General features: G+C 49.5%; 2 protein-coding genes and 2 long non-coding RNA genes across 13 annotated transcripts; 2 read left to right on the forward strand and 2 right to left on the reverse strand.

The window, feature by feature from the left end:
• Positions 1 to 17,122: 17,122 nt before the first annotated feature.
• RHEB (Ras homolog, mTORC1 binding) lies at positions 17,123 to 69,700 on the reverse strand. Of its 3 annotated transcripts, XM_055591307.1 has the most exons (9): positions 69,514 to 69,700; positions 37,193 to 37,264; positions 30,597 to 30,664; positions 24,487 to 24,569; positions 23,794 to 23,850; positions 23,639 to 23,686; positions 22,896 to 22,977; positions 22,540 to 22,599; positions 17,123 to 17,636 (listed from the first exon to the last, which is right to left on the reverse strand). In XM_055591307.1, exons 1-8 carry the CDS (start codon positions 69,563 to 69,565, stop codon positions 22,555 to 22,557), a joined length of 507 nt encoding a protein of 168 aa, XP_055447282.1. In that variant the 5' UTR covers positions 69,566 to 69,700; the 3' UTR covers positions 17,123 to 17,636; positions 22,540 to 22,554. The 3 variants fall into 3 exon arrangements, with proteins under 3 accessions (XP_055447282.1, XP_055447281.1, XP_055447283.1); XM_055591306.1 differs by lacking the exon at positions 22,540 to 22,599 and having other exon boundaries at positions 69,514 to 69,696; XM_055591308.1 differs by lacking the exons at positions 22,540 to 22,599; positions 37,193 to 37,264 and having other exon boundaries at positions 69,514 to 69,698.
• Positions 69,701 to 70,347: 647 nt separating this feature from the next.
• On the forward strand, positions 70,348 to 72,169 carry LOC129658777 (uncharacterized). The gene is made up of 2 exons (XR_008717513.1): positions 70,348 to 70,838; positions 71,008 to 72,169. It is a non-coding gene; the product is annotated as an uncharacterized LOC129658777 (long non-coding RNA).
• A 20,955-nt stretch (positions 72,170 to 93,124) lies between these two features.
• LOC129659683 (uncharacterized) lies at positions 93,125 to 99,530 on the forward strand. Of its 2 annotated transcripts, none has more exons than XR_008718179.1 (3): positions 93,125 to 93,670; positions 94,665 to 94,765; positions 99,401 to 99,530. It is a non-coding gene; the product is annotated as an uncharacterized LOC129659683 (long non-coding RNA). The 2 variants fall into 2 exon arrangements; XR_008718178.1 differs by lacking the exon at positions 93,125 to 93,670 and adding an exon at positions 93,677 to 93,929.
• Positions 98,596 to 408,343, reverse strand: PRKAG2 (protein kinase AMP-activated non-catalytic subunit gamma 2). Of its 7 annotated transcripts, none has more exons than XM_055591310.1 (16): positions 407,740 to 408,337; positions 314,097 to 314,168; positions 307,193 to 307,472; positions 210,575 to 210,786; positions 160,044 to 160,113; positions 139,615 to 139,721; positions 124,561 to 124,642; positions 123,493 to 123,551; positions 115,581 to 115,626; positions 113,839 to 113,893; positions 112,400 to 112,526; positions 109,511 to 109,676; positions 108,991 to 109,028; positions 107,411 to 107,557; positions 104,315 to 104,408; positions 98,600 to 99,947 (listed from the first exon to the last, which is right to left on the reverse strand). In XM_055591310.1, exons 1-16 carry the CDS (start codon positions 407,851 to 407,853, stop codon positions 99,916 to 99,918), a joined length of 1,701 nt encoding a protein of 566 aa, XP_055447285.1. In that variant the 5' UTR covers positions 407,854 to 408,337; the 3' UTR covers positions 98,600 to 99,915. The 7 variants fall into 7 exon arrangements, with proteins under 7 accessions (XP_055447287.1, XP_055447285.1, XP_055447286.1 ...); XM_055591311.1 differs by having other exon boundaries at positions 139,615 to 139,718; positions 407,740 to 408,336; XM_055591313.1 differs by lacking the exons at positions 307,193 to 307,472; positions 314,097 to 314,168; positions 407,740 to 408,337 and adding an exon at positions 275,661 to 276,682 and having other exon boundaries at positions 98,606 to 99,947.
• Between the last annotated feature and the right edge of the window lie 32,041 nt (positions 408,344 to 440,384).

The following is a 440,384-nucleotide window of genomic DNA, read 5'->3' on the forward strand; positions in this document are numbered from 1 at the left end:
CTCCCTCCCACAAGAGGGGCCAGAGGTCTCCAGGGGGAGCATCAGATTGGGGCAGGGAAGGAAAGGGTGGGAGTGTAAAGGCCTGACCCCTAGGTCCTAGAAGAATCCCCTTGTTCCTCCCACACCCAATCCTACCCTCAAATACTGAGCCAATGAAGTGAAAGGTGCTGAAGCCTGACCCCTAGAGGTGGTTACAACAACTACACCTCCCTTTCCCAGGGAAACTGGGGCCAGGCTGGAATGGGTTTCCCTGGTGGCTCAGATGGTAAAGAATCTGCCTGCAATTCAGGAGATCTGGCTTTGATCCCTGGGTCGGGAAGATCCCCTGGAGAAGAGAATAGGTACCCACTCCAGTATTCTTGCCTGGAGAATCCCATGGATAGAGGAGCCTGGCAGGCTGCAATCCATAGTGTCAAAAAGAGTCGCACACGACTGAAGGGACTTAGCATGCATGTACAGGGAGGATGGAGAAGCTCTATTCAGTCAGCAAAAACAAGACCGGGAGCTGACGGTAGCTCAGATCATCAGCTCCTTATTGCAAAATTCAGGCTTAATTTGAAGAAAGTAGAGAAAGCCATGAAGCCATTCAGGTATGACCTAAATCAATCCCTCACAATTATACAGTGGAAGGGAATAGATCTGATAGACAGAGTGCCTGATGAAACTATGGATGGAGGTTCATAACATTGTACAGGAGGCGGTGACCAAAGGCATCCCCAAGAAAAAGAAATGCAAGAAGGCAGAGTAGTTGTCTGAGGAGGCCTTACAAATAGCTGAGGAAAGAAGAGAAGAGAAAAACAAGGGAAAATGGGAAAGATATACCCAATTGAATGCAGAGTTCCAGAGAGCAGCAAGGAGAAATAAGAAGGCTTTCTTCAATGAACAATGCAGAGGTAGAGGAAAACAATAGAATGGGAACCCAGAGATCTCATCAAGAAAATTTGCGGCATCAAGGGGATATTTCATGTAAGGATGGGCACGATAAAGGACAAATGGTAAGGACCTAACAGAAGCAGAAGAGATCAAGAGGTGGCAAGAATACACAGGAGAACTATACAAAAATGACCCAGATAACCACAATGATGTGATCACTCACCTACAGCCAGACATCCTGGAATGTGGAGTCAAATGGGGCTTAGAAAGCATCACTATGAACAATGCTAGTGGAGGTGATGGAATTCCAGCTAAGCTGTTTCAAATCCTAGAAGATGATGCTGGTAAAGTGCTGTACTCAATATGCCGGCAAATTTGGAAAACTCACCAGTGGCCACAGGACTGGAAAAGGTCAGTTTTCATTCCAATCCCAAAGAAAGGCAATGCCAAAGAATGTTCAAACAACTATACAGTTGAGCTCATTTTGTATACTAGTAAGGTTATGCTCAAAAATCCTTCAAGCTAGGCTTCAGCAGTATGTGAACTGAGAACTTCCAGACTTATAAGTGGGGTTTAGAAAAGGCAGAGGAGCCAGAGATCAAATTGCCAACATTCCCTGGATCACAGAGAAAGCAAGAGAATTCCAGAAAAACATCTACTTCTGTTTCATTGACTATACTAAAGGTTTTGAGTGAATCACAACAAACTGTGGAAAATTCTTAAAGAAATGAGAATACCAGACCACTTTACCTGCCTCCTGAGAAATCTGTATGCACGTCAAGAAGCAACAGTTAGAACTGGACATGGAACAATGGACTGGTTCCAAATAGGGAAAGGAGTATGTCAAGGCTGTATATTGTCACCCTGCTTATTTAACTTCTATGCAGAGAACATGTGAAATGCCCAGCTGGATGAATCACAATCTGGAATCAAGATTGCTGGGAGAAATATCAACAACCTCAGATATGCAGATAAAGATGATGGGGAACTATTTCTATTCTCTGGAGGGTTTGCTCCTTGGAGGTTTTGCTAAAAATGGTCTTTAAAACAGTCTAGGCCTAGTGCTTTTTATGTAGCTAGATTTTTTTGACTATGGATTAAATTCCTTTAACAGTTACAGTTTCATTGGGGCATTCTACTTTTTTCTTGGGTCATTTTTGGTAATTTATACTCTTTTATTCTATGGACCATCCACTGAAATTTTCAGTTTTACTGGCATACAGAGTTCATAGGGGCTTCCCCCATGGCTCAGTGGTAAAGAATCCTCCTGCGATGTAGGAGATACAGGAGATGGGAGTTCGATCCCTGGGTCGGGATGATCTCCTGGAGCAGGGCATGGCAGCCCTCTCCAGCATGTTGCATGGAGAATCCCATGGACAGAGGAGCCTGGAGGGCTACAGTCCATGGAGGTCACAAAGAGTCAGACACGACTTAAGTGACTCAGCAGGAGCACCAGAGCTCATAGCATCTATTTACAATGTTTAAATGTTTTATCTGCCACAATAACCTCTTTTCTCTGCTGATATTCAAATCCGAGTCTATCTGACATTTGCGCGTGGCCATGGATCCTTTCCCACATGGGTGGAATCTGAGTCCTTCTCTCTGAACCTTCTTTCCTTTCTGCCCTCTTCCCCCAGAGGTGCCCTCATATGAGCCCAGAAAGATGAAAGGAGGCCAGCCTCCAGGCAGTGCTGGGTGGGTGGCCCTTTCCCCCTCCCAAGACTGTGAGTGTTTTTCCACTGTGGGAAGGGTGGGTGTTGTCCGCTTTCCTTCAGGCAACAGCATCTCCCAGCCCAGGGTTGGGGTGGGAGGCAGAAAATCATGCAGTCAGATGGTCTCCTCCGCGGTTCCTGTTTCCTTGGCCTTCCTCATGGCATCCCAGAAAAGGAAGGCGGGGCGCCCATCGGGCACATCAGTCGTCCCCAAACAGAGCTTTCACGGGGCTTTTTTGATAAGGGAGCTCCGGCCCAGGTGGCAGGTGGCGCCTCGCAGAGCCCCCCGCAGACAGGAGGGATGGAGATGCACGTCTGTCCCCAGAGGCCAGATGACCGGCACTTTTGGCACCTCGAAGGGGTGGGGAGCTCCCCGAGAGGTAACACGGGAGCTGTGGGTGGCCAGTCACCCACCCGGTGCAGGGATCGGGGTGGCCGGAGAGCCGGAGAAAAAGATGCAGGCCCGATGCGCCCCCGCGGGATCCGGGCGAGCCGAAAGGCAGACGGGGCGCGTGCACCTGGACTTGGGCGCGAGACGCCGGGTGCCATCTGTCCCCCCATTCCTGCACCCTTGCGGAGCTTTGAGATGTTAACACGCCCAGCCCCAGGCAGAGCGCCCCCTCCGTCTCCTGGGGACCCTCTGTTCTCTCCGCATCACCCCCGGCCCCCACCGCCGCCCCGCTTTCAGATCGCCCGAGAAGGCGTCGCGCGGAAGATGAGAGAAGGAACCACGGACAAGCCTGCGGGTCACGGAAGAGGACTGCGGCCAGGGCCTCCGCCCCACTCCCCGACCTCTACCCACCCCCGTGCCCCGCTAGAGGCTGCGGCTGGTCCAGAAATGTAGCAACAAGGGCTCGGGGGCCGCGCCTCGCTCGGACTCTAGGGGGCGACGGAGCAAACCCGGCCCGTGGTGGGGGAGCTGCTCTCAGCTTGGTCCGGCACCCGGACTCACCCGACACACCGGCAGCACTTAAAACGGATGTGTCGTTTGGGGTTAAATCACATGGCGCGGACAACGGACTGCGGGTGCTACCTGGCTAAGAAAAATTGTTAGGAAATACCCCCTCGAGACTGAAAAAAAAGTTGGTTTTTTTTTTCCCCTGTCTGAAAGTTGGGAACTTCTCATTCTGTGGTGGAACGCCTGAATGCAACTCAAGAAACAAGCATCACTGGAAACAACCAATTAAGCTCAAACGCCTCTTCATTTTGCAGATGGGGGGAAAAAAAGGTGGAAGGTGGACTGTTGAGCAAGCGGCAGAGGGAGGGCAAGACGGAGGGTCCCTGCCCTTCTCAGCGGTCAGCCCAGGATCACGTGTTTATTCCAGGGGCTGCATCCTCCCCAGGGGCTTACATAAGGCAGGCAGTGTGCCCCTCCCCGCCCCCGCCCTGAGGCCCCCCACTCAGCAGCATCAGGAATGGAAAGTCTTGATCTCAACCTCAGACTGAGTCTGAGCCTGCATAGCGCCCCCGCCCCCACCTGAGGTTGCCCTGAGGGTCACACTCTCTCGCCTGTTCTCTGTGGTCAGGCCACTCTGGATGGTGGCTCTTCTCTTGTTGTCCGTCCATCCCGTACCCTACCAGGGCCGCCTTCACCCACACCCTGCTCACCCGATGCCCCCTCCTGCATCCTTGCCCCAGGCCTCCGCTGGTGATTGTTCTTATGAGAGGGGTAGTGGGTGGCTGCCCCTCTGCTCGTTTCCCTGGTAACTGGTGAGTCATCGTGAGGGTTCCCCTATGCCTCCCCTCCCCCACCGGAAGTGAAGCCTGCCCCCGTGTCCTGTCCGCGGTCACTTCAGGACCTCACCTCCAACGTGTAAGCTTCCCCGTCCATTAAACAGCTGTCTCTGTCGCTGGCTCCAGGCTCGTTCTTCGGCCTTGAAGCTGGGCCAACCCAAGCCCTTGTAGGCCTCGGGGTGCAGCCCAACAGTGCACACGTGTGTTCACACGTGTGTGTGTGTGTGAAGCGTCTGTGGGGGGGAGCATGGGAGACCCTTAGAGATCCTGTGGTCCTAGTCCTGGTTCTCAAACAGGTGTGAGGTGACACTGGGTAGCCTGGTGTCGTAGAGTGAATATTTGTGTCCCCCAAAGTCACAGATTGAAATCCTAACCCCCAGGGTGGTGGTGTTAGGAGGTGGGTGTCAACTAAAAAGAGGCACAATGTTGAGTCGTGAGTTAAGTTTTATTTGGGGCAAAATGAGGACTATAGCTCAGGAGACAGCCCCTCAGATAGCTCTGACAGACTGCTCCAAAGAGGTCGTGGGCGGAGGTCAATATATGTGATTTTGGTGAAGGGGGAGTTCAATGTGATCAAGTGCTTACTTTACGAAAGGTTTTCTGCTAGTCACGAGGAGCTGATGTCACCGTGAAGAGAGATTGTGCTTTTCTAGATATGAGGATTGAGATGGAGATGGGCACTGCAACCCGCTCCAGTGTTCTTGCCCAGAGAATCCAGGGACAGAGGAGCCTGCTGGGCTTCAGAGCCCATGGGGTCGCAGAGCTGGACAGGACTGAGCGACTTCGCACACGAGGACGTGGGGTCTTCAGGAGATATGTAGTCACGAGAGTGAAAGTTAAAGTTCATCGCTCAGTTGTGTCGACTCTGCGATCCCACAGACTGTAGCCCACCAGGCTCCTCTGTCCATGGGATTTTCCCAGGCAAGAATACTGGAGCAGGTTGCCATTTCCTTCTGTAGGGGGTCTTCCTGACCCAGGGATCGAACCTGGGTCTCCTGCATTGCAGGCAGATTCTTTACCAACCGAACCACTGGGGCAGTCACGAGAGTAGTGCCTTATAAAGACCCCGGAGACCAGCCTCTCCCCTTGTACCACACGAGGACTGTGTCTGTTAGCCAGGAAGCAGGCCTCTCCTGACACCGAGTCTGCCGGGGCCTTGATCTTGGATGTCCCAGCCTCCAAAGGGGAGAGAGAAACCTCTGCGGTGATGGGCCCCCTGGTCTGTGGTGCTGTGTGAGCCCAGCCCGAGCGGGCCCAGAGAGCAGTCGCAGCCTCTCTGAGCATCAATTCCCCACTGTAAACCTGAGAGTCCCGGCCACTTAGGTTCCTTGTGCTTACAACAACCAGCTCTTTCCGGTTTGGCAGGGACTGTCCTGCCTTGCAGGACCCCTGAGGGCGGCCACAACAAGTGCCAGAAATGGAGTGGCTGAAAACAACAGCGATGTCTTCTCTCTCAGTTCCAGGGTCTGAAATCTAGGTGCTGGCAGGCTCGGTTCCTTTCTGGAGGCTCCGAGGAGAATCTGTTCCATGTTCTCCTGGCTTCTGGGGGTGGTGACACCCCCTTGGCAAGTGGCTGTGTCACTCCAGCCTCTGCCTGTCTTTACACAGTGTTCTTCCTCAGGTCTATCTGTCTCTCTGAGTCCAGATTTCCTCTTTTCATAAAGATGCTGGTCGTTAACCAACCTTACTCTCATTACATATGCGGAGGCTCTCTTTCCAGATAAGGTCACGTGCACAGGGGCTGGGGATCAGGGCTACAACACAGCTTTTTGGAGGCCAGAACTCAACGCCCCTCAAGGGCCAGGCAAGCTGGGCCAGTTGGTCAGCCTGCACACTCTGAAGTCCTGCAGTCATACAACTCCCACCTGTGTCCCCCCCTTAGTCTGAGGTATCATTGCCTAGGTCAGTGGTTCTCAAAATGTGGTCTCTGGATCCCCACCAACAGCAGCAGCAGCCCTGGAACTTGCCAGAAATCCAGATGTCTTCAGAGAATCAGAAATTCTGGTGGGGAGGGGGGTGCGGGGCTTCCCTGGTGGTCCAGTGGTTGAGAATCTGCCTTGCGAGGCAGGGACAGGGGTTTGATCCCTGGTCAGGGAACTAAGATCCCCACATGCTGCAGAGCGATTAAGCCAGTGCACCTCAACTTTTGAAGCCTGCAGGCCCTGGAGCCCAGGCGCCACACCCGGAGTCCGTGTTCCACGATGGAAGATTCCCCATTATGCAGCGAAGATCCTGACACAGCCAAATAAATAAACAAATAAACTCTGAGGCTTCCCAGGTGGCGCTGGTGGTAAAGAATCCTGTTGCCAATGCAGGGGACATAAGAGACACAGGTTCGATCCCTAGGATGGGAAGATCCCCTGGAGGAGAAATGGCAACCCACTGCAGTGTTCTTGCCTGGAGAATCCCACAGACAGAGGAGCCTGGCGAGCTATAGTCCAGGAGGTCACAAAAGAGTCAGACACAGCTGAGCACACTGGGGGTGAGCCCTCCGCCCCCAGCCCTGTATGTTCTCCCCAGCCCTCCAGGCGGCTCTGGAACGAGTAGGGCTTGAGAACCAGCGGTCAGCAGAGGAGCTGGCCCCGCAGGCATCGCAGGGGCGTCAGTGACGACCCAGAGCTCTTCCGCTGGTCATTTGACAATATCACGCGACGGTGCTCCAGTTACAGGCGCAGAAAAGGCTGTGCCTCTGAATGATTTCTGCTCTGGGATAATAACAATGCACACGTCAGAGCTGAGGAATGTAACCTTTCCAGCTGCACCAGCTGTCAACACCAGGCTGGCCCTCCGCTTAAGCCTTATAGGGTAAAGTTCAGGGCATGTCACTCTCACAGCCACACCACATGGAAAAACCCAGATGACCGTGTGGGTTTACTTGGATTCTTCGTTGGTCTGTTAATGATGGGAGCAGGGGGAGAAACGAAAATGATAAGAACACCAGGAAGCCGGTGGGAGTGGCTGCTGGGCAGGGCCGCTTTGCTTTTGGAAGTAATGAATCAAAGCTCTGCCCAGGCTGTTCTTGGGCAGCAGCAAGAACTGGGTGAAAGGTCTTGACTCCTGAGGCCATGGTGTTTCCAGAATCCTATTCATGCCTTAAAAAGATGAGCCGGGAAATTCCTCAGCGGTCCAATGGTTAAGACTCTGTACTTCCAGTGGGGCTTCCCTGGTGGCTCAGCTGGTAAAGAATCTGCCTGCCATAAAGGAGACCTAGGTTTGATCCCTGGTTTGGGAAGATCCCCTGGAGAAGGGAAAAGCAACCCACTCCAGTCTTCTGGCCTGGAGAATTCCGTGGACTATGTAGTCCATGGGGTTGAAAAGAGTTGGACACGACTGAGCGACTTTCACTTTCACTTCCAATGCAGGGGGTGAGGTTTAGATCTCTGGTGGGAGGACTAAGATCCCATATGACACATGGAGCAGTCAGAAAAAAATAAAATAAAAGGCATAAAAACAAAAGATATGTTTAAAGGAAAAGGTAAGCTAGGTCCAGCATTCTTGCCTGGAAAATTCCATGGGCAGAGAAGCCTGGTGGACTATAATCCATGGTGTTGCAAGAGTCAAACAGGACTCAGCAACTAAACAATAAAACGAGGAACTTAATGTTGATGGTTCCAAATTCATATCTGTATCCATTAAACCAAAAAATTAAAAAAAAAAAAAAAAAAAAGAGAGATGACCCAGGAATTCCCTGGTGGTCCTGCAGTTAGGACGGCACTGCTGAGGGCCTGGGTTCAATCCCTGGTTGGGGAACTAAGATCCCAGGAAGCCGAGCTGTGCAGCCAAAAAAAAAAAAAAAAAGCTGTGCAGGAAAAAAAAAAAAAGATGAGCCAAGTGCATTTCCCAGGTTGTAGCAGAATGTGGGAGCTGGAGGGAACTGGAGGTGTGAGATGACCTCAGGGGAAGGACTGATGTCCCCATTTAGACTCCGAGGGAATGCGTTCTCTGTCTCCCGACCAGGGCTTATCCACCGAGCAACTGCAGGGGTCCATGGAGTGTTACGGGCTGAGTGCTGTGGGTCCAGACGGACCTCCCATGCACGTGACCTGTGAACTCTGGCGGACTCATGTGTCTTATCGTCTTGTGTTCTTGATACCTCGGCCGGACTGGCAGGAAACTTCCTGGTAAACTTGCTTGTGGAGGAATTTGTGACTTTCCATCTCGCCCTTTTGGGATGTGCAGCCCAGGGGTGGCGATATGGCAGGAGTGCGGAGTCACCGACTGTTGCGGGGGTCACCGGGTTGGGAACCTCGGAGCTCCAGCAGCAGTGGAGGCCCTGCCGAGGTGGGAGAGCTCAAGCCCGGGGGTCTGATCAGCTCGTTAGCCGAAGGACAGTGGTCAGCACTGGTACTGGGCTTTGGAAACAGCCAAGGTTTTCGTACCTGTGGCCATGACAACAATCCGCGGCAGAGAGGTCTTCTCGGCACAGGAACCAAGACCAGAGGCCATAACGGAGTTGCCCAGAGACACAGACACATTAGCTGCAGAGTTGGGACCACAACTGCTGAGTCTTTGTCTGACGCTCCATTTATTTGGGGAGTTCCCTGTGTGTTGGGGTAACATTCACACGTGGTATAGTGCAAACAACAATGAACTGAGTTACACGTGGAGGGTGGGGGTCTCTCAGGAATCCGGCCCCTCCTCTGATAACAGATGTTAAGTTAGCTCTCAGCGTCTCTGCAGCCCTAACTGCAAAGCAGACATCCCCGGGTCAGGCTAGGAAGCTGCCAGAGGTAAAAAGGGTAATAAGGACGGGACACAAAAACCTGACTCATGTCAAGGTTTTTGGCCTGATGTGTAACTCTCCCCTCCTGGGGAGATGAAGGAGTGGGGTGAAGATAAAAGTTCTAGAATTTTCTAAGAACGTTTCTAAAGATGCCCCAGTTTCCTGCTGACATGGCCTTCATGTCAGCCTCTGTTCATCCACACAAAAGTCTCAGTAAACGGAGTAATAAAGGCAGCCATAAACCTTCCGCCAGCACGCAGCTCATGTGCGGCCGGAGCCCACAGGAGCTGGAAGGGTTTTCTCAGGAGTGCAGACTTCTCCAAGAAGAATTAAACCTTTTTTCCTGTTAGATGATCACCTAAAGGCAGTGCTTACTGTGGTCCTTTGACATCCTGTTAAGAGAGCATAGCTCTTTCCTTCTTGTTTAGATGTTCAGTTGTGTCTAACTCTTTTGTGACCCCATGGACTATAGCCCACCAGGCTCCTCTGTCCATGGGATTTCCCAGGCAAGGATATCAGAGTGGGTTACCATTTCCTTTCTCTGGGGCACCTTCCTGAGCCAGGGATTGAATCCTCCTGCATTTCCTGCATTGGCAGGATTTTTCACCACTGCTCCACCAGGGAAGACCATCGCTCCTTCCTTGTTAGGAGTGATGAGGGATGGACCCAACCTGAGACTGATTAGAGGCTATTCCAGTGTCCTGTGTGAATGGTGAGGGGTTCCTCCATATGGCAGCAGACACAGGCCAAATTCCAGGGAACCTGTCTAGAAGGCAGCACGTGGGAGGGGTCAGCTGCTCATCCACTCAACAAACAGCTACCTGCAGGCTCCAGAAGGTCACCACTGGGGAGCATGCAGGAATAACCTTCAAGAAATCAGTGAAAACCCTGGCAACACATTGTCCAAAAGTATCAGCTTTTTCTTCTAAGAGATTCCTGCCCACAGTAGTAGATATAATGGTCATCTGAGTTAAATTCACCCATTCCATTCCATTTTAGTTCGCTGATTCCTAGAAGGTCGATGTTCACTCTTGCCATCTCCTGTTTGACGACTTCCAATTTGCCTTAATTCACGGACCTAACATTCCAGGTTCCTATGCAGTATTGCTCTTTACAGCATCGGACCTTGCTTCTATCACCAGTCACATCCACAACTGGGTATTGTTTTTGCTTTGGCTCCATCCCTTCATTCTTTCTGGAGTTATTTCTCCACTGATCTCCTGTAACATATTGGGCACCTACCAACCCGGGGAGTTCCTCTTTCAGTATCCTACCATTTTGCCTTTTCATACTGTTCATGGGGTTCTCAAGGCAAGAATACTGAAGTGGTTTGCCATTCCCTTCTCCAGTGGACCACATTCTGTCAGACCTCTCCACCATGACCCGCTCATCTTGGGTGGCCCCACAGGGCATGGCTAAGTTTCATTGAGTTAGACAAGGCTATGGTCCATGTGATTAGATTGACTAGTTTTCCGTGATTATGGTTTCAGTGTATCTGCCCTCTGATGCCCTCACAACACCTACCGTCTTAGTTGGGTTTCTCTTACCTTGGGTGTGGGGTATCTCTTCACGGCTGCTCCAGCAAAGCGCAGCCGCTGCTCCTTACCTTGGAGCAGAAACAAGAGTCCGAAACACAGTACTTGGATGCAATCTCAAAGACGACAGAATGATCTCTGTTCGCTTCCAAGGCAAACCATTCAATATCACAGTAATCCAAGTCTATGCCCCAACCAGTAATGCTGAAGAGGCTGAAGTTGAACAGTTCTATGAAGACCTACAAGACCTTTTAGAACTAACACCTAAAAAAGATGTCCTTTTCATTATAGGGGACTGGGATGAAAAAGTAGGAAGTCAAGAAACACCTGGGGTAACAGGCAAATTTGGCTTTGGACTATGGAATGAAGCAGGGCAAAGGCTAATAAAGTTTTGCCAAGAGAACGCACTGGTCATAGCAAACACCCTCTTCCAACAACACAAGAGAAGACTCTACACATGGACATCACCAGATGGTCAACACTGAAATCAGATTGATTATATTCTTTGCAGCCTAAGATGGAGAAGCTCTATACAGTCAGCAAAAACAAGACCGGGAGCGGACCATGGCTCAGATCATGAACTCCTTATAGCCAAATTCAGACTTAAATTGAAGACAGTAGGGAAAACCACTAGACCATTCAGGTATGACCTAAATCAAATCCCTTATGATTATACAGTGGAAGTGAGAAATAGATTTAAGGGACTAGATCTGATATACAGAGTGCCTGATGAACTATGGACGGAGGTTTGTGACATTGTACAGGAGACAGGGATCAAGACCATCCCCATGGAAAAGAAATGCAAAAAAGCAAAATGGCTGTCTGGGAGGCCTTACAAATAGCTGTGAAAAGAAGTGAAGCGAAAAGCAAAGGAGAAAAGGAAAGATATAAGCATCTGAATGCAAAGTTCCAAAGAATAGCAAGGAGAGATATGAAAGCCTTCCTCGGCAATCAATGCAAAGAAATAGAGGAAAACAACAGAATGAGAAAGACTAGAGATCTCTTCAAGAAAATTGGAGATACCAAGGGAACATTTCATGCAAAGATGGGCTCGATAAAGGACAGAAATGGTATGGACCTAACAGAAGCAGAAGATATTAAGAAGAGGTGGTAAGAGTACGCAGAACTGTACAAAAAAGATCTTCAACTCAGATAACCACAATGGTGTGATCACTCACCTAGAGCCAGACATCCTGGAATGTGGAGTCAAGTGGGCCTTAGAAAACATCACTATGAACAAAGCTAGTGGAGGTGATGGAATTCCAGTTGAGCTATTTCAAATCCTGAAAGATGATGCTGTGAAAGTGCTGCACTCAATATGCCAACAAATTTGGAAAACTCAGCAGTGGCCACAGGACTGGAAAAGGTCAGTTTTCATGCCAATCCCCAAGAAAGGCAATGCCAAAGAATGCTCAAACTACCGCACAATTGCACTCATCTCACACGCTAGTAAAGTAATGCTCAAAATTCTCCAAGCCAGGCTTCAGCAATACATGAACCGTGAACTTCCAGATGTTCAAGCCAGTTTTAGAAAAGGCAGAGGAACCAGAGATCAAATTGCCAACATCCGTTGGATAATGGAAAAAGCAAGGGTTCCAGAAAAACATCTATTTCTGCTTTATTGACTATGCCAAAGCCTTTGACTGTGTGGGTCACAACAAACTGTGGAAAACTCTGAAAGAGATGGGAATACCAGACCACCTGACCTGCCTTTGAGAAACCTATATGCAGGTCAGGAAGCAACAGTTAGAACTGGACATGGGACAACAGACTGGTTCCAAATAGGAAAAGGAGTACATCAAGGCTGTATATTGTCACCCTGCTTGTTTAACTTATATGCAGAGTACATCATGAGAAACGCTGGGCTGGAAGAAGCACAAGCTGGAATCAAGATTGCCGGGAGAAATATCAATAACCTCAGATATGCAGATAACACCACCCTTAATGCAGAAAGTGAAGAGGAACTAAAAAGCCTCTTGATGAAAGTGAAAGAGGAGAGTGAAAAAGTTGGCTTAAAGCTCAACATTCAGAAAACTAAGATCATGGCATCTAGTCCCATCACTTCACAGGAAATAGATGGGGAAACAGTGGAAACAGTGTCAGACTTTATTTTTTGGGGCTTCAAAATCACTGCAGATGGTGACTGCAGCCAGGAAATTAAAAGACGCTTACTCCTTGGAAGGAAAGTTATGACCAACCTAGATAGCATATTGAAAAGCAGAGACATGACTTTGCCAACAAAGGTCCGTCTAGTCAAGGCTATGGTTTTTCCAGTGGTCGTGTATGGATGTGAGAGTTGGACTGTGAAGAAGGCTGAGCACCGAAGAATTGATGCTTTTGAACTGTGGTGTTGGAGAAGACTCTTGAGAGTCCCTTGGACTGCAAGGAGATCCAACCAGTCCATTCTAAAGGAGATCAGCCCTGGGATTTCTTTGGAAGGACTGATGCTAAAGCTGAAACTCCAATACTTTGGCGACAGCATGCAAAGAGTTGACTCATTGGAAAAGACTGATGGTGGGAGGGATTGGGGGCAGGAGGAGAAGGGGACGACAGAGGATGAGATGGCTGGATGGCATCACTGACTCGATGGACATGCATTTGCGTGAACTCTGGGAGTTGGTGATGGACAGGGAGGCCTGGAGTGCTGCGATTCATGGGGTTGCAAAGAGTCGGACACGACTGAGCGACTGAACTGAACTGATCAGCTTTTTCAGAGGTCTGGAGATGAAAGGCTGGCACCAGTCCGGGGCTGTTAAGGGAATCTGGCCCATTCCCAGCACAGCGAGCTCGAGGCACGGCCACTTGCCCCACTGCCAGGTACCTCCTTAGCAGCTGCAGGAAGGGTCAGGATGGGGTTGGTGATTTCTCAGCCCAGAATGTCATCATCTGCAGCCCCTGGAAAATCCCCTCTGCTAGGCTTGTCTTTGACCTGACTCCCTTTTCCCTGGGAGTGTTTGTCAAAAACAATCAGTGGTAATTTATTTGATGCTGTGAAAGTTGCTCAGTCGTGTCCAACTCTGAGACCTCATGGACTATACAGCCCATGGAATTCTCCAGGCCAGAATACTTGAGTGGGTAGCTTTTCCCTTCTCCAGGGGATCTTCCCAACCCAGGGATTGAACCCACATCTCCCGCATTGCAGGCAGATTCTTTACCGAGTTACAACAAATGAAAGCAAGGAAGCTCTTAATTTTTTTCACAAGATGGAAAATGAGATGGCCGAGGCCCTGAATAGGCACATTTATTATTAAAAGATTTTAAGAAAAGGAGTAACATAAACAACGTGTAAACAAGTTGACTTGGGCTGCAGTGCAAATGCTTTGGAGGGTGAGTATGCAGTGAAGATGGAAAAAGTGGGGAAAATGTAATAAGATTTCTGAAGGCGGTGCCTTTAGGGTTTGTTGACAATTGGCTGAGGATGGCTCCCAAAGCCTTGCTTCAGCATCTAGTGGTGTCTTTTCCTGAAACAGAGTCCAGTGGAAGACCACGTTTATAGGGAAAATCAAATAATTTGGGGCATAATAAACTTGAGATCATGCCTATGAGACATCTAAAAGAAGACAAGCCTGGAGCCCACAGAGGTGAGAGTGGGAGAAATAAATTCTGGTCTTCAGGAAACAGTGACAGACTTAATTTTGGGGGGCTCCAAAATCACTGCAGATGGTGACTGCAGCCATGAAATTAAGACACTTGTTCCTTGCAAGAAAAGTTATGACCAACCTAGACAGCATATTAAATGCAGAGACATTACTTTGCCAACAAAGGTCTGTCTAGTCAAAGGTATGGTTTTTCCAGTATGGATATGAGAGTTGGACTATAAAGAAAGCTGAGCAGCGAAGAACTGATGCTTTTGAACTGTGGTGTTGGAGAAGACTCGAGAGTCCCTTGGACAGCAAGGAAATCCAACCAGTCCATCCTCAAGGAAATTAGTCCTGAATATTCATTTGAAGGACTGATGTTAAAGCTGAAACTCCAATACTCTGGCCAGCTGATGCGAAGAGCTGACTTATTTGAAAAGACCCTGATCCTGGGAAAGATTGAAGGCAGGAGAAGGGGATGACAGGATAAGATGGTTGGATGGCATCACCAACTCAATGGACCCCAGTTTGAGTAAACTTCGGGAGTTGGTGACGGACAGGGAGGCCTGGCATGCTGCAGTCCATGGGGTCACAAAGAGTCTGACACGACTGAGTGACTGAAGGAAACAGCATCAAGAGCTGTGTGTGATGATGAAATTAAGAAGAAAAAAGGGCCCACAAAGAGGTTAACGGAGGAGACGGCTAAGGAGACTCAGGTGGTGATGGTGAACTGGAAGACCAGAGGGCGGAAATGAGACTTGCAAAGAGAAGTCACCAACCGTGTGCAGTACTGCCGGAGGGGCAGGAGAGAAACTAGGGAGTAACCCACTGGATTTGGTGACAAGGAGGTGATGAGCAATTTTGGCAAAAGCAGCATCATTAATAAGCTGGTGGGCAGTGAATGGACAATTTAACTTTGGTCAAATTCCATCACATTAACTCGAAATCGTCATGGGATTTCAGTTTGTACTCACTGTGAACGGCAGAATAGTTTCGGACGTGCACCTCATTCTGTTATTTGCGCTTCCAACACTGCAGTGAACCTAGGGCAGCATGTATGTCCCGCTGTGAACAGTGTTAAAGCGTAAGGCCGGGTCTCAGGAGTGATGTTAAGTAACAACATTAAAGTCGAGCCTGGCAGCTGTACGGGCCCAGAGTCAATGTGGTTACTGCCTGCTGCTAACACCTCTAAGGCAGTTTCCTTGTCTGTACAGAGCCTGGCACCTGCTTAACAGGGTGAAAGTGAAAGTCACCCAGTCGTGTCTGACTCTTTGTGACCCCGTGGACTGTTGCCTGCCAGGCTCCTCTGTCCATGGAATTCTCCAGGCAAGAATCCTGGAGTGGGTGGCCGTCCCCTTCTCCAGGGGATCTTCCCCACCCACGGATTGAACCCAGGTCTCCGGCACTGCAGACTCTACCTTCAGAGCCACCAGGGAAGCCCTCACAGGGTGAACGTGAAGCAAACCAGAACAGGTACCGCCGGCCAGCTCCTGGCCGCGTGCTCGTCCCCGAGTCCTGCCACCACGCTCACTGCACTGGGGAGCAGGACTGCCCGACCCTGGTATCCAGGGCCAAGGTCAGGCTCAAGCTCTCCAGGGTGCAGAGTTCTGTTGCGTTCCTAGCACTTGGAACGGTGCTCAGAACGCGTTTGAATGCACAGTTGAGCTGCACCATGTGGAGGGCCATGGCCATGTCACCTCCAAACAGGACAGCCAGGCCTAGAGGATGATCCACGAGTCACACTTTAGTTGCCAGGATGAATACACTGGGCTTCCCTGGAGGCGCAGTGGTAAAGAACCCGCCTTGCCAATGCAGGAGACATGGGTTCCATCCCTGGGTTGGGAAGATCCCCTGGAGAAGGAAATGGCCACCCACTCCAGTATTCTTGTCTGGAGAATCGCAAGGACAGAGGAGCCTGCCGGGTTAGGCTACTGTCCACAGGGTTGCGAAGAGTTGGACATGACTGAGCGACTAACATTTTCACTTTCCTTTTTTCTCCACATTCAGTCAGAGTACTGACACATAATATTACACCTAAGAATAAACCCTGTTAATAAGTAATGATACTACATTGCTAAAACTTATCTTTATTTAAATAAAAAATATTTGGTGAAGTTCTTCTAAGGCTCGAATTTCATCCTGGAATGATGAGGCAAAAACACTTCAAAGATCCAAAATAATGGCATATTCTAAAAGCATAATTTTATCATTAAAAAGTCAGTTACAAAGAGAAATCATATTTGATCAACAGAGTCAGTAACATTTCCTTAAATGTTAGAAATGGCCCTGTGAAATTTTGCCTGGGAGAGGGCAGCATTTAACATATCAGTCAACTAAGCTAGAGTTGAGGTGATGGACATCAGGCAATTTCAGTCTCTGGTTGACCTTCCAAGCTGCTCCTTTCAGAGCAGGAGGTACGTGGTCTGGGTCTGCGGGAGGTTCGTGAACACAGAAGACTGGCCAGGCAATCCTTCTTGTCCTTCAAACTCCTGGAGGTTTGGGATGGGGACAGGTCAGTCTATTTCCTAAGTAAGACCCTGTCTGCTGTGGACATCGAGCTAAGTACGAGGGACAGTGAGTGTTTCCCTACATCTCCTTCAAGGACCTAAGAGACAAGCCAGAGGGAGCCCAGAAGGCCCTCAGGAAGCCTGTAGTCCCACCTGCGAGAAACACTCTACCCAAGAGGGTGCCTTTGGGGGGTATGGGGGACACAGTCATTACTGGGGAACAACTCCTCTCACAGATCTCCCCCAAGGCCACTCGACTTCAGTCAATTAGAGACCCCCTCAAATGCAGGCACTCTACTCCACTGCCCATGGCCGCCAGGTGGACCGCTTGCCTCTGTCTGTGGCCACACAGCCCCCAGCGGCTCCTTGCAATCCAACCTGGAGCCTCCTGGGAGGCTGTGAGAGGTGCCCTCAGGAGGACAGCTTTCTTCTTTACTAGCCACACTGAGGAGCAGAAAGATTAAGGTTTGCAGCTATTTTATTTACAAGTATACATTTAACACAATGAAATAAACACTGATATACTGAAGCCTAGTTAATAGTAGTGTAACAATATGTATCATTTGAATGATTACATTATTTTAAACAACAAACTACACTGAAAAATTAATGCGATAAAATTCTTGGTCATAATATTATTAAGAAATACAATATATAAATTGAAAATATGATTGCTCAAAATTTGAAAATGGAAGTGAACTCATTTGGACAGAGTCAGAGTTGAACATAATCTGAAAGGAGGGGGTGAGGGAGAATCTCTGCCCCAAATGAAATCTTTCAGGTTAACAGAAGAGAAACGAAGCAGTTTATCGTAAAGGATGACGGGCAGTTGGCTTCCTCAGGTGGGACTGGGCCCCAGCGTCCCCGGTTCTGCAGGAGAATCACATCACCGAGCAGGAAGACTTTCCTTGTGAAGCGGCCCCATCGATTTTTTCTGCCTCCAAAATTATCCTTCTAAAAACATCAACAGCAGTCTGAAAACACAGAAAAAACCAACTGGCGTTAGTTTTAGTGGAGCTGTGACCAACGTGGGGTTGCAAAGAGTCAGACAGGACCCAGCGACTGAAACACATGATGGTGAACGTAGTTTCTGCTGGCGGGACAGGAGGAGGCCCACTGCCCAGTCCTGCGCTTGCAGGCCAGGCGTGGAGGCCACCAGCTGGAGGTGCCCCAGCGCTGCAGGAACCAGGGCTTCCACCTCCCCTGGAGACCCCCGTTTTCATCTGTCGCCACAGGAAGCTGGAGGAGTCGTCATCCCCGGGCTCTGGCCCGCTCCCCTCTGACCTTGGGGCCCAGTCTCCGCACCCCCTCACCCCTGGGGTTCTGACTGGAGCAGGGCAGGGGCTCCTCCTGCCTCACACCGCACCCCGCCCTTCACACCCTTTCCCCTCCCACCTCCTTAAACCCCTCGGCTCTGACTCTGAGGCTGTCCCCTCCACCCTCCACCCGAGCCTCCGGCCTCCAGGCCCCCTCTCTCTCCTGACGGTGCCTCCAGGGCCTGGCCCTTCACGAGGAGGAGCCCCTGTCCCTCAGGGCAGTGACCGTGACAATCCCGAAATGCCCATTTTCAAACCCTCGCGGGGTGGCAGCTACATCCTGTCATTACCAGGCACCAGCCCCCATCCTGACTTGCAGTTCTGCTCAGTACCCTGCTGGCCAGCACCCCTCGGCCCACTTCCCTGATCCAACCACACTTCCCTGCCCTCTCTCCCGGGCTGGCGCAGGCCCCGGGCAGTCTCTGTCCTTCCTCTCCCTGCTCTGCCATCCGCCCGCCTGCACCCACACGGGACGCAGCCAGGGGACACGCCCCCAGGGCCCCGAGTCCCAGCGCCCACCCACATTTCCCCAGTCTAGTCACCCGCCGGGATGAAGGGGTCGCGCCTCCTCCTTCCACTGGGGTCTCTGAACCTCTGCCCTGTTCTCACCCTCGCCTGATGACTGCGTTCTACACAGAAGCAGCACCCATAAGCGAACTCTGCACACTTCTTCTGCCAGTGACCACGCCCTTGAGTCTGGGCTCACCCACTCTGGCTCGCGCTTTCCTAGGATGGAATAATGGAGGCAGCCCTAGGCGAGCCCCAGCCAGCCCCCGGCCCAACGCTCTTGTCTAACCGAGGCCACTGGCTTCAGCAAGCACCCCTGTTTCCGCATCATCCATTCCCCTCCTTTGCCATGACTAAGCAGGCACGTTGGTATTTATTTCATCCTACAAAAAATGCACAGAAAAATGTGTGGAAAGATGCATGCCAAACTCTTACTAGGAGAGTACCGTGTGCCTGGAATCTGGCTTTCTAGATAAATCTTAGCACTCTTGATAACCTGTGTGGTCTGTCTCTGCCAAAGTGCGTTCTCTTTCATCAGACTGCTGGAATACAGTTTGTGAAGGCCTCCACAGAAAATAAGCCAAAACTGCAAACACATCTCATAGTTCAGTAATAGTCAAAGTGCAGTATTTGCACTGACTTGATACATTTTTTTTAAAACCACTGTGCATTTTGTTATCAACAAATCTGACTCAATTACACTGAGGACAGTTTATTTTAAAATACTGGATTTTTGGTTAGTACCAAGCTACACTTGAAAATTTATCAATAAAAAATTCAAGCAATTTACACAGACTGGTCTCTAATCGTGTGACTACTGATGAGGTGTCTCTTACTAGAGTCTCTCTCTTCCTACACACAGACCAAGAGTAGTAAGCATCCCAGTGCGGAGTACCTGTGTGGACCAGAATCACCTACACCTCTCACGTATGGAGGTCAGAGGGACTTGGTTACTCCCACCTGATGGGGAGTAGATTCGAAGACAAGGTGAGACAAGGTCCCAGGAGCCATGACCGAGGGCTGAGAAATAACCATACAACTGTGAGGACTGCAGCTTTCCAAGGATACACATACCATCACTGTATGTACCTAACTGGGATGGAAGAATCTTTCTGCCTTAACGGATTACTTCACGTCTGATAAGGTGTCTGTTGATCTGATGAAGATGCTCAAGCAACCAAGGCAATGGTGAGTTGGGTCATCTGACCCTCGAGCTTGTCTGGGATGTTTGAGGCCACCATACTGCACCCTTATCTTCTTTTAGAGTTTTGGCTGATATCAGATACATCTGCTAAATTTATCAGAACTTTTAAAGAATCATAGCAGTTGGAATTTTTTCATTTTAACTTTAAGCCTTGAGCACAATTCCATCTTTCCTCCGGATACCGAAAAAGCAGTCTACTGTCTTCTAAATGAAACTGAAAGGTCAAAGAGTAAATCTATCCAGAACTGTATTAAGAACCTCAAGCTACACTAAAGTGTAACATAAACCAGACAAGACAGGCCCGCATCCTCAGACCAAAATGGAGCTCAGTAACAAACCCTAAGCCAACGAGGCCACTCTCAGTGACCACAACCCTAGGTCACTCTCAGAAGATAAACTAGCCCGAGGTTTACCAGGCAATTCCTCTTGATTACATGGAGGCAGGTCCATGAAGTGTCTACACTTTGAGGCTGCTGGAAAGTGTAACAAAGGAACCGCCAGACATGTCCAGAGCAACACACACACACAACACACAGCATAGGGACCACGGGCCCCACAGGAGAGCGGAGAGGCTGCTGGCGCCTGTGTGACTGTCAAGTCGAAAAGAGTAACTGCTCTTGGATCCTCGGATTTTCTCCAAAGAGAACCAAGGCAGAGGGAAGCCGTAAACAGACCAAAGAAAGTGCAGGGCCTTTCAGCTGCACGCCTCACCCCGAAACACGTTTCAGCTGAGATACAGCGGTCACCAAACATGCATTCCAGGTGTACAACGTAGCGACTCGATGCGAGTGCGCGCTGAAAAGGCCCACGGCACCAAGTCTGCTTCAGTCACCATTTGTTTCTTCTTGTGATGAGAACTTTTAGGATCCACTCTTTTCTTAGCCGTTTGCAAATACACTGCATAGTCACCATGCTGTATATCATATCCCCAAGACTCCTTTTATAGCCTGTAGTTTATACTTTCTGACCACCTTCACATCTTTATAATGTAAATTTTCAAGCACACAGAAAAATGGGGTCAGCTGTAATAATAACCATTGGGCTCTGCTCCCGAGTTCACCAAATGTTAACGTCTGTGCTGTTAACATCTGTGCTTGCTCTCCCTCTATCCATCTACCCATCTATTCCATCTGAAACTAAGTTGCAGGCATTATGAAACTTGGCCCCTAAATACTCTGGTTCGCATTTTCTAAGAATAAGGATGTAGTTTCTTCCTAATCCCAACACCATCACCACTCCTAAGACAATCATTTCCAAAACATACTCGACTCTCTCCAACTGACTGGAAATGTCTTTCATACCAGCCATTTTAGACCAGATCCATTTTAGACCAGGTTCACAGAGACATTTAAATACAGAACAGTCTCCATCTCTCCCTCAGGAATACTATCATCTCTGTTACACTTTGGGTCAGGCACAGGCCTTCTCTTCTCATCTATCAGAAAGCACGGTAGAGAGGACTAGATTTGGGTTAAATTTAAAATTCAGTCCAAGTTTTTACACCTTCTGAAGTACAGAGTGATCATAAAAGGTTATTCACCTCTTGGAGCTTAAATGCCTCACTTATAAAATGAGACAGATCAACTAGATGATCTGAAGGGTACATAAGACACCCAATGTTTAGTTTAATTCAATTAGAGACAACACAGTATCTCTCAGCTCTTATTATCTGAATTCTCACTGTGTGTGTGTGTGTGTGTGTGTGTTAGTTGCTCAGTTGTGTCCGACTCTGCGGACTGTAGTCCGCCAGGCTCCTCTGTCCATTGAATTCTCTAGGCAAGAATACTGGAGTAGGTTGCCATTCCCTTCTCCAGGGGATCTTTCCAATCGGGATTACAGGCAGATTCTCTACCGTCTGAGCCACCAGGCTCTGCACTCAGAAACTAAACGGCTGGAGATAAACGTCTTGCTATCTACAACCCAGGAGGCAAGCACATGGATTTAAGTCCCCCCCCTGCTCACGCAGGGACAAGCACACCTGCCTGTCGGGACCCCTGGGCTGACCAGGCACCCACTGGAAACAGAACTACTGTCTGTACAAATTATGGAGAACAGGAAGCTCAGTGATACTGTCCTTGAATCTCAGGATGAAACAAAGGGGATAAGCGAGAAGAAACTAATTTTGGCTGGAGGACTCCTGAGGACCAAGGAGGAGGTGGGATTTGAGTAGCATTTCCAAGGGCAGGGGTCTTGGTGGGGAGAGGGGGCGGAGCTGGAGAAGGATAGCCCAGTGTCCTTCTCCCAACCCCCAAACTGTAGTTTTCTCACAAAAATGCAAGCCAATTCATTTTACCTGAGGATGAGACAAGATAACGTGTTGAAAAGACTTTAAGTATGCAGCTAATCATGTTAGAAAACCGTGAGCGCACAGGGGAGGCATCTGCAAGCGCCATGGTGTTGAGGGGAGTGGGAGGGGTTTGGTGGGCCTGCCAAGCGCAGGATGTGGTGGAAGAAGAAACTGGAAAAGTGTGATTCACACCCTGCACTCATCACCACGCTGAGCGCTCTGGGGCTTGTTCGACAGACGACGGGCAACCCACTGACAGTTTTTAGGTGAGTGACATCATCTGATCTGCAGCGAATAGAAACACTGGTAAGAATGTGGAGGTGGCAGGCAAGCTGGGCCGCTCTGGGTCTCAAGGAAGGAAGAGGAAAAAGGGGACACGGGAAGCCTGCTGACAAAGAACTGACATCCCTCCTCACACAGGCCTGAAAAGGAGCATCTGCTTGCAGGGCTGACGCCGGTGAAGCATGCTTGCGGAATGGTTCTCACTGGTTTCTATGTTTAAAAACAACACATACTCAGTTTTACCCAAGACAAAAAGGGGGGAGGCACAAGAACAAAATTACCAAAGTGACTTCAAATCATTCTTGTTTCTCTTCTACGCCTGGACTTAGTTCTGTACCAGCCTTTAGCATGAAACAAAAATAAGACTACGTGTTCACAAAGGAAGTATTGCCTTTACACCAATTAATTTCTATTTATCATACAAATATTCTAGGTCCCATCATACTTAGAACACTGACTGAATTAAAATATCAACAGCCTTTTATCTTCCTAAAGCAACCCAGAGCTGGGTACTCGAGATGGTGGGAGGAGGAAGACTGAACAGGAGTGATGGAGACCGCACGGAAACGCTGACTCGGCAACACACACACCCACGACTGAGGGGATACAGGGCAGTGGAGTTTTCAAAACCACGTACCTGATTTTCTTTAGCAGATGATTCCAAAAACGCTGCGTTCCAAGACTCTGCTAACGCTTTCCCTTCTTCATAACTGATCACCCTAATGGAAACAGAAAACTTTAATTGAAGTACTTTGCTCTTTACCACGTAAGGTGTGTGTAACTGACTGACGAGGCAGTCAGCTCAGTCTCATCCAGAGCGCACGCAGAGTCTCTCGGCCACCCTGAGCCGGGGCAGGGCGGACACTGCCTGACGGGGCTGCCCAGCTCCTGCAAATCCCCTATGGTTTGGAGAACAGGACTCCAGGACTCTGGCCTCCCCAACAGTCGACTCCTTTCTCAGCAGCTCGGCTGTAAGCCCTCCTAGACGGGCAATTCTGAAAGGGCCCACAGTGCCCCCCTGCTGCCCACGGGCCGGGTCTTCTCCAGATGCTGAGCTCCCCAGGAACAGGGTCCTCAGCCTGGTGCTCAGAAAACTGTGTGGACTAAACCAGCACTACCACTGTCTTTTTAGTCTGCTTTGTGCAGAACGGTCAAAGCACCTGAAGATAATTTTCTACAGTGTGTGCCCTCTTCTTAAGAGGAAGCATTCTGCACGATGGGTGAGAGTTTTTACTGCAGTTTTGTCTCTGTTATGCAGTCATTGCCACACTTCTGAAAACAGAAATGCTACAGCTAAAAATATTCTGGCTTTAAGAACAATTAAAAACAGAACCTCAGTGACTACATCACTTTATATAGCAGTATTTAGAAGCTACATACCTTTCCATATGTAGGTCTTTCTTATTCCCAACCAACATAATAGGTATTCTGTTAACACAAGGGGAAAAAAGCCAAAGTACACTAGTCAGTGCCCGAACTGATTGTTCAGATGATACTAGTATATCTAAAAAAAGAGATAAACTATTGCTACTTACTGTACTTTCCCCACCATATCCAACAATTTGCCATGGATAACTTTGATCACTTCAAAGCTATAAAACAAAAAGCATGAAATCAGACACCCATTTTAGTGGTGACATTCTGAAATGGTTGTTATTGATATTTATATTGGTAACAATAGAAAATGCCATAGACTCACCCTTTTAATATAAAGTAAACTGAACACAAGGAATTCCTTTATTTTTTTTCTAGCACTCTTTTTCACATGTTTATGTATTCAACACTCAGCAGCCCTTACTGAGAATATTCAAGGTGGAATAGGCAAGATACTTAAATTGGAACATTTACAACTGGGCTGATTTAATCTCTGAATAAAACATTTGTAGAATGTTCCTTAGCAATCAGCCCATGCTCCACACTAATAAGGTAAAAACACAGAAAAATAAATCAATTAAGTATTTCCCATTTTAATTAGCAGGAAAGCTCAGATCATGTTCATTCACTATTCTGGGCAGTCTGAGGTAAGACATAGTTTTTTATTCCACTGGTGCAAAAGAATATCTAATGGGATAATTTTTTCCCTTAACAACCTGTTTGCTCCACCAGACAACCACTAAAAACCATTAAAGTCTGATTGTTACTACTGCCAATTCCAGCATAATCCCTCAGAAAGATTAACGTCACCTAAGCATGGCAAATAAACTCAAGCAAGAAGAAGCAGGCCTTACCTTTTGATTGATGTAACAGAATACACAAGAATATAGCCATTAATATCTATGGAGTATGTCTGAGGAAAGATGGAATATTCATCCTGTGGAAGAAAAAATAATTACATTTGAGTAAAGTCTTCACATGGGGCTTCCCTGGTGGCTCAGTGGTAAAGAGTCTGCCTGCAATGTAGGAGACCGGGGTTCGATCCCTGGGTCAGGAAGATCCCCTGGAGGAGGAAAGGGCTGCCCACTCTAGTGTTCTTGCCTGGGAGGAGCCTGCCGGGCTACTGTCCACGGAGTCACAAGAGAGTCAGACACTCTAAGCAATTAAACAACAACGAAGTCTTTATACAGGGTAACAAGCAATCTGGACCATCACACGGTCAAAGAGCTCAAAGCAAGCAGAAAGTAGATTATTACTTTAGAGATATAGCTTTTATACACCCAAGATTTAAGGCTGGGGTAGTTATTTGCTTTAAGCCAATACTGATAAATGGCTCAGGCTAGTCTAAGACTTTCTAGGGACGGCTAACGTCTTGCAGTTTGTGAGAGAGACAGAAGGAATGAAAAGACTGGCTCCGTGATCCTGTGTCAAAGAAAAGCACCACCACATTTCTTGTGGACATAAAGCCCAGAGTCCCTTAGGCCTCGCAGAAAATTCACGTGTGCTCTAGTTTATCCCATCAATGTGTGTTTTCACCTATTTCCCTCACGTGAGTCACAATAGCCTGAGCCCAGTCCATGGTCATTAGTGGGCTGCTACCAGCACTTGAAAAAGAGGCTGACTGAAGAAACAAAACACCAGACTCAAGTCAGCATACTCAGATTTTTTAGGATCGAATGAGCTGTTTATTGAGCAACTTTAGGAATTAAAGGCACACCTGACGCCACTGCCTATTAGGACCAGTTTCATAAAGGTTTATGAGGAACCCTGGTGCTTTGCGTACAGAATTATTTAAAGCACACGGAAGTGTCTAATGTGAAAGCAGGATTCAAGAGCGCCGCTGTCTGGTCCAAACATTTCCTGCTTCAGCTGAAACACAGCTGTTACTATTCCATCCCATCCCAAGCTCTACTGTAGGAAAGTCACACCACGCCGTCCTCACATCAAGTAACTGTCTGTTAACTGTGCAAGTCCAGTGTGGTTATGACGATGACCCCGAATCACTGCCCCATGCTAATGTGTCTTTAAAAAAAGAGAACTACCAATGCTCTGATATTAATCAGATAACAGCGTTTCAACATCACAGAGCTTACTACATATGCAAAGTAAAACCATTAATTATTAGTACAGTTATGATTAAGTTTAATTCACTTTAGTGATGTTGAAAATCAAATTATTAATGGAATGACAGATCTTTCTACCCAGATTAAAACAAAATTTCAAATGCTTTTAGTAGAGAATTCAGCGACAGTAGACTCAAAGTTAAAAATTTCATCATTTTCAAGAGGCACAGTGTGAAAAAAGTAGTAAGAAAGTAAAATGGAGGAAAAAGACCCTCAGCTTTAACAGTGACCAAAGAAGACAAAACTCCTAGGAATAAAACCTAAGAAAACAGAAGTGTAATATATAGTCCAGCTGAAGAAAATCTTAAGATAGTTCTAAAAGATAAAAAGACTTAATCAGCTGAAGAGTGTGCCACAGACTTCAGCAAGAATATGCAGACTCGTAAGGATACCTATTAATTAATCCTAAATTATACACGAATGTAACATACTCCTGATGAAAAGTGTACTTCCTGAGAAAGAATAGCAACGGCACAGCAGGTGGGTGGAAACCATAAAGCTAGAGATGAAAACAGAGCAGGATTACTTTATGAATGGAGCAGACTGGGAAGTCTGCAAAGCCCCAAACAGATCCAGGAAGCAGGCATATAACACTGGCATTTCAAATCGGTACGGATGAAAGGTAACCCTCAGCTAAATGTACAGCGAACAAATGCAGAGCCACCTGCGGGTAAACGAACACCCTGGATCTCTAACTCACACCCTAGCAAAGTGTATTCCAGAGGAATCAAAGGCTTGCAGGTGAAAACTGCCTGTGCACACGGTGGACGGGAGGATTAAAAACAAACAACGGTCTTGGTTCAAAAGGGATTAATCAACTCAACTATATGAAAATGAAGTTCTTCATGGCTAAAGTCTTTCAAACAAAAGGAAGACTGAAAACAAAACCTCGAAGCTCAGCTCATATACTAAATGCTAATTTTCTTCACATATTAAGGGATTTTTATAATCAGCAAGCAAAGACCATCCTGCCAAAAGACAAGGGTGAGGGATGTGAACAGACAAGATAATTTACAGAACGGAAATAAAAATGTCCTCAAACACAGGAAAATAAGATCAAATTCCTTAATAAGAAAGACAATTAAAATGACACTGGGATACTATTTTTCACCCAGCAGACTGGCAAATATAAAAAAAATTGGCCACACGTCGTGATGGTGAGGCTCCAGGGAAACAGGCAGTCCTGCTGACTGCTGCCAAGCAGGTGACCCTGTGGGTCCAGGAGCCCCCCACCCAGGAAATCTGATTTGCGTGCCAGACGTAACCACCTTTCTAAAGCAGCCCAAGACACTGACTGCGGCACTGCTGGTGGCCGGACCGGAAACAACCTAATTGCTGATCAGCAGTCGCAGGACCACGCATCCTGGGCTGCCGCGGCAGCTCGGCGGCAAAACCCTGCCAGCCAACGCAGGAGACGTGGATTCAGTCCCTGGGTCAGGAAGAGCCCCTGGGGAAGGAAATGACAACCCACCCCAGCATTCTTCGCCTGGGAAACCCCACGGGCAGAGGAGCCTGGTGGGCTACAGGCCACGGGGTCGCAAGAGTCAATGCGACTTACGGACTAAACAACAAAGGATATATCCAAACAATGGGCTATGCAGTCCTGGCGGGGCGGGCGGGGCAGGCAGGGCGGGCTGTCTGTACATATACAAAATAGTCTCCAAGATGGAGATACAGAAACACATTACTTTTTGTGTAGAAAAGAAAAGAAAAAACGTGAAATATATTTGCATGTTCATGTATAAAAGAGCTTGGAAGCATTTACTAAAAACTTACAATGGGTTACTGCTGGCAGAGTGAAGCTAAGACAGCTACAGTAGAAAGATTTGACTATTTAACTTTTTGCGTTATTTGATTTCTATTAACATGTACATGTATTTCTAGATGACCTTAAAAGACAACAAAAAACCAGGGGGGGGCGGAGTTTGACATTAAAATCGACTGTCTCTGACTCACTTGTCATGAGCTTACTTAAACTAGACCAAAACAAAATATTTCATGCAAACTAAAAATAACCAACTTGTATTTACTATGTTCATCATGATCCCTAGCTGGGCAATTAAATCAGCTGCATAAAATAAACAAACTACTAAATAAACAGTACTTGCTATCAAATATTTAATTCAGTTCAGTTCAGTCCCTCAGTTGTGTCCGACTCTTTGCGACCCCATGAATGGAAGCACGCCAGGCCTCCCTGTCCATCACCAGCTCCCGGAGTTTACTGAAACTCATGTCCATAGAGTCACTGATGCCATCCAGCCATCTCATCCTCTGTCGTCCCCTTCTCCTCCTGCTCCCAATCCCTCCCAGCATCAGGGTCTTTTCCAACGAGTCAACTCTTCACATGAGGTGGCCAAAGTATTGGAGTTTCAGCTTTAGCATCAGTCCTTCCAAAGAAATCCCAGGGCTGATCTCCTTTAGAATGGACTGGTTGGATCTCCTTGCAGTCCAAGGGACTCTCAAGAGTCTTCTCCAACACCACAGTTCAAAAGCATCAATTCTTTGGCGCTCAGCTTTCTTCACAGTCCAACTCTCACATCCATACATGACCACTGGAAAAACCATAGCCTTGACTAGACGGACCTTTGTTGGCAAAGTCATGTCTCTGCTTTTCAATATGCTATCTAGGTTGGTCATAACTTTCCTTCCAAGTAGTAAGCGTCTTTTATTTATGGCTGCAGTCACCATCTGCAGTGATTTTGGAGCCCCCCAAAATAAAGTCTGCCACTGTTTCCACTGTTTCCCCATCTATTTCCCATGAAGTGATGGGACCAGATGCCATGATCTTCGTTTTCTGAATACTGCTATACAGTAATTGATTACATGTAATTTTACTCCTCAAATGCGTGAGTGAACAAATGTATTACAGACTGCTTTTACGGAAACTGCCCTTTAATCATTCTTCCTTGCTACCACAGTCTTAACCCCAGACCCAGCCCATAGGAGTCCAATTTAAAAACAGCTCTTGGAGCAGTAAATGTAAGTGCCATGTCATCCAATTTCTACAGAAAGAGGGTGGGACTGTGGCACAAGAAATACTGCCCCGGCTGTCCCATCCTGAATGGTATATAAACACAGCACAGCCTTTAATGGTCTCCCAAGTGTGAATACAGCCTTTAGGAACTATTAGCTGCAATGAGAACAAATTATTCAAAGCACCTAACCTGGGTATCATCTGTGCAGAAATTCTCTAAATATTTTGAGCCGGTGGTAACAAAATCCAAAGGAGCGAGACAGCAGGGCTCAGGACTTAGCCCACACTCCTATCACACTGACACCAGACACAGTCCCTGAGAGCTCTGGCCCTTTCGGGGTCATTCTTTGTATCACTCCGTCATTAAAACAGTTAATGGCAAAGTGTACGTTTATACTTTAGAGCAAAACAAAACCTCATAGAACACACTCAGAATAAGGTCCTACCCCAGGGGCTCTTCTACACTGGTTTCTAAGCCATGTGATCAGTCATCTATGAGGCCGGTCGCTGGTGAAGATTTCTGTTGTTTCTCTTGTTTCAGTAGGCTCCCACTCTGCAATGGGCAGGGACCGCATTGACTGAAAGCCTAGAATGGCTCGCTCTAAGAAAACCCCATGAGGTCATGGACGTTGAATGAACGAGCTGGGTGTTACAGCTCTGGGACACACACATTTGCTGTATCTGAAGCTTCCAGAAAGGAAACTCCAGGATGCCAAAATGACTCAATACAGCTATTCTCTTGCTTCACTGGGTGGGGGTGGGGTGGGGGGGGTGCGGTTTACACTTTCCTTCTTCGTTCACATCAAAATATGAAGCAGAGGGAATCATTCCAAACCCAGAAGGCAGGCCGCATCCTTCTAGGTCTATCCGTTTTCCCAGGTTCCAGAAAAAAAGCCTCCATTTAACACGGCAGACAGGCTACCTGACTCTTACCTGCCTGCCAGTCTGATCCTCTGCTGATTCTAAGACACAAGGTGGCATCCCAGCGTCTTTACAGGCCCAGCCTCAAGGCAGGCCATACATTCAGCTGAACAAAGTGGTTTTTAATCAAAGTAGGACTGGGTGACATGTAATGGGGGAAGATGAGCTGTCAAAGGGTTCTCTCTGTTCCTTTGAAGTTCTCTTCATTTCTTTTATCCTTTGCATGCATGCTAAGTCGCTTCCGTTATGCCCAACTCTTCGCGACCCCATGGACTGTAGCCCGCCAGAATCCTCTGCCCGTGGGATTCTCCAGGCAAGAATACTGGGGTGGGCTGCCATACCCTCCCCAGGGATCCGGCTCCCATGTCTTATGTCTCCTGCACTGGCAGGCGGGTTCTTCGCCACTGGTGCCAGCGACCTACTGGCCACCTCCACTGTCACATTAACCTGTGAATCTCTTTTGGGGGGAGGGGTTACTTACCTTTGGCAATTACTGTCTAGCAAGGAAAACTGACACTCTTTAATCTTGTAATCATATAATAAATCCAAACAACCGGCTTGTTTCTGCCCTATACCTTTCCCATGCCTTTTGCCCTGGAAAAGATCTACTTTTGTTCTTAATGTAGAAGGAGACGTATTTCAAAGGGAGGAAAAGCACTGATGTGATCCTCTGATATGGAATCAATGTTTAGAAAATAGAAAACTATCCTGTAATAAATATAAACCTTTACAATGCCATCATGAATATATTCAAAACAAATTCTGATGTAGAAAAACAAGCTAATTATTTGAAAAAACTTCCATTAAGTCTCTTTGAAAAGACAAAGCAGACAGCCTACTGATGTCTACACACACATCACAGGGGCTCTCTTGGCATCGTCCTTGTGCTTACGGATCAGGAGCAGGGCCAGGATGCCGGACATGCTGTACCGATTCTGACACTTACCTGCCCAGCTGTGTCCACAAGTTGAAGATGATACTCCTGTCCATTTACTGTGATCAATTTTGTGAAAGCTACAGTGAAAAAGGAATTAAAATATTTGTTAGCTAGAAAAAAACGAACTTTCAATCACTGAAAGCTTGAACAATGACAACCAATTAAGCAGAGTCTTTAATAATCTCATAAAACGATCCCAGAAAACAAAAAGACTGTCCAAGTTAATAGACTCTTCCACTCTTCCATTATTTAACTAAGCAGTGACGACTTACTAAAACCAACATCAGGCAAACCTCTAACTATTTTCAAAGAAACTGAGAGCAGACAATACTTCTCATCTTATACAAAGCAGTTTGAATACTCTGTGGACAGCCCTCTTGTGAAAAAGTGCAACATATAAAGTCTGAGGTCTAGAATGGATCCAAAGCACACAACTTTTCATTAATTTATAGCAAGTCTGGTGTCAGAACACAAAGAGCTAATATTAACTGAAGTGCTAAGAACTTCCAGTGCATAAAAAATTAAACAATTTTATCGAGAAATAGAACGGCACAGAATAGATGTTCTTTGTGAAGTCACCACTCTGACTTGGCTTAAGGCTGGAAGCAATTTGTCACAACTGCTTTTCCCTATCAGGGGGGTGGGTGGGAATCAGACTCAAATCACTTAGGGAAAGTTAATAATTCTAAGGAGAAAGAGAGCAAACAAATAGAGATGAAAGAGGAAAGAACTATTAACAGTAATAGGCTATGAACCCCTGGTAAATAACCATCTGAGCCCTGGTAAATAAATGGAACAGATTTCTTCTGCACACCCCAGGCCCAGCATCTTGACTCAGCCTGAGTCCTCAGTCTCCTGGCTGGCCCCCTACCTGACTGGAGCGGCCAATAGAATCCACCCCTTGCACCACTGAGAAAGGACCCACTTCTGCCACAGACGAAAGAGAAAGCAAAAAGTGACTGATGAAAATCCTGAGAGAAAGCTGTGACGAGGAGGAGAGATCTTACGTCAAGGATGAATTCGCCCAGGAGAGAAAGGCTCGCCCCCAAGACAAGCAATAGTCGAAGAGACTCGTCCTAGCACCAAGTCTTTCTGACGCGACTAGGGCGGGGCTAGAATCAGGGAAGCGAGAATTGCAGAGCAGAACACCCAAGCCGGCTGCCACACTTTATCATTCCTGTGCTCTTTCTGAAAACCATCACTTCAGTGAAATCATCACACTGGATGAAAACTGAATCAGAATGTATCAAGAGAGGGAGTACCCAAGATAAACTGCTTTCATCACTTCTAAGAAAAAAATGCTACTGTACTCTTCCCCCATTCTAAAGGAGATCAGTCCTGGGATTTCTTTGGAAGGAATGATGCTAAAGCTGAAACTCCAGTACTTTGGCCACCTCATGCGAAGAGTTGACTCCTTGGAAAAGACTCTGATGCTGGGAGGGATTGGGGGCAAGAGGAGAAGGGGACGACAGAGGATGAGATGGCTGGATGGCATCACCGATTCGATGGACGTGAGTCTGAGTGAACTCCGGGAGCTGGTGATGGACAGGGAGGCCTGGCATGCTGCAACTCATGGGGTCACAAAGAGTCAGACACGACTGAGCGACTGAACTGAACTCCTCCCCAACGCTGTAACCCTGAATTTGGGGTGCACAGCGGACTGACCGTGCTCCTGATCCCTGTGAGCCGGGGGCAGTCGTGGTGTGCTGTGTGAAGACCTGCCCCCTCCCCATCACACTCAGTCATGTGAGACCAGAAGCGCATCTGAGACTCCATGGAAGCTCTGTCAGGGATGCTGGTGAGCAAGAAACTCTAGATCACCGAGACAGAACACTCATTGTTCAGGAACTCTTTCCTGGGGACTGGTGATCACCGCCAGCACTATTCCAAGTGTTCAAGACACTGCAGTCTCTGACCTCAGTGAGCTGACACCCCAGGAAAGGGAGGATAAGCAGAAGGAGAGACAGACACACACAGTCAATTAGCTTCTCTATGAAAAGCATCCAGGCAGAGCTGAAACTGCAAGTTAAAAAGTAAGAAAGTCAAGGAAAAGTGAGAAAGACTAAGCCACTGAGACTGCGAGAACAGTGAGGGTAGGGGGTGGGGAGAGGGGCAAAGTAATGAACACGCTAGGACGTGGTCAGTAACCTGGTGCAATCTGTATTTAAAGAAAAGATCACTCTGGCTATGCCATGAGTAATGAGATGGACGAAAATGGATGAGGGACACAGGGAGACGCCATCTAGACTATCACGATCTGGGAAGGATGGGGGCCTGGACTGGAGGGCTGAGAAACGGCTGATTCTGGATGCAGTGCACAGGGAGAGCCAGAGGGTTTTCTCACGGACTGGAGGCAGGTGTGAGAGACTGCAGATCAGGATGACTCCTGAGCTTCTGGCCTGAGCGACTCGAGGCCCGAGTCACCAGGTATCAGCAGAGGCAAGGCCTGGAGGAGCTGCGGTGGGGGTTGGGGGGGCGGTGTGGCTGGGTTTAGTTATGTTCAGCGTGGAAGCCCAGGAAATATCCAAGGGGCAACGGGGGCAGCTAAAGAAAACAGCTGAGTTGAGGGGAGAGACAGGGTCACTAGAGTGCAAAGGTCTGAGTGCTGGGGGCACTGCGAGGCCTGGTCAGAAAGACATAAGAGATTCAACCAAGCAATAGGGGACGTACTGGCCAGTGAGGGGAGAGACAGAGAAGAAACAAGATATTAATAAGCGTTTTAGCATTTCATTGCCTAGGAAGAGGATGTAAATCCTCCTACACACAGCAGTGAAATGAAACTGAAGACCTTCCATCTGCCGCGGGAACACTGCCTCTTCTTGTTACTACAGAAAAAAGGGAAGTGCAACGAGAGGCACTATGGGTTCCACAGCCTGGAAAGACACTCGACACGACCTCCTGGTGTAGAAGGGAAAGGCGGCCGGCCCCTGCGACCCTGTCCTTAGGCTCTCCTCTCTCCCTCCCTTTTCCAATCACTAGAGAAATTCCTCCAGTTTCCAACCTCAAACCCTGAAACTGCCGCCAGCAAGACGAACAGCTGCTTATGAGCTAAAGTTAAATCTAATAAGCAAATAAGCAGCATATTAATAAAGGTTTCTAAAATGAGGTACTCACAAAATAAGATCTGCGTTACTAATGTGTGCTGAGAACTGATTCACAGTCTGCTGGACAAGTTACCCACCATGCAACACGTGGTGATGCGGCACAACGCCTAAGGAGGATTTCCCAACCTCTGGGGAGGAGCTGTACTAATCCGCTAACAGTGCTACTTCCAGATGGCAGAAACTGAACCGCGGCTCGTTTTCCTTTAAATTATAAACTACCACTGTGGGATTTCATCATATCAACTTAGTTTCAATTGAGGTGTGACAGCAGCCATGAAATTAATATATGCTTGCTCCTTGGAAGGAAAGCTATGACCAACCTAGACAGCTTATTAAAAGCAGAGACGTTACTTTGCCGACAAAGGTCCATCTAGTCAAAGCTATGATTTTTCCAGTAGTCATGTATGGATATGAGAGTTGGACCATAAAGAAAGCTGAGCGCCAAGGAATTGATGCTTTTGAACTGTGGTGTTGGAGAAGGCTGTTGAGAGTCCCTTGGACTGCAAGGACAGCCAACCAGTCAATTCTAAAAGAAATCAATCCTGAATATTCCCTGGAAGGACTGATGCTGAAGCTGAAACTCCAATACTTTGGCCACCTGATGCAAAGAACTGACTCCTTGGAAAAGACCCTGATGCTGGGAAAGATTGAAGGCAGGAGCAGGCGACAACAGAGGACAAGATGGTCGGATAGCATCACCGACTCAACGGACATGAGTTTGAGCAAACTCCGGGAGATAGTGAAAGACACGGATGTCTGGCGTGTTGCAGGCCACGGGGTCCCAAAGAGTCGGACACAACTGAGCAACTGAACAACCACCACCGTTACATCAATCTAGTTTGAATTGAGTTGTGGGAGTAACACTACAGTATATAACAAAAGCACACTGGCAGAGCAGTATTTGGTCTAGAAATTTCCTCAAACTAGAAAATATTACCATGGTTTTATTGATGCTATTTTCTTAAACCCCTGTTAAAAGATGACAGAGTCCCAGAATTTTTGCTTTTGCAGTGATACTTCAGAGATGTGTTACTAGTGAATGTTTGCTAGCAACAACTTGGACTAGATTATAAAGTCAGGTGTAGCGGTTCCCAGATTTAGAGTACTGTTTTTCAAAACCATAAAACCACACATTCATTTATGATGCTACCAACAAGTTTATGACAACCATTTCCTTGCTCGTTCCTTGTTTTCTCTGAGCAATTTTTTCCTGCTACATTGTGGGGGGGAAGGGTGGAGGGTTTCTCACTGAATTAGTTGGTCAGAAGCCTCATATATGGAAAGTGATGTCTCTATATGCCTCATAAACTTAAAAAAATTTTTATTATTATTTGTTTCCGGCTGGGCTGGGTCTTCACTGCTGCATGGGTTTTCTCTAGCTGTGGTGAGCAGAAGCTCCTCTCTGGCTGCGGTGCTTGGGCTTCCTTTGTTGCGGAGCGTGGGCTCTGGAGCAAGGGCTCAGCAATTGCTCTGCGGTAAGTGAAATCTTCCCGGACCAGGGGTCGAACCTGTGTCCCCTCTGCTGGCAGGAGAACTCTTAGCCACTGGACCACCAGGGAGGTCCCACCTCATGAACTTTAAAGGGACTCGTACTCTGACAATCATTTCTGCTCTTGCCAAAAAATTTAATAAATACTGAGAATTCAATCTTCATTACTGAATACCAAGTGTTAGGAAAATATTATCAATGTGATTAAAGATGATGCTGACAGCCTTCAAGGTAGGATTATATTCTGGTTTTGAGACAGCATCAAGGTAAGAAAGTCCCACTTTCATCAGGTCCATTACTTACATACAAAGAAAATGTATTTATATACAACATGACTTTCCTTCCTATTCAATTTTAAATGGCACAAAGCTAAAGAATTAGAAGAACCACGTTTAGGGCAAAACTTGCCGTGAAAACTGTCTTCTATGGATAAAATTCCCAAATAAGCCTGATCTCTTTAAGGACACAAACTTCGAAACTGCTACATATAGCAAATATTAAGGGCAAGGTCATGGGTTATTCTGTCCTTATTCTGACGTTGAGGCAACCATGCTTGTGCACGTAGCATTCAGATGAATCTGCTCCTCACACTGGCACACTAGTCGATGTCAGCTAAACACAACAACACAGGATGGAGTCAGGACACCTCCCTCCTGAGACTGGCAGGGGTTACCTCAAACTCGGATTTGCACAGAGTTAGCTCAGCAACCTACAGGCTTCCTTCCCTGCCACCAGCATGCTGGGACGCGAAGGACAGTTGGGTATTTTAAGCCAGAGGCTGGCAAACTCTGTCTGAAAGGGGCCAGACAGTAACTATTTCAGGCTCTTCAGGCCAGATGGTCTCTGAGGCAGCCACTCAACAGCTCTGTGATCGTAGAGCTAAGATGGCCAGGGCCATGTTCTGATAAAACTTTATGGATCCTGAAATCTGGATTTCACACAACACTCAAATGTCACCGTCATTATTCTTGTTTTGATTTTTTCAAATATTAAAAAATGTAAAAATCATTCTTTGCTCATGAGCCATACAAAAAGGCAGTGAGGCCTTTGTGACATGCAGGCCATTGTCTGTCAAACCCATCATGAGCCTCTTTTTTGACAGGAGAAGTCTTCAAATCCAGCTGTTAAAGAGTCATGAACCTGGCTGTTAAGTCAGCTTCGGTCTAACATGCCAATCAGACTTTGACAACCTTAGCTTTAAATATGTAAGCTCCTGGCAAGATTCTAGCTAAGTCCTGGTGTCAAGAACCTCAAGACTTGGTTCTAGTGTCTGCCTAGGGTTCTAAGACAGCCTGAAATAAGACCAGTGTCCAAAACACCCGCTTCCCAGGATGGAAGCGTTCCAGGTTCTTTTCCCTGTTCCCATGATCTAGGCTTGGGCCGTGGGCCTAGAATCCTTCAGGAAGATTCTGAAACCACAGACTGATACTGGACAAAGTAAAGGCTGAGGCTGGTTCTGGTCTTGGGGGCCTTTTTCTCCATATGTCCTAAAATGCCAACGAGCTCTGGATGCAACTTTTCAGAAAACGCTGCAAGGGCTCGCTCCAATCCTGAAACAGCTCACTCTCCACAGCCTCCTCTTTAGAGCTGGAAGGGGCTGTGGGGACTAGAGGATCTACAAAAGTAAGGTACAAAGGAGCTGGAGTGTTTTCATCCTTTCAAGCTTGGAATCGCTAGTAAGGGCTACCGTTGAGAAGGGGAAAGAAAAGACTGCATACTCTCTTTTCTTACAGCAGCATCTCTAATAGGAGGTTCCAATGTGGAACTGGATCCTATGGAAATGAGTAACAACTTCAAGATAATGGGATATGGACATCATTCATTCAGTGTGAAGTAAAATTCATTCCGTGTGAAATGGGTAAAGCTGTGGAAGTTTTTCTGGGCCCCCCGCTTGGAGATCTATAGGTTTAACTGAATATCCTTTGCAATCAAAGCCTCCAGGAATACACAGTGGCTGCTGATAAGCAAAAATCAGGCTTCTCAGCTTATAAATCCCTGAAAACAATACTTACTATTTTCTATGGTTGGATCGTAGGAGTCAACAAATTGGCCTTCAACAAACTGAATCGTCAACGAGGATTTCCCTATAAAAGAGAGCAACAGCTCAGTATGTATTGGCATATTAAGGTAAAAAAAAAAACAAAAAACTTTAATTTTACTGTTTTACCAAAAAAAGTCTAAGAGGAAATATATTCCATATATAAAATAGGAATTTAAGCAATGAAGCTACTATGAATTAAACATGTCTGTGATATTAACAAACAGCACTAACCCATAAGCATATCACACAGTTTGTTAAAAGTAAACAAACCTTTAAATAAGGTCTAAGCTAATTTCCTCTGGTGTCCCTGAAATCTGGTTATTAATTTTGAACATAAAGTTAATACAGCATTATTAGTTTGAGTTCTTTAATGTATGGATGTTCTAAGTGTTATAAAGCATCGTTTTTAAAGAAGAGATCTGAAAATGGGCTTCCCTGGTAAAGAATCTGCCTGCAATGCAGGAGACCCAGGTTCGATCCCTGGGTCGGGAAGATCTCCTGGAGAAGGGAATGGCAACCCACTCCAGTATTCTTGCCTAGAGAATCCCATGGACAGAGTAGCCTGGTGGGTTACAGTTCATGGGATCGCACAGAATTGGACATGACTAAGCGACTAATACAAACACACAATATCTGAAAAAATGTGATAAAAGTCTATTTTAAATGAATCAAGAGCCAGCCTTCAGTTCTCTCCCCTCTGCTGTCAGTCAATTTCTACTGAGGGGCTTGAGAACAGGGACCCTGTGAAGAAAGAGGGCAAGGCTACATTGCAGCCGTCCTGCTGAGTCGCAGGGGACTGGTTCCAGGACTCCTCTCAGACACCAAACTCTAAGTCCCTCATGTAAAACTGGTATAGTATCAATGAACTTACAAAACAGAAATAGACTCAACGACACAGAAAACAAATTTATGGTTACCAAAGGGGGAAGGTGTGTGTGGGGGGAATCTATTAGGAGTTTGGGACTAGCAGATATAAACTATAAACAATAAGGTCCCACTGTACAGCACAGGGAATTATGTTCAATAACCTGTAACAGACTATAATGGAAAAGAATACGAGAATATATATATACACACACACACACACATAAAACTAAATCACTTTGCTGTACACCTGAAACTAACATACATCTCTAGATTACTTATAATACCCTATAATACAAAGTGAATACCATGTAAATAGTTGTCAGTGTGTAACAAATTCAAGTTCTGCTTTGTGGAACTTTCTGGAATTCATCCCCCAACCCAATATTTTCCATCCGAGGTTGGCTGAACCCCTGGATGTAGAACCTGCGAATATGGAGGGCAGACTGATTTTATTGGCAGGAAATAGGAAGTGGTTCCTCCCTAATTTCACCCCAAACCCTTCCTTCTCTCACATTCTTAGAGCATTATTAAACACCCATCTTACGGGCCTGCTGAATCTCATGGAACTTCCACCTCAAAGGACATGCAGGGAGGGCCAAGGAGAGAAGTCTGATAAGACTAGTTCCACACTTGTGGTGCCCACCTCCCTCCAGACCACAGAGAGGTGTGGCTCAAACTTTCACACCAAAGGCAGTCCCCATACACTCCAATTAATAATAATCACATGCGCTTCAAAGTCGGGGCTGTGGGAGACGACGAGAAAAGCCCAAGCCGGCAGCCTCGCTGGATGCGCGTGCAGTAAGCACAATTCAGAGCACCTTTAGGATGCCTAAAAACTGCAAGTGTTCTCTACAAAGCAGTCTACAAGAGCTTCTGATAATTAAATGTTACTGCCCCGGTTAAAACCCTCACTGCCACCAGAATAAGCCCCACCTCCGAACCACAGCCCACGGTCCCAGGCTCTGCCCACCAGGGATCCCTACCTCATCTGCTGCGCCCACCCCCACCCCCAAGTGAGTGAAGTCACTTAGTCGTATCTGACTCTTTGCCACCCTGTGGACTGTAGCCTACCAGTCTCCTCCATCTATGGGATTTTCCAGGCAAGAGTCCTGGAGTGGGTTGGCATTTCCTTCTCCAGGGGATCTTTCCGACCCAGGGATGGAACCCCGTCTCCTGCGGTTCAGGCAGACGCTCTCTATCTGAGCCACTGGGGAAGCTCGGTCGTAATCTTCCATCTTCATATCCACCCCCATCCCCAAGCTCCAGTCAGATCCTTCCATGTTCACCAAGTTCCTGCCGCCTTCATGCCTTTGTCCCAGCCGCCCACCCCCATCTCTGAATGTACACACTTTTACTGTTATTCTGGCCTGAGTTCAAACATCCCTCTCTAAGACCGCCCAACCAGAGGTGCACCCACCTCCTGCCAGTCACTCTCTCATGGCGGTCTTGTTTTCTTTCTTTTTCATGCTTAAAAGTTGTCTGAAAGGATCTTCTTTCACTAATCAGTCTACCAAGACAAGCGCAGTGCCTGACACACTGTAGACACACGTGCTCAGACCTTTGAAGGGCATGCTCACGCTCAGACCACAGAAGATGTCAATTTCCATACATGACTAGGAAACAGGTCAACAGAAATTATCGGGTTGGTCCAAAAGTAATTGCGGTTTTGCACTGCTGGAATTTTCCATTTGATATTGGAATAAATAAACACGGTTATGTTATACATCATTTTAATGTGTGTTTCTTGCTTTATGCTTTTTTACTAATGACTTATTATGTGCGGTTTATTTCATATTTATTTTAGACTAGGGAAATGATGTTAGACAAAAAGCAAATTCAAGCAGTTTCTTATTCTAGTTGAAAATGGGTCATAAAGCAATGGCGACAACTTGCGCCATCAACAATGCATCTGGCCCAGGAACTGCTAACGAACGTACAGTGCAGTGGTGGTTCAAGGAGTTCCGCGGAGGAGACGAGGGCCTGGAAGGTGAGGAGCACAGTCGCCAGCAATTGGAAGGGGACAAGGACCAATGCGGAGCAATCACTGAAACTGATCCTCTTACAACTGCATGGGAAATTCCTGAAGAACTCAATGCTGACCATTCTATGGTCGTTTGGCATTCGAAACAAAGTGGAAAGGTGAAAAAGCTCAGTAAACGGGTGCCACACAAGCAGACTGAAATTCAAACAACTGTCATTTTAAAGTGTTAAGTCTATGCAACAACAAAGGAGCCATTTCTCTACTGGGTTGTGATGTGTGATGAAAAGTGGATTTTATACAACTGGCAGTGACCAGCTCAGTGGTTGGACCAGGAAGTTCCAAAGCATGTCCCAAAGCCAAACTTGCACCAACAAAGGTCATGGTCACTGTCTGGTGGTCTGCTGCCCGTCTGGTCCACTAAGCTTTCTGAATCCCGGCGAAACCATTACATCTGAGAAGCACACTCAGCAAATCGACGAGAGGCACTGAAAGCTGCAAGGCCCGCAGCCGGCACTGGTCAACAGAAAGGGCCCAATTCTTCTCCACGACGACGCACGACTACACAACCAAACACCTCAAGAAGTTGAACAAATTGGGGTACAAAGTTTTGCCTCATCTGCCATATTCACCTGACCTCTCGCCAACCGACTACCACTTCTTCAAGCATCTTGACAACTTTTTGCAGGGAAAACGCTTCCATAACCAACAGGAGGCAGAAAATGCTTTCCATGAGTTCATCGAATCCTGGAGAACAAGTTTTCACACCACAGGAATAAACAAACCCAAATTAGCTTTCATTGGCAAAAATGTGTTGATTGTAATGGTTCCCATTTTGATTAATAAAGACATGTTTGAGCCTAGTTATAATGATTTAAAATTCACGATCTGAAATGGCAATTATGTTTGCAGCAACCTAGTAAGAAACAGGTGTCTCGTCTGTGTTGGTGTCCGAGTGCCGGCCCGCCTGTGACACAGAGTCGCAGCGGTCGTCCGGCAATGCCACGCACTCAGGCGCACTGTGGTCGAGAGAGACCACGCTGCACTGGTACCGCGCTGTGTGCCCACTGCCCTGCGTTTCTGCATGTTTGGTTTTTCTCTGGCTTTAAGTGAAAGAAAGAAGGTATGCTATGCTATACATGTTAAGCTTCCCCAAAGAGGGAAATCAGTGGGAAACACTGGATTAGATAGTAACAAACCATAATGTGTTGATACCAGATAAGTCTCAACAGCGTTACTTGCAGGGGTGGGGGGTTGGGAGGAACGGCCTCATAAATTATTGAGTCAATTTCCAAAATGACGACCAAACTGAAAGAAGTTACACACAGTCAGGGCTTCCCTGGTGGCTCACACAGTAAAGATTTTGCCTGCGATGTAGGAGACCCGGTTTCAGTCCCTGGGTTGGGAAGAGTCCCTGGAGAAGGAAATGGCAACCCACTCCAGGATTCTTGCCTGCAGAATCCCAGGGACAGAGGAGCCTGATGGCCTACGGTCCATGGGGTCGCAAAGAGCTGGACACGACTGAGCGACTCACACTTCTTCACTTCTTTTACACACAGTAAACAAGACAGCGTGAGATAAAGTGCAAAATCACAAGTATAGACAACCAGTAGACCACACTGAAAAATGTACTTATGGGCACACATCCAATGAAAGCTCCCTATTCATATCTTTGTAAAGGGCATACATTACCCGACAGGCTTTAAATGAACATTTAACTGGAAAACACAGTAATTATTCTGACAAAAGCAGACAACGTAGTTCAGCGCAGGTCACAGGCAGGCTGGCGGCAAGCTCTCCTTTTCGGGAGTAACTGGGACACGAGAGTTGAAACCCCAGCTCCCTGGGGAGCAAGCTGGACTCCACTCAGAATGGTCGCTGGAGAAGGGGATTATTCACGAGCAGAAGCGGGACTGAGGAAAAGCTGGGTCTCCCTGGGGTCTTTCATCCTGGGACTCTCCCCTAAGGGGAGATCATCAAATACTTAAATTAAGAAGGAACAGGAAGGTTCTATTTGCAGACCTGACACAGTGGTCTACTGTTTCCATTCAGAAGTAGAACTATAAGCTAACTAGGGCTCAGATCTTTACAAGTCAGCACTAAACGGTAACCATTCTCAGCAAGCAAATCCCAGTGCTCACAGTGCTTTCAGTCCTGCTGCTAGTCACTCCTGGCTCTGAGAGGTGCCCTCACCAACCTCCACCTCCAAACTGGCCATTCAGTTCCCTGGCCAAGTTCACAAGCAGTCTGCTTGCAGCAGCTGCAAGAGACTCTGCTAATCTACAGCAAATGATGTTCTTTACTTGATCACCTTTCAAAGTCTCCCCCCATAATAAGTTCACACATTTACTTTGGCTTTTGTCCTAATCCAATTCGGGTTCTCAAACACTAGTTATTTCCTGGAGATGGTTCAACAATGGTCATGCTCTCAGAAGGTGCATTAAGTTTTAAATCTGAAAAGAATCTCAACTCCAGATCAACTCTTTGGAGAAACGTTGTATGAAAACAATACAGGCGTGATCTGAGAGAAAAGGAAAAGCAGCGCGTGCCCAGATGAGGGTTTACCAATACAGAGACATAAATCACTCATTCTATAACAGTACTATCTTTAAAAGGTTTGAAAATAACATATTTCAATACCCCACAACTACCTTCCAAATAGTTTCCTCCAAACTAAGAACCACCTCAGTTTTTAAAAATCATAAAAATTATTTTAAAAAAGTTTCTTCTGAACTTTTTTACCAGATCAAAAATAGCCTTGCCTTATTTATATGTATTCTGCAACGGTGATTCAGCATACGAAGTTTTTTCACCCAGTATTTTCACAACAGAAGATAAACCTTCAAGGTTGTTAACTGAGTCTCACACTTCATGACTGTTACAAAATGTGCACTATTTATACAAACGTTTTAGTAGCTTTCAGATTAATTTTGAATGACTTTTCATGTTTATTCTCCAAAAAGGAAAACACTTATGTATCACTCCCTATCCCTTCCCTGACCCTAAAGAGCATCCTCTGGAACAGCAGTCACGAGATCACGGGATAAAATGAGGAGAAGTAGGTTTCAATCTGCTAGGCTGTCAAGTCCTTGGGAAGAAGGGTCCATCAGGACCAAAGTCATGGATCTGGGACACAACCCATGCCAAGAACTGCTTTCATTTTCCCTGAGTCCTTAACCTTACCATACAGGACTTTGACAACCATGCATACGGGCTGTCCAAACTCACTGGTCCTGCTACCAACAACCGTCTCCAAATCACGAAACACCCAGATAACTCCACCTCCAACATGTGCACTTCCCAGCGCCCTCACCTTCTGACTCCCATCACCTAATCCAGCCCATCTCTGGAAGCAATGTTGTCCAACTAGGGGTCATAACCCCACTAGATCATGAAATCAATATACTCAACAGAGCTATGACCAGCGCTGTTTTTAAAGAAACAGGCACACCAGAGTGGACTGCAAATAATAAAGTCGCCAAGCAACTAACAGTTGCATAAACGCTTATGACTGGGGTAAAATGTGTTTCTTACTACAGGTTGAAGCCAAAAAAGTTAGAGGCACATGACTCTCTGATTCTCTTGAATCTCCAATCTCTACCACGGCTCACCTCCTTCCCTATGGTTTAAGTCCCAAGATAAATCACTATGCACTACGATGCAATGCTCTTTTTTCAGAACCCGCCGATTTTCTCTCTCTGGGCTCGCTGATAAATCCTCTGATCTCAATCTAATCTTTGGCCTTTTCCTGAGCCTGTTGAGCTCAGCTGCAGCTGTGTAGGCTGGCAACAGTCTCCAGTTGCGCCCACCTCCCCCAGTCTCCTCTTTAGGAATCCTTTCTGGGGGTGTCCCTTCCCTAGCAAAGCAGTCAAGTGTGGTTCTGGCAGCGTCACAGAGTAATTTATTACAAATGCAAATTCTTGAGCCCACCCAAACCTCCTGGATAGGAGTCTATATTATTTAATATATTTATTTTTAGCTGCATCAGATTGCTGCAAGTGGAATCCTGGTTGTGGCCTCGGGGGCTTAGCTGCCCCGCGCCATGTGCGGCCTTAGCTCCCCGACTAGAGATCAGACCCGAATCCCCTGCATTGGAAGGTGGATTCTTCACCAGGGACCACCAGGAAGTTAAGTCCTCCCGCCCCAGATGGGAATATTAACAACACCCCCCTCCAACTTATTTGCTGCACCCTGAAGTTTAATACCCCAGGCAACAAGTTCAAATCTGACCATTCCCAATCAACTACCTCCTGCAGCCTGAAGGGTCTTCCCAAATCCTCCAGTTCCTCCCAGCAGCTCAGAAGCATTTAAAGCACATACATACTGCGGGAACTAGGATACAGCCCTGATTACCAGCTGGAGATGAACCTTAAAGGTCACAGCCGTGACCCTGGGTCTTCCATTCACCCTCGTCTTGGCTTCACGCACATCCGACAGTGAGCAGCTCATCTGCCCAGCCCTCTGCACAACGTCCCCTCGAGGCTAAGGTGTGCGCTCAGCACACCCTCCTCTCCACAGCGTGGTTCCAGCCCCTGGCTCCAGATCCCACCCTCTCCTGGCCTCCTCCCCACCGTCCTCCTGAGACACTTCTGAACTCACTCTTCGTTTCTCCCTGGTTTGCTCCAATCCATCTGGTTTTTCACACACCTCTGAAATACTTATTAAGTCTGTTTAACAATCTCAGGCAGTATATTCTAACTTACGTTCCTCTTCTGCTCTCAGGGTTGGAGGGCCTTGGCTGGGCGCTGCAGCTGTCGGGTGCTGCCTGCTGGACCAGAGATGACTGTGCGAGACACAAGCGGATCTGTGACTTAAAGCTCTACCCACTAACCCAAGGGAAACACAACCGTGGGCACACGTGTGACCTGTGTGTCCATAATACCTGACAAAAAGTGTGTAGCCTCTGGTGTCAGGAGCTTTTAGTTAAAAGTCAGGAAAGCTCAAGCTATGGAAGCAATGAAGGAAGAGAAGCAGTGCTTTCATTTTACAAAAGAAATCAAGGAACAGTGAAGCCTGCAACTCAGAACAATTCCAAGAACCCCCTGGCCTGAGCCACGCTGGGACTTCTGGATGTCTGTCTCTGCAGGGCCACCCAGCTGCAGGTGCTCTGTTCTCCCCGCCCACTCCCCAGAGCTAAATGGTGACGCTACCCCAGCTTCCATACTGTGGTGCTGGAGAAGACTCCTGAGGATCCCTTGGACTGAAAGGAGAGCAAACCAGTCAATCCTAAAGGAAATCAACCCTGAATATTCACTGGAAGGATTGATGCTGAAGGTGAAGCTCCAACACTTTGGCCACCTGATGTGAAGAGCCAAATCACTGGAAAAAGACTCTGATGCTGGAAAAGATTGAAGGTGGGAGGAGAAGGGGGCAACAGAGGATGAGATGGTTGGATGCCATCACCGACTCAATGGACATGAGTTTGAGTAAGCTCCGGGAGACAGTTGACAGGGGAGCCTGGCGTGCTGCAGTCCACAGGGGTCACAAAGAGTCAGACACAACTGAGTGACCGACTACAGCAACTGGCACTGAAACCTTGATTTCCAGCTTCATGAGTTAGAGACAGATGCGCCCCTCAACCTGTCCAAGCACCTTTTTCCCTCCCAGTTCTGTGTCCAAACAGTCGTATTTTCTACGATGTCAAGCTTGATAACATTTCGTTCTATTCTGAAGCCCAAGTTTTCAAAGCCCTGACTATGGGTTAATTCATCAATCTACTCAACTATCTATTAAGCAGCTCTTGGCAGGCTGTAAGAGTCAGACAGGACTGAGCATAGAGCACACACGTTCCAGGGGCGTTGTGGGCACTGGGATCTATCACCAGACAGACAGAAACCTTTCTCTGGCATGTAAGTTCTAACAGTGAGAAGCACATAAAAAAAAAAAGGATAAGCATAATAAATGCAGTAAACTTAAGAGAAAATATGCATCTGTTCCTTGTAAACAAAAGGATAAAATCAACAATTACCATGATTTTTTAAACTAATGAATGAATGGATCTAAGCAACAATAAGGAGCAGCTATTAACACCACAAAAAGAGAAATAACCAGATATTATTGGTCTCCTGATGCAAACAGAGACCTAACCTGGAAGCAATTTTAAGAAGGTTGGGGAAGGAAAAAGAAACCACCTAAATCTAACCCAACTGTTAGATTTAACTGCCAATTTACAGGAAATAACGGGACAAATGAATGCCTTGAATCCTATGGGATGCAACAGCAAAATCCAGGATCTAAGTAACACGTCAGGGCTCCTATGAATCAGAATTTCCTGGGGTGGGCCCATGTGTCAGTATTTTTCTAACTCCTCCAGGGATTCCAGCGTGTTTGAAGTTTGAAAATCAGGAGGGTTTCCCTAATGCTGAAGAACAACAAGTTCTCCCAGGGACCATGTTCAAGTATAGATTGTTAATCTAGTCGATCTGGGGTGGGGTGTGGGATTTTCCATTTCTATCAGGCTCCCTGGTGATACTGATCTCCAAACCAAGCTCTAAAGTTTAGAACTCTGGTTCTCAAATTTAGCTGCACTCCAGAATTACCTAGGGAATTCCAGAAACTATTGGCGGGGCCTCACCCCCAAGCAATTCTGATTAAATCAGTAAAGGTGCAGTTGGGGTGGGGATTTTTAAAAGCTCTCTGGGTGATTCTAGTGGGCCACAAGTTTGAGAGCCACTGGATCAAGGTCAAGGATGGCAGAAAGAGATGGTAGAAACTCCATTCTTGAGTTGACGGCCCACTCACTCAAGCAACCGCCAGTCTTCCATTTATATGAATGAATACCCTTTCCTTGGACTTCCCAGGTGGCGCTAGTGGTGAAGAACCCACCTATTAAGGCAGGGGACGTAAGTGATACAGATTCGATCCCTGGATCAGGAAGAAACCCTGGAGGAGGGCATAGCAACCCACCTCAGTATTCTTCCCTGGAGAATCCCATGGACAGAGGAGCCTAACGGACTACCAGGCTACAGTCTATGGGGTCGCAAAGAGTCAGATACAACCGAAGTGACCTAGTATGAACATGCACCCTTTTCTTATTAAGCCAGCACAAGATAAATTACTTTGCAGTCAAAAGCATCCTAACTGATTACAATATTACTGCAGTTAGAAGTAAAAATTTAAGTATCTTCTTTTGAAGATCACTCAGATCACTCCTTTTCTATTTGCTAAATTTGAATTTTAAAGTGATAGGAGTCTTCTCTGTTTTAAGAAACATTACTTATCACTTGACTCTACACCCACTCATAACTGACATAACCTGGAAGTAGAATTTCTCAAGGAACTCAGGTTTTTACATCAGGATGCCAGGATTGAATGATCCTCAGAAGATCCCAGAGCCAGAAACTTAAAAGAAAGCTGCCCATCAAGCAAGAGGCGGTGGAGTCCATATTTTTTGTATGTTTGGGATGGGGGTGGCAAAAGGGACAGGACAGGACACAGTCACAGGTTCCCTACCAGGAAGCAGTGACAGACTTTATTTGCTTGGGCTCCAAAATTACTGCAGACAGTGACTGCAGCCATGAAATTAAAAGACGCTTGCTCCTTGGAAGAAAAGCTATGACCAACCTAGACAGCATAAGAAAAGCAGAGACATTACTTTGCCGATAAAGGTCTGTCTAGTCAAAGCTATGCTTTTTCCAGTAGTCATGTATGGATGTGACAGCTGGACTATAAAGAAAGCTGAGTGTTGAAGAATTGATGCTTTTGAACTTTGGTGTTGGAGAAGACTCTTGAGAGTCCCTTGGACTGCAAGGATATCAAACCAGTCAATCCTAAAGGAAACTAGTCCTGAATATTCATTGGAAGGACTAATGCTGAAGCTGAAACTCCAATACTTTGGCCACCTGATGTGAAGAACTGACTCATTGGAAAAGACCCTGATGCTGGGAAAGATTGAAGGTGGGAGGAGAAGGGGATGACTGAGGATAAGGCGGTTGGATGGCATCACTGACGCAATGGACATGAGTTTGAGCAAGCTCCGGGAGTTGGTGAAGGACAGGAAAGCCTGGCGTGCTGCAGTCCATGGAGTGGCAAAGAGATGGACATGACTGAGTGACTGAACTGAACTGAACCAGGCACCAAACAAGAGCCTCACAAGAGGGTCTTGGACAGGGGCCAGATGAAGGCTCATGAAAGAACCCCAAAGAAAGGAGTGGTAAAGATGGATGGCAGGGGAAGTAAGAGGAGACCAACTCTAATACCAACCTGCAATCCCAAATTCCTAACAAAACCCTCACTGCTAAGAAAAAACAGCCATCAGAGCAATTGGAATAGACGAGATTAATCTTATAAAGACTCCGAAGACTGTAACAAAAATATCCAAGAGTTTCCAGAGATTATCCAAGGCATCACTTCCACTTTTAAAAACTTATGAAAAAGGGGCTTCCCTGGTGGCTCAGGGGTAAAGAATCCTCCTGCCAGTGCAGAAGACACAGGTTTGACCTCTGATCCAGGAAGACCCCACAGGCTGTGGAGGAACTAAGCCCAGGTGCCACAACTACTGAACCTGCCCGCCTAGAGCCTGCGCTCTGCAACAAGAGAAGCCACCACATGGGAAGCCCTTGCTGCAACTAGAGAAAAGCCCATGCGGCAATGCAGACCCAGCACGGCCAAAATAAATACATTAATTAAAACACAAAAAACTTATGAAAAAAACAGGTTAAACACGATCAAGTGATTATGAAAAAAACTTCTTTTTCACAAATGCCTTGTTAAAAAAACCCCTAGGTAACATCTTTTGACATACATCTCTATTTCACATAAAATACATTTCAAGGAAATAGTGGAATAACTGTGGTTGTATCTACAGGGCAAAAAGCATTCACCACTGAGTAATCATCTCTTCCCACTTCCAGGACTCCTCTTACTCTGAGAAACATCATCTCTTAGCCGCAGTCTCGGGGGCAGGGGCTGATGAGCGCACTAGTAACTGAAAAGCCCGGTGCATCCTGGCGCCCAGGAAACAGGAGGAGCAGCGCTGTGGGTCAGGGCCAGGGTTTGGATTCAGAGTGTGGTGTGAGCCCCAGGACGCTGCTGTGCCCTAGGCTCTCACGCGTGTGATGACTACTGGAAATCACAAAGACAAAGCATAGGTGATGACAGTAATCACCTATAAATGATTACTAACTTCTAGTACAGCATTCCGAACTCAATAAAGCTTTTCCCAAATTACGATCACCATAGTAAGATTCTATGACAATCTAAAATAGATGTCAGTGTGATACGCCTGATTGCCACCTACAAGGATCCTGTATCCTTAATAGAGAGAAAAGCACCCATGTGAAAAGTACACACACATCCTCCAAAGGACTGGACAGTGTTGTTGCTGTTTTTTTTCTTCTTAAAAAAGGAACCACGAAAGGTTTTCCACTTAATCCTATTTAAAAAAACAAAACAAAGCTGGAGAATTTCCAGTCATAAGAGGGATGTGAGAAGATGACAGACCAGGAAGATCAGGATGAAATTCTGAAAAATGGACTAGAAATGAAAAATGCTGATTTTAACCTGCTCCAAAGTAAGTATTTATTACAAACCAAAAAAAAAAGAGGAAAAAAGGGAAAATTAATCTGTAAGGTAAACAAAAACTTCAGTGTGGTACTGGCTGGCATAAAGACAATATACAGATGAATGGAACAAAATACAGGCCCTGGAAATACACCCAGATGTATAAATGACTAGCTGATTTTGGATAAAGGTACAAGGCAATTCAAGGGAGAAGAACCTTTTCCAAAGAAGTGTGCTGCCACAACTGGATATCAATATTAAAACAGAAAGAAAGAAAGAAAGAAAAAAAAAAAAAAAAAACAGAAAGAACCCATTGCATCTCATATCAAAGTCTAGGAGGAGAAAATGGATCACAGACCAACCTGTAAAACCTCAACTATCAAACTTCCAGAAGAAAGCATAGGAGAAAAATCCTTGTGACTTTGAGTCAAGATTTCAAAAGTGTACTGCATAAATAAAAAAGGGATATAGTGGACTTCATCAAAATGAAAAATGGTCAGCAATAAATCTTGTTAAGGGAGTGGAAAAGACAAGCCACAGACCTGAAGAAAACAGGTGCAAAACATACTATTTGACAAAGGGCATGAATCAGGGTATGCAATAAACTCTCAAGATTTAACAGGAAGAAAACAAATAACCCAATTAAGTGGATGAACAACAGATTTGAATACTTTAACAAAGAAAATGTTCAAACGGGAAGTAAGCTCAAGAAAAGATGCTTATCATTTTTCATTAGGAAAATGCAACTATAATCACAGTGATTAAAACGTCTAATTAAAAATGCCTACCATAAAAAACACTGACAATGCCAGTACTGGAGAGGATGTGGAGCAACTGACCTGTTTGGAGGGGATGCAAGAATGGTATAGTCATTTTAGAAAGTTTTTTAAAAATAAAACATACATTTATCAGATGATCCAACAGTCCCATTCTTAAGGCATTTATCCAAGATAAATGAAAAAGGTCACCCAAAAACTTGCAAGCATTAGCCATTAACAGCTTTGCTCATAACTGCCCCAAAGTGGAAATAAACCAAAAGTCCTTCAACAGGTGACTAGATAAACAACTATATGAAATTCACACAAAGGAACACAACTCGGCAATAGAGAAGGATTAAACGACTGACAGACACAAGGTGGATAAACCTCAAATGGATTCCATTTATATCACATTCTGGAAAAGACAAAACCACAGGACAGCAAACAAGGGGGGCAAGGGCGGACTATGAGGGGCACATGGGCCTTCTGGGGACTGAGAGGAAACTGCTCCATGTCACGTGGTTACAGAGCTGTGTTTGCTAACACGGTCACACACCAAAACGGATAAATTTTACTGCATGTAACTGTACTTCAAGTTTAAAAAAGAATTCTAACCCTCCCCTTATGCACAAAAATTAGCTAGAAATGAACCACAGACCTACACTTAGGAGCTAAAACTATTAAACTTCTAGAAGTAAACATAAGAAAATGAGAAAATATGATCTTCAGGTAGGCCAAGACTCCTTATGTGATTAAAAAAATGACTAAACCATAAACAAACAAACTGATCAATTGGGCTTTATCAAAATTACAAATTTATGTTCTTTGAAATACAAGAAAATGAAAAGGAAGCCACGGACTAGGAGAAAACATTATATATATACGAAAAAGAACTTTGTTCAGAATATATAACTCAATAAAAAGAACCCAATAACAAAGGCAAAACACTTGAACAGACATTTCACAAAAGAAAATATACAAGCAACCACGAGGTGTATGAGAAGATGTTCAAAGTCAGGAGTCATCGGGGAATTCAAATTTCCATGGCCTGACAGCAAAACCACATCGCGATGACCAAAGCAAAGAGAGGTGACGACAGCGAGCGGCAATGAGGACAGGTCTCCTCTGTCGCTGGCGGGCGTGTTAAACAGCAGCTGAAACTGGTAGCTGCTCAGAAAACTATAAACTCAACACGTATGTGGCCCTAACCTCATTCCAAGAGAATCACCAGAGAAATGACTGCATGTTGACAAAGACACAACAAGCGCTCATCAAAGCTTTATTCTTAGCAGTGAGACTGGAGACAGCAGGTGACTGGAGAGACGGATCAAGGTTTGTCCGCACAGCAGACTGCTACTTGGCAGTAAGAAGAAACTCCTGTAACCACATGAATGGCTCTCAGAAACATTGCACTCATTGAAAGAAGTCAGACAAAGAGTATTCACTGTATGATTCTATTCAAGCGAATTTCAGAACAAGAAAAACTAATTGATAGTAATGGAAAGCAGATCACTGCTTGCCTGGGAGTGGTGTGAGGTATGAGGGAACTATGGGGGATGATGAAAATGTTTCTTCTTCGGACTGCACCAGTGGTTTTACACAGGTGAACAAATCTACCAAAGCCCAAAGCACCTACTTTACACTTAAAATGGATACTTTATTATACATAAATTAAACCTCAACAAAATTTGGCTTCTTTTTTTATTGATGTATAGTTGATGTGTATAATATTACAGAAGGTAGAGATGTATAATACAGTGATTCACTATTTTAAAGGTAATGCTCCATTTACAGCTACTATAAAATACTGACTATATTCTCCATTTTACACCTACTAGTTTGCACCTCTTAATCTCCCACCTCTATCTTGCCCCCTCACTTCCCTCCCCACTGGTAACCACTAGTTCGTTCTCTGTATCTATGAGTTGGCTTCTTTTTTGTTATACTTACTACTTTGTTGTATTTTTTAAGATTCCACATGTAAGTGATACATCATAGAATATTTGTCTTGGAGGATATTATGCTAACTGAAGTCAGACAGAGAAAGACAAAACCTGATTTTAAAAAAAGTGTAACAAAGGGAAGACAATACACTGCCTCTTTTTCACGGAGCAGGATAGGATGGTGACCATTAGGTCAGTGACAGCAGGCAGTTCTCCTGGTGTTTCCTCTCTGTAAAACAGAGATAATAACAGTACCTGTTTTAGAGATGGCTGTGAGGATTAAATGAAAATACATGTTGAGTATCTGGTATGTAATAATGACAGTTATCGAGGACTTATTATCTAACCACATATTCTAGATATTCATTTAATCCTAGCTAACATTCTAATAATTATCTCTAATATATTAACTTGGCTAAGAAAATTATATACAGTAATAGTTACTGAAGCGAAATTCTCAAACTCACATGAAAAATTATCAATAAACACACACACACACACACACACACTACTGCAGAAAATTACAGTTTCAGTTACCACTCATGGCACAACAAACACCTCAAAACTCGGTGGCTGAGGCCAACATCCATTTCCTTTGCTCCTGGGCTTGGCTGGCTCCTCACGGGTGGTGGCTGTGGGCGACTCAAGAGGGAGCGCTGGACCTTCTCCCTCCCCATGTGTCCTCTCCTGAGTGTCCCCCAAAACTACTGGAAGCTGCCGACTTCTTACGGCTTGAAGCCTCACACCAGCCCATGGTCATCTCTGCAGCGCGCTGCTAGCCACGAGTGCTGCAGGGCCAAGCCGTGAAGTACCAGGAAGGGGCTTCTCTGGGAGCCACTGACAGAAGGGCAGGGATAAGGGGACCAGGTCTGCAAACAGCAGAGAAAGACTGCAGAATCAGCCGGGGTTGCAAATGGGGATGGCAACCTGAGTGTGTGTATCATCGCTATTAAAAGGGCTAGAATAACAATGACCTGTGTGAAGGCTTGTTTAACAATGTGTTCCTCACACAATACACAATATCAATTACATGCTTATTAAACTACACACCCATTTTAGTGGGAAAAAAAAAGTGCAGTTCTGTCAATAGTAGCATTGGTTATTGCTGCTTTTTTGAGGGGGCAGGGTGAGATGTATACATATCAGGGTCACCAAGGAAGCCTTTTGAAAAATATAAACCCTGACCTCACCATTCTCATTTTAAAAAGGATGTCTAAGGAGTTCCGGTGTGTTCTTGTACAAGTGCTCCCTGGAGTCTAACAGGCACACTCATCCCCACATCTCCAGCACACACAGGGTCACGTGAGGGCATGTGATGCAGATAATCCAGATTTTAATTGTTCACCAGAAGCTACAAGTGAGACACCATGTTAAAGAGTTTACAAAACATTTTCACGTGAATTATCTCACTTGTTCCTATGAATTAAGCAGGACTGACACCACCTTATTCTTTCTCACACTTCCTTACTAATTTTCAAAAAAATGGGTGTTAGGAGAGAAAAAAATTAAGGTGCAGCTATCACAACAAAGAGAATACGTGAAACTGGCTCGTAAAATTATTGCTCGTTCAAACGCTTACCGGGTGCTTACTACTGTCAAGAGAAGCTGATGCTAAGAATCCGCCTGTCAGTGCAGAAGACAGAAGTGATGTGGGTTTGATCCCTGGGTTGGGAAGATCCCTTGGAGAAGAAAATGGCAACCCACTCCAGGATTCTTGCCTGGAGAATCCCATGGACAGAGGAGCCTGGCAGGTGACAGTCCCTGGGGTCGCAGAGAGTCGGACACGACTGAGCACACAGAGCATACATGCTACCAGGCATGTATGGTATATACAAAGGTCCGTCTAGTCAAGGCTATGGTTTTTCCTGTGGTCATATATGGATGTGACAGTTGGTATATACCAGGCTATATACATGTGCCTCTGAGGAAGCGGAGACAAATATGTTTGTATTTAATTCTGTAACATGAAGATTTGAGCTGCATAAATGAATAATCTTGTTACCTGTCAGGGCTACTCAACTAAAAAGAAGAAAAGAAAGTGCTGCTATGAAACGCCAGGAACTGCTTCCCTAAAGATTTCAAGAACAGGATATTCATCTATATGGAATGATTTACAGATAAAGCCAAGTTGGAAAGCAAGAGAACAGAACTGAAAAACTGCAGTCAATTAAATGTCTGGCAACAATGAAGAATGAATTTTGCTAGATCCGGGGCCAAAACTGGGGAGAAGGTTGGGGGTCAGGGTGGGAAAGAGCTGGAGAAAAGCAAACGAGAGAAATTCCTAAATTATAACACAATCTTGTAACAACCACATGGAGCTTAAGACTGATTAAAACTAGTAATAACAAAAAAGTTAGGAAAATGAATCGAGACATGAAATAGAGCCTATTTATCAATCAGCATAAATGGTTATTGATACAGATTATTTCTTCAAAAGTTCTTTAAACATCTACATTGATCCCGTGCAATTAGGTCCTCATTATTCCTGAGCTACCTCCTGGAGGTTCAGTTCAGTTCAGTTGCTCAGTCATGTCCGACTCTTTGCGACCCCATGAATCACAGCACGCCAGGCCTCCCTGTCCATCACCAACTCCAGGAGTTCACCCAGACTCACGTCCATCGAGTCAGTGATGCCATCCAGTCATCTCATCCTCTGTCATCCCCTTCTCCTCCTGCCCCCAATCCCTCCCAGCATCAGAGTCTTTTCCAATGAGTCAACTCTTCACATCAGGTGGCCAAAGTACTGGAGTTTCAGCTTCAGCATCATTCCTTCCAAAGAAATCCCAGGGCTGATCTCCTTCAGAATGGACTGGCTGGATCTCCCTGCAGTCCAAGGGACTCTCAAGACTCTTCTCCAACACCACAGTTCAAAAGCATCAATTCTTCAGCGCTCAGCCTTCTTCACAGTCCAGCTCTCACATCCATATATGACCACAGGAAAAACCATAGCCTTGACTAGACGGACCTTTGTTGGCCAAGTAATGTCTCTGCTTTTAAATATGCTATCTAGGTTGGTCATGACTTTCCTTCCAAGGAGTAAGTGTCTTTTAATTTCATGGCTGCAGTCACCATCTGCAGTGATTTTGGAGCCCAGAAAAATAAAGTCTGCCACTGTTTCCACTGTTTCCCCATCTATTTCCCATGAAGTGATGGGACTGGATGCCATGATCTTCGTTTTCTGAATGTTGAGCTTTAAGCCAACTTTTTCACTCTCCACTTTCACTTTCATCAAGAGGCTCTTTAGTTCCTCTTCACTTTCTGCCATCAGGGTGGTGTCATCTGCATAGCTGAGGTTATTGATATTTCTCCTGGCAATCTTGATTCCAGCTTGTGCTTCTTCCAGCCCAGCGTTTCTCATGATGTACTCTGCATATAAGTTAAATAAACAGGGTGACGATATACAGCCTTGACGTACTCCTTTTCCTATCTGGAACCAGTCTGTTGTTCCATATCCAGTTCTAATTGTTGCTTCCTGACCTGCATACAAATTTCTCAAGAGGCAGATCAGGTGGTCTGGAGGTTAAGGCATCCCATACCAGTAAATGTTTTAAGAACACCCGCCAATGATTATTAGCGGCAGTGATGTATCTGTTTGCTGCGGCTCCCTCACTAGCCTGAAGTTCCCCGGCAGCAGAGGTCAGGACTTCGCCAGCCTTGGGGACTCAGAACACAGTGCCCGGTCCATGGAAGGGACATAGTTGACTCAAACATTTAATGAACATTTGAATAACATGTGGTACACTTAACCCACACACTGTTCTCGTCAACCAGTCATTTCAGTAGTTCGATCTTTTGGGGGACTGAAGTCCTCTGGGGAGTCGATAAAACCCTGGACTCTTTCTTCAGAAAATGTGCACATGGTCTCAGGCAAAACTCCTGAAGTTCAAGTTTAAGAACCACCACTGGAAGTGGGCACCAGAACTGAGACAACTAAATGTTAGGTCTCACAAGTTCATGATGAGAACCGGTCACCTGAACTGCTCAGAAAATGAATCCAGGTCTCTCAGCCTGGATGTGCACAAATTTCTTCTGAGATGTAAACGCACGACTTCACCTTTCCTTCAGCAGCCGCCCCAGGGATGCTCTGCTCTAAACTCTTGCACAGCTCTCCTCTGCAGTGAGGTGCTCCTGCTCCTGAGGGTACTCAGGGTCATACTCACTTCTAATTTCTCGTCAGCAGATGGATTAAAGGGCTTGCTTCCCTGGTGGCTCAGACGATAAACAATCTGCCTGCAACGTGGGTTCGATCCCTGGCTTGGGAATATCTCCTGGAGAAGCAAATGGCAACCCATTCCAGTATTCTTGCCTGGAGAATCCCCACGGACACAGGAGCCTGGTGGGCTACAGGGGGTCGCACAGAGTTGGATATGGCTGAGCAACTAAGCACAGCACAGATGGATTAGAAATCCCACAGAGCTTTCCCACTTCCGTTCCTGCCATGGAGAGCCAGGTGGCGCCAGTGGTAAAGAACCTGACTGCCATGCTTGAGACGTAAGGGATTTGGGTTCAATCCTTGGGTCAGGAAGATCCCCCAGAGGAGGAAATGGCAACCCACTCTGGTATTTTTGCCTGGAGAATCCCATGGATTGAGAAGCCTGGCAGGCTGAAGTCCATGGGGTCACAGAGTCAGACCTGACCGAAGTGACTTAGCACACACATCCAGTCTGGCAAGGTCATTTTGAATCTTCCTCCATCTTGAATTCAGCCACCATGGTTGAATTTTGCCAGCTACGTTGTTTATTCACTCACTTAAATCATGAACAAGACTAAAAAGAACCTGTTTTTATAAAATCTTCTCTTTAAAATAAATTCTGAAAGTGATTTAGATTTGAGAACGGGCAAAATACTGGCCAGATGCATTTATACTCAAGACATACTAGTCCAAGAAAAGCATTTTCATGTCCTAAAACTGTATGAACTGTAAAAGCCAGTATTTTCATCTCCACGTTCACAAATTATTCACTATGCCATCATGGAGCTAACATTCAACTTTGAATGTTGTGAAAAGTAGGATCATAACATGGCTTGTTAAAATATTTATTTCTGTTTCAAAAGTCCTGGAGGAGTCTTTCTGCAAGCATGAAAGCACAAAAGGAAACACGGGGGAGGGGAGCAGGTAGGTAAGGGGGAGCTCAATTCTGTCATGGCTAGGACACCAACCAACCAAGGACACAGAGGAGGTAATTATATTGGTATCCTTAAACTGCCCTGCTCTCACTTGCCCACAAAGCACAGTACAAGATTTTCAGCATTTCTGTTCTAAACTAACACCAATTTAGACTTCAAATTCTGATGCCCCACGTGGAACTCTCTTTTGTCAGAAGCCCAATATATATTTAAAACTATTAGAACACTAAAATAGCATCCTGGGACCTTTGTGTTTCAGATATTAAATTATATTTCTAAATCAATCAGCAATTCATGTCAAAGCTACTAAACAGTCTGCATTCTGACAGTTATCAGTTTAAGACAGACTATGAGTACTCTAAGATTTAATTTGGTACTTCAAAATAAATTAGAACTAAGAATAAAGGTTCTCTCAACTGTGAGCACTGAAGATTTTATAATGCTTTATCTTGCACAATCATGTCCCAGGTCAGTTCTGATTTAGTCAAGTGAATGAGTACAACCCACTCGTGGACAGCATTAGATTTATTATTATTAGCTCTCTTCCAGGCCCGAGCTAAGGGAGATGCTGCACCTTTCTGACGTCATCGTCACAGGCACAGATGCCACTTCATATTCTGTGATCAAGTTGCTGATTTTGGACTGAAAAGCACCTAATTAGCATCGAGGTCTTGGTGGTGCTGCCACCATGACAATTCTTACTACTCTTTTGGGAGCTTCATTGGTACCAGGTTGAAAACCAAGCATTCACCCTAATTGCACAACCATCAGAGGCCAAGTCAACTGGCATTTAGACACCTAACTCTCCCCAGGCTTCAGTAATTCACTGTGTACCACACAGGAGAGCTGCCCTCCAGTTCCCTGCATAGCCAGCTCCTGCCTACCTTTCCAACCCTGCTTCCCCTTCCCACCTCGCGAAGCCCAGCCACCCCCACTTCCTTCCTTCTCAGCATGCCAAGCTCCTTCCCAGTTTACCAGCCTGGTCTCCCCCGATGCTGCAGGGCCTCTTCCGGAAGGCTCCTCTAAGACTGTGGTCACCGCACCCCGCTGAACAGGAGCGAGCAGCAGTCTAGCCAGATCCTGTGCACTATGGCTCTCCAAGTGCAGTCTGCACAACGCTGGGGGGCCCTGGAGACACTCTCAGGGGGCTCATAAGTTAAACTATTTCATAGTAAGTCCCCTACACACAAACTTCCAAAGATGAGAACATGCCCGAGTGCCAGCTGTTGTACTGTACTTCTGTTACTACTGTACTTTTCAAGGTACTGTAAGAGTAAAAATGTTTTTTGTTTTTTATGTATTGTGTGTGAAGAGTATTATAAACCTACTACAGAACAGTACTGTATAGCCAATTGTGTTAGTTGGGCACCCAGGCCAACTCTGTTGGACTTAAGAAAAAAACTGGATAGCTCAGCTGGTAAAGAATCCACTTGCAACGCAGGAGACCCTGGTTCGATTCCTGGGTCGGGAAGATCCCCTAGAGAAGGGAACGGCTACCCCCTCCAGCATTCTGGCCTGGAGAATTCCATGGACAGAAGAGCCTGGCGGGCCACAGTCCATGGGGTTGCAAAGAGTCGGACACGACTGAGAGACTTTCACACACACGCAAGGATGTGCTCTCAGAATGGACCCTGTTCCTATGTAGAGGACTCACTGTATAATCTGCCTTTTCCACTATGCTTTTGTGTGCATTTATGGTGCAAAACCAATGGTGGTAAAACTGCTAGCTTGGTGCCCCTTAGCACAAATCAAGACGCTGGTCACAGACTGTAAAGGACAGTCACATATTCCTCACTACTATGCACGCACAGTAAAAAGGAGAAAACAAAAAAGGCCATTTTTTCTTAACAGTGTCCTTGAGGAAGCAGTAAAAATAACTAATTTTATGAAATCTTGACCTTTAAACCCACGTCTTTTGAATATTCTGCACACAGAATGGGATGTTTGCATATAGTGTGGCTGCTACACACTCGAGCATGGCATCACCTGGGGAAAAAGCACTCGTGTGAGGGTGTGGGAAGTGGTCTGAAACAGGCAGCTTTATCGTGGAATGCCATTTTTACCTGTAAGAACGACCAACAAGCTATTGCTGTTCCAGATGCGGGTCTCTGGCAGACACCTTCTCGGAAATAAAAGAAAGGAGACTCTCATTTCAAGAAAAACTGATAGCATTTTGCCAGCAATCAAACTTGAACTTTCAAGAGGAATTCTGGAAAATCTGCATCACTCAGGGTGATCTTAACTACTTCCCAATATTTAATTTTTCTGATAAGATGGGTGGTGATGTTACAAGATGTCATTTAAAGAAACAGTTGTATACTGAAATGTGTTGAAATGTGGCAAGATCGGCAAAAGAGTGAACCAGTATTTCCAACTGACTGGATCTTAATGACCCAGATAACCATGATGGTCTGATCACTCACCTAGAGCTAGACATCTTGGAGTGTGAAGTCAAATGGACCTCAGGAAGCATCACTACAAACAAAACTAGTGGAGGTGATGGAATTTCAGCTGAGCTTAAATTTTTAGCTGAGCTGAAATCCTAAAAGATGATGCTGTTGAAGTGCTGCTCTCAACATGTCTGCAAATATGGAAAACTGCTGGAAAACTCAGCAGTGGCCACAGGACTGGAAACGGACAGTTTTCAATCCAATCCCAAAGAAAGGCAATGCCAAAGAATGTTCAAACTACTGTACAACTGAGCTCATCTCACACGCTAGCAAAGTAATGCTCAAAATTCTCCAAGTCAGGCTTCAATAGTATGTGAACTAAGACCTTCAAGATGTTCAAGCTGGATTTAGAAAAGGCAGAGGAACCAGAGATCAAACTGCCAACATCCGCTGGATCATGGAAAAGGGAAGAGTTCCAGAAAAACATCTACTTTTGCTTTATTGACTATGCCAAAGCCTTTGACTTGTGGATCACAACAAACTGTGGAAAATTCTTAAAGAGAATTCGTTTAAAAGAATGGGTGGTGGGAATACCAGACCACCTTACCTGCCTCCTGAGAAATCTGTATGCAGGTCAAGAAGCAACAGTTAGAATCAGACGTGGAACAACAGACTGGTTCCAAATCGGGAAAGGAGTACATCAAGGCTGTATATTGTCACCCTGCTTATTTAACTTATATGCAGAGTACATCATGAGAAACACTGGGCTGGATGAAGCACAAGCTGGAATCAAGATTGCCGAGAGAAATATCAATAACCTCAGATATGCAGATGATACCACCCTTATGGCAAAAATAGAACTAAAGAGTCTCTTGATGAAAGTAAAAGAGAAGAGTGAAAAAGCTGGCTTAAAACTCAACATTCAAGAAATGAAGATCCTGGCACCTGGTCCCATCACTTTATGGCAAATAGATGGGGAAACAATGGAAACAGAGAGAGACTTTCTTTTCTTGGGCTCCAAAATCACTGCAGATGCTGACTGCAGCCATGAAATTAAAAGACGCTTGCTCCTGGGAAGAAAAGCTATGACCAACCTAGACAGCACATTAAAAAGCAGAGACACTACTTTGCCTACAAAGGTCTGTCTAGTCAAAGCTATGGTTTTTCCAGTAGTCATATATGGGTGTGAGAGTTAGACCATAAAGAAGGCTGAACGCCAAAGCACTGATGCTTTTGAACTGTGATGCTGGAGAAGACTCTTGAAAGCCCTTTGGACTGCAAGGAGATCCCACCAGTCAATCCTAAAGGAAATCGATCCTGAAGATTCATTGGAAGGATTGATGTCGAAGCTGAAGCTCCAATACTTTGGTCACCTGATTTGAAGAGCTGACTCATTGGAAAAGACCCTGATGCTGGGAAAGATTGAGGGCAGGAGGAGAAGGGGATGACAGAGGATGAGATGGTTGGATGGCATCACTGACTTAATGGAAATGAGTCTGAGCAAGCTCTGGGAGATGGTGAAGAACAGAGAAGCCTGGTGTACTGCAGTCCATGGGGTCACAAAGAGTCGGACATGACTCAGCGACTGAACAACAACAATGTACCACATTCCCAAATCAGGTGTGGGTAGAAGATCCACGCGAAGTGCAGACAAGTCAATGGAGTTCAAAGGTACAGAGTGAAAAAACAAAAAAAACCTTCAAATGATTTCAGATAGTACAACTAACTTCTAAGAAACTTCCACTTACGGTGTCTTCGTGAGTATCAGAGAGTGTGTGTGTGCGTGTGTGCGCGCGCGCGCACACGCTCAATTGTGTCCGACTCTTCATGACCCCATTGCCTATAGCCCTCCAGGCTCCTCAGTCTGTGGAATTCTCCAGGCAGGTTGTCATTTCCTACTCCAGGGGATCTACTCGACTCAGGGATTGAACCCATATCTCCTGCATTGGCAGGCGAATTCATTACCACTGTGTCACCTGGGAAGCCTGAGTATCAGAGAATAGCCACAATCACCCAAAAATGTATTGTATTAGTAATTTAATGTGACAGTATTAAAATACTCCTCCATTTCCCAAGTACCTATCTGGCAGGTTGGATTTCCCTTATATACTTTATATAAAGATATATATTGCAATGGAAGGAACTCAGAAGCAGATAAGAGAATTCAAGTGTTTTTTAAACCAGGCGTTGAAGACACTTGCAAATTTGTAAAACAAAATCCCACTTGCCTTTTTTTTTGCAGAAATTGATAAGCCAGTCCTAAAATTCCTATGGAAATACGAGGGACTCAGAAGTTGATCTTGAAAAAGGATTAAGTTAGAGGGTTCACACTTCCCTATTTTGAAACTTACCATAAAAAACAGTAATCAAAATAGTGATACTGGCACAAGGACCAACACACAGATCAAAGGAGTCCAGAAAAACCCTGTATTTACCCTCACGGGGGTTTTTCTTTTTTGTAATTTATTATGTAATGTGAAATGAGTTTCTATTACCACCTTGTAACTGTTTTCAAAGGGAAGAGGGACGAAGGGGAGGGGCTTTCTTCTCCATTGAAACAGAACTTCCATTTTGAGGTGGATCACTTGGTTTTTGACAAGGACGTCTAGACAATCCAATGAAGAAAGAACAGTCTTTTAACAAAGGTGGTGGCACAACTTGGTATCTACATACAAAAGAATCAAGTTTTACTCCAATTTCCCACCATAAAATTTAGCTCTGAATAGATAATAGACCCAAATGAAAGAGATAAAGATTTAAAACATTTAGAAGAGAATATAGTAGTAAATCTATACAATGGTTTCTAAAATATGACACCAAAAGTACAAGTAACAAAATAAAAATATAAATAAAATGGACTTTGTCAAAATTGAGAACTTTTTGCTTCAAAGGAAGGCCACCTTCAATAAAGTGAAAAGAACCCACAGAATGGAAGAAATTATTTGCACATTGTATATGACCCTTCACAAACTCGTAAGGATGGCTAGTACAAGAAGGACGGATGAGCTAATTAGTGTTCAGTCACCAGAAGTGTCCGACTCTTTGCAACCCTATGGACTGCAGCACGCCAGGCTTTCCCATCCTCCACTATCTCCCAGAGTTTGCTCAAATTCATGTTCATGGGGCATAGTCAATGAAGCAGATGTTTTTCTGGAATCCCTTTGTTTTTCTCTATGATCCAATGGATGTTGGCAATGGTTCCTCTCCTTTTCCAAACCCAGCTTCAACATCTGGAAGTTCTTGGTTCCGTAATGCTGAAGCCTAGCTTGAAGGTGAGCATTACCTTGCTACTATGTGAAATGAGCGCAACTGTAGGGTAGTTTGAACATTCCTTGGATTGCCCTTCTTTGGGATTGAAATGAAATTCGACCTTTTCCAATCCTATGGCCACTGCAGAGTTTTCCAAATTTGCTGGCACTTTAACAGCACCATCTTTTAGGACTTGAAATACCTCAGCTGGAATTCCATCACCTCCACTAGCTTTGTTCGTAGTGATGCTTCCTAAGGCCCACTTGACTTCACATTCCAGGATGTCTGGCTCTGGGCGAGTGACCACACCATCATAGTTATCCAGGTCATCAAGGCCTTTTTTGTACAGCTCTTCTGTGTATTCTTGCCACCTCTTCTTAATCTTTTCTGCCTCTGTTAGGTCCTTGATGTTTCTGTTCTTTATTTTTGCATCAAATGTTCCCTTGGTATCTGCAATTTTCTTGAAGAGATCTCGTCTTTCCCATTCTATTGTTTTCCTCTATTTCTTTGCATTAAGAAGGCTTTCTTATCTCACCTTGCTATTCTCTGGAACTCTGCATTTAGTTAATTACTAGAGAAATGCACATCAAATTTACAATAAGGTATTGCCCACACCCATCAGAATGGACATCAAATCTACAAATAACAAATGCTGGAGAAGGCGTGGAGAAAAGGAAAGCTTCCTACACTGCTGGTAGGAATGTAAGCTGGTGCAACCACTATGGAAAACAGTCTGGAGGTTCCTTAGAAAACTACAACTAGGGCTGCCATATGATCCTGCAATCGCACTCCTGGGCGTATACCCCTACAAGACAAAAACTCTAACTCAAAAAGATACACGTACCCCAGCGTTCATGGCAGCACTATTCACAGCAGCGAAAACATGGAAGCCATCTAAACGCCCACTGAGAGATGAATACAGAAGGTGTGGTACAGACAGACAGTGGACTGTTACTCAGCCACAAAAAGAATGAAATGATAGCATTTGCAGCAACACGGACGGACCTACAGATTACCATACTAAGTGAAGTTAAGCCAGACAAAGAAATACAAATACTCTAGGATATCACTTATATGTGGAATCTTAAATATGACACAAATGAAGTCATTTATGAAATAGAACAGACTCACAGACAAACTTACCATTAAAAAGGGGTAATGGTATGTGCGGAAGGGATAAATCATGAGTTTGGGATTAGCAGATACAATTATATATTGAATATAAAATACACAAGTTCCTACTGTATAGCACCCTGGAGAAGGAAATGGCAACCCCTCCAGTATTCTTGCCTTGAGAGTCCCGTGGACAGAGGAGCCCGGTGGCCTACGGTCCACGGGGTCAGAGAGTCGGACACAACTGAGCACACACATGCTATGTAGCACGGGGACCTATGTCCAATGGCCTGTGATAAAACCCAGTGGAAAAGAGGATGAATACACGGGTGCGTGTAACTCAGTGTTTGCTGCACACCAGAAACACAACATTGTCAGTCCACTATGAAAAATGAAAGAAGTGAAGTCGCTCAGTTGTATCTGACCCTGTGTGACCCCACAGACTGTAGCCCTTCAGGCTCCTCTGTCCATGTGAGTCTCCAGGCAAGAATACTGGAGTGGGTTGGCATTCCCTTCTCCAGGGGATCTCCCCGACACAGGGATTGAATCCAGGTCTCCTGCACTGCAAGCCACCAGGGAAGCCCTGTGAGTCGACTATACTTCAATAAAAATTTTTTTTAAATTAAGATAATAAAAATAACAAAATTAAATAAAAAGATAGATGATTAGAAGTGTTGGTGAGGATGTGGAGAGACTGAAACCGATTTCAATTGTTAGCTGGAATGTAAACTGGATGAAAAAGTTTGATGGTTCTTCAAAACATTAAACGTACAATTACCATATGACCCAGCAATTACAATTATACTCCTAGAAGTATACCCAAAAGAAGAGAAACATGTCTACACAAAAATTTCACATACAGAAAATATGTAACAGGAATGCTCCTAACAGCATTATCTGTATTAGCCCAAATGTAGAAACAGACCACATGCCCATCAGTTAACGAACGTATAAATAGAATGTGGTATATTCAAATAATGGATTATTATTTGGCAACCAAAAGGAATGAATTACTGCTACCTGCTTCAACACGGAGGAACCTGGGACATATTTATGTTAAATGAAAAATGCTAGGCATGCAAGGCCATGTACAGGTGATTCCATTTATATGAAATGTCCAGAATAGGTAAATCTGTAGAAACAGAAAGATTAGTGATGCCAAGGGGTGAGGTGAGGAGAGGATGGGAGGGGACTGCTGCTGAGTACAGCGTTTCTTCTTGGGGGATGAAGGGAGGCACAGATTGCTGTAACTCGCAGGGACATCACATTAACATTTGATATAACAAAAAAAGCAGGTTCACAGATATACAGAACTAACGTTTAGAACTAGGGAGAGGCAATACGGCAGCAGGAGATTAAGAGGTACAAACTATTATGTGCAAAACAAGCTCAATACATTGTACAACAGGAGGAACATACAGGCAATATTTTATAGCAACTGTAAACAGAGAATAGCCTTTAAAATTGTGAACCACTCTACTGTACACCTGTAACTTATATAAATATGATACATCAACTATACTTAAAAAAAAAAAATCTAGGGACTTCCCTGGTAGTAGAGGATAAGAATCAACCTGGCCAACGCAGGGGACACAGGTTCAATCCCTAGCCAGGGAAGACTCCACATGCCATGGAGCAACTAAGTCCGCAAGTCACAACTACTGAAGCCCAAGCACCTGGAGTCTGTGGTCCACAACAAGAGAAGCCCCTGCTCACTGCAACTAGAGAAAACACACGCAAAGCAACAAAGACCCTGCGCAGCCAAAAAAAGAAAAAGTCTATGAATATTGTATTAAGCGCTGGAAAGTCAAAATTACAAATGCAAACTCTGAATATTTCTTGTACAGAACAATGAATGGCACTGAAAGAAAAGTTAATTTCAAGCTTCAGCACAAGGTGGTCACCACAGGACTATCCCCACCCACAAGTACACGACTTCACAATGTTATAAAGCACGTGAACATACAATTTCACATACTAATACATTTTATACATGGCAAACAATCTCTAACTTTACAAGTCCTCAAAGCCATGTGTTAGAAAAGGATACGCTAATTTAAAAATATACAGTAAATCAGCATACAATTGGATGGTATTCTACTGGGAATAAATTTAATGATATCTTTCCCTGTGAAGTAGCCAAATCAAAGGACGCATGTTCTTTACTACCTAAAACATTTTGACAAGGAGGGTAATGATTTGAGATACTTTTACTGAAATGCCTTTTACCACACCATAGAATTTTTTCATGTTCTCTCTTAAGATCTTTCATATTCCTTTGATCCCATCCTGTTTGTTAACCTCCGAGAATAACATATGACAATCTTTTGATTGCTGTGGTCTAATGGTAAACTCGATTATCAAACCTCTCTGTGTAACATTCCAGTGAAAAATATGCCAGATTTTATTTGAAGATGGTTGTTAACCTGACACTATTAACTTTAGCCAGATTAAGTTTAGTTACCTCCTATCACAGGACTACTCATTCAGTTACCTCCTATCACAGGACTACTCATTTGTATTAGAACAATGGACGTCAGGAAGCTGGCACATTTGGCTACCACCGAAACAATTCATACAAAGCACTCCCTGCAAGCCAGCCTGCGCTGCAGGTGACGTGTCCTTAAAAGCTTAACACTGTCAATAACAGGAAAGGTGCTTCAGGAAAAAAAAAAAAAGTATAAATTCTCTGAGAATTCTGTTTTTCTCACTGGTAAGTTTTTTCAGTGTTTTAAAACAACACAAAATTTGAACTCCAAATCGTAAAACAGTCATTGCACTTAGTAGCTTCATCTGAAAGCAAACCATCATGTCTGACTCTGCGGCCCCATGGACTGTAGCCCACCAGGCTTCTCTGTCCATGGGATTCCCCAGGCAAGAATCCTGGAGTGGGTTGCCATTTCCTTCTCCAGGGGATCTTCCCGACCCAGGGATTGAACCCGGGTCTCCCGCATTGCAGGCAGACACTTTAACCTCTGAGCCACCAGGGAAGCCCACACTTTTAAAATAAACTCACAATGACAAGTATTTTACGAGTTAAACTGGCATACGATATATAGTCAAGAGAATATTCTAAGAAAGATGCGGTTTTGGGCTTAGACTTTTCCCACCACTCTTTTACCCCCAGTCAATATGACACTACAGTTTAGCATCACCGTAACACAACCTAGGAACACAGGCACTCAGACTTCTCTACTCTAGCATCACTGGCAAGCAGACATGTCAGTGAACTCAGAAGTCTGTAATTCTCTGAAGAGTGGCTAGGATGTGGAATCAGGGAACTATCTCCGTTTCTGATGCTGGCAAAACAAAAGAAGCCCACAAACTACAAAAAGTCCTGGTTCCTAACAAAGGTAAACAATGGTAAAATCAAATGCAAAGAGTGGTAGTCATTGAACCTGTGCAAAACACATTTTAATCATCACCACGTATGAAAATAAATATGAACACAATGGAGCTGGGTTTAGCAATAGGAAGGCATAGAAAACAGGGACTGGACCTGCTCTGGGGGCCCCTGGAGGCTAATCCAGCAGTGTTTCATGAACAGCGGTTTAGAATAAACGCGAAGTGAAGGCACATGGGTGGTGTGTCACCTCTGGGTCTTCAAGAGGATGGCATCAGAAGGCAGGTAAGACACAACTGGTTTCAACTGGACCTAGAGAACTTCTTTAACAAACAGTGATAAAATGCTAGACTAGATTACTGGCGACTGGAATCACCATCTCAAGAATTTCAAGGGGTAAATAAGCCAGGATGTTTGGGACATTCTCTTCAGTTGAAAGCAGGCAGCCCAGGTAATTCATGTCACCTGTAACTTCAGACACTGGTACATTTAACTAGTGGGCACTCTGAGGAGATAGAACTCATTCAAGAGACAGGAATGTCCGAGTCCCACTCTTCACAATGCAGAGGAGGAAAAGAGAACAGAGAAGCAAAGGCTCTGAGATACAGACTGCCGATAAATGCGGTAGTTCCATATGGGCATTCGGGGCTGTTAGAGACTTGAAAAGCTTCCATCTGACGCCGGTGACTTGACGGCTGCAGTTAAGACTATCACCTCTCCTTGCCCCCCACGATTACCGCATCTCACAGGAGTTACCCCCAGGGCTCCTGGCGCCCCTTATCTGTACACAAGAGTCTCTCAGCCTCTCATTTGATATCCCCCCCCCCCCCAGCACTTTGACAGCGAGGTGATAAAAGGGTGAGTAAGCACGCCGCAGCTGATCTTGGTCAAAGAGCACAGACCCTGGCACTGACCGTGGAAAATGGGGGTGAAGAAGCAGAAGGAAAAGCGAAAACGGGGAGTTCGGCCAATGAGCAGGCAGTTACCAGCTTTCCCAGGGCAGTTCGTGTCACCTCCTTCTGCAGTCACCACAGACTCCGAACCCCTGCCCTCGCCACCCCCACCCTACTGTGGTCAAGTGCGCCCTTTTCCTTGGACAGCTACTTCTCAAAAACAACACAGAAAGATAAAAGTAATTTTTCCAGACTTCCGGTTGTCAAAGACAATAAAAACCTCACCCTGAAGCACGGTTAAGTTCAACGGTTCTGTTTTCTCCCTCGTTTTCTGGCATCCTGTCCACCACCTTCCACCCCAGACCACCTGTGTTCAGGGTGGAACAAGCGACTGCCACACTCAGTTTCAAATATATGTCAACCTTTGGCGTGGGGTGGGGAGGGGTACTTTCGAATTACTTCGACATTCTGGTTACAAGTATCTGACCTTATTTTTTCCTCCCCAAAGGAAAAAACAGGACACCAAGAGGGCAGAAATTTCCCTTTCTCTGCCCTCCTACTTCGGTCGCTGGCAGCATCTCGGGGGGCTTCCGAAGCGGGAGGTTGAGGGGGGCGGGGGGCTCTTTCGAGTTTCTTCCTAGGAAACTGGCTCTCAGCAGCCAAACGTCCTCTGAGCTCCCGGGTTTGCTTTAAAATGTTGAAACTTCACAAGACAGAAAAATTACGGCTAAAGAGCCACGTCCTTTGTTGAAGCCCCACGGGTTTTAATTTTGCGGTGAAAAAGGCCACCAGCAACAATCACGGACTGCTCCCCGCGGGGAAGGGGGGACAGGTGCGACTCCGGGGCTGTGGAGGGCCCTGCGGCGGGCGGCGCGGCGGCCGACCCGGCCCGGCCCGATCCGACCCGAGCGCCCGTTCGCCCGCGGCCTCCCACACGCGTCCCCCGCGCTGCCCCGCGGGCCCGGCCGCGCCGCCGGCCTCCGCTCCAAGATGGAGGTGGCTGCGACGGCGGGCGGCCGGTTACGAAACGCGCGGCCGCCACATGGCCGCGCCGGCCCCAAACTTGGCCGGGCCCCGGGCGAGGCTCGGGGCCCGGGGAGCTAAGAGGCCGCGCGGCGCCCGCCACTCACCCACAGACCGGTAGCCCAGGATCGCGATCTTCCGGGACTTGGACTGCGGCATCTTGGCGGCCTCCTCAGCCCCGGGTCAACCACATCAACCGCGGCGGCGGCGGCTCCTGCGCTGCGATCGGCGGCGGCCGCGCCGGGGCACAGCGGCATCCAGGGGCGGGGCGGGGCGGGCGGGCGGGCGCGGCTGCCTTAGCTTCTCGCTAGCGCGCCCAACCGCCCGGAACCGCCGCGCGGCCCCGCCCCCAAACACGCCCACGTGACCGCGCGACGCCGCAGGCGGCTCGCGTCAGCACCGCCCTCCCGCCGCCGCGGCCCCTTCCCCCAAACGCACGGGGTGTGCGTCGGGAAGTGTTTTACTTTAAAGGGAAAAAGAGGGGACGCCGAGATGCCCCTGGAATAGTCACGACTAAAACTCGCTGCGTCATGACCCACCCACCGTCTTCCGCCGCTTTTTAATGACGCCGGCTCTCCCCGAGCGCTGATTGGACAGTTCCCATCCGCCCGCGCGCTGACGCGACGGAAACTCCTTCTCCCATTGGGGGGGCGGGCGGTGAAGAGGCGGGCCCGGAGGCGGGGGCTGCTTGGCCCGGCAGCTAAAAATAAACGCCGACTGGGAGCGCGCGTCTGGGCGCCGGTGAAGTTTGGAGGCTTCGAAGTTCGGAGGGGCTGGAGGCGGGTGGGAGGGGCTGGAGGCGGGTGGGAGGGGCGGAGAGAAGCTGCCTCCCCAGGGATTGGTCAGATCACGGGGAGGGGGCGGGGAGACGCGTGGGAGGTGCGGTGATTGGTGGGCCGCTGAGCGGTCCCGGAACTCGCGCCCGCTGAGCCCTTAAAAGGCACGACGCGCGTGGCGGGTGCCTTGTTGGGCTGTTGGTTGGCGGGTATCTTCCTCGTGTGTGTTTTTTTGTTTTTGTTTTAAAATTGCTGCATTGGCTTTCGTGAGTCTAGGTTGGAGAATGTAGGTGATGACGAAGCATCAGCCATGGGTGAAGGACCATGGGAAGAATGGAGTATGCGTTCATTGAAAATGTGAACGCGTTTCATGAAAAAAGCGTTCTCAGTTCTCATGCATCTCCTCAGTTCCGGTCTTAACCCTGGCGTTTGCGGATCCCACACACCTCACGGGAAAGGAACAGCGCCGGGTCGACGCAGGTTTAACTGTCAACGCCTGCATGGCTAATTGAGTAAGGCAGACTTAAAACACTCGCCGTTGTTAGCTGAGAACTCGCCAGAACCGTCCTTCCAAGGGGATTTAAGACCGATGAGCCGGCGCTCTGACGTGGGCTGACTTCTCCGCTGAAGGGACGCTGCTGTATTTCCCTCCAGAGGTGCCCTGACAACCCCGTTTTCAGTGGTGCTGGTGAAGGGTGTCTGGGGGTAGCACCAGTCTTGGCGTGCAGGGAGGGACGCCAGCTCGGGAGGCCTGGATCATGCGGCAAGAAGGTGAAAACCGGGCCCAGGAAAACAGGATGCGATCAAAGCTTTCTATCATGCTAGGTATTCTTGTCCATGGAGGTTGCTGAAGAAGCAAATACCTGCTACTCGTACTAAAGTCCTTCTGTCGTCCTCGGGCTGTCTGGCAGTGTTGACCTGCCTGCTTAAGTGGGACCACCGCTCTCTGGTCATGGCCTCGCCCAGTGAGCACCGAGGAGAAGCCCCCAGGAAACCGAGCGGCAAGGGCAGGATTCTTGGGTTAGGAAGATTTAGAGGTGACAGTCCCTAGGACTGTCGCGGTGCTGGGTTTAGAACACTGACGTTGGGGCACAATCCTCCCACTGCTCCCTGCTCACTGGAGAGTGCGCGTTGCACATTCAGGTCCTGGAGGGGGGCGTCTTACAGCTGAAACCCCAGGCCACCAGTTGGACATGAGAAAATCTTTCAAGTTGTCTTTTTTGTTAATTGATTTTTGCATTCCACCCTGTAATTAGTTGAAATAATTCTAATTAAACAATTCAGGCCTTAAAATGGACTCGCCAGGGAAATGTATAATTTTTGTCCTGTGAATTGGATGCCTCTCCTTCAGTATTTTTTCCAGGTGGCATAGTGGTAAAGAATCTGCCTGTCGAGGCAAGAGACACCGGGTTCTGTCCCTGGGTCAGGAAGGTCCCTGGAGTAGGAGATGTCAACCCGCTCCAGTATTTTTGCCTGGGAAATTCCATGGACAGAAGAGCCTGGCCATGGAGTCACAGAGCATGATGCGATTGAGCCAGTACCCACTATAGTATTTTGAACTAATGGTACCAGACTCCCCAGTAGGTTGTGAAATCAGCTTAGTGGTTGTTTTTTTTTTTTAATAGAAGAACAGAATAGAAAATAATTCCTTGCATAGTAAGGGTGAGTATTGTTTCATGACACTTTTGTTGTGTGTGTATATATATTTATATGTGCTATGTATATATGTATTGTGTACTGCATTCCATTGTAATATGTATTTCTTTCTGTGTGTTGCCCCAAAAAGTTTGAAAGCACCGCCCTAGCCTGAGAAGTCCAGACTTAGGAGTCCAGACCGAGAAGTACAGTTGTAAATGACAAATTCATTCGTGAAATATTCCAATTGTGTTAAAGCCCATTCAGGCCAGACCCCGGAGTTCTGGCGATTCCTTTATTCCAGAATGGGGAGAATTTCCTTGGTTTAAGAAATAACTCAGATGACCTGAAATATTTGGGATTGGTGTATGAATTCACATAGAAATACCTGACTGCTGCCAGACCATATAGGATAAGAGACCAGATGGGAAATGCAGGCAGGGCCTTATTGGGGCTCATGCTGCAGCAGGAAGGAGAGAGAAAGCAACAAGTGCCCTTGCTTGGGGGGGAGGGGTGGCTTGGTGGTCTGCCCATCCCCTTGGTGATGATGGGTGGAGGGATCATCCTTCTTTCCTCCTGACACTCAGAAGCAACCATTGGGTTTTGGCCTTCTTGTCTCTTACTGTTGATAATTCTCCCCTACAGTGCACGTGTGCAGCTACCTTTCAGTTCAGTTCAGCCGCTCAGTCGTGTCTGACTCTTTGAGACCCCACGGACTGCAGCACACCAGGCCTCCCTGTCCATCACCAACTCCCAGAATTTACTCAAACTCATGTCCATTGAGTTGGTGACACCATCCAACCATCTCAGTCTCTGTTGTCCCCTTCTCCCACCTCCAGTCTTTCCCGGCATCAGGGTCTTTTCAAATGAGTCGTTTCTTCCAATCAGGTGGCCAAAGTATTGGAGCTTCAGATTCAGCATCAGTCCTTCCAGTGAATATTCAGGACTGATTTCCTTTAGGATGGACTGGTTGGATCTCCTTGAAGTCCAAGGGACTCTCAAGAGTCTTCTCCAACACCACAGTTCAAAAGCACCAATTCTTTGGTGCTCAGCTTTCTTGATAGTTCAACTCTCACATCCATACATGACTACTGGAAAAACCATAGCTTTGACTAGACGGACCTTTGTTGGCAAAGTAATGTCTCTGCTTTTGAATATGCAACTATCTTTAGTCCCTTGTAGTTTCTCTGTGACACCCCACTCCAATACTCTTGCCTGGAAAATCCCATGGACGGAGGAGCCTGGTGGGCTGCAGTCCATGGGGTCGTGAAGAGTCGGACAAGACTGAGCGACTTCACTTTCACTTTTCACTTTCATGCATTGAAGAAGGAAATGGCAACCCACTCCAGTGTTCTTGCCTGGAGAATCCCAGGGACGGGGGAGCCTGGTGGGCTGCTGTCTATGGGGTCGCACAGAGTCGGACACGACTGAAGCGACTTAGCAGCAGCAGCAGCAGCAGTTTCTCTGTGTTCTGTTGCCCAAGGAGTAGGAGAGGAGATGAGGAGACATCTGTCCAGGTGCGAGCACTGCAGGAGAGGGTCCAAGGTCCCAGCCTATCTCAGAATGTGTCCCCCACAAAGATATGTCAAAGTCCTAACCTTCTCAAAATGTAATCTTATTCGGAAATAGAGCTGTTGATGATATAATTAGTTAAGATGAGGTCAAACTGCAGTGGGCTTCCGTGATGGCTCAGTGGTAAAGTATCCACCTGCAGTGCAGGAGCCACAGGAGACACGGGTTTGATCTCTGGGTGGGGAAGATCCCCTGGAGCAGGAAATGGCAACCCACTCCACTATTCTTACCTGGAGAATCCCATGGACAGAGGAACCCTGGTGGGCTACAGTCCATTGGGTGGCAAAGAGTCAGACACCGAGGAGGGTGGGCCCTAATCCAACATGACTGGTTTCCTCACAAGAGAAGACGAGAGACACACACACACCCACCCACTAATGTACGATGGAGGCGGAGGCTGGAGCAATGCCCCTCCCTGGATACTTCAGAGGGACGGAGCCCTGCTTCTCTCTGCAGTTGGGGGGTGTTTATACTTCGGACATCAGAACTGTGAGAAAAGACGTTTCAGTTTACAGTACTTTGTTAACAGCAGCCCTGAAAAAAGAACCCATCACCAGTCTTCAAGTTGTCAGTAGATTTTCATTTAAAGTTTGACTCTAGTTTCTGCCAGGCTGTGGATGAAACCAACCTTCTTCCCAACACCCCAAGCCAGTGTGCACCTCCTGGGAGTGTTTCCCTAGGCGGGTGCTAGCTGCCCTGCAGAGCAAGTCCTGAGAGTCCCTGTGTGGTCATCGGGCACAATGACTGAAGGGGAACACCATGCTCCTAAGAGCTGGCACAGCAGTACCCGGGGAAGCTCCAGGAGAACAGGAGGCCAGGTCCTTGCAATAAAATGTGGTGGCTTGGCCAGCAAGGCTTTGATTATGACTGTGTATGCTCTTCACGTGTGCCTTAGATGTGGAATTTAATCACAGTGCTTATAAGCCACCGAAAGTTATAATTATGGTTTGAGGGACCATTCACCATTGGTTCCTCCTCCTGTGTGAAGTGTTCTCAGTGTTGGGCTTTATCCAGTGTGTTGGGACCTGGAGCGTTTAACATGCAGGGAGGAAAAAAGAACTTGTAGGTTTTTTTTTTTTAATGTTTTTATTTATAAATAAAATAATTGAGCATGGAAGAACTGATGCTTTCAAATTGTGCTGGAGAAGACTCTTGAGAGACCCTTGGACTGCAAGGAAATCCAACCAGTCCATCCTAAAGGAACTCAACCCTGAATATTCATTGGAAGGACTGATGCTGAAACTCCGATACTTTGGCCACCTGATACAAACAGCCGACTCATTAGAAAAGAGCTTGATGCTGGGCAAGATTGAGGGCAGGAGAAGAAGGGGGGGGACAGAGATGAGATGGTTAGATAGCATCATTGACTTAATTGACATGAATCTGAGCAAACTCCAGGAGATAGTGAAGGACAGGGGAGCCTGGTGTGCTGCAGTCCATGGGGACATGACTTAGTGACGGAACAAAAAAACCTATGTAGTATATGGATTGACTATGACATACTCATGGCAGCGTGTTGTGACTGGGATGATAGGTGTCCTAGTGGGGTTTCCACAATAGGGAGGGGCCATCAGTGTGGCCCTCACTGTTCAGTGTGTAGAATATTGTAATGGATTCCTTTTCACATGTCTAGTTCTGAGGAATTACAGAACATATTACCTCAGTTCTGCTAAACTGAATCTCACAGAATGGTCATGGGTCTTAAAAGTTTTCCAGTTCTCTTACGCTGTTGGTGGGAATGCAGACTAGTACAGCCACTATGGAGAAAATGTGGAGATTCCTTAAAAAACTGGAAATAGAACTGCCATATGACCCAGCAATCCCACTGCTGGGCATACACACCAAGGAAACCAGACTTGAAAGAGACATGTGTACCCCAGTGTTCATCGAAGGACCGTTTTACAGCAGCCAGGACATGGAAGCAACCTAGATGTCCATCAGCAGATGAATGGATAAGAAAGCTGTGGTACATATACACAATGGAATATTATTCAGCCATTAAAAAGAATACATTTGAATCAGTTCTAATGAGGTAGATGAAACTGGAGCCTATTATACAGAGTGAACTAAGCCAGAAAGAAAAACACCAGTAGAGTATGCTGCTGTTGCTGCTAAGTCGCTTCAGTTGTGTCTGACTCTGTGCGACCCCATAGACAGCAGCCCACCAGGCTCCCCCATCCCTGGGATTCTCCTGGCAAGAATACTGGAGTGGGTTGCCATTTCCTTCTCCAATGAATGAAAATGAAAAGTGAAAGTGAAGTTGCTCAGTCATGTCTGACTCCTAGCGCCTCCATGGACTGCAGCCTACCAGGCTCCTCTGTTCATGGGATTTTCCAGGCAAGAGTACTGGCGTGGGTTGCCATTGCCTTCTCTGCCAATACAGTATACTAACACATATATGGAATTTAGAAAAATGGTAACGATAACCCTATATGCGAGACAGCAAAAGAGACAGATGTATAGAACAGTCTTTTGGACTCTGTGGGAGAAGGTGAGGGTGGGATGATCTGAGAGAATAGCATTGAAACATGTATATTATCATATATGAAACAGATCGCCAGTCCAAGTTCAATGCATGAGACAGGGTGCTCAGGGCTGGTGCACTGGGATGACCCAGAGGGATGGGATGGGGAGGGAGGTGGGGGGGGGGTTCAAGATGGGGAACATATGTACACCCATGGCTGATGCATGTCAATTTATGGCAAAAACCACTACAATATTGTAATTATCCTCCAACTAAAATACATAAAAAATAAAAGTTTTTCATTCAAAAAGCCCATGAATTATTGATGAGAATAAAAATGCAATATAAGTGTACACTAAGAAAAATAACAGGCTGCACTTCTTCCTTGTGTGGGCTCTTTGCCAACTATGTAAAAGGTAAACATGGTAACCTAATCATATCTTACCAAAAAATGACCAAACGTTTTTCCAAAAAGGTAAAAGTTGACAAGGGGCTTTCCTGGTGACTCAGTGGTAAAGAATCCGATTGCCAATGCAGGAGACCTGGGTTCGATCCCTGGGTTGGAAACTTCCCTTAGAGAAGGAAATGGAAACCCACTTCAGTATTCCTGCCTGGGAAATCCCATGGACAGAGTAGCCTGGTGGGCTATAGTCCATGAGGTCGCAAAGGGTTGGACACAACTTAGCGACTAAATACACACAAAAATTGACAAGAGCATTAAAAATACGAATTCATATCCACTATTGTTAATGATAACAGCGTAATTACACCTTGATACTAGCTAATAAAGTAGTAAATATCCCTTAACAAATAGTGAGATGTTAAAAAACTGAGCATCCAAAACACTAAGGCAGATTTTACAAATATTTCTGTAACTTTTTTTCCTCTTTGGAAAATTTCAAGTATGTATAAAAGCAGAGAGATTAGTGCGATGAACCCCAGACCACCCACCCCCTGCTTCATTCCGTTTACCGACACTCCCATTTCCTGCCCACTATTTTCCACCCACATGTGGATTATTTTGAAGTAAGTCCTGCATGTCATACCATTTCAAATTCATTTATTTCAGTATTTTCTCTGAAAGATGGCTCTGTGTGTGTGTGTGTGTGTGTGAGATCTTAGTTCCTCCACCGGGGACTGAATCCAGGCCCACAGTGCAAGTGCAGAGTTCAAACCACTGGACCACCAACGAAGTCCCTAAAAGATGACTTAAAAAAAAAAAATGCCATTTTTGCTCTGAAAAACAAAGAAGCCCATTAAGGAATCCTGAAATGGCAACCCACTCCAGTATTCTTGCCCAGAAAATCCCATGGATGGTGGAACCTGGTAGGCTATAGTCCATGGGGTCGCAAAGAGTCGGACACGACTGAGCTACTTCACTTTACTTTAGTACCACCAAACAGCCAGACTATTCCAATGTCTCTTAGTGCATCATCATTTTCTTTTACAGTTTGTTTAAATCAGAATCTAAATAAAGTTCATATGATGCAGTTGGTTACTATATCTTGTCTTTTAAAAAAAAATAAATAAACTATCTTTTAGATGTACTGAGTAATTGGGAAGATAATGTGAGGATCCCCCCATACCCTGGGCTCAGTCTCCTCCCTCTCCCCCACTAATCAATAGTCCACATTAGTGTGGTACTGTTCGTTAACAATGATCAATACAGGTTAGGTTAGTTAATTCTTACTGACTAAATTTCATACATTATTCAGATTTCCCAGTTGTCCCCTAATGCACTTTTTCCGGAACACCCCATCATGCCTCCTTAGGCTCCCCTTGGACATGACCATTTCTCAGACTTTTCTTGTTTTTGATGACCTTGAAAGTATGAGGCATTCTTTCAGGCATGATTTTGTAGCTTGCTCCTCAATTGGGATTTGTCTGATGTTTGTCTCAGACGTGAACAGGGTGTGCGGGTTTTGGGGGGAAGACCACAGAGGTGAAGTGCCATTCTCATCTCATGGAGGGTGGAGCATCCCCACGTGACCTGCCACTGGATGCTGTCCTGGATCGCCTGTCTGAGGTGGCAACTGTTGGCTCCCACACAGGCGAGGTCCTCTTTCTCCCTTTCCATGCTGTACTCTGGAAGGGGGTCACTGTGTGCAGCCCTCAGGGACTGGCGAGTCAAGTTAAGCTTTTCCCTAGTGGCTTCCTGCCTGAAGAATTTCTTTTAACATTTCTTGTAGTCTCCTGGCAACAAATCCAACATTTATTTATCCGAAAATTGTCTTTATTTCTTTTAACTTTTTTAAAATGGATTTTTCCCCTATTTTTAATTAAGTAATTTTTTGGCTGCTGGGGTCTTCACTGCTTTTCAAGAGCTTTCTCTGCAGCAAGTGGGGGCTACTCTTCTCATTGCCATGGTTCTGTCGTTGCAGAGCACTGGCTCTATGCGTGCTGCTGCTGCTGCTGCTAAGTTGCTTCAGTCGTGTCTGACTCTGTGCGACCCCATCATGGCAGCCCACCAGGCTCCCCCGTCCCTGGGATTCTCCAGGCAAGAGCTCTAGGCGTGCAGGCGTCGGTAACCGCAGCACCCAGGCTCCCCTGTCCCTGGGATTCTCCAGGCAAGAGCTCTAGGCATGCAGGCGTCGGTAACCGCAGCACCCAGGCTCCCCTGTCCCTGGGATTCTCCAGGCAAGAGCTCTAGGCATGCAGGCGTCGGTAACCGCAGCACCCAGGCTCCCCTGTCCCTGGGATTCTCCAGGCAAGAGCTCTAGGCGTGCAGGTGTCTGTAGTTGCAGCCCCCAGGCTCAGGAGTTGGCACTCGCAGGTTTAGTTGCTCCACAGCACGTGGTCTCTCTCCAGACCAGGGATCAAACCCATGTCCCCTGGACTGGAAGGCGGGTTCTTACCCACTGCACCACCTGGGAAGTCTCTCTTTAACTTTTTATTTTGAAATAACTATTGATTAACAGCTTACTTAACTTATATGCAGAGTACATCATGCAAAATGCTGGGCTGGATGAAGCACAAGCTGGAATCAAGATTGCCAGGAGAAATATCAATAACCTCAGATATGGAGATAACACCAGCCTTATGGCAGAAAGCGAAGAAGAACTAAAGAGCTTCTTGATGAAAGTGAAGGAGGAGAGTGAAAAAGTTGGCTTAAAACTCAATATTCAGAAAACGAAGATCATGGCATCTGGTCCCATCACTTCATGGCAAATACATGGGGAAACAATGGAAACAGTGAGATGGTTTATTTTGGGGGTCTCTAAATTCACTGCAGATGGTGACTGCAGCCATGAAATAAAAAGACACTTGCTCCTTGGAAGAAAAGCTATGACCAACCTAGACAGCATATTAAAAAGTAGAGACATTACTTTGCCGATAAAGGTCCATCTAGTCAAAGCTATGGTTTTTCCAGTAGTCATGTATGGATGGGAGAAAGCAATGGCAACCCACTCCGGTCTTCTTGCCTGGAGAATCCCATGGACAGAGGAGCCTGGTAGGCTGCAGTCCATGGGGTCGCTAGGAGTCAGACACGACTGAGCAACTTCACTTTCACTTTTCACTTTCATTCATCGGAGAAGGGAATGGCAACCCACTCCAGTATTCTTGCCAGGAGAATCCCAGGGACGGGGGAGTCTGGTGGGCTGCTGTCTGTGGGGTCACAGAGAGTCGAACACAACTGAAGCAACTTAGCAGCAGCAGCAGCATGTATGGATGTGAGAGTTGGACCATAAAGAAAGCTGAATGCCGAAGAATTGATGCTTTTGAATTGTGGTGGTGTTGAAGACTTTTGAGAGTCCCTTGGACTGCAAGGAGATCCAACTAGTCCATCCTAAAGGAAATCAGTCCTGAATATTCATTGGAAGGACTGATGCTGAAGCTAACTCCAATACTTTGGTCACCTGATGCGAAGAACTGACTCATTGGAAAAGACCCTGATGCTGGGAAAGATTGAAGGCGGGAGGAGAAGGGGACGACAGAAGAGGAGATGGTTGGATGGCATCACCGACGTGATAGACATGAGTTTGAGTAGCTCCGGAAATTGATGATGGACAGGGAAGCCTGGCGTGCTGCAGTCCACGGGTTTGCAAAGAGTCGGACATGACTGAGCGGCTGAACTGAACAGAAAAAAATAGTACAGAGATGTCCTATGTACTGCTCTCCTGATGGTAAATCCTACATAAATGTAGCATGATATCAAAACCAGGAAATATAAATTATATGATCCACAGAACTCAGAGTGTACCAATTTTACGTGTGTGTGTGTGTGTGTGGTTCTGTTCAATTTTATTACATTCGTGGATTTGTGTAACTGAAACCACAATCAAAATACAGAACTGTCCCATCATCACAAAGATCTCCCACATGTTATTTTATCCCTCTACATTTTTGAAAGTTTTGTGTTTTTTTTTGTTGTTGTTGATATACTATTTTAGGTAGACAGTGGTGTGTGTGTATGTGTCTCTGTGTGTGTTTTACTGTTTAAAGATGTTCCAGTTTCTGCTAGCCTCCATTTTTTTCTGTTGAGAAATCAACTATCATCGTGTTAATTCCTTTATGTCCTATGCTCCTCGCTACCCATCTCCTTTTTAGATTTTGTCTTTATTTTTGGTGTTTAGAGTTTTACTGTGATATGTTTGTGTGTAATTTTCTCTGCTTTAATGCTGTTTAAGATTTACTCAGCTTCTTAAATTTGTGAGTTACTGTTTCTGATCCAATTTGGAAAACTTCCCAGCCAATGTTTCAAGTATTTTTTTGCCCTATACTCTCTCCTCTCTTATTCTGGGACTCCAGTTTCACACATATTATGCAATTTGATAGTTTTCTACCAGTCACTAAGCCTCTGTTTATTCTTTTCTCTATTTTTTTTTCCTGATTTCTAATTTAATAATTTTAAAAAATGGGGGTAACATTTTCTTCAGTTCTAGGATTGATCCTTTTATAATTTCCACCTCTGTCCTGAAGTTCTCCTATCTCTCCCCAACATATACCTGTTTTCTGTAGGTTCTTTAACATACTTATCACAGCTATTTTTAAATCTTTTCTAATTGTAATGTCTGAATCATTCATCAGTTCAGTTCAGTTTAGTCACTCAGTGGAGTCCGACTCTTTGCCACCCCATGGACTGCAGCATGCCAGGCCTCCCTGTCCATCATCATCTCCTGGAGTTCACCCAAACTCATGTCCATTGAGTCAGTGATGCCTTCCAACCATCTCCTCCTCTGTTGTCCCCTTCTCCTCCCACCTTCAATCTTTCCCAGCATCTGGGTCTTTTCAAATGAGTCAGCTTTCACATCAGATCACCAAAGTATTGGAGTTTCAGCTTCAACATCAGTCCTTCCAATGAACACTCAGGACTGATCTCCTTTAGGATGAACTGTTTGGATCTCCTTGCAGTCCAAGGGACTCTCAAGAGTCTTCTCCAACATACAGTTCAAAAGCATCAATTCTTCGGCGCTCAGCTTTCTTTATAGTCCAACTCTCACATCCATACATGACCACTGGAAAAACCATAGCCTTGACTAGATGGACCTTTGTTGGCAAAGTAATGTCTCTTTGTTTTAATATGCTGTCTAGGTTGGTCATAACTTTCCTTCCAATGAGTGTCTTTTAATTTCATGGCTGCAGTCACCATCTGCAGTGATTTTGGAGCCCAAAAAATAAAGTCTGACACTGTTTCCACTGTTTCCCCGTCTGTTTGCCATAGGTCTGCTTTTGAAGAAAAACTATGTATTTTTGGCTGTGCTGGGTCTTCATTGCTTTGCATGGGCTTTCTCTAGTTGTGGTGAGCAGGGGCTTCTCTCCATTGTGGTGTGCGGGCTTCTCATTGCAGTGGCTTCTCTTGTTGTGGAGGACAGGCCTTAGGTATACTGGCTTTAGTAGCTGCAGCCCTGGGCTCAGCAGTTGCAGCTCCAGGGCTCTAGAGCGCAGGCTCAGTAGTTGTGGTGCATGGGCTTAGTTGGTCTGAGGCATGTGGCATCTTCCCGGACCAGGGATTGAACCCATGTCACCTGCATGGCAAGGCGGGTTCTTATCCACTGTGCCACAGTGAAGTCCCACAAGTCTGCTTTTATTGAAAGACTTTTCTCTTGATTATAGGTCATTTTTTGTTTCTTTTCACATCTACTAATTTATACTTTATAGTGGCCATTATGGATGAAATGAATCTTGATATATGGTAGTTTTATCCCTCTAACCTTGTTCTTATTTTTCAACATTGTTGTGACTAATCTAAGATCTTTGTCTTTTCACGTGCATTTCAGAATCAGTTTGTCAATTTCTACAAAAAAAGCCTGCTGGAATTTTGATTGGCATTATTTTGAATCCATAATCAATTCTGGGAGGACTTACATTTTAGCAATATTGAGTCTCCTGACCCATCAGCAAAGTGTATCACTCCCCTTGTTTGAGTCTTCATTCATTTCTCAGCAGTATTTGGTACTTCAATGTATGGGCTATATATATCTTTTATCAGATTTATTCTAAGTATTTCATATTTTGATGCTGTTATAAATGGGATTTGGAGTAGGAAATGGCAATCCACTCTAGTATGCTTGTCTGGAGAATCCCATGGACAGAGGATCCTGGTGGGCTACTGTAGTCCATGGGGTTGCAAAGAGTCAGACACGACTGAGCATGCACACATGTAGTACTTAAGATACTACATGTTAGACTGTGGCCTAAGCATTTTATGAGCATTAATTCACTGAGCTTTTAAAACCTTCATAATGTCCCCATAGGGGGCTTCCCAGGTGGCACTAGTGGTAAAGAACCCACCTGCCAATGTAGGAGATGCAAGAGATGTGGGTTTGATCCCTGGTTCTGGAAGATCCCCTGGAGGAGCACATGGAACCCACTCCAATATTCTTGCCTGGAAAATTCCATGGACAGAGCAGCTTGGAAGGCTACAGTCCATGGGGTCGCGAAGAGGCAGACGTGACTAAGTGACTGTGCACACGTAAATGGGATTTAAATTTTTCTATTTTTGATTGCCTGTTGCTTGTATACAGAAATACAATTGATTTTTGACTACTGATCTCTTACCCAAAAACATTGCTAAACTCACTAGTTTTAGTAGGTCTTTTTGTAGAAGTCCATTAGCTTTTCTGTGTTGATGATCATACAGTTTTTACTGGGTGCTTTTCATTTTGGATGCTTTATATAATTTTCTTGTCTTCTTGCACTATGATCTGGAATAGCAGTGGTGAGAGCAGATACCCTTGTCTCGTCCTTGACCTTGGGGAGTAAGCAGTACACATTTCACCGTTAAGTGTGGTGTTTATTTGCTTGAGGACAAGATACAGTTGGTTCAGACTCTCCTACCTTAGCAAGAGATGTTTGTATCCGAAATCATCTTGAAAAAAAAAATTGGTATGCCAGTTTTATTCCAGAAATGGCCTATCAACAAGACAAGGGCTTCTATTTTGAGTAAATACCCCAGGGTTTGAACTCCTGCTCTGCCTCATAAAATCTGGCAAGCCATGCAACCTCCGTGTGCCTCCAGAGCCCGCCAACGGGCTGGGTCAGGCTCCCCAACTAATGCTTGGGGAGGCTTCACCTGTCTTCTTGTCCCTTTACTTTGCATTCCTTCTTTTCTCTTTTGGGACTGGACTAAATACTTGGTTCTGTCTTCAGTGTGTATTCTCTCATGCAGTATATGAGATGGCATTGAATATAAACTTTCCTCGTGGCCTTGTTTTCAAATTATTCTATGATATCTACTTTTCTCTGAATTCTTTCATAATATCAGTTCATATCGTGTTACTTGTTCTTTAATGTGGTTTTTGTTAAAGATTTCATCTCCAAGGAAAGCCAACTTTCCTTTGATTTTGATGGAGGAGAGATTAGCCACATAAGTCTTTTGAAATTAAAGCGAGTCAACCAAAACACAAACATGAAAGGAGTATCAAATGCTTCCATGAACTGAAAAGGTTCCCATCCCAGAACTTCTAAAGTGGGGAGGGCTCTTTTGCTTGACCTTGAAGAAGGTGGCTGGGAAGAAAAGAAAACCAGCTACAGAAGTTAAGAGGAGAGGGGAACAGCCAGCTGGAGACAAACCAATGAAAAGCCTTAGAGGCAGCACTTGGCTGGAGGAAGAAAGAGATCTGACTGGAGCGTGCTAGACAGAGGTCTTCCCTGAACTGGGCAGCGCCTGGCTTGGTTCAGAAGTTTCCTTTGTTAGTGGGATGGTCAACATGACCAAGGTCAGGGTCAGAGAGGAAGCTTACAAAATGGGTTGGATACTAAAAAATAAATAAAATAATGTAAAAAGGTGATGTGCCCAGATAAAAGACAAGAAAGAAGCTTGAATGGTGTGTAAGAAAATTTGGCTGTGAATTTCCTTCCATGAGAATTACAATTTTTAAGATTAATGCAAGCATAAAATTAGCCAGCTGTCAAGAGTTCAAGAAAATATATCATTTAGTATACCATATACTAAACAATAAAAATATTCAAAGAGGAGAATTTGGGGAATAAGCTTTGTGCCTGAACAAACAGTACCTAACAGTACCTAAATTCTGAGCTGAAATAGCCCATCCTGATTTGGAGTATAGCTTTGTCTCAGCATTTGCTGAAATGTAGGAACTCATTAGTAACTTAAGCTAATATTAGATCAAAGTCATTACATTAGAACATCGAGTCTGAACGGATAGTTTTATTTTCAACTCTCCTGAGCAGGCCAGCCAGGATGCTCACTGGTTTAATTCCACAGCTGCTTTCTGGGGAGACCTTGGAAGGCTTTTCATGCCCACAGGGCCCTGCTGGAGGGTTTCTTCCTTCACAGGGTGGCATGGTCTGTGACGGGATGGTTTGGGTCCGGCAGTGGCTGGGTCAGGAGAAGCACGTGAGCCTAGGGTGGCCTGCTCAGAGCCCGGCTCGAAGAGTGAGCTGTTCTGTGTGATTGGCTCAGCGGTCCCAGCTGCTCGGGGCTTGCACGTAAGATGCGTCAAGTTGGAAGCAGGGTAGAAGCCTAAAGACACAGGGAAATAGGAGCCATAAGCTGCTGAAGACCAAGCAGCAGAGAGGGGTGCCACAGGTAGAAAGGGTGCAACTTGGGGGGCAGCGGGACCCGAGTGGGAGTGTGAGAACAAACACACCAAAGCATTGCTGGCTGGAGTAGAGATAGGTTTACTGTAGGGCCAGGCAAGGAGACGGGTGGCTCATGAGCTCTAAAAAGCCCAAAGCTCCCCGAAAGCTTTCAGCAAAGCATTTTTTAAAAAAGCCAAGTGAGGGGCTTCCCTGGTGGTCCAGCGGTTAGGACTAAAACTCCTGATGTAGGGAGCTCATGTTCGATCCCTGGTCAGGGAACTAGATCCCACATGCCACAAGGAACAGTTCACAGGCTGCATTTCTGCAGGCTGCAGCTACAGAAGGTCTTGCACGCCACAACTAAGGCCTGATGCAGCCAACTAAATAATTTTTAAAAATAAATAAAAGCTGGGTGAGGAAGGAGGGTCTTAGAGTCTGGGTTCAGCTCGTGCACAAGCCTCTGACTGGCTGATGGGGAGGTCACACAGGGTGGTGTCACAAGGGTTAACAGGATCAGTCCTTGGGCTCCAGAGACCTGGGAGCTGGGTGCTCCTGGTCCTCAAGTAGTTAACGTCTTCATTTGGTGGGGTTTTCACAGCTGTGGAACAACTCAGGAGATGTGCATCAAGTGTTAGGCCAGTCCTTCAGAGAGGCGTTCCGGCAGAGGGGATGGGGGCAGCCTGTCCGGGGAAGGCCCCTCAGGGTCCCGCTCAGTCAGAGGGGAGCGGCGCTGTCTCCCAGAGCCGGCTGTGCAGGGTGGGGGTCTCCCTCCGTCTCACCTGTCTGTGGAACCTGTCACCAAGGTGATCAGCCTGCCTGGAGCTTTTCTGAGGAGCCCAGGACGCAAGGCAAGTCCTTTGCTTCCTAACTGACTGGTTCTCAGGAGCAGCTCTCGTGTCCTTGAGTGAACTTGGAACAGAGTTGCCTGTTGTCAGTATTCAATCATAATACAGAGGGAGAGGTGGAGGGGCTGGCTCTTGAAAAATATGTCTTTTCAGTCCCTGAAAAATATCAGGGAATGCGGTCTTGAAAAATATCAGGGGGCGGGGGTACATAAATTCTGGAAAAGTGGAGGGTTTATCTTAGAAATTATGGTTAACCTGTGACTTTTCAAGTTTCAGATTGTGTAAGTAGAGTTTCATTCAGCAAATTATGACAATTGTCATTTTGTAATTTTAGCTTTGCAGTCTTTTTTCTTTTTTCACTGTGATTTCCCTTCCCCATTAAGTAATTTTTGAAAATTGGGTAAATAGTGGAGGCAGTCAGGATTATTTACCATCACTGGATAAATCCATACAACCAAAGGCTGCCAGATAAAGGGAAGAACTCCTTGAGTGATTAATGGAAACAGCACAAGCCACTGGGGTTTCCTATATTCTTCCTTCTTAGACACATTTATGTTAAGGTTGAAGCCTGGGGTCCGAAGGGAGGCGTTTCGGCCCTAGTTGAGATATTCAGGAATAGAGTAGAAAGGGGTGGAGAGAATGACAACTTTCATTTATTTCCTTCTGTCCCTGGGTTGTCAATATAGATCCATTTTGAGGAAGAGTTTCATGAGAGCAAAGCAAAGAGAGCATTGATTGGAAAGAATATATGTAAAAACCAGCTTTGAAAAACAGTTTATCAGAACAGAATTCTTTTCAACTGCTCTCAATACTCATCTCTCAGCTGTCTCACTAACTGGAAAGAAAAGAACTGCAAATAGCCAAAGCGGTATGATAGGTAAGCTGATTCTATTCAATATAGCTGAAAAAAATTTCTTAAGCCACCCAAATTTTCAACATACATTGGATAAAATTCAAGGGCAAAACTTGATATTTCTTTAATAGTGTGCATTGTTCAAAATGGCACTTAAAACCCATGTTACCAAATTAATATAAAATATATGTATTTTAATCATTTTTATGTCATCTTTTAAAATGTTTAAATTTTCCTACCTCCAAAGAGCAAAAAGTAGAAGTTTATGCTAGCTGCTGGACTGATCAGTTCAGTTCACTTGCTCAGTTGCAACTCTCTGCAACTCTCTGCAACCCCATGGGCTGCAGCACGCCAGGCCTCCCTTGTCCATCACTGACTCCCAGAGCTTGCTCAAACTCATGTCCATCAAGTCGGTGATGCCATCCAACCATCTCATCCTCTGTCATCCCCTTCTCCTCCCACCTGCAATCTTTCCCAGCATCAGGGTCTTTTCCAATGAGTTAGTTCTTTGCATGAGGTGGCCAACGTATTGGAGTTTCAGTTTCAGCATCAGTCCTTCCAATGTATATTCAGGACTGGTCTCCTTTAGGATGGACTGGTTGGATCTCCCTGCAGTCCAAGGGACTCTCAAGAGTCTTCTCCAACACCATAGTTCAAAAGCATCCGTTCTTTGGCACTCAGCTTTCTCTATGGTCCAACTCTCACATCCATACATGACTACTGGAAAAACCATAGCTTTGATTAGGTGGACCTTTGATAAGACAGACTCATCAGTCTTAGCATTATGTGGTCATACTTTTCTCTTTCACAGAAAACATAGGAACATTTTTATCCTATCTCACAAAAGAAACATTTCTTTTTAAATATGATTCTTTATTAAAAAATAATTTTATTTATTGATGTTTTGGCTGCGCTGGGTCTTCGTTGCTGTATGGGCTTTCCCCTAGTGGTGAGCAGGGCCCACTCTAATTGCGGTGCGTGTTTGCAGCGGCTTCTCTTACTCTGGAGCATGGGCCCTAGGGCACACAGGCTTCAGCAGTTGAGGCACGTGGACTCAGCAGTTGCGGCTTCCTGGCTCTAGAGCACAGGCTTGATAGTTGTGGCTCACAGGCTTAGTTGCTCCACAGCAGGTGGGGTCTTCCCCGATCAGGGATCAAACCCACGTCTCCTGCATTGGAAGGTGGATTCTTCACCACTGAGCCACCAGGGAAGCCCCATTAATATGATTCTAATTATTTTCAAATAAACGGAAGATAAAAATGGATGGTCTAAAATAAGACTAAAAATTCTGGAATGTGGATTTTTTGTATTTATGCCAGACTGGAGCATCCATGTAATATTTCTGAGGCTTTTTGACACTATTATTTCTGAGTGGTGTTTGCTTTCTGACTGTATGCTGAATTGCATCATGTCAGGAAACACACCATGTCTGATTGTCTTGTAATAGAGAGTACAAGTCCCATCTATGAAATGTGTTTGCTAAAAAATTAAACCTGAGTCTGAAGAAGCCCCAAGTCAGGTTAGAGGAACATACTAAGTGACGCCCAGTGAAGCATCAGCAATCCAGAGTGTGCAGAGATCTGTGGGATAAGCCTCCCGATTCTTTCAACAACCAAGTGACCTGGAAAAAAGGAGGTGGGTAGAGAAACTCTTACAGATTGAAACCGCCTTCCCAGGTGGCTCAAGTGGGTAAAGAGTCCTCCTGCAGTGCAGGAGACACAGGTTCAATTCCTGGGTCAGGAGGATCCCTTGGAGGAGGGCATGGCAACCCACTCCAGTATTCTTGCCTGGAGAATCCCACGGACAGAGGAGCCTGGTGGGCCACAGTCCATAGCGTCTCAAAGAGTTGGACACGACTGAAGCGACTGAACACGCACACACAGATTAAAAAAGCGGAGAGAGAAATTAGCCAACTCCAACATATGGATCTTATTTACATCTTGATTTGAACACACTAAATGTATGTTGCTTTGGGAATGTTTGAGAACAGAAGGTATTATGTGATAATAAGGGATTTTGTTAATTATGTTCAGTTGAGATAATTGTATGATGAGTAGATGTCTTAAAAAGTCCCTATCTATTTGAGATAGTGCTGAAATATGCAAAAATTCCAAATAGTAGAAGGAGAAAATGGGATAAGAGATGGAGTGGAATGAGGGAAAAAAGATACATAAAATAAGGCCATGCTAATAGAAAAAATAAAATAAAGCCAAATACAAATATATCAGTAATTACAACAAATGGATATAAAATGTTCTGAAGACAAAAATTCACAGAATTGATTTTGAAAAAATCTATCCACATGATGATTGCAAGAGAAACATCTAGAACATACACAAAATTGAAAGCAAATATTGCAAAGGATATACCAAACATTGACCAAATGAAAACTTGTGAAGCTGTATTGATTAAAAAAAAAATTAGGTTTTAAAGCAAAACCATTACTGTGAATGGGGAGTCTCTAAATAATTATAAAAGGTTTAAATCCCTAGAAACATATCATGATTCCAAACTTATATAAGCAATAACATTTTATTCATGCAAAATATATTAAGCAAAACTTGACAAACTACAAGGAGAGAAAGAAATCATATAGGATATTTTAATACCTTTCGGTAGTTGGTAGGTAAAATAGTTTTTAAAACTCAGAATAGGAAAGTTTTTTTTTTTGAGGGGAAAGATTTGAGGAGCAGAATTAACGAACTTGTATAATGCCCACCTATCAGACATTGCTGTCAACGAACGAAAAGAAATACATTCAAGCCATTTATGAAGACATGTCTTGCGTCATGAAACAAGTCAAAAGATGTTCAGGAATTTCTCTCATTGGCCATATGCTTTGCTCACAGTGCAGTTAAGCTGGAAGTCAGCAACAAAAGCAGAGAGAACCCCACACATTTGGGAAACAGGGAAAGACTTCTATATAAGTCATGGGTCAGAAAGAAATAAAAAAGGAAATTAGGAAATATTCAAACTGAATCATAATAAAAGTGCTACAAAAAACGCTAAAATCAAGGCTTATGGGAGGCCATAAAAGGGAAATTTTTAACCTTAAATGCTTACATTAGAACAGCAAAAAAGGCTGAATATTAATGAGTTTAGGATAAGAACTTAGAATAAGAACACAATAAACTCAAGAAAATCAGAAGGAAGGAAAAATAAAGAGCTGGAGTTAAAAATATACAAAGCAAAAATTAAATATTACCATCAAAGGAATGGTATTGGGGAAGAACTAACACAACGGACAAGCATCTGGCCAGACAGTGGGCCTAGAAAAGTCACTGGTCCAGTTTGAGCAGGAGGATGGCCAGCCGAGGAGCGCTATCCCTAAGGACAAGGAAACAGATGGGTTATGGCATGTTTCTGAACTCCGTGTAAAGAGACAAGTCCTTCTTGCTGAGAGTTAGGGAGCTGAATTAATGACAAGGGATGGAAATCTAAGCAAATGAAGAAGTGATGGGTGAGGCCAGCCAAGGCAGTGCCTGTGGCCATCCAGGGCTGGGGTCTTTCAGGAGGAGGGGGCATCAGGTTGGTGGTGTCTGGGTGGGATCTAGGCTGGACCAGGAGGGCAGGGAGTCAGGCGGGTCAGACCGCAGGGGCTGCGAGGCTGTGGGCTAGTCCCCCCTGGGGGGCTAACAGGGCCCTAGCACGGGGCTGGGGGAAGGGGAGGGTTGCTTCCCCTGTCAGTGACCCCCGACCTGAAAATGATCAGGGACCATCAGGACGGTTGGAGGCGGCTGATGAGCTTGGGGGCGGGGCAGGGCAGCCATTTCCCATCATTTCACTTCCCTGCAAGCCGTGCTCCCCACGTTCTTACACCTTCATTTCTGTTTCACAAACAGAGGTGGGAACATTCTTCTCCAAGACAATTTGCAAATAATAGAGGAAAGTATGTTCTGTTCTCTTTTAAAAACCGTTTCTGCTTCTTAAAAACTATTTCAAAAAAGAGCACTGGGATCAACGAATTTCTAGCATAATAAATAGAACTTTCAAGTGCACGCGTATAATGAACAAACCTAAATTACTCATCACGTTGTGTTAAGTTGTCTGGAATCAATAACATGGTTACTTTTGAGTGACAACTTTGAATGTACTAATAACAGGAAGTAGCATGCATGGTCTGCTTCTAATGAAGGCATGTCAAAGTACCGGGAAGTCGAATGAATCTGTGTCACTGAAAAATTGCAAGTGTCTGCTTTGTCTGCTTTTTAAATTCTCAGCTATATATCTCCTATCACTTACTTTAATTTTAATATGTCTAGGTTAAGATAAAACTACTTTAAAAGGAAAGATGACTTTAATTTTGTAAAACATTTTGTAAAGTTTTAAGAACAACTAGTATGGAACATTTCAAACACATAACTAAGCACCTAGGTCTGTCGCAGGCATCAGTCTGCTGTCACCTGTCCCGGCCTGTCGGTGTGTCTATCTCTGTGTCACTCTCCTCGTCTCATGACATCACCAGCCATAGGATAGGATTAGGGCCCGCCCTGCTCCGCTTGCTGACATCTCCAAAGACTGCTTCCCAGTGAGCTCCTATTTGCAGGTCCTGAGGGTGAGGACTTCTGCAGACCCTCCTGGTGGATGTAGTTTCCCCCACGACAGCCGTTGAGAACCGGGTTTCAGGGCACGGGCTTTGGAACTAAACAGGACTGTTATCCAACCTCAACATCCTTGAATCTGAAGCCGTATGAACTTGGGCCCATGAACTTTTCTGTGCTGATGCAGACCAGCTCCCGATGGTGTGTGGGGACTGTGCTCATAGGAGAAACACGTTAGCTCCTTGCTGGCTCTCCTCCCGCTGATGTGCTTTGCATTATTATTTGTATTGGTCATAATTATTAACAGAACGTGATCAAAACAGGCCTCGCCAAAGAGGGTGAGATGTCAGCAAGACTGAAGCCGTGAGGGAATCCGCTGAGCTGGAATCTGGGGTGGGAGTTCCAGGGAGAGAAAGCAGCTGGAACCAGAACCCTAAGACCACCCCCTCCACCCAGTGCTGCTCTCCTTCACCACCACCCGCCCCCCAGGAGGGCCCAAGGGATTTGTTGCCCTCATGGGACGGGGTACTGGAGGGCACAGCGGGTCAGAAGCAGGGAACACAATGGACCCTAGTGAAGAAGAATGAGGAAACACACCAGCACGCGCTCAGACAGGAAAACGAGACTGTCCTCGGGAGCTGGGAGTGGATGGAGTGCACCAGAAGGATGCTGGTCACACGTGTGGCCCAGGCAAGTGCTCTGCGCCCAGCGCAGCTGTTGCCAAGTAAATGAATTAATACTGCAGCTCTGTCGATCCTGTCTTCTTCACCGTGGTTCTGCAAAGTACCAGGGATGACGTGGCCCTCTTTTCAGGCTGGATTCCCACCTGCAAACTGCTCCGCTGCCCTGTCCCCCCTTCCACTCCACACTTCCAACTGGGACTCATCTAGAGCTGTTCCTTAAACAGTGCCTTTGGGTTTCTGGAAACTAAGCTGGCCGAAAAGAAAAGGGGCAAAGAAAGATGGTGCCTCGAATTCTCAAAATACCACCAAGTGGCTGCTCCCGGTTTGTCAGAGGGTCAGGAGCAAGCACACAGGATCCTCTGCAGCTTCTCTGGAGGGGAGAGGGGCTGGCCCTAAACTCACCTCCTTCTGGTCTGTTCCATCCACTCCCAGCTCCTGAGGACAGTCCCATTTTCCTCTCTGAGCATGTGTTGGTGTCCTTTCCTCATTCTCCTTCACTTGGGTCCATTGTGTTCCCTGTCCCTGACCGATGTGCCCTCTGGTACCCTGTCCCAGGAGGGCAGCTCTCTCCTCTGACCTTGGGTGCTGTCTGGGGGTCCAGGAGCACCCGCACCACCCCCCTCTGATAAGGAGGTGCCCTTTGTGATGGAAAGGGAGGAAGGCCCTTATCCTCGGGATCCTTCCTTCCACAGCTTCTTCTGGAACCCCCACAGTGGTGGTGGTGGTTTAGTCGCTAAATCGTGTCCGACTCCTTGCGACCCCAGGGACTGTAGCCCGCCAGGCTCCTCTGTCCATGGGATTCTCCAGGCAAGAATACTGGAGTGGGTTGCCATTTCCTTCTCCATGTGAAGTTGCTTAGTCATGTCCGACTCTCTGCGATCCTATGGACTATAGCCTACCAGGCTCCTCCATCCATGGAATTTTCCAGGCAAGAGTACTGGAGTAGGTTGCCATTGCCTTCTCCAGGGGATCCTTCCCGACCCAGGGATCAAACCCAGGTCTCCTGCATTACAGGCATACGCTTTACCATCTGAGCTACCAGGGAAGCCCATGTCAGCTCTCAAATGCTGCAGCTTAAGGGAGCGGAGGGGCTTCCCTGGTGGCTCAGCTGGTAAAGAATCTGCCTGCAATGCAGGAGACCCAGGTTCGATCCCTGGGTTGGGAAGATCCCCTGGAGCGGGGAACGGCAACCCACTCCAGTATTCTGGCCTGGAGAATTCCATGGACTGTATTGTCCATGGGGTCGCAAAGAGTCGGACACGACTGAGCGACTTTCACTGTCAAGGCAGAGGAGAGGGCTGCCTCTGAATGTGTGGATGGCACTCCATCTTCTATGGTATCTCTCTAACTTTACCAAGGAAACCTGCAGTTTAGAGGGAAGAGCTCCTGTGAGCCAGCTCACGATCCTAGTGGAGTACTGGCCTTTACCAACCATTCATCAAACGTCGGAGGAACATTCAGGAAGCACCTCCCAGGTGCCCGTGACTCACCAGGATAAGCGATCGGAGAGAGAAATAGGGTATTGTTACCTTCCCAGGGACCCAGGTGGCCACGATAGCATCTGAATCTGACTTTACATAGTCCTTGAGCTTTTGGGAGCACCCTTCCTTCTAGCCCTGTGTACACATGTATTTATCCCTCTCAGTGACTCCGCAGAGGGGGAACCGGGCTAGGAGCCCTGAGGGGTTTTTATAGCAGCCTGTGGACCTCAGGTGGGCCCAAGCCTGCTCCCTGCTTTCTGGAAAGGAGGCAGGACACTGCAGAAACATAGACGCGGAACGCTCAGCGTATCCTGAGTCAAGGGAGGCAGGAGGTGGCTGTTCGTGGGTGCAGAGAGTCCTGGGAGGCTTCACGGAGGAGGCAGCGTTTGGTGAGCACCTGGAGAGAGCTGACTGTTTCCAGGTGGACAGGTATGGGTGGGGCCCCATCCCCACCGAGGAGGCCCAGCTGGATCCTGCAGGCTGTGGGAGGTGGGGTTAGGGGACTGATGGTTTCTGAGCAGTGAAATGAGGTGATCAGAGGTTTGGGTGAAGATGGCAGTGTGATCACTGTGATGGATGAATGTCGGAAGGGTCACCTTTTCCAGTTTATGGACCTGACTGCACCTGGAAGCTGTCAGGAACGCTGCCGTTGTGTGATGTCTTCAAAGGATGGGACGGGAGGCGAGAGGTTTCCAGCGTGTCTGCGCGCAGGGGTTGGGGTGTGGGTGGAGACGTCCAGGCGGTGATGGAGGCGGGGCGCCGCTCCCCTCAGGGAGGCCCTGTATCCCCCGCCCCAGCCACCGAGCCCACGAATCGGGCAGCCTGGAGGCAGGCAGCGAGCTGAGAGGGTGGCCAGAGCCTCCTTCATGGATGCGGTTGACCAAGGCCTCCTCGGGTGTTGGGCCCCGGGCCCTGGAGCCAGGAGGAGGCGGAGGGAACAGGCCCCAGCTGGGAGGGGGCGGCTTTGCCCCTGGATGGTGGAATGCATTTCTCTTTCAAGTGCTCCCAGGAGGAGTGGATCACTGGAATGAGCAAGGGCCCCCCACCTCCCTTTCCTGGCCTGTGGCCAACGAGTTCTGGTGCCCCGGGAGCACTGGCCCAGGTTCTCTGCTGTCCTGTGTCCTGAGGGCCAGGGAGAAGCGGGAGGGGCAGGATGCTTGAGTCCTGACCTTGGCGGGTAGAAATGACCCTGACCCCAGGCCTCTGTCTTCAGTGAGCCAGAACCGGGTATCCTTAGAGCTCTGGTCGCCAAGGAAACCTGGCGACGGGGATGCAGGTGTTCCAGGGAGGGAGACACAGAATTAAGAGTCAGGCCTGGTGTCTCAGTGAATTTTCAGGTCCTGACCTGTGAGGTGTGGAGGTTGGCCCCCTTCCGGCACAGAGATGTCCAGAGAGGACTGGGCGTCTGATTTTCTCCCTGCAGGTCGGAACCTCAGTTTGCTTTGAGAGCCGAGCGATTGTTCTGTGCAGCGTGTTTAGTCCAAGAAATGAGATAGCGTGACTCACACCGAGATGGAATTTCAGGTGAAGTCGCTTTAAATGTGCTCCACACATGGACTTATTCTGTCCGCTTTACAGGTGAAAAAAAATTTTTTTTTAACATTTTCACATGTAAAATTTTTTACATGTGAACATGTTAACATTTCTCATGACTGTCTTAGAGAGACATCTTTGCATGAACAGACAGTCCACTTAGACCACTGGTTCTCAATCCAGAGAGATTTCCATCCTAGAAGACATCTGGCAAGGTGCAGATGTTTTGGCTGTCACCACTGGGAGTAGAGAGAAGGGCTGCGTGTCACAAAACACACCTCACTGCACACAACAGCCCCCATGACAAAGAGTTTTTTACATGAAAAACAATTTTGGAGTCTGTTCTACATTTCTTTATGAAAATAAGAAACTGAGCACAATTGACTTTCCAAGCATTTCCCTATGGGTAACACTTTTCCCTTTAGAGTGCTTGATATTATGCAAGCAACATTCCCTTTTTTTGGTGAAAATGCTTCGGAAGGAAATTGTGATGAGGGTCATGTGGACCCATGGAATTCACGTGTGTATTATTTTGGTTGTCTCCTCTCCCAGAAAGGCTACCTGCTGGGTTTTTCTTCCAAAGACAGGTGGATTCAGTTAGGAAGTAACAAATATAATCAAAATATCAAGAAAATACTGATTTTTTTAGGGCAGAGTTTCTAACTTGAATACTAGACATCTTGGGCTAGATACTCTTTGTCATGGGGGCTGTCGTGTGCAGTGAGGTGTGTTTTGTGACACGCAGCCCTTCTCTCTACTCCCAGTGGTGACAGCCAAAACATCTGCACTTTGCCAGATGTCTTCTAGGATGGAAATCTCTCTGGATTGAGAACCAGTGGTCTAAGTGGACTGTCTGTTCATGCAAAGATGTCTCTCTAAGACACTCATGAGAAATGTTATCAGCTCAACATGTCTGTAAGTTTTTCTTAGAGATTAGAAGACAAAGTAGAACAGATGCCCTCCGTTTCTGGAACAGACGTGGCGTTTCCGACATGCTCTTGCTTTCACATTAGTCACGTTTGTTCATACCAGTTCCTGGAGGCGCTGTCAGCCTCTTGGTACAAGGGTTTCCAAGGTGAGCTCCATCTCTCAAATTGTTTAGACGTTTCCCCTCAGAATCCTTATCTCACCTGACCTTCAAGTGCCACTTTTCCTGCCACTTTTCCTTGTTTCTAGAAGGGCACCCAGAAACATGTTTACCGTAACCCAGTCTTGATCATTTGCTGGGAACAAACACCACTTAGATGGAAACCAAAGGATAATGGAACTTGGTTACTTGTCGCCTGACCACTAGACAGGGCTGCTTCCTTAGGCTCCACACCCTGATGTGCTTGGCCCCGACCATACAACTCAAAACCCTCAAACAAAGAAGTACGCTCGGGGGTGGGTCAGAGACCTGCAGGACGTGAGTGTGCCTCGTGGGAAGAGACATGGTTAAGAACCCAAACTGTCTTCTGAAGCAGAGGACACAGAGCACGCCCCCTTCACACTGTGTGCCATCTGCGCATGTGTGCGTGTGCTGCACAAGCAAGGCTGGACTGAGGATACGCACTTTGAGTTTCAAAGCTGTATTCTTGCAGCTTTGTGGCTTTTTCCCTTTCTCCAAGTATTTTCCTTTTTTAATTGAAGTATGAAAAGAAAGTGAAAGTGAAGTCGCTCAGTTGTGTCTGACTCTTTGCAACCCCATGGACTGTAGCCCACGAGGCTCCTCTGTCCATGGGATTTTCCAGGCAAGAGTATTGAAGTGGGCTGCCATTGCCTTTTCCAGGGGATCTTCCCGACCCAGGGATAGAACCTGGGTCTCCTGAATTTCGGGCAGACGCTTTACTGTCTGAGCCACTAGGGAAGCCCCAATTGAAGTATAGTTTATAAATTTATAATGTTAGTTTTAGGTATACAGCAAAGTAATTCAGTTATATATATATATATTACACATACACACACACACACCCCCCCCTATATTTTGTTTAGGTTTTTTTGCATTGTAGGTTGTAACAAGATACTGAATATAGTTCCCTGTGCTATATAGTAGGTTCTTGTTGTTTATCTATTTTATATATAGTAGTGTATCTGTTAATCCCAAACTCCTAATTCCACCCCTGCCCCCTTACCTTTTGGTAACCATGCACTTCTTTTTTTTTTTTTAGGCCAATGCACTTATTTTCTATGTCTGTGAGTCTGTTTTTGTTTTGTAAATAAGTTCATTCGTATCTTTTTAAGATTTCACACATAAGTGGTATCATGATATTATTTGTCCATCTGTCTGATTTATGATAATCTCTAGGTTCATCCATGCTGCTGCACATGGCATAATTTCATTTCTTTTTTGACTGAGTGATATTCTGTTGTACCACATCTTCTTTATCCATTCATCTGTTGATGGATGTTTACGCTGCTTCCTGTGTCTTGCTATTGAAATAGTGCTGCTATGAACACTGGGATACATGCATCTTTTCTAATTAGAGTTTCTGGCTATATGCCCAGGATGGATTGCAAGATCATATGGCCACCCTATTTTTAGTTAACGATCCTCCATACTGTTCTCCCTAGTGCCTGCACCAATTGCATTCCCACTGAGTTTGAGTTCCTTTTTCTCTACGCCCTCAGGCATTTTTTGTACTTTTGGATGATGGCCATTCTGACTTGGGTGAGGCAATACCTCATCGTAGTTTTGATTTGCATTTCTCTAATAATTAGTGATGGTTAGCATCTTTTCATGCCATCTGTACGTCCTCTTTGGAGAAATGTCTGCTTAGGTTGTCTGCCCATTTTTTGATTGTTATTGAATTATATGAGCTGTTTGTATATTTTGGAAATTAGGCCTTTGTTGATCACATTGTTGGCAAATATTTTCTCCCAGTCCACAGGCTTTTCATTTATGGTTTCTTTGCTATGCAAAGCTTGTATGTTTGATTAGGTCCCCTTTATTTTTGCTTTTACTTTTATCTTGAGAGACTGACCTAAAAAAAAAAATTTGATACTATTTATGTCAGAGAATGCTTTGCCCATGTTCTAGTTTTATGGTGTCATGGCTTGTATTTAAGCCATTTTATTTTTGTGTATCGTGTGGTGTGTTTGAACTTCATTGATTTACATGCAACTGTCCAGCTTTCCCAGCACCACTTGTTAAAGAGATTGTCTTTTCTCCATTGTGTATTCTTGCCTCCTCTGTTGAAGACTGGCTGTGTGTGGATTTATTACTGGACTCTATATTCTCTTCCACTGATTTATATGTCTTTTTTTTTTTTTTGCCAATACCAGACTATTCTGGTTACTGTAGCTTTGTAGTAGCATCTGAAGTCTAGGAGGGTTATGCCTCTAGCTTTGGTTTTTCCTTGGTATTGCTTTGGCAATTCTGGGTCTTTCATGTTTCCAAATAAATTTTAGTTATTATTTTAGTTCTAGTAAAAAATTTGTTCTACTAAAAAATGTCACGAGTAACTTGATAAGGATTGCATTAAATCTATAGACTGCTTTGGGTAACATGGCCATTTTAACAATGTCAATTCTTCCAGTGTAAGAGCATGGGATATATTTCCTTTTTTTTTAATCATCTTCAATTTCTTTTATCAGTGTTTTATAGTTCTTAGCATATAAGCCTCCCACCTCCTGGGTTAGGTTTATTACCAGGTATTTTTTTTTTAACTTTCTCTGATATTTCATTTTTCTCCAAGATTTACCATTAGCCTAAATCACAAACACTACTGTTTCTATGGGGAAAACAGGCAAAATCTCTTTCATATTTGGCCTATTAGGAGATGAAAAAATTGACCCCTAGCATGATAAAATAGGCATGGAAATTTTAAATGAAATGTTTTATTTAATAATGGAGAGAGATAAAGATTATGAATCAAATCACTAAGGTCTTATTTCCTGTTGATGTAAAAAAGGAAAGGAGAATGCATGTTCTCCTTTATTTGGGGAGAAAGATCTAAGTGGAAAATTGCATGTGGGATTCTAATTAATGTGTGCTGAAATACAAAGTATTTTAAAAAACTTTAACAAGATGGCAGATAGTAAGATTTATTTTAAGTTTTCAATCTGAAAAAAAAAACAAAAACAACCCCAAAACAAAAAACCAAACTATACTCATGTGTGTGTGTATACACACACACACACACACACACACAGTCAACATTTTCAGAGCACTTACACTAGGAAGCATTGTGTTTCTCCTCAACCATGACAATACTGCATATGCCACAGTAAAATTTACAAAACAATCGCATCAGCAGTCATACAGACATCATGATTTTCATGTCAGAACACAAGGAAAAAAATAGACATCTTCCGGGCATTTTGTTTGCAGCCCTGCAGAGCAGGTTCCCACACATGCTGTTAGAAACGTCAGCTTTAAAAACCCAACAGTGGCTCTCTGAGAAGTCTTATCCTTTCCAGGTCCGAACTGAAATGATGAGAAAACTGCCCTTTTAAAGTAGCAACCAATGGTTTATTCATGGGTATGGTGAAGTTTACCCACCAAAAAGATGTGTAAAAAAACTGCATGAAAGTAAAAAATAAATAAAGCTGCTGTAAGTCAGCCTTGTTTTACACTGTGGTTCAGAACGGAACACTTAAACGTAAGACCATCATTAAAATTTTATAAAGTAAATTATTTATATTCAGATTACAGCTAGTCAACAAATTGAATGAAAACAAACTGATCTGGTCAAGGTTCAGCGCGTTCCCACTCCAGCAGTGCCGCTTCGCCAGGACACGCTCGCCGCCGCGGGCAGCGGCGGTGACGGGCCGCTGTTCCGACGTAAGGCACTAGTTCTCAATAGGCCACACTTGCCTTACGTCATGCTGCCTGTTAAGATACCAGTGACTTCTTTAACATGAAAAAGAATAAAAACGCAGGACACAGTGCACTTTAATGACATACAGCATTTGAAATCTTTCAGACGATGGTCTGAGAACAGTCTTTTAATGCAAGCTTGAAATCTTCAAACACATACAAGCTTTCTCTTTTTATGCTTCGTGTCAACATCACTGGGGGAAAAAAAACCCATCGCTAAACCCTGATACCACACGTTCTCAGCCGTTTTTGCTGTGTTCATCGCGGTCCGTGTTCATGAGGCAAAGCGTGACCCAGCGTCTTTGTTCAAGTTCTCCTGCGAGGGCTCCTCCGCTCACGGGGGTCACTCGGCTTCCGTTTGCTTCTGTTTGGCACCTGCCAGGAGACGGGAAATGGAAGTTTCAAAGCAAACGTAAAAATGTGTTGCTGCTGCGCCGGTCCGAGGTGAGCACAGAGGTGGTTCTCCACCCCGTGGCTCCTACCTTCACCTGCAGAGCCTCACAAGTGGTGGGCGATGAGCAGGTGGGTCCGGGTTCCACCGCCCTCCGCCCCTGGCATCGCTGCGGCATGCCTTTATTCCATATTGCATATTGTAACTCTAACTGTGCAAGGTTTAATTTGAAAAGAAGAGGGTTTTGCTGCTAAAATGTTTTAAAAGAAATGTATATGTAAGTTTTAGTGAAGGTGCAAAGTACTTCCGTTGTATATACTTACAAAAAATGTGAAAAAAAAAAAAAAAAAAAAAGCGTTCTAACATGTTTACAGTACCTGCACCTAACACCTACTCTCATCTGGCCAGGATATTTCTAAATGTGTTGGGAGGGGGGCAGTTGCTTTTTTGTTTTTCCATTACAACAGCTTCTGTTTTCTTATCAGACACTAGAAGACAGTTCACTTTGAAAGAGATTAACAATCTATAAAAATAAGGGTTAAAAGACTGTAGCTACTGCCATTGGGCTGACTCACTGGTTGCGTGCGTAGATACTTAAGTTTGCTTGAAACATCTGAGATAAGCCAGACAATGAACTATAGCTGAAACTTTTTTGAACAAGAGAAAATGTTAATTATCAAATCAGTATCCTTAATGGGAAATTGTGTCCATTATCCAGTGAAAAGAATAACTACTGGTAAAAACAGAGACCTTATTTTTCCAACAAAGGTCTGTCTAGTCAAAGCTATGGTTTTTCCAGTAGTCACGTATGGATGTGAGTTGGACCATAAAGAAAGCAGAGCACTGAAGAACTGATGCTTTTGAATCGTGGTGTTGGAGAAGACTTTTGAGAGTTCCTTGGACTGCAAGGAGATCCAACTAGTCCATCCTAAAGGAAATCAGTCCTGAATGTTCATTGGAAGGACTGATGCTGAAGCTGAAATTGAATACTTCGGCCACCTGATGTGAAGAACTGTCTCATTGGAAAAGACCTTGATGCTGGGAAAGATGGAAGGCAGGAGGAGAAGGGGAAGACAGAGGATGAGATGGTTGGATGGCATCACCAACTCGATGGACACGAGTTTGAGCAAGCTCTGGGAGTTGGTGATGGACAGGGAGGCCTGGTGTGCTGCAGTCCATGGGGTGGCAAAGAGTTGGACACGACTGAACGACTAAACTGAACTGCCCTTTTATTCATAATGGTGGATGATTTCAAAAGCATCTCTTACTCATTATCCAATAAACATCTACCCTGCTCATCCTGAGCATGGGGCCTCGCGGTACGGTTTCAATCAGGGTACGGATCTCTGCAGGGACAGGAGGCCTGTGTCAGCTGCTTGTTCAGTAGAAGGGGTGGAGGCTGCACAGGGGAGCTGCGAGCTGGCCCACACTCTCACAGCTCCGGGGGAGAGCAGGTGGCGAGTGGGCTTGGTTGCCCAGGCGGGACCTCTGGTCTGACGCTCCCACTACACTGTCTGGTCTGAAGGAGGTGCTCCCTCCATTCCAAGAGAGCTCTGCCCCCAAGGCTCATGGATAATCCAGATACTGGGAGCACAGGGCACATCCTTAAACAAACAGTGTTACATCCAACTGTACTAGAAAGAACCCTTACTTTGACTATCCCTGTTTTCATAATGCTGCTGCTGCTGCTAAGCTGCTTCCGTCGTGTCTGACCCTGTGCGACCCCAGAAATGGCAGCTCACCAGGCTCCCCCGTCCCTGGGATTTTCGAAGCAAGAGCACAGGAGTGGGTTGCCATTTCCTTCTCCAGTGCATGAAAGTGAAAAGTGAAAGTGGTCGCTCAGTCGTGTCCGACTCTTAGCGACCCCATGGACTGCAGCCCACCAAGCTCCTCCATCCATGGGATTTTCCAGGCAAGAGTACTGGAGTGGGGTGCCATTGCCTTCTCTGTCCTAATGCTATTTCTGTGTTAACACACATTTCAAATCCAGCTGTGGCCCAGGTTTCCTCCTTGCATTCTCATTAATGCTGACTTGCATCAGTGACTTAGAATTTCTGAAAAAATCCAATCTGGATGGAAATTTAAACTCGCCCAGATGAACATTCTCATTCTTCTGGTTTGTGATGCCAAGGCACAAAGAGGATAAAGAATTGCTTACAGTGAATTTGTGATGCACAAAGAATCTTGGCCTCGGGGACAGAAGGGAGCTGACGTTTGGCCTGACTCTGCTCGGCAAGCTGTGTGCCTTGGCCCAGGGCCAGCCGGCTAGAAAAGGGGTGTCTTTTTCTCAAGGTGCCAAGTGACGTGGCCATGGGGATGAGCCTGAGTGGAAGAGCCCTTTCCCTAATGTGCATGGAGGGGCTGTAGAGCTGACCCGTGAACATATGGAGCCGGGGCACTGCATACAGCTTGGCCTCTGTACTCATGATTCCACCTTGCATCCTTGGTTCCACCTCTGTGGATTCAACCAGCCATGGGCCGTGTGGGACTGCAGGCTACTATTGAAAAAATTCCATGTGGAAATGGACCCATATTGTTCAAGGGTCAGCTGTACACCGGTGGAACCACCCTGTCCACACTGGTCCTGCTTCCTCGCTTTATGGTTTGTCTATGAGGTTCATCCACTGTCAGATACAACTGTGCATTCACCATCCACCCGTTCTACCGACGGACAGAATGCAGTCTGTCCATTCTTGCGCTCAAAGATGTCTGGGTTATTCCCAGTTTTAGGTTACTGTAAGTAATGCTACGGACAATCTCACATGCTTTTAGTCCTTTCCTCATTTCATGACTATAGAGATTATCATGAGCCATAAAAAAAATGAAATCCTGCCATTTTTGACAACGTGGACAGATCGTTCACTTACTTCAGCATGGAATAAGAGAGGAAAAGATAAATACCATATGATTTCATTCATATGTGGAATCTTAAAAAAAAAACAAAAACCCTGAGCCAAAACTAATGAAATAACAACAAAAACACGTGGAGAAGAGAGGACTGGTTTCCAGAAGCAGGGTGACGGGGGCTGACGTGGGTGAGGGGTCAGTTGCATGGTGGTGGCTGATTGCTCGTGGGGTGTGCAGAGGTTGACCTCTAATGCTGTACTGAAACTTGTCCTTAAAATGAAGTTCTCTAATGTCTGAGATTTGAAAATGACCGTGGCAAGCCCCATCTCGAGAGGTTCAGCTCAGCAGACGTAGACTGGGCCCCAGGACTTCTCCGACACCGCTGGGTGCTGCTCCAGCTCTAAGAGCCCCTGTTCCTCGGGGCCACGCCCCCACCCCTGCCCTCCTGGCTTAGTGGGATCTGCTTCCCACTGGTGGTGGGGGTTCCTTTAGGGCGGGTATCTTCAGCTCACAGGCCAACTGTAAAAACTAGTGGTAGCTAGTCTGATGAATTTCTGAACTAAAGGAAAATCAATACCCAAGCAAATGCAAATTTTAATGTTTAACTTAAGAGTTCAAAGGGCACATCATTTACTTTCAGGTCTTGGCCTTGATCTGTGAGGCCTGAGGCTGGGCTATCTGTAAATGCTTAGTACGGTAGATGGGTGAGGTGGGTAGAGGCGGGGGGGCGGTGGTTTTAGGACCCATCTAGTAAACATGTGGCATGGCAGAAACACCAACTTCTCTCTTCTTAAGCCCCTTCCCTAGTCTTGCAGGCCCCCTGACTGTGACCTGAGGGTTTGCTTAGAGTGAATCTGGGAGAAAATGAGTTTAGTCACCAAATGTCATTTGGCAGTTAATGTAAATAACTATTAATACGCTATTAATGGAAAAGTTTGTGCAGCTCATTTGTTTTATATACTCACTACTAGTAAGTTCTTTTGGAAGGGTGAAAGTGAAAGTGTTAGTCAGTCATTCACGTTCAATTATTTGTGACCCCATGGACTGTAGCCTGCCAGGCTCCTCTGTCCATGGGATTCTCCAGGCAAGAATACTAGAGAGAGTTGCCATTTTCTTCTCCAGGGTATCTTCCCAACCCAGGGCTTGAACCCAAGGATGGTTTTAATAGGTAGATCCCAAAGAATTTCCTTCCTGATTTCCAGTTAGCAGCCCTAAAAACAAAGCGAAACTGAGGAGCTCTTTTTAAAGGAAAAGGTTATGATGAACATGGCAATGAGACCTTGATTACTGAAGCACTCTAGGTATTGATAGGATGCTCCTAAGTCAGAATGCTTTCTATAAACTTTTCTCTCTCAAGTAGGACAGTGAAACTTCAAAACCACAACGAAAATGAAAATGAAGTGCTGTAGAGAAGGCTGTGGCTGGCAGGTGCTAGGGAAGGGCTTACTGCTCACCCACCCCCTGCCATGTACTTACGGTGAAGGTCAGACACTAGCATTTATACCTGCGGGGGTGAGTATCAGGGCCTGCAGAATATCGGACAGGGAAATAATTCCCACGATACTATCGGCTTCATTGACGACCACCAGCCGATGGACCTGCAAACGAGAGAAGGGGAGGCCCCACACGTGAAAGCTGAAATAAGTCAAGTTTTAAAATGAACCTTAGAAAGAAAATCTTTCATGTACTATACAGTGAGTAACAACAACCAGTGGCTCAGATGGTAAAGAATCCGCCTGCAATGCAGGAGACCTGGGTTTGATCCCTGGGTCGGGAAGGTCTCCTGGAGGAGGCCATGGCAACCCACTCCAGTATTCTTGCCTGGAGAATCCCCACGGACAGAGGAGCCTGGAGGGCTACAGTCCAAAGCATTGCAAAGAGTCGGACATGACTGAAGCAACTTAGCCCCATGCACACAAGAAACATTGGCTGGCTATGTCTGACTTAGTTTTCTATTTTCAAAATATTAATATATGAAAGATACAACTCAAAACAGGAAGTGTAATAGTAGCTATTTCTTGTAGCTATAATCTCTTGAACAGTTTTAGATTTTTTTTACCGTTGTACTTTGGTTTCTAATAACTATGAGATAACTGTTTTACATGGCAGAGAAGTCCAAATAAACAGCTAAGCTAAAAGGTCATTATGCTTATTTTTTCTGTTTTCTCTATGAAGTTCATATATTAAGAATAACAGAGGATAATCAACTATAACACAGTGAAATGAATTACATTCATGTCCTGTTTTCTACTTGAAAGGCTTTTATAAGTGGACAATGTTTGAGGTATTACTGTAACAAGGTGTCCTCAGGAAAGAGAGAGAGAGCATAGAGCTTCTCTGATGTATGAGCGTTAGGACTCAGGCCTGAGGCAACCACATGCTGGTGGTCAGCTTGGAGATTCTCTTCCCCATCCTGACCACGGAAACCCTGGCTGGTGCAGAATCGGGGGTGGGGTGCACAGGGAAGAGATGGGAGGGAGGAGGGGAATTCTTTTCAAAGTCTGTCTTGAATGATACTGTGTTGGTGACGCTTCTGACATCATAGCTTGCTTTCAGGTTAAAAAGGAAATTACTCTGTCATCTTAATCATGCTAATCGTACATTTCTTTTAAAAGCTCCTCTAGAACAATTTAGGTTCTTCAATCACCCTGTGATATAACACAGTTATCTATTAACTGTGATCATAAACTGATGCTTGACAGCTAGGGTCAGAGAATGCTTTATGTTCTATACTAGACACAGTTGGTTGTTAATATTTAATAATGATAAGTGACTCTCTTTTGAACTACTAAATACTAAAGGTCAAGGGGAAACCATTTCACTTAGAATTAGTTGCACCAAAAGTATTTTATTTGTTGATGAGTCTAAACGTACAGATGTTCCTTTTCTAAAAGCTAGTGTGATATTCGTCATATAAACAAGCCAAATTATGGCTGATACACACAGTGCTGATGTATACCTTTCTCCTAACAAAAATATGTTGAAGCTAAAAACTGGTCTTTGTCCCCAGTTTTCAGCTTCAACATATTTTGGTGGAAAATAGTTAATGAGGAAAAGAGTCAAGATGGGAAACTTGAGAAAACTTACATTACGTCTTTATTTTCCTCAATGACCTATTTCATATTACAGTAAAATTTGTGCTGCTCACCCGATGAACTTCCAGGACAAGCCAATCACTTTCTTCTTTCATGTGACAGTAACACACACCTAAACAGGGGCGTGGGAACACGCAGGAGTGCTGGCATTCCCCATGTCCCCACGTCCTCACATCCCCAGAAACAGCCGTGTCAATACTGGGGTGCAAGTCTTTCTAGACTCTTTTCTATGCGTGTGTGCATTATGTTCACACAAAGGATTACACTTTATATTGGCTTTTCCTCTTGGCAATATATTGTTTTTCCATATCAATAGCATCCTCCTTTAACATGATCCTTAATCATTATAAAGGAGTCCATCAGATAGATGTGGTCCATTGTCCTTATAGAGGGATTTCTTATGATCTTCAAAAGGCACATAAAAAGAACAATAGAAAGCTTAGATGTATTCTTAAGCCACTTAAATCCCTTTGAAAAACTAGTAATGGGTATTAAGTTCAAGTAGAAAAAGGAAAGCCTTCATGTTAAGGCTAGGGAAACAGGGTAAAAGCCTGGTGGTTGCAGCTGGGCGTCAGCCCCGAGGACAGGGCAGTGGGCTTCTCCACACAGGCAGGGCCGGTGGACCTGGGCACCACTGGCTCCTGAGCAGGGGCTCCAGACTCCACACCACTTCACAGGTAAGATTCAGAAAGCAGGCTAAGGTCACCCGCTGTGAGCCTAAAAATGCTCAGGCACTTTTCTTTTTTGACTGCATCCTTGCATTTAAATAAAAATCAGAGCAGACTTATGAATGGCTTTTGCCCAGTTAGGGGTTAGGAGGAACACAGGCGCACTGATGCTTCAGTCCTAAAGATTGATAAAGAGGGTAATTTCCTATCCGTAACAAGAAAGGAAAGAAATTATCTGAGGATGGGTTTAATGCATTTGATACACTATGGGGGTGATCCTGCACATCTTTTATTTAGAGTGTTATGCAAAGTATATTAAAAAAACCTTACAGGCAGTAAAATAAAAGGGGACATGAGGCTGAGGGTCAGGAGATGGACTGACCATTTATGGTTTAAATCAGGAAAAGACACACTGATGGGAAGACAATTACTCTAACTTAGTAAAAGATCAGAACACAGTTTTATTGACTTAACTTTGTTAAAACCACATAATTACATCTATAGCTTTAAATTCACTAGCACCCTAAGGAAACTTAAAGCTCTTGGGACTTCTGTTTTCTTAAGTTTTAAAACCATGAAAGTAGCCTACCCATTTATTTGATTCGCCTATGACATCAGGCCTTATAAATTTAATTCAGTGGCCATTCACAGATGACCTACTAGGTGCCAAGACACACGATACGCTCTACAGCAGGAGACGGCCACTCGGCTGGACTGGAAGGCTGCCTCAGGGGCTGCTCCTGTGACTGGAATTCCTGGGGCCCTGCTTCCTAGTTAGTGCCGGCGGAGGGAAGGAAGGAGGCAGGTGGGAGGGACGCGTGTGTGCGGCCGCCTCACCTCCGCTCTCACGATTCTGTCCACGATGGTCTCCAGTATCTCCAGCTTACTGCACTTCACTACGCCCTCGAAATACTGCGACCGGTGCTGTAGGGCCTGGGTCACTGTGATGTCTAGGTTGTTGTATGTTTTTTCAGCAGCAAGGTTCTGCAATCAAGTAGCAGTGAATTATAGCCTTTGTTTCCACTCACATTAATGACCAAAGTAAGTTCAAAGCAACCTGATTTTTTAAAAACATTAATGTTTATCTTAATTTAGTACCATGGTACTGGCTTAACACATGCCTTGAGTACTGTTATTTCATCATCTTATCAACAGTAAAGCTTGTAAGGTATACCTTTATTATGAAGCAATTGTGTTAAATTCTGACTGTGGGACCTATGGAAGAGTCCCCATTCTTACCAATAGGGGTTTTTTTTTTTTTAATTGAAATATAGTTGATTTACAAGGTACTGTTACTCTCTGGTATACAGCAAAGTGAATTAGTCATATATATGTATTTTTTCATTTAGGTTATTACCAGATCTTAAATATAGTTCCCTGTGCTCTACAGTAGGATCTTCTTCATCTATTTTATATATAGTAATTTGTATCTGCTAATCCCAAACTCTAATTTATCCCTCTCCCTCTTACTCTACAGAGTTGTTCCCTGATGTATAAAGTCTTTTGAGAGGTGGACTAACATTTGCCAAGGGTGAGAAGTCTCTAGGGCTGGGCAAGAAGGTTTCTGCTTGGAAGGTTTGGGGGTGGGGAGCCGTCAGGACCAAGTACTCGTGGAGGAAGTCCTATAGATGTGAATGGGTCTCAAGGCTCTGATTAAACTTATAGGGGTCCCACCCAACCAGATTCCAGTAAGCCTGTTTTACGGTGTCTATTATGTTAAACGGAATAGGATGAAACATAAGGGTTTGAAACAGCTACAAAAGAATACTTAAATACTGCAGTCAATATTGTGGCAAAAAAAAAAAAAAAAAAAAAAGATGTGCATGTTTGGGACTATCAGAGTTTCAGTTCCCTTTCTTAGAATTAATGTAAAACTCTAAGGAAATGCATTTAAATGAGTGAGGTGGGGAGAGAAGCACCACGTGGAAGGATGTAGCACCAAAATCAATCTGGTACATTTAAACCAGGGATTAAGGAAGATCTCTATATAACGCTATGTAATCAGTTTCCTGTCCTCTTTAGAACAGCGGTTGCCAATCAGCAAGTAATGGGCTACGTGTGCCCAAGGAGCCATGTGTGTACCGGGCCCACGCCTGTCGGCAGAATGAATCACTGTCTCTCACACAGAAACATGGCCACTTAATACACACACACGCTATAGTAACAGGTAAGGCATGGCTGATCTGAAAAAACAAAGAATTATAAGATGCTGATAGTATGTTATTCACTGCTAAATCCATGAATAAAATACAATAAAAGTACAGTTATTATGGGGGAGTCTGTGGAATTCTCTGATAGGATCCTCATCCTCAAATAAGCCAGGAATTATTAAGTTAGGAAAAATCACAAAAACAGAGTAATGAATATGCTTCACAGGCATTCTAGATGACAGGTTTAACAAAATTAAAAATACTTACAATTACATCAAATTTGGAATAAATATCTACAACTTTTCCTAAAAATAAAAATATATGTTAGAAAAAGTCTTAAAACAAGAAATAGCATTTAATATCAATCTTAACTAGATAATCACTGGGAATTAAATACTGCTAAACAAAATAAACTTGTCTGTTTAAAAACAGATATGAAATCGTATCTTCATGGAAAACATGATTCTTATCACCCTGAATGCTCCCTGGTCTAAGTTTTCCTTTTCCCCACTTATCTGATACGCCAGGTCATTTAACAATAACTTTACCCTAAGTGGGGCTTCCCTAGTGCCTGCAATGCAGGAGACCCAGGTTTGATCTGTGGGTCAGGAAGATCCCCTGAAGCAGGGAATGGCAACCCACTCCAGTATTCTTGCCTGGAGAACCTCATGGATGGAGGGGCCTGGCGGGCTACAGTCCATGGGGTCACAAAGAGTCAGACACAACTGAGCGGCTAACACACACACTGTACCCTAAGGAGATAACAGGTATGGCTTGGCACACAGACCTGACTCGTCCACCACAGGCAAGGCAGACACTCGTCTTTCCACGAAAACGTTCAAGGCTTTAATGATGGGAGTGTCCGGGTGTATGAAGGCGATGTTATGGTAGGTCCCGATTCCAAGTGCGTCCAGGTTCTGCTTCATGAAGGCAGGCTTTGGCATATCAGACATCTAGACAGGAAGATAATACAGATGCTCTAGAGCCGAGACACTCCTTGTTAATGTTCACATGTCCACACTTGATGAAAAACTATGTGCAACAAATTAAAGTTAGTCTTTTCTAGAAATCTATCCGGAAATCTGAATTAATATGGAAATGTTACATATAAGGACTGTGTCTTTTGTTCAAACCAGCCTGTATATCTAAGCTTCTATTTAAGTATTTAGTAAATTAATATGAAAATGTTACGTATAAGGACTGTGTCTATTGTTCAAACCAGATTGTATGTCTAAGCTTCTAGTTATGTACTTAGTAAAATGCTGCAGAGCACTAACATTTTCTCCTTTTCTTCATTCACTGGGAAAGTGGACAGAAGGGAACCACAGCCCTGTTGGATATTAAGGCCCATCAGCCACCAAGAATCTTTTAAAAGTATTCCTGTTAAATTCGTGGTTCTGCTGTCATCTTTAAGTAGCAGTTACTAAGAAGCCACACGCTTCCAAACCCCAAGTGTTGGATGTGGCTAGCTGAGCAGCTAAGCCAGTTCTCACCCCATCCCACCTCTAACATCCCGAATTCTCCTTAGGAAGACTCCAATTTTTGTCTATGAGGAACAAGAACAAGCCAACCGAACAGAATTAGAAGAACATTTAAAAGTTAACTTTTCTTTTCACGGGCTGTTTTAGAGGAGGAGGGAGAAGTCAGAAGAGAGAAGTCTAGGGTCATGTTTGACTAAAACAAAACAAGGTTCTATGGTTTCAAAAATCCACCTTTTATAAAGGGCACAGTTGATTCCGTCCTCCTGGTGTACCTTATAATTATCAGGAAAAGATGAACAATTAGAAGAAACAAAATGTTCAAGTCAAAGAGTTCATCAATATTCAAATCATGAGAATCCTAGAAATTTAGAGAAAAAAAAAAAAAAGAAAGGCCTATTAGGTCACCTAGCCCATCTCGATGCAGGATCACTAACCCCTGATCCACACTGTCCACTCGGGCTAACAGGCAAACGTCTCCAGGGGCAATGCTACTGCTTCTGAGAGAGTGCTTTCAATTCAGTAAAACTTCATTTTTTTATCTGGAAATTCCTAGCTGGACATTCTAACAGCACGATTGTAATGATCACGTTGGCCCAAATAGAAAGCAGGACTGGTAGAGGCAACCTCCTCTCCTTTGTATAGAAGAGAAAAATGGCCCAAGGCCTGTCTCCAACTGTGGGTGGTTCTTCCTCGACAGCGTGGCCGTGGAAGCGGGCTGGAGCTCCGCCACCCGGGGTCCGGGTCTGTGAGCCAGGCGCCCTGATGGCTAGGACCTGAGCCGCCTCCCGAAGGGGCCGGGGGCAGGGAGGGCTACCGTGGCAAAGCCACACCACCTCGCTGAACTGTATCGCTTACGAATCAGATGAGTAAAAATACCTACCTGAGAAGGGTGGTGGCAGGGATCAGGTTTACCATGTGAAGTGCCTGACACAACGTCAGTGCTTAACAGTGTTTGGTGCTCATGATTCATATTCTTTTTAAATGACGACTTTAAGGGGTACATGGGCGAAGGGCCTGGCCCAGCCCCGGCCGGGGGTCCTGCCAGAGCTCGGAGCCAAGGGGACTGCATCCAGCCCATGGCGGACGGGGGGTCTGACCATCAAAATCCGTGCCTCTGTAGTTCTTCCCTGGGCTGTCTCTACCAAACTTCATGCTTTTTTTTTTTGTAAATTAACTCTTCTCCTTCCTACTTTTTCTATCCATTTAAGCATCAAGAGGGTTGCATTTACACAAACTTACTAGAACACAGGGCTGGTCTGATGGACAAGGCGTTTCTCCCAGTCTTAACTAAACTCTGTGCTGCTGTCTGGCAAGGGGTTTGTGGAGAGCAGGTCCCAGGAGCAGCAGCTGAGCTCTTGCATGTCACACCAGATGCTACACTACTTCCTTATCTGAAGCTGGAGGGAAGACAGCAAAGCTAACCTCATGCAGATTTTACCTTCTTTTAAAGAATGATTCTTAATATGATCTCTTCTGAACCAGGAATGAGGCTGCCTACTGGTTCCAGCTGACCAATTACTTATAACCTCAACTTCAGTGCATGTAATTAGAGGGGAAAAAAAGATTAAAGCCCTTCTGTAAACACTCTGGTCCTCTGAGCCTCTTTTTAACACTGCAAAGCAAAGAGGTTCTATGTTTTTGCTGATTATGAAGCCATCTTATTTCAAACACAGGTGAAAAAACCTACAGAAAATATAGCCCTCATTTGGACCAACATGGTATTCTCTTGGTCAAAATTTTATTTGCTTTGGGTTTTTCTATCACTGCTGCACTTATAATAATAAGATAACCCGTGGGATAGGACTTTTTGAATATATTTCCCAAACCATGATACCAATAAAGCTTCATAAGGCAATCTGGCTTGTTATCTTGTACAGCAGTTCCTTAATTAGACTGACCTGCAAATTGCTTTATGTCCCCTCATTTCAGGCAATAAAAATATTCTTATTTAAATAGAGAATTCCAAGCATTTTTACTATTTTGATACTTGTGCTAAAAGGGGATTGCTTTTTAATTGGAATCAACTTTGAGAATGTGCAATTCAAATAGCAGTGAGATGAGAAACGGAAGTTTAGAAACGGAGACCTCAAAGCTAACAAATTTCTTCTATGAGGGTAACAGGGAGCCAATTTACTTGAAGTAAATTAGTTAAAGCAGATGCAACTACGTCTTTAGAAACACTAAAAACTACTTACAAAAAGCTGGAGGAACTTGAGGATTCTTTTGTGGGTAAGTATATAAAGTGCATTCCCACTGATGGGGTCAATAACTGGCAATCTGTGGATTTTATTTTTGATCAACGAGTGCACAGCATCGAAGAGGCTGCGGGAAAAGCCATTACAGTTGTTAGGAGGCTTTAAAGAAGAAGTAGAAAACTGTGGACCACCCCTGCTTTCAATGTATCTTCAATGCCTTTCAGTAACAATTATTAAGAGGTTGATAGACATTAAAGTGTTCTGGAAAAGTTTTAGACTGCAGACTTCAGCCAAATTTTTGATCTTCCACAATCGGTGTTAATATAAAATCTCAAACCCAAATGTAAGTGACAAACCTCTAGGAGAGCAGTTTTTTTTAACAGCAGGGTTGATGCTTTTGAGAAAGGACAGAAGCTAACCCCCAGGGAGGCTAATGGACAACTCTGGCAACAGAGGGCGCGGTGGGCTTGGCGAGGCTGCCCTGACTTCACTGACTGGCCGCTTCCTGCTCCGGCCTCTCCTGTGACTGCAGAAAAGGAGGGGGTGCTGGGTGGAGCTGCTTTTTTAGGTCTTAGAAATAAAAATCAATATTCCACCTTTTCTCACTCTGTGTGTGTGTGTGTGCTCAGTCGTGTCCTACTCTTTTCAACCCCATGGACCGTAGCCCGCCAGGCTCCTTTGTCCATGGGGATTCTCCAGGCAAGAATACTGGAGTGAGTTGCCATGCCCTTCTCCAGGGGATCTTCCCGACCCAGGGATCAAACCTGGGTCGCCTGCATCGGCAGGCAGGTTCTTTACCATCTGAGCCACGAGGGAAGCCCAATCTTTTCTCACTAGAGCACTAGTTTTAAGAATGCTTTTATACGAATGTAGAGACGTCTCTGAGCCATTTCCAGGAAGCCTGGTTGGTTCCACACGTGTGGCCAGCTTCCTGGATCTGTGGTTTGATGTTTGTCTTTAATTTTGGGAAGCTCCTGGATCTGGAACAATGGGACGTCCAGCAGGACGACCGAGGGCAGCCCTGTGACCACCTCTGGACCAGTGCCTGATGAGGCTGACTGCTCAGCTTCAGTGCCCGTCAGAACCCCTGGGGGAGCTGCTGTAATGCGCATTCCTGGGCACAACACCCTCCAAAGGCTGGTCTGCGAGGCTCGGAGCACAGCTCAGGGATCGGCAGCTCTAAGGACTAAACAGCTCCCCACTTGGCTTCTGTTGCAGGTGATCTGGTTTCTTGAGCTGCTTAGTACAACCACCTTCTAGTCCATCACCAACCCTGTGGACCAACAGTGGCAGTGATTTTCATTGTCTGTTAAGTTTACTGAATTTAATACTGAAGGCTGGCCCCCATCTAGACAAAAATAACCTGTCACCCATGGTCACAAAACGGATGAATCTGAATGAGTGAATGTTTTAAAAGGAGAAAAACTTGACATGTTTACCTTGCATCTGGAGATATATTCACTAAAGGCTTAAATGTTTCTTGTAAATAAAGCTCTGTATTTATAGAAAGAAAATATGTAATTAGTAACATAGTTGCTTTTTTAAATTATTAAGTTAAAATAGCCTTCCATTTACAGATAATGATTAGAATGATTAAAAACCCAAACTGAATTAACTTACTGAAAACTATTGTGTTAATGATAGTTCTGGTTATTTTAAACAAGTTCCACACTGTTCAGATGGTGCCTTTGTGGAAAAGCATTTAAAAACAATGTTACCATAGATATTGTAAAAACCAGAAATGTCAAGAAATCCAGTGAAAGAGCAATACCAGCAAAGGCCACTGGAATATCACCAAGTCATGATCACCCTCAAGAAATGAAGCTTAGCATGATATCCTCTAAAACTAATTTTTATAAGTTAAAAGATAAAAGCTGTAACAAACTTTGCTCTTCAAATGTTACTAGGTTTTATTTTCCAGACCAAAGCTCAGATCTACTCTATCTGGGGATCTTTCTAGTATGTAGAAATCATCTTTGTAAAGATAAACTTTACAGTTCATTTGCTTTACTGAGGTTTCTACAGAGAAGGCATTCAAGAAAATCTTGACATTATTACTATCAAATGCCATGTAATATACAAAGCGTAAATATACTTAAACCTTGGTCTAACATAACTTAAACAGCAGAATTTATTAAGAAGTGTCTGTCTTGGTATTAAAATATATATTCACTGCATAATAGGCTGATATGTGGATTCCATGTTGACTTACTTTGGTTTGGCGTGATAAAGCCACCATATATCAAATAAATACATCACTCAATGAAATTTCCGTACAGGATTAAAAGAGGCCCAGCCCTTTAGAGAATTCTAACGGGTGTTCAGATTTTGCAGCCAGTCTAAAGGTTGCTTTTCAAGCCAAGCAGATAATGGGAAGTACAAAGCTAAATTTCAGATTTAAATTAAAAAACTACCTTCAGCGGGTCCCTCAGTTTCTATCCATACACCTCCCTGAATACTTACAAAGGATCCCTCCTTAATGATGCCCACCCCTGGCTCCTAGCTATGCTATTCCTGCTGACTGCTCCTTTGCCCTTGCCGTACCAAACCCAGCAAGACAGGTCTCATTAAAGACAACAATTTCACAGCCCTGAAATTACAATTTTAAAAATGGCTCCATTTCAGAAAAGGGTATTGTGATTATACCCAAAGAGGGGTGAGATCCAACGTTGCAAAAGAAAGCAATCTTATTTTCTTGTGATTTAATTCAAATCATCAAATCATCTAGTTTAAGGTTCATTTGTTCTATGTTTCTACATAACTTGCAAAGAAATAATGGTCGAATTTAAGTAGGAACAGATCCTTGTTTCAGTTAATTTCAGGCATTCCTTTTGTGCGTTTTCTATCCAAAGACAAAGATTTGGGAGGTATACTCAGTGGTGAGTGGTGGCCCCACTGAAGGGTGGAGACTCAGGCACCGCTCCTTATTCATCTACACCCCAGCCTCATATAAAGACTTGCTGCAGGTTCTCTGTGCATGTGTACCGAACAGAATGGGTAACACTTATAGCAATATGGCATACAGTAGTATCAAAATTAAGATAGAAAAGAATGTTTTAATCAACATGGTAGATTATAAAGTGGAGAGAAGAGGACCTGTGAAATTAAAACATTTTACGTATGAGTAGAACATTTTTTTCCTGTTATTAAAAAGATTTTTTTAACACTCAATATTGCTTACCCCTCCATGTTTCAATCTTATGTTCCTCTAATTCATAAATCTGTACCTAGAAATAAGGAAAAATTTTATTTGCAAATGTTAACATATACAAGACAAGGAAAAAAAGAAACTACTGTTTCATAACTACTGCTGAGTCCCAGAATTCAACAGATGGAAACAAGCGAGGTAGTTCAGAAATGTAGAAATATAAATGAGAGACATAAAGTGTGCTCTGGATTTCTTTGAAGACAAATGTATAAATTTAAAACATAAACCAACATGATATTATTAATTTAATTTGAAAATTTGTGATACACTTTAAAATTAAAAACTTTACAATATAGTTAGTATACAACTTATACTAACTACACATTTAAAACATATATAAACACACACTCCTTCTTAGGAAATATAAGATTTTTAGCCTCTCTAGTTTAAAAAGGGCAGTTGGTTAAACTGCACTAATTAAGTTGCTGGATCAGGTTATGCCTGGGCCAGGCGGGCATCTTCACAAAGGTAGAGAGAGCTTGACAGCAGCCAGTCACCTGGAGTCGTCAGCATGCGCATCACCGCATCTTGGCTGCTGCTTTTGGTCAAAGTACTTAAGGTCTCTGAATCTGCGTCCCTCCCTAAACAAGCGGGTGGAAGGCCGTCCACACTAGCTTCTGTGCTGTGAGGTCTACGTGAGGGAGCCTGGGGCACAGGGCCTCCCAGCCTGCTGCAGCACCTGCTACCCCGCGGGCTCCTGGAGCCCTGCCGCAGGAACGCCTGGCCTCTTTCTGAGCTCCCAGCCCCGCCTGGCAACACTGACAGTCCTGTGCGAGCCGCCCCTCACCGGCGCGGGAGCAGACTCTACAAGGCTTATCGTGGGGATGCAAGGATGAGCAGAGGTCAGACCCGGAGACCTTCAAGAGGCAGATTTCAGCCAGGCTCTGCCTGCGGGTGGACTTCACATCAACCCAAAAGACAAACCCAGGCAAGGGCCCGGAGAAGAAAGGACTTCTTCATGTTCCTGAACACAGAAAGGAGACGGATGGGGTGGAGTCCACCCTGGAGCCAGGGGCTAGGGGACTGACAACCGGGGGCGGGCTCTGTGTCGGGGAGAAGAGGCCCCCCCGGGAAGGCTTCCCCCAGGGAAGCACTGATGGTTTAAGCATCGGGCCCACGAGATGGCACCAGAGTCAGATGCAACACGACCAAGCGTTGGGGAGGTCAGATCTCGAAATGGTGACTGTGGGGACAGAGGGGGCCACTGGGAGAAGAATAAAAAGGTTTAGAGAAGAATGAAGGAGGGGAGATAGAGACAGATGGATGAATAAGAAGCCCCCCCACCTCCCAATGTTGACGCTAGGTGACTGAATGATAGTATCTAGGACACAGAGGAGGATGAGGAACGACTCAGCTTCCTAAACGAGGAAGGTGAGCCTCTGGCTTTCACAGTTGAAAGCAGAACATCCTGGTCTGTCTCAGGTGGTTCTGAGGTGGAGCCTGAGCCCAGAAGAGGTGGGGCCTCCCTGCTGTCTGCCGGCACAACCCCTCGCGGCTCTAGCTGCGGTCATCAGCGTGGATATGCTCGGCTGACATGGGGGTCTATTATGAAGCGGGGGCACTTGGCCCCAGCACGATGGGAAGGTGTGGATAGTGTATAAGGTATAAACACGTGTAAGACAGAGTCGCTACCTCTGAAAACGACCTAACAAGAACCTCAGATACCCCGACAACAGCGCTTTCCAGCCCTGGCATGGCGGACACTTTGGGGTGTCCTGTGCGTTGTGTTTGGTAGCATCCTCGGCCTCTGCCCACGCCACACCAGTCGAACCAGCCCACCCTTTCCCCAGCCCAGAGATGTAACGTCCCCGGGGGAGGAAAGTCACTCCCAGCTGAGAGGCCATGCCCTCGGCGGAATCAGAACACAACGTGAAAAGTGCCGCTTGAGTAATTCCTGGGGGGGGGCGCTGAAATGGGGACTCATCCACTCCAGGGGGACAACAGGGAGCTCACCATGGTGGAGCGGGTGCCTGAGGAGGGTTCTGGAAGACCACAGTGTCAACCGGCAAGGACCAAGGGCCTGAAGGAGAATGCCCATGGAGGACGAGGATTTGGATCTCCAAAGAAGAGCAGCCACGGTGGGAGGAGAGCAGCGGAGTCCGGGGGAGGAAGAGAGAGGAGGAACTAAGTGGACAGGTTGGCAGGAGAGGAGAAACAAGCGGGACCCCAATTGCCCGGCGTCAGCAACACCCCGGCCGGCTCTGGGGACGGCTGGGAAGAAGCCGGCGACCCCTGCCTGAGAACAAAACTGGGCTTTAAAAAAAAGGCTATCTGGTACCTCCACTTGTGTAAATACAGTGGTTAATAGGAAAACAGCCACCGTGGCTCTCATCATCAGGAACAGTTCTTTCTATAACAGACATAAAAATGATAATTTAAAATTGCCATTTCCAGTTGGTGAAAAATCAGCCTGGAAAATGTTCCAGAGAAGCTACAAAATCGTTCACAGTCACAGGCCCCGTCTCACTGAAAAGAAGCATCCAGAAGAAATAAGATTTGATAGTAAAATCGGAGAAGGCAATGGCAACCCACTCCAGTACTCTTGCCTGGAAAATTCCATGGATGGAGGAGCCTGGAAGGCTGCAGTCCATGGGGTCGCTGAGAGTATGACACGATTGAGCGACTTCACTTTCACTTTTCACTTTCATGCACTAGAGAAGGAAATGGAAACCCACTCCAGTGTTCTTGCCTGGAGAATCCCAGGGATGGGGAGCCTGGTGGGCTGCCGTCTATGGGGTCGCACAGAGTCGGACACGACTGAAGTGACTTAGCAGCAGCAGTAAGACTGGAGGTCACCCCAGGTAGAATTAGTAGTTTAAGATGGATCAACAGACATTATCTGAAGATCCCTGGCACTAAAGACTGAGACCTATGGGACAGGATCAAGTGGTCTAACATACAAGGAATCCAAGTCCCAGAAGGAGAGGAGAGAAAGAATGAGATTAAAAAAAATTTTTTTTTGAAGACACAGCAGCCCCCCAAATAGGTAGAAAAGCAATTTAGAAGATCATGGAAACTCAACATACCCGGAACAGGATGAATACAAAGACACATTGCAGTCAACAGCTGAAATCCAAAGTTAAAGAGACAGCCTTGAGTCAGGAAGAACTGGTGCCTTACAAAGAGGAGACAAGCACAGCCATTTCCACTGACTTCTTATCAAAAGCACTGGGGGGCAAAGGACAACAAAACTACATCCTCAAAGAGGTAAAGAAAACAAACAAAATCAGTTAACTAAATCTCTATAAAACAGCAAAGCTGTCCTTCCAAAATCAAGATTAAAAAAAAAAAGAGATGAAATAATGACACTGTTGGACAAACAAAAACTGAGATAATTTGTCACTGATGTGGACTACGCAAACGCTGGTGGGTGTTCTTCAAATGCAGTAAAAACAGATGGTGACTCAGATCCGCAGAAAAGAATAGAAAATGGTACCTATGTGGGTAAATATTAAAAAATGATTTTTTTCCCTTTTATTCATTTTCTTTAAAATAAAAATGTGAGGGGCAGATTAAATGCAAGTATACCTTCTACATAACACCAATACAAACTCTAAATGGACTGTGGTAAGTTAAAATTGCAACCACGACAACAAAAACTGTGCAAAAAGGTATGCCTGAAACAGTCACAGAGCTCTACTGGCCCCGATGCAGTAGGTGAGGCCACACTTAGTCTCCTGGTACAAATGACCAGAAATGGGAAAAAAATATGCGGAGCTGCTGTCAGACATGAGACAACAGGCGGCGCAGGTCGGTCGTCCCCGAGAGAAGGGAGGCAAACAGCTCTGTGACCGCCACGTCCTGCTTTAGAGGCATCGCGACCTTGACGCGGGCAGCTGACCCCCAGCAGAGCATGACGTCACACTGAGCTGAGGAGACAGAAACCAAAGTCTAGACAGAATGAGCCGAGTGGGACTTGCAGGACACACCACTAGACAAAGCAGGGGTGGGGATCCAGAAAAAGAGAAGGCTGCGCAGAGCTCCTTGAGTTTCTGACTGAACGCCAAGCAGGCATGCATGGGATGATGCTATGTGAGCCCGGGCAGACGTACCCTGAAGCACATTTGCCTTCCGACCACAGGGTGGAAAGTCCTTGCCAAACAACCAGGGAAATCCATGGAGATCCCTGAAGTATACGTAGAGCTAAACCAGCCAGAGTAATGATTAACACTCTGACAAAGCTTAAAAGCAATCCTTGAAAGAAGCACGTCAAAAGATACTCAACATGATTAGCCATCAGGGAGATGCAACTCAAAATAACAACTGGGTATCAACTCACTCGCACCAGAATGGCTGTCATCCAAGAGAGACACTCACAGGTGTCAGCGAGGGTGTGGAGAAAGTGGCACACTACACACCCCTGGTGGGAAGGTGCGATGCTGCAGCCTCTGTGGAAAATAGCTGAACACAGGTTACAGTGTGACCCAGAAATTCTGCTCCTAGGTCTATGCCCTTTTTTGGGCTCCAACATCACTGAAGATGGTGACTGTAGCCATGAAATTACAAGACACCTGCTCCTTGGAAGAAAAGTTATGACCAACCTAGACTGTATATTAAAAAGCAGAGATGTTACTTTGCCAACAAAGGTCTGTCTAGTCAAAGCTATGGTTTTTCCAGTGGTCATGTATGGATGTGAGAGTTGGACCATAAAGAAAGCTGAGCGCCAAAGAACTGATGCTTTTGAACTGTGGTGTTAGAGAAGACTCTTGAGAGTCCCTTGGACTGCAAGGAGATCCAACCAGTCAATCCTAAAGGAAATCAGTCCTGAATATTCATGGGAAGGACAGATGCTGAAGCGGAAACTCCAATACTTTGGCCACCTGATGGGAAGAACGGATTCATTGAAAAGGACCCTGATGCTGGGAAAGTGAAGGCAGGAGGAGAAGGGATGACAGAGAATAAGACAGTTAGATGGCATCACCGACTCGATGGACATGAGTTTGAGCAAGCTCTGGGGGTTGGTGATGGACAGGGAAGCATGGCATGCTGGAGTCCATAAGGCTGCAAAGAATCGGACATGACTGAGCGATTGAACTGAACTGAGATCTATACCCAAGGGAAATGAAAACAGATATCCACATAAAAACCTGTATGTGACTGTTCATAGCAGTGGTATTCATAATAGCTGAAAAGTGGAAACCATTTAAAGTCTATCAACTGATGAATGGATAAGTAAAATGTGATATAGCCATAAAATGGAATATTATTTGGCAACAAAACGAAATGCAGTACTGATATATGCTACAACATGGAGGAATCTTGAAAACACTATGTTATGTGAAAGAAGTCGGTCACAAAGGACCACATATTGTGTGTGTCCACACATATGAGGTGTCCAGTATAGGCTAATCTACAAAGTAGCTTAGTGGTTGCTTAGGTTTGGAGGTAATGGTGGACTGGTGGCATGTCACGCTAATAGGTGTGAGGTTTCTTTTTAGGGTAATGAGAATGTTCTACAATTGACTGTAGTGATGCCTGCACAGCCCTGTGATATACTAAAAAACCACTGGACGGCACACTCCAAATGGGCGAAATGTAAGAGACACAAATTATATCTCAACAAAATTGCTTTTAATGAAGGATCTTCAAGTAATTTAACTGCCGGCCCAAAGTCCAATACTCTTTAAAGGAAGACAAAACAGATATTCAACCACATGATGTTATAATTATAATATTCACAATATCATAATATATGATACATAATATTCAGCATTCATTAGGAATTATTAATTTGTAAGAAGCAGAAATGCGACCCATGATAGGAGAAAAACCAGTCACCAGAATCAGACCCAGAATAGAGATGATGGAAATAGATTCTGATACATATATATATCAGATATATAACAACTGACATAATATGTTCAAGGATTTAAAGGAAAATATAAACATTACAGGGAGAGAAATGGAAAATATAAAAAAGATCTAAATGGAATTCCTAGGACAAAAAACATACTATCTGAAAGGAAAAAAAAAAAAAAGTAGGTAAGATATTGTGGAGGAAAGGAACTGTGGAAATGAAGACACAGAAATAAAATATATCTGAAATGAAGCCGAGAGAGGAAATACTGGGGAAAATGCTACAAAACAAGAGAGTGTCAGGTGAGTAACTAGCATCCTAGAAAGTGGAGGAGCGGACAGAAAAATACTTGAAGAAATGGTGTCTAAGAGAATGGAGAAAAAGAATATGAGAATCGCAACAGCTGCAGAACGCATCTGACGCCATTCCACATGCGTTCTTGAGAAATACTTTTGGCAAACCTGGAAACGGAGCAACATCCTCCACGTGATGAAGGGCATCTATGAAAGCACTACAGCGGACACCAAAGCCACAGTGCGATGCTGAGTGCTCCCCTCCAGGAGGGCACACAAGGCAGTGAGGCCTGCCAGCTTCACGATGTCAGCGCCACACTGGAGGGCTCAGCCAACGAAAGCAAGCAAGAAGAACAACAAAACCCAAACACGCCGGTAGAATCACGAAAATCACAGTGTTAGATTAAGGCCACATGTGGGTTTCCAACTATGCTGTTATAAAACAGCGGGACTGCACCAGGGAGTTCTGTCACTAAAATTAGCCAGTAGAAATATGTCAAAAATGAATTTCTCCAACTTTAATTTTTACTTCGTTAAAACCACAGTGTCTGTATAGTCCTTGTTACAGCATTTCAGGGGTAACTGCAAGAAGCTGCATGAACATCCACAGGCCCGGAAGGTGAACCCTGTGTCAGGTCATCTACTTCGAGGCTTCACTGGGCGCAGCCATCCGGTCCAAAGACGTACGAGTGGCCTCCTTCATTTATGCGTCCAGGCAGATCTCAGTGCTATAGCATGCCCATAATGCCATTAAGAGCACAAATTTAGTGAAATTTACAGTAGGGGCTTCCCTGGTGACTCAGTGGGAAAGAATCTGCCTGCCAATGCAGGAGACTCAGGGTTCAATCCCTGGGTCGGGGATGGAAAAGGAAATGGCCACCTACTCCAGTATGCTTGCCTGGAAAATGCCGTGAACAGGGGAGCCTGGCGGGCTACAGTCCATGGGGTGACAAAAGATTTGGACACTACTGAGAACTAAACAAACAACAGACTAGCTAGGCAATAAGCGGGGGCTTCCCTGGTGGCTCAGACGTAAAGAACGAGCCCAGGGTTCTCTGATCCCAGGGTCAGGAAGATGCCCCAGAAGCGGGCATGGCAACCCACTCCAGTATTCTTGTCTGGAGAACTCCATGGACAGAGGAGCCTGGTGGGCTACACTCCATGGGATTGCAGAGTCAGACGTGACTGAAGTGACTTAGCACACATGCAATAAGTAAGTACACAGAATCCCATTAACCTGAGGATTTCTGAAAGCTGAATAAAAAGGCTATTTTTTAAAATGTTTCCTGAGACTACTTTCTTCAAGCTTCAAATATCAGACTAATTTACACTGAAGTTTCCTGCACATATATATATATATGAAAGTTGTTCAGTTGTGTCCAACTCTGCAACCCCAAGGACTGTACACTCCCTGGAATTCTCCAGGCCAGAATACTGGAGTGGGTAGCCTTTCCTTTCTCCAGGGGATCTTCCCAACCCAGGGATTGAACCCAGGTCTCCCGCAATGCAGGCGGAATTCTTTACCAGCTGAGCCACAAAGGAAACCCAAGAATACTGAAGTGGGTAGCCTTTCCCTTCTCCAGCAGATCTTCCTAAGCCAGGACTTGAACTGGGGTCTCCTGCATTGCAGGCGGATTCTTTACCAACTGAGCTATCTGGGAAGCCGTGTGTGTGTGTGTGTGTATTTGGAAATATCAACCACCAGCACTGACACACACATGAACAGTTAGTTCTATATACACATGCACAGACATACATAGTCCCACTTACTTGACGTAGGGATTTCTGCACTTACCATGGGTGATTTATAGTATCTATGTAGTATATTAATGAAATCTGTAATTGTTAGCATTCCTGGAAGAAAGAATTACATATTAAATATAAAACTATGAAAACACTCAAGGAAAATTTCAGGTGATAAGCCAACCTGAAATGTTTATTTACTAGAAAACCTTCTAAATTATACTATGACGATTACCAGCACAGCTTAATATATCATTTAAAACTATTAACCTGTTAATTATCTACCCCAAACTAAGATATACAAATTTAACTGAAGTTAAAGCCTAATAGTATTTAATGGAATTAATCACAATATTTGGCAATTCACTGAGAGAAAACTTTCTGAATGTTACAAAAACATCACGAAAGACTTGCATCTGCACACAAATAATTTCGGATACTTCAAGATCAAGTATACCATAAGCTCTAGAGACAGGACACTTTTGGTAGCATGTGGATGGTTTTCTGAGAATCCTTCTAAAAACAATGTCTTCCTCAGGCACAATTTATGAAGGGCCCACTGTGTGCCAGACACCAGGACTACAGCGTGAAGACAAGGACCGCTTCCCTGATGAAGCTGCAGCCCGAGGGGAGGCGGACACAGGGAGTCATTTCAAGATGATGCAGTGCCTGCTGAGAAGGGGCCACACCCACAGTCCACCGCGATTCCTAGGATGACATATTATGGAGCCTAGATACTGCGAGTCAGTGGTATTTTTAATAGTGTAACAATGATTTAGCAAAGGCATCATCCATGTTTCCATCCTTTCATCTGCCGTGTCAGAAAGATGTTCACCCAGGAGGAAATGGGGGTGCCCTGCAGTTGCCGACCAACAGAGGGCAGGCCTCAGGCCGCGGGCCCCGCTTCCTGGGGCTCTCGGACCCGGAAAGGCCCAGAGGAAGCTTTGGAGCCAAAAAGGTGCTGGATGAAAAGAAACCAGCACCTGGTTTTGAATTTACTAGCAGCCCCACCTCACAGGATGTAAAAAGTAACGGTGTTTTTTAACTTGGTCATGTTTTTACGAGGCTGGATTCCAGCACCTCAGGTGTTCAGATTTCTCCCCAGGCCCACACTGCTTACCTACAAAACTTTGTTTTTTACTCTCCCACAGAGGTGCTGCTCGAACACCATTGGCGACTAAGGCAAAGAAGGCCTTTTTAACCTAAGACAAGAGAAACAACACACAGTTTTAGTCATACATGTGCAGGGAGAAAAGTACCTCCAACTATTAGGTTGGTGCAAAAGTAACTGCGGTTTTGCACTGTTGAAAGCTGCCGTGTGATATTGAAATCCATTCTTAAATGTGGTTATGTTATACATCATTTTAATGCGCCTTTCTTGCTTTATTTTTTTTGCTAATGACTAATTACTTGCTGTGTATTTCTATGTTTATTTTAGACTATGGAAATGATGTTAGACAAAAAGCCAATTTGAGCAATTTCTTGAATATTCGAGTTCAAAATAGGTTGTAAAGCAGCAGAGACAACTCAGGACATAAACATGACATCTGGCCCAGGCACTGCGAATGAACACACAGTGCAGTGGTTCAAGAAGTTCTGCAAAGGAGACGAGAGCCTGGAAGATGAGGAGCGCAGTGGCCGCCCGTCAGAAGGTGACAAGGACCAATTAGAGCAATCATCAAAGCTGATCCTCTTTCAACTACGCGAGAAGTTACCAAAGAACTCAATGCGACCATTCTGTGGTCATTCAGCATTTGACACAAACTGGAAAGGTGAAAAAGCTCCATAAGTGGGTGCCTCATGTGCTACCCAAAAATCAAAAAAATCGTCGTTCTGAAGTGTCATCTTCTCCTGTTCTACACAACAACAATGAACCATTTCTCGATTGGATTGTGATGTGCGACGAAAAGTGGATTGCATGTGACAACCGGCAGTGACCAGCTCAGTGACTAAACGGAGAAGCAGCTCCAAAGCACTTCCCAAAGCCAAACTTGCACCAAAAAGGTCATGGTCACTGTCTGGTGGTCTGCTGCCCGTCTGGTCCACTAAGCTTTCTGAATCCCGGAGAAACCATTACATCTGAGAAGCACGCTCAGCAAATCGATGCGAGGCACTGAAAGCTAAAAGGCCCACGGCTGGCACCGGTCAACAGAAAGGGCCCAATTCTTCTCCACAACGACGCCTGACTGATGTCGCACAACCAACACCTCAAAAGTTGAAGGAATTGGGCTACAAAGTTTTGCCTCAAACCACATATTCACCTGACCTCTCGCCCACTGATTACTACTTCTTCAAGCGTCTTGACAACTTTTTGCAGGGAAAACGATTCTTCAATCAGCAGGAGGCAGAAAATGCTTTCCTGGAGTTTGTCAAATCCCAAAGCACGGGTTGTTATGCTACATGAATAAACTTCTCACTGGCAAAAATGTGTCGATTGTAATGGTTCCTATTTTGATTAATAAAGATGTGTTTGAGCTTAGTTATAATGATTTAAAATTCACGGACTGAAATGCTAATTATGTTTGCACCAACCTATTAAAATATTCAACCAACCTATTAAAATATTCAACCTAATCTTACCAGTTATCTTCAACATTGAGTTTTGTAATTTGATAAGTTAAAAATAACTGAATGTATTAATATAAGCAATATGCTTCTGTATTATATTGCAAGGTATACAGGGATTGGAGATTATTTTTTGAAACAAACAATGCAATTAACCTCAAAAATTTTTTTCTTGGATCTAAAGTGTCTCGACTACATACAGACTTCATATAATTAACATCACATAAAAGAATTAAACTTCAGAGTTTAATCCCTTTTATAGGTGGTTATTAATTCATTTGAAAACACTGAAGTTGTATCAAAGTATTTGAAATGAAAATCTGTTTTTCATTTGTTTAATAACAAAACATCAAGCACACCCCCTTCATTTCCCTGAGGGTGAGAAAGAGAAGGCATGAAGGACATAATATACACATATTTTTATATATTTTTGAGACGGAGACCTACCACCGTATGCCCGTCGTGGGTTGGGTCTTGTTCAGACTAGCTCACAAGCAGAATCTCTCTGAGCCCCCAGGACAAACACCCTCCCAGATACCATGGCAGGGAAAGAAGGTGGTGGAGGTGATGACTTACTAAGCTCAATGATGACAATGACCTCTAGAGAGCAAAGGGCATCTGGAAAATGGCACAATTTTACTGATTATCAAAGAAATGAAAGTTCAAGCAAATTAAAACTATCATTTATAGCAGCTAAATAGGCCAATATTTTTAAGTTACAACACCTAATACAGGTGTGGCCGTAAAACCCCCGGTGGCATCACGAATTGTTAGAATAGTTTCTGACCCACAGCTTGTATCAAGAATCACAAAAATACTGTTTGTGTACCGGTTTTTTCTCTGTCAAATTAGTTACACAAAAATTTCAGGAGTAGGATTTTTGAACCGACGATGTTCAGTGTGGCATTATTTCTACTACAGAAAACTGAAAAAAGATCTGTCTCCTGCAAACTTGTTAAATACTGGCATACCAATGAGAAAAAAAGTACCAAACAGTATAACTGTGAAGACTGTGTTAAAGTGGGGGGGAAAAAAAAAGGTTTATGGCAGTGAAAATGCAGACTATAAAATTATGCATTATAATTACATAAAACATGTATTTAAACAGAAAAGATCAAAGAGAAGCAAAAAAATGTAACTTCTATACTAAGGAGTTGAAGCAGTGAAAGTGTATATCTTAAAAAATTTTTAAATTCTGTGTTATAGCTATGTTTATAACCAAGAAAGAAAAAGGCTCTTTTTTCATCCACTATATTCCCAAACCCCTTGTTAACATAACAGCAAAAACAAATGGGAGGATTACAGGAACGGAAAGCTTCATGTCAGAGGAAGAGTAATGGGTTGGCACTGGTTTCTGCCTTTATTTACGGAACAAGAGTGACCGATGGAGGTGCCTGGCTCATCAGAACAGGAGCCGAAGGATGGCTGGAGCTGAGGGGGACTCTCGTTGGCCATTTCCCACACTTGTCCTGGCCAAGCCTGGCACTGTCCTCAGTACAGTGGGGGCTCCATCAACCTGCTGGACAAACGGGCAAGGAACTGGGGAGAAGAGATGAGAAGAGCCAATCCAAGGGCATGAGGGTCAGGCGGGAACTGAACGGCATCTACAAACTGGGAAGATGGTTTTCGAACCACAGCTTGTATCAAGGATCACAAAACATTCCCAGTGTGTGGAACTAAACGGCATCCAGGGGTGGTGAGCGAGGGTGAATGGTCTGTTTCTACCTGGACCGTGGGAATCTGGGAATCCTTGATGGTGGGCCTAGAAAAGATCATCAAAGGATACTGGGGAAAGTCACGGACAAATAGATTCTGAAACACATTAAAATATCTGCTTAGCTTGTTTTTCTAACTGGCTGGAGTAGGCAGGGAGTTGGGGCACTTTTAAAACCACAAACTGCTCATTGTTTTCTCCAAAATAAGAGATTTAGCACAGAAAAACCAGTGTAAAAATCATTCATGAGGATCATGCATGTAAGCCTGAGTGACCACAGCCGTTACAGTTCTGGTTTGGCCATGGTGAAATAGCTGAAAACAACTACACGAGGTGGACAGACTGTATGCAAACCCTGATGGGAAGGCGCTAGCAGGCACCACACAGGCAGGATTCAAGGAGCTACAGTTACTGAGAGAAAAGACATGGACTGAGCTCCATAATCTTTCTGGAATTTTTTCAAAACATGTTTTTCCAATCATCTTCAAATCAGTGAACTTCAATAGAAAACTGTAATCGATCAAAAAGAGTCAAATAAAACGAGGGTAGGAAACAGACAAAGAAAACCACACCCAGCACATCACAGGTAAGATGCTAGAAATCAAAGGCAAAGAGAAAACTGAATTGACCGGAGGGAAAAAGGACATTCACTTTCAAAGAAGCAACAAGTGCACAGATGGGGACACCAACAGAAGGAGGGTCTGACTCTGAAGACTCTGAACACGGTGACCGTCCCTCCAGAAACAGAAAAACATCTTGCTTTGCCACAATAACTTCTCTGCCTGACCTGCTACCTACAAGCTATTAGGCATTAGTCGCTCAGTCATGTCTGATTCTTGCTACCCCATGGACTGTAGCCCGCCAGGCTTCTCTGTCCACGGGATTCTCCAGGCAAGAACACTGGAGTGGGTCGCCTATCCCTTCTCCAGGGGATCTTTCTGACCCAGGGACCAAACCCAGGTCTCCTGCATTGCAGGCGGATTCTTCACCAGCTGAACCACAAGGGAAGCCCATAAACTGTTAAATGACCCCTAAATGCTCGGAGGTTACCAAAGGGCTCTCAAGGGCTCTGCACACAAACCTAAGGAGATGCCCGCACAGCACCGACTCTCACACGCAGGGCGGACACTCAGGCTGGCACCTCAGATGGCGGGGCTGTGATGTGTGCTGACCTGAGGGTGCACTGCTGATGCCATGAGAGGGACAAACCCAGGGAAGCCACCATCCAGGGGCAAAGGGGACATTAGGGATTCGAGGTGAAAAGTGCCTTCACTTTTGCATGGGAAGCTAAGACAGCCAGTGAAGTGAAAGTCACTGTCGTGTCTGACTGTTTGCAACCCCATGGACTCTGCAGTCCATGGAATTCTCCAGGCCAGAATACTGGAGTGGATAGCCTTTCCCTTCTCCAGGGGATCTTCCCAACCCAGGGATCGAACCCAGGTCTCCCACACTGCAGGCTTTACCAGCTGAGCCACCAGGGAAGAGGGGAAACATAATACTGGAGTGGGTAGCCTATCCCTTCTCCAGCAGATCTTCCCAACTCAGGGATTGAACCCAGGTCTCCTGCATTCCAGGTGGACTCTTTACTAGCTGAGGTACCCGGGAAGCCAGACGCTGAGGAAAATGCTGGGAGTGAAGCAGAGGCATCTCCCACTGCCTTCAGGGGGGCGAAGCTGCAGGACCAACCAGGCTGACTTTGGCTTTTCCTTGGCTCAGGTCCTCCGCCCTCTCTGAGCCCCGACATTCTCAGCCACACAAGGGGCTAACAGACAACGTCTTCCTCACAAGTGCATGGGCTTTTTTTTTTTTTTTTTGGCCATGCCACATGGCTTGCAGAATCTCAGTTCCCCCACCAGAGAATGAACCTGGACCTTCGGCAGTGAAAGCCTGGAGTCCTGACCACTAGGCCACCAGGGAGTTCCCAGAAGTGACTGCACGAACCAGACTTGCTCTGAAGATGTTCAGCAGTAAGAGTCAAAAAGGAACAAAGCTTTTAATTTTCCAGTCTCTGCAAACCAGACCAGAAGCAGAGAAAGATTTATCGTCTTAACTTCAGCCACACAGACTGTTGACATGTCGACACGTCATGGAGGGTGGGGGCCACAATTCGCCCCTCCAGAGACGGGACAGAAGCCCCTGGAGTGGACAGGACGTGCTCTCAGCCCGAGGGGGCTGCGTGTCGGTGTCGCCGGTCAGCAGCCCTGCCTGTCCCTCCTCTACTTGGCCGCAGCTTCTGCACCATCAGGAGACCTTCTAAACCTGCTTCCTTAGCATCACGTGTGCGGAGTCCTTTGAAACTGTACTTAGAAAACTTCACAACCACAGAAGGCGCAGGGTGTCACCAATTACCAAACAGAGACGGATAAAAGCGGACGGGCACAATCGAGTTCCAGTCTTCAGGGAAAAACGTCAGGGTCCCTGAGGACCTTTGAAAAATTTCTTTCTTTTCACCTGATGAGCAATTTACTTAAATGGATACCATTTAAAATTTTTGTATTTTAATAGGCGTGGGGGAGACAGTTAGGCGTCGGGGGGGTGGGGGGCGGGGGGGAAGAGTCAGGTGTGGAGAGAAGCCCAGGACTGGAGGCTCCAGATGCCAGGGGGAGGTGGGGGCGGGTCTGAAAACAAGCAGGGAGATTGTTTCAAATCAGATCATAACCGCATCAACCATCAAAGGACTTTTTTCCAGAGAAACTGCATCAGAAATAAAAGGCACAAAGATGAACACTTGGGTGCTTCCAATGGAAAAGACAGCTGGCCCGACTCCTGAGTGAGACCCACCAGGCGGTAGCCCTGCATGAACAGCGTGCTCCTCCAGCTGTGGGTGCTCTCTGTTTAACTGTGCACCACTCGGCACAGCCCTGAACACTGAAGCTGTGCAAATTCTAGACGGGTAAAGAAAACAGAACAAAAAGGGAACATAATAAGGATGCTAAAGAGCAGTTCAGGGGCCCACGATCTCCTGGCTGAAGTTCCAGAAGAAAGGAAAGAGCAGGAAGATGACCTCGGAAGAAATAGCACGATGAACACAGAACGAGTGCGGGTCAGGCCCGAAGGCCCACTGGGTGCCAGCTCACAAGAGGAAAACCTGCAACCAGGCACGAGGCACGGAATTCAGGAGCCCAGAGACACGGAGCAAACCTCAAAAGCATCAGAGGGGGAAAAGAAACCACACATCAAAGACGGAGATTAAAGAAGAAAAAACAAAACAGCTTTCTCTTCAGCAACACAGGCAGCTAGAAGTAGTGGAACAAAGGCTTGAACATTTGAAATACACATTATGGAATTCTGTACACAGTCTACAGATTGAGTGCAATCAATGTTGAACTTTTCAAGTAACTGCTTTCTCATGTATCTTTTCTTGGGAAGTGTACCAATGTTTGAATCCTCCTAACCGCAATATGACTCATTTGTAAAGACCCTGATGCTGGGAAAGGTTGAGGACAGGAGAAGGGGACGACAGAGGATGAGATGGTTGGATGGCATCACTGACTCAATGGACATGAGTTTGAGTAAACTCCAGGAGCTGGTGATGGACAGGAAGGCCTAGCATGCTGCAGTCCATGGGGTCGCAAAGAATCGGACATGACTAAGTGACTGAACTGAACCCCAACATGACCTGGCTTCCCTGGTAGCTCAGTGGTAAAGAAAGTGAAAGTGAAGTCACTCAGTTGTGTCCAACTCTTTGCGACCCCATGGACTGTAGCCTACCACGCTCCTCTGTCCATGGGATTTTCCAGGCAAGAGTACTGGAGTGGGTTGCCATTTCCTTCTCCAGGAGATCTTCCTGACCCAGGGATCTAACCCGGGTCTCCCGCACTGTAGGCAGACACTTTACCGTTTGAGCCACCAGGGAAGTCCTGGTAAAGAATCCACCTGCCAATACAAGAGACACAGGTTCAATCCCTGGGTTGGGAAGATCCCCTGGAGAAGGGAATGTCAACCCACTCCAGTGTTCTTGTCTGGAGAATCCCATGGACAGAGGAGCCCTACAGTCCATGGGGTCTCAAAGAGTCGGACAGAGTTGCTGAACAACAGCAACCCCCAGTGTGATGGAGCTGAACGGGGTTAGAGGAGGCCACCAGGGTGGGACCACTGTCCTCATGAGAAAGACTTAGACTGGTCTTGCTCCCCAGGCAACTGTCCGCAAGCCGGGAAGAGAGGCCTCACCAGCCAAGAGGACTTGAAGCCAGGAGAAACGAAGCCCGCAGGTCTGTGGGCTTTTGTCACGCAGCCCTAGTGGACCGAGGCAGGAAGCTCCAGGGGAAGGTGCTCCACCAAAACAGAGGGAATAAATCAAGAGCGCAGAAAAGCCTGCGTTCAGGTTATCAGGAGAGGGTGGAGCCACTGATGGCGTGAAGCAGTGAGGGTCTCGGGTGATGGTGACGACCGAGGAGGAGGCGTAGAAGCAGCAGGGCTGGGGCTGCAAGCCTGCGGGCCCAGCCTGACTGCACAGGAAATCCTACTGAGAGGTCAGCTGGTGGGAAAAGCCTTAGATGATCAAAGAAAATTAAAAACGGAAGGATTCCGAGCTCCAGGAATAACACTGAACTGAACAAATAGGAAATGTCACCGCGGTACAACATGACACAGTCAGATGCATGAAAACACCCCCTGAGAAATGGTTAATGGGGGCGGGGGGCCGGTGGGAGGGGAGGAAGGAAGCCATGCGAGGAACAAAGCACCCAGCTGCCAAGTTAGGAAGAAGAGTGCCTTAAAATGAATGACTCGAGCTAAGATGGCAGTGACTGCCAGGCCTCACAGCTGAACTGCTGTTTCTCGGAATACAACAAGGGGGCGAGGAGGAACACAGACTGCTGTTCGTATGCAAGCCTTTTTGCACCACCTCTAAACGACGTGACAGGTGAAGCCCACTGCCTGTACTTCCTGTTAACAGCCTGCCAGATGTTGTGTGAGCTCTCCCATCGGGTCGGCCTCACACCGTGGCTCTGACCACTTAAGTCTTTTCTGGAATACCAATACGCTTTAATTCTCATTGTTCTGGACATCAGGGACTTACTAATTAGTCCCAGGGATCATTCAGCTTATTGAGCAATCCTTCTGGATATTGGTTGTAATTTTCTCTCTCTCTCTCTTGGCCTCAAGTCATCTGTTAAGTAGATGATGCCGCCAATAAAATCAATATTCAAGTCACTGCTCCAAATGCTGATGGGCTTAGAGGGAAAGAACCTTAAGGCATCCAGCAATTTCTTAGCTAGGTTACCCCAGAAAGCAGAGCCTGGCCCACCCATGGCTTATCTGAGAAGACGACCCCAGGAGTAGGAGTGACACAGGCCTGCAGGGAAGAGGGGAATGGGTGGTCGAGCTGGCCTGACAGGGCTCGATTCCCCTGGGGTCTTCTGGGGACTGTCCTCCCGGAGGGGGACAGGCAGGGGCGCTTACCCACCTGCTCGTCCCCCGCTGGTTCCCGAGGCAGGGTGCTGTCCACCGAGCCTGCAGAAGGCAGGGTTGGCTGGAGTGACAGGTGGCCTGGTGCCTGAGAGGAATCCAAAACCACCAGGAGCCTTGCTCCAGGGAGACCGAGATTTCACTGATGTTCTTTTACGGTCCATCAGTTCAGTTGAGTCGCTCAGTCGTGTCCGACTCTTTGCGACCCCATGGACTGCAGCACGCCAGGCCTCCCTGTCCACCACCAACTCCCAGAGCTTGCTCAAACTCGTGTCCATTGAGTCGGTGATGCCATCCAACCCTCTCATCCTCTGTCCATAATGAGCCATTAATTCGCTGAGCTGCCTAAATACGCTTCTGTATCTTATCCACCAGGACGCTGCGCCAGGCTCTGTCAGCCCCCAGACTGGCCTTTCCTTCATGGTATTACCACAGCTACGAACGATCCAAAGAGGAAATCGGGTTCCTTGCCCTGACTTTCTGGGCTCAGGCTACGACAGGTTTCTAGAGACTACTACTTTTATTAACGCTTCATTCAAACACCTTACCTGGGATGGACACCGCGTGCCCCATTGTTTTTCCAGGAATCCTGTTTTTCCTTTTGCTTCTGGCCTCAGGCATCAGGCCTCAGACCTGCTCACCTGGTCTCCACAGTTCCTCCAACACCACTGCACAAATTGGGGCCAGGAAGCAAACGGACACCCTCCTGCAGTCTCCACACCTACCCTGGACTTAGCTTCTTCTAATCACCATTTATTGCACTTGTTCCATTTTGAAGATTATTGTCCTTGACGATGAAAAAGCACAAAATGAGCTGAAACATCTCTCTTCCTCTTCATTAGCCCCTGTAGCATGAATTTTGGGAACAGGTTGAACCCTTATCTTTCTTGTCTCTAAAGTAGGCAAGTGGGGCTTTCCTGGTGTTGCTGTTGTTCAATCCTTAAGTCGTGTCCAACTCTTTGTGACCCCAGGGACTGCAGGACACCAGGCTTCCCTGTTCTTCACCATCTCCCAGAATTTGTTCAAACTCATGTCCATTGAGTCAGAGATGCCATCCAACCATCTCACCCTCTGTCGTTCCCTTCTCTTCCTGCCCTCAATCTTTCCCAGCATTAGGGTCTTTTCCAATGAGTCACCTCTTCACATCAGGTGGCCAGAGTACTGGAGCTTCAGCATTAGTTCTTCCAATGAATACTCAGGGTTGATTTCCTTTAGGATGGACTGGTTTGATCTCTTTGCTCCCCAAGGGACTCTCAAGAGTCTTCTCCCGCACCACAGTTCGAAAGCATCAATTCTTTGGTGCTCAGCCTTTGTGGTCCAACTCTCACATCCGTACATGACTACTGGAAAAACCATAGCTTTGACTAGATGGACCTTTGTTGGCAAAGTGATATCTCTCTTTTTTAATACACTGTCTAGGTTTGTCATAGCTTTTCTTCCAAGGAGCAGGCGTCTTTTAATTTTGTGGCTACAGTCACTGTCTGAAGTGATTCAGAGCCCCCGAAAATAAAATCTGTTAATGTTTCCACTTTTTCCTCATCTATTTGCCATGAAATGATGGAATTCGATGCCATGATCTTTGTTTTTTAAGTGTTGAGTTTTAAGCCAGGCTTTTCACTCTCCTCTTTCACCATCATCAAGAAGGACAGTTTAGAGGTCAGCTTTTACCCTGTCAGTTACCCAGGTAACTTACATCCAATTAATACCAATATATGTTAGCTTCCTATTCAACGACTGCTGTGGTTTCTGTGTCCTGACTGGACCCCAACGGATCAGAAATGTACCCGGGAGGGTTTTGGGGACCAAGGGTTTGGGACTGGGCTCATGTCTTGGAGCCTGAACACAGTGCTGAGGTCTGGGTCAGTGGTGCCCAGACCCCGTGGCCCCGGGCAGGGAGCACTGAGAAGGAACCAGGGCTCCCCATGACCGTGGCACCCCTGCCCCAGCCTGCAGTTGCCAGAGGAGAGCCGGGGCCAGGGATGCAGTCGCTGCAGCGAAAGGAACGTGGATTCTGGGGTGGGCAGAGCCCTGCCAGGCTGGGGCTCACACAGGGCACAGAGTGTCACCACCCCAGGGCCACCGCCTCCTCGCGTCTCGGACATGAAAGCCTAGGCGCTGACTTGGCTCAACCCCAGAACCCAGCACAGCGACGGGGCTGGTGTCAGAACTGCCTGTCTTGGCTTGGAGGCCCAGGGACAAGTTTTCCTGGGCGGATGCCCTGCACACGTGGGGTCACTCATTCCCCAGACAACCGCAGCCACCCCCTGCCGCCCTGAGACCTGAGTCAGGCTCCAGCCTGCCCCAGCGAGGGCCTCACATGTGGGGACAGGGACAGGGCTTCACCACTCCGTATCTGCAGAAACCTGGAAATTGAGTGTGGGAACTGCTTCTAGATAACATGGATTTGGTGGAGTTACCGGCAGTGTGGACGTGACATCTAGGGCAGCCGCTGGGAAGGCTCAAAAGCTTTCCGAGTTGATGGCCTTGAATGTAGGCCATTGCGGAACGCCGAGATGCCAGAACTCTGGTGCTCTGAGGAGGAAGAGTGAACCCACGGGCTTATGGAGATTTCGGCACGTGCGCCTGTGCACCTAGCCCCCAGCCCCCTTCCCCAGCAGACCCTCCTCAGGTCTGCGCATGGGGACCCTCCACCCTGAGCAGCTGCGTGCTGGCGGTGCTCCACAGGGGACGTACCCGTGTGGACCTTGCTGATGTGCATGGGGTGAGGGTCCTCCGGGGGAGGACAGGGCTGCACTGAGCTGCCAAGGACGAGGCAGCAGGCGCCCGGCTGGGGTGAGAGTGTCTGATCCACAGGCCCTTGGCAATGGCTGACCAGTTACAGCACCCCTGGGAATGAGGCGGATGCCCGGCCTCTTTAATGTTCCCTGATCCACACAGCCAGAAAAACTCTCGGCCCAGGGGCTAAAACCCCGCCTTAGTCATCAGCATGCATTCCCATCCTCCTACCATTCCCAGACCCGAGTCCCAAACTTGGTCAGGGTCCCCTGAGGACAGTGCCCCACCCAGGACTGCCGCTTCTCCAGGACGGCTGAGCGCAGAACTTTCAGGGTCACCAGGCACTGGCCTTGAACAGACGCGACTTCTGAGCACCCCCAACGCCACTGTGGCTGCAGTCAAGTGGGGCGAATGGTCTGCCAGGGGACAGACGGAGTCTCAGCCAAGGTCAAGCCCTGGAGCTCAGGGGTCTGCATGCCGCATTGGCTACCCCCGAGTTCTCGAATGGAGCACTGGGGTCCCTACTCTGGCTCTCGGACACACAGAGCATGGGATGCTATGGTCAGGCAGGATGCCCCTCGAAACCACAGGCTGGCAAGCCAGGGGCAGCAGGGTGTCCTTGGGGAAGCTCAGAGATGGAGGTGCTGACCGTCACACTCCGGGGGGAACCTGCCCATGCAGCTGGATTCCTGTGACTTCAGACCGAGCATCTTGGACCCTGCAGCTCCACCTGCATGCGTGTTCTCTCTGGACCGATGTACTCGGCCCCCGAGGTGCAGGCCGCCTCGGCGGGCACAGCCCACTCCCATGCTCTCTGACTCCACCGTCCACAGAGATGCTGACCGGGCCCCCAGGCCTCGTGTCGCACACGGTGACATCGACGACACTGGCCTGGCTGGTCTGGTAGGCAGGGAGGAGCAACGCTTTACAGATGTCTCAGAGTGATGTCTGCAAACCAGAGGGATCAGGGTCGGGGGGTGGGCAGCAGCCTGGAGCGTCAGACCCCCCCACCCCGTGAGACTCTGCCTGCCTCCTGCTCCCCTCCACCCTCTTGGGCCTTCGGAAGAACACGCCCCTATCTGAGTGCTGCTCTGACCCGTGCACTGAGTGACCAGCGACAGCGGTCTTCAGTGGGTCCAGAGCAGGGCACGGCTCTGCAGCAAGGTGGGCCCCTCGTCCACCCGGGCCTGTGACCCCCAGAGGCAGAGCTGGGGCCGCTGGATGAATGGCTCACCAGGCACCAACAGGCAAGTCACTGGTTTGGGGGCGGGAAAAAGATTTAAAAAAAAACCCACACCTTCTTCTGCAGGTCATTATTTTCCTTTTGAGAAATGGCTCCTGGCTTCCTACAGGGCCTGGTAGGGGAAGAATAACTCAGTGGAAGGCCGAGGAACTGTGCAAGCCCAGAGCCCACCCCGATAGGGTGGCATCGGGCCTGTCTAGCCCGAGTGCTGGCTCATCTGCACCTCCAGCCATGGAACCATTTAAGGCAGGCTCCTGCCCTCCGGGGAGTAGGGGGAGTCGGGCAGCGCCCCCACCTTAGTCACACCACCGTCAGGGGCTCGTGACGACCACTGACCTCGAGGGAGAACCAGTCAGCCCAAGGAGCAGGACTCTGGGACGTGCACTTGGCTTCCAGGGCACCAGGAGACAGGCGCTGTGTGTCCGCGGACATGAGACATACGGACACGACGCACGGGGGCGTCACAGCCCAACCTGCGGGAGGCCCGTGGCCTCACAGAGGCCGAGGGCACAGGTGCCAGGGGCCCTTCTCAGGCTTCTCTAGTTGCCTGTTTTTTGTGAACCCTGTTTTCAGTTCACGTGTGGACGGCTGACCCTGGCTCCCCAGACCAGCAGTGTCTTTGATACGCTCAGAATGACTTGAGCGGAATACATTTCTTTTTTTTTAACTGAAACACATTCTGAACAAACTTCTACCCGTCTCGACGGCTCCGTGCTGCCCTACTACGGGCACACCGGGTGCTGTCCCAGCTGCCACCTCGAGAGGAGGATGACCGTCGTGTGGTCCTGGGGACGGACACGCTGCAGCCTGCCAGCCTGCTTCCCTCACCCTCGGGACGTGTCCACGGTCACCCTACAGGCCGCGTCTAGACGACGGTCTGCTTAGCCTTTCAGACACATGATTAACTTCACTGTCACCAGTGCCCAAGTGTCACCCCCATTTCCATGGTAACCTGTTTTAGCTCCTTGGAAGCACGGAGCCCACAGGATTCGTGACTTCCATGGGATGAGGCTCAGGCAGCTTCTATTAATCAGGGGGGTGACAGTCACTGGATTAGTGACCTCCGAAGATCCATAAGGCATCACATTTTTCACATATCACTCGCTCTGGCTAAATGCTACATTCAGAAAAGAGTCCATTTCACGACGAGGGAAAAGCTGAGTAAGAATGAAACCCGGGGTAACTTGCTTTTCTGTTGCTGGAAAACCTCCAGTCAGGCCTTTGGCAGATGTCTGAGGGTAAGAGGGGTGATCTATTTATTTGGGGAATTCAGAATTTCCAGGTACTTCACTACTGCAGTCTGTAGTTTTAGGGGTACAGAAGGTTTCCTGAAGTTACTGTCTGCTTCCCTAAGATCCTGCCTCTGGATACCGCTCTGTCCTCCTTGAGTCAAGGAATCAAGAGCTGGAGAAGGGGCCTCGAAGGGTGCCTGGGCCCAGGTGAATTCGCCAAAGTCACAGGGTATCAGGCCAATTTACACAAAAATCAGAAACAATTGGAAAATAAAATTAAGGACAAAGCGATTTTCACGTTCCTGAGAATTCTGGGCACTGAGGACGAATGCAGGCAGAGTCGTCCCCTAGAGCCCAGGCATCCTGGGGGAAGAGCCACAGCAGGGTGTCCCGGGGGGCTCACAGGCCAGAGGGCTGGGCAGGGCTCCCAGGACCCCGCTGGACGAGGAGCCGAGGATCTGGGGTGAACGCACTCGCCCACTGGAGTCCCACCGAGGGAAGGAGCGGTGGTCTTCACCTGGAGGCCCTCGGCCCCTTCCCCCTCTCCCCCAGTCCCTCAGGGGCTCCCCAGGGGGATGACGCCCTCATAAAGTGCCAATGGCCAGTGAATACCTGCCTTGGCAGCTACTTTTGGTGAACCCAAGCGAACATAATCCTCTTGGTAAAGATTTATGCATAAATTTACATGCACACAGGTATGCATAGTATGCACACATATCTTATTACACTGGATGTAATTTGAGTATATTGAATGTATTATTTTGAACTTTTCACATACGACTGTAAGTCATATTGGTATAAAACGAGTTGCAGTAAGCACAATTTTAATACCATAATAACCAGGTTCAAATTTTCTACTGAAAAAAGAGATCGACAGTTTTCTCTTAAGAGATTATCCACCTGAGTAATTTTTTTCTTTATAACTGAAGTTTCTTCAGCTTTATTCTGGTAAATAACTAACACAGGGCATCAGGATGTGCTGAGGAGGGACCGGGATGGACACACATCAGGGAGACCTGAGTTCAGATTCCACCCCATGACTCCCCGGGTCTGTGGACCAAGTTTTCAAATTCTAGAATGTGAGTAAACTCTAGATAATGAGTTTCCTTATCTGTTAAACAGTGCATTCCTTAGAAGACTGCCGTGGTGACTGAGAATTCAGATGGTAAACCTCAGCACAGGCCCTGATGTGCAGAAAGGACTGGGTCCAAATTGCCTGACAGGACAGCCACCGGAATAACACAGCCCGAGCTCAGGGAAGCGGGGCCCACTCACTTGTAACGTGGTATCGAAAACGACAAGCTTGGAGCTGGTTGGAACGATGTCGTAACACTTGTGTGACCTCATGAATCGCATGTAAACGCCACTCTCTGAGTCTTCTGCTGAAAAGGAAAAAACAAGGCTAGTATCAGTGATAAGTAAAAAAGAACTTCCTCTATCAGATTAAGAGTATGCATGAAAACCTATTGCTAATGCACTTAATGGAAAATAAGAAATGTTTTTCCCTGTAAGAGCGAGAAGCCATGCCACTCAACCCTGCTGTCCTTGTTGATGCAAGAAGGCAAGGGAAGAAATGAAGCCTCTGGGCTGAAAAGGAAAAAGCAAAACTGTATTTGGTGGACTATATGATTTTCTACATAGAAAATACCAAAGAATTACAAAAAGCTCACAGATCTAAAAAAAAAAAAATGTTTAGCAGGTCACAGATGGCAAAGTAAAAAAACAAAACAAAATAAAAAAACACATGCTAGTATTTCTACATACTAGCAAGGAACAACTGGAAATTTGAAAATGTTAAAGGCATCATTTATATAAAAATGAAATGGCAATAAGGATCTACTTAAGGAGACCTGAAAACAGTAACTGCATGAATAAATCTGTATAACGTCATCTCTATTATTTCAATTTCTGTAGAAGTTAATGGACAACTGGCAAAAGGAATGACAAGGTGCTGGATTCCAAAGCTGTGGCTGTGGCTGGCTGGTGGCCCAGTGCCCTGCCTGCCAGGACCTCACTCCTATCTCCTGGTCCACTCGCAGGACACACCTCCACACCGCTCAGCCCACACCAACCTCTACATTTGGGGAAGATTTAGATTACCTGGATAATATCCAGGGAGAAAAATAAACTGCTTTATTATTGTTGTTTGGTAGCTAAGTCATGTCTGACTCTTTGTGACCTCACGGACTGCAGCACACCAGGCTTCACTGTCCTTCACTCTCTCCCAGAGCTTGCTCAAATTCATGTCCATTGAGTCAATAATGCCATCCAACCATCTTGTCCTCTGTTGTCCCCTTCTCCTCCTGTCTTTAATCTTTGCCAGCATCAGGGTCTTTTCCAATGAGTCAGTTCTTCGCCATCAGGTGGCCAAAATATTGGAGCTTCAGCTTCAGCGTCAGTCCTTCCAATGAATAGTCAGGACTGATTTCCTTTAGGATGGACTGGTTGGATCTCCTTGTAGTCCAAGGGACTCTCAAGTGTTTTCTCCAACACCACAGTTCAAAAGCATAAATTCTTCGGTGCTCAGCCTTCTTTATGGTCCAACTCGCACATCTGTACATGACTACTGGAAAAAATATATCTTTGACTAGATGGAGCTTTGTTGGCACAGTGATGTTTCTGCTTTTTAATACGCTGTCTGGGTCTGTCATAGCTTTTCTTCCAAGAAGCAAGCATCTTTTAATTTCATGGCTGCAGTCACCATCCATAGTGATTTTGGAGCCCAAGAGAATAAAATCTGTCAATGTTTCCATTTTCCCCCCATTTATTTGCCATGAAATGTTGGGACTGGATGCCATGATCTTAGTTTTTTGAATGTTGAGTGTTAAGCTAGTTTTTTCACTCTCCTCTTTCACCTTCATCAAGATGCTCTTCAGTTCCTCTTTGATTTGTACCTTAAGGTGGTGTCATCTGCCTATCTGAGGCTGTTGATATTTCTCCCAGCAATCTTGACTTCAGCTTGTAGTTCATTCAGCCCAACATCTCACTTTATTATACATACTAATTAGTAAGATGGGGCTTCCCTCATGGCTCAACGGTAAAGAACCCCCCTGCCAATGCAGGAGACATGGGTTTGATCCCTGGGTCGGGAAGATCCCCTGCAGAAGGAAATGGCACCCCTCTTCAGTATCCTCACCTGGGAAATTCCATGGACAGAGGAGCCTGGTGGGCTACAGTCCATGGGGTCACATGACTAAGTGATTACCGACAACAGAATTAGCAAGATGAGAGTTAAAAGTGTAAAATGGCACAACAGGAACTAACTTCCTTGACTATGTCAAGAAGCCCGTTATTCTATTTCCGACTGTGATGAACAGAGTCCATGCTGGTTGGTTTGCCAATTTCACGATAAAGCTATTTAACGAACTACTCCCAAACCTCTCGTTTCCAATTGTGACCTCTCTTTGGGGCACTGTAATTCGGAATTCAAACTCCCATCTTTCCCATCACCTCCGGCACAGCCCCCTTCTCCTACATCTCCCCTCCTGCTCGTCTGGCTGGCATTCAGGCTTCCGGGCTTGGCTTCTCCGTGACCCTGCTTGCCTGTTTCCTGTTCTGTCCAGGCACACAGCTGTCTGCCAAGCTCCCTGCAGTCCTTAATCTCACGTTCTGGCAGTCGTTCCTCCTGCCGTAATGGAAATGTCCTGCTCTCCACTTCCTTGCCCCATTTCAAATGCCATCTCCTCCACAAGGGCACTGACTGCCTGAGTGCTTGTTTCTGTGCTGCGATCCCAGGTATTACAGGAAGTGACCTCATGCAATTTACGTGACAAGCTCGAAGGGTGTGCCTGGATTTGCTCTACGTGTGAGCTGACTCAGCAACTGGGGTGGAGTCAGAAAGTTAGGAAGTGATGGGAGTGAGGTTTCAATCCGTGTTGAGGGGCTGCTGTCTGCTTGGCCATCCCGCTGTGCAGACACCTGGGGTGTCCTCCCAGCACGTGAGCTGACGGGGGCAGCGAGGTCTCCGGGATGTGCGTCCCCAGATGGGTGAGGTGCTGGACCACACGAGGCCACGGGCGGAAGCAACCCCGAGTCAGGAAGGGCAGGCTGTGCTCACTCTGCACCTTCCATGGCTCCTCACTGGGTGAACCGGGTGTGTTCCACACGGCTCCGATAGTCTTACTCTTCCTGGATGCTAATTTCTTTGAATGGTCAGAATCTTACCCATTTACTACGTTAATTAAGTCCATCAATACCTATTTATTGCGGATGGTCTTAGTGTGGGTTCTCCCACAGCTGACCTGTGAGACCAGGGGAAGTCAGATGAAATGAAAGAGTCAGAAAGAAAAACACCAATACAGGATATTAACACATACATACTGAATTTAGAAAAATGGTAACGATGACCCTATATGTGAGACAGCAAAAGAGACACAGATGTAAAGAACAGACTTCTGGACTCAGTGGGAGAAGGCAAGGGTGGGATGATCTGAGAGAATAGCACTGAAACATGTACACTGTCACATGTGAATCAGATCTCCAGTCCAGGTTCGATGCACGAGACAGGGAGATCAGGGCTGGTGCGCTGGGATGACCCTGAGGGATGGGATGGGGAAGCAGGTGGGAGGGGCGGTTCGGGATGGGGGCACGTGTATTCCCATGGCTGATTCAAGTTAGTGTATGGCAGAAACCACTACAATATTATAAAGTAATTAGCCTCCAATTAAAACAAGTAAATTAATTAAAAAAAAAAGAGAGAGAGCTCTAGTGACCTTCCTGGTGGTCCAGTGGCTAAGACTCCACGCTCCCCACAAAGGGGGCCCGGGTTCGATTCCCGATCAGGAAACTAGATCCCACCCGCTGCAACTAAGAGTTCTCAGGCAGCAACAGAGGCAGAAGATCCTGCACGCTACAGTGAAGTCCTGGTGCAGCCAAATCAATAAATAATTAGTATTTTTAAAAAATAAAATAATTAAAAAAAAAAGAGGGCGCTCTAGTCGGCAGGTCACAGCTCCATGCAGTCGCAGCTGCTGGGGACCCAGGAGAGGCTGTGCATGCCTCCTCATCAGGACCACCCTGCCCACTTTGGTTAGGGGTCACTCTTGGGTATCGCTCTTGCCTCGAACCCACAAGTCCAGCTGCCAAAGAATACCCTCAGGTAGAGGTGTTCAGATAAGAGAACTTGGATGCATGGGAGTTACCCATGGCACCAGCGCCCAAAACTGTAAGTTTTGTGTGCTAAACATATTTTGGGGTACCATTTTAATTCGTCTGATTTTAAAAAATATTTAAATAAACATTTTATTTTGAATAGCTTTAGATTTATGGTAAAGCTGTGAAGACACAGCAGCTCCTTGTATTCTCCACATTGGGTTTCCCCTATAGGGATCATCTGAGGTTCGTCTAGTCAAAGCTACGGTTTTTCCAGTAGTCATGTATGGATGTGAGAGTTGGACGATAAAGAAAGCTGAGCGCTTAAGAATTGATGCTTTTGAACTGTGGTGTTGGAGAAGACTCTTGAGAGTCCCTTGGACTGCAAGGAGATCCAACCAGCCCATCCTAAAGGAGATCAGTCCTGAATATTCATTGGAAGGACTGATGCTGAAGTTCTAGTACTTTAGCCACCTGATGCAAAGAGCCGACTCACTGGAAAAGACCCTGATGCTGGGAAAGATTGAGGGCAGGAGGAGAAGCGGGTGACAGAGGATGAGATGGTTGGATGGCATCACCGACTCAATGGAATGAGTTTGAGCAAGCTCCGGGAGGTGGTGAAAGACAAGGGAGCCTGGCATGTTGTAGTCCACGGGGCTGCAAAGAGTCAGATAGGACTGAGTGACTGAACAACAGCAATTTTCTGAGATAACATACCCCTAAAGGATGTGCTGGCGTGTTTGTCACGACTGATGAATCACAGTGACGACTCACGCATGATTAAAAACTCACGCTTTAATCTCAGTGTGGATACATGGTATCTCTCTCATTCTCTGAGTCACAATGCAACACCTTGTTAGGACTGGTGCTTGGAGTGGCTTGGTCCCTCCTGAGGATGGGGCTGCTCGGGGCACGGCCCACATTCCTGGAGCCCACCGGAGCTGTGACTCCCTGTCAGCCTCCCCAGGGTGTCCCTGCTCACCCATGCCAGCTGCAGCCCCCATGCCAGCAGGATGTGGGGAGCTGGGCCCTCAGGGTCTGGCCGTGAGAGGGGCTCCCTCAACTCCCTGGTGGTGGGTGGTGTGCCTTCAATCACTAACGTCTCACATCAGTGGGGTGCGTTTGTCTCAATTATTCATCTGCCTTAATTGTCACCCCTCTGGGACGGCACCTCACAGGCAGCCTTGTCTCCTTAGTCTCCCCAGACCCTGACCTGCCGGCCCTGGTAATTCTGCGGGCCTCTGGGAAGGTACTTAGGATGAGGTTCTCCAACTGGAATTCGTCTGATGTTTTTATCATGCTTAGCCTGCACTTCTGGGTTTTGAGGCAGGTCTGTAACATTTTTTTGGTAATGTAAAAACCTTGATCAAACAAAGCAACATGTTAAATATGTAAAACAGATGATAGAGAATTGAATTTTGGTTTGTTATAAAGGCTGTGCTAATGCTATGCTAAGTCACTTCAGTCGTGTCCGACCCTGTGTGACCCCATAGACGGCAGCCCACCAGGCTCCCCATCCCTGGGATTCTCCAGGCAAGAACATTGGAGTGCGTTGCCATTTCCTTCTCCAATGCATGAAAGTGAAAAGTCATAGTGAAGTTGCTCAGTGGTGTCCGACTCTTAGCGACCCCATGGACTCCAGCCTACCAGGCTCCTCCGTCCATGGGATTTTCCAGGCAAGAGTACTAGAGTGGGGTGCCATTGCCTTCTCCAGTTATAAAGGCTAGATTACTAATTATGTAATAATATTGCTCACAAAAGTGTTAGCCTTTAAAGTTAGGAGAATAAAGAGTTAGCCTTTGAAGTTAGAAGACTATGAAATGTCACTGCTTCTCCACCTTTGGTAAAACTTTCTGAATAGGGCACCGTTTATTTTATTTCCATTATGATGAAGTCTCCAATTGTACCTGAAGGAAGAAATGCACTGAAACAGGAAATAAAGAGTCAACTGGAGTTAAACCAAAAAGGAAAAAAAAAAAAACAACTAAACCAAAACCCCCCAAACCATTCAACCACAAGAGGCTGTTTGGAATACGTTAGTTACTAAAATTCCTGAGAAGGCCAGTTGAAGCTCTCATTACTCAACAGGTAACCGGGGTTAAGACGGCATCACAACGTCCCCGGGCAAAAGTGTAACTAAAGGGTATCTCGCTGGCACCCAAGTTGTGGTCTGTGAAAGCTGCCCGTCGTGGATGGATGGATGTTACATATTCCATCACACGCTAACCCAAGGCCATTGTCCAAGGGAGCGACTGAAGACTACTGCCGTCTAGGAAAAGTATATGTTGAACTGTTTACCTGTGAAGGTTAGCAGAACAATCTGGAAACTGCGACATCTAAGCTTACACAGGAACAATTCTACACACGAACCAGCGTGTCCCTCCCTGAAAGCAGATCTGATTACACAACACCCTTGATGCGTCCTCACTTCACAGCACAGCCATGCCACTCAGCTGCCACATACGTCCCCCAGGAATTGCACACCCGAGGATCCCATCCACTTCCCTTCAAAGGCAGTTTCTCAGCTCTGGGAGCTCGTCCTTGTGCCTGCCTCTGCCCGGTGCACTGCCTCAGGTAGGGGCCACTGCAGTGCTACCTGCCTTTCTGAATGCTGTTCATCTGGGATGACAGAACAAGACCTTTCTGGAAACATGGCTCTCTGCAGGTGTACTTAAGGTAAGCATCTTGAGATGAGGCCAAAAGCTATGACAAACCTAGACAACGTATTCAAAAGCAGATTATCACTTTGCCGACAAAGGTCCGTCTAGTCAAGGCTATGGTTTTTCCAGTGGTCATGTATGGATGTGAGAGGTGGACTATAAAGAAAGCTGAGCACTGAAGAATTGATGCTTTTGAACTGTGGTGTTGGAGAAGACTTTTGAGAGTCCCTTGGACTGCAAAGAGATCCAACCAGTCCATCCTAAAGGAAATCAGTCCTGAATGTTCATTGGAAGGACTGATGCTGAAGCTGAAGCTTCCTTTGGCCACCTGATGCAAAGAGCTGACTCACTGGAAAAGACCCTGTTGCTGGGAAAGATTGAAGGTGGGAGGAGAAGGGGACGACAGAGGATGAGATGGTTGGATGGCATCACTGACTCAAGGGATATGATTTTAAGCAAACTCTGGGAGATGGTGCAAGACAGGGAAGCCTGGTGTGCTGCAGCCCACAGGGTCGCAAAGAGTCGGACATGACTGAGTGACTGAACAACAACAATACCACCACCACTATGGATTAGTAGGTTGTACCCTAAATCCAACTACCCATGTCCTTACAGGAGAGAGGACACAGACACAGAGGAGAAGACCATGTTGGATGGAGGCAGAGATCAGAGTGACACTGCCAGGTGCCAAGGAGGGCGAGCAAAGACTAGAAGGCAGGAGGGAGGCCTGCGACGGAGCCTCCTGGAGCCCCCAGAAGGGGCTGGCCCTGCTGACTTCTGGTCTCAGATATCTGGCTTCCCGATTGCGGGAGAATGAAAGGCCCTTGTTCTCAGCCACTGGGTGTGCAGCACTTTGTCACAGCAGCCTTGGGAGCCTCCTCCGCCTTCTCATTCAGTTCACAGGCCCAGTGCACCTTCCTCAAAGGCCCTCAAGCCACAAGCACCCCCTCCACTGCCAATGCCCCCACTGGGGCTTTGCGAGTAATGCCCTGTGCAGTCGTGATGCATCTTGTACCAAAGTTAGACATCTGCAGCGGATGGCAGCTCCAGAGGCAGCAAGTTCCTCAAGTGTGTCAGGACCAGCTCACAACTGCTAACTGGTTTGGCACTGACAGACACATCGGGAAAGGCAGGGGTCACAGTTAGGATCCAACCCCCATCTTCAAGAGCCGAGGCTATAAGGATGCAAGCATTAGTCACTTCAGTCCTGTCTGACTCTTTGTGACCCCACAGACTGTAGCCCGCCAGGCTCCTCCGTCCATGGAATTTCCCAGGCAAGAATACTGGAGTGGGTTGCTGTTCCCTTCTCCAGGGGATCTTCCAACCCAGGGACTGAACCTGGGTCTCCTGCATTGCAGATTCTTTACCATCTGAGCCACCAGGGAAGCCCCAAGGGTGTAGGATGAGAAGCACTTTAAAAAAAAACTTACATGTCGCCCAAAGCACTAAAAAAAAAACCCCAAATTAAAAAAACTGACTCCTTATTTCCAATTCCTATTAATTTTAACTTAATGTAAGATCTTTCATTATAATTCCACAAAGAAAAAAGACTATCAATAGGTTAATCATTTTAACATTTGTCCTTTATACTTTATTCTACATTTGGAAATATAAGTTTACTGTATTCATACAGCATCTTTTCTTTTTGTGTGTGTTAGTTGCTCAGTCGTGTCCAACTTTTTGCGACCCTATGGACTTCAGCCCACCAGGCTTCTCTGTCAACGGAATTCTCCAGGCAAGAATACTGGAATGGATTGCCATTCTCTTCTCCAGAGGAACTTCCCAACCCAGGGATCAAACCCTGGTCTCCTACATCACAGGCAGATTCTTTACCATTTGAGCTACAGGGAAGTCCTATCTTTTCTTTTTAGAAAATCATTTAAAATAGCTGAGCAAGAAATAAGCAAAAACAATTTAAAATAGTTCAGCAAGAATAAGCAGAAAGGGAAATATTAAAGTTAAAAGTATACGGAAAAGATTAAACTCTTGTGGACATTTTCCTAAAGTGCTTAGATACATGGATATCAACAAAGTCAAAGTTTAAACGTAATTTTACAGGACTTATAAAGGTAGCAGAATAAATGAAGTGCGTTCGTTTTTGTTTTTCCCTTTCCATGCTTTATATGCTTGGCTTCGTGTGTGCTGGAGGCAAAAGGGTCCACTGAAGACGGAGATACAGATGCTCTTCCAGACAAGGGGGCAAAGAGTTATTAAAACAGTAAGAAAAGCGTATGTAAGTAAAGGCACAAAGTTTCCCCAGTTAGTTGCAACAAATACAATAAACAGTAATATAAACAAATATACAATACATAATAAAAGAAAATAAAACTTAAAGGTTAGTTGCAATAAATGCCTAAGGAATGTCACAAACAGACAAGGCTATGACCTTGAAACGACTGATTTCCATCCACTTAAAAATTCTCAGAACTACATGGCTCAAACATCTACCACAGCCAATGCTTCTTCTTTCTCAGGAAACAGAGCCCAACTTCTGAGCTGAAGCAACAGTGAGGACTGAGGTTGGCGCGCAAGGGTCCCGCCCCCAGCCCCAGCCGGCCCCTGACAGCGGTGATGCCACACACCACCTGGGGCTGCCCCAGCCAGCTCCTGCAACCCGAAGGAGCTTCCTGCTTTCTCTAGCTTATTTCTTTAGGATTTTGTTAATGCAACATAGGTTGAATTTTATCAGCTGCCATTACAGTATCTATTCAGATGACCGGAGGTTTCTCTCCTTTTATCTGCTGACATTAATTCCTTGGTAGATTTCCTAATAAACTGCAATCTTGCATTTGTAGGACAAGACCTTGTTTGGTCACCACAGACAGCATGGCTCACTCTGCCTATGTTTTTATGGGAGTTCTGCCCGTACTTTAAATACCAGGCGAATCATTTGTTTTCTTCTTTGTGTGCTACCGTCTGGTTCTGATGTTCGGATCAAGCGAGCTCCACAGAAGGAGCACGGTCCCTGCTGTCCTTTCCTGAGCCCTAAAATAATTAAAGTGACCGCGGCCTTAGAGGTTCCTTGAGGCTTTTACAGAATTCACCCATCAACAGGCTGAACCCCAGGCCTCTTCTGCAGGGGCAGAGGAAGGGTAAGGCCCTTTAATTACTGGAAACAAACAAAAAAACTTTCACAACCATACAGTTCGCCCATTTGAAGAGAATAATTCAACTGATTACCTTTTAACTTCTTTTATGGTGACTGATGAAAAGGATAATCGATCAGGAAAATACAAACTGGTGAAACTTACTCAAAAGTGACTGAAAAGATTCTTGAATGTATTGATATAATTTGATATATTCAGATTTCTTTCAATGTGATTTTCTAAACCTCTGCATTTATTATTAGTCCTTATTTCTAACACCGGGTATTTTTACTTTTTTTTTTTTTCTTGAACAGACTTGACACACGTTTACCCATTTTATTGGTCTTTTCCTAAGAATTAAGCTTTAGCTTTTGTTGAGCAAGACTATTTTTTGTATTCGATTTCATGGATTGCTGACATTTCGATCGCATTTCCGGGGCAGGGAGGAGAGAGACATTAACATTCCACAAACCACCTTGAACCACAATGTGGGACCCAGCGCAGTAAACCGGTCAGGTACGGCTCAGACAGGCCTGTCACCCTGTCCCCAACAGCGTGCTTCTGTTTGACATCTGGATTAGAATGTGGTTCGGATGCGCCTTGACATATTCCTATTATCAGCGCTTCAACACGTCTGTAAACGCGTGTGCGTCTCTGGGGTTTAGCAACACAATGGGTCCTCCGGCCCCCTCTAACACAGCGCAGCATCCTTCTACAGCACGCGGGAGTGCTGCCCAGAGTCATGCTGCTGCTGCTGCTAAGTCACTTCAGTCGTGTCCGACTCTGTGTGACCCCATAGACGGCAGCCACCAGGCTCCCCCATCCCTGGGATTCTCCAGGCAAGAACACTGGAGTGGGTTGCCATTTCCTTCTCCAATGCAGGAAAGTGAAAAGTGAAAGTGAAGTCGCTCAGTCGTGTCCGATTCACCCCAAAGCCGAGAAGTGATGTGCAGAGCCAGGCAGGGAGGACAAATGGCTCCCTGCTGAGCCCACAGGCCTGGGCACGTCAGTACGATGTGTACGTCAGTACGTCAGATACATCAGTACGTACGTTTGTACGTCAGGCACGTCAATACGTCCGGTATGTCAGTACGTCAGGTATATCAGTACGTTTGTACGTCAGGTACAACAGAGAGCATGCGCCTCTCCAGCGGGGGCTACAGGAACTCCGGGTGCCGGCCGGAGCCTGCGTAGAAGAACGAACGGGGCACGTCTAGAGCAGATCTGTGTCAGAACTGCCATCACATTCTGCGGGACGCTCCGCAAGTTCCTTCATCCCCTCGGCCTGGATCTCTTCGTTTGTAAAATGGGGAGGACACCATCTTTCCTGCAGAGTGATTCTGAGGGATGGGATAGATCACAGGCGCTGCTGACTGGATGGTACTCATGAGACAGTCACACGCAGAGACGTTTGACCCCGAAGCCGTCGCTGGGCCAGTCACAGTCACCAGATGAAGCACTGATGGTGGTCTGATTCTACCTTCTGGCTCGTTTGCCTTTCTGGTCCTTTCCAGGGGCATCACCGTAGTATATTTGTGGAGACGATACAATGCGGCAGGTACTATTACATTCAGGTTATTTAATGCACGGATAATCCTATTTAGCTGGGTGCTGTGATTACTTCCTGCTTACACAGGGAGAAGGAGAAGCTTGAAATAACTTGCCTAAGGTCTCACAGCTCTTAAGTTGAAGAAGTGGGACTCCAACCTGGGTCTGACTCATGCCCTTGATTACTTGGCACTAATTACACATGCAACTTAAAGGGGGAGGGGACAGGCCACATGCGTAAGCATCAAAGCTCAAGGAGTCATTATGAAAGGAAGAGCCAAACGAAGTGACGTCTGTCTTCCTGAGGTCTTACTGAAACAAGTACACATTCCACAATACGTGGTCTACGAAAAACAATCTATTGGTAGCAACTTGATGCATTTGAACTGTGGTGTTGGAGAAGATTCTTGAGAGTCCCTTGGAAAGCAAGGAGATTAAACCAATCAATCCAAAAGGAAATCAACCCTGAATATTCATTGGAAGGACTGATGCTGAAGCTCCAATGCTTTGTCCATCTGATGCAAAGAGCTGACTCATTAGAAAAGACCCTGAAGCTGGGAAAGATTGAGGGCAGGAGGAGAAGGGGATGACAGAGGATGAGTTGGTTGGATGGCATCACCGACTCGATGGACATGAGTTTGAACAAGCTCCGGGAGACAGTGAAGACTGGGAAGCCTAGCATGCTACAGTCCATGAGGTTGCAAAGAGTTGGACACAACTGAGCAACTAAACAACAACAACTTACTATTAGAAACAAATGACCAAAGTATAACCTAAAATAACATGAATCAGGTACTACAAAGTTCAGAACCTCAATGATGTGACGTAAATTCAGATACACAGGAAATAGCTCTAACTGCGACAGAAGCAGCAAGTGAAAAGATTTAAGATGTGACTAAAATTTGACCAAAACTTTCCCAAATAGATGCTAAAGCTGAAACTTCAGTACTTTGAGTACCTCATGCGAAGAGATGACTCATTGGAAAAGACTGATGCTGGGAGGGATTGGGGGCAGGAGAAGGGGATGACAGAGGATGAGATGGCTGGATGGCATCACCAGCTCGATGGACTTGAGTCTGAGTGAACTCCGGGAGTTGGTGATGGACAGGGAGGCCTGGCGTGCTGCAATTCATGGGGTCGCAAAGACTCAGACACGACTGAGCAACTGAACTGAAGTGAACCAAAGGACTTTGTCCTTTGAGCATCTGAGTGAAGCTTGACTTCTCCCCCAACATCAGCGTAAGTGCAGCCACAGCCACAAAAGAAAGAGCTAAGAGACGTTCTCCTGGGACACCAGCTTATGGGAGTAGGTCATCACGTTTCCATGACTGCCTCTGAAGCTGTTCTGGACAGAGTCCACCCTGACCTCACGTTCAGGAGCGGGAGTCTCGGCACACCTGGGAGGTACACCCAGGTCATCTCACCTCTGCCTTGTCACTGCTCTTAGATTAGCACACATCAACTTGGCAAGGGGGCTTCCTCACTGCCCTTAATAGAAATGCCTTTATTTCCTCATAAGAAGTAACATTAACCACTGAAGTACACTGAGCCCACGTGCCAGAGCAAAAGTTAGAGCTCCAAAAACTATGAGTTCACATATGTGACAAATATTTCCTGAAACTAGGTCTTGTTTATCATGGTATCTCTGAGACCTGGCAAATAGCAAGTTCTCAGCCCTGTCCTCACAGGGCTTACACAACGGCAAGGAAACATGAACACATTTCTCCTGAACAGCCCCATCAACCAGGTGGGGTCATGACATAAGGTGTGAAGGCTGGTCTGGGGATTCTGGAAAGTTGCCCTTCCTGAGGGAGTGACATTTAGGCTGAGACCTGAAGAAAGCCAGCGGGTGGCTCAGAGGACAGGGAAGAACCATCCAGGGATAGGGGACAGCCCACCTGAAGTCCAGAAAGTGCAGAGAACAAAGCTGAGGAATGTGCAGGAGGCCTGGAGAAGGGTGGTGTGAGGTGAGGCAGGCAGAATGGAGGGGCAGAGAACACGGGGAGAAGACCGGAGTCCTGCCTAAAGGCAGAGGAAGCCGGAGAAGGCTTTTAAGCGTGGAAATGACGCCATTAGACACATGTTTTCAGAAAGTATCGCTAAATGCAGCATGTGAAGTTGACTGAAGGGGGCCAGAGTGGATCAAGCTGTTTAACAGTCAGCAGAGAGGTGACGATGGCAGAGTGACATACGGGAGGGATTCAGGAGGTGGCGGGGAGAGGACAGACTGCTTGGATGTGGCGGGGTGAGAGAGGCAGGGCTCCACATTATTCTTGTTAAAATACAAAGCAAAAAACCAGGGGGACACGGTGACCATTTACTGAATCAGGCTGGGGGAGAAAACAGTAGAGGGGAGCGGGAGGCTGGGTGAGAGAGGTGGTGGTGCCTCAGGTGGAGACATCCAATAGGCAACCGGATACTCAGGAGAGATGTGGCTGGAGATAACTGCGGGAGCGTTATCGGTTATTAAAGCATCCTGTAATTAAATACACGGGATTAGAATACTGGGCAACAGGCAGGGGGTAATTACAGCCCTGGGAGTGAGTAGGACTGTCTAGGGGAGAGGACAGGAGGGGAAGACAAGGGGGGCTTTGGGCAGAGCCAGGAGCAAGTCCCATATCTAATGTCCGCGTGAGTCAGACCTCACTCCACCTGCTACTACAATACAGAACAGAACCAAAAAAGGAGAAAGAGGAGAACCACCGAGGAGACAGAGACGAGGAGTGCACCCGGAGTGTTCCGAGGGAGAAGGGGGCGGAGGTTGTCTCTGGGGACGGCTACTAAGAGCTCAAAATGAGAAGAGGACTAAGTGTCCGCTGGAGTTTGCAGAACAGAGCCACAAAGGACCACCTTGGGGAGCTTGGACGGGGAGTGAGGGCGTAGAAAGTGGGTTTCCTGGTAAGGGACTACTTCCTGTTGGGAATGCAGGCTGGCTCGGAACCCGTGCAGTGAGCCTAACAACCATGTTTGAAACCTGGTGACCCCACCTTCCCAGATACATCCCCTGAGGTATCTTATTTAAACTCTCACCCTCTTAATGTCCCCCTCTATAAAACAGGGATGACAAAAATATTTACCTCTTAGAGTTGCTCTGAGGATTAGATGAGATCAACATAAAAGATTTACAACAGTATCTTAATATACTTAATATACACAAGTTACTATAAACCAGAAAAAGGACACAAAGTTTCTTCCACTTTTCATTTCACAGGTAAGATGGAAAGTCCCTGGGGTCCTGGTATGACAACTTCGCAAGGGTTCTTCCGCCCCCACTGCAGAGCTGTAGGATGGAGCCACCCGGCCAGTGAGCACACGGTCTGACTCACCGGCCTGGACTCTAGCCAGCTGTTGGCTGGGGCTGCTGGGCGCCCACCACCGAGCAGACAGAGCCAGTCCTGAGAAGGAAGGTCATGGCGATCCTTTCATCCTGGAGATGACTCAGCCCCACCTCGGCTCCCGGTGACTCCTCGGTTACTTGTGAAGCCCGGTGGCCGGTCCCACTTTCAGATCCCCAAACCCTACTGTGAACTCCCCTCTTGTTTAAAGGGTTTGGCACGGGAGGGGGTGGGGTGGGGGGGGGTGGGGCTTAACATTTTACATAACAAAACCTCCACTCCTCTACCTCATCAAATCTAAGATACCATCAAATGTGAAGTTATAGCCTGACTTCAGAGACTTTAAAATGTACACCTAAAATCTATTAAATATGGCAAACTTTCAAATATGGGGCCAGCCAGGAAAGAAAATGTTTCACTATGAATATTTCATACAGCTGTAACTATTTTTATAATCGAGACGCAGTCACTCTCTTGTGGAAGGTAAGTTGCAGGCTCAGTAGGGAAGGGCAGAGTCTGGATGGCAGGTCATCAGAGCCTTCCAATACTACGAGGCTATCGGCCAGCGACCGAGCTGTGATCATCAACCTGTCACCACCAGAGGTCAGCACCCCTCACACCACAGTCAGCGAACCAAGTGGACGCAGCCAAGCCTCCTGGGAGATCTGCTATCAAGGCTAAGTGATGAGGGGATATAAATGCACAGGAGGACGTTCTTCCCTAAGAAAGTCAGAGCAGTGTTTCTCATTATCCACATGCGCCCCTCCACCCCTTAACTGTCCTACCCCCATGAAACTTGAATACTGCAAATACACTGTATATCCATTCAGGGGCCCTTTGGAGAGCCAGAAACCACTGTAGTATCTAAGATTTTTTTTGTCCCCCAACAAGAACCAATCTCTGCTCACATCACAGCAACATCCTCATCACAGCAACATCCTCCAGTTGAGAATGAGCGAGTTTGAGTGAATGTACATTTCTGGTTTCTGTAGAGCAGCTGCTGGTTGTTCTAGGTCATATTTTCAGACTGTAAGGAAAAGCACAAGTTTGCCAAGTGCTGGGCTTCGTTCTACAGAGAAAACCCACAGCAGCGACAATAACAACAGGACAGACAAACACCACCTGGAGAGACTAGGATCATCCAAGAACACAGCTGCCTCATTACAGAACAGGGCCTCAGGTTACCAGATTCCTGATGAAAAACAGTACTTCACCTCTTGCTTTTACTTTCCACGTTCACTTCTTACCTAGTTTTCATCGTGCAGACTACATTGATCAGTCTTGCTAGGAAAATGAGTTTGGAGGCAAGTCTTGAAAGGACTATCCTTTGCGGAATTCCTTGCAGGTGAAGAAGGAATAGCTCAGACAGAGGACTGCGAAGGAAGCAGCAGACAGTGAGGGAACAGGGGAGAGGCGAGTGGACAGAGTGAGACGGTGGGACGAACCCACACAGTGAGCTACTGAAAGCCTGAAATAACTGGAGAGGCTGCGACAGCTGGAACGGTGAGAAGAGGGCGAGGAGATAACACAGATAGTTTCCAGGCGCTGTAACATTCTTGACGTGGTGCCAGAATCATAGGTTTATTAATCGTGAATAAATTTCAACCCTGAATATTCACTGGAAGCACTGCTGCTGAGGCTGAAGCTCCAATACTCGGGCCACCTGATTAGAAGAGCTGATTCATTGGAAAAGACCCCGAAGATGGGAAAGATTGAAGGCAGGAGGAGAAGGGGACGACAGAGGATGGGATGGTTGGATGGCATCACCAACTCAACGGACATGAGTCTGGGCAAGCTCTGGGAGGTGGTGAAGGACAGGGAAGCCTGGTGTGCTGCAGTCCCTGGGGTCGCAAAGAGTTGGACATGACTGAGCCATTGAACAACAACATCATTTACTGGAGAAAGCATTCGAGGGCTGTGTTCAGGTGCTTACGGCGGTGCTTGGTCTTGTTGTTAAATAAGTTCTAGACAGTTAACCTTGATAAAAACAAACAGGTATGACTGATATAATAAAACATTTGAAAAGCAAACAAATAACGTGACTGCCGAGCACTAAGCGCTGCTCTCATCACTTTGCAGATCCTGAATCATCCCATCTTCCCATCGCTCCCATAAAGGAACCATAAACCCTGGGTGTAGTCACAGAATACCGCTCAGCACCCACGGTGCACCACTGTGTCATGAGCTGGGAAGGGGAGGCGGGATTGTGGAGAAGTATAGAAGGGCTCTGGTTTTCCCTGGTGGCTCAGACAGCAAAGAATCTGCCTGCAATGCAGGCGACCCAGCTTCGATCCCTGGGCTGGGAAGATCCCCTGGAGAAGGGAATGGCTACCCGCTCCAATACTCCTGCCTGGAGAATCCCGTGGACAGAAGAGCCTGGTGGGTGATTGTCCATGGGGTTGCAAAGAGTTGGGACACAACTGAGTGACTAAGCACGCGCCCACAGAAGGGCTTTGGGAGGGACGCTGAGAGGGTGAGACCTGGGCTGAGCTGTGATGGTGGTGGTATGAGACAGGATGTACACAGTGGTAACGCTGGCAGCTGGAGGACATAGTGAGAGAACGTCTCACCCTCCAAAGGATGTAAACCCTGAGTCACTGGGACCGCGAGGAGTCACAGAACAGGGGGCTGGCCAACTCTGCTTGTGGGCCCAACCTGGCCTTTTTCTGTAAACAAAGTTTGGCTGGAACACCAGCCCTGCCAGTGGGACCGCGTTGCTGCTCTGCGGCGGTCCGGGCGGGCTGAGGAGTTGTGACCGAGACCGAGACCATCCAGTTTTTGACAGAATGAGATTGCTGAGGCTGGTTCTACAGCTTGATGACTCCATCTGTGAGGAAGCAACAGCCGCACTTGGTAGCTTGGCAGAAATGCAGACTCCCGGGCCCAGCCCCAACTCCCCGATGCAGAGAACTCGAATCTGCCTTCTGAAAACCTCTCTCATGCACAGAAAGCAAGCTCTCCAGTCTCTCGTGTGCATGGCTGGGAAGCGGCGGTGAGGCTGCAGATGAAAAGTCTGCGTGTATTCTATATATAGACACAGAAAAGTGGTAAAGATTTTTCCCGTAAAGGAATGGGGCTGTCAATTCATGCTCTGGAAAGGTCCCTCTGTCAGGACATGAGGGTAAGAAATGGGTGGGCAGCTGGGGTCAGAACCCAGGCAAAGGAGGACCTGAACAAACAACACAGGGGAGACTGAGGTCCAATTTGTTCTTTCTTCCCAGAAGCAAAGAATGTTTTAAGAGATGACTCCAGCTTCACTAATGCTGCCAATTTTGTTTCTAACAGAGTATCTGTTATAATCTATTAGGAAAGAGAAAAACACCTGGTAACAAAAACACCAGTAATCAAGTGTCTCGGTGTATCCCAAATGTATCTCCATCTAAGGAAAACCTCCAGATCACAATGCACGAAGGAGGACGTTAGGTGAATAAGAAGGGAGCTGGAAGATGAAATGAGGATCTACTCAATAGCCATGTATTATGTAGGCTGCTAACAAGTCAGCTCACAGGATACTTAAAGGTGTAATGTCTGTTAGGACTCACTGTTCCCCCATATAAATGTAAGATTCTGCTTGATATTCAATTTTTCTGTATTTTGGATGAATAAGCAATCTGAAGTTCAAAAGAAACAAAGCAGCATTTGAGACTACCACGCCAACACTATCCCTTCCAGCTTGGCTCACAGCTTCCAAGAAACTGCTATTTAACATTTTGCCTCCTTAAGAATCCAGAAAAGTTTGACAGGGTTATTTGTGGGGTTCAGCATGCTTTAAAGTAATGACAGCAATATAGTTAAAAGCAGATGGGTGAAAATGGGAAATTCCTTTCCTTAGATGCTTAGGTTTAACATTTTACATTCACTCCATTGGCAGAAACAATGCAAAAGAGAAAAGGCTTGTATATCTGCTTTGAAAAATGTAACATAATTAACAAATCTCAAGTAAGGGAAAAAAACCTAACCTGTGTTGAGAAGAATCTCTATGGAAGATTCATTGATAAAAACTGACAAAGTCCATGAGTTCGGTACAATAGTAAATGGTGCTTACAATTAACAGCTACATTTACACAGTGCTTACTGTGGATTTACAGTGTACTAAATAGCATTATATGGACTATCTCATTTAATCCTCAAAACACTCTGATATGAGCTCCTTATGAATGGGAAAACTAAGGTACAGGGAAGTTAAGTAACTTGCCCAAGGTCACACAGCTTAGTAAGTGAAGATATGGATCTGAAGCTGGGCCTGTGCTCTTAACAATAACTATGTTGGAGGGAGGGGGGTGTGTGTGTGCTCAGTTGATCAGTCTCTTTGCGACCCGCATGGACTGTAGCCCACCAGGCTCCTCCGTCTGTGGGATTATCTCAGCAAGAATGCTGGAGTGGGTTGCCTTTTCCTCCTCCAGGGGATCATCCTGACTCAGGGATTGAGCCCAGATATCCTGTATTGGCAGGTTCTTTACCAGTGAACTACCTGGGAAGCCCCTAACTATAAGCACCTCTCTAATAGCATCTACTCTCCTTTCCTTTTGCCCCCATGTAAATCACAAAATGATGAAAATGTAATGGATTCCCACTGTTACTACAATCAGGGACAAAGAAAACTTATGATTTAGACATTCAAAGTCTTAATGGAAAGGGGCGGGGGCCCTTTGGACAATGCCCAAAATTTGACCTGCAATGCAATAAAACCGAGGAATAGTGAGGTGGATTTGACTTAAGACACTGGACTATTTTTCAGTAAGATAGAATGAAAATTAAGTCCCAGTAAAATTCTGAAATGTATCATGTAACTGCTTGTTAATAGTAAATATGGCTGCAGACTTTTGATGATAATTACTATGAATACATTACCTTCTGGCTAACAGGGCGTGAAATGCAGGAACTCTAAAAGGTAAAATAAAGGTAGGCCTAAAAAATTGGGCCCTGGCCTAATACTGTCGACTGAACCATTCTCATATTGGCTGAGCATGCTTATTTAAGTAATTGCCTGACTGCAAATGAACGGAAGTATTAAAGTTGGCACAAGGCACAGCATCCACATGGCACATGCTTTGTTCCCAGAGCTTTATTCCAGCAATACTCTTGGAAAAAAAAGAGAAGTCACTAAATGAATAATGGAAGAACACAAGGCAGGGTGGAGGTCTTTTACATTCCTCAAATTGTCCAACATCCTATACAAAGTTCTTTTTCAACTCTGAGCTCATCATATTCCATTTTAAAAACTAATTTTACCAAAGAACAAGAGCACCCCCCCCAAATTTTCAGTTGCAAAATAAGATTCAGGTAAGAGCTAACCATATTCCATGTTAAATATTCATTTTTGCCAAAGGAAAAAAAAATCCATCCCCTCACATTTTCACAGCTTCGAAATAACATCCAAGTAAGAAGAAGAAAGGGGAAAAGGGGCCAGGAGATGAAAAAGTGAGTGAGAGAAGAGGCGACAGAAACGATGGAATGACAGGGTCACCTGAACTCAGACCCCATTCGCTGAGACGCCTCCGGTTTTCCTATTGAACTTTCCCTATTAAGACAAGAAGACACACCCTGCTGGTGGTATTTTCACAAGTACAGATAGGGAAGCCGTGTGTGTTATTTAAAGGTACGGACCATACACATAATTTGGGGGCGACTTCCTCACGTACCGTGGCATTACAAACAATCACGACTGCATGTCACCTTGCTCTCAGCCGAGTCCAGCTCCTAAGGACAAAAGGACCGACCATCCGTGCCGAGGGCCGGGCTGCGGGCTCCCCTTGGAGCCAGCTCGATTACGCCTCCGAGAGGCACCGCGGACGCCGCAGACGCGCTCCGTCGGCCTCGCGTCTCCCTCACCGGCCCCCGCCGCGGCTGGACGGGCGGTGGGCGGCGGGGACCCGCGGCCTCCGGGGCGGAGACCCGGCTGTCCTCGCGCCCCGGCCCCTCCCGGCCCCCGGAGAAGGCGCGATCCAGCCGCGGGCGGTGGTGGGCGGTGGTGGGGCACTCACCTTCTTCTTCCAACTCGAATTTCTCCAGCATGCCGGCTTCCGCGGGTCCCGGGGCCGCCGCCAGCGCCGCCTGAGGAGGAGGAGGACGACACGGATCAGCATGCGCTCGGCGGCGCTCGTCTCCGGCCGCGCGGGCGGGGGCGCGCGGGGGCGGAGGGCGGGGGTGCGGGGAGACTGGGGCGCGGCGGGGCCGCGGGGGGCCGCAGGGCCGCGGTACGGCGGCGGGGCCGCGGGGGCGGGGCCGGAGCCGCAGGGGCGGGGTCGGGGGAGGGGCCGGGGCGCCGGGCCGCGGTACCGTGGAGGCGGGGCCGCAGGGGCGGGGCCGGGACGGGAGGCCCGGACGCGGGGGCCGCAGGGCCGCGGTACGGCAGCGGGGGCCGGCCGCGCGGGGCGGGGCCAAGACCGCAGGGGCAGGGTTAAGGGCGGGGCCTGGACGCGGTACGGCGGCGAGGCGCGGGGGCGGGGCTGGGGTGCAGGGGGCGGGGCAGGGGCGGGGTGGAGGGCGGGACCGGGGCCGCGGGGTCCGCAGCACAACGGCAGAGCGCGGGGGCGGGGCCTAGACATCAGGGGCGGGGGCGGGGCAGGGGGCGGGGCCAGGACGCGGGGGCCGCAGGGCCGTGGTACAGCGGCGGGGGCGCGGGGGCGGGGCCTGGGTGGGCGGGAGTGAGTGGGTGGGTGGGGGCGGGGCCGCGGGGCTGGGGGTGGGCTCCGCTGCCCAGCTGGGCGCTCCGGCCTCGCTGAGCGCCGGATCGCCGCGAGAAGGCGGCCTCCCACGCGGCTGGCAGGACGGTGGTGGGTCGGTGGTGGCTCGGCGCGGCCCAGCTCGCGGGGCCCGGCAGGGAACCGGCGGCGCGGCCCAGTCCCCACTCTCCGTCCCAGGCCGGCCGCGGCCTGACCTGCCGCGCCCGCTCCTCGCCCCATCCGGGCCCAGCGCGTTGGTGCCGACTGGCGAGAGGGAACCGTGGGAAGAGGACCCCGGGGAGCCGGGGCTGGTCCGCGCCAGAGCGGCGGGGGCGTCCCCGTCCGGCCGCCGGGGCCGCCGACCCGCCTTTCGCGGAGGCCGGTCTTCTCATCCTCTGCCCGTCCTCCCACCTCCTCGCTCACACCAGCTCACCTTCCCCCCGCCACCCACGGAAGCGCGTCCCCGCAGGTTTAACCTGCGCGGGTGTGGTCTCGGCCGGCCGGGGGTGGGGCCCGAGGGGTGCGGAGCCAGGTAGGGGTGCGGTGGGCGCGGAGACGTGCCCGGGAGAGGGGGATGGAGGCTGCAAGACCCCAGGGGAGATGACATCGCAGACGGGGGCGGGGGGCGGTGTGAATGAGGGCGTGCTTGCTTGGTTTTCTTTTAAATTTTAGCCCGGCGTCCTGCATGCAGTCCATGGGGTCGCGAGGAGTCGGAGACAACAAAAAAGCCCATCCCTTTTTCCCCTATTAAAATTTTTGTTCCCTGAAATACACGTATTGTAGATGCACTGTGTTGCTGTCAGTTTTACCCGGCCATGAAACTCTTGCTTCCTCTCTTCATAGCTCGTTCTCTTGTTTGGGGAGCCAGTGCCAAAAAGTACTTACAATTCTAAATCTGGCTCTGGCCACTTCTGTTACCCTGGATCTGGGTACCTGAGACTCTCCGATCGCCAGCTCAGGTTGGCAGGCTGCGAGGCCTGGCAGCCGAGAGCTTCCTGGAAGAGCAGGGTAGCCAGATAGGCGACAGGCACCCCTCTCCTGTGTTATAGGCAATGACTGCCCCAGGTGCAGGGCCCTTAGCTCACTGCAGAGTGCAAGCACCGTGATAAAGAGATTAGCTCGCCAGCGCTGATTAAGGCTCCACCCCCACCCCCCAAGGAACTTGGTTCTGTCATTATTGCAAGCCTAGCCTGGAGGAGGAAGTACTCATATCTTTATGCCTTCTTTTTGCTCTGTCATCTTAGTTGGGCCAATTTAAGTCTTTTTTTTGTTTGTTTTTTGGCCACACCCTGTACCATGTGGGATCTTAGTTCCCTGACCAGGAATTGAACCTATACCCCCTGCATTGGAAGCATGATGTCTTAACTACTGGATCCCCCTATGTCCTACCAATCGCTTAGTCTTAATCTTTGCCTTAAAAAATGTGGGGGGAGGAAAATAAAAATAATTTTGTAAAAGATGGTAAAAACCCTTTGCTGTGTCATGCTTAACAGCAAAAGACTGAATGCTTCCTCTCTAAGTTCAGAACAAGACAAGGATGTCTGCTTTCACATTGTTCTTATTCAACATAGTACCGGAAGTTCCAGCCACTACAATAAGGCAAGAAAAAATAAAAGACATACAAGTTGGAAAGAAAAAAATAAAACCATCCCTACTTGCAGATGATATGACTGTCTGCATAGAAAGTCCCAAGGAATCTACTAATTAAAAAACCTCCCACAAAACCCCCAAAACACCAAAACTGGAACTAATGAGTTTAGCAAGGTTACAGGATACAAGATCAATACATAAAAGTCAGTCATATTTGTGTATGCTGACAGTGAACATGGGGAAACTGGTATTAAAAATAATATTACTGGGACTTCCCTGGTGGCCCAGTAGCTAAGACTCTGCACCCCCAATACAGGCAGAACTAGATCCCAGGTCAGGGAACTAGATCCCACATGCCACAACTCAGAGTTCACATGTCACAACTAAACACCCCACATGTTGCCACACTGGAGATTGAAGATCCCTCATGCCACAGCTAGGACCCAGCACAGCCAAATAAATAAATATTAAAAGAAAAACCAACATTATTTACCATCACCACAAAGAAAATTAAATACTTAGGTATTCACTTGGGAGAACATGTTACAAGATCTGTACGCTGAAAATTACAATGTGTGGATGAAAGAACACTAAAATAAGTGGAGAGGTACTTCATGTTCATGGATCGGAAAACTCAGCATAGTAAAGACATCATTTCTCCCTCCAGACTGATCTCTAGGTTGAATGCAATGCCCATCAAAATCCCAAGCAGGTTTTTCATAGACAAGACAAGCTTCTAAAATTTACACGGAAAGGCAAAGCTAAAACAGGCCTGAAAAAAAAGAATGAAGTGGGAAGAGTCACTCTGGATATTAAAGCTTACTACAGGGTCTTCCCTAGTGGCCCAGTGGCTAAGACTCTTAGCTTCCAATCCAGGGGGTTCCAGGTTCAATCCCTGGTCAGGGAGCTAGGCCCCACATGCTGCAACCAAGTTGGCACACCACAACAAAGATCTCACATGCCACACAAAGATCAGAGAGCCCACGTGTGCAGCAAAGACCCGGTGCAGCCAAACAGATAAAGATAATTATTAGTACAAAAAATAAAGCTTACTACAGCGCTACAGTAATCAAGACTGTGTGGTTGTGGCAGGGAAGTAGACACAATGATCAATAGAAACAAGTAGAGAATCCAGAAATAGATCCACATAAATACTGCAAATCGATGTATGATAAAGGTGCAAAGACAATGATGCTGGAGCAATTGGACATCAACAGGCCAAAAGCCCTAGTGTAAGTCTCACACCTTATACAAAAATGAGCTAAAATTGGATCAAGGACTTATAAATATGTAATACTATGAAACTTTTAGAAAAAAATAGGAGAAAGCCTTTGGGACCTATTGATAAACAAAGAGTTAGATCCGACATCAAAAGCATGAACTGTAAAATAAAAAATTAATGAACTGGCTCTCATTAAAATTTAAAATGTTTGCCCTGTGACAGAGCCTGGTGAGAGGATAAAAAGACAAGCTACAGAGTGGGAGAAAAAGATCTGCATACCACAAAGCCAACAAATGACCAGTATTTGGATTATGTAAAGAACTCTCAAAATTCAATAGCAGAAAAAGAAAACAATCCAGTCAGAACGTGGGCAAAAGATACAAAGAGACATTTCACTGAAAAAGATGTAAGATGGTAAGTAAGCACATGAAAGTAAGGCCAGCACATTAGCCATTAGGGAAATGCTAATCAAAACCACAATAAGCTATCACCTCACACCTGTGAGTGTAGGGTATGTATAGTGAAGTCGCTCAGTCGTGTCCAACTCTGCGACCCCATGGACTGTAGCCTACCAGGCTCCTCTGTCCATGGGATTTTCCAGGCAATAGTCCTGGAGTGGATTGCCATTTCCTTCTCTAGGGGATCCTCCCAACCCAGGGATTGAACCCGGGTCTCCCGCATTGTAGACAGACGCTTTACCGTCTGAGTCACCAGGGATGGTGGTCACACCAAATGCCAGTGAGGATTCAGAGAAACAGAATCTCTTGTGTGTTGCTGTGGGGATGCAAAATTATACCACTCTGGGAAACAATTTGGCAGTTCCTTAAGGAAATAACCTCCCAACTGTCATATGATAGATACATCAATGGCATTCTTCGGCATTTATCCTGGGGGAAACAAAACATGTTTACACAGAAACCTATGTATGCATGTTCACAACATCATTTGTCACAGCCAAAACTGGAAATAACAGATGTGAGTCTATAAATGTACAATGTTACATTTATACAGTGGAGTACTTAGTTCAGTTCAGTTCAGTCGCTCAGTTGTGTCCGACTCTTTGCCACCCCATAAAGCGCAGCACGCCAAGCCTCCCTGTCCATCACCAACTCCCAGACTTCACTCAAACTCATGTCCATCGAGTCAGTGATGCCATCCAGCCATCTCATCCTCTGTCATTCCCTTCTCCTCCTGCCCCCAATCCCTCCCAGCATCAGAGTCTTTTCCAATGAGTCAACTCTTCGCATCAGGTGGCCAAAGTACTGGAGTTTCAGCTTTAGCATCAGTCCTTCCAAAGAAATCCCAGGGCTGATCTCCTTCAGAATGGACTGGTTGGATCTCCTTGCAGTCCAAGGGACTCTCAAGAGTCTTCTCCAACACCACAGTTCAAAAGCATCAATTCTTCGGTGCTCAGCCTTCTTCACAGTCCAACTCTCACATCCATACATGACCACAGGAAAAACCATAGCCTTGACTAGACAAACCTTTGCTGGGAAAGTAATGTCTCTGCTTTTGAATATGCTATCTAGGTTGGTCATAACTTTCCTTCCAAGGAGTAAGCGTCTTTTAATTTCATGGCTGCAGTCACCATCTGCACTGATTTTGGAGCCCCCAAAAATAAAGTCTGACACTGTTTCCACTGTTTCCCCATCTATTTCCCATGAAGTGATGGGACCGGATGCCATGATCTTCATTTTCTGAATGTTGAGCTTTAAGCCAACTTTTTCACTTTTTCACTCTCCACTTTCACTTTCATCAAGAGGCTCTTGAGTTCCTCTTCACTTTCTGCCATAAGGGTGGTGTCATCTGCATATCTGAGGTTATTGATATTTCTCCCGGCAATCTTGATTCCAGCTTGTGTTTCTTCCAGTCTAGCGTTTCTCATGATGGAGTTGAATCATGGATCATGATGGTTGGAGTACTACTCAGCAATAAAAAGCAATCAACTATTGATACATACAACCACTTGCATGAATGTCCAGGCAAGTATCTCAGTGTAAAAAGCCACTCCTTAAAGGCTTCCCTGGTGGCTCAGATGGTAAAAGCATCTGCCTACAATGCGGGAAACCCAGGTTCAATCCCTGGGCCAGGAAGATCCTCTGGAGAAGGAAATGGCAACCCACTCCAGTACTCTTGCCTGGAAAATCCCATGGACGGAGGAGCGTGGTAGGCTACAGTCCGTGGGGTTGCAGAGAGTCGGACATGACTGAGCGACTTCACTTTCACTTTCAAAAGTTATATACTGTATGATTCCATTTGTATAATGTTCTTGAATGACAAAATGACAGAAGTGGAGAACAGATTAGTAAAGGCTAGGGGTCAGGGGTCAGGGATGGGGGTGAGGGAACAGAGGTACCTGTGGCCATAAAAGTGATGATAGAACTGTTCTGATTCTTAACTGTATCAAAGTCAATATCCTGCTTGCAATCAGTCAGTCAGTTCAGTTGCTCAGTCATGTCCGACTCTTTGCAACCCCATCAACTGCAGCATGCCAGGCCTCCCTGCCCATCACCAACTCCCGGAGTTTACTCAAACTCATGTCCATTGAGTTGGTGATGCCAACCAATCATCTTATCCTCTGTTGTCCCCTTCTCTTCCTGCCTCCAATCTTTCCTGGCATCGGGTTCTTTTCAAATGAGTCAGCTCTTCGCATCAGGTGGCCAAAGTATTAGAGTTTCAGCTTCAACATTAGTCCTTCCAGTGAACACCCAGGACTGATTTCCTTTAGGATGGACTGGTTGGATCTCCTTGCAGTCCAAGGGACTCTCAAGAGTCTTCTCCAATACTACAGTTCAAAAGCATCAATTTTTCGGCACTCAGCTTTCTTTATAGTCCAACTCTCACATCCATACATGACTACTGGAAAAACAATAGCTTTGACTAGACAGACCTTTGTTGGCAAAGTAATGTCTCTGCTTTTTAATATGCTGTCTAGGAACCATAGCTTTGACTAGACGGACCTTTGTTGGCAAAGTAATGTCTCTGCTTTTTAATATGCTGTCTAGGTTGGTCATAGCTTTTCTTCCAAGGAGTAAGTGTCTTGTTATTTCATGGCTTCAGTCTTGTTATTTCATCTGCACTGATTTTGGAGCCCCCAAAAATAAAGTCTGCCACTGTTTCCACTGTTTCTCCATCTATTTGCCATGAAGTGATGGGACTGGATGCCATGATCTTTAGTTTTTGAATGTTGAGCTTTAAGCCAACTTTTTCACTCTCCTCTTTCACTTTCAAGAGGCTCTTTAGTTCTTCACTTTCTGCCATAAGGGTGGTGGTCTCTGCATATCTGAGGTCTGCTTGTGATATCATACTGTATTTTCCCCCACAAGTCAAGCCAAGCTGATTTAATGTGTGGAGGAAATGACAATTGGGGTTCATTTAGAATAAAATCTTTATTGAGGACTTCCCTGGTGGTACAGTGGATAAGAATCTGCCTGCCAATACAGGGGCATGAGTTTGATCCCTGGTCCAGGAAGATTCCACATGGCTGGGAGCAACTAAGTTCTCAAGCCCAAATTACTGAGCCCACATGCTGTGCGCAACTACGGAAGCCCGAGCACCCTACAGCCAGCAAGTCACAACTACCGAGCCCAGGCTCTTACAGCCTGTGCTCCACAAGAGAGGGCACTGCAATGAGAAGCCCGAGCAGCACCAGTGGAGGGGAGCCCCTGCTTGCCACGACTAAAGAAAGCGCGCGCGCAGCAACAAAAACCCAGCGCAAACAAAACTTAAATGAATAAATAAGTATAAAAGGAAGAAAATGTTATAAAAATCTTATTGAGCTATGATTCACGTACCATAAAATATGATTCAGTACCTGCACAGGGTTGTGCAACCATCTCTGTTTACAACACTTTCATTATCCCAAAGGCAAACCCTGTACCCATCACTGTCTTAACCTCCTTCACCTCCACGCCCAGTCCTAGGCAACCACTAATCTCTTTTCTGACTCTATAGATTAGCCTATTGTGGACATTTCACATAAATGGAATCATATAATATGTAGTCTTTTGTCTCTGACTTCTTCTACTCAGTATAATGCATTCAAGGTTCATGCATGTTGTAAAATTTATCAACACTTAATCTCTTTTTATTACTGAATCGTATTCCATCGAATGGATAGACTACATTTTATTTATCCATTCAGTAGTTGCTGGATATTTGGGTGATAATATGAATATTGCTTCTATAGATACTCAGGTACTGTGGTTTGTGTGGACATACGTGTTCATTTCTGTTAGGTGTAGATCCAGGAATGGAATTTCTGGGTCATATGGCAACTCTATATTTAACATTTTGAGAAACCACCAAACCGTTTTCCACAGTGACTGAACCTTTGTACGTTTTCACCAGGAATGTACGAAGGTTGTGATTTCTCCGGTCCTGTAGTTTTTGCAAGATGTTACACTGGGGGATATTAGGCGAAGGGCACGCAGGATTATCTGTTACAACTGCACGTGAATCCACAATGATCTCAAAATAAGTTTAATTTTAAAAAAGTTTGGGGGTACCTAGTGGAGATGTCAATCATCCTGATTTTGGAAAAGTCTACATTTCAATTTCCTGCAGTCAGTTTGCTGCTGCTGCTGCTAAGTCGCTTCAGTCGTGTCCGACTCTGTGTGACCGCATAGACGGCAGCCCACCAGGCTCCCCCGTCCCTGGGATTCTCCAGGCAAGAACACTGGAGTGGGTTGCCATTTCCTTCTCCAATGCATGAAAGTGAAAAGTGAAAGTGAAGTCGCTCAGTCGTGTCTGACTCCTAGTGACCCCATGGACTGCAGCCCACCGGGCTCCTCCATCCATGGGATTTTCCAGGCAAGAGTACTGGAGTGGGGTGCCATTGCCTTCTCCAGCAGTCAGTTTGGCATACTTCAAAAAAAAAAAAAAAATCCTTCACTGATATTCAGTAGGAGCGTCAGCAATTTCCCTGTAATCCTGACGAATTCTTTACTGGGAGGCAGAACTGTGCAGCCAGTGAGAGTATGCATTTCTGGATGCTGTGAACTCCGCAAAACTGGTCCTCAGACCCAAAAGTCCTGTGCCTATGACTGCTGACATGTGTGGAGAATAGAGATGGAGACAAATTAATGTGAGTCTCCTACTTTTACTGAATTTGATAGTGGGGGTACAGGAGTAGACGAAAATAAAAACGTCTCTATCGAATACGCGAGTGAGGCTGAGTTTATTTCCACAGGTTATTTTTTCACTTTGTAAGACATCTCACGCTTTCTTCCTTCGAAAGGCATGCAGTCAGAGAATACCAGAAGGAGGCAGATGACTCTGTTCTATGACACACAAGGTCAATTTCAGGGACGTGAAGGCCCGAGACGCTTTTCAGATGTGTACGGACACGTCGACAGGCTGAAATGAGTGATGAATGGGTTCGGACAGATCATCTGAAGTTGGTGGTCATCGGCTGCCCTTTAAACGGTGATGTTTTCTTAAAGTCTCAACAGACTTACATGCCAGACTTAATTTTAGCTATTTCAGGCTGGTGGGGAAGCCAGGGGTGGAGGAGAGCAGAGAGGGAGGGCTTGGGCCATGTTGTGCATGCAAAGAAAAGGGGCTTGGACTGATGCGACCCCATACCTGGCGCCTCTCATCCTTGAGAGGTGCCGGGTTTCCCTCCCTAGACCTCGTGTAGATTTGCGGTATTTCTACATTATACCATCCACTTCTGTGGCCAGTCTGGGCTTACTGGACTTCAGTGCGATGGGAGGGAGCGGAGGTGAACTTTACTGAAAGAATGCCTGAGAAACATGGAGCCCTTACAAGTGTGACTTTTTGGTTGCTGCAAAATGCTACGTTATTAAGGACTGTCTTGCATAACTGTGCCCAGTGTTTTGAATGATTGTCGGAAGGGCAAACGCCAGCCTGGAAACTTAATCATAAAACAACGGCCAAAAAAGCTTTCCTGTATGCAATGAGGTCGGATGTGAGTTCACGTTGCCTTAAAAAAAAAAAAACAAAAAAAACCCTAAATAGCTACTGCAAGAAATCAATCAACCTTAAACACTGGATAAGGAGCTCTTGAATAATTTAGCAGCTTCGATGTTTTTCCCCTGCTGTCTTCCGTGAGCTCTGCTTTTCTGCAAAGACGTCCTCCATGTGGAAGCAAAGGGGGGATGGGAAGCTCCCACCAGTGCGGGCAGGAGATGCGCCTGCACCCCCTTCTACTTCCCACTCTGCACTCCCAAGCCAGGCCTCACCCCGACTCCTGTGCTGCTGGCCTTCAAGCCTCAGCCACAAGCCCTCAGTTCTCCTGAGCTGCAGACTGCCTCCTGGTCATCTGCATTTTAATCTTCTATAGGCAGTTCACACTCATCCATCTCAAACGGTCCCTGGGGCCTCTCACTCTGTCTCAGCATCCTTGGAGGCGGTCCCAGGTGTCTCTGTCTCCATCACACTCCTTAGCGAGCCTCGTTGTTGGAACAGCTCTGGTTTCTCCCATCTCATCCTTTTCTAGTCCATTCCCTACCCTGGAGCCAGGGCTCCTTTTAAACACAGACTTGTTCTTGTAACTCTCTTTAGAACCACCCAGTGACTCTCAGGACCCTTTAGGGATGTCGTGCAACTCCCCAGCCCTGAGCAGGACCTGGTCATTTTATTTCTTCACCTTCTCTGGCCAAGCTCCTCTGCGTCCCCTACACTGGAGCCCCGAGGCTTGAATATTCTGCCCCCCTTTCCTACTTCTGCCACTGGGCTAGCTCCTGCTCACTCCTTTATGAGTCTTGATGATGAGAAAAACTTTTTAGTCATATTAAGAACTAGTCAAGGAAAAAAAAAAGATGCTAAAAGTATATACTTTTTGGATCTTCCCTGGTGGTGCAGTGGCTAAGACTCCACACTCCCAATGCAGAGGGCTGGGGTTCGATCCCTGGTCAAGGAACTAGATCCCACATGCTGCAACTAAGACCCAGTGCAGTCAAATAAATAAATATTAAAAAATGAAAACAGTGGTCTAGTGCTTGGCAGACTCTGTGCTTTCACTATCTGGGCCCAGGGTTTGATCCCTTGTCGGGGAACTAATAAGAACCTGCAAGGTGTGGCTGCTGCTGCTGCTGCTAAGTTGCTTCAGTCGTGTCCGACTCTGTGCGACCTCATAGACGGAAGCCCACCAGGCTCCGCCATCCCTGGGATTCTCCAGGCAAGAACACTGGAGTGGGTTGCCATTGGACACGACTAAGCAAGGTGTGGGGCAGGGCCAAAATACATATATATATGTATATGTATTTATATCATATATGTATATCAACCTTCATACTCCTCAGAGGTTTTATCATTTGGTTCTATTTTTCTCTAGGATCTTAATTTAAGAAAATTTCCATTAGGAATTTTTCTTTGAAAAAAAGCGATCTAAAATAAATTCAAGGTTTGCCTATTAAAAAAAAGAACGAGTCTTAAGAAAGCAGCTCAGGTTTCACCAGAAAGCCTTTCTTGATTCTTGACCTCTTCTAACAGGTCACCTGGTAAATTTCTTCTCTGAACCCACAGGCTTCTATAAGGCACGTAGTGTGAGACTGGGATTCACTTTTCTGTCCTCCCCTAAATCCCATAAACTCTTTGAAGGGGAAAAACAATCCTGTTTGATTATATCGCCTGTGCCTGACACATAGTAGGCATTGCAAAAATACTTGGGTGAAATGAATTGTTCGTTATTAGCAAACCAATTGAAAACACAGTGGGTGAGCAGATGATTTTAGCAGCATAAATGGGCTCAGAGGTGATTTACTTCCACTTACTCCTGCTTCTCCTGGACTTCATTTCTGTTTAGAAATAATTACACCCACTTCCCCTTGAGCATCGGAGCTGGTATTTTGCAGAAAAGAAAGTGACTGTGCTAAGAAACAGGAGCAGCATTTTTATTTTAATAGACTCTGTCTGAGGACTAGAGGTTGTGGACTGCACATCCTGGTTTGGATACTGCTGCCAGCTCTTACCATTTCTCTACAATTTTAGTTTCTGTTGAGTAAGAACAATTGATTTTTTAAAGTGCTATAGAAATTTGATAAAAACTGAAACTACTTAACCATTAAAAACCGAGTAAAAACTCATATTATTTATATCTTAAAATATAAGATATTTACTTATAAAATAAATATAAAAACTGAAACAGTAAATAAAAAAACTGATATATAAAATAAAAACTAATACAAACTGAAACTATTTATATCTTAAAATATAAGATATTTAACATCATAACATAAAAACCTATTTTAATCATTATATTTGGGATAAAGGTTTTGTTCCTGTTGACAGTTTTCTAAATAACAATTTCAGATAGTATAAAGTTAGTTCCTTCCTAACATTTATTTATGATTTCCTTTAAAGAGCATTTATTCCACAGAATCGTTTCAGAGAGTATGGTAACCAATTTCTACAGCTCAACAAGTCAGCTCAAAACTGTTTCAAAGGAGGTATCATTAAATATGAGATAAAGAGGGACTTCCTGGTGGTCCAGCAGCTAAGACTCCGCACTCTCAATACAGAGGGCCCAGGTTGGAACCATGGTCAGGGAACTAGACCCCATATGTCGCTGTGAAGACCCCATATGGTGCAAGTAAGACCTGGGTGCAGCCAAATAAATAAATAAAAGGAAATACTTAACAACAACAAAAAAATAAGAGATGAAGAAAAGGGACTAAACCGAAAAAAAAAAATCCCTTTTGTCTGGCTTCTGTTAAATTTTCTTCTAACTTCCAAACAATAGATGATGTTAAGATTTTAAAGATAGTCATTCAGCAAGTATTTACAATCTGCTATGTGCCAAGAACCACAAAAGGTGAGTCAGTTAAATATCTGGTGTGATAAGAAATTCACATCAAAGATATGAAGTAAGAACCCTAAACATATATAGGTTTAATCTGTTTACTCTTCAAATTCTGGATCTGTGGAACTCATTACTCAGGGTCTAGAATATGTATTTCTTTCTCCTTTCACAAAGAAATCCAAATTTTTTTTTTTTTTGCTAGTTGAAATCTTATCAAGTTTGTGTTTAACAGGACTTACTGGGGAACTAAACACCTTCTATTACTTTGACAACTCTTATTATCCCATAATATCCCATAATTAGCAAATTAAAAAAATAAGTATTGCTCAGCCAGTTCAATTAACCTTTCAAGTCTTACTGAATCAAGCCATAAACTTTGAAATCTCTATTTCAAAACAAATAGAAATTTATATTCCTCTTAGAAAGCAATCCCTCAAATGATATCAAGTCTTTCTTCACTGTTCTCTACTCTCTCCCCTACGACTATTAAGCCTTCTGAGAACAGACTACTGTTAATCGTTTTTCCAGCTCGTTGTATCCCCTTTTTATGGAAGCTCTGGCCAGAAACTGGTGGAAAGCTTCAGCAGTGACTGCGACTGCTTCCATTTTTGTTCTGTCTTGGTGTGTGTTAAGGGACCAAAAGGAAAGTTAAGCGGACCTGTTCATGCCCTGCCGCGCCCCCTCCGCTTGACCCCGGGGGATTCTGTGCTCTGTTTCACTGTCTTTGGTGCTATGTAGCTGAGGAGCATGAACTGGGGACACAGAGCAACTAAATACTCGTGTGGGACCTCAGTGTGTCAACCTCTGGAGAACGATTTTACATCTCTTTTTTACTGTGATATAACTGACCTGTGGTAAACTGCATCCATTTACAGCTGTGCCAACTACAGTCAAGAAAGAACACACTTTTATTACCCCACCAAAGTTTCCTTGCGCTCCTTTGTGGTTCATCCCTATTTTTGTCCACAGTTTCAGGCAACTAGTGATCCACTTTTTGTTACTGTAGGTATTTTCTAGAATTTTATATACATGGAATCATACAGTATACACTCTTCTGCACTGGCTTATTTCACTTAGCATGATGATTTTGAGATTCATTCACGCTGTTGAGTGTATCCGTAGTTTGTTCTTTTTTACTGCTGAGTAGTATTCCATTGTATGTACGGATGTGCCATATTTTGCATCACCATTCACTTGTTTGATGGACATTTGGGAAATTTCTAAATTTTGACCATTGTGAATAAAAATGCTCTGAAGATACATGGTCAAGTCTTTGTGTGGACACATTTTCATGTCTCTTGAATTAACAGCAAAGAGTTCAATGACTGGGCATATGGTTAGCCTTAAAATATTTTTTTATTTTCAGTTATTCTAGTGGGTGTATAATGGTTTCTTACATTGTGGTTTTAATTTGCATTTCCTTGAGGACTACTTATATCTTGTTTATTGGGCATTCATAGATCTTCTTTTGTGAAGTGACTGTATAAATCTTTTGCCCATTTTTTAAGTTGGATTTTTTGGGTCCATGTTGGGTTGTATGAATGTGGCACAGAGACTCTTTTTTGCATAGCACATCTGTTGAATTATATTATGACTGTTCATGCAATACTTGCCTCAATAATTTCACTCAGATAATAAAAAATAATGGCATAATGATAGTTTAAAAATGGTTCAATTATATGATTTTACAAGCTTATTTACTCAGAGTGAAAACAGGAGACTATTAAGAATAGATAAAAAGATAACATGTGTCACAGGGCTTAATGTTTCTGGAACTGTTGGAAAGACCCTGGTCCTTCTTCCCCTTGAGTGTGAACTGGACCTAGCGGCTTGCTTCTCACAGAACATAGCAAGGCGATGGGCTGTCACTTCCATGATTAGGCTACATGAGACTGTGGCTTCTCTTGTGCTAATAGACTCTCTCCTTCCCCGGCAAGCCTTCAGATGACACCTCAGCCCTGGCTGACGTCTTGACTGAAGTTTCATAAAAGACCTGGAGGCAGTTGACCCAACTAAGCTGCGCCTGAACTTCTGACCCACAGAGAGTGTTAGAGCATAAACACATGCTCTAAACTGATTAATCGCTGGTAATTTGTTATGCACCAATAGATGATGCAACAAGTTTTAAAAAATATAGTGAGGATTCAAGTTCTTTGTCAGATACATGTATTGTGGACATTTCATTCCATTCTGTGGTTGTGTTTTCATATTCCTACCATATTTTTCAAAGAGCAAAATTTAAAATTTTGATGAGATCCAATCCATCCTTTTATGACTCATGCTTTTCATGTCCTATTTAAGAAATCTTTGCCTCCTCCAACACTGTGACGATTTTCTGTAGTGTTTCCTCCTAGAGACTTTACATCTTTTTTTTGAAACTTTACATTTTGACTTTCACATTAGGTCAATGATCTGTTTTAGTTTAATTTTGTTTTATGATGTGTGGTAAGGTTAAATTCTTTTTTCCCACATTGATCTCCAGTTGTTCCACAATGCTTACTAAAAAGACTTTATTTTCCCCGCTGAACTGCCTTAGCACCTTTATCTAAAATCAGCTAATCATATCACAGTAGCCAAGACATGGAAACCATATAAATTGCCCATCAACTAAAGAAAGGATGAAGAAAATGTAGTATACACACACACACACACACACACACACACACATACATATATATACACCATGGAATACTTCTCAGTCATGGGCTTCCTCAGTGGCTCAGTGGTAAAGAATCTGACTGCAATGCAGGAGATGCTGGAGACATGGGTTTGATCCCTGGGTTGGGAAGATCCCCGGAGGAGGGCATGGCAACCCATTCCACTATTCTTGCCTGGAGAATGTCATGGACAGAGGAGCCTGACAGGCTATGGTTCATGGAGTCACAAAGAGTTGGACACGACTGAAGCGACTGAGCATGCATGCATGCACTTCTCAGCCATAAAAAAGAATGAAACTCTGCCATTTGCAGCAAACATGGATGGACCTAGAGATTATCATACTAAGTGAAATAAGTCAGAGAAAGATAAATATCATACGACAATCGCTTGTATATGAAATCTAAAATACGACACAAATGAACCTATCTATGAAACAGAAATAGACTCATATGCGTAGAGAACAGATCGTGGTTTCCAGGGGGAGGGGAGAGGAGGCAGGGAAGGATTGGGAGTTTGGGACTAACAGATGCCAACTATTACATATAGCGTGGAGAAACAACAAGGTCCACGACAGCACATGGAACGCTACTCAATATCCTCTGATAAACCATAGTGGAAAAGAACATGAAAAGGAGTGTATACGTATATATAAGTGAATGACTGTGCTGTACGGCAGAACAACATTGTAAATTGTTAGTATTTGTAAAGTGTATTATTCATACACTCTGAGTCTTACTTAAATATATCATCTTATGTTTCTTTATTCAAAAAAGACATTTCTGTTATTCTGCATGACATTATGTATGTAACCTATACATGTATACGTGTAAGATTTAAGTATTACATAGGTAATGACATGCATGAAGATATATGTGTATATATATGAATGTGTGTGTATTCCCCAGCTTAGCCTCAATTGCCGGCAGTGTGTGGCGGACTGTACTAAACTGTAGTGGATACTGCTGGTTGCCTACTTGGCGTCCATTCGTCTCCTACCACCTTCCTTTCCAGAACACACCGCTAATTTTGTCGCAATGTATACCATTTCCTTATGCGAATCATGATGGTGACTCAATCCCGGGCTAAAGGAAAGGACTTAAGGTTGGAGAGGCCAGCTCCCACATGCATGTGTTCATGTCCCCATCCACCCCTGTTCCTGCCACAGACAGCCTGGAACCCTGACTGCTACTGAGGACGTCTTCAGAGGAAGCCAGTGCTGGGAGAAAGTGCTTCGGTCCTTGGCGACATCACTGAGCTGGCCTGTGTCCCACCTTGCCTGGGGCCTGTCCTACCTCTGGATCTGTAATACGAGGCAATAGACGTCTTTGTCCTCCAACTCAGTCTGAGTTGGAATATTCTGTTCCTTTGCAGCCAGAACATTCTAGGTGATATTTGGTTATTATATGAGATACAGGCCCTCCCTGCCCTCAGGAGATGATATTCTAATTCAGTAAAGATTATGTCCAATTGTTCACTGTACATTTCCACATACGTAACAGTGTAGAAACCTTACAGAGTACTTAAAAAAAAGACTTTAGCAACTGCTTAGTGGACACAAATACTAAGAAGGAAGGAAATACTTGAGAAGCAGTCTTCCTAAAGAGATGCTATTTGCAAGGGGGCATGCCATGCGGCATGTGGGATCTGAGATCTACCTTAGTTACCCAACTAGGAGTCGAACCCAGGCACCCTGCATTACAAACTCAGAACCTTAGCCACTGGGTCACCAGGGAAGTCCCTAAAGAGATGCATTGAGGTGGATGCTGACGGAAGCAGGGAAAGGAGAGCATCTCAGAGAATGGCCGCGGCAGAGCACAAGCGCCCTGAAGGGAAAGACACCTGCAGGCCACAGCAGGCCAACGGTATTTAGTGCAGTAGAGGGTTTTAACTTTTTATCAGGGGCTTCTCTGTTGCTCAGATGGTAAAGAATCTGCCTGCAATGCAGGAGACCCGGGTTTGATCCCTGGGCTGGAAAGATCCCCTGGAGAAGGGCATGGCAACCCACTCCAGTATTCTTGCCTGGAGAATCCCATGGACAGAAGAGCCTGGCGGGCTACAGTCCACGGGGTCGCAAAAGAGTCGGACACAATTGAGCAACTAACACTTTCACTTTCACAGATGATTTACAATGTTGGGTCAGTTTCAGGTATGCAGCAAAGTGATTTAGTTGTACACACACACACATATATATATAGGTTCTTCTTTAGATTCTTTTCTATCGTAAGTTATTACAAGACATGGTGTTTAGTTCCCTGTACTGTATAGGATGTATAGGAGGTCTTTGTAGAGGGTGGGGTGTCCTTGCAGAGAAGTTAAAGAAAGATCAGTAGAGACCATGAGAAGCTAAGGGGTGGAATCAGATTTCAAATGTAGGCTCTAAGGAGTGAATGTCAATCTCCTTAAACTGTTCTTGGTGCTATGAAAAGATTTTAATATCTGCGTAGAGTGGAGAGGGTTGGATGGGGGAGGAGGAACCAGCAGGAAAATTTCAGATGTTTGTACAATGAAGAAATTCAGCAAGTCTGAGGAGTAGCACAGAGATAAAAATAGTTTGGGCTTGGTATTTCAGTGGATAGGGAATAAATAGAAAAGAGACTAGAATATTGGGGGAAATTGGCAGGATGAGCCTATTTGAGGTAAGAAGCAGGGAAAATGCTGGGATGAAGCTGTTAAACCTCAGATGTTGATTGCCTGGCCAAAAAGCGCCTTTCAGGATGTGAGTAGGGTAGCTGTGGGTATGTGGCTCTGCAGGAAAGGAGGAGTGGGTGGTTTAATTCATCAGCTGTGTGCCCCAAAGCACAGCTCTGGTGCCATTTTTGGGATTTCTGTCGTGTCCCCATACAAACTATACATTATTTACGCTTGGCTGCGTGGCATGTAGCCTCTTAGTACCTGGACCAGGGTTCGAACCTGAACTCCCTGCACTGGAAGCATCTTAACCACTGGACCGCCAGGGAAGCCCCTGGACAATTATTTAAACTGACTTAAAAAAAATAGCCAAAATTCCATGAAGCCATAGTTTGGATATTCTCGGTATTTCCCGAGGCCCCCTCCCCCGCCCCCGATTCACAAATACATTGCTGTGAAAAGTGTTCAGTCTCGTACTGTCCTGAACTCATCTGGCGTAACACAGCGGCTCCCCCTGCACTTTGGGAAAACTGGTCCAGGGGGCAAGGATTTGGTATGGAGAGCCGGAGACCCAGGGCTGGTGTTCACAGCGCAAAGGGAGGAGACTTTCAGTGGGGGAGATGAGGTCCTCTTACTGAAGCGATAAGAGGAATCAGGAGTATCAAAAAGAAGCAGCCCCTGGGAACAGCCCCACAAGTACATCTACTCCACCTGGGACAGGCCAAAGCAGGTGTTGAGAATGCAAGCCTTTTTTTTTCTTTTTCCTCTCTTTTTCAATATTATTGAATGTGAGATAAGGATGAAAGTCTAAACTAGAGGTTTTAAAATGGTCAACTGTGACCCATTCATGACTCGTGAAGACAGGTAAGGGTCAGGACTACATTAGTTTAAAATGAAATAATATAGAAATCTCACTTTGCATTGCAGGCTGGTGAGGGTAGTTATCATTTCAAGAAATCTGTCTTAATTATCTATATGTATGTGAGTACTGGGCCAAGATTTTCAATCGTAGTTTCCAGGTGGCGCTAGTGATAAAGAACCCGCCTGCCAATGCAGGAGACGTAGGAGATGAGGATTCGATCCCTGGGTAGGGAAGATCCCCTGGAGGAGGGCATGGCAACCCACTCCAGTGTTCTTGCCTGGAGAATCCCATGGACGAGGGGGCCTGGCAGGCCACAGTCCACAGGATCACACAGAGTCAGACACGACTAAAGTGACTTTACATGTATGCATGCATGGTCATAGACTAGATAATGAAAAAGGATGCTTATACCTTCTGACAGCTCTTGTTTGAAAGATTTAGTTATATGGATGGGAGTGTAGTTACAGGAAATGTTAAGTTTGTCACCAAAAATGACGAAGAAGCACTATACAGTCAGCAAAAACAAGACCAGGAGCTGACTATGGCTTGGATCATGAATTCCTTTATCGCCAAATTCAGACTTAAATTGAAGAAAGTAGGGAAAACCACTAGACCATTCAAGTATGACCTAAAACAAATCCCTTATGATTATATAGTGGAAGTGACAAATAGATTCAAGGGTTATTCTGATAGAGTGCCTGAAGAACTATGCACGGAGGTTCATGACACTGTACAGGAGACAGTGATCAGGACCATCCCCAAGAAAAAGACATGCAGAAAGGCAAAATGGCTGTCTGAGGAGGCCTTACAAATAGCTGAGAAAAGAAGAGAAGCAAAAGGCAACGGAGAAAAGGAAAGATATACCCACTGGAATGCAGAGTTCCAAAGAATAGCAAGGAGAGATAAGAAAGCCTTCCTCAGTGATCAGTGAAAAGAAATAGAGGAAATAATAGAATGGGAATGACTAGAGATCATTTCAAGAAAATTAGAGATACCAAGGGAACATTTCATGCAAAGACGGGCTCAATAAAGGACAGAAATGGTAGGGACCTAACAGAAGCAGAAGATATTAAGAAGAGGTGGCAAGAATACACAGAAGAACTGTACAAAAAAGATCTTCATGACCCAGATAATCACGATGGTGTGATCACTGACCTAGAGCCAGACATCCTGGAATGCGAAGTCAAGTGAGCCTTAGAAAGCATCACTACGAACAAAGCTAGTGGAGGTGATGGAATTCCAGTTGAGCTATTTCAAACCCTGAAAGATGATGCTGTGAAAGTGCTGCACTCAATATGCCAGCAAATTTGGAAAACTCAGCAGTGGCCACAGGACTGGAAAAGGTCAGTTTTCATTCCAATCCCAAAGAAAGGCAATGCCAAAGAATGCTCAAACTACCACACAATTGCACTCATCTCACACACTAGCAAAATAATGCTCAAGATTCTCCAAGCTAGGCTTCAACAGTACATGAACCATGAACTTCCAGATATTCAAGCTGGATTTAGAAAAGGCAGAGGAACAAGAGATCAAATTGCCAACATCCGTTGGATCATCAAAAAAGCAAAAGAGGTCCAGAAAAAATCTACTTCTGCTTTATTGCTTATGCCAAACCCTTTGACTGTGTGGATCACAACAACTGTGGAAAATTCTTAGAGATGGGAATACCAGACCACTTGACCTGCCTCTTGAGAAACCTGTATGCAGGTCAGGAAGCAGCAGTTAGAGCTGGACATGAAACAACAGACTGGTTCCAAATAGGAAAAGGAATACATCAAGGCTGTTTATTCTCACCCTGCTTATTTAACTTATATGCAGAGTACATCATGAGAAACGCCGGGCTGGAGGAAGCACAAGCTGGAATCAAGATTGCCAGGAGAAATATCAATAACCTCAGATATGCAGATGACACCACTCTTATGGCAGAAATTGAAGAAGAACTAAAGAGCCTCTTGATGAAAGTGAAAGAGGAGAGTGAAAAAGTTGGCTTAAAGCTCAACATTCAGAAAATGAAGATCATGGCCTCTGGTCCCATCACTTCATGGGAAATAGATGGGGAAACAGTGGCTGACTTTATTTTTCTGGGCTCCAAAATCACTGCAGATGGTGACTGCAGCCAGGAAATTAAAAGACGCTTACTCCTTGGAAGGAAAATTATGACCAACCTAGATAGCATATTAAAAAGCAGAGACATTCCTTTGCCAACAAAGGTCTGTCTAGTCAAAGATATGGTTTTTCCAGTGGTCATGTATGGATGTGAGAGTTGGACTATAAAGAAAGCTGAGCATGGAAGAACTGATGCTTTTGAACTGTGGTGTTGGAGAAGACTCTTGAGAGTCCCTTGGACAGCAAGGAGATCCAACCAGGTCATCCTAAAGGAAATCAGTCCAGAATATTCATTGGAAGGACTTATGTTGAAGCTGTAACTCCAATACTTTGGCCACCTGATGTGAAGAGCTGACTCCTTGGAAAAGACCCTGATGCTGGGAAAGATTGAAGGCGGGAGGAGAAGGGGACGACAGAAGATGAGATGGTTGGATGGCATCACTGACTCAATGGACGTGAGTTTGAGTGAACTCCGGGAGTTGGTGACAGACAGGGAGGCCTGGCGTGCTGCAGTCCATGGGGTTGCAAGGAGTCAGACCCAACTGAGCACCTGAACTGAACTGAACTGAACAATGGTCAAATTTCCTTCCAACCCAAGAGAAAAGTGGGCAGTGTTGGGAAGAACTAGAGGAAAAATGCATTCAACTCATTCATTTTTAAGTTGAAAGTAATACAGTAAAAGTAATACAGAAACCCTAAAAAGAAAGTAAAATTCAAAGTGTTAGTCACTCAGTTGTGTCCAATTCTTTGTGACCCCATGGACTGTAGCCCACCAGGTTCCTCTGTCCATGAGATTCTCCAGGCAAGAGTCCTGGAGTGGGCTGCCATGCCCTCCTCCAGGGGATCTTCCCAACTCAGGGACTGAACCCAGGTCTCCTGCATTGCAGGAGGATTCTCTACCATCTGAGCCCTCAGGGAAGCCCACAGATAAGCTAGTGCACACCAAACTGCCTTGAGATGCTGGTTGGTGCTTTTCAAAGGTATATTCAGGTAGCTAGATCTGCATATCTGGAAGGAAATGCAGACAGACAGACAGACACTAGTAAAGTATAATGACTACCTGGTACTTCTAATTTCCCCCTGAACATCAAGAACTTAAGAGTGGTAATGGTTCACTATTTTCCTGCTGGGAAGTGGGTGGTTGAGAGAACGTTCTCTCTAGGGGATGGTTTGTATGTTAAGATTAGGACCAGAATTGGGGATGAGGTTATGCTATTTCAAATCCTTAAAGATGACCCTGTGAAAGTGCTGCACTCAATATGCCAGCAAATTTGGAAAACTCAGCAGTGGCCACAGGACTGGAAAAGGTCAGTTTTCATTCCAATCCCAAAGAAAGGCAATGCCAAAGAATGCTCAAACTACCACACAATTGCACTCATCTCACACGCTAGTAAAGAAATGCTCAAAATTCTTCAAGCCAGGCTTCAGCAATACGTGAACTGTGAACTTCCAGATGTTCAAGCTGGTTTTAGAAAAGGCAGAGGAACAAGAGATCAAATTGCCAACATCTGCTGGATCATCGAAAAAGCAAGAGAGTTCCAGAAAAACATCTAATTCTGCTTTATTGACTATGCCAAAGCCTTTGACTGTGTGGATCACAATAAACTGTGGAAAATTCCAAAAGAGATGGGAATACCAGACCACCTGACCTGCCTCTTGAGAAACCTGTATGCAGGTCAGGAAGCAGCAGTTAGAGCTGGACATGGAACAACAGACTGGTTCCAAATCAGGAAAGGAGTATGTCAAGGCTGTATATTGTCACCCTGCTTATTTAACTTATTTGCAGAGTACATCATGAGAAACACTGGGCTGGAGGAAGCACAAGCTGGAATCAAGATTGCCAGGAGAAATATCAATAACCTCAGATATGCAGATGACACCACTCTTATGGCAGAAATTGAAGAAGAACTAAAGAGCCTCTTGATGAAAGTGAAAGAGGAGAGTGAAAAAGTTGGCTTAAAGCTCAACATTCAGAAAATGAAGATCATGGCCTCTGGTCCCATCACTTCATGGGAAATAGATGGGGAAACAGTGGCTGACTTTATTTTTCTGGGCTCCAAAATCACTGCAGATGGTGACTGCAGCCATGAAATTAAAAGACACTTACTCCTTGGAAGGAAAGTTATGATCAACCTAGACAGTATATTAAAAAGCAGAGACATTCCTTTGCCAACAAAGGTCCGTCTAGTCAAAGATATGGTTTTTCCAGTGGTCATGTATGGATGTGAGAGTTAGACTATAAAGAAAGCTGAGCATGGAAGAACTGATGCTTTTGAACTGTGGTGTTGGAGAAGACTCTTGAGAGTACCTTGGACAGTAACGAGATCCAACCAGTCCATCGTAAAGGAGATCAGTCCTGGGTGTTCATTGGAAGGACTGATGTTGAAGCTGAAACTCGAATACTTTGGCCACCTGATGTGAAGAGCTGACTCATTGGAAAAGACCCTGATGCTGGGAAAGATTGGAGGCGGGAAGAGAAGGGGACGACAGAGGATGAGATGGTTGGATGGCATCATCAACTCGATGGACATGGTTTTGCGTGGACTCCGAGAGGTGGTGATGGACAGGGAGGCCTGGCATGCTGTGGTTCATGGGGTTTCAAAGGGTCGGACACGACTGAGCAACTGAACTGAACTGAACTGATGCTCATAAACCCTCTGAGGCTCAGCAGTCTGTCATTTAGCCATCCTAGGGACGCATGGATTACAGCAGAGCCTACAACCGTCTTAAAGTGTGGTCGGAGGACTCCTGAGGGTGAAGCAACCTTTTCAGAGGGCCTGCAAGGACACACAGTCTCATGGTAACCCTAGGGCATCGTGTGATTTTCCGCTATTGCTGAGTGCCCCCTCCCGTCAGTCACCAGGAGACCCTAGCCCCCGAGCCCACAGCAAGGCAGTAGCAAAGTTAACCAAACTTCCGCTCCGGGGAAAAAGCCTTTTCTCCTAAGAATGTCCTTGATGTTGCAGCAAAGTTCATTCTGATTACCTCTCGACCCTCGAGTACATGTCTTCTTAGTATTCTGAGTGATGAAACAAGAAGTACACACAGAACCATCACATGCTGCATATGGTAGTGCTCTGGAGCAAAGGCTCTTTTGGGACTGAGCTGCCTTTTAAAATAAAACACTGAAAACCCGAAAAACCGTGAGTTCTCAGACTTGGGTGTCTGGAGGATGTTTTGTCCAAAATGAATGAGATGAGTCTGTCACTTCAAGGAAAACCACTGACGGGACTTGTCGCCGATGATACATTTGAGTTTTCAAGTGAAAAATGGGCATTCTGGAGAAGCTGTATTTGCCACAATGAGCTTGACAGCTTCCCACCACTTGGGGGGAAGTCTTCTGGGGAAGACAGGTGGTGTCATTAATAAACGTGATTTTGCTTTTTTGGGTATTGTGGAATGAAACATGCCAACATTTAGACTATCTGCATAAATCATTGACCTGATATTTTCCAAATGACCAATGAATGACGTTACAAAATCATTCATGGGTTAAAGATTCACTCAAAGTGCAAGACAGAAGGATGGATTTTAATGTGATAGAACAGATTCTATGAAATAGATGATGAAAATTCATTAATATGGTTTCCAATTTCACATTGCAACTAACTTTTAAGAAACGACTACTTGTCAAGAAGACTACTCCCAATTTCCTCCTCAGATGTCCCTGCAGGTCCAGGGCTAAGACTCTGTGCTCCCAATGCAGGGGGAAAGGGTTCGCTCCCTGGTCAGGAAGTTCGCATGCCGCAACTAAGACCCGGAGCAGCCAAATAAATAAATACAGAAAAGAAAAATGCTCCTCTCTTTTCCGATTATATATCTGTGTGAGGCTGGATTTTTTCCATGTACTTCCACCAAAACAATGCATGGCAGTAGGGTGGATGCAGAGGCAGGTATGGGATCCCACTGTTTCTGCACCAGACATTACAAAGACTCACAATAACGTAAAGCAATGCCACCTTCTCACTATTTTTTTTTTTTCATTATTAAAAATGTATTTATGAGGGGCTTCCCTGCTGGCTCAGTGGTAGAGAATCCACTTGCCAATGCAGGAGACATGGGTTCGACCCCTGATCTGGGATGATCCCACGTGCTGCAGAGCAGCTAAGTTCGTGCTCCAGAACTATTAATAGCCTGTGCTCTAGAGCCTGGGAGCCGCAACTCCTGAGCCCACGTGCAGCAACTGCTGAAGCCTGCGCACTCCAGGGCCCACGGTCTGCAACAAGAGAAGCCACCGCAATGACAAGCCCACGTACTGCAGCTGGAGAGTAGCCCCTGCTCAGCGCAGTGACAGGAAAGCCTGCGTAGCAATGAAGACCCAGCACAGCCACAAATAAATAAATAAAATTCTTTTTAAAAATTAACAAAAATGTATGATAATATGTAATGAGTTTACTATTGATCTTTTTAAGGTAAATTAATGACTAAAATTTCTCAGCTTTAATTTTTAATATGGTAAGAATCAGTAGATGAAGCCCATGAAAAATAAACCCTTGGGGTCCTCAATAATCATGAGTATAAAGGGGTCCTGAGATCAACAAGGTTGAAAACTGCTGAACTGCAAGGGAGCAAAACCCAAAAGCTCAGAAACAACTCACCGTCTTGCAAAGGTAAAACGTCCTTTCATCCTCTCCTCTGGGGTTAATGACCTTGAATTTTGGGGGTAGGCATTTCTGGAGTGGGTTTCCATTTTCTCCTCCTGATCGGCCTGACTCAGGGCTGAACCTGAGTTTCCTACACTGCAGGTGGATTCTTTATTGTAAAGCACAGGGAATCATAGCCATTATCTTGTAATTACATTTACTGGAGTATAAACTGAAAAATACTGAATCACTACATTGTATACCCGAAACTAATATAGTAAATCAACTATATTTCAATTTAAAAACCAAAAAAACCCCTCCAAATTAATATTCCCTTTTGTAAACCAAGAAGTCCTGTTCTCTTTATCCCAGTCATGTCATTCATCATTATTAAATTCTTTTTTCAAAAGATATTAACTTGTTTATTTATTTGGCTGTGTTGGAGCTTAGCTGCGGGCACGTGGGAACTTCGTAGCACCGTGCGGGCTCTTTTGTGATGCACAGACTCTCTACTTGTGACACGCAGGCTCCAGACCACATGGGCTTATAGTCATGGTGTACTGGCTTGGCTGCTCTGAAACATATGGGATCTTAGTTCCCCGACTAGGGAATCAAACCCATGTCCCCTGCATTGCTAGGCAGATTCTTTAACGGCTGGATCACCAAGGAAGTCCCTATCATTTTTTAATGTTAGAAATTACCATGAAATTTGTGTGTAGAAAAAAAAATGATACGTTTTTGCCTAAATGCTTTTCAACATGTGTGTGTGTGTTAGTCGCTCAGTCGTGTCCAACTCTTTGAGACCCCATGGATTGTAGCCAGCCAACTTCCTCTGTCCATGGGATTCTCCAGGCAAGAATACTGGAGTGGGTTGCCAGTTCCTTCTCCGGCTTTTCAACGTATATGTATATTTATACTGCAAAGCATTTTTAGCAATTTTAGTGCTGACTGCTATAGTTTGAATCACATTCAGTTTCACAAAATGGTCATTACAAAAAGAGTTCTGGATAATTAATAGAACATGCATAATTTAGCTACTCTCACCCACCGACATGACCAGGCTCCGTAACCTCAGGCTACTAATGTGATCAGACACATTTAGGTGATCTGTGGGTTTTGCTCTTTTCTTGGAGGCATCTTCCCACGCTCTCTAGGTCCCTGTCAAAATCTCCACATGGTGGTCCCGTAGCGACCTCCCTTCCCCATCAGCCTGGGCATCTTTCCTGATGTCTGGGTCTTAATTTACACCCAATAAGGGTGATAAATCCCCTGGAATAGGAAATGGCTACCCACTCCAGTATTCTTGCCTGGAGAATCCCATGGACAGAGGAGCCTGGCGGGCTACAGTCCATGCGGTTGCAGCGAGTCAGGCGTGACTGAACAACTGCACAGGCATGCACGTGTGAAGGACCAGATGCTGCAGTATCTTTCTGAGGAAAGGTGCACGGGGAGGTGATTCTGGGGGAACCTATATGTCTAATAATGGCTTCCAACTGGATGCCCTGCCAAATTACCAAATTTGCAATCATTTCACCTCCATTTTGAAAGTACCACCCCACTGCCTGCTAGCTTCTGCTGTTCTGAAGTCTAACACCATTCTGAGTCACGATTCCAGTTTTTTTTAACTAAATTTTGTTCGCCTTTTCACTGGAAGGACTGTTGCTGAAGCTGAAACTCCAAATACTTCGGTCATTTGATGTGAAAAATTGACTCATTGGGAAAGACCCTGATGCTGGGGAAGATTGAAGGCGGCAGGAGAAGGGGATGACAGAGGATGAGATGGTTGGATGGCATCATGGACTGGATGGACATGAGTTTGAGCAAGCTCCAGGAGTTGGTGATGGACAGGGAAGCTTGGCGTGCTGCAGTCTATGGGGTGGCAAAGAGTTGGACACGACTGAGCGACCGAACTGAACTGAACTGAAACTTTGTTTGCACTGCTCTCTGGAAGATTTATCCTGTCTTTGTCCCTGTCGTTTCTGAAATTGCATGATGCTGTGTCTTGGTGTAGGTCTTCTTTCTTTTCCCTCTTTTTCCCTTTCTTTCTGTTTTGTTTCTTTTTGATTGGGCATTAGTCTGGAAAGTAGGGCTCTTTCTTCATGGGCGAGGACCTTTTTCTCCTCTGATTCTCCTCCTATCTCCCTCGTTCTTCCTCTCTGGGCTAGTGTTTAGAGGTTGAACCTCCTGGACAGATGCTCTCATTTTCTTTTTTATAAAATGATTTTTAATGTCTGCGTTTTGTCTACTTTCTGGGAGATGTGCTCAACTGTATCCTCCAGTGCAGGTATCAGACCTGGGTCTCCTGCACTGTAGGCAGATTGTTTTCTATCTGAGCCACCAAGGAAGCCCATATAAATATCCATGCATATCTATTTGCATATTTTTATTTTCCCGGGAGTCTTGATCATGGAATACAACACCCCCCCCCTTTTTTTATAGCATCCTGATCTTGTTTCATGGCTGTAGTACATTTTCCTCCCTTTAATTGCTTTGTCCAAGTTCCTTTTATTCTGTTTGCTTTTTGTCTTTGTCTTTCACAGCTGAGAGTTTCCTCTGAGTCTGGTTTTCCCTGGATTCATATCTAATAGGGATGCTCTCAAGAGCTAGGTCAGGGGCTGGGGGGAGCTCACCAGTCTGTGTATAGGCTTTTACTTAATTTCTGTTTTCAGAGCCTGTACTCCCGGGCAGGCATTCAGAAAGCAGACATATTTTCTCGTGAGGGTGACAATCTGACAGTCTGAGATGTCTGTATGGCAACTTTCAAACAAATTCACACCCTTGTCTTCAGAGGTCCCTGAGTCTTTTAGCCAGAGTCCCCAAGCCCCGTTTCGGCTGAAGGTACGTTTTTCAAGAAGGGTGACAATTAAAACTAGGAGGATTCATCAGAAGAAGCCTTTAAATACCACCATGAAGGCTTTATGGAAGTGAAAGAAAGCCAATAAAGGGAAGTGGAGCGGATCACAAAAGACGAGCAGCATGGCTGTAAATTTCATTCAAAAGCTTCAGGGAGTTACAAGCTTATTTATCAAGGCCTTTGCCAGTACCTCTTTGGTGCCTGGGTGGCTTAGTGGCTTAGTCTTAGTATACTGTTCAGTTTATAACTCTAGAAAAATGGTACAGATTTCTGCAAAGCAGAAATAGAGACACAGACATAGAGAACAAAGTATGGACACCATGAGGCGAAAGGGGGGTGATGGAATGAACTGGGAGATTGGAGTTGACATATTGATACTGTATATAAAATAGACAACTAATGAGAACCTACTGTACGGCACAGGGAACTCGGCTCAATGCTCTGTGGTGACCTGAATGGGAAGGAAACCTAAAAAAGAGGGGATATATGTATACCTATAACTGATTCACTACACTGTTCAGCAAAAACTAACACAACATTGTAAGGCAACTCTACTCCAATAAAAATTATATATATAAAAAAAGCATGCCAGCTGAAAATTAAGTTTTGATTAGCACTGCTCTCCTTCAGTGGTCCTAAATACTGTTCAAAGTTTTTTTTATTTATTGCTTTAAACAATAATTTACATGATTAAATAAAAAAGCTTTCATTATCCCTAGCAGCTCAGAACTTTTTGCCCTGTTCTTCCTTCCCCAAACTTGATCCGTCAAAGCTCGTGCCTTCTGAGTGCTGGGAAAGGCTCTTTGCAGACACGGTGACACGGGCTTGGGAGAGGGCAGAGGAAAGGACAGCTCCACCATGACCGCCACCGAGAACACGAGGGCACACGCAGCAGCTTAGGTTTTCAAGCAGAAGGATGATCTACAGGTGAACCAAGAGGAACCCACTTCCGGCATCTGAAGCGTGAAGGGACCGCTCGCTGTGCCTTACTGTTTCTCCCCCAAACTCTCCCTGCCCTTGGTCTGATGGCTGTGACCGTGGCGGAGACAGAGAACTAGAAAAATCCGTGGTGGTGGTTGTGGGTGGGGGAGCTCAGAGACGCTCCGGCTGTGTTACGGCTGTTGATCCACTCTTGAAAAGGAAATTGTTCCCACATTTAACCTCAGGAGAGCCACCTAAATTGTAGGCATTACTCAGGAAATAGGTGAACAGGCCATGATGTTTTATTTTTCTCCTTATGTGCTGTGTCCTGGGGCTATCTTTGGAAAAGAACAGCCGTAGTTTTATGCTCGTCAAGGGCTCAAAGCCGGAGGCCCCATCTCGGGGCACCCTTGACTTGCCATGGGAAGGAATCAGCCCCGTGAGGATAAGACAACCCGCTGACTCCTCCCGGGAGGTGTTCGCCATCTGGAAGCCCTCACTCCCCATGGCTGTGCCCTCATGTGCTCTACGGAGAACTGCTGGGGTGCAGAGTGGAGAAGACACCCAGACGCCTCTGCTGGACACAACGTCCCCGGAGAGATGGGCTAGCCTAAGCCAGGAGGGTAAGTTCCAGAGCGGACACTGGAGCCTAAGCCTAGCTCTCGCACGTGAACATGGTTTAAACTCCAACACTGGCTGCACTGTTTGCCCAGCCCAGGGCAAAACCAGAATCGAGCGTTTCAAGGTGACGCAGAAGAGCACTGCACCGGGAGTGGGCCTTCTGAGCAAGGGCCGTGTGTCCCTGGGGGCTCAGATGGCAGAGAATCGGCCTGCAGCGCAGGAGACCTGGGTTCGATCCCTGGGTCAGGGAGATCCCCTGGAGAAGGGCATGGCAACACACTCCAGTATTCTTGCCTGGAGAATCCCATGGACAGAGGAGCCAGGCGGGCTTCTGTTTATGGGGTCATAAAGAGTTGGACACAACTGAGCGGCTAACGCTCTTTCCTGTGTCACTGCGTGGGTTTCACAACCATGTAGCCATCAGTGCCTCAGTGCCCCCATCTGTAAAATGGGACTCATAACTGTACCTACCTCAGAGGGCTGCAAGGAATATGCATGTTAACTACATACAAGGCACTGAAACCAGCATTTAACAAGAACTAGAGAAATGACTACCACATCCCCATACAACCTACACTTCACATCAGATCATCTCAACATATTACCCACATCTGATGAAAATACAGCCCATCAGTTCTCTGTGATATGGTCCAACAGACAAACCCAACTTTATAAATCTGGTTAACGGCAACCTGCCAATGATTACGTGCTTTTTAAACCCTGGGATTTTTTTTTTTTTTCAGTGAATAAACTATAATGACTGAAAACTCAGGCTAAACCTATAATCTTGGTAGTATATATTGTGCCTCATTTTTGTGGTTAAGTTTAAAAAATGATAAGTACATCATTGTTTAGCACGACCACAGAGAAACATAAATGATGTGTTGTCTGTTGAATCAAGAAAAACTGGAACTAACTAGTAGTTTTAAACAGAGGACAGGGACTTCTCTGGTGGTCCAGTGGCTAAGACTCTGTGGGGGCTAAGACCCCCAGTGCAGGGGGCCCTGGGTTCAACCCCTGGTTAGGGAACTAGATCCCACATGCTGCAGCTGAAGACCCCACATGCTGTAGATAAAAGAGCACGCATGCCCCAACCAAGGCCTGGTATAGCCAAATATATCAATATTTAACAAAAAAATTAAAACAGAGGACAACACAAAATATGCTATTAATACATGTCAGTGAGAAAAAGTTTATTTGTTATGCAAGTATCCTTAGGCCAACAATATATTTAGCTGAGCAGAAATCTTTGACAGACCACCTCCATTTATAAGGATCTGGGTAAAGGGATGCCAATGTCTTGGAGAGCGTCAATGAGGAACATGTGTTTTTTGTTTTTTTTTAATTTTTTAAAATTTATTTTTATTTAAAAATATTTTTGGCCATACCATGCAGCTTGTGGGATTTTAGTTTCCCAACCAAGGATCAAACCTGGGCAGTGAGAGTGCAGAGTCCACTGGACTGCCAGGGAATTCCCTCAGAAAGATGCTTTTTAACTAACCTACAGCTAGCATCACTAAACATCTAGAACATTGCTCTGATCATTCCATCACTGTCTTTTCTGGTGTAGACGAATAAGGAGTTGGTTTATATTATTTCGACTGCTGCCCTTCTATATTAAAGGACCAAGCTGGAAATAAGACACAGAATCTCCTAATGGGCGCTGCTGATCTAAGTCAATCAGAATTTAATTCAATAAGACTGGAGGGGAAGAGAACGAGATAGGATGGATGGTTAAAGAATTCCTGGTTCCAGAATGAACTGCATGAAGGTTCTGCTTGACTTTTGGCTCAAGTAGTGAAGGGACTTGGTGACTCAGCAAGCAACCTGGGTCCAAGCCAACCTGTTACAGGGCTGTTTTTTTTTTTTTAATATTTATTTATTTGGCTGCCTCGGATCTTAGTTATGGCACAGGAGATCTTTGTTGCATCACGCAGGATCTTTTGTTGTGATACAAGGACTCTCTCGTTGTGGTGCGCAGGCTCAGGCGTTGTGGCGGATGGAACCCGTGTCTGCTGCATCAGAAGGGGGATTCTTTAGCCACTGGACCACCAGGGAGGTCCCTCCAGTGCTGTTTTGAATGGAAATAAAATCTGACCTGATTCTATGAGCTCAACCAAACATATTTATAAATATCAGCACAAGTTGATCTTCTCCCGCTGGTCTTGATGGTTTATTTAAAGCAGGCTCTTTCCCTTTAATTTTGTTCCGAATAGACCTCCTTTCATGATTTGTGTTTGTTTTGTCCAGGCAGGCTAGTCCCTGCTCTACTGCTCTTGCTGCCTCCTCCCTCTGTTTCTCAGAAAAATAAATTTAAACTGGCTTGGCTTTGTTCAGGGGAGGCTGTGGTGTGTACACCCTTCCATTTAAGTCAGGCCAACAAGCTAAATGCTGACTACATGCTGAGTCCTGCGGCTACCGCCTCTAAAAGCCTTTATGCTTGCTTTCAGCACCTTATAAAAAGGCAGGGCAGAGGATTTGTGCTGACGTTAAGGCTTTCCTCTCACATCACTCAGATACCTTAACACAGGGGTCCCTGCACGGTCACTGCCCGTGTTTGCAGATCTAAGGCACACAACTGAATGCACGTGATGGTTTAGGCCAAGTGGGAAACAGACGTTTTCTTTAATCGCCCATTTGTGAGATGAACCAGCGGACAGGCAGAGTGAAAACACAGTCTCATCTGTGGAACTGTGTCCTGACTACGTAAGAGTACAGGGTCTTCTTAAAATACTTTTTCTTAGGGATTGGGGTATAGCCGATTAACAATGTTGTAATAGTTCCAGGTGCACAGCACAGGGGCTCAGCTATAGAAACGCACGTATCCATTCCCCCCTAAACTCCCTTTCCATTCAGGCCGCCACTTAACATTGAGCAGAGTTCCTTGTGCTACACAGCAGGTCCCTGTTGGTTATCCATTTTAAATATAGCAGTGTGTACCTGTCTCAAACTGTCTAACCATCCCTCCCCACATCCTTCCCCCAGCACAAGGTCTTGAACCACTAAGACCAGGTCTCTAGTTTGATGATCGTTTCCTTGATTATTTCAGCTCGGTGTGCTGCATACAGCCTCATGGAGGGGCCTCCTAGGAAAAACCCTGAATGAATTAAGTAGATGTTTTCCACCAGCTATGTTCTACCATGTTAAACATAACCAGTGAGAAATTATCTCTGCAATTCATTCTTACATCCTGGAAAAAACCATATTGATATTATGACCCAATTCTAGGGCCATCAAGTGTGGGTAACAAACACATGAACTGGTATTTGGGGATCCCCAAAACCAGTCTTCATTGCCAGACATAACAAACGTGGAAGGCCAGACTCAGGAAGATGGAATGAGGACAGATCTTAAGGTAGAAATGTGTTCCTTTCATCCCCCTGCTTGCCTGACCCTCAAACTAGCTGCTGAGTCTCAGGCAGGCAAACAGCTCGAAACTCTTCTGACCTCCAGACACTGAAGTATTCTATATACATACTTAGTGTTTTGGGTTTCCCAGGTGACACAGTGGTAAAGAATCTGCCTGCCAACACAGGAGATGCAAGAGACTGGGTTTGATCCCTGGGTCAGGACGATTCCCTGGAGAAGGAAATGGCAACCCACTCCAGTATTCTCGCCTGGGAAATCCCAGGGACAGAGGAGCCTGGCGGGCTACAGTCCATGGGCTCACCAAAGAGTCAGACAAGACTGAGTGACTGAGCACGCATGCATTCAGTGTCTTAAAAAAATCTGATCACTAGTAACTTATTGAAATTGCACTATTTTGTATACAAATATCAATATAGTCTCTGTCTGAGGGCTTTGGTGTGTTATACACATGCTCCAGGCTGTCTGTGACATTCGCTGTTTACTGTACCAGACCCAGCAGTGTGCTTCACAATTCAAATAGTATAAAGTGTGCTAATGTTGTGTACCAGTAGTCATGTATGTATGGATGAGAGCTGCACCATAAAGAAGGCTGAGCACTGAAGAATCGATGCTTTCAAACTGTGGTTCTGGAGAAGACTCTTGAGAGTCCCTTGGACACGAAGGAAATCAAACCAGTCCATCCCAAAGGAAATCAACCCTGAATATTGATTGGAAGGACTGATGCTGAAGCTGAAGCTCCAATACTTTGGCTGTCTGATGGAAAGAGCCAACCCACTGGAAAAGACCCTGATGCTGGGAAAGACTGAAGGCAGGAGAAGAAGGGGACGACAGAGGGTGAGATGGTCGGATGGTATCACTGACTCAATGGACATGAATTTGAGCAAACTCTGGGAGATAGTGAAGGACAGGGAAGCCTGGCGTGCTGCAGTCCATGGGGTTGCAAAGAGTCAGACGTGACTTAGCAACTGGACAACAACAACAAATGTTGTGTAACCACCAAGTTTTACAAGCAGGAGACTTTTCAAAATGTCATTATCCTAACAACCAAACTATGTCAACCAAAGACAGGGGCCTGACCATAATATTAATTAATATTAATGCAATATTAAGTGAAAAGCTAAGTTGCTACACAGTCTATTTTTATATCTAGGAATAAAGAAATAACACATGCCAAGCAAAGACTGCTCCGCCAGCATTTAACTGCCTCGAAGTGGTGGGACTGCGGGAAGTTTTTGTTCTCTTCTTTATGCTTCTCTTTATATCATTAGAGGAATGATTTTATTCAGAATTATCCTAATTGTGGTAAAATACACATAAAATTTACCTTAACCATTTCTAAGTTCACAGTTTGTAGTGTCAAGTACATTTATCTTGTTATACAACAATTTCCAGAACGCTTCTTAGAGGAATGGTGTTTTAAGAGAGAATAATTCTCCAGATGCATCTGATTTTTAAAATTAAAAGCAAAGACAGTACATGGAATGGCTTAATCAGGCCAAACCAAGATCACTGAATAGTCTTACCAATTTGCGAATGAAAACATCACAAACAATGGACTTTTAACTTGGTTTTGAGACACCGTGTGGAGAGGAAAGCATTGGACCAGATGTAGAAATCATATTTGAACCTTACCCTCTGTGGTTCCTCGGAGGGCTTTTTATTGAACTACTTGCTTCAATTTCCCTTTTTCTGAATAAAATATCCTCTGATTTCATTATGCTCAAGATGAGCAGATATTATTCTTACTCCAGACTCAAAACAACACTGGTTTAGAGTTCCATGCTAAGCCTCATGGAAAACAGTGGAGGGACTTCCCTGACAGTCCAGTGGTTAAAACTGTGCTTCCACTGCAGGGGGTTTGGGTTCGATCCCTAGTCGGGAAGCTAAGATCCCACACACCATGCAAGTGGAGCAACCAAAAAAAAAAAAAACAGTAGAAAAAATGTTACAACACACACCGCCTTGAAACAGGTTTACTCCAGGCCTGCTGCAGAATTTGGGTGTCATTCATTAACTGGGCAGGCACTCCATTCTCAGAGAGATGCCAAGGAAGGCTTGTGCTAAACCTTTCCACCATTCCAGCAGCCAATTTCTACCGAGTCATTAAGGGCACACTATTAATACTGGTGTTATGGTTTGTGTTACTGTTGTACCAGCGGTACTTTTACCAGCTAAAGTTAATGCTTTTCTAAATACTGTGAGTTAGGGAGAGTCTTGGTTCTGAGCTAAAGGAATTCCCATCTAAATGCAAATCAAGACAAGCCCGTTGAGAATGCATGATTAGGTACAGTAATTTTTCCACCATTGAATGCTCAGCCCTTAAAATGCATTTTTGTACAACTGTGTTGGTGAAGTGCCCCTTATGGGATGAAGCTGTGTTTTCTTCCTGGCACCAGCAGTTACACAGGTAAAGGTGTTCAGATCTTGAGTCCTTTGACTTAATAAATGGTGAATAAAGGGAACAAAGACGATCATTTTTCTAACCTCTCCTTCTCCACCCCAGACTCTATATCCAGGCCCCTGACAACTCTATTTGATGTTCCAAAATAATAAAAGAGAGAGTGACCCAGATAGAACTTGTCCTTCATCCCCACATCTATTTCCCCTTCCTAATTTGATGACATAGCCATCCATCCTTTCATGCCAAAACCTGGAGAGTCACCCTAGACCCCTCCTTCCACACGCCATGTATCTCTTAGATTCTTTTATAATTAATCCCTTCCTCCAAATCTTCACTCCTGTGGTCTTAATTCAGTGCTTTGCCATCTCTCACTGAACTCTGGTAGGACTTTCTTGATGAGTCAGCTTGCTTTGTCTTTCTCCCATGAAATCCAACCTCCAGATCATCACTGGAGTCGTCCTTCTATTAAAATGCAAGTCTGACCAACACATTCCTCTGAAAACCACTGCCAGGGTGGCCAATGAGAAGTTTATGATGCTCAGGATTTCCCTGGTGGTCCAGTGGTTGAGACTCTGCTTCCAAGGCAGGGGGTGTGGGTTCGATGCCTGGTCAGAGAACTAAGATCCCACGTGCTGCCAAAAAATAAAATCATAAAAAAGAAAAGTCTACGATGCTCACCTGTGCTGCTTGTGTCAAATTTGATCATTTCTTAACTCAAGGAGGTTAAGGGGAAGAATAAGGGCCCTTCCATCTTGAGGTCACATTATTCCAAATATCCCCAGTTCAGTCCAAAAGCAGATCGCATCATGTTATAGTGATCTGAGGGGCAGGGAAACTTGAGCCCTTCAGTCCTAGCTCTACAGGACTGTTTGCTGGTTTGCCATCTTTTCAACCACTCTAATTTCCAGGCCTCTTGTGGGTGGAACTGGTGATTAACCCACCCGCTCTCCCCAGAGGGACACACCCCACGCATCTGGTGGGGGCAAAGCTCTATGGCCTGTCTCTTGCCTTTCTGGAGACCAGCCTCATTCCGCCACTCTGCATGGGATGTCTGAGCAACAAACTATGTGGCAGCAAAGGGAACCTCTGGCACAGATTAGTCAGAAGCTGGCTTTTATTTTTCCTGAAAAAAGGCCAGGAAGTAAATATTTTGCAGGCCACCCAGTCTCCACTGCAATTACTCACCTCTGCTGTTGATGACAACAGCTAGAGAATATGCGTAAATGAATAACTGTGGTCACATACTAATAAAACGTTCATGACAAAAACAGGTTTGGCCCATGGGCCAGAGGGTGCCAACCCCTGAGTTAGGGATGCGGGCTAAGATGCTGAGTCAGTGTGTGGAGGGCAAGGCTGAAAACTCTGAGACTTCTTAGTGATAAGACAGTAAGAATGTGGGTTTTGGAACCCGGTTGCCTTGGTTCAGTTCAGTTCAAGTCAAGGCTAGCTCAGGAGCCTTTGGGTCACTTTACCCAGATTATCTTGGTTGATCTTCATTACTATCCTGTGAGGTAAGCCCTATGTTCCTCTAGAACAGAAACATGGGGAGAGAAGCCCTAAAGATTCAGCAACTTGTAACACCTTTCACCAGCATACGTCCATGCTCAAGACACACCCATCTTTTAAAAGAAATGCCCTTCTAGATACCCCTTCCCGTCATAGTCCTTATTCACGACTCCCCTTCACGCTAAACTTCCTGACAAAGAGGTCCACATTCTCTGTCCATCCTCTGTCGTCTCACACCCACTCAGCCACCCTCTGCAAGCTGGCTTCTGCCCCCGGCTTTGCGAAATCGGTGACGGGAGATCCTTTCTTCAGCAGAGATATGTCTAGTCTGTTATTCAGGTGACGTTCCTCGTATCAGCCCACGTGAGGGAAAAAGATGACCGTGATGGACTCTGCCCCTGGGTACAGGTACTTTTTGTAGGTCCCCGTGATAAACTCCAGTGACCATCCCAACATTTTAATCATTGCCTCTGCCAGGTTGAAGGCAGGGTTGCTCCCCCAAGGTGCAACCTAAGGTCGCCGCTGTCTTGATGGCAGATTTAACCACGAGAAGGGTTGGCTCCATCAGCCAACACAGTCTAATAATCTACCACTGGAAATTTACATTTTTTACCCCACACGTGTGTCTCTGGGACCACAACACTGCTGCGTGCATGGTCGTGGGACCTTTGAGTCTTTCGAAGCCAATCTACCATCTGTTAGGTTGTGACCCAAGAGTGAAGACCCCTCGGTGCTTTCACTCAGGGTCCTGATTCTGCAGGACTTACTTCTTTTTGGGAGATTCTCAAGAGCAGGAATTATCTCAGCCATCTTTGAGTGCTCAGTGCCAGGCACATGGTAAGGTCTTAGGATATAACTGGTGAAGGCATGAGTTCCTTCTTGGGCCCCTGGGGAGGTGACACAGCCAGGGCATTTATCAAGCTGTAAAAAAAAAAATGCTGAGGGACTTCCCTGGTGGTCCAGTGGTTAAGAATTCACCTTGCAATGCAGGAGACGTGGGTTCAATCCCTGATCGGGGAACTGGGATCCCACCGCCATGGAGCCACTAAGCCTGAGCACCATGACTCCTGAGCCCACTCACCACAACTAGAGAGTCCGTGCACCACAAGGAAAGACCCTGCATGACGCAGTGAAATTTCCATGTGCTGCAACTAAGACCCGAGGCAGATAAATAAATAAACAAATATTTTTTAAAAATGTTGAGGTAAAAAGATCCACCATCTTCTCCTTGGAGCTCAGCTACCCTAGCTGTTCAGTTGCTCAGTCGTGTCTAACTCTTTACGACCCCATGGACTGCAGCACGCTAGGCTTCTTTGTCCTTCAGTATCTCCTGCAGTTTGCTCAAACTCATGTCCACTGAGTTGGTGATGCCATCCAACCATCTTGTCCTCTGTCATCCCCTTCTCCTTGCAGCTACCCTGGGGGAGCAGAGTAAATGAGCATCCCGCAGCCTCAGGCCACAGCTCAGGAAATGCACCAAGCTCTCAGCCAACTAAGTCTCTCTTATTCTGGCTCTGCCTTCTTTCTGCTCATCCACTCATGATTCCAACAGTGCAGGAACCCAGGAGCAACGCCAGTTATGATACCTTTTCCTGACAGCTGGGAGAAGAGATGCTCTCTGCCTGCCTCTTCAACACACAGGCAGCACTTGTCCAAGCTCCAGCTCTCATGATAACCAGCCCCATCGTGAATCACGTCTCTCTGCAGCTCCTACTCCTTGACCCAGTGTGAATTTTTTCAAACTATTTTTAAATTATCTAATCTGTTGTGAGTAACAGATGATGAAACCGTTAGTTTACCATTCCTGGGCAGACAGTCTTAACGTCAAGACCTTATTAGGTTATAACTTGCTATTTTACATGGCAGACAGAAATATAAAACAAAGTAGTTCATAGAAAATCTTGACTCCTTGATGCCAAGTGATCTGAAATAGTTTCAGATGTTTAAAGGGCTGTCTGTTTTTAAAAAGGGGCTAATTATTCCAAATAGCAATCTTGAAAACTGGTTAGCAGTTTCTTTCCAAATAGCCATACTAGAAAAACAAGGGACCTTGGTGAGTAATTTGTGGGGAGATGACCAGTTTTTTAAAAGAACCCAAAGTCCCTGAGTTTATTATCTTTTCTGAATCTACTGAGTTGTTTCCTTCCCACAAACATGATCAAATAAGTATTAGTTATCTTTCGTTATGTAACAAATGTAAAACAACAATAATATTTTAATATCTGTTATGGATTGAATTGTTTCCCCCTGCTCCCCAAATTCATATGTTGAACCCCTAACCCTCAACGGGCTTTTATTTGGAGATAGGACTTTTAAAGAATTAAGGTCAAATGATGTTGTAAGGGTGGGCCCCTGATCCAATAGGACTGGGGTTTCTGTAAGAAGGAAGAGACATCAGGGATGTGTGTGTATGCAGGAGTGGCCAGGTGAGGACCCAGCGAGACAGCAGTCATCTGTATCCAAGGAGTGAGCCGTCAGGAGAAACCAAACCTGCCCTGAACTTGGACTTCCATCCTCCAGAACCGGAGAAATAAATTTCTGTAGTTTAAGTCACCCAGTTGGTGATATTTTGCTACGGCAGCCCTAGCAGACTGATACGTGATGTCTGATGGTTTCTGCAGGTCAGGAGTTCAAGAGCAGCTCAGTGGGTGGTCCTGGTGCAGGTACGGGCTGGGGCTGTGGTCTCATCTGAAGGCCTGGCCGGGGCTGGACTATCCACTTCCATGGTGGCTCACTCCTATTGCTGGGATATTGGTGATGGTTATTAGCTGGAGGCTTTAGTCCCTTTTCCTCTGGGCCTAAGGAAACCTCTTTCATTCAGTCCCAACCAGTCATCCTGAACCCTTTTCTTCAGTTTAGTTACATACTAACTATATCATAAGGAGAGATATGTTGCTGCTGCTGCTAAGTCGTCTCAGTCGTGTCCGACTCTGTGCAACCCCATAGAGGGCAGTCCACCAGGCTCCCCCGTCCCTGGGATTTTCCAGGCAAGAGTACTGGAGTGGGGTGCCATTGCCTTCTCCGAAGGAGAGATATGACAGCGCTTATTTTCATCTATCAGAATTTTGGTATCATAAACTGGAAAACTAGGGACTTCCCAGGTGGTGCAATGGATAGGAATTCACCCGCCAGGGCAGGGGACGTGGGCTCGATCCCTGGTCCAGGAAGATTCCGCACGCCATGCAACAGCGGAGCCTGTGGGCCACAGTTAGACAGCCTGTGCTCTGCAACAGGGGAGACCATTGCAGCGAGAAGCCTGCGCCACAATGAAGAGCAGTCCCTGCTCGCTGCAGGAAGGCGGCCTGTGCCCAGCAATGAACACCCAGCACAACCACTAATAAATAAAATTATGTAAGAAATATACAAATAAATTGGAAAAATAGAGAATAAGTCCACATACTAGAGGCTGTGATGCACAGTTGAGGGTTAGGGGTGCTGAGCCTTCACGTGGTGGGAAACCCAGTGTAACTTACTGTCAGCTCTCACTATACACGGATCCTCCGTATCTGTTGTCATGCATCCAAGGATTCAACCAACCTCGGGTCAGGCAGCACTGCAGGATTTACTATCAGCAACAATCTGCATCCAGTGGATCCGTGCAGTTCAAACCTGTGTTACTCAAGGGTCAACTCTACCACCAGAGAAGGCAATGGCACCCCACTCCAGTACTCTTGCCTGGAGAATCCCATGGATGGAGGACTCTGGTGGGCTGCAGTCTATGGGGTCCCTAAGGGTCGGACATGACTGAGCGACTTCACTTTCACTTTTCACTTTCATGCATTGGAGAAGGAAATGGCAACCCACTCCAGTGTTCTTGCCTGGAGAATCCCAGGGACAGGGGAGCCTGGTGGGCTGCAGTCTATGGGGTCGCACGGAGTCAGACACGACTGAAGTGACTTGGCAGCAGCAGCAGCAACTCTACCACTCTGGCCCCCTTGCAACAGTGAAGGATTTTCCCCAGGATGCTGGGAACCTGCCAACGGGCGACCCTCAACTCTCAGCAAGGACAGCCCTTGGCTGGAAAGGGCTGCCTTGCCTGGTCGAGCCTCTTCCAGGACAGCTGCCATCTAACGACTGGTGATGAGGGTGTAAAGGCTGGCTCCTTCGTCCAACGTGGGGTCACTGGGAGGTGCTCCCCGAGGTCTGGGGAGGACTGTGTTGAGATGGCACCTCACCGTAGCTTCTCTCTCTGCCCATCCCTCCTCCCTCCTTCCTCCCACAGGTGTCGATCCTAAGAGGACGGCCCGATAAACATCCTGCACAGGAATCTCTACCGTAGAGTCTCTATTTCTCCAGGAACACAAACTGCAGCAGTCTGCTTAACAGGAAGTTACTCTCATCGAGGTACAGCATCTAAATTAGACTCCTTAAATATAGATACATGAGCCTCTAGACTCAAGCATGTCACGTGTTCACCTGCAGACCCAGCTGCTGGAATCAAGGGATAAGAAAGAAGGTAGATTTCAGAACTGGCCCACACCCTGTGTCCAAGCCCCTGCCATATGATGGTCACTTCTGATGTGTTCTGTCAGCCAAAAGAATCCACAGGCCCAGACCCAACGGGAGAGCACATAGGTTCTACCCCAGGGTGGGAGGAGCTACAGAGCCCCAATTCTGAGTCCGGCCTCAAGAAGCCTTGGATAGACCTCCCTGTCGTGGGGAGCCCCATCACAGTCATGAGAGCACGCCCAGTCTACCCGACTGCAGGAGGAGACCGCATGGAACAGACACAAGCTGTTCTGGCCGAGGCCACTCTGGTCCAGCCAGTCCCCAAGTGACCTGCTAAGTGACCACAGATGGGTGAGTAAGCACAGTCAGGACCAGAAGAATGCCCGGCCCAAATTGCTGGCCCACAGGATGGTGAGCTAAATCAATGGCTGTTGTCTTAAGTGTGGGGGAGGTTTGTTATGCAGCGGTGGGAAGACTGACGCAGGACCCAACCTTGCTGGCCATGGGAATCGAGCAGGCGGGAGAGGAGGCATCAGAGACTCCAGGCTGCGGCAGGTGTCCTGGGGTCCTTGTCACTGGTGGGCTGGGACTCCAGGCTGCAGCAGGGGGCTGCTGCTAATGGCCCAAACCTGCAACCTCCTTACAGGACTGCCCTGTAAGCGCCATCCCAGCTGGCAGGTGCATTTTCCTCACCCAGGGCATCCCAGAGCTGATGGCAACCATTTCATATAAAGATAATAAGAGCCCAGGGACTTCCCTGGTGGTCCAGTGGCTAAGACTCCACACTCTCCGTGCAAAGGGCCTGGGTTCAATCCCTGGTCAGGGAACTAGGCCCCATATGCTGCAACTTAAGATCCTATGTTCCACAACTAAGACCTGGAGCAGCCAAATAAATAAAAATAAATATAAAAAAAAGATATAAAAGCTCAGCTTCCTCGCCCTGAGGCAGAGCACCTCCTGGGGCAGTTTATACGGCAGAGCTCCCCTGTTGAACAGCTGAGGCTCAACCTCATCTGAAGCCACACCCTTGCTTTGCTCCTTCCTTTCCCGGCTCCTTAGATTTTTCTTCTGAGAGCTCTCTGTAATGAATAAACACGCTTGCACCTGAAGCCCCATCTCGGGCTCTGCTTCTAGGGACTCTGATTCAAGACACAAGTCAGGAGTGAAATTCCAAAGAAGAAAACAGGGGGTGCATGGAGTGACTGTAGAAAGGAAATTGGATAAGTACTGATCACTTTAACACCTGCACATAAAATTTTCAACCCCCTAAAAGACGTTTCTTCCTTTGCTGGATGATTTAGTCGCTAAGTTGTGTTCGACTCTTTGTGACCTCATGGACTGTGGCCCACCAGGCTCCTCTGTCTATGGGATTTTCCAGGCAAGAATACTGGAGTGGGTTGCCATGCCCTCCTCCAGGGGATCTTCCAGGCCCAGGGATCGAACCTGTGCTTCCTGCACCAGCAGCTGGGTTCCTTACCACTGAGCCACCAGGGATTCCCGAGTCTTCCTTCGGTTCAAGACAAATACCCCCATCACATGCTCCCACCTCCTAAGAAAATTCACCTGTTTCCTTTACAAGCACAGATGGCATGCTTGCTTTTCCCTTCTTTTTTTTTTTTTTTTTTTTTTGCCATGCTTTGGTGTGTGACATCTTAGTTCCCTGACCAGGAATCGAACACATACCTCCTGCACTGGAAGTCTTAACCACTGGACCACCAGGGAAGTCCCTCCTTCTATCTTTAACTGCTTGCTTCCTACTAACTCTTTCCCTGTTGGTGTTTAAATCTATTCCCCTTTATGGGAACAAACCATCACCTTCATTCTTCCAGCTGCAGCCCCATCTCCTCCCCTTCAAAGCCAGGATCCTGGAAAGAGTTTTCTACACTAAGGCCTCCACGTCTTCAGCTCTTCATCGTTCACCCACATCACATGGCTTCTGCTCCTGACCTTGCCATTGGAAGTACTCCTGCCAAGGTTACAGATGACCTCAGTCCTTACATCCCACGGCCAGGAACGTCACTGACCGTGCCCTCCAAATGCGTGATACGCCACAAAACACAGTCCTTGTGCTTCCGTGATGCTGCATTTGCCTGGTTTTCTGCCTGTTTTCTAGATAATTCGGAATCCTTTCCTTTGTCCTTCAAATACCCACGTTTTTCTGGCTCTCTTCTCACCTACTATACATCCCTCTGGATTATTTCATCTACTATCATGGTAAGGGTTACCATTTACATTCTGATGATTAAAAAAATCTTAATTTCCAGGGGAGTTCCCTGGTTGCCTAAAGCTTAGGGCTTTCACTGCTAGGGCCTAGGTTCAATCCTCAGTCGGGGAACTGAGATCTTGCAAGCTGTGTGGTACAGCCAACAAATAAATAAAAACAAATAAGCAAAAATCTTAATTTCTAGCTCCAGATTCAATATCCAATGGCACTTTGGACACCTGCATTTAATTATCCCCTGGGCACCTTGTTGTACCACCACCAGCTAACACACATGTGTGTGTACTTATACACACGTACACACCTGCACACAGCCTGCCTCTTCCTCTGTTCCCTATCCCAGAAAATGCAACCACCATCCATCCAGTTTCCCAAGGCAAAATCTTTGCAGTCATCCTTGACTCTTCTCTTTTGTCCCCTCAACTAATCAGTCGCTGCATACCAAATCCATTTCAACCTAACCTCTTAAATAGCTCTTTACATTTTAACACCAGTCCCCTCCCCTTCTTTCCACTGTCAGCTGCTACCAGGCCCAGATCATTTCACATGGCATCTCATCTGAACTGCTATACCCACATCCGGTCTCATTTCCACACCCAACCACGGGGATCATCCTAAGATGCAGAGTTGATTGTTGCTCTCTGCTGCTGAAAAAAGTTTCCACTTCCTTCCTCCGGGATTGGCTTTTCCACTCCCCAAGACAGGACTAGGAATTTTCTCCCATGCACAGTTTTATCAAATTCTCTTGTAACTATTTACCTGTCTATATTTAACTTATATGCAGAGTACATCATGAGAAACACTGGACTGGAAGAAACATAAGCTGGAATCAAGATTGCCGGGAGAAATATCAATAACCTCAGATATGCAGATGACACCACCCTTATGACAGAAAGAGAAGAGGAACTAAAAAGCCTCTTGATGAAAGTGAAAGTGGAGAGTGAAAAAGTTGGCTTAAAGCTCAACATTCAGAAAATGAAGATCATGGCATCCGGTCCCATCACTTCATGGGAAATAGATGGGGAAACAGTGGAAACAGTGTCAGACTTTATTTTTTTGGGCTCCAAAATCATTGCAGATGGTGACTGCAGCCATGAAATTAAAAGACGCTTATTCCTTGGAAGGAAGGTTATGACCAACCTAGATAGCATATTCAAAAGCAGATACATTACTTTGCCAACAAAAGTCTGTCTAGTCAAGGCTATGGTTTTTCCTGTGGTCATGTATGGATGTGAGAGTTGGACTGTGAAGAAGGCTGAGCACCAAAGAATTGATGCTTCTGAACTGTGGTGTTGGAGAAGACTCTTGAGAGTCCCTTGGACTGCAAGGAGATCCAACCAGTCCATTCTGAAGGAGATCAGCCCTGGGATTTCTTTGGAAGGACTGATGCTAAAGCTGAAACTCCAGTACTTTGGCCACCTCATGCGAAGAGTTGACTCATTAGAAAAGACTCTGATGCTGGGAGGGATTGGGGGCAGGAGGAGAAGGGGACGACAGAGGATGAGATGGCTGGATGGCATCACTGACTCGATGGACATGAGTCTGAGTGAACTCCGGGAGTTGGTGATGGACAGGGAGGCCTGGCGTGCTGCGATTCATGGGGTTGAAAAGAGTCGGACACGACTGAGCGACTGAACTGAACTGAACCCCCCTCCCCAAGTTGGGCTTCCCAGGTGGCTCAGTGGTAAAGAATTTACTTGCAGTGAAGGAGGCACGAGTTTGATCCCTGGGTCAAGAAGATCCCCTGGAGAAGGAATGGGCAACCCGCTCCAGTATTCCTGCCTGGGAAATCCCATGGACAGAGGAGCCTGGTGGGTTACAGTCCATGGGGTCACAAAAAGTTGGACATGATGGAGAGACTAAACAACACTACCACCTCAGATAGATAAAAGCTCCTTCCTTTTGTTCAGTGAAAGTGAAAGTCACTGAATCATGTCCAACTCTTTGTGACCCCATGGACTGCAGCCTACCAGGCTCCTCAGTCCATGGAATTCTCCAGGCCAGAATAGTGGAGTGGATACCCGTCCCCTTCTCCAGGGGATCTTCCCAACCCAGGGATCGAACCCAGGTCTCTTGCATTGCAGGCAGATTCTGTACCAGCTGAGCCACCAGGGAAGCCCAAGAATACTGGAGTGGGTAGCCTATCCCTTCTCCAGGGCATCTTCCCAACTCAGGGATAGAACCCAGGTCTCCTGTATTGCAGGCAGATGCTTTACCAGCTGAGCTACCAGGGAAAACCTTTATTCAGTGAGTGCTGAGCTATTTATCAAACCCCTCCCAAGCATAAAGTGCTGCTAATAGATGAAGAGAATACCATCTCTGCCTCATGAGAGCCACTCACACACTTGTCAACCCATCAACCTTCCCGAGCCCAGTGTCTGTCACCCAACAGTTGCTTAATAAATATTTGCTGAGTAAATAAACAATAAAATGAGTACTTCTACAAAGACGAATTCATTGCCCTCATCCCCTTTCTAATTTTAGAATAAAATTCATGGGAACAAAGTTTATAAAAGTGATCTTCATGGTCGATGTTTACAGTAAGTGTCTTTTTATTCCAAAAGGCAGAGATAAATTATATCTAAATACTTTCAAGCAGATAGAAGCCTTTAAGCAACTCACATTCCTCTATAAAGATTTTGCCGGTAACCAAATGCATGAAATCAGCCAAGCTCTTAAGGAATTTAGCACATGAGGACATTCAACATAATCCAATTATAAAGAAACACTTAGATGAACCCGAATCCATCACCAGCCCTCCTGCCAAAGGCTGCTGAAAGCAGAGACCAGGGCCAAACACAGCTGCAGGGGTTGTGACCAGTATGCTTGAAGGAGCCCCTGGAGGCCTTGTGTGATAAAACTTAAACATGATTAAGGCTCCTGTTTAATGTTCATAGCCAGTGGAACACTGCCTTCCAATCTGAAACATATCATTTCAAAACATAAGTGGGGAATCTCGGGTGATCACCCTGAATTTCTGAAGCTCAAGCTTTATAAACATTGTACTGTTGACTGGATCTTTTCTTTTTTTTTAAATGTGGTAAAATATACCTACGGGGCTTCCCTTGTAGCTCAGTCGGTAAAGAATCTGCCTGCATTGCGGAGACCCTGGTTTGATTCCTGGGTCAGGAAGATCCGCTGGAGAAGGGAAAGGCTACCCACTCCAGGATTCTGGCCAGGAGAATCCCATGGACTGTATAGTCCATGGGGTCTAAAAGAGTCAGATATGACTGAGCGACTTTCACTAGGCTCCTCTGTCCATGGGATTTCCCAGGCATGAATACTGGGGTGGGTAGCCATTCCCTTCTCCAGGGGATCTACCCAACCCAGGCATTGAACCCGGGTCTCCTGCGTTGCAGACATATTCTTTGCCATCTGAGCCACCTCGGAAGCCCTACTACTTCTTTGTACATTCATTCTATTGATTTCTGAGAGTTTGATATTGAAACTGCAACTAAACATCTTCATTTATCTACTTAACAAACAACTGTAATATATTGTGAAATACATGTAACTTTGTTATGTATTTACCAAGTTTTCTATAAATGTGTTATCATATTTTCATAATTTAAAAAATAAAAAAGAAAGGTTAAAAAAAAAAAAGAATATCACTGTCTACTCACAATCAGGGGTCGGGGAAGGGGTACTGAAAGCAGATTTAAAACGTCCTCTGAATGCTCTCTCATTTAAGGTGGGAAAGGCTGTGGGCTCGGTCTGCACACAGAACTTATGAAATCGTGGAAAAACCCCGTGTCTGCGTCTGCACCATCACTTCAAATGATCTAAAGCCCAAATAACCACATCCGATTCAAATCAGTGTCTCTTTTCCCATTGGGCTGACCTGTCCGTCATCCCGGGTCCGGGAGAAGAAGCCGATGCTTTGAACAGACTTCCTCCATCCTGGCTTCTCTGCCGGTCACTCCCTTCTCGGCTCCCATCTCCTGTCCCCTGCTGGCTCCCTCTCAGGTCTCTGGGCCCACCAGCCTCTCGGCAGGCTGGGCACAGGGTGGAGGGCAGGAAGCCACGGAGATGCCAGGCTTCCTATCCCTCTGCCTCCAACAGCCGCTCAGGCCAGTGGCTGCTCCTCCTCTGCGGCCCCAGCTCCTTCCTGCCAGGCAGACACACTGGTCCCACCCCCCACCTGATGGGGTTTCCTCGCATCCCTCCAGCCCAAGGGAAGTAGCAGCTCCCTGCTTTTGATAACCTTCAGTTACCTCATGATCCCTTTTTTTGGACACATTTGTTCTAGTATCTCTATGACCAAGTCTCTGCGCTAAATGCCTGGGACAGCAGAAACCTCAAGATCTCTTCTCATTCACACCCAGGAACATGGATGACCTTCCTCCTGGGCCCTGAGTGCTAAGGGGCCTCCTGGTCTTCCTGTTTCCAATCTCCACCAGGAACCCCCAGACAGTGCCACCCTGCCCCACCGCCAGAAGGCCCTATCTCACCTCTCCTGCCGATTTGAGCCCTACAGTCACCCAAGTCTTCCTTCCTTACCCTCATCAGACACCAGTATTTTCCCCTTCCCACCCCCCTGCAGCGTGGACTATTTGTTTCCCGCCTGATCCCCACCCAACCTACTTTCCGCTTTGATTTAACTGCTTTATCTGAGTGTTATTCTGTTCCCAGTAAGACCGTAAGCCCCAGAGGGCAGAGACAATACCTTACATTTTATCCCTCAGCACTTAAAACAATACTCTTCTAAGCTTACATCTAATAAAGTAATCACCGGACAAACAAGGAGAAGACTCGTGGTAGGTTCTCCGCCAGACTAACACATCTTCTTTCTTCCCAAAGGCAGCAAGCGTTATGGTTAGATGGTGTCCCCCAAGAAGCTTTGTGAGGTCCTGACCACTAACACCCATGAATGCCACCTTGTTTGGAAATCGGCTCTTTGCAGAGATAATTAAGTTATAAAGAGATTATAAATCGTCCTGGGATTTCCCCGGTGGTCCAGTGGCTAAGAGTCTGTGCTCCCCATGTTGGGGGGCTGGGTTCAATTTCTGGTCAGGAAACTAGATTCTATATGCTGCAACTAAGACTCGGGGCAGCCAAATAAATAACTATTTTTTTAAAAAGTCAGGCTTCTTTGGTCATCCAGCAGTTAAGAACCTGCCTGCCGATGCAGAGGACACGGGTTCAATCCCTGGTCCAGGAAGACCCCACATGCCTCGGGGCAACTAAAGCCCGTGCACTGCAGCTACAGAGCCCACGCTCTAGAGATCGCACTCCACAGCAAGAGAAGCCACAGCAGTGAGAAGCCTACAGAGCGCAACGAAGCGCAGCCTCTTCTCACGGCAACGAGAGAGAGCCCACGTGCAGCCACAAAGACCCAGCACACCCAAGAATAAATAAATCTTAAAAAAAAAAAAATCCAGGGACTTCCCTGGAGGTTCAGCGGTTCAGTGGCTAAGACTCCACTCCCAACGCAGGCCGCCTGGGCTCAATCCCTGGTCAGGGAACTAGACCCCACATCCCGCAACTAAGACCTGGTGTAGCCAAGGATATACCTATCTATGTATAAAGCGGTCATACTGAGTTAGCATTAGTTGTTCAGTTGTATCTGACTCTTTGGGCTACGGACTGTAGCCCACCAGGCTCCTCTGTCCATGGGGTTCTCCAGGCAAGAATACTGGAGTGAGTTGGCATTCCTGTCTCTGGGGGACCTTCCCAACCCAGGAATCAAACCCAAGTCTCCTGCAGTGCAGGCAGATTCTTTACTGTCTGAGCCACCAAGTTGGATCCTAATCCAATATGAATGATGTTCTTATAAGAGGAAAATCTGGACACAAACAGAGCCCGAGGAAACACAGCAAGTGAAGATGCAAGCATAGACTGGAAGAAAGCTGCCACAAACCAAGAAAACTCTGGGGCTCCTGGAAGCTGGGCAGACAAGGAAGGCTCTGCCCCGCCCTGCCGCCCCGAGACTTCCGTGGGCACACGGTCTTACCAAAACCTTGATCTCAGGCTTCCAGCCTCCAGAACATGAGATGATGGCTTCCTGTTGTTTCAAGCCCCCCAGTTTGTGCCCCTTTGTTACAGCAGCTGCTGGAAACTAATACCACACTGCCTAGACTAGTTACATCCATATGCAAAGACTTCAGTGATGTGGTTTTTACATCCTTGTTGGGCACAGGAGTGATAGTGCACGTCTGTGGTCCCAACACAAAGTAGGAGGCGGCGATGCTGGTCCCCACGCTCAGGCCCATGGTGTTAAAATGCAGAGTGTTTAAGGGCTGGCGTTAAGCCATCCTCCTCCATTCATATCCACTAGTTCTGAGCCTCTGAAGGATGCAGACACCCGTTTCACTAACCCAGTCTGCTTGGAAAGGCTCATCTTTCCAAGACCGCTTCCCAAGTCAAATGATGTCAGACTCTAAATCTTAAAAAGCTAGAATAAAATTTTTATTAAAAAAAAAAAAATATTTTTTTGCTTTGCCTATGACTTTTTACTTTAGTATCCCAATCACAACAAATTCAAATAAAGCTTTCAATAACTGATTTTTAAAAAGAAGCTAAGAGAGCAAAAAAGTTTTCCTGGCCATGTTCCAGAAGCTACTGTCCATTTGATGTCCACTTGCCTACTGTGATCTTATGAGAGTCCCTTGGACTGCAAGGAGATCAAACCAGTCCATCCTAAAGGAAATCAACCCTGAACGTTCATTGGAAAGACTGATGCTGAAGCTGAAGCTCCAACACCTTGGTTACCTGATGCAAAGAGCTGACTCACTGGAAAAGACCCTGATGCTGAGAAAGACTGAAGGCAGAAGGAGAAGGGGATGACAGAGGATGAGATGGATGGATGGCATCAATGACTCAGTGGACAAGTCTGAGCAAGCTCCGGGAGATGGTGAAGGACAGGGAAACCTGGTGTGCTACCGCCCATGGGGTCACAAAGAGTCAAACATGGCTTAGCAACTGAACAACATCAACAATTGTGCTCTCACCACTTTTTTTTCTTAGTCTGTGATTTATGATAAAATACACCCAAGATGTCAGCAGTGCCCAGCCTTAGCTTCAGCTATATCCAGACTCTGCCCTCCCTCCCACGCCCGGCGGCCTGGCCCCCAGGAGGAGGCCCAGACTTACAGATTTGGAGGGAGAAGGATGTGTCGGTGATGCTGATGGAGGCCTGGCTGCACTCTGGAAGGAGGATGGGCTGAACCTCTGGCCTGTGTCCGGAGGCGAAGAGGAGGCATAGATGCGATTTTCCAGTCGCTCAGGCTCTTGCTTGTAGGACTCGAGAGGGAACGTGTGCTGCTTGGCCACTTGGGTGGGTGTTGACGGAGAGGAAGAGAGGCCTGGGGTAGAGGAGGAACCACAAAGGGTGTGAGCGATTTGCTGACATGGAGAAAAGGGCTCCCAGCTGCAAGTGCTGAGAGTCTCACATGGCAAGAATCTAAATGATTCAATTCTGAATGTTGGGGACAAGCTTGCGTAAACTACTTCTAATCCCTTGGAATTGGTTGTGTCTAGAAATCCCTGCCCCACCCAACCTGAGTTGTGGGCAGAGTCCCCCTTGCTGTGACAGGGACAGTTCAGAAGTTGTCAGGTGATAAGACTTATACACACTTGTCAGATGTGATTTTCATATTTAGTCCAAGACTATTGGATCTCCCCTCCCTCCCCTACAAAGCATGGTGTCGAGAGTGTGGAGTGGATCCCGTAGTCCTTGGGATAAGACATAAGGAAGTTCATATTCAGCAGAGATGAAGGTCAGAAGTCACGTAACTACACCAAGGACCAGACCAGACACGCTGTTACTGTCAAAATGTGTGATGTGAAAGCTGCCACTGTGGGTGTGCAAGAGCTAGAATCACTGTGAAGATGATCGCTGGGGTGGCTTTGGGAAGGAAGGGCCTTGTGGAGTGAAGACTTGGATAGGACTGGAACCAGGAAGCAGTGGGTGGGATGCGGGGGACAAAGAACTGGCAGGAGACCCGGACATGAATCTGCCCAGAGTGAGAGGCTGCACACGTCCACAGGCTTTGTGCAATCCTGGAGGCCTGTCTCAGGCAGGCGATTGTCACTCACACCTGCCTGATTATGCTGTAAGATCGTGGTTATGGCTGAATGGAGTCCCCCAAACAGATAAGTTAAAGTCCGAACCCCCAGTACCTATGAATGTGACCTTATTTGGAAATAGATCTTTGCAGACAGAATCGAGCTGAGATTATACTGAAACAGGCTGGACTCTTAACTGCATGTGCAGTATCCTTATAAGGGGAGAAGACACAGATACACACAGAGGAGAAGGCCACATAATGACGGAGGCAGACACTGGGGTGATGTCTCCATGAGCCAAGGAATGCCAAGCGCTGCTGGCAACCATCAGAAGCCAGCAGACTGGAGGCGGTTGGTCAAAAGGTCCAAATTTCCAATGATCAGATAACTAACCGCCGGGGATGCAATGTACAAAATGATGATGTAGTTAACACTCCTGTATGACACGCAGGAAAGTTAAGACGACTCCTAAGAGCTCTCTCCTCACAAGGAGAAAGTCCTTCTTTTTCATTTCTTTTTCTTGTTTCCGTAGAGATGAGGGGTGTTAGCTCACCCACTGTGATCATCCTTTCACAATATAAGCAATTCAAAGTACCATGCTGTATGCCTTAAACATATACAGTGACGCACATCAATTATTTCTCAGTAATACTGGAAAAAGGAAAAAGGAAGTGAGAGGCGGCAAGGTGGGAGGCTATTCAGAGTCTCAGAGAGGGTGTGGTCCTGCTGACACCTTGGTTCAGACTTCCAGCCTGTGGAATTACGAGTGAATAAACCCCTGTGGATTTACGCTGCCTAGTTTGGGCTACTTTGTTATGGAAGCTCTAGGAAACAATACAGTAATGCTGCCTGATATTGATTTGTTTCCAAGACAGGCGGACTCTGGATTTGGGTCTGGTCTCTCACATTTATAGGTAACTGAATACAATTTCTAAATTATTTAAAAATACAATAGGCATGCAGGCCAAAGACGTCAGTAAACACGGTCCCAGGGCCACCCTCTTGCTCCCTTTGACCTTGACAAAGACTGATCATCCTACAAGCCAAGAGCCTACCCTGGCTTGTGCCTACCTGCTCTACCCCGTCCAGACTCCTCTGCTCGCCAGCCCTGTGCACCTGTGTTCCTTCTTCTGCTTCCATCCTCACCCCCAGACCACCTCCCGATTCATTCCATCCCCCGCTCCTGACTCTGTGGCCCTATGAGCCTCAGCCCATCTCATCTGTACCAGGCCTACCAGTGAACAACAGGCTGCTTCACGCCAAACCAAACCAGATGAAAACAGGCAAGTTTCTCATGCGTGCTCAGTTGCCCAGTCATGTCCAACTCTTTGTGACCCCATGGACTGCAGTCTGCCAGGCTCCTCTGTCCATAGGATTCTCCAGACAAGAATGGGAGAGTAGATTGCCATTTCCTCCTCCAGGGGATCTTCCCAACCCAGGGATTGAATCGTGTCTCCTGCCCTGGCAGGCGGGCCACCTGGGAAGCATGCATACGTTTCTCCTCCCTGCCCCAATTCATCATCCGCCCAGCGCTGACCCGGACAGGGGGCAGGTGCATGGTCAGAGTCCCCCCCCAACAGGCAGGGAGACAGAAGGGGGCAGAGCCAAGGCTCAAGCTGGGCTGGAACCTTCCCTCCCATACTTCCTAGATGGGAGCACTGGGAGTAACCAGGTCTTTTTCCAGGGACCCCGTGATCCCAGGAACCACCACACCAAGCAGAGATCTCAGCCCCCAGGGTGACCAGGGAGGAGCTCCAGGGAAAGGAGGAGGTAGACTGCTGTCCCCGTGCCCCTGAAGGTCTCCAGGCTTATGACGTGAAAAGCCCCTAGGAGCAAGACCCCAAGCTCTTTTGAAAAAAGGTTCACACCAAAGGTTTTAGAAGCAAGGCCCACTTGGAGGAGGGGTTGGGGGAGTGGGGAAGGGAGGGTGGAGAGTGAGGACCCTGAGGAGGGAGAGATTTGAGTCCAGCAGCTCTGCAGGGCAGACAGGGCAGGAGGGGGCCGACTGTGGGTGATACCCACAGTCCGGCAGGAGTGAGGCTGGGTCCAGGTGGACCGACCGGGAGAAGGAAGCCCCTGTGCTGTCCTGTGTGTGGACGCCCTGGGGCCCCAGGGGTGGTGGCGTGTCCTTCACTGGCTGCAGCGATGGCCGAACAGTGGTCGGGAACGGACCGACTCCCAGGGCCACGGTGGTCCAGTGAGAAGTGTCATGGTCCCTGCTCCCCACTCTGGCCCGGGTCCCTGGATGCAAGGACCTTCCTGTGTCTCTCTGGGGTGTTCCCTGCACTCTGGGGTGTGTGCTGGAGACCTGATGGGGTTTCTCCATGGAAAGGATGGAGGGCCGGGCTGCTCCGTCCAGGCTCCCCCAACGCCCCCCACTTCTCCTTCTCTGCACGAGATGCTGTCCCGCTTAGACTGGACTGGGCTTATCCAGTCCTCAGGATAAGCCCCCCTCCTCTGCTGCAGGGGGACTTTCAGAGCTGGTGGAACTCCTGGCTAGTTCTTTGAGAGAGCGTGTTCCCTTCTCAAGTGTAAGGTATTAGAAAGCACTCCTTAAAGCCTAGATGGCGGCTTCTGTGTCCCTTGGGGCTTGTCCCATGAGCACGGGGACAAGTGTGACTGGGTCCCCATGGAGGACAAGAGGGATGTTCAGAGGACGCGCCCTCGACACAGCTGTGTAGAGCCGCCCGCACTGAGGAGAAGATGGTGGACTTGCCATCCGGAGGTGGAAACGGGGGAACTGAAAGGAACTCCATGGCCCTCAAGAAAGCTCCTCTCATGGAGCTCTTTCTAATGTCGAGAGGTTAGTCCACCTTCCACCTGGCTTTCCTGCGGGCTCTCCTCCCTTCCCAGAGGAGTTGAGTCCTATGGGGGATACAGGATGATACCTGGACTTCAGAGCTGGGAGGGGGACCTGGGGGGGACGGGACAGGTGACATGATGTGTGGGTTAGGAACGTGTGTAGCTTAGGACACAGGGCAAGAACTCTGCTAGAACCCAAAACATGCCCCTTCTCTGCACTGCAGCCTGACACACCTCTCAGGGTAGAGTCTTACGATACCATCTTACCAGTCACAAAGTGCTGGGGTACACTCTTGCTTCCTTTGCCCCCCATCCCCAAGAGACAGGGGGCGGGTTTACGACCCTATTTCCCAGGTGAAGAGACTGGGGACTACAGAAATCACTCACTGGTGTGAGCGGATGGCAGAGGTCCCATTTTGCCACAATGACACTGGGAAATCACCCAGAGAAAGAACACAAAGACTTAGAATCACACTTTGGGTGCGTGAATCACCCTTCCAGAAAGTGGGGTTTCAGAGGCTAAGAGGAGGGGGAGCTTGGGAAGCTTGAGTGCCTGGAGGGAAGGTGGGGTTACTGCCGGAGGGGAGCGGGGCAGCCTTATGGGGTGGGGATGGGCGTCTTCAAAGAGGGTTTCTCTTCCGTGCCAGCCAGAAAGAGCAGAGAGAATTTCAACAGAGAGGGGTCTTCTGATCACATTTATGCCCCTTTCCTTGGTGGCTCGGACGGAAGAGGATCCGCCTATAATGCAGGAGACCTGGTTGCCATCCCTGGGTCGGGAAGATCCCCTGGAGGAGGAAATGGCAACCCACTCCAGTATTCTTGCCTGGAGAATTCCACAGACAGAGGAGCCTGGCAGACTACAGTCCATGGGGTCACAAAGAGTTGGACACAACTGAGCACCTAACACTTGCACTCACTTTCACCAGTGAGGGGAAAACTGCCTAAAGGAAGGAAGAGGGGAGTGGGTAAGAATGATATTCCTAACATTTTTCCCCCTTTTTTGAATATTGGCATCACCATTCATAGAGAGGAAAATGGGGCGATGCTGACAAAATCCTCCATTACCATCAAACAGACCGATTTATTTTCTTAATCGTAAGATAAACTGCCAAGCTCAGGCTCCCAGGAGAAGCCGGTGTCTGAACAGCCAGCAGCTCTGGGCCAGGTCAAGGTACAGTGGACGAGTCCCACCTTCCAGTCTGGTTGGAGGAAACGGAATAGGACTCAACCCAAATGCACAGCAACAGCATCACGCGGTGAGCACTAAGAGTCAAGTGGCCGTGAGCCCAGAGCAGGGGGAGCTCAGAGAGGAGGCTGGAGGGGCCAGGAGGCCCCACGGAAACACCAGCAAGGGCTCGACTCGAGAAGGAACCGGATCTGCCCCCAGTTGAGGCGGCTTTCGAAGGGGCTCAGACGGGACAGGGCTGTGGCGACATAACTGAGAAGCCCCGACAGGCGCTCCCGTTCTGCTCTTCTGGGAAGGCGCTCCCGCACTCCCCCCGGCCCTCGAGGACTTTGTTAGCCCTGCCACCACCTCCGAGACTGAACAATGGCCCCGCGTCTCCCAGGGCCGCAGCCAGGGCCAGTGAACAGGCCCAATGAGTGAACAGAGGCGACGCCTGGCAGCCACACCAGACACCAGGGAGCCACGAGCTGGTGACTTCACGGGGCCGGGCCACGCTGGCCTGAGCCGTGCCTGGAGAGGAGGGGAGAGAGGAGAACAGCAGGGCTGCTGGAAGGAAGTGAGCAAGGGCAGCAGAAGGGTGCAGAGGAGAGCCCTGGGTTTTGGGAGCCTTGAGTTCTAGGCCTAGTTTCACCACTAGCCAACCCCCTGCTTGGTTTAAAAAAAAAAAAAAAAAAAAAAAAAAGCCAGGTCGACCAGATGGCTGTGCGGTGTGTGTGTGTGTGTGTGTGTGTGTGTGTGTGTGTGTGTGTGTGTGTGTGTGTGTGTTGGGGGAGCAGGGGGGCTGCCCTTGACATGTGGTGTCCCCTCCCCCAGGGCAGCACCAACTTTCTTCATGCATATCGTCTGAAATACCCAGAAACATAGAATAACAAAATGAAAAAAATCATTTTCTTCCTGATGTTAAATGTCCTTGCTGACCACCGTCCCAAGAGCCTGGAGTGAGAAGCACAAATTTTCGATTTACCCTGCATGGAGGTTTGCTAACATGTGGCCTTTAAAATAACTAATGACTCATCACAGAGATGAGGAACAACAACAACAAAGTTAGTTCTTCCTGACATTAAAAAAAAACGTTTATTCAGTTATCATAGTACTATTTTCATGTATTTATCCGTTGTTGGCGGGGCTGGGTTTTCCTTGCTGTGTGCATTTCCTCAGTTGTGCCAACCAGGACTACTCTGCTGCACACATGGGCTTCCTGTTGCAGGGGCTTCCCGAGTTGTGGCTCGTGGGCTTAACTAGAACATGGGGATCTTCCTGGACCAGGGATCGAACCCATGTGCCTTGCACTGGCGGGCAGATTCTTTACCATTGGACCACCAGGGAAGTCCAGTTGATCCTGACTTAGGACGGGTGGTGGATGGTGATGAGGGTCATGGGGGGATGGCGACACGGACAGTGTGTGTCAAACCAGTAGCCCCGGCCAGGGAGACGCAGGGACCCCTGTGGCTAAGGAGCCAGGCCACGGATAAGGACATCAGAAAGGACAGAAGGCCCCAGGTAATAGAAAGAAGACAAGCAAGCTGAGCACACGCCGGGGTCTGGTCTCCCCTGTGGGGAGTGGTCCGCATGTACAGGGCACACACATCCATCAGGGTGCTCCCCGCATCCAGGGCTGACATCCATGAGACACCAGAAGCAGAAGAAGAGCCACAGAAGCAGAGCCAGTTCCCTGGAGCTTGTCCGCAGGTCCTGTTCTAGGCCTCACCAGCCTCAGTCCGAGCATCTACCACTCAGGCACGGAGAGGATGCAGCGGGGATGTAGGGGAGGGGCCGCCCTGAGCCAGGTCCTGCTGGGAGGCAAGCCTGCAGCACTCCAGACAAGCAGTCACAGTCCAGGTAGCGGCGCCGAGGCCCGCAGATGGGTACCTGTCCTGCTTCTGAAAATCCCCGGATCACAGACCTCCACTCTGGCCGTCCAGGATGGCCAGTGCCCACCCTGTGCCTAATGGGGTGAAATACAGCCCAGAGCTGCCAACTCGACAGGGCAGGATAGCTACAGGGGAGGGGGCATACCCCGAGGTGGGGACTCTGGAAGGAAAGGCAATCTCACCTCTCTCGTCCCTGGAGGGCCTCCCAGGGTAACCCACGGGAGCCTGGAAGCACAAAGGTGTGTGAGCTCCGTGTCAAAGCACGAAGCTGGGTCATTAGGAAACCTGGACCCAAACATGAGACCCCAGTGCATTCTGGGCACAGGCCAACCTGAGGTCTGAGCCTTGATGGGAGATCCCTCGGTCCTTCTTGACTTCAAGGGATCAGCTATGGCCCTTCCGGTGGCAGCTGGACTTTCTGGGGCTTGAATGCTCCGTGAGGGGAAACCAGACTCTCTGGCCTCAGTGGGCTGGGGTCTCCCTCAGTGCAGAAGCAGGTGCTCTTGGGACTTCCTTGGTGGTCCAGTGGCTAAGATTCTGTGGGGCCAATGGAGGGGGCCCGGGTTCCATTCCTGGTCAGGGAACTAGATCCCACGTGCTGCAACTAGAGTTCACACAGCACAACTAGAGATCCCTCGTGCCGCGACTGAAGATGGAAGATCCTGTGTGCTGTAACTAAGGCTCTAAGATCTGGTGCAGCAGCCAAATAAATACATATTTAAAAAAAGAAGAAGCAGGTGCTTCTCTTTGCTCAGGAGGATGGATTAGGCACCCCCCACCCCCGGCCCCAGCATGTGTGTGGTCCTGGTTTGTCCCAGTCTGGCAGTGTCCTGTTCTCAGGCTCTAGGCAGAATACCTGTGAAGAGTCCCCATAACTTTCTCACTGAACTCTGGATACCTTTCTGCCTCCCTTTCCCATGGGAAGGCTTTTCTCAAAACCCTTGTCTGGGCAGTTCTCGGTCTCCATCCCCAGAGTTTGACCCAACACCCTGGGGCAGGGCGTCTGAGTCACCGGGCCCGTTGCCACGGTTTCAGCCCACAGTTCTCAAACCTGACCGAGCAGGATCACCCAGCAGCTTGGAGAATACCCCATCCCAGAGCCTAAAGATTCTGTTGCGGGGGTCCGAGGTGAAGCCTGTGTGTTCAGCCCCTCAGTCATGTCCGACTCTCTGCAACCCCATGGCCTGTAACCCACCAGGCTTCTTTGTTCATGGGATTCTCCCGGCAAGAAAACTGGAGTGGGTTGCCATTCCCTTCTCCAGGGGATCTTCCTGACCCAGGGATTGAACCCGCATCTCCTTCATTGGGAGGCGTGTTCTTTACCACGGTCCAAGGTGGAGCTTGGGAACCTGCATTTCTGAAGTTCCCCAGGTGACTCAGGTGGCCAGACAAGTTTTGAACCATTCACTCAAACCAGCTTCCTCATTTTACAGATAAGAGACTTCTAAAGTAACTCTAGTTCCCATTCTTGGTGGTCACGTGGCAGCAGGCTCAGCCCTCTCTCTCACAGCCCCCTTCCTTGACAGCAAACTCTCTTCCTCCTGAATTCCAGGCTCCCTGACTGACCTCTGATGGAAATTACTCCTGCAGCCAGAGTTTCTGGACTCTTTTCCCTGGTGGCTCAGATGGTAAAGACTCTGCCTGCAACACAAAAGACGCAGCTTCAATCCCTGGGTATGGAAGATCCTCTGGAGAATCCTATGGACAGAGGAGCCTGGCAGACTACAGTATGCGGGATCACAAAGAGTTGGATGCGGCTGAGTGACTAACACACTCTCTCTAGAAATGGGCCTGGATAACTTTATACCTGATGGCTTTGGCTCTGCTTGAGCTTCCTCTCAATTCATATATTAATTTGGAATAAGGTTTGGGGCTGCAAGTTTTGCTTATAGACACAAAGAGCCTGTTTTATAATCTTTTATAACAGAAACTATTCAAAGTCTGTTGGAGACCCAAGTCGTTCTGCTGCTGCTGCTGCTGCTGCTGCTAAGTCACTTCAGTCGTGTCTGACTCTGTGCGACCCCAGAGACGGCAGCCCACCAGGTTCCCCCGTCCCTGGGATTCTCCAGGCAAGAACACTGGAGTGGGTTGCCATTTCCTCCTCCAATGCATGAAAGTGAAAAGTGAAAGTGAAGTTGCTCAGTCGTGTCTGACTCGTAGCGACCCCATGGACTGCAGCCCACCAGGCTCCTCCATCCATGGGATTTTCCAGGCAAGAGTACTGGAGTGGGGTGCCATTGCTTTCTCCAAGCGTTCTGGAGTCAGTTTATCATTTTTGATGATAAAGCAGTAGGTGAAAAATTCTTTCAGAAAACCAACTCTTTTAGGACATTTTCTAAGGTTCTTATTCTCCTAGAAGGAATGCAGGAAAAGCTGCAGTTTCACAGGGGCTCATACGCCCGACAGGATTCTGGACCTGGTTATTACGTGGTTGGCTGTGGCGTGTTGACTTTTGGGGTGGGTGAACTGGCAAAAGAAAATAAACCAGAAACAGTGGTGGGGAGGGTGTGGGCACTCACAGAGGTGATTCTGGCTTGGCCCCAGCAGGGTGATCTGACCTCTGGCATCTGTCTGCCTTTAGAGGAGCTGTGTCCTCTTCAAGCTCCCCTGGAGTCCTGTGTCCTTCTTCATGGCCCGCCCCCAGCAACTTCACTACAGCAATAAGATAAGAGTCTATGTGCCTTTTGATGCTGAAGCTCAAATTCTCCCAGAAGGGAAATGAAAAAAAAAAAAAAACAAAAAACCCTCAGCTGCTTTGTAAGAGAGAGACATTCTAGGGCTTCCCTGGTGGCTCAGTGGTAAAGAATCCGCCTGCCAGTGCAGGAGACACAGGTTCCATCCCGGGTGCGGGACGATCCCACATGCCGGGGAGCAACTAAGTTCGTGAGCTACAACTACTGGGCCTGAGCTCTAGAGCCCGGGAGCCACAACCACTGAAGCCCGACTACCCTAGAGCCGGTGCTCTGCAACAGGAGACTGAGATGCTGTGCCACTGAGATGAGAGGCCCACATCCTGCAACCAGAGAGTAGCCCTAGGTCTCTGCAACTAGAGAAAGCCTCCAAAGCAACGAAGATCCAGCATGGCCAAAATAAATACATACTGGTAAAAAAAAGAAGGAGCGATTCTACAGCAATCCAGTTTCCATATAAGACGGTTTCTGAAAACCAGTTTACTAAGGATTTGACAACGTAGGAGAAAGGTTAAATAGCTACCTCAGTGCCCTCTGATGATGATCTTTGTGGGATCACAAAATCAGCCAGCATCCTCCGGTACCACACAGATGAATTCCGCCGAACGCTACAGGGGGAATCGGGGCCAGGGGGACATGGCCGTGGTGACCTGAGTGGACACACGTGCCATGACCTCCTTTTACGGTGGAGGAGAGGCAGACCCTGGGAGGTAATGGGGAGGCCCGTGGGCCAGGGCTGGGACTCAAGCTGGGCCAGGCATGTCATTGACAGGGGTCTTCAGACTCCCAGGGGGCACCTTCCCTGAGCTGTGAGAGGTTCAGGCTGCCACTCACCAGCATGAGTGTCCAGGGAGGGGCCTGCTGTGTGGGTGAGAAGAAGGAGCACGTGGTTCCATGGGGGGCCTGGCAGGTGCCTGGACTCAGAGGTGGGAGGGTGGGATACGGGGGTACCCCCTGCCACCCAACACGCCCCCACAGGCTGCACAGGGTGGAGGGCGGAGTGGATGGCCCTGACTCAGGTTTGGGAGAGGAAGAGGAGGAGGGTTGGTCTGGTGACTGTCACCTCCCGAGAGCACGCAAGGGAAGGACACTAGTTCGGCAGGAGGCCATGGGGTTTCCTACTCGCCAGCTGGGGGTGGGGGCAAAGCTTTGTGACACTGGTCACAGGTGGGGCCAGAATATTTCTAGGCAGGAGCACTCCTAGGGCCCTGTCCTGCTCAGGTGTGGCCTTAGGTCAGGACCAGATTTCTATGTTAGTTCAGACAAGGCTTTGTAACCTTGACCTCGCAGAGTTGCCTGTGTATAACAGACTCGTGCAGGCAGATTGTCCTGGCAAAGCCAGCATGCCTGGTACTGGAAGACCTGGCTGTGATGGAAATTGCTGGATCTGGTACGAGGCACACTTGGCATCGGCTCTGTGAACCAGGACGACCCTACTGTACAGGGAGGGGCAAGACCTCCCGCCCCACCCCGGAAGTAGCCTCTCCAAGAGAGGTCTCCACCAGCAGAGCCTCTGTCTGCAGGCATCCCCCATCCCGTGCTGACCGGGGACCCCAAGCTGGGCCTCCCCTCTCTGCGCCTGGGACACCAACCCCCAAGGTTTTCCCTGCCCTGCCTCCAGCCCCTCCTTGGAATTCCTGATTGTCCATCGTCCATCACCTGTTTATTATTCCAGCTAATGGGGAAACCTGCCACTCGGAAGCTCCCAGGGCAGACTCTATAAAATCTGAAATTGTACCTTGAGTTATTCCTGCACTTTCTGCGATTCGTATGTAGGAACCACTGAGAACCCTTGATGCCAGCACCCCCACCTCCACACCGGCGTGGACTATTGGAGCCCAGAGCTCGTGGAACGCGGCCCCTCCTGCTGTGCTTGGCTGCCCCATTTTTGGTGGATCCTGGGCTGTTTAGCCAGAATCTGATCCCTTCTTCCACATGCTGGACTCTGTATGGAGTGGGCCGTGGGGCCTAGGAAGGGCACCGAGCCCCCATCCCCTCCTCAAGTTGCCGGTGGTCGTGTCCAGACGTGCAGCCCTCGACACGCCGGGAGTGTACTGGCCTGCCAGGCTGTTGGGTGGCCAGTGGGCCCGGGAGCAGTTCACAAACCACTTCTCTGGAAAACCTCGCCCAGCACAGCAGGCGGAGGAGGCGGGGGCTTGGCCCGGAGCGGGTTAGTGGGGGTGTGTAATGCCGGCTCTGGCCTCCCTCTGCTGGACGCCTGGCAGGCCAGGTGGCTGCCGGCCAGTGGGGGCATCCCCTCCCCTCCCTGGGGTGCTGGCGGCGGCCGCGGCCACAGGACTCCATGCAGGACTCTCCTGCAACTCTGTTGACTCAACACATCACGTGACACCGCCTGCCAGGCCTTCAGAGTGTGAGGTGCCTCTCAGGCTGGCTGGCAGGCATGCCAGGCCAGGGTGGCCTTGGGCTGGGCGAGCACCCAGGCCGAGCCTCTGCCACCCGCGCTGTGTCTCTGGAGCTGGTCTGAGCTCCCTGCCCTCCTCATGCACCCCCCCGAGCGAGAGGCAGAGAGCATCCCACTCCCCTCCCCGCCCAGGGATTAACTAAGGGGGCGGGGGGCTCTCCATGGAGGAGGAAGAGATGAGGAAAGAAAGCTGCTGCTAGAAGGAAACCAGGCATCTCAGATGGAAACACACGTCCTGGCTGCGTCCTTCTAAAGACAACCCAGGGGTGTCCCTGCAGGTACGGTGGCTAAGACTCTGAGCTCCCAATGCAAGGGGCCCGGGTTTGATCCCCGGTCAGGGAATGAGATCCCACGTGACGCAACTAAAAGGTCCCGCGTGCCGCCACTAAGACCTGGTACAGCCAAATAAATACGTAAAAAAACACATAGATAAAGAAAGACAACCCAGAGCCTCAGACAACAGCAGCTCAGGAACAGCTCTGGGAGTTCAGGCTGCAGTACAAGGTCACAGCATCACTCCTCAACTTCCTCTGTGCTTTCAGAAGAGAGGGAACATCCCCACCAGAGCCAGCTGGGAGAGGGGCCGCCTTTTCCGGGGAGCCTAGCATTCCTCACCTTCTGCGTCTGACCTACGATACCCACCATTGTCAGAGCTTGTTTTACAGACAGGGAGAGGGCAGCCCTGTGTGCGGGGCCCCCTACCGAGTTTAGCAGGACCCCGGGGGGCTCTCGGGTCCCCCCTTCCACACGTTGGACCTGCCCCATCAATCTCTATGATGCCCCAGGCTCCCCTTTCTCCACGCTGTTTTCCCCAGAGAGATGCCAACCCTGTCCATCGAGGCCAACCTGCTGCAGGCTGGTGGGACCACAGTTCTGACACACGCAACAAGGGGGAGGCCACGGAGAGTAGAGGTCTCCCGCATTGCAGGCAGATTCTTTACCAGCTGAGCCACCAGGGAAGCCCAAGAATACTGGAGTGGGTAGCCTATCTCTTCTCCAGCGGATCTTTCCGACCCAGGGATCAAACCGGGGTCTCCTGCATTGCAGGGGCATTCTTTACCAACTGAGCTACTAGGGAAGACCCTTATACAGTTACAGGATGCTGCATTTACAGATTCCATCTCATCCACTAAGTGGGAGCCGTAGTGAGTCTTATTGGTCGTCCAGCCCCCAGCGCTCAGGGCACCTGGCATATAGTCCCACCTCAATAAACACTCGCAGGACTCTTGTGTCACCGCCTGCCTTGTTCAACAAAATGCTCAACAAGCACAGTCCATATAAGAACAAATGAATTCATTGGATTCATCAAAATTTAAAACTTAAAGCTTCTACGAAGATACTGTTAAGACTTAGAGAATGAACTTACATTGCCGGGGGATGGATGAGGGTAAGGGATAGTTAGGGAGTCTGGGATGGACATGTACACACTACTGTGTTTAATAAGGGTAACCAACAAGGACCTACTGTACAGCACAGGGAACTCTGCTCAATGTCACGTGGCAGCCTGGATGGGAGGGAAGTTTGGGGGAGAATGGATACATGTATTATGTATGGCTGAACCCCTTTGCTGTCCACTTAAAACGATTACAACATTGTTAATCGGCTATGCTTAGTTGCTTCAGTCGTGTCCGACTCTTTGCGACCCCATGGACTGTAGCCCGCCGGGCTCTTCTATCCATGGGATTTCCCAGGCAAGAATACTGGAGTGGATTGCCATTTCCTCCTCCAGGGGATATTCCTGTCCCAGGAATAAAACCTGCATCTCCTGTGTCTCCTGCACTGCAGGCAGATTCTTTACCACTTGAGCCATTGGGCGAACCTCTCTTTACGGATGGTGGTGATTATATAATTGTATATGCTTGACAAAACTCACAGAACTGTACACTAAAAAGGGTGAATTTTACTGTATGTAAACTCCAAGCCAACAAACCTGACGGTTCACAAAAGTGCTCGAACACGAATTGAGCGTGACTCAGTGGTAAAGAACCTGTCGACCAAAGCAGGAGACACGGTTCGATCCCTGGGTCAGGAAGATCTCCTGGAGAAGGAAATGGCAACTCACTCCAGTGTTCTTGCCTGGAGAATCCCCATGGACAGACAGGTGGGCTCTGAGGGGCACCCCTAAGCATTCCCACAGAAGCACCACCTCGGCCGGGGGCCCAAGACCTGCTCAACTAAAAACTAATACCATACACAAAAATAAACTCAAAATGGATTAAAGATCTAAACATAAGACCAGAAACTATAAAACTCCTAGAGGAGAACATAGGCAAAACACTCTCTGACATACATCACAGCAGGATCCTCTATGACCCACCTCCCAGAATATTGGAAATAAAAGCAAAAATAAACAAATGGGACCTAATTAACCTTAAAAGCTTCTGCACATCAAAGGAAACTATTAGCAAGGTGAAAAGACAGCCTTCAGAATGGGAAAAGATAATAGCAAATGAAGCAACTGACAAACAACTAATCTCGAGAATATACAAGCAACTCCTACAGCTCAACTCCAGAAAAATAAATGACCCAATCAAAAAATGGGCCAAAGAACTAAATAGACATTTCTCCAAAGAAGACATACAGATGGCTAACAAACACATGAAAAGATGCTCAACATCACTCATTATCAGAGAAATGCAAATCAAAACCACTATGAGGTACCATTTCACGCCAGTCAGAATAGCTGCAATCCAAAAGTCTACAAGTAATAAATGCTGGAGAAGGTGTGGAGAAAAGGGAACCCTCTTACACTGTTGGTGGGAATGCAAACTAGTACAGCCACTATGGAGAACAGTGTGGAGATTCCTTAAAAAACTGGAAATAGAACTGCCTTATGATCCAGCAATCCCACTGCTGGGCATACACACTGAGGAAACCAGAAGAGAAAGAGACACGTGTACCCCAATGTTCATCGCAGCACTGTTTATAATAGCCAGGACATGGAAGCAACCTAGATATCCATCAGCAGATGAATGGATAAGAAAGCTATGGCACATATACACAATGGAGTATTACTTAGCCATTAAAAAGAATACATTTGCATCAGTTCTAATGAGGTGGATGAAACTGGAGCCTATTATACAGAGTGAAGTAAGCCAGAAAAAGAAACACCAGTACAGTATACTAACGCATATATATGGAATTTAGAAAGATGGTAACAATAACCCTGTGTACGAGACAGCAAAAGAGACGCTGATGTATAGAACAGTCTTATGGACTCTGTGGGAGAGGGAGAGGGTGGGAAGATTTGGGAGAATGGCATTGAAACATGTAAAATATCATGTATGAAACGAGTTGCCAGTCCAGGTTCGATGCACGATACTGGATGCTTGGGGCTGGTGCACTGGGACGACCCAGAGGGATGGTATGGGGAGGGAGGAGAGAGGAGGGTTCAGGATGGGGAACACATGTATACCCGTGGCGGATTCATTTTGATATTTGGCAAAACTAATACAATTATGTAAAGTTTAAAAATAAAATAAAAAATAAAAAAATAAATAAAAACAGCAGCTGGAACCCCATCCCTCTGCCCTGAAGGTCATCTCAGAAGACAGGCTGGAGCCACTACTGCTGAGCAGGGAAAGAGCCAGGCCTTGGCCCTAGAGCCCCCTGCACGCCGGTCCGTGCCCTCCAGGCCGCTGGGAAGGCCAGGCCATGAAAGGGGAGGAGATGCCCGCAGAGCCGCTGGGAGAGGCAGGCCTCACGCTCCGTGCCCCCCCGGCGGACATGAGCCTCATCCAAGGCTGCGTCGCAGACCCGCAAGCCATGTCTCTTCACGGGGCTCTGGGCAGGACTGGGCTCCGGGCAGGACTGAGCTCCCAGAGAAGTCCAGGGTCAGGGCAGGAGGCCCCTGGGCTCTCCTAGGACTGCACAGGGGTCTGGAGCAGAGGTGCCAGGGGAGGTGCCCTTGCCAGGTGGCTGCAGGCCCAGAGCCACTACTGCGGGACTGAGAACACGCATCTTTCCTCCCAGACCCAGGTCTGTCCCGCCAGCTGCCCCCTCGCCGGCTCCATCCACACAGACCCTCCAGGCCCGCAGAGGGCCGCGCGTCCCCATCCCGTCGGGGCTCGCCTTACTCTGTCTTCCATTTGTGGAGACTGCAGTTTTGCTTTGTTTAGAAACCTAAGTGCCAAGTGCACGAATGCTCACGGACAGCTGACAGATACGGTAGGAGAACTTTCTGAAAAAGCTAACCTGTTAATCAGAATTTTTCTAAAAACATCAATTTAACTGTGGTAAAATACACAACACAGAAAGTCTACCATCTGAACCCTTTTGAATCGTTCAGCTCAGCGGGTTAAAACACCCTCCCTGTCGTACAACCCTCATTGCCAGCCAGGCTCCTGACCTTTTCATCTCCCGAAGCTGAGACCCTGTCCCCGCAAGACACTGTCTCCTGCTTCCCTCCCCTCAGCCTCCCCTCCACCGTCCACTTTCTGGGTCTATGAATCTGTCTCCTCTGGGCCCTCGTGCACGTGGGATCATCCAGCCGTTGTCCTTTTCTGCCAGCTTCTCTTCCCACGAGTAATGCTCTCAAGGTCCCTCCTTGTCATAGCAGGTGTCAGAATTTTATTCCTTTTCAAGGCTGAATAATATTCCAGGGCAGAGAAGGAAATGGCAACCCACTCCAGGATTCTTCCAGGAGAATCTCATGGACAGGGGAGCCTGGCGGGCTACGGTCTGTGCGATCGCAAAGAGTCGGACGCGACTGAGCACACAGCACACATACAATGTTCCAGGGTGTGTCCAGACCACACACTGCTTTCCTCTAAAATTCCACCCCCGTCTCCAGTGTCGCTATCGCCCTGCTTTCCCTCCTGGGTCTCTGACAGCCCTTTTCCGTGGAGTCAGCAGCTCCCTTGGAACCAACAGCCCGGCTTCCACGTGCCCCTGCACGTGGGACACAAGGGCCCGGAACAGGGATTCGGGGTGTGTGATGTGCACGCAGCTCCCAAAGATACCATGGGGACGTCCCCACTGTCCATCCCGGTCAGAATCAGTCCGTCTTATTAGCCCATGCCAGAGCCCTTCCCTTCCTCCGGGGCTCTGGGTGTGTGTGTGGGGTGGGGAGGGCCGTGGTCACAGGACCCAGAACGGGTCACCAGGCTGGCAGTGGGAGGGAGGCCAGAGCGGCGTCAGACAGCCCTTGGCTCCCGCAGCCAAGTTTCCGATGTGCTATCTGGGCAGTCCTGCCAAGGGTAATGTGACATTTACATGACACCCGGGGAGGCGGCCGCGGTGACATAACCTGGGGAGGGCGGGAGGGGGTGTGTCCCCCGGGCACGGAGCCCGCAGCTGGGCACAGTCCGGTGACTCTGTGTTGTGTAAATTCGAGCACTGGTCACCTGCTTCCCCCCGTGTGACGGCTCAACCCGTTCCCTCCAGTGTGACCGCACTCACTAAGCCCGTCCCCTCTGGGGTCCCCGCCTCCCTTTCCTCCCCCGACTCTGAGAACGCCATTCCAGAAAACACCCACTAACTTCCGGGGGAGGATCAGGCGGAGGATCAGGCAGAGGCCCGGCGTGGATCGTCTGGGAGACTTCCAGAGAGGACATGCCTTCCCCGGGGGGCGTGGGTGACGTGGGTGGTTCTGTGGGTTCGCATGTGTTCACTGGAGTCCAGCTGGTCCCCTGTGCCGGGGGCTTCAAACATCCTGGTGAGAAACACGGCCCCTGCCCTCTTTCAACTCCTTCTGCGGGAACCTCAGCGCGCACTCTAGCTCTGTAACCCACAGGGCTATTCCCGTGTAATCTGAGCCTCAGTTTATCCATCAGGGAAATGGGCAGATCACACCTGAATATCTGGATGGGATGCCTCCCACCAGGGAGCACCACTCCCCACAGGCGCAGCAAAGCAAGGAATGGACCTGGGGGTAGACGAGGCCAAGGCAGGTGTCAGTCCTGATGGATGGGAACATCAGAGCTACTGAAATGGCACCAAATGGGACCTGCTCTCTGTCTGGCCTCCCTACCTTCTTCACACAAAGGCCCAAGGGCCCCAGAATAGAGGGGCTGGGGCGATGCAAAGGGTCCAGGTGAACCTGAGCAGATTCCTGTCCCCGAGCCCTCATCTCTGAGGTGAGAGCCTACGGACATCTGGACCTTGGCCTCCTCCCTGTCCCTGGGCACCCAGAGATGCGGCATATGTCCCTGTGAAAAGTCACTCCAGTGCAATGATGACCAAGCTTAAATAAATGGTCATTGGTAGAGTTTCAGTTAAAAAGCAGACACATCACCTTTGCTGACAAAGGTCCATACAGTCAAATCTATGGTTTTTCCAGTAGTCATGTATGGATACGAGAGTTGGACCACAGAGAAGGCTGAATGCCAAAGAACTGATGCTTTTGAACTGTGGTGTTGGAGAAGACTCTTAGTCCCTTGGACTGCAAGGAGATCCAACCAGTCCACCCTCAAGGAAATCAGTCCTGAGTGTTCATTGGAAGGACTGATGTTGAAGCTGAAACTCTAATACTTTGCCACCTGATACGAAGAGCTGACTCATTGGAAAAGACCCTGATGCTGGGAAAGATTGGAAGCAGGAGGAGAAGGGGATGACAGAGGATGAGATGGTTGGATGGCATCACTGACTCAACGGACATGAGTTTTAGCAAACTTTGGGAGATGGTGAAGCCTGGTGTGTAGCAGTCCATGGGGTCACAAAGAGTCGAGCAGGACTGAGTGACTGAGCAGCAACAAGAGTTTCAGTTAGAAGGAAACAATTGGCAAGCCAGCAGCCTTCCCAGCAACCCTGAGCAGCACCCCAAAACACCCTGGGGATGTTCGAGGCCACCCCCTTTCCTCTGACCTTGATCCCCTTTTCCCCTTCGGGTGGAACTGTCCCCCCTTGATGGCTGAGGTGTCAGCTGTAAAAAGTTCACCCTCATGTTAGTAGAACATGCCTGAGAAGCCACATGAACAGCTGTCACGAGGGCTCAGCAGCAGTTAAGATCTCTGGGCAGAGTTCCTGCCTGGGTGCCCCCCTCCTCCACAAAGGCTGCCTTCCTCCTTTGGGCGAGGCTGCTGCTGGCTGATCTCCCGACAGATGTGAGGGAGATTGGCCTGGGTGGATACGGTCAAGGGTACAGTCTTAACCCCCTGCAAGAGGGAGGTGCTAGGGTTACCACAGTGAGCCTGGTACCTCTGATTCCCTGGAGTAGAAACGTTCCCTAGCCAGCAACATTTCTTTTGCAGCCTTTATCATGAAGGAGACTGGTATAAAGAGCTTTCCCTATCCTGCTGGAGATGTGTACTTTTCACTTAAGAGAAGGCAAAGGGGCCTTTCAGAGTGTTCTTGCTTTGAAATAATCAACTGATGAGATGATAAGCATTTACTGGGCACTGGCTGCACAGTGCTTGCCTGGGTGCTTAGTTGCTCAGTCGTGTCCAAGTCTTTGCGACCCTATGGACTGTATGTAGCCCGCCAGGCTCCCCTGTCCATGGAATTCTCCAGGCAAGAATGCTGGAGTGGGTTGCCATTTCCTCCTCCAGGGGCTCTTCCTGACCCAGGGATTGAATCTACATCTCCTTTGTCTCTTGCACTGCAGGCAGGTTGTTTATCGGGGAGTGAAGTGTTTGGACAGGGATAAAAAGGTACGAACCACAGATCCTGTGCTTCATATAATGGAACAGGCTGAGGAGACAGAAATGTATGAGCCCATTAAGGCACAGTGCAAGGAAGCGTACGATGAAGGGTGCATAAACCCTTTTTGGGAAGACAGAGGGTGTTCACAAATAAATGAAAGTAAGATAAGGAGCCCAGTACACAGCAGAGCAAAGAGCTGCAGGCATGGCAGTGGTGGTGGTGGGGGTTGGTTCTTGGACGAGGCTGGTCTTTGAGAATGGTTAGGGTTAGATCAACTGGGGGAGGTGGGGTAAGGAAGGAACAGGCTTGTGGAGGGGGACTGTGGCCTGCTGCCGTCGTCTGTCACAAGCGACTAAGCACACCGCAGACTATGGTCTTTACAGAGATGATCAAGGTAACATGAGGTCATTAGCGACCCCATGGACTGTAGCCCGCCAGGCTCCTCTGTCCATGAGATTCTCAGGCAAGAATACTGGAGTGGGTTGCCATGCCCTCCTCCAGGGGATCTTTGAAACCCAGGGATCGAACCCTGGTCTCTTGCATTGCAGGCAGATTATTTACCATCTGAGCCACGGGGAAGCCCAGAGGAAAATCTGGACACAGACACACGGGGGGAAGGCCACGTGAGCAGGGACAGGAGGGAGGCAGCCACAAGCCATGGAGCAGCAACGATGCCAGCAGCTGGGGGCAGACCTGGGACCGATTCTCCTGCAGAGCCCATGACAAGGAGCCCACCTTCTGACACGTTGATTTTAGACTTCCAGCCTCCAGAACTGAGAGAGAAATGTCTATTGCTTTAAGCCGCCCGGTTGGCAGTCTTGTTACAGCAACCCCGTCCATGTTGCTGGTGCTCCCTGGCCACGTGTGGCTGGTGGCTATCACGCTGGACAGCACAGATAGCGGGACACTTTCGTCTCTACCCACAGTTCTACTGGACGGTGTTGTTCCTCTGCATGCCTTTTTAAGACAGAAGCAAAGATCAATGGTTCGATTTTCAGGAAAAGTCAAAAAGTCCTTCAAAAGGGAGGGAGTCACCCCCATCTATTAATAACTTATCTCTTCTGTAGGTCTGATGTCTCTCCTCATCTGCAAGTAAGCCTGCCAAGGGCACACCATATCCACTCTAGGCCCAGACAAAGGCAACTCTCAAGTTCATCAATCACCTGCTAGGAACGTAGTCCTTAGGATGGAGCATTCACAGTCCCAAGAACCCCAAGTTAAAATATCCACATTATTGGCTAATAAGATGGCAGCATGGGGGACTTCCCTGGTGGTTCAGTGGCTGAGACTCTGAGCTCCCAGTGCGAGAGGGCCCAGTTTGATCCCTGGGTTGGGGAATTAGAGACCACAAGCCACAACTAAGAGTGTGCATGCAGCAACTAAGACCCAGCACAGCCAGACAAACAAGACAGTGAGTGAAGTGAAAGTGGCTCAGTCATGTCTGACTCTTTGAAATCCCATGGACTATACAGTCCAAGGAATTCTCCAGGCCACAAGACTGGAGTGGGTAGCCTTTCCCTTCTCCAGGGGATCTTCCCGACCCAGGGATCGAATCCAGGTCTCCCAGACTGCAGGCAGATTCTTTACCAGCTGAGCCACCAGGGAAGCCCAAGAATACTGGGCGGGGAATCCCAGGGACAGTGGAGCCTGGTGGGCTGCTGTCTATGGAGTCGCACAGAGTCGGACAGGACTGAAGCGACTTAGCAGCAGCAGCAGCAGCCTATCCCTTCTCCAGTGGATCTTCCCGACCCAGGAATCAAACCCAGGTCTCCCGCATTGCAGGTGGATTCTTTACCAGCTGAGCTACCAGGGAAGCCCTGGATAAGACAGCAGAATGAATTAATAACGATCATGCGAAGGCCTGAGGGGCGTGACCAGGGGAGTAGGAAGATGCCAAGGAGGGGAGGACCAGAGGCCAGAGGTATCCTGGGAGGGGCCCAAGTTTAGGGCTGCTAGCGAGCCCCCCAAGGCCAGAAGCTGGAGGGTACAGCTGGAGAACTGGAACAGAGTAAGGCTGAGGCCCAGCTGTCAAAGGCACAACGTGGCCTCCGAGCTTTCACACGTCCTGAGCACCGCTCACCTCTCCCTCCAGGGCAGCACACACCACTTTGCCCAAAGAGAAAGAGAAAGGGAAATGAAGGAATGGAACACCAGGCAGAAAGACCCCGCCCACCCCACCCTCCCTTCCAGCCTGTGTCAGAGGCTGAGAGACGCTCATCCTGCTTTAACGCCATTTCAAGTTCTCTGACTCACTTGCCAGCGGGGCCCAGAGGCACAGAAGGGGAAGGGAAAAGATGGCTCTTCTCTGCCGTCAGGATAATGCTCTGCAGCTGCCCTCAGCAAGAAAGTCTCTACACAGAGCTCCCCCGCCTGCTCTTCTGGTGAGTTTGAAACGTACATGAATCAGCATTGCCCCGACCCCACTCGCATCTCCTTCCTGGACAGCAGCAATTCTGCTCCTGGGTCGGGCCCCAAGTCTCCACAGCTCCCCAACTCTCCTCCGTCTGTTTTATTAATGAAATGAACTCGATAGTGTCCCTCCTCCCACAGCATCTTGCTGCTTGTGGTTTGAGAAATGCTTTATTGGAGCCTAATACAGAAAAGGACTGATGCTGAAGCTCCAATACCTTGGCCACCTGATGCAAAGAGCCGACTCATTGGAAAAGACTCTGATGCTGGGAAAGGTTGAGGGCAGGAGGAGAAGGGGAGACAGAGGATGAGATGGTCAGAGGGCATCACTGACTCAGTGGACATGAATTTGGGCAAACTCTGGGAGACAGTGAAGGACAGGGAAGCCTGGCACGCCGCAGTCCATGGGGTTGCAAAGAGTCGGACATGACTTGGTGACTGAGCAACAATAGAGAAAAATGCACCAGTTTTGAGCAAATGACTGGACAAATTGGCACAAAGTGAAGCAGCTCTCAGGTTAGGTGCAGAATGGTACTGACTCCCAGGAGCCCCTCAGAGGTACCACCCACCTCGGAAGGTGATCCCCATATTGATTCGAACATCATCCAGGAGTCCTTCCTGTTGTGTCTATGTTCTTTGACACCAGGCTCCTCTTCCTCACATTGTTTGTGCAATGCGTGCACCACACTCGCCGCGCGTGGCTGCAGAATGCTCCATCCTTGAACTCACTGCAGCACCTTCATCATCCTGACTGCTGGGGGCACCTACGGAGTCTCTATGTTGGGATGATTACGAATAACATCATCTGAACAGCATACACGTGTTCACCAAAGACACATGCTCGTTCACTGGGGGTTCTGCTTGCCTTTATCTGAGGTTTTTATTCACACACATTAATCTCCCCGGAGAGAAATGAGGAGACTAGCATTGGAGCATTTGTGGAACTTCTGCAACGTGCTAGGCTACACATTGCATCTGGGGGAGCCCAGCACCACCTGTGAGGGAGGAAGTTATCCCTCTGTATGCAGGGGTGCCAAGACTTGGAGAGAGAGAGACAGGAAGACAGAGAAGGAGAAACAGAGAGAGAGAGACAGAGAGAGAAAAAGAGAGAAGGAGAGACACAGAGAGACAGAGAGAGAGAGAACGAGACAGAGAGAAGGAGAGACACAGAGAGAGAGGAGTAGAGAGAGTGAAAGAGAGAGAGAAAAGAGAGACAAAGCTAGAGAGAGAGAGACATGTTGGCGGGCAGGAAAGCACAGCAGAAGTAGGGCTGGAACATGGTGGGGACCAGCTTTTGAACCCAAGTCTGAAAACCCCAAACCTCAGGCCCAGCGGGTGGAGCGTGTCCCCAAAAGTTAGTGCTCAGCAGGCCTCCCCTGGCAGCCTCAGCCGCAGGGAAACAGAAAACCCTGAGCTGAATGACAGCTTTTTTTTTTGAGTATCAGCCACAATCTCCTGTCAGATACACAGTGAACTGACAGCCAAACGCCAAGCGCCTGATGGCGAGCAGGCGAATGAGCCTTTCTCAAGGTTCTGATAAGATGTAAAAGCGATCGGGCTGAACTTTTGGCCGCCCTGACTCTCAGAGGCCCGGGCATCTGAAACACATGATGAAATGCTCTGTTATCAAGCTCAGGTATCAGAGTCCGAGGAGCATGGCAGGTTCCCTTTTCATTCCCGCTGATAAGAGAAGAGCCCACTTCCTTTTAAGTAACACCAAGAAAACAAAGGATTATTGCATTTGTTTCCTTTGCTCACCCTGGTCATAAAACACACGCACACACACACTCAGAGGAACAAGAATCCAAAGTTGATCCTGCCGGCAAAGTTGGCTGTCCAGCACTGAGCCCCACAGGATTAATCCAGCAGACTGAACACAGCGGCATCGTCTGCCAGCACCATCCATCACAGGGCGGGTGCAGTTCCTGCCACAGCCAAGCTGTCTGCGGCAGACACTCCTTAGGGAGACAGGTGGTGGGGGGCTGCTGAGCTGATACACAGAGGGACCCAATGAGCTCTTGAGAACACACCAGAGGTTGCTCTGCGGCCTTCTCGTGCTGTGCTATGCTCTCGCTGGTGAGGCAGGGTCACTCTGCCCAGGAGGGTTGGGGGTAGGGTGGGGGAGTTGTCCATGACCCCTAGGCTCAGCCCATCTGGGAGCCTGACTTAGCAGGCACATGTGCCCGCCAGGCCAGCTCCTGATCCTATGTAAGGGGCCACGGGATGCAGCTGTGCCCGGCCAACGGAGCAGCTGTGGGCAACAGGAAGGGAAACGGGCACTTCACAGAGACAGGAGATGTGAGAGTCAGTGCAGTCGATTTTTACAACGACCCAGAGAGAAAACAGTCCCATGGGCCAAAAGATCAGCTTTCTGAGGTCCTCCTGGAGCTTCTAAGGACCCGAGTGAATTTGGGGCTCTGGGTGCCCAGGCTCTGGGGCTGGTCTAGAGTTACAGCAAGAGCTGAGGGTCTGCCTGCTCCCCTAGGGCACGCTCTAAGTCAGCACCAGGCCCACAGGGGTGTCAGGACTGGGCTGGCATCACACATCACCTCCCCTATTGCCTCTTCACTAGATACTTCCACACACCAGGTTCAGGACACATGCATGCATGCCAAGTCGCTTCAGTTGTGTCCGACTCTTTGAGACCCTATGGGCTGTAGCCCTCCAGGCTCCTCAGTTCATGGGATTCTCCAGGCAAGAATGCTGGAGTGGGTTGCCATGCCCTCCTCCAGGGGATCTCCCCAACCCAAGGATCGAACCTTCGTCTCTTACGCCTCCTGCATTAGCAAGTGGACTCTTCACCACTAGCACCACTTGAGAAGCCCAGGTCTTCACCCGCTAATTCCCAAGATCAGCGTCACTGACGACAGGACTTCAAGCCTACAGTCTGGGTCTCCTGAGCCCTGCTGATGAGAGTAAAGATGAAACAAGGTCCGAGGAACCGCCTTGTCAGCAGGTCAGACACAGACGGCATCTTCCCTGGAGGAAGGTGAGATACCAAAGTATTCACCCAGCGCCAGTGAATACCGCAGCTCCCCATCACAGGGAAAACCAGCCCAAACGAGTTTGGATCCGGCAATGGGAGCCCCTGCTAACTGGCAACTTCCAGCCATCAAGGCCCGGTCAAGCCAAGTCTGGCCTTCCTGATGACCCCCAGGGACACCACCGACAGAGCAAACCCCACTGAGAACAACCCAGGCCATCAGTAGGGGACCAGGGACAGGGTGTGACTTAGCAGCCTCCCTGGCAGCCACACCCTGGGCTCCCTACCTTTCCGCAACCACAGCCATGACGGCGGGCTACGATGCCACAGAGTGCCCGGTGCAGTTGCATACTTGGGCCTGTGCAGTGGGTTTGCTCTTGATACCAGCTGCCTCCTGGCCTGTTCCAGCTGGTGTCCTGGCTGCGGTGTACGAGGGGCAGAAACCGGAGGGGCCCAGGGAGGTTGGAGGGGAGCTGCCCGCAGGAGACCCAGGCCAGGAGCAGGCTCGGCCACGGCCACTCACAGCGGTGCTGCTGAGGCATGAAAAGAAGGTTCATTATAGGGGCTTGCCTGTGGTCCAGTGGTTGAGAATCCACTTAACAGAAACGGAATATTTCCTGCCACGATATGAGAGTAAACAAGGATGCCACAGTCATCAGCAATTGCAGCCCTCCAATGTGAGCTCGGAGAAGGAAATGGCACCCCACTCCAGTATTCTTGCCTGGAGAATCCCATGGACTGTAGCCCGTCAGGCTCCTCTGTCCATGGGGTCGCAAGAGTTGGACCCGACTTAGCGACTAAACCACCACCACCACCACCAATGTGAGCTCGTGAGCCCTAAGGGCACTCGAGAAGTGATCTGGCAGCCGGCAGGGGACCTGCAAGGGAGTTCAGGATGCAAAAAAACAGAGGATCCTGCCCAGGATAGCTGATATACATATGAAAGGGATGATTTCAGTGAGCCGAGACTCTTGCATTTTCCCACACATAGCAAAGTGCTAAACTGCTCTACTCGGGATATCTGACTTCCTTTAGTTAACAATACTCTTTTGAAGTTCAGACTACCAGCGCCTTGCTGCAAAACTTCTGTATAACCTGACTCCTTCCCTCGCCTCCTCAGAGCAGTTCTCTCAGGGTCATTTGAGATGCTATCTCCCGGCCTTGAAGTCCTAAAAATTCCCACTGAATAAAACATAACTCTCAACTTTTAGGTTGTGATGATGTTTTAAGTCGACACGGCCTACCAATGCAGGAGACATAGGTTAAATCCCTGAAATAAGATCCTACATGCCATGGGGCAATTAATCCTGCATGCCGCAACTACTGAACCCCAGAAAAGACCCAGTAAGCCCCACCCCCCGCCAAAAAAAACCAGGTTTATTACAGTGAGAAGGGGATTTTCCTGCCTGGATGGTTAGGGATGCATATTCTAGAAAGATGCTGTTAGAATGGTGTCCTCTAAGGGTAAGCTTCAGTTTTGAAAACTCACTGACAAGAAAGCATAACTCCTCAGCCTTATATTCAGTGGCTCTTTGTACCAGGCATTGTTTGGGGCAATCTGCAAAAAGATTTAATCTGATTTACTTTCACCACACCCCTTGAGGGAGACTTTGTGGCCCCTGAGAAATGAGGAAACAGGGCGTGGCGGGGGCGGGGGGTCACATGGCTTCCCTGAGGGTCCAAGCAGGGGGTATTCAGAGCCGCAGCCAACCTATGCCATCTGGCCCCCCCATCCAGGCTCCGAGTCCCTGGCCTGTCCTGCTCCTGGTCCTCAGGCACCGAAGGAAACACCAAGCCTTCTGAGTCGGAGGTGAGGGAGCCGGAGAAGCTGTTCACAACCCTAGCCCAGAAGTCAGGCTCCCACCTCGCCCTGCCTTTGACCAGTGTGTGCGTGCTCAGTCGCGTCCGACTCTTTGTGACCCCCTGGACTGCAGCCCGCCAGGCTCCTCTGTCCATGGGACTCTCCAGGCAAGAATCCTGAAGTGGGTAGCCATTCCTTTCTCCAGGGGATCTCCCCCACCCAGGGACTGAACCCACATCTCCTGCATCTCCCGCCCTGGCAGGTGGATTCTTTACCACTGAGACACCTGAGAAGCCCATTGCTTTTAACCAGTGAGATTATCAAAACGTCCCCTTTGCTAGTCTCCCCAGGCCATGAAACTGGTTTTGAAAGGGCCAGAGCATCAGTCCCATAAGGGTCAGTGGTGGACGGTGAAGACAAGTCCCAGGAAGCCACCACGGGGATGATGGGGGCCAGAGCATGTGCAGCAGCCCACCATGTGCTTCGCTAAGATGCACCCTGCAAGGCAAACTGCGGACCCATAATGTCATTGGCTGGAGCCTTCCCCACTTGCTTCCAAGGAATGCATTCACAAGAAAGATGCAGACCTGTCTGGCCTGGGCGCTGGCTGTGGCAGCAACAGCAGCTCAAGCCACGCTCCCCGCAGGCGGCCTCCAACCTACGCTCTGACGATTGCTTCCGCTGCTCAGACCGGACCCTGAGGCCACCGGCCCCCGCAGCCTCTCAGCTGGGAGAGCAAGGGACAGGCACTGAGTGAACCCCCAAGGTGTCCACCTCCAGGCAGGGTGGAGCCGTCAGGCCAACCCAGCCTCTGCCCAGGATGCCCAGAGGGGTCCCTCCCCACCGGCAGCCACCAGGAGCCCTTGTCCCCAGTCACCCCATCTCACAAGGAACCACTCTGGGAGGGGCCACGGCCATTCAGTCACCCAGAACGCTCAATGGGAGTCACAGCACAGGCTGGGTAACAACAGGGTCCTGTCCCTGAAACCCAGGCCCCCCTCTCTCAGATGCTCCCCAGACTGGAGGGGCTTTGTCCAAGTGGTAATGGCGTGTCCACTCGACCTTGATGGGCCAACCCTGGGTGGTGGTCAGCAGGCAGCCGGGGGTGGGGGAGGTGGGTATATCAGGGGTGCTGCGGCCGCCATGTGTCCTGGGTCCCTCTTGCAGACCAGTGGCTGGAAAAGCCCCGCTGCTTCGTGGAACCACCGAGTGACTTTCTGAGACTCACTCATGCCCCCCGGCCCACATGCCAGCTTCCCAAGGATCCCCGAGGCTGCAGGAGGGGTAGGGGGAACAGGGGAGGGGAAGGGGGACGGGGGAGGGGGAGGGGGGCAGGGGAGGGGTACAGAGGTGGGGGAGGGGAGGCGGAGGAGGCAGGGGTGGTGGTGAGGGGGAACAGAGGTGGGGTAAGGAAGGCAGAGGGGTATGGGGCGATGGAAGGGGGTGAGGGAGGCGGAGGTGGAAGGAGAGTGGGGCTGCAGCCTCTGCGGGCAGCATTAGACACGCCAAGGCCAGCAGTTCTCTGCCCGGTGGAGGGGATGCTCAGAAGTGACCAGAACAAGCACATCCCTCCATCGCCCCACCCTATCCCACCAGTTTGCCCCCTGGGAGCCCAGGGGACCGGTCAGGCTGTGGAAGAGGTTTCCGCGCACCCCACCCCCACCCCGCACTGGGAAACACAGGGCACACAGAGGACCGAGCCCCTGACCAGGAGCCAGGCTGGACAAGGCCAGGACTTCCCCGGGGGGCCAGCAATCAAGACTCTGCGCTCCCAGTACAGCGGGCACGGGTTCAACCCCCTTGCTGGAGATCTAGTAATAAGAAGACCCCACATCCTGCACCAGGCAGCTCAGGCCCCAGCTCAAGGGAAGCCCCAAGAGCCAGCAGGGCATACTAAGTCAGGAAACTCTCATCACGCCCTGAAATGGTGGGGTAAGGGCGTGGAGGAGCAACGTGCAGAGCTCCGACCTTGGCACGGCACCGTGAACACGCCCCAGGACGAGACCCTGGCCATCGCCTGTCGCGGGCGTGGTGCTCCCTGGGTTGTAAAGTTGAGAAACCACAGTGGGGAGAGACGGCGTTGCTTACTCAAGGTCGCTGGGCAGAGCTGGCCTGGACCCAGGACTACCTGGCTCCAAACTCAACTGGAGTGGTTTCGTTTTTCTCTCCGCTCTCCATGGAGCCAACTACTATTCAATATTGTGAAGGGAAAGTAGGACGAATGTTCTTATTCTTGCTTTTTTTAGCGGGGCTCAGTGAGGCCTAATTAATGTACTCAGAGTTCTACTAACTGCTGGCAGCCAGGCTCACCCTTGGCAAAACTGCTCAGGGAGGCGTTCCATAGCTTCTGGGTCCTCCTGTGTCGATCTGAGCCCTGTCTGCCGCTAAGGAGAGTTGAGCAAATAGAAACTGGAGAATAGAGTTATCTTCTGAGGGGCATAACGGAGAAGGCAATGGCAACCCACTCCAGTACTCTTGCCTGGAAAATTCCATGGACGGAGGAGCCTGGTAGGCTGCAGTCCATGGGGTCGCGAAGAGTTGGACACGACTGAGTGACTTCACTTTCACTTTTCACTTTCATGCACTGGAGCAGAAAATGGCAACCCACTCCAGTGTTCTTCCCTGGAGAATCCCAGAGACAGGGGAGCCTGGTGGGCTGCCATCTACGGGGTCGCACAGAGTCAGATACAACTGAAGCGACTTAGCAGCAGCAGCAGCAGAGGGGCATAAATGTTTTCAATCTGTGATCATCTCTTTTCAGCAGGGGAGTGCATTTGCAATGACAGATTTTAAGGTACTGAGTTAGCCGGGCAAGGACCCCAGGCCAGGTATGGGAGCACAGGGGTCACATTTCTGCCTCTGAACAGAGTTGGTGAGAAGACCCTCTTCCCACTGGATGCATTTCCCTCTTTTTACACCAAGATTGGGCTTTCCTGGTGGCTCAGTGGTAAAGAACCAGCCTGCCAATGCAGGAGACGTTAGAGACACAAGTTCGATCCCCGGGTTAGGAAGATCCCCTGGAGGAGAGCATGGCAACCCACTCCAGTATTCATGCCTAGAGAATCCCATGGACAGAGAAGCCTGGCAGGTTATGATCCATAAGATCGCAAAGAGTCCGACACAACTGAAGCGACTTAGCATGCACGCACCAGCATTCTTGCCTAGGAAATCTCATGGACAGAGGAGCCCGGCAGGCTACATACAGTCCATGGGGTCGCAAAAAGATTCAGCCACGACTCAGTGACTGAACAACACCATCAAAATTATCCAGGAAATGCTGGCGGTGAGCAGAAGAGAGGTGAAATGTCTGAATACCATGGGAAATTCTACCAGGAAACTGAGCATGAAACAGTAACTGGACAAGTGCAGACGAGCGACGGCTCAGAACCACATCCATGGAGCCTTCTCAGTGACGCCAGCGATTCAAGCTCCCCGTGAACCACCAGGGCAGCCCTCAGAGTCTTGGGCACCGATTAAACCCAGGGCCCCACAGGCGATCTGCAAACAGCACTTCTCTGCTCTGAGCCGAGCCCAGCAGGCAAGAGACACTCAGTTCTGGGCCTTGGGGACCAGGACAAGTGACAATGAATGTGTGTGTGTGGTGAGGGGGAACTTTCCATTTCAGAGAGGCTTTCCAGAGGCAAAGTGCTTACCTTGGAGCCCTAAAGAGCAGTCATGAGGCTAGAAGGATGAACCCAAGCCAGGGAGTAAAAATAATAATAGCATTTTAACACCCATTTCCCAGTTAATGGGATTTCCCTGGAGGTTCAGCGGCTAACACTCCTTGCTGCCAGTGTAGGAGGCCGGGGTTCAATCCCTGGTCAAGGAGCTAGCTCCTGCATGCCACAACTAAGACCTGAAGCAGTCAAATAAATAAATAAAAACAAATATTTAAAACATTTCCCAGTTAGCAATTATTGAGCATGTTAGTATATGCGCTCCAGAAGATATTTGCATTGATAGTCAATGAAGCAACATATTTAAATACTTTAAGGCAATTCATTGAATCCCCCAAACTGATGAGCTAGTTATACCCATTTTATAGATGATGAAACTGAAGCACAGGGAGGGTAAATAACCTGCAGACAGTTAATAAATCTTTGTTAAATGAACAAACAACCCATCACAAGAAATGTTGAAACAGAAATCGAAGACTACTTGTTGAGGTGCCTGAGAGGAGATGAAAACATCAGACACAATTTTCATGAGAGCCACTGGCCTGTCTGTGGATTCCCGTCTGCATTCTAGAAATCTTCCCATCCGAGGACTCTTCCTTGCCTCACCCGGGCGGTGACCCTGAACTTGGGACACAGGGCACGCATTGGTGGAGTGAGAGCCACTAGCTGGGTCTGGCGCTCCCTGCCCCCAGAATCCCTACCTTCCCCGAGGGACCCAGGGCTGGCAGCAGCCTTGAGACTTCCTGGTGCTGCACCCCAGGGTGATGTTCAGCCTCACCCAGGGGCTCGGCTGCCTCTCAGGTGACAGGCAGCTAGGAAGACCAGGGTGGGACCAGCCACCTGGGACCTGGCTTCATCCACAGCTGCTGGCCTGACTGGAGATGGTTCCTAGGGCTGCCGGCTGTAGGAGGGAGCCCTGGGGAAAATCAGGCTCCTATCCCCAAAAGGGGCTCGTGTGTGTGTGTTGAGTCGCTCAGTCATGTCTGCCTCTTTACGACCCCATGGACTGTAGCCTACCAGGCTCCTCTGTCGAAGGGGATTCTCCAGGCAAGGATACTCGAGTGGATTGCCATTTCCTTCTCCAGGGGATCTTTTCCACCCAGGGATCGAGTCTGCGTCTTTTGTGTCTCCTGAATTGGCAGGCGGGTTCTTTACCACCAGTGACATCTGGGAAGCCTTAGACAGGGGCTTTACAGTGACTGTTTAAAACTAGAGTCAACCACACGCTTAGCTGGGGTCCGAGTGCCAATGGCAGATGCGACAACCTTCTCCTCAATCTTTCATCTTTTGCGGTGATTTCCGTACAGTTTGATGATTCAGAGGAGAAAAACGCTCTAGCCCTGCAAATTCATTCCGCCTGCATTTACATGTTCCATCACTCATTTGGGTACAGGGTATTTTCAGCAGATTCCCAGCAACCAAAGCAAGTTGTATTCATGGGGCCTCCCTGTGTTCACGCCTTGGACAAGGGGTGCAGGTGGCTTGGCTCTGGGTGCACCCTCTGCAAACACACTTCGCCCTGCTTGGGGGGAACTTCCTGTGGAGCTGAAGAGGTTTCCAGTTTCTTCTTTCTGTGGCTGGATAATTAAATCAAGGCGGGATAATCGAAGTGTTGAACACGGAGGAGGAAGACTCAAATGCAAAAGTCTCAAGAGGGCTGGGGCGGGGGCTGGGGAGCGTGGGGGAGTGGGGAGGGTGGTCAGTGGAGAAAGAGGTCTGAACCCGACCGTTCAGAAACCAGACAGGCTGGCTGGCAAATCTACAGGCCCTAACCCTCTCCTGGGAGTGGAGGGAACTGTGGACTTTGTTGTCTTTTGTGCTGATCCCTCCACCGAGGCAGCCTGGAGCCTTTAATGCTTGTCTCCAGGACGCACCCCTGGCTTGCAAGCCAGGCTGTGAATCAGCAGTTGTTTTTTTTTTTAAAGGCCGCAGTGCCTGTCTTCTGCATGTGTGTACTGAAGTACTGTTTCTTTACCTTTTGGTGCGGAAGAATTTAAACACATGAGTCCTGACATTCCATTTTCCCATCAGCCACTGTCCGCAACTATCATCTCACGAAGATGGTACATGACTGTCGTCACTCTCAAGCCCACGTTGGAATCACTTAGAAGTCTCGTCAAAAAATGCAAACCCCCGGGCTTCTCTGGTGGCTCAGTGGTAAAGAATCTACCTGCCAAGGCAGGAGCTACGGGTTCAATCCCTGATCCGGGAAGATCCCACGTGCCTCGGAGCAACTAAGCCCGTGCGTCACAAGTACTGAGCCTGTGCTCTGGAGCCTGGAAGCCGCAACTACTGAAGCCTGTGTGTGCTAGAGCCCGTGCTCCCCAACAAGAGACGCCCTCGCAATGGCAAGCCCGTGCACCGAAGCTAGAGAGCAGCCTTCGCTCGCCGCAACTAGAGAAAAGCCCACGCAGCAACCAAGACCCAGCATGGCTAAAAATAAATAAATAAAAAATTTAAAGACTGCAAACTCCCAGACCCTGATCCAGACCAAGTATATATCACCATTGAAGGGGGTCAAGTCCAAGAATCTGTAGTTTCTCCATCCATCCCCTAGAGGATGCTTGTCGACAGAGAAGGGTTTACCAAGTGTGGGGAGAGAACCCTGGCCTTGGTCCTTGCTCTGCCATTCACCAGCTGGGTAACTTGAACAAGTCTCTTATTTCTCAGCTCACATCTCCCTCTGAACACAGATAAGACGGTGGTGTTGTGAGGAATAAATAAAACAGTGTAAGAAAAGTGCATGACACACAGTACGTGCTCATTAAACACGTAATGCTATTATTAACATCCTTCACTTCTGTTTGGTTTCAAAGCCCCAAGAAAAATGGAGACCAAGCTGGAGATTTTGTAAGGGCTTCCAGGAGAGAGGCTTCATCTGAACCCATGAGCCCAGCCATCTCTTGGTACGAACATAGAGCCATACACGATTCTGTTTAGGGCCACTGACCAACACAGGGACAAACAGCACCCAAGCAGGTTGATATTAACCCCCAGTGGTCAGATGTGGCACCAAACCCAAGGTTCTCTTGTTCTTTAACTCAGAGATCAAAGGGGAATACAAGAGGAAATGTTTACTGTTGGACACATTGAGTACGTCTGCCAAGGCAACGGATAGAGACCATGGTCTGGGAAGAATGCCCGGTCATTCCAGCCCCGTTTGTGACTCAGGGCGTTCATTAGAGAAGCAGGGGCTGGTCAGAGCAAGCCCCCCCTTGTCAGATGGGGACTGAACTCACCAACCCTGGTCTCACCAGTTCAGGGCTCAAAACACCAGAGCCCACCAAGCACGACCTGAATGCAGCCCAAGCCTGCACATATCAGTTACAAAGGCAGGCGGGGGACACGGCTCCCATTAGGGTCGATGTGGACACTGAAGCTTAGACATAACCAAGCCTGCAGTGTGGTTCCACAGAAATTCATTTTGCAAGGCAGGTGGCTCAGATGGTAAAGAATCCGCCTGCAATGCAGGAGACGGGGGTTCCTTCCCGGGGTCAGGAAGATCCCCTGGAGAAGGAAATGGCAGCCCGCTTGAGTATTCCTGCCTGGAGAACTCCATGGACAGAGGTGCCTGGTGGGATACAATCCATGGGGTCTCAAAGAGTCATACACGACTGAGCGACTAACATTTATTTATTTTATTTGTTTAGGGATTAATAAGTTCAGTCATGTCTGACTCTCTGCAACCCCATGGACTGTATATTCTCCAGGCCAGAATCCTTGAGTGGGTAGCCTTTGCTTTCTCCAGGGGATCTTCCCGACCCAGAGATCGAACCTGGGTCTCCTGCATTACAGGCAGATTCTTTACCAGCTGAGCCACCAGGGAAACCCAAGAATACTAGGGTGGGTAGCCTATCCCTTCTCCAGGGTATCTTCCCAACCCAAGAAGCGAACCAGGGTCTCCTGCATTGCAGGTGGATTCTTTACCAGCTGAGCTACCAGGGAAGCCCCAAGATTCTATCAGCCAGTGGTCTTAATTTCCCTAAGGAAAAGTTTCTAAACACTATCAGAAAACATGTAGAGCCGAGGCAAGCAACTGATTCAAAGATGTGAACCTCTATGGGGCAGGTGAGGGCACATACTGACCCAGGGGCGGGCAGTGGGAAGGATAGTAGCTACGCCTTTAGCAACTATAACCTTTTCTAGAAATAAATGTTGGCAGTAAGCTAGAGCAGCAGTGACTTGCCCCATAAGAATCTGGGGAAACAGGAGAAGGAACGACGTTGCCCTTATAAAGTTAAGTTTTGAAAAACATAAAGAGAAGGTGTAATCAACCACCGATGGGCGCTAACCAAGAGACTGTGATTATATGGCTTAAGAATTTGGGAGCACCCATAACTCCACTCAAAGTGACCTGAATCACCTGCAGGGAGACAGAAATAATATCTTACTCGAATTTAGTAAGAAGAAACATTTTTGGAGAAACTCCAAGAGAAGAGAATGGAGGGAAAATGTTCATCCAAGGGCACAAACGCTCTCCCACCCACGGTCTGTGGGGAGGGTGGTGGGGCCCCAGTCCTGTTTTGTATCTTTCTTGCAATCCCTCTGCAGCTAAGGGACTGGGTCCCCTTGTCGCCCAGCTGGCAGAGCGCTAATGTACACACGCTGGTCCACATTTGTACATGTTATCTGTGCCTCACAGATGAGAAAACCTTAGCTCTTGATAGTTTCTATGAACCAAGAAATAGATCTGTTCTTGGTGTGCTGGAAGACAGTGAGGTTTTATAGCCTACGAAGCCAATCACCCGTCTTGAGACCATGTCTCTGGGCAACCTTGGGTCTCAGACTTGTTGGGGACCTCGCTCAAACTCACCGCCCTGATGCTGGGAGGACGCTTGTCAGTTCTTTTGCCCACTCAGTATCTGCTACATCTTCCCCGTGCTTGGTCTCCAGGATGGATGGAAGGGGCTCAAAGACTCACCTCTCCAGCCCCCGGCGGACCCAGAATGATGGACGGACATTCTGGGCCAGGCTCAGTAGCACAGAGCTAGCTGCAGAGCAGGATCCCCTGGCTTCCAGAGATGCCAGGGGCTGACTTAGTCTGCTCGAGCTGCTCTCACACAACACCCCAGACCGTGTGGATGAAACACCAGAACTTTAATTCCCACAGTTCTTGAGACTGGAGAGTCCAAGATCAGGTACCAACACACTCAAGTTCTGGGGAGAGAAATCTCTCTCTCTTCCTCTAGTTATAAGGCCACCAACCCTATGGGATTAGGTTCTCATGCTGTGGCCTCATTTAACCTTCTTTATCTCCTAAGGGCCTTATCTTCAAATTTTGTTGTCATTTAGACTTTCCTGGTGGCTCAGACGGTAAAGCGTCTGCCTATATGCGGGAGACCCGGGTTCAATCCCTGGGTCAGGAAGATCCCCTGGAGAAGGAAATGGCAACCCACTTCAGTACTGGAAAATCCCACGGACGGAGGAGCCTGGTGGGCTACAGTCCATGGGATCACAAAGAGTTGGACATGACTGAGTGACTTCAAGAGACACTAAGTCGTGTCTGATGCTTTGTAACCCCATGGACTGTAGCCCACCAGGCTCCTCCGTCCATGCGATTTCCCAGGCAAGGGTACTGGAGTGGGTTGCCATTTTCTTCTCCAGGGGATCTTCCCGACCCAGGGATTGAACCCCATCTCCTACATTAGCAGGTGGATTCTTTACCACTGAGCCACCTGGGAAGCCCTGTCTTCAAATACCGCTCCATTAAAGGTTAGGACTTTAACACATGAACTTGGAGGCGGGGGAAGTGGGGAAGGACACAATTCAGTCCTCACCAGTGGTGTGCCCAGGGCATGGCAGAGGGTCATGGTATCTGTGTTCAGGTCTGTGTGGGAGTCCAGTGTTCCCGCTCTGGACTCTGGGGATTCTGTGAGCTACTCAATACCTTACTTTATTTTTAGCCTCATGGCATGTGGAATCTTAGTTCTCTGGCCAGAGATCAAATATGCACTCCCCCTGCCCGTGTTGGAAGTGTGGTGTCTTAATCACTGGACTGCCAGAGGAGTCCCTCAATACCCTTTAATACATTCTGGGGTCCATTTCAACAAGGGAGATCTCATTTCCAGCCGGCTGGTAGGAAGGCCAACTGACGCCAGGCCCAACGGGACCCCCTTGCACGGAGTCCAAAGCTGATGTCCCAATGGGATTCTCCAGTTCTCGCCCACCGAGGCGAGCACGGGCCTGCGCTCCCTCCCCCCACCCCTTTGTTTAAGAATTCCCGTCCTTTCTCTTTTCTGCATCAGCTGCTAGAGTCTGAAAGGGCTGCCCTGTTCCCCTCCGTCTCCCGAGCTCCCAGCCCACCAGGTGACCAAGGGGTTTCTCGTCCACAGGGGACTCCTGCTGTCTCCGGGCACAGGGACGTCATGGGTCCCTCCCCTCAATGACTAGTCCCCAAGGCTTATTAAGCAGAAGGCCCTGAACTTGGGAAACGGGGTACGGATACGCCCGGAACATCGCCCCTGCCCACAGGTGTCTTCGGGGGAGGAGTCAGTGCCAGACGGCAGAGTTCCCCAGCCCGGAGAGGGCTCCGCCGGGGCCCAGCTTGCCCTACAGGCTGTCACCGCAGGTGGGAGGATGCGGGGTTCAAGCCTCCTGCTGGGGACCATGGACCCCACTCCACACAGACGCTGAGCCCCTGCAGCTCCCACCAGCTGCTCTGCAGCCATGACAGGTGTGGAGGGAGGTCTGATCCCACGGGATGGGACGCAGGACTCGACGTAGCAGCTCCCGTCCACCTGCCCAGAGCCTCCTCGGAACCAGGCAGCCCTCTGTGGCTTTTGCTACCCTGTGTCCCCGCCTCTTGCCCCCAGGTCAGTCCTGTGAACCGCCCCGGCTCCCGCTCCCTTGCTTTATCCTTCCCGAGAGGTCACCCGAGGCCTCCCTGGCATGCTGAATTCCATCTGCTCCTCGACTACGTCAAGGCCCCCGCTTCCCAGCCGGTTTCTGCCTGCGGGACGGGTCCTGCTGTCTGCATCATTACCCATGTCCTGGAGACCAGACCCTCTGGGGGCCTGGGGCTCCGCGTTGTCTCCACCCGGGAGCGGCGGGGGGTGGCTTCACGGGCCTCCTGGGGGCCCTCCGCCTCGCCTCTGACACAGCTGGCATCCTTGGGATGACTTCCGGGAGGAGGTCACGGCACCAGCCTGGGCCACGGCTCAGAGTGCCCCTGGCTGGCTGGACTTGCTCTGCCCGAGGGCCACATAGGGGCCAGTGCCCACCCCCCCGACCCTTCCCTGACTCTCCGGGCTCCAGAGCACCCACCCAGGATGGCCGGCTTGGCTGACCGGCTGGGAGTCGGGGAGGGCCTGGCAACTCCTCCTGGTCCAGAGTGAGGGTGGCTGAGCCCGGGCCTCATGCCCAGATAGGGGGTGGGGGGGTCCCCTTTTTCTCCTTTCCCTCCTCACAGGTCAGCGGCACAGCTCCTGGCAGCACCGGTGACGTCCAGGAAAGGTAGCCGCCGACCAAGTGGACACAGAAAGAGCACGGCCGCACCCAGGCCTTCCTGTCCTGAGACAAGCATTGCTGCTGCTCAAGCCGGGCAGACTGAGGCTTTCTGCCGCTAACAGGCCCCGAGCCCCAGAGCGGGAGGTTCTATCTGACGGATGCCGCGGGCCTTCAGAGTGAGCCCACACGGTGTGTGTGTGTGTGACACAAACTGGGTTCTTTCTGCAATTGTGTGTGTGTATGTGATACAAATTGGGTTCTTTCTGCAATTTGTGGAAAGCAATTTTCCTAAAACAGATAACTCAGAACAGACCTGACATGCTCAAGTCAAGTATTCAGAGTGTCTGTTTTTAAAGCAAAGCTGGGTCCGGCTCTAGAAGATGTGCGCTGGTAAGAAAGATCCAGGAACCCGGTCCAGAGGGGGACCGCAGTGACAGAAGAGGGGCAGAGACTGGCTGAAGAGGATGAGGAGGGCCCCAAGGCTGCCTCTCCTGGTGAGGTGGGGTGTGTGGACGCAGGCGTCCCCCGCCGGGCCACCTCTGAGAGCAACTGTCGTGGACAGTCCCCCAGAAAGACAGGGCCCCTGAAGCCACCAGCGCAGTTCAGTCCACAGCTGAGCCCAGCTCTGAAGCTCGCGGGGCGCGGGGTGACACCCCCAGGGTCATCTTCCAAGCCCACCTGGTGACCACGGTGATGCTCTTGTGAGCCCCTCCCTCTTTCTGCCCCCTGCCCCCCTCCCTCCATGCTTGCTGAGGTCGCCTTCCGAATGAAAAGCCTGCCCCACGTCTTCTCGGTCCCTGTTTTCCAGAGTAAGAGAAGCGGTATCGGGTTTTTATTGTTCTCAGCACAGGATCCAATCATTAAAGAGACACAATTGGAAACATACCAGCTGGAGAACAAACAGCTCACACAGCATCTGGAAGGGCCCAGTGTCCCGGGCATGGGTGGCAGCCGAGGGGGGCTGTGTCCCTGTGTGCCCACAATTCAGGGCCCTTGCTGCCCCTGGTCCTGGCTCTTTAGTGTCTGCCCACTCCTAGTCCCCTTCCTGGGCCTCCTGCCTCCCCAGGCCTCAGCCTCGACCCCACTGGGCACAGGAATGGAGCCCCAGACTCAGCCCTGTCCCCACCTCACACCCAATCAGCCCCTGCCCTGCAGAGCTGGCATCTCTCTGATTGCCCCCCTCCCCCCCACCGCCTCCACAGCTCAGAAATGCCCCCTCCCTGCCCCCTCTACTCTCTCATCTTGTTCAGCATAGGCTTCCCATTTAGGACTGAGCACCAGCTGGAGCCAGGGCCGGCACCAGGGGCCAGCAGAGTGATGTCGTGTGGCCATGCAACTGGAGACCTTGTACCTGGCTCCCAAGGACACTCCCTCCTGTCCAGGGGCCCAGGGAGACCACCTGCAGAAGCGCTGCTACCGCCGTGCTGCACACTCCAGGGCGTGTGGCCAGAAGCAGGCATCTGCAGCAATCTGCCCTAGCGGGCCTGGGCACAGCGGGGCGGGCACCTCTAAGATCCAAGAACAAGCTGAGTTTTTCTGGGGATAGACGAATGTGAAGTATTCCCAGCCACAGGCCGGTGGCCCATCATCACTCACTGACAAGCAACTGTGTTTGCTTCAATTGCTCTCATAGATGTGGTCTGGCCCAACTGTTCCTCTGGGGCCCCTGGCTCCCCGGTCTCCATGGCAACCGTGCAGAAACACCACATGCGGCAGGGCCATGAAGTCTTCCCCTTCTCTGCTGACTGGTCCTGCTGCCCCTTCAAGGCCCGGCTCTCGGGCTGCCTCTTCCTCCCCGCATCGCCCTTTGACTACGCGTGCCCACCTGTCACCCTCGCAGAATTCCTCAAGTGCTGGCAGGAGCGCTTGATAGGGAGCTGGTGCTGTGTATGCTGCCTCTTAATATCACCCACGTTACAAAACCCTGCTGGCACGCCTCCTATGGTCAGGCCTAGCGGCTGGAGCACCGGCGGCTTTAAATACCTATTTTTACTAGCTGGTTATCTCTTGGATCCCTAGATTCTGGTATAACCAGTGTGGACATAGACCCGACTGAGACAGCACGGCAGAGAGGTCTCCTTCCCACTTTCAGTTCAGTTCAGTCGCTCAGTTGTGTCCAACTCTTTGCAACCCCATGGGCTGCAGCACACCAGGCCTCCCTGTCCATCACCAACTCCCAGAGTTTACCCAAGCTCACGTCCATTGAGTCAGTGATGCCATCCAACCATCTCATCCTCTGTCGTCCCCTTCTCCTCCTGCCCTCAATCTTTCCTAGCATCAGGATCCTTTCAAATGAGTCAGCTCTTTGCATCAGATGGCCAGAGTATTGGAGTTTCAGCTTCAGCATCAATCCCTCCAATGAACACTCAGGACTGATTTCCTTTAGGATGGACTGGCTGGATCTCCGTGCAGTCCAAGGGACTCTCAAGAGTTTTCTCCAACACCACAGTTCAAAAGCATCAATTCTTTGGTACTCAGCTCTCTTTAGAGTCCAACTTTGACATCCATACTTGACTAATGGAAAAACCATAGCCTTGACTAGATGGACCTTTGTTGGCAAAGTAATGTCTCTGCTTTTTAATATGCTGTCTAGGTTGGTCATAACTTTCCTTCCAAGGAGTAAGTGTCTTTTAATTTCATGGCTGCAGTCATCATCTGCAGCCCCCCAAAATAAAGTCTGCCACTGTTTCCACTGTTTCCCCATCTATTTGCCATGAAGTGATGAGACTGGACCGTCTCACTTTGCTCTTGTAGAAAACTCTGGTTTCCCTGGTTTCTCCTAGGGAGATAAGTTCGGGGGACGTTGGCTGGTTATGCCCAGCCTTGACCAGCCCTGCCTTAGAGGCTGGCCATGGGGAAAGAGTGAAAAAGTGCGAAAAGTGCGTGAAAGAAGGCAGTTGCCGAGGCCATGTGGAGAATGGTTCCATTTTACACGAAATGCCCAGAAGAGGTGAATCCATGGAGATGGGAAGGAAGGTTTGTGGTGCTGAGCGCTGCGAGGCGGGATGCTGGCTAAGGCGCCCAAGATCTTTGTGCAGTGATGAAAAGTGTTCTAAAATGGACTCCAGTGCTGGATACATAGCCACGAATACAGACAATCTCCAACTGAATGCTGGTTCCATTTACGATTTTTTGACTTTATGATGGTGTGAAAGCAATGCACACACAGAAGAAACTGTACTTTAAGTTCTGAATTTTGCTTTTCCTGGACAGTGCTGTGTGGTCCAATCCTCTCTCGTGACGCTGGGCAGGGCAGCTCCCAGTCAGCCCCCTCGGTCAACAGGTGAAACCATGATACATGGAGGACCCTTCTGGACCCAGAGGGCCATTCTGCTTTTCCTTTTCAGGATAGCATCCGATACATTTCATGAGCTATTCAACACTGTATTACAAAGTAGGTTCTGTGTTAGAGGATTCTGCTCACCTGTGGGCTACTGTGAGCGCTCTGGGCACATGTAGGGTGAGCTGGGCTAAGCTGTGAGGTGTGGTAGGTTAGGAGTATTAAAGGCACTTTGACTTTTCGTGTGTTTATTGGAACATACCCCATCATAAGTTAAAGAAGATTCATGTACATAAAACCACTGAAGTGGGCATCAATTCCCCAGTGGGGACACATGGCGGGGAGGCCAGGGTGGGGCTGAGTGGCTCGAGGTCTCGGGGGACCTTGAGATGAAGGATGTAAACTGAGGGGATGGTGTTGATGCAGGACCAACATTCCACAGAACAGACTAGAAACCTTCAAATCTCCAGAGTCCCCCAAGTTCCTTGAGCCCAAGCAGGAGGACGGGGACCTGGGATCCACTGCTGCTGCTAAGTCACATCAGTCGTGTCCGACTCTGTGCGACCCCATAGACGCCAGCCCACAGGCTCCCCTGTCCCTGGGATTCTCCAGGCAAGAACACTGGAGTGGGTTGCCATTTCCTTCTCCAATGCATGAAAGTGAAAAGTGAAAGTGAAGTCGCTCAGTCGTGTCCGACCTCCAGCGACCCCATGGACTGCAGCCCACCAGGCTCCTCAGTCCATGGGATTTTCCAGGCAAGAGTACTGGAGTGGGGTGCCATCGCCTTCTCCCCCTGGGATCCACAGCAGGATGTATTTTCTGGAGCAGAAGGAGCCCTTGTTTATTTTCTCCATGAACAATCACCCAAGGGCCTCAGGGCTGAAGAGAGGGGGACAAAGATCCAGCAGATGAGTAGGGGACTCAGAGGAGGACATGAGTGAGGAGGACACTTTAGAGGAAGCCCTCACTCAGGAGCACCATAGGTGGCCGGGAGGAACGAGGAGGGTGTGTGTGGGGGGCGTGGCTTCTGGGAGCAGGGGCCAGGAAAAGTGCCAGAGTCGGGGGCTGGGTTGGACTCAGGCAGCATCCCCTGGGGGGCATCCCTGAACCCCCAGGCACGCAGAGGAGGGTAGGGCATTTGAGGCGGCCTGTAGCCCGGGTTAAAGAACGCTGTAGGTAGGAGGGGAGGGTTGAGCCCGAGGCTGGGTTGTAGAGTTTTCTAGCAGCCCTCGGCTTCCATGCCTTTGGGAAGATCCCAGGCCACCCACGATGGCAGGTGTAGCAGCAAAGGTTCCTGCAGGTGGCAGACTGTTGACGGGCCCTGGGCAGCCTCCTGCGTCTGCCCTCGACATCGGGGGTGCCACCTTCAGCTCACAGTGTTTCAGGTCAAAGTCAAGAAATGGAATCCCCGGACCACCTCCTTTGTGGGGGGAGGGGGCGGGGTGCTGGGCGGATCTGTGGGGGCAGCACGTGTGGAAGTATGTCAGTAGCCCCAGGAGCTGTCACAGGACGGGGAGGGGCAACTCCGCTGTGACACCCGGAAACACTCACGATCCTGGAGAGGGGTTGGCCCTGCATCACATCTGCCCCCGTCCCGGCACCAAGGTTCTCTACCATAGCTCAGTTCTGAAACCACCACGACGACAAAGCTCAAGGAGCACTCATCTCTGCATGTGTGGAGGATGTCGGGAGAAGGAGAGCATGCAGAGCATACGCGGTACAACCTCCAGGCAGGGCGATTCAGCAAGAGTTCTCACAGTAAGAATCCACGCACTCTTGACCCAACAAACTCCTAGGCATTTCTTTCTTTTCTTTTTGGCAGCGTGTGAGATCTTGACTCCCCGACCAGGGAATCGGACCTGCAGCCCCGTGCAGTGGAAGCTCGGAGTCTTAATCACTGGACCACCAGTGAAGAAACTCCCACACCTAGAAGTTTCTATCACAGCTATATTTACACACGTGCACGAGAAGTACCTACGACGATATCTGTGGCAAGGCTTTTTTAGTGCAAAGGATTGAGAATGGCTCTGTTGATGGAGGACCAGTTTAGGACCTAACAGAGCACCCCACAACCATGGAAACAAACAGGGCGTCTCCTGATGGGCCGCCAGGAAGGACCACCAGTGTGAGCTGCCTAGGGGTTAAAACCAAGGTGTAGAAATGAAACAAAAACACAAAAACTCAACAATGCATAGACTGTCTCTGAAGGACATGAAGCAACTGTTGGCTCTAGGCAGAGGGACCGGGTCCAGGGTGGAAGAATGTTTACTTTTTTTTACTATATGCCTTTGTGCTTTCTGAATAAGGCTCAGTACCGAAGAATCGACGCCTTTGAACTATGGTGCTGGAGAAGACTCTTGACAGTCCCTTGGACAGCAAGGAGATCAAACCAGTCAATTCTAAAGGAAATCTACCCTGAATATTCATTGGAAGGACTGATGCTGAAACTCCAGTACTTTGGCTACCTGATGCAAGGAGCTGATTCATTGGAAAAGGCCCTGATGCTGGGAAAGATTGAAGGCGGGAGGAGAAGGGGGCAGCAGAGGATGAGATGGTTGGATGGCATCACTGACTCAGTGGACATGAGTTTGAGCAAACTTCAGGAGATAGTGGAGGACAGAGGAGTTTGGCGTACTTCAGTCCAGAGGGTCACAAAGAGTCAGATGTGACAGCGATTGAACAACAACAACAAAGCTTGCACACGTATTCAGTTGCATATGTTATTAAACAAAACAGTATTTTTCTAGAGATTGAAACTATTTCGGGGACTCTGGCATATGTAGTTGCTTGGTGTTTGTGCAAATAATCTGAGCTCCAGGTGCCTCATTTGTAAACCAGGTGCACTGATCTTGCACCTACTAGAAAGCCGGAGGCTGGGATGAAGACCTTTTAGATTCCTTCTGCTCTGAGATCTATTAACTTACCCACAGTGCAGGAGATCCAGGTTCTATCCCTGGGTCCGAAAGATCCCCTGGAGTAGGAAATGGCAACCCACTCCAGTATTCTTGCCTGGGAAATCCCATGGACAGAGGAGCCTGGAGGGCTACAGTCCATGGGGTTGCAAAGAGTCGGACACGACTGAACAACTAACACTTTCAGTTTCCTGTGGGCACAGCACAAAGGCTGTGCATCTTGGCCAGGGGCCCCGAGACTGTCCTTGGCATGAGTCCTCTCTGAGCAAAGCTAAATGCTGCTCCCTACCTGTGGCTGGTGGAGCCTAAAGACCTGCGCTTGGTGGGGCCATCAAGGTGGTAGGACCGCTTGAAAACTGTTCCTTCTGCCTGCACGGACCCATCTTTTCCTCCCCCAAACACCAGGGTCCCTTTCCTGCCCTGGGTCCCTTTCCAGCACATCCAGAATAAGAACCTGCCCGGGACGGGCATCTATTGTCAGTCACTTGCAGGCTCTCCTTCCCAGCGGCCCCTCTTGGCGGCTCATAAATGAATGACAGATAGGAAGTGGGGGTGTGGGGTGGCAGAGGCATTCCATCGTCCTCTTGAAACCAGCAAGGTTCTGGTGGGGACAGACAGATGCTCTCGGGGTTCTATGCCAGCGAGGGTCGGGGACGGAGAGCGGGCACCTCGGGTCCCCCATCAGCCAGCAGCTCAACACCAGGACGGCCCCTGGGCTGGCCTGTCATGGGCACGTTCTTATTCTGGATGTGCTGCTAACACGCACCCACGCTGATTAGATAGACGCGGGCCGCTGGTTCTGATTACAGAACATTCCTCACTTCCCCAAACGCCTCTGAACCTTCCAACAGCTCCTGCTTCTGAGCTTTCAGCAGCCCCAGCCCCACACCCTCCCTTCCCACCTCTCCCAGGTCTCCGCTTCCAGAAACAGGGAAACTGAGGCCTGCCAAGGGGAAAGGCTTTCACCCTCCACGAGGGAGCAGCAGAAATTCTCTGCTGGGGTCACCAGACCCTCCTCCTCCCCTAAGCTCCTGCCGGGGGCGGGTGGGACACAGCAGTGCTCTGGGTCTCCTGGGGTTGGCGTCAGCTCAGAGTCAATGTCCACTCACCCCTGAATAGTCTAATTCTCACCTTTTTGCCAACGCACTTGCCCTGGTAAGAAGCCACAGGCAACTTCGGGGAAGGCCGGGGAAAGGACAGTAGTCTACCTTTTTGGCTCTGGGTCTGTTAAAACTGGCAGATTAACCAGATTAGCCTTGGGATTAATTTAGGAGGCCATGATGCTCTGTTTTTTATGATTCAAGTTAGACTGTTGTTCACTTGACCTGGAGCTCACTGGTCACTTATTTTCAAGTAAGAATTGAGGCCCCCATCAGTCTCACTTCCAGGACTGCCAGGGTCAACCAGCCATGGGTCTGCCAGAGTCGGACTGTTTTCACTGCACTTGACCCCGTTGTCTCTACGGTCACCACGCCCGCCTTGCTTTGGGGCTTCAGTGTTGCCACGTGGCCCTGCTGCCCAGGGTCCGGTGATCGGCACCGCATTTAGGATTCCCAGTGCACTGGCTGTCGTTCCCCCTGTAAACTCTGATCTCCTGGAGAGCGGCCGCAGAGCATGTCAAACGGTGGGCCTTCCCTTACAAACCATGTGTCATGGTCCTGCTGAAAGGCGTGACTCTGGACCCTCCCGTGTGTGTGTGTGTGTGTGTGTGAGAGAGAGAGAGAGAGAGAGAGACAGAGAGAGAGAGCAGGTCTTACACGAGAATCTAGGCAAACTTTCCAATCTCCCCAAGCCTTTGGAGACCTTCCTCTATAATGACCACTCTTCAACCAATCCAACCAAATAAACGGTTGGCCTTTCTGGCCTCAGAGATCTTCCCACTCCTCCTCTTAAGCCCGGGACTGAGGATTTCCAAGGTGCGTCAGCTCTGTCCTGGGGAAGAGTTGACTCCAAGCCCCTCCCTGGCCTAGACAAACCCTCTAGACCCCTCAGAAGGCTGAGCTGGTTCCCACTCTCCTGTGACACCACCAAGCAGGTCTCCAAGGCCCACTGCCTCCTCTTGGAAGTCCTCCCGGCTTCTTGGGCCCTCTCTGCCATCTTTTCTAAGAGCCCTGTGCCCTCAAACCAGCTCCCTGGCCCAGAATTCCCCACTGCTGCACAGCTCCTCGCCCGAATAACCAGTCCTCACCCATCACCATCGCTCGGTGTAGTAAGCCAACTCCTGCATGGGTGCTGGGGCCAAACTGCACAGGCTGAAAAGGCAGAGCCTCTGAGAGGGTCAGTGGGACAGAGGGTGATGCTGGGGCCAAAGTGAAAAGTGAAATTTAGTCACTCAGTCATGTCTGACTCTTTGCGACTTCATGGACTGTAGCCCGTCAGGCTCCTCTGTTTAAGGAATTCACTAGGCAAGAATACTGGAGTGGGTTGCCATTTCCTTCTCCAGGGATTCCGACCCAGGGATCGAACCCGGGTTGGGTTAAATGTCTCCTGCATTGCAGGCAGATTCTTTACCATTTGAGCCCTAGGGGACCAAATCTGCTACCTTAGGTACCAGTCAGATGAGGGGTTTTGGGGGTGCTCACTGTCCCTGGATCACACGGCACGGGGCTGCCCCTAAAGTCCCCTGGGGGCTGACCCCTAGCAGTATCTCCTCATCGCCCATCACAGGAGGCACAGGGCCCTCTCGGCGTGGGCCCATGTGCAGCCCCAGGAGGGCCCACCAGCACGTGAAGTGAGCTTGTCCAGGAGGAGAGGAACAGGCCATCAGTGTCTCGAGGGGCTAGCCATCAAGGTGGGGAGAGACCACGTCCACAGCAGATGAATGAGTCAGTGAACGCAGCAGTTATGTACAATGGAATACTACTCAGTCGTAAAAAAAATGAAGGACATTCTGATACACGCTATTCCACCAGTCACAAAAGTACAAACAACGTATGAGGATACTGAGCTCATGCTTGATCAGCCGTGTCTGACTCTGCGACCCCATGGACTGCAGCCCGCCAGGCTCCTCTGTCCAGGCAAGAATACCGGAGTGGGTTGCCATGCCCTCCTCCAGGGGATATTTCCCACCCAGGGACTGACCCCGTGTCCTGAGTCTCCTGCATTGCAAGCCAATTCTTTACCATTAGCGCCACTGGGGAAGCCCACATGAGGTTCCGAGAACAGTCAAATTCATGAAGACAGAAAACAGAACGGCGATGAGGCAGGAGACGGGGAACTGTTGTTTAACTGGGTACAAAGTTTCCGTTTTGCAAGGTGACAAGGTTCTGGATGGTGGTGATGGTCGCATGTCAGTGTGAAAGTGCTTAATTCCACCGAACCAGATGGTTAAGATGGTGCATTTTATGTTATCTTGACTACAATCAAAGACTGAAGAGAAAGGAGTGGCTGTACCACCGCCTGCCATCGTCTGTGGCTCCCAGGCAGTCAGGGTTCCACTGGAGCAGAGTTGGGGGGTGGTCTCCCTAGCAGTGGCCCAAGCCCAGGCTCCTGAGTGCCCCTGCCTGGCCTCAGCTACCGCCTGCACCACCACTCCACGTTTCCAGCTGATCTCTCACTCTCACCCACATCTGTGCTCTACTCCCGCCAGAATCGCGTAGCTAGGACCTCAGCGTCTCCATAAACCTCCCATCCCATGTGAAATCTCAGCCTAGGCTGGAACGCTCCCAGCAGTAACGACGCACGCGGCTGAGCGCCGACGGTGTGCAGGGCAGGGAGCCCCGGACGACACCCTGAGTGTCCACAGCCGCCTTCGAGGACGGCCACACCAGCAGGCTGACGGAGTGCAGCTGACTTGGGCCCCACCCTGTCCACACTGGGCACCCCCCACCCGGAGAAGCACCCCCTCCACCCCCAGAGCCCTGTGGCCCTTCAGTTCAGTTCAGTCGCTCAGTCCTGTCTGACTCTTTGCAACACCATGAATCGCAGCACGCCAGGCCTCCCTGTCCATCACCAACTCCCAGAGTTCACTCAAACTCGCGTCCATCGAGTCGGTGATCCCATCCAGCCATCTCATCCTCTGTCGTCCCCTTCTCCTCCTGCCCCCAATCCCTCCCAGCATCAGAGTCCTTTCCAATGAGTCAACTCTTCGCATCAGGTAGCCAAAGTACTGGAGTTTCAGCTTTAGCATCAGTCCTTCCAATGAACATCTAAGACTGATCTCCTTTAGGATGGATTGGTTGGATCTTCTTGCAGTCCAAGGGACTCTCAAGAGTCTTCTCCAACACCACAGTTCAAAAGCATCAATTCTTCGGCCTTAGAGACCCACAAAGCTACTTGCGTGCTGTGCAGGCTCGTCGTTACGGAGGCTTTCCCCCCGGTCAGAAACGTCTGGAACTGTCCTTTCACTTTCGTGATTTAAAAAAATGCAATGGAAAGAAAGATACGTCTTTTCATGGGGGGAAATATTTCTTCATCCGTGGAGCTGAGTTCTGCGTTCCTGGGGCATGAGAGGAACAAGGGAGTCCCTCGACACCAGGACAAACATCTGAAGATTGTTCCCACCCGCTCCTCCCAAGGCCCCTCTGCCTGTGCCAACATGTCCAGTTCTTTCAACTGTTTCTCATAGGACAGGATTTCGAGTTCTCATACCACCCTACTAATTAAGTCCTTGACCCTGAAAAATATTTACAATCCCATAGAAGAATTGAGATTAAAGATTAAGATACCGAATAAAGCCCAAGAGAAATGACTTTATAATTATGGATTCACTTCTGTGGTTCAGCCTATAAAGGAGAAGACAGACAAGGTCAGGGCAGGGGCAACGCCAACGTCCCCACCAGCTGGAGAAGCCCAGCAGGGTGGACCTGCCACCCCCCAACCCCCAGCCCTTTCTGCTCTTAGGTGGGCAGTTAAAGAGACCCAAAGAGCTACATCGCTGAACCTCAAAATCTGTCTGGGGGCCTGCAGCTGAATACACAGGCCCTCCCCTACTTCGATTTTCTTTGATTTTTTTTCTATCCCAGGGATGAAGAGGATCTATTTTTAGTGGTGTAAGTGAAGAGTTGCCATAGCGACAGCTGGTGGTTACAAGCCAGGTCCTGCTACAGTTCCCAGTCATAAACCCCCAACGCTGAGCCCCAGGAAGAAAGGGGCCTCAGAGACCACAGCTCCTCCCGATCCACCGGGTCCGGCCTGCCCTGCAGTCAACAAGCTGGACCTGAGTTTCCGCTGGTGGGGGAGCGGATCAGGGTGCGGGATGCCGGGAACTAGCCTTCAGGGGGCCCCGGGGGACCTCCTGGGGATGCTACAGCTCAGTTACCAGGTGAGGAGAACACCTGCCTCGGTGTGGAGCTGGGCAATGGGCAGAGGAGGCTGGGTGCACCAGGCGGCACGTACGCGTGCTCTCCTATCGCAGACCTGCTGCGTGTCCACCGGAAAGGCGTGAGGACATACAAGAAGGGGCACAGCAGCAGCGGGAACTATCAGAGCCGCAGACTGGAGACCAGCGTCCGCCCGCAGGTGGGGGTGGAGGGGGCGTGGTCTACGCAGAGGATGGAGACCAGCTTCCGCCCGCCCGCAGGTGGGGGTGCAGGGGGCGTGGTCTACGCAGAGGACGCAGCAGTGACCCAGTAAGGAAGTGAATGAACTTCAGCCACACTGTGGGCGGGTCCACACCGCTGGCGTTCAGGTGAAAGAAGCCGGACAGAGAAACCTTGTGCGGACCCATCACATAAAGGTCAAAGCCAGACAAGGCTCATCTTGGGGGTGGGGCGTGCCCACGGGGACCTGGGAGAAGCTTCTGGGCGGCTGGTGATGTTCTCTCTCTTAGTCCGAACGTCGGTTACACGAGTATGTGAGGACTATGCAAATTCACCGCCTATGATGGACATGATTCTGTAAGCGTCTGCGGTAGCTGGTAAAGAATCCGCCTGCCAGAGCAGGAGATGCAAGAGACCAGGTTCAATCCCTGTGTGGGGAAGATTCCCTGGAGGAAAGCATGGCAACCCACTGCAGTATTCTTGCCTGGAGAATCTCACGGACAGAGGAGCCTGGCAGGCTGCAGTCCACAGGGTTGCAAAGAGTTGGACACGACTGAGCAGGCAGACCTGTAGCAAAATTTACATGAACAAGGTTTTACAAGTTTGCTGCACTGTTAGTCCAGAATCAACAAGGCGGTGTGAAAGGCACTCGGTGCTGCAGGGATTTGAGTGTAGGTATCAGGACGGGTGGACTCCCAAGTGCTGCACGCCCACCCCTGGGGCCCCGCTGGGGGTGATCCTGCAGAAGGGAGACCCTCGAAGGATTGCAGAGGGGAGGGTAATCCCCCTGGCTCAGCACCCCGGGGTGCTCGGTCCACGGGCACCAGACTGAAGGCACGGTGCTTCCCCCCCTCTCCACAGCTGCTCAGAGGTCACCCCTAGGCTCGGCCACTAATGTTGTCCCTTTAGATCGGCTCCGGCTGTTCCGTGGGCAGCTGAGTCACCCAGGAATGAGACACAGGGAGGACAGAGGGGACTCTGGACTCAGTCTCCCCTGGGAGTCACAGCCAGCAGCGGGGGGCAGCCTTGGGGGGTGGAGGAGAAGGGAATGCTATGCTGGCCCTGCAGGGGAGCAGGGAGGGTGTGGTCCCCCAACACAGTCAGCAGCGGGAGGCCCCGTGAGGGGCGTGATGCCTGGAGGAGGCTGAGATGCCAAGTGCCCATCTCTCCCTGGGCCCCACCTCCTGCCCTAACAGGGTGACTGAACATGAATGTCAAGGCAGCCAAGCAAGGGACACCAACACAGATAGCTCGTGACGGGGACATCCTGGCCCCCAGGCCAGAGCAGCCACTTCCCACATGGCCTTCTGCTCTCCCCTAGACGCTGCTCAGGTCTGGTTCTCCAGGCGGGCGGCCGGGGTCTGCACCCAGCCGGCACTGGGAGACACCCACCTGCAAGAGGCCACAGGGCTGCTCATGGGGGCATGGGGGGTGGTGCTTCAGGGCTCGACACCCCTGCAGCCCCTGGGGAGCTGCAACCGAGGCTCCGGAGGGCTGTGCACTCTAGGGACAAGCTCCCTTCAGTGGAGTCTCAGCTCACAAGCCCCTTCCCTGAGCCCCCCACCCCCTGACACGATGCCCCTACTCACACTCCCTCCCAGGGGCCCCTGTTCCCAGCTCGCCCTCCAGCCTGGCATTCTAGGTTTTTCTAAAGTCTGGCCCCATCTTCTCTTTCTAGATGTTTCCTTGACTAGGCAAGACCCCCCACCCCGGTCTCCAGCAACCAGTGTCCAGAGCAGACACCCACCGCCGCTCACACCCAAGCGCCTGAGTGTTTAGCCCCAGTGCCCGTCCTGGGGGCCCCTCTCCAGGAAAGCGTCCCTCACCTCTGCCTACATGCAAGCTGCTGAACCTCCTCTGGCATCTTCACGTCGTTCTCAGAGCAGCCTGACATACGTACAATAAATAACACTTAACAGATGGGTTAACTTGTGGGTGTCTGGCTTATCCACTGATGGGCCCCAGAGACACAGCAGTGCAAGGAAGGCCAAGGCCAGGGCGGCCTGGGGGGTTCACTTAAAAACGTACAGAAATGGTGACTCTATATCAGGCTTAACACAGTGCTGTAAGCAATTATACTTCCAAACCAAAATCAAAAGACGCTTTGCTTCTTGCAAGAAAAGCGATGACAAACCTAGACAGCGTATTAAAAAGCAGGGATGTTACTTTGCCAACCAAGGTCCGTGGGGTCACCAAGAGTCAGACGTGACTGAGCGACTGGACAACAACAAAACCAAAGAATCAAGGACTTCCCTGGTGGTCCAGAGGCCAAGGCTCCACTCTCCCAATGCAGGGGGCCTGGGTTCAGTCCCTGGTCAGGGAACTAGATCCCACACACCTCAACTAAGACTCAAGGCTGTCAAATAAATAAATAATAAATAAATACTTAAAAAAAAAAAAAAAAAACCAACAAACAAGCTCATAGAAAAAGGGATCAGAGTGGTGCTTACCAGAAGTGGGGGTGGAAAATCAGGCAGGGGAGTTGGATGAAGATGGTCACAAAGGTATAAACTTTCAGTTATGAGAAAAATATAATTCATTTCAGAAAATTCAAACAGGGGCTCTGTATCAACTTAGAGGGTTGGGATATGGAGGGAGATGGGAGGGAGGTTCAAGAGGGAGGGGATACATGTATACCTATGGCTGACTCATGTTGCGGCTTGACAGAAAACAACAAAATTCTGTACAGCAATTATCCTTCATTTAAAAAATAAATAAAATTTTTTAAAAAAGATATAATTAACACTGCTGGATGTTATATATGATAGTCATTAAGGGAGGAAATCATAAAAGTTTTTATCACACAGAAACTTTTTTCCCTTTTATTTTGTATCTATTTGCCATGACGGATGTTCATTAAACTTACTGTGGTAATTTCATGGTGTATGCTGTCCACCCTGAACGTATACAGTGCTGAATGCCAACTGTATTCTGATTTTAAAAAGTTTATGGTTGGATTTCCCTAGTGGATAAAAATCTGCTTGCGAATGCAAGGGACATGGGTTTGATCCCTGGTCTGGGATGATTCCACATGCTGCAAAGCAACTAAGCCCGTGCACCACAGGTAATGAAGCCGTGTGCTGCAATTGCTGAAGCCTGCGAGCCTGAGCTCGGCAACAAGAGGAGTCACTGCAGCGAGAAGCCCCCACAACCGCAGCGAGAGGTGGCCTCTGCTCAGCACAACGAGAGAAAAGCCCATCAGCAACGAAGATTCAGCACAGCCAAAAATAAATACATAAATGAATATATATATATTTTTAAGTCTATAGTTAACTGTAATAATTTTCTTTTAATAAGCCATGTTAGTACAGAGTCCAGACTTCACGGCTACTCTCAAGCTCGCCACAGTGGCCCAAAAGCTGGGTGTGAATTTGCCTTTACACCTTCATAGATGTAATAGCTCATCTCTCTCTCTGCAGTGGCATCGTCTCAAACGAAGTCATATTTTAAAAGATGAAATATGTCCATAGAAAGGGACACAGCAATTTAAAGAAATGGCCCATTTGTATAAAGCACCCACGGGCCTAATTTTTTTAGTCTAAGTTTAGAATATCAGAGTTTCCTTACAGAGAGTCTTCTTGCAGTGCAGTGAACACACAGCTCTAGGGGAAATGGAGCTGGACAGAGGTCCATGGGATGACCTTAGAGACACGTCCTCTTCCCGGTCTGGGCAGCCCTCACCCACCTGGGTCTCGTGTCTTAGGTCTGAAGGAGCCACACGCACACAGATCTCCTGCCTGGTCTTAAGTAGCTACTGAAGGCCTGGTATGGATCAAGTTCCATCTTAAGTTGTGTCAGTTTCTGTTAAGTTTGTCCTTATTTAACAGCAAAACCCAAAATAACAGTGGCTTCAGCCAGAAAGAGGTTTATTCTTCTTTCACATAAAACAGATGTCTGAAAGACAGGTGGTCCATAGCTAGCATGGCAGCTTCACAATGTTAACCCAGGCTTCTATCTTTATTTTCCACTAACTTCATTCCTTGCATCTTCAGCAGTCACCTTATGATCCAAGATGGCTGCGGTGCTCCAACCCTCACACCTACATTCACAGCAGGGGGGCAGGTAAAAGGAACCTAAAGGGATTTACTTCTCCTTCCTTTTTTTTTTTTTTTTTTCGCCCTACCTTGCAGCATGCGAGATCTTAGCTCTCTGACCAGGGAATCAAACCTTCGCCCCCTTCAGTGGAAGCTAGGAATCTTAACCATTGGACAGCCAGGGAAGTCCCAGTTCTCCCCCTTTTTAAGAGTCTTCTAAATGAAAACAACACTTGCCCATATAGCTCACTGAATAACTGTCACCTGCCCTACTGAGCCACACGCATGGGCATGAAATGAGACTGAGGTCCTGCGACTGAGGAAGATAGGGAGCAGGAATGAGGGTGATGATCAGAGATCACAAGCAGAGAGAATGAGACAGTCTCTGTGGCCCAGGAGTTTAATGAGAACAGCCCAGCCAGGTTCATCAGGCTCTGGGTTGAGTTTTCTCAAGGCAGGTACTGGAGAACCCAGGCACGATTGTAGGAGGACATCTCCAGGGCTGTGGACCTAGAGGGGAAGCTGCAGGAAAAGTACAATCGGTGGGGTTCTCTTTCCTTTATCTTCTGAAGATAATTGTGGATCCAGAAGGCCCCTGTCAGCCAAGTGACCCAGAGAGGCCTGCCATGAGGGCAGACTCGAGAAGTAGAGGTGTGTTAGGCGTTGCCAGGGCTGCACGGGGGACCCTGCCGCAGAGTCCATTGCGCCTTGTTCAAGAGAAAACCTGCTTTTCTGGGAGTGGATCTGCTCCCTTCCCTGGCCTGCCGACAAACCAGTCACCACCAGTCAGTAGACTCTGCAAAGGTGGGCCTGCCTCAGCGACGGCCACACTGAGCTCAGCAGGGACGTCAGAAGCAGGGCGGTCAGCCGGTGGTGACGGCCACCACTTTCCCCGAACGTCTGAGAGTGATGCTGGGCTGAGTGGTACCCGCTGAGAATGGCCTTCCAGGTGTCGGAGACCCCCCCGAGACCCCCTGGGCACTGGGAACCCCTTTGGGGTGCTCCAAGTGCCAGGCCAGACCCGCCCTGGACCTTTGCACGTGGCTTCTCCCACCTGGATCCCTTCTGCCCCCCTCTTCCCTCCCCTCCCCTCCCTACTGGTGCAATCTAACGCTTTAGAGCCTATTCTTGTCCACAGCAGCCTTCCTGAACACCGAAATCCATCCTCCTGACATCTCAGCTTACTCTTTAATATTTCACTATGCACTTTAATTACTACGGACGCATGTTTGCTCAGCACCTATCCTGTTCCCCACGGTCCCCAGCAGCTACACCCACACCCCAAGGTAGGAGCTTAATAGACGTGTTCGGTGAATTCACCCTTAACGTCAGAGAGAGCCACAGACACAGAGCAGGAGGTGGGAGCCCCGAGAGTCTGATGCTCATGTCTGAGGCCCAGGTGGGGGCAGAACCAGGCAGAGAGGACACACAGGAAGGGTTGGGAGGGGGCAGACCCTGGGCGGGGCATCTGATTGTGAGTGGAGCTCTGCCCCAGGGCGACCCCCACATGGGGCGACTTGCGGGCCTCCCAGAGCTCACAGGTGATGCTGAGTCCCCAGCGCACTCTTGTACCTGCCGGCCTGGCCACACCTCCCTGTCACTTTCATCCAGAAACACTACCACGATTAGGGACTCCCAGACTCCACGCAGAAGTGACCACAGAGCATCCCTGGCAGCATGTGTGTTCAGAACCCACTTGCCGTGCGTCCATCGGCCACACTAAGGGTGGGCACGTGGTCGTTTGATGGGCCAGCCCTGATGACCAGTGTGGTGGTGGTGGAGGGGGTGGGGAGGAATAGGCAGCACCCGTAAGCTGGTCTGCAGTCACTCACGGGCATTTTCTGAGGCCTGAAGATGGGATGGAGGACCCGGAAGAGACCCGCCAGGCACAGACAGCCCTTCACCCTGTTCCTCGGGGGCCTGAGCTGCTGGATGTGTCAGACTAGGAGCCACGTGATCTGGACTAGGGGACACCAGCCCCTCCTCCCCTCTGAGCTGGAGGCTGGGGTCTCAGGGCAGGCAGGTTGCTCCCCAGTGGAGTCGGAAACACTTCGAAGTTATGGGCAAAGAGAACAAGTGAGAACTATGGGGGTAGCAGCATCCTGCATTGACTAGATTTTCTTATTTTCTGTGTTCGCTATGGTCTGGCATCTGGGGTCTGGCTGACTGGGGAGGCCTGCCCCTCCCGGGGTTAGCCCGCCCCTCCCTTTCAGGGAGCCTGCCTTTCATATGCAAACAAGCCAATCCACAGTCCTACTGGGAGGCACCCTCCTGCAGCTGGTCCTTATGATCATCCCAGGGGCAGGTCCCAGACTACAGACAGCCCCCAGACCCCAGCGCCTGCTGAAATGATTCAGCTAGCCTACCCCAACCTTGCTTGCTCTGCCTGGCCTTGACTCTCCCACGGAAACCACAATGAAGGCTGCCGCCCACCCTTTCCCCTGGCTTCTTCTACCCCCTCCACTGACCCTGGAGTTTCCCTGCATGGTCCTGCAGGGCATGGGTGGGGGGAGGGGAACTGGGTGTGACCAACAGCCTTTCTGTGGCATCCACTCCTGACCTGTCAACATCACGGTACCAGAATAACAATGAAACCAACATTTAAATATACACCTCCCCATCATCTTGGGACTTCCCTGGTGGTCCAGTGGTTAAGAATCCGCCTGCCAATGCAGGGGATATGGGTTCAATCCCGCATCCGGAAAGATTCCACATGCCAAGGGGCAACTGAGCCCACCTGCCACAACTACCGAGCCCAACGCCCTGAAGCCTGTGCTCTGCAACAAGAGAGACACCGCAGTGAGAAGCCCGGCACCGCGACTAGAGAGTGGCCCCTGCTCATCGCAACTAGAGAAAGCCCGTGGGCAGCAACCAAGACCCAGAGCAGCCAAAAATAAATTAGTTAACTAACAAAAAATAAAAATACAGCTCCCCATTGTCTATGCGAGGTGTGTTTCTTTGCTCTGCACTGGCAGACGTGAGAAGGACTCCCCACATCCACACAGACGAAACCTTCTCTCAATAGAAAAGCTGCGAGGGAAAACACGCAGTTGACTCTGACTAACAGGGCATTTCTCAGAAGCCCTTGCAGAAGCACAGGCGCACTGGACTGCCTTCCCAGGTACGCGCACAGAGGAAGGAAGACAACCGACACGAGGCCTGAGGCCTGGGGCTCGGAACTCGGCGGGCAGGAGCCCGTCCTCCTTCTCTCAGCCTCGTTTCCCTGCAAAGCCGAGCGTCTCTAGGAGGCAGGGGCTTGGGTTGGGGGCATTTGGAACCTTAAACAAATTCTTTCTTTTTGGCTGTGCCGGGTCTTCTCTGCTGTTCGGGCTTTTCTCTAGTGGCGGCGAGCGGGGCCTATTCTTTGATGCTTGGGCTTCTCATTGCGGTGGCTTCTCTTGTTTTTGAGCAGAGGTTCCAGGGCGCTCAGGCTTCAGTAGTGACGGCTCCCGGGCTCCAGAGCACAGGCTCAGTAGCTGTGGCCCACGGGCTTAGCTGCTCTGCCGCACGTGGGATCTTCCCGGATCAGGGATCAAACCCGTACCTCCTGCACTGGCAGGTGGATTCTTCACCACTGAGCCAAGCAGCGAAGCCCGGGGATTTGGATTACGGACATGAAAGCGGCAGGACAGCTGAACGCAGGCGAGGCTGAGCCCTGGCGGTTTTATCATTCATCTGCTGTGCATCTGTGAAGTCACTAGGATTAGCTGGTCTGTGCTACCTCTCTCGGCAAAGCCTTGTAGTCATCTGAGTCACCAAAATGCCCTCTGAGCCCTCCATGTGTCTATCTCAGCAGTGCCCTTGGCCCTGGAGCCCCAGGCGGGTGCCACATCCCTGCTTCCAGCCTGGGTTTGCTGGAGGACCACACCACACCTCCCTGCACAGCTCTGGGGACACCAATCACCCCAGACTCCACGGGCCACACACAGGTCTGAGCTGGGGCCTCCCTGGGAGGGGACACACTCCCTACTGGGGATTACGCCCTGACTACCGCCACGGTCAGGAGACACCTGTGGAGGCCAGCAGTCCAAGGCCAAGGGCAGCAGCGGCCCCAGAGGCATCCTGGTGCTCGGGTTCTCAAGAGGGTCTGGACCACGTGTGTTTTCCTTCTCGATCATTAAAGACAAACTAAGAGTTGAGGAAAACAGTGGAAGCAGTGGCAGATTTTATTTTCTTGGGCTCCAAAATCAGTACAGACTGTGACTGCAGCCTTGAAATTAAAAGATGCTTGCTCCTTAAAAGGAAAGCTATGACAAACCTAGACAGCATATTAAAAAGCAAAGACATCACTTTGCCAACAAAGGTCCATATAGTCAAAGCTATGGTTTTTCCAGTGGTCATGTATGGATGTGAGAGTTGAACCATAAAGAAGGCAGAGTGCTGAAGAATTGATGCTTTTGAACTGTGGTGCTGGAGAAGACTGTTGAGAGTCCCTTGGACTGCAAGGAGATCCAACCAGTCAATCCTAAAGGAAATCAGTCCTGAATATTCACTAGAAGGACTGATGCTGAAGCTGAAACTCCAATACTTTGACCACCTGATGTGAAGAGCTGACTCACTGGAAAAGACCCCGATGCTGAGAAAGACTAAAGGCAGGAGGAGAAGGGGATGACAGAGGATGAGATTGTTGGACAGTATCACTGATTCAATAAGGATGAGTTTGAGCAAACTCCAGGAGATACTGAAGGACAGGGAAGCCTGGTGTACTGCAGTCCTTGGGGTTGCAAAGAATCAGGCACGACTCAGCAACTGAAGAACCACAACAAATGAGTTGAGGACAGAAATCACTGTCTCTTTAAATGTCCCAGGTTCTCAATCTGCTCTGGATGCTGGAAGCCCCAGATGCTGCTCTCTTGGGTGCGGAGCCCCCTGGGCCCTTAGACTTACCCTGGACCAGGTCCCAGCGGGAGGGTCTGGGGGACAGGGCAGCAGGTGTCGTCTGACCCCAGCCAGGCTTTCCAGCCCCGAGGCGTCTCCATCACCGAGCGGGGTCACTTTGTGAGGTCCACCCCTTCCCACCTTACTTCTTTCTCCCTTATTCCTCCATTGACTCCACCAGGCTCTGAGATCAGGTCCCACTGTCTTCACACACACCCTCAGTCCTGGAATCGCAGACTCGCCATGTCCGGTGTCAAGGCTCTCTGCCCAGAAGCAGGACTCCCCGGAACCACGCCTCCTCCAGGCAGCCCGCGAGCCCTCACTTCACTGTCTCCATCATCACTCGGGCCTTGTTTCTAGAATGTTCCTAGTCTGCCCCCTTGGGGGCTGGGAAAGGAAGGGGCACTGAGAGTGAAGGCTGGTTGCTGCTGTCTCCTCCATCCTCACCTCCAGCCCTGGGAGGGGCACAGCTGGGAAGCAGGCGTGCAGTGAGAACACGCACGGCCCCGCCGCTCTGTGCCCGCATGTCAGGCGGTGACTGGCCCACTGGCCAGTGGTGGCCAGTGATCCGATGATCAGATCAGTGATCCGATCCCCCAGGGCGGCTGCTGGGGGCAGATGAAGGTGGAAGTGCTTAACCAGGATTTCCCTGGGAAGCCCCTTGCCTGGGCCCCTCCTTCCACCTGTCATCCTTGGATGCTGGGCCAGGGCCGCCACGCAGCGTGGTGACGGCCACATGGAGAAAAACTGGGCAAAGGAAGATGAGCCCTCCCAGCTGGGTTTGGGGTGGGGAGGATGGGCGGGAGGCGGTAGGGCAGCCTTCTCTGACTGATCCCGAATCCCAAACGCCTCCCCCAGACATTATAGAGTCTGAATCCCCGACCCCCTCCCCTTGCAGACAGGCTGCAGGCTCTCTGGGGTCTCCTGTGTGGGCACAGGTTTGGCAGAGAGGCTGGGAGCCAGGGCCAGCCGCTCCGGGTGGACACCGGACCTGCGGAGGGCTGGGGACAGAGGCTCATAAGCCCAGCTCTGCCCTTACTGTTCCATGGCCTTGGGCAAGTCCCCAGCCCCAGAGCCCAGCAGTCCTGGCTCAGGCCCCCCAGGGGCTTCATCTCACGCCCCCTTGCCCCTCACCTGCCCCTGTCCCCCCTCCTGCTGGGCCCCCGCCTAAGGGCTTTGCCCTGCTTCCTGCCATCCAGTCACTCTGGCCCCTCGGTGCCCCTGGATCCAAGGCTCACCCTCCCCCAGGGCCTGGGCCCTCCATCTGTCTGGAAGGACCTGCCTCAGGGTCCACACGGCGCCTCCTTCTGCCCCCTCCGACCCCCCGTCCTGCCTTTCCCCCCACAGCGCTCCCCACAGCCTGGCATCGCAAAGGAAAACTCGCTCGGCTGTCGAACAAGCCAGACACAAGGGAGGAACACTGTGTCCTTCCATTCGTGAGGCACCCGGAGCCGTCACTGGAGAGAGGCAGGGAGGAGAAGTTGGGGGGAGCGCCAGCCCTAGCGGGGCAGACAGAGTGGCCAGCTGTTAAAAGGGACAGAGGTTTGGTTGGAGACGCTGGGAAGTTCTGGACATGCAGGTGGCGATGGTCTGCTCAACAGTGTGAATGAGCTTAAGTCCAGTGAAGAGTAGGGGTAAAAGTGGGTAAGGTGGTAAGTCTTACGTTTCATCTGTTTTGCTGGGCTGGTTGGGTTGCTAAGTTGTGTTCGACCCTTTGTGACCCTGGGGACTGTAGCCTGACAGGTTCCTCTGTCCTCCACTATCTCCCGGAGTTAGGCTCAAACTCATGTCCATTGAGTTGGTGATGCTACCTAACCATCTCATCCCCTATTTTACCACAGTTTAAAGAACCACCTCAGTGGCTTGCCCTGGGAGGGCGCACTGGTGTCTGCACCCCCCGTGTTGGCACCGAGCAGCTCAGACACTGGCAGAAAGTGAAGCAAAAGTGGGAGTGTTCATTGCTAGTCGTGCCCGACTCTTTGCGACCCCGTGGACTGTAGCCCACCAGGCTCCTCTGTCCACGGGACTGGCAAAGCGCTTCTCACCACTGAGCCTGAAAATGGACACTGTTCCTCCATTTTCCCTCCTTCTCTGGAGGCTGGAAATGTTCCATCATAAATAACTAAATACATATATTCGAATGAGTGACCGAATGAATACTGGGCTCTCTCAAGGCCACCCCAGTCTGGACACTGGAAGCTGGGTGGGCAGGCGGGCACCCAGAGCAGCACGGAGATAACAAGGGGCTGGGCAGGGAGCAGAGGGTCCCGGGGTGGGGGGGATACCTGGGGGGGAGTCAGGACAACAGCCATGCCCCTGCTGAGGCAACGACGACCCACGGTCCCTGCGGTGGCACAGCCCGCTGCGGGCTCCACCGGCATTATCAGGGGATGAGCGACTGGGACAGGCAGCGTTGGGGTGACGCGTGAACCCAGGCAGGAGGAACTGTGGAGTTTTGTTCCAGAAGTGGTTGGACCTTCATCACAAGGAGGGCTAACAGGAGGAGGAGGCTCAGTGGAAAACAAGACTTGTCGGGGGCTCTGGTCTCCAGTGTCCCCTGGACCCCAGCTGCATGGGGACACAGCCTCCTGACGCACCCAGGGGCTTCCTGGCTCTAGTGTTGGCCCTCAGAAGGGGACTCTTAAGGCTCCGGGTAGCTTTTGTTGACTCACTCCCCTCTCACTACAGAGGGTAGAAAAGTTGCTGCAGTCAGTTTTCTGAACTGATAAGCAAAATCCTTTCCTAATCTGCCTTTCACATTTTTATTACTATTGCTACATGCTATTTGTCCACATCGTCTGGATCTCTGTTGACCAAGGAGGCCGAAACTGAAGGCTTAAGTCCAAACCATCGCTGTGTTTGCCTACAGAGTGTGACGCCTGCAGCGGGAGGTGCCTACTGAGCTTTGTAGCGGGGTGGGAGGCTGGGCGGGCCCTAAGCTCTGGGGCAAAAGGGGCATGCTTCTCGTGAATCAGAACCTTCTGGGGCATTTTGTTACCAGGCTTGAAGTGTTTAAAACTCCAGCCGGAGCCACAGGCTTCCAAACAAACATGCTGGCCAGGGGCAAACATACACGGATTAAGTAACTGCCGATCTGCCGGGCCTTCATTTCCCTCTTGTGGTTGTTCTGGCTGCTCAAGAGCCTAGGAGGGGACTTCCCTGGCAGTCCAGTGGTTAAGAAATCTGCCTTCTAATGCAGGGGACATGGGTTCGATCCCCTGGTCAGAGAACTAAGATCCCATATGTTGCGGGACAACTAAGCCCATGCATGCACAACAACCCATGAGCCTCAACAAAGACCCCGCACAGCTAAAATTAGAAGAAAAAGAGGCTACAGGGGTGGCTGTGTGTGTACAATTGTGTGTAACAAAGAAGATGCATGTGTGTGAGGAGCGACTCCACCTTGAAATGAAACAGAGGCTACGGTGAGTAGTGGTTCCTGGAAAAGACTGACGGCGCCACAGAAGCGGCCAAAGAACACACACAATCGTGCTGACCACCTATGTTCACTTGATCTGGGGAAGACGGAGGGTGGGTGAAAGGCAGACATCCTCACAACCCTCATGGAAGCTTTCTTAAAAGAAGAAAGAAGACTTCTCTGAAATTCTTAAGCTCCAGGGTTTCGTCAGTGGCTCAGCAGGTAAAGAATCTGAGACACAGGAAATGTGGGTTGGAGATATGGGTTCAATCCCTGGGTCCGGAAAATCCCCTGGGGGAGGAAATGACAACTCACTCCAGGATTCTTGCCTGGAGAATTCCACGGACAGACAGTCCATGGGGTCGGCTGCAGTCGGACACCACTGAGCACCCACATAAGGATAACTGTAGGGAGGAAAGGGATTGGCTGGAAGGGAATTAAAAGAAAGCAAAGTCCAGAAATAGTGCTGCTGGAGAGCTAGGAGTAGCTGTGGAGGGACCCCATGTCAATCTGCCCCATAACCAGCACATCTCTAGTGAGAACCTGGGATGCTTCCAGGCGTCAGGGTTGGAAGATGGGTGGAAAGCTTCCTTGGGGACGTGGTCCTTGTCCCTAAGAAACCCGGAGGTCACTGAATAGGCAGTTGGGATGGTTTCAGATAGGAGTGGTTCAGTCTGGTCTTGGGAGGGGGTAGGTGGCAACTGGGAGGGAGCTGGGAGGATGCTTGGTCCACACACTCTGTTTTTTTTTTTTTTTTTTTTCTTTTTCATCTGATGTATCCACACCACACATGACTGAGGGGCCAGCACCTGCTGCCTGCCCCTGCTCGACGGCTCTCACACTGGGACTCTGACAAAACGAAAACTAGATACATGGGCTATATCCCAAATCCCAGAAGAAGGTTCTAGAAGATATTCTGATTTTCCTGACCCTGCGATCAGAGCCGGCATTTGCATGTGAGCACTTGTAAAGCCTGGTCAACATGCAAATATTAGTTTTGATTTCGGAAGCAGAACAGACAGGATGACAGATTTAAAACACAAGGGAGAAACCACTGTCTGGCAAATAACAGGCTGTTTTTTTTTTTTTTGCTAATGGGCCCACCCATGCTCATTAGCAAAACCAGACTTTTAGTGAAATAACAGGTTTAGACTTAGCTCTATAGTAAATGAATGTTTATCACTTTATTATTTAAAAGAAGAGTCTTCTTTTAAAACCACGTCTAATTAAGCCTGAAGCTGAAGCTCCAGTACTTTGGCCACCTAATTTGAAGAGCCGACTCATTGGAAAGACCCTGATGCTGGGAAAGATTGAAGGCAGGAGGAGAAGGGGGTGACAGAGGATGAGATGGTTGGATGGCATCACTGACTAGATGGACATGAGTTTGAGTAAGCTCCGGGAGTTGGTGATGGACAAGGAGGCCTGGCGTGCTACATGGGGTTGCAAAGAGTCGGACACGACTGAGCGACTGAACAACAACAATTAAGTCCAGGGTGTCTGTCATCCCCCACCTCCTCCCCTGCCGTGTCAGGCTAGGCACTGTTCTCCTCCAGCAATTCACCTTTGCACACGGTGCAATCAGACACTGCTGTCTAATTCCTTCACAAGACTGAAAACTCCCTGAATTTCAGAGCTGCTGTCTCCTTTGCTCATCCTCCCGGGGGTTATCAGTGGCACACTAGGTCCATTAGACGCTTCCGGAAGTAATTGGCTAAACTGGGTGTAGCAAGCGATGTTGGCAGGTTTTCTGTTTACCTTTTTCTTTTCTTACTACAGGCACGGCCTTGGAGATACTGCAGGTTCAGTTTCCAACCCATTGCAATAAAGTGAATATCAGAATGGTGAAGGGAGCCACACGGATTTCTCAGTTTCCAAGTGCATATATGAGTAATGATCATACAATAATGTAGTAAATATAAACATATTTATATATAAATATAAATATTTATTCCCACTGCTACAATATAATGCTAGTCATCATCTGACAACACAGGGGAGCCACAAACCTTCAATTTGTTAAAAAAAAAAAAAGAAATAAAGAAAAATGGAATGAAATGAGGCATGCCTATATTCTAGGCTTCCCAGTTGGCTCAGTCGGTAAAGAATCTGCCTGCAATGCAGGAGGTACAGACAGACCTGACTTCGATCCCTGGTTTAGGAAGATCCCCTGGAGGAGGGCATGGCAGCCCACTCCAGCATTCTTGCCTGGAGAAGCCCATGGACAGAGGAGCCTGGTAGGCTACAGTCCATGGGGTCACAAAGAGTTGGACACAGCTGAAGAGACTGAACACGCACGCATGCCTATATTCCAGTCTCCACGTACTGCCAAGATGCTTTGCCAAAGTAATTTCCTTACTACACAAAATGATTATTTTTGGCCACTTACCATGTCGCCTTCTACCCAAGGAACACAGTTTAGTGCACCTGTCAGCTTCCCCATCTTTGCTACCACTGGGCTGTGTGAGGGGGCTGCTATTCTGTCTTACGGGAGAGTGTTCAGGAATACCCATGTTCTGCAAGCAGCAGCCTTCAGGGCAGGCAAACTCCCAATTTAGGAAGTCCACCACCTACTTTTGAGCGGGCAGGCCCTAGCCAGGCCCCTGGGAAGCCCTGGCTGCTTTGAAATCCACCTGCCCAACTCCAGCCAGACAGGGTGCCTCCCTCAAACCTGCAGGTCACTGGAAATACTGAACTGTAGATGGTTCACCCCACAAGCACACTGGTCCCGACCCCCTGTACCCGGAGAGGCTGCAAGAAGGTCCCAGAAGCCAGGGAGATCACACAGCGAGCTTCTCCCCCCACCCCACCCCCAGCCCCGGGGACAAAAATCAAGGCAGGCGTTAACTCTTCCCTCCCATGTTAACCCTTGACCACCCGATGACAGCCGTGGGGCCAAGGGGATGAGAGAAAGGCATCGTCTGTGATCTCCGGCGCTAGTTTTCTCTACACACACACATCTCGTACTTCACAGACGTCAACAACAGTCCCGGTCCATTCTTACTCGTCCCCAGGCCGCTGCTTTTGCCGAAATGAACGCCAGTCCCAATGATCACTCAACCTCATCAGGGCCAGTTAGAGAAAACAGCCTGGGGGAAAGAACTGCTGGGCCGTCCGGGACAGCGGGGGCAGGACTGTCCGTAAGGACACATGTCCCCATCTGTCCCCTCTGCCTGACAGCCGTATCTGCACACAGCTGTCACCTGGGAGGCTGTGCGCGTGCACACACACACACACACACACACACACACACACACACTGGCCCTGGGACCAGCAGAGGGCTGGGCAAAGGGAAGGGTCCTACCACAAAGGCCATGGGGCTCCGACTGCCGCCTCCCGGTGCTCCGGCTTGGGTCCTTGCGCTTTCTGTTGCCCCTGAGGCTGCCAAACCGCTTCATGGGGAGCTGGGGGCGCCGCGGGAGCCGGGCCAGGTGTGCATGCCAGGACTCGCGGGGGGCAGCGTCAGCCCCGGGTGGCCGGGGGCCAGGAGGGGCGCCGCATGGGCTGGCAGGCGTGGGGCCCAAGAGCTCAGAGACGCCGCCCGCGCGCGCTGGCCACAGCCTGGGGTCCCCCAGCCAATGCCGGAGGGGTCGCCCGCGGGGCCAGCAGCCGCTGGACAGGCCGGGTGGTCCTCACTTCTGCACCCACCCACCGGGGCCACGGCAAAGCCGGAGCAGCCGCTGCCCTTAAGTAGGCAAGAAGCTGCTCCGGAAGCCCAGGCAGGTCTGTTTATATAGTTAAGGTCAGCCACACACTCAGGCGCTCAGGGCTTTTTCCTCCTGAAAATGAAAAAAAAAAAAAAAAAAAAGGGAGGGAAGACGAGCTAGGCGATGGGAGGAGGGCAACGCCGGCCGGTCATGTGCGGGTCTGCAGAGGTCCCTTTAAAAAGACTGTAAAAGGAAACCACCCGGTCCAGACAATTCCTGGCACCGGTTGGCCAGAGCGCATTCCCATCATGACATGACATCACACAACTATTTTGATTCATGTGTTCCAGGGCTCCTTGGGGTCAGCAGGCTCCGGCTGCTTCTCGCTGAAGAAGCTGCAGGTCCCCGGGGCTGGAAGTTGCTGAATCTGAGCTCGTGGCTCCCTGAGATGAAAGAAGCAGTGACTGCCTTTGAGGAGGGGACATGGGGTCCCCAGGGACTCACCAGGAGGGTCTTGAGCTCATGTCAGCTTGAACCAGGGGCTTGCTAAGAACTGCAGAATGGTAGAACCTGAGGGGACTTTAGAGATGTGATCCAACCCCCTCCCATGACTGATGGAGAAACTGAGGCTCCAAAAGGGATTTGCTCCAAGTCCTGTAACTATTGCTTAGAATTCCAACTTCTTTGACCCCTAAGCCAAACCCCTGATCTAATAAAAACAAAAAACTTCTAGTGTACATGTGTTTTGCAACTAAAAATAAAACTTTTAAAAAGACAGGGGAAAATGTTCAATTCCTTTTTCTGACACCTTCACTAGACTAAAGGGACCTGCCACTAATTAGCTTTGTGACCTTGAAAAAGTCACTCCTTGTCTCTGGTCCCAGTTTCCTCTTCAAACCAAGGTGAGATCTGCTCATGTCAGGAATTCATCTCCTTCCAGAAGTCTGAACATCTAATGGCTCTTTGCCCTGCCTTTTCTCTCTGCTGAGACGGACGGAGATCCAGTGATCAAATCTTTGTAGCAGGATGCATTGAAGGGACAGAGGAAATAGGTCTTGCCCTCAAGCTATGTGAAAATGACTCAGAGCGACAAAGAAAAATTATAATACTAATTGCATAAAACAGTGAAATGTGCTCAATGGCCAGTGGCCAGAATGAATAATGTCATCAGCACAAAAGGATAGACGGAGAGGGGCAATCACATGACCCTGCTTGGAAAGCAGAGCATGAGTTGGCCTTGAGGGCTGGCGGGTCTGCAGAAGAGAGGAGAGGCCAGGCCCCCATTGCACCTGTGGAGGAACCTACAAGTCACAAAACAAGTTGCAAAACCCACCTCCACTTGGGTTCTCCAGTGCACTCGTGGATTGTTATCTGTGTTAAATACGGTAGCCCCGACTTATCTGTGTTAAATACGGTAGCCCAAACTTGAGCTCTGAAAAAGTCTAAGAAGGTAGGTTTCGGAGTTTCATATTTAGATTTTCTCTTTTTAAAAGAGGAAATCTAACTTTTCCCTGGTAGCTCAGCTGGTAAAGAATCCGCCTGCATACAGTGGGAGACCTGGGTTCGATCCCCGGGTTGGGATGATCCCCTGGAGAAGGGAAAGGCTACCCACTCCAGTATTCTGGCCTGGAGAATTCCATGGACTGTACAGGCCATGGGGTTTCAAAGAGTCGGACATGACTGAGAGACTTTCTTTTTAAAAATATCAATTCAGGGACTTCCCTGGTGGTCCAGTGGCTGAGACTCTGCACTCCCTATGCAGGGGGCCCAGGTTCTATCCCTGGCAGGGAACTGGACTCCATATGCCTCAACTAAAGATCCCATGTATTGTAAGTAAGACCCAGTCAAGCCAAACAAATAAATAAATATTTTGAAAAATTAAAAAATCAATTTGGCATTAAAAAAAAATGGAAATGTTCTTCTGGTTTAAAAATGAAACAAAGCAGAGCTTCCTTAGAAAAGATTGCTAAACAAGAATTCTGGTAAGAAAGAGCCATATTTGACTAAAAGAAAAATGAAAGGCTTTGTCTAAAGCAATGCAAGATTCTTATACTATATGAGAGACTATGTAGAAGGAGAAAACACTTCAGAGTTTAGCGACTGAAAGGGAAGAATGAGTTTAAATTCGTGTGGGAAATAAACAGCAACCTGGGCACATCCAGTGGTTCTGTTCATAGTTTATACAGCCGTTCACTCACCAAGTAGTTATTAAACCTCTACCAAACCAGCAGGACAGATATTGATGGAGGGGATTAGTGCTACGAAAAATTCAAAGACATTCCTGTCCTCTAAGAATTATATTTTAATTAGCAAGATAATAAATATTGTTTGGGGAGTGCCTACCATATGTCAGTTGGAGTGCTGAATATGAATTTATTTCATCATTCCCAGAAGCCTATGGGGCAAATGTTACTAACACCATTTTACTTAAAGTTGAATAACTCTTACTGTGCCGTCTGCAGAGACGTGGATGGACCTAGAGACTCTCATACAGAGTGAAGTCAGAAAAACACATATTGTATATTAACACATACATGTGGAATCTAGAAAAATGGTAGAGATGAACTTATTTGCAAAGCAGAAATAGAGACACAGATATAGAGAACAAATATATGGGTATATGGAATGGATTGGGAGATTGTGATTGACATATATACACTATCAATACTAAAGAAAGCTGAGCGCTGAAGAAATTATGCTTTTGAACTGTGTTGTTGGAGAAGACTCTTGAGAGTCCCTTGGACAGCAAGGAGATCCAACCAGTCCATCCTAAAGGAAATCAGTCCTGAATATTCATTGGGAGGACTGATGCTGAAGCTCCGATACTTTGGCCACCTGATGCAAAGAACTGACTCGTTGGAAAAGACCCTGATGCTGGGAAAGACTGAAGGCAGGAGGAGAAGGGGAAGACAGAGGATGAGATGGTTGGATGGCATCACTGACTCAGTGGACATGAGTTTGAGCAAACTCCGGGAGTTGGTGAAGGACAGAGGAGCCTGGCGTGCTGCGGTCCACGGGGTCTCAGAGTTGGACACGACTGAGTGACTGAACAACAATATAAAATAAATGACTAATGAGAAACTATTGTAGGCACAGGGAACTCTACTCAGTGCTCTGTGGTGACCTAATGGGAAGGAAATCCGAAAAAGAGAAGACATGTGTGTACGTAGAGCTGATTCGCTTTGCTGTGCAGCAGAAACTAACACAACATTGTAAAGCAACTATGCTCCAATAAAGAAAATAAAGTTGAGCAAGTCTCTGCAGGGCCAGAGCCCACTGCTGCTGCCCAGCTCTGGGCTCCATCCCCTCTGGATTCGTCCAGTAGGAACGTTTGACGCCTTCGGAGAGGAGAGTCAGGACGTGCAGTGCAGGCAGGGTGGAGGAAAGAATCCCTGGGTCCTTCGGGGTCACGGTTCTGTTACTGAGATGGCTACAGAATATTCTGAAAAGACACAGCAGAACTGGCCTGATCGAGCAAAAAGTCGTTTGAGGCCCAGAACAGTTCTCTGTCCCACAGGACCCTGGGGAGCTCTGGATGGACAGAGCTGGGGAGCGGGTTAAATGCAGCTCTAAGACAAGCCTGGGAGATGAGAAAGGATTGGGAAGCCTGGCGTGCTGCAGTCCATGGGGTCGCAAGGAGTCAGACATAACTGAGCGACTGAACAACAATAACAAAACAAATGATGCCAGACACGACGACCTTGACTACGGATACAAGGCCCCGGCGAGACTCGGACTTCACCGACATGTACCTTTGATCTCACTCAAAATGCTCTTCCCAGGGTCAGCTTCACCCAAGAGCAGAGAAGAAGGCTGTGGCGGCACTGGACTTCCAGGGGTGGAGACCCAGGGCGTGCGGGAAATGCTGGGGGGGGCGGGGGGCCACACTGGACTTCCAGGGGTGGAGACGCAGGGCGTGTGGAAAATGCTGGGGGGGGGGGGGCGGGGGGCGGGAGGACTGAACTGTAGGCTCTGCCACTTGCTGTGGTGTAAACCTCCGCCTTGGTCCATTTCAGGGCACCGATGGGCACCGATGGGCACCGATGGGCTTGCAGAATTCCCAGACATTTTACAATCGGCTCTCTTACCACTGCGTCTCCCTGTTCGATTCGTATTTGCCTGAAATTCCTTAACTTGGGACAACACTTTTGCACAACTGAGATGAGTGCAAATACAGAAGATGAGGCGACACTCAGGCTGCAGGTTGAGTGACGAGGACACTTCCTTCAGGACATCTGACCTCGGGGCTGGGGGCGGTGGCCACTGTCAGGAAGACCAAACACCCCTTTGTCACAGTTTCCGCAGCTGATGGTCCCAAATGAACAAGAGGTGAAGCCCCCTTCACGCGATCGTGATTCAGCCGGCAAGAACACATCCTCATGGAATACTTTCCGCACTTGGGGGATTTTTTAAAGGGAAGGGCTGAAAAAGAAGGAACCAGTGGCTTCCAAGATGGAACTGTGTTTATTTCATTTGGCCCCACCGCGCGGCACTTGGATACCTTTGTTTCCTGACTGGGGACCGAACCCACTCTTCCTGCAGCGGAAGTGTGGGATCTTAACCACTGGGTCACCAGGGAAGTCCCAAAAAGTGTGTTTAAAATGTATTGCTGGAGCATATTATACAAATCACTTTCTTGGTTGGTGCTATACCTGGAAGCCTGGAATAGGACCATGTAATGAGGGCAGTTTTCAAACTGTGGGGCTGGATAAGACTCCTAAGGGTCCCTTGGACAGCAAGGAGATCCAACCAGTCCATCCTAAAGAAGATCAGTCCTGGGTGTTCATTGGAAGGACTGATGCTGAAGCTGAAGCTCCAATACTTCGGCCACCTGATGTGAAGAGCTAACTCACTGGAAATAACACTGATGGTGGGGAAGATTGGGGGCAGGAGGAGAAGGGGGTGACCAAGGATGAGATGGTTGGATGGCATCACCGACTCGATGGACACGAGTTTGAGTGAACTTCTACTCCGGGAGAGTAGAACACCACTCAGCACTCAGAGCAGGCTCCACCGCCAAGGGAGGTTCAGGCCTTGAACATTTCTCATTTCTCCTTACTGTTATTATTGCGTGACAGCTGGGAATCCAGGGGAGGGTGGACTGCTCCTCGGGGAGCCTGGCCGGCCTGGCCTTCTGATGGGGGTGGGGACAGTGGGCCTGTCTCCACGGCCACTGTCTCTGCAGTCAGGGCCTTCAGCTGCACATGCTGGGGATGGGCAGGTGGAGGGGCCAAAGGATGCTGAGCATCGACCACAGTGTCAACACGGCCAGTTGACAAGTTCTGCCGGGGATCCGGCAGGAAGCCCAGGGTGGATCCCTTTACCGGACAGAGCTGCCTCCTGGTTCGGCCTCTGTCCCCTGTGCTGTGGGAACGGGCCTCCCGGGCCCGCAGCCGACACCTGGGTGGAGCCTGTTTACTCCGTTTCACCGAGACGGTCACCGGAGGCCTGGATGAGAGGCTGGGGTGAGGGGCTGAGACCCCGTGCAGACCTGTCCTGCTTGTCACGCCCATGTCCAGACACACCCTCACCTTGGGCCCCCGGTCCAGGCCTGCAGGGCTGAGGAGGGCTGCCGGCAGGCAGGCGCACCCCGTGTAGACCAGGGCCTTCCCAAAGTTTTCCTTGGCCACGCCGTGAGGCAGGGAGGCCAGCCCTCACGACTCGGTTTAAGAAGCAAAACGCGCAGAGGTTCAGAGAAGCGAAATGATTTGCCCAAGATTCCCCCTGGGGACCAGCGGCACAGCTGGGCTGGCACCCTGCTGATTTGCTCCCCCCTGAGACCTGGGTTCGATCCCTGGGTTGGGAAGATCCCCTGGAGAAGGGAAAGGCTACCCACTCCAGTATTCTGGCCTAGAGAATTCCACGGGCTGTATAGTCCATGGGGTCGCAAAGAGTCGGACGTGAGTGAGCGACTTCACTCTTTCATCTCATGGCATTCGGGACCCCTCCACCCACCCCGCCCTGCCGGGCTGCCTCTTCTGGGTTCAATGTTGGAAAAGGAAAGGAAGACAGACCCACTGCCAATGCACTCGGAAGCTTTGCGGGTCACGTGGTGGTACCTGAAAAGCACAGGACCCCTGAGAGGCCGCGGGCCAAACCAAACCCCAGTTATGTAAGAGGCTCTTGGGGCTGGGGGGGGGTACCTCAGAGCGGCGGGCCGCTCGCCTGGGAGCACAGAGTTGCTGGCGCTCTCCGGCTGGTTGCAAAATACCGTGTCGGATTTCATGGAAAGTTCTAAAGGTCACGGCGGCACTTGACTCTGAGTGAGACTGTGTGTCACGTCCCCGGGGCTTCCTTTCCTCGTCCCCAGAGCTGTTTGTGAGGCCGAGGCTCCCGGGCGACCGTCCCCGCCCCAACTCGGGCGCCCATGTGTCGCCCAGCACACCCACCGTCACATACGCCTCTCGGCTTCTCCCGGAACTCTGAGTGACAAGAGGGTGATTTTTCTGGCAAAGACAAACCACCTCAACTTGGAATAGTTCAAGTCACGCCAGTGGCATCTAAGCCCAGTGACATCGGGGGTAGCTTGATTTAAACAAATACCGAAAAGGACAGAAAAAAGCAAACACCAATGGCAGTCGTGATTTTTAGCACGCCAAAGTACAGCACCCCAACAGTAGGGAATCCCCAGGTGATCTTAAAATCTAATGCCCCACGGAAGGACCCAGTGTGTGCCTCACTGAGTCCCTTCTCGTGGGCCCTGTAGTCCCCCGGGGGTCTCTCGCCAGGCCAAAGGCTCTGATGGCACCAAAGACAAAAGCTTTCAAATTGGCCCCAGGGTGAACCCCAGATTCAAGGTCACAGAGCAAGGCTTGCAAACACCAGATTCCATAGCGTCTAGAGGTCGAGCGTCTGGCTTTTCTGTTTACTTCTTCCTCTAAGTTATGTCTTAGGGAGGTCAGAGGGCTACCGGAATGTGTAAAACCCTTGTGCAAGGGTGAAGACCAGTGAACTCACAGGCTCGGCAGAAAGCCAGACTGTGGTCCACCCGGCCCCTCGTCTCCCAGGCAACCAGGCACCGTCTCCATTTTCTGGAATCCAGGGCTTTCAGGAGAAATTTGAAAAGTGTCGCCATGGTAAAGAATCTGTCTTCAGCCAATGCAGGAGACACGAGAGAGGCAGGTGCGATCTCTGGGTCAGGAAGATCCCCTGGAGAAGGGCATGGCTACCCACTCCAGTATCCTTGCCTGGAGAATCCCATGGACAGAGGAGCCTGGCGGGCTACAGTCCAGGGGGTCACAAAGAGTTGGACAGAACTGAAGCAACTTGAGCACGTAGGAAAAGCCCTCCTGCTTCGGCACTTCCTTCAGTGGAAACCACTAGCTTAGAATATGAGGCCTGGGTGGAGATTTGCCTTGAGCTGGCCCTTCTGAATCGTGACATATATTCCCCAACGAGACGATACACAGAAAGGTTCATAAGACTTGAGTCAGACCCCGCAGCAACGCAGTTACGGGCGTCAGTTCTGAGCTGCTGTTTCTTCTCCCTCGTTTCTCCCATAAGAAAAAAAAATCACAATACAGCCTGAGCCCATGTCACAGGGTTTTAAAGTAGGAAAAATACCCTGTGAGCCCCCGAGCATTTTAAACACCAAACAGCACTGTCAGGACCTTAATCCAACCCAGAGGGCTGTCATGCGCCTCACAGGGTGTCACCTGGAGGGCCCGTCTCTGAGGCCACCTCTGCTCAGTGGCAGCTGGCGCAGGGCTGGCTGCCCGGGCTCTGCACGGGGGACAGTGTGGGGCACTTGGACTTGAACTGGGAGCACCACGTGTCTGCAGTTCCTCTTCCAGCTGAACTGAGTCAGAGGTGCTCGGACAGAAACCCCACTCACGAGCCAAAGGCACGGCACTTCTCGAATGGGGAGCCAAGGGACTTTCCTCCTGATCATTTACTCGTTTCAAACAACACGCATAAAGAACTCCAGTTTCTTAGCAGCAAGTTTCGATCAGGGAGAGCCTGGGTGCTGTTCAAGGCAAAACTCCACCGCAAAGCATGCAGTGAGAACGCGGAAGGAAGGATCAGGGGCAGGGTGGCCGGAAGTTCAGTCTTTCCTTGGTACCCCAGCAGTTAAGACTCCACTTCTAACGCAGAGGGTGCAGGTTCGATCCCTGGTCAGGGAACTTAGATCCCACGTGTCACGCGGCAAAAGTTACGTAGGCAAAAGTTACAAAAAAAGTCCTTCAGTCCATAAGTCTACACACAGTCTTCACACCTCAGGGGCAGTGGGATGCGTCCATCCCAGGGAATCTGGTCAGGACCCCAGGTCATCGATAAAGAGTGAGATGATATTTAGTATCTTTCAAATAAGAAAACTGCAAAGTGTCTGAGGCACCAAACACTTGAAAAATGCAGGTTTGGGTGCTCAAAGGCTTACGTTTCTGATGTCTAGGAAGTTCATTTCCGTGGCTGGTTCATTTCTCGAGGTTGACCAAATATTAAAAAAAAAGTCCTATAATTTAGATCGTTTGTTGATTCAGATGGGCCTCACCCCCAGTGAATCAGATCTTACCATAATCACTGACATCTCTCACCTCAAATCCCACTGACGGCATCATTCTCCTTGGGGGCAATATTGTCTCTAAGAGGGTGAAAACTGGCTTAGGGGTGGTGGGGGGACAGCCTCTTTTTATATATAAAGCACAGTTTCATGCAACACATAAATAATATGTAGTATATTTGTTTTATTAAAATTGTAAGGGGGTGATTAAAAATGCCTAAAAAGATTCCTGAGGGGGTGATAAAAAGAAAAGATTGATTAATTAAAAAAAAAAGGAGAACAGAGGGAAATTGAGGAAGATGTGGGGAAGAGAGTATTCATCCCCCACTGTGATAAGACCGCAGGCAAGGTTTGCCACCAGTAAACTGTACAATAGTGGAAGATGGACATAATTTAAAGAGGTCCTTTATGAGGTTTTGGAGGAGTGGGGCTGGGACCTTTCCATACGGATCATTTTGCATTCCTTGATTTTTTATTGTTTTGAAAACCATGTGATTGAACTACTTCACTGAAAACTAAAATGTAAAGAAGAGAAAACAAAAGAAAAACAACAACAAAATCGAACAAATGGCAATTAGTTTCAACAGAAAAAAAAAATCAGCAAAGCACCTTTTAAGGCAATTGTTCTAGCAAATGCTTAAAAAAACAAAGATGAGGGACACTGTTGGAACCAGCACCTCTCCCAGGCCATCGGCTCTCGTTTTAGCCCAACCTGTCCTTGGGGACAACCTAAGAGAACTTGCCATTCACCAACGTTCTAGAGCCCAGCTTCCTGGCCTTTAGGTGACCTGAGGCTGGCTGGGGGTCCTCCGGGGTCAGAGAGTGAGGAGGACGGCATGGGCAGAGAAGGAGGCCTTCCAGCCCACTCCACCAAACAGAAATGCTCGGAGGAAACCGGACTCCCTACGGTCAAGCAGGAAAGCTTCCTGAGGGTTGGAAGACAAAACTCAGACACAGATGCTCCAGAGAACTTGCTGTTTTTTCTCTCCCCTCACTCAAGGCTTTAAGGGACCGTCAGACCCTCAGCCAGCCTTTCCTGACGAGGCAAGGGACCCTGCAACAATGCCCTCGTCCATCGGCCCGGCCTGGCCTCTCATCCTCCCTGGAGAGGCTCATTCCTGGAATCAGTGACCCGCAGTCAGGGGCAGGCACCTCCCAGGGCCCTGCTCCCCATTCTTTACGCCAACAGGTCTGAGGGTGTCTATGGGCCAGGTACCAAGGAGCAGCAAGCTAAGTAATTTTGGTCATCAAAAGCTTGCTGTCATCGAAATTAAAAAATTTTCAGGACTTCCTTGGTGGTCCAGTGGCTAAGACTCCACAATCCCAATGCAGGAGCCTAGGTTTCATCCCTGCTCAGGAGACTAGATCCCATGTGTCACAACTAAGAGTCCCCAAGCCGCATCTAAAGACCCCGTGTGCCGGAAATAAGACCCAGTGCAGTCAAATAAATAAATAAAAGATCCCACATATCGTAACTAAGACCCAAGGTAGTCAAATAAATAAATACTAAGACATTTTTATGCACATCAAAGGACACTATTAAGAGAGTGAAAAAACCCACAGAAAAGAAGAAAATATCTCCAAATCATATATCTGATAAGTGTCTAGCATCCAGAATATATAAAGAACTCCTACAATTCAACAACAAAAAAGACAACCCAGTTAAAAACGATAAGACATTTTCCCAAAGAAGACATGTACGTGAAAAGATACCCAATGTCATTAAACAACAGCAAATCAAAACCACGGTGAGATGCCGCTGCAGATGGACTAGGAAGGCAACGTACTGATAACAACAACAGATGGAAAATAGCAAGTGCTGGAGAGGATGTGGAGAAGTGAAACCCGCATCCGTTGCTGGTGAGAATGTACAGCGGTGTGGCCACAGTGGAAAACAGTTACATCATTCCTCACCACGTTAAACAGGATAATCAAATGACCCAGAAATTCCACTCCTAGGAATCTACGCAAAAGAGCTGAAAACAGGTGTCTAAACAAAACATGCATGAATGTTCACAGCAGCACTGGTTACAGTAGCCAAAAGGAGCAAACCACCCAGGTGTCTACCAGTGGAAGAATGGACAGACAGAACGCGGTCTGTCCACGTGACGGAATATTATCCAGTTTCATGAATATTATTCATGAAAAGGAAGGAAGTCCTGGCACACACTACACCATGGACAAATCTTCAAGACAATATGCTCAGTGAGAGAAACCAGACACAGAAGGCCGTATTTTGTATGATTCCATTTAAGCGGAAGTTCCAGATCAGGCAAATCCATAGAGACAAAAAGCAGATCAGTGTGGCCAGGAGCTGAGTGGAGGGTGAGTGTGGAGCAATGGTTATTGGTACGAGGTTTCTGCTGGCGTGATGAAAAAGTTCTAGAACAAAAGAGTTCAACTACAGTAGGAAAATACTGGTAAATTCTATTGGGTTGGTCAAAAACCTCATTCAGGTTTTCCTGTAACAAAAAGACAACCCAGTTAAAAATGATAGACATTTTCCCAAAGAAGACATGTACGTGAAAAGATGCTCAATGTCATCCCTTAAGGAAATTTCTGGCCAACCCAATACAACCTGGGTTTAGGGAAAGGTTTCCTACTGATGTCTAAGTGCTGCTGAGGGGCCATCTTCATGTCTCTTGAGAATCTTCTATTCATGTTTCTTGCTATATCAGCTCAAAGATACCATGCTTATGTATTTTTACAGCTATGTAACACTCTACCGTGTGAATGCACCTTTTTTATCGTATCTAACCACTCTCCTAAATTAAGCGCATTTCCGGCATGTCTGCTGAGAAGGCCTAGAAGCTGTGATATCTCAGTTGCAAGGAACATACCTCAGCTCTTATTTCTAAATATTATTGACCGCCTGAAAATAACAAGGGCTGTCTGGAGAAATGGCTGATTCCAGGACTGGGGCAGGGAAAGTTCCAGTGAGGCTGGATAGTTTCGTTGCATCAGAAAATAAGAAGTGCGTGCAGGGACACAGCTTCGTGACTGAACCACAAGAGTGTGCTGCTGGGGACAGACCCAGGACACAGGGACCCGCCCGAAGGGGCTCCTGCCGGCCAGCGGGACAATCTGAACATCAGAACAGGACAAGGACAAACTGAAACCTGTGGACTAAAACATGAGCCTGTGATCAATTACGTGCCTACAAACGTAAGGCAAAAAGGAAAATTTCTTCCTCCGTAGAAATTCCAACCAATCAATGTAGAATTAATGATCATGTAAGAAAACACCCCACCCACCACCGCAGTAATAATTCAGGCAGAATAATGACTGATGCTAAAATCAGCAAGTGAAAGCTGGATGAGAAAGAAGATATTTACGTAATTCTAAAGGAGTTCCCCATGAAATCTTTACTGCTTACAAAGGGGAAAGGAATAACTTTCTTAACTGGGGTAGACACCTCGTCTAACCAAGTGATCGGTTAGTGTCCCCCAGAAGAGATCATCATGACGTCCCACGCTCCCCACAGTGAGGCCAGCACAGGACACTGGACACATGGCCTCATGCCCAACCAGCCAACCTGAATTGAATCCCAAGGAAACATCAGACAAACCACAGTGAAGGATATCAGACAAACCAGAGGGAAAGACGTCAGACAAACCAGAGGGAAAGACATCAGACAAACCAGAGGGAAGGACAGTCTGTGTGTGGTCTTGAAAAATGTCACAAAGAAAAAAGATTGGGGGCAGCAAATCGAGGAGGAGAAGGGACACCCAAATACAGGGTGTGACATGGGCTTCCTCTTCTGAAAACGTCACCGAGACAACCTGTGAACCGAGAATACAGTCTGCAGCTTAGCGAAGACAGTTGTATTAATGTTAATTTCCTGGTTTTGATAATTAAACTGCAGTTGGAAGTATGTCCCTGTTTTTAAGAGACGAAGTATTTAGGGGCTGGGGACATTGTGACGGCAGCTTCCTCTTGATGGTTCAGATTTCATATAGACACACACAAATACATATTTTACTGAGAGGTGGGAGCGGATATAAGCAAATGTGGTCACAAAACGTTAACACTGGGGCATCTAGATGAAACGGGTGGGAGAACGCTTTCTACTGTCCTTGTAACTTTTATACAAGCTTGAGATTTTCAAAATAAAACGTGATTTTTTAAAGAGAAATTAAGCAATAGTCAGAGATGGGCTTCCCTGGTGGCTCAGTGGTAAAGAATTCGTCTGCTAATGCAGGAAAGTGAAGTGAAAGTCTCTCAGTCGTGTCCGACTCTTTGCGACCCCATGGACTGCATGGTCCATAGAATTCTCTAGGCCAAAATGCTTGAGTGGGTGGGTACCCAGGTCTCCCGCATTGCAGGTGGATTCTTTACCAGCTGAGCCACCAGGGAACATGGGTTCAATCCCTGATCCCCGATCTGGGCTCCCCAACGAGAAGCCACCGCAGTGAGAAGCCTGCACACCGCAACTAGCGAGCAGCCCCTGCTTGCCTCAATTAGAGAAAAAACCCTCACAGCAAGGAAGACCCAGCACGGCCCAAAATAAATACACAGAATGTAGGGACCTCCCTGGTGGTCCAGTGGTTGAGACTCCATGCTCCCAGTGCAAGGAGGACTGGATCCATCCCTGGTTGGGGAACTAAGAACTTGCTGCTGCCTGATGCAGCCAAAATAAATTAATTTAAAAGAAATGTTATCTAAAAAAAAAAAATCCAGGGTTTGATGGCATCTCCTTTTATTGTGTCGCATGGTGTAGAACCATCACCGGAGCAGCGCTGAGAGACCCAGAGAGCTCTACAGTTTGCCGAGGGAAAGGAGGTTTTTCCCCGTAGCTTCTCCCAGATGACGGCATTGATGGCCGTGCCCCGCAGCCGGACCCAAGCGGGCTGGGCTGCGTTTCTCTGCGTGGTGGCCAGCAGAGGGCGCTCCCTCCAGGGACCACGAGGGTGCCCAGCCACATAACTCTGCCATGCGCTGGCTGAACTTTTCAGGAAACTCGGATGCCACACATACTTTTCCTTTCTTTGCGGGCAGGCAGGATGAGTCACGTTTTTTTTCTGAAGTCTGCAGAGCCACGGGATCCGGACCTCAGCAGCTGCCTGGATCCAGAGGGCTCCGGCCTGGGCGGTGGACCGAGGATGGGGCCCTGAGCCCCGGGACCGGGCAGGGAGGGTCTCACTCAGCCACGTGCAGGGTAGGACTCGTGTGACTCCAGATCGCAAACAACCAGTGGGGCCAGGGCCGTGGGGACCAGTGGCCGCCGGCAGCCCTGGGGCCTGCCTCCTCTGCCAGCTCACGTGCAGCCTCACCCCGAGCCCGGATCCTGTCTCCAGGCCTGTGTACCTCTTCATCTCCGCATCCAGTCTGCCCTGTCTTCCCTCCAACGGCCACTGTCAAGTGGGACATCAGGGCGAGAGCAGAGGGCGGGACAATACCTGAGATGGACGGCGGCAGGGTGTGCTTTAGGGACGCTCTCAGGATCAACATCCCCAGCAGGAGGAGGAGGACTGGGTGGGGATGAAGTGCAGAGGCCACAGAGACCCAGCCAGGCGCCCCCACCCAGAAAGATCAGAGCAAGGACAACCCTCAGAGCTGCCCAGAGTGGGCTGAGGGGCTGGTCCTTGACAGCCAGGCACCTCTGAGGACCCAGCAGGCAGGAGGCCAGGGGGGCAGTACAGGCTGCGGTCAGAGCCAGCCCAGGGCCAGAGCATGGAGGATGTAGCAAGACCAGATTTTCACTCGAGCAGATAGAGGAGGCACTGAGGGGTCAAAAAGGGGACACCGAGATGGCCACCATCCATTAAAACGGGGGCCAGCCCTGCTGACTGCCTGCTTCTGCAAATAGGGATTCACTGGGACACAGCTTACATTTTGTCTGTGGCTGAGTCATGGCAGCAGAGACCTGGTGTCCACATGCCCTAAAACATTTCCCATTTGGCCTTTATAGCAAGGGCTTCCCTTGTGGCTCAGATGGTAAAGAATCCGCCTGCAATGTGGGAGACCTGGGTTCGATCCCTGGGTGGGGAAGAGCCCCTGGAGAAGGGAAAAGCTACCCCCTCCAGTAATTCTTGCCTGGAGAATTCCATGGACAGAGGACCCTGGACAGAGGGCTACAGTCCATGGGGTCGCAAAGAGTAAGACAGGACTGAGCAACTTTCACTTCCCTTTTATAGGAAGAGTTTACCAATTGAGTTCAGTTCAGTCACTCAGTCGTGTCCGACTCTTTGCGACCCTGTGGACTGCAGCACGCCAGGCCTCCCTGTCCATCATCAACTCCTGGAGTTTACCCAAATTCATGTCCATTGAGTCGGTGATACCATCCAGCCATCTCATTCTCTGTCATCCCCTTCTCCTCCAGCCTTCAATCTTTCCTAGCATCAGGGTCTTTTCCAATGAGTCAGTTCTTCATATCAGGTGTCCAAAGTATTGGACTTTCAGCTTCAACATCAGTCCTTCCAATGAATATTCAGGACTGATTTCCTTTAGGATGGACTAGTTAGATCTTCTTGCTGTCCAAGAGACTCTCAAGAGTCTTATCCAACACCACAGTTCAAAAGCATCAATGCTTTGGCTCTCAGCTTTCTTTATAGTTCAACTCTCACATCCATACGTGACCACTGGAAAAACCATAGCTTTGAGTAGATGGACTTTTGTCGGCAAAGTAATGTGTTTGCTTTTTAATATGCTGTCTAGGTTGGTCATAACTTTTCTTCCAAGGAGTAAGCGTCTTAATTTCATGGCTGCAGTCACCATCTGCAGTGATTTTGGATATTTATGATAGGCCTTTTTAAAAAGGATTTAATTAAGAAACCTCCAGGAAGAACTGTGTTTTGCGTTAACAAGTTTTAAGCGTCCTACTCCAACTAACTTTTTTTAAGTAAAAACTTGATGGCATCATCAAAGCCATGTTGATAGAGCAGTTCCAACCTGCTGGTCACCGAAATAGCCTCTCCAAGAGAGGACTGGTGTTGGCATGGAGGTTCTGAGGCCTTGATGTCCAGACCCAAGTACCAGGAACGAAATCCCCCACGTCTGACCCTGATCTAGAAGTGGGCACATAGGCCCTGAGCCCTGGCATGTGAATCGGAGACTCGGAGGCTCCAAACTAAAAGCTTAAAAGCCCAAGTTCACACAGTTTTGTACACACAGTACAAAACTCTTGGCATTTTATGGGAAAACAGACTTTTATTTGAAAAATAAACTCCAGTTGCTGGGAGAGAAAAGAAGAGCGGTCTGTGATCCAACACAGAGAGGAGCAAGAAAGGATACAAGTTTCACAAGTTCAATAAACCTCCTGGGAAGCTCATTCGCATTTCAAACGGCTCTCCTTACATCCTTTGATCAGACCCACACACCAGGAGCAGGGGTTTGAAGAAGCGAGATGTAAATAACCCAGAATCACGGTCACCCACAATAGAACGTTAATATTTTAACTAGGAACAGAAAAGTAAATACATTCGGGGTGTTCGAAGTACACATGGCCTGGGTCATGGCTGTGAGCTGGTCCTGAGAAACAAGTTCAAACCTCCAGCATCTGGCATCTCTGGCAAAGCCCTCAGCGTGTCCTTCCAACCCCTGGGGTTCTCTGGGCCCCGAAGTTCCCAGCCAGACTCCTCGCTCTGCAGGCGGGCGATCCACGCCCGTCCTGCTGTTTGTGACCATCTAGGGTGGCATTTCCCAAAGTGCAAACGCAGCCCCCACGCCTGCCCCCTTGGACACCCCGCCGTGTGGGTCAGAGACGACATGCTGGTACCACCAACCCAATGAGAGTCGAGTCGACAACAGTGCACAGAGGCCAGGGTAAATATTGTTTCATGAGAAATGGTTTTTAGCCGTCCGTGTGACTGTGCTGGGTTACGATATAAAATGTACTTCTGACTGCGGGCCGCAACAAAGCAGCTTCAGACCAGGTTTGTGACAATGCTCTGCGGCCTCGCTGAATGCCCCCGGCCTCCCGTTTCCCCGCTGGGCTGCAGCTGACATAGCTCGATCGATTGTGGGTTCTGGGAAGCCCACTGCTTCCAAAAAAAGCATCTGTCACATCTGTTTTGTTTTTGCTTTTTGGAATCACTATTAACTTTTATTTCCTTTTGGCTGCAAGGAAGCACATGGGATCTTAAGTCCCTGACCCAGGAGGGAACCTGTGTCGCTGCAGGGGAAGCCCTAACCTCTGGACCGCCAGGGACTCCCTTGGCCCTGGTTGTGATGCTAGAGCCCCTTCTCATTTATATGCTAAACGTGCCCGCGACCCCCAGAGGACGCAGCCTTGAACGTCCATAATGCAACCTTCCCCGAGAGTTGGTCTGAGCCCGAGGGTGATGGGGAAAGTTAAGATATAACTTAAATTTTATCTGAGAGCCTGGCAGACCGCTCCATGTGAGAACAGTTAGGTGAGGCTTTCTGGAGAAGGCCAGGTGGGAGGACGTCTCAGAGGAAGTGGTCATTGACATCCAGGTCTATATCAGCGGCCCCGGCTAGGCCCCCGCCTCTGCGTCCACCATCTCTCTCTGCACAGCAGCCAGATGAACCCCTCCATGGAGCAAGTCATTCCCCCACGACACCCCCCTGGACCACTCCATGGGGTCCTGGGCTGGCCTGCAGCCCCCAGCCCTGACCGGCCCTCCCTGTCCCTCCCCATGTGGTTCCAGCCACACTTCCTGCTCCCTGCAGGCTCGGAGGCCGCCCCAGCTTCTGGACACTTCCACTGCTGTCCCCATGGCCAGGCACGCCTTGTCCCCACCCCACCTGCCCCACACACCTGCCTCATGCACCTGCCTGGCCACACCTGGCTCCATCCCCCCTCTGCTCAGATGTTCCCTCATCAGTTTTCCTGAAGGTCCTGCATTAAAGAGCCATCCCCTCTCCCCATGTTTCGCTCTTGGAGCAACAGTTCTCTCAGCGTCTCCCTCACCTGTGCACTGTCCCTGTGCCCAGGATCTCAGCAACCTCTCATCAAATAAGGACCGAACGAATATTCAGTGTGAGACTGCTCCCCTGTAAAAGGCCGGGTCAGGCTGGTCAGGGGTGAGATCCGCTTCCTGCTTTGTAACACCCACTTTTTTTTCTGTCTGGGAGCGGCTCAGATGGTAAAGAATCCACCTGCCAATGCAGGAGACCTGGGTGGGGAAGATCCCCTGGAGGAGGGCATGGCAACCCACTCCAGGATTCTTGCCTGGAGAATCCCCATGGGCAGAGGAACCTGGCGGGCTACAGTCCACGGGGGTCGCAGAGAATCGGACACGACGGTGACTAAGCACGGGGAAACCCAGGCAGGAACCGCGGGTCCAGCCGCGTCCCCTGGGTTCACACAAGGGGCTCTATCTCCCTCTAGCGGTCACTCGGACACAAAGCCGGAAAAGCCCCGGAGTTTTGCAGGCCTGCAGGGCTGTTCCCAGGCCTCCGCCCCTCCCCTTCCCACTCCCCCCACCCCTCCTCCCCCCTCCGCGCCCAGGACCCAGAGCTGCCCCCTGCCCCCGCCCCATTTTTCTGTGGGAAATCAGATTCCAAGAAGCATTCAGGAGAGAAAGGTGAAAGGCGGACTCACATTCACCCCGTCTTGTCTCGAATGTGGGAGAGATTTAATGCGGACTTTCTTCCTCTGCTCTGCGCTTCCTGGTGGACCGGCTGCCCCCAAGGGAATCTGCAGGAGCGGGGACAGCCACCCCATCAGAGCCTCAAGTCATGGAAGCTTTTCAAAGGCAAACTTGAAAAAAAAAAAAAAGAAGGCAGGACTTCCCTGGTGGTCCAGTGGTTAAGAATCTGCCTGCCAATGCAGGGGACACCGGTTCGACTAGTCAGGGAAGTTCCCACCTACCTCGGGGCAGCCAAGCCCACAAGCTGAAGCCCCGACACCTAGAGCCGGTGCTCTGCAACAGGAGAAGCGTCACAATGAGACATCCACACACCACCCCTGGGGAGTGCAGAAAGCTAGGGAGAAACCCCAGTGCAGCAGCAAAGACCCAGGAAGCCATAAATAAACAAATAAACCAAAAAGAAGTTCATTTGTATCCATTAAAAAACGATTAAAAAAAAAACCATGTGGAAGGAATGGTACAGAGAAAACCTAGAAAAAGTGAATTTACAGAGGCAGAACTCAGATCTAAGACATCACCCAAAGGCGGCCTGATGAGCTTGCTAGCTTATTTAGTGGGCCAAGGGAGAGTTTTGGAGGAAAAAGGCTGGTGGGTGGGGTAGGGAGGGTGCTGGCATGGATAATGAGGCTTTTTGCTAACCTGCACTTGGCCCCTCCTCTGGCTCAGTCGTGGTCACTTAGCAGTATTCATCCCTCACCACGAATTGCCCCAAACCACCCAGCCCCCACCTCCTCCTTATGTATCCCGTTTCCCCTCTTAGCACGGGGAGGGGGGTGGGTGGTGGTGGTGGTGGTGAGGGATTCAGGTTTGTCCGAGCGCCAATTTGCCCCCATTCCCCGCCAGCCCTGGGTCTGGAATATTCTGGAATATTCCAGTTTTGCCTTAATTGCCATCTGGACAAACGTCACCTCTGCCACCTCTGTCATTAGGGTGCATTAATGACATCATAACCGAAACAAACACACAATGTAAAAGAGATTAAACTATCAGGACATCTATTACCTAAAATACCGTGCTCCGTGACCTTGCCCCCCGGCGGCCCGCCGTCCTCTCTGTCCGCCATGGTCCCTAGACGCCAAGGTGCCCTGGAAGCCATGGCCTCTCACCACAGAGGAAGAGGGGAGGTGAATCAGCCGGCGGACATCCCTCTTTGTGGGCGGGGAGGAGGCGCCTTTGCTTTGATCCCTTTCAGGGTTCCACTTACATCCCGTTGGTTCACCCTGAGGCCAGGGACGTGGAAGCCAGCATGTCCCCGCTGGATTATCAGATTGTCTACAACTCAAGCCTGGAGGCCCGTCTCACAGGCCCGTGCATCTCTGCTCCGCCTAGAAGTGCATCCAGGTCTCTCCTGTCGTGAAGCCAACAAGCCAGCCCTTAGCACCCATCTGCTTCCGTCCCCCCGCCCGGGTCAGGATGGCCTCACTTGATGCCACAGTAGGATCAGAGCCCGGGGTTCTTGGCAGTGTGACCTCAGAAGGGTTTCTCTCCCGCTCACGTCACAGTCTCACACAAGCAAGATGGTGGGCCTGACCATGTGCGCCCCCTCCCCCTCACCAGGGCACAGATCCGGCTTCTTGCCTCCTGCAGCCCCATCACCTCCACCTTCTGTGCCTCCAGCCCTGCAGCTGCAGATGGAACACCTCCCATCTGCCCAGAACTGTCAGCCCCTGATGGAAACCCCATCACGTGGCCCCAACGCGGCCTCAGCGAGGGGCCAGAGCCCCCTGGGGGCTGTGGATGAACACAGAGACCATGCCCTGAGCTGGCCTACCCTTCAGGCCCAAATGCGGTAAAACAAGGTCAGTGTCTTCAACCCTCAGCTCCTAGCACAGCTTCCTTCCCTTCCCCGCCACCCAAACTGCTCTCTCGAAAATCTCCAAGGGGTCTGTGCGCAAGTCACCGGGAACTTGACAGCAGCAGCTGCGATGGCCTCAGGCCCGGCCTCCTCTCCCCGCCGGACAAGGTGAGGGCCATCTGAGCCCCACAGCCCCGCCCTCACGGACGGTGGTCTCATGACGCGGAGATCAGGGGCCGGCCTTGACTCACAGAGCCCAGCTTCTGGTCTGCTGACCCTCATCACTTGACCACGGCCGGTCCCTGCGTCGGCTTCCTGCGGCTGCCTGCACCAGAGCGCCCCAAACCGGGTCATCAGAAGAGGGTTCCCCCACAGTCCAGAGGCCAGAAGACAGAAATCGAGGTGTCCGCAGGGCTCTGTCCCTTCCTTGCTCTTCTGGCTTCTGTGGCTGCTGGCAGCCCTTGGCTTGGAGACACATCACTCCAGTCTCCACCTCTGTTGTCACACAGCATCCTCCCCGTGTGTCTCTGTCTTCCCGATTCTAGTACGACTCTACCTCAGCTAAGTACACCTGCAGTGACATGATTCCCAGGTAAGTGACTTGATTCCCAAGTAAGTGACTTGATTCCCAGGTAAGTGACCTGATTCCCAGGTAAGTGACTTGATTCCCAAGTAAGTGACCTGATTCCCAGGTAAGTGACTTGATTCCCAAGTAAGTGACTTGATTCCCAGGTAAGTGACCTGATTCCCAGGTAAGTGACTTGATTCCCAAGTAAGTGACTTGATTCCCAGGTAAGTGACCTGATTCCCAGGTAAGTGACTTGATTCCCAGGTAAGTGACTTGATTCCCAAGTAAGTGACTTGATTCCCAGGTAAGTGACCTGATTCCCAAGTGACTTGATTCCCAGGTAAGTGACCTGATTCCCAGGTAAGTGACTTGATTCCCAAGTAAGTGACCTGATTCCCAGGTAAGTGACTTGATTCCCAGGTAAGTGACCTGATTCCCAGGTAAGTGACTTGATTCCCAGGTAAGTGACCTGATTCCCAGGTAAGTGACTTGATTTCCCAAGTAAGTGACTTGATTCTCAAGTAAGTGACTTGATTCCCAAGTAAGTGACTTGATTCCCAGGTAAGTGAGTTGATTTCCCAAGTAAGTGACTTGATTCCCAAGTAAGTGACTTGATTCCCAGGTAAGTGAGTTGATTTCCCAAGTAAGTGACTTGATTCCCAAGTAAGTGACTTGATTCCCAGGTAAGTGAGTTGATTTCCCAAGTAAGTGACTTGATTCCCAAGTAAGTGACTTGATTCCCAGGTAAGTGAGTTGATTTCCCAAGTAAGTGACTTGATTCCCAAGTAAGTGAGTTGATTTCCCAAGTAAGTGACTTGATTTCCCAAGTAAGTGACTTGATTCCCAAGTAAGTGACTTGATTCCCAGGTAAGTGAGTTGATTTCCCAAGTAAGTGACTTGATTCCCAAGTAAGTGAGTTGATTTCCCAAGTAAGTGACTTGATTCCCAGGTAAGTGAGTTGATTTCCCAAGTAAGTGACTTGATTTCCAGGTAAGTGACCTGATTCCCAGGTAAGTGACTTGATTCCCAGGTAAGATTACAATCAGAAATACTGGGGGTTAGGACCTCAATGTATCTTTGTTGAGATGACACAAACCTACAACAGTTACTACAAGGGTTAAATAAAACTCTGTGTCTTTATAATCCATCTAACAGTGTCTGAAATCAGTTTTCTTTTAAATTGGAGTTTAGTTGCTTTACAGTGTTGCGTTAGTTTCCGCTGTGATACAGCAGAGTGAACCAGCCGCAAGTATACATCTGTACACACGTCTACATGTATATGTGTCTATCTGCTCTGCATCACAGCAGAGCGCTGAGCAGAGCACCCTGTGTAATATGGTGGGTTCTCATCAGCTAACTTTTCATACATAGTACAGTCAAAGCTATGTTTATTCAGTAGTCATATTAGAGATGGACCATAAAGAAGACTGAGCACCAAAGAATTGATACTTTCAAACTGTGGTGTTGAAGAAGACTCTTGAGAGTCACTTGGACAGCAAGGAGATCAAACCAATCAGTTCTAAAGGAAATCAACCCTAATACTCATTGGAAAGACTGATGCTGAAGCTGAAGCTCCAATGCTAGGCCACCGATGTGAAGAGCTGACTCATTGGAAAAGATGCCATTGCTGGGAAAGATTGAAGGCAGGAGGAGAAAAGGACGACAGCGGATGAGATGGTTGGATGATATTACTGACTCAATGGACATGAGTTTGAGCAAGCTCCGGGAGATGGTGAAGGACGGGCAAGCCCGGCGTGCTGCAGTCCATGGGGTTGCAAAGAGTTGGACACGACTAAGCGACTGAACAACCAAGTGTCTTACCCTCCACCCTCCACTAGGAGTCAAAGTAGGAAAACCATCAACTGTCCCGGACCTCACTGTGTGGATGATGAAGTCATGTCAGAAGGATGCCATTGAGCACCCAGGGTGGAGAAGGAATGAGCAGCTGCTGCAGCCAAAGCCGCGAGCTGAGCCGCGGGTGAGCCTGTGTCCTGTCCCTACCCAACGGCACGCTTGTGGGTTTCTACCAGTGCAGCTTCGTCTCAACTCCTGACCCCAAACATTACTGGCCCCAAAAGATCTCTTTACAAAAAGGAAATCCATCTTTCAAAGGCAAAGACGGCCCTTCACCAAGAATATTAAAAAAACGAAAGTGGCTCTGACGGCCATTCTCAAAGAAGACTTTCAGAAGTGGGAGGGATTACTGTTTCTCGCCGTGAAAGGAAGCGTAGATGGTCCAGACTTTGCACACAGACCAGTTCCCCTCCTCCCCATCTTGCTGGCACCCGAGGGCCCCAGGATAGGGGTCAGGCCTGGTCCTCCTTCACATCAGCCACCCCTAGCCCCCCCGCCTGCTGCACACACGACTGCCTCCCCGCCTGGTCACCCTCCCTGGTGAACTTTTAAGAAAAAAAGTTAGGAAAGAAATGGATTTCCCTGGAGGCTCAGATGGTAAAGAATCTGTCTGCAATCCAGGACACCTGGGTTCGATCCCTGGGTCTGGAAGATCCCCTGGAGAAGGGAAATGGCAACCCACTACAGTCTTCTTGCTTGAAGAATTCCATGGACAGAGGAGCCTGGTGGGCTACAGTCCATGGGGTCGCAAAGTGTCAGACACAACTGAGTGACTAATACTAGGAAAGAAATAGCGTGGTGAGAAATAAAGGGCAACACAGGGGTATTTTCAATCACCCCATGGCCTCTCTTCTTCACATTTCTCTACATCTGGCTCTGATGAAGAGCAGGTAAATAGAGGTTATGCAAACAGACACAGCGTGTCATTGAGCTGGGGGGGTTTGTACGCTCAGGGAAGTCACAGAGGTCCCCTTCTCAGCTCCTGGAGGGCCGGCAGGGGTGGGGGGCATTTGCTGCACGTCTGCCTGAATCCCAGGGGAGTGCCTCGGGGTCTGTAGTCTCAACAGCGTGGCCTGACCAGGGAGGCTGTCTCCCCACGGGTGAGTCCCAGAGCCTGGAGAAGATGCTGCCCTCCCCCACGCCTGTCTTCAAGGTCAGCTTTGTCCTGGAGTCACTGGCTGCCATGCTGCAGGATGGCTTCATAGTTACGGTGCTGAGCCGGGAATGCGTGCGATGCTGGGCGCTGCCCGCAGGCGACACAATCATGGCCTGCCTGGCCGCCTCCCGGTTCTTTCTGTACGGGGTTCAGTCCAGTTCAGTCGCTCAGTCGTGCCTGACTCTTTGTGACGCCAAGGACTGCAGCACGCCAGGCCTCCCTGTCCGTCACCAACTCCCAGAATTTACCCAAACTCATGTCCATCGAGTCACTGATGCCATCCAGCCATCTCATCCTCTGTTGTCCCCTTCTCCTCCTGCCTTCAATCTTTCCCAGCATCAGGGTCTTTTCCACAGGGTGGCCCTCCATAACAACCTCTCAAACTCCTTTGGTGTTAGTTTCAAAAGTTCTTTCGAAATCTCCTGGAGCTTCATCAACAGCCTCACCTCCTGGCTGACCGCCTGTCTTTCGGTCTTGCACTGTGCCAAGATCACCTCCTTCTTGTACCCTGTCTTCTTCTGGTGAAACAGAGGGTTCCTGAAACAAGGTGCCCCGGCTTCTGCTGGGCGCCCCGATCCTGTCTGGTTTGTCGGTCATCTTATCCGCCACGAGGCCTCTGGTCCTTAGGCAGATGGTTGCCACCCAGGGTTCCCATGGAAACCACACAGTGGCTGACAGGCTGTGGCCGTCTCTCTGTTCTTCGTTCTGCCCCACGTGCTTCTCCTGTGGTCGGTTCGCTCCTCCTGCTCCTGGCGTCCACCCTCTCGCTCATGTTCTCGCTGCGTGACCCCAGCTCCAGGGCTCACACCGTGGCCCTTCAGTCGCTTGCTTTCTTCCTCATCATCTTCTACACGTTGTACTTCCTGTCGCTGGCTGTGGCCGTTACGAACGTCTCCAGGCTCCAGGAGCTGCTGACCTACGCGGGCATCTGTCTACACTCTGGCTTCTTGGCGCGCGGCAGCCCCAAACTGAGAGAGGCCCTGAAGAGGAGGCTCTGGGGAGCCCTGGACAAGGAGCCGCTGGTCTTGCATTGCCGGTACCGACAACTACCATCACTGAACAAGCCCTGAGTGGCGAGAACGCACAAGATTTGGGTTCTCTCTTTCACCCTTTTATTTCCCTCTTTCTTCCCCATCCTTTCTACACCCCATTATTTTCCTTTTTCTAAGTCTTCATTGAATTTGTTACAATACTGCTCCTATTTTATGTTTTTTGGCCATGAGGAACGTGGGATCTTAGCTCTCGGACAAGGGACCGAATCCACACGCCCTGCATTGGAAGGGAGAGTCTTAACCACTGGACTGCCAGGGGATTCCCACCATCAGTCCTTTTTCCATCCCTCTCTGTTCCTACCATCCCTTCCACTGCTCCGAGTCTCTCGTCTGGGTCCCAGGCCACCTTGGACTGGGACGGTGGCCTCATTGCCTTACGAGCCCCTGTCACTCTCTGCACAAGCGGTCCTAATAATATTCTCCAAGCATCAGTTTTGTCCGCACTCCCTTTATGGAGGCCTGTATGGGTTGTCAGTTGTCCTGTGGTCAACCTAAAGTTATTATTATTTTTTAATGGTGACATGTTGTTGCTGTTTAGTTGCAAAGTTGTGTCCGACTCTCTGCAACCCATGAACTGCAGTACACCAGGCTTCCCTGCCCTTGGCTATCTCCTGGAGTGTGTTGAGACTGATGTCCATTTGGTTAGTGATGCTGTCTAACCGTCTCTTCCTCTGCTGCCCGCTCCTCCTTTGGCCTTCGGTCTTCCCCAGCATAGGCTGTCCCATGTCACCCCACGTGGGTCACCTGCCCTTCTCACCTCTGCTCTGCTCTCAGAGCTCAGCGTCTCTACTGCAGCCCAGGAAAGTCGCTTTCTGTCTCCTCCCCGCAGCCTGCCTGGAACTTCCTCTTGTCGTTTCTCTGCCATTCCCTCCTTTCGTGCCCCATTTATGACCAATTCCACCCCGGAGCCTTGTCATTTGGTCCCCCGGGAGCCTGAGGCCGTCGACGTGTTCTGCACCACTGCAGGTCCTGTCCTGGATTCTGTGTGTTTGCCGCATGTTGAACTAGGAGGAACTGTCTGCTGTGGAAATGCTGTTAGGTTTTGGCCAACAGAAGATCAAGAAAGCAAACCGAGAAAACCCGCTACAGTGCCCAACCTAGAGAATCTTGCCTTTCTTGTCTGCACATCCAGGAAGTGAACCCTGAATGTTGACACCTGGGACACCGAAGCCTCCAATTAAGTTTTTGGTGTGTGTTTTATGATGCACCTAATGTATCAGTGAAGTATTAACAAGCAAATAAGTAAAATAAACAAATATGCACGTGTTGGAACAAAACCCAGCACTCACGTACGATGCACTGAGGACAGTCGCCCAGTAAGAAGGATAATTACTATCAATGATTAGGGAGCGAAGTTGAGTAACATGAGATTCAGTCCTTCTTGAGGTCCTGGCTTGCTGACCATGCCAGACTGTTTTTCTTTAAAAAAAAAAACAAAAACAAAACTTTCATCTTATTATTTGCAGTTCACAAACAGATGGACACGCACTTCCCTTTCCTCACCTTCAAAAGCAAGGCCATCCGCAGCCAAGTTGTGAGAAATCTTTGTTTTCCTTTTGGAGATAAGTTTTGCTATTTTCTGGAAGCCTCTACTGCCTCATGGCCATGTAAGACTTCTTGGGAACTAGACGATATGTGGGGCTTCCCTGGTGGCTCAGCTGTTAAAGCCTGCAATGTGGGAGACCTGGGTTTGATCCCTGGGCTGGGAAGATCCCCTGGAGAAGGGAAAGGCTACCCACTCCAGTATTCTGGCCTGGAGAATTCCATGGACTATATATAGCCCATGGGTTCAAAAGAGTCAGACACGACTGAGCGACTTTCACTTGAAGACGAGATGTAACCGTGTTCTACCCTGTGGGGTACGCGGTTCAGAGACAACAGCTTGAATCTGCTGTTCCAAGTGCAAACAGCCACAGGGGAGGGAAACGAGGGTGTGCCTGTATCTCAGTGATTAATGTACAAAAATGAAGAAGGGTTTCAGGCTGGATTCTGTCCCGGGCTGTCGTCTGTTATTAGAGGAAGAGGCCGAAAGTGGGTTATTGCTTTGCTTGGGGTGGCTGACCCTGATCCTCCAAGGGAATTAGGCTTGCTGCTAGTTAACCGTGGGGCTGGGACGAGTGTGATGAAAACCCCAGAGTCCCCAGGACAAGTCTGGGATCAACATGCCTCTGGGCCAGGAGCCCAGGGGAAGGCTACAGCCACGGCATTCAAGAAGCCCCTCCAAGGGGTAGGGTCCTTGCAGAGCGAAGGGCTGGCTCTCCTCCTGGGGAGAGAGCACCAGCCAACCGAGGTCCTCGCTGGTCCCAGCAGCAGACGGAGCACTCGGAACTGCAGCCTCTGTCTGCATTTCCTCTCCCTCTCTTTTAAAAAGATATACTTGAGGTACTTGTGTGACTACACTGGGTCTTAGTTGCCACACGTGGGATCTAGCTCCCTCCCCAGGGGATCGAATCCCGGCCCCCCACGTGGGGCCCACAGAGTCCCAGCCACTGGACGCCCAGAGAAGCCCCTGCCATCTTCTCTTGCTCTTAATGGGTCTGAGTCCTTTTCCTTTCTTTCCCTTTGAAAACGGCTCTGCAGGATTTCTATCTTCCCCCTTTCTCCGAATAACAGACAATGACGTTTACCACGCTTGAGGGTCACCTGGGGAGCCTGCTGCGCCTTTAGATCCTGTGTCATCACACAGGCTTTTAGGTTTTGGTCAACAGACGATAGAGAAAGAGAACAAAGGAAATCTGCTGCAGTTCTTAATGTGGAGACTCTTAACTTTCCCCCCGGAAGTCACAGGATGGGAAGGACAGGGTGCAGACAGCACTGGAGGAGAAACGGGCGTCTCATCAGGCCGAGGCGGAGGGCTTGGTCCACCACACCCACATCCTTAGCGGTGACGCTCAGACACGATCGGGAAGCAGGGGGACGCTGCCCGCCGTGTGTGGGGTGACTGGACCGAGCTCGATGAGGGCATCTTCGTGGACCTGGGAGGCTGCGTGTGCACACAAGCCAGGCAGTGGGTGTAGAGTGGTATGGGTGCGTCCTGGCTGCCAATTGGGCCTCTCCTCCTGGAACTTGCCACCCACCTCCAGGGCGGGCTCCTGGTCACTCTGCTTTAGCTGCTTGACCCTGCCTCCCAGCTCCACCTTCAACAGGACCTCACTGGTTCAGAGATCCCAGCTGGGCTGATCAGATACCCTAGGATGAGGCATTTGGAGTGGTCAGTGGAGAGACGCAAAGACTAGGGATTCTCTGCATCTCTGTGAATTCTGGCCGCCGAGCCTGCCAGAACCAGCCTGGCTCCTTCCCTTCCTGAGTCGCGAGCATTTAGCTCCTCTTTGAATTCTGTAAATACACCCAACTCCTTCCATTAATCGGTCTTCTTTGTTTTTATTTTTTAAAAAAGTGAGGTGTGGGACGGGAAGTAAAAAGATAGGGGGCCAAAAATGGATTCAGAAACCAGGCTAGAAATGCTTCTCTTAACACCCTGGGTACAGAGTTGGTTCCAAGATTCCCAGCAGACAATGCAGATGGGAAATGGGGTTGTTACACCATCACAGTCTATGACACACAAAAGCCGTCCAGTTGCTCAGAAGTACAGCTATTCTTGGTACCGAGACGGGAAATCTCTCCCAGGGGTCTCGTGTGACAAAGCGTCCCCGCGACATCTTTTCACAGCGCGATCCATGGGCTGCTGCTTACAAGACCCTCCACACAGGCCGAGTGTTCAAGTTCAGGGTTACAAAATCAGTTCCAGGGCAGTGGGAGGGATGTATAGTCCAGGCACCTTGACGTGGGTGTAGATTCAAGCAGGAGGAAGAGTAGACAGATTGTACACCCTCCACGCAAGCCTCACACCACCGCAACGGGAAAACCGGGGTACCAGGGCCCGAGGGGAGGACCCCGTGAAGCAGGGCATGCGCTGCCTGCATACGGACCAGGGCCTTCACGCTTCATCAGCAGGCTGGGCAGGGCTGGTTTCCAGCTGGGGAAGGTCAAGGACATGGGCTCTGTGCTTTAAGGGCAACAGCACGGGCTACTGTCCCTGGTCTGAACACCTGCCCCGCCCAGAGAGCTTCTCTAAGGAAGCTGAGCCCCCACCCGACCTAATCAATGAGTGTCTTTTTACCAGCAGCCCCAGCCACTCCTGGGTTCGATCCCTGGGTTGGGAAGATCCCCTGGAGAAGGAAATGCCAACCCACTCCAGTATTCTTGCTGGGAGAATCCCATGGACGGAGGAGCCTGGCAAGTGACAGTCTATGGGGTTGCAAAGAATCGGACACGACTGAAGCAACTTGGTACCCAGGCACGCACATTTTCTAGCCAAGTACACTGAATGGCCTCTAAAATCACTGACCAGAAATGGGCAGCATGGACTCCTGGCACCAGGAGCTGAAGGTTGGGCATGCCTCCAGGACTCATATCCCACCTGCAGGCTCCCCCAGACCTCCCAGACTCTGCATCTTGGCTGCTGCCTTCTGCCTTCAGAAGTGACCCTGTTCTTAACAGGATGACCACCCTATGCCCACAAGTCAGTCCTCCACTCCCAGGCCAGTGACATGAACTGCAGGTCTTGGCTTTTCTGATGTCACCGGTGTACTGGGTGGGATGGTTGTGTGTGCTGTGCTTAGTCGCTCAGTCGTGTCCGACTCTTTGCGACCCCATGGACTGTAGCCCGCCAGGCTCCTCTGTCCATGGGATTCTCCAGCCAAGAATACTGGAGTGGGTTGCCATTTCTTCCTCCAGGGGATCTTCCCAAACCAGGGATCGAACCCACGTCTCCTGCATTGCAGGCGGATTCTTTACTGTCTGAGCTGCCAGGTATCCCCACCCCCTACCCCCACCAAATTCATGTCTTTTCCAGGAACCTCAAAAAGGGAACTTAGGTGGAAACAAGGTCACAGCAGATGTAAGGGATTCGGAGGAGGTTGTCCTGGGGTCGGGTGGCCCTTCATGCAAAGCAACTGTGGTCCTCAGAAGAAGGGAAGCGGCCCGTGGACATGGACAGACACCCAGAGGGAGCGGGCCACATGCCCACGGCGATGGAGGCAGATGCCCAGCGTTGCCTCCACGGGCCAGGGAACACCAAGGGCTGCCGGCAACACCAGGAGCTGAGAGAAAGGCCTACAGCAGACTCTTCCCCCACTTCAGCGGGACCACGGCCCTGCTAAGAGCTTGGTTCTGGCATCTGGCCTCTGGAGTCGTGAGAGAATAAACTCCTGTTGTTTAAGCCACCCGGTTTGGGCTACTTCGTCAAGGCTGCCCCCACGAAATTAACACAACCTCATTCTGTTTTAACCAACCCAGGCCCGATGCGAGAAACAGGACATCTGGTGAAGGTCTGGTCTGACCGCGCTCCTCTGAGAGCTGGTGGGTGATGGGGTAGTTGAGGGTCTCAGGATCCCTGTTGAGGAAACGGGGGATGTTCTCTGGGGCGCTGGGGCATCAGGGCTGGGACACACCTGCCCCTTTGGCTTCACAGGTAAGTTCCCAACCACATGTGGCCCGCGTCGTCTGCATGAGGACCACCTTGCCACAGGACATCTGTACACTTACACGTGAGTTCAGTCATCACGGGGAGGACTTGAGGGTGCTAGGAGCAACACCCCAAACCACCAAAAGAAGAGTCCCCTGCCCTTCCTCGTAAGTCACAGGGAGAACACTGCGTTGGTGCTGGCCTTGCCGACGGAGTACAGCTCCGACCTCAGGTCCTCTTGCAAATACAAGCAGAGACAAAGGAGGACCACTCCAGACCTGACGCCCAAGGGCAAGCGGGATTCCCAAATCACCGTCTTCCTGAACAGGAACTTCCTCTGTCATCAGAGAGAGTCGTAAGGAGTAGGGAGACGCATTGAGAAACAGGAGAGGTGAAAATAAACCATCTGCTTTATGGTTTGGGGCTTCCCTGGTGGCTCCGTGATAAGGAGCCCACCTGCCAATGCAGGAGACACGGGTTCAGTCTCTGGGTCAGGATGATCCCCCAGAGGAGGGCATGGCAACCCACTCCAATATTCTTGCCTGGAGAATCCCAGGGACAGAGGAGCCTGGCGGGCTACAGTCCAGGGGGATAACAAGGAGTCTGATGTGACTTGGCAACTAAACAATAACAACTTTATGGTTTGCCACAATATTTCTAGTTACGATCAACAGTGCTCAGTGGAGAACAGTTTATCCTTAGATCACAAGTTCTCATGAGCCTAAAGAACTCTCTCTTAAACACACGTTTCCTGCCCCTGTTTCTCTTAACAGATGAACCCCAGCTACCCAGGACCCAAAACAAAGTCAGGATGTGCCAGAAACAAGTAAGCCTCAAATCCCTCAAATGTGGTCCCAAATTTGAGTCCCAAAGACTCAAATCCCTCTGGCTTGTGGTCCACCCTGGGGCAGACCACAGCAGGGTACGGGGCCCAATCTTAGCTTCACACCACTCCTGACTTCCAGCATTCCACGTGGCTGTCCTTACAGCCCTATCGGATGGCGATGTTTGCATTAACCCCCGCAAACCACGCCCGACGGGTGGGGGTTAGTGCAGGAAGAAAGGGACCCCGGTGGAAACCCGTTTTTCCGGAGCTCAATTTGTTCTTGGGGGACGGACCCAGACGTGGGCACTCAGCATCATCGCTACAGCCACCGGCCAGCGGCAGCGTCCCCCAAGGCCGTGAACGGCTCCCCCCGCAGCTCTGCACCCACCTGGAACAAAAGCATCAATGCCTTACTTTTTCTGGAGCGAGAGAAGAAGCGGATGCCCCCTGGCGAGGTCGACGGGTTGGAGCTGGGGGAGGAGTCTTTGGACGAGGAGCGGAAGATCCCGCTGAAGCTCATGCGGCGTGGGGAGCGCGGCGGGGACTCCTGGTAGGAGAACGGGAACACGGTTTTGGGGGAGCCGGGGCTGGTCTTGGGGCGCACGGGGGCAGACACGGGGCTGGAGGGCCGTGGCTGGGGGCCTCTGGTGAAGAAGCCTTTGGAGGGACTGCCCGAGCCAAAGGGGCTGTCCACCTGCAGACAGAAAGACAGACAGACAGGTGAGGTCCCTCAGAGCCCAGATGGCGGCTTGTGCACACCTGCCCCCTCCGCTGTCCCCTGCCACCCAGCTGGGGGGTCCATGGCACCCAGACTGAGAAACACCCCCACCAGGCTCTGGCACAGACAAGGAGGGGTGCGGGACGGGACGCAAGGACAACCCGTCCACAGGCTGGGTCGCACCACCCCGACTCCCCAACACGGCCTCCATCCAGCTCTCTGCAAGGGGGCTTCTGGGAGGCGGGGAGGACAGCCAAGGCAACCGCAAAGCCTCAAGACACGGCCTCTTCCCCTCTGGCCTGTCTGCAGCCCTGTCTCCTGGCCTTCACTTCTCAAGAAGATGCATCTGTCCTTTAGGTCTGACCGCCCTGCAATAATGTTCTCTGGCCCATCCTCAAAGGAGGGAGGGAGCACAGAGCCCCATGACCTGAGAGTCAGGGGGTCCGGGGCTCCATCCTGGGGTCCTGGTGTGGGAGGGGACGAAGGTTTCATCACACTGGAGTGACCGCAGAGGTTAGGGAAAAAAGTTAATGAGGCTGAAAACCTCTGAGGCTTACTTGGGTCATGACTTGAAATCGCCACCAGTTATGGTTTGAAAAAGTGCTTGACTCCGTCTTCAAGCCAATGCACGCAACTCATAGACTGGAGGGATTTCTAACGTGCCCTGCTGTGGGTTTAGGAACCGGTATTCGCATCTCAATGGCTTCCTTCATAGCTCAGTTGGTAAAGAATCCACCTGCAATGCAGGAGACCCCAGTTTGATTCCTGGGTCAGGAAGATCCCCTGGAGAAGGTATAGGCTAACCACTCCAGTATTCTTGGGCTTCCCTAGTGGCTCAGCCAGTAAAGAATCCGCCTGCAATGCGGGAGACCTGGGTTCAGTCCCTGGGTTGGGAAGATCCCCTGGAGAAGGCAAAGGCTACCCACTCCAGTATTCTGGCCTGGAGAATTCCATGGACTGTATAGTCCATGGGTTGCAAAGAATCGGACACAACTGAGTGACTTCACTTCACTTCATTCGCATCTGAGCGCCTGGGCCTGATCTGCTCACCCCTTGCTGGACCACCGGGGGCGTTACTGAGACTCCCTAAGCCTGGGTCTCCTCCTGGGTGGAATGAGGGGCCTGCCCCGCCCCTCAGGGCTGTCTGAAGGGGCACAGACCAGACCCGATCCACAGGAATCACCTTTGCACATGACCGGCTGCTGTCCCCTGGGGAAGCCTGCAACACAGGAGCCAGAGGGCCTTCGGCCACCCAGCTCTGCAGCAGGAAAGGAAAACCACTTATCCACTGGGTGCTGGGGCAAGGACGAAGCCTGGCGGGAGTCGGCCAGCAGGCTGAGACCTGGGGCTCTGCACGGCAGGTGACCCCAGGTGCACTGAGAAGGGAGGTAAGAGAGGGACCTCTGTGTCTCTGTCCACCTGGGGTGCCTGTCCGGGCCCGGGACCCTGTGAGCACTTCCACCACTAGAGGGCGCCCCGAGCTGGGCTTGATGTTCAGTCGCTCGGTTGAGTCGGCTTCTCTGCAACCCTATGAACTGCAGCATGCCAGGCCTCCCTGTCCATCTCCAACTCCCGGAGCTTACTCAAAGTCATGCCCATTGAGTCGGTGACACCATCCAGCCATCTCATCCTCTGTCATCCCCTTCTCCTGCCTTCAATCTTTCCCAGCATCAGGGTCTTTTCCAATGAGTCAGTTCTTTGCATCATTTGCTTCAGCTTCAGCATCAGTCCTTCCAATGAATATTCAGGACTGATCTCCTTTAGGATGGACTGGTTGGATCTCCTTGCTGTCCAAGGGACCCTCAAGAGTCTTCTCCAACACCACAGTTCAAAAGCATCAATTCTTCAGCGCTCAGCTTTCTTTATGGTCCAACTCTCACATCCACACATGACTACTGGAAAAACCATAGCCTTGACTAGATGGACCTGTGTTGGCAAAGTAATGGCTCTGCTTTTTAATATGCTGTCTGCGCTTGATGTTCAGTCACTAGGCCGTGTCTGCTTCTCTGCGACCCCATGAACTGCAGCATGCCAGCCTTCCCTTCACCATCTCTTGGAGCTTGCTCAAACTGACGTCCATCACGTCGGTGATGCCATCCAACCATCTCATCCTCTGTCGTCCCCTTCTCCCCCTGCTCTCAATCTTTCCCAGCATCAGGGTCTTTTCCAATGAGTTGGCTCTTCCCACCAGGTGGCCAGAGTACTGGAGCTTCAGCTGGGCTTATGGTCCCTTAAAGGAAGGGATGCCCTTATGGGGACTCTCAACCACACATCCCCTTCTTCCTGAAACCCTCTGCCCTGCAATAAAGGACCAGTGTGGCCATGGGGGGCAGTGCAGAATCCTTATGCCCAGTGGGCTTCGGAGGCAGAGGCTGAGCTTCACCAGAACTATAGAACTCTAGCGCTGCTTGAGTTCAAGAGTTTCTTTTTCTAACCATGTGATGCAGGAAGCACAAAAAGTGTCGGGTTCAGCCACTACCCACTGACCTACGGGCTCAGGCATTCCAAAACTCTTCTGAATCCCATGGATAATTCACACGGAGCAGCTTTCCAAGCTGTGGGCGGCATGTGTCTGTGGACATGGGCTGGGGGCAGTCACAACCGCGGGTGACCCCACAGCAGGACGGTATGAGCAAGGATTCTGGACACAGACACAGGAGCTGAACGCCGGCTCGGTTTCCAGCAGTGACCAGCGATCTAGTGTCCGCATCCTCGTGTGTCCACTGGGGGCAGCAGGCCGGCCTGCAGGGCCAGGGGATGACCGGTACTCGGCACGGCAAGCACCCGCCTCAGGTCCCGGCCCACGGTACACACCTCGGCCTCTTCACTCAGCTCTCATTGTCATGAATTTGGCCCCAATAGATCCCCGGTTAGGTGTGGAGAGTCAGGGAGGCAGGGCTGGTTTAGGGAGAGGCTCCACGTGGGGTGCGGTTTCCCTGATAGCTCAGCTGGTAAAGAATCTGCCTGCAGTGCAGAGGACCTGGGTTCGATTCCTGGGTCGGAAAGATCTGCTGGAGAAGGGATAGGCTGCCCACTCCAGTATTCTTGGGCTTCCCTGGTGGCTCAGCTGGTGAAGAATCCGCCCGCAATGCGGGAGACCTGGGTTTGATTCCTGGGTTGGGAAGATCCCCTGGAGAAGGGAACAGTTACCCACTCCAGGATTCTGGCCTGGAGAATTCCATGGACTGTACAGTCCATGGGGGCGCAAAGAGTCGGACACGACTGAGTGACTTTCACTCAGTCACTCCATGTGGGATGTGTCCTAAGCCTCCTTGGAGGGGACACCACGGAGGCTCTGCAGCACGGCGCTTGCAGTCATTTAGGGTCGACATGCTGGTGGTCAGTCACCATCACTCCCTGGGGACCCCTGACCCCAGAGCTCTGAGAAGGCACCAACTGGGGACACAGTGAAGGCCACAGAGCTGGTCAGTGGTGGGTGGGACATCAGGTCCACGGCCTTGACCCTTGCACCACATACCTCCCAGGAGCAGCCTGGCAACGTGAAACAGAAGAGGAGTCAAAGTCAAGTGTGAGGACACAGGCAGGGAGTCATGTTAACCCCACGGATGTCCCCTCCACGCTGCACAGTGAGCTCGGCCTGGGGAGGAGGAACGGCTGAACAAGGCTGATGTTCGTTCCACGCAGAGAACAGACATGCGGAAGGTTAGGGTCCCCGTGAGGCCATGGAGAATGGCAGGGAAGACAAGGCTGGCCTGAGACTGAGCCAGAGGAGGAAGAGACTGCAAAAGGGGACACTGTAGGTCACGGGGCCCCGAACCAGAGAAGGCGCTGAAAGCTCACAGGCTGTGGACAGGCCAAGGGGCAGAGACGTCCCAGGGCCAGGGAAAGAAGAGGTAGAACTGGGAGGACAGACAAACAGCCACTCACTTGGGCCACCACAGACAGCTCATGGGGGAAAGCTGAGTCAGCTGCCGCTGAATGGTCAGTCTCACAGGGCCCTGGGTGCCGGCTTGAACCCTATCTGAAGGGCAAGCAGAGCCCCAGGATTCTCTAGACTGGGATTCCATCCTATGCTCAGAATTCCAGGCTGACAGAACCAGGCCTCCGCTGTCAGCTTGAGGAGGGGGCCCCAGAGAGCAGACTGTCCCCCAAACACGGCCAAAAATGGTGGCCCCAGCTCAGCCTTGTCCACGGGGAGCGTAAGGACTGGTTTCGAGCCGTGACCGCAAGAAGACAGATGCAGAGCTGGCCTCTAGGTCTGCTTCCTGCAGGGCAGGTGGGGGTAGGAGCCCCAGGGACAGGGCCCGTGCCTTCAAGCAGGACACAGCTAAGACGGTACTTTGCTAACGCAATGGCACGTTTCCACGTTTGGATGAACAAAGGCCCAGAGCCTCCCCAGTGCCTGCTGGCTCCTCAGAGCTATGGATGGGAACTTAGGGCACCGTGGGGAGGGCTGCCAGGCCCACCTCTGTCCATGGCTGCAGGGGATGCCATGCGGCAGGGCCCAGCCCCCCAACTCTCAGGTCTCAGCTGCGTCCCAAGGACGCAGGGGAGGGGAGAAGAGAGGTGTAGGGGTGAAGGTGAAGGGTGGGTGGGACTGGCCTGGCGGTGACTGACAGCCGACTGGCGGGGGGGCCTCTTGGGAGCTTGTGGGAGTTGGGCGAGGATAAAGGAGATCACAGGCAAAGAGCGCCAGAACAGGGGGGCTGAGTGAAACAAAACCTCCAAGGGAGGATCTGTAGGCCAGGAACACCCTCCCCTGGAGTCCGACTCAGGCCAGGGAGGTGGGGAGGTCAGGCCTGGCAGGCAAGGGCTGCGTCCAGCGAGCTGATGGTGGGGTGTCCCAGCCGGAGCCCCCGTGTACTCCAGACAGAAAGGGGGCGGGTGTTCTCAGCAGAGGAGCCAGAGGGGTGGTACGCGTGGCCAGTGATGGATAGGAGTGCCTGAGTGGAGTCTAGGGCCCGGCTGAGTGCAACGCTCCCCACGGCTCAGATAAACAGGATGTGGGTGCACCCCTCCACAGAGCTCCAGACGGGGGATGTCCTGAGTCACAGCCGCATTCCCAGACTGCCCTTGAGCACCTGCCCTGGGCCGGGTACCCATCTGTGTCTGCTCTACGGACGAGATCGTTTCATCCTCACAAGGGAGGTGAACGCTGTCACGAGCCTGGGTTTGCCAACGGGGAGATAGGTTCACAGAGAAGGTCCTGTCCCAGGTCACACCTCAGGGAAGCTGCCAGGAAAGACGAACAGAGGGGCCAGGCTCCTCATCCCAGGATCAAGAGGCACAGACAGGAAAAACCCGTGGTCACTTGTTCGGGGGGTGGGGGGTGGCAGATTGCCAGGCATTCCACGGACTCCCCCAGGCCCTGGCCACCCTGGCTGACCCGGAGTGACCCAGTGCTCTTGAATGATCCAGGGACGTCAAAGGCACTGACCTTCCTCTCGATGCAGACCCGGGAGCTGCAAACAGAGCTGTGTGGAGTTGAGGTGACCAGAAGCCCTTGTATCCTGAGATGTCTTTTGTGACAAAGGGCTGCCCCCTCTGGGGCAGGGGAACGAGGACTAGGGACTGGTGGGGAGAGCGGACAGACTCCCATCTCAACTGATGCTTGGGAGCCTGGGCACTTGGCTCTTGAGCCCAGAGCTCCCAGAAAGGGGAGCTCAGCCGTGGCCCCTAGATCGTGGAGGAGGAGGCCACCCAGGGTCCCGTCCAAGTTCAGCTTGGCAGTCACAGAAGGTGTTCCATTCCCTGAGGAGACGGGATTCAGTCACAGGGTACAAAGATGCAGAGATGAGCTGGGAGATGCAGGACCTGTCCTGCTGGGACACTCCCCTGCATGGCCTGCCCCACCAGTCCCAGAGCAGGGGGCCCAGATGCAGCATTGCACACACTGGGCTAAGCACCAGGCAACCCAGACTGGACCCAGCCCGGCTGTGAGGTGGCCCGAGGACTGGGGCAAAGTCTGTCTACCACTCTCTGCCCTTAAGACACCACCTGCAGTGCTCCCTGCAAAGGCACCACCGCTGGGCCTCCCGCCAGCCCTCCGCCCTGCACTCACCCCCACTGCAGGCTGCCTCGACCTCCCCGTTCTTGCCATGGCCACTCCACCCATCCCAGGACAAGCACGCCTCAGGCTGCCGGCCCTCCACCGAACTTGAGCAGGAAAAATGGACACGTGGGAGAGGGGAGAAGGTGGGTGAACGAGAGGAAAGGAGAAGACAGGAAAGAGGATGGAAGGGAGAGAAGGACTTGAGGGGCGGGGGCGGGGGAAGGGAAGGAGGGGGCGGGGGCGGGAGGAGGGACTCCTGTCTGCAGCAGGGAGAGACACCCAGGCTCCATGACCCACTTTTCCCTGATTTTCAATCTCTTCTCTGCCAGTGAGCATCTCGGGCACTTGGGTGCTGAGCTCAACGTGAACTCTTCAGCATCACCTCTGCCCACTCTGGGGCATCCAGGGACCAGGGAGGAGCCCCGAGGGAAGGGAAGATAAAGGGGTGAAACCTGGAGGGCGAGGGTGGGCTCAGCTGCAGCCAGGGGCACAGGGAGGAAAAGTCTGTCTCGGGCCTGAGCTGAGCGAGTCCGGCCTCCGTGGCACCTCCGGTGAGCTGGGAGAAGCTGGGAGGAAGGGAGCCTTACCTTACGAGATGGAGGCTTTTCTGAACTCTCCAGGTCTCCATCCAGGAGCGGCATGGCAAAGGAACTCAGGTCCTAGGACGGAAAGAGGGCACGTGGTCAGTGACCTGGACCCTCAGGGGCCCACCTGGCCGTGTCAGGGGCCGCACGTGGGTCTCCGAGTGTATCCCTGGCCCCTTGCTGAGTCCTCCTCGAATGCCAGCCACCAGGGAGGGAGCGGACGGCCAAGAAGGTGGAAGGAGGCAGTGGAGACGCCTGCCCTGGGCCCCCCTCAGGGATCCCGCCTGCTCTCCACCTTTCCTCTCGGCCCCCCAGGGAAGGAGCAGGAGGAAGGCACCTGGACTGCAGGGCAGGAGGGAGAGAGTGAAGGAGGAAGGCTGGGGAGGGAAGGGAGAGCCCACTGGGAGCTTTGGTGAGTGGCCAATGGGCCGGATGCCATCTCCTGGCACGAACATGGCCCGAGGATGTGTGTCCTCCTGGGAAGAGGACACGGCTGTGTGTTGGGGTCTGGCCACTAGGGCAAAGCACTCAGAAAAACCTGATGCCACTGTGGCCCAGAGAGATGGCCTTGCGGCGAGGCGGGGGGTGGGGTGGGGGTGTAGACTGCACAGACTCATCGTGTCTGAAATGATGAGACCCTCACCGTCTCCTCCTTCCTCCTGCCTCCTGCCCGGTGGATAGCCCCACTCGAGGCAGAAACCCCACCTGGGCAGCCCTCCACCAGGAGAAACCGCCTGCATCCCGAACCTTCTTTTTTTTTTTTAATCCTTGTTAACTGTGGTAAAATACACGTAACACAAGATGAGGGCTTCCCTCATGGCTCAGCAGTAAAGAATCTACCTGCCAGTGCAGGAGATGCGGGTTGGATCCCTGGGCTGGGAAGATCCCCTGGAGAAGGAAATGGCAAACCACTCCAGTATTCTTGCCTGGAAAATACCATGGATGGAGGAGCCTGGCAGGCTACAGTCCATGGGGTCGCAAAGAGTTGGACACGACTTGGCGACTAAACAATAACACCAAACACAAGATTTACCATCTTAGTCATTTCAACTCAGTGGACTTGAGCACATTCACATTGCTGTGCAAACAGCCTCCAAGGCCCTTTCCTTTCTGCAAAGTGAAACTCCACAGGCATTTGACAGCTGTGCCTGTCCCTCAACCCTTCCCCCCACATTCTACTTTCTGTCTCTATAAATGAGACAGCTCTAGGGACCTCCTAGAAGTGGAATCGTGCACTATTTGTCTTTCTTGTTACTGGCTTATTTCCCTTCACATCATGTCCTCAGTTTCATTCATGTTGTAGCATGTGACAAAATTCCCTTCCTTTTAAAGGCTCAGTAATGTTCCATTGTGACTCCAGCCATGAAATTAACAGACACTTGCTCCTTGGAAAGAAAGTTATGACCAACCTAGACAGCATATTAAAAAGCAGAGATGTCACTTTGCCAACAAAAGTCTGTCTAGTCAAGGCTATGGTTTTTCCAGTGGTCCCGGCAATCTTGATTCCAGCTTGTGCTTCTTCCAGCCCAGTGTTTCTCATGATGTACTCTGCATATAAGTTAAATAAGCAGGGTGACAATATACAGCCTTGACGTACTTCTTTTCCTATTTGGAACCAGTCTGTTGTTCCACGTCCAGTTCTAACTGTTGCTTCCTGACCTGCATATAGGTTTCTCAAGAGGCAGGTCAAGTGGTCTGGTATTGCCATTTCTTTCAGAATTTTCCACAGTTTATTGTGATCCACACAATCAAAGGACATGGCGTGCTGCAATTCATGGGGTTGCAAAGACAGACACGACTGAGCAACTGAACTGAACTGAACTGAACTGAATACCCCAGAATGTGACTGAACTTGTAGAATCTTTGAATTATGATAATATGAAGCTACACAGCTGGGCTCTCCATAAGACCTCAATCCAATATGATAGTGCCCATAGAAGAAGAGACCATTAGGATAGACCCAGAAGGAAGACCATATGAACACACAGACAGAATGGCCATCTATGAGCCCCAATGAGAGAGGTCTCAGAAGTCACTCACCCTGCCAACACCTTAACCTTGGACTTCTGAGCCTCAAGAATTGTGAGAAAATAAATTTCTGCTATTTAAGCCACCCAGTCTGTGACACTTTGTTACGGCAGCCCTAGCCAACTAACACAACAGGTGTACAAGTATCTCTGCAACCCTGCTTTCGATTCTTTTGGGTATAGACTCAGATGTGGAATTGCTGGACTGTACAGTAATTCTATTTTTAATACTCTTGAGGAACCCCCATACTTTTTCCATAGCAGCCGCACCATTTTATACCCCCACCAAGAGTGCACGAGGGTGCCAATGTCTCCACATCTCCACTGGACACTTGCTGTTTTCTGCTTTGTTTTAGTTGTTGCTGTATTAGCCGTCCTAATGGGTGTGAGATGGTATCTCAATGAGGATTTGATTTGCATTTCCCATTCCAATCCCAAAGAAAGGCAATGCCAAAGAATGCTCAAACTACCGCACAATTGCACTCATCTCACACACTAGTAAAGTAATGCTCAAAATTCTCCAAGCCAGGCTTCAGCAATATGTGAACCGTGAACTTCCTGATGTTCAAGCTGGTTTTAGAAAAGGCAGAGGAACCAGAGATCAAATTGCCAACATCCGCTGGATCATGGAAAAAGCAAGAGAGTTCCAGAAAAACATCTATTTCTGCTTTATTGACTATGCCAAAGCCTTTGACTGTGTGGATCACAATAAACTGTGGAAAATTCTGAAAGAGATGGGAATACCAGACCACCTGATCTGCCTTTTGAGATATTTGTATGCAGGTCAGGAAGCAACAGTTAGAACTGGACATGGAACAACAGACTGGTTCCAAATAGGAAAAGGAGTTCGTCAAGGCTGTATATTGTCATCCTGTTTATTTAACTTATATGCAGAGTACATCATGAGAAACGCTGGACTGGAAGAAACACAAGCTGGAATCAAGATTGCAGGGAGAAATATCAATAACCCCAGATATGCAGATGACACCACCCTTATGGCAGAAAGTGAAGAGGAACTCAAAAGCCTCTTGATGAAAGTGAAAGTGGAGAGTGAAAAAGTTGGCTTAAAGCTCAACATTCAGAAAACGAAGATCATGGCATCTGGTCCCATTACTTCATGTGAAATAGATGGGGAAACAGTGGAAACAGTGTCAGACTTTATTTTTCTGGGCTCCAAAATCACTGCAGATGGTGACTACAGCCATGAAATTAAAAGACACTTACTCCTTGGAAGGAAAGTTATGACCAACCTAGATAGCATATTCAAAAGCACAGACATTACTTTGCCAACAAAGGTCCATCTAGTCAAGGCTATGGTTTTTCCTGTGGTCATGTATGGATGTGAGAGTTGGACTGTGAAGAAGGCTGAGCGCCGAAGAATTGATGCTTTTGAACTGTGGTGTTGGAGAAGACTCTTGAGAGTCCCTTGGACTGCAAGGAGATCCAACCAGTCCATTCTGAAGGAGATCAGCCCTGGGATTTCTTTGGAAGGAATGATGCTAAAGCTGAAACTCCAGTACTTTGGCCACCTCATGCGAAGAGTTGATTCATTGGAAAAGACTCTGATGCTGGGAGGGATTGGGGGCAGGAGGAGAAGGGGACGAAGAGGATGAGATGGCTGGATGGCATCACTGACTCGATGGACGTGAGTCTCAGTGAACTCCGGGAGCTGGTGATGGACAGGGAGGCCTGGCATGCTGTGATTCATGGGGTCGCAAAGAGTCAGACACGACTGAGCGACTGATCTGATCTGAATGATTACTGGTGTTGAGCATCCTTTCACATACTTGTTGGCCATCTGTGCATTTTCTCTGGAAAAATGTCTATTCAAGAAGTCCTTTGACCATTTTTAAACCAGGCTGCTGGCTGGTCAAGTTGATAGGAGTTCTTTACATCACCTAGATATGAACTTTTCATCAGATATATGATCTGTGAGTATTTTTTCTCCTTCTGTTGGTGCCTTTTCGCTCTGTTGATTGTGTTCTTTGTTGCACAGAAGTTTCTAATTCTGATGTAGCACAATTTCTCTGTTTTCACTTTGCTGCCTATTCTTTTGGCGTCAAGACCTGGATTTGATCCCTGGGTCAGGAAGATCCCCTGGAGGAGCAAATGGCAATCCACTCCAGTATCCTTGTCTGGAGAATACCATGGACAGAGGAGCCTGGTGGACGACAGTCCATGAGTCACAAAGAGTTGGATACGACTGAGCAACTAACACTTTCACTTTGGTGTCATGTCCAAGAAGTCACCAAATCCAATGTTATAGAGGAAGCTTTTCCTCTATGGTTCTTTCCTAAGAGGTTTTGTTTTTTTGTTTTTAATAAATTCAAACTTTTTTATTTGCTCAATGTGGGAAATATCAAAATTACAGAACTGAGGAAAATCAACTTTGTTTTATGTAGACTATAAAAAGCCAACCAAAGTCAAATCATACTTGATAAAATGAACAATTTTAAATCAGAAGCCAAGATATAATGTTTGTTTCCCAGAGAAGCCCTAGATATATAATAACTTTCAGATTGTCTTTTATTAACAATGATTGGGTATACTAGTTTCATCTTTTAAAAATGCTATTTTTAAAGCAACAATGGAGGTAAGAAAATATCCTTTACTCCTGAAAATATTTTTAGCATGGTCTTATTTAGTTGCTAAGTCATGTCCAACTCTTTGCGACCCCATGGACTGTAGCCCGCCAGGCACCTCTGTCCATGGAATTTCCCAGCAAGAATCCTGGAGTGGGCTGCCATTTCCTAGGGGTTTTATAGCTTTAGCTCCTATATTTAAGTCACTGATCCACTCTGAGTTACAGAAGCTCCTCCCCCCATATCAGCGGTTTCATCTTCCAAGGTTTCAGTTAGTTGAGGTCAACTGGGGTCTAAAAACATTTAATGGAAAATTCCAGAAATAAGCAATTCACATATTTTGAATCTCATGCCACTCTGAGTAAGTTGATGAAACCTTGCACCATCCTGCTCCGTCCCCACCGGGACGTGAATCACCCCTTTGTCTGTCGTATATCCTCACTGCACATGCGCGTCTCACCCACCCAGCACTCAGTAGCTGTCTTGGTTATCAGTTCATCTGAATGCAGAATTCCAAAGAATAGCAAGAAGAGATAAGAAAGCCTTCTTCAGCAATCAATGCAAAGAAATAGAGGAAAACAACAGAATGGGAAAGACTAGAGATCTCTTCAAGAAAATCAGAGATACTAAAGGAACATTTCATGCAAAGATGGGCTCGATCAAGGACAGAAATGGTAGGGACCTAACAGAAGCAGAAGATATTAAGAAGTGATGGCAAGAATACACAGAAAAACTGTACAAAAAAGATCTTCACTATCCAGATAATCACGATGGTGTGATCACTCACCTAGAGCCAGACATCCTGGAATGTGAAGTCAAGTGGGCCTTAGAAAGCATCACTATGAACAAAGCTAGTGGAGGTGATGGAATTCCAGTTGAGTTATTCCAAATCCTGAAAGATGATGTTGTGAAAGTGCTGCACTCAATATGCCAGCAAATTTGGAAAACTCAGCAGTGGCCACAGGGCTGGAAAAGGTCAGTTTTCATTCCAATCCCAAAGAAAGGCAATGCCAAAGAATGCTCCAACTACCGCACAATTGCACTCATCTCACACACTAGTAAAGTAATGCTCAAAATTCTCCAAGCCAGGCTTCAGCAATATGTGAACCGTGAACTTCCTGATGTTCAAGCTGGTTTTAGAAAAGGCAGAGGGACCAGAGATCAAATTGCCAACATCCACTGGATCATGGAAAAAGCAAGAGAGTTCCAGAAGAACATCTATTTCTGCTTTATTGACTATGCCAAAGCTTTTGACTGTGTGGATCACAATAAACTGTGGAAAATTCTGAAAGAGATGGGAATACAAGACCACCTGACCTGCCTCTTGAGATATCTGTATGCAGGTCAGGAAGCAACAGTTAGAACTGGACATGGAACAACAGACTGGTTCCAAATAGGAAAAGGAGTTCGTCAAGGCTGTATATCGTCACCCTGTTTATTTAACTTATATGCAGAGTACATCATGAGAAACGCTGGACTGGAAGAAACACAAGCTGGAATCAAGATTGCTGGGAGAAATCAGATATGCAGATGACACCACCCTTATGGCAGAAAGTGAAGAGGAACTCAAAAGCCTCTTGATGAAAGTGAAAGTGGAGAGTGAAAAAGTTGGCTTAAAGCTCAACATTCAGAAAACGAAGATCATGGCATCTGGTCCCATCACTTCATGGGAAATAGATGGGGAAACAGTGGAAACAGTGTCAGACTTTATTTTTTGGGGCTCCAAAATCACTGCAGATGGTGACTGCAGCCATGAAATTAAAAGGCGCTTACTCCTTGGAAGGAAAGTTATGACCAACCTAGATAGCATATTCAAAAGCACAGACATTACTTTGCCAACAAAGGTTCATCCGGTTAAGGCTATGGTTTTTCCTGTGGTCATGTATGGGTGTGAGAGTTGGACTGTGAAGAAGGCTGAGCACCGAAGAATTGATGCTTTTGAACTGTGGTGTTGGAGAAGACTCTTGAGAGTCCCTTGGATTGCAAGGAGATCCAACCAGTCCATTCTATAGGAGATTAGCCCTGGGATATAGTGTAAGGTGAGAGCCCACCTTTATCTCACATGTCGATATCCAATTTTCCCAGCACCATGTACTGAAAAAATTATTTTTTCTCCAGTGAATGGTCTTTGCGTGCATGTGGTTGCATGTGTACTCAGTCGTGTCTGACTCTTTTTGACCCCATGGACTGTAGCCATCCAGGCTCCTCTGCAGATGGAATTTTCCAGGCAAAGGATACTGGAGTGGGTGGCCACTTCCTCCTCCAGGGGATCTTCCTGACCCAGGAATCCAACCTGCAAATCTCTCATGTCTCCTGCACTGGCAGATGGATTCTTTACTACTGTGTCACCCGGGGAGCCAATGGCCTTGGCACTCTTGTTGAAAATCATATGGGTTTCCTTCTGGACTCTATTCTATTCCGTCAGTCTGTCTTTATGCCAGTACCACACTGTTCTGATGATTGTAGCTTTGTAATAAGTTCTGAGATCAGGAAATGTGAGACCTCTAATTTTGCTCCTTTCTTTTTCTCAAGATAGTCTGGCTTCTTGGGGGTCCCTTGAGAGTTCATACAAATTTAAGGATGGCTTTTCTGTATCTGAAACAGGGATTCTGATAGGGATGACATTGAATCTGTAGATGACTTTGGGTAATACTGACATCTTAACAATATTAAGTCTACCAATTAACGTACCTGGGATGTCTCTCCATTTATTCGTCTTCTCTGATTTCTTTCAGCAACGTTTTGTAGTTTTATGTGACCTACCCTTGCTTTTGGGGTTTCCCTGGTAGCTCAGCTGGTAAAGAATCTGCCTGCAATGCAGGAGACCCCAGTTTGATTCCTGGGTTGGGAGGATCCCCTGGAGAAGGTATAGGCTACCCACTTTAGTATTCTTGGGCTTCCCTGGTGACTCAGACAGTAAAGAATCTGCCTGCAATGCAGGAGACATGGGTTTGATCCTTGGATTGGGAAGATCCCCTGGAGGAGGGCATGGCAACCCACTCCAGTAGTCTTACCTGGAGAATCTCTATGGACAGAGGAGCCTGGTGGGCTACAGTCCATGGGGTTGCAAAGAGTTGGACATGACTGAGCAACTAAGCACAGCACCCTTGCTTTTTTAACCCCTCCTACCCTCCCCAGGCTCTGCTGAGGGGTCCAGGTCTATACCTCCTTTTGCCCAGCCCTCCTTTGGGTTTCCTATTTGTTCTTCAACAAATCTTTCAACTTAGCTAGTTTCAAGCCATCTGCAAACCTCTGCTAGAACAGTGATTCCTAAAACTGTGGCCTCATAATTCAGGCCCCTCCCCTAAAGCCTCAGGGCCTCCACTCCACTATGGCCAGGCCAATGGCTCCCACAGCGAGTCCACTGTGACATGCTGGCAGTCTCTAATAACGTAGGCAGATTCCAGACTCAGCCCGCTCTGGGGTGGTTCACTTCAGCGTCTCAAGCAGGCTGCACATTTGAGTCACCTGGGGAGCCTGGGTCCCACCGCACAGGTGAGTCGACTGGTCTGCGGTCCAGGGCAGGCTTCACGGTGATTCCGCCCAGGCAGGAGCCACCGGCTTCCCACGGATGATTCACCATCAGGAGCCTTTGCCAGGTCCCACAGCCTCTAATCCAGGCCTGGGGGGACTTGCCAACCTCCACAGCCTGATTTCTGATGCAAACTATACCCTGTCTCCTTTCATCAGGCACCCAGACAGGCTCTTTATGGTGTTTTAAACAGGCTGTATATGTATGGACAGTTTGGAGTGCCATCTCAACTCCTCCAAGGTGGCAGCTGAAGGTCACCCTTCACCAACAGCCAACCCCCTTTCTGGAACAACAGACCCCGTGTCACCTGGGCCCCTGCAGGGCCGAGCCAGCCTCTAGCGTGGAGCTGACAACTGCCTCTAAAGCTCCAAGCCTTTTCCTCCTGGCCACCCACATTCAGACCCCAGCCCCGATCCTGGTTCACAGGGTCAACTCCTACTAGCCTGCAAAGCCCGATGCAGCCGCCATCTCTGGCCTGGCCAGGACCCACCCTCAGGGAGAATCCATTCTTCTCTCATCTGTGCTCCCCGAACCTTATGACAGGACTTACGACAGGCACTGTATTACGATCATTTATCAGTCTCACCGGACTGCGGACCAGTCCAGGGCCAGGGCTAAGCTTTCATCTTGCGATTCCGTGCCCTGCATTTGCCCTGTGCAGCGGGTGGGCAGGCGTCTTTGAATCACCTCCCGGACGGAGGACCCCCTGCCTGGGCAGCACGCGTGGGGGCTTGCCCGGCCTGTGCCAAGGGGCCAGCCGGCCAGTGGGCCTCGTGGTCACAGCTCACGGGGGAGGAAGAGAAACCAGGTGTGGGCACTCACCTCCCCCTTTAATGAGTACATTCCTCTGCGGTTTCCAATAACCATTACCCCGGGACATTCGTTCAGCCCGGCTGTCCCCACACGCCCGGCGGGCACATGCTCATATATTCCTCAGGGAACCGTCATGTGCCAGTGACCGAGGCCCCGGCGGTGGAGTAACTTGGGACAAGACGGTCTTGAGACAGCTGAGGCAGGGACGGGGTCTCATCCCACCCTAGGCTGGGCCCCTCATCACCCGTCCTGCCCCAGAGCGAGCCCAGGAGAGGCTCACAGAGCAACCGTGGCAGCACACAGGGTGTTTCGCTCGGTCGAGCATCCCCAGAGCTAAGCCTCTTGGCACCCTTTGTGGGCTTTACTGGAAGGCTCCCTCACCCCACATTCCACGATTCTAATCTCACCTCCCCCAGCTTACCAGGAAACAGGGCGCGCCTCAGAGACTGGTGTGGGAAAATCTGCAGCTGTGACCACGAGCCTGCTAGCTGGTGCGTGAGTGGGACCTGTTCGCTTAGCTCGGGTGAAGTTCCAGAAGGCCAGGTGCCAGGAGCTTGCCCGGGGCTTCTAAACATTTAAACGCCTACTGGAGCTCTGGTCTCACTGCTGTAGCCGCCCCTGGCCATCTCTGAATTTCTTCTCCCCATCGGCAGGCGCTCAGATCCTCCCTGGGCACTGGATGGCCAGTTCACTGAGCTACCAAGAGACGGCTCTGTCCTTGGGGACGGTCCTCAGCTGCACATGTATTTTAGACCCTGACCACGTGCTCTGGAGAGGACCAGCAGGGTCCTTGGGGAAAGTGCGTTTTCAGGATTCGGGCTGATAAAGTCACCTGTCGCAGAAGCCACAGGACAAAAGAGGAAAGCCGCAGGTTTGAGAAAATTCCCACGATGCGAGCTGACCTGAAAAGTAGCTTATTTATTAATCTCCCATCTCTGCCCTCTTCAGAATTTCAGGCAAAAGTCAAAGATCTCAGCAGCAGGGCTGTCATTGATTTACCATCAGTATGTCCCCAGGTTCGATCCCTGGGTCGGGAAGATCTCCTGGAGGAGGAAATGGCAACCCACTCCAGTATTCCTGCCTAGAAAATACCACAGACAGAGGAGCCTGGCAGGCTACGGTCCATGGGGTCAAAAAGAGTTGGACACGACTGAGTGACTAACACTTTCTTTTGTTTTTATGTCCTTAAAAACTTTGAGTCTTTGCCTCATATGGTCTTCAGAGCAGCCCAGACAAGTAGGAAAGGCAAGTGGTTTCACGCCAGTCTGCAGATGAAGATATTAAGGGGTCAGAAAGGCGAAGCCATTTGCCCAAGGCAGACAAGTGCACCATGGCAGACAGTCTCTATAAACCAGGTCCATCCGCTCCCAGCTCAGAGCTCTACGGATTACACCCTCCCACCTCCTTGGGATGACTCAGCTCCAGTGACAAAAACAGCTGGGTATCAGAAGGTACCCAGGGCTCTTCAGTGACAAAGACACAGGGCTTTGGTTAAAGTGCGCATCCCTGGCACAGTGAGGTCTCAGGGGAAGAGCAAGGATGGAGGAGACTTGGTACAGTTCAATGGTTCACTCCCAAGGCAGTGTGTGATATTGCCTCTTCAAGGTCTACTACATCTTAATCTAGAGCAATGCACCTAACACAACATTGCAAATCAAGTGCACTTCAATAGCAGATTTTTAAAAAGTAATTCATGCTGATGTTGCAAAGGACTGAAAAGTATCAAGCGTCCCACCGCCAGATGCAATCACCCCGTTCTGTATAGTTTGGGGTCTCATTTACAGCTCGCCCACTCCCCCAGCCACTTACCCCAACCCTTCTCCATACTGTTTACAACCATCTGATGTCTCAGAGCCCTGGCAGCAGGCGTGTTATCGATCAGATGCAGTTCTGCCCTTTCAGCATTTCTGATGCTTTGTCTTACAAAACTCCTTTGTTGTTGCAGCTGGGCTCCCCCGGAAAGAGCCCCGGTAAAAGTGCACACACAGGACAAACAGAAAGGCCACTGAGGTCAGGGGCCGTGGCCTGCACCTGAGGCTAACCAGGGGTTTGAAACATCAGGGTCATCACCGAACATTCCCGTGCGGTTTCCAGCGGTTTGACTCCTCCCGGGTGAAGGCACACACGGAGGACGGTCCCATGTTCCTTCCCTGCCGAGCAGACCTGAACCCACAGCACGTCACTGGCATCTGACGCTACCCGGGCGGACAGTGGGTCCCGGGCGCTGTTTGGGCTCGACAAGCCTACATCCCTCGGGCACGTAACAGCACGACCTGGTCACAGAGGTGGAGCTTGGGGGCTCCAGCCCTGTCCTGTGGTTTACTATCTGGGGAACCGGGGATCTTGGGCACGCCTGAACCCAGTCTTCCAGCTCCCAAATGAAGGGTTTAACGAGACAATTTCAGAAGATGCCTGTTAGCTCTGGGAAGCTCTGTTCTTATCTGTTGAGCTAAACAGCTGGCGGGATTAGGAGTGTTTTAAGGGACTACTGCTAGATTGAGAATAAAATGCCTCTCATCTTCCAGGACTTGTCGTCAAAATAATTTTCTTCTTTTCTCAAGCTACCAGACATTCTCCACTGCCCTCCCAGCTCAGGGCAGGGTGCCCAGACTCGGTGTGTGTGTGGGGGGGGGGTATTGAGGGGGTGCCCTTTGCTTCCCCAGTGATGCTTCATAGCTGACTCGGTGTGTGTGTGGGGGGGGTATTGAGGGGGTGCCCCTTGCTTCCCCAGTGATGCTTCATAGCTGAATGGGTCACGATCCAGATGCATTTCTGGCTTTCGATCTTTTTTTAGAACTTTTTATTTTATATTGGCGTATAGTCAATTAACAATGTTGTGATCATTTCAGGCGGACAGCAAAGGGACTAAGCCATATATATACATGGACCTACTGCCGGGTGGCTCAACAGTCAAGAGTCTGCCTGCAATGCAGGAGACCCGGATTCAATCCTGGGTCGGGAAGATCCCCTGGAGAAGGGAATGGCTACCCACTCCAGTATTCTGGCCTGGAGAATCCCATGGACAGAGGAGCCTGGCGGGCTGCAGTCCATGGGGTTGCAAAGAGTTGGACGCCTCCATCACTTTCATTCTCCTCCAAACCCCCCTCCCCACCAGGCTCTGGCTTTCTAACTTTATGTGTTCTCTAACTCTATCTGCTTCCTGAGTACTAACTCTCTAGTTTCTCAAGTGATTTCTCAGGTCGCTCAACCTTTAGCATCAGGGTCATTAGTACGAACGTCAGGGGAATCCCAGCGGAAGTTCGGCATAACTCTGGAAAGCTTGAGTGGCATCCCCAGAACCATGGGTACACCGCCCCCTACCCAGCCTGTCCCCCCAACCCCCTGTCACCCACACAGAAGCAGTGCTCACACCACTAGTCTCATCTGCACTCAAGCTGTCAGGGCTGCGATGAAAGCCTTGGTGAGCCCCTCAGGTAGAAGGCTCCAGGGAGGCGTCTCCATAAGGACTGACTTTGCTCCATCCCTCGGTCCACCAATGGGCATCTCTTGGTGCTAATGTAGGGGTGGTGACCAGAGCCAGGGTCATGCAGCCTCTGGGAACAGTCACATAACTATCGGAAAACAATGAACAAACCCTGAAACGCTGGAACCTGGCAACAAGGGTAGTTCAGTTCAGTCACTCAGTCATGTCCAACTCTTTGTGACCCCATGGACTGCAGCACTCCAGGCTTCCCTGTCCATCACCAACTCCCAGAGCTTGCTCAAACTCATGTCCATCAGATCGGTGATGCCATCCAACCATCTCATCCTCTGTCGTCCCCTTCTCCTCCCACCTTCAATCTTTCCCAGCATCAGGGTCTTTTCCAGTGAGTTGGTTCTTTGCATCAGGTGGCCAAAGTATTGAAGTTTCAGCTTCAGCATCTAACCCTAACCCCAACCCTAACAAGGGCAGATCAGAGGTCAAATGAAGGGGAAAGCCTAAACCTGACTCTGGGAGAAGTTCCAGAACTCTTTATTTTCCACAGAGGATATCAAGGCTTGTGACTGCAGTCTGAGAGACTTCCTGATGTGAAAGAGAAAAGAAAGCCACGATTTTTCCCTCCTGCAGACACTCTCCTTCCTCGCCTCACCTGTGGTCCCCACAGACTCATGCAGCTGCCTGGGGCCTTCCCCCCTGCCCTGGGTCTTTGTGTCCATGTGACGCCTGTCGAGGGAGGGAGCGTATTTTGGCCCCACAGCGGGCAGGGCTTCCTGGTGGCTTGTTGGTAAAGAATCTGCCTGCAATGCAGGAGCCACGGGAGACACGGGTTTGATCTCTGGGTGGGGAAGATGCCCTGGAGGAGGAAGAAATGGCAACCCACTCCAGTATTCTTGCCTGGAGACTCCCATGGACAGAGGAGCCTGGCGGGATACAGTCCATGGGGTCGCAGAGAGTCGGACATGATGGAAGCGACTTAACAGCAGCAGCAGCAGCGGCCTTCCTCCCAAGAAAGAAGCCTGGAGACATGAGAAAGGCAGAAATCTGCCGCCTGACCCGTGACTTCAAGGGAGTTACCCCCACCCCCACCCCCTGCTGTCTCCAGCTCCACAGCAACAGCAGACGGCAAACTCTTTTCTCCACACCAAGGAGCTTCAGAAGCCCTAGACCAGAGCGGTCAAGAGTCCCCCACTCTCCCCTCAGTTTGCCGTAACTTCTGGTGTGTAGCAATCATTTTAGCCTCTAAGGGCCTTCATTTTTCAATATGTAAAATGAGGCTGCAGGGCCCTTCTGTATCACCGGGTAGTGCTGTGAAGACCAGATTGGATGATACCACAGAGGGTCCTTCCTGAAAATACAATGATGTACCACCTCATGCTGTTCAGAATGGTCATCAGCAAAAAGGCTACAAATAACTGCTGGAGAGGGTGTGGAGAGAAGGGAACCCTCCAATATTGCTGGTGCAGCCACTATGGAAAACACTGGTGAAGGTCATTCAGTCACGTCCAACTCTGCGACCCCATGGACTATACAGTCCATGGAATTCTCCAGGCCAGAACACTGGAGTGGGTAGCCTTTCCCTTCTCCAGGGGGTCTTCCCAATCCAGGGATTGAACCCAGGTCTCCCACATTGCAGGTGGATTCTTTACCAGCTGAGCCACAAGGAAAGCCCAATAAGACTGGAGTGCGTAGCCTATCCCTTCTCCAGCAGATCTTTCCAACCCAGGAATCGAACTGGTGTCTCCCTCATTGCAGGTAGATTCTTTACCACCGAGCTATCAGGGAAGCCCTGGAAAACACTGGAGGGTACTTAAAAAACTAAAAATAGAGTTACCATATAATCCAACAATTCCACTCTTGGATACATGTCTAGAAAAGACAAAAAAGATACATGCGCCCCAGTGTTCACCGCAGCCTGTTCACAGCTGTCCAGACACAGAAGCAATCTAAATGTCCATCGACAGAGAGGATAAAGAAGATGTGGCACATATACATACAATGAAATAATGCCGTTTGCAGCTACATAGATGGACTTAGAGGTTATCATACTAAGGGGTGTAACTCAAAGACAAATATTGTATGATATCCACTTACATGTGGAATCAAAACAATGATACAAACGAATTTATTTACAAAGCAGATTCACAGGCATAGAAAACAAACTTAAGGTTCCCAAAGGAGAAAGTGGAGGAGGGATAAATCAAGAATTTAGGATTTAGAGAGAGATACACTACTGTTGTTCAGTCACTGAGTCGTGTCCAACTCTTTGCAGCCCCATGGACTGCAGCACACCAGGCTCCTCTGTCCTTCACTAGCTCCCAGAGTTCGCTCAAACTCATGTCCAGAGTTGGTGATGCCATCCAACCATCTCATCCTCTACTGTCCCCTCCTCCTTTTGCCCTCAATTGTTCCCAGCATCAGAGTCACTGTGCATGTGCTAAGTCACTGAGTCGTGTCTGACTCTTTGCCACCCCATGGACTAGATCCCGCCATGCTCCTCTGTCCATGGGACTCTCTAGGCAAGAATACTGGAGTGGGTTGCCATTCCCTGCTCCAGGGGATCTTCCCAACCAGGGATGGAAGCCGTATCTCCTGCGTCTCCTGCACTAGCAGGCGGGTTCTTTACCACTGAGCCAGCTGGGAATCCTCCTGTCAGAGGACAGATGGCCTGTAATTTCAAGGGCTGTTTTCAACTCTAATTTCCATGATTTTACTAGGACAAACCTTAAGATAGGATCTGCAAAGATTGGTGCTGGGTTTCTGGGCAGGGTTTCTTTACCTACAAATAAAATGCCAAACCACCAACCGAGACTGTGGTAGCCTTGAATGTTGAACCCTCTGTGGGTGCCACCCCCTGCAAGGCCAGGTGGATGACTTGGGTCATCGGGCCCCCCACAACTTAAGTCTTCTCCAGGAAGGAAAATAGCAACCACGAGGGAAAGGGGAGATGCTTCTGGGTCTGTGTCCCCGATGGCCGCCTTCCCACCCATCTGCCTGCACCCCATGGTCAGCGTGGGCACCGCAGGGGAGAAAAATCACCCAGCTTTGGTCTGTGCTTCAAGACCAACCTTTTTTGTTTTAAGTCACTCAGTCATGTACGACTCTTTGCAACCCCATGCACTAAACAGTCCATGGAATTCTCCACGCCAGAATACTGGAGTGGGTAGCCTTTCCCTTCTCCAGGGGATCTTCCCAACCCAGGATCGAACCCAGGTCTCTCACATTGCAGGTGGATTCTTTACCAGCTGAGCCACCAGGGAAACCCAAGATGGAAAATTCGGATGAGAATAACACCGTGAACTCAGGGAACGTGTTTATAAGGTCAAAGCGCTGCTGGTGGCTCTGAGACACATCCTCCCCCATGCAGGGGGCTCTTACGCAAGAGCCAGGGTTTAGAGACCTAATTTCTGCTCTCAGCCACCTACCCAGTGTGGCTCCAGGGCTTGGCCCAGGAGCCAAAGTCCACACAGTTTTTAAGCTCCGAATCTTGAGAACATCCAACGTCTATATTTATAAAACCATTTATCAAAAGATTCTTCCTGATCATTTCTGCAGGTGCCCAAGGGTTCTTCCACTCCTATCTATGTCTCCCCACCTGCCACATGACCCCATGCTATACACTGAAAAGTACAAGGAGTTCGCAGGAAGCAGCAAACACCAGAGACTCAAAAAAAAAAAAAAAAAAAGAGAGAGAGAGAAAAAACACAAGTAAGCATCCTTAATAATGTAATCCTAACAAATAACAAGCAGGGTGGTTTTATTTGTTCACTCTCACCTTCAGCCTGAGCCGAACTGACCGCTCCAGAAGCATTTAGCCAGTTTTCTAACGAAAAGTCCCAACCCATCAGTGGATCATGACATCAATTTAGTGGATTATACGACCACCAAAATGTAAACTAGAACAAAATAAAGAGTGCATCTTATTATTAAAATTTTTGCTTCAATTATTCATACATAGGCACACGTGAACAGTGGATAAAACACACGTCTTACCGAACTGTGGACCAAAAATGTCTGAACAGCCGTGTGCTGCATGGGCTCTGAAGCAGCGTGGGCAGAGTTCAGAGAGTGGCCGAGCCCTGTGCTTCTAGAAGTCATGAGAGTGCACAAAGACGGCATCATCCGGTCCCCTCTGTCCTGGCTGAAGCCCTCTGGCCTCTCTTTGCACTCTGTGCCCAGACATATGCACAAAGCACAGAGACAGAGAACCACATCTGGTGATGGGCATGGCGGCAGGCGCCTCCCTACCTCCCCTTTCATCCAGCCCCATCCATCCCTACCCAGGTGCCTTGAGCAGTGGGCACTGCTGCTCTGACCCACCGTGGGTCCTGCCAACCCCAGCACCCTCGGGCTACCCCAGACCCAGAACAGCAGTTACAGCCCCGGGGGTAACCACCCACCAAGCCCTTCCAGAGTGGTATCCATCAGCACCTGTACCCTCCTGACCCAGGCCTGCTGCAGACCCCCAGGTCTCCTGAGGGTCTAAAGCTATCTTAAAAAAAAAAATACTAAACCAAGGAAATAATGCAGTCATAGGACACTGCTGTTGGACAACGTCAGAAATCTTCCCCATCAGGCCCCTTCTAATACAGGTGGGGAAACAGGTGTCCAGGAAGCGCTGAGTGGGTTACTCAAAGCCACGGGGTAGAGTCACGACCCAGCCAGAACCAACTCCTGGTCGCGCAACTTTGAGCTGAGTTCCCTACACACCGTGCTCTCCAGCTCATCTTTCACCTTCCAGTTTGTGTTGCCATCACATAAAACAGTATCAGCTGTCCCGCAGAGTCCCCGTGCAGACAGAGCCCCCTGGCACGGCTTGGCTGTTCTGCACACACGTAAGTGTCGGTTATAATTATTACACAAGTCAATTCTCTGATTTGACTTCCTGGGTGGCTCAGGTGGTAAGGAATCCGCCTGCAATGCAGGAGACCCGGGTTTGATCCCTGGGTCAGGAAGATCCCCTGGAGAAGGGGCCACCCACTCCAGTGTTCTTGCCTTGTCCATGGGGAATCCCATGGACAGAGAGGTCTGGCGGGGTCACAGAGAGTCAGACAGGACTGAACCACTAACACTCTCACTTTCGGCTTTCCTCCTCGAACTGAAGCTCTCTGGGCAACTGGGCATCCAGCAACCACGCTCTCGTTCCAAGTTGTTCTTTGTCACTGTTGGCTTCGTGTGAATTTACCACTTTCTGGGATTCCCTCCTCACTTGTGGCCACAGCCATTGGGGTGAGCAGCTGTTCCTGGAACTTTCAGGAACCACCAAAACTTCGGCGTCCTCCTGCCAATGGAAGGCTGGTGGGCGCTCTGCAGAGAAGGGCTCCAGGTGCTGGCATCAGAGCCTAGCTCAGCAGGTACGTGGACACCAGCGGGCCCCACAGAGGGTATCTGCCCATTTCCCCATCCTTCCGGGGCAGGGCCCACCAGGGCCCCGTCGAGCACGTGCCAGGCACACGCCCTGCTGCCCCATGTGGGAAACCAGCATTCTCAGGTGGAAGTGTGGGCTCTGGGGGCACACGGAGCCTGGTGGCCACGGAGCGCTCCAGGACCCTACCTTTGGCCAACGGGCAGGTTTTGGGGGTTTTTGCTTATTTATTTATTTGGCTGCACCGGCTCTTAGCTTCAGTACTCGGGGTTTCTGATCTTCACTGCAGCATGTGGGGTCTGCAGCTGCAGCATACAGACTCCTAGTGGCAGCATGTGGGATCTAGTTCCCTGACCAGGGATCGAACCTGGGCCCCCTACTCGGGGAGCTCGGAGGCTGAGCTGCTGGACGACCAGGGAAGTCCTGACACACGGCAGGTTAATGGTGACAGTGAAAATGGCCAAGTAGCTAGCTCTTTTGTAAAATGTATTTGTTGGTCCTTTTTACTAATTGAGCTCCTGTTGTTTTTTTTAAAAAAGGCAGCTGAACCGAGCCCACGCCCTCTCTGAGGAAGGCCCGGGTACAGATTTTGGTTCCAACCAGCTGTGATGATTGGAAAGGCACTTCCCACTGCTGGCCTCAGTTTCCTCCTCCGAGATAGGACGTGTTTGTGCCTGAACCCTTAAAGTGCAAGTCACTCAGTCGTGTCCGACTCTTTGCAACCCCATGGACTCTATAGTCCATGGGATTCTACAGGCCAGAATACTGGAGTGGGTAGCTGTTCCCTTCTCCAGGGGATCTTTCCAACCCAGAGACTGAATCCAGGTCTCCCGCAGTGCAGGTGGATTCTTTACCAGCTGAACCCCCAGGGAAACCCATGTCACTGTAGATTCATCAAAACTCATAAAATGTACAAAACCAAGAGTGAGTCCAGTGTGAACTATGACTTTCAGTTAATGCGCTCAGTCGTGTCCGACTCTTTGCAGCCCCACGGACTATAGCTGTCCAGGCTCCTCTGTCTGTGGGATTTTCCAGGCAAGATTACTGGAGTGGGTTACCATCCCCTTCTCCAGTGCAGCTAATAATAGTGTATTGACAAAGGCTCATCAATTGTAACAAACGCACCACTAATATTAATAACAGGGGATGCTGGCAGGGAGGGGAAGGGGGTACATGGAGCTCTCTGAAATTTTCTCTCAATTGTTCTGTAACTTTAAAACTGCCCCCCAAACATCTATTAATAAAATAAAAGTTAATAGCAGCAAGCAGGCAGAAATGTCCTCAGTTCTGCCTGCCAACCCATCACACACCGCCCTGGGCCTTGAACACCCACCTCCTGTCATTCCTGCAGGAGCAGCAGGGAGCCTGCAGTCTAGCTGAGGGTCTGCCTGGGGCTCTGCCAAGAGGCCCATGGTCATCGGCCCCCGTCGGGACAGGCTGGAGCGGTCACTTCATCCCACGTCCATGGCTCTGAGTCCTTCCTGAATGTTGGGGGCCAGGTGCCTGGCACACGGCCAGACTCGGGGCCCTGAGCCCGAGGGGATCTCGGGCAGAGAAGATAAATGAGGCAAGGGAAACCTGGAGAAGGAACTGCTAGCTGAGGTCAGGAAGCAGGAGGACGGGAGGAAGGTGTGCACACCCACGTCCCCTCTCTCAGGCCAAGCCGGCCATGTGGACCCTGGAGCGAGGGCTCTGGCCATCAGGCTCCAGATGGAAGCTGGTGGCAGCCTTGGGATGTCTGGAGTGGGAACTGGGGGACACAAACCCCAGGGCCGGGCTGGAGACCCCGTGGGCACTAAGTAACTACTGGTTCCTGGTCGGGGACTCAAGGATACAGACCACGGTGCTCACAGAGCCAAACAAGGGATTTGCTGGGGTTTCTGATTCTGCTGCCAACAAACCCATTCTGTTCAAGAGCGGGGGCTTGTTATGTAAGGAAGAGAGGGAAGAAAAATGCTGGGTGTAAGGCCAAAGTCACCAGAGGAGCAGAAACTTCTAGATCAGCTGCCTCCACGGCAGGAAGTCAGGTACAGAACACAGAGGTTGTTTGCAGATTTGCTTTTTCAAGGCAGGGGGAAAAAACAGACTGCTTCCCACATCCTAGGAACTGGGTTAAAAGCCACTATCTCTTAGGAAGACCTTGTCCAGGTGTGTCCTCGTGTGTTGCAATGTGTCGCCAGGCCACCCGGGGGGCCGGGATCCAGCTGTCCCCTGGCCCCTGCTGGACGGTTTGGGATCTTTACTTCTCACTGAGAGAGGCACGGAAGATTCTGGGTCAGGCTCCTCAAGCCAGAGGACACCTTGGGATTGTGTGTCTCTGGGCATCACCAGCCCTTACATTTTTACTCTTGGTCACTTGGTTCTGGAAGCCTCTGGACATATCTCTGCCTTTTGTACCTACAAGTTCTTGTGGACACCTCCCTCTGCTTGTAAAACACAGGTCTTCACGTCCCAGGTCTTTGGCCCCAAAGTAAGTAGACTCTGACCTTCCAGGACGACTGTGGGGAGCTGATGCTTCCCAAAGATCTACTGTAAACTGATCGGTCCATCCCTGGGCAGGTCCACAAAGAGTGGGAAGTCCCACAGGTTGGGGGAGGGGTACCCAGAGCTGCCAGGGGGGCTTTCAGAGGCTCCGTGTCGTCCCCTCTTGGTTTCCACACAGTCGTGGTTCAAAGGACACAGTTAGAAGGTCGCGTGGGCTGGTCCTCTCCTGCCGCGTGCCTGGTCTCAGGAAAGGAGCAGCCCCGAGCAGGCACCTTGCTGGCTGAAGCCTTCTGTGGCCCCTCCGGCCTGGGGAAGCAGGTGTCATTTTCATCACCTGGTGTCCAGGCCACCGAGGCCACCGCCCAGACTTCCATCTGCTTCCTCCTGGCTACTCTGCTGCCTGCACGTGGCCTGGGACCCCTCTCTCCCTCCCTCACCTCCAACCGGGCCCATGACCCCTTCAAGGTTGTTGTACACAAATTATCTTTAAAAAGTAGCAGTCAGGAAGCCAGCACCCCACGGCCAGCTTGGCCTGAGAGAGGGGACGTGGGTCTGCACGCCTTCCTCCCGCCCTCCTGCTTCCTGACCTCAGCTAGCAGTTCCTTCTCCAGGTTTCCCTCGTCTCATTTATCTTCTCTGCCCGAGATCCCCTCGGGCTCAGGGCCCCGAGTCTGGCCATGTGCCAGGCACCTGGCCCCCAGCATTTAGGAAGGACTCAGAGCCATGGACGTGGGATGAAGTGACTGCTCCAGCCTGTCCCGACGGGGACCGATGACCACGGGCCTTTTGGCAGAGCCCCAGGCAGACCTTCAGCTAGACTGCAGGCTCCCTGCTGCTCCTGCAGGAACAACAGGAGGTGGGTGACAATTTGCAATTAAAAACACTTCAATGGGAATACAACTGTAAGCCAGCGGTTCTCACGCTGGAGTTCAGGGAACCACCGTCAGGGCCAGCAGGTTGGTTTGCCTCCTCCACCCCTGGATTTGAGAGGCGCTGGCCAGCACCAGGCTGTCCAGCTGGGGCTGATCCGGCCTTCTCTCACCCAGTCATCGCCTCTTCCTCCTTTAGAACGAACGCTGGTCTGATAGGTTCACAAGGCCTTGGCGGTCCTGTCCACTGGAAATGACCCCTCAGCCCACTGCATTTAAAATGCACCCATTCAGGCTTCCCTGGTGGCTCAGGGGTAAAGAATCTGCCTGCCAGTGCAAGAGACACAGGTTCGATCCCTGGTCCGGAAGATCCCACGTGCCGCAGAGCAGCTAAGCCCGTGGGTCCCAACCACTGAGTCTACGCTCTAGAGCCCGGGAATTGCAGCTACTGAGGCCCACATGCCACAGAGCCCGTGCTCTGCAACAAGAGAAGCCACTGCAGTGAGAAGACCACAGCTAGAGGGCAGTGCCCACTTGCCACAACCAGAGAGTGCCCACCGCAGCAGCGAAGACCCAGCACGGCCGTAAGCAAAGAAACAAAAGTCCCCGCTCGCCACAACCAGAGAGTGCCCACCGCAGCAGCGAAGACCCAGCACGGCTGTAAGTAAACAAACAAAACTGATTTTTTTAAAAAAAGGTTATAAAATCAGTCCACTCAACTGACATGCACACATGGCTATATTTAAAATGGATAATCAATAAGGACTGCGCAGGGAACTCGGCTCAATATTATGTAACAACCTAACTGGGAAAAGAAATTTGGAAAAGAAAAGACACACGTTATCTGGACAACTGAATCACTTGGTTGTACACCTGAAATTATGCAACTATACTCCAAGTTACATACTATCAACTATACTCCAAGGTAAAAAGTATAAAAAAAGAACAAGAAAACGGACCCACCCACTCATGCACTGTCCATCTGTTGTTACAAACTTTCTCTCTGTCAAGGTTGTGAGCACTCTGAGGGCAACAGCAATGTCATCCAAATGATTCTTTGTGTGTAGATTAAAAAAACTCATTACAGTGATTGAAGAGTCAGAACAAAGTGATACAGGCTTGAAAAGCTGGGCTCTTCCACCCTTGTCTCCATCCACAGCGTGCTTTCAAAGGGACCGCTTTCAGCTGCACACCCAGTTGGGGTTTCTTCATGCAAGTGAAATACCTAGTCCCCCTTTCTAATACAAGGGGCTCCCTGGCATATTATATATTCTGCTCCACACCTTGTCCATCACTGTATCTGTCTAGGGATCTTACAACGTCAGCAGGCAGGGTTTTCTGGTATCTGCGGTGTGTCCGTCTATGTGGGATGCTCTAGTTTCACCAGGGCCTGCCGACGTCACAGGCTGCTGCGACGAAAATTGTACATTCTTCACGGTTCTAGGTTCACGTGACCGCTGCTCAAAGGGTATTGCATCACTGATTCCTGACAGAAACCATCACAGGCCTCCTTAGGTCCAGACCATTCCGCTCTCCTAACTGGGGTGTAGGACAGCATCTGTTTGCCCCACAGCCTCATCACCAACAGCCAAGGCTGTCAGGTCGCTGAACTTTCGCTGGATCAGTGGAAAGTTGCATCTGAGTAACCTACATTTGCACCTGTACTATTTGCATCTATTTGGGGCTTCCCTGGTGGCTCAGTTGGTAAAGAATCTGCCTGCAAAGCAGGAGACCCCACTTCGATTCTTGGGTTGGGAAGATCCGCTGGAAAAGGGATAGGCTACCCACTCCAGTATTCTTGCCTGGAGAATCCCATGGACAGGAGCCTGGCAGCTTACAGTATATGGGGTCCAAGAGTCGGACACGACTGAGTGACTAAGTACACACAATTTTTGGTGCAACATGGAAGCACAGAGGAACAACTTGGGTCGGTTAGGCTTCTGAGTTAGGGGATAAGAAGTTTATCCCTGGATCCCCTGGACTCTTCCCTGAGGGAAGCCAGCTGCCGTGTTATAAGTCCCACTGCGCCGAGACCACTGTGCTCTGGGGAAGTTCGAACTAGCCACATGGAAAGGCAGCGTGGAGAAAGGGATGTGAAACCGGCCAGACACCAGATGGGGCGGTGAAGAAACCTTGAGAACTCTGCCCCAGGGGCCACTGTATTGAAAATGTTTGAGGAACCCTGAAGGAGAACTGTTGGGCTGATGAGGCGGCCCCGGGACCCGGGCGATCACAGACCACAGCCTTAAGAATCAGGGCGGTGTATGAAACAGCAATAGATGACCAGAAAACTATGTAATCTTGCGACAGCTAATTTCTCAGTTTTCTAATCTCTAAAATGGGAGTCATAGGGGTCCCTGTGAGATTATGAGTTAGCATATAAATCAGTTCAGTTCGGTTGCTCAGTCGTGTCTAACTCTTTGCAACCCCATGGACTGCAGCACGCCAGGCTTCCCTGTCCATCACCAACTCCCAGAGCCTACTCAAACTCATAAATAGGTAAACACAATACATTTGGATTAACATAGAAAAGGCTTACGGGGCTTCCCAGGTGGTGCAGTGGTAAAGAATCCACCTGCCAGTGCAGGAGACATGGTGTCGATTCCTGGGTCGGGAAGATCCCCAGGAGGAGAGACGGCAACCCACTCCAGTGTCCTTGCCTGGAAAATCTGATGTACAGAGGGAGGAGCCTGGTGGGGTGCAGTCCATGGGGTCACAAAAGAATTGACATGACTGAGCTACTAAACAACAAAACAACAATAAAGAGATTATAATGATGTGTGACAATCGCTTGGAAACTGTTAGCTATTACTCTAAAATGAATGACTGATTTTACGGGTGAATGCTATTATATTTAGGGGCAAAATGTTTTTAACATTGAACCCACTGGGTAGACCATGGAATCGTCTTCCTCACAGCTTTGGTTATGGGAAAAGGACAGATTCAATGGAACCCTTACAATGGCAAGATCCATCCCGAACTTAAAGGAGAAAGGAGCGTTCGGCAAGGCACAACAAAGGGGCTCTGGCCCCTTGGTGATGAACTAGGGAAACTGAAAGTCCCTGTAAACGAAGCAGTCTTTGGGGATGCTCCCTGGGTATGCCACTAAATTGCTCAAGTGCTAGCTTCCTCTTTATGACCAAAAAATCCCCAAACCAAGGAAGGTGGGGGGTGAGGTAGATCGGTGACTTCCGGTCTAGGATGGGAGCTGACAAAAAGCGGCCACGGATGCTTCTGCAGTGCGTCCAGTCTTCTGAAGAATGGGAAGGGAATTGCACACTTACCCCTGACGGCACAAGCCATGAGAACAGCATGTCTCTCTGCCTTTAGCTGGAATTTCATCAGCTCTGGGAACGCTGATTATCTAATGCTGATCAGAAGACTGAGATCAGGAATGACTAAATGCAGAAATTATTTATTAACGAAAGCCTGTTAGACCGTCTTTCAGAACTGAGGGTGAAGCGGAGGAACCAGAAGGAGTCTCGGGGGGGGGGGTATTAAACATATGTTAGAGCCACTGATGTGTTTATCCATTTAGATCCATTAAGTAGCCCCTCTGTGTCCGAGGTGGCACTGGAAACAGAGGTAAAGCATTCGTGGGGAAGACACAGAACCACTCTCAGCCTCAAGGTGGGGGTGGGAGGGGGCAGGTTGCAGAGGGACCCGAAGGACCTTTGAGGGGTGATGGAAATGTCCTATATCACAATTGCGCTGGTAGTCACGTGGCTGCATACTGACCCCCCAAGCTAGTTGTATACTTAAAGTTGGCGAATTTCACTGTATGTAAACCACAGGTCATGAAAGCTGGCCAAAAAGTGACCCGGTCAACCACCAGCCATCCCTATACCATAGGGGAGAAAAAGCAAGACAAGCAATCAACAGAACCCAGGGAAGATGTCCGCATTGCCAAGCCTGGAATACGGAATATGCTTTTACAAGCAGTGGGAGTAGAGTTTCCAGGAAGCACTGTGCTCTGTGTTATAGACCAGTTACATTATTTTCTAGCAGAAAGTCTCCAGTTCCAATGGCCCTCCTGATGCCAAAGTACCTTGTTACACAAATCAGAGAGGGTGCGGCTGTCCCTTCTTCCCTTACCTGGGACCTGAAAGGCCAGCGTTCCACCTTCCAGAACTCAGCTCAAACACACAGCAGCTACACACAAAGCCAGGGGAAAGAGCCCTTGAACACCAAGAGCCCATTTCTCTCAAGGGTAAATCCCCAAGCATGAGATGTCCCAAACCTAAACTGGTGCTTCAAAGATCAGTTTTCTCTAATTTCACTCAGGGAGAAAGATAAGGAGATCATTGTGAAAGTGCCAGAAAACAAAAAGCCAGAGTATTTTTGTTTGTTTGTTTTTGTTTTTTGTTTTGTTTTGTGTTTTTTTTTTTAATTTTATTTTATTTAACTTTATAATATTGTATTGGTTTTGCCATATATCAAAATGAATCTGCCACAGGTATACATGTGTTCCCCATCCTGAACCCTCCTCCCTCCTCCCTCCCCATACCATCCCTCTGGGTCGTCCCAGTGCACCAGAGTATTTTTCACTAATTCTAAATGCCTGGAAAGTGAAAGTGAAGTCGCTCAGTCATGTCCGACTCTTTGCGACCCCATGGACTATAGCCTACCAGGCTCCTCCCTCCATGGGATTCTCCAGGCAAGAGTACTGGAGTGGGTTGCCATTTCCTTCTCCAGGGAAAAAATATTTCTTTGAGCCGCTTTTTTTTGGGGGGGGGTGCGGGTGGTGGCAAGAATACTGGAGTGGGTTGCCATTCCCTTCTCCAGGAGATCTTCCCAACCCAGGGATTGAACCCAGGTTCATTGTAGGCAGACGCTTTACCGTCTGAGCCTTAATCCAGGGTCCTGTCTGAGCTGCTGGCCATGCCTCAGCTGGATTCTAACGGTGGATCTCAAACAGTGAAATTAGAGAAAACTGACCCTTATCTGGGTCCAGGCTGCATTCAAATAACCAGAAGAGATAACTCACTAAACTACCCCCTTCTCTGAGTTGGTAGGTTATTGGATGATTAGCTAATCTCTAGGTTTTTCAGGAGTCATCTATGAATGTGAGAGCTGGACCATAAAGAAGGCTGAGCATAAAGAATTGATACATTCGAATTGTGGTGTTGGAGAAGACTCTTGAGAATCCCTTGAACTGCAAGGAGATCAAACCTGTCAATCCTAAAGGAAATCAACCCTGAATATTCATTGGAAGGACTGATAATGAAGCGCCAACACTTTGGCCACCTGATGGGAATCACTGGAAAAGATCCTGATGCTGGGAAAGATTGAAAGGAAGAGAGGAAGGGGACGACAGAGGATGAGATGGTTGGATGACATCATCGACTCAATGGACATGAATTTGAGCAAACTCCGGGAGATAGTGGAGGATAAAGGAGCCTGGCGTGCTGCAGTTCATGGAGTCAGACACAACTCAGTGACTGAACAACAACAAATCTCAGCAGAAAACCCTGAAGGCCTCAGAGATAAAAGAGAGAAATCTGAATGGGATGGAGACAGACAGACAGGAAAAGTGCTTGAGTGAGGCTAGTTGGGGAGCCCTGGAGGGGGGAGCCCTAGGAGTGGGGAAGGGGTGCTCAGCGGCTCTCTGGGACTGAGGCCATGACTCCCACTCCCTCCTCCTCTGTAAACGACACCTTCCCCGCCTGCCAAGTAGGAAGTGTAGGGATCACTGGGCACCAAGAACACGCGGCTATTTAAAGGTGGGGAAGAGCGAAGCCCCACTGCCAGCTTATCTCCACCTACATCTCCACTCACTGGATTCCAGATTTTGTCAGAGTGGAGGTCACTGAGACCCAAAAGGACCTCTGGGGTCAGCGCCTGGGCCATGTCAGGTTGGTGTCACTAGCTGCCAGTTTTTTGACAGTTAGGATCCAGCGAAGGCATGGCCAGTAGCTCAGACAGGACCCTGGATTAACCCGAGTCTGCAGGCATTTAGAATCAGTGAAAAAATACTGTGGCCTTTTGCTCTGTTTGTTTGTGCTCTGGCACCTTCACAGTGATTTCCTTATCTTTCTCCCTGAGTGAAATTAGAGAAGGCGGATGGGGGTGGGAGTTGGGGGAAGGGGCAGGGAACTGCTAGACTTGCTGCCAGGCTGGACTTTGGGCAATATCTAGAATCTTCTTTTTTTTTTTTTTTTTTTAGATAAATGAGCAGGAGGGAGAAAGGTTGATTCCAACTCATGCACCCAGATTCCTCGCCTGCAAAGCTGGTCCTCAGGGCACAGACGACTCTGTGGGGAACCTCCATTCAGCAGGCGGGGCCAGCCCCCAAGAGACCCCATGCAGGAGTGGGGCATGCTCGGAGAAACACTCTTGGCTCTGGCTGAAATCTGGGGGTCTGGAAGTGAAGACGGGCCGAGGTGAGGAGGAGAAACAGACCAAGCAGCAGCTGTCGCCCCTTCCTTTCCCGGCCCCCCGAAGCCTCCCTCAGAGCCTCTCCGGGGGGTGGGAGTGGGGTTGACAGCCCCCCAGGTGGGCCCAGCACCCCCTGTGCGGGCAGCCAGCCTGGAAGGGGAGCCAGTCCTTCAGGGAGGGCTGCCAGGTGGCCGCTAGAGAGACCACAAGGGGCTGGGCGGGGCCGGGAGGGACAACCAGACACCACCCCACGGAAGGAAAGCAGTGAGGGGCTCTTGGGACCCCTAACCCACGTCCCTCCCCTCTTCCCCAGAACCCTCCTTCTTCCCTGGATCTGTGCTGGAAGGCCCCCATGGAAAGCGCATTTCAAGGCTCTGCGCTTTAAGCAGATACGTGTGGATGACTCAGAGCGAGTGGGTGGTGACAGATGTCTGCAGCGAGCTCCAAGCAGCGTGCTGGGGAGACGCCTGGCCAGGGCCTGCAGGAAGGGCCAAGCCCCACCAGGGGCCAAGGGGCTCGGGGAATCCGAGCAGAAAGCTCACTCAAAACGCCTGAACCCCTAGCCCTGTCCGGCCCCTTCCTGCCTGTACCCAGCCTCAAGTCTGTGCAGTATCAGGAAGCCCCTGGCACTCTCGGCCGTCAGCCCAGCCCTGCTCAGGATCCGTGGCTGCCCTGTCCGCTTCCTATCCCTCACCCTTCCCCCCTACCTGCCCCCAACCCCCATTGGAGGGTTTCTCCCCAGCATCAGGTTCTGGAAGTTTCCCTCCCATGTTCATCTTCCCAGCCATCAAAGCACATCTGTCCTGCTTGCTGGTAAAATACAGACACCCCTCCAAGGGCACCTCTAGAACCCCCCTTCCCCAGCTCAGCCCTGACTCTGACACAGGAGGGCTCACCTGGCTGGTCAAGTGCTCTATTTGGGAAGGAGTTTCCATTATCCAGAAACTCACCTCGGAGAACCTCATGTTTCCTGCCAAAGCTGGGTAGGAAAGGGTTTGATGTTGTTGGTGTTGTAGTTTAGCCACTAAGTCGTGTCGGATTCTTTGCGACCCCATGGACGGCAGCCCACCAGGCTCCTCTGTTCATGGGATTCTCCAGCCAAGAATCCTGGAGTGGGTTGCCATTTCCTTCTCCAAGGGACCCTCCCCGCCCAGGGATGGAACCTGAGCTCCTGCACTGGCAGGTGGATTCTTCACCACCGAGCCAGGAAAGGGTTTGGTACTAGCAACGGCGGTTGAAGAATTCTAGTTGATTTTTGGATAAGGAGGAATCACCCTTCTGATCCTTACTGGTGAAAGTATTTCTAGAAATGTCTTCCCACGTCTCCCATCTTTGAGAAGAACAGGTGGGCAGGATTTACCTGGCAGAGGCCCACGGTTTCTGTAAAGCAAAGGCACCTCCACTTCAACCAGCCCAAGCCACACCAACCCGTCCCAGAGCCAGACCCGCTTCTGTGCGGAAGGGAGCCTTTGGCCTTGCTGCATCGCCCCTCGTGTTTGCCCTCCTTTTCCCCTCCTGAGGGGGTCTCACACCCAGTATGGTTCGTGGAAGAGCCCGTTTGTTGGTCCCAGTTATTTGGAGGGTCGTGCACCGTCCCCAGGCTTCCCCGGTGGCTCAGAGGTAAAGAACCAGCCTGCAAGGCAGGAGTTGCAGGAGATGCAGGTTCGATCCCTGGGTTGGGAAGATCTCCTGGAGAAGAACATGCAACCCACTCCAGTATTCTTGCCTGGAGAATCCCACGGACACAGGAGCCTGGCGGGCTACAGCCCACAGGGTCGCAAAGAGTCAGACGACTGAAGTGACTTAGCACGCACGCACACACGCACGTCCACACCCTCAGTCAGGAGAACATTCTGTCTGCTTCTTTTTGACCCTTTCCCGAGCACGGCCCACCCTGTTCCTCCTTCCACAGCGGGCGTCTCAGAACACCCCAAATGCCCATAAGCGCCAGGCCCAAGTTTCCTTCCAGTCATGAAAATATGACTCCGAACATGACTGAGTCAACGCAGCTGCCTGTCCCGAAGGACGTAGGCTGTGAGGGGTACGAGTCTGCTGAGTTGCCCTGATTCCGTGTCTGGTTCTCAAGCTGGTGAGACCCTGTTCTGGGAGCCCTGGGCCCAGAAGAGAAGGAAGAGCCAGCTGGGGTCCAGCGCTGGCCCCCGATTCCCTGGCCCTGGGTGGCCTGGACCCCTAACCCTCCAGGTGCTGCCTGCAGACTCCTGCCCGGGTCTCTGTTCTCTTATTTCTGGGACCCGCCCAGCAAGGCTCTAAGGAGCTGGAGCCACGATCACAGGCAGATGGCAGACGCCCTGAGAAGCAGACACGAGAGAGTGAAATGCCAGCACACACCTCGCCCGTGGAGTAAAATCAGAACAAAAAGCCAGGTCCGGGTTTGCTTTTCTCCTGCCTTCTCCCCACCTCCCACTGGGCTGTATCTTAGGATCAAAGATGCCAAAGGAACCCAAGGAAGGAATTAAGATTCAAGGAAAACCAGGCCACTGTGACCCTCAGGGGAGCCGCACGGACACCCAGATGATCCACCCAAGGGCGTCAACTGTCCACGTGGGACAGGTGGGGAGGGGGAGGGCCTGGGCGTCCCTGTCACCAAGGACCGACGGAGAAGGGGCCGGACGGGAGTCGCAGGGGAACTGCGTGAACACAACAGAACCCAGAGCACTCCAGCCTCAATTTCCTGATGAAAAACCCGGCTGAAAAGACCCAGAGAACTCAGAAAACCAGGTCATTTCTAGGTCTTTCATGGAGAGGTTCTGCCAGGCTCAGCAGGGACACCCATAACTGACGGCCACCTAGAGGGAGGGGCCTGCTGCTTATTGAGCATTTATTACCTGCCTGGCTTTCCCAGATGGGGAGAGTGGTGAAGCACCTGCCTGCCAATGCGGGAGACGTAAGAGATGTGGAAGGGGAAGAGAGGCGGGGAAGATCCCCTTGAAAAGGAAATGGCAACCCATTCCAGTATCCTGTCCTGGAGGGCTGCAGGGCCTTAAGTTGCTCATGGGAAAGAAATCTGGACCAGGCAGACACAGGGCTGAAGGAGGAGGGGCAGCTGGCTCCTCCAGCAAGTCCTTGGCCTGTAGGTCCTGCCTCAGTTTCTTGCTAAGTCATGCCCATGATGGGAGCCAAGATAGGGCCCCATAATGGGAGACAGGGCCCACACAGCACCGGAAGGAGGAGGCGGCAACTCTGGAGTCAGAGGGCCTGAGTTTGACCCTGGTTTGCCACGTAATGACCACGCAACCTCAGTAAATGATTCAAGTTCACAGAGCTCCAGTTTCCTCATGGGTAAAATGAGGCCAAAATTGTCATGAGATTTAATATCATGAATATCCATGAAAATGTCAAACATGGTGCCTGGCACAGTCGCTGAGTCGTATCCGACTCTTTGAGACCCCATGAATAGCAGTATGCCAGGCCTCCCTGTCCGTCACCAACTCCCAGAGTTCACCCAAACTCAATGTGCATCGAGTTGGTGATGCCATCCAGCCATCTCATCCTCTGTCATCCCCTTCTCCTCCTGCCCTCAATCTTTCCCAGCATCAGGGTCTTTTCCAATGAGTCAACTCTTCGCATGAGGTGGCCAAAATATTGGAGTTTCAGCCTCAGCATCAGTCCTTCCAATGAACACCCAGGACTGATCTCCTTTAGGATGGACTGGTTGGATCTCCTTGCAGTCCAAGGGACTCTCAAGAGTCTTCTTCAGCACCACAGTTCAAAAGCATCAATTCTTCGGTGCTCAGCTTTCTTCACAGTCCAACTCTCACATCCATACATGACTACTGGAAAAACCATACATGACCACTTGACTAGACAGACCTTTGTTGGCAAAGTAATGTCTCTGCTTTTGAATATGCTATCTAGGTTGGTCATAACTTTCCTTCCAAGGAGTAAGCATCTTTTAATTTCCTGGCTACAATCAGTGACATCTGCAGTGATTTTGGAGCCCAAAAAAATAAAGTCTGACACTGTTTCCACTGTTTCCCCATCTATTTCCCATGAAGTGATGGGACCAGATGCCATGATCTTCGTTTTCTGAATGTTGAGCTTTAAGGCAACTTTTTCACTCTCCTCTTTCACTTTCATCAAGAGGCTTTTGATTTCCTCTTCACTTTCTGCCATAAGGGTGGTGTCATCTGCATATCTGAGGTTATTGATATTTCTCCCAGAAATCTTGATTCCAGCTTGTGCTTCTTCCAGCCCAGCGTGTCTCATGATATACTCTGCATAGAAGTTAAATAAGCAGGGTGATAATATATAGCCTTGACGTACTCCTTTTCCTATTTGGAACCAGTCTGTTATTCCATGTCCAGTTCTAAATTTTGCTTCCTGACTTGCATATAGGTTTCTCAAGAGGCAGGTCAGGTGGTCAGGTATTCCCATCTCTTTCACCAAATACATAGTCAATAAACATTTCCCGAAATGTAAATAGCTATTAGCAGTTTAAGAGGTAATATGAAGACAACCAGTCCATCCTAACAGAAATCAGTCCTGAATATTCATTGGAAGGACTGATGCTGAAACTCCAATACCTTGGCCGCCTGACATGAAGAACTAACTCATTTGAAAAGAGCCTGATGCTGGGAAAAATTGAGGGCTGGAGGAGAAGGGGATGACAGAGGATGAGATGGTTGGATGGAGTCACCAACTCACTGGGCATGAGTTTGAGTAAACTCAGGGAGTTGGTGATGGACAGAGAGGCCTGGCATGCTACAGTCCATGGGGCTGCAAAGAGTCGGACATGACTGAGCAACTGAACTGAACTGACCGATGAAGACAATCCTTCTAATAAAATCTCTAGCTATCAATTAAGCCAACCTATAGGAGAACTATATGAACACAGCTTAACACAAAATAAGGCAAAAACCAAAAAGTATAGGCATTAATGTATACTAGCCCATGGGCGCAGTATGAGGGGATGTTAAGGGGCTTCCCAGGAGGGGATGAGCGTCTGGTGTGAGGAGAGACTGGAAGACTATTAAAGGAAGAAGAAGGCCTGTCGTTAGAAGGGGAGCAATGAGGGACTGGAAAAATCCAAGAAGGATTCCAATAGTTAACAACGGAGCCTATACATGAGTAATACTGCACTGCATATTTGAAAGTTGCTAAGAGTAGATCCTGACATTTCTCACCATAAGAAAAACAACTTCTTGCAACTATGAATGGTGATGGATGTTAACTAGACTTACCGAGATGATCACTTCACATCACAGACAAATAACTGAATCACTGTGCTGTGCGCCTGAAACTAATATAATGTTGTGTCCCTTATATCTCAATTTTAAAAAGTGTGTTTGCTCCAGAAAACTGGAACAGCTGAGCTGAAGTGAGAACCCCAAATTTGCACCCCCATTCCAGGGCTCCCTGGCTGCCCAGCACCATGAACTGATGATGTCACGACCACATGCCTTACTCATCTCAGAACGGCCAGTGCCTGGCATGCAGGACTCAAAAGGTTGTCTCCCTAAAGTTTCTTTTAATATCAGACTGGGGACCAGCCTTGAAGAAGAGCCCACAGCCTGTGATGAGGTGCCCCTCACCCAGCCTCAGTCTCCCAGACCCCCTCCCTCTCCCCCCGCCAACTCCTCTATAAAGACAGAGTCGAACCTCAGGATACCTGGTTTCTCTTCCCAGTTCCACCCTTGTGACTTCAGATGAGAAGATTAAGAACCTTAAACATCCTAGATTTTCAGTGATCTTCCCTGCACGAATTTAATCTTTTAACCTTTCCTTTCCTCTTCTATAAAAAGGAACTGGATAACTTGTCTCATAGGCCTAATATTGGGTAAAAGACAGAAAACAAAAACAGAGCACTCCCCCAACCCTCAGACTGATGGAGCCCTTGGCAGTTTGCACATAAACTGAGGAAGCAGTTGGAGAGGGTGGGGGGTGGGGGTCCTGAGGGTCCGGGTTACGATGCCTTCCAGGCTGGTGAAGGGGCTGGACGGAGCCCACGGAGGCTGCTTCAAGCTCACTGCCCACGTCTCTCCCATTCCCAGAAGGCGTCCTGCACTGACCCGCCATCCCTCCACTCCGCTTCTGCAAGTCTCTCACCTGGTCACACCTATCAGCACCTGAGCGTCCTCTCCGCTTATGTTCCAGGGTCTCCCCTGCCCTCGGACAGAAGCCTCCAGGTTGAACCCTTCTGTATGCAGCCCCTGTACCCACCCCCGGGCCCAGGGGGCACCTGCCAAGTCACTCTCCCAACGGTGCAGACCACCCCTCAGCCCTGTCTCTCATCACCCAGAATTGACCGAGACCTGGGGCTTGACTCCCCAGAGCCCCCAAGTCGCCAGTCATCTCCTATGCCTACTTTTCTCCCCACTCGACTGTAAACGCAGAAGCAAGGGCTCAAGTTTCTTTCTATTTCACCCCCCACCCCACCCCACCCATCTCTCCAGTCACCAGCCATCATTGACATCACACGTAACTCGTGTAGCCCCTGCCTTATGGAAGGGGCTTGTGGTGGGGGCAGGGGGAACCCCCAAACAAAAACAGCAGTGGCGAGCTCGAAGCAGTGTACCTCAGTATGAGCGGAGGTCCCGGCCACCCGGCCGTGTCTCGGACTCAGCCCTTTCCAGCCCAGAGCGCCACGTGTGGCTCCCAGACTCGCTCAACAGTCCAGGCTTCGGGTTCTCAGCCTCCCCCATTCTCCTTCGCGCAGAGAACAGACCAGTCTTAGCTCAGACCAGGGTGAGCACATTGTCCAGCCTCTCTTCCTCCCCTTCCTGGTCACCCCCTCACCTCCTATTTTCTGTTTCTTCAGTGTCTTTCCCAGAAGTTAAAAGCAACAAGCCCAGTTTTCACAGCTCACCTTCCACTGGCAGGAGACCGACCAACGCGAGTTATGTGGTCAAGAGCCCTCCCAGGGACCATGGGGCGAGTGCCCCAGAGTCCCCGAGCATCCAGACCCTTTTTCCCTTTGGGGCAGATTCAATAAATGATGACTCAGGGCAGGGAGGGAAGTCAGACCCTGCTGAGATTTCAGCCAGGGAGATTTAAGGTGGGTGGGAGGGGAGTGAGGGGAGGGGGCAGACCCCGCACTCAGGTGGGTGGGGGAGGAGGGACCGAACTCAGAGGAGGAACAGAGATGAATTCGCCTCCCTCCTCCCCCCGCAACATACACACACACACACACACACACACACACACACACACACGCCACCTTCACGAGTTATTCTCTAAACCTCCAAGAAAAAGTTATGTAAGGAGGGAACACACAGCTCCAGGTAGGTGGGGGAACATTTGGTTCGGCCTGGAGGTGTTTAATTGAATAAAAGGCTCCCCAGGAACAAAGCGAGAATCCAGCATCCGTCTTGCATACAGAGTAGACAAAGCATCACGAGAGAGCAAAAGCCGTACACCCAGGCACCGCAATGACCAAGCACGCACTCAGACAGCCGGCTCCTCTGGAGGTCTGCTTACTCAGCCCCGAGCGGTCCAGGAGATCTCCCCTTCCCGGGCACTCATCGGCGGCGGCAGGGAGACGCGCCGGCTGACAAGCGATGGGGGAGACACAGCGCCCCCAGCTCGGAGGAAAAAAAAAAATCCTGCCGCCTCGCTGGCTCCCAAGGTTCCCCGAGAGAGACAGACAGAGAAGGGGGCTCCCCAGTCCCCTCAGCGCAGGCGATTTCTAGGGTTCTGCTGGACGCACATCTGCGACAGATGGGGACCGAGCGGGTTGGGTGTGTCCCCCGTCCCCGGAGCCGCGCGGGCGGCGGGCGTGATGGCTGGAGCCCGCGCTGCGGCTCACGACACAGGCGGCGTGGGGCCGGTCCCCCCATTGACGGGACCGCAGCAAACTGTCATGACCACAGCATGGAGGGTGGGGGGCGGGGCGGGGGGAGGGGCGACTCCTCACTGCCCCGGTCCAGGGAACGGGAGGGAAGGCTCAGCCAAACCACCGCATGGAGGGTGGGGAGCGGGGCGGGGGGCAGAGAGGCGACTCCTCACTGCCCCGGTCCAGGGAACGGGAGGGAAGGCTCAGCCAGACCACCGCATGGAGGGTGGGGAGCGGGGCGGGGGGCAGAGAGGCGACTCCTCACTGCCCTGGTCCAGGGAGCGGGAGGGAAGGCTCAGCCAGATCTTTTAAAAAGACAGGCAGCGGGACGGAGGGAGGTGGGGCAGACTGCCAATGGATGCTGCAGTCGGTGGCCCTGAGCGCCAAGTCCGCTCCCAGCGCAGCCCCTGCAGGGTTCTCGTCTCCCTTCAAGGGGGGTCGGAGGGAACCACCATAGCTCCAGGAACCTGGGCCCCTAAGGGGGCCTGCCCTCGGGATACGGATAATGCCAGTTTTATTTCTCTCTGGCACGTAGACGGATGCTGAATCCTCCCTCTGTTCCTGGGGAGCCTCTTAGTCGATGAAACACCTCCAGGCCGAACCAAATGTTCCTTCCCCTACCTAGAGCGGAGGCCCTTCAAAGGCCCTGTGAGTGGAATTCCCATTGGAAACCCCAGAGCCCCAGCCAGCCCTGACCAGACCAGCTGCAAAGCCACATCCTGCGGGCCACGTGGCCCCTGCCAGGTATCAACCCAGTCTACTTGCTTCCCTGTCATTCTGATGCTCTGACGTCCGGGGCCCCGCTGACCCTGGAGGGAACGGCCCTCCCAGGGCTCCACCAATCCCTAGAGTCAGCAAACCGCTCCCCTTTTGCATGTCAAAATCAGCGAGACGCCAAGCCCACATCCCTCACCTCTTCCGCAGCTCTCACCTTCACCAGATACCAGACAATGAGCGGGCAGCCCCTATACCCAGAGGTCCCCCCGTCCCAACTGCCAGAGCTGAAATGATTCAAACTCACCAACCCTTTGCCTGCTCACCTTCCCCGCCTGCTCCTTCCCACAGAAACCACTGGGGAGGTTCCTGCCCACATTCTCCCCAGGCTCCTCCTGCCTCCTCACCCACCCCTTGCTTCCCCTGTGTGCCGTGGGAGCTCCTGCTTCCAGGGATCACAAGTATACTAGCCTTCTGCCTGGAGGCAGTCACACTGATGTCACCTGAAGGACATCCAGGCCATCTCAGACCTGAGCATGGACACTCCGTGACCGTAGCCCAGGCCCCGCTCCTCTGAGAAAACAGTCTCCCAGGGCTGCTGGTGGGGTAACTGGTGAGCAAGCATTTGGACAAAAATAAGCATCGGCTTGGGGTGGGAGGGATTTTTTTTTTTTTTTTTCTGGAACCAGAGGGCAGCGTAAACTCACAGTTTAGCAAAAAGCTGGTGCAATCTCGGTCACTTCGGAGCCAGCCCTGCGGCTACCCCTCCCCGGGCACGGGGACGAGGGGTCCCCTGGAGACCCAGCCAATCACAATATTTTCTCCAGCTGGTTCTGGAACTAGCCTTGCTGGGTGAGCTGGGCTTGTTTTATTTTCTGTGTGCTTTATTCCAAAGCATACAAACAAGCTTGAGGCAAAAACGCCTAATTAGCTTTGCTTGGAATAGCTGGCGATGGCAGGGAAATGGGCTACCCCATCCAAAAATGTCCAAAGGTTTGCAACGTTTGGAGGCAAGTGCCTGCGAGTGACTTACAGGGTGCGGGTGACTCTCTGCAGTTCTGATCACCAGCCAGCCTGAGTCTCAGGAACCTGGAATATTCTTTAGAGATGGAGAACCCAGGCCACTTTGCTCTTGCCGCCAAGTTGCCGAAACAGACGTGGCCAACGTCTTCACCTGCGTTTACTCTCGCTTCTAAAATCTCCACTGACCCTTCACACTTCTTCAGGCTCTGAGGTTTTCCACCTACTCTCCTGGGAGGGTGGAGGTCGGTGTTCTGGAAGGAGGAGCCCCAGGGGATTGTGTTAGCAAGGCCAGAAGACCCAGGAAGACTGTAGTCAGCCCCACTGCTGGTTCCGGAATATTCTTGCCTGTCTCCCATCCCCCACCCCACGATTCACTGCCTCCAAATCAATCTCCCTAAACACTTCTTTCCAAACTTTACTCTCAGCACCCTCACCAGATCCAAAAGGACAAACCAAAACCAAAAGAAAGCAACCCCCCCCAAAAAAACACAAGTTCTGTATCACCTACAAGACAAACCCAAGGTCTCCAGGGTGCTGGGCCAGGCCCACCAGCCATCCAACCTTCCGACCTCGTGGGCTGGGCTGAACTGTCATCCAGGGGCCTCGGGGGCCTCACAATCCCCCCACAGGCTTCACCGGCATCTGTAGGTTCTGACCTGGCCTGTCTCCTGGGACTGATTTCTCAAGGGCTGGCTATCTCAACCGGAACAAGAGGTAACTGGGTAAAACACTACCTATTGCACGAGTAAGGACACTGCAGTTCGGGGAGGCTGAGACGCCAAGGTTACAGACGGACCGGTGGCAACACCGGGACTCAGGGACTGGTGTAATCCCCCCAGTCCTGACAGGTTCACATCCCAGCCCATTTTGATCTGTTTACTTTTGGTCGTTTGAATCCTCTGGTGTTTCTGTGGCACAGGTCTATGACATGTGTAATTAAAAATAAGTGGAATGGGCTTGCACTCTCAAGATGGCACGTGAGTGCAGAAGACGGGGAAGGGGGTCTCGTCCAGGCTGCGCTGACAGGGCCACGTGGTGCTGCTAGGAAACCACCGAGAAGCAAGCGATGTAAGGCATGCGGCAGGAGAATCACAAACCAGGCACAGCATCGCCTCACTGTGTAAGGGACACAGAAGACTAGAAACACACGTCACACACGAGTCAGCGTGCCCCCACCCAGCCCCGACGAGACAGTCCAGGGTTAGAGTCTGAGCGTCCCGTAATCTAACACAAGCCCTTTGCCACGCCCCACTTTATCTTGGGCCGTGAGTCTGAAACTCAAGACGCTGCGTGCAAACTCAGTCCTGTGACTGGGCGCCACTGCAGGAGGGCAGCCCGTGCCCTAACATCAAAGGGACCCACAGCCCCGAGTCCAGATCTGCCTGACTCTGGGCCTGCGTGTCACGCCCTCAGCCAATGCAGAGGACACCGGTTCGATCCCTGCTCCAGGAAGACCCCACATGCCGCGGGGCAACCGAAGCCGTGCACCACAACCACTGAAGCCCTGAGCCTAAGAGCCTGTACTCCGCAACAGGAGACGCCACCGCAAGGAGAAGCCCGTGCACCGCATGAAGGGCAGCCCCCGCTGACCGCAACCAGAGAAAGCCTGTGCAGCAACACAGACCCGGCACAACCAAAAATCAATCCAACAGTCAAAACGCTTAAAGAGAAAAAAAGGTCCAGCCTCGGCCAAGGGCCTGGCTCCTGGCTGTACTAACCGCACTTGTATTTTACTCGGAAGCTGGGGGGCCAGAGGAGGGGGCAAGGCATGGTGTTGGCTGGGCCATCCACTGGCATGGCGTGGTGTTGGAATGCATTAGGGCATCCACTGGCATGGCGTGGTGAGGGCTTGGCGCTGGCTTGGCCATCCACAGGCATGGCGTGGTATTAGCTTGGGATTGGTTTGGCCAACCACCGGCAATGACATCTGAGATGTTCTAGATCAAGCAGGGATGTGAGTGCTGTGACATCTGGCTTCGGAATCCCGTTTCTACACACAGCTTGTGGCCAGCGCTCCTGCATCTACAAACTATGCAGTAGTTAGGGCAGCCTGGTGGCTTCCCAGCTGGCCAATCAGAAAATGGGCAGAAGACCTAAAGAGAGAGTTCTCTAAAGAAGACATACAGATGGCCAAGAGGTACGTGAAAAGATGCTCAACATCACTAATCATTTGAGAAAAGCAAGTCAAAACTACAATGAGGCACCACCTCACACCAATCAGACTGACCATCATCAAAATGTCTACAAATGATAAATGCCGGGGAAGGTGTGGAGGAAAGGGACCTCTTCCACACTCTTGCATTTGTGCTAAGTCACCCAGTCGTGTCCGACTCTTTGCAACCCTATGGGCTGTAGCCCACCAGCTCCTCTGTCCATGGAATTCTCCAGGCAGGAATACTGGAGTGGGTTGCCATGCCCTCCTCCAGGGGATCTTCCCGACAGCCTCCGGGGAAGCCCCCCACGCTGTTAGTGGGAATGTCAATTGGTACAGCCACTATGGAGAACAGTAAGGAGGTTTCTCAAAAAACTAGACCTACCATATGATCCAGCGATACCACTTCCGGGCGTGTATCTAGAAAAGATGAAGCTCTGATTCGAAAATATACATGCACCCCAATGTTCATTGCAGCACTATTTACGATAGCCAAGACATGGAGACAAATGTCCATCGCCAGGTGAATGGATAAAGAAGATTCGGTATATATATGCGATGGAATTACTCAGCCATAAAAAGAATGAAATAATGCCACCTGCAGCTACAAGGGATGCACCTCGAGATTATCCTACTAAGTGAAGCAAGTCAGACAGAGAAAGACACATGTCTATCATTTATAGGTAGAATCTTTAAAAAAAATAGTACAAATAAACTTCTGTACAAAACAGAAATAGACCCACAGACACAGAACACAAACTTAATGGTTACCAAAGAGGGAATAGGAGGAGGGATAAATTGATAATTTGGGATGAACAGACAAAAACTACTATATATAAAATAGATAAAAAAGAAAGACCTACTGTATAGCACAGGGAACTATAATATCCTGTTATCTTGTAATAACCTATAATGGAAAGAATTTGAAAAAGAATACATATATCTATCTATATCTATATATATCTGGATCACTTTGTTGGAGAAAGAAATGGCAACCCACTGCAGTATTCTTGCCTGGGAAATCCCATTGACAGAGGGACCTGGTGAGTATAGCCCATGGGGTCACAAAGAGTTGTACATGACGTAGCGACTGAACAACGACAACTTTGTTGCACACCTGAAACACTGTAAATAAACTCTACTTCAAAATAAAATAAAACAAAACATCCCAATTAGGAATCAACATGCAGAAGAGGCCCACTTGGGACCTGGAACATCTTTGCTGACATCTATGGCAGAGGATGCATTAATCAGCTCAAGGAGGGTTAAGGCTCCTTCTCACTGGCGAAATGAGTGGTGTCAAGGCGAGCGCTGCCTCAGGAGGTTGGCACGGACTACAGCAACCTGGAGAAAAGCTGTCAGAGAATCCAGCCAGCCCCCCGCCCCGCCCCGATACCCACCGCAGCCCTCGAGGCCACGACGCCCACATCCCGTGCCTTGAATGCTTGAACTCTGCCATTAGGTCGGCCAGTCCCGCCCCAAGGACACCTCTGAGTTCTGCTCAGAGCGAATCTACTGAAGGGCAGCAGGACTGCCTCTGAGCTACAGTGGGTTGTTCCTAACCATCCGTAAGGGTTTAGCAAACTTGGATCCAAGATTTCCTCTCATTGTAACGTATCACCCAGCACTGAGGCTGCCGGATGGAGGTGCTGGGGGAGCACATGGCCCCATCCACCTCCACTATTTATCAAAGTCCCCAGGTGTTTCCTAAGCAGCCAAATTGGCTCAGAGCCTTCTGCCACTCAGCCACTCCCTCGATACCTCCATCCAGGTAGAACCAGCAGTTCCAGAACTCCTGAACTGCAAAAACATTTGGAATCAGTTGGATCTCATGCCCTGATCTTAATGGAGAAGAACCAGAAAGAAACCAACCCCAACCCCAAAGGGTAACGGTTTCTCCATCTTTCACAGCCTCGTCCTGGACTCTCGAAGGTCTTTAGAGACTCACCCCTGGAGCCCCACAGAGGGACATGCTTCCAGGTCACAAGCTCCCCTGAGCCGTGAGCGTCGAGCAGGGTGCTTGAGCTCCTCCTCCAAGGAAATGCACTGACCACACACACACACGTGTTACAGTGCTTGTGTCTGGAGCATGTCACCTGCCAGATCACGGAGTCACCACCGTCAAATAACTAATAACGTGTGCGAGCTCTGGGCTTCCCTGGTGGCTCAGACGGTAAAGAATCTGCCTGCAAAACAGGACACCCAGGTTCAATTCCTGGGTCAGGAAGATCCCCTGGAGAAGGGCATGGCAACCCACTCCAGTATTCTTGCCTGGAGAATTCCATGGACAGAGCCTGGAGGGACACAGTTCACAGGGTTGCAGAGTCAGACACGACTGAGAGACTAACACACACACACAGCATGCAAGCTCCAAATCGCACGCTCCCACTGGGCAGTGACCTGCCCGAGGCCACGTGGCTGCGTGCCCAGAGGCCCAGGCCTAGGACGCAGGTGCTCTGGACTTTGACCCCCCTCACCTGCCGAGGAGGAGGTCAGCCCCGCCTGCTGGGACACTGGGTCTGTTCACACGGCCCCGCAGTGGCCTCTCCCCTAACTTCAGTCCAGACAAGCCCAGGTGTGCAAGGTGCAGAGGGCAGGGTAGACGGGGAAGGATTTGCCATTCCTGCTGGCAGCCAGAAAGGACGAGGCACGCGAAAGGAGCACGGATGGACTGGGGGGTAAACAGCAACACAGGCTTAGGCGTCTGCCCATCACAGCCAACACGGGCCTCTTGGGCTTGCGGGGTCTTCTCGGAGCCCGCCTCCACCCCTGCCGGCAACAGAGACTCTCCCTCCCAGGCTCCTGCAGGCTCCTCCCACCTGCACCCTGAGCCCGAGGCTCCAGGGGAGCCCACGCGATTCTGAACACAGCAAGTCTGCACCTGAATGTTTCATCCAGGTCATTGCCGACCGAGGAGGAAGCTCCTCAGATCTGAGACGTGGGGGGCCCACTGTCTGGGAGGTCAGAGTGCTCACCTTCATGGGAGCAGTGTGGCGCTAAGGAAGCCCCAGTGTTCCTCTCTGACTCTGCAGTTAAACAAACAGGATGGGCTTGCGAAGGACCCTCCATCTGCAGGGGGTCTCCACCGTCCACCACAGCTCTAGCTTCATCTCTCAGAGGCCCCCCTCCTCACAACGAGTATGCAGGGGACCCTCAAACACATGTCAGCCTCAGGCTGGGTTTCTGGGACCCAAGACAAGTAGAAGACGAGATTCCCCAACCTCGTGGACTTCAGTCCTGGCCAAGAGGAAGGTCGTGGAGACAAGGAATAAGCAGACTGAGGGTTGCTGAAGTACCTCATGCAGTGTAGACAGTGGCCACCATAGCAGTGTCCAAAAGGAGGTGGCTGCTTTGGAAGAAAGTCATAACAGAAGAACTTCATGCAAGGAGCAAGGTTGAGGCTGAGACCTAAGAAGCAGCAAGTGAACAGAGGCCCTGGAGGGTCCTGGCATTTGGTCAGGCTCCCTCTTTGGTCCCTGGACTGGAGGAGGAAATGGCAACCCACTGCGGTATTCTTGCCTGGAGAATCCCCATGGACAGAGAACCCTGGCAGGCTACAGTCCGTAGGGTTGCAAAGAGTAGGACACAACTGAGCAACTAACACGTCTTGGTCCCTGACACTCTGCCAAGGCTCTGGAAGGCTCCAGAAACTAGATCTTCCATTGAAGCCAGAAGGCAGACTTGGCTCATCCACAGTCAAGAGGCTGACAGGCTGAGCTTGGCTAGACTCAGGCAGGTGCTCCAGTTCTGGAAGCCTGTGACCTCAAACTGTCTCAAAGGCACTGGCGAACAGATGGTCTGGGCTGCTCGGGTGGTAGTGGAAGGCCAGGCTGGTGCTAAACAGGCCCCCGTCTTCCCGATTTAACTGAAACCAACACAAATCACCTTGGGCACAAAACATTTTTTTTCGTCTAGGCCACCCTCTGTCACTGTGATCCTTGAGCATGCCTTCTCTTAGACAAGCTGGGCTCATCTCCCTATGTCCTTCCTCATCCTTTTAACCCAGATGCTGCTATCCTACATCTCCCGCCCCCGGGCCCCTGCCTGCAGACGTCCCTAGAAAGATGTAGGAACACGACGGCTCGTGTACCCAGATTTGTTGGCTACAAAGATTCCCTGTCAATTAATTTTGCTAAAAATGGAATAAACACTAAAACTTGAGCTGAAACTTAGAACACATTTAACACATTTAAAAGAAGTCAGATGACACCACCCTTACGGCAGAAAGTAAACAAGAACTAAAGAGCCTCTTGATGAAAGTGAATGAGGAGAGTGAAAAAGTTGACTTAAAGTTCAACATTCAGAAAACAAAGATCATGGCATCCGGTCCCATCACTTCAGAGCAAATAGATGGAGAAACAGTGGAAACAGTGTCTGACTTTATTTTTTGGGCTCCAAAATCACTGCGGATGGTGACTGCAGCCATGAAATTAAAAGACGCTTACTCCTTGGAAGGAAAGTTATGACCAACATAGACAGCATATTAAAAAGCAACAAAGGTCCGTCTAGTCAAGGCTATAGTTTTTCCAGTAGTCATGTATGGATATGAGAGTTGGACTATAAAGAAAGCTGAGCGCTGAAGAATTGATGCTTTTGAACAGTGGTGTTGGAGAAAACTCCTGAGAGTCCCTTGGACTGCAAGGAGATCCAACCAGTCCATTCTAAAGGAGATCAGCCCTGGGGGTTCATTGGAAGGACTGATGTTGAAGCTGAAACTCCAGTACTTTGGCCACCTGATGTGAAGAGATGACTCATTTGAAAAGACCCTGATGCTGGGAAAGACTGAAGGCAGGAGTAGAAGGGGACAACAGAGGCTGAGATGGTTGGATGGCATCACCGACTCAATGGACATGAGTTTGAGTAAACTCTAGGAGCTGGTGATGGACAAGGAGGCCTGGTGTGCTGTAGTCCATGGGGTTGCAAAGAGTCGGATACGACTGAGCAACTGAACTGAACTGAACTGAACTGAAAAGAAGTCTCTCAGACTGTATCATATGGAAGTGGGTCTCATACCCCTCAAAGATGTGTGGGAGCCCTGACCTCCAGGACCTTATTAGGAAATAGAGCCTTTACAGAAGCAATCAAAGTAAGAGCACAAGGGTAGACCCGAGTTCAGTATGATGGTGTCCTTATAAAAGGGATATTTGAACACAGATGCAGACATGTAATGGCTTCCTTGGTGGCTCAGTGAAAAATAATCCACCTGCAAAGCAGGAGATGCAGGTTTGATCCTTGGATCGGAAAGATCCCCTGGAGGAGGGCATGGCTACCCACTCCAGTATTCCTGCCTGGAGAATCCCCATGGACAGAGGCGCCAGGCGAGCTACAGTCCACGGGGTTGCAGAAGAGTTGGATACAACTGAACGACTGAGCATGCAAGCACACAGACATGTAGAGAGGGAAGGCGACCAGCCACGAACCTGGGACTGAGGACTGAAACAGACGTCCCTAGCATGGCCCGCCCACACCCTGATTTCAGACTGCCCACCCCAGATCTGGGAGGCAACACATGTCTGCAGTTCTGAGCGCCCCAGCTTGTGATGCTTTGTTACAGCAGCCCCAGAACACTCACCCACTTGCTCTTTCGTTTTTTCACAGCTTTATTAAGATAGAATTCACATACCATACAATTCACCCAATTACGTGCACGATCAATGGTCTTAAGTGCTTCACACACCTGTGTAACCACCACCACGATGAATGTTAAAGCATTTTCATCACCCCCAAAAGAAGCCTCTTGTCTACTAGGGGTCACTCCCCATACTCCTCTCCTCCCCCAGCCCACGGCAACCACGGATCTACATTAGGTATCTGTGGACTTGCCACTTGTGAATACTTCTTTTTTTTAAATAGTCAATTACTGGGCACCTAAGTGCCACCCCTCCTTTTTATTTGGCTGTGCCAAGTCTTAGTTGCGGCATGTGGGATCTTTGTTGCCGTGCTTAGTATCTTTTCTTTTCTTTTTTTCAGTTGCAGCATGCAGGACCCAGTTTCCTGACCAGGGATTAAACACTCTGCATTGGGAGTGGAGAGTCTTAACCGCTGGACCACCAGGGAAATCCCTGAACGCTTAGAACCATTCACCCTGTGGTCTCTTCTGACTGAATTCCTTATCTCCTCAAACAGAACATAACTCAGCTATTTAAACAGGTCAGCACTATACTGTGGGGTCAGGGGGATGGACAGGCAAGGGGGTGGAGAGGGGAGGGGAGGTGTGGGGACCCACTGGCCTCAGGATTGGAGTTCGGATCTGTTCCCCACTCCCTGGTTCTGTGACCTTAAGTGAGTTACTTAACCTCCTACTTAACCTGGCCCAGAGTCCCCTCCTTTATAAAGACACAATTGCAGCCTCAGAGCCAAGTGGTGACTCAGTGACCACACGTGTGCGGGCCTGGCACCACTGGCTTTACTATCAACCCACTTCTCATGCCTCGAGGACGAATCACCACTTACTAAGTGCTTAGTCGCTCAGTCGTGTCCGACTCTTTGTGACCCCATGGACCGAAGCCCTCCAGGCTCCTCTGCCCATGCGGATTCTACACGCAAGAATACTGGAGTGGGTGGCCATGCATCATTTTATACAGAGGTGGAGTCGGGGATAGTGGGGCAGGTAAGTCCTGGAGGGGGGACCCTTTCACGGAATTCCCCAAAGTGCTGCGCTTTCTTGTAGTTGATGAAAAAGTTTCTACATGAAGTAGCGTAATGCTGGGTTCTGTGAATTAAACAGCACAAACAACGACAGCTTTGATCGGATTCCTCTGTCTCCTGCCTCACACTTAGCTTCTAAAGCTGCTCTCGTGTCCAGAGACTTCTCATCTTCCACCTTCTTTAGGAAGGAGCCCAACCACCACCCTCGAGGTCCTGACCACGCAGCTCACCGTCCGCTCCCTGTGATGTGGGGCTGGGGACCCAACCGCAAGCTGCTGTGAGACCTGAACCCACAGCAGTCTCCCTACCACCCGATGGCCCTGCTCATGAGGAGGGAGGTCACATATCGGGGGCCCAACGTCATCATCAGGCTTAGTGACCAGGATGCGGACACCCAAATGACACATGGGTGCTGCGGGGATGGGGGGCAGCCAGGAGCAGGGGCCACCCTTGCAGGCTCTGTGACTTGAACCACGAAGCCCAGTCTGGCCTCCGTCTGTGATCGCCTCCCCCACCATGCGCCAGGTGTGTGGTGGACACGGACCCCTCCACGTAGACAGGAAAGCAGAGCCCAAGGCGACGGAGCCTTGGCCTCCAGATCATCACAGGCCTTGTCTCCCTGGAAACTTCATGCCTCAGCGACACACAAGGCTGGGGAGGGGGCTGGGAAGAAATGACATCCTCAGTCTGGTTCTCGAGCCTTCCTCAGCCTGATGCTGTGGTCCGGCCCCCTCCCCGCCCCCAGGTTGAGCCCGGAGACCCCCGCCCACGTGGCTGGGAGCTGGAAGGGAGGTGGAGCCCACAGCCAGCTAAGTCACTGGTCTAACGGCTGCTACCCCCAGAGGGCACAGCAGGGTCCCCGGGGCGCCTTCTCAAAACATGGCTGCCCAGGGCCCCTCTAGAGCCGCTGAATCAGATGGGCAAACAAGCACATGGAGAAGACAACTGCGCAGGGGCCCTCCTAGCCAAAGTCTCCAAGAAAGGAAATTACGAAATCAGAAATCTGAGTCTTCCTTGTAAGAAGGAATCCAGTGTTGATTTAATGCAAACTAAGCAGCAATCACTTGACTGAATGCAAACTAAGTGGCAGAGGATGAGATGGTTGGACGGCATCTCCAACTCAATGGACCGGAATGTGTGCAAACTCCTGGAGATAGTGGAGGACAGAGGAGTCTGGCTTGCCGCAGTCCGTGGGGTCACAAAGAGTCGGACGCCACTGAGCAACTGAACAGCAACAAAAAAACAATAGTTGCTTCAGTTCAGTTCAGTCGCTCAGTCGTGTCCGACTCTTTGCGACCCCATGAATCGCAGCACGCCAGGCCTCCCTGTCCATCACCAACTCCCAGAGCTCACTCAGACTCACGTCCATCGAGTCAGTGATGCCATCCAGCCATCTCATCCTCTGTCGTCCCCTTCTCCTCCTGCCCCCAATCCCTCCCAGCATCAGAGTCTTTTCCAAGGAGTCAACTCTTTGCATGAGGTGGCCAAAGTACTGGAGTTTCAGCTTTAGCATTAGTCCTTCCAAAGAAATCCCAGGGCTGATCTCCTTCAGAATGGACTGGTTGGATCTCCTTGCAATCCAAGGGACTCTCAAGAGTCTTCTCCAACACCACAGTTCAAAAGCATCAATTCTTCGGCGCTCAGACTTCTTCATAGTCCAACTCTCACATCCATACATGACCACAGGAAAAACCATAACCTTGACTAGACGGACCTTTGTTAGCAAAGTAATGTCTCTGCTTTTGAATATGCTGTCTAGGTTGGACATGGGCAGTGCAGTAAACGGCCCTCAACCCTGAATCTTTATAGAATTCTAAGACTGAGAAAACTTCTGAGCTGGAAGCTTTGTTAACAGGCTAGGCCCAAAGCGCCCAATACAGGCTGCACTGTGTCCTAGCTGGCTTCCCGCCGTGTGTCATTGTGCCTGAACCCCGACATCCAAATTCTAAGAAGGAACACAAGTACTTGGGTTACACTGGTTGCGTCACATCAGGTGTGTGAAATAGATCGTAGACAAGTGCATGACATCAGAAGACCAGAATCCCAAGGGAGAGAGCGCTAACTCATAACCCATGGCCAGTGTTTTCGAAATTGTCACCAGACCGTGCTAACATCACAGCCGCCTCCCTGTGGAGCCCCCACCAGGGACAGCAGGCCAGCCATGTGGCTTGCCTTTCCCAGAAATGCCGCCATGTCCCTCCCCAGGGAAGCTTCAGGAGCTGTCCTGAGTTCTGATAGCCCCTCATCCCTCTGACGACAAGGACTCAGACAGGAGCCGTGTCTTCTGCCTGGGTTCCCAGAACAAACTGGAAGCCACGGCTGCCCATGCTGGATGCAGAGATGGGAGAGAAACACGTGTCCGCCGTTGCTCAAGGCTGGGGCTGGAGTCATGTGTCACTCCAGGGTATTCGGCCAACACACTCTATTTTTCTGCGTCTACTCTCGATCCCTATAAAACCTCTGTAGAAATGACTGTGCTTTCAAGTGGTTTGTGTGGCTTGCGGCTCTGCTGTCCTATCTGAATCCGCTTGGACTGAGGGGTCCTCTGAGAGTGAGCCCTGAACCCAAACACAACAACACTGCTTTGGTTTTCTTCAACAAATTCATTTCATGCTATTCTCTACGTGCTAATACTTTGTTGCATCCTCAATGACATCTTTTTAACAATTATTCATTTTTGGCTGTGTTGGGCCTTCGTGGCTGCTCAGGATTTTTCCAAGGACTACTCTCTGGTTGTACCAGGGTTTCAGTTGCGGTGGCTTCTCTTGTTGCAGAGCGAGGACTCTAGGGCGTGTGGGCTTCAGCAGTCCCAGCGGGTCCCGGGCTCCAGAGCACAAACTCAGTAGTTGTGGCACACAGGGCTTAGTTGCTCCATAGTATGTGGGATCTTCCTGGACCAAGGATTGAACCCGTGTCTCCTGCGTTGGTAGGCAGATTCTTTACCACTGAGCCACCAGGGAAGCCCCTCGATGATATCCTAAGTAAGGTTACACCAATCCTTTTGTAACTACTCATAACCCTTAACAGAGAAGGCGATGGCACCCCACTCCAGTACTCTTGCCTGGAAAATCCCATGGACTGAGGAGCCTGGTGGGCTGAAGTCCATGCAGTCGCAAAGAGTCAGACACGACTGAGCGACTTCACTTTCACTTTCCACTTTCATGCATTGGAGAAGGAAATGGCAACCCACTCCAGTGTTCTTGCCTGGAGAATCCCAGGGACAGGGGAGCCTGGTGGGCTGCCGTCTATGGGGTCGCACAGAGTTGGACACAACTGAAGTGATTTAGCAGCAGCAGCAGCATAACCCTTAATGTCAATGTCAGACCTCCACTCAGTTGAGTTGAACTCAACAAGGACGCACTTGTGTACCAGGCACACAGGTGAGGAGGACACAAAGAGAAAAGCGAAGTCCACCCTTCAAGCAAGGCCTGGTCTAGGGGGAAAACATGTTTGAGACAGAATTTTTGTCTAAAAGGCCCAGGAGCTGGGACTTCTCTGGTGGTCCAGTGCTTAAGACTCTGTGCTTCCACTGCAGGAGGCATGGGTTCGATCCCAGTTGGGGAACTAAGATTCTGCAGGCCACGCAGCACAGTCAAAAAACCCAGAAAATATAAATAACAACAAATAAATAAATAAAGGCCTAAGCCTGCTGCCTCGGAACAAGACGCCTCCCGCCCCGTGCTCTCTGTGGATTTCCTCCAGAGCCCCATTCCTTCACACCCCACGCTCCCCACTACGGTTTTGTCTGGTGCGTCCCTCCCCGAGAACCAATGCATTAGGTAAAGGTATGCCCAGGACTGCAGACACTGGAGCTTCAAATCCGTGTCAGTAGAAGCCAGGTCACACTTCCTGCACTGCCCCTTCCTGTCCCAAATGCCACCAAACAAAAATGAGTAACCAGGCAACCAGTAGGTGCTCTTGGTTTGGGCAAACCAGTCTTGGTTTGCCCAGAAGAACTGTCCTGGTTTTAAAACAGATAGTCCCGTGTCTCTAGAAACCCTCAGTCCCGGGCAAATCATGACGGCTGGTCGCCCTAAAAGGCAGGTGACCTCTCCTGCTGCCCTCTGCCTTCCTCCCCCGCCCTGCAAGGCCCTGTGCACATCGCTGCATCCACCACCCTGGCTTCGGCTCCACACCATCCACGCCCTCCTCTCCGTCTCTCCCTGCTTCCAGATCCACTCATTTCACCCATTTCCTCTTTCCATTTCCAGCTCTTTGGTAGCTAAGGAAATCCCCTCCCACTTTCCCTTCCTCTCTTTCTGTTTCCTTTCTAATGTAAAAATTTGCCCCATCGGAAAAGCAAGAGAATTCCAGAAAAACATCTACTTCTGCTTCATTGACTAGGCTGAAGCCTTTGACTGTGTGGATCACAACAAACAGTGAAAATGCTCCAAGAGATGGGAATACCAGACCACCTGACCTGCCTCCTGAGAAACCTGGATGCAGGTCAGGAAGCAACCAGACATGGAACAATGAACTGGTTCCCAATTGGGAAAGGAGTACTTCAAGGCTGCATATTGTCACCCTGCTTATTTAACTTATATGCAGAGTACATCATGCAAAATGCCGGGCTGGATGAAGCACAAGCTGGAATCAGGATTGCCGGGAGAAATATCAATCACCTTCAATACACAAATGACACCACCCTTATGGCAGAAAACAAAGAGGAATTAAAGAGTCTCTTGATGAAGGTGAAAGAGGAAAGTGAAAAAGCTGGCTTTCCAAAAACTAAGATCATAGCATCCAGTCCCATCACTTCATGGCAAATAGATGGGGAAACAATGGAAACAGTGACAGACTTTATTTTCTTAGGCTCCAAAATCACTGTGGATAGTGACTGCAGCCATGAAATTAAAAGACATCTGTTCCTTGGAAGAAAAGCTATAACCAACCTAGACAGTGTATTAAAAAGCAGAGACATTACTTTGCCGATAAAGGTCCGTCTAGTCAAGGCTATGGTTTTTCCAGCAGTCATGTATCAATGTGAGAGTTGGACTATAAAGAAGGCCGAGCACTGAAGAACTGATGCTTTTGAACTGTGGGGTTGGAGAAGACTCTTGAGGGTCCCTTGGACTGCAAGGAGATCCAACCAGTCCATCCTAAAGGAGATCAGTCCTGAATATTCATTGGAAGGACTGATGCTGAAGCTGAAACTCCAATACTTTGGCCACCTGATGTGAAGAACTGACTCATTGGAAAAGACCCTGATGCTGGGAAAGATTCAGGGCAGGAGGAGAAGGAGACAACTGAGGATGAGATGGTTTGATGGTATCACTGACTCAATGGACAGGAGTTTGAGCAAACTCTGTGAGATAGTGAAGGACAGGGAAGCCCGGCGTGCTGCAGTTCATGGGGTCTCAAAGAGTCCAACATGACTGAACAACAACAATCCCTGAATAAGAAGAAAGCCAGTGATTTGTGTTTATCAAGAAAACATAGGGACTTCCCTAGCAATCCAGGGGTTAAGACTTCACCTTACATGCAGGAGGTGTAGGTTAAATCCCTGATCAGGGAGCTAAGATCACACATACCTCAGGCCAGAAAACCAAAACATAAAACAGAAACAACATTGTAACAAATCCAGTAAAGACAAAAAAATAAAATAAAAAAGGTCCACAACAAAAAGACATTTTAAAAAAAAGAACAAGCACTTCAAAGAAAAAATGTTTTTTTTTTAAAGGAAAAGTAACTGATATAAGTGAAAATAAAACTTTTAAGATGAAATTAAACATAAATACCAGGAGTCGTCACATCCCCGAATATACAGTGGACATCTAAAAGCCCCTTGAGGGTTTTCATAACGTGAATCTTCTTACATTTTCTCCATGTACCTCTTCCTCTAATCAAACCTGCTTTTCATAAAACGACACTTTGGAGATAAAACCTCACTGCAACTCCATTTAGTCTCCTGCTTTTTAATTACTGTATTCACTCATCCATTCATTCAGCAGAGTGTTTTTCTAACATCACAAATGTGCATCTTGGCAGTGTCCACAGCCAGGAAGGGCCATATTTCAGTCAAAGGCCACCTTCCTTGTCCACTGGCCAAGAGACAATCAGGATGAGAAACAACCCAAGATGGAAAACTACAGCCAGAGAAATCGAGAAAGAAGGTGTGCAGGAGAGAACTAAAGCCAAGTGGACCTTTGGTTCCAAACCTCCTGTAGCCACTAGCTCTCAACCTCAGATGCATGCCACCTGGGGAATTAAAAAACAACAAAACCCCAATGTCCACTCTCAGAGTTTCTAATTTAATGGATTTAAATTACTGCAGCTGGGTCCTGGGAGTTTTAAATGTCCCGGGACTTCCCTGGTAGCTCAGACGGTAAAGAATCCACCTGCAATGCTGGAGATCCCCTGGAGAAGGAAACGGCAACCCACTCTAGTATTCTTGCCTGGAGAATCCCATGGACAGAGCAGAGGAGCCTGGAGGGCTACAGTCCGTGGGGTCGCAAATGTCGGAGACGACTTAGCAATTAAACAACAATGGGTGAGTCTAATGAGCAGCCAAGGCTGAGAATCACTGCTGTAGACCAAGAGAAATAAACCACAGTGGGTTACAGATTGTTCGTTTTACATAGGAAAGAAACCAGTTCCTAGATAAAAGCTCAGCTTTTCTGAGCACACATTCCAAGAGAAGTGCCGTGAGAGGGCCGTAGTAGAACCTGGGTGGCTGTCACCCCTTCCAGAGCAGCTGTCGCGCCAGCCCCTGCTTGGCCCTGTGTCCAGGGGGCTCCTGAGGACCTCAGGGCAGACAAGGTCAGTGCGGCGGTTCCTCAGACGTGCCTCGGGCTGTCCTGGGTTCCAGATCTGCAACAGATGTGATGGACCTGCCTCGCCCCGCTTCCCTCTCCGGGCATCCTGCCCAGAAAATGCAGGTGTAACGATGCGGGTCAACGTGAGCCGAGGATTCAAGCTCACGTTGGAACAGAGGCGGGATCTCAGTGGATCCCGGGGCTCTGGGCGTCATCAATGCATTCAACAAGGAGCCACCAGCACCTGCTGCCCAGGAGGAGGCCTGAGCCGGGAATGAGTGCAACTCCATGTCCACGGGTCTCCACGCTTTTGTGAGGAAGACCTGCATCTCAGGGGTCTCGATCGGGCACTGGGGTGAACATCAAGTCCCGGACAAGTGTGGGTGGGAGTCTCGGAAAGCGGCACTGACGCTTGATGCATCTCATCCAGATCCTGATACACGGGAAATGCTAAGCAAAGGCTTGCTGAAAGAATGAGTTTGTGTTCAGTCACTCGGTCGTATCTGACTCTTTGTCATCCCATGGACTGCAGCACGCCGGGCTTCCCTGTCCTTCACTATCTCCCGGAGTTTGCTCAAACTCATGTCCATCAAATCAGTGATGCCATCCAACCATCTCATCTAGTTTAATGTACGGAAAGAAAAAGAATGCCCCCAAAAGCCCATCTCCCTGAGGAAACAATGCTAGAAAATATGGGAAAGCAAATATGAGGGAAACAGGAATTTCTACAGAGGCTATGGTTTTTCCAGTGGTCATGTATGGATGTGAGAGTTGGACTGTGAAGAAAGCTGAGTGCTGAAGAATTGATGCTTTTGAACTGTGGTGTTGAAGAAGACTCTTGAGAGTCCCTTGGACTGCAAGGAGATCCAACCAGTCCATCCTAAAGGAGATCAGTCCTGGGTGTTCATTGGAAGGACTGATGCAAAAGCTGAAACTCCAGTACTTTGCCACCTCATGCGAAGAGTTGACTCATGGGAAAAGACTCTGATGCTGGGAGGGATTTGGGGCAAGAGGAGAAGGGGACGACAGAGGATGAGATGGCTGGATGGCATCACCAACTCGAGGGACATGAGTTTGAGTGAACTCCAGGAGTTGGTGATGGACAGGGAGGCCTGGTGTGTTGCAATTCATGGGGTCGCAAAGAGTCGGACACAACTGAGCGACTGAACTGAGCTGAACTGAACTAGGAAACTTACAATTGACAATGGCCTTATCTCATCTCTTTCTCCCTCCCTTCAAGGTTTTTAACTTCATTAAAATATTAATATGAAACTACCAATATATAAGTCACCTTATATATATATGGGGTTATATATATATATATATAACCCCATATATATATATGGGGTTTCTGATGTGTTCTGAGGATTCTTAGATAAGATACCAAAAGTATATGTAACAAAAGAAAAAACAGAATTGGACTTCATCAAAATTAAAAACTTGCCTGCTTAAAAAAAAAAAAACAACACTAAAAAAGTGAAGAGACAACCTATAGAATGGAATATTTGCAAATCATAAATCTGATAAGAGACTTGTATCCTGAATATATGAAGAACTCTTAAATTCAATAATAAACAGACATCCGAACTTTAAAAAGGCAAAGGATATGAATAGACATTTCTCCAAGGAAGATTTACAAATGTCTAAATAGCATATGACAAGATGCTTAACACTAGTCATTAGAGGAATGCAAGTCAAAGCTACAATAAGATATCTCTTCTCACCCACTAGGATGGACAGACAGACACTAACAAGTGTTGGTGAGGATGTGGAGAAGTTGGAACCCTCACACACTGCTGGTGGGGATATAAGATGGTAAGGCCACAGTGACTAAATGAACAGCCATTCCATCCCTGGGTATAAATCCAAGATAAATGAAAATGTAAGCCACACAGAATATTCACTGGAAGGACACATGCTGAAGCTGAAGCTCCAATACTCTGGCCACCTTATACAAAGAGCTGACTCACTGGAAAAGACTCTGATGCTGGGAAAGATTGAGGGTAAGAGGAGAAGGGGACGACAGAGGATGAGATGGTTGGATGGCATCACTGACTCAATGGAGATGAATCTGAGCAAACTCCAGGAGATGGTGAAGGACACGGAAGCCTGGAGTGCTGCAGGTCGCAAAGAGTCGGACAGGACCGAGCAACTGAACAACAGCAACACAGAAACTTAAATATGAATGTTTATGGCGGCAACATCCCTAATGGCCAAAAACTGAAAACAACTCAAATGTCCTTCGACTGATGGAGGGATAAACAGAATGATGTAGAATCATCCACACGCTGGAATACTGATCAGCCATAAAAGGAAAGCAATACAGACAAATACAGTTGGCCTCCCCATGCACCAGTTACACATTCACAAATCAAACCAGTGGCGGCTCAAAATTATTTGAAAAAAAATTCAAGTTCCAAAAAAGCAAAACCTGAATTTTCATCTTCATTTACATTGCATTTACATCGTATTAGGTACCATAATTATCATCTCTAGTATCCAGGAAGATGAGCATCGGTTGGATGAGAATACTGTGCCACTTTATACAAGGGACTTGAGCATCCAAAGATTCTGGGATTGGAAGGGGGTCCTGCAACTAGTCCCCCCAGAGAAACCGAGGGACGACTGTACTAGAACATGGATGAACCTCAGAAACATTACTGTTAGGGAAAGAATCCAGTCACAAGAGACCACGTGTTCTATGCTTCCATTTACGTGAAAGTCCAGAAGAGAGAAATCTACAGAGACAGAGTCACTCAGGGCTTGGGGTGGGGGGCAGGGAGGGGGATTCAGAGAAGAGATAAAGGGTAAGGGGTTTCTCTTGGGGGAGATGAGAATATTCTAGAATTGACTGTTGCACAACTCTGTGAATTTTGCACTTTAAATGGGTGAATTTTTGCTGTATCTCAATAAAGCTTTTTTTAGAGGGAGAGAGAAGGTGTCCTAAAGCCAGCCAAACTACAACAGCAGCAACAACGCTGAGACCATCTCTCGCCTTCCAGACTGGCAAAAGTGAAGGTGCACACCCGCACAGCGTCAGCAGGCCTGAGAGAGACAGGACTCCCATCCGCTGCTGCGGGCCATGCAGATCGCTGCACCCCTCCCGGAGGGAGACCTGGGCACCTCAACAGAAGCACGTTTCTGCGCACCCGAGTACGCCTGCAGCAGGGCTCGGGTTACGTGCTCAGGAGCCTCCTTACCGTGGAAGCCGTGTCCTCTGCGTGTGCTCGCCCGTAACCACCCCCAGCGCACGGCTCAGCCAAGCTCAAGAGAAGAGCGGTCCACACACCACCCATCCAGCTGAGGACCCTGGAGCCACTCAAGGAAGCACTGAATGAACAGACCAGCCACAGCCCTTGTCAGGCAGAGAGCAAAGGAGAAACAGGAAACCAAAATGAAGGTGTTTGGGGAGACAAGCTGTGATTGCGGAAGCAGCAAGCAGAGGATTTTCCTTCCCTTACAGTCAGAGACTGGATCTGTTCCTTAGTTCATCGTGTGGATTCCTTCAGGAATGAGTTTTCCAGCAGAGAAACTGCACGTGCAAAGGCCCTGAGGCCTGTCCGTGGCGCTAGTGGTAAAGAATCCGCCCGCCAATCCAGGAGACACAAGAGACGCAGGTTTGATCCCTGGGTCAGGAAAATCCCCTGCAGGAGGAAATGGCAACCCACTCCAATATTCTTGCCTGGGAAATCCCATGGACAGAGGAGCCTGGTGGGCTACAGTCTACCAGGCAAAGAGTCAGACACGACTGAGTAACTGAGCAAATATATATATATCGGAGAAGGCAATGGCACCCCACTCCAGTACTCTTGCCTGGAAAATCCATGGACGGAGGAGCCTGGTAGGCTGCAGTCCATGGGGTCACTAGGAGTCAGACACGACTGAGTGACTTCACTTTCACTTTTCACTCTCATGCACTGGAGAAGGAAATGGCAACCCACTCCAGTGTTCTTGCCTGGAGAATCCCAGGGACGGGAGAGCCTGGTGGGCTGCTGTCTATGGGGTCACACAGAGTTGGACACGACTGAAGCGACTTATAGCATAGCATAGCATATATATATATATATATATATAATGAGTTTCTAAGCAGGGAGATCAAAATATTCTAGAACTGACTGTGATGGTGGCTTTTAACAGCAGAAACACAGCTGTCCCAGCTCTAAAGGCAGGAACCTAGGACTGAGGTGTCGGCAGGGTTACTTCCTTCTGAGACTCAGGGAGGAGCTGGTCCTGGCCTCCTCCTAGCCTCTGGAGGCCGCTCCAGTTTTCCCTGGTCCTTGGCTTATGGACGCATCACCCCCATTTCTGCTTCCATCCTCGCACAGCACCCACCAGGGCATCCAAATCTCCTCTTTTATAAGGACACACTCATATAGGATTAGGGGCCCACCCTGCTCCACCGTGACCTCACCTTGACTGATCACATCTGCAAAGAGCATATTTCCAAACAAGGCTAAGTTCTGAGGTGCTGGGGGCTAGGGTTCCAACACCCCAGATGGTTCAATTTAACCCCAAACAGCAGCTCTCAGAAAGTTTCTTATGCTTCTTTGTTTCCCTGAGAGACACTTAATATCATAATAACTTAGTTCTAAATATGCAGCCCTAGTTGGAGTGCCCAAGTCTTGTCTGTAAAATGTTAAAAACAGCACTCCACATACATCCTGAGATCAGGCCGTCCTGACTCTAACAGGAGAAGCTAAAATAGATTTAATTCCAGATTCTTCAGTCTGCAACAGCAGCAGCCACAACACCTCATAATTACATAGGACTTTTGGTCCAGGAGTGAAACAGTCCTTTTAAAAATAAATATGATCTCCTTTGCTGCACAAAAGCTTTTATGTTTAATTATGTTTATTTTTGTTTTTATTTTCATTACTCTAGGCGGTGGGTCAAAAAAGATCTTGTCATAATTTATGTCAAAGAATGTTCTGCCTGTGTTTTCCCTTAAGAGTTTTATAGTATCTGGCCTGACAGGTCTTCAATCCATTTTGAGTTTATATTTGTGTAGGTGTTAGGGAGTGTTCTAATTTCATTCTCTTACACGTAGCTGTCCAGTTTTCCCAGCACCACTTATCGAAGAGACTTTTCCGCTATTGTATATTCTTGCCTCCTTTGTCATAGATCATGTGGGCATAGGTGTGTGCATTTATCTCCTAACTTTCTATCCTGTCCCAGTGATCTATATTTCTGTTTTTGTGCTAATACCATATTGTCTTGATTCCTGTAGATTTGCAGTAAAAGGAAACCATAAACAAAATGGAAAGACAACCCTCAGAATGAGAGAAAATATTTGCAAATGAACCAATTGACAAGAGATTAATCTCCAAAATATACGAACAGCTCATGCAGTTCAATATAAAAAAAAAACCCAAACAAACAACCCAATCAAAAAATATGTGGAAGACCTAAACAGACATTTCTCCAAAGAAGACATACAGATGGCCAATAGACACATGAAAAGATGCTCAACAGCACTAATTATTAGAGAAATGCAAATCAAAACTACAATGAGGTGTTACCGCACACTGGTCAGAATGGCCATCATCAAAAATTCTGCAAATAACAAATGCTGAAGAGAGTGTGGAGAAAAGGGAAGCTTCCCCACACTGTTGGTGACAATGTAAATCAGCACAGCCACTACGGAAAACAGTATGAGGTTCCTCAAAAAACTGAACACGGAGCTACCATATGGTCCAGCAATCCCACTCCTGGGCGTATGTAGTTGGAGAAACCCAAAATTCCAAAAGACACACACATGCCAATACTCACTGAAACACTGCTGCAAAAGATTGAGGGCGGGAGGAGAAGGCGATGACAGAGGGGGAGATGGTGGGACGGCATCACCGACTCAATGGACACGAGTTTGAGTAGGCTCCGGGAGTTGGTGACGGACAGGGAGGCCCGGCGTGCTGCGGCCCATGGGCTGGCAAACAGCAGGACACGACTTAGTGACCGAACGACAACAATAAAAAGACAGATGGACGACACGCCATAAGGGCTGGTAGGAGGCCTCAGGTCTGCCGTCTCCACTCCCCTCCCACAGTTCCAGGAGGGTCCGAGCCCCTTCCAACTGGGGCTGAGATGTGAATTGCTTTTTTAATTGAGGAGAGAGTTGAATTTTTTCAAACAGTATCACAAATGTTTCTAAATGGCCTTCAGTTCCTTGTGGGAGCCAATTAGGGAAAGGATGATGGGGGGAAAGGAACAAAGTGGGCAGGAAGATGTAATTATGGAAGAAAAAGGTGAGGAAAACAAGGCAGCTTCTGGGAGCGAGGGGCTGATGGTACCCAGAAGGGGCTCCCGACGTGCTGGTACCCGCAGCCCGGCTTCCCAGAGCATCTGCAGTGCTCACGGCTGACGCGGAGACATGGATAACAGCCACATGGAAACAGTCCACGTGGAATTCACACACACAGAAAGCATCAAATGATTTTTTTTTTTTAACAACAAGAGCCATTTTGGAAAGGGGGGCAACTGCAAATTTGGGAGAAGGGAAGAGAGAGCGGAGTTGAAAAGGGTTCTGGGAAGAGCTAAATGCTATTCTTTTTTCCACCCTGTCGGCCGTGAACTAGGAAGTGCTAACACCTTGATCGTTTCCCTTTAAGATGCTGCTAATATATGAAGCCAGTAAATTAAAAGACACTTGCTCCTTGGAAGAAAAGTTATGACCAACCTAGACAGCATATTAAAAAGCAGAGACATTACTTTGCCAACAAAGGTCCATCTACTCAAGGCTATGCCTTTTCCAGTGATCATGTATGGATGTGAGAGTTGGACTGTGAAGAAAGCTGAGCGCCGAAGAATTGATGCTTTTGAACTGTGGTGTTGAAGAAGACTCTTGAGAGTCCCTTGGACTGCAAGGAGATTCAACCAGTCCATCCTAAAGGAAATCAGTCCTGAATATTCATTGGAAGGACTGATGCTGAAGCTGAAACTCCAATACTTTGGCCACCTGATGAGAAGAACTGACTCATTTGAAAAGACCCTGATGCTGGGAAAGATTGAAGGCCAGAGAAGGGGACAACAGAAGATGAGATGATTGGATGGCATCACCAACTCCATGGGTATGAGTTTGAGTGAACTCCGGGAGTTGGTAATAGACAGGGAGGCCTGGCGTGCTGCAGTCCATGGGGTTGCAAAGAGTCGGATACGACTGAGCGACTGAACTGAACTGAACTGAATGTATGAAGCTATTTGTAGCTAACGTCCCTTGATCCTCTCGCCTTCAGAAGGCCCCGCCTCAAGGGACAGGGCAGAGAGGCTTTTTTTTTCCCTGGGCTAGACGCGTGGGGGCGGGGTCGGGGAAGGGGTTGCTAAAGCTGTAAAGCTGATCAATGGGAGACTTCCCCAGGAACGGAGCTCTTGGTCTCCCCCCCACCTCCCCGCAACAGCACTTAATATGCCCTAGTGGTGCATCCCCTGGCAAAGTGGAGACAGGAGCGACGTCGGTGAGGGCACGAATGGGACGGTAATTCGGGATGGACTCTGAAAGCCTGGGCTAATCAGTGGTGGTGGGTTATGAGAGGTAGGAGACACTAGAACCTGAACTTCACCTGCCCGCCTCTCTCCACCGAGGTGTTCCCCTAGTTCTAGAAGCAATGATCGTGACACGCTGACTGCAGACCCATAGGACAGGCTGGAGTCCAGCTCTGCCTCCAAGTCCCAGGGCTGGGTCGGCAGGGCCGAGGCACCCCGTACCCCCGACCAGCACTGTTTCCTTGGCCAAACAGCGCCCAGGGTCCCTGGACTTGGGCACAACCACTCTGCCAGGCTCAGCCCAGCCAGCCCCGCTCTGCCCCCACCACGCACTGGGCCCGAGCAGTCGCAGGCTGTCTCCCTGGTCTTGGGCAGGCACGGTCCCTGGACACGTCCTGCTTGACTTAATTGGAGGCAAGGTCACTAAGAAAAGAGAGTGGTTCTAAGAGCGCCAAGTCCGTGGCCTTGCAGCCGCCAGACGCACTACTCAGGTCATTCCCTAAACCTCCAGGAGCAGGACAGGTTGTGCATGAGCCCCACCCAGCACTCCCAGGACCAAAATCTACCTAGAAAAACAGTGTTTTTTTAAAAAGAATCAAACATGTCATGACTTTTTTTCAGGCATGAGCCAGACCAGAGGCGAGAAAGAAAATATAAAGAAAGAAGAACCCAAAGGACACCTCTGGAGGCAGGAGGCCTGGGAAAGCCATGGGCAGGGGGGTAGTTCTCACCCTGGTTTGCAGCCAAGGCGCCCCATCTGCAGCCCTGGGCATGACCCCTGCCCTAGCTCTTGGGGCCTGTTTCCCCAGAGAATGAGGATTGTCCACAAACCTGATAGTTCTCACTTCTCATTCAGCAAAGTCTACTCCAGGCCTGTTATGTGTAAGAATAACAGCACTTGCAATTCCAAAAGGTTTCCTCATACCTTACTCATGCCTTGTGTTTTAACCCTGCTTTGCAGTTTACCAAATGCATCACCTACTCTATGTATTCCTTCAGCCAGGGGACAGGGGTGTAAGCGAGACGCTGCCCCTGCCAAGAGAGGGACGCCGGGACCCACGCCCCTGGCTGGACCGCTGGCTCACTTGCATGTCCCGGAGTATGGGGGGATGCTGTCCTCCAGAGAGATGCCTGCCTGGAGCCTGTGCAGGGGACCGGTGCCCAGGGATGCCATGTGGCAGCAGAGGCTGTGCAGCACCCTCACTCGAGTTCTGGGGTTCCTGAGAAGAATCAGGGTGCCTGCTACTCCTAGGGACCGTGGCCTGGAAGTCGTCAGAGGCTGAGCGATCCGGGGACTGAGCTGTTGCTATGTTTTTCAACTGTGTGGCCCTGTTGTCATGTCCCCAAACGTTTATTAAATTATGTCATCAAAAAACTAATATTTCTGGGGCAGAGTTTGCTATCTCGCTGGTGTGCATCCACAGAGAGGGAATAGAGTTCTCCTTCTTCCCGACCTGGGGTCACGCAGCCTGTCTCCAGCCACGCTGGGGTGGGGCCTCCCAAGAAAGCTGACGCTGGAACTTGAAACCGCTTATTACCAAACAAACTAACAAACTCACTGGGAGTCAGCGGAGTCAAGGTCAGGAAGACCTGGACCCAATTCAAACACCTGGACGGAAGCCTACGGGGTTAGGAGCAGATGGAAATTCACCCGGCCACATCTCTGTCTGTCAGGCCAGGATCAAAGGCGCGGGTGCTCTCAGAGCTGGGCCGGGCGTCCCGAGGAGGGGACAAGGACCCCGGGAGGCTCACAGTAGCCACGCAGATCCAGCAGAGGGGCAGCAGTGACCACCGGGGCACTCCAGCCTGAGGCCTCGACCCCACGTCTGGCCGTGGACACGATCACTGGGAAACTTCTCAGCAAATCAGATTCTGAGGCCTGAACCCGGACCTCTGACTCTTGCTCGGGGTCTGTAAAGCTGGGGATGGGCGGGGTGCAGGTAGAGGGAGGTCAGGGAAGACTGAGCCCAGAAATCAACCCCTCCATTTCCCCAGGTCTCCCTAAAGAATTACGCTCTGTAGGATGGACATGCCCAGGGGTGGGATGGGAGCGGTGGGGAAAAGAGCGGGTCTGGGAGTTCAGGCAGCAACTCAAGAGCCTCCCGGTGACCTCTACTGCTGCTAAGTTGCTTCAGTCGTGTCCGACCCTGTGTGACCCCATAGACGGCAGTCCACCAAGCTCTGCTGTCCCTGGGATTCTCCAGGCAAGAACACTAGAGTGGGTTGCCATTTCCTTCTCCAATGCATGAAAGTGAAAAGTGAAAGTCAAGTCACTCAGTTGTGTCTGACTCTTAGCGACCCCATGGACTGCAGCCTACCAGGCTCCTCCATCCATAGGATTTTCCAGGCAAGAGTACTGGAGTGGGGTGCCATTGCCTTCTCCACCCAGTGACCTCTGGGCCTCAGTTTACTTCTCCGTAAGATGGGGAGATGGCACAAAGTTAACATCTCATCTCTTAACACCTCTCCAGCTCCCTGGCCTGTTGTTCTGTGACATTGATAGCTGGAAATCAGAGAGGAGCTGTGACTTGAAGGAGACGTGGGCTGTGGCCAGAGAGGCAGGTCAGATGACAGCGAGAAGCCCTCCAACTAGGTGAGGCTGCCAGAGTTCAGGGACTTTCAGAGGCCAGCCCAGTGGCGTCTCTATCAGTGGATCACAAAGTTACATCATATCTAAAGTGGGTCACAACCCACCAGTTTTTTAAAGATGAAATAGGACAGAAGAGAAAATATTACAGTGCCTGGCGCAAAGTAAGCACTAAATACATTATTATTTTGTTGCTGCTATTATTTCTATTGTAGGCCATGGTCTACAGCTTGAAATACACGAATTTTTGTTACTGATGATTTCTATTTCTGCACTAGAATGGGAGCTCCTGAGTTAGGGGTTTCTGACAGGTTTGTTCACTGACAGCCAGAGCACTGAAAACAGTGTCCCTGGGAGCAGGTAAATCCACGATAACTATCTGTTGGCGAAGTCCCTGGTGGTCCAGGGGTTAGGACCCTGCACTTTCACTGCCGAGGGTATGGGTTCAATCGCTGGTCGGGGAACTAAAAGCCCACAAGCTGGGCGAGGCAGTGATTTCTTTTTGGCTGCACTGGGTCTTTATTACTGGGCATGGGCTTTCTTCAGTTGCTGCAAGCAGCGGCTCCTTTTCACGGCAGTGCGCGAGCTTCTCATTGTGCTGGCTTCCCTTGTTGTGGGGCCCAAGCTCTAGGAGAGGGGCCAATCCACCAGTCACCAAGGTCTGGGGTGGGTACAGTGGGGAGGCACTCACCAAAAGACAGTAATGGGCAAAAGGACTCATCTAAGAGGTCAGAGTTCTTCCAAAGCCCCAGTGGCAGGGCCCCTGAGCTTGTCTCCTCGGAACCACCAGCAGCACCCAACGTCTCAGATCAGGACCCCGTCCCCTCACTCTGGTGCTAGGTCCTCCCAAGAGCCAGGCGTGTGGCCACCAGAGCAAAGAGGAGAACTGTGCTCTGATCAGAGGGCCAGTGGGGTCTCTGGAGACAGGCCCCCAGCTCAGGCACAGGGCAGGGACGCCCACGAGACGTCGTCAGGTGCCGCCCTGATGGGCACCGGTCTCCTGCGCTTACAGATTGGTTTTTGCCATGATGGTTTTCCATTTCTGCCAGTCTTGGGGTCTGTTACAAACAGATGTAGGTCACAGACTACTGCTGGGTATATGCGTGTGCTCGGTCGTGCCCAGCTTTTTGTGGCCCCACAGACTGTAGCCCACCAGGCTCCTCTCCCCATGGAGTTCTCCAGACATGAACACTGGAGTGGGTTGCCGCTTCCTTCTCCAGGAGCTCGTCCCAATTCAGGGATCAAACTCGCATCTCTTGTGTCTCCTGTGTTGGCAGGGGTAAAAACTGTGCAGGTGCAAATTGTTGCAGTTTTGGACACGCCTTTTCTGCAAAGCTGCCTCTCATTCCCTGAGGGGTAAGTAACTCAGGACGCTGGAGGGAGGTGGCATTTCAGCCCATGTATGGAAGCACGTGTGTGTGTACACACCTGTATATGTACATGTGTGTATATGCATGTGTGTGTACATGTGTGTGCACATGCCTGTATATGTACATGTGGGGGTGTATGCGTAACTAAGTGAGCATTCTTCTAGTTAACTTTGTAAAATAAATCCTACTCTTATAATCACCACAGGTATCAATAAACAGTATGTTCTGATGCACTTTATACATTTACACTTTTCCCAACTCTGCTCCTAAAATGTTTCCAGGACTGGTCTGTGAAGCCTGGTCATTGAATGAGGAGGGCCCACGGAGGCCCACAACTGGAAACTGGAGCCAATTGGTTTTCAAGGGTCTTTGTGTTTTAATGACACAAATGTGAGTCCCCAGCTGCTTATTTAAATGTTCTTGGCATTTGCGATTCTATTTCTGTTTTGTAAATAAGTTCATTTGTACCATTTTTTTTTAGATTCCACATATAAGTGGTATCATATGGCATTTGTCTTTGTCTGTATAACTTCATTCAGTATGATCCAGCAATCCCACTCCTCGGTATATATCCAGAGAAAAACATAATTTTAAAAGATACAGGCACCCCAGTGTTCATAGCAGCACTATTCACAATAACCAAGACATAGAAACAACCTAAGTGTCCATCAACAAAAAAATGGATAGAGAAGATGTGGTACATATACATGATGGAATACTACTCAGCCATAAAAAAGAATGAAATAATACCATTGCAACACCATGGATGGACCTAGAGATTTACAAAACAGGAACATAGTCACAGATGTGGGAAAAAAATTTATGGTTACCAGGTTAAAGAGGGGGGTGTGAAGAATAAACTGGGAGATAAGGACTGACATATACACAGTACTACATATACAACAGACAACGAAGGAGGACCTGCTGTGTAGCACAGGATGGGGGATGACCAGGACCACAGAGGATGAGATGACTGGATGGCATCACTGACTCGACAGACATGAGTTTGAGTAAGCTCTGGGAGTTGGTGATGGACAAGAAGGCCTGGCGTGCTGCAGTCCATGGGGTCGCAAAGAGTCAGACACAACTGAGCAACTGAACTGAACTGAACTGTGTAGCACAGGGAACTCGACTCCTTGCTCTGTAATGACCTCTATGGGAAGAGAATCTAAAAAAGCATGTATATATGTATAACTGAATCCTTTGCTGTACGCCTGAACTTTCATGACATTATAAATTAACCATGCTGCTGCTAAGCTGCTAAGTCACTTCAGTCGTGTCCGTCTCTGTGTGACCCCATAGACAGCAGCCCACCAGGCTCCCCCGTCCCTGGGATTCTCCAGGCAAGAACACTGGAGTGGGTTGCCATTTCCTTCTCCAATGCATGAAAGTGAAAAGTGAAAGTGAAGTCGCTCGGTCGTGTCCGACTCTTTGCGACCCCATGGACTGCAGCCCACCAGGCTCCTCTGTTCATGGGATTTTCCAAGCAAGAGTAATCAACCATACTCCAATAGAAAAACAAAACTGTTCTCAGCAAAATCACCAAGGAGCATGCCAGTAAAAGTGGGTGGCCACGGGGGTAAAAGGTTGGGGAGGGGACGGCTGGGTACACAGCCTATGCCCACAGCGGGGATGCCTTCGAGGAAAAAAGTGGGTTGAAATGGTTATGGAAAAGGAAACCGCAGGGACCTTGCAGGAAGGCTGTGGCCCTGAGCTGGGGCCCCGGGGTGTCTGGTGTCACACTGGGCACACAGCAGCATCCTACAGGGAACGCCAGCTGTACTGGGCAGTCAACTGAGCTGGGGCTGGCGGGAACACTCCTCCTGACAAGGCATCCACGGGACTCCCGAGCCCCTGGGGCTCCCCCTCTGGCCAAGGGCAGCTGGAGTTAACTGGCCGGGGCGAGGGGCCGGCCGGGTGAGACACGAATTAGGTGAGTCTGTCCTCGGCGACCTTCCCTCCGCGTGTCAGCTCTGTTCCTGTTTCTGAGCCACATCCTCATGGGGACGGTGCCTCTGGGTGCTCCCCCCGCCTCTGCAGGGGAGGAGCCGGTCCTGTTCGGCCCCTTTGGCCCCGTGGAGGGGGCTCTGCTCAGGCTCTGCCTCCACCGGCCCCCTCTCTTCCCAACCCCTGGGCCCAGACGACACAGACCCCGTCTCCTCCCAAAGTGACGAGGTCAGTCAACGCCAGCAGCCAAGTGCCAAGTGCTCTGGGAGGGCTGGCTGGGCTCTCCCCAACCTGGGCACTGGGAAAGAGAGAGAAAGCCAAGCCGCAAGGTCATATCTGACTCTTTGCGACCCCAGGGACTGTAGCCCGCCCGGCTCCTCCGTCCATGGCAGGAATATTGGAGTGGGTTGCCATTCCCTTCTCCAGGGGATCTTCCCGACCCAGGGATCGAATCTGGGTCTCCGCATTCGAGGCAGATGCTTTACCATCGGGGATGTCCCTGGGCACCCGGATGCTGTTTCAAAGGTTCTCAAGCCCCACCCCATCCCACGCAACGCTTCCTTCCTCTGGGTCCCAGGGCATGCAACGAGGAGGTGCAGGTGAGCACCTCAGAGAGACGAAGACGGGCTGCGGGGGGAGCACTCGCACCCCGGGCCGGTCAGGGCTGCTCTCCTCGATCCAGTGCTGACCACCCGCTGCAGCCGCGGCCCTGGACTCCCACCCCTACTGCGGAGCCGAGGCCGAGGACACATCTGCCGCGCGCTGGCCGCCCGGACGAAAGCTTGGACAAACACCTTCCTTTTTTTTTTTTTTTTTCATCTAAAAACGAGATCTAGAAATGACTTTAAGGGTCAGTCTGAATTCAGCCTGCACCCCTCATCCCGTTTGATCTTCACCTGCAGGCAGGTGAGGCGGGGCAGGGGTCTTGGGCTGCACACGGCTGGTCCAGGCAGGCCCAGGGCCCGTGTTCCCTGCTCCCACGGGCCCTCCTCCCAGCAGCTTCTTCGGGGGAGTTCTGGATGACAATTAATTACTGTTTAGGAAGCTCTGTGGGATCCGTGATGGAGACGGGTGATATACCTGCGCTGAGGGGGTGGGCAGGCCAGGGCACACCTCCGCACCCCCTAGTCTCCGCTCCCAGGCCTGGAGCAGAGCTGTGCAGGGATGGGCTTTCCTGGGGACACTTCCTGGCTGCCCAGAGCTCGCTGTGCGGGCACTTGGCAACGTACCGTTTTCCGTGAACTCACCCCCTCCCGTCCACAAGAATCCAAGTGATCTCAGGATTTGCGAAGCCTGGTGGGGGCGGCCGTGGCCTGGGCCCCGAGCCTCGGTTTCTCCAGGCCTCTGTCTGTCCAGACGAGTGGAGAGCAGCAAGCCTTGGTGCGTCACCTTCTGGGGCCGCACGAAAGAAGCACTACAAACGGGGTAGCTCCAAGGGACACAAATGTGTCCTCTCCCATTATGGAGGCTGCAAGTCCACAGTCAAGGTATGGCAGGGATACCCCACCCCCAGGTACCACAGATGGCTTGGTGATAAAGAATCCGCCTGCAACGCAGGACACGCGGGTTCCCTCCCTGGGCCAGGAAGATCCGCTGGAGGAGGAAATGGCAGACACACTCCAGTGTTCTTGCCTGGAGAATCCCATGGACAGAGGAGCCTGGCAGGCTACAGTCCATGGGGTCACAAAGAGTCGGACACGACTGAGCAACTAACACTTCACTTTTCACTTTCCTGCATTGGAGAAGGAAATGGCAACCCACTCCAGTGTTCTTGCCTGGAGAATCCCAGGGATGGGGCAGCCTGGTAGGCTGCAGTCCACGGGGTCTCAGACAGTCAGACACGACTCAACAACAAAGAGCCCCCCCAAAACCTGGGAGGGGGACAGTCCTTCCTTCCCTCTTCCAGCTTCCGGTCTTGCCAGCATCCTTGGCTTGTGGCTGGAGCAGTCCAGCCTCTGCCTCTATCCTCACGGGGCCTCCCCTCCATGGGCGTCTCCCCTCTTCTCGTAAGGACGCCAGTCATCTTGGAACAGGGGCTCCCTCTGCTCAGCTCATCACAACTGATGCCACCTGCCATGACTATTTCCAAATGAGGCCCCATTCACAGGCAGCGAGGACGTGCACAGGCTTGGCAGACACGGGCTTCAACCCCTAATTCCTACTATTGTGAGTGTGTTCTGGTCTGGGGGACCTGCTCCAGGCCCACCCCCCAGCACCCCACTGTTTCCCAGAGGATAGTGTGGCCATTTCAGAGAGGGGCATCGCTGGGCCGCAGGGCACCCGGCACTGGGAGCACAGGCTCTGGAGGGCGGAGGGCAGGTCCTGGGGGGGGCGGGGGCCGTGCCAGTGAGGCTGAGAACCCGTGTCACCATCAGAAAGCCTGTCCTGGAAGAAGGGACCAGATCTACCCATTTATTTAAATCGTGAAGACGTGATTAGCAAATACAGTATTATTTCATCATGGAAAGGGAGGAAGGAACCCAGGGCCAAAGGTCACTTGTCCTGAGCTCAGATCGCCTAAAGTGGACACCCATCCACCTGGAGGCAGCAAGCTGAGGCTTGGAAGTGACCGTCTTGCCGGGTATGGCACCAGCAAAGGCCTCCTGAGCCTGGACTTGAACTTGAGTAGTCAAGATTCCAAGACCCTTAATATGTCTTGTGCTCCTTCCCCCCATCCCAACATCCTGTGTCCTGCCCTGAAGAGCCCCTTTCACCCCGCCCCTATCTACCTCGCCTGGTTATCTGCCAGCGAAGCACCGTGGTTGTTTAGTGGCTCAGTCACATTCAACTCTTCTCTAACCCCCATCGACTGTAGCCCATCAGGCTCCTCTGGTCCATGGGATTCTCCAGGCCAGAATACTGGGCTGGCTTGCCATGCCCTCCTCCAGGGGATTGTCCTGACTCAGGGATCGAGCCCGTATCTCCTGCATTGGCAGGTGGATTCTTTACCACTGAGCCACCAGGGAAGCCCAGTGAAGCATAGCTGCTGCTGCTGCTGCTAAGTCGCTTCAGTCGTGTCCGACTCTGTGCAACCCCACAGGCGGCAGCCCACCAGGCTCCCCCGTCCCTGGGATTCTCCAGGCAAAAACACTGGAGTGGGTTGCCATTTCCTTTTCCAATGCATGAAAGTGAAAAGAGAAAGTGAAGTTGCTCAGTCGTGTTCGACTCTTAGCGACCCCATGGACTGCAGCCTACCAGGCTCCTCCATCCATGGGATTTTCCAGGCAAGAGTACTGGAGTGGGGTGCCACTGCCTTCTCCGGCGAAGCACAGAGAGACCATCAATTTGAGTCACTGTCTTCTTTGGTGCTGAGAACAGGGAGGATGCGTAGTGAGGCCTGACCCTGCCCCTCGAGGTCACTGACACCCTTACAGAATCCCCGGGGAGCCACCGCTGTTCAACCTCAGGCCAGGTGCTCAGCCTCCCAAAGGGTGTGACCTCCACCTGCTTCCCAAGAAGCCAGAAAGGACCAGATCAGTTCAGGTCCCTCCAGGGACAAGAGCCAGGCATTCCGTCAAACACCTTATCTTCCCTGCACGTGTGCGTCTGAGATCTCCCCACCCCCGACCCCCCGAGACAAATGTCATCTGACAGGTTTCTAATGGCCTCATCGGAAAATACTGAAAACACACACAGGCAAAGCAAAGAAACAGAAACCCAGCAAACGCCAGAGTTCGGTTTGGTGATGACAATACACGGTGCCTCTTCCTGTGAAAGGCCAGCCCACAGCTTTCCGGAGCCCGAGTGACTTTTCCTGCAGTCAAAGCGCTCGGGCATGCATTTTGCTAAGAACGCGTTTCCCCCACCACTGTTTGAGGTCGGTGAGCTCGGAGCCTCGGCAAACAAGTCGCTTCTGCTTTGGCCCAGAGGCTTCCCCTTTTCTGGAAGCCGCTCGCCACCCCCCTGGCCGGCAGCGGCCTCCGCCAATGACAGCCGCTCCCCGCCCCGTCCCGCCCCGCCCCGCCCGGCTCCAGGACGGGCCATCGCACAGCTCAGCTGTGGGCAAGTTGTGTTGTTTTTTTTTTTTTTTCTGAAGTTGATGTTATGTTTCTCTCCGGAGTCGGCTACAAATGGAAATTTCCGTATTCCCCTGTTCAGCAAAAATTACAGGCTTTTGGTTTCATCATCACTCTCTCAAGCCATTAACCATTAACCCTTGGCGTCCTGCAGAGCCCTAGAGGAAACAGCTTGGAACACCAGGCTGTGGACGCTGAGATAGCTCCAAGGCAAACAGTAGCAGGTGCGGATGCTTCTGGAAAAAAAGGATGGCAAGTCCTCCACTCACTGGTCGCCCCCCCACCCCGCTCACATCCAAACGTCTCACTCTGCCTGGTTCTCTTCCGCGAACCAGGTGCAACTCCAATCCTGCGGCCTCTACCCTTGAACCCCTCAGCTCCCCCAGAGGTGTGGACACGGAGGGACCTGGGGCCGCGCCCCCCTCTGCATCCGCCCGGGTCAGGGGTCAGCCTCCCCTCTCCCCAGCGGGACGAGGGGCCACAGGCACAGACATGAGGCAGCTCAGAGGAGCCTCCCACTCGCCCCCAGGTGGGGCCAGATGGAAAAGGGCCTCACCGGTCTCCTGGACCTCCCCTCCCTCTAAGCGACTGTCCCCGGAGGGGAGTGGATGGATGGCCCAGACTCCAGGCACCCACACGAAGCCTGCAGACTGTGAGAGGCCGCGTCAGACTAAGCGGAGTCTCCTGAAAGACACGGGTCGGGGACTGGAGCCCCTGGGGTGTAGCAGTGGTTGGACCCCCTCCTCCACTGCGGCTCCCAGGGTGCGGGGAGGCGCTCCATCATAGGCTATGGGATGGCATGGGGCCCTGAGGAGCAGGTCACGGAGGCATGGGGTCCCAAGGAGCCAGGTTGAGGATCAAGACTGTGTCCCAGGAGTGCACACACCAACCTGGAGACCGGAGGCCTCCCCTGTGATGCCTTAGAAGCACTCCTGCCTTGTAGGAGAATGGGGACAGGTGTGGGAGAGGCACTCGGCCATCAGCCATTGGAGAAATGGCTCAGATCCTGCCCCCAATGTCCAGGAAGCTAGGACCCCAGACTGGTCCCCAGTCCCCAGCTCAGGACCCCACGTAGCATCTGTCACGGCCAGGAGGCATGCAATATGAGGAGAGAGGCCGAGCCGCCCTGGAAGGGAGGGGCTCTGGACCACTTGTTCCAACTCTGAACTAGACTGAATTCCACCCTTCAGAGGTGGGGGAGCAGCTGCCTCCAAGGGCTCCCCAAGCACCAAGCATCTCCGGAGTCGGCCCGTCATGCCTGCAGAGCTTGCACCAGAAGATGTGGACATGACAACCTTTTCTCTCCAACTTCTCAAAAACAGGTGATGACCATCCCAAGGCCGACAAGGGCCCCAGCCTGCCATGCACTGGGTCCGGGACCCTGCATCTTGGCGAAGGAGAAAAAGAGGCTGTGGCCAGGCTGCAGAAAGAGGAAGAGAAACCCTCTGCTTCAGCAACAGGGAGAAAACAATCAAAATGATGGGGTTTGCCAAGAAAAGAATTCAGTTCTGAAACCAGCTGTTTGAAAATGGTTCTTTGATACATTTTTCACATGGAAATTTCAATAATTTTATACAGTGGACAAGTCAGATGTTAGGGTGACTTCTGCAAAATGATCATTTTCTTGGTTAAAAAAAGAAGGGTGAATGACTGACTATTTTCTACAGCTTAACCTAATGTTATTGTCTGCTTTTATCACGGAGGAAAGAGGACACAGAAATGAGAGGGGATGGGATGGCTCCGGGGGTCCCGGGGTTAAGATTCCGAGCATCCACTGCAGGGGACACAGGTTCACTCCCGGTTCAGGGAGCTAAAAACTCCACACGTGGCTCCGTCAAAAGAAAAACACGAGAAGGGACGAGTGTGACTCACACCGAGACAGTCCCACTCCCAATCCAGGCTCTCCCACAACACCACGATGCTGCCAGCCCCCAGACCACAGCAGAAGTCAGGCCCAGGCCCAGCACACATGCTCCCGGATGGCTGGTGGTGAGGCTGGGACGGGGGAGGTGGTCCCTGACCTCCACCAGCAGCACCCAGGAAGCCCGAAGTGCAGCCCTGGCCCCCACGCTGGGGCCCCTCACCCACCCCGGACCCTCTCCTGGGGGCCTGCGGAGGCAGGGCCATGTGCCAGTCCTGCAAGGGTCAGGCGGGGGGATCCGGCCTCGATCAGTGGAGGATGAAGCCGGACCCCCCAATGCGTGAGCTCTCGGGCTGCGTGGACCCCCTAATGCGTGAGCCCCCGGGCTGTGTGGACCCCCCAATGCGTGAGCCCCCGGGCTACGTGGACTGGATGTGTGATGTCCGGGTGGAGTGAGACCCGCAGGGGTTAGGGGACCCTGACTCAGGTTGCACAGCCGAGCTCTCTCGGCTCCCAGCGCCCAGAGCCCTTTCTCCTGCTCTCGGTGCAAAAGAGCTGTCTGTCCCCCAGCCCTGCCACCTGTGGTTCCCAAACCGCTGCCTCAAGGGACAACCAAGAGCCTAGGAGACAATGGAGCCTGGGAATGCGCAGGGCTCTCAGCAAGAAAGGACAGGGTCCCAGCAGGACACGGCCTCTCTGTCAGATGGTGATGGCCGTGGGACTCTGCTCCCCCCAGACGGAGGCCGCCACCCACATGGGGTCCCAGCACCCACGGTCCACACCCCGCTGTCCACACCCCACCGTCTACACACTTACTGTCCACACCCCGGTATCCACATGCCCACCATCTACACACACCACCTTCTACATCCCAGCGTCCACACCCCACCATCCACACCCCACCATCCACATCTCACCATCTACACTCACCGTCCACACCTCACCATCCACACCCCAGCATCCACACCCCAGCGTCCACACCCCAGGGTCCACACCCCACCATCCACACCCCGGTATCCACACCTCACCATCCACACCGCACCGTCCACACCTCACCATCCACACCCCAGCGTCCACACCCTAGGGTCCACACCCCAGGGTCCACACCCCAGGGTTCACACCCCACCGTCCACACCTCACCATCTACACTCACCGTCCACACCTCACCATCCACACCCCACCATCCACACTCCACCGTCCACACCCCACCGTCCACACTCCACCATCTACACCTCACCATTTCACACTCACTGTCCACACCCCAGCATCCACACCCCACCGTCCACACCCCACCATCCACACCCCACTGTCCACACTCCATCATCTACACCTCACCATTTCACACTCACTGTCCACACCCCAGCGTCCACACTCCACCGTCCACACTCCACCGTCCACACCCCACTATCCACACCCCACCATCTACAGCTCACCATCTACACACTCACCGTCCACAGCCCAGCGTCCACACGCCACCATCTACACACCCACTGCCCTCACCCCACTGTCCACACCCCACAGGTTCAATCCCTGGTCAGGGAGCTAAAATCCCACGTTGCTCCGTCAAAACAAAAACATGAGATGGGATGAATGCGACTCAAACCAAGACTGTCCTGCTCCCAATCCAGGCTCTTCTGCAAAACCACGAGGCTTCCGGCCCCCAAACCACAGCAGAATCTGTCCAGACCCCACTGTCCACACCCCACCACCCACACACACCACCATCGACACACACCACTGTCCACACCCCACCACCCACACACACCACCATCGACACACACCACTGTCCACACCCACCACCCACACACACCACCATCCACACCCACTGCCCACGGTGGGGACGTGCTCGCCGAGGAAACAGCAGGAAGGCCAGGCGTGCGTGGGCTGCACCATCAGGGCAGGAGCAGGACGAGGGAGGGAGGCTGGAGGCAGAAGGAAGGGGACCGGGAACGGGCCCAGCTCACGCCCCCGCCCAGCAGACAGGCCCAGAAGACTTGTCCGCTTGCTTAAATAGAATGTATCAGGTTCCAGGGATACTGACTCACACCCCGCCTTCACTACCGAAAGGATGCTGCAACCAGTCAGAGGAAAGGAATAACACAAGAAGGAAAACCAGCTGCCACAAGTGGGGCGGGCCTGGCGCGAGCTGTACCCAAAGCTCAGTCCCCCCGGCCTGCAAGCCTGGCCCCCCGGGCTGGTCTCAGGGCTTCTCCAGTACCGCAGCCAGAGGAGAGAGAGGATGACATCGGAATAACTGATTCATTCCAGTTTGCAACGCGCCAGGCCCTCTGAGGTCATTTAATTCTCTCTCACCAGCCTCAGGTGCTATTTGACAAATAAAGCGACTTAGGTTCAGGGATGCCAGGAGGCTCCTGGTGGGACACCGAGTTGCAGAACCCCAGCTCCTTTTCACCATCGTTGCAAGGCCAGGTCCTCGGAGCACGTATGGGGGACAGGTGCGTCCATCTGCCGGGGACCGGCGGGCCTCCTGGAGCTTTAGGCTGCTTCTGGGAGGGCATGTCTGTCTTTGCTCCACCCCATAAGGACTCGGAGCACGATCAAGAAAGTCTGCAGGAGAAAGAGCATGGATTTGGGATTCAACCCCGCCTGCTTCAAACGCTGGCCTTGCCCTCACTTGCACCAAAACATCCTTTGGTGCAAGTTGCTCAGCCTATCTGAGCCTCAGTCTTCCCAGCCGTGAAAATGGGTGCAATCACTCGAACCAGGCAGAGCGGATGAAGAGTTAAATGACAAAGCACGGGACCGAGACTGTCACGGCGCGGAGCACCTCACACACTGTCTGGGAAGCGTACATGTCACGATTCCATCCCAAGGTGACCTAACGGTCTGAGGACAAGAAACACGAGGGACAGCATCCCCGCAGGGACGCGGCTGGTGCCTCTCGGCTGGGGCAGCGACCGCAGGGACGGGAATTAGGTCAGGCAGCAGGTTTTTCAAGCCTGGTGAAATCCAGATATAAAGAAACAAAAGGATGAGGAAAGACAGGAGGCAGGGAGACCGAAGAAAACAAGGTGCAAAAAAGAGATGCAGAGGAGGACACAAAACAAGGAAAAGGGAAAATACAAGAGAAACTCAATTTTGCAGCCAAGGGTCTTGAGCATCGGTCCACTTTCTTCAGCTTTCATGAAAGGTGGTCTCTTAGGGGATCCAAAGACAATAAACAGTAGAATTTTTGGAAAACAACATTAGGAAAAAAACACTGCATGGGTGTATACATGCTTCAGTCGTGTCCGAGTCTTTGCAACCTATGGGCTGTACCCGCCAGGTTCCTCTGTCCATGGGATTCTCCAGGCAAGAATACTGGAGTGGGTTGCCATGCCCTACTCCAGGGGATCTTCCTGACCCAGGGATCGAACCTATGTCTCTTGTGTCTCTTGCACTGGCAGGCAGGCTCTTTATAACTGGCACCACCTGGGAAGCCCCAGGGGGCAAAAAAAAAAAAAAAACCCGAAGCCCCAGCAAGTCTCAATGAGCCAAAGACTGAAGACGGCTGTGAAAGAGCATGTGCTGAGGAAGAGGGGAGGCTGTGAGGGCGAGGAAGAGGGGAGGCTGTGAGGGCGAGAAGAGGGGAGGCTGTGAGGGTGAGGAAGAGGGGAGGCTGTGAGGGCGAGGAAGAGGGGAGGCTGTGAGGGCGAGAAGAGGGGAGGCTGTGAGGGCGAGGAAGAGGGGAGGCTGTGAGGGCGAGAAGAGGGGAGGCTGTGAGGGCGAGGAAGAGGGGAGGCCAGAAGTAGAGGCTGTGAGGGCGAGAAAGTCGGGGCCTGGCCTGGGCAGAGGGGCATCACAGGCACGTCCACGGGAGGACTCAGAGGAGGGAAAAGTCATCTTCCTTGGCCGGTGACATTCAGGATCCTTCTCTCATGGCTGGCTCCCTGCAGACCACCGAGGTCCCCAGAGCTGCACGCTGGGGTCCACCCGTCACAGGGCAGCTGTGGCCAAGGTGGCCCCGTCACCTGCTGCAGGTTCAAGACCACAGACTCGTGTGTCCACAATCCGCCTGTCAGAAGGCTGGAGGTAAACACCCCCGTCCCTGCCGTCCAAGTCCTCAGGGCCTGCTTTGGCTCCCGGCGTCAGCTGGCTGTGGGGCATAGCCGTTCAGCCTGGGGACTCGGGTGCCAGATGGCTTGGGCTTGGGAGGCTGGTCCCTGCTGCAAAGATTTCCCCACCTGGAGAATGGGGACATCAGCAGCATCACCTCACAGGTGGGGTTCAGCTAAGCCACCTCCCACGTGCACCCCGGCAGGCTAACCCGGCAGGCTGACCATCGCCAATCTGTATGAGCCACCGTTCCTTCCCCGTCCAGGCTGACCTTGAGCATCACATGGACCAGGTGCCACCTCCATGGGGCCGTGGAGGCAGGCACAGCGCCTTCTTCCACCTTCAGCACCACCCTGACCTTTGTTTCTCGTCCCTGGGCCCGAAGGGATGGAGGAGACAAAGGGTAGCAGGTGGCCCTGTGGCCATTCCAAGGAGGGTCTGGTGTGCTGGGTGCTCCCCCGGGGCCCCTCTTCAGGGGTGAGGGCCTCGTTCCCAGCTGCTGGCAGGACTTCTTTCAAGGTTTGCCTCGCCCAAGGCCCACCGCTCTCATCGGTTGCATGACTGACCGGCCCAGCACTAGCTGGGGGTGCGGACTGAGGGACGGCTCCGCCCCTCCCCTGTCTGACCCTGCCTCCTTCCCTCCCCAGGAGTCGACCCCAAAGCTCCCCTGCGTGTGGTCAACACCCCCAGTGCATACCTCCACCTGAGTCCGCTCACCCAGGAGCCCAACACAGGACACGTGGTGAACAGGCGGTTGAAGCTGACGCGTGCTTGTAGCTTCAGGAAAGATGGGCATGGTGTGACAGTTGTGTGGATGCGTGCCTGGGCGCCTCCTGCCATTTCAAAGTCTAGGTATTTTAATGATACTTTCTTGGGACTGGACCAGGTGGTCCTCGGGGGACACTGAAAAAGCCACGTCTCTCCCAACCCTGAGATTCTAAATGACCCCTCCCCTCCTCTTCTGCCCTTTCCTTTCCTGTGAGCATGGGGGGAAGGGGAGACAGAGGCACCGAAGTCCTGCCTCCTCGGTGCTCCTGGACCACCACAACCCTGACTGGAGGCAAGGCGATGCTGTAATTCCTTTCGGACGCTGCTGGGAGTCCTGCGACTTCAGAGTTTTCTAAAGGTGAGATGGGTTTGCTTTGACCTGCAAAACCAAAGGTGCGTTGGTAGAAGCCAGAATGCTGTTTAGGGAGTGTCTGCGGTAGGGGACGCTCTGGGCGCTTTGAGGAACGGCTAATGGAACAGAAATTCCCCCTGAGGAGCCCGGGGGAGTGTGAGAGGAGCCCAGCCTCCGTCTCCCTCAAGGACCCCTTTTCCTGCAAGACTGGGGCACAAACGGCAGATCCAGCGCCTCTCCTCCCCTCTGGCCCCCTCCAGTCCAGGGGAGTTTTCAGAAGCTGAGGAAATCAACCCTGGATACTCATTGGAAGGACTGATGCTGAAGCTGAAGCTCTAACACTTTGGCCACTTGATGCAAAGAGCCGACTCGTAAGAAAAGACCCTGATGCTGGGAAAGATTGAAGGTGGGAGGAGAAGAGGACAACAAAGGATGAGATGGTTGGATGGCATCACTGACTTGATGGACATGAGTTTGAGCAAGCTCCGGGAGAGTGTGACGGACAGGGAAGCCTGGCGTGCTGCAGTCCATGGGGTTGCAAAGAGTGGGACACGACTGAGTGACTGAACAACAACAGGCCTCAGAAAGCTCGTGGAACCGGCGTGCTCTGAGGAGGGGCCCAGACGCTGGCCAGCATCTCTCACGTCAGTCACGGAACAGATTCGAGAAAAGCCGACCCCCCCCGAGGCTCACAGCAGGGTGAGGAGGACGCTGCGGGGGGCAGGGTTGCTGCACCACCGCACAGACTCCCCCGGCACCAGCGGGCACTCACTCGGGACCCAGGGACAAAGCTGGTCCTGAGCTGAACTGGGCGTGGGTGAGGGGGGCCCCCCAGCAAGACCAAGACCACGGCCATCCAGGCCTCCAGCCACTCCCCAGGAAGGGCTGCGTGTGGAGCGGGTGTGAAGCCACTGGCTCCCCTCGGAGACAAGGAAAAGAAAACAAGGGGAAACGAACTGCAACCTTGACCTTGAAGGTGGAGTCAAGCACTCCTCTGGATCTTCGCCCGAGCTGCTGGCAGGGCTCGCAGGGCGAGGCCCTGGGATGGGCAGCGGGTGACCCCGGGGGCACCCCAGCTTCGTGCCCAGAAGGGCGGCCAGCCCTGAGCTGGCCTCGCTCAGGCAGAAGCTGAGGGTCTGTGACACTTGGCACTTCTCTGCCGCGCTGGCTCAGCCACTAACCAGCTGAGTGGACCCATGTCCCCAAACCCACAACCCCTCTTGTTCAGGGACCACACTGTCGACCTTTTGCTGCGCGGATCTGTGAGAGGTGCCAGCCTTCTGCTGGCAGACTCTGTCTCAGGATCGTGGGACAAAGATGCCACCTGGTGAAGCAACCCTCTGGGCTCCTTGGGGTCTGACCCCTCGGCTCCAGGTGAGGATGGTGGGCTGACACGCCAGGAATGCATGCACACCCCCCGTCGGTCCAGGGTTCAGCACGTGTGAGTGACGTGCCTGATTAGACAGCAGCCATCTCGTGTAGTAGAAGGGACTCTGGGCTTACAGGACTCGTCCACATCGGGGTTAGGGCTGGAACGCCTCTGTCTGTCACGTGGCCCAAGACTCCTCCCACAGTGGGCCCCAGCCCTGCTGCTGGCATTGAGGGCTGGGAGGGACAGTCAGAGGTCAGGCACCTGCAGTGTCCACAGGCATCACAAAATCACTGGATGCTAGCCCCTGGAAGGTCCTGCCAGCCCCTGAGGAGGCTCCATCTCCCCCATCAAATGCTTTTGCCCCTCCTTAAAGAAGAGCTATCAATGCAAAGCCTGGGAGGAGACCCCAGCCTCAAGAGGGAGGGAGGAAGCAGAGGCTGGCATGTCCAGCAGCTCTAGCAGAGGCCCGTGGAACCAGGAGGCAGAAACATGGGCCAACAGGCTCGTCTGAACCATTTTTCTAGGTTCCACGTATATACATTGCTATACAATATTTGCTTTTCTCTCTTTCTGACTTAATTCACTCTGTATGACTGAGGAGGCTATTTGCAAAGCAGAAATAGAGACACAGACATAGAGAACAAACACAAGGACACCAAGAGGGGAAAGGGTGGTGGGATGAATTGGGAGACTGGGATTGACATATACACACTACTACGTAGAAAATTCATTGGAAGGACTGATATTGAAGCTGAAACTCCAATACTTTGGCCACCTGATGTGAAGAGCTGACTCCTTGGAAAAGACCCTGATGCTGGGAAAGATTGAAGGCAGGAGGAGAAGGGGACAACAGAGGATGAGATGGTTGGATGGCATCACTGACTCAATGGACATGAGTAAACCCCGGGAATTGGTGATGGACAGGGAGGCCTGGTGTGCTGCACTCCACGGGGTCGCAAAGAGTTGGACACGACTGAGTGACTGAACTGAACTGAATTGACATAAAAAATAGGTAACTAATGAGAACCTACTGTGTAGCTCAGGAAACTCAATCAATGCTCTGTGATGACCTAAATGGGAAGGAAATCCAAAAACAGAGGGGATATATGTATACATATAGCTGATTCACTTTGCTATACAGCAGGGACAAAGATTGAAGGTGGGAGGAGAAGGGGACGACAGAGGATGAGATGGTTGGATGGCATCACCAACTCAATGGATATGAGTTTGGGTAAACTCCAGGAGTTGGTGATGGACAGGGAGGCCTGGTGTGCTGCAGTCCACAGGGTCGCAAAGAGTCGGACACGACTGAGCGACTGAACTGAGGGACTAAGACAACATACTCCAATAAAAATTTTAAAAAACAACCACAACAAAAACAGGCTGAAAAAGCATCTCCCCTTTCTTCTTTGCGACAGAGCATAACCAGAACTTGCAGAAACCCACTCTTCTCCCCCTATTCCACCCCCTGCCCGTGCCCACCCCCCTCCTCCGTCCCACCTCCAGCCCTCTCACCCCGCCCCCGCCCCCGGGCTCTATCCCCCTCCCGCAGTGGGTTCCAGCCCACGCCTGCAACAGCGGAGGTGACAGTCAGAAGCACAGACAGACTTCACCCGAGAGTGGCCCACGGCACCCAAGGCCATGACCGCAGACCCCTGATCCCACCTCACCTGGGGATGAGCTGGGGGAGCCCAGCCCCCTGACCCCACCTGAAGCCCAAAGGGCCCCGAAGGCCCTCCACACACTCTGGAATTGAAACACAAAATCCCCGGGCGAGCCTCAGCGGCGGGTGCCCAAGGAGATGAGGACAGACACACGTTCACCCCAGCAGGCCACCTGCTCAGCACCTTGTCCGAGGCTGTCGCATTCCAACCCAGGGGAGCACACACCCTCTGGGGCCAGCGACGCCACTGGGGGTGGAGCGGCGGGGGGAGGTGGGAGAGACTCCAGGAGCCCCCAGGGCGTGTCCAGACCCCCAGATGGAGCTTGCCGGGTTCGTATCTGCACCCACCACCCACTCCCAGCAGCCTTCTGGCTTCGCTGTTTGGCGTCTGCAGTTTCTCATCACCAACATGAAGGAAGAGGTGTCCCTGTGCGAAGTGGTTCCTTGGGGCTGAGAGATGAAGACGCAGGTGCACGCTGCTCTCAAAGGAGCACATGGTCCAGCTAAGGAGACAAGGGTCTGGCCCCGCATGGCCCCGATCCTGGACAACCCTGAAGGGCCATCCCCATCCCAGGGGGCTCAGCTGAAGTCCGCTGTGACTGGACGCTGCTCCAGCGTCCAGCTTCTCCCTCTGCCCCGTCGGCCTTCTTTCCTTCCCCTGCCATGGAAGGACCAAAGCGAGAAGCAGCACAGATACACTGGCTGAGAACAATTTTTAGGTGAAGGTCACAGACATCATTGAGAGGTGGCTCACCATTCACCAAGGAACATGACCTAAAATGTTATGTTCACTTTTACAAAGCTTTATTATTTTATTTCTGGCTGTGCTGGATTTTCACTGCGGCGCCCTGGCTTTCTCTAGTTGCAGAAAGTGGGGGACTGCTCTTCACTGCAACACACGGGCTTCTTACTGCAGAGCACAAGTTCCAGAGCGTGGACGTCGGCAGCTGGGGCTCATGGACTCTAGAGCGCAGGCTCAGTGGTTGTGGTGCACAGGCTTAGTTGCTCTGCGGCACGTGGAATCTTTCCGGACCAGGGATTGAACCCGTGGTCCCCTGCATTGGCAGGTGGATTCTTTACCACTGGACCACTAGGGAAGCCTCCATTTGACTTTAACTTGTATTCTACTGGGGCTTCCCACATAGCTCAGTTGATAAAGCATCTGTCTGCCATGCGGGTAGACCTGGGTTCAATTCCTGGGTTGGGAAGATCCCCTGGAGAAGGAAATGGCAACCCACTCCAGTATTCTGGCCTGGAGAATCCCAAGGACGGAGGAGCCTGGCAGGCTACAGTTCATGGGATCGCAAGAGTCGGACACGAGTTAGCGCTATCTTTCTTTCTTCCCTCGTTCTTCATATTTTATTACGGTCATAGATGCAGTGCCCACACACCCAGCCTCCATGCTCTGAGCCGTCCCTGAAAACTGAGGTCATCATGTCCAGAGAAGGAGAGCAGATGGCAGCGCAAGCCTGGAGCCCGGGTCTGCGCTGAAAGGACTCGACGATCGTTCACCCCTGCCCGCAGCCCCGACTCGAGCCAGCGCAAAACAGAGCTGCTTTGAAAACGTTTTCTGTCCACCCCCAGGTGCAGACACCCCTGCAGAGCTCCACGCAGGCCAGGCAGTTGGGACCAGGCTCCCTAGAAGCACCCCCCACCCTCACCTGTGCCATGAGTGCCCACCTGCCTGGCTTCCTCTCTTCCTGACATTCCTCCAGGAGAAAACCCGAGTTTTGCTGCCTGCTTTGCCACCTCAGCCCATCATGGGACCCTGGGGCCTGCCTCCTCTGTGGTCCGCAGCAGTGATCTGCCACCCTCTCTGCTCCAGGGTCACCATGCAGGCTCCGGACCACTTCCATGCCTGGTGGGGTAGTCTCCCCGCCCGGCTCCTCCTCTAACCCAGGTGGATACTGCCGCCTGGGCATTTCCCTCTGTCTTGGAGCTGAGATATTCTATTACCTGTGCTCCAAGGTCATTTCAGAAATCTCAAAATACACCTAACGAGCAAAGAAGAATGGTGAAAAGCTACCTCTCTGCTCTCCTGGCACTGGCCTCTCCCCAAGGGCAAAGCAGCTCCCCCGAGGCTCACCTCTCCTTAGTGATGAAAGCAGGTTGGGGAGGGGCGGGCGACTATCAAATACCAGCCTCCGGAGGACCTGGGCTCCTCACCCTTGCTCACAGTCCCTGAGTGCTCACTTGTCCTCAGGATGTAGCAGTTTCCATACGATCCTGGTGCCCAAGCCACATGCAGACCCTAGATTGCAATCCTCTTTGTAGTATGTATGACACAGAATATCATTAATACTATCTGGCAATTGTACAATTAATAGTATGTTATTAAACAATAATACTATTACACATCAACCTGTTTAAGATCTTGGGCTTCCCTGGTGGCTCAGGCAGTAAAAAAATCTGCCTGCCATGCAGGAGAGCTGAGTTCAATCCCTGGGTCGGGAAGATCCCCTGGTGGAGAAAATGGCAACCTACTCCAGGATTCTTGCCTGGAGAATTCCATGGACAGAGGAGCCTGGCGGGTTACAGTCCATGGGGGTCACAAAGAGTCGGACAAGATTGAGCAACTAATACTTAAAGATCTTAATATAGTAATAAATATGTTATAAAGTAATATTTAATTGTTACTGTTATAATGTATGATATGTGCAATCAGTTCAGTTCAGTTCAGTCGCTCAGTCGTGTCCGCCTCTTTGGGATCCCATTAATTGCAGCACGCCAGGCCTCCCTGTCCATCACCATCTCCCAGAGTTCACTCAGACTCACGTCCATTGATAATTATAATTAAATTATGTATTTGGGCTTCCCTGGTGCCTCAGCTGGTAAAGAATCCAGCTGCAATGTGGGAGACCTGGGTTTGATCTCTGGGTTGCAGAGATCCCCGGGAGAAGGGAAAGGCTACCCACTCCAGTATTCTGTCCTGGAGAATCCCATGGACTGTATAGTCCATGGGGTCACAAAGAGTCGGACATGACTGAGTGACTTTCACTTTCACTTTTCACATTATGTAATTATATCTGTACAACATATAGTATATAAATATACAGTACTAAGATTAGGATTATTGCATGCACTATTAATTATTATGTATATATTTATGTATGTTTGAGAAGGATAAATGTTTGTTGTTTTAAGCCACTGTGATTTGGGGTATTTGGTAGCGAAAGTGAGCGTGTGTGGGAACTTGTGCCCGGAGCGCCGCATGTGGGCGCTGAGCCTGTGAGGTAGGGGCTGAGCCCGTCCTGGTTACAGCTTTACTCTCAGCCCTGCCCAGTGCTTGGCACACAGAGGGCTTTTGGTAAATGTTTGGTAACTCGGCAAGAAGCCCTGCAGCCTTCTGACAGAACACCCAGCACAGGATGTCTTGATTCCTGCTTTGCCGTTTATCCTAATATTCAGTTCTTATTAAAACGACAAAATGAAAAAGAACTACAAAATAAGATCTATGAAATTATACATGGCAGGTTATTTATTTTCCAGATGAGATGGGTAAATCACAGGCTTCAAAGTCCTTCTGTAAAAGCGAGCAAATAAGCACCTGGTCAGCCCCAAGGGCAAACCCATGGAAGGCAGACCAGATCTCTCATTTTCCCTGTGCCCATCCTGGGGCTGGGGTCTGTCCTGCCTGGCAGTCTTGCCTCCCACCCCAGGCTACCTGGAACACCCATGGGGATCAACGTGGGGCGGGGGCAGGGCAAAGCAGGGACGTCAAAAACTCAAGTTAAACACAACACAGCTTTCTTGGCAGGTCGTACTAGAACAGGTGGGTGCTGTGGACAGCCACATCTGCTTTCTCTGTGATAAGGATAACAACACTGATAATGATGATTATAGTATTTCACAGGGTTATTTCAGAGATAAACAAGAGTCAGCTTATATACAAGCACACCCTTGGCATCCTGAGCAAGTGCTCCATCAGTATTGCTAAATCTGATGACAATGTGTTGTCCCCGAGGATATCTGATTGTCAGTAATATTGATCACGAATGGAACCACCCATCGAGGACCATCCGAATTGCTAGGAGGAAGAAAGTGCTTCAGGGTGCTCATTACACAACCTCCTGTGGACAAGAATGTCCGGGGATGACCGCGCAATGACCACTGACCCCAACAGTGCTGTGAAGGCAGGGACCCTGCTGGGTGAGATCCTGGGGCCCCATAATGCATCACAAACAAAGAGTGGGTGTCTTTTTAAAGCCTACTTAACTTTTTTTAAAAGGTTTTTTTTTTTTTTTTGGATGTGGACCACTTTTTAAGTCTTTACTGAATTTATTACAATACTCTTTGTTTTACGTTTTGGTTTTTCAGCCATGAGGCTTGTGGGAGCTTACCTCTCCGACCAGGGATGGAACCCGCACCCCTGTATTGGAAGGCAAACCACTGGACCACCAGGGAAATCCCCAAACAATGTGCATTTAAAACTACAGAAATTCTCTCTCCATTCCGGAGGCCAGAGCCTGAAATCAAGGTGTGGGCAGGGCCACACTCCCGCGGAACCCCAGGAGAGGGCTCTCCCTTGCTTCTTCTGTCCCTGGTAGCCCCAGGGATCCTTGGCTTATGACAGCATCTCTGTAACCTCTGCCTTGTCTTCCCATGATCTTCCTTCTGTGTCTCTGCATCCACGTGCTAAGTCGCTTCAGTCATGTCCGAATCCCTGCGACCCCACGGACCGTAGCCCGCCAGGCTCCTCTTGTCCATGGGATTATCCCAGGCAAGAATACTGGAGTGGGTTGCCATTACCTCCTCCAGGGGATCTTCCCAACCCAGGGGTCGAACCTGTGTCTCTTATGTCTCCTGCTTTGACCACTAGCTCCACCTGGGCAAGCCCCTCTGTATCCACATTTCCCTCTTTTTTATAAGGACACCAGTCGTACTGATCTCAGCTTAACTTGGCCATTCCATTTGCAGAGACCCTACTTCCAAATCAGGTCACAGTCACCGCTACCAGAGGTTAGGATTACAGCATCTTTCAGGAGACACAAGTCAGTCATGATCCCGTTCAGCTCTGTATCCTCCACGCCTAGCACGAGACCTGGGAAACAGACAGAAATGGGCTCACAGGTTTCCCAGGTCCAGTTCTACAGGTGCCCAGCTGTAAACACGCTCCCAGCAACCTAGCTCCCCATTTCCTTCAAAATGAGAAGCTGGCCCCCCATCCTAAAATTCCAGCCCCGTCATATCCTTCCTTCTGTTCCCTGCCCCCAGCACCAGTGAGGACCCCAGGGCCACCTGCCCAGCTCTGCACTGAGCCCCTGCCGGGTCCCTGCAGAAGGTGGGCAGGGCTGCATGGCTCCCACAGCTAGGACCTGGCCTCAGCCGCCTGGAAAAAAGGCTGGACCCCTGGGGTGACCCAGAGCAAAGTGGTCTTTGTTGTCCATTCATCAGCGACTTCGCTGCCAGGTCAGAGTATATCAACACACAGAGGCTCTGGCACGAGGCCCCAAAGCCCGGATGATATCTGATGGGTGTGTGACAAGCCGTGAGCTGGCAGAGAAGGGCTTCCTGTCAACAGGAAGGGAAGGATGCGGATCAAATCATTTTCAAAGCAGGCAGAGGAAGAAAGAGATGAGCAAGATTGGGGTTAACCATTCTGACGCCGGGCTATCCCTCCCCTGTGGCTCCCCCACCATCTAACAGCAAGGTCATGGTTGACTGACCAAGCAAATGAAGGACTTCTTCACCTCGGGTGCTCAGCACTGCATTGGCCACTGTCTGTCCCTTATCTTAAAGCCTTTGACCACAGGCTGACATTTGGTTTGCTGTCCGGGGATATCAAGATGGGCTGGGCCACCGTCTGGAAAGAGGTGGGAGTCACAGGCGTTCACGTGTGATGATACCCACTGTTCTGGGTCAGAGTGGGGGTAGTCGATGGGCAAGAATGGGGAAGGAAGGCCAGATTGTAACCCAGATTCTAACCCAGCTCTTCCAGGGTCTGTGGCCTGTTGGGTGACCTGAGTAACCCCATAATAGTGAAATAGTGCCCAGAAACAGACATCGCTGGCAGTGAGCTGAGTATATCAAGATGGGAAAAGTAGAAGAAAAACAGACAGTCAAGAAACAGCATCACCTGGGGCCTCTCTAGTGGTCGAGTGGTTTAAGAATCTGCCTTTCAACTCAGGGGACGCGCGACTGATCCCTGGTCAGGGAACGAAGACCCCACATGCCTCAGGGCAACTAAGCCCAAGAGATGACAATGACCGAGGCCCCCTGCCACAGCTGGAGTCTGTGCCCCACATCAAAAGATCCTGCCTGCTGTAACCGAGATCCCACATGCCGCAGCAAAGAGTCGAGGCAGCCAAATAAATGAACATCAAAAAAACGAAAAAAAAAGAAACAGCATCATCGAAGAGCACATTTACGTGTCTGGATGGTTTCAGAAGACACAAGCTGATGTGCTGAAGTTAAAGAAAATGAAGTCTGAGCAGGTGAAAAGCCCTTGGCAAGTGAAGATGTGTTTCCAGTTTTTCTGGAGTCAGACTTGGGTCAAAAGGGAAACGCCTGGGGGCAGATCAGTAATAGAAGACAGTTTTGCTAGATTTTTACTGGAGGAGGAAACAGGCAGGGAAAGATACCGGTGAAGTGCTGAGAACCAGATCAAGTTTATGATGTGTGGAAAGACAGCACTGAACACACACACGTGTGGGGCTGCTGCTGCTGCAACCTCGGGACTAGCGGTGTCCTTTTGGCGCAATAATGACCCAGGATATCAATGATCGCATTTATCACGAGGCCACGAGGCAGTGTTCAGAGCCCAGTTTACACAAGGATCTTGAACCCTCCACAGGCAGGTGCTAGGAAAGAGTGGGCCCAGGGCAGCAGAGGCTAGACTTGACAATAGGGTCACCAACTATGGGACGGGGGATGCCCGGTTCTCAGCTGGGGACAAGCTGTAAAGTGGGGACAAGAAGATGAGACAGGGAATCCAGCCTGTGAGTCACTGGATGTGTGATTCTGCAAATCCACGTGTTTCGTGCTCAGCTTAGGTCACCAGGTGAGCTGGTCCATGGAGGTCCGTGCATAGTCTGTAGGGTGGAATCTTCAAGGAAGGGTACCCCTATATCCATTCTCTGCCTACCCGTTCCCCCTCACAGGCCCAGAGCTGGACTGTGCTTAACTGTGCGTTCAGCCGACGTGCTACATGAAGCCCACCCCGCAGTCAGTCCAGCTCATACCCTGCGAGCTGCAGAGAGACATCAGGCCTCGTTCATAAACCCCAGAGCCACAGAACAGTTCCGGGGACTCCATTATTGGCTCCTCTGCCTCCTCCCGTCCCGATATCACGCTCTGGGCCCTGTAAGAGCCTGTGTTCAGGGTGCCCAAAATGCATCAAGCCACTGAAGGGCGGAGTCCAGAAACAATGCAGTGAGGTCTAAGAGGCTGGACCACCACCGGTTACGCAGGCTGGACACTCATCTTTATCTGGGAGCCAGAACTACTCTGCCTTTATTCTACCGTCAGCAGCCAAGAGTCTCTCTTCTCAACGGCAGGTGGAAGAGTGCAGATACTAGAGAGAGGATGGAGAGATACACAGATACTTAGATGGGGCGATGGACAGACTGATAGAAAGAATAACACGGGGGCAGGGGGCTTCCCCGGTAGCTCAAGTGGTAAAGAATCTGCCTGCCAAGTGCAGGAGATGCAGGAGATGTGGGTTCAACCCCTGGGTCAGGAAGACTCGCCCGGAGAAGAAAATGGCAAGCTACCCCAGGACTCTTGCCTAGGAAATCCCATGGACAGAGGAGTCTGGCTATAGTTCAAGGGATCGCAAAAAAGTCAGACACGACTGAGCACACACAAGAGTCAGAGACCACACACTGAGGAAGCTGGAAAGCAATGCTTTGTTAAATCCCTGGAGGCCTGAGAGTCACCCAGAAAACTTCTCAGGAACAAAGAACCACAGGTCCCACGCCCTAGAGATGCTGATTCAGCAGTTCTGGACTGAGACCTAGGATTGTACATTTTAAGCAAATGCTGGGTGGATCGACTTAGGCTGGTCCGTGAGCTGCTCTTTGAAAAACACTGTCCTAAACCCTAACCCATCTTGCTCAAGGTGGTACATGCCGACCAAGGTCAAGGCCAAAGATGACACACACCCGCACCTTGCCGCATGGCACCCACTTTCCCTTCACCGAGGCTTTAGTCAGGGAAGTTCCAGTGGCGGGGTGGGCAGTGAACAGTCCTGCAGGGGGCAGAAGGCAGCTCCCAGTCCTGGGCGGGGCCCCCTCCTTCACACCCTGCCCAGCAGAGCGGATCTGGCTGGATGGAGGCTACTGGTCCCAGGCCCATCTACAGGGTGAAGGGCACTGGGCTTCAGGCAGCGCGAGGCTTCCCTCTGGAGACATAACTAGCAAAGACGTCCCCAGCGACCGGCCCAAGCCACGCTGGGTCTCCATGACCTCCGAGGCCGGGCAGCTGCTCCTGGCTCTATTTCTAGGCTGTCTCCGGGGACTGACAAGGATTTCTGCTGCCCCTCTCCCAGGAGAAGCAGGGGCTGGGCACTCTAGCAGCAGTAAGTATTGGGCCACTGCCTCGGACCAAGGCTGACCTCCCCCAGCTGCCTCCGTGTCCCTACGGGCCCCCACATGGGTCCTTCTCTCCAAAGTCCTCCCTGCCCCCCGACCGCCTGCCCCATCATTGGCTTGTGAACAGTCCCAGAGTCCCACAAGACAGTCAAAGAGACAGCCAGCGGTCACCACTTACAGTAAGGCTGCGCGCTAACAGGGCACATTCTTTTTCTCGGACAGAAAGGCGGAAAGCACATGTTAACTCCCAGCGATGGCTGCTCGGGCAGAGGGTTCTGGCAGGTCGCCAGGCACGGCTAGGCTTCTAATGAGCTCTTTTCTAAAAGCATTCCCACCACCTGGATGACTGCTCCTGCCTTCCATTAGGGATGAAGGCGGAGGAACGAGAACCCAGGCGAGGTGCCAGCACACTACGACTCTGAACCGTACGCTTGTCCTGCTACTTTTAAAGGCCTAGGGCAGCCCCAGAGGAGCCTGCACGCAGGCGTTCCTCTCCTCTCCCTCCTCTCTTTCCCCGGACAAGATATAAGAGGGCGTCCCCCAAAGGTGACCCACCCCGAGCCTGAAACGAAGCAAGGCAACACCCTCCATCAGGCCCAAGGGCCATTCTCCCTTCAGTAGAATTCAGTTAATGAATGACTTTAGTTAGTAACTGTGGGTCTCCACTACCCACTGTCACCTAAGCCCTTAGTATATCCCCTAAAGTTGATTCCTCTTTTCCTGTATCTCAGGGCACAGCAGGTGCTATGCTGCTGGCAGGAGGGCAGGGTAAAAGGTGGTTAAGGATCTAGATTAAAAGACTTCCTTGGTGGTCCAGTAGTTAGGAATCCACCTGCCGATGCAGGGGACACGGGTTCAACACCTGGCCGGGAAGAACCCACGTGCCTCAGAGCAACTAAGCCCGGGAGCCACGACGACTGAGCCCACGAGCTGCAACGACTGTGCTCACACACCTGAGAGTCTGTGCTCCCCAACAAGAGAAGCCCCCACTGACCATAACCAGAGAAAGCCTGAGTGCAGCCACGAAGACCCAGTGCAGCCAAAAAAAAAAAAAATTACAAAGTAAAAAATTAAAAAGTAAAATAAATTAAAAAGAAAGATCTAGATTAAAGAGCCTAGGATGGAGGTTTGCAATTATCTCCCCAACATCCTTGGCCATAGTTCTGTTTATACATCAGATGTGGGGCTGGAGACTGAGTCCAGTCGTGTCCATTTCAGAAAAAAAGATCAGCTGCTTTGGACACGAGAGGTCTCAGAAGGCTTCATCACAGTGAGTGTCACTGGTTGCCACCAAATGAGCCCTCCACTGGACTGCCAGAGCCAGGGTATCTTCCAGGAGCCGCTCTTTAATGAGCACCAATGCCCACCAGCTGTTGGGGGAGGAGGCAGAAGTGATGCCCTTTGACCCACTGGGCTGTGACAGACTCACCATCTTCCCTCAAGAACCGCCTCCTGACACCACACGTCCTGCAATCCTAAGGCCAGCTCAATCCCTCGCCATCCGTCAGACACCACGGCTGACCATCTTCCATCTTGCCTCTGTCCATTTTCTTTCATCATCACTACAGTTCAAGCCCTCAGATGCTGATCTCTGGGTTTTTTACCCAAGCATTTGATTGCTTCCCTTGACACCAGCCCAGTCTCCACAACTCTATGCCACGAAGTGTTGTTGGCATCACTTTTAATTGCTTCTTACTTTAAAGTAAGTGAAGTGAAAGTAAAAAGTGAAAGTGAAGTCATGTCCGGCTCTTTGCGACCCCATGGACTGTAGCCCGCCAGGCTTCTCTGTCCGTGGAATTTTTCAAGCAAGAGTACTGGAGTGGGTTACCATTTCCTTCTCCAGGGGATCTTCCCAACCCAGGGATAGAACCTGGGTCTCCTGCATTGCAGGCAGACGCTTTACTGTCTGAGCCACCAGGGAAGACCCTGACTTGAAATTCCCTCTCAAAACAGTGAGACAATGACTTGGATTCAGTAGTTTATCCCAGGGAGCGGGGGAGGTGAGGCAAGGAAGTCCGGCCAGACAGAAAGAGTGTGTGAATGACTGATTGGCCCACCACTCTGGGCAACTGGGGCTGGGTCCTGCTGGGACCCTCAGAGGCCTCCACAGAACCCATGGTAGAACCTCTCCCCTCACCTGCATTCCTCCTTGGTGAGGGCTGCCCCTTTAGGGCATAATGCCAACCCCAGCATTCCCACGCCAGCCTACTCAGGCTGAGCAAGCTGCCACTATTCCAGAGGCCTCCTTGAGGAGCAGAGAGACACGGTGAGCAGCTGTGGTATGGAGCGGAGCTGTCCAGCAAGGCTGCAGGGAACCCTGGGTGGGCTCTGGGCACAACAGGAAGGACACCCATCGCATCTACTGCAGCTTCCCAAGGGCTCCAGGGGGGTCATCCTCATTCCTGGGCCTAAGTCCCAGGAAGGACTCCCAGAGAAGAGACAGGAGGCCAGTTAAAGTGGGATTTCGGGTAACAACGGATGGTTTTTCTTTTAGTATAAGTTTATCCCAAATGGTGCCTGGCACATTCATATACTAAGAAGTTGTTCATTGTTTAAAATTCTAATTTAACTGGGCACTTTAGTATTTCTACTTGCTAAATCTTGTACGGCCGATTCAAGGCTCTCCTTGATCTGACCTTGACGTATTTCCGATTACCCTGATTTCTCAAACCCTTTCGTCCATGAAAAGGGGCCCTTCGCTGGGTCTGGAAACAGCCTCACACTCTCCAACTCCAGAGGGGGGCTCAAGCTGGTTCCCTGGCAGGAGTGATCCCCCGCCATGCCCTGACATGTCTCTGTCCTGCCTACCACCTCTGGGTGCAGTGTCTCTCTGAACATGTCCATGCCGTACCATGTCTCCCTTCTCTCCCCTCTGAAAGCAGGTACGGCCTGCACCGGTCAACCTGTGCCCTCGGGTCGTCTGCAAACATCTGTCTGAATGCCACATTTTCCCAGCTAGCGTGTAACTCTCACCCAGCCCAGCACAGGGACCCACAGGTAATGACTACTTGGTTAGTGACAACACCCTCTTGGTTCCCCCTGCCCCCAAACACACAGCAGATGCAGGCCCTGTGAGAGCAGAGACAGAGGCCCTCTCCTTTCCCCCTGGATCTCACCATCAAGCAGCGCAGCACACGTGTCATGGAATAACTGAGTGAACGGTACTTTCTGTAAGGGCTGCGTCGGGCCAAGAACGATGGCTAAAGCAGCCAAAGTCATCACCAGCAGCAGGAGGGCTAGTGAGAGGGTTCCAACTATATCATGGCTTTTCCGCCGTCACACCTTGGCCGCTCCGTCCTCTTCCAGGTTCTGGGTTTTGCCCTCCACCTCTCCGGAGCATGCCCCACACACGTGTTCCCATTTGAGACCAGCCTCACCTATCACCCTGAATAGGATATGCATAGCCTGGGCACTAGGCAGTGTCATTTTCTTTTCTCTCTCTTTTAAAGTAGATGATCTGAAGTAAGTGTAATAGCCATACATTCATATAACAGTTTGCACTGGTACGAGCTTTCCCATGATTTATTTTTATATCAACAGACTTGAAAGGGGGGCAAAGCAGAGTTATTATCTGTTTGACAAACAGGAGAAGCTGAGTGGTTAAATGGCTCAGTCAAGTGAAGCTACCAGAGGGAGGCTTCGCCTACTGGTGTCTAACTTTCCATTTACAAATATGGCTCAAAATATCTCACGTTAGGAATGTAAACAGGACTATCTCATTTTCACATAGGATGTTTATTTATTCAAAGGCATGCTTATTCCCGCAAGCTTGGGTCACCACCCTGGTGGTCACACTGCAAGCTCGGGCCCAGTCACCTGCTCCCTGAGCTCTCCCTTGCCAGGGAGGGCTGGCCACCTGTCCCAACTTGGGGCTGCTCCCTGAAGTACCCATCAGATGTCTGGGGCTCCCCCAGTACCTGACCTTCCTGGCCAGTGTTTGCACAGAGGACTGGAAAGGAAGCGCAGTCAACAAACATCTTAGTGAAATGCCTGAGAGAGTTCACAGCAGAAAATGCTTGGCCAGGCAGCACCCCCTCCCCCCGCCCCTCGCTGGCGGCTGTCAGAAAGGATTAGCTTCCTGGAGGTGTCTGTAACACGGTGAGGTCGGAGGCAGCTCTGGGCGGATGGGACCACCGGCATCTGTGCCCAAGACCGGTCACCCATCATCAAAATTACATTCTCCATGGAGTTCTCTTGCGTGTGTGTTTGGACACACGTGTACTCGGTGAGTGAAGGTTGGGGGAGTGACCCAGCTGGGGGCTTCCTTCGGATGCAGGTAAGGGCTGTAGGGCTCAGCATCAGACCAACCCCCCCTCCACCCACCCACGGAGTGGCTAAGTAAGGCTGCGGCTGGCCACGGCAAGCAAACTGCAGGGTGGGCGCACGACCCCTGCCCGCCACGCCCTCCAGCTGGACAAAGTCAAGCTGCAGACCGATCGATGTCGCCAAAGTCCGGCCCAGAGGCCGGCGTGGCCAGGGCTGAAGTTCGCGAGGGTCCTGCACGCCTTTGGGGATCCGGAGCCCCCAAATGCCTGAAATGTGCTCCCAGGGTCAGACCCAGGGGCCGGCTGCAGAGGAGCCTCCCGCCCCGGGCCCACAGACACCCGAGGAAAGCTGAGGAGCAGGGTGCTGGGGAGCGGTGTTGGGGGGTCAGTTTGAGGGCGCAGCTACACACAGCTGCCGCCCCCATTCCCCGCTGTCCCCACCCACCGCCCCTCCCGTCCGTCCCCAGCCGCGGCGCGCGGCTCCACCTCCCCGGAGCGCAGTCCACACGGTCCTCCTTCAACAAAAACAAGCCTACGCACCGCCCCCCGCACCCGCACCGGGCGGGATCCCCGGCTACGCCCAGCCCGCCACGCCGCAGACAGTGGGTCGCCGGGCCCCGGCGGCACTCGGGCGGGGCGGGAGACGGAGCCCGGGCCCGGCGGCGCAGCTCGGCCCCGCGCCGTCAGCCGTCCCCGGAGCGGCAGGAGGGGCGCGCACGGCGGCGGGGCGGCCCGCGTTAACCGCTTCCGCGCCGGTTCGGAGCGCGGCGGGGGGCGGCGAGCCGGAGGCCCCGCGGGGCCGGACTCACCGGAATGTGCACCCGCAGAGAACGCCGCTTCTGGCTGCTGTTTTTCTTGCCGCCGCTCCCGCCGGGGCTGCAAACATCTTTCTTCTTCTTGGTGTCCATGGCCGCGCTTCCCATAACTTTAAGCCGAAGTTAATTCCGGGTGACCCGTTCCTGGAATTCGGTCCTCTCCTTCCCCGTGCCCGGCCCCTGCCGTCGGCCGCGGGCGCTGTTTACTGTCCCCTCCCGCCTGAAGACACCGCGTGGGGACTTCCGCGGGAGGGAGGTGGGGCAGGGACCTCCGGCCCGCCGGGGGTGGCGGTCGACGGGAGCGCCGGGTTCACGTGTCCGCTTCCTCCTACGGGATCGTCCGAGGCAGAACCGAAGCCCGAGGCCGTCCTGGTTCGGGGCTACGCGTGGCAGCGTGCTCCCTCCGAGTGACAAAGTTTTCTTCCTTTGGCAAGGCGAGGCAACATTTCCCACCCTCCCGGCTCCCCGCCACTCCCCGATTCCCAAAGGTAATCGGACAGGCAGGTGCAGTTCAACACTTTGAGAAGCAGCCCTCCTATTGCCTGCGCCTGAGCGAAAGATCTGGCGAGAACGAGACGCTGTGTGTATTAACGTGAGCCTCGGCCGCAGAATAAACCAGCCCGCAGCCTGGAGCGAGGTCCGTCCTCCTTTCTGGGCGAGGGAGGGAGGAGGAGGAGGGGAAGAGGAGGTGCAAACACGGAGACTCTGCGCAATTGGACCGAGGCGCGGCTGCGAGCGCGGCGGCTGGCGGCAGGCCGGAGAGCGCGCGGGAGCTTCGCGGGGAGCGGAGGCCCCGTCACCCGCTCCGTCCCCCCGCCGCCGCCACTCCAGGGCGCTGGGGCCGGGGGCTACGCGAAGGGCCGGGCCTGGCCCAGACGCAGGCGGGCGGCGCGGGGAGGTGGACGGCGGCGCGCCTCGAACAGGAAGTACATGGCGTGCCGCGCGTTCCCCTCGCCGCCGCGCGCTGTCGCCCGGGGGGCTGCGGTCCCCTGCGGCCGCGGCGGCGCGGGACCCGCTCCGAGACAGGTGTCAGACCCCGGGAAACCCCCCCCCCCCATGTCGGTCATAAATGTCTGACCCCCCAGCCACACGCACCCTGAAACACGCACACGCGCCCCGTGCCCCGCAGACCCGGCGGCGGCGGAAGCACGGGGGTTTTGGTGCGATGCGCGTTGACCCGCACGTGCGTCTGGAAAACCGCGGCCCCGGGGCCCTGCCCGCCGGCGTGCGCGCTGAGATCGCACCGGGCAGGTGAGCCCCGGGGTCGCGGGCGGAGTGAGTTTTCACCGCCACCACCCCCCCACCCCGCCCGGCTGTTTCAGGTTCACCCAGGGACCCGCGGTAAGGGTCGGGCGCGGAGTGCGCAGGCCGGCGCCGCGGGGCACACGGGGTTGCTAAAACGGCGGAGGAAATGGTGGGGGCCGAGGGCTGGAAACCCAGGGCGAGGCCCCCACGTGCTGCCTCGGTCTCAGCCTCGCGCATAGCCCCGGGCCGGCCAGGTGTGCCACCCGGACGCTTCCCCTACCCCGGCTGGAAGTGGGGCGAGTCCTCGTTAGAAAGTCGCCTGCCCTGCTGCTCGCAGCTCTGAGAACAGGGTGGCCCCCCAAAGTCACTCGAGCTCCTTGAACGCTGACGTCAGCTCTCCTGCTCCCCGGCCATCAATGATGTGAGGACGCAGGTCGCTTTGGGGACGCCCTGGGGGCCGTGAGGAGATGGCCTTCCCTCTTGTCCAGGTGCGGAGGGTCGCAGAGGTCTCCCCCGGGAAGGAAGGTGAGCCCGCTTCAGGGACGCCCCCCAGGCAGTGCCGCCCACCCAGCCGGTGCCGCCCACCCAGCCGCAAGACACCCTCGTCCAGCCTGTCTTTCCTGCTTCCCTTTCCAGTCCGAGTTCCTCCGCGTGTGTGAAATCCCCCATAGTCCGGCTGGTGCCTGGTTCAGACGTTCTGGAGGGTTCCTTCCCCTCCCAGCTCTCCAGTCCAGAGTGGACCGAGGGCGCTGAAGACCTTCCCGTCCCAGAGCCGTGCTTTCTGGACTGCTACCGCTGCTAAGTGGTTTCAGTCGTGTCTAACTCCTTGTGACCTCATGGACTGTAGCCACCCAGGCTCCTCTGTCCATGGGACATTCCAATCAAGAATACAGGAGTAGGTGGGTTGCCTTTCCCTTCTCCAGGGGATCTTCCTCACCCAGGGATCAAACTCGCGTCTTTAGTGTCTCCGGTACTGGGAAGCGGGTTCTTTACCACTAGCGTCACCTAGGGAGCTTTCTGGACAGAAGGTTGCAATGCACTGGAGAGAACCGCACCTGGGTTCAAAAGCCACTTGGCCATCAGGTGTGGAGTTTCTCGCTTTGACCTTGTTCTGACTTACTGCTTGGCTGGGAGGTGGGTAGGATTTCCGGAGACTCGGGGAGATAACTGCCTTATTCCCCTGAACGCTGGAAACAGTGATTAGAAAGAGACAATGGTGGGCCCTCCCGGACCCACGCAGAGTGACTCTCCAGATGTCATTTAAATTCCGTCTCTTCAGTTTAATATTTTAATCCTTGTCACAGTAATAATTGGCCAAGGCAAGCGAATGACTCCATTTGCTGAGAACTGGTTTTGGAAGGAGAGAAGGAGGGGCAGGAGGGAAGTTAGGGAGCCTTGGGGAGTGCCCTCCTGGGATCCATTCAGAATGAGGACGCTGCCCTGTTATTTCTCACACCAGAATTTTGCCTGAGGCCTGTCATGGTTAATGGGCTGTGCCTGGATTGTTAGGATAGGTACTTTTGTCTGTTGATTTGAGTAAATATGCCCCAGCATTTCTGGGCTTCAGGGGTGGATCAACGGTAAAAACACCCACCTGCAATGCAGGAGCTGCAGGTTCAATCCTTGGGTCGGGAAGACCCCCTGGAGGAGGGCATGGAAACCCACTCCAGGGTTCTTGCCTGAAGAATCCCATGGACAGAGGACCTGTTGGGCTAGTCCGTGGGCTCGCCCCATCACTCATTAATAAAATTCATTTGCTCTCTGAGTTTGGTTGGAGTGTAGACTTTTCTGCCTGGGAATCTTAAAACATTTTACTGTATTGACTAAATTTTAAAGGTGCCCCCACCTTTTTGTTGTTGTTGTTCCACATGTTAATTTTTTTTTTTTTCTCAATCTGGGTTTTTTTTTTTTTAATTTTTTTATTTGCTTTATTTTTGGCAGCACTGGGTCTTGGTTGCTTTGCCTGGGCTTTCTGTTCGGTTCAGTTGCTCAGTCGTGTCTGACTCTTTGCGACCCTGGGGACTGCAGCACTCTAGGCTTCCCTGTCCATCATCAACTCCTGGAGCTCACTCAAACTCATGTCCATTAAGTCGGTGATGCCATCCAACCATCTCATCCTCTGTTGTCCCTTTCTCCTCCTGCCTTCAGTCTTTCCCAGCATCAGGGTCTTTTCCAATGAGTCAGTTCTTCATATCAGGTGGCCAAAGTATTGGAGCTTCATCTTCAGCATCAGTCCTTCCAATGAATATTCAGGACTGATCTCCTTTAGGATGGACTGGTTGGATCTCCTCGCAGTCCAAGGGACTCTCAAGAGTCTTCTCCAACACCACAGCTCAAAAGCATCAATTCTTCCGCTCTCAGCTTTCTTTATAGTCCAACTCCCACTTCTGTAGTTCTGGCAGGTTGGGGGTAGGGGGGCTACTCTTCTTTGTGGTATGAGGGGCTTCTCATTGTGGTGGCTTCTCTTGTTGCAGAGCATCGCCTTTGGGCATGTAGGCTCAGTAGTTGTGGCTCTCCCGCTTAGTTGCTTCAGGGTATGTGCGATATTCCCGGACCAGGAGTGGAACCCGTGTCCCCTGCATAGGCAGGGGATGGGTTCTTATCCACTCTGCCACCAGGAATGTCCCTGGGTGTTTCTTATTGATGGTGTCAGAGAAGCTTACCAGTCATTTTTAAAACATGTGTTCATTTATTTGGGGCCAAATCAGGTCTAAGTTTCGGCAGGCAGGATCTTTTTTCGTTGCGGCCTGTGGGCTTCTCCCCTTGAGGCTCACGGCCTCAGTAGTTCTCCCACAGCATGTTGGATCTTAGTTCCCCAACCAGGGATCAAACCTGAGTACCGTGCCATTGCAAGGTGGAGTCTTAACCACTGGACGACCCGGAAAGTCCCTTACCAGTTTTGTTTTGTTTTTTTCCTTCTGAAAAGCAATTAATAAATTGATCATACATCTTCCAATCAGTGAAAATGTATAATCAATTATAAATTCTATCAATCATACACAGAATGGAGGGAGCACAGTGGTTGCTTTGTGTTGGGGTGCCTCCTGGAGCCCCTTCTCTCCTTCACCTGGCTGCACAGTTGTTTTAGCCAGTAGCTGAATGTGGCATGCCCAAACCACAGCCTCTCTGTAATGACCCTGACATCAGCTGTTTCCGAACACCCTAACCTATGACTCCCTTTGCAGAATTAATGCAATCAAATGTATGCTGAGCCAAAGAGAAACATTTTATGTAAAGGCAGCATTACTGATGTTACCTTTTGCCATAGGGTCCAGTATTGCTCAGCTGAGCACTGTTAACGATCCTGTCTTTATGTAAAATTCTGACTTGGGGGGAGGTATAACATGAAGTTCATAGATATAATTTTCCCCCCAAATCAAGGAGAGACTCTTAGTGGTCACCAAATATCTATGATTATGTACATAATAGATGTGATTATCTACATTTTCTAATGCACTAGCAGCTAGGGTAGGAGTCTGTAATTAATTCTGGCCAAAGAAATACAAGTGGAATTAGTAGTCTTACTTCTGGGTCAAGCAGTGAACAGTTAGCATGTCCCCCCATTTCCCTTTTCCCTCCTGCCATGGTCTTGGAGGCCATGCGTTCCGTGTAAGATAGAGGAGGGCAACCCAACTTACATTGGACTTGAGTCAATTGGATTAAACCACTGAGATGTTGTAGGATTTCCTGGTAGTTCACATAGTAAAGAATCTGCCTTTAATGCAGGAGACCCAGGTTTGACCCCTGGGTTGGGAATATCCCCTAGAGAAGGGAATGGCTATCCACTCCAGTATTCTTGCCTGGAGAATTCCATGGACAGAAGAGGCCTTGTGGGCTACAGTTCATAGGGTCACTGAGATTTTGGTAATTATTGGTTATCACAGCATAGCCTTGCCTATTAAAAAAATTACTACATTGAAATATTGTTTATCTTCAAGACTGATTTGGGGGCACCTCCTTAAATTTCACACCCAGGGCAAGAGCCTAATTTGCCTCATCTTCGTGTGGTCCTGTCCTTTTGATTGATGCAAGGGTAAGAAGCAGAGGTTAGCCAGGGCCATGGGCTGTCAGGGGACCAGCTTCCATGTCCCAAGAGAAAGAGTTAGTCCTCCCCGGCCCGGCCACTGAGGAGTGGTGTGGCTGTGAGCAGGGCACTTGTTTCATCCGTAAGGAGTGAGATTGTCCGTGGAAGATTTCTAAGGCCTCTTTAACGGGGGCATGTATTTTGTCCCAATTGTATTGTATACGTCTTGGTTAATTTTATTGCTCTAGGAATCCCTTCTTTAAATATATTGTTTTTCATTGGAGAATAATTGCTTTATAATATTGTGTTGGTTTCTGCCATACATCAACATGAATCAACCATAGGTACACATATGTCCCCTCCCTCTTGAACCTCCCTCCCTCCTCCCACCCAGTCCCACCCCTCTAGGTTGTCACCGAGCCCCAGGTCTGAGCTCCCTGCCTCACACAGTAAATTCCCACGGCCATCTATCTCACGTGCGGTCATGCATATGTCTCAGTGCTACTCTTGCAATCCATTCCCCCCTCTCCTTCTCCTGCTGTGCCCACAAGTTCTGTTCTCTATGTCTGCAGAAGTCCCTTTTTTAACTGAACTTTTTGGAAGAATTGCATGATGAACTGAAATTTTAAAACAGACAAGCAAACAGAAGACCGCTGGTCCTTCCCCACAGATGGTTTAGGAGCTTCTCAGGGGAAGCTGAAGTTTTGAACATGTGTCCATCTGGGGCATCACTTGTCTGGGCTACTCACAGTCAGAGTTTCAGATACATGGCACCTGTTAATACTAGTGGTTTCCCTGGTGGCTCAGACGGTAAGGCGTTTGCCTGTAATGCGGGAGACATGGTTTCGATCCCTGGGTCGGGAAGATCCCCTGGAGAAGAAAATGGCAACCCACTCCAGTATTCTTGCCTGGAAAATTCCATGGATGCAGGAGCCTGGTAGGCTTTAGTCCATGGGGTCGCAAAGAGTTGGACACGACTGAGCAACTTCACTGGGTTCTCTGGTTAATATTAGGTTAATGCTAGGGTGTTTTATGTATGGGAGAGGATATTATTAACGCTATTTTAACACACATGTTGGTATAATTGCTGTACCATCACTGACTCCCCAGACTAACATCCCCTGAACATTTGAGGTACCCCCAGGGCTCCAGGTCATCACACGGGCCACCGTGATAGTGCCACCTCTTCCCCAGCCAGGGCAGCATTTCATTCAGACATCACTTAAACGCTGCCCCGAGGACACCGACAATCTAGTTGAGAAGCGAAATACGCAGAGTACAAGTCAGCACAAAACAAACGCTGGATAAAGAGTTTACGGGATGTTTAATTTCACTTAGCCTAGTTTTCTAGATTAACTATTCCCTACCCACCCTCTCACCCCTTGCTTTTTTTTTTTTTCTTTTTTCCATGTGGTCTATTAATATCCCATGTAAATGAAAATGACTCTGGAAACGATGAGTCATCTTGGTAGAGCATTGACAGCTTAGAAAGTCTTAGCATCAGTGGTGTACTCATGGATTTCAAGTTTGCCCTGTAGGGACTTCCCTGGGGGTTCAGTGGCTAAGACTCCACGCTCCCAGTGTTGGGGAGGGCGGGCCTGGCTTCAATCTTTGGTCAGGGAACTAGATCCCACATGCCCCAGCGAAGAGTTCGCATGCTGCAACTAAGACCCAAATACACCAAATGTTTATGTATTTGGTGCAGCCAAATACATAAATTAAAAAAAAAAAAAAAGACTGCCCTGTAAACTTGGAATGTAATAGTGAAGGGGATATTGGTGATCGAGGGTGTGTAGACGGATGGACTTCTGTGTTTAATGGATTTCTGTATTCAGTGGTGCTACATTCCACTGTCAGGAGGAAGAAAGGAATGGACTTTCTGATTACCTGTTACATAGCAGACATTGTATTAGGTAGTTCATATTAATTATCTTACCTAATTTCTATTAAAATCCCCCAAGAAAACTCTTCTCAGAATTTTACAGCTGAGGGAAACTGGGACTAGCTGTCAGCTTAGCTTAGCTGTCCATTTAACTTCTGTCCATTGGTCTTAATTTGCTGTGTCCTCTGAAAAGATATTTTAAAATGTGGCCCCTCCTTTTTAAAAGCTTTGCACAAGGCTGAGTACTACTGAGGAATCTCCTTCGGGGTGACCTTGGACAAGTGATTGAGCATCTTTAGGCATCATGCATTGGCTGCTATGCCTGTGACGTAGAGCTGTGGGGAGAATGGTGGTCTGTGTAGCCCAGGACACCAGTGACTCAATTCTGGGCAAAAGCAACTCTAGGGAAAGTGAAACCCTAAGGTTTGGAATCAGGACTCTGTAAATTCTCTGGTCACTGATGGGATTCCAAGAGAGGGGCAGGTGTTATCTAATCGTGAAAACCAGACTTGAGAGTCACATTCCAGTTTTTATATTTCCCTTTTAAACCTGGCCACTGATTGGATGACCTTGTGGCAGATTGCACTCCCTGGTGCAGATGGAGCTGTGACTCTCCATCCGCAGGGAGAAGAGGAGGCAGGCGCCCAGGACACGTGGACGGGGCAGTCTTGGGATGGCACCTCTCCTGACAGCCCTTTCCCGGGTCCTTTTTGATTTTCCGGGGGGGACCCAGTCAAGCCACTCCATTATCTGTGCTCCAGATTGCTCTTCACCCGTAACGCAATATTGTAAAGCAATGTTCTGACCATCAGGCTGTGCCAATCCTGGAATCCAAGAAGTACGGTGGATTAAGGTGAAGCTAGACCGTGTGGCAATGTTCCCCAAGGGCAGACTTGTTCCTGTCTTTTCTCTGGAGAGTCGCCTGCTGTTTTGACCAGCTCTGTGCCTGCACACAGGCAGATAAACAAGCAGGGTCTGTGTGCCCATACAGTGCTGAGCAGGGGGAAGGGTTTGTTTGCTGAATAAACGGATAGGTAACCCCAGCGATTATGCCCCCTACCTTGACTGTAGGTAATCGGCACGTAAACAGCGTTCGTTGGGAATGAAATCTTGGGTCCTGCCAATGCTGCTTTACAGCTTCCTGTGTGACTTTTGTCCCAGTGATCTGGCATTACTTCCCATCAGGGTAGCTTTACAGCTTCCTGTGTGACTTTTGTCCCAGTGATCTGGCATTACTTCCCAGCAGGGTAGTGGGTTTGGGTTCCCTGGGCCAAAGAAGTTGACTAAAGATCTGTGTGCATTGGTTCTCAACTTAGTACTGAGCTTTGAACATGCCATAAGCATACAGATTAATCCTGAGAAATGTTTGTTGTGGTCGTTCAGTCGCTAAGTCCTGTCCGACTCTTTACGACCCCATGGACTGCAGCACGCCAGCCTCCCCATCCTTCACTGTCTCCCGGAATTTGCTCAGGTTCATGTCCATTGAGTTAGTGATGCTGTCTAACCATCTCATCCTCTGTTGCCTCCTTCTTCTCTTGCCCTCAATCTTTCCCAGCATCAGGATCTTTTCTGATGAGTTGACTCTTCACATCAGGTGGCCAAAGTATTGGAGCTTCATCTTCAGCATCAGTCCTTCCAATGAATATTCAGGACTGATTTCCTTTAGGATGGACTGATTGGACCTGCTTGCTGTCCAAAGGACTCTCTAGAGGCTTCTCCTCCAGCACCACAGGTCAAAAGCATCAGTTTACCACTAATATCTGACTGCGGCTCACGACTGACCTCCTGACCTCTAACTCACCCGTCTATTTCGGACATGATTAAATAATGCAAATCAATTGTAATAATTTCCCAAGCAGATGAAATTACTTGAGGAATTAGACTGACTCCAAAGCTCATATATTGCAGGTTCAAATCTGAACGTGAACTTGTACAGGGGGACACTTCCCAGCACCACTGGTACCATCGCTTCATGTGACTTGCAGCTGGTGCCCAGACCTGGCCTCCAGAATGCCAGTTACAGGGACTTCCCTTGTGGTCCCATGGTTAAGAATCCGAGCTCCCACTGCCGGGGGCACAGGTTCAATCCCTGAATGGCGAACTAAGATCCCGCATGCCACGTGGCATGGCCAAAGAAAAGATGCTGGAAGGTACACTTAAAAAAAGAAAGAGAGGGCCAGTTACAGCTTTTCAACAAGATTCCAGAACAAATGTATTTGCAGTTTTTTAGGCTTGGTCACATTTGGGAAACAGTGCACCAGATTGAAGCCTGGATTTCCAGGTGTGTTCAGACCTGCTGACCTCTGAACTGCACTGCAGATCCACGGTTATCATCCGGTTCTTCGACGTTTTCCTCCTATGAGGGCCCAGCCACACCCAGAGGCAAACCCATGCTCCACCTTGCCAGCCTCTACCCCTGTCCCTGTCCCTTAGCACTTTATTCCATAATCAATAAATGCCCCTTTGGTGCCCAGATGGAGCCCACAGGAGGCTTGGTCCAAGGGCTCTGGATGGACCGGCAGGGAGACTTCCAAGGACACAGGGGTTTTCACAGCCCTCCTTGTGCCTGTGGGTACAAGAGCAGCATTTTGTAAGAATGTTCCTAAATATAACTCCCGAGAGTTGCATGAGGTCTTGGGAGAGGATGGGAGAGAGCGATTTTCCGAGTAAAACTCTATGCTGAGCGAGGGCTTGCGTCAGCTCCTGTTAGATCATTGCAACACACACTCCCAGCAGCATCTTGGTGCCAAAGGACTGGCTTGTTTTTCCTCTCCCCACTCACTATGGCCCTTTACCCTCTAGGTCAAAAAATAAAGCGTAATTATAGTGCTCATTGTTCTTTGACCAGCCTGAGAGAACATTTTTCCTGCGGTTGTAGCACATTCACCCATGGCCCAGGGCTTCCCAGCATTGGGTGGAGGTGGGTGCACCAGCTTCTCTGGGCACCCAGGGTCCTGGCACGTAGTGCAGGGTTGGGGCGGGCGGGTCTCACTGCCAAGGCACTGGGGCTTGTACCCTGAAGCCAACACGTTGTCCGTGACCCTTGTGGTTGGAGGCCTATAGAGCAGCTCTTTCCAGCCGAGCTTCAAGGAGCGCCTACGTCTCCATGGCACAGAACCGTGGCTCCAAAATCTCTGTTTTATCTTTCCAAGTTTAAGAACCGATGCATCTAGAGCGCTATATCTTTTAACTGCTCCTTCATTCTGAAGCTGCAGCCTGTCTGGAGACTTGCTCTTTTCCAGGAGGTGTGTTTTGCGGGGGGGGTGGTCACTGCCTCTGCTTTTAGAGGTTCCCTCTCCCGCCTCTGTGTTTCCAGGAAGGGCACGCCCTGGATCTTCGGCCAACCAGTGTCTGGCCGGACTCGGCCAGTAGGAGGCAGTGGAGGAGTCTGGAGGGTAGAAGGAGGGACCCCAGGGATTTCGTCTTCCCCCCTGTTTTGCCTCGGGTGGCGTCTTGCATAGTGTGTCTGTCCTCTGTGATTCCCACTCCACCAGGTCCAGCTGCCACCTGGCAGCCTCAACTACAGCTCTGACCTTGAACCCCTGAGCAGAAATCTGGCAGCCGTGCGGGTGAATGAAGTGGGCAGCTGGGGTGGAAGATGCTGGGAAGGCTCCGGAGGGCAGTGGGGCCAGCGTGGGCAAGAGGACAGGGGGGCTGGTGCTCGGAGACTTGTATCCTAGACGAGACGGTGCCAACTAGAAGGACCAGACTGAGCCTGAGTTTTGACGGACTGGCCCAGCCGTCACGTAAATGTGTTGTACCGGGCGGCAGAAGGGACCCGGGCGGCACAGTGGGGAACTGTCACTGACCTTCAGACCAGAGATATTCATGGCTCAGGCCAGGATGGGAGCGGCAGGGTGGTGAGTCGTCGCTTCCGAATAGATTTTTGCAGGCAGAATCCCCAGGATTTGCGGACAGGTTGGATGTGAGGTCTAGCAGAGAAAGCGTGCCCTGTGGCTCTGAAGTTTTTGGCCTGAGCGAGTGGAAGGATCCCATCTCCCGGGAGGAGGGGCTGGGAAGTGGAGAATCTGCTTTTAGCTACAATGTATCTGAGATGTAGGAAACCCTGGGAAAAAAACAGAGGGAAAACACCAGGGCGTCATCTGGCTGGAGAAGATGGTTGAAAAGTCATCGACCAAAGGCTGGCATTTCAAGCCATGAAGCAGAAAGACACTTGGACAAGAGTGTAGACAGCAGAGAGAAGGGGTGAGGATTGCACAGGTGGCCCTCCCCGGGGAGAGGTTTGGGGAGATACGGAGGAACCAGCAAAGGGCCCACGAGGGAGCAGTCAAGAATTAGGAAGACGACCAGGAGAGGTGGATCCAGAGACCACCAGACAGAGCGTCTGGGGAGGGGAGGAGCGGTCAGTGCTCGGTGAGTGACAAGGGGATGCAAGATGACCGTGGGTACACACCGCTGTGCGTAAAATAGGTCACCAACAAGGGCCTCCTGTGTAGCTCAGGGAGCTTTGCTCAACATTCTGTAACCACCTAAATGGGAAAAGAATCTGAAAAAGAACAGATGCATGTCTGTGTGTGTGCTAAGTCACTTCAGGGGTGTCCGACTCTTTGTGACCCTGTGGACTGTAGCCTGACAGGCTCCTCTGTCTATGGAATTTTCCAGGCAAGAATCTTGGGGGAGGGTTGCCGTTTCCTCCTCCAGGGGATCTTCCTGACTCAGGGATCAAACCAGCATCTCTTAACGTCTCCTGCACTGGCAGGCAGGTTCTTTACCACTCGCTCCACGGGGGAACCCAGATATATGTCTGTGTATCACTGAATCACTTTCTGTACCCCTGAAACTAACAACATTGTAAGTCAACCATACTTAATTTTTTTTTTAAGTTAAGAAAATAAAAAAAATGACCATGGCGTTTGGTGACACGGAGGCCACTGCCAGCCTGGACAAGAGCTCGGGCTGGCTGGGGCCACAGCCCCGTGGAGTGGGCTCGAGAGGGACCAGTTAGTGGACACGGCACAAAGTGGAAGGCTTCCTGGAGCTTCCCTCCCTGGGGAGCAGAGAGACAAGCGGTGGGGAGAGAGGAATGGGGTCAGGAGAGGGCCTGTCTTAAGAGGGGGATGTCACAGCGTGCTCATCTGCCAGTGTCACGACTCTGTCACTCGGGAGTGGGGAGGGGGCGGGAATCGAGGATCCAGAAAAGAGGAGGAGAAACATCGGGAGTGAAAGGCTGGGGCAGGCAGGAGGGGTGCTGTGTGCTGACAAGAAGACAGCCCACCATGAGACCGGAGGGGCGGGGGGACATCTTCCTGAGCGCCTCTCATTTCCTCGGGACTAGGAAGCCACGCCACTGCTGGATGGAGGGAGAGCTGGGTGGGGGGCATGGGGGATGTCGAAAGAGGAAAGTTTGGGAGTGGCAGGGCGGCTCTTGCAGACGTTCCCCCCACGAGTGGGAGGGAGAGATCTGTGCTGCTTCTAACTCAGGAACACGTCCGGAGCATCGTGCCTGTCTGCTTACAGAGCCCTGCACCATCCTTGGGAACAGCCGCATGGCATCGGTACAAAACGTATTTGTCGTGATTATGGTTTATCATGTTATGTGCGTTTAAACCATCCCCTCCTGATGAACACGTAGGCTGCTTCCAGGGCTGGAATGCTTGCACACCCGTCTTTTCACACGTTTGGCAGTTGGTGTGAGGGTTCGTGCTCAGATGGGGGTTGCTGGGGCCAAGCATGTGTGTGCACCTGGTTCCTGTCTGTCCACAGATAGGAAATTGGTCCTTCTCAGAGGCTCACTGCTCTTCAATTCCACCCGCAGCGTGCACTCGGACCGTCTCCCCAGGCCTTCTCCAAAACAGTGTAGTTTCTCACCCTGATATTTTCCAATCTGTTAGGGAACAGTAGAGTCTCTGTACTTTTTCTGTGTCTTTCTTGTTATGAATGAGGGTGAACACCTTTCTGTGCAGTTGTATTTCCTTTACGGTTCCCTTTCTGTGATTATCTGTCTCTATTCTTTGCCCCTTCGCCTGTCTTATCTATTCATAGGAGCTTTTTATATATATGGGAAAAATTAGCCCCTTGTCAGTACTGTGGGTTGCAAACATTTCTTCCCAGTCTGTTTGTGTTTCGGCTTTGTTTATCTTGCCCTTTTTTCATTCAGGATTGTGCCCTTTTTGTGTAGTTTGTTCTATTGATTAGTTCTGTATGGCTCCTGGCGTTTTCAATCCTGTTTACAGAAAGGCAATGAGAGAAGTCAGACCTGTCTCTACCACTCCCTGGCGGAGTGCGTGCTCAGATGCTCAGTCGTGTCCAACTCTTTCGTGGACTGTAGCCTGCCAGGCTCCTGTATCCATGGGAATACTAGAGTCGGGTGCCATTTCCTCCTCCAGGGATCTTCCCAATCCAGGGATTGAACTGTGTCTCTTAGGTCCTCTGCATTGGCAGGTGGCTTCTTTACCACTTGCACCACCTGGGAAGTACCCCACCCCCCCTCCCCCGACCAAGGAATGTCTTCCGTCAACTTTGTGACCATCTTAAAGTGCCTGGGAGAGCGTACTTGGCATGGAAGATGCAAGAAGGAAAGGGAAAGAACATCCTATTTCTTTTATGGTAGAGCAGATTGACCAGTTTAAAGTACATATTTGTATTTCGTATTTTTATATTTTTATTTCCTTATCATCAAAATGCTTTTCAATGTGCTTTTCATAGTTGAGAAAAAATGTTTTGCCTAAATTGACTCCACTGTTGAAAGAGTGATGCCTTAGATTGAACCATCATAGCTGCAGACTCAATCTTTTCCTAAATGAAAATGTAAAACCTCAGAAAAAACTAAAGACAGCCCCTTCTTTTCCCCGCATCAGTCCCCAAGGCAGCCGCACGGCAGTGGCCCCATCAATGCTGTTTGTATCCCTGAATTCCTCTGGAAAATTGCAAAACGTTCATCATTTGCTGGGTACACGTCCTGTTGCCATCTGAGGTCTATCTGGCCCACACTCAGAGGTGATGTCCACCCTGGAGGAGAGCCCGTTTCCCAGAAACACTGCTCCAGAGTTGCCATGGGTCCTGGGGCCTGACACCTCGGACATGGAGCCACCTTCCTCTTTCTCACAGAACGGTCCTCCTGCACTTGCTTCAGAATGGCTCAAGAGTGTCCTGGTCTCCTTCCAGAGACAAAACACCTGCGCACGTGGTCTCTCCTGCCAAGAGAAGGGCAGGTGCCATGCCTGCCTGTCACCAGAAGGTGTGTGGCTTTGGGGGGTGTCCTTGGAGAATAGCCGCATCCCTCAGGATCACCAGGCAGGTGAGCACACTGTCTCCCAGGGAGCAGACTTCTGGCTGTGTGGGTGGAAAGCCCATAAGTTCATGCTCCCAGAGGGGGAGAAGGTGCGGGAGGGGGTGCCCACTCGCATCCCCTTTGCATTTTCCGTACAAAACGTCTGCAGCAAACACTGGCTGAAGAGAGGTTATGTCATAGGAGGTGCAAACGTGGGCTTAGCGTTACTGATGACTTTTAGATTGAATGACAGGGGAGTGAGTTAGAGGCCTGGAAATGGGATACTGTCTAAGGACCAGGTGGAAAGCAGAATTTTTATTAAGGTGAAAAAGAGATCGCACTGGATTTTGGAAGGCCTCGTGGACTTTGGACTGGCAGCCCAGAAGAAGAGGGGGACAGAGAGTTATCTGGGGTTTAGGTTCCAAGAAGGAGGGTGGGGGAGCCTGGTAGAAGAACTGTACTCGGAACTGTTCCAACCAGAGCTGTGTCTGCAAGGACTCACATCTGTGAGGGCCAGGGGCTGCATATACCTGGCCAACTTGGGGATCTGATCATTTGAATCATAAAAAAGACCTCTGTTTAGACCCCCAGTATACAAGTCCTCTTTGGTTTTAAAACCAGAAACAGTTGTCTTTATCCTGAACCCTTGGTTTATTTGTTCCTTGTGGACACGGGGACTGACAGTCGTCTTCACGGCTGGCCAGAGCACAGAGCATGGAAACTGTAACCCACCCGCACATATGCGGTCCATTAATTGCTTTATCCTCCTTTGGGGAGACTTGCCTCCCACACTGGTAGAGGCTGCCCTTCTGACTCTGGGTTCTGGTCTCTGCCTACCAGCTCAGCCAATCATAAGCCCTTCTCTTGGGGGCGTGGTCCTAGGCAGCCAATCAGAGCCCTTCCCTGGGATTCTAACTGGGGCTGACCCCACTGAAGGGCAGTAGCCTGAGAAGTTGGACATAGCACTCTCTCATCCCCACAGGAGGGGGAGAACACTAATGCCTTGCTCCCCATTCTCCCAAAATCCAGCTCCTCCTCCCTCTCCCTGTGTCTTTTCTTAAGATGGACCTGGATTTTTGTCTCTTGCAAGATGAGAGTCCTCACTAAGAAACTTCTCACTTTTAGTTAATCTTGTATTTTTTACAAGATTATTATTTATATTTACGAGATTATTATTATTTTTTACAATAATATCTAGATTATTCTTTCTAGAACAAGGCAAGGAGGGGGGAAACAGAGGCAGGAAGGGCGAAGAGAAGAAAAGGAAGGCTATATGAGCAACGTTTATAACTCTTACCAGTACCCGTTATCTAACAGTTACAGCCTGACTTCTCTGCCCGTTGGCCACCCCTGACATGGTCCTCACTGTGGTCAGGGAGTCCTGGTGGCCCTCATGACCGGGAAATCCCTGGAGGGCTTGCAGGCCCTAGCATGTGTATCCCTAAGCCTGTTCTGAGTATCTGTGGGAATGGAGTTCTTGGTGGTTGTAATGCCCCAACAGTGCCCGTGGGCTGCCAGGGCCATTGTCAGAGGCTCAGCTCAGGCAGAAGCCCTGGGTGTTCTTGTTAGTCTGGAGATTCAGATGAGTGTCTCTGATGGGTGTTTATGGAATTGGAGTCCAAAAATCTTTTATAAGAAGAGAAATTTTCCCCCTTTGTAATTGGAGACAGCCCGATTAAAGTATACTAATGACTAGGATTATCGATGTCCATTAGTAATTTTTCAAGTTACCTGAGCAAGAAAAAAAAGTAGTGATTTAGAAACTAAAGCTCAGCATCATCAGGTATATGCTGGGCATTTGCTTTGACGGGCATAATTCAGTTCTCTTTATTTTTGGTTAAACTGCCATGGCACTGTAACCAGATACCTCCAGGCTAGGGAACAGACTGAGTAATGAGAAAACAAGGTTGTTGGGCTCATATTCCGGGTCAGATTGCTAGTTCAGAAAATTACTCAGATCTGATGCAGAAGAATCCACTTTCCTCTGGTTTACTCTTACCACATCCTCATTTGGGGGGGGGGGGTGGTTCTAGTATCTCTTTCTATTTTTAAATTCAGATTCACAAAATGGCAGGTCCTAGAAGGTAACGGCACCCCACTCCAGTACTCTTGCCTGGAGAATCCCATGGATGGAGGAGCCTGGTAGGCTGCAGTCCATGGGGTCGCGAAGAGTCAGACACGACTGAGCGACTTCACTTTCACTTTTCACTTTCACGCATTGGAGAAGGAAATGGTAACCCACTCCACTGTCCTTGCCTGGAGAATCCCAGGGACGGGGGAGTCTGGTGGGCTGCCGTCTATGGGGTCGCACAGAGTCGGACACGACTGAAGCGACTTAGCAGCAGCAGAGCCACGTGAGATGGCAAAGCACCCCCGCTTGTATTCTACCACTATTCTGCTTTCCTTGAGAGTGAGGTAACAGACAAAAATAATGGTTTTTATAATAGTCCATTGGGAAGATCTGTATTTGTTCTAATGATTTTCCCACAGCTCAAAATATTTTGAAACTATTTTTAAAAAATAATTTCAGGCCAATTGGTGAGGTACAAAGAACAAAAAGTCTCCATGTCGATAAATTTATGATAGCATATTTGTGAAAGTACCAAGCAAAATCCTTAGTGTGGAAGTGGTGCATAAAGAGTCCAGTGGGGTGGGGGGAACTTCCCTGGCCATTCAGTGGTTAAGACTCTGTGCTTCCACTGCAGGTTCAATTCCTGGTCAGGGAACTAAGATCCTGCATATCATGTGGCACAGCCAAATAAATAAATAAATCCAGTGGAAATTTCTGCTGCAGGTCAAAGTGCAATTTCTGTCACAGTCTGTCCATTTCTCATCAGCCTATGACTTTTGCTCTCCGTGACCCTCTTTAATGAAAACTGGGGTCTGTTTCAGGTGGAACTGCCAGCATCCCAGGGATTACTTGGTGTATCTCCCTCCCTTATTGTACAATTTCAGAGCTGCTGTTTCCCACTGTGTCTGTGTTGGTGGGGATTCTTGGGGATATAGATGCCAACACGGGATTAGATGCGCAGGAGATGTTTGGGGGGAAATATGGTGATGGATAGAGGGACTGAGGTGGGGAGAGCCTCAGACCAAGTGTGTGTCTGACACCTGTGCTCAGAGCTGGGGAAGGCAGGCTCAGGTAGGAAAAGCCTCAGCCCACACAGTTCTGGGAAACTCTTACAGACCAGTGAGGAGTTCTCCAAGCAGAAGTCGGCCGTCAGAGGAAAACCTGAGAGGCAGGAAGGGGCAGCTCTAGACCCTCTCAGCTTCCGCATCTTCTGTGACTGCGTGGGGACAGCCAGGGAAAGTGGGACCTCGGGGCAAATGCAGCGCGGACCCCAAAGGGGGTGGTATCCGGAATGTCCATCAAGAGTGCATCTACAGCAGGTCCTTTGGAAGGAGAGTTGGGTGTCACCTCCATGGCCACTGCGTCCCACTTTGTACCACACCAGCCCACCTTTCTGCGCCTGCTTGGGGGGCAGCTCCCCCACGGTTCCTGGGCCTCTCGTCTGGAGGAGACTAAGCGGAGGTGGGTGGGGTGGCTGGAAGCCCCACGCTGCAGCTGGTCTTGGGCCACCGTGGGCTCTTCTCATGGGCTCTGTGACCATAAGCACCTGTGTGGGTTGGATTGTGCCCCCAGAGAGACATGTGGCAGCCCAGCCACTCAGCTCACACCCTCTGTTACGTGTCATATCACACCCCTCAGCATTTAGGATGAACAGCCTTGTTGGACTTACCTGTGTATCTCACCTTGCTCCATGCAAAGATTTTAGGCAACAACTGCTTTCTCTTGTTTGCCAAAAGGTTTACTTGTTTTATTTTTTCAAGACTGACTGAATTGTTTTTGGAGTCAACTTCCAACCTCCAAGCCCAGCACACAGCCGGCCTCAACACGAGGTCTTCAGGGCCTGCCCGGAGGGGTGGCCACACCTCCTGGGTGCAGGCCTCATACAGACCAAACTGTCTGCACCCCAACTGTGTCCATCTCCCCACTCTTGATGGACAGCAGCTCTTCCACTTTCCATCAAGAGTTCTAAGTGTCTCTCTGAAGGCCTTGACCATCTATAATCTGACCACCCAGACTCCAGCAAAAGCTACAAGAAGACAGTCAGTTGGGGGTTCGAGCAGAATTTAAACTCACCCAAGTCTCAAACTAGAAAACGCTTTCTTCTTGAAAGAAAAGGTATGACAAACCTAAACAGTGTTTTAAGAAGCAAAGATGTCATTTTGCCGACAAAGGCTGGTGTAGTCAAAGCTATGGTTTTCCCAATAATCTTGTGATGTGGGATGTGGGATTTCATGTGGATGTGAGAGTTGGACCATAAAGAACTCTGAGCGCTGAAGAATTGATGCTTTCAAACTGTGGTGCTGGAGAAGTCTCCTGAGAGTCCCTTGGACTGCAAGGAGATCACACCAATCAGTCTTAAAGGAAATCAGTCCTGAATATTCTTTGGAAGGACTGATGCTGAAGCTGAAGCTCCAATAATTTGGCCAGCTGATGCAAAGAGCTGACTCACTGAAAAAGACCGTGATGCTGGGAAGATTGAAGGCAGAAAGAGAAGAGGGTGACAGAGGATGAGATGGTTGGATGGCGTCACTGATTCAATGGACATGAACTTGGGTAAACTCCAGGAGATAGTAAGGGACAGGGAGGCCTGGAGTGCTGCAATCCATGGGGTTGCAAAGAGTTGGACATTACTTAGCGATTGAACAGCAATAAATCTCAAACTCCCCAAGTCCTTTCGTAACTCTCAATAGGGGGAAAAAAATTAGATTCCAGACCTTGCCACATGCAATTTAATGCACAAAAAAGGGGACAGGGGACCTGTTTCAAATGCTAATCAAAGCAGCTTGCATGGAGCGTGGCAGCGGCTGCATTTATGCCCATAAGCTTCCATTTTACTGAAGAAGAGGCTTGGCTTATCTCCAGTCAAGGCCACAGAACTATCGGTTCTCGTGGCACACCGTGAAATCCAGCGGGTTGAGGAGAGAGCTGGGGATGCAGGGCCTCCTGGAGACTGGCTCTGCCTCGTGACGCCCGGTGGCTGTGTGGTGCCGCCCCAAAGACTCATCCTGATCTGTGATGTGTGAGCTGAGTGTGTGAGAATAATCCTTGTCACAGGATCCTGGGGTGTCAGAACTGGGGGACCCAGTGGCCCTCTGCTCTCATCACGCCTTTCCAATGAGGAAGATGCTGGCCACCCCTAGGGCCCCCACCCTCGCCTCCTCTGTCAGCTGACTCACTGCCTCGACCCTCCTCATGGCAAGTCGGGTCCTGGATTTGAGCGCCCTCCCCGCCAGCAGGGTGGGCCTGGCCTGCTCAGCTTCCTCACCTGGGCGGTGGGCGTCCGCCCCGCCTGGTGCGTTATTCTGAGACCTGGAGGAGGGTGTATGTGTCACAGGCCTTCGTAAAGCGTGAAGCCCTCTCCTAATATGTTATGTCCCAAACATCAGAGAAGGCCCTGGAAGGAAGGACCCACATTCCTGCTGGAATGGACAAGTCAGAGGCCCACGGGCAGCAGCAAAGGCCCATGAGTGGACAGCATGGGAGCAAGCAGGGGGTTCAGCCCGGGGTGCCTGGATCCTCAGTGGAAACAGTGTCACTACTAAGAAATGGAGACTCGGGAGATTAAGATGGTCACGGACACACAGCACCAAGTGACAGGGCCAGGACTTCAAACCAGGACCGCTGGCCCCAGAGCAGGTGCCCAGAACAGTGGCCCTGCAGGAAGAGGGTCTCCAGGCTGAGTGGTCCCACTTTCCGTTACCGGCCACAAGCTTATGAGACCCTTACAGGCGCTGCCTGGGGCCGCGGGACCCTTCCAGAGAGCCTTCTCTCTCCCACCCCACTGGATGACATTTCAAGCTCTCTAACCCTCCTCAAGCCTCCTGCGTGCCCCCCTCCCTGCCTCCTCCAATAACCTCTCACCTGTTTCTCCAGCAAAGGGCCCATCAAAAGGGAACTCCCACCATGGCCCCCCACCAGCAGTGACACCCACAGAGGCACACCATGCCCACTCCCCTCTGGCCCCATGAAAAACACTCCCTGCTTTTCACCAGATGCCCCCTGCTCTACTCAAATAATGATCCCCTCTCTATCCTGCTCCATCAGTGTTTCTTTCTCTCGTGCAGTGGTTCTTAACCTTGGCTACAGGTTGGAATCACCAAACTTTAAAAAAAAACCACAAGGAGCCCCAAGATTCTGACTTCAGTGCCCTGGGGTCCTCCAGGCATCGGGAAACCTGAGCTCTCAGGAGCCTGCAAACCCACCCGCCAACTTTCCCTGCCGATCCCACCATCATGACCAGCACACAAACAGCTGCTCTTTCCCAACACATCCACCTTTCCAACCAAGCTCTTCCAAAGAACTGTCTAGCCCTATGGTCCCTCCTTTGACCCCTGACATTCCTCTTCAGTTCAGTTCAATCACGTTCAACTCTTGCGACCCCATGGACTGCAGCATGCCAGGCCTCCCTGTCCATCACCAACTCTTGGAGCTTGCTCAAACTCACATCCTTCGAGTCAGTAATGCCATCCAACCACCTCATCCTCTGTCATCCCCTTCTCCTCCTGCCTTCAATCTTTCCCAGCATCAAGGTCTTTTCCATGAGTCAGTTCTTCGAATCAGGTGGCCAAAGTATTGGAGTTTCAGCTTCAGCATCAGTCCTTCCAATGAACATTCAGGACTGATTTCCTTTAGGATGGACTGGTCTGATCTCCTTCAGACCCTCCTGCAATTGTCCTTGGAGCTGAAAACACCGCCCTGAAGCGCTGGGCTGCTGCATTGCTGGACCACGTGGGACCCCAGCCCAATCATACTCAGCTCCAGCAGCACTGACTGTCTCTTCCTTCCCCCTCTGACATCACACCGTGGCTTGCCTTCTACATAACCAGCCGTTTATCCTCAGTCTCTGCTGCCGGTTCCTCCTGATGTACTTGTCCTGGTGGCACAGGGCTCCGTCCTGGGACCTCCTCTCACTCCCTCGTGTGCTCATCCTGTCCTGTGGCTTTAGAACTCGTCTGTTCCCCAGTGAGTCAAAAGTGGACGCCTCTGATCTACACCTCTTTCCAAACTCCAGATGCGCAGATCCAAATACCTACTTGCATCTCCTCTGCGTGTCCACAGATGTAGGTTTCAAACTGAACAGCCCCCCCTGAGCCGAAGCTCTGTCCTTCCTCTCCGTCCCAAAGCTGTTCTTTCTCACCATCCTCCGTTCTCCCCACAGCCCTGCCAGCCTTCCTGTTACTCAAGCCAGAAATGGAAATGTCTTTGCCTGGTTTTCCCATACACATGTCCAATCCCATCATCAAATCCAGGTGGCCCTAACATCAGAGCACAGCCAGAACCACCACATCACACCACCCCCTCAGTGCCAGTCTGCTCCACCGTGGATCATCTGTCACCTGGTAATGGCTTTCTGCTTCCACCCCCAGTCCCCGTCGTCGAGTCTCAAAACAATAGAGTGATCCTCTGCCAAAACCCCCCAAAGGCTCCAATCTCACTCAGTGAAAGCCCACGGACCCCCAGTGACCTGCCTCCATTCCTCTCTGGCCTTGTCTCCCACCCCTTGTCCATGCCTTGCCCTCGTGCAGCCAGCCACGTGCCCAGCTGTGCTCCAGCAGGCCACATGTCCTCCTACTTCAGGGCCTTTGCACTGGCTGCTCTCTGCCTGCAGGGTCCCAGTGATCTACTTTCCCCATTCCTCCAGCTCTCCACCCCAAGGGACTCAGTGAGTGCCTCCCAGACCACTGCTTTTACATCGAAATCCCCTTTCTGGACACTCCCCATCTACCTTCTTTGCTTATTTTTCTCCTTGGCACATGTCGCTTCCTAATTTACTGCATAACTTATATATATTGTGTTTATTGTATACAAACAGATGTCTACCTGTCTTGTTCCATGTCCAGGACCTAGTACAGTGCCTGGCACTTCAGTTCAGTTCAGTCCCTCAGTCGTCTCTGACTCTTTGCAACCCTATGGACTGCAGCACACCAGGCCTCCCTGTCCATCACCAACTCCCAGAGTTTACGCAAACTCACGTCCATTGAGTTGGTGATGCCATCCAACCATCTCATCCTCTGTTGTCCCCTTCTCCTCCTGCCCTCAATCTCTCCCAGCATCAGGGTCTTTTCAAATGAGTCAGCTCTTCGCATCAGGTGGCCAAAGTATTGGAGTTTCAGCTTCAACATCAGTCCTTCCAATGAACACTCAGGACTGATTTCCTTTAAGATGGACTGGTTGGATCTCTTTGCAGTCCAAGGGACTCTCAAGAGTCTTCTCCAATACCACAGTTAAAAGCATCAATTCTTTGGTGCTCAGCTTTCTTTATAGTCCAACTCTCACATCCATACATGACTACTGCAAAAACCATAGCCTTGACTAGATGGACCTTTGTTAGCAAAGTAATATCTGTTTTTTAATGTGCTGTCTAGGTTGGTCATAACTTTCCTTCCAATAAATAAGTGTCTTTTAATTTAATGGCTGTAGTCACCATCTACAGTGATTTTGGAACCCCCCAAAAAAAGTCAGCCATTGTTTCCCCATCTATTTGCCATGAAGTGATGGGATTGGATGCCATGATCATTGTTTTCTGAATGTTGAGCTTTAAGCCAACTATTTCACTCTCCTCTTTCACTTTCATCAAGAGGCTCTTTAGTTCCTCTTCACTTTCTGCCATAAGGGTGGTATCATCTGTATATCTGAGGTTATTGATATTTCTCCCGGCAATCTTGATTCCAGCTTGTGTTTCATCCAGCCCAGCATTTCTCATGATGTACTCTGCATATAAGTTAAATAAGCAGGGTGACAATATATAGCCTTGACGTACTCCTTTTCCTATTTGGAACCAGTCTGTTGTTCCATGTCCAGTTCTAACTGTTGCTTCCTGACCTGCATACAGGTTTCTCAAGAGGCAGGTCAGGTGGTCTGGTATTTTCATCTCTTTCAGAATTTTCCACAGTTTATTGTGATCCACGCAGTCAAAGGCTTTGGCATAGTCAATAAAGCAGAAATAGATGTTTTTCTGGAACTCTCTTGCTTTTTCCATGATCCAGCGGATATTGGCAATTTGATCTCTGGTTCCTCTGCCTTTTCTAAAACCAGCTTGAACATCTGAACGTTCACGGTTCACGTATTGTTGAAGCCTGGCTTGGAGAATTTTGAGCATTACTTTACTATGGTGTGAGATGAGTGCAACTGTGCGGTAGTTTGAGCATTCTTTAGCATTGCCTTTCTTTGAGATTGGAATGAAAACTGATCTTTTCCAGTCCTGTGGCCACTGCTGAGTTTTCTGAATTTGTTGGTATATTGAGTGAGCACTTTCACAGCATCATCTTTCAGCATTTGAAATAGCTCAACTGGAATTCCATCCCCTCTATTAGCTTTGTTCATAGTGATGCTTCCTAAGGCCCACTTGACTTCAAATTCCAGGAAGTCTGGCTCTAGGTGAGTGATCACATCATCATGATTATCTGGGTTGTGAAGATCTTTTTTGTAGAGTTCTTCTGTGTATTCTTGCCACCTCTTCTTAATATCTTCTGCTTCTGTTAGGTCCATACCATTTCCATCCTTTATTGTGCCCATCTTTGCATGAAATATTCCCTTGGTATCTCTAATTTTCTTGAAGAAATCTCTAGTCTTTCCCATTCTATTGTTTTCCTCTAGCTCTTTACACTGATCACTGAGGAAGGCTTTCTTATCTCTCCTTGCTATTCTTTGAAACTCTGCATTCAGATGCTTATATCTTTCCTTTTCACCTATTTTTTGCTTCTTTTCTTTTCACAGCTATTTGTAAGGCCTCCACAGACTGCCATTTTTCTGTTTTGCATTTCTTTTTCTTGGGGATGGTCTTGATCCCTGCCTCCTGTACAATGTCAGGAACCTCGGTCCATAGTTCATCAGGCACTCTGGTCTATCAGATCTAGACCCTTAAATCTATTTCTCACTTCCACTGTATAATTATAAGGGATTTGATTTAGGTCATATCTGAATGGTCTAGTGGTTTTCCCTACTTTATTCAATTTCAGTCTGAATTTGGCAATAAGAAGTTCATGATCTGAGCAACAGTCAGCTCCCAGTCCTGTTTTTGCTGACTGTATAGAGCTTCTCCATCTTTGGCTGCAAAGAATATAATCAATCTGATTTCGGTGTTGACCATCTGGTGATGTCCATGTGTAGAGGCTTCCCCTGTGTTGTTGGAAGAGGGTGTTTGCTATGACCAGTGCGTTCTCTTGGCAAAACTCTATTAGCATCTGCCCTGCTTCATTCTGTCCTCCAAGGCCAAATTTGCCTGTTACTCCAGGTGTTTCTTGACTTCCTACTTTTGTATTCCAGTCCCCTATAATGAAAAGGACACTGGCACTTAGATGGTCAGTAAGTGTTTGTTGAATGAATAAATGTGATACAGACCAAAAGCTATGGGGGATCAGGAAGGGAAGAGGAATACCAGGGTTAGGTTCCACAAGGATTATTTCTAAATTTTGGTGGTAGGAGTGCTTTATGAAGACTGGAGATAGAAATAATAATATAGTTGGGATAAACTGTAAGACTTGCAAAACCTTAGCAACTATTTCTGCAGAGCTCAACTCTCAGGTAGGGTGAGGACAGAGCCAGGAGAAGTCAAGCCCGAAGGAGCGTCAGGAAGTTGGGATGCGAAGCGGGAACGTCCATGAGTGGGATTTGAAATCGAGCCCAAGGGTCAGGGGTGGGGGCCCCTGGGATGCCAGGGTGCTGCAGCAAGTTGTCAGGCCCCTGTCATAGGCCACCTTTGGAGGCCGACTCTCCCCATTTCTTCCCTTGGCCCCAGCCAAGAAGATGAAGAGAGATACACACTGAGGATTCTGACTCTGGTCAGCCTAAAGGGGTTTCTCATGGATGGACTGTCCTGGAGGGACTGTCGTGTAGGGGAAGAAACAACGGTTGTGCAGAACTATGGTCAGGTGGCCGGTCAGTGTCGGGGTGCTTACTCCCATATCCAGTGTGTGCGTGCTCAGTCGCGTCCAACTCTTTGCGACCCCATGGACTGCAGCCCGCGAGGCTCCTGTGTCCGTGGGATTCTCCAGGCAAGCAGACTGGAGCAGGTTGCCGTCTCCTCCTCCAGGGGACCTTCCCGACCCAGAGATCAAAACTGTCTCTGTGTCTCGTGCATTGGCGGATGGATTCTTTACCTCTTTACCACTGCGCCCCCCGGGAAGCCCCCGTCTCCAGCAGTGCCGTGGTAACTATGCATCGCCGTGAAAACTGCTCCTCCGTTCCAGGCTAAGCTTGGCTTAAGTCAATCAGACAAGCCCTTTTCAACCTCAGCCTGAAATGCCGACTCACAGATGTTGGTGTCCGCCTCCCAAGCAGAAAGCCACAGCGCCCCCTTCAGGAGCGGGAGGGCACGGGGTGTGTAATCCCACACCTGCTCAGAAATCGAACTGCATCTTGGATTCCTCTCTCCATCTCTGGCGTCCACCTGCTCCGGTCTACTCTCCCTACTCCTGCAAGTCCACGCCACTTGGCTTTGCCTAATTCACTTACTTATAATTCTCAAAATGCACCGGAGAGAACGGTGTGTAGGCAAAGAAGCAGGAAGGATACAACCTGTTCAGGAAACAGTAGCAAGTTTGGTTTGGACTGGAGCATGTGGAGACCTCAGGGTGCAGGCCAAGGGGGGAGGACTCTGGGTCCTGCCGACCCAGCTGACGCAGCTCTTTCTCCCATGTGGGGGCGGGGTAGGGGGGAACAGGTTCCTTAACCATCTTAAGCTGCTTTCCTTATCTGTAAATAGAGGCTGTAATACTGCCTTGCAAATCTGTGCTGAGAACTGAGCAAGGTCAGATGTGTGCAAGTGTGATGCACAGAAGCAGACAGTGGGGCAGGGCGGGGGGGTGTGTGTGTGCTCCATATGCTCTACATCAAGGTGCTGGGTTTTGCCTGGTGACTGGCGAGGGGTCAGAGAGAGATTTGAAGCTGGGGAAGAGTGACTGCTGCTGCTAATCCCACTTTGTTGTTGTTGTTCAGTCGCAAGTCGTTTCTGACTCTTTGTGACCCCATGAACTGCAGCATGCCAGGGCTCCCTGTCCTTCACCAACTCCTGGAGCTTGCTCAAACTGTCTGTGATGCCATCCAATCATCTCACCCTCTGTCGTCCCCTTCTCCTCCTGCCTTCAATCTCTCCCAGCATCAGTGTCTTTTCCCATGAGTCAGCTCTTCACATCAGGTGGCCAAAGTATTGGAGCTTCAGCTTCAGCATCAGTCCTTCCGGTGAATATTCAGGGTTCATCTCCCTCAAGATTGACTGGTTTGCTCTCCTTGCAGTCCAAGGGACTCTCAAGAGTTTTCTCCAACACCACAGTTCAAAAGCATCAGTTCTTGGGTGCTCTGCCTTCTCCATGGTCCAGCTCTCACATCCGTACCTGACAGCTGAGGTACAGAGAGACTAAGCAGTTTGCCCAAGGTCACAGTCAGCCAGCGGCAGAGCTGGAGTTAAAACCAAGCTCTTAACCGCTATAGTGCTTATTCTTCTTCCAGCTGAAAAGAGTGGAAGGGAAACGGCCTGTAAGATGGAGGCAATGTCAGGGGTCATGGAAAAGAATTGACTGATGACCAGATTAAAACTGGACTTGGCTTTGCTTCCAGCATAGTGGTCAGCCTGCTGGCAAGAAAACTTAAGCGATCAGCACATTCATCAACAAGAGTTCTGTGACAAGGAGAGCCCATGGCCCGCTCCAAAGCCCAGGCCTCTCCCTGTCCCAGGTGCTCCGTGGAAAGGCCCGTCTAGAGCCCAGTGGCCGTGTGCCCTGCGGGTGTGGAGCTTGAGGAGGCAGGGTGGGTTCACAGCAGCTCTTCCCAGTCCTCTTAGTGCAGAGAAGCAGGTAGATCTGGAAAGGAGCGGTCCTGGCATCGGGACTTGACGCTGCCCACTCACACACTGACAATGGAGAGGTGTGCTCAGGAAGCCGACTGCAGAGGTCAGGGACCCGGGCTGGAGGGGGCACCCTTAGCAACCACATGGACTCGGGTGACCAGCTTGGTCAGTACCTGCTGCACAGTTTCAGCCAGAGAGAATTTAATACAGATCATCAAACCCAGCATGGTCTCTGTGCAGCCACATGGCCGGAAGGCCCAGGAAGCCCGCCCTGCCTGCTGCCGCCCTTCGGGTTGGGCTTCCATGGCAGGAGTGGGGAGTGGTTTGAGGTGGTTCTACCAAAAGCCCCCCAAACCAGGGCAATCTGACTGTCGCTCAGCCATCAGAGGTGGACAGATCAATGACAGTGGACAGAAGAAGCCCATCCAGCTTCTTCCAGGGACACCCCAGGAGACCGAGAATGAGGAGGAGAAAGACTCTGGCCTCCCCTAGCCTCCAGCCTCTGCTCCTCCTCCAGTGCTTCCGTTAGCCAGGCCAGCGTGGCACTAGCCTCAAGGGAACCTGGGAAATGCATTCCCCACGGCTGGGCTTGAAGAGGAAGGGCAAGGCTGACTGCTCGGCAAGTGGTGGTTGAGGAGCACGCCATGAATCCCACCTTGGAATCGTCCTGGTCACCTGGGATAATCTAAAATTTCATAATAATTGAAATTTCCTAGAAGTTGAAACGTCAGTTCTTCTTACTCATTCATGCTTTGTCTTCCCTACCCACAGCATTCTGTGTTCCACTTGCTCCATGAGACCTGAACGCCAAAGTCTGGCTACAGAGTCTTCATCTGAACAACTGTTCAGAATTCTCTGTAGTAAAAGCATATTAAAAAGCAGAGACATTACTTTGCCAACAAAGGTCTGTCTAGTCAAAACTATGGTGTTTCCAGTAGTCATGTGTGGATGCGAGAGTTGGAGAATATTCATTAGAAGGACTGATGCTGAAGCTGAAACTCCAACACTTTGGCCACCTGCTGTGAAGAACTGACTCATTGGAAAAGACCCTGATGCTGGGGAGATTGAAGGCAGGAGGAGAAGGGGACAACAGAGGATGAGATGGTTGGATGGCATCACTGATTCAATGGATATGAGTTTAAGTAAACTCCAGGAGTTGGTGAAGGACAGGGAGGCCTGGCATGCTGCAGTTCATGGGGTTGCAAAGAGTCGAACACGACTGAGCGACTGAACTGAACTGATAGTAAAAGAGTCCTCAAGCGTCACTTTACTTTTATTATGTTTTTCCTTAACATGATGACAAATCCCTAACAAAATCATTGAAACAAGAGAAGTATTCTCAATCAATTGTAAATAGACTAAGAATTTATAAATGTTGAAAAGGAGACACGAATTTGTCTGATAATATGATCACCTACCTAGATTAACAAATTAAAATCGACTGAAAATGCTGAGAACCTGTAAGGTGATTCTATGACCTGAATGGCTGGAAAGTACTCAAGACTTAATGCTTTTCTCATGTAATAAGAAGCCATTTAGAAAACTAAAGGGAAGGAAGATGTGGTTCGCAAAAAATCAATGTACAGGACTTCCCTGATGGCTCAGTGGTCAGGAATCCGCAGGCCAGTGCAGGAGACACCAGTTCCATCCCCGGTCCGGGAAGATCCCACGTGCTGCAGAGCAACCAAGCCCGGGAGCCACAACTACCGCGTCTGCGCTCTGGAGCCCGGGAGCCGAGACTGCTGAGCTCATGTGCCCTAGACTCCGTCCTCTGAAGCAAGAGAAGCCACCTCGATGAGAAACCTGACCACCACAACCAGAGAGTAACCCCCGACCCTACCTCGTCCCTCGCCACAACTCGAGAAAAGCCCGAGCAGCAGCAAACACCCCGCAGGGCCGAAAACAGAGAAAGAAGCAAAGGCGCACGGAATGGCGGTCCCCTTGGTAGAAAGGGAGACGCCGTGTGATAGCAAAGCCCCCATCACCTCATGGAGTGCTGTGGGCAGAATCTAACCTCATCACCCCTCGCAGGATTTTTAAACACTGGGATGCGTCCTTTTAAAATTCTTCCAGAAGAATACGCATAGGAGAAGAGCCATTAGTGGTTTGGGAGGACAGAACGTGTGATGAAGGGAGGAGACTTCCTTTAGCAGACAGGATGATACCCAGTTACACAGTGTTTTAGTAAAAAAACAGTGCATTAACGGGCCCGTAGGAAGCAGGCAGGTCCATGGGACCCCAAACAATCAGGTAAGAGAGGACGACTGTGACATTTTCTGTGGTGGGCGATTATTCATATAATTTACAGAACAGTGCGGTCAGGCAGGTTACACCCGCCGCTGTCATTCATCGACTTCCGCTGGCTGAGTGCGTCTCCGGTTCCTTCCAACGTGGGTCATGGGATTGCGGAGGAAGGAGAGGACAGGAAAGCTCTGGATCTCAGAAGGTGAAACAGACACCCTGGCGGCAGCTTATGCTTCTCTTCCATCAAAGTTAATCTGCGGAAGAACCGCTGGACAGTCATTATCAGCTCTGGGACAGCAGCGTTCCTGCCTCCTAGAAGGGTCTGCGTTTTCATAGGCCTGAATCTGCCGTGTGGAGGGTCTGTGTTAAAGGATGCAGAATGCTTTGTGGGGAGGGTCTCCGCCCCTTCTGCAGGCCGTCCTCTGCTTTGCTGTAATATTTTAAAGACTGTCTCCAGGGGTATTCCCAGGCCAGATGCTAAAATGCTACCACAGGTGATACTATGTCTGTTAAAAAAAAAAAAAAAACCATTTTCAGAAATAACTTTTAAATACATCCTTTCCCATGAATTGTCTCTAATATTTCAGGCCTGCTCCACGGAAACCTGCAATGAAACCTTTGAGGAATGAGCTGCCATCATTTAGATAATTGTCGAGCGCTTTGCTCGTCTGAGATCACAGGTGCCCGTGTCCAGTGCTTTAAAAACTGTGGCGCCAGATCCTTCTCTGTGTCAACAGACACTGCAGATCCCACCATGGGAACTGGATCAGTTACAAAAGTGGGTTCCATCCCTGGGTGGGGAAGACCCCCCCCTCATGGAGGAGGAAATGGCAACCCACTCCAGTATTCTTGCCTGGGAAGTCCCATGAGCAGAGGAGTCTGGAGGGCTACAGTCCATGGGGTCGCAAAGAGTTGGATTCAACTGAGCAACTAAACAACAGCAGCAAATTTACACCCAGAGAGAAAGGAAATGACATGGCCAGTGGTGACCTTGGCTTGGTTCCCTAATCCCTTGTGGAGGACTTCTGTAGCTGGGATGGCAAAAGCATTCCTTTTTCCTGGTTATTTAGGGTTCTGACTCAAGTGGGCCATGAGGTCTGGTCTGTTTCACCTCTCTGAAGCCCAGCCCTGAATCTCGGTGGTACCAGGACTGGGGGCAGCTGCGGATAGTAGTGGAACACACAGGCTTTGGAGTGAAACTTCTCAAGCCTGGGCTCGAATCTTAGCTTGACCATTTAACTCGATTTCCTGAGGTCTCATGATAGTAATAGTGCCTAGCTCACAGGGTTGGGGTGGGGAATGAATCAGTGCAGTGATGGAAAACACCTAAGAACATTGTTATATTAGCACTGGTCTGTAGCAGGACGAAAGGGAAAAGTGGCGGGCGGGGGGAGGGGAGGAGGAGGGTTGTACCAGGCAGGGCTTCTGTTGCCTAGCAACACCTCTCGCCACCTGTTCCACATTTTGAAAAGTCTGGTTGTTGCTGCACTTCCTTTGGCAAAAGCAAGGTGGTGAATAGAGAAAAATCTAGGAACGTTACCTGGGCACCTACGTGATGGAGAAGGGAACAGGCTTATTTGTGATGTTCCAAAGTTGACACTAGGTCACTGGGGAAAATGTTTGTTCTCAGCAGGATCAGGAACTGTCTAACCTTTCAGTTGTTCTTGAGGAATAGCGAGCAGATACAGGGCTCCCCCACGGCTGCGCTCACCTGCTGGGAAATCAAGACTTGGCCCACGCTTGATGTAGCTCCCACTTCTGGAAAATGGAATGTGGGAAGCAGGGCAGAGAGAAACCCATGCTGCATATAGCCACCAGACCATCTTTGTAAATAACGTTTTATAATGCGCACTGACCTTTCCGTCTAGTCAAGGCTATGGTTTTTCCAGTGGTCATGTATGGATGTGAGAGTTGGCCCATAAAGAAAGCTGAGCGCTGAAGAATCGATGCTTTTGAACTGTGAACTGTGATGTTGGAGAAGACTCTTGAGAATCCCTTGGACAGCATGGAGATCCAACCAGTCCATCCTAAAGGAGATCAGTCCTGAATATTCATTAGAAGGACTGATGCTGAAGCTGAAACTCCAATACTTTGGCCACCTGATGCGAAGAGCTGACTCATTGGAAACGACCCTGGTGCTGGGAAAGATTGAGGGCAGGAGGAGAAGGGGACGACAGAGGATGAGCTGTTTGGATGGCGTCGTCGACTCGATGGACGTGGGTTTGGGTGGACTCCGGGAGTTGGTGATGGACAGAGAGGCCTGGCCTGCTGCAGTCTATGCGGTCGCAAAGAGTCGGACACGACTGAGCAACTGAACTGAACTGAACTGAATGCGAATTGACAGTAAGCTTGCTCTAGGTGGTAGGAGGCACTGTGTGGTATCTTATTTGGTGGTCACCTCTGTCGTGGTGCAGATACTCTTTGTTAGTTTGGATGCTGATAAGAATGTGTCCTCATTATCCTTAAGAGTATTTTTTGCTCAGTGTAATATCCATGGCTGCCATTTTTGTTGAATACCTGAAATATATTACTATCATTTTATAAAGGATCACTATTGAAAAGTCTTGTGATAATTCAGTATTATTTATAAGTCACTTTCTCTTTCTTCTAGATACTCCAGGTTTATCTTTTCTTTTTCCTGAAAGTCTGTGATTTCACCAGGATGTGCTTTGGTGTTGATTTGTGTGGGTCATTATTTTCAGGCGCATGGTATTCTCTCTCATGCTGTTCCTGCTGCTCAGTCACTCAGTCGCGTCTGACTCTGTATGACCCCATGGACTGCAGCCCACCAGGCCTCTCTGTCCACGGGATTCCACAGGCAAGAACACTGGAGTGGGTTGCCATGCCCTCCTCCAGGGGATCTTCCCAACCCAGGGATCGAACCCAGGTCTCCTGCATTGCAGGCAGATTCTTTACCTGAGCCGCCAGGGAAGCCCCATTCTCTTGCAGTACGTAGTTTTAACTGTTTATTTTAGAAACGTTTTCTTGAATTACGGTTTTTAGTGTTTGATCTGACCCTTTGCTTTGTTTTGCTTCTTCCAGGACTCCTGTTAGCCATGTGTTGGATATTCTTTTTCTGCCCTCAATATTTGGCACAGTTTCCTTTTTACCTTTTTATTTATTCTATTAAGATTTGTTCATTGATTTATTTTTGGCTGT

The sequence above is a fragment of the Bubalus kerabau genome, chromosome 8 (genome assembly GCF_029407905.1).
Source record: "Bubalus kerabau isolate K-KA32 ecotype Philippines breed swamp buffalo chromosome 8, PCC_UOA_SB_1v2, whole genome shotgun sequence".
In the NCBI taxonomy this organism is placed as follows: Eukaryota; Metazoa; Chordata; class Mammalia; order Artiodactyla; family Bovidae; genus Bubalus; species Bubalus kerabau.

Coding starts and splice junctions, on each gene's coding strand:
- RHEB (XM_055591306.1), bottom strand. CDS start 69,565: ATGCCGCAGTCCAAGTCCCGGAAGATCGCGATCCTGGGCTACCGGTCT. Junction 23,687..23,793: donor GATATGGTGGGGAAAGTACA/GTAAGTAGCAAT, acceptor TTGTGTTAACAG/AATACCTATTATGTTGGTTG. Junction 17,637..22,895: donor CATCTGCTAAAGAAAATCAG/GTACGTGGTTTT, acceptor CTGTGTTTTCAG/ACTGCTGTTGATGTTTTTAG.
- PRKAG2 (XM_055591310.1), bottom strand. CDS start 407,853: ATGGGAAGCGCGGCCATGGACACCAAGAAGAAGAAAGATGTTTGCAGC. Junction 113,894..115,580: donor TAAGATTGAAACATGGAGGG/GTAAGCAATATT, acceptor CTATAAATACAG/AGCTTTATTTACAAGAAACA. Junction 112,527..113,838: donor AATATATCTCCAGATGCAAG/GTAAACATGTCA, acceptor CTTTTCCCGCAG/CCTCTTCGATGCTGTGCACT.